At 39.9% G+C, this 576,716-nt stretch overlaps 9 protein-coding genes, 1 long non-coding RNA gene, 2 other non-coding genes and 1 pseudogene across 35 annotated transcripts; 11 read left to right on the top strand and 2 right to left on the bottom strand.

Moving 5' to 3' along the window:
* Window positions 1–17,146: 17,146 nt before the first annotated feature.
* Window positions 17,147–18,085, top strand: Tas2r130 (taste receptor, type 2, member 130). Its single transcript, NM_001044298.1, has one exon. The coding sequence runs from the start codon at window positions 17,147–17,149 to the stop codon at window positions 18,083–18,085; it is 939 nt and encodes a 312-aa protein (NP_001037763.1).
* An 8,501-nt stretch (window positions 18,086–26,586) lies between these two features.
* On the bottom strand, window positions 26,587–83,553 carry Lpal2 (lipoprotein(a) like 2, pseudogene). 2 transcript variants are annotated; one of them, NM_001109578.1, is made up of 6 exons: window positions 83,368–83,438; window positions 31,582–31,702; window positions 30,236–30,262; window positions 29,079–29,111; window positions 27,493–27,825; window positions 26,591–26,673 (listed from the first exon to the last, which is right to left on the bottom strand). In NM_001109578.1, exons 2-6 carry the CDS (start codon window positions 31,658–31,660, stop codon window positions 26,645–26,647), a joined length of 501 nt encoding a protein of 166 aa, NP_001103048.1. In that variant the 5' UTR covers window positions 31,661–31,702; window positions 83,368–83,438; the 3' UTR covers window positions 26,591–26,644. The 2 variants fall into 2 exon arrangements, with proteins under 2 accessions (XP_038964315.1, NP_001103048.1); XM_039108387.2 differs by having other exon boundaries at window positions 26,587–27,825; window positions 83,368–83,553.
* A 54,244-nt stretch (window positions 83,554–137,797) lies between these two features.
* Ybx3 (Y box binding protein 3) lies at window positions 137,798–161,150 on the top strand. 2 transcript variants are annotated; one of them, NM_031979.3, is made up of 10 exons: window positions 137,839–138,259; window positions 141,622–141,685; window positions 142,644–142,677; window positions 145,299–145,388; window positions 146,810–146,932; window positions 150,044–150,250; window positions 155,554–155,645; window positions 157,387–157,558; window positions 158,040–158,138; window positions 160,607–161,149. In NM_031979.3, exons 1-9 carry the CDS (start codon window positions 138,022–138,024, stop codon window positions 158,103–158,105), a joined length of 1,086 nt encoding a protein of 361 aa, NP_114185.3. In that variant the 5' UTR covers window positions 137,839–138,021; the 3' UTR covers window positions 158,106–158,138; window positions 160,607–161,149. The 2 variants fall into 2 exon arrangements, with proteins under 2 accessions (XP_038964378.1, NP_114185.3); XM_039108450.2 differs by lacking the exon at window positions 150,044–150,250 and having other exon boundaries at window positions 137,798–138,259; window positions 160,607–161,150.
* Window positions 145,843–145,976, top strand: LOC120102625 (small nucleolar RNA SNORA70). Its single transcript, XR_005504253.1, has one exon. It is a non-coding gene; the product is annotated as a small nucleolar RNA SNORA70 (small nucleolar RNA).
* Window positions 161,151–193,019: 31,869 nt separating the features above from the next.
* Window positions 193,020–243,300, top strand: Styk1 (serine/threonine/tyrosine kinase 1). Of its 3 annotated transcripts, XM_063286577.1 has the most exons (12): window positions 193,020–194,689; window positions 222,541–222,785; window positions 228,357–228,424; window positions 229,949–230,105; window positions 230,439–230,573; window positions 231,954–232,220; window positions 233,084–233,265; window positions 235,445–235,528; window positions 237,764–237,978; window positions 240,165–240,205; window positions 240,817–240,913; window positions 241,858–243,300. In XM_063286577.1, exons 4-12 carry the CDS (start codon window positions 230,042–230,044, stop codon window positions 242,060–242,062), a joined length of 1,290 nt encoding a protein of 429 aa, XP_063142647.1. In that variant the 5' UTR covers window positions 193,020–194,689; window positions 222,541–222,785; window positions 228,357–228,424; window positions 229,949–230,041; the 3' UTR covers window positions 242,063–243,300. The 3 variants fall into 3 exon arrangements, with proteins under 3 accessions (XP_063142647.1, NP_001414639.1, XP_063142646.1); NM_001427710.1 differs by lacking the exon at window positions 222,541–222,785 and having other exon boundaries at window positions 194,592–194,689; window positions 241,858–243,290; XM_063286576.1 differs by lacking the exons at window positions 193,020–194,689; window positions 222,541–222,785 and adding an exon at window positions 226,202–227,592.
* A 5,623-nt stretch (window positions 243,301–248,923) lies between these two features.
* Window positions 248,924–256,772, top strand: Magohb (mago homolog B, exon junction complex subunit). Of its 3 annotated transcripts, XM_008763424.4 has the most exons (6): window positions 248,944–249,083; window positions 251,754–251,906; window positions 252,059–252,117; window positions 253,005–253,115; window positions 255,452–255,534; window positions 256,430–256,772. In XM_008763424.4, the coding sequence occupies exons 3-6, from the start codon at window positions 252,103–252,105 to the stop codon at window positions 256,527–256,529; spliced, it is 309 nt and encodes a 102-aa protein (XP_008761646.1). In that variant the 5' UTR covers window positions 248,944–249,083; window positions 251,754–251,906; window positions 252,059–252,102; the 3' UTR covers window positions 256,530–256,772. The 3 variants fall into 3 exon arrangements, 2 of the variants coding, with proteins under 2 accessions (XP_008761646.1, NP_001178034.1); XR_005503315.2 differs by lacking the exon at window positions 251,754–251,906 and having other exon boundaries at window positions 248,924–249,083; window positions 253,005–253,126; window positions 256,430–256,467; NM_001191105.1 differs by lacking the exon at window positions 251,754–251,906 and having other exon boundaries at window positions 248,990–249,083; window positions 256,430–256,712.
* A 13,855-nt stretch (window positions 256,773–270,627) lies between these two features.
* On the top strand, window positions 270,628–270,759 carry LOC120102664 (small nucleolar RNA SNORA17). Its single transcript, XR_005504285.1, has one exon. It is a non-coding gene; the product is annotated as a small nucleolar RNA SNORA17 (small nucleolar RNA).
* Window positions 270,760–279,812: 9,053 nt separating this feature from the next.
* On the bottom strand, window positions 279,813–308,937 carry LOC108350878 (uncharacterized). 2 transcript variants are annotated; one of them, XR_010066283.1, is made up of 4 exons: window positions 308,786–308,937; window positions 281,058–281,325; window positions 280,202–280,279; window positions 279,813–279,932 (listed from the first exon to the last, which is right to left on the bottom strand). It is a non-coding gene; the product is annotated as an uncharacterized LOC108350878 (long non-coding RNA). The 2 variants fall into 2 exon arrangements; XR_001837831.3 differs by lacking the exon at window positions 308,786–308,937 and adding an exon at window positions 304,586–305,086.
* Window positions 305,036–417,607, top strand: Klra2 (killer cell lectin-like receptor, subfamily A, member 2). Of its 13 annotated transcripts, XR_010065684.1 has the most exons (11): window positions 305,423–305,623; window positions 307,500–307,663; window positions 308,280–308,303; window positions 308,935–309,024; window positions 309,895–310,116; window positions 325,667–325,809; window positions 327,750–327,850; window positions 339,098–339,253; window positions 339,334–339,417; window positions 380,779–381,013; window positions 382,723–383,243. XR_010065684.1 is itself a non-coding variant. In XM_063286439.1 (10 exons), exons 2-9 carry the CDS (start codon window positions 307,552–307,554, stop codon window positions 339,389–339,391), a joined length of 906 nt encoding a protein of 301 aa, XP_063142509.1. In that variant the 5' UTR covers window positions 305,423–305,623; window positions 307,500–307,551; the 3' UTR covers window positions 339,392–339,417; window positions 416,991–417,607. The 13 variants fall into 13 exon arrangements, 12 of the variants coding, with proteins under 12 accessions (XP_008761626.1, XP_063142509.1, XP_063142510.1 ...); XM_063286439.1 differs by lacking the exons at window positions 380,779–381,013; window positions 382,723–383,243 and adding an exon at window positions 416,991–417,607; XM_063286440.1 differs by lacking the exon at window positions 380,779–381,013.
* A 147-nt stretch (window positions 417,608–417,754) lies between these two features.
* On the top strand, window positions 417,755–437,605 carry Ly49i7 (Ly49 inhibitory receptor 7). 3 transcript variants are annotated; one of them, XM_039108040.2, is made up of 8 exons: window positions 417,755–419,127; window positions 423,507–423,670; window positions 425,086–425,175; window positions 426,135–426,350; window positions 428,258–428,400; window positions 431,782–431,885; window positions 437,165–437,320; window positions 437,415–437,605. In XM_039108040.2, the coding sequence occupies exons 2-7, from the start codon at window positions 423,559–423,561 to the stop codon at window positions 437,316–437,318; spliced, it is 819 nt and encodes a 272-aa protein (XP_038963968.1). In that variant the 5' UTR covers window positions 417,755–419,127; window positions 423,507–423,558; the 3' UTR covers window positions 437,319–437,320; window positions 437,415–437,605. The 3 variants fall into 3 exon arrangements, with proteins under 3 accessions (XP_038963968.1, XP_038963969.1, NP_001009500.1); XM_039108041.2 differs by lacking the exon at window positions 426,135–426,350; NM_001009500.2 differs by lacking the exons at window positions 417,755–419,127; window positions 437,415–437,605.
* Window positions 437,606–466,242: 28,637 nt separating this feature from the next.
* Klra5 (killer cell lectin-like receptor, subfamily A, member 5) lies at window positions 466,243–531,120 on the top strand. Of its 3 annotated transcripts, none has more exons than XM_063285916.1 (8): window positions 466,243–467,580; window positions 469,405–469,541; window positions 471,171–471,260; window positions 472,135–472,353; window positions 474,868–475,010; window positions 478,009–478,112; window positions 484,444–484,599; window positions 484,693–484,947. In XM_063285916.1, the coding sequence occupies exons 1-7, from the start codon at window positions 467,435–467,437 to the stop codon at window positions 484,589–484,591; spliced, it is 987 nt and encodes a 328-aa protein (XP_063141986.1). In that variant the 5' UTR covers window positions 466,243–467,434; the 3' UTR covers window positions 484,592–484,599; window positions 484,693–484,947. The 3 variants fall into 3 exon arrangements, with proteins under 3 accessions (XP_063141986.1, XP_038963383.1, NP_942041.3); XM_039107455.2 differs by having other exon boundaries at window positions 466,244–467,580; window positions 469,378–469,541; NM_198746.3 differs by lacking the exon at window positions 484,693–484,947 and adding an exon at window positions 530,920–531,120 and having other exon boundaries at window positions 467,480–467,580; window positions 469,378–469,541.
* Ly49s7 (Ly49 stimulatory receptor 7) lies at window positions 511,037–531,112 on the top strand. The gene is given in 8 exon segments (NM_001009494.2): window positions 511,037–511,128; window positions 512,657–512,820; window positions 514,327–514,410; window positions 515,289–515,507; window positions 518,393–518,535; window positions 523,068–523,171; window positions 530,671–530,826; window positions 530,920–531,112. Coding segments are annotated over 6 exon segments (810 nt in total). The 5' UTR covers window positions 511,037–511,128; window positions 512,657–512,708; the 3' UTR covers window positions 530,819–530,826; window positions 530,920–531,112.
* Window positions 531,121–557,310: 26,190 nt separating the features above from the next.
* Window positions 557,311–575,277, top strand: LOC134486851 (killer cell lectin-like receptor 4; annotated as a pseudogene).
* Window positions 575,278–576,716: the final 1,439 nt, after the last annotated feature.

Below are 576,716 nucleotides of genomic sequence, written 5' to 3'. Positions count from 1 at the left end.
TCTCAGTGTGTTTGTGTGTGTGTGTGTGTGTGTGTGTGTGTGTATATGTAGAAAGTAGATTGAAAGTGGAGAGGAATCATGGGTCTTAATAGAGTTTGGAGTCAGAAAGAGGGAGTGAGGGACAGAAACCAAGGAGGGAGGTTGTTGTTGTAAAAATATAATAATAAAAAACTTATAGTTGTTTTTTATCCTACTAGGTCACACCACAGTGCCCCAAGATATCTGCTAGATATCTTGGCAGAATCACATCCCAATTCCTAGGCCGCCCAGTGTGTCTTTCCTACACTCAAACCATCACACAGCACAATAATCTTAGATCCAATTGATAAGATATAATTGCACACTTAAATATACAAAGCCCGGTACCATCCATCCCTTAGGAACATTGAGAACAACCTGTAAATACACAGAGCAGAATCTTAACGTCACCTGCCATATTGTCCTGCCATGACTTCTCACCCTCTCCTCTGTCCTGTCTCTTCCTTTCTGTTCTAGTCTCCTCCTCTTCCTTCAAACTTCTCTCCTGCCCATCCTTTCTTCTCATCCAATGACAGGCCTCCTTCTATCTTGTGCCTGCCTCACCTGTGACATCATCATACAGGAGAGAAGAGAGAAAGAATGAACTGGTACTTTGTGATATTAAGAATAGGGCCAGAAAGAAAGAAGCAAGGAGATTGATGAAGGCAATCGTGAGAGAGTTCACAAGTAAATAAAGAAAAATGGCATATATATACATATATATATATATATTAAAATGTGATACTAACATATTGCCTTGTATGCAAATATATTATAGATGATAGATAAATAAATAGATAGATAGATGATAGATAGACAGACAGACAGACAGACAGATAGATAGATAGGCAGGCAGACAGATAATAGATATTACAATGGTTAATATTGACTATCAACTTTACAAGATCTAAAAATCACCAAAGAATGAGGGGTTATTGCACACATCATTAATCCCAGCACTCAGGAGGCAAAAGCAGGAAAATCTTGGATTTGAGACAAGCCTGTCTACAGAAAAAGTTTCAGGATATACAGGGTTACCCAGAAAAATCTTGTCTCAAATAATCTGAAAATGAATAAATAAATGAATCACCAAATAGATGAGCCTCTGTGTATATTCATTCATGACTATTTAACAGAAATTCAGGTAGGAAATTCCACCTCAATGTGAGTAGCATTATGCCATGCACTGTGGTGGCAGTACGCATAAAAATGATAGAGCTAACTAAATCGGAGCATTCATTTCTCATTCCCTCCTGATGATGGATGCAATGAAACCAGCTGTGTCAAGTTCCTACTGCCATGAGTTCCTTATCATGATAAACTGTTCTCAAACTGTAATCCAGAATAAACCTGTTCTTCCTTGTATTTTGCTACAACCAAGTAATTTAGATATATGACAGATAAACAGATAGATGATGATAGGTAGATAGGTGATAGATAGATAAGAGAGAGGGCTAGTATTATGTAAATTTGATACAAGATACAGTTATCTGAGGGGGAGAAAAGCTCAATTTATAAAATGCCTCCTTTAAGATCAAGCTGCAGGCAAGCCTGTAGGACATTTTCTTAATTAGTGATTGATGGGGGAGGATCCAGGCCATTGTGATTGGTGCCATACCTGGGCTGATGGAGCTGGGTTCTACAAAAATGCACACAAAGCAAGTCCTGTAAAGGAAACCAGTAAGCAATACTTCTCCATGCCCTCTATATCAGCTACTGCCTGTAAGTCCTACCCTCACTGCTTTTGAGTATGAACTGTTATATGGAACTGTGAAATAAACCCTGTCCTCTACAAGGTGCTTTTGGTTATAGATTTTATTACAAAAGAAACCCTAACTGAGACAGACAGACAGACAGAAAGACAGAAAGACAGACAATAGCCATATAGATGTATATGAGGTCCTTATTCACAACAGATAAGAACTAGGAAAACAAGGAAAGTTAAGCATGCAGGCTGATCTCTTCTAGGAAAGGATATGTGCATTTGTTGTCCACCTGGAATTCTGGGGTGGATATAGTTCACAGTCTCATGATCATCCAATATCTGTAGGATGAGGTTTAACTGGAATATCCTAGGTAATTATTTTTGTTTATCCTAGACTTTTCTCCTATAGATCTTGAGCATTGCTTCTCAGACATAAAACTCATCTTTATAAAAGAGTCACTTCAACGTTACAATAGCTTAAGGAATATCTATGTTACCTTAGGGCCAGACAAATCCTGAATACCACGGGCTATTATGTTTACCTCAATTGGTTTCCCTAGAACCCTATCAAGAACTTTGTTTCTGAGTCAACTGTACCCATCCTTATGGAAGAAGCCATATGTACTTTGTAAAGAGTTTCGGTATAAAGGTACCTTGAGCTCTGTTGTACATACAGGATTGAATTAATTATCATCAGGTATTTTCTTCCAAAATTGTGCTGTGATTATATTTGTTTCTTGTATGTTGATGGGCATCTCTTTCTTTAGGTTAGGGAAGTTTCTTCTATAATTTTGTTGAAGATATTTACTGGCCCTTTAAGTTGGGAATCTTCGCCCTCTTCTATACCAATTGTCCTTAGGTTTAGTCTTTTTTCATTGTGTCCTGGATTTCCTGGATGTTTTTTGTTAAAAGCTGTTATGTTTTACATCTTCTTTGATGTTATGCCAATGTTTTCTATGGTATCTTTTGCCCTTGAAGTTCTCTCTTCTATCTCTTAAATTCTGTTGGTGATGCTTGTATCTATGACTCCTAATATCTTTCCTAGGTTTTCTATCTCCAGGGTTGTCTTCCTTTGTAATTTCCTTATTGTTTCTATTTCCATTTTTACATCCTTGATGGTTTTTGTTCAATACCTTCACTTATTTGATTGTGTTTTCCTATAATTATTTAAGGGATTTTTGTGTTTCTTCCTTAAGAGCTTCTACTTTTTTATTTGTGTTGTCCTGTATTTATTATGGGAGTTAGTTATGTTCTTCTTAAAGTCCTCCATCATCATCATTAGATGTAATTTTACATCCAAATCTTGCTGGATATTCAGGCTTTGCTTTCCTGGGAGAATTGGGCTCTGAGGATGCCATGTAGTCTTGGTTTCTTTTGCTTAGGTTCCTGTGCTTACCTCTCACCATCTGATGGTCTCTGGTGTTAGCTTGTTTTGCTATCTCTGACAGTAGCTTTACCCTCCTTTAAACCTGTGTGTCACTACTTCTATAGAACTGATTTCTTTCAGCTGGATCTGGGTACAGAGAGCTGTGGGATTGTGTCAACTCTGGGTGCAGGTAGAAATCAGAAGTGGTCAGTCCCAGACTGCTTCTGGGTTTGTGTGTCCTGAGGCCACCAGACAGGTTGCTCACAGCAGAAGAGTTGGTCTTGCTTCTGCTCTTAGGTGTGTCAGCTTTCAGCTCTGGGTGCAGGCAAAAACCAGGAGGGCCAGATTTTGACTTCTCTAAAACTAAATTTTCACCTTCTAAATATTAGGCAATATAGACAGTCAAAATTGTAACTCCAAATACACATGCTGACAGGCTTCTACAAGAAATTCTCTGAACATCAACTCTTTGAAACCCTTCTTTCACTGAATGCCATAGTTCAACAATTTTCTCAGTAGGAGACTTCCTTGCTTTCAGTTCTGGGCATACCTAATCTGGTGGCTCATTCTATAAGTGCATATTCTGTACATATTAAAGCAGTAGCTTAAAGGAGTTGCCAATATCTTATGGAGTACCTGCATTTCAACACTCTTTTTCTATCAAAATTTTTCTCATACTTTTAACATTTGAGGATAGATATTTTCTCCTTAAAGATAGGGCATCTGCTTATATTTCTGAAGGATTATTCACTGGGGGAGAGAGAGAAAGAGAGAGAGAGAGAGAGAGAGAGAGAGAGAGAGAGAGAGAATTTCAAAAATGTGTGCATGTACATGTGATGTATACTTAGCCATGCATGCAAATGTGGAGGTCAAAATCCAATATCAAATGTCTTTCTTAAACACTCCCTGGAAGTTGGACTCTGGAAAGGAGCTGACACTAAATTGCCCCTTTAGAAAATGAGATTTGTTAAGATGATGGGGAATATGATGAGTTCCCACAGAGGATATCACTAGGCCATGAAGCAGTAAAGCATCGTGAGGGGACAGTGCATCATGCCAGAGCAGCATCACAGGGCTATGAGGTCAGAGGGTATTATAGAAACATTAAGAATGTTAGTTTATGGTTAAATGGTAAAAGAGATCTCTGCTGTGGACAGTATTGGAGAGAAATCTGAGGGAAAGGGAAGGGCAAGAAAGAAGAGAGGGAAGCAGAAAGAGAGGGATGGGAAAAAATGAAAGAAAGCAGAAACAAAAGTGTGTAAACCAGAGAAACAGAAACAGAATGAAAATAAAAGAGTGGGCATCTTGATTTGATAATGCTCCCTGAGGGGTGGGGAGCTTGGCCATAGCTTGAAGTAGTTTTAAGTCAGGCATCAGCTGAAATGAAGAAACACACTTCCTTACAAGTACCTGTTGCATCCTTATAATGTAGGAAATGGAGAAGCAGAGGGCTTGCCAAATTTTTGTCTGAAGGGACAACCCATACAGAGAAGCAAGACTGATCTTAAAGCAACAAGCACATGATCTAAGAGTATTCTTCAACTTATTGAGTCAGGGTCTCAATCTCAACTGTTTTAACTCAATTCCTTGATCAGTGTACTCCTGGAGACCTATATGCCTCCTCCACAAATGCTGAACTTACAGACACATGTCACTTCCTCTTGCTTTCGTCTGGGTGCTAGAAATACAAAACCACATTGCCATGTTTGCATAACAAGCATTTTAGCCAGTTAGAAACTTTCGTCATTCTTGTGAATCTAATTTTATATTCTGAAAATGTAAAGAATTTCTTTAGACTTTTGATTTGATGTATGCCCTTTTTACCTAATATTTTTATATGCTCCTTCATTAGTACTGCATTTACATCATTTCTACCACTCCCTTACCCTTCTTCAGCACTCTTCATGATCTTCCGTCTTCCTCCCAAGTTCATGACTTCTATTTTAGTCGTGTGTGCGTGTGTGTGTGTGTGTGTGTGTGTGTGTGTGTGTGTGTGTGTGTATCCTACTAAGTGCATTTATTGTTCTGTATATGTATTTGTGTAGAACTTACTTTAGAAGTGGATAGCCTATTAGGGGAGTCCCCTATAAAAAAGATTCCCTAAAGCAGCCAATTGTTACCTGTAATGCTTCATTTATAGAAAAGCCTTATGAGATTTTTCCCATTCACACTAGTTTGTCAACTTATATTGCCATTTTACTGGTCTTGTTTTGATGACTATGTTTTTAAGATTTCACTGAATTAGGCCTTCTGTCATATATAAAGCACACTAATTCACAGTAGATATTTTGGTTCTCTTGCTCTTACAGTCTTTTCATCCCTGTTTCTGCTGTGTTCCCTGATCTTTACATGCTGTCAATGTATTTAATAAGGCAGGCTACCTAAAATTGATCTACACATTTTGACCATTTGTGGTTTCCGTTAATGGTCTCCATCTGATATAATAAAAGAATTTCTTTGATGGGGGATGAGAGCTTTACTATCCTGTCTTTGCCCAATGAGCCTATGAACAATATGGCCATGATAACAGGAATGGTGGTCACCTGTGGCCTCAAAAGCATGGATTTTTCTTATTAAGGCTGTGAGGCTATATCTGCTACCGAGTACCAAATACACCAGCAACAAAAACCAACACTGAGTCCAAAAATAAAATTATATTGTAGGGAGATCAGACAATGACTTGGTTGCTGATTAATTACAGTGGATCACTTCCATTGATAAAAGGCAGCACTTGCTGGAATGGATATAGTATGCTTCTGCCAAAACTACCTTCCATGAATTCACAAATGCCTTCTATTCTATTCAGTATTGCTTTTGACTAAGGAGCTTACTTTATAATGGTAGGAAGGAAGGGAAGAAGGAAGGGAGGGAGGAAGGAAGGAAAAAAGGAAAAAAGGAAGGAAGGAAGAGAGGAAGGAAGGAAGGGAGGAAGGAAGGAAGGAAAAGAAAGAAAGAAAATGGTATGTCTGGTCTATAGTCTCATGCTCCTATAATTCACTGGCTTTACCATGTCCCCTTCTATTCTGGAATAGCTGGCTTGAAACAAAAGCTGGCATTGAAAAAGATAGTTACAACACAAACTAGGTTGCAATAGCTTTGAGGGCTGAGGAAGAATAATACTGATAATTTTTTCTTGTGCTAAGACTACCCCTAAGTATAAAGCAGAAATCACTTTATACAACCATATCTTTCAACCAGAGATCCTTGGTTCTACTTCAACAAGTTTTACAATTCACTGTTTGCCTTTCTGTATTTCCATTTAAAATTACATCTCTACTTTTTCTTTTTATAAACATGTAAATGAACACATTTTGTTGTTAGTATTTAACTTTATTTGCATGTACTTTATTTACATGTATTTTAATGTCTCTTTTCCATATGTACAAAATATGCTGACTCTAAGATATACATAAAAGATGCCAAAGGGGAGCTAGAAATGAACATGAAGTCTACGACCTCAGACAGCAACAGGCAAAGTGGCTACTCTATCCGATATGGTAGTTCATGCAAATAAGCCCATAACTCAAAAAGCTGAAGCAGGAAGACTGTATTGATTTCAACATCATCCTGTGCTATAGCAAGATCCTGTGACAGCATATACACATATATATCACATACTCACTTATTCTCCTTGGATGTGGAAAACAAATTCTAAAATGCAAACACTACATCCTTTATTTGCAACACTGACATGTAGAACAGATTAGCACAACTCTTAAACATCTGGTTTGGTTATGAGTTCTGGAGAAGAATAAGATACACAAATCACATTTAAATCAATTCTATTTTGAGGACCCATCATGTGTCTGGAAAGAGATAGAAAGAGAAAAAGCCTTTGTAACATGAAAACTATGCATAAGACAAGCAAACAACTAGTGTAAATCATGCAATACATTCAATTCTGATTATGTCACAAGCATATAAATAAAAATAAATAAATAAGAATGGAAAATTGGCACAAAAGTTATAATATTAACAGGGATTTAACATGACATAAATAATGAAGTCAAGTCATAAAGAAACACAAATGAACTCATAATTTGCAAAGTTATTATAAATTGATCCTAATTTCCAAGTATAATATACTAAAAATATTGAAGCATATACACATAAATGAGCTATTTTATTGGTACTTCAGATTAGAGGGATGAATGATCTATAATAAGCTAAGAATGTGGCCACACTTAGATTTTTCATATAAATACATATTGTGATAAGCATTGCTTATTATTATGGTACAATTGTAACAGTTGTATGAAAGTTCTCAAGACAATAAATGTACTCCAGCCAGGAAAGCAAGAAGCCCAACTTCAGATCTTCATCACTTCTCCGCTTCCTGAAAATACATCCATATTTGTGATCTTGCACAAAGCTCAAGTCCAAGTAGCTCAAGGACCTCAACTTAAGACCAAATTCACTGAATCTTACAGAAGAGAAAATAAGAAAGGGCCTTGAACTCATTGGCAAGGAGGGTAGAGGGGTTTCCTAAACAGAGCTTCAATGGCTCAGGCTCTAAGATCAAGAATTGATAAGTGGGACGTCATGAAACTGAAAAGCTTCTGTAAGGCAAACAACACAGACAGTAGGACAAATGGGCAACGGACAGATTGGGGAAAAAATCTTCACTAATTTCACATCCAATAGAGAGCTAATATCCAAAATATATAAAGAACTCAAGAAGAAGCTAATCTCAAAAAAGTCCAAATAAATAAATAAATAAACATAAAAGTATAGACCTAAACAGAGAATGCACAAGAAAGGAACCTTGAATGCCAAAGAAGCACTTAAAGAAATTTTCAAAATTTAGTCAACAGAGAAACGTAAATCTAAATGACCCTGAGATTCCACCTTATACTAATCAGAATGACTAAGATTAAAAACACTAGTGACAGCACATGTTGCCAAGAATGTGGAGAAAGAGAAACACTCCTCCATTGCTCTTGGGATTGCAAACTGGTACAACCACTCTGGAAATCAATCTGGAGTTTCCTCAGAAAATTGGAAATAAATCTACTTAACAGCCAGTTATACCACTCTTGGGCATGTTCCTGAAAGATTCCCCACCATACCACAGGGGCATGTCCTCCACTATTGGCCTTATCTCGGATAGACAGAAGTTGGAAAACAACCCCACAAGATGTCCCTCAAGGGAAGAATTGATACAGAAAATGTGGTTCAGTTACACAATGGAATAATGTTCATCTATTAAGAATGAGGATATCATGAGTTTTCCAGGCAAATGGGTGAAACTAGAAAATATCGTTCTGAGTGAGATAACTCCAGACCCAAATGGACACTCATGGTACATATTCAGTAATAAGTAGAAATCAGCAAAAAATTACAGAATACCCAGGATACAATCCACAGAATTCAAGTTGGTTAACAAAGGGTCCAAATGAGGATGTTTCAATCAATTGGGAGGAAGACAGAAACAATCACAGGAAGCATAGGAAGGGAGGAACCTGGGTGAAAGAGGAGAGAAAGGGGAAGAGGGGGAACATGATCAGGTATTGGTGGAGGGGACAGAAAAGAAGCCCTGAGGGTCAGCAGAATGAATGAAAATATGCAACCTCAATGGAGGGGGGCTGAGGTGGGAAAGACCCTCTAGAAAGCACCAGAGTCCTGGGAAGTGAGACTCTCAGTACTCAAAGGGAGTGGCCTTAAATAAAATGGAAGAGGGAACTTGTAGAGTCCATTTCTAGTAGAAAGACAAGGCATCTAGTGGATGGATGGGGTTGCCATCCCAGAGTCAAAAACTGTGACCCAGAATTGTCCCTGTCTAAAAGAACTGCAGGGACAAAAATGGAGAAGAGACTGAAGGAAAGGAAGTGCAATGCCCAGCCCAACTTGGGATCCATCTCAAAGGGAGGCTCCAAAGCCTGACACTATTACTGATGCTATTGTTTGCTTACATACATGAACCTACCATGGCTGTCCTCTGAGAGGCCCAACAAGCAGCTGACTGAAACAGAGGCAGATACTTACACCCAACCAATAGACAAAAGCCAGAGACCCCTGTGGTTGAATTAAGGAAAGACTGGGAGAAGCTTTGGAGTAGGGCAAGCCCATAGAAAGACCAGAAGTTTCAACTAACCTGGACCCTGAGATCTGTCAGACACTGAGCCACCAACCAGACAGCATACAACATCTGGTCCAAAGACCCCAACACATATACAGCAGAGGACTTCCTGGTCTAGACTCAGCAAGGAAAGACATGCCTAGCCCTTGAGAAATTTGAGGGCCCAGGGAGTAAGGAGGACTGGCAGGGGGTGGAATTGGCTGAGACATCCTTTTGGGGACAGAGTAGAGGAAGAATGAGATGAAGAATTGAAGGGTGGACTGGGAAGGAAGATAACAACTGGACTATAAAAATTAATAAAAGTAATTAAAAAAGAAAACAAAAGAAAAGGGGGATGGAAGAAGTTTGGAGTAAGTAGTTGGCATTGTGTTTATGAATGTATAAATATCTCTTCAAAGGAGAACTGAATAATTCAGGGATGAGATCAAATAATAGCAAAGATGAAAATAACATATAATTTAAAGAATCTATTATAATATAGCTGAACTTCTGAAAATGAATCCATCACAGTGATATTTGAAATCAAGTGCTCTGTCTGCAAACATGTTCAATATTAAGAAATTTACATTATCTCAGCAACTGGAGAATGCATAATAAGACTATTGGAATGGCAACCAACAGATTGGGAAAAGATCTTTACCAATCCTACAACTGATAGAGGGCTCATATCCAAAATATACAAAGAACTCATGAAGTTAGACTGCAGGGAGACAAATAACCCTATTAAAAAATGCGGTTCAGAGCTAAACAAAGAATTCACAGCTGAGGAATGCCTTATGGCGGAGAAGCACCTAAAGAAATGTTCAACATCTTCAGTCACAAGGGAAATGCAAATTAAAACAACCCTGAGATTCCACCTCACACCAGTCAGAATGGCTAAAATCAAAAACTCTGGCGACTGCAGATGCTGGCAAGGATGTGGAGAAAAAGGAACACTCCTCCATTGTTGGTGCGATTGCAGACTGCCATTCTGGAAATCAGTCTGGAGGTTCCTCAGAAAATTGGACATTGAACTACCTGAGGACCCAGCTATACCTCTCTTGGGCAAAAACCCAAAAGATGCCCAACATATAACAAAGACACATGCTCCACTATGTTCATAGAAACCTTATTTATAATAGCCAGAAACTATAAAGAACCCAGATGCCCTTCAACAGAGGAATAGATACAGAAAATGTGGTACTTCTACACAATGGAATATTACTCGGCTATCAAAAAGAATGACTTTTTGAAATTCAGAGGCAAATGGATGGAACTGGAAAATCTCATCCCGAGTGAGGTAACCCGATCACAGAAAAACACACATGGGATGCACTCATTGATAATTGGATATTAGCCTAAATGCTCGAATTACCCTAGATGCACAGAACACATAAAACTCAAGACGGATGATCAAAATGTGAATGCTTCTCTCCTTTAAAAGGGGAACAAGAATACCCTTGGCAGGGAATAGAGATGCAAAGTTTAGAACAGAGGCTGAAGGAACACCCATTCAGAGTCAGCCCCACATGTGGCCCATACGTATACAGCCACCAAACTAGATAAGATGGATGAAGCAAAGAAGTGCAGGTTGACAGGACCTGGATGTAGATCTCTCCTGAGAGACACAGCCAGAGTACAGCAAATACATAGGTGAATTACATCGGCAAACCCCTGAACTGAGAACGTGACCCCCGTTGAAGGATTCAGAGAAAGGACTAAAAGAGCTTGAAGGGACTTGAGACCCCATATGAACAACAACACCAACCAACCAGAGCTTCCAGGGACTAAGCCACTACCCAAAGACTGTACATGGACTGACCCTGGGCTCCAACTGCATAGGTAGCAATGAATAGCCTAGTAAGGGCACCAGTGGAAGGGGAAGCCCTTGGTCCTGCCAAGACTGAACACCCAGTGAATGGGATTGTAGGGAGAAGGGTGGTAATGGGGGCAGGATGGAAAGGGGAACACCCATATGGAAGGGGAGGGGGAGGGGTTAGGAGGATGTTGGCTTGGAAACCGGGAAAGGGAATAACAATTGAATGTAAATAAGAAATATGCAATTTAATAAAGATGGAGGGGAAAAAAAGACGATTGGAGGAGGTACATTATGAACTAATCAACTGTTTTGCCATAAATGAGAACCAAAAGATCTCCTCTCTTGACGACATCCTTACCAGTTATCTCCAGTATGTGTATGATTGGTTCATACTAGTCTTGTACCCAGAAACCTATCATTCAGTAATGACATTCACTTGTAGTATCTGAACAGTTCCAAAGAACTTTAATGTGTATTTTGGTACTGTCATCTTAGCTTTTATTTCCTCACAGTAGCCAATTTACTTCACCCACTTTTTTTTCTGACTGAAGTAGAAAGTTTACAAAATAGCTCATTAACCCTGTTAGGATGTTTTCAATTTCCTTGCTTATTAGCCTTGAACTGCCAACCTGCACCCTTGGAGCTACAGAGAAATACATCCCCAAAATATTCATGCCCTGAGTAAAAAAGAAGTGTGGGCATAAATCTAGCCACTAACTTTCTCTAAACTATTGTACCACTAGTATTGTTTTCTCATTTGTTCCTTTTAATTATATTCTTATTAGAATATACTAAGCTGGTCAAACTCAATGCCACATCTTGGATAAACTCCAGCACAGAAAGAAGCCTGTGTGTTGTGAAAACCTAACTTCACTTCACTTCTCTTTATCTGTATTGTATTTCTTCTCTTCTAGTAACCTTTAACTATTTCATGTAAGATAAAAAATGAGTTGTAGTGATGGTAGAAACTATCAATGCTCTATCCCTTGGCTCAGTCATTTTAATTTGTCAAAATAATAAAGTGTAACAGGCATCTGTCAGTGTGTTGTTTGGTGTCCATTTCTGGTAGCTGGGATAAACACCATGACCAAGCAGCTTGGGGAACTTATTTGGTTTACTTGAGTATCATAGACAATAACTGAATGGAAGTCAGAGCAGTAAACTGTCGTCAAAAACTAAACCAGAGCCCATGCAGGAACTTTTTGTCTGGTTTGTTCAACTAATTTTCTTACACAAATCAGGCCCAACTACACCATAGTAGATGACAACACCAATAGTGGATGACATTCCCCAGCATGGATTGGGCCTTTTTATATCAATCAGCAATCAAGAAAATGCCCCCAGAAACATGTCCACAGGGCAGTCTCATGGCAGTGATTCTAAATTGAGATTTTCTCTTCTCAGATGACTCTAAACTAATCATATCTTATAAGTCAAGATACTGGCATACAGAAACATAATATGTGTGATATGAAATATTGGGCTTAGTAGCATATATAATTTTCCAATACATGAGTTATCTAGAAAGGGCAAGTAGAACCAAGAATCAGTAAAACAGCAAGACTCTGTTTCAAAAACAAGACCAAATGGGACTGGAAAGATGGCTCAGCTGCTAAGACCACTTGCTACTCTTTCAGAGGACACAGGTTTGGTTCACGGCACCAGCACCCATATGGTAGCTCACAAATTGTACACATAAAATGAAAATAAATAAGTATTTTTAAAACATAAAACTTTCTGTTTGCACTTTTATAGTATCTTTGTTCTATCAATTTTGATGTATATTTCATGAGTGATCAGAACTGATAATTAGACTAATTAATACATATACCCTTGGGAATTTTGACGGTCCAAACTGGATCATCTTTTTTAATAATTTTACTAATTTTACTAACTTCTTTAGAATTTTATGCAATATGTTTTGAGCATATCTTGAATTCTTCTTCTAAATACTCCCTATCCCTTTCCTACCTCTTTCTTCAATTTACTAACTGATAGACTCTGACTGCTGTCTATGTAACTTTTGGCATGGGGACATCCATGAGTGTATGATTGACCTAAACACAGACAATTTATATCCCTTGTTCTCTAAGAAATTCTATGTTCTTTGGTTTCTTCTTTTTCCAGTGCAAATGTCAGGCACAAATTTATTTCCTTTTTTTATTTTTTTATTTACATTTGAAATGTTACCCCCTTTATGAGTTTCCCATTGATAAAACCACTATCCCATCTCCCCCATATACTATGAGGGTGTTCCCCCTGACCAACCACCCATCCCTTCTCATCTCCTTGCCCTGACATTCTGCTCCATTAGGGATCCATCCATCCTTGGCAGAACCAAGGGCTTCTCTTTCCAGTAGTGCCCAACAAGACCATCCTCTGCTAGATATGCAGCTGGAGCCAGGGGTCTGTCCATGTGTATTCTTTGGGTAGTGGTTTGGTCCTGGGAGTTCTTGTTGGTTAGTTTTGTTGTTCTTATGGGGTTGCAGGCCCCTTCAGCTCATTTAATCCTTTTTCTAACACTTCCAATGGGAACCCTGGTTTCAGTTCAAGGGTTTGCTGATAGCTTCCGCCTTGGTATTTGTTACGCTATGGCTGAGTCTCTAAGGAGATGGCTATATCAGACTCCTGTCAGCATGCACTTATTGGCTTCATCAATATTGTCTAGTTTTGGAGGTTGTGTGGGGGGAAGGGCTGGATCTCCAGGTGAGGTAGGCTCTGAATGGCCATTCCTTCAGCCTCTGCTCCAAACTTTGTCTCCATATCCCTCTCCTATGAATATTTTCATTCCCCTTTACAAGAAGGACTGAAGCATCCTCATTTTGGTTGTCCTTCTTCTTCACCTTCATGTGGTCTGTGGATTGTATCTTGGATAATTCAAGCTTTGTACTAATATCCACTTATCAGTGAATGCATACCATGGGTGTTCTTTTCTGAATGGGTTACCTCAGTAAGAATGATATTTTTAGTTCATTCTATTTGCCTATGACTTTTATGAAGTCATTGTTTTTAATAGCTGAGTTGTACTCCATTGTGTAGATGTACAAAATGTTCTGTATCCTTTCCTCTGTTGAAGGGCAACTGGGTTCTTTCCAGCTTCTGGCTATTATAAATAAGGCTGCTATGAACATGGTGGAGCATGTGTCCTTGTGTGTTGGAGCATCAGTTGTGTTTATGCCCAGGAGTGGTATAGCTGGGTCCTCCCGCTATGTCCAATTTTCTGAGGAAATTCCATACTGATTTCCAGAGTGGTTGTACCAGCTAGCAATCCAACAATGTAGGAGTTTTCCTCTTTCTCCACATCCTCACCAACATCTGTTGTCACCTAAGTTTTTGATCGTAGCCATTGTGACAAGTGTGAGGTGGAATTTCAGGGTTGTTTTGATTTGCATTTCCCTGATGACTAAAGATGTTGGTCCCCTCTTTAGGTACTTCTCAGCCATTTGCTATTCCTCAGCTAAGAATTCTTTGTTTATCTTTGTACCCCATTTTTCATAGGGTTATTTGATTCTCTGGAGTCTAACTTCTTGAGTTCTTTGTATATATTGGATATTAGCTCTCTATCAGATGTAGGACTGATAAAGATCTTTACCCAATCTTTACCCAATCTGTTTGTTGCCGTTTTGTTCTAATGACAGTGTCCTTTGTCTTACCGAAACTTTGCAATTTTATGGGGTCCAATTTGTCAATTCTTCATCTGAGAGCATATGCCATTGGTTTTCTGTTCAGGAAATTTCCCCAGTGCGTACATGTTTAAGACTCTTGCCACTTTTTCTTCTATTAGTCTGAGTGTATCTGGTTTTAGGTGGAGGTCCTTGATCCACTTGGATCTTGAGCTCTTTACAGCGTGATAAGAATAAATCAATTTGCATTCTTCTAAATGCTGGCCTCCAGTTGAACAATCCCCATTTGTTGAAAATGCTATCTTTATTCCACTGTATGGTTTTAGCTCCTTTGTCAAAGATAAAGTGAACATTTGTGTGTGGGTTCATTTCTGGGTCTTCAATTCTATTCCATTGATTTACCTGCCTGTCTCTGACATTTCTGGTCCAATCTATTTAGTGTTCTGTAGGCTTCTTGTATGTTCATAGGCATCTCTTTCTTTAGGTTGGGAAATTTTTCTTCTCTAATTTTGTTGAAGATAATTACTGGAACTTTAATTTACGAGTCTATGCTCTCTTCAATACATATTACCCTTCTCATTGTGTCCTGGATTTTCTGGATGTTTAAAGTAAGGGGCTTTTTTGCATTTGGCATTTTCATTGACTATTGTTGTCAATATATTCTATCTATCTTCTGCACCTGAGTTTCTCTCTTTTAACTCTTGTATTCTGTTGGTGATGCTTGCATCTATGACTCCTGATCTTTTTCCTAGATTTTCCATCTCCAGGGTTGTCTCCCTTTGTGATTTCTTCATTCTTTCTATTTCCATTTTTAAATCCTGGATGGTTTTGTTCAATTCCTTCACCTGTTTGGTTGCATTTCCTTGTATTTCTTCAAGGGATGTTTGTGTTTCTTCTTTGTGACTCTCTCTTTTCTGAGGCATGTTGATATCTGGGGACAGTGCAGAGATGGCCTCACACCTTACCAGCTACAGAAAGAGCATCCCACACACAAACCTCATCTGGGCAGCACAGTAAAATTGGTCTTGGTGGTGTGGGCACAGGTGAGCTAGCCCTGTCATTTTTCTGCCATGAAATGGTGCAGATGAAGGAAAGATGCACCACCACTTTCATCTCACTACCTCCACCAGGTAGGCGAGCTGACCCAGCCCGCTCTCAGTCTATAGTCCTCAGGAGAACACTCTACACCTCACCTGGGCAGCACAATAGAGCTCTCCCTGGTGATGTGGTAACAGGGAGCAGTCCCTGAGGGCATGAAAGTAGGAAAGCTGACCCTGCCCCCCCCCATGATTTGCTATAGCACAAGAAGGGATCAGTCCTGCAGATCCAAAGCTTCAGGATCTTTGTTACACAAAGCATCAGGAAAATATCTGACAGAAGTCTCAGTGAAGATGGAGTATTGATAGAGTAATAGTGTAGCAAAAGCCAGATGCCTCCAATCAAAGCTATGTATCATTGCAATGATCATTTTCAAATAATGGCACCTGAACAAAACTGTATGCTGTGTGACACACTATGGCATATTTCAACTTCCACATGTTCTTGTTTTTGTTTTTGTTTTTATTTTGGTTTTGGTTTTTGTTGTTAGGTTTTGGTGGTAGTGGTGGTGGTGGTGGTGGTGGTGGTGGTGGTGGTGGTGGTGGTGGTGGTGGTGGTGATGGTAGTGGTGGTGGTTTAGTTTGGTTTGGTTTGGTTTGGGTTGGGTTTGGGTAGTTTTTGGGGGTTACAAGGGCAGAGTGTGGGGATGTTGAAGTGAGTGGGATTGGGTTCATGATTTAAAATTCACAAAAAATCAACAAAAAGTTTTTTTAATGGAGAATTAACTTATAGGGAGCATTAGTTGGTTAAACTTTGTTTAAAGGTCTATTTCTCAATGTGGAGCCAAATTTTAAATTCCTTAAAAATAAACAGCATAATTGTATACCATGAGGGGAGTCCTCCAAAAATTTCAGTTGCTCTTAATTTTCTAATTGCTAGGAAATTCTTGAGAGTTCAGTTATCTAATATAGCACAGGACACCCAACTAAATTTAGTTCAGTACTTTCTAAACGTTTTTGATCATTTCCTATACTCTAAGTTCTAAAATATTCTTTTAAAATATGTTCATTGTTTATCTAAAATTTAAATTTAACTGAGTGCCCTACATTTTTATTTATTCAATCTAGCATCTGTGCTGAGGTTACTAGTATGAATCCCAAATTTTTAAAACTTAACCTCAGATAAACAGCTTAGGAACATGGAAAGAAATTGGGCCAATTTGCATCTTAGCAAATAGTAGCTCAGCCTAAATTAACAGTGTATAGAAAAGAATGACCTCCGGAGAAGATAAAATAACATATAAAATCCAAGATAAGGATCGTCAAACACTCTATTTTTAAGACTAATTGAGATTTAGGTAAACTGCCTACAGTCTTCATATATAATTTCCATCTTCCTCACAAGACAGACTGCAACTTAAAGAGGTAAAGACAAGGAAAGCAAGCCCTAAATACCCAAGTGTAGAGACCAGACTACATCAAGTCAGTCAGAAACTTATTGGATACTTTTCTACTTTAAAATGACATATGAAACTGATACTACCTTAATGTTTGTAGCTGTTTGTGAGGCCTTAGTAGGAATCTTAGGAAATGCATTCATTGCATTGGTAAACTTCATGGGCTGGATGAAGAATAGGAAGATCACTGCTATTGATTTAATCCTCTCAAGTCTGGCTATGTCCAGGATTTGTCTACAGTGTATAATTCTATTAGATTGTATTATATTGGTGCAGTATCCAGACACTTACAACAGGGGTAAAGAAATGAGGATCATTGATTTCTTCTGGACGCTTACCAACCATTTAAGTGTCTGGTTTGCCACCTGCCTCAGCATTTTCTATTTCTTCAAGATAGCAAACTTCTTCCATCCTCTTTTCCTCTGGATAAAGTGGAGAATTGACAAGCTAATTCTGAGGACTCTACTGGCATGCTTGATTCTCTCCCTATGCTTTAGCCTCCCAGTCACTGAGAATTTGACTGATGATTTCAGACGCTGTGTCAAGACAAAAGAAAGAATAAACTCTACTCTGAGGTGCAAATTAAATAAAGCTGGATATGCTTCTGTCAAGGTAAATCTCAACTTGGTCATGCTGTTCCCCTTTTCTGTGTCCCTTGTCTCATTCCTTCTCTTGATTCTCTCCCTATGGAGACACACCAGGCAGATGCAACTCAATGTAACAGGGTACAATGATCCCAGCACAACAGCTCATGTGAAAGCCACAAAAGCAGTAATTTCCTTCCTAGTTCTGTTTATTGTCTACTGCCTGGCCTTTCTTATAGCCACTTCCAGCTACTTTATGCCAGAGAGTGAATTAGCTGTAATTTGGGGTGAGCTGATAGCTCTAATATATCCCTCAAGCCATTCATTTATCCTGATCCTTGGGAACAGTAAACTAAAACAGGCATCTGTAAGGGTGCTTTGTAGAGTAAAGACTATGTTAAAGGGAAGAAAATATTAGCATCATGGATATATTTGAAGAAAAACTATCACTGTCTAAGAAAAAGGATGACAAATCATTATCTTTCATTCTTATATGAATATTGCTTTCATGCGGTAACATCCTTTTAACAAACTTAAATCAAATGTTGGGAAATCTCATATACAGCAACTTTGCATGTCTCTCTGTCTATTTCCCTCTCCCTTTGTACATAGTTGACATAAAAAAAGAATTTTCATGACAAATTGTAATAAATAGCTACAGAGGACAGCACATTTTCATAGTAAGTTCTGAATCACTCTTCCAAATGCAAAGCTGCCTGACAAATTCAAAACAACTGTAACAGTATTTCACTGCTGTTTGCATTCTTTGGAAAAGCAGGTGGTTTGTTCCTATGACCTGACTTGGAGTTTTCTTCTTACATCACTGAACTGTATTCATGATTGAAGAAGAGTAAAGTACCAAATGACAATCTTTGTTGTGAAGACAGGTGCTCATCATGGGATTCTGGCTTGCCTGGAACTTGTTATGTAGACTAGTGTGGCATCAAATTCACAGAGATCTGCCTGCTCCACCTGCCAGTCTTGGGACTCAAAGCAAGCATCGCCACACCTGGTTCAAGTGAGGATTCCTAACAAATGTTTTGGAAATATATAATATACTAGAAATTAACACTGAGTATAAGTGCTGCTTAGTTATGAATCATGATTAAATGTTACATTTAGTTAGAAAATTATTTTGTATTATACATTGATGTTGAAAAAATATTCTAGAATATTTTTTATAGAGAAACTTTCTAGAAAAATCCTTTTGACTGAATTTTGAAACAAATATCTCCACCAAGAAGACCTAAATATCAGCTCTGGACATCTAGACTGTATCAAGTAGTGATTATGAAAATATCATGACAGGTTATTGCCTTCAGTATTGAAGATAGAATCAGTTATACTAGACCTGGATCCATATCTAAAAGACGATGTCAGTATAACACAAAGATACTTGCACTATTGTGATTATTGCAACACTTCATAGTAGCTAAGATATGCCACAAAACATTTGTCAATAGATGAATCAAAAAATAAAACAGGCATATACACAGTGAAATTGTATTTGGACATCAAAAATAATGCAGTTGTCCTATAAACAGAATTAGAGGTAATTATGATAACTGAAATAAGTCAGACCTGAAAAAACAAAACCTGTGTATTTTTTCTTAATTAAAGAATATAGACTTGGATGAAAAGATAGATGGATGGAAGGATAAATGGATGGATGGATGGATGGATACTGTTATAGTATGGAAATGAAAAATGGACTTTTAGGGAGTATGAAGAAGCCTAAAGGTCAGGGAAGAGATATAGGAAAGGATAATGGTAGGAAAAAGAAAGACTGTATGTAAGTGTGTGTGTGTGTGTGTGTGTGTGTGTGTGTGTGTGTGTGTGTGTGTGTGTGTTTGTGTTTCATGAAAGCAAAAATGGGACTGCTGAAAGAAAGAAAAGAACAAATAGGAATGGGGAGACAGGGGAGGACAATGACAAATAGTAATGCTATGAGAAAACTACCATGAATTACACATGTGACAATGTCAGGCAGACCCCCCATAATTTTGTGTGTCTACCAAAATTGAATGATAATAATAATAATAATAATAATAATAATAATATAACTATTAACAGGAAAAAAAGAAAATACAATCCAAGTAAAGTAAGGAAAGGAAACAATGAGAAAGAAAAGAAAACTGATGAGAAGTGAAGGAAAAAAGAAGCAGAATAAATGTGGCCAGGATGAAGGACCTCAGCTATACAGATCCTAGTATGGTAATACAAATCTGTGACTCCAGCACTTGACAGGCTGAGAAGTGAGAGAGGGCGAGCTCACAACCAGTCTGGACTTATTTCAAAAGATAAGAGAGATCAGGGGGAAGTACATAAAAGGGTTTGGAGATATGAGAGAGAAGGTGGAAATGATGTAATGAAAGGACAATTTCAAACAATTAAAAAGTTATTTTTCAAAAAGCAAGGGGACAGGACAACAACCTAACAAGTAAAGGTGCTTGGTTCACAAATCTGGCAACTTGAATTCATCTTGCTAGGATGAAGTTGACCTCACTTCCTTGGTGTATTAATTGATATAAATCATATGGAGATATTTTTAAAGTTAGGAAGAATTGTACACCTGCTTCTACTGGAGCCATGAGGACAGATATCTTTCTTTGTGAGGACTCAGTGAATGAACTACAGCTAAATTTCTTTCTGACTCTGTTCCTTGGATGCCAGTAGATAGTCAATCATACCTTGACTACTTTCTGTGATTCATAGCAGAAAACACTATGGAAGACAAATAATAATTAAGTAATTATACAATTGAGAGTTGCTAAAGAGGAGGGATCATTTTATATTGAATCAGTATAGATCTGTACCTAGAAAATAGAGCTCTATACCCAGAGCTGATTGACAACTTGGTTAGGCTTGGAATCGATTCCTTGGCATGTCTATAACAGGTATGGGTGTGTATTTCCTAGAGTTAGATGAGAAGAAAAGACTCTTCCCCAGAGTGAGCAACACCTCTGCTGGCAGTCAGAATAAACAAATATGAATGAAAGGTGGTAATGTCTTTGCTTGCGCATCTTCATTATTTGCTTTTGAGTTACTCCACTGCTGCTACTTCTTAAAATCCTTTCCTGATGTTAGGACCTAGATATTTTTTACACATTCTTACAAAGTTGGATTAAAGAAAAGCATCTTTTCAGATATCCTGCAGCTCTGTGATGCCAGATTGATACTGCTGAAGCATCTATTCTCATAGAATAAGAAGCTATTGGATCCTATTCCTCACAGTGTGCCAGCAGGTGTGGCGTTATGACCCAGGCTACATCAAACAAAACACACCAATAAATCATATTTGCACTATATTTGCATTCTACCAGTTCTGTCTCTCTAGTTAACTCTGACAAGCAGAGGCTGTGGTGTCAGAAATGGGGTCATTTCAGGAATAAAACTGTCCATGTGGTTCTTCTGTTTTTGAACTAGTTTGCAGAAAGAATGTGGAAGAATTTATAACTTTGAACTTTAAAAAGCACTTAAATAGTATAAACGGTGCTTAAAAGATCATTTTAGTGAAATTTTGGAAGAAAAAATGCTGGAAAAATGAAGACAGTGGAGGATTGCTTCATAGTACTACGGAGTGGAACAAATATTGTATTGGGACTGGGTTAGAGGTCATTGACACAATATGCTCTCAAGAACCTGATTGTATTCTTCTAGTGTCCTGAGAACTTGGATAATGTTAAAATGGAAGATTATGATTCAGACTGTTTGTCATCAGAAATTCCAAGACAGGATAGCATTCAGACTGTGCTCTAGTTATTAATGACTATTTCGATCCAGATCTCTAATGAAAGGGGAATACATAGAGCAGAACAATAAAAAATTGAAACTTGACAAGAAAATGTATGTGTACAAGGGTAAAGGTTCAGACAAGGAGAGTGCAGGAGATAGTTGATGATACCATGTCCTGTGATTAGAGTCAATAGGAACCTACAATATTCAATTCAAATAGAATAACGAATGGTCCAGACCCTTCAAGAATAAAAGTATATGGCATGATTCCAGACAAAGAACCAAAACCTAGTGAGATAATTGATTGATACAGAAGAAATACAAAATAAATAGGAAAAAAAGATAGTTAAAAATGACAGCTAATCTCAGCTACTGCTCTGGCACCACTGATGTCATGGACTAACCCTCTGAAACTGTAAGGAAGCCTCCAATAAAATGCTTTCTTTTGTAAGAAAAGAAATAGAGAAAAAAAACATTGCCTCATCATGAAACACTACTAATAGAACAGATTGGGGAACAGAGAGTAATGTCAATATATATATAAAGCATTATATAAGTATTAGTTAACATTTGTATCGATTAATGATAATAAATAATATTAATCAGTCTCTAAAAAAATGACAGCTAAGTCCATGTGACCAATTACAGAAGAATTATAATTGACATATTTCTGTTATATTCTAAGATTTCATTTGTATATGTATACAATATACTAATCATATTTTCCTCTCCTTTAACATTAAAAAGAACAGTGTGATAGAGCAAATAATATTGGTAGTTAAGAGTTGTAAATCTGTATTGGCCAATTTAATTTTTGAAAAATTAAACACTTCTCAAAGGACTTAACCATTTATTCTAGTGAAAGAAGACCATGTTCTTGACTATACATTGGACAGTTATGCCATGTTAGGCAGAATTATGACCTTGCTATTATCTTCACTTGTAAATTAAGCATGGCATCAGATTGAATGGCACGTTGACAAAGGGTGGATTTATGATGTCTACCTTGATTGTAAATGTGAATGAATATGGAATAAACTAAAAGAAATGACTGGAGAAGGGACTAGAAGAGTAGAATACTAGATGAATTAACAGAAAAAGTATGAGAGTTTGAATAAGAATACACCCATAGGTTTATATATGCTAGTGCTTAGGGAGTGGAACTATTTGAAAAGATTAGGAGGTATAGCCCTTTTTTAAAAAGTGTGCCATTGATGGTTTTGGGGTTTCAAAAGCCCAAAATGGACCCAATAACTCTCTTCTTCATGCTGCCTCTGGATCAAGATGTAGAACTCTCAGCTCCTCCATCACCATGTCTGAATACATGCATGCCTCTCACCATGACAATAATGAACTGAACTTTTGAAACCGCTAGCAAACGTGGATTAAATGCTTTCCTTTAAAATAGTTGCTGTGATAATGGTATCTTTTCACAGCAATAAAACATTGACTAAGACAAAGGGCTAGGACATCTCTCAGAATAGGCAGCACCTTCCAATGGCAGTCCAGACAGAAAGTTATTTAAAGGAAACTCACTGCTGTACTTGCCTACTAGCCTTTGCTATCTGCTAGGTCTACTCTTGCTGCCATAATCATTCCATGATACTACAGTCCAGTTTGGTTGGATTTTTGTCTTTTGCTTTGGAAGATTTTGGGGGGTTGTTTTTTTTGTTTAGTTTGGGAGTGTTTGTTGTTTTTTCTTTTACCTTCCAATATGAATTCAAGACCAGATGTTCATCAGGGATCCTTCAGGCTTTCCATGACAGACTGTTACTGTGAAGGAGTCCAGACTGGGCAGCTACCAGGTTCTCAGACTCTCCAGTATTCAGACAGCCGTTTTTGACTACCAAACTTATATCATGGAAACCAAAGTAACAAATTCCCTTTGTGCTGTTTGTTCTCTGTAATGGCTCATTCTTCTAGAGAACCCTTCTGTTACAGACCGAAATTTCAAATAGCATTAGCTTAAAATGCTCTGGAGAAATAACAAGAACAAACGACAACTAACTAAGTTCAAAAACCTCCAGGAGAAAAATGTTTGCTGTATTCTCTTTCCCATGTATATTTTCTCTAATACTTTGGGATTTATTTTACTTTCTGTGAAGTCCTCTCTACTCCCTACCTTCTATGCAGTTATGTACAAGCAGTGTGACTTTCTTTATTCATCATATTCTTGCCCTACTCAGCTGCAAATATTTACAGTTTTCCTGCCCGACAATTCCTCTTTTAATCTAATAAAACTATTCTCAATCTTTTTCTGAGTTTTGTCTTAAATTGTTTTGTTAGCAAGACTAATAAACATGAAAGATGACCCATGTCCCCAAGAACACATTGCACCATAGGGAAGGCTTCCCAAATTTACAAAAATATCTATAAATTTGAATTCTTCCTAAAGTAGTTATTGCCTACTAAGGAATAGATGATTAGTTATATAGACAGTTTAATTATTCTATTCTTAATCATATATTTGCTATGACTGTGGTCTTTCTGTTACAATCTACCACATGTTTTCATTTCCTAAGACAAAACATATAAAAATAACCAACTGTGAAATTTCATCCCAAACTATTCATTTCTGTGGGTATGGGGTAATTCTACCTCAGATCAGGAGGATAGCCAAACAGTTAGAATTATATAATTAAGCTTTTATAGCAAAATATATACAGATCAGCATGGTTTTGTTGTCTTTTTAAGGTTTTTTTATTTGTATTTATGTTTATACATATGTATCTATATACATACATATGAGTGCAAGTATCCATGAGGGAAAGAAAATGGTGTTTGACTTATTGGTACTATAGTAACAGGTGGTTGGGAGCCACCTGACATGGTTACTAGAACTCAAACTTGGGTTCTGTGCAAGAACATGAGTGCTCTTAATCTTTGAACCATCGCTATGATCCCTGAGTCTTAGATGTTTCTAAAGAATCCCTCTGGCTGAGACGTGTTGACAGTACTGAGGATGAAAAGCATTAGTATTGCTATTAAAAACACAGGATTCCAAAAAAGGCAGTGCTTAGACAGAATTATGACAGCTCTAAGAAAGAGAAACAAGATGTTTTAGCTACATGTGCTGGCACCCACCTGTATCCCCAACATTTGAAAGAGAGAATCAGGAAGCACAGAAGTTCAAGGTCACCCTTGGCTACATATCAAATTCAGAATAGTCTTGGTTGAATAAAAGCCTGTCTCAGAAATAATTATTGTGTTACTCGCAAGACATGATGTCTGGAGTGGGAGAAAATGTGCTCACAATGAGCTGGCATGTAATCTAGTCTGTGGAGGACCAGGGAAAATAAAAAAGGAATGGATGGCTAATTTTACACATACATCTTGCTGTTTAAGTAGGGATGGAGACATGGACCAGAAATGGAAATCTGTTCCATGCTGGTAAAGAGCTGTGAACAGCATATCAAGTTGGAGTTTGTTCATTTATTAAAAATGAGAAAAATGTTGAAAGACTAGTATGGTCAGACATTTCTTTGCCATCATTTCAGACTGGCATACGAACTTGGTGATACTATAAAGTTGTTCATAAAGCACAATAGAATCTCCTGATTGAGAAATTTGTCTTAATATGAGCTCTCTGTGGGAGTAAAAGATAGCTGATGTGCAAGAGAAAAGAGATGGAAAACAGAACTCCTAGCAAAAGAAAAAATTAGAAGATGATCAGCTTTAAACATCAAGGCCAGATGTTGGGACCTTGCTGCAAAAACAAAGAAAGATGTGATGTGAACAGGTTTGTTTTTGAATTTCCTGCTGGTTCTTCAACCTAATGTTACGTAAAGCGGTGTTGATTTGGATATGACCTTCACTATGTAATTATCATTGTCCAAATATGTAATAAGGCACTACATAGGAAATTAATATCCATTATTTTTTGTTGAGGTTACAAAGTTTGTTGAGTTTTATTTTTACTTATTTTCTGTTTTTATAGCATTAGATAAATGTTTTTCCTGAATAACAGGGAAATTTCAGGGTAGAAGCTCCTAGCCTTCTTGAAACATAAGCAAACAAATGTTTCCTTTCATCCTATCCGAACTTTTCAAATGTTTCTATACTCTAGTTTATATGTTTCGTACATTTTGCATCATGTAACTCTCCCCAGGGCTATCTACAGAGTGAACAGAGTTGACCAGGGTATTCAGACAACTCTGCTCAGACTCCAGGTTAACTTTATCAATAAGACTAATACTGAAAGTGAGATGTTTGGGGCCTTGGTGTAGGCCTCTGAAGTCTTCATTTTTATCTTCCACATTCTGGGCCACCTGTATTCCACTTATTTCTGCAGTCAGGAAAGTGAAGAAGGCCTAGGCAGAATACAGTCCTTACCTTGACTATATTGAGCCTACCAATTACAAGGGGCTTGCATCTAGCCAGCCTGCTCTCTCTCTCCCTCTCTCCCTCTCTCTTTCCCTCATTCCCTATTTCCCTCCATTCCTCCTTCCTCCCTCTCTCTCTTTTACCCTCCTTCCCTCTTTTACTTCCTCCACTCAAAAGCTTAAGAGGTAGAATGGAATATACATATATATATACATATATATATGTGTGTGTGTGTGTGTGTGTGTGTGCGTGTGTATGTGTCTGTGCGTGTGTGTGTGTGTGCGTGTGTGTATCCTTCTAGATATAGATATAGATATATAGGATATGTAACATATCCTTCTATGGTTATATGGTTATTTATGAAAAATATCTGGTAAGTGAATTTCCTCTCATAACTTTTTTTTCAGGTGCTTTAACCAAGCTCCTCAAACTTGGTTGGAAGATGCCCCAACCACACAAATACGTTGTATGTTTTCAGTTACAGTTCTGGATGCTAGAATTGCAAAATGGAAATAGGGCTTATTCTTTCTGAAAGGTGTAAGGAAGACTCTGTTGCAGGCTTTCCCCCTTGCTTCTGGTAGTGCTCGGGACTCTCTTAAACCCAAGATATCCAGAAATATGAAACAATAATACTTGAGTATTAAAATATTGTCAGTGAAGCTTGCAATGTAAGCTTCTGTTTGAACTAAAAAATAGCTTGTATATTGATAACTCAGTCACTGATTACAAAAGTATTATCCTTTGCCTTCAAACACATGTTCAGCCACCACCAAATACCTAACATCTGTGTGCTTATAAAACCCCAGAGCACAGATCAGGATGGAGAACCATAATTCTAGGAGGAAGACAGGAGCCAAGGTATATTATGCTGATGATTTTATTGATGCTTTGAACTTGAGGAAAGGGAAGACCAAGTTGATTACTCCTGAGAGAATTGTTGATCATTCTCTGAAACAAAGAGAAGAACTTTAGAAGTCAAATAGTCTTAACATGTGTCTGATACCTTCAACATCCAGTAGTCTCGTTAAAATACATTATATTGCTGGACATGGTGTTCTATGCCTATAATAGCACTAAGAATAGTGAAGCAGGAAGACCATTGAATGTGAGGAAAACTTGGAATGCATAGTGAATTCCAGGCTAGCCTGTGCTAAAAATTGAAGTCCTGTTTCAATAAAAAAAAAAAGAAGAGGGGTTGAGGATTTAGCTCAGTGGTAGAGAGCTTGCCTAGCAAGTGCAAGGCCCTGGGTTCAGTCCTCAGCTCCGAAAAAAAAGGAAGAAAGATAGAAGAAAGAAAAAAAAGATAATGGAAGGAAGGAAGGAAGGAAGGAAGGAAGGAAGGAAGGAAGGAAGGAAATATTAAGCAAGAGGAAAAGAAGGTAGAAGAGAGGGAAGAGGAAAGGGAAGAGATTAGGAGGAGTAACAAAGGAAGAAGAAAGAGAAAGGGAGATGGTAAAAGAGAGAAAAACTTAGGAACACATTAAACTAATGTGATAATGAGAGAAATTCAGATGAGGCAGAGGAAACGCTGCTATGAGAAGGAAGAGGGACTTTTGATATGTGGATGTGAGGAGAATGGCAAAAATGGAGCTTGGTAAAAGTGGTGGAGAGAATGAGAAGGTGCAAAACTCAGAGCAATGCGAAACTGGGGGACTGAAAGAGAAGTTTACTAAAACATAGAATGTAATTATCCCCAAGGGAATCATTGGAGAACATCTTTAGCTGGTTCTCCTTTTCTTTGGTTTTTGGAACTGCTGTTGTACTGACCCTGCTGGTTTCTCCGGCCACCTTTTCCTTTCTGGCCTTTCTGGCCACCTTTTCCTTTCTGGCCTTTCTGGCCACCTTTTCCTTTCTGGCCTTTCTGGCCACCTTTTCCTTTCTGGCCTTTCTGGCCTCTGCGACCACGGTCTCCTTGACCATCTCCTCCTCGTTGATTTTCACTCTGAAGATCCTGGCCTTCCAAGCTGTCATCAGCAGACCTTCTGTTTCTACCTTGGCCATTCTTCCCTCTCCTGAGCTTGATGCTCTCCTCACCATGCTGGTTTAGTTGATCTTGCAAATGGTTCTTTATTTCATTTAGCCCTTTGTGTATACCACCATCTTTTGGGGAGAGAGAACACACATCCAGAAAATCAAAAATAGAGAAAGGATCATCATGAACATAGCAAGACAATCATATAATCTATCACTAAGTTGATTTAGTGAGAAGTTGTTCTACTATAGTAGACGGTGTTAGATAATGACTAAGTCCAATATCTACAAGAATAGGGACAGAAGAACTTTTTGCTTCTCTGTCCCAAATATACTCTCCTCAACTTTTTTTTTTCCTATTTTTTTTTCGGAGCTGAGGACCGAACCCAGGGCCTTGCGCTTGCTAGGCAAGCGCTCTACCACTGAGCCAAATCCCCAACCCCCTTCTCCTCAACTTTTGATACACCTGTTATTTTTATATAGAACCATCTATTCAGAATTTGGACTTGGCATGATATATATGAAAGTGTCCATGTACCATCATATTTCTCAGTGCTTAAGAGAAATCATAATATAATGATGTTTTTGCACAACATGTCTGTTGTTTAAAGGGGGGTAGAAAATCAATTTGCCAGGTTGGGGATTTAGCTCAGTGGTAGAGCGCTTGCCTAGCGAGTGCAAGGCCCTGAGTTCAAGGCCCTGGGTTTGGTCCCCAGCTTCTAAAAAAAAAGAAAGAAAGAAAATCAATTTGCCATGCATAATCTTTCACACATTAATACTACCCACATTTTCAGCTCCTCACACTCACATGAACTGTATGGCTTTTTCACCTTCTAAGACTAATGAATTTATGCAAGCACAGATTTAGCTGTGGGTTATACCATCTTTTGTATGGGGTCTTTCTTATTCTCCTGTATTCTGATATCAATAATTCTCTATGCCTAGTTCCTTAATAGCAAATGGTTATATGCAAACTTCACCATCTATTAGACTCGGGGTACCTCAAGTATATTAAGCATTCCCCATTTAACTGTTTCAAAGGTAATCAGAATAGTCAGAATGCTTCTTTCAGAAAACCCAGAATAGGAGTTCATCACAAGGACAGCCAAGGCAAGGAGGGGGATAAGAAAGCTGTTTCTTTGCCTTTCTCATTTTGCTGTTGTTACGATTTTTATTTACCTCTTTTAATTTTTGAACCTTTTTCCAACGTGGAGCTAATAATTAAATAGTACAATAATGGGGAGAGGACATTTTTAAAGCATAGGCATGATTTTTTTAATCTAAAAATTTAGAGGTATTTCATACTAGATCAGTAATCTAGAAGTTGCTAGACATTGTTCAGAATAACTCCAAATAATTTATTTGACGCTGAAATGTCTCACTTTGTTGGTTGGCATCTCCTTCTTCAAGGGCTTCTGTGAAAAAAGAACAATACACATGCACAAAGAAATTTAAAATTGTACTAGAAACTGCATGAAAAAAATCATTAACAAGTCAAGAAATATGCTTAAAACAAATAACTAAATGGCTTTCAAGTGTTTTGTTTGCCATCCCGGATTAAACCTAGAATCTAATGTACACTAGTCAAGTGCTCTACCACTGGCCCAAATCACCATTACTTTTCTGTTGCTAAATTGTCTTGACTAGATTTGAGCTCACTCTGTAGAGCAGTCAGGCATTAGACATATGAACTATCTGCCTCTATCTTCTAAATAAGGAATAAAAACTCATTCATTAATTTCTCTTATTTGATTCTTCCATGTCTTTGGTAGAATATTTAATGATTGGATAACTATAATATTGAAGTAAATCACATACCTATTCACTATTAAAATGAATTATATGTTGTTCTAGCTGGTGTTATGTCAACTTAATACAGCTAAACTCATCTGAGAGAAATGAACCTCATTTTAAGGAGGGGACAGGAAATGCCTCCATAGGATCCTGCTAGAATCGAACAAGCCCACAGGACACTTTTTAAATTAGTGATTGATTGGGAATAGTTCAGTCAGTGACAGGTAGTATACCTTTGGACATCTGATCATGTGCTATATAAGAAAGCAGACTGAGAATGCCGTAAGGAGCAAACCAGTAAGCTATGTTCCTCCTCAGCCTCTGCATTAATGCCTGCCCTGTGCTTAGGTTCTTTCCCTACTTGAGTTCCTGCCTTGACTTCCCTCTGTAATGGGCTGTTTCCTAGACGCGTAAGTGAAATAAACCCTTTCCTCCCCACAAGAGACTTCTATTCCTCCATTGTTAACCTTGGTCTGTTTAGAGAAAGGAAATTACAAATCATGAGGTACATGTATTCTTCTGATATCCAGACACTATCTCACCAAAACAAAGACACAATATGAAAGGTTGGCTTCTGTTTAATATCATGACTGAGGACTACTAAAATACTGGGAGGTTTTGCTCCTTTGTTTTTGAAACTTCCTAAACCCAATTTTTAGAATTTCTACATGACAAAAAGTAAGCAAAAATTAAACTATGATATGCTCTAAAGGAAAATGAAACATAGCCTTAAATGGAGACTGACCTTGATCTTGAGGAGAATTTTCATCATCTAGGGTTTTAAAAAAGAAATATAATAAATTTATTATTTGATTTCATATATTCCAACTGTGCATTTATATAAGTCATAGTTATGCAAAAGACCTAAGTTATGCAAAGACCTAAGATACTGCTAAGGAAATTAAATACATAGTATACACAGTACACATGTATATGTGGTTCCAATATAACGAACCATCATTTCCCAAAGTAGAAAACTAGTAGCCATTTTGGACTGAAAATTAATAAAAAGGAAGTCAAGCAATCAATTGAATTTCTTCCCTAATAACAAAAAAAGAAAAAAGAAAAAAAAACAAGAACAAAAAAAGAAAGAAAACAAGAATTTCTTCCTTTGCAGTGTACCACCATCCTTAATGATGTGACTCCCTAAACAGATACAACTTGAGAATCAAACCATCCATGGCCCTGTGACTCATTGTTTACATTAACCAGACTTTACTAGCCAAATAGCTTTTTTTCCAGAAGACAAGCTTTCCGGTCAATGATTGTTTATTTCAGGGAGTTTTCCAAAACTCCTTTAATTAAATACAAGTCTTTATAACTCTCTAATGCCATAATAGTTTTATAATCTATGATGCCTTTCATAGCCTCCATCATATCTTCAGTTATATATTGTACCCATTCTTAATGAAGAATTCATTCCACCAACCAGACCCCAGAGCTTTATTTTTTGAATATTACAATTTTGCCTCCTGCTTTTACCCACGTCATTAAAGGACAATATCACTTTCTTTCATCGCATTAAGAAGAAAGTCATTTTTGCCCAACACCATGCTGTTTTTGAGTATCTTGAGATATCCAAATTTTGCTAATCTTCTAAGATACAATTTCATTCAGAAGTTGCTCAGATTTTGGTAAATAAATATTCTAACTGAAACTCTGTACTTCAGTGAACTGCAATATTCTGCATGGAAAGAAAATGACATTGTGAATCAGGAGAAGAATCAATAAATGAAAATTTTATTAAACATGGAGATATAATAAAAAATGCTCAATAATTCTAAGTGTTTGTTGGCAGGGAAACAAAATATCCAGGTGAATTATGATGTTTCTACTCTATTTACAAAGAGACTGGATGTGAAAATCCTATGCATGACCAAATAGTAAATGTTGCACAATGAAGATGCTAGTTTAGAACATAAACTGACATTTTCAGACACATATTTTTGTCACCAACAAAAAAAAAATGCTATAGAAACTAATATGGCCTCCTCTCTGATTGGCCAACTCTCTGGATCTTAGCTGATTTCTTGAAAGACGTGGCCCAACTATACTCTTTCCCATGAATTTCAACCTCATTTCCCCTCTTACCTTCATTGGCCCTTTGAGCTGAGGTCAGGGCCAGCAGGGATATAGAGAGCAGAACCAGAAGAATCCTGGAGGCAGCCATGGTGTCTCTTTCCCTTGATGCTACAGGAACTTCAGACACAGCCTTTATAAAACCCAGAGAAACAATGTGACCTTGAAGACCATGGGTTTGACATTTCCCACTCATATCTAATTTGTTACATGATCCTCAGCCAGACAAGGTGAATTAAAGTACATGTTGTGTTCTTCAAACAGTACCAAGAATTTCAACAGGTTCTTTGAAACAATGGCTTATTCTCCTCGTGTATTAATTCTATGTATTACTCATTGTCTTCCACATTTAACATTCTACCTTGAACTGTGCTTCTCTGTTTTCTTACAGGATCCAACACTGTTCTGACTTTCCACTCTGTCAGTGACTTCAGACACTTTGCTATAGAATGAGCCAACAGAATCACAAGGAAAACAGACTTTAAAAATAAAAACACAATCATAAGAAAAAAACATTGGTCAAGAAAATCTAGGATAAGTTATCTTACACAGCTTGAAAAAAATCAAGTGTTGCCAATAAAAGAACAAAGTGAACATTTCAATATTTCAAAGACAATAACTACTCAGATTTAAGATCATGAATTGGATGCACTATCAAATTTTAACACAAAATAATCAGAATAATAGTTGGGTTGTAATACAATATCCTGTAAAGGTCACTGAGTGAACTAAAGGTGTTCAGCTTGGAAAGGGATTGCAATTAGATACACCTGTCACTCTGTACTATGAAACAGAGTCGTCTTGTTTGAGTCCTTTTGGAAGGTGCAGCTCTCAACTAAAGAGGGCATTTTGTTGCTAATATAAAAATAATTCCATACCATAATTAAAATTGTCTTGTGTTATTTTAATTCATTTTAAATTGTTGTAAATTTTTAAATACCTTAGAATACTATAAATAATCTTAGTAAAATCACTAATACTTCAAATAATGAATTTTGGTTCTCCATTAAAATGTCCTATGAGTCTGTTTCATCCACAGGCACAACTGATAGGTATCTTTATTGTTTATCTGGCCATAGTTTCTTTCTTTCCTCTCAGAGAAATGTGCTTTCTTTTGGCTTTTCCTTCTAAGAAAGATATCACAGCATCTCCACATACCCTTGAATATATTACTTTAATCTTGCTTCTTCTTCAAGATACTTCATATGTTTTCTTTCATTTCTCCAAACTTAATTTTTTCATCCATGCTTCCTTAGTTTGTTTTAAGTCTCCATATAAAGTACTCCATAGACAACAGGTAAAATAATAAGTAGACTTCTTGATATGTAAGTAGGTAAGAGATAGACATAATGGAGATGGATAGATAGATTGTAGATGAATAGATAGTAGGTAGGTAGGTAGATGATAGATTAAATAAATGATAGACAGGATAGATAGATAGATAGATAGATAGATAGATAGATGATAGATAGATACAGATAATAGGCAGATACATATATAGATAACTAATTACACTATAGCATATATGATATAATTATTGTGCACTGGGATTTGTTCTAAGTATTTATCCTGTGCAAGGACTGATTCACTTGATCTTTATAGGCTTTGACTTTTAAAATATTTAACATATTTAGTATGTTTATATAAAATTTAATCATATATGTAAAGAAACTTGGTTTACATTTGCATTTACTATTTAAACTGTTTCTCAGGACTCATAGAATATCTCAAGGAGTTAAAGGCACCTCAGATCTAGAGATTATGAGCTGTCTGGTATAGGAACTGAGAACTAAACGCATGTCCTTAAACTCCTGAGCCATCTCTTCTTGATAGCAAAACTAATTCCTGTTCCATCCATGTCCAGTTGGACATCTTGTTGATAAACAAGAATGATTAGTTAAAATGATAGTGTTAGAAATGCAGCAAAATTCTTGCATTCCACTGATCCATCAGTGTTCAAGTTTTGACCCTGTCAATGCCAATTGTTTTCATTATTTCAGCTCTCTAATATATGGCAATTATTCCTGCAGCTGGCTGATTGTCAAGAGTAATGTAAAACTTCACTAGAGCTGCTTTCAATGACCAGGTGTTGCAAAAGTAAGATTTGAAGACATGGCCTTTTGTTTTATAATGCCTGTCACTAGACTACCCTTTCTGGGTTAGAAATACAAAAGGCATGTCATGAACTGTTAGGAAAAAAGTCCCTCATTGGCCAGTGATCAGCCTTAGTTTCAGAATTCTGAAATGATGATTTCAAAATGGTTTCTCAGAGAGCCACCTATGCAGGAAGAGGGACAAGATTATATGCTTCTCCTCTGAGATATGCTTTAAGAAATCATAACAGGCAGGACCAGCCATCTTCCTAGATGACACAATGGCAGGGGGGAAAAGGGAAAAAGAACAAAGTAGCAGAGGAGACTAGTAACAGAGACTCAGACCTATAATTTCAATCCTGGGGTGGCAGAGGAAGGGAATTGGAAGCTCAAGGCCAGCCTGAGCTACCTCATAAGGCCCTGTTTCAGAAAACAGAGAGTGAAAGAGACAAGACAAAAGTGAAAGAATGATAGAAGAGGAGAGGAGAGGAGAGAAGAGGAGAGGAGGGAGAGAGGAGGAGAGGAGAGGAGAGGGAGCAGATGGTAGTATCTCCCTTAAGTCTGTAACAGGAAATAAGACAAAATGATACTGAAGACAGGAGAATGTCAGGGCTAGGAGGTAGGAGGAAGTGGGTGGGTGGGTGAGGGAGCACCATCATAGAAGCAGGGGGATGGGGTGATCAGATTGGGGGTTTCTGGAGGAGAAACCTGGAAAGAGGATAGTCTGTAAAATGTAAATAAAATATCCAATAAATGGATAAAAGTAAAGCAAAAGAGGAGAACCTGGCTTTAAAAAAAACAGTAGAAAGTCTTTATTAATTGACCTGCAACTACACTAGTTATTCAGGATCTCATTGTAACCCGAAGCCTTTCTCAGGGTGATCTTATAAGCACAAAATATATGCCCTGAGTGGATATACTTCAGTTAACAAGAACAGTTAGGCAGATATAGAACTACAAAAGCCAAAAAAGCAATGTTAGTACATTTAAAGACTTTCTGAGAACTATCGATTTTGATGGATTAGGCCTTTGTTTTCAGTTTGGCAGATGGTACTGTCTATGAGATGAGTTTATAGCCTAAATGTTACTTCTATCATGGAGTCTGTTGTACTAAGATCTGTGAGCCTACTGTATGGTCTGGATCCCTGTTAAAAAAAGAACTTAACCTCTGTGCACTGCAAATATCTAGGGAAAACAAGACAAAAAAATTCCTAAATACAAAAGACAAGAAACAACCAAATCAAACACTCTTACATCAGAAAATGAGAGAATGTAAACACAATAGAAAATTCAATGAAACTAAGAGTTTGCTTTTAGCAAATAAAATAAAATAAAATAAAATTGACAATCTTTAACAAAACTAAAGAAAACCCAAGAAGACAAGGATAGCAAGATTTTGCAATTGGTGCCACAGAAATAAAAGTTATGGGGGTTAATTATAAAGACTTCCACATCAGCAAACTGGAGAACAGGAAACAATTTTTAAATTCTTAGAAGCAAATACATAGGACTGGAGTTATAATGCAGTGGTAAAGCACTTAGGTATTATATACAGGGCCCTGGGTAACAGAAGGCTGGACCACATGATCAACACAGACTGTCACTCAAACTGCATAACTAAGTTGTGGAACAAGCCCTTTTCTGATGGTCTGACTACAAAATGCAACTGCTCTCACTGAAAGTCAGTGTGATGGAGCCCAATGATTTCATAAGTGTCACGAGCTTTTCAGTGCACTCAAGCCACTATCAGGATGTGGAATGAGCCTGAGATCATGCACAAAGGACAATAGCAGAAAGTTCTTGTATGAGAGATTGAGATCAATTGCAACCGATGCCCACACATAAGGTATCATTATCCACACTCTCACATACACACCCTGACTACCATTCCCATACTGCTATCCACCAAATAGACTTCTATGTGTGCAGATGTGGTCCCTTTACCTGGAGCATTTGTGATGTGCTCTGCAGATAGTGATGTTCTTCCTGAGTTAGGTGTATCAGCACACAACGGTACTATCATCTCTAGAAAGTTGAAGCAGGAAACAAAAGCTGTAGCTCAACCTGTGCAACATGGTGAGATACAGTTTAAAACATCCAAAACTAATAGTCAGGCCTAGTGACATAGACTGGTCATCAGAGCTACTCATCAGGCTGAGGCAGGAATATCATAAATTCCAGAGTACCTGGATTATAGCATGAGTTTAAGGACAAATTCAATAACTTCACAAAACTCTGACTCAAAATAAGAATAAATGAATAGGTCTCGTGAGATGGTTCAGTGGATAAAATGTTTGCTAGAGGTCAGATTCACAGAACACACATAAAACATTGTTACAGCTACCTGAATTTCCAGCAGTCAAGAGACAGAGTCAGGGCATCCCTGAGGCAGTAGGGCTAAATTGTCTAGCACTAGGTTCAGCAAGAGACTCTGCCTAGGTAAATAAACTGGGAAGAAGTCAAGAAGGACACGTGACACACAACTTTAAGTATCAAAAACACACCTGTACACATATATGAAAATGGATAGATAGATCATAGATTATTAGAGAGAGAGAGAGAGACAGAGACAGAGAGAGAGAGAGGAGAGATAGGTGATAGAAAGGAAGGAAGGAAGGAAGGAAGGAAGGAAGGAAGGAAGGCAGGCAGGCAGGCAGGCAGGCTGGCTTAGAATATCTCTGTAAAGCACATGTCTAGCATGTATTAGGATCTGGGATCAAGCACCAATACCATAGAAAGACAGAGACAGATAATCACCACTTAATTACTTGCATGTGACTTATCCATTATCCTAGGAGTAGCCCTGGCTCCAGCTGGCATTAATGAAGAAAATAACCATGCCTGATTTGTTAACATGGTGAGTGGCTCAGACTCACAGTATATAGGCAGGATCCTCACAACAAATATGGTGCATCTATATAGCTAGAATGATTTAATATAAATATTTTGAAGACAGTAAGATGAAGAGATTTATTATAGTATAGAATTCTGAATGTATTTAAGACAAAATATAAGTTCAAAACAATCATTTCCTCTGTACATGAAGATTTATGTGCTCAAAGAGGACATAAGCAATAACCTTTCCTTGACTATAAGTCAAGTATAGAAACACTTCTCGTGATGTAGACCCATCTCTCCAATAATCCTCTGAGCAGCTGAGCCCTGCCTGAGACCATGCACATCAAGGGCCCACGGGGATTTTTATTCTGTGTCAGCAGTGGTGTATGGTTAGATAATGGGTAGCCCAAGATTCAAAGCAGGCTCTTTAGAAAGAAGTGAATAGGAATCATTTTAGAGTGTTCCATTTGGGATTTTCTCATTGTCTTTTTAGAATTTTGCCTAGTCAAGTAGGTCAAAGGTATATGAAGGTGCTCTTTGACTAAGAGAGGGCATTTGTTTCTGTTTTGAGACATGTTTGTTTTTTTTTTCTAGAGAAGGGTTAAGTAAGAATCAGGCTTCTTTGACCACAGCCATGGTAGCAAAGCTGAACACTGTGATGCCTTCTCTGAGATGTAGGTCAGATATTCCCTGTCTGTCTCATAATACAAATGCACACCTACACATGCACACACCACATAAACATACACAGCACATACAAGCTCACATGCATATATACACCATGCATACATGCACACATATTGTACACACACATTACATATAATATACTCACTCATATACATAAAATTGCACATACATACGCACACATACACACACACAAAAAAAAAACATGGCATGCAAACACATACACATGCACTAGTGCCATCTGCACATCAGGTCATCAAGATATTGTTTATTGACAGCTGACCTTACTACTGTGCCTGAAGCCCAACTCTTCAGTTCCTCTTGAAGCAGAGGAGGGGGAAGAGCTTCAGCAGGGGTAAGACTTAGTCTTATGAGATGTTTAGGATTACTGTATAATAATAAAATATTTCCTATCTCAATACTAAGTCACTTTGCTTCGGTAACTGAACAGTCTTCTGAGTTCCTCTGAGGCAAGAAACTCTTTAGTACCTCATCCTAAAACAGTAGGAGATTAAGCAAAGTAGCTTTAGTTCTATCTCCACAGTAATTTCACTGCTAAAACTTTCAGCTTGCTAGTTGAAGTCTCAGGAAGAAATAAGGACATTTTTGAAAAGTAATTTTAGCCTTATTTCTAAGTTTCAAAACGTTTTCTATGAAAGCTCTATAAGAAAAAAGGAGAAGGGCCTTGTAAGGAAAAGGGGATAAGGGATTTAAGAAAGAATGATTAAAAAGCAGGACAAGGAGATAATAATGCAATCCACTCTTTGACCTTCACACTTAAACATCATTCAGAATACATGATCACATACTATAAAGATTCACCACATGTTTATATATAAAATCAAATCATAAACTGAATAAGAAGTTTACAACAAAGAATGTTTACATGCATATACAATAGGAGTAATTCTCTGGCTAAACATTCATTACCTATCATAGCTCCTCATGTTTATGGAGAGTTTAAGACCATAACTAAGTTATAAGTGAAGTTTTGTATATATAAGCCCAGTCAATATTTTAATTTCTGTCCTAGCACCTATAATAAATCATTAGTTCCCTTTTTATGATTATTGGTTAATGATCTTACAGCCTCTTGAAATGTGCACTAAGGGGGGTGGCACAGGTCTTCCTGGTTGCTGCCGCCGCAGAGAGCCCTTGGGCAGCACCCCGCGAGCAAACTTGAGCCTCGAGACCACAGGTAAGACCAACTTGTCTGCTGAAAGAGAGCTGCCTGGTGAGATCGGGACATACAGAGGCAGAGTTCATCTAGGACCGGGCACATCCTGTGTTTGCCGGAGGTCCCACGCCCGCGGATCCCGGGCCCACAGCAGCTCTCTGCTCCCAGACCCTGTGGGAAAGAGACCTCACCACCTGATCAGGTGGGCACTCCTGAGGCTGCAGAGCGGAAGAGACCACCAACACTGCCCACCCCTGCCCACATCCCTGGCCCAAGAGGAAACTGTATAAGGCCTCTGGGCTCCCGTGGGGGAGGGCCCAGGAGCGGCAGGAGCCCTGCCTGAGACACCGCCGGAACCTGAGGGAAACAGACCGGATAAACAGTTCTCTGCACCCAAATCCCGTGGGAGGGAGAGCTGAAACTTCAGAGAGGCAGACAAGCCTGGGAAACCAGAAGAGACTGCTCTCTGTACATACATCTCGGAAGCCAGAGGAAAACACCAAAGGTCATCTGGAACCCTGGTGCACTGAAGCTCCCGGAAAGGGCGGCACAGGTCTTCCTGGTTGCTGCCGCCGCCGCAGAGAGCCCTTGGGCAGCACCCCGCGAGCAAACTTGGGCCTCGGGACCACAGGTAAGACCAACTTGTCTGCTGCAAGAAAGCTGCCTGGTGAACTCAAGACACAGGCCCACAGGAACAGCTGAAGACCTGTAGAGAGGAAAAACTACACGCCTGAAAGCAGAACACTCTGTCCCAATAACTGACTGAAAGAGGAAAACAGGTCTACAGCACTCCTGACACACAGGCTTATAGGACAGTCTAGCCACTGTCAGAAATAGCAGAACAAAGTAACACTAGAGATAATCTGATGGCGAGAGGCAAGCGCAGGAACCCAAGCAACAGAAACCAAGACTACATGCCATCATCGGAGCCCAATTCTCCCACCAAAACAAACATGGAATATCCAAACACACCAGAAAAGCAAGATCTAGTTTGAAAATCATATTTGATCATGATGCTGGAGGACTTCAAGAAAGACATGAACACACTTAGGGAAACACAGGAAAACATTAATAAACAAGTAGAAGCCTACAGAGAGGAATCGCAAAAATCCCTGAAAGATTCCAGGAAAACACAATCAAACAGTTAAAGGAATTAAAAATGGAAATAGAAGCAATCAAGAAAGAACACATGGAAACAACCCTGGATATAGAAAACCAAAAGAAGAGACAAGGAGCTGTAGATACAAAACTCACCAACAGAATTCAAGAGATGGAAGAGAGAATCTCAGGAGCAGAAGATTCCATAGAAATCATTGACTCAACTGTCAAAGATAATGTAAAGCGGAAAAAGCTACTGGTCCAAAACATACAGGAAATCCAGGACTCAATGAGAAGATCAAACCTAAGGATAATAGGTATAGAAGAGAGTGAAGAATCCCAGCTCAAAGGACCAGTAAATATCTTCAACAAAATCATAGAAGAAAACTTCCCTAACCTAAAAAAACAGATACCCATAGGCATACAAGATGCCTACAGAACTCCAAATAGATTGGACCAGAAAAGAAACACCTCCCGTCACATAATAGTCAAAACACCAAATGCACAAAATAAAGAAAGAATATTAAAAGCAGTAAGGGAAAAAGGTCAAGTAACATATAAAGGCAGACCTATCAGAATCACGCCAGACTTCTCGCCAGAAACTATGAAGGCCAGAAGATCCTGGACTGATGTCATACACACCCTAAGAGAACACAAATGCCAGCTCAGGTTACTGTATCCTGCAAAACTCTCAATTAACATAGATGGAGAAACCAAGATATTCCATGACAAAACCAAATTTACACAATATCTTTCTACAAATCCAGCACTACAAAGGATAATAAATGGTAAAGCCCAACATAAGGAGGCAAGCTATACCCTAGAAGAAGCAAGAAACTAATCGTCTTGGCAACAAAACAAAGAGAATGAAAGCACACAAACATAACCTCACATCCAAATGTGAAGATAACGGGAAGCAATAACCATTATTCCTTAATATCTCTCAACGTCAATGGCCTCAACTCCCCAATAAAAAGACATAGATTAACAAACTGGATACGCAACGAGGACCCTGCATTCTGCTGCCTACAGGAAACATACCTCAGAGAAAAAGACAGACACTACCTCAGAGTGAAAGGCTGGAAAACAACTTTCCAAGCAAATGGTCAGAAGAAGCAAGCTGGAGTAGCCATTCTAATATCAAATAAAATCAATTTTCAACTAAAAGTCATTAAAAAAGATAAGGAAGGACACTTCATATTCATCAAAGGAAAAATCCACCAAGATGAACTCTCAATCCTAAATATCTATGCCCCAAATACAAGGGCACCTACATATGTAAAAGAAACCTTACTAAAGCTCAAAACACACATTGGACCTCACACAATAATAGTGGGAGATTTCAACACCCCACTCTCATCAATGGACAGATCATGGAAACAGAAATTAAACAGAGATGTAGACAGACTAAGAGAAGTCATGAGTCAAATGGACCTAACGGATATTTATAGAACATTCTATCCTAAAGCAAAAGGATACACCTTCTTCTCAGCTCCTCATGGTACTTTCTCCAAAATTGACCATATAATTGGTCAAAAAACGGGCCTCAACAGGTACAGAAAGATAGAAATAATCCCATGCGTGCTATCGGACCACCACGGCCTAAAACTGGTCTTCAATAACAATCAAGGAAGAATGTCCACATATACTTGGAAATTGAACAATGCTCTACTCAATGATAACCTGGTCAAGGAAGAAATAAAGAAAGAAATTAAAAACTTTTTAGAATTTAATGAAAATGAAGGTACAACATACCCAAATTTATGGGACACAATGAAAGCTGTGCTAAGAGGAAAACTCATACGCTGTGTGCCTGCAGAAAGAAACAGGAAAGAGCATATGTCAGCAGCTTGACAGCACACCTAAAAGCTCTAGAACAAAAAGAAGCAAATACACCCAGGAGGAGTAGAAGGCAGGAAATAATCAAACTCAGAGCTGAAATCAACCAAGTAGAAACAAAAAGGACCATAGAAAGAATCAACAGAACCAAAAGTTGGTTCTTTGAGAAAATCAACAAGATAGACAAACCCTTAGCCAGACTAACGAGAGGACACAGAGAGTGCGTCCAAATTAACAAAATCAGAAATGAAAAGGGAGACATAACAACAGATTCAGAGGAAATTCAAAAAATCATCAGATCTTACTACAAAAACCTATATTCAACAAAACTTGAAAATCTTCAGGAAATGGACAATTTCCTAGACAGATACCAGGTACCGAAGTTAAATCAGGAACAGATGAACCAGTTAAACAACCCCATAACGCCTAAGGAAATAGAAGCAGTCATTAAAGGTCTCCCAACCAAAAAGAGCCCAGGTCCAGACGGCTTTAGTGCAGAATTCTATCAAACCTTCATAGAAGACCTCATACCAATATTATCCAAACTATTCCACAAAATTGAAACAGATGGATCACTACCGAATACCTTCTACGAAGCCACAATTACTCTTATACCTAAACCACACAAAGACACAACAAAGAAAGAGAACTTCAGACCAATTTCCCTTATGAATATCGACGCAAAAATACTCAACAAAATTCTGGCAAACCGAATCCAAGAGCACATCAAGACAATCATCCACCATGATCAAGGAGGCTTCATCCCGGCATGGAGGGATGGTTTAATATACCGAAAACCATCAACGTGATCCATTATATAAACAAACTGAAAGAACAAAACCACATGATCATTTCATTAGATGCTGAGAAAGCATTTGACAAAATTCAACACCCCTTCATGATAAAAGTCCTGGAAAGAATAGGAATTCAAGGCCCATACCTGAACATGGTAAAAGCCATATACAGCAAACCAGTTGCTAACATTAAACTAAATGGAGAGAAACTTGAAGCAATCCCACTAAAATCAGGGACTAGACAAGGCTGCCCACTCTCTCCCTACTTATTCAATATAGTTCTTGAAGTTCTAGCCAGAGCAATCAGACAACAAAAGGATGTCAAGGGGATACAGATCGGAAAAGAAGAAGTCAAAATATCACTATTTTCAGATGATATGATAGTATATTTAAGTGATCCCAAAAGTTCCACCAGAGAACTACTAAAGCTGATAAACAACTTCAGCAAAGTGGCTGGGTATAAAATTAACTCAAATAAATCAGTTGCCTTCCTCTATACAAAAGAGAAACAAGCCGAGAAAGAAATTAGGGAAACGACACCCTTCATAATAGACCCAAATAATATAAAGTACCTCGGAGTGACTTTAACAAAGCAAGTAAAAGATCTGTACAATAAGAACTTCAAGACACTGAAGAAGGAAATTGAAGAAGACCTCAGAAGATGGAAAGATCTCCCATGCTCATGGATTGGCAGGATTAATATAGTAAAAATGGCCATTTTACCAAAAGCAATCTACAGATTCAATGCAATCCCCATCAAAATACCAATCCAATTCTTCAAAGAGTTAGACAGAACAATTTGCAAATTCATCTGGAATAACAAAAAACCCAGGATAGCTAAAGATATCCTCAACAATGAAAGGACTTCAGGGGGAATCACTATCCCTGAACTCAAGCAGTATTACAGAGCAATAGTGATAAAAACTGCATGGTATTGGTACAGAGACAGACAGATAGACCAATGGAATAGAATTGAAGACCCAGAATTGAACCCACACACATATGGTCACTTGATTTTTGACAAAGGAGCCAAAACCATCCAATGGAAAAAAGATAGCATTTTCAGCAAATGGTGCTGGTTCAACTGGAGGGCAACATGTAGAAGAATGCAGATCGATCCATGCTTATCACCCTGTACAAAGCTTAAGTCCAAGTGGATCAAGGACCTCCAAATCAAACCAGACACACTCAAACTAATAGAAGAAAAACTAGGGAAGCATCTGGAACACATGGGCACTGGAAAAAATTTCCTGAACAAAACACCAATGGCTTACGCTCTAAGATCAAGAATCGACAAATGGGATCTCATAAAACTGCAAAGCTTCTGTAAGGCAAAGGACACTGTGGTTAGGACAAAACGGCAACCAACAGATTGGGAAAAGATCTTTACCAATCCTACAACAGATAGAGGCCTTATATCCAAAATATACAAAGAACTCAAGAAGTTAGACCACAGGGAAACAAATAACCCTATTAAAAAATGGGGCTCAGAGCTAAACAAAGAATTCACAGCTGAGGAATGCCGAATGGCTGAGAAACACCTAAAGAAATGTTCAACATCTTTAGTCATAAGGGAAATGCAAATCAAAACAACCCTGAGATTTCACCTCACACCAGTGAGAATGGCTAAGATCAAAAACTCAGGGGACAACAGATGCTGGCGAAGATGTGGAGAAAGAGGAACACTCCTCCACTGTTGGTGGGATTGCAAACTGGTACAACCATTCTGGAAATCAGTCTGGAGGATCCTCAGAAAATTGGACATTGAACTGCCTGAGGATCCAGCTATACCTCTCTTGGGCATATACCCAAAAGATGCCCCAACATATAAAAAAGACACGTGCTCCACTATGTTCATCGCAGCCTTATTTATAATAGCCAGAAGCTGGAAAGAACTCAGATGCCCTTCAACAGAGGAATGGATACAGAAAATGTGGTACATCTACACAATGGAATATTACTCAGCTATCAAAAACAACGGCTTTATGAAATTCGTAGGCAAATGGTGGGAACTGGAAAATATCATCCTGAGTGAGCTAACCCAAACACAGAAAGACATACATGGTATGCACTCACTGATAGGTTGCTATTAGCCCAAATGCTTGAATTACCCTAAATGCCTAGAACAAATGAAACTCAAGACAGATGATCAAAATGTGAATGGTTCACTCCTTCTCTAAAAGGGGAACAAGAATACCCTTGGCAGGGAAGAGAGAGGCAAAGATTAAAACAGACACAGAAGGAACACCCATTCAGAGCCTGCCCCACATGTGGCCCATGCATATACAGCCATCCAATTAGACAAGATGGATGAAGCAAAGAAGTGCAGACTGACAGGAGCCGGATGTAGATCGCTCCTGAGAGACACAGCCAGAATACAGCAAATACAGAGGCGAATACCAGCAGCAAACCACTGAACTGAGAATAGGACCCCCGTTGAAGGAATCAGAGAAAGAACTGGAAGAGCTTGAAGGGGCTCGAGACCCCATATGTACAACAATGCCAAGCAACCAGAGCTTCCAGGGACTAAGCCACTACCTAAAGACTATACATGGACTGACCCTGGACTCTGACCTCATAGGTAGCAATGAATATCCTAGTAAGAGCACCAGTGGAAGGGGAAGCCCTGGGTCCTGCTAAGACTGAACCCCCAGTGAACTAGACTGTTGGGGGCAGGGGGACAATGGGGGGAGGGTGGGGAGGGGAACACCGATAAGAAAGGGGAGGGGGGAGGGGGATGTTTGCCCGGAAACTGGGAAAGGGAATAACACTCGAAATGTATATAAGAAATACTCAAGTTAATAATAATAAAAAAAAAAAGAATGGAAGTAGTAAAAAAGGAAAGAAAATCCGGATATATTCATAAAACTTGTCCATGAGTGAGTAGGGTTAATAAAGATTAACAGTGGAAAAGCATGTGTGCGTGTGTGTGTGTGTGTGTGTGTGTGTGTGTGTGTGTGTGTGTGTTAATAATGTAAAGGAATACTTGGAAAAATGTTAAAAGAAATAATTAAAATTATGAAATAAAACCATTAACAATAAAAAATAAAAAGAAATGTGCACTAAGAAATTGAATGCCGAGACACCGCCGGAACCTGAAGGAAACAGACCGGATAAACAGTTCTCTGCACCCAAATCCCGTGGGAGGGAGAGCTAAACCTACAGAGAGGCAGACATGCCTGGGAAACCAGAAGAGACTGCACTCTGCGCACATCCAGACGCCAGAGGAAAACACCAAACGCCATCTGGAACCCTGGTGCACGGAGGCTCCCGGAAAGAGCGGCGCAGATCTCGGTTGCTGCCGCCGCGGAGAGGACTTAGGCAGTACCCCACGAGCACACTTGAGCCTCGGAACCTCAGGTAGGACCAACTTTTCCCCTGCAAGTGACCTGCCTGGTGAACTCAAGACACAGGCCCACAGGAACAGCTGAAAACCTGTAGAGAGGAAAAACTACACACCCGAAAGCAGAAAACTCTGTCCCCATAACTGGCTGAAAGAAAACAGGAAAACAGGTCTTACAGCACTCCTGACACACAGGCTTATAGGACAGTCTAGCCACTGTCAGAAATAGCAGAACAAAGTAACACTAGAGATAATCTGATGGCGAGAGGCAAGCACAGGAACCCAAGCAACAGAAACCAAGACTACATGGCATCATCGGAGCCCAATTCTCCCACCAAAATAAACATGGAATATCCAAACACACCAGAAAAGCAAGATCTAGTTTCAAAATCATACTTGATCATGATGATGGAGGACTTCAAGAAAGACGTGAAGAACTCCCTTAGAGAACAAGTAGAAGCCTACAGAGAGGAATCGCAAAAATGCCTGAAAGAATTCCAGGAAAACATAAATAAACAAGTAGAAACCCGTAGAGAGGAGACAAAAAATCCCAGAAAGAATTCCAGGAAAACACAATCAAACAGTTGAAGGAATTAAAAATGGAAATAGAAGCAATCAAGAAAGAACACATGGAAACAACCCTAGAAAATCAAAAGAAGAGACAAGGAGCTGTACATACAAGCTTCACCAACAGAATGCAAGAGATGGAAGAGAGAAACTCGGGAGCAGAAGATTACCTAGAAATCATTGACTCAACTGTCAAAGATAATGTAAAGCAGAAAAAGCTACTGGTCCAAAACATACAGGAAATCCAGGACTCAATGAGAAGATCAAACCTAAGGATAATAGGTATAGAAGAGAGTGAAGACTCCCAGCTCAAAGGACCAGTAAATATCTTCAACAAAATCATAGAAGAAAACTTCCCTAACCTAAAAAAAGAGATACCCATAGGCATACAAGAAGCCTACAGAACTCCAAATAGATTGGACCAGAAAAGAAACACCTCCCGTCACATAATAGTCAAAACACCAAACGCACAAAATAAAGAAAGAATATTAAAAGCAGTAAGGAGAAAAGGTCAAGTAACATATAAAGGCAGACCTATCAGAATCACACCAGACTTTTCGCCAGAAACTATGAAGGCCAGAAGATCCTGGACAGATGTCATACAGACCCTAAGAGAACACAAGTGCCAGCCCAGGTTACTGTATCCTGCAAAACACTCAATTAACATAGATGGAGAAACCAAGATATTCCATGACAAAACCAAATTTACACAATATCTTTCTACAAATCCAGCACTACAAAGGATAATAAAGGGTAAAGCCCAACATAAGGAGGCAAGCTATACCCTAGAAGAAGCAAGAAACTAATCGTCTTGGCAACAAAACAAAGAGAAGAAAAGCACACAAACATAACCTCACATGCAAATATGAATATAACAGGAAGCAATAATCACTATTCCTTAATATCTCTCAACATCAATGGCCTCAACTCCCCAATAAAAAAACATAGATTAACAAACTGGATACGCAACGAGGACCCTGCATTCTGCTGCCTACAGGAAACACACCTCAGAGACAAAGACAGACACTACCTCAGAGTGAAAGGCTGGAAAACAACTTTCCAAGCAAATGGTCAGAAGAAGCAAGCTGGAGTAGCCATTCTAATATCAAATAAAGTCAATTTTCAATTAAAAGACATCAAAAAAGATAAGGAAGGACACTTCATATTCATCAAAGGAAAAATGCACCAAGATGAACTCTCAATCCTAAATATCTATGCCCCAAATACAAGGGCACCTACATACGTAAAGGAAACCTTACTAAAGCTCAAAACACACATTGCACCTCACACAATAATAGTGGGAGATTTCAACACCCCACTCTCATCAATGGACACATCATGGAAACAGAAATTACACAGAGACGTAGACAGAATAAGAGAAGTCATGAGCCAAATGGACTTAACAGATATTTATAGAACATTCTATCCTAAAGCAAAAGGATATACCTTCTTCTCAGCTCCTCATGATACTTTCTCCAAAATTGACCATATAGTTGGTCAAAAAACAGGCCTCAACAGGTACAGAAAGATAGAAATAATCCCATGCGTGCTATCAGACCACCACGGCCTAAAACTGGTCTTCAATAACAATAAGGGAAGAATGCCCACATATACTTGGAAATTGAACAATGCTCTACTCAATGATAACCTAGTCAAGGAAGAAATAAAGAAAGAAATTAAAAACGTTTTAGAATTTAATGAAAATGAAGGTACAACATACCCAAACTTATGGGACACAATGAAAGCTGTGCTAAGAGGAAAACTCATAGCGCTGTGTGCCTGCAGAAAGAAACAGGAAAGAGCATATGTCAGCAGCATGACAGCACACCTAAAAGCTCTAGAGCAAAAAGAAGCAAATACACCCAGGAGGAGTAGAAGGCAGGAAATAATCAAACTCAGAGCTGAAATCAACCAAGTAGAAACAAACAGGACCATAGAAACAATCAACAGAACCAAAAGTTGGTTCTTTGAGAAAATCATCAAGATAGATAAACCCTTAGCCAGACTAAAGTGAGGACCCAGAGAGTGCGTCCAAATTAACAAAATCAGAAATGAAAAGGGAGACATAACTACAGATTCAGAGGAAATTCAAAAAATCATCAGATCTTACTATAAAAGCCTATATTCAACAAAACTTGAAAATCTACAGGAAATGGACAATTTCCTAGACAAATATCAGGTACCGAAGTTAAATCAGGAACATATATACCTAAACATAGTAAAAGCCATATACAGCAAACCAGTTGCTAACATTCAACTAAATGGAGAGAAACTTGAAGCAATCCCACTACAATCAGGGACTAGACAAGGCTGCCCACTCTCTCCCTACTTATTCAATATAGTTCTTGAAGTTCTAGCCAGAGCTATCAGACAACAAAAGGAGGTCAAGGGGATACAGATCGGAAAAGAAGTCAAAATATCACTATTTGCAGATGATATGATAGTTTATTTAAGTGATCCCAAAAGTTCCACCAGAGAACTACTAAAGCTGATAAACAACTTCAGCAAAGTGGCTGGGTATAAAATTAACTCAAATAAATCAGTTGCCTTCCTCTACACAAAAGAGAAACAAGCCGAGAAAGAAATTAGGGAAACGACACCCTTCATAATAGACCCAAACTATATAAAGTACCTCGGAGTGACTTTAACAAAGCAAGTAAAAGATCTGTACAATAAGAACTTCAAGACACTGAAGAAGGAAATTGAAGAAGACCTCAGAAGATGGAAAGATCTCCCATGCTCATGGATTGGCAGGATTAATATAGTAAAAATGGCCATTTTACCAAAAGCAATCTACAGATTCAATGCAATCCCCATCAAAATACCAATCCAATTCTTCAAAGAGTTAGACAGAACAATTTGCAAATTCATCTGGAATAACAAAAAACCCAGGATAGCTAAAGCTATCCTCAACAATAAAAGGACTTCAGGGGGAATCACTATCCCTGAACTCAAGCAGTATTACAGAGCAATAGTGATAAAAACTGCATGGTATTGGTACAGAGACAGACAGATAGACCAATGGAATAGAATTGAAGACCCAGAAATGAACCCACACACCTATGGTCACTTGATTTTTGACAAAGGAGCCAAAACCATCCAATGGAAAAAAGATAGCATTTTCAGCAAATGGTGCTGGTTCAACTGGAGGGCAACATGTAGAAGAATGCAGATCGATCCATGCTTATCACCCTGTACAAAGCTTAAGTCCAAGTGGATCAAGGACCTCCACATCAAACCAGACACACTCAAACTAATAGAAGAAAAACTAGGGAAGCATCTGGAACACATGGGCACTGGAAAAAATTTCCTGAACAAAACACCAATGGCTTATGCTCTAAGATCAAGAATCGACAAATGGGATCTCATAAAACTGCAAAGCTTCTGTAAGGCAAAGGACACTGTGGTTAGGACAAAACGGCAACCAACAGATTGGGAAAAGATCTTTACCAATCCTATAACAGATAGAGGCCTTATATCCAAAATATACAAAGAACTCAAGAAGTTAGACCGCCGGGAAACAAATAACCCTATTAAAAATGGGGTTCAGAGCTAAACAAAGAATTCACAGCTGAGGAATGCCGAATGGCTGAGAAACACCTAAAGAAATGTTCAACATCTTTAGTCATAAGGGAAATGCAAATCAAAACAACCCTGAGATTTCACCTCACACCAGTGAGAATGGCTAAGATCAAAAACTCAGGTGACAGCAGATGCTGGCGAGGATGTGGAGAAAGAGGAACACTCCTCCATTGTTGGTGGGATTGCAGACTGGTAAAACCATTCTGGAAATCAGTCTGGAGGTTCCTCAGAAAATTGGACATTGAACTGCCTGAGGATCCAGCCATACCTCTCTTGGGCATATACCCAAAAGATGCCTCAACATATAAAAGAGACACGTGCTCCACTATGTTCATCGCAGCCTTATTTATAATAGCCAGAAACTGGAAAGAATCCAGATGCCCTTCAACAGAGGAATGGATACAGAAAATGTGGTACATCTACACAATGGAATATTACTCAGCTATCAAAAACAACGAGTTTATGAAATTCGTAGGCAAATGGTTGGAACTGGAAAATATCATCCTGAGTGAGCTAACCCACTCACAGAAAGACATACATGGTATGCACTCATTGATAAGTGGCTATTAGCCCAAATGCTTGAATTACCCTAGATCCCTAGAACAAAGAAAACTCAAGACGGATGATCAAAATGTGAATGCTTCACTCCTTCTTTAAATGAGGAAAAAGAATACCCTTGGCAGGGAAGGGAGAGGCAAAGATTAAAACAGAGACTGAAGGAACACCCATTCAGAGCCTGCCCCACAGCTGGCCCATACATATACAGCCACCCAATTAGACAAGATGGATGAAGCAAAGAAGTGCAGACCGACAGGAGCCGGATGTAGATCGCTCCTGAGAGACACAGCCAGAATACAGCAAATACAGAGGCGAATGCCAGCAGCAAACCACTGAACTGAGAATAGGTCCCCCGTTGAAGGAATCAGAGAAAGAGCTGGAAGAGCTTGAAGGTGCTCGAGACCCCAAAAGTACAACAATGTCAAGCAACCAGAGCTTCCAGGGACTAAGCCACTACCTAAAGACTATACATGGACTGACCCTGGACTCTGTCCCCATAGGTAGCAATGAATATCCTAGTAAGAGCACCAGTGGAAGGGGAAGCCCTGGGTCCTGCTAAGACTGAACCCCCAGTGAACTAGACTATGCGGGGAGGGTGGCAATGGGGGGAGGTTTGGGAGGGGAACACCCATAAGGAAGGGGAGGGGGGAGGGTGATGTTTGTCCGGAAACCGGGAAAGGGAATAACACTTGAAATGTATATAAGAAATACTCAAGTTAATAAAAAAAAATAAAAAATAAAAAAAAAATAAAAAAAAAGAGGAGAAGAGAAAAAAAATGTACACACAAACGGAAATAATTAAATCATTTTTTTCACTTAAAAAAAAAAAAAAAAAAAAAAAAGAAGACCTCAGAAGATGGAAAGATCTCCCATGCTCATGGATTGGCAGGATTAATATAGTAAAAATGGCCATTTTACCAAAAGCGATCTACAGATTCGATGCAATCCCCATCAAAATACCAATCCAATTCTTCAAAGAGTTAGACAGAACAATTTGCAAATTCATCTGGAATAACAAAAAACCCAGGATAGCTAAAACTATCCTCAACAATAAAAAGACTTCAGGGGGAATCACTATCCCTGAACTCAAGCAGTACTACAGAGCAATAGTGATAAAAACTGCATGGTATTGGTACAGAGACAGACAGATAGACCAATGGAATAGAATTGAAGACCCAGAAATGAACCCACACACCTATGGTCACTTGATTTTTGACAAAGGAGTCAAAACCATCCAGTGGAAAAAAGATAGCATTTTCAGCAAATCGTGCTGCTTCAACTGGAGGTCAACATGTAGAAGAATGCAGATCGATCCATCCTTATCACCCTGTACAAAGCTTAAGTCCAAGTGGATCAAGGACCTCCACATCAAACCAGATACACTCACACTATTAGAAGAAAAACTAGGGAAGCATCTGGAACACATGGGCACTGGAAAAAAATTCCTGAACAAAACACCAATGGCTTATGCTCTAAGATCAAGAATCGACAAATGGGATCTCATAAAACTGCAAAGCTTCTGTAAGGCAAAGGACACTGTGGTCAGGACAAATCGGCAACCAACAGATTGGGAAAAGATCTTTACTAATCCTACAACAGATAGAGGCCTTATATCCAAAATATACAAAGAACTCAAGAAGTTAGACCGCAGGGAAACAAATAACCCTATTAAAAAATGGGGTTCAGAGCTAAACAAAGAATTCACAGCTGAGGAATGCCGAATGGCTGAGAAACACCTAAAGAAATGTTCAACATCTTTAGTCATAAGGGAAATGCAAATCAAAACAACCCTGAGATTTCACCTCACACCAGTGAGAATGGCTAAGATCAAAAACTCAGGTGACAGCAGATGCTGGTGAGGATGTGGAGAAAGAGGAACACTCCTCCATTGTTGGTGGGATTGCAGACTGGTACAACCATTCTGGAAATCAGTCTGGAGGTTCCTCAGAAAATTGGACATTGAACTGCCTTAGGATCCAGCCATACCTCTCTTGGGCATATACCCAAAAGATGCCCCAACATATAAAAAAGACACGTGCTCCACTATGTTCATCGCAGCCTTATTTATAATAGCCAGAAGCTGGAAAGAACTCAGATGCCCTTCAACAGAGGAATGGATACAGAAAATGTGGTACATCTACACAATGGAATATTACTCAGCTATCAAAAACAACGGCTTTATGAAATTCGTAGGCAAATGGTTGGAACTGGAAAATATCATCCTGAGTGAGCTAACCCAATCACAGAAAGACATACATGATATGCACTCACTGATAAGTGGCTATTAGCCCAAATGCTTGAATTACCCTAGATGCCTAGAACAAATGAAACTCAAGACAGATGATCAAAATGTGAATGCTTCACTCCTTCTCTAAAAGGGGAACAAGAATACCCTTTGCAGGGAATAGAGAGGCAAAGATTAAAACAGAGACTGGAGGAACTCCCATTCAGAGCCTGCCCCACATGTGGCCCATACATATACAGCCATCCAATTAGACAAGATGGATGAAGCAAAGAAGTGCAGACCGACAGGAGCCGGATGTAGATCGCTCCTGAGAGACACAGCCAGAATACAGCAAATACAGAGGCGAATGCCAGCAGCAAACCACTGAACTGAGAATAGGACCCCCGTTGAAGGAATCAGAGAAAGAACTGGAAGAGCTTGAAGTGGCTCGAGACCCCATATGTACAACAATGCCAAGCAACCAGAGCTTCCAGGGACTAAGTCACTACCTAAAGACTACATGGACTGACCCTGGACTCTGACCTCATAGGTAGCAATGAATATCCTAGTAAGAGCACCAGTGGAAGGGGAAGCCCTGCGTCCTGTTAAGGCTGAACCCCCAGTGAACTAGACTATGGGGGGAGGGCGGCAATGGGGGGATGGTTGGGAGGGGAACACCCATAAGGTAGGGGAGAGGGGAGGGGGATGTTTGCCCGGAAACCAAAGAATTATTATTAAGTATTAAATAAAAAAAATACTAGAAAAAAAAAAGAAGTTGAATGCCTGCTTACTCTCTCAAAACCAATTAATTTGTGACACTAAAGACTTGTAGAGCTCTCACGGCAATTTTGATTTTCAGAAAAGACATATTAAGCCCAAGGAGAGATACTCTAAGAGCGCATGGGGTGCAGGAGCCAAAAGGTAGCCTCAAACAGGAACCTGCTGGTCTCCATCTGTGCCCAGAGTTGGGGGCATACCATGGTCCTTGGACCAAAAACATGCCTACGGAGAGTTAGTCTGCCAAAAGTGCTCTCCCTCCTGAGACGACAGTTAAGACCCCACTTTCTCTCCACTGTGTATCCAAAGAAACAACTGACAGGCGTGCACAGGGCTGAAGGGCAGAAGGACAGTCTGTTACTATTCCAGTTACCCATCTGGAATTCTCCCAGAACTCTCAGACCCAAAACAAGTCCTGAGAGAGCTGGTCTACCAGGAACACTCTCACTGTGAAGATCACACGCTAACAGACTCAAATAACAGGTGTAAGAAGATCCAGTCAGAGACAGCAAGAACTAATCTCAGAGATAACCAATGGTGAGCGGCAAGCACAAGAACCTAAGCAACAGAAACCAAGACTGCTTGGCATCATCAGAAACCAGTTCTACTATCACAGCAAGTACTGGATGTCACAACACACCAGAAAAGCATCTGTTATCACCTGAGTCTTTGATCTTAGCCATTCTGACTGGTGTGAGGTGAAATCTCAAGGCTGTTTGATTTGCATTTCCCTGATGACTAAGGATGAACATTTCTTTTTTTTTTTTCATCTTTATTAAATTGGGTATTTCTTATTTACATTTCAAAATGTTATTCCTTTCCCAGTTTCCAGGCCAACATCCCCCTAGATGCTTCTTCGCCATTCCATATTCTTCAGTTTAGAATTCTTTGTTTAGCTCCGTCCCCCTTTTTAATACAGTTATTTGATTCTAGGAGCCTAACTACTTGAATTCTTGATGTGTATTTATTGGATGTTATCCCTCTATCAGACGTAGGATTGGTAAAGATCTTTTCCAAATCTGTTGGTTGCTGCTTTGTCCTATTGACAGTGCCCTTTGTCTTGTAGAAGCTTTGAAATTTTATGAGGTCATGTTTGTCAATTCTTGATCTAGAACATAGGCCATTGGTGTTCTGTTCAGGAAATTTTCCCCTGTGCCTATGTGTTTGAGGATATTCCCCACTTTCTCTTCTATTAGTTTCAGTGTATCACATTTTATGTGGAGGTCCTTGATCCACTTGGACTTGAGCTTTGTACAAGCTGATAAGAATGGATCGATTTTCATTTTTCTACATGCTGACCTCCAGTTGAACCAGCACCATTTGTTGATAATGCTCTTTTTGCCACTGGATGGATTTAACTCCTTTGTCAAAAATCAAGTGACCGTGGTTGGGAGACCTTTAATGACTGCTTCTATTTCTTTAGGAGATATGGGGTTGTTTAGATGGTTTATCTGTTCCTGATTTAACTTCAGTACGCGATATCTAAGAAATTATCCATTTCCTCCAGATTTGTTGAATATAGGCTTTTGTAGTAGGATCTGATGATTTTTTTAATTTCCTCTGGCTCTGTTGTTATGTCTCCCTTTTCATTTCTGATTTTGTTAATTGGACACACTCTCTGTGTCCTCTGGTTAGTCTGGATAAGTGTTTATCTATGTTGTTGATTTTCTCAAAGAACCAGTTTTTGGTTCTGTTGATTCTTTGTATAGTCCTTTTTGTTTCTACTTGGTTGATTTCAGCTCTGAGTTTGATTATTTCCTGCCTTCTACTCCTCCTGGGTGTGTTTGCTTCTTTTTGTTCTAGAGCTTTTAGGTGTGCTGTCAAGATGGTGATATGTGCTCTCTCCTGTTTCTTTCTGCAGAAACTCGGAGCTATGAGTTTTCCTCTTAGCACAGCTTTCATTATGTCCCATAAGTTTGGGTATGTTGTACATTCATTTTCATTAAATTCTAAGAAGTCTTTAATTTCCTTCTTTATTTCTTCCTTGACCAGGATATCGTTGAGTAGAGCATTGTTCAGTTTCCATGTATATGTGAGTGTTCTTCCCTTATTGTTGTTAAAGACCAGCTTTAGCCCATGGTGGTCTGATAGGACTCATGGGATTATTTCTATCTTTCTGTATCTCTTGAGGCCTGTTTTATGACCAATTATATGGTCAATTTTGGAGAAAGTACCATGAGGTGGTGAGAAGGTACATCCTTTTGTTTTAGGATAGAATGTTCTATAAATATCTGTTAAGTCCATTTGGTTCATGATTTCTCTTAGTCTGTCTATGTCTCTGTTTGATTTCTGTTTCCATGATCTGTCCATTGATGAGAGTGGGGTGTTGAAATCTCCTACAATTATTGTGTGAGGTGCAATGTGTGCTTTGAGCTTTAGTATGGTTTCTTTTATGTATGTAGGTGTCCTTGTTTTTGGAGCATAGATATTTAGGATTGAGAGTTCATCTTGGTGGATTTTTCCTTTGATGAATATGAAGTGTCCTTCCTTATGTTTTTTGATGACTTTTAGTTGAAAATTGATTTTATTCGATATTAGAATGGCTACTCCAGCTTGCTTCTTCAGACCATTTGCTTGGAAAGTTGTTTTCCAACCTTTTACTCTCAGGTAGTGTCTGTCTTTGTCTCTGATGTGTGTTTCCTGTAGGCAGCACAATGTTGGGTCCTCATTGCATACCCATTTTGTTAATGTGTGTCTTTTTATTGGGGAATTGAGTCGATTGATGTTGAGAGATATTAATAATAGTGATTGTTGCTTCCTGTTATATTCGTATTTGGATGTGAGATTATGTTTGTGTGCTTTTCTTCTCTTTGTTTTGTTGCAAGACAATTAGTTTCTTGCTTTTTATAGGGTGTAGCTTGCCTTCTCATTTTGGGCTTTACCATTTATTATCCTTTGTAGGGCTGGATTTGTGGAAAGATATTGTGTAAATTTGGTTTTTGTCATGGAATATATTGGGTTCTCTATCTATGTTGAGAGTTTTGCAGGATACAGTAACCTGGGCTGGCATTTGTGTTCTCTTAGGGTCTGAATGACATATGTTGAGGATCTTCTGGCTTTCATAGTCTCTGGTTAGAAGTCTGGTGTGATTCTGATAGGTCTGCCTTTATATGTTTCTTGACCTTTTTCCCTTACTGCTTTTAATATTCTTTCTTTGTTTTGTCCATTTGGTGTTTTGACTATTATATGACAGGAAGAGTTTCTTTTCTGGTCCAATCTATTTGGAGTTCTGTAGTCTTCTGTATGTTTATGGGCATCTCTTTATTTAGGTTAGGGAAGTTTCTTCTATAATTTAGTTGAAGATATTTACTCGCCCTTTAAGTTGGGAATCTTCGCTCTCTTCTACACCTATTATTATTAGGTTTAATATTCACATTGCCCTGGATTTTCTAAGGATGTTTATTGTTAGGAGCTTTTATGTTTTACATTTTCTATGATGGTTGTGTCAATATTTTTATGGCATTTTCTGCCCCTGAGAGTCTCTCTTCTATCTCTTCTATTCTGTTGGTGATGCTTGCTTATATGACTCCTGATCTCTTTCCTAGGTTTTGATTCTCCAGAGTTGTCTCCCTTTGTGCTTTCTTTATTGTTTCTATTTCCATTTTTAAATTCTGGATGGTTTTGTTCAATTCCTTCACCTATTTCATTATGTTTTCCTGTAATTCTTTAAGGAGTTTTTGTGTCTTCTCTTTAAGTGCTTTTACTTGTCTACTTGTGTTTTATTATATTTCTTTAAGGGAGTTATCTACGTCCTTCTTAAAGTCCTTCATCAACATAAAATGTGATTTTAAATTTAAGTCTTGCTTCTCCTTGTTTTTTGGATATACAGTATTTGCTTTGGTGAGAGAACTGGGCTCTGATGATGCCAAGTAGTCTTGGCTTCTGTTCCATAGATTCTTGTGCTTGCCTCATGCCATCTTGTTGGCTCTAGTGTTAGCTGGTCTTTCTGTCTCTGACAATGGCTTGATCCTCCTATTAGCCTGTGTGTCTGTACTACTGGAGACCAGCTTTATCCCAGTGGGTTTTAGATACAGAGCACTGTGTTACAATGTCAGCCCAGGTGCAGGCTGAAACCAGAAGGATTCTTTCCCTGACTGCTCTTAGGTTCCTGTGTCCAGGGGGCTCTAGGCGGGTTCCTCTTGAACCAGAAATGTGAGCAGAAGTGTTGGTCTCCCCTGAGCTCTCATGATTGTCCGCACTTCTGAGAGTTCAGCTCTCTCTCCTACAGGATTTAGGTGTAGAGAGCTATGGGACCTGGTCAACCCTGGCTTAGGCAGAAACTGGAAGTGATGGGTTTTTTTTAGGATAATTTGTCTTACCTTGGTGGGCAGTTTATATCATTATCAATTGGTTGTGAGTTTTATTGTGCAGACATTTTGTGAAGTTTGAATTTACTGATATAAATCTGATTGCTAAATTATAAGCTTAATGAGTTTTGATTTTAATAGGTTACTGAGAGTTGTGACTATAACCCTTAGTTGTCAGATGCTGGGAATGTGAGCAGATTCTGCAGTAAGAGAGCTGAGAGATAGGTGGACTCTATATGGAACTGGCATGGTGGCAACCCGCCTTGGGAACTAGATGATAGAGTGGCAAGAGGGTGTCTGCTGCATGGATCAGATAGTAGCCTGAAGAAGCATGGGATGGAGATTGGGAGCTTATTAGGGGAGACACTTTGCTGACTGAGATGAAAATATCCTGCAGATGCCATAAGGTGCACTGGTGCTGGCAATAGTGTGGAATTGTAGAGATTCATTTATTATTATTATTTACCAAAACACCTAGTAATATTTTATTACATTCATTTGCTCTGTTTGTATGCATATGTGCCCATACACATGTGTTTCCAATTGTGGCTATGGCATGGCATGGTATGTTTGTCTCTCTCAGTCCCATTGCAGGCACCTTACAAATCTTTTGGACCTCAAATGCATTCTTCAGACAGAGCACCAAAATGAATAGATTATGTCATTGGCTCCAATTGATGCCATCTGTCCCAGACAGCAAACAAGTACTACAGCATCATTATTTATCAATCAAAAATCTGTACATGAATATTCTTCTTAGAAGCTTTTTTATAAAAACCCTCCATATTTACTGCTTTCAGCAAATGCTTATGAGAATATCCATGCATTACTCTAAGTCAGAAACATGGGAGTACACAATTTAAGGGTTCAATTATGTATTAGCTTAGATTGTAACTGTTGACTACATGGGAATCCCAAGGCAAGTAAACTTCATTATTACATTGTTCTCCAAAAAGCAGGCTAAACAAACAAGCTGAGTACATAATAGGATAGTGTCTTAGGTGAACTCAAGACACATAAGTAATTCTGATTGAAAGGTGCAGCAAAAGTTCCAGTATCTTAGAATGTAGGAGATGTTTTCATAATGTTGTGTAGCTTTGTACAAGCACTTAAATAAGAAAATCTATATTAGTGCAGTTATGCAGTCTGAGAACCGATCCCAGTAACAGAACAATGACCTAGCTTACATGGGTCCCTAAATCCTGCAACACACTGTCAATTTAATAATCAAAACAAAAAAAAACCTCATAGAAGAGACAGTTTATATATTATATTTTATTCTGGGTTCAAATATGGTCTGGAAACACAAGTTTAGGTTTCCTCAAATTCCATGTTGCAATCTGGTAATAGTTTCATGAAGATTTTATAATTTAGCAAAAAAAAAAGTCATCATCTACAGGCTTTTCAGATTCTATGGTGGAAGAATCAGGTGGGCAAATTATAGAAAAGTAGGGGAACCGCTGACATAGACCCCCATGTGCTTTTTAATAGCAATACTAGTGTTTGTGTAAGTCAAAACATGTGACTTGTTAATACATCTCAAAGATTTCATGTGATATTCACGAAGGATATCATGTCACACACAGGCATGTTGAATGGTTTCTAATGACAACACAGAGTTCAAAATAATGCATTCTGAATCTGCACCGTTCCAACTTCTTGACAGTCATTGAAGAGAAATTAAGGAATATAGATGGTCTTCAGCAGAAGAATATTGAAGTCATTTTTAACATTTCTGTAATGTGCAATCTCAAGCAACAGTTAAATATGAGACAGTTTTTATGAATTGGCATGGAATGACCTCTAAGATGTACTATTAAGTAAGTAACTGAAAGTGGAAAGCAGTGGCTATATTGTGGCACACAGTATATGATTAAGTGTATAAGACAGCGTTATATATTTATAAATACCTCTACTCATGAATGTATAAAAAAGGTCTGTTTTGGTAATAAATCAAATGATTACCATGGTCCTTCTGGAGAAGTTAAGAAAAAATTCCTTTCTTATATAAAATATTTTAAGATATGTTTGGGACTGGAGGGATGACTAAGCAGTTAGAAGCACACATTGCAGCTACAGAGGACCTGAATTAACTTCCCAGCATCCATGTCTGGTGTTTTATAGTTATCTGTAACTCCAAGACCAGATGATCTAATGACCCTTCTTGACCACTGTGACACCTGCACTCATGGAGACACACACACGCGCGCGCACATGCACAGACGCATGCACATAAACATAATAAAAAATAAATCTTTAAGTAATATCAGCAAAATTTAAATTATGTTCATAAGAATTGTTTTGCTCCTGAGAGACACATCCAGAACATGTCCACTACAGAGGTTAATACTAGCAGCAAACCATCAAACTGAGAATAGGACCCCCTTGGGGGTAATTAGAGGAAGTAATGAAAGAGTTAAAGGAGCTTGAAACCCCATAAAAACAACAATGCCAGCCCAGAAGTTAACTAATACCATCCCACAGTTCCCTGCACCCAAATCCCCTGGGGAAGAGAGTGGACCACTCAGGAGTGCAGACATCCTGAGGCCGCAGGACAGACTGTCTCCTCTGCACACCTCTGCCTACATCCCTGGTCCAAGGGGAAACAGGAACAGAGAGCTGCCGGTACCTGCAGTTCTGGTCTGTGCCCAGGACTGAACTGAACCGGCCAAACAGCTCCCCGCACCCAAATCCCATGGGGGAGAGAACTGTACCCTCAGAAGTGTGGATATTCCTGAGAAGTCAGAGGAGAATACCCTCTGCCCACAGTCCAGACCCAAGAGGGAATCACATAGTGCCAACTGTGCCCACTGGGTGCAAGGACCTACAAGAGCAATCAGGGGCAGGACCCTTTGATTTCTGGCCACGCCTAGAGCTGGAAAACAGTCTCCAGCAACTGAGAACAGGATCCCTTTGGGGAGGGGGTAAGAGGAAGTATTGAAAGAGGTGAAGGAGCTTGAAATCCCATAAAAAACAACCATGCCAACAACCAGAGCTTCCAGGGACTAAAACACTACCAAAAGACTATGCATGGACTGACCCAAGGCTCCAACTGCATATGTAGCAGAGAATAGCCTTGTTGGGGCACCAGTGGAAGGGGAAGCCCTTGGTCCTGCCAAGGTTGGACCCCCAGTGTAGGGGAATATGGGGGTGGGGGAAATAAGGGGGATGTATAGGGGGAATACCTGTATGGGGGAGGGGGTAGGGAGGGGATGGGAGCTTACAGACAGGAAGCCGGAAAGGGGAATAATGTTTGAAATGTAAGTAAAGAAATTTGTCTAATAAAAAAATTTTAAAAAAAATGCCAACCAACCAGAGCATCCAGGGACTAAACCACTACCAAAAGACTATACAAGAACTGACCCAGGGCTCTAACTGTATATGTAGCAGAGAATAGCCTTGTTGGGGCACCAGTGAAAGGGGAAGCCTTTGGTCCTGCCAAGGTTGGACCCCCCCAGTGCAGGGGAATATGGGGGGGCGTCAATAAGGGGGATGTATGGGAGGAATACCCAGATGGGGGAGGGGGAGGGAGGGGATGGGGGCTTATGGACAGGAAACCAGGAAGTAAAGAAATATATCTAATAAAAATTTTAAAAAGACAAATATTTTGTGGAAATTAATAATTAAATCAAGTTAAGTCAAGGTATTGTAAAATAATCTAATGTAATGGACAGCTAAAGTTGTAAAAATCAATCCTTTCTCTACCATAGCTCTAAGACCACCCCATGTAAGGCTAATTGGAAACAAGATTAGCCTGGTACATTATGTAGCTGCTAGCTCATTTTTATTCTGTGCTTTAGGAACACAGTCTGATGGACTCAGTAAAACAAGACCAGAACTATAACCTCAGAGAAAAGGCAAGAAGGATGCAGATCTTGACCTCAGCACAATACTGAACTGTAGACAAAAGCTGGCCACTAAATGCTAATAGTCTCATTTTTTTTTATTTTCTCTTCTGTTGCTTAATCAAGGAAAATGTGACTTAATCATCACATATCATCATATATCAATGCACATGATTTTAGAATTCTATGAAGTTCTCTTGGAAAATTTATAAAAAGAAACATGCGCATAGATATCTAGCTGGAATTTCTGAGTTCCCTTTTCTCCCAATATAAGAACAAATTAAAATGTCTTCCAAGACATGATAGTTTTTTTCTACCATCTTCTCTTTGAATCTAAACAACATATCATCCACATGATTCATATACCTTCATTCAATTATATGTTAATCTTAATTTAAGTAAATCATAAATTAATGAATTCCAAGCTATAGAAAAAAGGAATAATTCTTCACACGGAGGGTGACATCACTGTCCCCCAGTGTTCTCACTAATCCATTATTTACTTTAATTTGGGCAGATAAGTAAATGTCAGTGGCTTGGATTTCTTCTAGTTGCTTCCTTATAAAGATTAAAAGATTAAATCAACATAAAACAAAAGATTAAAATAACACTGAGTTTATCTCAAGACAGAAAAATCTGGACAGTATGAAAACTCTTAGAAGTACATACAGGCATTCCAGTGATTAAACAAAGACCATGTTCTCTGAAAGTGACCCTGCATTATATATATACTTTTTACACATTTATGTTCAGAATAAATAGCATGATTTTAGAAAGAAGTGACAAGAGTTGCTTGAGTAAATACCATAAATTAAAAATCTTATATTGATACTTTTTTAAAACCCTTTCTCCCTCTCCCATCCCCCCTATCTACCTCCCTCTGCTTCTATGAAGATGCTCCCACTCCCACCCACCTACTCCCACCTCACCACTCTGGCATTCCCCTATACTGGGGAAACAAGCCTTCACAGGACCAAAGGTTTCTCCTTCTATTGATGCTAGACAATGCAATGCTCTGGTACATGTGTGGCTGGAGCCATGGATCCCTCCATGTATACTCTTCGGTTGATGGTTTTGCCCCTGGGAGTTCTTCCTATGGGGTTGTAAACCCCTTCAGCTTCTTCAGTTCTTTCTGTAACTCCTCCATTGAGGACCCCTTTCTCAGTCCAATGTTTACCTTCAACCTTCCTCATCAGTATCAGTAAGGCTCTGACAGAGCCTCTCAGGAGACACCCATATCTGGCTCCTGTCAACAAGCACTTCTTAGCATCAGCAATAGTGGCTGGGTTTGGTGGCTGCATGTGGGATGGATCCCCAGATGAGGCAGACTCTGAATGACCTTTCCTTCATTCCCTGCTCCACTCGTTGTCCCTGTGTTTCTTCCCATGAGTATTTTGTTTCCCCTTCTAGGAAAAACTGAAGCCCCTCCTTGTCTCAAAAAAAAATCCTTTCAGGAGAACAGAGACTGTGTGCTTTGCAAGCCCAGTCCATCCCAAATGTACCTAAAACACTACTGATTTCATTAACATCCAAGGAAGGAGTGATGTGTTATGTCCACTACTCAGGTCCTGGCAGGGGTGGAATTGATGATAGGGTCCCACTAGCTAATGCTTACATGTGCTGTAGATTAGAGAAGTAAATCAGGCATGAATTCCACCAAACCAAGCTGTGTTCACTTCTAGGCACTTCTGGAAATGCAATAGTCTTCCACAGCCCCATGCAGTTGTCACCTACTCAAGTCTGAGAACAATTTCTAGAAAACTTAGATTCTTGCTTATTTGTCAGGATATGGTCTGGCTTGGTTGACTTGGATCATGACTGCTTCTTGGGACTATACCTCAAGAAATACTTTAAATCCACGATACACATGCTACCTCTTCTTACCAATAAAAGACAGTATGTGTAGTGCTGGGCTTCAAATCCATGATCATGCCTATGCCACGTAAAGGATCTGTCACTGAGCTATACCCCCAGTCCTTGAATGGGGCTTTTTAAGTTTAGTCAATCAATACTAGGATAAAGACAACATTCATCAAGTCCAATAAATAAGCAGGAGTTAATCTTTGCACTGAAAGAATTGCTCTCAGACCCTTCACCTGAAGATAGCAACAGCAAACACTAAGGATTTTACCCTGATCACCAGCACTAGCCAGCCTGCCTTCTGGTTACTATATTGATTGCTGCCCACTCACAGCAACTGTTCCTCTAAGCATTTGCCCTTGCCAATAAGCCTCTGACTTGATCCTACAAAAGTCTGTCCTTCCTCATGGAACTAAATCTGAAAAGCAATTGGTACACCAGGCCTTCCTATAATAGGTCAGATCAAGCAGGACTCCACGTGAGTTCCTGTTCCAGCTCTCCTTTGTTCCTTACTCTGTCCTACTCCTTAAGCCCATGCCTAGGAACGTACTAGGGGAAGATACAGCCCTGAATACTTTGCTACTGAAGAACGACATTTGCCTTTTATTCTGTGTGTGTGTGTGTGTGTGTGTGTGTGTGTGTGTGTGTGTGTGTGTGATTACTCTCTACTGCCACTATGAAAATCTTTCTTCCCCTATTCAAAAGAAACTCGGAAAATGACCTCTCTGATCTGAGCATAGGGACTAAAACTCTACATCTTGCTTCCAGTTTCTACCTGCACCCAGAGTTGAACCAGTCCCACAACTCTCTGTGCCCATATTCCATGGTGGGGAGAGCTGGAATCTTAGAAGTGTAGAAAATCTTGAGAGCTCAGAAGAGACCACATTTCTGTTCACATTCCTGGCCCAAAAGAAACAACACCTAGACCCCTCCAGACACAGGAACCTAGGAGCAGTCAGGGAAAGGGTGCTTCTGGTCTCTGCCTATGACCAGAGCTGAAAGCCAGTGGCCAGGAGTGCTGACACACCTGAGAGCAGAGCTAAGACCACCACTTCAGATCCAAGGTACTCACATGGAGCCCTCAGGACACACAAACCCAGGAGCAGTCTGGGACAAGACTTCTGATTTCTGTATGTGTCCAGAGCTCACACGGTCTCAAGGCTATGTGTACCCAGATCCCATAGAGGGAAAGCTGGTCTACAGGAGAATTGACACACAGGATTGCAGGAGGGCCAAGGCACTGTCAAAGACAGCAAGACCAGTGAAGATCAGAGACAACCTGATGGCACTAGGCGAGCACAGGAATGTAAGCAACAGAAAACAAGATTACTTGGCATCATCAGAGACCAATTCTCCCACGAAAGCAAAAACTGGATATCCAAACACATTGGAAAAACAAGATCTAGATTTAAAATCACATCGTATGATGATGATACAGGACATTAAGAAGGGCATAATTAACTCCCTTAAAAGAAATACAGGACAACACAGGTAAACAAGCACAAAATCACTTAAAGACATACAGGAAAACATAACCAAACAGGTGACTAAATTGAACAAAACCATCCAGGAAATGAAAATGGATAAAAACAATAAAAAATCACAAAGGAAGAAAACCCTGGAAAAAGAAAACCTAGGGAAGAGATCAGGAGTCAGACTCAAGCATCACTAACAGAATACGAGAGATAGAAGAGAGAATCTCAGGGGCAGAAGATACCATAGAAAACATTGACACAACTGTCAAACATAATGTAAAATGCAAAAGGCTCCTAGCAATAAGTATCCAGGAAATCCAGGACACAATGAGAAGATTAAACCTAAGGATAGAAGAGAACTAAGACTCCCAACTTAAAGGGCCAATAAATAACTTCAAAAAATTATGGAAGAAAACTGCCCTAAACTAAAGAAAGAAATGCTCATAAACACACAAGGAGCCTACAGAACTGCAAATAGATTGGACCAGAAAAGAAATCCCTCCAAACATATATTAGTCAAAACAACAAATGCACAAAACAATGAAAAAATTTTAAAAGCAGTAGAGAAAAGGGTCAAGTAACATATAAAGGCAGACCTGTCAGAATTACACCAGACTTCTCACCAGAGACTATGAAAGCCAGAAGATCTTGGGCAGATATCACCCAAACCCTAAGAGAACACAAATGCCAGGCCAGGCTACTACATCTGGCAAAACTCTCAATTACCTTAGATAGAGAAACCAAGATATTCCATGACAAAAAAAAATTTAAACAACATATTTCCACAAATCCGACCATAAAAAGGATAATAGATGGAAAACTCCAACACAAGGAGAGAAACTACACCCTAGAAAAAGCAAGAAAGTAATCATCTTGCAACAAACCCAAAAGAAGAGAGCCACACAAACATAATTCCACAGCTAAAAACAAAAATAACAGGAAACAACAATCACTATTCCTTAATATCTTTTAAAATCAATGGACTCAATTACTAATAAAAAAAAGACATAGATTAACAGACTGAATATGGAAAGAGGACCACACATTTCACAGCACACATTAAACCCACCTCAGTGACAAATACAGACGCTACCTTGGAGTGAAATGCTGGAAAACAATTTTCCAAGCAAATGGTACAAAGTAAAAAGCTGGAGTAGTCATTCGAATATCAAATAAAATCAACTTTCAACCAAAAGTTATGAAATAAGAAGGAAGGAGACTTCATATTCATCAAAGAAAAATCCACCAAGATGAAATCTCAATCCTGAATATCAGTGCTTCAAATGCAAGGGCACCTACATTCACAAAAGAAACCTTACTAAAGCTCAAAGCACACGTGACACCTCACACAATAATAGTAGGAGACTTTAGCACCCCATTCACATCAATAAATAGATCATGGAAACAGAAACTACACAGACATAGAGAAACTAACAGAAGTTATGAACCGAACAGACTTGACAGATATCTATAGAACATTTCATCCTAAAACAAAAGAATATACCTTCCTCTCAGCACCTAATGGTACCTTCTCGAAAATTGAACACATAATGGGTCACAAAACAGGAATCAAAAAATTCAAGATGATAGAAATAATCCCATGCAGCCTATCAGATCACCATGGATAAAGGCTGGTCTTCAATAACAAAAAGAATGATAGAAAGTCCACATAAACATGTAAGTTGAACAGCAATCTACTCAATGATAACTTAGTCAAGGAAGAAATGCAGAAAGAAACTAAAGACGTTTTATAATTTAATGAAATTGAAGGTACATATACCCAAATTTAAGGGACACAATAAAAGCAGAGCTAAGAGGTAAAACTCATAGCTCTGAGTGCCTCCAAAAAGAGACTGAAGAGAGGATACACTAGCAGCTTGACAGCACACCTAAAAGCTCTAGAACAAAAACTGCAAATAGTCCCAAAAGGAGTAGAAAGTAAGAAATAATCAAAATCAGGATTGAAATCAATGAGGCAGATGCAAAAAGAACTATACAAAGAATCAACAAAACCAGAAGGTGGTTTGCTGAGAAAATCAAGAAGATAGGGAAACCTTTAGCCAGACTAACCAGAGGGCACATAGAGAGTATCCAAATTAGCAAAATCAGAACTGAAAAGGGAAACATAACAACAGAATCTGAGGAAATTCAAAAAAGATCATCAGATCCTATTACAAAAGCCTATGTTCAAGAAAACTGGGAAATATGCAAGAAATGGACAATTTTCTAGAAAGATACCAGGTACCAAAGTTAAAAAAAAGGATTAGATAAACTACCTAAACCGTCTTATAAGTCCTAAAGAAATAGAAACAGGTATTATAAGTCTCCCAAACAAAAACTCCCAGGACCTCTTGAGTTTAGAGGAAAATTCTAACAGACCTTCATAGAAGGCCTAATACCAATACTTTCACAAAAGAGAAACAGAAGGAACACTATGAAATTTCTTCTGTGAAGACACAATCACACTTATATCTAAGTCACACAAAGACCCAACAAAGAAGGAAAACTTCAGACCAATTTCTCTTATGAATATCAACACAAAAATACTCAATAAAATTCTCCCAAACCTAATCCAAGAACACATCAAAACGATCATCCATCATGATCAAGTAGGCCTCATCCCAGGGATGCAGGGATGTTATGGTATACAGAAATCCATCAATGTAATTCACTACATGAACAAACTCAAAGAAAAAAAACCACATGATCATCTCATTAGATACTGAGAAAGCATTTGACAAAATTCAACACCCCTTCATGATAAAAGTCCTGGAAAGATCAGGAATTTAAGGCCCATACCTAAACATAGTAAAAACAATATGCAGCAAACCAGTAGCCAACATCAAACTAAATGGAGAGAAACTTGAAGCAATCCCACTAAAATCAGAGACTAGACAAGGCTGTTCACTTTCTCCCTACTTATTCAATATAGTACTCGAAGTCCTAGCCAGAGCAATCAGAAAACAAAAGGATGTCATAGGATGCAAATTGGAAAGGGAGAAGTCAAAATATCACTACTTGCAGATAATATGATAATATACTTACGTGACCCTAAAAGTTCAACCAAAGAACTGCTAAGCCTGATAAACAACTTCAGCAAAGTAGCTGAATATGTAATTAACTCAAACAAATAAGTAGCCTTCCTCTACTCAAAGGCTAAACAGGCTGAGAAATAAATTGGGGACATGACACCCTTCACAATAGTCACAAATAACATAAAATATGTTGGTGTGATTCTTACCAAGTGAAAGATCTGTATGACAAAAACTTCAAGTCTCTGAAGAAAGAAATTGAAGAAGATCTCAGAAGATGGAAAGATCTCCCATGCACATAGATTGGCAGGATTAGTATTATAAAAATAGTCATCTTGCCAAAACAAACAAACTATAGATTCAATGCAATCCCCAACAAAATTCCAACTGAATTCTTTAAGGAGTTAGAAAGAGCGATTTCTAAATTCATTTGGAACAACAAAAAACCCAGAACAGTGAAAACTATCCTGAACAATAAAAGAACTTCTAGGAGATTCAGCATTCCTGACCTCAAGCAGTATTACAGAGCAATAGTGATTTTAAAAAAAAACTGTATGGTATTGGTACAGAGACAGGCAGATAAATCAGTGGAATATAATTGAAGACTCAGAAATGAGCTCACACACCTATGGTCACTTGACCTTTGAAAATTAAGCTAAAACCATCCAGTAGAAAAAAAGATAGCATTTTCAACAAATGGTGCTGGTTCACCTTGAGGTCAGTATGTACAAGAATGCAAATCAATCCATTGTTATCACCCTGTATAATGCTCCAGTCCAGGTGGGTCAAGCACCTCCACATCAAACCAGATACACTCAAACTAGTAGAAGAATAAGTGGGGAAGAGTCTCAAACACATGGGCACTGGGGAAAGTTTCCTGAACAGAACACCAATGGCTTGTGTCTAAGTTCAAGAATCAACAAATGGGACCTCATAAAATTACTTCTGTAAGGCAAAGGACACTGTCAGTAGGACAAAATGGCAACCAACAGATTAGAATAAGATCTTTATCAATCCTACATCCAACAGAGGGCTAATATATAATATATACAAAGAACTCAAGAAGTTAGATTCCAGCGAGCCAAATAACCCTATTAAAAAATGGGGTGTGGAGCTAAACAAAGAATTCTCAGCTGAGGAATATTGAATGACTGAGAAGCACCATTAAAGAAATGTTCAACATCCTTAATCATCAGGGAAATACAAATCAAAACAACCCTGATATTGAACTTCACATCAGTCAGAATGGTTAAGATAAAAAACTCAGGCAACAGCAGATGCTGGTGAGGATGTCGAGAAAGAGGAGCAGTCCTCCATTGTTGATGGAATTGCAAATTGGTACAACCACTCTGGAAATCAGTCTGGAGGTTCCTCAGAAAATTGGACATTCCACTACCTGACAACCCAGCTATTCCACTCCTGGGATATATCAAAAAGATGCTCGAACATACAACAAAGACACATGCTCCACTATGTTCATAGCAGCCTTATTTATAATAGTCAGAAGCTAGAAAAAACCCAGATACCCTTCAACAGAAGAATGAATACAGAAAATATGGTACACCTACAAAATGGAATACTACTCAGCTATCAAAAACAATGACTTCATGGAATTCATAGGCAAATGGATGGAACTGGAAAATATCATCCTGAGTGAGGACCCAACCACAGAAAAACACACATGGTATGCACTCACTGATAGGTAGATATTAGCCCAAAAGCTCAAGTTACCCAAGATACAATCCACAAACCACATGAAGCTCAAGAATAAGGATGACCGGGTTGGGGATTTAGCTCAGTGGTAGAGCGCTTACCTAGCGAGCGCAAGGCCCTGGGTTCGGTCCCCAGCTCTGAAAAAAAAAATCAAAGAATAAGGATGATCATAGTGTGGATGCTTCACTCCTTAAAAGGGGGAACAAAAATATTCATAGGAGGGGATATGGAGACAAAGTTTGGAACACAGACTGAAGGAACAGCCATTCAGAGCCTGCCCCATATGTATATCCATCCATCCAAAATTAGGTAAGATTGATGAAGTTAAGAAATTGATTCTGACAGGAACCAGATGTAGGTTTCTCCTGAGAGACACAGCCAGAGCATGTCTAATACAGAAGCAAATGCAATTAGCAAACCATTGAACTGAGAATGGGACCTCCATTAGAGGAATTAGAGAAAGGATCGTAAGAGCTGAAGGGGCTTGCAACCCCATAAGAAGAACAATGCCAACCAACCAGAGCTCGCAGGGACTAAACTACTACCCAGATATTATAGGTGGACTGACCCATGGCCTAAACTGCGTATGTAGCAGAGGATGGCCTTGTTGGGCACCAAAGGAAGAAGAAGTCCTTGGTCCTGTCAAGGTTGGACCCTCAGTGTGAGGGAATGCTAGGAGGCTGAAAAGAGGTGTAGATAGGCAAGGGAACACCCATATAGAAGAAGGGGAATGGGAGGGGATGGGGGCTTATGGACAGGAAACCAGGAAAGGAAATAACAGCTGAAATGTAAATAAAAATATCCAATAAAAAAAGCTCTAGTGATTGGATATGCTGGTGAGGGTGTGGAGAAAGAGTAACAACTCCTTCATTGTTGGTGGGATTGCAAGCTGGTACAACCACTTTGGAAATCAGTCTGGAGGTTCCTCAGAAAATTTGGCATAATACTATCTGATGACCCAGCTATTCCACTCCTGGGCATATACCCAAAAGATGCTCCAACATATAATAAGGACACATACTCCGCTATGATCATAGCAGCCTTATTTATAATAGCCAGTAGCTGGAAAGAACTCAGATGTCCCTCAACAGATGAATGAATACAGAATATATGATACATCTACACAATGGAATACTACTCAGCTATCAAAAACAATGACTTCATGGAATTCATAGGCAAATGGATGGAACTAGAAAATATCATCCTGACTGAGGTAACTCAATCTCTCTCTCTCTCTCTCTCTCTCTCTCTCTCTCTCTCTCTCACACACACACACACACACACACACACACACACACACACACACACACACGATATGCACTCACTGATAAGTGAATATTAGCCCAAAAGCTCGGCTTACCCAAGGTACAATCCACAGACCACATGAAGCTCAAGAAGAAGGGTGACTAAAGTGTGAATGCTTCAGTCCTTCTTAAAAGGGGGAACAAAAATATTCATAGGAGGAGATATGGAGACAAAGGTTAGAGCAGAGACTGAAGGAATGGCCATTCAGAGACTGCCCCACCTGGGGATCCAGCCCATACACATACAGCCACAAAATCCAAACAATATTGCTGATGCCAAGAAGTGCATGCTGACAGGAGCCTGATATCACTGTCTCCTGAGAGACTCTGCCACAGCACGACAAAAACAGGGGCTAAAGCTATCAGCCAACCATAGACCTGAAAACAAGGTCCACAGTGGAGTAGTTAGAGAAAGAATTGAAGGAACTGAAGGGAATTGCAACCCCATGAGAACAACAATACCAACCAACCAGAGCTCCTGGGGACTAAACCATCATCCAAAGAGCACACATCGAGAGATGTGTGACTCCAGCTCTTTATGTCGCAGAGGATGGCCTTGTTGGGCACCAATGGGAGGAGAAACTTTTGGTCCTGTCAAGGCTGGACCCTCCAGGGCAGGGAGGTGGGAAAGAGTGGATGGTTAGGTGGGAGACACACTCATACAAGAAGGGGAAGGGGGTGGGATATGGGGTTTATGAATGGGAAACCAGGAAAGGGAATAACATTTGAAATACAAATTTAAAAAATTCAATAAAAAATTTTTCAATCTGGGTGGAAGGAATCTCAGTGCAAGACACCCTTTGCCCAATTCCTTTTTCTCTAGATTAGTATCCAACGGATCTTGTCTCTTGATTAAAAGCAATGAATGAAGTTGTCTCTAGGTTCCTATACATTAGTGTGGTGAGCAGACAGCGCCTTTTGTTACAAAATTCTATAGGTTTCATCATACAAGGAAGTTGCTGAGCAAAAAAGAAAAAAAAACTAATAAAATACATTAAACTGAAACAACCTAAAAGTGCCTGTACCCTTGTTATCCCAGTACTTGGGAGGTGAAAGTAAAATCTGAAGATTCAAGATCACTATTCCTTGGTATGTAGAGTATGAAGCCATGCTGTGCTACATGAGAACCTGCAGAGAGACGGAGAAGGTAGAGAAGAAATAGATGTGGGAGGAGGGGGGGAGGAGGGAGGAAGAAAGTACCCAACAGATACAAACATATCTAGGTAACAACAATGCACCAAATCGTGTTAGCAGTGTTTCCAAAAGAGGGTATATAACAGCGCCAAATGCGGCTCATGCCTAAAATGCTTATATGTGTAAATTCTCATGTTTTCAGAAATATGAATGTTTGTCACTTTTAAGACAGTATTTCCTATCTTACAATATTTTCAGAAAAGTTATGTTATGCTAGAGGGTTCTAGTTATCAAAGTGAACGCTAGTTCTAACTTCCTATGCAAACCAGGTTTGTGATTAATTAACACACATGTCCTATCAATGAAGTTTGCAAATTTATAAAATATTGCTGGTTCATCTTGACACTAAGTGAGCTCACTGGAAACCTTGAAAGCTAGTCTGAGTGGGAAAAGAATCAGACTAAGGTAGCTCATGCCTTTAATTCCAGCACTCAGAAGGCAAAGGCAAGCAGATCTCTGTGAGTTCAAGGACAGCCTTGTTTACAGGACACATGCCAGGCAATCTTGGTACATAGAACTACATAGACCCAGTTTAATAGAAGGAGAAGGAAAAAGAGGAGGAGGAAGAAGAAGAGGAGGCAGTAGAAGCCAGAATAGTATAACTTAGTTTATAACGCAGATTCTGACGATGAAAGCTGGTTTTTTCAAGAAGTTAAATAGTCAGCTGACAGTAAGTTGCCAGCTTGAGGACTTGGTAAAATCAACCTTTTTTAAAATAAAATTTGACCCCAAAAAAAAGTGCACTTAACAAGGGAAGAGTTAAAAGCAAAATCGGGAAAATCAAATGTGTATAACTAAGCATAGTGTTTAAACTCTTGTCTCTTGTGACGACTGAGGAAAAAGTCTACAGTACTTTCAGCTCACTGGACATTTTCCAAGGCTACAGAGACTGATTTTTCTAGTCATACATGATGTCCAGATGCCACCTTGTGGTACTTGTAGATATAGCCCTTGTGCGGAAAAGCTGGAAGAAACTGAGGAGGGCAACCTTGTAGGAGGACCAGCCGTCTCAATTAACCTGGACCCCAGAGATCTCTTAGACACTAGATTACCAACCAGGCAGCATATACCAGCTGATATGAGGACCCCAACACATATACAGGAGAAGACTGCTAGGTCTGGATTCTGTCAGAGAAGATGCACCTAACCCTAAAGAGACTGGAGGCCCCAGGGAGTTTAGAGGTCTGGTGGGGTGGGTGGGGTGGAGACATCCTCATGGAGAAAGAGTAGCAGGGAGGAGGTATGGAATGTGGAACAGTTGGACGATGTACCGGGAGGGAAATAAAATCTGGAATGTAAAGAAAGAAAGAAAGAAAGAAAGAAAGAAAGAAAGAAAGAAAGAAAGAAAGAAAGAAAGAAAGAAAGAAAGGAAGGAAGCAAGGAAGGAAGGAAGGAAGGAAGAAAGAAAGAAAGAAAGAAAGAAAGAAAGAAAGAAAGAAAGAAAGTGATTTGCCATTACTTTTATGAAGTGATGAAACAAAGCTATTTGTAATATTGGCATTACTTAATGTTTTTTTTAAAGCAAATACTCAGTTGAAAAAAGTACTACAGTATTAATATGATCTAAATTTGACACAATTATAAACAAAATGGCAAAAAGTCAAATTAACTTATTTGATTGTCTTAATTATCCAATAGTTGATATAAAAATGTTAAACAATATTTTTATGTTAAAATTTAAATAATAACAAATGTGAGAAGTTAGAATTATAAATTACAGGAAGTACAAATAGTTATGTTTCAAAATTTAATAATAGTCACTAAAAAGTGGATGCTTCACTCAATGTATAACTGCCAAGTTTATTTTTGAAACACCTAATAAAGTGTGGAAAATATTCTGAATTTTTCATTCTAAAATAAAATCTGCTCAAAGAAAATGTATGGAATCAGAGTCTACTTATCTCATTAAGCAATAAAAAAACTAAATCATACCTTGCAATATAAATTATTAAAATTATTCATGAAGAGATGATACCATGCTATCCTTTGATTCCTTTTGAATAAACTTTAAAATGAGTAATCTAAATTTGCTGGAGTTACTTTAAAATCTCTTCTTGGAACAGGGCTTCCAGGAATATATTCTCTGTGAAACTGATTTTTGTATTCTGAATAACATTATTATGAAAATATATTTTAAGAAGGTGAGCTGTTGGATAACATTTGAAATGTAAATACAGAAACTATCAAATAAAAAATATTTTTAAAATAGATGAGTAGTATATTATTCCATCACAGTGCATTGCTCTCCACACGACCCACAGGGGATCATGAAGAATCACAATGTGATTTCACTTGTCATCATACAGACTTAAAATAATGACAGAGCCAGTGTGCGAGAATGACCCTGTACCCTAAACCTTTCCTTTAATTATGATAATCAGCTCTAAAGAGTGTATTTCCACTGGCATTGCCTTAATGTATTTTTAAAAAAGCAAGGTGTGCTTGGTCCTGCCAAGACTGAAACCCCAGTGAACGTGATTGTTGGGGGCAGGGCGGTAATGGGGGAAGAATGGGGAGGGGAACACCCATATAGAAGGGGAGGGGGAGTGGTTAGGAGGATGTTGGCCTGGAAACCGGGGAAGGGTATAACAATAGAAATGTAAATAAGAAATAATCAAGTTAATAAAGAGTAAAAAAAAATAGCAAGGTGTGTGTCTGAATGCCTTTATATCATATTTCTTTATGTAATATCTGTCCTAATTAGATTTAATAATTAGTGTTTATTGCTGTTAAAAACATGTATAGTTGCTGAGACACCTCGGGAACCTGAAGGAAACAGACCGGATAAACAGTTCTCTGCACCCAAATCGCGTGGGAGGGAGAGCTAAACCTTCAGAGAGGCAGACAAGCCTGGGAAACCAGAAGAGACTGCTCTCTGCACACACATCTCGGACGCCAGAGGAAAAAGCCAAAGACCATCTGGAACCCTGGTGCACTGAAGCTCCCGGAAGGGGCGACACAGGTCTTCCTGGTTGCTGCCGCTGCAGAGAGCCCGTGGGCAGCACCCCACGAGCGAACTTGAGCCTCGGGACCACAGGTAAGACCAAATTTTCTGCTGCAAGAAAGCTGCCTGGTGAACTCAAGCCACAGGCCCACAGGAACAACTGAAGACCTGTAGAGAGGAAAAACTACACGCCCGAAAGCAGAACACTCTGTCCCCATAACTGACTGAAAGAGAGGAAAACAGGTCTACAGCACTCCTGACACACAGGCTTATAGGACAGTCTAGCCACTGTCAGCAATAGCAGAACAAAGTAACACTAGAGATAATCTGATGGCGAGAGGCAAGCACAGGAACCCAAGCAACAGAAACCAAGACTACATGGCACCATCGGAGCCCAATTCTCCCATCAAAACAAACATGGAATATCCAAACACACCAGAAAAGCAAGATCTAGTTTCAAAATCATTCTTGATCATGATGCTGGAGGACTTCAAGAAAGACGTGAAGAACTCCCTTAGAGAACAAGTAGAAGCCTACAGAGAGGAATCGCAAAAATGCCTGAAAGAATTCCAGGAAAACATAAATAAACAAGTAGAAGCCCATAGAGAGGAGACACAAAAATCCCTGAAAGAATTCCAGAAAAACATAAATAAACAAGTAGAAGCCCATAGAGAGGAGACACAAAAATCCCTGAAAGAATTCCAGGAAAACACAATCAAACAGTTGAAGGAATTAAAAATGGAAATAGAAGCAATCAAGAAAGAACACATGGAAACAACCCTGGATATAGAAAACCAAAAGAGACAAGGAGCTGTAGATACAAGTTTCACCAACAGAATACAAGAGATGGAAGAGAGAATCTCAGGAGCAGAAGATTCCATAGAAATCATTGACTCAACTGTCAAAGATAATGTAAAGTGGGAAAAGCTACTGGTCCAAAACATACAGGAAATCCAGGACTCAATGAGAAGATCAAACCTAAGGATATTAGGTATAGAAGAGAGTAAAGACTCCCAGCTCAAAGGACCAGTAAATATCTTCAACAAAATCATAGAAGAAAACTTCCCTAACCTAAAAAAAGAGATACCCATAGACATACAAGAAGCCTACAGAACTCCAAATAGATTGGACCAGAAAAGAAACACCTCCCATCACATAATTGTCAAAACACCAAACGCACAAAATAAAGAAAGAATATTAAAAGCAGTAAGGGAAAAAGGTCAAGTAACATATAAAGGCAGACCTATCAGAATCACACCAGACTTCTCGCCAGAAACTATGAAGGCCAGAAGATCCTGGACTGATGTCATACAGACCCTAAGAGAACACAAATGCCAGCCCAGGTTACTGTATCCAGCAAAACTCTCAATTAACATTGATGGAGAAACCAAGATATTCCATGACAAAACCAAATTTACACAATACCTTTCTACAAATCCAGCACTACAAAGGATAATAAATGGTAAAGCCCAACATAAGGAGGCAAGCTATACCCTAGAAGAAGCAAGAAACTAATCGTCTTGGCAACAAAACAAAGAGAATGAAAGCACACAAACATAACCTCACATCCAAATATGAATATAACGGGAAGCAATAATCACTATTCCTTAATATCTCTCAATATCAATGGCCTCAACTCCCCAATAAAAACATAGATTAACAAACTGGATACGCAACGAGGACCCTGCATTCTGCTGCCTACAGTAAACACACCTCAGAGACAAAGACAGACACTACCTCAGAGTGAAAGGCTGGAAAACAACTTTCCAAGCAAATGGTCAGAAGAAGCAAGCTGGAGTAGCCATTCTAATATCAAATAAAATTAATTTCCAACTAAAAGTCATCAAAAAAGATAAGGAAGGACACTTCATATTCATCAAAGGAAAAATCCACCAAGATGAACTCTCAATCCTAAATATCTATGCCCCAAATACAAGGGCACCTACATACGTAAAAGAAACCTTACTAAAGCTCAAAACACACATTGAACCTCACACAATAATAGTGGGAGATTTCAACACCCCACTCTCATCAATGGACACATCATGGAAACAGAAATTAAACAGTGATGTCGAAAGACTAAGAGAAGTCATGAGCCAAATGGACTTAACGGATATTTATAGAACATTCTATCCTAAAGCAAAAGGATATACCTTCTTCTCAGCTCCTCATGGTACTTTCTCCAAAATTGACCATATAATTGGTCAAAAAACGGGCCTCAACAGGTACAGTAAGATAGAAATAATCCCATGCGTGCTATCGGACCACCACGGCCTAAAACTGGTCTTCAATAACAATAAGGGAAGAATGCCCACATATACGTGGAAATTGAACAATGCTCTACTCAATGATAACCTGGTCAAGGAAGAAATAAAGAAAGAAATTAAAAACATTTAGAATTTAATGAAAATGAAGGTACAACATACCCAAACTTATGGGACACAATGAAAGCTGTGCTAAGAGGAAAATTCATAGCGCTGAGTGCCTGCAGAAAGAAACAGGAAAGAGCATATGTCAGCAGCTTGACAGCACACCTAAAAGCTCTAGAACAAAAAGAAGCAAATACACCCAGGAGGAGTAGAAGGCAGGAAATAATCAAACTCAGAGCTGAAATCAACCAAGTAGAAACAAAAAGGACCATAGAAAGAAGCAACAGAACCAAAAGTTGGTTCTTTGAGAAAATCAACAAGATAGATAAACCCTTAGCCAGACTAACGAGAGGACACAGAGAGTGCGTCCAAATTAACAAAATCAGAAATGAAAAGGGAGACATAACTACAGATTCAGAGGAAATTCAAAAAATCATCAGATCTTACTATTAAAACCTATATTCAACAAAACTTGAAAATCTTCAGGAAATGGACAATTTCCTAGACAGATACCAGGTATTGAAGTTAAATCAGGAACAGATAAACCAGTTAAACAACCCCATAACTCCTAAGGAAATAGAAGCAGTCATTAAAGGTCTCCCAACCAAAAAGAGCCCAGGTCCAGACGGGTTTAGTGCAGAATTCTATCAAACCTTCATAGAAGACCTCATACCAATATTATCCAAACTATTCCACAAAATTGAAACAGATGGAGCCCTACCGAATTCCTTCTATGAAGCCACAATTACTATTATACCTAAACCACACAAAGACCCAACAAAGAAAGAGAACTTCAGACCAATTTCCCTTATGAATATCGACGCAAAAATACTCAATAAAATTCTGGCAAACCGAATTCAAGAGCACATCAAAACAATCATCCACCATGATCAAGGAGGCTTCATCCCAGGCATGCAGGGATGGTTTAATATACGGAAAACCATCAACGTGATCCATTATATAAACAAACTGAAAGAACAGAACCACATGATCATTTCATTAGATGCTGAGAAAGCATTTGACAAAATTCAACACCCCTTCATGATAAAAGTCCTGAAAAGAATAGGAATTCAAGGCCCATACCTAAACATAGTAAAAGCCATATACAGCAAACCAGTTGCTAACATTAAACTAAATGGAGAGAAACTTGAAGCAATCCCACTAAAATCAGGGACTAGACAAGGCTGCCCACTCTCTCCCTACTTATTCAATATAGTTCTTGAAGTTCTAGCCAGAGCAATCAGACAACAAAAGGAGATCAAGGGGATACAGATCAGAAAAGAAGAGGTCAAAATATCACTATTTGCAGATGACATGATAGTATATTTAAGTGATCCCAAAAGTTCCACCACAGAACTACTAAAGCTGATAAACAACTTCAGCAAAGTGGCTGGGTATAAAATTAACTCAAATAAATCAGTTGCCTTCGTCTATACAAAAGAGAAACAAGCCGAGAAAGAAATTAGGGAAACGACACCCTTCATAATAGACCCAAATAATATAAAGTACCCCGGTGTGACTTTAACCAAGCAAGTAAAAGATCTGTACAATAAGAACTTCAAGACACTGAGGAAAGAAATTGAAGAAGACCTCAGAAGATAGAAAGATCTCCCATGCTCATGGATTGGCAGGATTAATATAGTAAAAATGGCCATTTTACCAAAAGCAATCTACAGATTCAATACAATCCCCATCAAAATAACAATCCAATTCTTCAAAGAGTTAGACAGAACAATTTGCAAATTCATCTGGAATAACAAAAATCCCAGGATAGCTAAAGCTATCCTCAACAATAAAAGGACTTCAGGGGGAATCACTATCCCTGAACTCAAGCAGTATTACAGAGCAATAGTGATAAAAACTGCATGGTATTGGTACAGAGACAGACAGATAGACCAATGGAATAGAATTGAAGACCCAGAAATGAACCCACACACCTATGGTCACTTGATTTTTGACAAAGGAGCCAAAACCATCCAATGGAAAAAAGATAGCATTTTCAGCAAATGGTGCTGGTTCAACTGGAGGGCAACATGTAGAAGAATGCAGATTGATCCATCCTTATCACCCTGTACAAAGCTTAAGTCCAAGTGGATCAAGGACCTCCACATCAAAGCAGATACACTCAAACTAATAGAAGAAAAACTAGGGAAGCATCTGGAACACATGGGCACTGGAAAAAATTTCCTGAACAAAACACCAATGGCTTATGCTCTAAGATCAAGAATCGACAAATGGGATCTCATAAAACTGCAAAGCTTCTGTAAGGCAAAGGACACTGTGGTTAGGACAAAACGGCAACCAACAGATTGGGAAAAGATCTTTACCAATCCTACAACAGATAGAGGCCTTATATCCAAAATATACAAATAACTCAAGAAGTTAGACCGCAGGGAAACAAATAACCCTATTAAAAAATGGGGTTCAGAGCTAAACAAAGAATTCACAGCTGAGGAATGCCGAATGGCTGAGAAACACTTAAAGAAATGTTCAACATCTTTAGTCATAAGGGAAATGCAAATCAAAACAACCCTGAGATTTCACCTCACACCAGTGAGAATGGCTAAGATCAAAAATTCAGGTGACAGCAGATGCTGGTGAGGATGTGGAGAAAGAGGAACACTCCTCCATTGTTGGTGGGATTGCAGACTGGTAAAACCATTCTGGAAATCAGTCTGGAGGTTCCTCAGAAAATTGGACATTGAACTGCCTGAGGATCCAGCTATACCGCTCTTGGGCATATACCCAAAAGATGCCTCAACATATAAAAGAGACACGTGCTCCACTATGTTCATCGCAGCCTTATTTATAATAGCCAGAAACTGGAAAGAACCCAGATGCCCTTCAACAGAGGAATGGATACAGAAAATGTGGTACATCTACACAATGGAATATTACTCAGCTATCAAAAACAAGGAGTTTATGAAATTCGTAGGCAAATGGTTGGAACTGGAAAATATCATCCTGAGTGAGCTAACCCACTCACAGAAAGACATACATGGTATGCATTCATTGATAAGTGGCTATTAGCCCAAATGCTTGAATTACCCTAGATCCCTAGAACAAACGAAACTCAAGACGGATGATCAAAATGTGAATGCTTCACTCCTTCTTTAAATGAGGAAAAAGAATACCCTTGGCAGGGAAGGGAGAGGCAAAGATTAAAACAGAGACTGAAGGAACACCCATTCAGAGCCTGACCCACATGTGGCCCATATATATACAGCCATCCAATTAGACAGGATGGATGAAGCAAAGAAGTGCAGGATGACAGGAACCGGATGTAGATCGCTCCTGAGAGACACAGCCAGAATACAGCAAACACAGAGGCGTATGCCAGCAGCAAACCACTGAATTGAGAATAGAACCCCCGTTGAAGGAATCAGAGAAAGAACTGGAAGAGCTTGAAGGGGCTCGAGACCCCATATGTACAACAATGCCAAGCAACCAGAGCTTCCAGGGACTAAGCCACTACCTAAAGACTATACATGGACTACCCTGGACTCTGACATCATAGGTAGCAATGAATATCCTAGTAAGAGCACCAGTGGAAGGGGAAGCCCTGGGTCCTGCTAAGACTGAACCCCCAGTGAACTAGACTATGGGGGGAGGGCGGCAATGGGGGGGAGGGTTGGGAGGGGAACACCCATAAGGAAGGGGAGGGGGGAGGGGAATGTTTGCCCGGAAACCGGGAAAGGGAATAACACTTGAAATGTATATAAGAAATACTCAAGTTAATAAAAAAAAATGTATAGTTGAATATGTTATTTGTAATAATAATGATTGATATATTTTTTACTATTTCAATGGTAAAAACTGATGAAAAAATTAACGAAGAAAAATAAATTAATCCTGTTCATCTGTAATTAAAAAAATACTTAGTGGATATGACCATGGTCACTATATAATCCATATTATAAAAGAATGATAATTCTTGAGTATATATTTTATTTTGTTATTTTTATTTTAATCCCTTTTATGGCTAATTTTATTTACTTATTTATTTATATATTTATTTATTTTTACACTCCAGATTTTATCCCCCACTCCAGAGTTTCACATCCCATACCTCCTCCCTGCTCCCTGAAGCATTCCACACCCCCTTCTTTACAGACCTCTAAACTTCCTGGGGCCTCCAGTCTCTTAAGGATTAAGTGCATCTTCTCTGACTGAAACCAGACCCAGGAATCCTCTGCTATATATTGTTGGAGGCCTCATCTCAGCTGGTGCATGCTGTCTGTTTGGTGATCTGGTGTTTAAGAGATCTCAGGGAACCAGGTTAACTGAGACTGCTGGTCCTCCTACAGGGTTGCCCTCCTCCTTAGCTCCTTTGGCTTTTCCCTAATTCAACCAGAGGGGTCAGCAGCTTCTGTTCATTGGTTGGGTGCAAATATCTGCATCTGACTCTTTCAGCTGCTTGTTGGGTTTTCAGAGGGCAGTCATGGTAGGTTCCTTTTTGTGAGTGCCCCATAGCTTCAGTAATGGTGTCAGGTCTTGGGGCCTCCCCTTGAGCTGGATCCCACTTTGGGCCTGTTGTTGGACCTTCTTTTCCTCAGGCTCTTCTCCATTTCTATCCTTGCATTTCTTTCAGATAAGAATTATGGGTTAGAGCATTGGCTGTGGGATAGCAACCCCATCCCTCACTTGATGCCCTGTCTTTCTGCTGGATGTGGATTCAATAAGTTCCCTCTCCCCACCTTAGAGCCTTTCATCTACCCCCCCCCACACACACACACACATTTTGAGTCCTAAGAGTCTCCGACTTCTCAGGTCTCTAGTACATTTTAGAGGGTCTCCTGTTTCCTTTCTTACTGCTGGCCCTCAGGGCTTCAGCCATTTTACCCCACCCAATACCAGATCACTTTCTCCTCTCTCCCCCATCCCCATCCCCTTTCTCTCCCCTGTCCCTCCCTCCCTCCTTACTTGTGGTTGCTTTCTTCTCCCTCCCAAATGGAACCAAGGTGTCCTCAGTTGGACCCTTCAGCTTGTTGAACTTTTTGAGTTCTGTGGACTGTATCTAGGGTATTCTGTACCTTTTTTTGCTAATATCCACTTACTGGTGAGAACATATGCATATCCTTTTGGGTCTGAGTTACCTCACTTAGGATGACATTTTCTAGTTCCATCCATTTGCCTGCAAAACTCAGAATGTCCTCATTCTTAATAGCTGAGTAGTATTCTATTGTGTAAATGTACCACGTTTTCTGTAAACATTTTTCTGTCATGGGACATCTGGGTTATTTCCAGCTTCTGGCTATCACAAATAAGGCCACTGTGAACATAGTAGAACATGTGCCCCTGTGACATGGTGGGGCATCTTTGGGGTATATTCCCAAGAGCAATATTTCTGGTTCAGAGAACAAGAGTTTGTTTGCTTGCTTGCTTGTTTTGAAACATGGTCTCACTGTATGGCTGGTATGGAATTTCCTGTGTAGACAAGGCTGACTTCAAATTCATAGAGAACTTCTTGCCTCTGTCTCTCAAGTACTGCATTAAAGGTGTTCACAATTACTTCCATGTAAGCCAGCTCTTGGGATAGCTTCCTTATCGCCCATTTTACAAATCATTACGTATCATTGCCAACATAACAAGGGTATGTACACGCAGAATGTGGTTACCCCCATCTCATGGGGTGTTCCTGGACTGTTTAGAGGAGACAGTATGGGGGACAGAAAACCATGCCAGGAAGTTTGGTAAGGTAGAGCAGGTCAAGACTTGTAGACTCGATAGGCACGCACCTGAGGTTTAGGTGACTCCCAGTTCCCTGCCAGACTTCTGACTTGTACCACATGCCATCCTTCTCACATAAAAGAGATGTGACCATAGTCACTTGCACCGAAAACAGTCTTCTCCAATCTAATGAGGTACCTACAGGCCCAGAGGGTTTAGCCAATAATCTTTACTTCTAGACATTCCTCCCTGCAGAAGGTATTTAATCTCAGGCCCACACTGAGAAAAGGATATGGTTTTACGCATTCATTTTCCTCCATGGCAATAAACTGTTTAGAATCATGATCTCTTTTCACCAAGATCTGCAATAGGGGGCCATGAAGAAGGCCTTCACCTACAGAGCTTCCGCCTAATCTCCCATAGAAGGCCTCTCTCTGCTCCCAACCACAACTGCCACCAAGCCATGATGCTAAGGACAATCATCTCTGCTGGGACAAGCCCTCCCACTCACCCCAGCCTATATGCTGTCCACAGTTCATGGGGCTCCCACTCCATTCTCTGCTCTTCTTTGCAACTGTGAGTAGCACTTGGATGTCCAAGAGTCTGAGAATCCCACAACCTGTAGGGAGCAGCGCGGCAAAACAAAGATGACGCCGACAGCCAGCTCCGTCTGAATGTAAACAACTTACCGCGCATGCGCAGGCTTGTCCCCTCCTCAGGGCAGCTGTATGATCCGGCACCCTCCTATGGTAAACAATAGTACTGCGCATGCGCAGGTTTTGCACCTGGTGTCAGTTGGCTGGTAATATGCTAGTGAGGGGGCGGTACCATGCTGGTGAGGTGATTCGTTCTCCGCCAATCCCTGGAGGACAAGTAGTGGGGTGATAGTGGGGTGATAGTGGGGTGACCCGTGCCCCACCAATCCCTGAGAGATTATTAGCATACTGTTGTGTATATAAGGCGAGCGAATTTGCCACTCGTGGTCCCCGTGTCAACAATGAAGGTGTCCTGCAGTAAAGGCTGTTGAGAAGAATCCAACTGTGTTGCGTCTTCCTTGCCTGCCGGGGTGGACACGACAACAACCCTGGCCTCATCCCAGACCCTGGGACCCCTGAACCAATTCAGGCTTTCCCACATCTCAGATTGTACTCTCCCACACCCTGAGCAGTGAGTATTTCAAGGATTCCTTACAGCCCAGCTCCCCACCCCAGCAGACCTCCCCAACCAGCTGTACCCAGGGGCAGGTCCTGTACAAGCCTGTAACCCCACAGCAGTGAGCTAAGTACCAATATTAATATCTCTGCTTCCAGACTTCTGATTCAATGGAGACAATCAATGCACTCCCTACTGCTATTCTGGACTCTTTTCTCCTAAACCAGACCAAATAATAACCCCTTCTTCCTGTAAGTATCTTATTATATAATCCCAACCGTGAGGAAACTTAGGAGCTATGAAGAGCTATTCTGATGTCAAACTGACTGTAGGCAATTAGAATTGGATTACAGTAAGAATATGGAAGAATTTGGAAATGAAAGTTTAGGAGAGCCCCAAATTTCAGTCATCAGAGTTTAATGAGCTCTGCTGGGTACTGGAAAACCAGATGTCAGGAGAACTTCAGACAGACACTAATGAAGTAAGCTGATTTTATTTATTTACTGTTTGTGTGTGTGTGTGTGTGTGTGTGTGTGTGTGTGTGTGTGTGTGTGTGTGTGTGAAAAGAGAGTGTCCAGTCCCCTAGACTTAGAGGAAAAGATTCGTGGAGTTGGATAGGTAGGAAAGTAGGGAGGATCTCAGAGAAATGAGGGTGGGGAAACTATGATCAGAATTAGATATAAAAAATTTCAGTTATAAAAAAAACAAAAATCAAATCTCAGTCATCTGAAGACACAGCAAGTTCTCTTAATCCCTGATTTGTGTCTCGAAGACCTATTTTCTATTTTATGAAACAGTCTCCCTGTAGCTGTGGCTGGCCTGGGACTGTTAGTATAGCAATTCATTCCAAATGGAGCCATTTCTTCCAGGAAGGAGAAAGGCTTTTGAAACTCTAACGTAAACAAGTTTCATTTGTCTTGGAAAGGTGAAACTCACAAGTTTCCTGGATGTCCTTCCCGAAGGTTATAGCAGTAATAAGGAACTGGTGAGGTAGTAGGGGGTGGGTCAGGAGCAAGACAGCTGGTAGATTATCAGACTTGTCCAGTGTCCTGATAATTATGAGGAAGCTCCAGGAATACAACCCTATTAGTCATCACCCATATTGAATCAAGCTTCTTGAAGATGCAGGTAACTTTAATAATATTCCAGGAAACAACTCCTCACTCAAGCTCCTAAAATTACCCCCAATCAACTCTAATTTAACAAGCAAACTTTGGTGTAATTGTTATGTCAATCTGTTTCAGGCCTCTATACAGAGGGAGTACACAGGTGTGTATTGAGTCTCCACTAAAATATTCAATAGGAATCCACTATGTAACCCAGAATGGGTCTCAAATTCTTAGCAGTCCTCTTGCCTCAGTGTCAAAATTGCTGTCACTACAAGCCTTTGCCTCTGTTCCTGGCTTTAACTCAAGGTTTTCCATTTTGCAAATAAGAACACTAAGACCTCTTCAGGATCTCACAGTTCACAATTAGTGAGGTACCACACACTCTTGCTTCCACAAGCCCCAGCATCTTAGCCCCGATTTTGGTTGTAATAGTGTTTAATTGATGTTCTTTTAAAAGATGGAAAACAAAGGAGAAAGAATTGGTGTTTGATACATAGTTGTGTAGCTGACACAGAAAGTCACTAGTGTTGCATTTAGTGCTTGTAAAATCTTGGCAAAGGTTTCTCCATTTAAACTCTCTCTCTCTCTCTCTCTCTCTCTCTCTCTCTCTCTCTCTCTCTCTCACACACACACACACACACACACACACAGGTGTGCTTGCAAACTCAAATATGAACATATATACACATATACATAAACATATTATACTCACATGTATGCATGCACATACACCACACACACAAATACATACAAGAAGAAAATCTCAGTGTAATTCACTAAGGAAATGTATACTTGTCTTAGTTAAGGTTTTATTGCTGTGAACAGACACCATGACCAAGGCAAGTCTTATAAAAGGCAATATTTAATTGGGGCTGGCTTAAAGGTGCAGAGGTTCAGTCGACTGTCATCAAGGCAGGGACATGGCAGCATCCAGGTAGACCTGGTGCTGGAGAAGCTGTGAGTTCTACATCTTCCTCTGAAGGCTGCTAGTAGAATAATGACTTCGAGGCAGCTATGGTGAGGGTCTTAAAGCCCATCCCAGTGACACACCTACTCCAACAGGGCCACACTTTCTATTCCTGCCACTCTCTGGGCTGAGCATATACAAACCATCAGAATACCCTTATAAAATACAGGAAAATAAAACCACCCTACATATCCTTGGCTTTGTACGAATTATCTCTTTTTTAATCCATCCACACAGTTGATAATTGGACTATTCACCTCAATTTGTGAAGGAGAATACAATTTATCTTGACTGTGATTTTCTGCCCTGACTCACTCAATTTGTACAAGATAATTACTAGCAGCTTAATTGAGGTTTTTGTTTGCTTGGTGTTTGATTTTCAGATTTTTGACATGGTATCTTGCTATGCAAGCCACATGATTCTCAAATTAATACCTCCTAAGAGATAGGATGGCAAACGTGTTCCACTATGCTTGGCCCTAGACAATTTAAAAAGTAAACTGTATCCAGATGAGAGGAAAAAAAGGGACCATTACTTGCTTAACCTGATAAAACCACTTTAAATGTATGAAATCACAGCACTTGTTTCCAGGTGGATTTTTTATGGCAATTGACATCTTATATTTCATATATAATCCCTCAAAATCCCTTTGCATTCATGAGCTAAGTTTTCTGAAAAGTGTGATATCATTAATTTCTGAGTTTACATTGTGTCCTGGTATGGTTAGGGCTCCATCTAGTGGTAATAGTTTGAAATAGAGCAGCCCATGCTGTTCATCTTGCAGATATTTACCATATGTGAGATCTCACAGTTGAGGAATGCCGAATGGCTGAGAAACACCTAAAGAAATGTTCAACATCTTTAGTCATAAGGGAAATGCAAATCAAAACAACCCTGAGATTTCACCTCACACCAGTGACAATGGCTAAGATCAAAAACTCAGGTGACAGCAAATGCTGGCAAGGATGTGGAGAAAGAGGAACACTCCTCCATTGTTGGTGGGATTGCAGACTGGTACAAACGTTCTGGAAATCAGTCTGGAGGTTCCTCAGAAAATTGGACATTGAACTACCTGAGGACCCAGCTATACCTCTCTTGGGCATATACCCAAAAGATGCCCCAACATATAACAAAGACACATGCTCCACTATATTCATAGCAGCCTTATTTATAATAGCCAGAAGCTGGAAAGAACCCAGATGCCCTTCAACAGAGGAATGGATACAGAAAATGTGGTATATCTACACAATGGAATATTACTCACCTATCAAAAATAATGACTTTATGAAATTCATAGGCAAATGGACGGAACTGGAAAATATCATCCTGAGTGAGGTAACCCAATCACAGAAAAACATACATGGTCTGCACTCATTGATAAGTGGTTATTAGCCCAAATGCTTGAATTACCCTAGATGCACAGAACACATGAAACTCAAGAACGATGACCAAAATGTGAATGCTTCACTCCTTCTTTAAAAGGGGAACAAGAATACCCTTGGCAGGGAATAGGGAGGCAAAGTTTAGAACAGAGGCAGAAGGAACACCCATTCAGAGCCTGCCCCACATGTAGCCCATACATATACAGCCACCCAATTAGATAAGATGGATGAAGCAAAGAAGTGCAGGCTGACAGAACCGGATGTAGATCTCTCCTGAGAGACACAGCCAGAATACAGCAAATACATAGGAGAATGCCAGCAGCAAACCACTGAACTGAGAATGGGACCCCTGTTGAAGGAATCAGAGAAAGGACTAGAAGAGCTTGAAGGAGCTCGAGACCCCATATGAACAACAATGTCAAGCAACCAGAGCTTCCGGGGACTAAGCCACTACCCAAAGACTATACATGGACTGACCCTGGACTCTGACCTCATAGGTAGCAATGAATAGCCTAGTAAGAGCACCAGTGGAAGGGGAAGCCCTTGGTCCTGCCAAGACTGAACCCCCAGTGAATGTGATTGTTGGGGGGAGGGTGGTAATGGGAGGAGGTGGAACATTTGCAGGTCAGGAGAGAGTAAACATATGTTGAAAAACAAGATAAAAGTTCTGGGTGGGGTAGACAATTTGCCAACTAAGAATACTATGCCTGTTAAAAGAATCTTTCAGAAATTGAGGAAGATAGACTCCTCTAACATGGCGATTCAACATTGAACTTGCTCTTTAGATAAGCTAAAGAAAGTTCCTTTTCTTGTTTTATCTTCTTTTGAGACAAGATTTTGCTGTGTAGCTTAAACTGGTCTAAACTCTTTTCTGTTTTATTACCTTTATTTTTATTGGGGGGGAGGGGCACATGGATGTATTGATCCCACAGTGCACCTGTACAAATCAGAAGACTCTTGTGGTAGTTTGTTCTCTTTCCACAGTGTGGGTCCTGGGAATTGAATTCAGTAGTCAGTCTTGATGGTAAATCTTTGCTTTTCTGAGTCATCTTGTCAGTCCCTACCTTCAAAATCTTGGTCCTCTTCATGGGTTTTTCAAGTCCACACCCAGCTTCTGAAGGAATTCGTTCAAGTAGAAATCTACAACATCTGTCAATATGAAAATGAAAGTATAAAACTTGCTTTAAAGACACATATGCAGGACTGGAGAGATGGCTCAGTGGTTAAGAGCAGTCACTGCTCTTCCAAAGGTTCTGAGTTCAAATCTCAGCAACCACAAAGTGGCTCACAACCATCTATAATGAGATCTGATGTCCTCTTCTGGTATGTCTGAAGACAGCTACAGTGTACCTATATATAATAAATAAATAAATCTTTAAAAAATAAAATGAAAAATACATATGCAATAAATTCAAAATGAGGTAAAACTTCAGTGGTAATGCAGAACTCGCTATCAGCTCCAAAATCAGGAAGTCTTGCCAGGTGTGGTAACACATACCTGTAGTCAGTTTTAGTACTTGGGAAGTAGAGATAGGAATTCAAAGTCCTTCTGGACTACATAGTAATTTAGAAGCCAGCCTGAACTAGAAGAAATGTTGTGTCAAAATCAAACAAGCAACATCAAAATAAAGCATTATGAATAACTATTGCTACAGTAATATTAATCATTGTTTGATATATAAAATAGGGAAGTTACAATTATTCTAATGCTCTTATTGTTCTACAGCACATAACTATCCACACGTAATAACTTGAAGTACTTAATCCCATTAAACAAACTTAGTGCTAACAATGGCCCCATTACAGTAATGGTGCCCGATCCCAAGTTAAATACATATTGAGTAAGCATAAACTGGTTGAATGTAATTGGATTGAACTAACTCGGAAAATAAGTATTTTTTTTAATCTAGGTCAGTTGATTTTCTTAAATTACTGTTTCAAAGTTAAAACTGTTCTAATTTGATCTGGGTACCACACGAGGAAATACATAGAAGACAAATGCAACATTGGAAGAGTTTTTGTAAGTACCAAGTCTTCTGCATCCAACTAGCCATGTGACAGTATACCATGGCAATGTCCCTTGGCACCTGGAAACTGACTTGAAAAGAGACTAAGTTGCTAAAAAAAATCAAACAAGTAGATCTAAGTTCCAGTTTGTGACCTATACTGTGATGAAAATCTGTGCATTAAAAAAGTAACGGTCTAAGTGGGTCAACACATATGAATACTGGGAGCAAGGAGACAACATAATTATAAAAGGTTGGCAAATATGTATGGGCTATCATATTATTTTGCACATTAAATGAATATCAATGCATAGCAAAAAAATAAAAAGATGTAAACCATGACTTCACTGAAATGAAAGCTGGAAAGAGGATAAACTAAAGTGTAGACTTTGTATGTGGTTGAAACTAAACTTCTGCTTCTAAATTTTTGAGGAGCGTGGTGGTGGGGTGGGGCTAGGAGGACGTAGGCTCTGACAAAACCATAGTAGGTCTCAAAAATAGAGTGAGATGACATGTGTATAAGCTTGGCAAATATCGTAGTGGAGCAACACAACACTCTGTAGTGTTATGAACTGTGTGGCTCTGTGACTGCCCAGGAACGGTAGCTCCCCGAAGCAGCCCAATGGCAAGCACCACATGCCAGTACCTTGGGAAAGGTCACAGTATAATTCGTGCAACTAGCATCCCAGTAGAGAGGAAACTAGTTGAGGTCCTTGTAGGTGGAGGCTGTTTGTAAATTATTGCAAGATAACTTATATAAGCCTCCTGGAAACCACAAAGAAAGAAGTTTATAACTAATACACAAAAGATAATGAGAAAGAGGATTAAAGAATGTCATTTTACAAATCGGAGCGTCAAATCACTAAAGGAGGTCAAAAAGATATAAAGAACAGCATGAGAAACTACAGAACAGTGGGGAAATCCCATGACGGCATGGGAAGTCCTTGTCTATTACTATAAAGATGACTGTACTAGTGCATATCTATAATGCTAGCCCTTTCAAGGTGGAGGCAGGAGGATCAAGAGCTCAAGGCCTCTCTAAGCTCCATGAGATGCTGTCTCAAAAACATGAATTAAATTATCCAGTCAGAAAATAAAAAGTGAATGAACTAAAAATGAAAGTTCTAATTACATAATGCTTTTGGGAGATGTAGTGTACTTTTAATGAAACACAGGATGAAAGCAGCAAAGGGAAAAAGACCTCCCATGCAAATGTTTACATCTACTTTGTGTCAGACAAAGCAAGCTTTCTGTTAAAATCAAAACTAGAGACCTAAAAAGTCAGTACATCATAAGATGCTGACTTGCTATGAGATAACCATTGTAAATGTATGTGCACAAAATGAAAACACATAACCATGTAAAGCAAATATTAACATAAGTAGAGGGAGGAATGGACAATCCAAGGGCAGTGGGAGATTTCGATAGCCCTTCAACCATGAAAACGCTGCCCAGACAGAACATCAATAAAAATACAGCCAACTGAATGAATCTAAACCACTCGGAGAATACCCCACCAAGCAACAGAAAAGGAATGTTCACCCTGCACAAACATCCAAGCTTCCGTCTCACAAAGCAGTCACAAGTTGCATCCATTTAACACAAAAGATGAGGTGCTTCTCATCAGTGATGGCTTTTTGCTTTCTTGTATTATCCAGAGGAATGGAGAGCCTGTCTCAAAAAAAATCAGTTAGTTAATTAATTAACTAATTAATTAATTACCTAGGAAAGGAAAGTAAATTCAGAGGTTTCTCATACACTAGGGAAAAGAAACATCTTTACGATATATCTGTTATCCTTTTCTTGCTTGTGATGTGTGATGTGTGTGTGTGTGTGTGAGTGTGTGTGTGTGTGTGTGTGTGTGTGTGTGTGTGTGTGTTATACAGGAGCACAACCTTGAGCTGGGGATAAGGAGCATGGAAAGGTGACAGTTGTGTCTTTTTCAACTACTCTCCACATTTCTTTTGAGGCAGGGTCTCTCACTGAACCTGGAACTTGGGCTTTTTATCAAGGCTAGTAGCCAGCAAGCTCCAAGAACCATCTCTATCCAGTCTTCTCAGTGCAAGGTCTGTACCCACACTGCAAATCCTGGCTTTTTCCATAGGTACAAAGGTCCAAACTCCACTCCTTACCTTATATACCAAGTACTCTGAACTCTTAGCCATCTCCCTAGGCCCTGTTTATCCTAAAACAAACTTTTAGAATAATTTTTACATTCTACTCCCTAGGAGTGTGTGTGTGTGTGTGTGTGTGTGTGTGTGTGTGTGTGTGTGTGTGTGTGTGTGTTGTTAATTCACTACTGTCTTAGTCAGAGTTTCCATTCCCCTGCACAAAACATCATGACTAAGAAGCAAGTTGGGGAAGAAAGGGTTTATTCAGCTTACACTTCCACATTGCTGTTCATCACCAAAGGAAGTCAGGACTGGAACTCAAGCAGGTCAGGGACAAGGGCTGATACTGAGGCCATGGAGCGAATGTTTCTTACTGGTTTACTTCCTCTGGCTTGCTCAGCTTGCTTTTTTATAGAACCTAAGACTACCAGCCCAGGGATGGCACCACCCACAATGGGCCCTCCTACTCTTGATCACTAGTTGAGAAAATGTCTTACAGCTGGATTTCATGGAGGCATTTCCTCAATGGAGGCTCCTTCCTCTGTGATAACTCCAGCTTGTGTCAAGTTAACACACAAAACCAACGAGTACAACTACTAACTCACCTGGGAGAGAAAAGGGTACCTCAAAGGAGGAACTGCCTCTATCAGGTTAGCCTGTAGTCAAGTCTACTGGGCATTTTCTTGATTTGTGATTGATGTGAGATAGTTCAGCCCACAATGGCTAGTGTCATTCTTGACAGGTGGTCTTGGGTTGTATAAATAAGCAAACCAAGCAAGCCAGGGGACCAAATTGTAAGCATCCTTCTACATGACTATGCTTCAGTTTCTGCTTCTCCTGATGCTTGAGTTCCTGCCCAGAAGACATCCCTCTATGGTAGCTGTGATGTAATAATTCTAAACCAAACAGATCCTTTCCTGTCCACGTTGCTTTGGGTCAGTACTTATTACAGCAACAGAAAGCAAACTAGGACAACTTGTCTCATTTCTGTGACTGTGATAAAATACCCTGACCAAATGCAGTTTAAGACAGAAAGTGTTTATTTTAGCTCACAGTTCCAAGTTGCAATCAAGGGTAAGGCAACTTTTGACAGCTGATCACATCACCCACAGTCAAGGACAGGAAGAAATTAATGCACACATGGCTATTATTCACTTCACTATCTCCTCTCTTGTATAGTCAGGACCCAGACTGGGAGAATGGGGCACACACAATGGATTGTCTTCCCACAACAATTATAGTTAAGAAGTACTCTCTAAGGGCTTTCTGTCTAGACTGTTACTCTAGGGGTGGGGTTGTCACAAAAGCATTCTATCTCCTCTTTCTCAATTGGGAATCAGTAGTCATCAATATCATGGCAAAAGTAGTTTCTTTGCCCTTTACAGCCAGCAAGAGCACAGATATGGACTTATAAATGGGTTTTGGTGGCAGCATGGACAACTGACCTCCACATGTCCTTCAACATCAGCATATGCCAAAGACATAGTCACCAGTGGCAGTACAGACCATGTTCATCAACATGGTCCTCAGCCACTGCATGGGACATGAACACCATCATAGCCTTCCATGGCAGTGCAGACCAAGGACATCAACATGACCTCATGAGGCAACACAGGTCACTCCCATAAATATGTCCTGCTGGTGGCAGTATGGCCCACAGATATCAACAAGGCTTCAGAATGCAGCATAGATCATGGACATCGGCTTGGCCTTTAGTGGCAACATAGGTTACACACATTAATACAAACCCTGGCTACAGTAAGATCATGGACCCACACATAGCCCTCAACAGAAGCATGGACTCATACAACACCATGGCCTTAGGTAACAGCACAGGTTACTCACATCTACATGACTTCAGACAGCAGCACAGACCATAGACATCTACGTGGCCTTACATAGTAACATGGGCCACAGACATCACCGTAACTCCAGGATGCTGTATAATATCTACATGAACCTCATGCTCTATCATGCCTGGGGCAGCAGACCACAGATACCAGCCTGGCGTCCAAGAACAGTAGGGACCATAGAGGTTCAAGGGGTTTCAATACAGAAGCTGAGCCATTCTTCATCTTTAACATCCTGCTGTTGCTCAGAGCCTGCGGTCTGAGACACCACAGCAGCAAGGTATAGATTCATCATTATCTCTTCTGCCATCTTTCCATCCATTTTGTGAGTTCACATTTTAAAAACCTCTTCTGAAAAGACTTGTCTTTTATTTTCTTAGTAGTTTGGGGGCTATCGTTTGGAGTTGCAGATATCTTTTCCACTGCTGGGCCACACTGTAGCACCTCTATAGGTATCTCAGACACTTAGGGCTTTGTAGTGGGTCCTGAAGCCACTGCCATCTTAGTCTTCACCTTTTCCTTTTTAATAGACAGAGTTAATATAACCCAGTCTGGCCTTGAACTCCCATGCCCCAGCTTCCCAGAGCTAAGATCGTAGACTTGTGCCACAATTCCCTGCCTTGAAGTACACTATTCTTTTATTCTTTGTTGTCTTCACATGAACTCAATAATCGGAAACTGTGGCAATGGTCTCAGTGGTCTGATCCTGGATGATCACCAAATTCTATCAAATGCCATTCTGTCTTCTAAGAATATCTTCTTAATCACCTTTTTGTGTTTCTGTCCCCTGGTATCTGGCTTTAGCTTCCATTTACTCCTTTAACAGTCTCTGTTAAGGTCTCCCTTCTTCTCTACTTTTCCTGAATGTTCTGCTGGAAACAAAGATGAATGTAATGCAGAGGGTAGGTATGGGTCTGTTTAGTAAAGTCTAGCTACTGAGAAGAGATAAACTGAGGCTCCTCAGGTCAGCAGACACTGTCCAGACAATCAGATGACAATGTCAGTAGACCCTTTCCTCAAGAGGAATTCAGTTGTCTCTAGTTTCCTCTGAGTTTAAGACCCAGGCATGGGATTCTTTCCTTCCCTTGCCTATACAAACACAATGATAGAAAGCAGTATTTCATATTGACTTAGTCTAAAAAACCTTGGTTATCGTATCTTTTTACTCACTAAGATGCGCCAAAATGTCTCAAAGAGTAATTAAGACTCAGTGGGCAATTCCTCTGAGGCATGACCAGCTGCCCAGGACTAACTATTGTCCCCTAAAGCTTCATTGTTCCTCTACCTCTATGCCCATCTTCTGCCTCACAATTGCCTAACACTGTGTCCTTGGAGCACATCCAACTGCAGATAGATTTGCACTGCTCCTGAGTTTCATTGTCCAAACCAAAGCTATCCGCCAGAGGTTGTGCACCCCTTCAAATACCTGCTATATTGGGAACATCCAGGGACAAGCAGATGGCTAAATGCCAGTATATGAACACAATCAACAAAATCCAGGGCTATATGGTACCTTTAGAGAACAGCTATTCTACTACTGCAAGCCCTAAATATCCTAACACAACTGAAGCACAAGAAAAATGACCTTAAATCCAATTTTATAAAGATGGTAGAGGGCTTTAAATAGGAATCAAATAAATTTCTTAAAAAAATACAAAAAAATACAATTAAACAAGTGACGAGAATAATAAAACTGTTCAAGACATGGACATAAAAATGGAAACTATAAATAAAATACAAACTGAGGCAATCGTAGAGATGAAAAACTTAGGAACATAAACAGGAACAACTATCAGAGGCATGCTCTGGCTGGGGAAGTTGGTAAGGTGGAACAGAGTTGGAGGAGGGCTAAAAAAAAATGACCCATCTCTGACCTTGTAACTCTCTCTAACTATACTGAAGACTAGAAGCTGATGGCTTCTGGAAACTTAATACTCTCTTGTTATTCTGAGGCCTAAAACCCTGACCTCTGATGATTAAGTAAGTAAAGAAGTGATTATTCTCTCTCTTTGTTCTTTTCCCACTGGTCCCTTGCTGCCCCAGGCAAGAGGCTCTAAGTTCTTTAACTCCTGTCAGCCACAAAAAGTCACACTTGCAGAAAAAGGCACATTGAAAAAAGGCTCAAATCTTTATTACTGAAAGAAAGAAAAAAGGAAAACTTTTCTATTGCTGAATGAAATAATCTTTTTTCTTATTGCCATCGTTCTTAGTTCTTATACAATCTCAGGAGAATAGATCGCATGGTTTTCCAAGTGTCTTTACATTCCAAAAGTTCATCATAAATCAAATAAGAAATTTCAACAGGAATGTTTACATGAGCGTTCACTAAAACTAGTACCTAATTAAATGTTCATCATCTATCACTAGCTCCATAAGTTTACTGAAGGTTTAAAATAGTAATTCTTATGTCATAAGTTAGCATGGTTTTGTCAAGCGACAAATCATCTGCCTTGTGACTTATTAGTTTTGAAGTTATTTTATAGACAAATCCAGTCAATATTTTATTTTCTATACTTGTAAATTGTCTATTCCCAGTTATGACCTTTAGTTATCAGATAATGGTTTCACAGATAATTTTATAAAGATGGTAGAGGTCTTTAAAAAGGAATCTAATAAATCCCTTAAACAAATACAAGAAAATATAATTAAAGAAGTGAAGGAAATAAATAAAACTGTTCAAGACATGAACATGGAAATAGAAGCAATAAAGAAAACACAAACTCAGGCAATCCTGGAGATGGAAAAACCCTACCCTCTGATGATTCCTAGGAGGAATGTTTTCCCCAATCATAAGTTTGTTCCAAGCTTACTTTCTATCTAGTGTAGTCAGCCCATGAATGACACATGAAGGTTTACAGAATTCTAATTGTAGTTTTTTCTATAGGGAGCTCAAAATTACTTGTATAAATTTGGGAATTCTATAGAAGCATTGTTAAGAATTATGAAATCATCTATTTGTCTATATAGCACTGCTAAAACAGAGGATATCTATAGTGATCTATTAATGCCCTGAAATCATTACAGTATGTACTAATGATATGAAAGACATATCAGCAGTAAGTATCAATTCTGAGATGAGATGTCTGAAGGCCTTGCAATTCAAAGTTTATCCACAATATCCCTGTAAAAACGGTGGACCACCTCCAGGAAAGTTACCTGCATGCTCTTAGCCTACGCTAGATGACTCCTGACAAACAACAGACAGAATCATTGACAACAGAATATAAGAGATGGAAAAGAAAACCTCAGGTGTAGACAATAAAAGAAATTGATACATCGGTTAAAGAAAATGTCAAATATAAACATTCCAAACACAAAACATCCTGGAAATCTGGGATATTATGAAAAGACCTAAACTAAGAATAGGAATGAAAGAGGGTGAAAAGTCACAGCTACGGTGACCAGAATATATTTTCAACAGACTCATAGAAGAAAATTTTCCCAACTTGAAGAAAATAATATATGTCAACATATAAGAAACTTACAGAACATGAAATAGATTGGACAAGAAAAGAAAATCCTCATAATAATCAAAACACAAAATCTACACAAAGATAATACAAAGGCAGACTTATCAGAACTAAATCACACTTCTCAACAGAAACTTTAAAAGCTAGAAGGCCTTGGACGTATATCTTATAGTCACTAAAAAACCACAAATGCCAACATACACTATTCTACCCAGGAAAACTAAAAGAAGTTATGAGCAAAATGGACTTAACAGACATCTACATAACATTTCATCCTAAAGTAAAATAATATACCTTCTTCTCAGCACCTCATGGTACCTTCTCCAAAATTGACTACATAATTGGTCACAAAACAGCCCTCAATAGATACAAGAAGATGAAATAATCCCATGTATCCTATAAGATCACCATGGACTAAGGCTGGTCTTCCATAACAACAAAAATGGCAGAAAGCCCACATATACATGGAAGTTGAATGACACTCTACTCGATGATAACTTGGTCAAGGAAACGATAAATTAAAGATGTTTTAGAATTTCAAGAAAATGGAGGCACAACAGACTCAAGCTTATGGGACACAATGAAAGCAGTGCTAAGAGGAAAACTCATAGCTCTGAATGCCTCCAAAAAGAAACTGGAGACAGCATATACTAGCAGCTTCACAGCACACCTAAAAGCCCTAAAACAAAAAGAAGCAAATACACCCAAGAGGAGAAGAAGACAGGAAATAATCAAACTCAGGGATGAAATCAACCAAGTGAAAACAAAAAGAACTATACAAAAAATCAACAGAAGCAGGAGCTGGTTCTTTGAGGAAATCAACAAGATAGATAGACCCTTAGCCAGACTAACCAGAAGGCACAGAGACAGTATCCAAATTAACAAAATCAGAAATGAATAAGGAGACAACAACAGAATCAGAAAAATTCAAAATATCATCAGATCCTACTACAAAGCTTATATTCAACAAAACTGGAAAATCTGCAAGAAGTGGACAATTTTAGAGACAGATACCGGGTACCAAAGTTAAATCAGGATCAGATAAACCATCTAAACAGTCTCATAATTCCTAGAGAGATAGAAGCAGTTATTAAAAGTGTCACAAACAAAATAGCCCAAGACCAGTTGAGTTCAATGTAGAATTCATGAGGCCTTCATAGAAGATCTAATACCAATACTTTCCAAACTGTTCTACAACATAGAAACAAAAGGAACACTACCAAATTTCTTCTCTGAAGTCTCAATCACACTTATACCTAAGCCACACGAAGAACCAACAAGAAGAACTTCAGACCAATTTCCTTTATGAATATCTATGCAAAAATACTCAATAAAATTCTCTTAAACTGAATCCAAAAACACATCAAAATGATCATCCATCATGATCATGTAGGCTTCATCCCAGGGATGCAGGAATGGTTCAATATACAAAAATCCATAAATGCAATCCACTATATAAACAAACTCAAAGAAAAAAACCACATGATCATCACATTTGATGCTGAGAAAGCATTTGAAAAAATTCAACACCCCTTCAGGATAAAAGTCCTGGAAAGATCAGGAATCCAAGGCCCATACCTAAACATAGTAAAAGCAATATACAACAAACCAGTAGCCAACATTAAACTAAATGGAGAGAAACTTGAATCAATCCCACTAAAATCAAGGACCAGACAAGGCTACCTACTCTCTCCCTACTTATTCAATATAGTACTCAAAGTCTAAGCCAGAGCAATCAGACAACAAAAGGAGATCAAAAGGATACAAATTGGAAAGGAAGAAGTCAAAATATCACTATTTGCAGATGATATGATATGATAGCAAGTGACGCCAAAAGGTCCACCAGAGAACTACTAAGCCTGATAAACTACTTCAGCAAAGTGGCTGGGTATAAAATTAACTCAAACAAACCAATAGCTTTCCTCCACTCAAGGACAAACAGACTGAGAAAGAAATTAGGGAAATGACACCCTTCACAATAGTCACAAATAACACAAAATACTTCAGTGTGACTCTAAACAAGCAATTGAAAGATCTGTATAACAATAACTTCAAGTCTCTGAAGAAAGAAATTGAAGATCTCAAAACATGGAAAGATCTCCCATGCACATAGATTGTCAGGATTAATGTTGTAAAAATGGCCACCTTGCCAAAAGCAATCTACAGATTTAATGCCATCCCCATCAAAATTCCAATTCAATTCTTCACAAAGTTTGAAAGAGCAATTTGCAAATTCATTTGGAAAAAAAAAACAGGATAGTGAAAACTATCCTCAACAATAAAAAAAACTTCTGGGGGAAATCACCATCCCTGTCCTCAAGCTGTATTACAGAGCAATAGTGATAAAAAACTGTATGGCATTTGGTACAGATACAGGCAGGTAAATCAATGAATTGAAGACCCAGAAATGGACCCATACACCTATGGTCAATTGATTTTTTTTTCCCATCCCTAGTCAATTGATCTTTGACAAAGGAGCTAAAACCATCCAGTGGAGAAATGATAGCATTTTCAAATGGTGCTGGTTCAACTAGTGGTCAGCATGTAGAATAATGCAAATTGACCCATTGTTATTGCCCTGTACAAAGCTCAAGTCCAAATGGGGCAAGGGCCTCCACATAAAACCAGATACACTCAAACTAATAGAAGAAAACATGGGGAAGAGTCTTGAACACACGGGCAAACGGGGAAATTTTCTAAGCAGCACACCAGTAGCTTATGCTCTAAGATCAACAACATACAAAGGGAGCCTCATAAAATTGCAAAGCTTCTGTAAGGCTAAGGACACAGTCAATAGGACAAAATGGCAACCCACAGATTGGGAAAAATCTTTACCAACCCCACATCTGATAGTGTGCTAATATCAAAATACGCAAAGAACTCAAGAAGTTAGACTCCAGAGAATCAAATATTAAAAAAAGGGAGGACAGAGCTAAATAGATGTTATACTATGTCCATAGCAACCTTATTTATAATATCCAGAAACTGGAAAGAACCCAGGTGTCCTTCAACAGAGGAATTGATACAGAAAATGTGGTATATTTACACAATGCAGTACTACTCAGCTATTAAAAACAATGACTTCATGAAATGAAGATGGATGGAATTAGAAAACATCATCCTCAGTGAGGTAACCCAGTAACAAAAGAGCACACATGGTATACACTCACTGATAAGTGGATATTAGCCTAAAAGCTTGGAATACCTAAGAAAAAATCCACAGTTCATGTGAGGCTCAAGAAGAATGAAGACCAAAATTTGGATACTTTAGTCCTTCTTAGAAGGAAGAACAAAGTACTCAAGGGAGGAAATACAAAGACAAAGATTAGAGGTGGGACTGAAGTAAAGGTCATCCAGAATTTGCCCCATCTGTGGATCCATTCCATATGAAGCCACCAAATCCAGTCACTATTGCTGATTCCAAGAAGTGCTTGCAGACAGAAATATGACATGAGTGTCTCCTGAAAGGCTCTGCCAGAGCCCCACTGATACAGATAAGAATGTTTGCAGATAACCATTGGACTGAGCATGGGGACACCAAAGGAGGAGTAAGAGAAAAGAGTGAAGGAACTGAAGGGGTTTGCAACCCCATAGAAAGAACAACAATATCAACTAACCAGACCCCACCAGACTCAACCACTATATGAGTACACATTGAGGGACCCTTGGCTCCAGCCCCATATACAGCAGAGGATGTTATTGTCCAGCATCAATAGGAAGAAAAGCCCTTGACCCTGTGAAGTCAAAAACACAGGGGACAGCAGATGTTTGTGAGGATGTGGAGAAAGAGAACACTCCTCCATTGCTGGTGGGACTGCAATCTGGTAAAACCACTTTGGAAATCAGTCTGGCAGTTCCTGAAAAATAATGGAAATAGTTCTACCTGAAGACCCAGCTATACCACTTTTGGGCACATACTCAAAAGATGCTCCAACATATAAGAAGGACACATGCTCTACTATGTTCATAGCAGCTTTATTTATAATAGCCAGAAGCTGGAAAGAACCCAGATGTCCTTCAACAGAGGAATAGATACAGAAAATGTGGTACATTTATGCAATGAATTACTGCTCAGTGATTAAAAACAATGACTTCATGAAATTCATGGGCAAATGGATGGAATTAGAAACTATCTTGAGTGAGGTATCTGAGACACAAAAGAATATGCATGATATGTACTCACTGATAAGTGGATAACAGTTCAAAAGCTCACAATGCCCATGATACAATCCACAGAACGTATGGAACTTAGAAGGAAGGAAGACCAAGTTGTGGATGCTTCATTCCTGCATTGAGGGGGGGACAGGATGATTGTAGGAGGTGGAGAGAGAGGGGAACCTGACAGAGAGAGGTAGGAGGAGGCAGAAATAAGGGGGCAGTATCAGGAACTGGTGGAGATATGAGAGGTACAGTGGGCCAGGAAATGGAACAAAACTATGTAGCGGGGATATGAGGAACCGGGGACAGCCACTGGAGGGTCCCAGACACCCGAGAAACATGAGGCTCCCAGGACCCAATGGGTATGACTTTAGTTGAAATTCACAGAGAAGGGAGAAATAGAACCTGTAAAAACCACCTCCAACAGATAGGCATGGCCCCTGGTCAGGGATGGAGCCACCAACCCATCTCAAAGATTTTTACCTAGAAATGTTCCTGTCCAAAGGAAGAACAGGGACAAAAAATGGAACAGAGACCAAAGGAAGGGACAACCAGGGACTGCCCCACCTGTGGATCTATCATGTCTGCAGACACCAAACCCAACACTGGTGCCATTGTCAAGAGGCGCTTACTGAGAGGAACCTGGTGTGGTGGGTCCAGCCATCAACTGACCAATACAGATGTAGATGATTGGAGCCAACCATCAGACAGAGCTCAGAGAACTTGGTAGGGGAGCTGGTCGAAGGACTGGAGGAGTGGAGGGGAATTGCAACCCTATTGGAAAAACAACATAGGCCTACCTGACCACAAGCACGCAGTTATCCTAGAGACTAAACCACCAACCAAGTAGTTTACCTGGGGATATCCATGGCTCCAGAGGATGTGGCAGTGGATGACCTTGCCTGACAGCTATGGAAGGGGAGGTTTGATGCCCCAGCATAGAGGGATTCTGGAGTAGAGGGGTGGAAAAGTATGGGTAGGTGGGGGAGCACCCTCATACAGGCAAAGAGTAGGGGGTTGGTGAAGGCATAACTGGGAAGTGGGATTTCATTTGAAATGTAAATGAATAGAATGATTAATAAAAGAAACAGATGGAGATCAAAAGGATACAAATTGAATAGGAAGAAGTCAAATATCACTATCTGTAGGTAGTATATTTGACATGATAGTATGCATAAGCAACCCCTAAATTCTACCAGAGAACTCTGACAGCTGATAAACACCTTCTGTGAAGTGGCTGGATACAAGATTAGCTGAAAAAATCAGTAGCACTTTTATATTCAAAAGACAGATTGAGAAAGTAAATGGGAAAACAATACTTTTTACAATGACCAAAAACAATATAAATTACCTTGAGGTAAACTCCAACCAAGTATGTGAAAGATATGTATGATAAATCTTCAGGTATTTGAAGAAAGAGGATAAAGATCAAATGATGGAAATATTTCCCATGCACATATACCAATAGAATTAACATAGTAAAATCCCCACCAAAATTCCAACATAATTCAATAGACCTTAGAAGGACAATAATCAACTTCTAAAACGAAGAAGAGGAAGAGGAGGAGGAAGAAGAAGGAGGAGAAAAAGGAAGGAAGAGGAGAAAGAGGAAGGAGGAGGAAGAAGAAGGAGGAGGAAGAGGAAGGAGGAGGAGGAAAGTAAGGTAAAAAGAAGATAGCTAAAACAATCTTGACAACAATAAAACTTCTAGAGGTATCACTGTTCCTGATTTCAAGCTTATGTATTATAGAGCTATAGTAATAAAAACCACATAGTATTGACATAAAAACAGACATATTGATCAGTGGAATCGAATCGAATACCCAATCATAATTGTACACACCTATGGACACCTGATTTTTTTTATAAAGAACCCAGAAAGGCACAATGGAAGAAAGAGTATCTTCAACATGTGGTGCTGGTCATACTAGATTTCTGCATGTAGATGAATATAAATAGGTCCACATTTGTTAACCTGCACAAAACTCAAGTCCAAGTGGATCAAAGACCCTAACCAAAAATCAGACCTAATAGAAGAGAAAGTGGAGAATAGCCTTGAGTATATTAGCACAGGCGACAACATCCTGAACAGAACACCGATAGCAGCATTAAGATCAACAATTAATAAATAGAAATAATCCCATGCGTGCTATCGGACCACCACGTCCTAAAACTGGTCTTCAATAACAATAAGGGAAGAATGCCCACATATACGTGGAAATTGAACAATGCTCTACTCAATGATAACCTGGTCAAGGAAGAAATAAAGAAAGAAATTAAAAACTTTTTAGAATTTAATGAAAATGAAGATACAACATACTCAAACTTATGGGACACAATGAAAGCAGTGCTAAGAGGAAAACTCATAGCGCTGAGTGCCTGCAGAAAGAAACAGGAAAGAGCATATGTCAGCAGCTTGACAGCACACCTAAAAGCTCTAGAACAAAAAGAAGCAAATACACCCAGGAGGAGTAGAAGGCAGGAAATAATCAAACTCAGAGCTGAAATCAACCAAGTAGAAACAAAAAGGACCATAGAAAGAAGCAACAGAACCAAAAGTTGGTTCTTTGAGAAAATCAACAAGATAGATAAACCCTTAGCCAGACTAACGAGAGGACACAGAGAGTGCGTCCAAATTAACAAAATCAGAAATGAAAAGGGAGACATAACTACAGATTCAGAGGAAATTCAAAAAATCATCAGATCTTACTATTAAAACCTATATTCAACAAAACTTGAAAATCTTCAGGAAATGGACAATTTCCTAGACAGATACCAGGTATTGAAGTTAAATCAGGAACAGATAAACCAGTTAAACAACCCCATAACTCCTAAGGAAATAGAAGCAGTCATTAAAGGTCTCCCAACCAAAAAGGGCCCAGGTCCAGACGGGTTTAGTTCAGAATTCTATCAAACCTTCATAGAAGACCTCATACCAATATTATCCAAACTATTCCACAAAATTGAAACAGATGGAGCCCTACCGAATTCCTTCTATGAAGCCACAATTACTCTTATACCTAAACCACACAAAGACCCAACAAAGAAAGAGAACTTCAGAACAATTTCCCTTATGAATATCGACGCAAAAATACTCAATAAAATTCTGGCAAACCGAATTCAAGAGCACATCAAAACAATCATCCACCATGATCAAGGAGGCTTCATCCCAGGCATGCAGGGATGGTTTAATATACGGAAAACCATCAACGTGATCCATTATATAAACAAACTGAAAGAACAGAACCACATGATCATTTCATTAGATGCTGAGAAAGCATTTGACAAAATTCAACACCCCTTCATGATAAAAGTCCTGAAAAGAATAGGAATTCAAGGCCCATACCTAAACATAGTAAAAGCCATATACAGCAAACCAGTTGCTAACATTCAACTAAATGGAGAGAAACTTGAAGCAATCCCACTAAAATCAGGGACTAGACAAGGCTGCCCACTCTCTCCCTACTTATTCAATATAGTTCTTGAAGTTCTAGCCAGAGCAATCAGACAACAAAAGGAGATCAAGGGGATACAGATCGGAAAAGAAGAGGTCAAAATATCACTATTTGCAGATGACATGATAGTATATTTAAGTGATCCCAAAAGTTCCACCAGAGAACTACTAAAGCTGATAAACAACTTCAGCAAAGTGGCTGGGTATAAAATTAACTCAAATAAATCAGTTGCCTTCGTCTATACAAAAGAGAAACAAGCCGAGAAAGAAATTAGGGAAACGACACCCTTCATAATAGACCCAAATAATATAAAGTACCCCGGTGTGACTTTAACCAAGCAAGTAGAAGATCTGTACAATAAGAACTTCAAGACAGTGAGGAAAGAAATTGAAGAAGACCTCAGAAGATAGAAAGATCTCCCATGCTCTTGGATTGGCAGGATTAATATAGTAAAAATGGCCATTTTACCAAAAGCAATCTACAGATTCAATACAATCCCCATCAAAATACCAATCCAATTCTTCAAAGAGTTAGACAGAACAATTTGCAAATTCATCTGGAATAACAAAAATCCCAGGATAGCTAAAGCTATCCTCAACAATAAAAGGACTTCAGGGGGAATCACTATCCCTGAACTCAAGCAGTATTACAGAGCAATAGTGATAAAAACTGCATGGTATTGGTACAGAGACAGACAGATAGACCAATGGAATAGAATTGAAGACCCAGAAATGAACCCACACACCTATGGTCACTTGATTTTTGACAAAGGAGCCAAAACCATCCAATGGAAAAAAGATAGCATTTTCAGCAAATGGTGCTGGTTCAACTGGAGGGCAACATGTAGAAGAATGCAGATCGATCCATCCTTATCACCCTGTACAAAGCTTAAGTCCAAGTGGATCAAGGACCTCCACATCAAAGCAGACACACTCAAACTAATAGAAGAAAAACTAGGGAAGCATCTGGAACACATGGGCACTGGAAAAAATTTCCTGAACAAAACACCAATGGCTTATGCTCTAAGATCAAGAATCGACAAATGGGATCTCATAAAACTGCAAAGCTTCTGTAAGGCAAAGGACACTGTGGTTAGGACAAAACGGCAACCAACAGATTGGGAAAAGATCTTTACCAATCCTACAACAGATAGAGGCCTTATATCCAAAATATACAAAGAACTCAAGAAGTTAGACCGCAGGGAAACAAATAACCCTATTAAAAAATGGGGTTCAGAGCTAAACAAAGAATTCACAGCTGAGGAATGCCGAATGGCGGAGAAACACCTAAAGAAATGTTCAACATCTTTAGTCATAAGGGAAATGCAAATCAAAACAACCCTGAGATTTCACCTCACACCAGTGCGATTGGCTAAGATCAAAAACTCAGGTGACAGCAGATGCTGGCGAGGATGTGGAGAAAGAGGAACACTCCTCCATTGTTGGTGGGATTGCAGACTGGTAAAACCATTCTGGAAATCAGTCTGGAGGTTCCTCAGAAAATTGGACATTGAACTGCCTGAGGATCCAGCTATACCTCTCTTGGGCATATACCCAAAAGATGCCTCAACATATAAAAGAGACACGTGCTCCACTATGTTCATCGCAGCCTTATTTATAATAGCCAGAAACTGGAAAGAACCCAGATGCCCTTCAACAGAGGAATGGATACAGAAAATGTGGTACATCTACACAATGGAATATTACTCAGCTATCAAAAACAACGAGTTTATGAAATTCGTAGGCAAATGGTTGGAACTGGAAAATATCATCCTGAGTGAGCTAACCCAATCACAGAAAGACATACATGGTATGCACTCATTGATAAGTGGCTATTAGCCCAAATGCTTGAATTACCCTAGATCCCTAGAACAAACGAAACTCAAGACGGATGTTCAAAATGTGAATGCTTCACTCCTTCTTTAAATGAGGAAAAAGAATACCCTTGGCAGGGAAGGGAGAGGCAAAGATTAAAACAGAGACTGAAGGAACACCCATTCAGAGCCTGCCCCACATGTGGCCCATACATATACAGCCACCCAATTAGACAAGATGGATGAAGCAAAGAAGTGCAGACCGACAGGAGCCGGATGTAGATCGCTCCTGAGAGACACAGCCAGAATACAGCAAATATAGAGGCGAATGCCAGCAGCAAACCACTGAACTGAGAATAGGTCCCCTATTGAAGGAATCAGAGAAAGAACTGGAAGAGCTTGAAGGGGCTCGAGACCCCAAAAGTACAACAATGCCAAGCAACCAGAGCTTCCAGGGACTAAGCCACTACCTAAAGACTATACATGGACTGACCCTGGACTCTGAACTCATAGGTAGCAATGAATATCCTAGTAAGAGCACCAGTGGAAGGGGAAGCCCTGGGTCCCGCTAAGACTGAACCCCCAGTGAACTAGTCTATGGGGGGAGGGCGGCAATGGGGGGAGGGTTGGGAGGGGAACACCCATAAGGAAAGGGAGGGGGAGGGGGATGTTTGCCCGGAAACCGGGAAAGGGAATAACACTCGAAATGTATATAAGAAATACTCAAGTTAATAAAAATAAATAAATAAATAAATAAATAGAACCTCATGAAACTGAAAAGGTTCTATAAAGCAAAGCTTCAAAAGGACACCATCAAAAGAACAAAATGGTAGCCTGCAAGATAGGGAAAGATTTTCATCAACTCTAAGTATGATGTAAGGCTAATATCCAAAATATATAAAGAACTCGAGAAACTAGGCATCAAGAAACCAAACAAATTTTAAGATGGGGATACAGATCTAAACACAGAATTCTCAGTAAAGGAATCTCGAATGGCTGCGAAACACTTAAGGAAATGTTCAACATTCTTAGGAAAAGTGCAAAGCAAAACTACTTCAAGATTTCATGAAATACTGATCAGAATGACTAAGATCAATAACACGAGTGACAGCTCATACTGAACTTGTGGGAGTGGCCAACCAATGACTGGTGTAATTTGAGGCTCAAGCCACAAGGGGGAGACCACGCGCAATGCTGCCTGGATGGCTAGAAATCAGAGGCTGAAGGGGCCAAAAATCTAGGGTAGAATCAAAAATGTCTGGATTGGGGGGGGGGGGTTGGTGAGGGGTGGATCAATGAAATACCCAATGCTGTTCTGCTATACTCAAGGAGGCTGCGTCGAGCAGCTGTTGACAACAGATATAGAGACCCACAGCCAAAACTAAGGCCAAGAACCCAGATTGGAGGCCTCCATTTGGTCTGTCCCCATTGAAGTTTAAGAACCTTCCTGTGGAGAGGGGGAACCAGAGGAGTAGAGGATTTCAGGAGAACGAAGGCCTCAGAATCAACTAAGTAGGTTTTATAAGGCTCAGAGACTGAAGCAATGATCCCTGATCCTGTATGGGTCAATGCGAGGTCCTGTGCATGTATTATTCCTGGCTTCGTGGGGGGATTTCCGGGGCGGGGGGAGTATAACAATGGGCGTTGAGGTATGTAACACTCTTCCTTGCTTTTCAGACCCTTTTCCTCCTACTACGTTATCTCATCTAGCCTTAAAGTAAGAGTTTGTGCCTGGTCTTACTGTCTCTTTTGTAGTGTTCATGTAGATCCCTAGGAGACCTGCTCTTTTCTGGCAGAGACTAGGAATTTGGAGGACTTACTTGAGAAGGCATATCTCCACTACAAAAGCAACCGGGTATAACATCTGATAAAGGCTGAGATTAGTTCTTTAGACTATCCTACACCATAATTAAGGAAAATAGGGAAGACTGGGGAGCTGAGGGCACTCATTATGACTGCTTAGAGAAGGAATGCAAAACAATCAAACAGGTTAGCCCTGCTTCCACTCCCACGACAAAAACACAAACATCCACCTCCACAAAATACACACATACTCACACACAGAGAGACAGACAGACAGACAGACAGACAGACAGACGTACACATACAGTCACGCACACACACTCACATTCACACACTCACTCATAGTAAGTCAAAGAAAACAAAGCCTACACGGGAAAATGACTTTACTAAAAAACACAAGTAGAAAAGAAAAAAATGGGAAAGTACACAGAAAGCATAAATTCCAATGGGGGGTGGGGGTCAATCATTATAACTGTCTTCAAGAATTCAAGCAAAATCAAGTGACAATAATAAGTCCACCAGGTAAAAGTCGACTAAAGGATTTAAAATAAGTACCATCCATGTAAGTACTTGCTGTTTAAACAGCAGTGACTAGTAGAAAATAGGAGTTTTTGAAAAACCTTTTCACAAAACCTCAATGTCAGATCTTTAAAAGAAAATCAGAAGATTTTTGAGAGTTAATGGAGGCACAACAAAGAGCAATAATTCAAGTTTAAGGCTGAGAAGATTATTCTAAACTGTCAATTCTCTCTAGATTGTTCTATCCAGTCATAAATCGTAAGACTTTTTCCATAAGATTTAAATATTCTAAAATTAATCTGCCCTCTTCTCTGCATCTCAACCACCTTGATAAAAGAAAGAAAAGTGCTTGAAAGTGAAAAGGGTACTCAGGGATACCCACAGTGGATTATTAAATGCACAGTAATTGAGTATATGCTGGCAATCCAAGTGCTCTTCAACATACGATTAGACAGAGCGCTTTTCTGATTCGATCGCTGAGCTAAAGAACTAGTAAAATGCTAAAAGAACTCCTTAATGCCTCAAAAAAGGAAAATGAACCATTACAGCCCACGGGCTCAAAAGCAGACAGGGCTTAGTGGAACATAGAGGAAATAACGTGTACAGAGCTTCTCTGACGTTCAGGAGTGTTCTGGAAGTAGGAGGCAGAAACAGGAAGTTCTCACGGAGGTTTGAGTAAATGAGGTCTGGTCCTAGGAGTGTGACCTTGGGCAGCACATTCTTATAAAGAGAGCAACTGGGGATTTAGCTCAGTGGTAGAGCAGTTGCCTTGCAAGCGCAAGGCTCTGGGTTCGTTCCAAAAAAGCCAAGGTACCTGGCAGAAAATGCTTCTAAAGGGTGAAGAACAACAAGTCCAAGGAAATCAACCATAAAAGGGCAGAACCACACTAGATACAGTGCTATAAGGTAGATTCCTAAATGACCAAGTAATGATTGTTTGAGATAGTATTGAGAAAATAAGCAACTCCTTGTGGGAATAGTATGTATTAGCCAACCCTGTTAGGGAGAACAATATTTGATGAGACATCAGAAGATCTTAGATTCTCTTCCTAGATACATTATTGTCCAGCCTTGAAATTCAATTTACTTAGAACTTGATTTTTATATGTGAAATTGAAGAGGAAGGGGGCTTCCAGATGAAAGTGTATTAAGTAATGATTTCATTCAAGCTCAGGCCACAAATTCAACTTTACAAACCAAAGCAACTTGGGTTCACTCTCCCAGCACTAAAGGAGGAGACTCATAAAGACTGGAATGCACTTTGCTTGGCTTCATTCCCCTTTTGATTTCTCAGCCTTAGTTTCATTACCGAAGAAATCCACAGGGTGGCAATAACACTGAATCAAAGTAACTGGAGAGTTAAGAGTCTCAGAAAACGTATTCTTCAGAAGCTAATGTTTACAGTTCTCCCTTCCCTGTTTTTATGAAGTCACCAGGCTGCTGGAGCTGGTAGAACAAAGGCCACACACAAAGCCTGAGAGTGGGAGCAATGACTCCCAGGAGAGGTCCAGCTATGATCTAGGCCTTTTGCCACACAAAGCAGGCTTTACAATTCTCATACTGATTCGAAAGAAAGACAAGTGACAGACTGGAGGGGGAAGATAAGCTACTAAAATACCAAGTTATTGAAAGTAAGCCATGGAGGTAGAATTCCATCTTTAGCCAAATGCCTAGGATCCTTAACCTACAGCAAGCTGACACCTCTGAAAAGAACTAACCCCAAGGGCCCTTCCTTCCTCACCATGCTCACTGGTACAGGAAATAATGTTTTTACTGTTTTCTTTATAAAAGAGAGGATGTGTCATCAAGCTGACTCATTTTTAGCGCAGGCTAATATAAATCATGTTCTAGTCACTACAAAACACCACAGTTCTAGCAATGCCCACTTTGGGTTTTATATCAGGGTCACTCACATCTGCATCTTGCAGCTTAAACAGCCCATGAGGAGCTGGGAGTGTGGCTCAATAACAGAACACTTTTCTAACGGGTATCGATCTCTAGGTTTAACCCTTGGCACGAGGAAATAAATAAAGTCCTCCCCACACACACATACACACTGGTTCTTATCTTAATGGAGAAACAACAGAATGCCATCCAAAGTGAGTTAAAAGAAGAAAGATAGCATTTAAAGTAACTATAGGGTTTCAAAGTATCCAAGGTTAAAAGACTTCTTTGATACAAAAAGATTGAAATAAAATATCAGAAAAGCACCTGGAATCATTGTAATCTGTCATACAGGATGCAATGGCTCATTTTAACTGTTACCTGGACACAGCCTAGAGTTAGCTGGGTAGGGAAGTGAAGGATAGTCTAGATCAGGTGGGCCTGTGGCTAGTCCTTAGGGAATTGTCATGGTTATGTTAATTGATGTAGGAAGACCAAGTCTAAAAAGTTAGTCACACCATTCTGTAGGGTTTTTTTTTTTTAAGATTTATTTATTTTATGTACATGAATACACTGTCACTGTCTTCAGACACACCAGAAGAGGGCATCAGATCCCATTACAGATGGCTGTGAGCCACCATGTGGTTGCTGGGAATTGAACTCAGGACCTCTGGAAGAGCAGCTAGTGCTCTTAACTACTGAGCCATCTCTCCAGCCCCCATCCTCCAGGTTTGATTCCTAAACTGTATAGGATCAGAAAGGAAGCTAAGCTGCAAGTGTGGGTGCATTTGTTTTCTCTGTTTTTAAACTGTGGATGTGCCTAGCTATTTCAAAACTTGCAGCACTGTGAATTCCTTGCATTGATGGACTATATCCTGCAACTGTGAGTAGAAATAAACTCCTTCCTTTTCTCCGCGTCCTTTTATCAAATGTCTTATCGCAGCAGCAGAAATGAAACTAGAACACGGACCTCATGATCCAACAAGATTACACACAACCAGAAGTGACAGTTCATGCTTCTAGTTCCAGCACTCCAAAGACTGAAACAGGAAGATATCAGTGTGTTCAAGATCAGCCTGCACTGCAGAGTGAAACCCAATCCCCTTCCAAAAAGTAAAACGCCTGAAATGTGAAATGCTCTAAAGTCAAAGCTTTACCACCATGACACCACGAGCATGACACCACGAGTGGAATATTCCACACCTGACCTCATGGGGTGAGTCACACTCAAAACATAGATGCAATAAAAATATAGTATATAATTACCTCCAGGCAATGTGTGTAATGTGTGTGTGAAACAGAAATGAATTTCATGTTTAGACTTAGATCTCTTCCCTTACTGGGCCTCTTTTTATGTATGTGTGAATATTCTATAAGAAAAAAATTTAAAAGCATGAACTACTCCTAGTCTCAAGCATTTGGGATAAGGGATTCTTAATCTATATTTTGTTCCTCTGTGATCCCCTCTCCATGCCTTTCTTGGCATATACAAGGTATTGCTTCTTTGGAGGGACTGGCTCTTTTCCCTCTCACACATCTTTACCTCTAGTGACTTGAAGAGACAGACCCATGTCTTTGGTTCCTTTATTCACAATCTTAACAACTGTAGTATAATTAAACATGAATGGGAGTAGTAATTATCAATGAAGGAGATTCTGAGACACAAATACCCTATGAAAATGTTAGGCTGGATAAAAAGGGGGAAAACTTTTAAAAAATGGTTTAGGGGATCAGAGAGATGGCTCAGTCAGTGGTAAAGTGCTTTGTAGGCACTCTTAAGTACATGAGATTAACTTCTAGCACCCACATTAAAAAAAAAGAAAACAGAGGTGTGCCAGTGAACCCCTGTAATCTCAGTACTGGTACAGAAGAGGCAGGAGGATACTGGAACCTGTAAGCCAGCCAGTCTCACTGAAGCAGTAAATTTCAGATACAGTGAAAAACTGTTTCTACAAATAAATTTCATCAGTTGCAAAGAGCAATTGATAAAGACATGCAACATAGACCCCTGACCTCTATACACATGCACACACATGTGTGTGCACACATACACACACGAACATGAACACATGCACATAAGTTCATTGCCAAACTTATTACAGATTTGAGCTAAGGACGGAACTCAATGGTGGAGCACTTGCTGAATATGTGAGGCACTCTGGGTGACTTGTCTGCTCTTGGAGAAATGAATGAATGAATAAACAAATACATTTTCCAGATAATTGGTATGGAATTCTAAGTTATTTACCATATTTATGCACACCCCTGTTTTCTACAAAGGTAACAGTATAAAACTTACAAAAGTATCAGGTAGGCTACAGATTTTGACAGTTTCTAACAGTATTTAGAACTATGTAAAAATTAGAAAATTCTGAATTCATATTTATAGTATCTATAACTCACCTGCTCATTTTAGCATCATTTTTTAAAAAGAAAATGTGATTGGTAATAGGACCAGAAGAAAAAGTATACAGGAGAATAACAAAAGATTATTTTAAAGCCTCTTACTAATGGCTGGAGGGATGGCCCAGTGGTCAAGACCACTGGTTGCCCTTCCAGAGGATACAGATTCAACTCCGATCACCCACATGGAAACTCACAACCTTATATAATTCCAGTCCCGGGGTACCTGATGCCCAATTCTTATCTCCTCAGGCACACATGTATGAACATGGCACACAGACCCCTGCAGGCAAAATACCAGTGCACATAAAATAAAATGCAAAGAAAGAGATGTAACAATAATGAACAAGTTTGAAAAAAAATGCCTGAATTACCCAAACATGACACAGAAACATAGTGAGTACTTGCCCCTGGCCAGATAACACAGACTTGCTCAAGATAGAGTTGCCACAAACCTTCAATTGCTGGGGTATTTTTAAGTGCAAACTCAGGAAAGCCCAGTAAATTGAGATATGTTTAGACGAAACAAAGCAAAAATGTATGCTCAGATTGTAACATGTTCATGAAGGAGTACAGTATAATGACACCATTACAGTGTTCTCCAGCTGTTCAGAGTTGACTGGGATCTGCAGTTTACTGTGAATAGAATCAAAAGACTTCCATAACTCTTCGAGGCTGTCCAATTGCATATTGGTTTTCATAATGCCTATGGAAAGTGATGGCTATGGGAGCTAGAGCAATGGCTCAGCAGTTAAGGCCATTGGCTGCCCTTCCAGAGGGCCAAGGTTCAATTTCCAGCAGCTGCATGGGGCTTGCAACCCTATGTAACTTCAGTCGTAGGGGATCTGATATTCTCTTTTCACCTACATGTTTAGTGGACACACACTCATGGTGTGAACACACTTACAGGCAGAACACCATAAACACTTTTTGAAGGACAGAATGAAGGTAATGTTGTGCATAGTGTCAGTTAACACATATCAAAATGTCCAGAATGTAGCTGGTATTCATTAAAAATAGCCACCATCAGCACAGTCCTCAGAAGTACAAGAAAGTCAGTTCATTTTATCCTCAGTGGAGTGCACAGGTATCGCCATCATAAGCACCATCACAGTTATCATGACCCTGTTTTACAAACCAGGAAACTGAATTCTAAGATTATGATGGCTCTGATGAAAGCTCAATGCCAACAGCTACAATCCAAAGATGACTGTTTGGCTTTCTGCAAACGTGAGCTTTTGTACCCCGCCTTAGCCATCTCAAGGGCACCTGCTAATCATGGACCCTGTTAAGTGCCTTGCCCTGACCACTCCTCTTTCTGAGCAGCACCCACCTCATTTGTTTTTCGGGTGCTGGGAATCCAGCCCACAGCCTGTGCATTTGAGATATGTTCCCTGCCGCTAAGCAGGTCTCCAGCCCTTTAGTCTTATTCTATTTTATAATTATTGAACTTCATTTGAAGCATGCTGCCTTGAACTCACTCCGCCATGCATTCCTTGAGCTCAAGATTCTCCTATCTCAACCTTCTAAATAGGCTTGAGATTACTGGCCTGAGCCACCAAATCCAACAAGTCCACTGTGTTTGTGTCTAACTTCATTGAGGCCTTGTTGGTGGATCTTATGGAGGGAAAAATGAGCTGGGGGATTTATTTAATGTATTTCCTTCATCGTTCCAATGATCTTCAGTTTCTCAGTTAGTTTTTCCTGGAGCAGGACTTGGGGGGATCTGACACTGAACTTCTATAGCATATATGCTCCTCTTCCCTAACTATTTGAGAAAGACCCCTGGCCTACAAGATTGCCTGGTTTGCGTTATATTCTCAGTGACATAAAAATGACTACATTGGATAGTATTGCCACCCTCTTCTGTTCTAGTTTCATGAGTAGACCTTTGCCCCATGGTTATAACTATGTGTCTAGTCGATGTGTTATCTATCAAGGTGTCACCCAAATGTTGCATACTTCACTATTCTGTCTTACCTGATTTATCTGAGCTTCCAAATCCCCAAAATACATTGTCATTGTGTATCTGTGTGCACTGGTGGGAGGCAAGGGGGCATCATAGGTTTTGTTGCTGCTGTTTTGTAGGCTGGCTCTCCTGGAACTCATTAAAACCATTCCACAGACTCTCGAGTGCTAAAACTGAAGGTACATGTTACCAACACTTAGCTGTTTTTTCCCCCTTATGATCATTCTCATATTGAGTACCCACTTATATACTATTTTCCTGCACTGGCTTCTGACCCTTCCTACGCAAACAATTTTGATGTGTAGACTGTATGGTTTCACTAAAGGACATAAGCCACACTTCCAGAGGCTCATAATCCAGCGATATTAGAATTTCTAAAAAAGCCAGACGGGTTTTGTGAATGAAGAAAAGTTTGAACACCATCATTAAGTAATAGTGAAAGTTCTTGAGTATGCCAAAAAAAAAAGTGTATCCAGACAATGAAATAGCCATTTATTATGGTGACCTGGCAGCACAGGAAAGAAGATCACCAGAGAAACAATGCAGTGACCTGTAACTACTTGTCTGACCTGTGGATACTGACAGTACCCTATAATCCTTTATGTAGACAAGCTACAGTTCATCGGTGTTTTCATTCATTCTGAACTCACATGAACCTCACCACACCCCAAGTCCTTTTTATGCTTATTTGGAGGTGCACCAAATGTTTTAACACTGTTTTAAACCCTGAGCATTCTCAGATTCCTTCTTAGGAAAACTCTGGCAACTTTTACCAAGAAGTAAGTTTGCACAAAACATGAAATGAATTCAATAAAACTACCTGTATCTACTATTACTTTTCTTATCCTATGACAGAAAGCCTGAGAGAAGCAACTAACGGAGAGGTTTGTTTGGGCTCATAGATTAGGAGAGCACAGCCCATCATGAGAGGAAAGACATGGTTATGCTCACAGTATCAGGAGCGTGAGGCTGCTTGCTCACATCTGGGCAGATTAGGAAAGAGAGAATGAGCAATGGTTAGCTGGCCTTCTGCTTCTTCTCCTTTTAAATCCAGTCCAGGGCCCCAGACCATGAAATGGTGCTACCCACATCCTGGGTAGGTCTTCCCTCCTCCATTTAACCTCTCTGGAAATGCCCTCAGAGCCTCAGAGGTGTGTCGCCTGGATGATTAGACATGCAGTGAAGTTGACAAAGAAGATTAATCATGACAGAGAGGCACTGAACTGAAACAATAGGCAAGTAACTAAAATAACCTGGCACTGCTCCCTAAGACCCAATTTTTGTGTATCAAAATGCTTATTTCCAGCCAGCAAGAAGATACAGCAGGTAAAGGTGCTTGTTACCATGGAACCCTGACAATAGAAGGAGAGACCTGATTACTGCAAGTTATCCACTGCTCTCCACATGACTTCCATGGCATAGACGCATGTTTACGTGCACAAGCATGCACATTCACTAAATTAATTAATCAACTAATAATTGTAAATGGTCTAAGCATGCTTTATTTCACTATTCATTTGATTTTGCTCATTTTTGGCATGCATGGCTGTGGAAGTTCTACTCATCAATCAATAACAGTAATCTGTACCTGTTTTATCACAAAGTTCACAAATACTTCATAAAGGTCTTTATCGACTATATGAGGTCCTGAGAACTCTCCTCAGTTCCATGTTTTATAGTCTAAGACTATAGGAGGTAAAGCTACACCACTATCTTTGTTCAGGGTGTAGGTGTATTAGTCACATTTCTGTTGCTATGATAAAGACTATGAACAGAAGCAACTTGGGGAAGAAAGACTTCACTACTTCATACACTTCCAGGTCAGACACCATGGATGAAATCAACTGCATAGTTCCTTCCAACACTGTGGAGGCTCCTTGGGGACAGGAAGCTTCAGGCCAGTTCCAGGTTGATTTCTTCATAGGCTCTGATCACCATGTGTGTTGTCTTTATCAATACTATGTCTAACATAGCCTGAGCTGACAGACAGTAATAGGCTTTACAGTCTAGCCAGTGTGCCCAATTGTTATTCTCCTGCCTCTTAAGTACTGGGATTATAAACTTATACTTCAATACCAAGGCTTCTATAGCATTTTTCCTTTTTCTGTCACACAGATATAATGCTATGTTGTACCTAGAGGCCATATCGCTTTAACTCCCTTCATCTAACCATTTTTTTTATTTTTTAAAAAATTATTGGCACTTTTAAAAACCACTTTCGTTTTTTTTTTTTTTCCGGAGCTGGGGACCGAACCCAGGGCCTTGTGCTTGCTAGGCAAGCGCTCTACCACTGAGCTAAATCCCCAACCCCTAAAAACCACTTTCTACCCCCTTTTTTTTTAAAAAAAAAGATACATTGTTTCCCTTTAGTCCTCTCCTGAGATGTCCTATTACTGCATAGAAGTTTTGCACTAGTCCATAGGCTATCAGCCTGGTTGTGTGTTCTTTCCTAAGCCAGTTCTTGTCACCCTACCCGGAAAGTGTGGGCTATAACCTCAAGCTGACCCTTCTACATTTACAATCAGCTCTCTGCAGTTTGTTCCTAAACAAGAGCCCTCATTTCTCTCCATTTGTTTATTTTCTGTCTGTATGACTCACTGACTCATTTTTTTTCCTTTACCTCATTACTGCATTTAATTAAGTAAAACAAACTTTCAATGGTGGCTATCTCCAGTGAGTGGAATGACGCGGAAGGCTTGAAAGGGGTTATAACTGTGCACTCATCCCACTCAGCTTTTTTTATTTCTTCTTCTTTTCAATCATGGACAAAAATAAAGAAGTTGTGAAAGAAAATATTCCTGGGCTTGCTCCAGAGTCTGAAAGGCAGAAAACAGTAACAGGGCCTTGAGCGAAGCACGTTCCACAAGCTGTTTCTCATTGAATACATGAATGTGAGAAAGGTTACTTCAGAGTTCCGATGACTCATAGCCTCCAATCTTCTTTAGATCAGCAGGCTGGGTGCACAAATTAGTTAGGATTAGTTCTAGAATGTAGACTTCAGGCAGGGTAGAAGCTAAATTATTTGTTGCAAAACATCTCCATGTAACATAGAACTTGGTGAGCCCCAAGGAAAGTTTTGAGCAGTACTAATATGAAGGTAGACCTGTGTGTAAACTGAAATATTTATGAATGATGCAGAACTGTATTTACTTCATTCACTGTAAATAAAATGAGATCAAATAAAGCCTGACATGGAGGCACAGTCCTGTAATCCTACGAAAAGAAAAAGGCAGGAGGATCACCTCAAGCTCCACAACAGACCTTGGCTGTACAGGGAGTTCAAAGCCTGTCTGGGACACATACTGTTTCAGACCAGCCTAGGCCAGTGAGTGAGACCCTGTCTCACATTAAACCAAGCAATTAAACACACAAACTGCTTATATCCTGAGGTGTGTCAAAGACAGGAAGTGTCTGAGAAGAGTCAAGGTCTGAGGCAGGGGAACTACAGCCTCTACAGTCATTCAAATCTCTGCTCACAGAAGGGGACATTTCTTGCCTGTCTCTGGAAGGAACTGAGACATTCTGGAAATCTTTCTTCCTGCATAGTCCTAGGTCTATCCCTCAACAGGCCTTCCCAGGACAACTTAGAATGGAGCGGCTGGGAAAGGCTTAAACAAGGATACTACAGCTTAATGAGAAACAAGAAATTGCTCTTCTGAGTCCAGTTTTTCAGCCAAACCTCAGATGTGTAGAAGCAACTCTTTGCCCTGGCCTCTGGCTCTGATTGCGTCCACCCCATTTGGTAGGGGTTACACGTGCCACCCCTCTCTTAGCCCTTCTTTTCCACTCCCTAGTGAGAGTGAAGACTTTCTCCTGTCTATTTTCAGGTTTACTTAATGTTTTCCAATTGATTTTTTTCCCCAGGCCCTGCATGGCCCTACTGGAAAGACATCAGCCAGTTGAAGCTAGTTGTCTTTCTACAACTCTCTGAGCAGAGATCCTGGGGCTGGTCCTGCTGAAATTTGTAGGTACATAGAATTAGCCATAGACTGTTGAGTTTTGATTCACTCACTTTGTGAATCAAGCAGAGAGATGCCAATGTGCCTCCACTGAGATGTGCAGCCACGCAGATGCCCTTCCAGCCCTAAAAGCCCAAACACATCTTATGTGTCATAAGAACGCTTTGTATGGTTACCCATGGAACACATTATCCACAAAGCATGATAAAAGAGGGGTGATCACACACACACACACACACACACACACACACACACACACACAAACACACAAACACACACTCCCCGAAGAAGCTGCCATGCAAGTATATCCTTGCCCATGATAAGAAAAGACAGACCTTGAGTATTTGGCTGTTGTACTAACTGGTTTTGTGTGTCAGCTTGAATGGTCACAGGGAAAGGAGACTCCATTTCCATGAGATCCAGCTGTAAGGCATTTTCTCAATTACTGATCAATACAAGAGGGCCCAGACCATCAAGGTTGGTGCATTCCTGGGCTGGTGGTCCTGGTTCTTTTTTTTTTTTTTTTATTAACTTGAGTATTTCTTATATACATTTTGAGTGTTATTCCCTTTCCTGGTTTCCGGGCACACATCCCCCTCCTCCTTCCCCTTATTTATGGGTGTTCCCTTCCCCATCCTCCCCCCTTGCCGCCCTCCCCCCAACAACCTAGTTCACTGGGGGTTCAGTCTTAGCAGGACCCAGAGCTTCCCCTTACACTGATGATCTTACTAGGATATTCATTGCTACCTATGAGGTTGGAGCCCAGGGTCAGTCCATGTATAGTCTTTGGGTAGTGGCTTAGTCCCTGGAAGCTCTGGTTGCTTGGCATTGTTGTTCATATGGGGTCTCCAGCCACTTCAAGCTCTTCCAGTCCTTTCTCTGATTCCTTCAATGGGGGTCCCATTCTCAGTTCAGTGGTTTGCTGCTGGCATTCGCCTCTGTATTTGCTGTATTCTGGCTGTGTCTCTCAGGAGAGATCTACATCCGGCTCCTGTCAGTCTGCACTTCTTTGCTTCATCCATCTTGTCTAATTGGATGGCTGTATATGTATGGGCCACATGTGGGGCAGGCTCTGAATGGGTGTTCCTTCTGTCTCTGTTTTAATCTTTGCCTCTCTATTGGTCCTGGTTCTTTAACAAAGCAGGCTAAGCAAGTCAGGGGAAGCAAGGCAGGAAGCAGTACCCTGCACAGTTTCTGCATCAGAGTCTGCCCCCAGGAGCCTACTGTGTTTGAGCTCCTGTCCTGACTTCCTCCAATAATGAACAGCAGCATGGAAGAGTAAGCTAAATAGATCCTTTCCTCCCCACATTGCTTTTTTTGTCATGGTGTTTCATCACAGCAATAGAAACCCTAACTAAGACAGCCACGGCAGGTTCTAACCTAAGACCCTTACACGTACTGTCTCACTGAATCAGCGCAGTATCCTTAGAGCAATTGCCACTGTCTCCACTTTGCAATGAAGAAATAGAACCTTTCATAATGCTTCACAATCTGTAAAATTAAAAGCCCAAGAAATGCAACTTTATATCTCCATTCTTTTTTTGTGTGTGTGTGTGTCAAGCCAGGAGAGGAAGAGAGAGAGAGAGAGAGAGAGAGAGAGAGAGAGAGAGAGAGAGAGAGAGAAAGTGGATATATTCCTGAATGCTGGTCAGAGAACCAGTTGTTTCCAGTGCCTTCCGAGTTCCAGGCTCTCTGCTGGTGCCATGAATCACAATACTACTGACAAGTTAATATCTGTGCTAAGCAAGGGTACCAGAAATCACATCTCACTGAAGCTGGGTAAGTGTAGCATCCAGGGAAGATGGTTGTGCTACCCTTGAAATAAAGCATACAGAGAATCCTTTGCCACATTTAACTTCATGTGTGTTCTCCAACAGGCATCGCCAATTCTCAAAACAAGACCTGTTGACCTGCTTGCTACAGTTTGCTGTGGATGGGCTTCCCTTCTCTTTTCTTTTTAACATTTTTCACAGTTTTTACTTGTTTGTTTGGTGGAGGTGCCATAGTGCACTTGTAGAGGTCTCATCTGCCATCCATCACGTGGGTCCTAGGGCTTAAACTCAGGTTATGGGGTTGGCAGCAAGCTCCGTTATCTACTGATCCATCTCTCCAGCCCACCCACCAGCTTTTCTAACTGGGGGAAATTTGAACTGGGAAGGGATATGGCTTCTTAAGATAAAGCTTCAGAGAAGGATAATCAGCTTTGCTAATGCCCCACCCCCACCTGTGCTTGGGAAGCCCTCCTTAGGCTGTGGGCCCCTGGTCCCTTTGTGGCATCCTGGTAACCTTTCTTTGTATACAGTCTGTTTCAGATAATGCTCAGGGGGACACTTGAGAGGTTTAACTGAAAGACTCTCTCATTTTAAGTCCTGAGAACCAGCTGAATAATTGCAGCTAGTCAGACGAAACGCATTGCCCAAGACCACAGTATCCACCTGGCCTGACCTCTTCACCCATTCCTTGGCCACATTCTTTTCAGTATCCTGCCATCTCACTACCCCAAGATAGGAATGTCTCCCCCACCCCCTCAGGCTAGAAATTCTTAGCTTCTGGCAGGTAATCACGCTCATAATATTCTGAATGTCCTTTGCTTAGTTCTGTCAGGTATCCCAGTGGTTCGCCCAGCTTTAGTAAAGTTACAACCATTCTGATACTCAAGATTCTGACAAGATTGACAACAGCATCTTCAAGCCATCATTTAGTTTCAATTCATTCTGGAGTTTTGTCTTTCATTTTTCGTTGTTTGTTTTAAATCACTCATTCATGAATGACAGTCTTACATGAGAATGTTCTTCAAGCCGCTGTAGAATGCAACCTATACCTTACTTTCGCCCTTTCTTCTTCCTCTTCCTCCTCCTCTTTCTGGTACCAAGGGTTACTTCTAAGGTTTAGCTCCTGATAAGTAAGACTTTTTTTTTTCTTTTCCTTTCCAAAGGCTCATTAATTTACCCCAGCTGACCTAAAACCGACTCTACCCCAGGCTGGCCTTGAACTTGCAATTCTTCATCCTCCAACTCCCAAGTATTACCTTGTGAGTAGACACACAAACTGGACACCTGAGTCCCAGTGAAACTGGTTAGTCATCTGGTTTGCCTATATTTCTGGGATTAATGTCTTGTCAGATTGTGGGAATTTTTAAGAAAATGTTCGCATTGATTTAGTTCCTCTGTTAAAATATATGACTACCCACACCTCTGATATGAAGCACAATAGTAATTTTTTGTAGCTTTTGTAACCTTGGGAAGAATACAAAAGTTATGAATAACACTGTATACATATTCTAGTATGGGAAAGAACCATGGAATGTCTTAGCACAGGCAGACAGACAGATGGGAGAGAAGGAAAGGAGGACAGGAGAGGGGAGATTCAAAGAAGAAAGGTAGGAATAGAGGGAGGAAAAGAACCAAGGTAACATGATAGAAGGTAATTACTTGTACAGAACTCTTTAATGAGACATAACTAGGACAAGCAATGATGCTGAGTAACCATGACTAACAATGGCAGTGTAGCCACTAACAATCCCAGGTTTCAAAGAGTAAGAAGACAGAGTTACCAGATCCCAGATTAAGGGAAATTACTATAAGGGCAGCCACTAGACAAGATCTGCTGCCTTCTGTAAAATGACCCATGACCCACAAACCTAGGGAAGAGGTCTTTGGACAGTAAATATCCCAACTCAGGTTGTTCCCTTCCTTTTGTTTCTTAGAAATGCTTCCTCCTGCATGGTAGGCAAGCACTCACTCTGACACTGAGCCACATACCCCATCCTTTCAATTTTTTTTTTTTTAAAGATTTATTTATTTATTATATATAAGTACACTGTAGCTGTCTTCAGATACACCAGAAGAGGGCATCAGATCTCTTTACAGATGGTTGTGAGCCACCATGTGGTTGCTGGGAATTGAACTCATGACCTCTGGAAGAGCAGTCGGGTGCTCTTAACCGCTGAGCCATCTCTCCAGCCCTCAATATTTTTTTCAACGTTTTTATTTTGAGACAGGGTCTTGCTAAGTTGCCAGGGATAGCCTAAGCTCACTCTGTAGTCCAGGCAAGCCTTCAACTTTCTTCTTTTAACTTTTTCCAATTTAATTTTGACAGTTGCACACATCCATGCAATGTATTGAGAACATATTCATCCCCACCACACATTCTTGTCCTCTTACTCCTCTTAACCCCTTTTCTTCCCAAGTAGCCCCCTCCAACTTTCATATCTTATTTTGTGTGTGCATGTTCTGTGCAGGTGGCCATCGTCCAGCTCTTCAATCTTTCTGCCCCCTTTTTGGTGATGTTCCCTGAGCCTGGAGAAGAAGATGTCCCATTTAAGGCCAAACACTCAACAGTTACTTGGTCTCAGCACTTTGTCCAGTTATGAGTCTCTATAGTAACCAAAACCATTCAGCCAAGGCCAAGAGTAGCACCAGTCTAAGGGCGTACATGGATTTAGAAGGCACTTAGGCGTGTTTCCATCCAGCATAGCATCAATATTATGGTCTTCCTCTAGAGCCTGTGAGCTATGGAGTCACATGATTTCCCTTAAGTTTACAACTAAATGGGGATTCCTTCCTATGCTGATTATTAATCATGCCCCGATTACACCACTAGGAACACTGTCTGGCGGCCATGAAGGTCTTACAGTTCTGCAGCAGTGATAACTGGGTAAGACCAATGATGCCTTTTGTCCCCTCCCCCAACCCCTGGCAGTCTGCATGTCACCTGCTGGTACCATGATGCAGAGTGGGGAGGAAGCTTCCAGCTCAGTTCCAGTTTGATTTACATAAGTGCTTTGTCCCAACTATGTGGTGTCTTAGTCATAGGGTCTTACTATCTAGTTCTCCAGGGTGGCCAAGAGCAAAGACAAAAGCCTCCATTGTTTTGAGATCCTCTTGAGGCTCCCTAGCCAATATCTCATGGGGAAATATCCCACACCTGGCACTGGAACTTTTGATAAAGACTCGTGGATTCTGAGAACAGCATTCTTCATTGATATGGGGTAACTGTAGTCAGACTTTATAATAATTATGTCTTTTATTGAGCTTCCAAAATAATAGGTTTCTATATTTAGTTTGCCTGTATTCTAAATTGTGGTTACTTTCTCCCAGTCCCCACTACCTCCTCAGCCAGCTATCCCCATTTTAACCTTTCCAGTCCTAATAATCCTCTTCTCTACTGTACCACATGTACCACATGCTGTACTAGTCCTCCTGCCAACACATTCCACCCACACACACCCCCACACACACTTACAGTTTCTTCTGACACCTTTCTTGCTTCCTAGCTTTTACAGATACTCACTCCAACACAGAAATTTAAAACTTTGAAGCTAGGATCCACACATGAGGAAAAAAAAAAAACATAATGACATTAGTCTTTCTGGGTTGTGGTAATCCCCACTCAGTATAATGTTTTCCATTGCTTTTCTCCACATGGCAAACTTCCCTTTTTTTCATCACTAATGAGAATTCTGTTGGGTATACCTACCCCATCTACATTATGGGTGCACATCTAGGCTGACTGCATTCCTTAGCTATTGTGAATAGAGCTGCAATGTGTGAGTGTCTGTTGCAGGATATTTGATCACACTGTGAATTCTGAGGTTGCCTTAGGGTGTTGCTCAGTCCTTAGCACACACCTAATTTCTCTCGCTGGAATACAGACATGTCTTTACTGCACACTTTTACTCCCAAACAATGAAGGTAAAGTTAGTTTGTAGAAGGATGCACCCAGATTTAAAATTGGTGTCTAATTGAGTGGCAGCTGAAGAGACCAATCAGAGAAAGATTTAACAGGATAAGATATGACCAACCAAGAAGAGAGAGGAAAGGAAGGCTACTTAAGAAAGTAGTGCAGAGAGAGAGAGAGAGAGAGAGAGAGAGAGAGAGAGAGAGAGAGAGAGAGTTTATTGGGATAGTTGTACTGAAACAGGTTGCAGATAGAACAAGATAGACATAGATGAAGACAGAATGAACTAGAGAAGTGAGCAGAAGTCAGATTAGAACAGATTGGCAGAGTTAGTTTGAGGACAAGCAGAGCAATTCAGGGGAAGCCAGATTGAATCAGTCAGTTTGGAGAGGAATTTTAGTCAGAACAGATGAGTTGAACCAGCCAGCCAGAGATCTAGGAAGAGTGAGCTTATTCAGCAGTGAGCCCTAGAGGATGAAAATATTCAAGGCCTACTTAAGATTGTAAGGAGACTAGAATATTCCAGGACTAAGCAAGCCTAGGTTAGCAGACAGAAGCAGTAAGCTTCCAAGACAACCATTACATCAGGCGAATAAAAGCTATTTTTACAAGTGTCTCTGTAGTAGAATGTGGAGTCATTTGGGTATATGCCTAGATATAGCTCGGTCATGTGGGAGTTCTATTTTTAGCTTTTTGAGAAACCTCCATTTGGGCTTCCACAGTGACTACGCCAGTTTCCAACCACACCGAAAGTTTCCTTTTCCATGTCCCCATCATCATTTGTTAATTGTGTTTTGGGGAGGGGGGACAATAGCCATTCTTACTGGGCTGAGATGGAATCTCAAAGTAGTACTAATATATATTTCCCCATGGCTAAAGATGTTGAGCACTTTTAAAGATGGTTATTAGCCATTTGTACTTCTCTGTCCACTTCTGTACCCCTCCCCCCCCCCTTTTTTTAAATTGAGTTATTTGGTTTCTTGAGGGTTTTTTTTTTTTGAGTACTTTGCATATGCAATCATCTATCACATTTACAGGTGGTAAACTATTTGTTTCCTCATTTTGTTGTCTTCCCCTTCATTCAATTGATAGATTCTTTTGTTATGCAGAAAATTTTTAATTTGATGAGATCCAGCTGTCAATTGTTAGTCATATTGGGGCAATAGAAATCCCATTTAGAAAGTTCTGACCTTTGCCAACCCCTCATACAGTACTCTCTTCCTTTTACCTTAGAAAGTTCAGGTTTCATGTTAGGAATTTGATATATTTGTAGTTGAGTTTTGCGGAAGATGAGAGATAAGGCTCTAGTTTCATCCTTCTACATGTAGACATCCAGTTTCCTCAGTGCCATTTATGGAAACTTGTATCTTTAGTGTAGCTTGAAGTCAGGCATAGTAAATTACCAACCTCCCTCAACCCTACCAACTCCCAACCCCTAACCTTGCAGCACATTAAAGATTGTCCTGGCTATCCGGAAATTTTTTGTGCTTTCGAATGAATTTTAAGGTTGTTTTGTTTCATTCTTTACTGTTAAGAGTGACACTGGGGTTTTAATTGGGCTTGTACTGAATCTGTGACTTGCTTTGATCATCCTGTCCCAGATTGTAAAGTATCAAAGATTACAGATTTGAATTTTCAAGCCCAGCTACATTATTCTCTTCTCTCCTTTTTTTCTGTTCCTCTTCCTTCCATTCTTCCTCCTTTCTTCCTTCCTTCCTCCTTCCTTCTTCCTTCTTTCCTTTCTCCCTTCCTTCCTTCCCTCTCTCCCTTCCTCCCTTCCTCTTTTTTCTTCCTCTAGTCCTTTTTTGTTTTTGAGACAGGGCCTTATTCAGCCTTGGTTGTCCTCAAGTTCACTATTCTGCTGAGGGCTACGTTGGAGACAGGGCCTTATTCAGCCTTGGTTGTCCTCAAGTTCACTATTCTGCTGAGGGCTACATTGGAACTCTTGATCTTTTGTGTTCTCTGACTCCACTTCTCAAGCACTCAGATTTATAGGCATGAAGCACATCCTATGGAGCTTGCCTTATTGTTGTTAACTTCAGATTTGCCTTACGCTGGAAATCCATCTCATCACGGTAATAAGATGTAGCACAGCTCTGCCTAGGCTCTCCACCCATATCCGACCTGTAACTCTTACAAGTCCATCCATCTGTGACCCCTGTTCACATGTACACTGCCCACTTTACACCAGTGCCCAAGCTCAGTGGTTCTATAGTTCTGTACTACAGTGATCAACCCACATTTCCCCAAAGACAGCGTGCCATCCAAATCCACCAGCATGAAATCTCTGCACCTCACAATCGTTCCAAGAGGGACAAAAGGAATAGACAAGAGTCCCAGTTACCCATAGTAGCTGATGGTTCCTTTCCTATCTTCAAAACCTCCTTGCCTTGGACCTTGTCTTCACGTCTCTTCTCAAAGTCACTTCTCTCCTCTACTCCAAACTCCCAAGTATTGTTTCCTTAGTGGGCTTGCATTTTCACAAAGTCAACATTTCTTCTTAATCTTAAGACAGATTGTGTGTTCAGCCTGCCAGCTACTAACTGCCAAATTCACAGCTTTCCTTTCGGAATTAAAAAAAAAAAAAAAAAAAAAAAGACCTTAGAAACAGATCCAGTTAGAATTCTCTTGGGTTTTTCTACTGCAACATAAATAAAAGACAATTGAATTTACACAAATGAAATTTAGAAATGTAGATGGACTTGGAACTGCTTAGCAGAAGCTAGAGTTGAGGCTGACTCTAGCATATAATAGAATACAAAAATCAGCTTATAAGAGACAGATTAGCTGAGCTTGCTGTGGTGGCACATGCCTTTAATTTAAGTATTCTGGAGGCAGAGGCAGGCTGATCTCTGTGTGCTTTGGTCAGTCTATCTGGGACTCCAGGCTAGTCAAGGCTATATAGTGAGACCCTGTCTCAAGAAGAAAAGACAAAAACAAACAGAGAGTAAAGCACCCACAGCCTTGCCATTTATCTCATTAAATATATCCTCTCTCCTCCTCTTAGCTTCCATGTACCTGAGTCTGAGAGGCTGATAAAAGTGGAAGAAGGTGGGAAACTGAAGGTAGCCACAGACTGAAGTCATTTCCAAACATCTACAACTTGTATCATCTGTCAGTTCTAAGCAAGTGTTCTTGATGAATATTGAATCACTGGGCTTTCTGGAGCTGCTGGAATCGTATCATCTACTTGGAGAAAATAAAACAACAACAACAACCCTAGCTTTAACCAACCTGAGTTTGAGTCCAAGGTCAATGACTTCCGAACCTACACCAGTGTCATGCAAACAGTCTGAATTTAGGTTTTGAAAATCTGCTGGAAGGATTAGAAATAATAAACATAAGGCCCCTTTGTCATATCCAGGAAGACACCAGCAAAATAATAGTACCTCCTACTAATATGGAAGTCCTCATAAACCACAGAAAAGGCAAACCCCAAAATTTGATCGATCCAAACTGAGCTGAAGTAAGCACAATAACTCATATAAATGCAGGGAAGGTGGAGGCAGAGGGATCACTGTAAGGGTGAGGTCACCCTGGGCTGTATAGTGAGTTGTAGGTCAGCCTGTGTTCACACAGTAACCCCCTCAGCACCCTCCCCACACACACAGGATCAGTTGAAAGGATCAAGTCTCTAGGAGGTACTCGCATCTGTTCTTTTCTACTTTCTTAGGAGGATAAGGATGAGCTGGGACCAAGGACATCAGGAATCCCAATCCAGTATTTTCTTGACAGTCTTCTATTTCACATAGCATCATGGCCTATTTCTGTAGGCTCGTGAAGCTTGCTTAATAATCTTGGCCATCACAGAGACCAAGAGACTGCCAAATAATCTTGAGGGACAAGAACTCATTGAGATCATCAGACACTAAGACGAAGGTGTGCCCAGCTACACCTGCTGAGCACTGTTCATGAAAGTTATTTACTAAGCCACAGAGAGTTGACTGATGAAGAGAGTGTAGATAATGCTCCAAAGTCGACTTTGTCTGATGAATCTGGGTAACAGAATAGCCATGAAACCTATCCCATGGCTGTCTCACAGACAGTCAAGACTGTATCTAACCACCAACCAAGCCTTGTCCTTGACGATTATGGGAATACCCATAATCACTCCTTAATGTCCTTGTATTGAGCTTCTCCCCTTTCATAATTAGTAAATAAAGTTTTAGGTTAGAACTGGCAAGATGGTTCAGTGGGCAAAGGTACTTACTACAAAGCCTAATAAGTACCTGTAATCAATGTGGTCTGTTTTCTAACAGACTCTCGTAGGCTGTCCTCTGACTACCACATCATACCATGGCAGACACATGCCTCTTCAGCAAGTATGTGTGTACACACACACACACACACACACACACACACACACACACACACACACAGAAAGAGAGAGAGATAATAAATGAAATGTTTGAAAAGTGTTTAATTTTACTAATTGATATTGTGTGCACACGTGTACGATGTGCATGTGTTTGTAGGTGTGTGCTTGTGTATGTGTGGCTATTAGATGGCAAGCTTCAGGAATTGGTTCCTCATTTCCACCATGGGTCCCAGGGATTGATCTCTGGCTTGGTGACAAGTGCTCCTCACACATTTTGACACTACTAAGCTGATAACTTTCTTGGTATAATTTGCGTTATTCCTTTTCTCATATCATAATTAAATAGCTAGTGAGCATTCGTACATTATTTTGTTTTATTAGGGCTTTATTTGCTTAATAGTGCCCTTTAAATATCACTTTAGTATTAGGGGAATCGTTCACTTCATGGGAGTAAGTTATGAGAATCTTCCCTAGTTTCAGTGAAGAGGGCCTCACTATGCCATCTACGCTAGCCTCAAACTCTTGATCCTCTAGGCCTCAGTTTCTCAAGTTTGGGGATTATGGGTGTATGCTCACATGTGGTTTAGGTTAGAAATTCTGAATGTGACTCAGGCTCACGACATCAAAACAGTTGCGAATGGGAGTCAGAACCTGATATGTAACAAGGGCGTAACTACCCTCCACCTTCTGATTTACAGGTATTTGGGATTTCTTGTTTTCTAGAACGGGAAAAGATAGTAGCAGTCACTCAACACATCATCCCCCAAGGCAAAGTAATGTGGTTACTTGATTCTAATGTTTTTGTTTTGATAAATCAATTTAATTGAACTGGAGCCTCCATGTTTGATATTTTTATTCTTAATTTGCCACTCTTGAAGCAAGTTTCAGATTAGTTTTCTTCTATTGTTCGAAGGTGTGTATGTGGAATGTATGTGGACACAGATGGAGGATAGAGGATAAAGGGCAACGCACAGGAGTTGGTGGTTTCCTTCCACCACATGGATCCTTCGTGGCAAGTTCTCTTGCCAACTGAGACATCTTCCCAGATCTTAAAAAAAAAATGATGAATGACTTTTATGGAGAGAGAGAGAGAGAGAGAGAGAGAGAGAGAGAGAGAGAGAGAGTATTTGCAGGCCAGAATTTGTATTGGGTATCCTAAATTGCTCTCTGCCTGATTTTCAGAGACACCATGGCCAGACTTTCAGAGATCTGTCTCCCTCAGCACCGGCTCACAGACACACTTCATGCCCACCTTCTGTTTGGGTGCTAGGGTTCCAATCTCAGACCCTCATGGTTGTGGACCAGCACTTTACTGACTGAGTTAATACCTCCTACCCCCATACCCACCATCTTATTTTTCCTTAGGCACTAGGGATCTGACCCCGACTCCTGACCTATCTTGGAAACGGCTAGTATTGAAGGCTGCAAGAGAGACCAGAGCAGATAGAAGAAACTGCAAGTATCTGTTAATGGTGTAGTGAGATTTCTGGAGATCCCTACCCTTGAAAGGGGTCAAGATTACTTTTTCTTTATTTTTTAATTCGAGACAAGGTATTATTATATAGTCCTGGCTGGTTCAGAACTTGCTCTGTAGATCAGGCTGGCCTCACACTTGTGACCATACTTCTGGTTCTCTGTCTGCCAATTGCCAGAATTACAGTCAGCAGTCATGGTGTCTGACTCCACCTCTCCTTATCTATATTTAGTCCTTACTGTCAAAGTATATAAACTGACAAAGACTGTTATCTTATGGTAAATTTTTATGTATATATTTATTTCCATTTCAACGTTATAACTATCTTATGGACACCAAGATGGTGTTTGAACTAATTTTTTTGCTATAGCAATTCTATGAGAAGCCAATATCCCCCAAATTTCCTCAATTTCCAGGTGTTTACCTGGACTACCTACATAGGGTGATGAGGCTTCTCTCAGAAGGCATACATTATCAAACAAAAACTATCAGGTATAGAATAGCTTCCTTCAAGTGTTGGTCAAGAGTATCTCAAAGAACCCCACCCACCCCAAGTAATACAGGCTATCTCTGTTGGTTTGGATTGCCTACCAGAACTTGATGGTAAAACCAAATTGCAGAAGACACCACAAACTTTGGTCACAGGCATGATAAGTCATCATGGTACTGACCTACCTACCAAGGTTTCATAGTGCTAGAAGGTGTTTTGTAGGCTTTTAGGAAGAAAATGCATCACGATTTTAACACTTCCACCACTCCCCACCTCACTGTGAACTCTACTAGCTATAGTCACTGATCAACCTGGCAAAGTATACCCATTGATACAATAGTATCTAGCTACAATAGTACCCAGTGCTATTGATACAATAGTAGCTAGAGGCATGAATATCATGGTGGTAACAAATAGCTTTCTGACTGGGTTTAAAACCTGCTTTACAGGAGGGAACTCAAGCCTGGTACTATAAATTTGCCCACAAGCCCACAGCTAAGAAGACCATGTGCCCTAGGGAAGAAATTGTCACTCTTATTGTGCTAAATGGACAGAGCATCAAACTCCCTTCTAAATACTTATCTTTATACTTTTAGATTAGTGTAGCTCTTACTCATCATCAGAGAAGTTTCTTAGTGCAGCAGGTGCAAGGTGACAAGAGAGATTCACAATGTGTCAAAGTGCAGGCAATTAGTGACTATCAAATGCTGGACCCCAAACGGAGCTCTCTGTATCTTCTCCCTTCAAGGTTCAGAGAATATCAAAGATGAAAGAGGTACTGGTGGGAATTGTCGGAAGCAGGGAGTCAAGGAAGAGTGCATGGAACAGTGCCGCATCCTGGACAGGATGGGACCATTACATTCATGAACTCGAAGCAGCAGCTGTGGCTGTCTGTACAACATCGAGCCAGTCTGTCAACATTCCAGCAGGGATGGGAAAAGGACTTACTCAGGTGGCCTCACCCTTAGCTGATAGCTATTGGCAGCTGATGACTGCTGGCGGAGGGAGTGTCAGTTTTCTTCACTGGGTGTGGTTCCTCTTAGGTTGGCCAGGTTCCCGTGGATGGCTCTACACACCCACCTACAAACAAACAGCTCTAGTTGGACTCCGTGGAATAGAAAGACAAAGGAGGAAGAGGAGGAAGAGAAGGAGAAAGACAAAGGGAAGGAGAAGGAGGAGGAAAAAGAACAGAGTTGAGAGGAAGAAGTGGGGTTGGTGCATCTATATCAGAAGAAGGAGGGGGAATGTGGTCTAAATACATTGTGTACAAGTATAAAATTCTCAAAAAAATTAAATTAAAAAAATGTGTTGGGAAGAGTTAAGTACCTGATATGGAAGCTGAACAGAACAATGATGGGGTGTAAGTGGAACCTCAGCGCCAGCTCAATGCTACAGTGATCGCTTGTATCCACCGAATCCTAGATTCATTCCTCAGTACCATAAGAATCAGAAAGGGAGGGCATGGGATTTTATTGGTGACTCGTATCTTCAGCTTCAGCACTTGGGAAACTGAGGATTACAGAATGTTGATGGTCAACCTTAGAAACACAGTGAGCTCTAGGCTAGATTGAGCTATAGCCTGAAACTTTCAAGGAGGAAGAGCAGGAGGAAGAGGAGGGAGAAAAAGAAAAAAAAAAACAATTAAGCAGCTGTCTGTAAGGGTAATCACTAACAGACTACTTCAGTAAGTAAATAAACAGGCTGAAGAGAGTCAGGGCAGAGGAACACTCATTAGAGATTTTTTTTCCCTTTTTCTTGTCTTTTTTTGAGACAGGGTCTCATGTGGCCCAGGCTGGTCTTAAAGTGACTGTTTAATTGATTATGACCCTGAATTTACCATCTTAAACAGAGGGGTTTACACTTTACTTGCTTTTCCACCCTCTTATGTTTATTTTTATTCTTTCTTAAATCAGAAACGGGAGCTAATAAGTATATTTTTATAGGCTTAATGACAAAGGTTAAGGCAAAGAGAAGTATTCAAATAACAACCTAGAGCAAAGATCTGGGTTTCTCAGAAGAGTACCAGAAAAAGAAGAAGGTGTGTGTTATTATTCTTCTGTGAGAGTGTGTTTCCCAGAATTATCATCTGTACTAAAAATTTCAGACACTACATGTTCTAGACAAAAGTTGATGTTAGGTGTACCATAAAGTTTTCATGATATTTAATTCCAAAAAAATAGGAATGTGAGGGTATGAAGTATGAATTCATGAAGTAATGAAGACAATTAAACAATAAGCAACGCAGATGTAAGTAACTTTTTTAAAAGAGGAAGGAAGGAAGGGAGAAATATGTATGAAAAGGCAGAAGAGAGCTTTGTACGGAAAGAGATATATTTTATTCCTAGTTTCAGTGTTCCAAGATGCTCTAAGGGAAAATAGCATGCAGCTGTTTGGTTTCCCCGCCAGAGGTTCTAATTGCAATGATCTGCCCTTCTTCAGTAGCCAGGAAGTCTCAGGGCTCTGTAGCTAGCAGAATGTGTGCAGGTTCTCTGCAACTGGGGGAAAGGGCACCAGGTTGAGAGGGAGACTCAGACTCTTTCTCCAAATGCTTAGTGGAAGATACCTTTACCTGCTCAGCCATCTTTCCAGTCCTCCTATTTTTATTTTTATTCTTTCTTAAAGCAGAATTCAGGGTTTTTTTTTAAACTATTTTATAGGCTTAATCACAAGGGTTCAGGCAAAGAGAAGAATTCAGAACGAGGTAATAAACAAGAGCATGGATGTGGGTTTCGCAGAAGAGTCCCAGAAACTAATACATGTCCAACTGTAGGTACAGAATCCTCAAAGATTTCCCTCTTTTATTCTAGTGACTTACAAAACTTAAAGCAGGGTGTGGTGGCTCAGGCTGTCATTTTAGCACTTTGGAGGCTGAGGCAGGAGGATCATTATGAGTCTAAGTTTGAGGTTAGCCTGGCTACATAGTGAGCTATTCTAGCTTAGGGTATAGAATAAAATCCTGTCACCCCCAAATATAACAAAATGTGGGATTTAAATGCACACTGTGGTGGTTTGAATAAAAGTGGCCTCTATAGGCTTATATATTTAAGTGCTTAGTCACCACGGAAACTGAAAGGATTAGGAGATGTTGCTTTGTTGGAAAAAAGTGTGTCACCGGGGATGGGCTTTGAGGTTTCAAAAGCCATGCCAGACCCTGTCTCTTTCTCTGCCTGTGGATCAGGACACAGTTCTTAGATACTGCTCTAGCGCCTGCCTGCGTACTAATAGTGGACTAAACCTCTGAAACTGTAAGCAAGTCTCCAGTTAAATGTTTTCTTTTATAACAGTCGCCTTGGTCATAGTGTCTCTTCACAGCAATTGAATAGTGACTAAGACACACATACATGCACACATATATACATGGTATACATTCATGATATACATGGTATATATATCACATTCTTGGCTCCCATTACACTACAGTTGGGGCAGTGCTGATCTGAATTACAATCTCCCTAAATGTCTGGGCTATCCTTATCTGGCTATCCTCTTAGGTAATGTCTTTAGCATCTAATGGGGCCAATCAATAGCTATTCTGAGAGCGATGTTAACAAATGAGAATGACGGAATGGGACAATCAGGTCTTACCTCCTCCCAACACTGCTAGGGATACTTTGCAAATGTTTACTGTCTGTGTATACCTTAAGATGTAAACCTGCTTCCCTTCTGTGTGGTTTTACCATGTCAGGTTTACATGACTAGTTCCCTGTTTTAGTTACTTGGGTGTATTGCTGCTTCTTTAAGTACATATGGAATCACCATAGTCAATTAGAACTGATTAGTTTCTTCCTTGGGGTGATTTGTTGGATAGTCTTGTGTCAACTCAGCCTCATCCTGAGCCTCTTCAAAGCCAGAAACTATACTTCCTAGCATCTCTTTCTCTATTACATACTGCTAGCTGGGAATCTGTCAGCAAGAACCTTAAAAAGCAAAAGAAAATGAAGCCCTGGTTCACCAAAGCCAGTTAAAGAAAGATGCCTAGGCAAAGTACAGGCTTCAAGATACTTGCAGAAAAACTTCTGGAGAAGCTGCCAACATGGAGAGAGCTGGTGCAGGTGTGGTTCCAGGAAGGTAATAAACTTCAGAGCTATTGCCCTTCAAGGACTTTTAGTGAGTTTCTAAAATGATCTTACCAAATTCTGTCTCAGAACTTATATAAGTTAGTTTTCTATTGCTATAATAAAACACTATGGCTTTTGGTCCCAGAGGGATAAGAGTCTATCGTGGCGGGGAATCGTGGCAACATGCAGCAGATAGTGGCAGGAACAGCTGAGAGCTCGTGTCTCAAAAGGCAAGTGGGAATGGCCAAGGGCTCTTAAACCTCAAAGCTCACCTTCAGTGACACACTTCCTTCAACAAAGTCCCACCTAAGGCTCTCCAAACAACACCACCAGCTGGGGACCAAGTACTCAAATACCGGAGCTGTGAGGTGTAGGTGACGGTTTTGGTACAGAATTATAATTACAATAAACTTATTTACCTCTTTGAGGAGAGGGCACAGGCTGAAGTGTTGAGGGAAGTCAGAGGATAATCAGTGTGGGTTCACTCTCTCCTTCCACCATGTCTGCCTCAGGGATTGAACTATAAAACCATAAGCACAGTGCTTTCCCAAGCAACACCTATGTTTCAAAAACTACATATTCTTAAATGTTACTCATATTTTCATTTGATTTAAATATGGAACATGTAGTGATACTATTTAAAAACTGAGAACTTATAATTAATATTTTAAAAAAATTAAGGATTATTGATTTTGGTCTCTTTTTTGGCAGGGAGGGGATGGGGTTTAGTTATGTAGCTCAGGCTGGCCTTGAATTTATGATCTTCCTTCAAATCTCCCAAGTATTGGGATTACAAAATTTACATTTATTTACTTTTTAACATTTTCATTACTTTTAGCGTGTATATGTTTGTGTGTGTGTGTGTATGTACAGTGTGTGTGCGCGCACGCACGTGTGTGTCTGTGTGTGTGTGTGTATGTCTCTAGGTGTAGGTGACATGTTTGCCACAGCACAGGTGTGGAAGTCAGAGGACAGACAGCATTCTGCAGTCCATTCTTCCTGCCACCTAGTGGTTTCTGAGAGTTGAACTCAGGTCATCAGCCAGGGAGCAACAAGTACCTTTACCTGTTAAGCCATCTCACCTGCCCAACAATTTTTTTTTTTATTTTATTTGTCATGGATGTACTATATTGATAGCGATTGTATTGATATATACTTGGCTTTGGAATAACCTAGGCTTTGTGGTTTTCACTTTGCAAACATTTACTATGTACAAGTTGTAGGCTTGGCATTGTGCTAACCAGTAGAAATGCAAAAATCTGAGTTGCAACTTGAGAGCGCCATCTTAATATCTTAATGTCAGATGTCAGATGGTTGATCAGCATTTACGATGGGGGGGGGTGAAAGGGAATTTTAAAAGAAAACTTTCATTGCACCTGACACTGAAACCATGTATAACTTAGCCTCTTGTCACAGCACCTTTGGGAAACTTTCATAAAGGACTCTGGGACACTTAGTAGCTGGCCTATATTAATTTGGTTACTAAAGAGAGGCACTACTTTGAGCCCTAAGGGCGAAATGACCCTATATTCCAGATAGTCTTTGGTACGGGTCTCAATTCTTTGGCAAGAGTTAAACTTCACTCTGTAAAGGGTGTTTAGGGTGATGTGTGTCTTGTATGTCTCGTCCTAGAGACCAGGACTCCTCCTCCTCCTCCTCCTCCTCCTCCTCCTCCTCTTCTTCTTCTTCTTCTTCTTCTTCTTTTTTTTTCTTAAAAACGTTTTTTAAGCTGGGCAGAGCAGCATACAAGTTTAATCGCAGTACTAGTGGAGGAGGACAGAGGAGCGCAGAGAGGTAGGAGGATCTCTAAGAGGTTAGGCTGGCCTGCACAGGGGGTTCAAAGACAGTCAGGACTAACACCGCCACAGGTGGTGGTGCCAAATGCTGTTGCCATGACCCATGTATGGAGGTCAGGACAACTTGAGGGAGTCGATTATCTTCCTCCATCTGGTAGGTCCAGGGATGAAACTCAGGTGGTCAGGCTCCGAGACAAGCCTTTACCTGCTGAGACATCGTGCAGGTCCTACTCTCAGTTGCTCAAGCTTTCCCCCAGTTTAGAGTTAATTATAGCCAATTGTAGCAAAAGGTATAATGTGGATTTATTCCACTCTTTCAACGTAGGTTATTAAATACATATTAACAGCTTATTATTGGTTGCTTCTAACTGGTGTAAATCCTGCATTTGCAGAAATTCTGGAAGGTCTAGATTTTAATTTTCTCACTTGTGGAATCGCTAAATGGGGCCTTTTGATTTTTATAAGAGTTTTTGTTTTGTCTTGTTGGGGGCAGGGGTGAGGGCAGTGTTTCCCTGAGCGCACGCAGCTGTTTGGAGAGAATCTCTTGCAGCCTGCAAATTTCTTTGGCCCATGATGACCTTGAACTGATCCATGCCCTAGACTCAGGGCACTGTGCCTGCTAGGCAAGCACTGGATCCCCTAAGCTACATCTCCAACCCTTTGCTTGTTTCTGTGTTACTACCAGGAAGGAGGAGTAAAGTTGAGGCAGTCTCAGTAGCCCAAGCTAGGCCACTACTCACAGTGACATTCCAGTCTCAGTCTCTAAAGTACTAGTATTACCCCTGCCAGCCAACTTCAGTTCCCAGGTTATTCCAGTTCCTAATCTTAGCACCCAGAATACTTTCTGGTGTTTTCTGGATGCGCAAATGTAAAAGAGGGTTTTTGGTTTTGTTTTAAGGGGCCGCGTGGCTGCCCATTCCACCCCTCAAGAAGCAAACTCAAGTGGAAGATGTCTTGGGGAGGGGATATCTCCTCTGCTCCGCGTCAACCTCTCCACGGTGCCCACAACCCGGGACCCACCAGCTCCGAGAGCCCTAAGGAGTAGCGCAGGCGCCTTTAAATGCTAATGAGCAGCCGGGGCGGCTTTCCCCACCCTCTCTCCCCGCCCCGCGCCCGCCGGCCCGCCCGCCGCCCGCGAGCACTTGCGCGGGGCCATCTTCGGGGCCGGGAGACCCAGCGAGACCGCGAGCGCGCGCGTCCCCCGCCCTCGAGCCGCCGCCCGCCGCCGCGCCGCGCGATCCGCACCGGCCTCCCCGAGAGCGAGCCGGCCGCCGCGACCGCCACCGCGCTAACCGCCGCCAACCGCCACCGAGGTGCCCGGAGAGAGCGGAGAGGCGGCATGAGCGAGGCGGGCGAGGCCACCACCGGCGGCACCACGCTCCCGCAGGCCGCGGCCGACGCGCCCGCCGCGGCGCCCCCGGACCCCGCGCCTAAGAGCCCGGCGGCCAGCGGCGCGCCCCAGGCCCCGGCGCCCGCCGCGCTGCTCGCGGGGAGCCCCGGCGGAGACGCAGCCCCCGGGCCCGCCCCGGCCTCATCAGCCCCCGCGGGAAGCGAGGACGCGGAGAAGAAAGTTCTCGGTGAGTCCCTGGCTGCAGCCCGGGAGAGACGGCGGGCGAGGATGGACGTGGATGCAGGGCGGGCTGGGACACGTGGGCCAGGTCTGGGGAGCCTTTGCTGTGGGTCGGGAAAGCCGCACGTTTCCTCGCGGGGAGGATGGGACTCCGGAGAGGGACAGGAGGGGTGGTTTGGGAAGACTTTATTGTGTGGTGTATTTTTCCCCCCTTGGCCTGGTAGTGTCAGGTGTCTGTCCCCGACGCCCTTCCCTCGTGGGCTTGGGACAGCCGCCATGCTCCTGCGGGCCATATGCCGGCACAGAGATGTTGCAACGCCCGGAGAAACTTGGGGCGGGCACCCTCCTCCCCTTGTGTCCACAGATGCAAAGAGCCTTCCAGTATCCACCAATTGCTGCACATTTTCCTCTCCCGCACCGTGGGAACACACGTACAGGGCTGGGAAAAACTTAGTCGGGAGTAGGACGAGTGTCCAAAACATGGTTACCATACGACTTGTAACTGGAAGGGAAACGGGAAGGTGGGGACTGGAGATATTGGGGGATCGAGGGTTTGCAACGGTGGCTGTTGTATTTTGTCACATATTTGAGTGTCCTCATCTTCCTTAAGGAACGCCCGGTGTGAGGCCTTCCACAGGCTGGCCTAGCAGGTGGGTGGTGGATAAGCTCCCCGGAGGGTGTGTGCGTGCGCATGTGGTTCGCTATCCGAAACAGGAAAGTTAACAGATGGTGTAGGATGCTTCTGAAATGTTCACTGTTTCTGGGTGGGGCCGATTGGGCTCGCCTGCTCTCTGAGCTTCCTCCCCATTTAGCATGAAAGCTGAAGGAGTATTGTGGAAAAAAAATAGAACACCTTCAGTGTTCCCCACCCCCGACAATCCTTTGGTTTTTGTTTTCCTAAGGCTTTAAAAACTCAGTTCCTCCCAATTTTTTTTCCTCACCCACACGAAAAAGTTCCTTAAAGGTCTTGTGGGTGTTGCATTGTGGCACTTTCCACCAGATGCTCCTTGGACAACTTCCACACAAAATGGAAGATAGAACCCTGTGTTGCTAGCAGAAGCAGGTTCTTAATGATACCTTACCCGGGGCAGATGGAATCCTACAGGTTTTTACTTGATCCTTGAATTTCGAGATAAGAAAAGTTGATAATATCTTTGTAGATGGGGGCGTGGGGGTTGTAAACGAAGGTTAATTTCCTCAGTCTCCAGCAGTTTAGTTCTGTTTCTGCCAGATGCCTGGTGTTGAATCTGTTGTCTTTCATCCTGCCACTCAAAAGTCCAGACTCTCAAAATTAAGGGCAAGCCTCCACCTGACACTTTCGGCACTGTTTGTCTTTGTCCTCTGTGGTCTGCCATCTCCTGTGCCAAGCAGACACATGGATACCCAAAATGTTCTGGACTTAGTACTGACTGAAATGGATATCTTGGACGCTCTCACTCTGGTCTTTGCAAAGGGGCCTTTGGTTTATACCATGTGGTCCTTCAGGGAAAACAAGTTTTTCCACGTAAAAAGAACTGAATAGGCTTATTCTACCAACTAACCCCTTGCTGTGTACTTGAATATAGTATTAAAAATGTGAATGGATTTGTTTGGTTATATGAAGCTCATGGAAATATTTGTACAATTTGTATTTTAAAAAAAAATAACTTTGAGAAGTAAAGAAACACCAATGGTGAAAACAGACTTGAGAATCTTTCCCATCTTCCCCCTTCTGCTGTTAGCATTGCATTTCCCTCGCTTTGTGTATCTGTTTTTGGTTTTGCACTTTTATTTTTTTGAGATTGGCCTCATGAAGAAACCTAGGCTGGCCTACACTCACTCACTTTGTAGCAGATGATAACCTTTAACTCCTTGTTATCCTGCCCTCATCTCCCAAGGGGCAGGATTACAGGTGCACCACACTGGGCTTAGTGTTTTTATCAGTTTCTTTCACAACCTCCGTGTGTGTATCGGTATATATCTGTATCTATCCAGAATATTTAAAAGAAACACAAAAATCCTCTCATGTGGAATCTTGTTGTAGAGGCCATACTGTTTATCCATACCTGACTTCTTTATGTTGACATCCGAAATGTGAGTTTTTCTTTTTTCTCATTTGCTCTGCAGCTCACATTAGATTGGCTTTAAGCTAAATGCTGAGCAGTCCATCTAAGAAAGCTAAGAGGCTTGTGCAAGCCCATCTTTGTGCCCCACAGAACCACAGCATCTCCTCACAAGAGGCTGTAGATCTGGCTTGTCCACTCCTGAGCTTCTCCCTTCTAAATGTAGCCTTGCCAGGTTTTCTCTTTCACTGAGTGTTGATGACCGTCTGGTGCATTTCCTTGGTTTAGACCTCTCCATTTCCTGGAGACACTAAATATGACATTCACCATTGATCCCAGCAGTCATATTTGGAATCTACAACATTTAGATTCTTTTTCTTAATGAATTTTCAAGTGAGGCATTGTAGAAAAATTATCCTACCTATGACAGAGGGTGGAGATAGTAGGCCATTGACTGTAGCAAATGCCAGGGTTCCCTTCTCAGCAGCTGAAGACAGCAGGTAAGCCCCTTGGTGTGAACGGGCCCTGTGGTGCCATGCGTCAGTGGTAAATACAGAACTGGGGTGAGCCAACATGAGTTCTGTTACTACTATGGCCTTCTGACCAGCCCTCAGTTGGCCACCAGTTTCTTTATATCTTCTTAGGCTGATTATGAAGAAGGAGCTACTATGTTGCTTTTTAAAGTTTGCCCACTATTTCAAAGTCCAAGAATTGATAAGATGACCCAGCTTCTGTTCTTCCCCCTGCCTCTTCCTTCGAACATGGGAGATTTCTGGGTGAATAACTGGAATGTGTTGTGTGTCTGTCATTTTTTCCTAGTTGTTGGTTTGCTTTTTTTCTCTGAGGCTCACACTGTTGCCTCTTGAATGAAATCGAAGTGCTCTACCAACTGAGCCAAGTCCCAGTGCTGGAACTTTCTGGAACTTCTTGGTTTTTAACAATAGTCTTTAGCCCATGGTTGGTCTTCCTGCTTTCACCTCCAAAGTGCTGGATTTCTAGGCATATGCAGCTGCCTCTCCCTTGGTAATGAGCCTTTAACAGCATGCTTTTCTCAAACACCTTTCTCAGTTTTAATTACTGCAGAATTGTTCAGATACATGGCCACCCCTTGAGTCCCTGGTAAAAAGTCTACACAAAAGAAAAGCTCAGGCCTGAAATAATCACATCTTTATCACAATTCCACTTTTTTTTTTTTTAAATTAAACTGTTGATGGTTTACTCAAGGGTGTTTTGGCTTTGTGTAATGATATATCAGGGCCTCAGTGACAGAAGCTTTAGCTGTTTGTAGGTCAGGTGCTAACATATCTGCTTAATCCCGTTTTTTTAGCCACCAAAGTCCTTGGCACTGTCAAATGGTTCAACGTCAGAAATGGATATGGATTTATAAACCGGTATGTGTCTGCTTGTCTTGTACCTACTTTGTAACAACAGCAGTTACAAATCCATTGTTCCACTTTACTGATGGATTGTATACATTTTGAGATTCCCAAGCATGGTAAATAGTTTCATTTATAAGCTGTTGGTCATTAAATATTAATAGGCATTTCTAGAATATTCATATAGTCTAACATTTAGAACAGAGATTAAAGTACAGTCAGAAATGGAAAAAAAAAAACAAAAAAAAAAAAAACGCAAGGTAGTGCATGTCCATGATTTCACAGATGGAGAAAAAGAGAACCTGGTTAAGCAGCTTTCCTTAAGGTCACAAACCAGAGAGTAACTGAGCTGGGGCTATGTAAGCCCTGCTCTGGTCCGCTCCCAGTCTTGTTGGGAAGGTAGGGTTTAAACCATGGTGACTTGTGATCATGTTGGAATTGAGGTAACCACAGGCTGCTTGGAGATACAGGGTGTTGATGTTTTTCTGTTTTCTTGCTTTTTAAAACCAATTCCTTCAGTCTCTTATCTGCCTGGGTTGGGTGGAGGTTAGGGTGGGGTGGTGGGAAGGCTGTTTTATGTTTCAGTGTAAGGAGAGCCTAGTTCACAGCTGTGCCCTGTCCTTTTGACTGTCTTGCTTTTGCTGGGAGGAAAATTTAGGGCTCTGATTACACAGCATGTGATTGAGAAAGACATGAGAGCAAACGGGTGTTCCTGTGTGTGTGGAATCCAAGGCTTGGACCGCCACATTGCAGTGTGGAGCAGGGGAGGGGCCTCTGAGGGAGAGGAGCGTTCTGGGAATTGATTCTTTGCCTCTGTTTTGAAAGGACAAACTATTTAAAAGGTGGTTTTACTTTTTAGGTCTTGATCTTCGTTCGTAATGCATTTGTTCTGTTAAGCTTCTCTGAATGCTCAGACCCTTTAATTGTGAGTTTTTTTTTTTTCTTTTTTCTTTTTTTTTCTGCCTCCCAACAGAAACGACACCAAAGAAGATGTGTTTGTACACCAGGTAAGAGGGATTCTAGCAGTGTACATTGACTGTGTGAGTCCTATCGATGATTGTAGTGCCCTGAACTCATTTTAGAATGAGAGCTCAATTCAACATTAAGAGTGGCAGAGGAACCTTCCTGTCCCATTATATAAACTGTTTTCACACATTTGGTTTTCGCGTTTCAATGAAGTCATTTTCAGTTAAATTACTTTCTGGTTTTTAAAGCCTGTGAGTTGCTAGCAAAGAAAAAAAAAGGAAAAAAGAAAAAAAATCTGCTTCTATGTCAGCACTGGCCTAATGGTGTGGCTCTCCTTGGTGCTTGGCCAGAACCAACCTGGCTTTTTGCCTGAGCTGGTGTGGAATAAAACTCCTTTGATTTGTGAACAGCACCCAGGAGAGGATTAGATTAGGATTAGAGGGGTGTGTGTGTGTGTGTGTGTGTGTGTGTGTGTGTGTGTGTGTGTAACATGAGAAAGCTTCCATTTCTTAGACAATTTTTCCTCCTGTTGGTTGAGACATAGCTAGCACATGTGGAAGTCCAAGAACAGTTTCCTTCTGTTTGAGGAAAAGAGCAAATGAGTATCTGGACCTCTGCGTCCCGAGTCTCCGTGCTCACATGTTCCTTATTACTGTCCTAGATTGTTTGCTTTATAAAGTAGGTTAGGAGAAGGCACACCCGTTTTTGCTGTTCCTTTTGTATATTCAGTCTGAACGAGGCCTGCCATTTTCAGAATCTTGAAGAGAAACTGTGGCAATGGCACATGGACTTGTACAGCTGCCATGCTGTGCCTGTTTCTTCTGGTTTGGGTTTGTGTGTGTTCTTCTGGTTTGAAGCTTGGAAGTTGGAGATAGTCACATCTAAAAACCTCCCTAGCTGTTATTTTCCGTCCTTCCTAGGTCTGCCATGTGGTTTATGTTTCTGTTGTACCTAGGTGATTGGAGTGGATTCGTTGAGATATGAGGACTTTTAGGGTCTTCGCAGACTGAAAAGGAAGTCTTGCTCATAACATGTGGAGGTTAATGACCTTTGGCAGAAGCACCCTGTTCAGTGACGGCTGGGAGAAAGGGCTTTCCATGCTGGTGGCCGGCCTCCTCGCCTGTGAGCTAATGACCCGATTCCAGCTCCATGAGGCTGTGTAGTGAGTCACTTCAGTGTGTTGAGGCCTGCCCAGTTTAACAGGAAAAGGGGAACAAGCCTGCAGGGAGGGGCTGTTTTTTGGAATGGCTAAATGTTCGTGGTGTGCGTGCATACATCCTGTCCTGAGCTGCCTCCTTGTGGAGTGGGTGAGGTCTCTGCCCTATTGGCTCATCCCCCACTCCCTTCTCTCCCTCCTACTCGGAGTAAAGGAAGGCTGGATTACACATGTCTAATCGCTTTATAAAATAAGGTTGACCTAGTTCTATAGAAACTCCCCAGCCCTTTAACCGTTTAGAGATACCAGCCAGGGAAGTGGACATTTGTTGAGTCTTCTCTCCCTGTACTTGAGAAAGAGAAAGCCTTGAGCGGATGATAGAGGTGCAGACGCCTCAGGCAGAGAGTGGTGCTTCAGTTCTCTAATGATCACTGGTGTGTGAGATGAAAATGATGACAATTCAGATAGTGTAAGGATAAAATCTTCTGCTCGCTCTTAGCTTTGTGACCTCAGGTAAGTCACCACCTCATGTTTTCTCTTCTATAAAGTGGAATACCTCAGAGACCAGATTACACTGTGTGTGCCATCAATCCCGATAATATTACTGATAATATTACTATATTATCAGTAATTAGCATAAATGTTTATCTTGTTGATATTTCTTTTTTACCACTAAATTATTTCATTTACTTATTTATTTTTGTCAGACAATCCTTTACTTTGTCCACACTGGTCTTGAACTTCTTGTTGTCCGGGTTGGTCTCGATCATCATCAAGATAATTTCAAACATGAGCCACTAAGCCATCTTTCTGTATTTTTGAGAAAAAAATCTAGTGTTAAACTCCTGATCCACCTGCTTCTACCTCCCAAATGCTAGTGTTACAAGCATGTATCAGTATACCCAGCCACACTAACTTTTTAATTCTCTTTTATTTATGTGTATATGTATGTGTGTGGGGGAGTGTATGCAAATGTGCATGGTGCTGGTGGAGAAGACATTACAGGAGAAGAGGACATTAGGTCTTCTGCAGTTATAGACGTGTATCTACATAATTGGGTATAGCAGCCCAACTCAAGTCCTACCTTGCAAGAGGAGTGTGTGCTCACAACTACTGAGCCATCACTCCAACATGCTACCCTCGTGTGAAAAGCTTCTGTAACCAAGAAGTGTTTATATAAGGTCTCATGCAGGCATTTTTGCCCTCATGGAAGGAACCAGATAGAACCTTAGGAGCCTCTTGACTTGATTCACTGTCTTGATTGAGTGACAGAGTGGAGCAGGTATATATAGTGACTGTATCTCTCTACCACCTAAATGGATACATTTTGAAGCATCCCATAAGTCAGGAAAGAAATGTACATTGTGGTTACTGTTACAGGTTAATGGAAGACTGGGGGAATTTTTTTTTTTAAGCAAATACATAATATTCTGGCTGACATGAAATTGATAAGCACATTCCAGTATTGGAATATACTTCCAATGGTGCTTTCTGTTTCCTTGACAGACTGCCATCAAGAAGAATAATCCACGCAAGTATCTGCGCAGTGTGGGGGATGGAGAAACTGTAGAGTTTGATGTGGTTGAAGGAGAAAAGGTGAGAAGCTGGTAATGTAAGAGTGTGCCTACGCATAGTTTTATCGTATAATATGTGACTTTTCAGCCCCTGAAATAATATTTAAATTTTTTGTGATAGGAAGTGGAAGCAGAAATATCTTTACTGGATGCCATATATTTTAGTTTCTTGTTTGATAAAGGAACTCTGGTATAAAGCCTGGCTCCTCCAAAGTCTAAGACACATTTTAGTTAGGACCTCACACTGCCTTGGTCCAGACATGTAACCCAGTTAGTAGATAGTTTGCTTGGCATGCATGAAACCCATGGTTCAATACCTAGCCCCACATAAGTAAACTAGGCATGGTGGTATGTGATCCCTGCACTAAAAAGGCTGAAGGAGGAGGAATGTAAGTGTGAGGCCAGACTATGCTACACAATAGCATTCTGTCTCAAAAGCATACCCACCTCCCACCTCAATGACAAAAAAAGTTTGACTGCAGCCAATTAAGCCGACCAGCTTTCTCTCCTGGTGGATCCTGGTGTGCAATGGCTGCATACAGCAGCCTCCTGGGTAGTGTATGCTGCCTATTTCTTATATAGGTTGCTCTAAGGGACCTAGGAGACAAAACTTTCCAGTAGGTGTTCTTGTCTCTAATATCACAAAGTCCAAAATTTAGGCTCCGGTCAGGTCTGCAGGATGACTTTGGGAGGCACCAGGGCTTGATAGCCAGGACTCACACTGGCCAGATCATGATGTACTTCCGCATCTAGCTGCATAGTAGAGAATACACGATTGAAGTTCCAGACAGGCCAGGCTCACGCTGTATGGTCCTTAGGATATCCTGTATTTGCAAGAAGTAGAGCTTTGTTAAGCAGATTTGTTGCAGGTGAAATTTGGTGGTGTGTGGTAGCTGGGCTGTAGCTGTGTTAGAATACCTGCTGCCTAGCGTGTTTGAGTTCTTGGCTTCGTTCCTAGCACTTGGGGTAGAAAAAGAGTTCTTAAGTCAATGTCAAGAATCTAACAGAAAAGCCTAAAGGAGGATTGTGTGGAGACTGTTCCTAAGGGCCCTTTCTTCCTTCTTTCTGCCAAGCTAAGCAGTAACTCAGAGTTAGTTAGAGCAACTGGAGCTGACCAGTCAGTTTCTACTGGTACCTTGGGGTACCATGGGTTTCAGCATGTGCTAATCAGGTTTCTTAGTGTTTTGTCTCTCTTCCATTGAAGTGTCTTGTTATTCATTCATTCATGTTTAATGTATGCACTGCTCCTAAACTTGGCTGATCAGACAAGGGGTAGAGCATCTCAAGCCACAGCTATGTAGTTCTGGAGGTCAGGCACCCTAATTAAGATAGTAAAAGCACTGTTTTTGAGATCACAGTAGGGGTTCTTCACCCTGTAGCTGACTTACTGTAGGGGATTACTTGGTTTCTTTTAAGTTTGGAGACTTTTGTTTTCTTCCTCAGGGTGCTGAAGCAGCAAATGTGACTGGCCCAGATGGAGTTCCTGTAGAAGGGAGTCGCTATGCTGCTGATCGGCGCCGGTACAGACGCGGCTACTATGGCAGGCGCCGAGGACCTCCCCGTAATGTATGTTGTCTGTGTCCCTAATCATTGATTGCAAATATTTTGATATTTAAAACTGAACTTGGGAACTGATAAATACCTCATTTGGAAGTGCCATATTCTAGACATATGCATGTGATAATTTTTGAGAGGAAATGTTTAGTGCCTAGAAATTATTCCTAGCTACAGGTCCTATTGGAAGGTTGCCAATCGGAAGTTGTATCATTTAGGGTAGAGTTGGCTACAAGTAGTCATTCACCTACCTCATAACCAGATTAATGAAGGTGCCAAGTTGTCCAAAGGCTTTCTCTTCCTTTGGCCAGATCCTTATTATGTGGTATTTACTGGCACCAGGATTGGGGTTCCCATCACAGCCCTGCAACCTCTTTCCTGCCTTGATGCTGAGACAACTGGCCTCAAGAAAGCGTGAGGCTGTCTTAGGTATCACGGTGCATGCTGGCCTCATGTGTTGAGTTACATGCTGTAGTTAAGGGACTACTTGGTGTAGGAAAGACTTTTGTTCTTAGTTCAAAATAAAGTGGGAAAAACAACAAATCCTTAGGTCTTTGAATTAGTCTTCCTCCAGGTGAAACATCTTTAGGTAAGGTGAATCTGGCTGGAACATTCCTAGGTTGAGTTTAAAGGAATATTCTCAAGGTAAGTATAACGAACCCGTTTGTGGTCATAGGGACCGTGCTAGAGTTTGATTTAGAAGGTGTGGCAATTTAATGATGTATACTTTTCATGTAGAACCTGGTGCTAGCACTACAGACTCCACAATCAGTGATCTCTGAGCTCAGTAGGGAAGTTACCTGTGTCACACAAAGTAAAAACTCAGGAAAATCTCAAAAGAACAATGTTTTCAGATTAGCTAGTTATGGTGCCTCATGTTTTTAATCCTAGCACTTGGAAGGGAGAAGCAGGCAGATCTCTGGGTTCCAGGCTATCCAGAGCTACAAAGAAAAAAAAAATATACAGATGAAAATGGCTTGGTGCTGTTTTGTTACGTATACATCTTCTATGTGCTTCTCCTTTCAGACGGCCATCCATTCCTGTCCTGTGTTGATTTATTGGCATTTCTTATATTTCATCTGTTTATTTTTCTTTTACTATGTTTTATTAACAATCCAGGAGGGCTGGGGAAAAGACTTAGTCAATATAGTAGTTCCCATACAAACACAGGCCTGATTGCAGCACACCCTGTCTCAAGAATACCCAATGTCAACTTCTAGCCTCCACATGCATGTACTACACACAGGCAGGTACTCATATGTATTCCACTTAATCTTTGAGGGGCAGGGGCAGGGATGGGCAGTTTGATCTCTAGCTATGATCAGTTTAATGTTTAGGTCAATTGAGAAGTAAAAGTGGGAGAAAATCTTCAGTAAAAACTTTTCTTGAACATTTTTCCCTCCAAGAGCTGGAAGAGAAGTGAAGTTGATCTGTGTGGCGGTCTTCCATTGTACTAACTTGAGTATTCGATCAGCTAGGGTGGTGCCATTGATTGTGTCCTAGAGGTTACATGAAAGATTTAGGTGTATGAACTTAGAAATTTATGTGGTGAATATTTTTTATGCAAAATATATCTTTACATAACTGTGAATCATTTATTCATACAGGTTTTATAAAGAGTAGAATGAGCTAGGCCTGGTGGCGCAGGTCTGTAATCCCAGCTACTCGGGAGGCTGAGGCAGGAGGATCGCAAGTGCAAGCCCTGTTTGGGCTACAGAGTGAGTTCAAGGCCAGCTTGAGTAACTTAGGAGACCCTGTCTCCAAATGAAAAGTCAAAGGGCTGGGCTGTGGCTCAGTGGCAGCACGCCTGCCTGACACGGACGGGCCCTTGAGTTAAGTCCAGTTCCTCAGAACAGTGTGTTAATGGTTTGTGAAGTTAGACCAAACCAGTTCTGTGGGGAGTTTAGTATATTGGTTTGTGAAGTTAGACCAAACCAGTTCTGTGGGGAGTTTAGTAGTTGGGCGTGTGGGTTTGGTGTGGAGGCTCTGAAGCTTAAGGAACCCATCCTCTGAGAGAAACTGGTCGCTAGTTTACTAGCTTTCAATTCATTTAAAAAAAAAATTACAGGTGTTTCTTGTAAGACTTTGCTACTTCATATTCTTTAAAATGATGAGTTAATAAATTCTTTAGGGATGTTTGATTAGTTTTTAAAGTAAAAGGGAAAAAGTGAGTTCTATAGTTTAGAAATGGTTAGTGTTATAATTTACTGCTATTAAAATACAATTGAACCTCATTTCCACATAGGAAGGAAGAATGTGGTAGATCTTAGCCGTCATGCTGTTTGGTTTTTGAACCTACCTTTAGACTTAGAGATGATGTTAAGGATCTCAATCGTTAATGGTATTATACTGCTATTACATTAGAAATTAAAATTAATCTTAAATACTTAATTTAAAATAACTCATTTATACTGATAACATTTCACTTGAAAGTCCTGTGCACATTGGGAGAGAAGACTGGCATTGCACTGCACAGTGTGTGCCTCTGATGCATGGTTTAATAGAGGATAGTCTGATTCTCCTGTCTGCTTTGTGCTTGGTCTTTTGAGAGATTGCCTGCCATTCTATCCTAGAAGACCCACCATCTATCTATCTGCTGGTGAGAGATGAACAGCCTAGTGGAGTCATGGTAGTGTTTTGCCTTTGTAGCCTGGGAAGGCTTGGAGAGAGCCAACTGCCCCAGGAAGCTTACTGCCTAGGTCAGATCTACTGATGGTGTCATAAAGTTTTGGGTTTTTGTTTTTTGTTTTTTTCTTGACAGTTCTTGACTTTCCCTACTGGGTAAATTTGGGAGACACATTGAAGGAGCCAAACAGTATAACACTGCTGTTCTATCTAATTCAGTATCCTTAGGTTTGGTAATAGATTGGTTTGCTCTTGCTTTTCTGCTGCTCGGGTATGTTATCTGCATAGATCTACTTTAATCTCCATGTAGTTTTCCCATTCAGTCATTTAATTGTCTGAGCTACTTGCATTGTGTCTGCACAGTGTTGCGTCTTCACAATGAAGGGTCACTGCTCTGGGAGTTGGGGTTCTTCCTGGTGATAGCTCATCCTAAGTGGTATTCTTTGGTTCTTGCCTCGCTGTAACTTCTTCTGAAACTATGTTTCTTTGCTTCGCTAGTACGCTGGGGAGGAGGAGGAGGAAGGGAGCGGCAGCAGTGAAGGATTTGAGCCCCCTGCCGCAGATGGGCAGTTCTCTGGGGCCAGGAATCAGCTGCGCCGCCCCCAGTATCGCCCTCCGTACCGGCAGCGGCGTTTCCCGCCTTACCACGTGGGACAGACCTTTGACCGTCGCTCACGGGTCTTTCCCCATCCCAACAGAATGCAGGTAAAATGCACCTGAGACTCCTCCTCAGCAGTCCTCACCCTTCGTCCTTCTCTGCCTCCTCCTTCTCCTCCTCCTTCAACTCCAGCTATCGGAAGTAACCTTGCTTGCAGCTCCCTGTGCTACCGAAGCAGAGGCGAGGCCCACTCTGCCTGTCTAGACGTTTTTAGAAGGACATCATGAGCCACGCATATCGAATGGGACAATGGGAAGGGTGTGTAGTTTATACATGTGTAAGAACAAGCCAGGCATGAGGAAGTATGCTGAGGCTGGAGGAGTCTGAGTTCAGGGCTAGCCTCTGCTACATACTGAGACAAGGGATATTTTTAAGAACTTGGACTCTTATCTCAAAGGGGGCCTGGATTTTAATCCCGTTTCTTTCACTTTTTTGAGAAAAAAAAAAGGTTTCGGAGAGTTGAAGTCGTTTGCCTTTAAGTGGAGGCACGGCATGCCTTTATTAGGATGTTGTATTTAACCGTGAGGGTGGGGCACAACGTACAGTGGAAAGTGGGAAATGCCAAATTAGATGAAGTGCTGATTTTCTGGTACACTAACAGTGGAGGTTGCTGAGTGTTGGGAAAATAGGTAGAGCTTTTGGGAACCCATGGATAAGCTTTACATGAGGGCTTCAATTCTCAGGGAGCTCGGGGGGCTGAGAGTGGGTCTTTATATATCGCCAGCCACAGACCTCTCTCATCAGTGTCCTTGGGCTTCACCCCCACCCCCACCCCCAAAGGTTCTGACAGAACGTTATGTTCAGTCCCTTTGCTCCACCCCTCCCACTCCCATCATGCATGGCTGCTGTTTCTACAAGGCTTCTTGTTTTTCCCTTCTAACTCTTCAACAGCTGCCCCTGACAAATGTGCTAAAAATAACAAGTAGTGTCAGATGTATGGACACTGGGTACGTGAGGCAGAGTGGACATCTTCAGGGCAGCATCTGAGGCTTCTAGGAAACGAAAGCACAAGAACTTAGCTGGGTGCAGCTCTTTGGCAGCGGCTTCCGGGCTGTTCCTACTATTTGGCTAAGACACTTCTCAAACATGTCTTTTACATGTCTTTTAAAAGAGGATAATTCATATTAAAGATAGGAGCAAAATGTGTCCTTAGTATCTTAGAAAGAGTATCATGTGACTGGATGAATTTTTCCCCCTAGCAGCATGTTTATTGTAGGCAACATATAACTGCATGTGGTTGTGTGGAACACATGCGGACCATGGTTGTTCCGTGTTGGAACAGAACCCACATTAGATGTCTGCAGCGCCTTTTCCATTAGAATCTTCATAGGCACTGCTGCACTACGGATATATGGCTACTAAGTCTCCTTAAGCCAGATCAGCAGCTCAAATCTTAAACTTTACCAAGTTTTCTATATGTAACTAGGCATCTTCTAGGACATTGTTGTAAACTTTTTGTTTTTAAGTGAAGGTTGATCCCTAGGGTAGTTACAGGCTATTAAGTTTGGATGGAAAAGGCTTTGCCTGCTACTGCAGAGTGAAATTGTATGGACCAGTGCTGCAGGGCAACACGGGAAACGATGCCGTGCAGCATGCAGGCCAGTGGCTGTGATGCTGAAGTCCATCTGTCAGTAGCCAGTGGTCCGTCCCCCATTTTCAAGTATGATGGCTGTGTGTATGTGAGTGATCCAGCCCCTCAGCTTCAGAGAGTAATTGATGAGAGAAGGAAGCAGCACTGTGGCCCCTACGAGGGGCAGATTTTTTTAAGATTTATTTTATGTGATTACACTGTCACTCTCTTTAGGCACACCAGAAGAGGGCATCCGATCCCATTACAGATGGTTGTGAGCCACCATGTGGTTGCTGGGAATTGAACTCAGGACCTCTGGAAGAGCAGTCAGTGCTCTTAACCACTGAGCCTTCTCTCCAGCCCGAGGGGCAGATGTTTGAAATCAGTCCTAATTTTTGTCTTTGGCCTATGAAATTATTTTTTGTTGTTTTTCTTAAAGATAAAGAGGTTTGAGTGTGTTTAACTATTAGAAACTTGGGTGACTTTGGCAATGGTTCTCAAAGCACTTGCCATGCAAGCATGAGACCTGATCTCACATCCCCAGGAACCGTGTGAAGCTGTGCATATGTGTGCGTATGTAGTGCCAGCTCCCTCCTACAGCAAGAATTGAGACAGATACAAAAGCTTGCACGACAGTTAGTCTGACTGCCACAGAGCCAACACAAAAGACTGTTTCAAAGGTAGTGGGATGCAAGGTCCCATACCTCAGGTTGTCGTATTCATGTACCTAGACGACCACACAGCATACAAGACACATTATACAGCCAGGCCAGCTGCTCCACGCCTGTAATCTCAGCTTCTGAGTTCGAGGCCAGCCAGCATTGTCTTCAGAGTGAGTTCTAAGACAGCCAGTTCTAACACACACACACACACACACACACACACACACACACACACACACACACACACACAAAACGTGTCTTGATACACCCCCCCCCAAAAAAAAAAGTAAAGAAAACCAAAACAAACAAACAAAAAACCAAAAAACAAGAAGGGAACCAAACACACACATCATCATATTCCCACACAAAGACAATGCATCCGTGACTATTCTGCCTTTTATTTGGTGGTGGTGTGGTCAGGCTGTTATTTTAATTTGTTTGGGATGGTGAGTGGGAGGGATGGGGGCGGGGATAGGGTAAGATGTTGGCGATGACAGATCATTGCCACTAAAGCTCAGGAAATGTGATGAAGCCAGCATGGGAGTCAGATCCAAGAATAAGCTTCATGAAGTTAACTCCTTTTGATGACCAGGCTGTAGGGGACAATCAGGAATCGAGGAGATGGTGGTCGGGTGTGGAGAAGTTTAAATGTGGCAGGGAATGGGAAGAAAGACTGCTTGTTTGATGCTCCTGGTGCGAGTGAAGCCGTTAGGTTTTCTATAGCCATTGTATCTGTAAAGGACAGTGCTTCATCTTTATGGTGCTGAGTTGCCCCGAGCCTCACTTTTGCTCCTTATTTAATATATGAAGAGCATAACTACCAAAGCTATTAGATGAGGCAAATCAAGGTATTTGGTTGCATGTGTATGCTCTGTGACTTTATCTACGTAAAGACCCCGACGCATGGCTACCCTAGCAGTGTTGAGCAGGGTTCATCTCAAGGTGCTTAATTCTGAGTGCATTTCTTTGGTGGAAAGAAGCCCTTTTCTAGAAATGAACTGGGTCAGAGAAAATACCAGTAAAAAGCCTTGACCATCCTATGCCAGAAAGTCAGGGAGTACTCTAAAGATTGTTGGAGCCTTGCCAAGAGGCTACAAGTGTGCATGTAGAGTTCCTTTAAGCCAGGAATGACTGTAACAGATTATAGCTCACTGAATAAAATTAAAACCTAAGAATCCACCCAGGCGTAAATGAATACACAAATACATTAAACATTTGAGGAATAGGACTTTTTCAGGCTAAAGGGACCTTGCAAAAACACTACCTGGAGACTTTAACCATCCTCCAAGGCATATCTCAGCAGTGTTATGATGCCACCTTACAGGGTAGAAAAAATAGATTATTCTGCTACTCTTTGCAGCTTTCTTATCAGATGTATCCCAAATTTAGGTGCTCAGATCTGAAAGCCAAGAATGATGAAACATCCTAGCTTAAAAGAAAGATAAACTTAATAGGATTCTAAGTTAGTTTTGTGTGTTGAAAACAGACAAGTTCAGATGTGAACGTGATGCCCTCCCTCATTCAGGGTAAAAAAGAAATGAACCATAAGGAAGTCGGTGGGCATCCTGGTGAATGCTGGGAGTGCCCATGTTCCCTTTCTCTTGAAGAGGTGAAACAAGGAGGTGGTTTTTTTGTTGTTTTTGTTTACTGTTTGTTTGTTTTCTGAGACAGGGTCTCAGTATGCAGCCTAGATTGATCTTGGGCTCATGGTACTCTTCATGCCTCTCCTTGGGCCACCATGCCCAGCAGGGGTGGGTTGTTTTGTGAGTGAGTGTATGTGTGTTTGTGTCAGAGGTCCATGGCAGGTATCTTACCTCTGTCATTGTTGTTATCATTATTTCTATTGATATTTTGTGTGTATATTGCAGGGGGTGCAGGGAGGATCTTTTGCCTGCATATATGACTGTGCTATATACATGCTTCCTCCAACCTTTGGAGATCAGAACAGGACATTAGATCCATTAGAACTGGAATTAGAAGTGGTTCCAGGCCACTATGTGGGTACTGGAAATTGAACTCAGGTGCCCTGGAAGAGCAGCCAGTGCTCCCAACCTCCGAGCCATCTCTTCAGCCCTTCTACCTTATTTTTGAGGCAGGACCTCTGATTGAAACTGGTTACTCGGTGAGCTCCAGGGATCTGCCCATCTCTGTCTCCCAACTTTGGGATTGCACATGCATGCTGGGCTTTTTACATGAGTGCTAGGGATAGGAATTCTAGTCCTCCAACTTGCAGGGCAAGCACTTTGCTGACTGAGGCTCTCCTCATCATGTGGGTCCCTGGTTACAAATATAGGTCACCAGTCTTAAAGGCCTATATCCAACCTAGGAATTTTTAAGCTGGGGTGTAATAGCTACACATGTTAGTTATAATTCTAACCCTTGGTAGATTGAGACAGAAGGATCACACATTTGAGGCTAGCCAAGGTTCCATTGTAAGACTGTCTTAACAATCTTCCTCCCTCAAAAAACATTATACTTTTAAATGTTACACGTGTCATAAGCAGATGGAAAACCTTCAAGGAAGAGCTATAGGTAAAGGTATGCTTAAGATTTGTCAGGACTGGGTTGAAGCCAGTTCTTAACTCCTGCCAGGCAGATACCTCCCTCAAGTGCCTGTAGCTATGAGTGAGATGAACATGACTCTGAAACCTGGGAACTTTAGTGGGTCAGTGCATCTGAGCTTGAAGCAGTTGAACATGCTCTATTGCTCAGAAATACATTTCCTTTTATTATAAATGTTATTTTGTCTTCTTTTGGTGCTGGACATCCTAGTTCTCACATACTAGGTGAGAGCAGTACACGCAGAGCCTTTAAAATAAGGCCCACACCCTTAAAAGAGTCTCTTCAATATTGAAAGGGTCAAATTTTAATGTGTGAAAAGCTAGGTGCCTTGCACTAAGGAAGGACAAAGGCTATTGTGGTAGGAATGAGTTTTCATTTCTTTCCTGTCATTCATAAAAATAGCCAGTACATAGCAGGGTCAGTACTGGAGCTTCAGCCTGGTGACAAAGCTCTTGACTCAGATTTGCTTTTGAAAGCGGTCTTCTTTACGGGACTGTGTGCTTTGACCCGTCTTGCCCTGTGTCCTGGCTCATTTCCAGCTGTCATTGCCCTCTAGGCTGGTGAGATTGGAGAGATGAAGGATGGAGTCCCCGAGGGAGCGCAGCTCCAGGTTCATCGGAATCCCACTTACCGCCCAAGGTTCCGCAGGTATGAGTGAGTGTTCACCACGGCTTTTGAGAGGGACAGCGGAGTGGATGAGGGCACCGTGGGTCTGTTTCATGGCCAAGTTTGTTATTTGAAGAGATGGTTGCCTTGACCATGAGCCATATCATTTGTGGTGGGGAGCAGCCCAGGGCTTCACACACATTAAGATAGTCATTCTCTTTACAACCAGAATGCTGTTCTCCCTTTAACTATGACTGGTCATGGCCTGCAATTTGAAGTGGCATAAATAAATCTTTTTACTTCTCTTTGTTCCTTTTGACACAGGGTCTTACTGTGTAGCCAAGTCTTGCTACATATTGCGTGCCCTTGGCTAGCCTCTTAATTTGAACTCCTCCTCAGCTCTTGGCCTCCTAAGAATTATAGGTGAAATTATAGGTGTTTGACACCTGTCTGATTTGATGCTTATTTTTTACTAAACTAAACAAAATAAGCATTAATTGATGGTCATATTATGTCAGAAATGGAGGGAAAGTGAAATACTAAGCGTTTTAGTCATCAAGGTTGTCTACTAGGGCTTTGGAAAACCGGCTGTGAGAATCCAAGAGTTCAGTAGCTCTGTGTCCTCTGTCAGTTTCTAGCCTCTGCATGGCCACCACGTTTGTACCTTGAACATTTTAAAAAGTCATTCAAAGCTTGAGGCACGAGCAGGTGAATCTCTGAATTTTATACCAGCCAGGGCTAAACAGTGAGATGTGTGTCAAAGAAAAAAACAGAAAAGGGGGAGGGGTGGAGTTTTTCGATGGTATGCTTACCATGATGTCCTCGGTACACTCTGGTGTCCATACCACTGGCATTGCTGTCAGTGAAGGATGGGCCATTTTAATGTGCTTTCTCTTGCTATTCCTCATTTGGGTTAGACTCACTGAGATCCTTTGGGTGGTGGTTTTATTAGATTTCATCCTCGTGTGTGTGCCTCATCATGTATGGGGAGGTTGGAGCACCAGCTCTCATGGATTCCTGGGATAGAACCAGGTCTCAGGTCATGTGTTCAGGGTGCAGGTGCTCTTTTCCACAGCCATCTCCCAGGGGAAGCTTCATAAGAAGAGACTCTTGTCAGTACCATGTCATCCTTGAGGTGAGGGGAACAAATGGGACCTCCTGGATGGTGTGTGTTACACGTCCCTTCTCTAAGACACTGGCACTAGAGAACTATTCCCAAGTTCAGACTTTGGGACATTTGCGTGTGTTTTATTGGTTGAACATACTAGCTGATTATCAGTAGGGATTTATTAAAGCAAAACCAAAACAGACTGGGAAAGAATTTGTTCTACAGCCTTCCTTACATGGTTGGTTCCAGCAATGATGCTTAATGACTCCTTGTGTAGGAGTCTCACAGTAAGCATCTTGGTTTCTGCCAGATCCCCTCGTGCAGGCAATAGCCTGGGCCATGCTTCTTTCTCCATTTTCCTTGGTGCCTATCACAGGGCCTGGTGGACCCTATGTATTTTGCTGTATTGTTTGTTTACTACAAATATGTAAAGAAGCAAAAGAGCGAAAGAATGGAGAAGTATGGGCTCTCAGCAAAGTATGGGCTTCATTGCATCTTCGTGTGCTGGTCTGGTCGGGGAATGATTGAACAAGTACTTGTTAACTAGTTAATCATTTGGTTCAATAATGAACAAACCTCATACCCTTGAGGACCCGTCTCCACCTCACTCTCCAACCCCACATACCTACCTTCCACCATATAGCTTTCTTATGTAGCTTTTGTTCCCTGCTCTAGGGGACCTGCTCGCCCACGACCTGCCCCTGCTATTGGAGAGGCTGAAGATAAAGAAAATCAGCAAGCGGCCAATGGTCCAAACCAGCCGTCTGCCCGCCGTGGATTCCGACGCCCCTACAACTACAGGCGCCGCCCCCGTCCCCTCAACGCTGTTTCACAAGATGGCAAAGAGGTAAAGCCAGCAGCCAGGAGAGACACACTCAGATCATCCTGAGGAGTTAAAGTTCTAAGGATGGCTTTTCTCCCTGTGAAACTGAACACTTAACCAAGTACAGCATTGTTTACTTAGGCTCTGTCTGTAGACAGTATTTCCTTCTTGTAACATGACTTGAGCATTTGACTTGAGCTTGTTAAACAATCTCTGGAGGAATTGCACTAGCAGGGATTGGGAGCTTAGTATGAAGGACAGCAGTTAATAGCAAAGAAACCACTGGTGAACAGGGACAAAGTAACAGCCGTTGCATGCTGTGGACTCTAGGGAGAAAGGTATTAGTCAGGTAGAAGCCACTTAATCTCTGAACCGTACATAAAAGAAAAGGGAAACTCGCATGGTTACTTTTCTTCCTAGTCAAGAAAATTAACTTTTGAGACTTTTCACCCTTAAACGCTGCAGTCTTCTGAAGGAGTTTTCTTGTGGTTTTGCTCTGTTTTAGACCAAGGCAGGTGAAGCACCAACTGAGAACCCCGCTCCAGCCACCGAACAGAGCAGTGCCGAGTGACCCTGGCTCCCAGGCACCTTCACCACCAGCAGGGTAAGCCTCGTTCCTGTTCTCTCAGCAGCACCCTGGGATTCCACTGTGCCTGCAGTGGTCTCCATCACACCGGGGAGGCTGTGAGTGGGGGCTGGGGGTATGGTTGGATGCTCGGTATTATTTGGGATTGACCCTATATAAGGGTCAATAGGTAAGTTGAGTTATAAATAGGGTGACAGGTGTAATGGTTGCCACTTTTTGTAAGCTGAGTCAGTTCTTTTGAGCATGGGATCTGGGGATGGAGCTCAGATGGCTTGGATAACAAGCAGCACATTTACCCACTGAGCACCTTGCTGGCCTGGGTTTATCTATTGATTTAGATAGTGCTTTCTTTTTTTTGGTTCTCTTTTTTTTTTTTTTTTTTTTTTTTTTTTTCAGAGCTGGGGACCGAACCCAGGGCCTTGAGCTTCCTAGGCAAGCGCTCTACCACTGAGCTAAATCCCCAACCCCAAGATAGTGCTTTCTTAAAAACTTAGTGTATATGTGTTTGTATGGGGATATGTGTGTGTGAGTGTCAGTTCCCACTGGGTTCAGAGGAGTCTATCAGATCCTCTGTAGCTGAACTAGTCACTTAGGAAGAACCCAGTGTTGGTACTGGAAACTAAAAGTCCAAGCAGCAAACCCTCTTAATTCACTGAGCTGTCTCTCTCAACCTATTACCTGTTTTTCATGCATGTGTTTGCTGGTGGTCGTTTGCAGCATGTATTGCTTTGGAACCCTGGCTGACTTGGTGCTTGCCCCCTTTGAACTTGAGGCAATCCTATTTCAGGTGTCCTGAGTGCTTAGGTGTACAGCTTGTGCCACAAGCCTTGTCTTCTGTGTGTTTGCAGCAAACAGAGGTGGCTTTTTCCTCTTGTTCTTTTCAATGTTACTTGCTGAGACAGTCTCACTGAGCCCAGTGGCTAGACTGACTGGCCAGCCATCTCCAAGGATCTTCTCTGTCTTCCTTGGGGCATTAGGGTTGCAGACAGACCACTGCCTCCAGCTTCCCTGTGAGTGTTTGGAATTTTACTTTGCCTGATTTTGTGTGGCAGCACTTTATTGAGCCATTTCCACAGCAAGGACACTTGGGAAAACCAGTGCTGTCCTGTCACCTACTAGCCAGGGTTGTTTTGTTTTTTAAGATCATCTTTTAGTAGCTAGGAGTGGTGGCATACACCTATTTCCAGCACTTAGAAGGCACAGACAGGTGGATCTCTAGCTCAAGGCCAGCCTAGTCTACATAGCAAGTTTCAGGACAGCCAGAGCTACACAGAGAGGCTCTGTCACAAAGAACAGACAATCAAAAAGACAGTCTGCCAAATATATTGCAGACTGTCTGAACGCAGTGGTGCACATTAGTGCCAGGACTGCAAGCATGCACCACCATACCAGGCTCAGTTTGTTAATCTAAAATTTCCTGACTAGAGCCTGTTTTTTCAAATTCCAGGGAAGTGTTACCTGTAGCATAAATGTGAATGGTTTTTCTTTGCCCTTCCTCCAGTCAGTGTTACTTGTTTTGTGTCCGTGCAATTTGTTATGAGATCTAGTGAGACCTCTGCAGCTCTGGCCGGCTTGGGAATTAGAGATTGAGCAGTGTATCCTGTGTCTCATTGATATGTCCACTGCCGGTCAGTAGAGCAAACCTATGACTAGGGCTGTCGTAGGAATGCTTGAGGTTACTCAGGTATTCATCTGGGGAGTGGAGGAGAGCCGCCCTTTTTCTGTCTTGCTAAGGATCTTGTCGGTTTATGTAGATTGAAATTTAGTCAAGGAGATGTGGCTGTCAGAGGGTTAAGTTAACGACTTTATTCTATAAGTGATTTTGATTTTGGGTTTTCTTTGGGTGGGCTCAGGGCAGATTGAAGAGGGCTCATTCTGTAGGCTCCAGGTGATCAACTCACTGTAGTCTTGAACTTCTGCCTGAGTGTTCAAATTGCAGGGCTGTGCTTGAATGAACGCTTGGCTCATTCCCAGGTTTTACCTATCACCTTTCTAACTCCTTTTTATGTGTTTCTTTCTTGCTATGTTTATAAAACCCACTTTGCCCATGCCATTTTTTGAAAGTGCAGTTTTGGGTTTATAATGAGCTCTCCTGTGCAGTGCCTGAGGGATTGGAGTTGACTGTCCGTGAGGGCACACTGCTGTGCTGGGTGGCAACAGCATTCCTTGTCTCTAGGCAGAATGGACAGTCCTCCTTCAGGACCTACATTAACTCACTCATCTGTGTGTAGAATTAGGCTACACTGGGTTACATGATATAAGGCTTTTTATATAATTATTAGATATTGATTCTTGTACTTTGTAGAAGTAGTTCATTAAAAAGTAAGAATTTTTATCCCACTATGCCTGTGCAAGATATATACCTGATTTAGAGCTTTGTAAATAATTTTGAATTGTATAAGTTCAATTCAAATAAGTTTTGACTATTTGTCCTAACTTTTGGTCATTGTATATCACTCTTAAAGTTTGATTTTAATTTTTTCCAGGTGACCTTAAGAATTAATGACCATTCAAAAACAAGGCAAAAAGCACACCCACGACCTTACCAACACCAAAGAAACATCTAAGCAATAAAACGGAAGACTAACCAAGATTTGGACATTAGAATGTTTACTGCTATTCTCTACGAAACTAACAACTGCAAAGGGAAGGAGCCCGCACTGTCCATCAAGCTGCGTCCCGGGAACCTGCACAGGCAGAGAGCAGCCTCCCCATTTCAGCAACCTAGTGCTTTATATTTTTTTCCTGGTTTTTACTGTTTTGGTAATATGAATTAAAAGAAGAAATATTAATACCACATGGGGATTGCCCCAACCAAAGAAATCTGAAATATATAGTAAATGCTCTTTTTCCTTTGTTGTTCATTTTGGATGCTGGTGCTAAACTTCCAAGTGTCATGATTTAAGAAGAAATTTTATGCCCTTATTTATTCCTAGGATGAGGGGAGAACATTTTTGCTTTCTTACATAGCTCTCTCTGAAATGTGCAGTAACAAGTTCCTCAAAAATAAAATTTTTACCTTCAAAGGAGGAGCTGCGTAACTTGCGTGCATTTCCCTTCTCCTTTTCCTCCTCCTCGTGTGAATGTTTTACCCGTGTAGATGTTGGTGTGCTCCATTAGCACTGGGTGCACTTAGAGCCCCAAGGAGGGTGTTTGACAGTTATAGGTGGCTGTGGGCTGCCGTGTGGTATTAGGAATCAAACTAGTTCTTTAGAAGAGCAGCCCGTGCTTCTCACCACCAACTCCCCAGCCCTGTTAATGCTGAGCCAAACCCAGATGAGTTAGCGTTTTATGTTTTGTTGTGAGTTTTGATATCATAGGAACTGGGAGGGTGTCACTGAAATGTGCAATGCAGAGATAACTTTATTTCTGGTAGGCATGAGGTGTTTGTTGTAGACCGAATTTCCAGACGAGTCATCAGAGCCACACAGCTGGATGGCCTTGAGGTGAACAGTTTCAGATCCACTGTTGATTTTCTGTGGACTTAAAGTACTCTTAACTTGATGTCTGAGGTTTTGATGCCAAACTGCTATGTCTGGTGTACACACTTGCCTCTGGCCATTCTTTCAGGGATGTCTGAACACGTTGAACCATAATCCCTGCATGCCCATAGCCTTCTCTGAGGTGGAGCAATTCCTCAGCCCCTGTCTTGTCATGTCTAGGTTGCCTGCAGATGAGATAAATGCCCTGTAAGTAGTTCTGAGGTGGCATTTAGACTGTTTGAGTGATGTAGACAAGGGAAGGTCCCTTCTAAATCTTTCCCTGTGGGGGAATGTATCTAACTTTCCTAAGGAAAGCTTTCCCTGCACGCGCACTCCTGAGGATCCTGATTTTGCCCAGTGCTTCAAGTGAGGTGAGACACAGGATTAAGGTAGATCCAGGTAGGTGCCAAGAAGATGGGGGATAGAGGCAGCAACGGGTGCCAGCAAGGGGGAATGTTTGCATGAAAACAGGTACAGGGAGATAAACATGTCCACACAGCTGTGGTTTTAGTGGGAAAGTAGAAGTGTCTCTGATTGATGTTTCCCATGAGCTGAGTGATGGATAGCACAGTCCAGTTCATGACAGCCTGATAGGCCGCAGTTGTTCACTTCGTCCATATACCTAGCTGTTTTAGCAGGTTAAGGGGTGATAGCCATAAGGGTTTAGAAAGACAGGAGGGTTTCTACACAGTTCTGCACACTGAACTCCACTTTTACCTCAGAGTATGTTCTCTAGTCCTCACCAGAGAAGAGGGTCTGCTTTCCAGGAAACCATGTTCCATGAATCCAAGGAGGTAGTTTGGTTCACAACATGGTGCGGAAGGAAGCAGGCTAGCTGCTTAACTAGGATTGACAAGCTGTCCCTGGAACAATTACTTCTTTAGGCTTAATAAAACTTGAATAATTATGTAGGCAGGATGATTTTGTGTGTGTGTGTGTAGTACCTATAGCTAGGACGTAAGACTACTTTTGTTTTTCAGAAAGCATATTTTACATGCATTCAGTTCTCATTTCCTCTTTGAATCTGTGTGTGTGTGTGTGTGTGTGTGTGTGTGTGTGTGTGTGTGACAGACAGAATGATTCTGAGTTTAATTTGGGTATTAGGGTTGGTATCAGAAACACTGGTGATTGCCAGTGATTATGAGACTGAGGAAATTTCTTTCTCCCCTAACAACTGCTTATGCATCCACTGAACATTAACATTATCTTTGGCCAGACACTCAAAAAGATAACTTCTTTGTTGACATTTATTTGTAAGCTTGTGTGCGTGCTGACACATGTGAAAGTTTAAGGAGATTGTTTTTCTTTGATGTGAGTTCTAGATCTAGTCCCATAGATGACCCCTACCAATTTCCATTGTCACGCTCAGCCCTCTCTTTTACACCCCTTACCCTCCACCTCCTTTCACACCCAGTTCCCTCTCTTCATCTACCTCTGATGACCATTTTCTTTCCCCTTCTGAGTGAGATCCTCACTTGGGCTGTCTTTACTACCCAGTTTCTTTGGGTCTGTGGATTGTAGCATGGTTATCCTGCACTTTATGATTAATATCTACAGGAGACTATTATGTGTTTATTGTGTTTCCTCACACCCAATGAAAACCTTTTATTGAACAGCTGATTCTGTCTGCTCCGGTTTGCTATGTTTGAGACTTTCCCCACATCTGTCATGCTCGTACCCAACTTTTATGTCTGTAACTGGCAGAGAAAAGGAACTTCATCCAGATAGGAGTAACACTTCTGAGATCAAATCCTCCAGGGAAAAAGCTTCCTGGTCAATTTTAGGTTGATTCTTCAATGTTTTCTGTGTTGTTCAATTCTGTAGTAGGAGAAGTGTTGTACTAATATCAATTAGTTGTGGCTTGATGACAGTGCTAAGTCGTCCTCTATGCCTCAGTAGACTGTCTAACTATATAGGGTACGTAGTTTCTGCTTCAGTAATGTAGTATTCTCAGATCTGGGGATTGACAAAGGAAACTAGAACCTAGTTTGACTGGGTTATAAGAAGACTTCATGTGAGCCCCAGCCTGTGAGAAGAGCAGAATCTTAGCTCCTTTTCTGCTTTGAGATTCACTTGTAGACGACTCACTTAGGGCTAGTATAAATGCATCTTAACTGATGGGAAAGTTTAAGGTGGAGTGGGAAGAAAGATAAAAATTGGAACTAGAGACGTTATCTCGGGGCTGTAGTCCCAGATATTGGGAGGTAGAATGTACATTAAAGAAGATTTGGAGGTCAAAGCCAAGCTCAGCTACTAGTGAGACCCGGGTCTGTCTCAAAAAGACAAAACAAAGGCCAGGTCTTGAGGTAGCATGTTCTTTTCTGTTTGTCTAGAGGAGAAAGCCGAATAAAGAATGAATAAAGAACAAGTGGTGATAAATCAGAAGTGGATTCTCTTCACTACATGACACCTGATCCAGCTGCCAGAATGTTAATGTTAATGCCAAAGTGTTAATTCTCCATCTTCAGTTTTAAAAAGGCAGTGTGCTCCTCCAAGACAAAGCCCCCCCCCCATTATAAAATGTACATTCACCTACATGCACAGACTAAATCCTCCAGTGAGTAACTCATCTCTAGAGCCCAGAACATTGACTTTAAAAGTGATCTGAGAAAGGGTTAAGCAAAAGAGACATAAAAGTAAATGCACATCAAAATTACCACTAAGGGGATGACTGGAAGGAAATCAAGACAGAAGTCAAAAAAAAAAAAAAAAAAAGAAAAAAACCCTTGTTTCCATTTTCACCATCAGAAGATGGAAGATTCCATTGCCATGGGGGATGAGAGATGGGTTTGTTACCCACACTGATAAACTGACAGTATCACCTTAAGGAATTCTTGAAGCAATCAGCTGTTGTTGAAGAACTCAAGAAAGATGTCCAGCTCCATTCACATCTCATGAGCATGAATCTGACACTGAAGATTTATGAACAGAAGGTGGGAAGATGATATGTTTGGAGTGTGGCCAATGCAAAGTTCTAATAAGTTCTGAATTCCCAAAGAAGGTGAACAAGAAAATGGCAACAAAGAAGTGGCATTGTCTAAAAAGAGAATTTTGGGGATCAAAAATACTAGACAGAAACAAAGTCATGGGGAGGGGACAGCCCCACGGGGTTCTTTTTTCTTGTTGGTTCTTCTTGAGTCAGAGGAGGAGGAAAAGCATTGGTGGAGGGTAAGGCTTTGTCTTATGATATACTTAGGGTTGCTGTATAGTAATAAAAAGTTAACTTATCTAAGTATAAGTTACTATGCTACTGTAGCTGATTTACTTATCTATGTCCAAGTTACTATGGGACTGTAGCTGACCTGCCTTCTGTGTTCCTCTGAGGCCAGAAACTGCAGTCTCTGGCACTTAGCACCTCATTCTAAAACAGCAGGAGATAAAGTAAATGAAGAATTGCTAGAGCCTTTTCCCTTTTGTGCCTAGGCATCTCCCTTGTCAGGCTAGGGATAAGTTTGGAGCAATAAACTTCTACTGAATCAAGAGAAGTGAATAGTGCCTGCAGAAGGACAAATTTTTACATATGTAAATATGCATAAACTTATATAAGTTCAAATACAGATTTGTGAATGAATATTTATACATTTCCACTCACCAGTTGGGCTCAGCATTCTCACAATTACATTCTTACACATACACATGCATGCATTCTCACAATTACATACTTACACACACATCCATACTTACATATGCATATGGAGCAAAAGACCAAGCACCTGTGCAGAAAGAACTCATTCATTCTGGATGAAAAATGAGGTCAATCTTTATTGCATAGAGAAAGAAAAAGCTTCCATTCTACCTTTTTAATGCTAAATAAATTAGACCCAAGTTTGTAAGAAAAGAAAAAAGCTTGTTCCTTTTAATAAGACTAAGCCTGGGCTGGGGAGATGGCTCAGTGGTTAAGAGCACTGACTGGTCTTCCAGAGGTCCTGAGTTCAATTCCCAGCAACCACACAGTGGCTCATCTCTAATGGGATCTGTTGCCCTCTTCTGGTGTGTCTGAAGACAGCGACAGTGTACTTATATATAATAAATAAATCTTAAAAAAAAAAACAAAACAGAAAAAATTAAAAAAAAAAGTGGGGTTGGGGATTTAGCTCAGTGGTAGAGCATTTGCCTAGCAAGCTGGGGACCTGGGTTCGGTCCTCAGCTCCGAAAAAAAGAAAAAAGAAAGGAAAAAAAAAAAAAGACTAAGCCTGCCTTGTTATTAAGAAAGGACCTGTTCTGTCCCATGGTAAGGAGAGGCCTGACTGCCTCTTCTGCTCTCTGCAGCTTCTTTGTTTTTCTTCTTTCCTTCTGTATTTTGCACGTTGTTCTTTTAGTTTTTTTATGTTACCTATAGTTTCTAAGTTATTCCACTCTGCATTCTCCTATTCTTGCTCTCTCCTCCTGCTCTGATGTCCCAATAATGCTCTTACTCTCAATGTCTTTGCTCCCAATTCTATGCCTGTACTTCTGAGTTCTTCTTGAGTTCAGTTCTGTCTAAAAAGTACTCTGTCTAAAAACTCAGCTCAGTTCCTCTCTCAGCTCAGTTCTTCTCAGCTCAGTTCTGTGTCTTCTCTTTCTCCTCAGCATTTATACATCTTTCAGAATACATGATCACATTACAGAGTTCATCATGAGTCCACACACAAAAAAATCAAATGATAAATTGAAATAGAAATTTACAATAGAGAATGTTTACATGCATATCCATTAGGAGTAATTATCTGGCTAAACATCCATTACCTGTTCCAACTCTTCAGGTTCACTGAAGATTTAAAAACCGTTACTAAGTTATTAGTGAAGTTTTGTATAGATAACCCAGTCAATATTTTATCCTCTGTCCTAGGACCTATAATAAATCATTATTTCCCTTTTCATGACCTTTGGTAAATTGTTTTACAACCTCTTGAAATGTGCTCTGAGTAGGAGAAAGTATGGTTACCATAGAAAAGCAATTAACTGGTGACACTTGGGAGACTGGCAGAGTTCTCACTGCAGTTTTGACTATCAGAAAAGGATTTAATAGCAGTCCCACTATAAAAGAACTTAATAACCACTGATACAATTTTAGGAATTCTTATAGGATCATCATTAAGACTTAAGAAGTCATCTATTTGTCTATATAGCTCACTACAAGCCAGTACATCTTCGTAGATCTTCAGAGATCATCTCCAAAGGGGTGTGCTATTACTTAATGATTGTTATATGTGTTTAATAATAACAGGAAAATCATTTTAATAGCAGGAATCTTTCCTAAAATGAGTCCCCTATAGCCTTGCTTAATAAGGGTGAACTCGTCACAAATTATATAATAATCTGAGGCTGGCCATCTCAGGATGATCACCTGCTAGTTATTAGCTTGTCCTGTTATGGCTCCTGACAGTAGGTGAGCATGTGGATGTTAAAGAAGGTAATGGAATACACGAAAGGGCTGAGAGATGCCTCAGTGAACAATCCGGATGTCCCTCAACCGAAGAATGAATATAGAAAAGTGTGGTTTATTTACACAAAGGATTACTATTCAGCTATTAAAAATGAGGACATCATGAAGTTTTCAGACAAATGGCTGGAACTAGAAAATACCATCCAGAGTAAGGTAACCCAGACACAAAAGGACATACTGTCTGTACACATGTAAAGTCAAGTGAAATATAAGGCTAGAACCTGTGATTGGGCAATGGAAAAGAAGGCAGGGCTAAAAGTTTTAGGGAGGAGACAGAGGAGAGAAGGACAGGAAAAGATGGAGGAAGAAGATGAACTGGATCCATGTGACTTGAAATAGCCACAGGTAGCTATGGATATCATAGAAGAGCAGTAGAATAATTATAGGGCACAGTCATCCAATCTAGGTGGGCAGCTTGTATCAATTGAATTTTGAGTTCTTTGTGTAGGAGTTGAGATTTTACTGGTACAAATCTGATAAATTACAAGCCTCTGGAGTCTTAATTATAAGAGGCTAGTGGTTTAGAGCTAGCCACAGGGGCTAGTGGGGATGGGGGTGGGTGGGCAGATGGCCTGGTAAGATAAGAGCAGATCATCATCAGCAGAAACTTCAGGAAACTGGGCAGGCTGCTGCTTGGGGATAGCCATGGGGGCGGGAGACCTCATTGCCTGGGAGTAGCTGGTGATAGCATGGATTGTTTTTAATAATTTCATATAATAGTATGTATAATATCCACTGATCAGTTAAACCAGAAGGAAGACCCAAGTGTGGATACTTCAGTGTCATTTAGAAGGGGGAACAAAATAATCAGGGAGGCAGAGGGAGGGAAGGACCTTGATGGGAGAGGGGAAAAGGGGGAAAGGATCAGGTATGGGGAGTAGGGAGAAAGGAGAGAAGCCCAGAGGGCCAGGAGAATGAATGGAAATATGCAACTGTGGGGGTAAGGGATGGGGGAACCTCTAAAAAGTCCCTGAAACCTGAGATATGAGAGGCTCCCAGGACTCAACGAGGAGCCCCTTCTCTTAGCTGAAATGCCCAACAATGGGATGGGGCCACCCACTACCTGAAGTCTAAAAGAAATGCAGGGACTTGCAGGGACAAAAATGGAGCAGAGACTGAAGGAAAGAAAGGGCATCCAATGGTCTGCCCAATTTAGGATCCATCCCATGTCCATCCCTGACACTATTGCTGATGCCATACTGTGCTTGCAGACAGGAGCCTAGCATGGCTGTCCTCTGAGTGGCTCTATCAGCAGCTGACTGACACAGATGAAGATACAGCCAACCATTGGACTGAGGTCAGAAAACCCTATGGAAGAATTAGGGGAAGGATTGAAGGAGCCAAAGGGGATGGCAACACCATACGAAGAACAACAGTGTCAACTAACCTGGACTTCTCAGAGTTCCCAGAGACTAAGCCACCAAAGAGCATATACATGGACTTGGTCTGTGGATACCACCCCCAGCTCCACCCCCACCCCAGCTCATATGTAGCAGAGGACTACCTTGTCTGGCCACAGTGGGAGAGGATGTGTCTAATCTTGTAGAGAGTTGATACCCTAGGGAAGGAGGATGCTGGGAGTGGGGAGGGGGTGATATGCAAGTGGGTGGGTTTCTTAGTTTGGGTTTTATTGCTGTGAATAGACACCATGACCAAGGGAACTCTTATAAAAACATTCAATTGGAGTTGGCTTACAGGTTCAGAGGTTCAATCCATTATCATCAAGGCAGAAGCATGGCAGAATCCAGGCAGTCGTGGTGCAGGAAGAGCTGAGAGTTCTACGTCTTCATCTGAAGGCTGCTAGCAGAAGACTGACTTCCTGGCAGTTAGGATGAGGGTTTTAAAGCCCACATACACAGTAACACTTCTACAAACCACACCTACTCTAACAGCGCCAAACTTCTAATAGTGCCACTCCTTGGCCAAGCATATACAAACCATCACAATGGGTGAGGGAGGAGGGTGAGTGGATGGGGGAGCACTCTCAGAGGCAAAGAGGAGAGGGGATGGGGTGAAGAACACTGGGAGGGTGGAACAGGAAGGAGGTCAACATTTGAAATGTAAATAAATAAAATAATTTCATAATAATAATTTTAAAAAGACAAACCCCATGCCTTACTGCATTTACCACCAGGTCCAATCAGGGACAAGCATATATTTTGACATGTGCACAGTTTCCTTCAGGGCTTGTCTCCTGCCTATGTTCAATCAAGCACACTAGGTGTAAAGGAACTTGATTAGGGGAGCAGAAACATGTGGCTTGTTATTTCCAAAGAACTACAACTCCCAGCATTCCAGGAAGTGCTCTTCTTGGCTAAGTGGAGCTATCAGTTGATTTGGCTCTTATAAAGAACTCTGGCTGCTCTTGCAGAGGACCCTGCCTTTGATTTCCAGCACATACATAGTGAATTTGAGGGCTTCTGTGCCTTCTGCAGTCCCAGCATCTTGATCGTATCTTTTTCCAGTATGGATGCCTCTTTGTGCTTCTTATTCTTGTAACAATGTGCAGTTTATGGGGGTTCTGGGGATCCCCACTGTATTTTTTATGATCTTCAGGTCTAGGCTGAAACACTTTATCTGGAATTCTTGATCTGGTAAATTTGTGATGAATCCATTCTGTACTGATGAGAGATTCTGCACCTTTCTTCACAGTCTGTAGTCTGCTTGGAGGCCTCTGAAATACTGAGCACAGAATCCTAGACATAGGTGTCATAATTGTTCTCTTCAGAGGCAGCGACTGCTGTGTCTACTCTGAATGTCCCCACAGCCAGAAGGTGAAACCCTACTGTATTAATGAGGATTTTTATTGCTGTGAAGAGACACCATGACCACAGCAACTCTTATAAAGGACAACATTTAACTGGAGCTTGCTTACAGTCTCAGAGGTTAAGTCCATTATCATCATTGAGGAAAACAATGGTGGGTAGACAGACGTGGTGCTGGAGAAAGAGCTGTTGTTGGCATTGTTGTACATATGGGGTCTCGAGCCCCTTCACGCTCTTCCAGTTCTTTCTCTGATTCCTTCAACGGGGGTCCTATTCTCAATTCAGTGGTTTGCTGTTTCAATTCTTAAACAGTTCTTATTAAGTTCTTTAATAAGAGGGAGTTCTACAGCTTGATCCACAGAAAGCAGAAAGAGAATGTGTGCCAGACTGTGTCACAGTGGGCGTGGATTGAGGACAGGAGACCTCAAAGCTCACCGTGCCAGTGACACACTTCCTCCAACTAAGTCACACCTCCTAATAGTGCCAGTTCCTATTGGCCAAACATTCAAACATGAGTCTATGGGGTCCATTCCTATTCAAACCACCAAGATTGTTTTCCTCCCTTCTTCTCTCTCCCCCTTTCTTTTTTCTCTTCCTTCTCCTCCTCCATGGTTGGGGATTGAATTCCAGGATAAATCATGCTAGATAAATCTTAGTGTCACCTTCCCAACTTACATATAGCTCACTAAATAATCCAAGCACCAGGCACTGGTGAAATGCTATATTTAATTTTTCCTGAAGCCTAGCCTACTTTCCTTTTACTGATAAGGAAAATATGCCTCTGAAACATTCCTAGGATGGGTGTCCTTAGGGTAATTAATGCCAGATGCTGTTTTAATGTGAGGCCAGGAAGCTGTGGGATGGAGAGGTGCAGGCCTGGAGGAAGAGTGGGGCTGAGGCAAACCCAACTCCTGGAAATCTCATCTAAAGGAAGGTAGGAACAGGATCACTTCACTGCCACCTTGCTCCAGGCCTCCATGTCTGTCAAATGTGTGCCCCCAACCCTTGCCTCACCAGAGGATGTCACCTAGCCAGTAGCAAGGTTCAATTTCTTTCCCCTTATTAGGTCATGCTGAGCAGCACCTGGAATTTCTTCTCATTTAAATGAAGCATCCCTAATACCCTGGCTCCAGCCAATGATGTACACTGACCCCAAGAGCACCTACTCATCCCACAAAGGTTCGACTAGCCATGGTTCCCCCAATAAACTGAACCAGTTCTCTGAAGCTGTTTCTTGGTCTGTGTTTTCTTTATCCATGTACTCATGACTTACCAAGATCCTGCCTGTACCCCCGGACTGGGCTAAGTTTCTATCCCTCCAGTATAGCTCAGCATACACTACCCAGAAGGGGGAAGCAGACCCCAGACACCATCCTAACAACTCTAAACTCCAAAGGCTTAGTAGAAGAACTTTTCTTCTTGTCAGTGTTTTGGGTTGGGTGCCTTTCCCAAGGCATTCCTAGTGGCTACACCGGAATATAGTTTTCTTCATGCTATGGCTCTGTCTCTTTTTTTTTTTTTACATTTTTTTCTTCCATTTTTATTGAATTGGGTATTTCTTATTTACATTTCAAATCTTATTCCCTTTCCTGATTTCCTGTCCATCAGCCCCCAACTCCTCCTCCTCCTCTTCTGTATGGGTATTCCCCTCCCCACCCACCCCCCCATTACCATCACTTCCAATAACCCCCTACACTAGGGGTCCAACCTTGGCAGGACCAAGGGCTTCCCCTTCCACTGGTGCCCTTACTGGGCTATTTATTGCTACCTGTGCAGTTGGAGCCTAGGATCAGTCCATGTATAGTCTTTGGGTAGTGACTTAGTCCCTGGAAGCTCTGGTTGGTTGGCATTTTTGTTCTTATGGGGTCTCAACCCCCTTCAGCTCTTTCAGTCCTTTCTCTAATTCCTCGAACAGGGGTACCGTTCTCAGTTCAGTGGTTTGCTGCTAGCATTCGCCTCTGTATTTGACATATTTGACATACAGAGCTGTGTCTCTCAGGAGAGATCTATATCCAGTTCCTGTCAGCTAGTTTTGGTGGCTGTATATATATATATATATATATATATATATATATATATATATATATATATATACACGTATATGTACATATATATGTATATATATGCCATATATATATATATATATATATATATATATGCCATATGCCATATGTGGGGTAGGTTCTGCATGGCCGTTCCTTTAGCCTCTGTTCTAAACTTTGCCTCCTTATCTCCTCTTATGGATATTTCTGTTGCCCTTTTAAAGAAGGAGTGAAGCATCCCATTTTGGCCATCCTTCTTGAGTTTCATGTGGTCTGTGAATCTTGAGTAATTTGAGCATTTGGGCTAATATCCACTTATCAGTGAGTACATACCATGTGTGTTTTTCTGTGATTGGGTTACCTCACTCAGGATGATATTTTCTGGCTCTGTCTCCTTTAAAATGTAGTTTCAGTTTCAGTTGTTAAACAGCCAGTACACAGGCCACTGCAGGGCCATTTTCCTTCAGATAAGGAATACATATTCCTGTCACTAATGATATAAAAGTAAGTGCTACTTACATCATCATGGGGCTGGGAGAAGTGCATACATGCACACAGACAAACAAACTAAAACAACAAACCCCTAAAACCTAGGTTAGGTAAGCTGATTCAAAGAGCCTCCGCCCCAATTCCAAGGCACAAACTGCAAAGAGAAGGACCTAATTTCAAACATGCTGTTTCTGCTTTCTATGTCCTCCTTCCCTATTCATGCTGCCTTGTTAGTATGAGAAGGTGAGGGCCGACAGCACAGCAGCCAGAGTAAGAGCACAGCCATGGGGACACAGGATCTGAGCTCCTGCTTATTTCTTAATAACTTATATGATTCTTACTCCTTGAAGGATTTTTAATGCTCCACTTATAGAAGTGACATATAAAATCCTTTCTCAGAAATAGACACACACCTATTTTAACATATATGTATGTGTGTGGCACAAATATATATGACACTTGAAAATAGAATAGGTGAAAATTGGTAAGAGAATGAGGTGAAAGGAAAAGTATGTTGAAGTCAAAACGGGTATAACGTACACTGTGCGAGCTATGAAACACTGTAAATAGTAAAGTGGGATAAGAGTTCAGTGAGATATACAACAGATGTACTTCTAAGGTAGAAACATTGTATCCAAGACAGAAAATTAATTGCCTTGAAAACTCATGCAACTGCAATTTATTTACTCCAGAAGGAAGGATGAGGCAGGGATTTCTGACATTATTTATCCTCCACACAAATAATACTGTGTGACTATTATGTGCATTATTTTACGTGCTGGGGATATACAAGAGAAAACTGTATTCTGGAGTTAGGAAACAGACAGGATGAATAACAAAGAATTGTTAATATGTCTGGGAGTAGTGAGTCCCAAAAGAGGGGGAGCCTGATAAGAGTGATGGGTGTATCAAGATATGGTGGTGTGGGTGGTCAGGAAAGGCATTACTGCAAAAGTGACAACTGATCCAAGACCACAGAAGTGAGGAGGTTCTGTATGCAGACTCCCCCCCCCCCCCAGTGCTCCAGGAGCAGCAACTTGTCTGGAAATATTTAAGTTCCTTAGATATTATTCTTTCACAATTTCAGATGAACAAAGTGTGTTGTGATTGTAAACCCCACTATCTCTTATCCCCTTCTATTCCTCCCAATAAATTCTGATCTTTATATCTCTTGGTGTGTGTGTGTGTGTGTGTGTGTGTGTGTGTGTGTGTGTGTGTGCGCGTGCACGCGCGCGCACGTGTGACTGTCACTTGGGTTGCTTGCAGGAAGGTGATGAAGGGTGATTTACAGGAGTGCTGGCACCTTAACTAAGGGTTATATTGGTGGAAAAAAGGTCCTTTGCTCTTCCAGAAACTGTTAATTGCCTATAGCTTCTCAGATGTGGTTGGAATCTTGTACTCCCCCTCTCCAGTTAATGGTGGAATGTTGATGGCTTGTACACTCACAGATTCTGTGAGTTCTAAAGAAAACGATGTTTCGCTAACTACCCTCTGAACTTCTTCCTGATCTTCCTGCCTCCATCTTCCAAGGGCTGGCATTACAAACATGTACCACCACTCCCCCTTCCCCCTTTCCCCTTGCCCTCCCCCTTTCTCTCCTCCCTCTCCCTCCCCCTCCTCAACCCATACTCCAATTCCAGATTTTCCTTGTTATTTATTTCTTTGGTGCTTGGTTCATTTTCTATGAGAAATTAAAGGACATTACTAGGTTAATTGCTTGACACATCTCTGATTCTTTTTTTCATGTAAACATCCACAGACCTAAATGTTTGTTTTTCTTAGAAATCCTTTTCTACTCCAAGGTTCTCTGGTAAGTTGTGCTTTCATTTTCATTTGTTTCTAGGAATTTTACATTTCCATCCCTTTTTTTTTCTCTGTGATCCACTGATCATTTAAGAACGTGGTGCTCAGTGTGCACATATTATAAAGTGTTTGTACTTCTGCTTCTTGTTGACATTTCTCATGTTTGTCCATTACGCTTTGGTAAGGTACATGAATGATTTTGATTCTTTTTTTGAAGATTTATTTATTTATTTTACATATGTGAATACTCTGTAGCTATCTTCAGACACACCAGAGGAGGGCATCTGATTCCATTACAGATGGTTGTGAGCCACCATGCTGTTGCTGGGAATTGAACTCAGGAACTCTGGAAGAGCAGTCAGTGCTCTTAACCTCTTAGCCATCTCTCTGGCTCCTGATTTTGATTATTTATAGACATGTTAATTAAAAAAATTTTAATTACATTTATTTATTTTCTTATTTGTGTAAATAAGTGTGTGTGTGTTTGTGTGTGTGTGTGTGTGTGTGTGTGTGTGTGTGTGTGTGTGTGCAGAGTATGATATGGTGATCAGAGGACAGTTGTGGGAGTTGTTTCTCTCCTTCAGTGCCAGAACTAAGACTGAACTCTGTTTATCTGTCTTGGCAGCAAGCACTACTCATCGAATGAACAATTTTGATCTACTGTTTTTGTTAAGACACGGTTTTTGGGATTGTTTGTTACTTTTTTATTTTATTTTATTTGTTTGCCTAGAAATGCATAACAGGGAAGGAAAGGTCAAACACATAAATGCCAGGTGTGGCTTTGCTCTCCTGTCACACCAATACTCAAGATGCTGAGGCAGGAGGATCACCAGACTAGGCCAGGCCAGCATAAGTTACCAGTGATCTCAAGACCACCCATACCGAGTCTGTCACCATAACTACTAAATCATCTGGTGTTTGGATGAAGCACCCTAAGGTTAGTGACATCTCCAATAAGCATTTCCCAGACAGGAAATGGACACCAGTAAGAAGGTTAAGAAAACTTTTAATGAAAACAAGAATCCAGGGGAAGGGTAGTACTTCTTGCCAGAAGGTAGGTGAACCGATAAAGTACACAGAAGAATTGTAGGAAGCCTCCACTTTATTCAGGCTAGATGAAAGACTGTCTTTTGCTTAGGATCATGCGACACTCCACCTCGTCAGGCCAATACAAGAAGAAATAAACACATTTTATTTCTGTTGATTTAATCTTGCAGTCAGTTAGGGGCTGTTCTATGTAAACCCACCTGTCAGGATGGGTAAATGACCCAGCAGATGAGAGCTAACCAAAAATGTACTACTGTGAACTTACATTTCTAGCTCAAAAAATGTTGGGCCGAGAAGACACAGTTATTTATTATTTCTGTCACCTCTTTGAACATAAGCTTCAGGGCCAGATTAGAGCCCCAAGCTGCTTTACTGATTCATTTTCAACTAAATAACACAAGCATTTGAGTACTGTTTGCTGAACTGTCTGTCTTGAAAGTATTAAGTGGGACTCATTGTGAATCTGACTCCTTTTCCAGTTTCATTTTTTTAAACTTTTTTTTCATCTTTATTAATTGGGTATTTTTTTTAAACTCTTTTTTTTTTAATTAACTTGAGTATTTCTTATATACATTTCGAGTGTTATTCCCTTTCCCAGTTTCCGGGCAAACATCCCCCTCTCCCCTCCCCTTCCTTATGGGTGTTCCCCTCCCAACCCTCCCCCCCATTGCCGCCCTCCCCCCAACAGTCTAGTTCACTGGGGGTTCAGTCTTAGCAGGACCCAGGGCTTCCCCTTCCACTGGTACTCTTACTAGGATATTCATTGCTACCTATGAGTTCAGAGTCCAGGGTCAGTCCATGTATAGTCTTCAGGTAGTGGCTTAGTCCCTGGGAGCTCTGGTTGCTTGGCATTGTTGTACATATGGGGTCTCGAGCCCCTTCAAGCTCTTCCAGTTCTTTCTCTGATTCCTTCAACGGGGGACCTATTCTCAGTTCAGTGGTTTGCTGCTGGCATTCGCCTCTGTATTTGCTGTATTCTGGCTGTGTCTCTCAGGAGCGATCTACATCCGGCTCCTGTCGGTCTGCACTTCTTTGCTTCATCCAGCTTGTCTAATTGGGTGGCTGTATATGTATGGGCCACATGTGGGTCAGGCTCTGAATGGGTGTTCCTTCAGTCTCTGTTTTAATCTTTGCCTCTCCCTTCCCTGCCAAGGGTATTCTTTTTCCTCATTTAAAGAAGGAGTGAAGCATTCACATTTTGAACATCCGTCTTGAGTTTCGTTTGTTCTAGGGATCTAGGGTAATTCAAGCATTTGCGCTAATAGCCACTTACCAATGAGTGCATACCATGTATGACTTTCTGTGATTGGGTTAGCTCACTCAGGATGATATTTTCCAGTTCCAACCATTTGCCTACGAATTTCATAAACTCGTTGTTTTTGATAGCTGAGTAATATTCCATTGTGTAGATGTACCACATTTTCTGTATCCATTCCTCTGTTGAAGGGCATCTGGGTTCTTTTCAGTTTCTGGCTATTATAAATAAGGCTGCGATGAACATAGTGGAGCACGTGTCTCTTTTGTATGTTGAGGAATCTTTTGGGTATATGCCCAAGAGAGGTATAGCTGGATCCTCAGGCAGTTCAATGTCCAATTTTCTGAGGAACCTCCAGACTGATTTCAGGAATGGTTTTACCAGTCTGCAATCCCACCAACAATGGAGGAGTGTTCCTCTTTCTCCACATCCTTGCCAGCATCTGCTGTCACCTGAGTTTTTGATCTTAGCCATTCTCACTGGTGTGAGGAGAAATCTCAGGGTTGTTTTGATTTGCATTTCCCTTATGACTAAAGATGTTGAACATTTCTTTAGGTGTTTCTCAGCCATTCGGCATTCCTCAGCTGTGAATTCTTTGTTTAGCTCTGAACCCCATTTTTTAATAGGGTTATTTGTTTCCCTGCGGTCTAACTTCTTGAGTTCTTTGTATATTTTGGATATAAGGCCTCTATCTGTTGTAGGATTGGTAAAGATCTTTTCCCAATCTGTTGGTTGCCGTTTTGTCCTAACCACAGTGTCCGTTGCCTTACAGAAGCTTTGCAGTTTTATGAGATCCCATTTGTCGATTCTTGATCTTAGAGCATAAGCCATTGGTGTTTTGTTCAGGAAATTTGTTCCAGTGCCCATGTGTTCCAGATGCTTCCCTAGTTTTTCTTCTATTAGTTTGAGTGTGTCTGGTTTGATGTGGAGGTCCTTGATCCACTTGGACTTAAGCTTTGTACAGGGTGATAAGGATGGATCGATCTGCATTCTTCTACATGTTGCCCTCAAGTTGAACCAGCACCATTTGCTGAAAATGCTATCTTTTTTCCATTGGATGGTTTTGGCTCCTTTGTCAAAAATCAAGTGACCATAGGTGTGTGGGTTCATTTCTGGGTCTTCAATTCTATTCCATTGGTCTATCTGTCTGTCTCTGTACCAATACCATGCAGTTTTTATCACTATTGCTCTGTAATACTGCTTGAGTTCAGGGATAGTGATTCCTCCTGAAGTCCTTTTATTGTTGAGGATAGCTTTAGCTATCCTGGGTTTTTTGTTATTCCAGATGAATTTGCAAATTGTTCTGTCTAACTCTTTGAAGAATTGGATTGGTATTTTGATGGGGATTGCATTGAATCTGTAGATTGCTTTTGGTAAAATGGCCATTTTTACTATATTAATCCTGCCAATCCTTGAGCATGGGAGATCTTTCCATCTTCTGAGGTCTTCTTCAATTTCTTTCTTCAGTGTCTTGAAGTTCTTATTTTACAAATCTTTTACTTGCTTGGTTAAAGTCACACCGAGGCACTGTATATTATTTGGGTTTATTATGAAGGGTGTCGTTTCCCTAATTTCTTTCTCGGCTTGTTTCTCTTTTGTGTAGAGGAAGGCTACTGATTTATTTGAGTTAATTTTATACCCAGCCACTTTGCTGAAGTTGTTTATCAGCTTTAGTAGTTCTCTGGTGGAACTTTTGGGATCACTTAAATATACTATCATATCATCTGCAAATAGTGATATTTTGACTTCTTCTTTTCTGATCTGTATTCCCTTGACCTCCTTTTGTTGTCTGATTGCTCTGGCTAGAACTTCAAGAACTATATTGAATAAGTAGGGAGAGAGTGGGCAGCCTTGTCTAGTCCCTGATTTTAGTGGGATTGCTTCAAGTTTCTCTCCATTTAGTTTAATGTTAGCAACTGGTTTGCTGTATATGGCTTTTACTATGTTCAGGTATGGGCCTTGAATTCCTATTCTTTCCAGGACTTTTATCATGAAGGGGTGTTGAATTTTGTCAAATGCTTTCTCAGCATCTAATGAAATGATCATGTGGTTTTGTTCTTTCAGTTTGTTTATATAATGGATCACGTTGATGGTTTTCTGTATATTAAACCATCCCTGCATGCCTGGGATGAAGCCTACTTGATCATGGTGGATGGTTGTTTTGATGTGCTCTTGGATTCGGTTTGCTAGAATTTTATTGAGTATTTTTGCGTCGATATTCATAAGGGAAATTGGTCTGACGTTCTCTTTCTTTGTTGGGTCTTTGTGTGGTTTAGGTATAAGAGTAATTGTGGCTTCATAGAAGGAATTCGGTAGTGCTCCAGTGTTTCAATTTTGTTGAATAGTTTGGATAATATTGGTATGAGGTCTTCTATGAAGGTTTGATAGAATTCTGCACTAAACCCGTCTGGACCTGGGCTCTTTTTGGTTGGGAGACCTTTAATGATTGCTTCTATTTCCTTAGGAGTTATGGGGTTGTTTAACTGGTTTATCTGTTCCTGATTTAACTTCGGTACCTGGTATCTGTCTAGGAAATTGTCCATTTCCTACAGATTTTCAAGTTTTGTTGAATATAGGCTTTTATAGTAAGATCTGATGATTTTTTGAATTTCCTCTGAATCTGTATTATGTCTCCCTTTTCATTTCTGATTTTGTTAATTTGGACACACTCTCTGTGTCCTCTCATTAGTCTGGCTAAGGATTTATCTATCTTGTTGATTTTCTCAAAGAACCAACTTTTGGTTCTGTTGATTCTTTCTATGGTCCTTTTTGTTTCTACTTGGTTGATTTCAGCTCTGAGTTTGATTATTTCCTGCCTGCTACTCCTCCTGGGTGTATTTGCTTCTTTTTGTTCTAGAGCTTTTAGGTGTGCTGTCAAGCTGCTGACATATGCTCTTTCCTGTTTCTTTCTGCAGGCACTCAGCGCTATGAGTTTTCCTCTTAGCACAGCTTTCATTGTGTCCCATAAGTTTGAGTATGTTGTATCTTCATTTTCATTAAATTCTAAAAAGTTTTTAATTTCTTTCTTTATTTCTTCCTTGACCAGGTTATCATTGAGTAGAGCATTGTTCAATTTCCACGTATATGTGGGCATTCTTCCCTTATTGTTATTGAAGACCAGTTTTAGGCCGTGGTGGTCCGATAGCACGCATGGGATTATTTCTATCTTTTTGTACCTGTTGAGGCCCGTTTTTTGACCAATTATATGGTCAATTTTGGAGAAAGTACCATGAGGAGCTGAGAAGAAGGTATATCCTTTTGCTTTAGGATAGAATGTTCTATAAATATCCGTTAAGTCCATTTGGCTCATGACTTCTCTTAGTCTGTCTACATCACTGTTTAATTTCTGTTTCCATGATCTGTCCATTGATGAGAGTGGGGTGTTGAAATCTCCCACTATTATTGTGTGAGGTGCAATGTGTGTTTTGAGCTTTAGTAAGGTTTCTTTTACATATGTAGGTGCCCTTGTATTTGGGGCATAGATATTTAGGATTGAGAGTTCATCTTGGTTGATTTTTCCTTTGATGAATATGAAGTGTCCTTCCTTATCTTTTTTGATGACTTTTAGTTGGAAATTGATTTTATTTGATATTAGAATGGCTACTCCAGCTTGCTTCTTCTGACCATTTGCTTGGAAAGTTGTTTTCCAGCCTTTCACTCTGAGATAGTGTCTGTCTTTGTCTCTGAGGTGTGTTTCCTGTAGGCAGCAGAATGCAGGGTCCTCGTTGCGTATCCAGTTTGTTAATCTATGTCTTTTTATTGGGGAGTTGAGGCCATTGATATTGAGAGATATTAAGGAATAGTGATTATTGCTTCCCGTTATATTCATATTTGATGTGAGGTTATGTTTGTGTGCTTTCATTCTCTTTGTTTTGTTGCCAAGACGATTAGTTTCTTGCTTCTTCTAGGGTATGGCTTGCCTCCTTATGTTGGGCTTTACCATTTATTATCCTTTGTAGTGCTGGATTTGTAGAAAGATATTGTGTAAATTTGGTTTTGTCATGGAATATCTTGGTTTCTCCATCAATGTTAATGGAGAGTTTTGCTGGATACAGTAATCTGGGCTGGCATTTGTGTTCTCTTAGGGTCTGTATAACATCAGTCCAGGATCTTCTGGCCTTCATAGTTTCTGGCGAGAAGTCTGGTGTGATTCTGATAGGTCTGCCTTTATATGTTACTTGACCTTTTTCCCTTACTGCTTTTAATATTCTTTCTTTATTTTGTGCGTTTGGTGTTTTGACAATTATGTGACGGGAGGTGTTTCTTTTCTGGTCCAATCTATTTGGAGTTCTGTAGGCTTCCTGTATGTCTATGGGTATCTCTTTTTTTAGGTTAGGGAAGTTTTCTTCTATGATTTTGTTGAAGATATTTACTGGTCCTTTGAGCTGGGAGTCTTCACTCTCTTCTATACCTATTATCCTTAGGTTTGATCTTCTCATTGAGTCCTGGATTTCCTGTATGTTTTGGACCAGTAGCTTTTTCCCGCTTTACATTATCTTTGACAGTTGAGTCAATGATTTCTATGGAATCTTCTGCTCCTGAGATTCTCTCTTCCATCTCTTGTATTCTGTTGGTGAAGCTTGTATCTACAGCTCCTTGTCTCTTCTTTTGGTTTTCTATATCCAGGGTTGTTTCCATGTGTTCTTTCTTGATTGCTTCTATTTCCATTTTTAATTCCTTCAACTGTTTGATTGTGTTTTCCTGGAATTCTTTTAGGGATTTTTGCGATTCCTCTCTGTAGGCTTTTACTTGTTTATTAATGTTTTCCTGTGCTTCCCTAAGTGTGTTCAGGTCTTTCCTGAAGTCCTCCAGCATCATGATCAAATATGATTTTGAAACTAGATCTTGCTTTTCTGGTGTGTTTGGATATTCCATGTTTGTTTTGGTGGGAGAATTGGGCTCCGATGATGGCATGTAGTCTTGGTTTCTGTTGCTTGGGTTCCTGCGCTTGCCTCTCGCCATCAGATTATCTCTAGTGTTACTTTGTTCTGCTATTTCTGACAGTGGCTAGACAGTCCTATAAGCCTGTGTGTCAGGAGTGCTGTATACCTGTTTTCCTCTCTTTCAGTCAGTTATGGGGACAGAGTGTTCTGCTTTCGGGCGTGTAGTTTTTCCTCTCTACAGGTCTTCAGCTGTTCCTGTGGGCCTGTGTCTTGAGTTCACCAGGCAGCTTTCTTGCAGCAGAAAATTTGGTCTTACCTGTGGTCCCGAGGCTCAGGTTTGCTCGTGGGGTGCTGTCCAGGGGCTCTCTGCAGCGGCAGCAACCAGGAAGACCTGTGCCGCCCCTTCCGGGAGCTTCAGTGCACCAGGGTTCCAGATGGTCTTTGGCTTTTTCCTCTGGCGTCCGAGATGTGTGTGCAGGGAGCAGTCTCTTCTGGTTTCCCAGGCCTGTCTGCCTCTCTGAAGGTTTAGCTCTCCCTCCCACGGGATTTGGGTGCAGAGAACTGTTTATCCGGTCTGTTTCCTTCAGGGTCCGGCGGTGTCTGTGGCAGGGGTCCTGCCGCTCCTGGGCCCTCCCCCACGGGAGCCCAGAGGCCTTATACAGTTTCCTCTTGGGCCAGGGATGTGGGCAGGGGTGAGCAGTGTTGGTGGTCTCTTCCGCTCTGCAGCCTCAGGAGTGCCCACCTGACCATGCGGTTGGGTCTCTCTCTCACCGGGTCTGGGAGCAGAGAGCTGCTGCGGGCCGGGATCCGCGGGTGTGGGTCTTTCCTGTTTCTTTCTGCAGGCACTCAGCGCTATGAGTTTTCCTCTTAGCACAGCTTTCATTGTGTCCCATAAGTTTGGGTATGTTGCACTTTCACTTTCATTAAATTCTAAAAAGTTTTTAATTTCTTTCTTTATTTCTTCCTTGACTAGGTTATCATTGAGTAGAGCATTGTTCAATTTCCACGTATATGTGGGCATTCTTCCCTTATTGTTATTGAAGACCAGTTTTAGGCCATGGTGGTCCGATAGCACGCATGGGATTATTTCTATCTTTCTGTACCTGTTGAGGCCCGTTTTTTGACCAATTATATGGTCAATTTTGAAGAAAGTACCATGAGGAGCTGAGAAGAAGGTATATCCTTTTGCTTTAGGATAGAATGTTCTATAAATATCTGTTAAGTCCATTTGGCTCATGACTTCTCTTAGTTTGTGTACGTCTCTGTTTAATTTCTGTTTCCATGATCTGTCCATGGATGAGAGTGGGGTGTTGAAATCTCCTACTATTTTTTTTTTTTAAGTTGAGCACAACTATTATTCTGTAATTTAAAAGTATAAGATGTACCTAACTCCCAGCCAAACTTTTTTTTTTTAATTTTTTTTTTAATTTTTTTTTTTTAATTAACTTGAGTATTTCTTATATACATTTCAAGTGTTATTCCCTTTCCCGGTTTCCAGGCAAAATCCCCCTCCCCCCTCCCCTTCCTTATGGGTGTTCCCCTCCCAACCCTCCCCCCATTGCCGCCCTCCCCCCATAGTCTAGTTCACTGGGGGTTCAGTCTTAGCAGGACCCAGGGCTTCCCCTTCCACTGGTGCTCTTACTAGGATATTCATTGCTACCTATGGGGTCAGAGTCCAGGGTCAGTCCATATATAGTCTTTAGGTAGTGGCTTAGTCCCTGGAAGCTCTGGTTGCTTGACATTGTTGTACTTTTGGGGTCTCGAGCCCCTTCAAGCTCTTCCAGTTCTTTCTCTGATTCCTTCAACGGGGGACCTATTCTCAGCTCAGTGGTTTGCTGCTGGCATTCGCCTCTGTATTTGCTGTATTCTGGCTGTGTCTCTCAGGAGCGATCTACATCCGGCTCCTGTCGGTCTGCACTTCTTTGCTTCATCCATCTTGTCCATTTGGGTGGCTGTATATGTATGGGCCACCTGTGGGGCAGGCTCTGAATGGGTGTTCCTTCAGTCTCTGTTTTAATCTTTGCCTCTCCCTTCCCAGCCAAGGGTATTCTTTTTCCTCATTTAAAGAAGGAGTGAAGCATTCACATTTTGATCATCCGTCTTGAGTTTCGTTTGTTCTAGGGATCTAGGGTAATTCAAGCATTTGGGCTAATAGCCACTTATCAATGAGTGCATACCATGTATGTCTTTCTGTGATTGGGTTAGCTCACTCAGGATGATATTTTCCAGTTCCAACCATTTGCCTACGAATTTCATAGACTCGTTGTTTTTGATAGCTGAGTAATATTCCATTGTGTAGATGTACCACATTTTCTGTATCCATTCCTCTGTTGAAGGGCATCTCGGTTCTTTACAGCTTCTGGCTATTATAAATAAGGCTGCTATGAACATAGTGGAGCACGTGTCTCTTTTATATGTTGAGGCATCTTTTGGGTATATGCCCAAGAGAGGTATAGCTGGATCCTCAGGCAGTTCAATGTCCAATTTTCTGAGGAACCTCCAGACTGATTTCCAGAATGGTTTTACCAGTCTGCAATCCCACCAACAATGGAGGAGTGTTCCTCTTTCTCCACATCCTCGCCAGCATCTGCTGTCACCTGAGTTTTTGATCTTAGCCATTCTCACTGGTGTGAGGTGAAATCTCAGGGTTGTTTTGATTTGCATTTCCCTTATGACTAAAGATGTTGAACATTTCTTTAGGTGTTTCTCAGCCATTCGGCATTCCTCAGCTGTGAATTCTTTGTTTAGCTCTGAACCCCATTTTTTAATAGGGTTATTTGTTTCCCTGCGGTCTAACTTCTTGAGTTCTTTGTATATTTTGGATATAAGGCCTCTATCTGTTGTAGGATTGGTAAAGATCTTTTCCCAATCTGTTGGTTGCCGTTTTGTCCTAACCACAGTGTCCTTTGCCTTACAGAAGCTTTGCAGTTTTATGAGATCCCATTTGTCGATTCTTGATCTTAGAGCACAAGCCATTGGTGTTTTGTTCAGGAAATTTTTTCCAGTGCCCATGTGTTCCAGATGCTTCCCTAGTTTTTCTTCTATTAGTTTGAGTGTGTCTGGTTTGATGTGGAGGTCCTTGATCCACTTGGACTTAAGCTTTGTACAGGGTGATAAGCATGGATCGATCTGCATTCTTCTACATGTTGCCCTCCAGTTGAACCAGCACCATTTGCTGAAAATGCTATCTTTTTTCCATTGGATGGTTTTGGCTCCTTTGTCAAAAATCAAGTGACCATAGGTGTGTGGGTTCATTTCTGGGTCTTCAATTCTATTCCATTGGTCTATCTGTCTGTCTCTGTACCAATACCATGCAGTTTTTATCACTATTGCTCTGTAATACTGCTTGAGTTCAGGGATAGTGATTCCTCCTGAAGTCCTTTTATTGTTGAGGATAGCTTTAGCTATCCTGGGTTTTTTGTTATTCCAGATGAATTTGCAAATTGTTCTGTCTAACTCTTTGAAGAATTGGATTGGTATTTTGATGGGGATTGCATTGAATCTGTAGATTGCTTTTGGTAAAATGGCCATTTTTACTATATTAATCCTGCCAATCCATGAGCATGGGAGATCTTTCCATCGTCTGAGGTCTTCTTCAATTTCTTTCCTCAGTGTCTTGAAGTTCTTATTGTACAGATCTTTTACTTGCTTGGTTAAAGTCACACCGAGGTACTTTATATTATTTGGGTCTATTATGAAGGGTGTCGTTTCCCTAATTTCTTTCTCGGCTTGTTTCTCTTTTGTATAGAGAAAGGCAACTGATTTATTTGAGTTAATTTTATACCCAGCCACTTTGCTGAAGTTGTTTATCAGCTTTAGTAGTTCTCTGGTGGAACTTTTGGGATCACTTAAATATACTATCATGTCGTCTGCAAATAGTGATATTTTGACCTCTTCTTTTCCGATCTGTATCCCCTTGATCTCCTTTTGTTGTCTGATTGCTCTGGCTAGAACTTCAAGAACTATATTGAATAAGTAGGGAGAGAGTGGGCAGCCTTGTCTAGTCCCTGATTTTAGTGGGATTGCTTCAAGTTTCTCTCCATTTAGTTTAATGTTAGCAACTGGTTTGCTGTATATGGCTTTTACTATGTTTAGGTATGGGCCTTGAATACCTATTCTTTCCAGGACTTTTATCATGAAGGGGTGTTGAATTTTGTCAAATGCTTTCTCAGCATCTAATGAAATGATCATGTGGTTCTGTTCTTTCAGTTTGTTTATATGATGGATCACGTTGATGGTTTTCTGTATATTAAACCATCCCTGCATGCCTGGGATGAAGCCTACTTGATCATGGTGGATGATTGTTTTGATGTGCTCTTGAATTCGGTTTGCCAGAATTTTATTGAGTATTTTTGCGTCGATATTCATAAGGGAAATTGGTCTGAAGTTCTCTTTCTTTGTTGGGTCTTTGTGTGGTTTAGGTATAAGAGTAATTGTGGCTTCATAGAAGGAATTCGGTAGGGCTCCATCTGTTTCAATTTTGTGGAATAGTTTGGATAATATTGGTATAAGGTCTTCTATGAAGGTTTGATAGAATTCTGCACTAAACCCGTCTGGACCTGGGCTCTTTTTGGTTGGGAGACCTTTAATGACTGCTTCTATTTCCTTAGGAGTTATGGGGTTGTTTAACTGGTTTATCTGTTCCTGATTTAACTTCGGTACCTGGTATCTGTCTAGGAAATTGTCCATTTCCTGAAGATTTTCAAGTTTTGTTGAATATAGGTTTTTATAGTAAGATCTGATGATTTTTTGAATTTCCTCTGAATCTGTAGTTATGTCTCCCTTTTCATTTCTGATTTTGTTAATTTGGACGCACTCTCTGTGTCCTCTCGTTAGTCTGGCTAAGGGTTTATCTATCTTGTTGATTTTCTCAAAGAACCAACTTTTCCTTCTGTTGATTCTTTCTATGGTCCTTTTTGTTTCTACTTGGTTGATTTCAGCTCTGAGTTTGATTATTTCCTGCCTTCTACTCCTCCTGGGTGTATTTGCTTCTTTTTGTTCTAGAGCTTTTAGGTGTGCTGTCAAGCTGCTGACATATGCTCTTTCCTGTTTCTTTCTGCAGGCACTCAGCGCTATGAGTTTTCCTCTTAGCACAGCTTTCATTGTGTCCCATAAGTTTGGGTATGTTGTACCTTCATTTTCATTAAATTCTAAAAAGTTTTTAATTTCTTTCTTTATTTCTTCCTTGACCAGGTTATCATTGAGTAGAGCATTGTTCAATTTCCACGTATATGTGGGCATTCTTCCCTTATTGTTATTGAAGACCAGTTTTAGGCCGTGGTGGTCCGATAGCACGCATGGGATTATTTCTATCTTTCTGTACCTGTTGAGGCCCGTTTTTTGACCAATTATATGGTCAATTTTGGAGAAAGTACCATGAGGAGCTGAGAAGAAGGTATATCCTTTTGCTTTAGGATAGAATGTTCTATAAATATCCGTTAAGTCCATTTGGCTCATGACTTCTCTTAGTCTGTCTACATCTCTGTTTAATTTCTGTTTCCATGATCTGTCCATTGATGAGAGTGGGGTGTTGAAATCTCCCACTATTATTGTGTGAGGTGCAATGTGTGTTTTGAGCTTTAGTAAGGTTTCTTTTATGTATGTAGGTGCCCTTGTATTTGGGGCATAGATATTTAGGATTGAGAGTTCATCTTGGTGGATTTTTCCTTTGATGAATATGAAGTGTCCTTCCTTATCTTTTTTGATGACTTTTAGTTGAAAATTGATTTTATTTGATATTAGAATGGCTACTCCAGCTTGCTTCTTCCGACCATTTGCTTGGAAAGTTGTTTTCCAGCCTTTCACTCTGAGGTAGTGTCTGTCTTTGTCTCTGAGGTGTGTTTCCTGTAGGCAGCAGAATGCAGGGTCCTCGTTGCATATCCAGTTTGTTAATCTATGTCCTTTTATTGGGGAGTTTAGGCCATTGATGTTGAGAGATATTAAGGAATAGTGATTATTGCTTCCTGTTATATTCACATTTGGATGTGAGGTTATGTTTGTGTGCTTTTCTTCTCATTGTTTTGTTGCCAAGACGATTAGTTTCTTGTTTCTTCTAGGGTATAGCTTGCCTCCTTATGTTGGGCTTTACCATTTATTATCCTTTGTAGCGCTGGATTTGTAGAAAGATATTGTGTAAATTTGGTTTTGTCATGGAATATCTTGGTTTCTCCATCTATGTTAATTGAGAGTTTTGCAGGATACAGTAACCTGGGCTGGCATTTGTGTTCTCTTAGGGTCTGTATGACATCAGTCCAGGATCTTCTGGCCTTCATAGTTTCTGGCGAAAAGTCTGATGTTATTCTGATAGGTCTGCCTTTATATGTTACTTGACCTTTTTCCCTTACTGCTTTTAATATTCTTTCTTTATTTTGTGCGTTTGGTGTTTTGACAATTATGTGACGGGAGGTGTTTCTTTTCTGGTCCAATCTATTTGGAGTTCTGTAGGCTTCTTGTATGCCTATGAGTATTTCTTTTTTTAGGTTAGGGAAGTTTCCTTCTATGATTTTGTTGAAGATATTTACTGGTCCTTTGAGCTGGGAGTCTTCACTCTCTTCTATGCCTATTATCCTTAGGTTTGATCTTCTCATTGAGTCCTGGATTTCCTGTATGTTTTGGACCAGTAGCTTTTTCTGCTTTACATTATCTTTGACAGTTGAGTCAATGATTTCTATGGAATCTTCTGCTCCTGAGATTCTCTCTTCCATCTCTTGTTCTGTTGGTGAAGCTCGTATCTACAGCTCCTTGTCTCTTCTTTTGGTTTTCTATATCCAGGGTTGTTTCCATGTGTTCTTTCTTGATTGCTTCTATTTCCTTTTTTAATTCCTTCAACTGTTTGATTGTGTTTTCCTGGAATTCTTTCAGGGATTTTTGTGTCTCCTCTCTATGGGCTTCTACTTGTTTATTTATGATTTCCTGGAATTCTTTCAGGGATATTTGTGACTCCTCTCTATGGGCTTCTACTTGTTTATTTATGATTTCCTGGAATTCTTTCAGGCATTTTTGCGATTCCTCTCTGTAGGCTTCTACTTGTTCTCTAAGGGAGTTCTTCACGTCTTTCTTGAAGTCCTCCAGCATCATGATCAAATATGATTTTGAAACTAGATCTTGCTTTTCTGGTGTGTTTGGATATTCCATGTGTGTTTTGATGGGAGAATTGGGCTCAGATGGTGCCAAGTAGTCTTGGTTTCTGTTGCTTGGGTTCCTGCGCTTGCCTCTCGTCATCAGATTATCTCCAGTGTTGCTTTGTTCTGCTATTTCTGACAGTGGCTAGACTGTCCTATAAGCCTGTGTGTCAGGAGTGCTGTAGACCTGTTTTCCTGTTTTCTTTCAGCCTGTTATGGGGACAGAGTGTTCTGCTTTCGGGCTTGTAGTTTTTCCTCTCTACAGGTCTTCAGCTGTTCCTGTGGGCCTATGTCTTGTGTTCACTAGGCAGGTCACTTGCAGCAGAAAAGTTGGTCTTACCTGTGGTCCCAAGGCTCAAGTTTGCTCTCGGGGTGCTGCCTATGAGCTCTCTGTGGCGGCAGCAACCAGGAAGATCTGCGCTGCCGTTTCCGGGAGCTTCAGTGCACCAGGGTTACAGATGGCGTTTGGTGTTTTCCTCTGGAATCAGTAATTTGTGCAGGGTGCAGTCTCTTCTGGTTTCCCAGGCATGTTTGCCTCTCTGAAGGTTTAGCTCTCCCTCCCCCAGAATTTGGGTGCAGAGAACTGTTTATCCGGTCTGTTCCTTCAGGTTCCGGCAGTGTCTCAGGCACAGGGGTCCTGCCGCTCCTGGGCCCTCCCCCACGGGAATCCAGAGGCCTTATACAGTTTCCTCTTGGGAAATTGGGTATTTCTTATTTACATTTCTATTCCTTTCCAGGTTTCTGGGCCAACATCCCCCTAATCCCTCCCCTTCCCCTTCTCTATGGGTGTTCCCCTCCCCATCCTCCCCGCATTACCGCTCTCCCCACAACGACCACGTTCACTGTGGGTTCAGTCTTTGCAGGACCAAGGGCTTCCCCTTCCACTGGTGCTCTTACTAGGCTATCCATTGCTACTTACACGGTTGGAGCCCAGGGTCAGTCCATGTACAGTCTTTGGGTAGTGGCTTAGTCCCTGGAAGCTCTGGTTGCTTGGCATTGTTGTTCATATGGGGTCTCAAGCCCCTTCAAGCTCTTTCAGTCCTTTCTCTGATTCCTTCAACGTGGGTCCCATTCTCAGTTCAGTGGTTTGCTGCTGGCATTCGCCTATGTATTAGCCATATTCTGGCTGTGTCTCTGAGGAGACATTTACATCCAGTTCCTATCAGCCTACACTTCTTTGCTTCATCCATCTTATCTAGTTTGGTGGCTGTATATGTGCGGACCACATGTGGAGCAGGCTCTGAATGGGTGTTCCTTCTGCCTCTGTATCTAAACTTTGCCTCCCTATTCCCTGCCAAGGGTATTCTTGTTCCCCTTTTAAAGAAGGAGTGAAGCATTCACATTTTGGTCATCCTTCTTGAATTTCATGTGTTCTGTGCATCTAGGGTAACTCAAGCATTTGGGCTAATATCCACTTATCAATGAGTGCATACCATGTGTGTTTTTCTGTGATTGGGTTACCTCACTCAGGATGATATTTTCTAGTTCCATCCATTTGCCTATGAATTTCATAAAGTCATTGTTTTTGATAGCTGAATAATATTCCATTGTGTAGATGTACCCTATTTTCTGTATCCATTCCTCTGTTGAAGGGCATCTGGGTTCTTTCCAGCTTCTAACTATTATAAATAAGGCTGCTATGAACATAGTGGAGCATGTGTCTTTGTTATAGGTTGGAGCATCTTTTGGGTATATTCCCAAGAGAGGTATAGCTGAGTCCTCAGGTAGTTCAATGTCCAGTTTTCTGAGGAACCTCCAGACTGATTTCCAGAATGGTTGTACAAGTCTGCAATCCCACCAACAATGGAGGAGTGTTCCTCTTTCTCCACATCCTCACCAGCATCTGCTGTCACCTGAGTTTTTGATCTTAGCCATTCTCACTGGTGTGAGGTGAAATCTCAGGGTTGTTTTGATTTGCATTTCCCATATGACTAAAGATGTTGAACATTTCTTTAGGTGTTTCTCAGACTTTCAGCATTCCTCAGGTGTGAGTTCTTTGTTTAGCTCTGAACCCCATTTTTAATAGGTTTATAAGTCTCCCTGCAGTCTAACTTCTTGAGTCTTTGTATATTTTGGATATAAGCCCTCTATCAGTTGTACGATTGGTAAAGATCGTTTCCCAATCTGTGGGTTGCTGTTTTGTCCTAACCACAGTGTCCTTTGCCTTACAGAAACTTTGCAGTTTTATGAGATCCCATTTGTCGATTCTTGATCTTAGTGCATAAGCCATTGGTGTTTTGTTCAGGAAATTTTCTCGAGTGCCCATGTGTTCGAAATTCTTCCCCACTTTTTCTTCTATTAATTTGAGTGTATCTGGTTTGATGTGTAGGTCCTTGATCCACTTGGACTTAAGTTTTGTATAGGGTGATAAGCATGGATTGATCTGCATTCTTCTACATACTGACCTCCAGTTGAACCAGCACCATGTGCTGAAAATGTTGTCTTTTTTCCATTGGATGGTTTTGGCTCCTTTGTCAGAAATCAAGTGACCATAGGTGTGTGGGATCCTTTCTGGGTCTTCAATTCTATTCCACTGGTCTTTCTGTCTGTCTCTGTACCAATACCATGCAGTTTTTATCACTATTGCTCTGTAATACTGCTTGAGTTCAGGGATAGTGATTCCCCCTGAAGTCCTTTTATTGTTGAGGATAGTTTTAGCTATCCTGGGGTTTTTGTTATTCCAGATGAATTTGTAAATTGTTCTGTCTAACTCTTTGAAGAATTGGATTGGTATTTTGATGGGGATTGCATTGAATCTATAGATCGCTTTTGGTAAAATGGCCATTTTTACTATATTAATCCTGCCAATCCATGAGCATGGAAGATCTTTCCATCTTCTGAGATCTTCATTTTCTTTCTTCAGAGGCTTGAAGTTCTTATCATACAGATCTTTCACTTGTTTGGTTAAAATCACACCGAGGTACTTTATATTATTTGGGACTATTATGAAGGGTGTCATTTCCCTAATTTCTTTCTCGGCTTGTTTCTCTTTTGTGTAGAGGAAGGCTACTGATTTATTTGAGTTAATTTTATACCCAGCCACTTTGCTGAAGTTTTTTTTTTTTAATCAGGTTTAGTAGTTCTCTGGTTTTACTTTTGGGATCACTTAAATATAATATCATATCATCTACAAATAGTGCTATTTTGACTTCTTCCTTTCCAATCTGTATCCCTTTGATCTCCTTGTGTTGTCTGATTGCTCTGGCTAGAACTTCAAGAACTATATTGCATAAGTAGGGAGAGAGTGGGCAGCCTTGTCTAGTCTCTGATTTTAGTGGGATTGCTTCAAGTTTCTCTCCATTTAGTTTAATGTTACTACTGGTTTGCTGTATATGGCTTTTATAATGTTTATGTATGGGCCTTGAATTCCTATTCTTTCCAGGACTTTTATCATGAAGGGGTGTTGAATTTTGTCAAATGGTTTCTCAGCATCTAATTAAATGATCATGTAGGTTTTATCTTTCAGTTTGTTTATATAGTGGATTACGTTGATGGTTTTCCGTGTATTAAACCATCCCTGCAGGCCTGGGATGAAGCCTACTTGATCATGATGGTGATTTTTTTGATGTGCTCTTGGATTCAGTTTGCAAGAATTTTATTATTTTTGCGTTGATATTCATAACGGAAATTGGTCTGAAGTTCTCTTTCTTTGTTGTGTCTCTGTAAGGTTTAGGTATAAGAGTTATTGTGGCTTCATAGAAGGAATTCGGTAGCACTCCATCTGTTTCAATTTTGTGGAATTGTTTGGATAGTACTGGTATGAGGTTTTCTTTGAAGGCCTGATAGAATTCTGCACTGAACCCATCTGGACCTTGGCTCTTTTTGGTTAGGAGACTTTTAGTGACTGCTTCTATTTTTTTAGGAGTTATGGGGTTTTTTAAATGGTTTATCTGTTCCTGATTTAACTTTGGTACCTGGTATCTGTCTAGGAAATTTTCCATTTCCTCCAGCTTTCCAAGTTTTGTTGAATATAGGCTTTTGTAGTAGGATCTGATGATTTTAAGGAAGAAATAAAGAAAGAAATTAAAGACTTCTTAGAATTTAATGAAAATGAGGGTACAAGATACGCAAACTTATGGGACAAAAAGAAAGCTGTGCTAAGAGGAAAACTCATAGCTCTGAGTGTCTGCAGAAAGAAACAGGAGAGAGCATACACCAGCAGCTTGACAGCACACCTAAAACCTCTAGAACAAAAAGAAGTAAATACACCCAGGAGGAGTAGAAGGCAGGAAATAATCAAACTCAGAGCTGAAATCAACCAAGTAGAAAGAAAAAGGACTATACAAAAGAATCAACAGAACCAAAAGCTGGTTCTTTGAGAAAATCAACAAAATAGATAAACCCTTAGCAGACTAATGAGAGGACACAGATTGTGTGTCCAAATTGACAAAATCAGAAATGTAAAGGGAGACATAACTACAGAGTCAGAGGAAATTAAAAAAAAATCATCAGATCCTTTCCAGTTTCCTAACTCCTAGGTTACCCAACAAACCTCTCCCAAAAATAAACTAGGATTCGGGTGCAGCTGAGTGGTAAAGGACTTCCTAGTCTAAGTGAGCTCCTGGATTTGATCTATGACTGAAAAAGGTGAAAGGGCTCCACCTGTCAGTGCCTTGCTAGCTTTGAAGGTGGAAGGAAAAGTTATCGAGTTAATCTGTCTGGTAGCAAGTCCTCAGCTCTGAGAAAGCCCAAACAGAGTTGAAGCTAATCCAGCAATGGTGCCCCACTGTGGATAATGACGATGGTAGGCAGGAGTTTGGACCAAACCAAGGAGTCTGGGAAACGTCTTAGATGTTGGAAAACCATGGAAACCAATCTTTCCCAAGATTCTCCATATACATTCCATAGAGGAATATATACAGTCATTTTAGTACAAGGGGACCTTTGTCGAGCTTCCAGCAGGCAGAGCTGCGGGACATTATCTGTGTTAGCCAAGCAACTGCATTTGTGTAATTTGTTAAATCGGCAATAGAAAACTAACATATGACCTGAGCTACCAGAATTTAAAGCTAACATAAATCACATGTGGACGTTTACTCATGACCAACACTCTCTGGGCTACACCAAACCAGTGTTAACACAAGGTCACGCTAAGGGCAACAGCCCACATTTACTTCCTTGTTTCTTCAGCTGATCATACAATACCTGTTTTTTTTCCCCTTACAAAATTTTTCCTTTATGACCCCAAGAATCCTCAGTATGGTAAGAGACTCATAAACTACCAACATATCTACTCCTATCTGGGTCCCACAGTTTCATTACCTGGCTTCAGTTTCCTCAGTATCCTGGGAAATTGCTTAAGGTGCCAGGCACCACTGCAGTGATTCCGGATCTGACCACAGCTCCATCAGAGCGTCTCTGCTGATCTCTTATTGCCGGGGAAGCCGTTCATGGAAAGCTTCTGACATGTCAAGGCGTTATCTTCTCTTTGAGGTCTCCGTGCTTCCAGATAAAGTGAGAAGAATCGCTTGACTCACTTCATGTTAAATGTCTTTGAAACGGTTTCATAGCAGTGTGTCTCGGGATTAAACACTTTTTAGGTTTTAAAAATGTCCTTTTGATGAAACAACTCTACCACTTGAATTATAATTCCCATCTAAGGTTCAATTGTACATCAAGAGGGCTTAGACAAAGGAGTGTATGATACCTCCCCTTCCCCACACACCTTTCCCCAGGAGAAAGGAGGCTCCAGAACATGTTTCTAAAGCAAGCTTTGTACTAAATATTTGATGACGTACTTCTAGGACTTTATTTTGCATTTATTACTCTTAGGTTTCTCCGTGTTGTGTTGGTGGTTCTTTTGTCTTTGTAGTATACTGTGCCTGGAGTTTTGACAATTTCGAATTCCCAGGAAAACGGCTGATACAGGGTCTACCAGACGGTGGCGCTGTTGGCCTGCACCATGGCTCCGAGCTGCCCTGAAGAGACTTTTGCACAGTTCATTCACCTGGCAATCGCAATCGAAAATGAGCGCGTCGCTTGGCAACAAGTCCAAGTTTTACAGTTTCGGACGAGGTTTCCTGCTGGCTGCTATGTGGTGAGTTCCGGAAACCTCAGCGCCCGCAGATTTCCCTTTGTGGGGCGCCCGCCCCAACTTCATCCTCTGAGGGCAGCCACGCCCCACTAGGCGAAGCTGAGACTGGAAAGCCTAAAGCCTTTCCCTGAGGCTGGCACACCTTGCTGTGCCTCACCTGCCTCTTCCAGTCCCCTGAATGGCCAGCTCCACCTGAAACCAGAGTGACCTGAGGAGGAACAAGGTACCAGCCTGCTTCTTAGGTCAGAGGGAGGGTGAGCCACAGGGGTGAATCTAGGTGGTTTGAAGTTTGGGGAGAAGAATGGAAAGACTAGGGGTGGAATGGCCAGGCTGGCTGGCTGTATGAGAACCGAGGTGCATGATCTTTATTTCTTTGGAGCAAGTGTCTTGTGGCTTTTGATTTCTGTCTTTTTTATTACATGAAAACGTCATTTTTGGCAAGGAGAACAGAAGATGAGATTCTTGGAGAAGGAACATCCAGAACCTAGAGAGTATATAAAGAATGAGGGCCCATTACTTAACTGGGGGTCTGTAGCCCCTCAAATGGGTACCTTGGGTTTAGTACACTCAGCCTGGTAATTAGGCATTCTGGTTCCAGTTACCGTACAAGGCTGCGGATTCTCTATTCTAAATGAGATAATATTTGTATTATCTTATATTTCAAAATTACATGTTGTCCTTTTTTGAGCCAAATCTATCGTCTTTTTATTCTTCTCTTTTTTCTTTCAGTTCCTCAGTCCTTCTCTTTTCTCTTCTTTTCTCTTCTCTTCCCCTCCCCCACCTCTCTCTCTCTCTCTCTCTCTCATTCTGTCTCTCTCTCTCCTCTCTTTCCTGTATTACTTCCTTCTGTAAAGAGTCTTCTCCCATGTGAGTTTCTTCTGTGTATGAGGCTATGCCTTCCCCCCATTGCTTACTAAAAGCCATCAGTGGATGTAGAAAAAAAAAGCCAGGGGCTGCTGGTTTACTGTGGTGGACCTGGGTGGTCACTGGACTTTGCTAACTGCCTGATTTATCACCTTGTCACATTCAGCTTTTCCACTCACAGCCCCTAGAGACTGATCCTTTTTCTGAGTCATCCCAAAGTATTTGTGCTATTTCAAATTATAATCTACTCCCCACCCCCTTGCTTCATTATTGGCACTTAAGAGTAGGATCAATCAGGGTTTGCACAACCAAACCTTTAGTTTCAAGTTGTAGAAACGGCAAGTGCTAAGTACATATGTCTTCAGGACTGTTGCTCCTGCGCTCCATGGGAAGGGTTTATTCTGGGCCTTTTACTGGGTTTGATAGATGGCTGTCTTTATATTGTAATGCCTCCCCCCATGGGCTGGAGAGATGGCTCAGCCATTCAAGGCTAGGCTCACAACCAAAAATATAATGCCTCTGCCCCCTACATTTGTCTGCCTTTGCCTTTCATTTTTTTTTTTTGTAAGTAGAGCAGTTATATTAGGCTTAGAACAATCCTATTTACCTTTTAAAAGATTCTGTCTCTAAATGTCAAATGTGGGCATAGAAGGTGCAATATCAAATACGCATGGAGGCAGGGGGGGAGTCACAATTTAACCCCTGACAATAGTCAGGACCTCTTGTCTCCTGCTGAGTCCTCTTCCCACCTTCTGCACCACTCCCTGTGCTCTCAACATGTTCTGAAGTTGCACGGTCTGTGATTTTACACTTCTCTTCTGTTACACCACGAGCTCTCACCTGTGCTGCAGCTGCTGTAACCAATGAACACACACACACATACACATACACACACACACTATATATATATATATATGTATATATGTACATATATATATATATATATATAACCAAAACTGGTGGCATAAAACACAGTCAAATAAGAGCAGGATGATCTGTTTCTCTTTTCCTGGAGACTCTAAAGGAAAATCAGTTCCCTGTTTTGCTTGTTTCTAGAGTCTCTGGCATATTTCTGAGTCGATGCCCTTTTGTCCACCTTCATACCCCACACTGCCTGGGTTTATTTATTTTTTTCAGTCCTTCACACTGATGCTTTGTCCCCTTCTTGACCATTTAAGGGTATTTGTGACACACCAGACTCACTCTTTCTCTTTATTTGATTAATCCCATCTGCACCATCTGCAATGTTAATTTTAATACTAATAAAATCAACCTATTAATAGGTTCCAGAGATTTGGACATTGTGGGAAGAGGGAGTAATGTTTCATCTTTTTTTTCTTCTCATTGTTGGAGAGTGAACTCAGGGTCCTGTTACCACTATATCCTCAGATCTCTCTCTCTCTCTCTCTCTCTCTCTCTCTCTCTCTCTCTCTCTCTTCCCCCATACACATCTTTTCTTTTACTAACTTTTACATTATGTTTGTGTCTGTGTTAGTTGTATATATGTAGACACATACACCATTCCACATAAGTGCAGCCAAGAGGCATTGATCCTGCAGAAATGGAGTTGGGGGCATCTGTGGACCACTGGAGTCAGGTGTTGGGAACTGAACTGGTGTCCTCTCCAAAAGCAGTGAGCCCTCTTAACCACTGAGCCATCTCTTCAGCCCAATCTTAGCCATTTTTTGTTTTCTACTTTTCAACAGGGTTGTGGTTGTCCAACCTGGCTCTGAACTGACTCTGTGCTTCAGTCAGGTCTTGAACCTTCTATTTTCATGCCTCGACTTTGAGAGTCACTGTTAGTATCCACTTTTTACTCAGAGGTCAATGTTTTGCTTGCTATGTATAGCAAGGTAGTTTAAATACTTTTTATAGAGAAACACACCAGCTTGCTCAAAGATAGAATGAAAAAAAAATGTGTGTTCACCAGCAGCAATTGGGTACCATGATAGTTTCTGTACAAAACTGTTTAAAGAAACTCCTTGGGATGGTGAAATGGATTAGTAAGATACTTGTTACATAGCCCAACAACCTAAGATGAACCCCCAAATCCATTAAAAGTGGAAGGAGAGAAGCAAGTCCTCTGAGATATACACAATGAACTGTGGTATATGCATGTATTTATGCACAGACATCATCCATCTATCTATCTATCTATCTATCTATCTATCTATCTATCTATCATCTATCTATCCATTTGTCCATATATAATATATTATATATATATATATATAATAAGTGAAAACAAGCACAGTTTTTTCATGGTTATCATTGCAGTTTGATGTGCTCAATCAATTTCTATAGCTAATTTCTTATAAGGATGACTTGCAGACACAGGTATATTCATAGACAAATTGACCTACTCAGTAAGCCTCTGCTCTGGGGATACATTCATGAAAAGGATAACCCAGAACCTGCATCTTTGTGCTCACGTACATTTCCTTTGTTCCTGTGCTCTCATCACTTCAGATCCATCCTCAGCAGTGCAAGTTTAGCTGGTCTTGGTTCCCACACGCTCTCTGTATCTATATCTGTCTGTGCTGATGTAGGGTGCAGAGTCGGACTGTGATGCCCTGCAGGAAATGGATGTGGGTGGAAGAGAACAGATAATAATAGGAAACTTGGATTAAGTGTGGGCTTGTGGTGTGGGTGCCGAATCGAATGCTCTCTGTTCGTTAGAGCATGCCTTGGACACAGTTTCCGAATGGGGAAAACGAGAGAAGAAATGAATTCCCTGAAGGTAAAGCTGCCGGAAGCTGAGACCACTGAGAGGCCTGTCTTGAGTCCAGGTCCTGAATTGATTTACCTTTGTATATTATTATTAGTGTTGTTATTGTTGTGGGGATTTTTCTCTCTGGCTGTTGTTACTGGTTTTTTGTCATTATTTGTTTTAAGACAGGGTGTCACATATCTCTGACTGTTTTGAAATTCACTGTGTGGGAAAAGATGACCTTGAATGTCTGGTTCTCCTTCCTCCACTTCCCCAAGCGCTAGAATTCAAATATGAGTCACCATGCCTGAGTCTGAGAATTGTTTTAAGTGCTGTCACTCCATGACCAAAGGAAAAACAAAGCACATAGCTCTCTGTCTCTGAATCTCTCTCTCTCTCTCTCTATATATATATATATTTTTTCTTCTTCTTCTTAGAAAGAAAAGGTGGATATAGATATAGATGTCCCTAAGGATACTTCCGGGTTTAAAGACTGGAACCTTTTTGTCTTGAGCTTCTAAGAATTTCTTTGAGTTCTCTACCTAGAATAATAACAAGAAGATAGGTTAATGTATTGTCTGGGACACTTACTTTAGAATAATGTAGCCTCTTTCCTGAGTGTGCCTATCCTCTACCAACTCAAGGTAGCAGCCTCCTCTTATTGCACCAGCTCCCTTCCCATTGCACCAGCTGAGTTGCAGCTATGACTAAAGACTCAACAAGCAAATTAAGGGCAGAAGGACTATTTAGTTTGATGATCTGAGAATGCTGTTTATCAAGGTGGGATGAAACATGGCAGTGGGGGTTTGTGGTTCTGATGGCAGAAGTGAGATTTTCAGGTGGGAGGAACTGTGCTCCCTCTCACCTGTCTCATGTAGCTCAGGCTAGCTTCAAACTTAGGATATAGCTGAGGCAGTCCTTGAATTCCTTGATGCTGGGATTATAGGTCGCACCATAACACTTGGCTTGACTTTCTCCTTTTGATTCAGTCTGGGATGAAGTACATAAAACTGTGCCTCCCACATTTAGGGTGGGTCTTCTCTCTTCAGTTAAACTTTTCTGGAAACAGCCTCAAGGACACCAGCAGAAGTGTGTCTCCTTGTTGACAGTGATAAAAGAGGACACTTGCTGACCTCAGCATTGGACTCATCCACTTAAGTACAAGCAACACAAAACACACACACACACACACACACAGATGTGCACACACACAGACGTGCACACACACACATGTGCACACACACAGGCTTGGGATCAGGTCAGGTTTGTTGGATTGACTTCTGCTGACTCTCACCTAAATGCTGTATGAGTCTTTGTTAATCTTGGTCCTGACGTTAGTGCTGCTTCTAATCAGTTGGTGAGTACAGCAGCAGGATTTGTCAGTATGAGGAGCAGAAGTACTTTGTGATTGATTGGAAGGCTAAAGGGATGCTGAAAATCCAACCTGAGCATTTGTTCTTCTATCTGATTTGTAGTCACTTTCCACAAATTCAGATCATGTGATTGGAATTTGGTTGGGCCTTTCTGGCTTCTTGCCCTTTGAATTTCCCTCAAGGCCTCAGTGTCATACCTTCAAGGTTCCTTGAAGCTGACATCTTGATATGAACCAGTTCTGGTAGAAGAAAAGAACAGAGTGCTGGAATATTCTTATAGTCTTAGCAATCAGGATACTGGTTAGTAGCAAATCCTATCTGTGTGCAGGGTTGGGGTTCAGAAGCCTGTCCATCCTGAGGCTTGGTAGCAGAAGATACCATGACAGCACATGGGTACAGCCATACCCACTGGAAACCTTGAGTGTCATGAAGCTCCGCAGCTGCTTGACCAAAAAAAAAAAAAAAAAAAAAAAAAAGCAACTGATTGTTGCAATTGCTGTCCTTCTGCCTCAGCATTTTGCATAATTGGGAACTTTCTGCTCTTCTTGACCCCACATAACCTCAGTTTCATCCTTTTCTCACTCATAATCCAAACTGAGGATGATGTAGTAATACACCCAGAATCAAGATATTACATGCCATTAGGTTAGATCTATCCTTTTTTTTTTTTTCCTGGCTTCAGACAAGGGTGTTTTTGACTTGCGTTGGTGTTTAATCTGTATGTTTGTATGACGATGTCGGATCCTGAATGGAGTAATGTGAGCTGCACTGTGAGTTCTATGAATTGAATCCTGATCTTTTGGTATCCTTTAGATGAGCAGCCAATGCTCTTAACTGCCGAGCCATCTCTCCAGCCTCAAGCAAGACATTTTAAAACTTAACACCTATAGCATAGTTTTCATGTGTATTATATTTTTAGTATAACAGCAGTGAGGTGTTCTGACCTGATTTTCTACTATAAGAATGAAGGATGGGGGCTGGAGAGATGGCTCAGTGGTTAAGAGCACTGACTGTTCTCTCAGAGGTCCTGAGTTCAAATCCCAGCAACCACATGATAGCTTGAAACCATCTATCATGAGATCTGATACCCTCTTCTGGTGTGTCTGAAGACAGCTACAGTGTACTTATAAATAATATGTATTTAAAAACAAAGAATGAAGGAAAACTTAGCACCTCAACAATGTAAGACTTTGTGAGAGGAATGCAGATAACCCAAATAGTATTTTCAGCCATCTGTGTGCACTCCATCTTTCATCAACTCACTAACTGCTCCTCTTTCTTGGACCAAAATGAAAAGAAGGGATTTTCAATCCCCTGCACTAGTAATGAGTAGGAAACAAGGCAGCCTCAGTTGAAAGTGAAAGCAGGAGTTTAGATTATGTACAACTGGGAGGGCAATGAACACCAGATGGTATCTGCAGAGCCATAACTGGTGATAGGCTGTGGGTGATAGCGTGGCGTAAATCCCTTACAAAAGGGAAATTCTTTGATGGCTTGGATAGAGCTGATGATAATGCACTCTGTATATTGTCATGCAGGAGTAAATGGTTTAGCAGTGATATGGGAGCTACAGTTTTGTGGACTCAGTGCTGGAGAACTTGCCTGACATGGATAAAGCCTGAGGCTTGATTTTTAGCACTGCCAAAAAAAAAATTAAAAAAGTACCCTAAATCCTAACAGACTGGAGGGAGAGAGTAATAGAAATTGTGTGACACATATTTTGGGTTTCAAGGAAGCAGCGGGTTCTGCTGGAGGATAGATTAATAAAAGTCAGTATGGAGATAAAAGTTAGGAACATGAATTCTTTGGATGTCCTCCTGGCAATGAAAGGAAGTAAGATCATCCCAGAGCTGTCAGCAAAAGTGAGCTTGGTTCAAATACCAACAGAACTATACATGGTGCTTTTGTTTCTATCTGTCCAGCAGTGGTAGAGGGACCAGTGGCCCTATTGCAGACCACAGTGCTTGACTTAGCATTCTGGACTGACTCTAGGAGGCCCTGATGGTTAGCTTGGTTGTACATGGGTTCTTCAAGAGACAGAATTTCTGTTGCCTCAGAAAATCACATATGAACTTATTTCTTAATTTTTTGGTTTACATGCAAAGCAACAATATTCAAAATGACATTTTCGTACACATCAAAGTATGATTATCTGTCCTCATTCGTTTCCTTCTTAGGGTTTCTCTTTTTAAATTATACTTTATTTATTTTGCATATTCGTGTGGGCCTGAGTGCTACAGCACACATGTGTAGGACAGAAGTCAGAGACAACTTGTTGCTGTGATTTCTCTTCTTCCTGAATGTAGATCCCGGGGTTTGAATCCACTTCCTCAGGCATGGCAGCAAGGACCTTTACAGGTTGAGCCATCTCACTTGCCCTTATGGTATCTACTGCTGTGATAAACACCATGGCCAACAGCAACTTGGGGAAGAAAGAAAGCAAAAATTACTCAGACAGCTGCATTACCAAAGCACTCCCCAGCATGGGTGACATCTGACAAAATCTGGAAATCTGGATCATACTTCAGAGTCTTCAGATAGCTCAACAGGTTAAAGAGTGTCCTTTCTAGGCAGTTCAGTTGGCCCAAGCCTCTTATAGGCAGCCCAGTTGCTCTTAACTTCATTTAAGTAGTTTCAGCTTGTCTGAAAGTATCTCTGAACAGTCTTGACTGTGTAATCTTGGGGAGGGAACAGTCTATTCAACCTGGTCAGCATCAGGAATTTCCTGAAGACTTTCAGTTGCTTACTTCCTGAGCTTCCCTACAGGACAGAATGTTTTACACACACACACACACACACACACACACACACACACACACACACACACACACTCTTTCTCACATAGACACATAGACATGCAAAAAACAAAGAAAACAAAAAAAGTAACAAAGCCTTGTAACATTAAAACTATCAAAACTTCCTGTTGAAGTTGGTTTGGAAATCATGAATTGTATAACAAAATAAAATTTACTAAAAACCACTGTGATTGTGACCACCTCTATTAGACATTGCTTTAAGATCTTTAGGAAATGACATCAGTGTCTGACTTTGGAGGAGCTTCAGGGAAAACTTTAAGAGCTCTGAGACTGTCTTCGTCTTCTTCTTCTTCTTCTTTTTCTTCTTCTTCTTCTTTTTCTTCTTCTTCTTTTTCTTCTTCTTCTTCTTCTTCTTCTTCTTCTTCGTCTTCTTCTTCGTCTTCTTCTTCGTCTTCTTCTTCGTCTTCTTCTTCGTCTTCTTCGTCGTCTTCTTCGTCGTCTTCTTCGTCGTCTTCTTCGTCGTCTTCTTCGTCGTCTTCTTCGTCGTCTTCTTCGTCGTCTTCTTCGTCGTCTTCTTCGTCGTCTTCTTCGTCGTCTTCTTCGTCTTCTTCTTCGTCTTCTTCTTCGTCTTCTTCTTCGTCTTCTTCTTCGTCTTCTTCTTCGTCTTCTTCTTCGTCTTCTTCTTCGTCTTCTTCTTCTTCTTCTTCTTCTTCTTCTTCTTCTTCTTCTTCTTCTTCTTCTTCTTCTTCTTCTTCTTCTTCTTCTTCTTCTCCTCCTCCTTCTCCTCCTCCTTCTCCTCCTCCTCCTCCTCCTCCTCCTCCTCCTCCTCCTCCTCCTCCTCCTTCTTCTTCTTCTTCTTCTTCTTCTTCTTCTTCTTCTTCTTCTTCATTTCCATACTAAGAAAGAGAGATGAAGAAAATGACTAAGTTTGACCAGAATGACCCAATTTATTGGCAAAAACCTTTGACTTCTGGAGGCCCCCTCCTCCACCCCGCAGTTTTTCCACTAGGTAAAACACTAAATGAACAACTGAGATATGGGAACAGTCTATGGCTCATTGTGACCTGGGGAGGAAGATGCTTCCTTAAGTAGAAAACAAACAAAAAAATTGGGTGGGAGAGAGGGCTCAGTAGTTAAGAGCACTGGCTGTTCTTCCAAAGGTCCTGAGTTCAATTCCCAGGAACCATATGGTGGCTCACAACCATCTGTAATGGAATCTCATGCTCTTTTCTGGTGTGTCTGAAGACAGCTACAGTGTACTCACATACACACATAAATAATATTTTTTTTTACATGTCAGGGTTACAGATTAGGTGGGGAAATCTGAGTTTTATGAAAAAGCAACTCTCAGGATTTTAATGTTGCACTTGAAGCATGATGACGCAAGGGAGGTTTTGCATGTGTGCCAGTGTGCGTGCAGTATTGCTTGATACACGAACACTGAACTAATGAGCTCTAAAACATGCGAAGGTTTATGTCTTCTACTTTAGTAGGAAAAAAAGAGTCTTCTGTGCATGTCTCCATTCTAAGTTGGCTTGAGAAAGTTGAGAGTGAAGAAGTCAGCACGGCACTCTAGACAGCTTCAATCATTTAGAAAATTAATGCCAGCACAGTAACTGTCCTTTGTGCAGTGGGGAAAGCATTAGCTTGTTAACTCTTTTAGGCCATGTACAAAATACAAAACAAACACCAGGAGTTTCTAAAGGCACCTGGTAGTCTCCCAGTCCACCCCTGTGAATTACAAAGTATTTATGTAACAGAGCCACCTGAAACTGTCATGAATGTTGTGTTGGATTGTTAAAATTCTTTAAAAACGATACCTTTTCTTGGTCCTGAAAGATGTGAGGAACATAGAACTTTCTTTTGGGTAGTAACAATGTTTTGACACTAGAGAGAATTGCTAGGTACTCAAATAAACACACTAAATACCACTGAATCATGTACTTTAAAATGACCACAGCCTGGTGAGATGGGAAGTTGCTGCTCTGCACACCTGATGACCTCAGTTAGGTCCTGGGAACTGAAAGTGGAAGGAGAGAATGGGTTCCTTAATTTGTCTGTGGCACACGTACAAATGGACACATACATATACACACAAGTTACAAAATCAAGAAACAACATGCCAAAGACAAACAAGCTGGAGACAGACAGAGACAGGTAGATTTCTCAAAAAAAAAGGGAAGAAACAAAAGAAAAATGATTAAGTTTATGTTAAGTAAGTCTTACCTCAGTAAACCATTTGAAAAGATTTAAGATATTTTGTATGCCACCATCCATAATAACATTAAAGACGTGGAAGCTGGAAATTACTATGGTAAATGGTATTTAAAGTAAAATATATTCATATAATCCAGTGGTTCAGCCTCAAAAAGTGATGAAGCAATGACTCATGGCTAGAAAACTTTACACTAAGTGAAGGGATGCAGACACAGAAGGCCATATACTTCATTAGTCAATTAATATGAAATGCTCAGGACGGGATAATAGACTTAGACAGAAAATGGCTAGTGAGTGCCCTGGGTTAGGGAGCGGGCACACTGGGAAGTCACTGCTACTGATTAAGAGTTTCATGTCAGGAGGTTTTAGAAACATTTTCTTAAAAAATATTTTCTTTTAAAAATGTTCATTTATTTTCATGTGCATGGTGTTTTGCCTGCACATATGTATGTGTACACCACGTGTGCCTGGTGCTCAGGGAGGCCAGAGAGAGATGTCTGATCCCTTGGAACTGGAGTTATAGATGATTGTGAGCCATCAGGAATCAAACCTGGATCCTCTGAAACATCAAGTGCTCCTAACCATTGAACCACCTCTTCAGCCCAATGACATATATTTAAGTAATGGAGTGATGGCAGTTGTGTAACGTTATGAATGTACTAAAAACAACTTTTTAAATTTTGAAATGCCAAATTGTATGACCCACAATTTAAAAAGCAACATTAAAGGTAATCCTACATTTGCAAAGTAAAGAAGGAAAGAAGAGACAAAGGTAGGAAAGTTGAGAGAGAGAGAGAGAGAGAGAGAGAGAAAACTGGAAGAATGAAAGAAAGAAAAACTTTAAAGAGATAGTACAGTATAGGGTAAAAGCAAGAACATAGACTTTGGCCACAGACTTTCCATCTGGGAGAATTACATGATTGACTATATGTAGGGCATATGTGAGTAGGTTGTTCATGTTCTGCACCATAAATACAGTCAATAGCACTAGGCAACAGGGAGAGAAAACCAGAATCAAGAAAGCTCAGGCTGAGAGTCAGTGAAGGAGCCACAGAGTGGGGCAGAGGTCGATTGTGTGAACTCTGCTCTCCTGATAGGGGGAGAGCCTGGGGTACAATATAGTGATGCAAGTAGTTTCCTGGTCTAATATGTTTTGTTTGCCTGTTTTTGTTGTTGAGTCAGAGTGTCCCACTTGAGTCTGGCTTTGGAGCAAAGACCGACCTCTAAACCTCTTCAATCCTCCTGGCTCAGTCTCTCAAATGCTGGGATTACAGGTTAGAGATACTCTTTGGAGCTGTACCTGGGTCCTGTGAAGTCCAAATGTGTGTGAAGAGATGGTGAACTCAGTTCATGAGTTTTGTTGCTTAATGCAAATAATGACTAGACGCATACTTCTGTGTAGCATTCTTCTAGAAGTGAGGCAGGAAACAGGTCTTGGTCTAATATGAAGGTACCTTTTCAAGAAGACTTAAAGTTTTAAGTGTGTGTGTGTGTGTGTGTGTGTGTGTGTGTGTGTGTGTGTGTACATGTTAGTGCTGGTGCCTATGTTGAAGTCCATGGAATGGGCTGACAATGGAAGCCAGGTGGATGTCTGTGGTCCGTGCTGTTACCAGGTACCATGTGGCAGTCCATGAATGTGCTCCGCTGACTGCGAAGGACAAGACAGCTTCTTCTGTAGTGGTATTGATGATTCACAGTTGAAAAACAGAGACATAAAATGCTCTGTGACACTCTGTGACAGCACCCCCACCAAAAAAGTAACAACTTAGATGGGAAGCCCTCAAAGAGATATAAAATATGGGGCTGTTTTATACCCTCCATTGCATTCGAATTATGATATGGAGACCTGGTATAGTTATTATAAGGTGTCTTGCATTATAACTTGGCAGAGTCCACATCTATTCTAACCCAACTACACTGCACAGTTCACATCTATTCTAACCCAGCTACACTGCCTGCTAACCAGCCATGTGCCCCATTACCTGCCATCTTAGTCTTGCCCAGGCTGTTTCTGCTCCACCCATGTCCTCATGGTGCCTCTCTGCTGAAGCTCTCATGGCCAACTCTTACAGTGAATCTCTTCTCTTCCTGGTTCTTATCTGAGACCCTCTCACTGGGATCAGAAGTCACACCTCATCCTCTCCTGCTCAGCTATTGGCTGATCAGATCTTTACTACCCAATCAGAGGTGATGGAAAACAATTTTTACACAACATTGAGACAGCAGATGCTTGACAGTGCCAACATTTGGACTGCAACTAGATACTTGGGCACAGTAACCGGCATCTGAAGACACAGTGCAGAAACCTATTCCCGAACTCCACCTTTTGTCCAATAAAGTCTCCTTTTTTATATTAGTAAGTAATATACAGTAAGAACAATTATGAAAACTATCAGGTAAAAATTGCATCCATAAGTCAAGTCCACTTATATTTGGCCACCTTAGGGAAAGTACTCTATTACCTATTCTATCTCAGTCAGTGCAAATTTCTGTATATAAATAATTTTCTATCATAGTGTGCATTTAATGTATGAATATACTTTTAAACTTTAAAACATGTTTTTTGTTTAAAAGCTAAACTTAAGTTAAATTGCTAGACTATAACTACCTAGTCTTCAACCCCATCAGAGACCCGAGAAAGACAAATATTACCTCAGTAAATAGGAAATGCAGAGAAAGCAGTTTCCAAAATTACAGAAATGCTAGAGGTTGCTGACTACCTCTTCTTTGGTATCTTATTTGGCTTTCTGGCTCAGTATATGAAAGATTTTCTTTTCTGTGAAGCAGGAATTATGAAGAACTTGCCTACTTTGTTCTTCCAAAGTGTGGCAGTCGACTTCCTCTGTGTCTTGTTTGTCCATAGCGTGAACAGCATGCTCTCTGCAGTTGAGGCAAGAACAGTTTCTTGCCCTGCAGTTAGCTGGCCACATTTGAAGCAAACTCCAAAAGGAGGTTCTTCAATGCTCATCATCTTCTTTGAAGTAGAGTTGGGGTGCTGCCAGGAGCTGATGTCTCACCATCATGAAAGCCTTTTATTAATATAATATCTTCAAATGCCATATTCTGAGATCACTGAGGTTTTGAAGACCATCTGAATATCTGAGGGCAAGTATCTGAATAGACAAATGCTTCTTTCTAGCTTTCTACTGTCTGTTCAACTTTGAAAATACTCACAGGAAGCTAAATAAAGCTTATTTCTGTAATTAACTAAACTAGTACCCAACACAACAAGTTTGATTGACTATTAACTTGCATTTATTAATTATCCTAAGCAGTTTGTAATGGCAGCTTTCAAGGACTAGAGCTTCATGTTACATTTTAAAAATGAGTTGCATAGGTACAATACCTGTGTATAGAGTTGAAACATAATACAGTATGTCGTGGCAAAAATATTATATTTGTATCAATATACAAAATTCCATACCAACATATAAATGTTTGGCTTATTGATGTTCTTCATTTTAAAAGTAGGTTCTGTTAGTGTTCCTTTTAGGCTCTGCCCCACAGTTACCTAGCAACAGCCAGTTATTCCTGGCTTACTATAAAAGGGACTGTTCTCTGGCTCCTAGCCTTTACTCTTTCTGCCCCTTCTCTTCCTGACCCCTTTCTTCCTCTCTCTGTTTCCCCTCTTCCTTCCACATGTTCCTGGCCTGCCCCCTCTCCTTTTCTCTTTCCTCCCTCCTTCTGTCTCTATTCCCTTACAAACTCCCCACCCGCTCTCTAAATAAACTCTGGTCATATGGCTGGTAGTTCTGCAGGGAAGGGATGCCTTAGCATGGGCCAGCCAAGGCACCCCTCTTACCATACCCATACCTGCCTCTACGAAACATACTCCTGACTCTCTTCCTTTTTTATAAAATATAAAAGATCCAATAGCCTACCATTTTATCTTATTCCTATACACACTCCCTTTTTTAATCCCTTCTTCCAGCTTTTGCCCTAACATTAGAGAGAGGAGGAAAGAAAAAGAGAAATCCCTGAATCTAACCTCCTATACTTTGTTTCCTCCTTAAACAAGACCATTAACAACTTTTAACCAATTACTTTTAAACAACAGCAAACATCTAACACCCACTGAATGACCAAAACCCACCCACCCACCCTGCTTTTGGGGAATGGTGTGTTGGTCTCTTTGAGTCCTGCTGTCTTGGGGCAATGTTCTCTTTTTGGGGCCCTAAGAAAATTGGGATAACACCCGAGTTCTAAGGAAGCTAGCTGTATCATTTGTTGTCCAGTTTCTGTGCGATGTGAAAGTATAGGGCTTAACTGAAGTCCTGGCAGAACAGTCTGTAAGTCTGGACCATCTTAGCTAGCCATCTTGAAATTGTTCTGGATGCACGTTCTCAAGGAACAGTTATTGGGGCCGTTTGTGAGGTTGGATCATCTGGGTTACCTGCCTTATCTTCTTTGGTGTCTGGTTCTTTTACTTTCAGTGACAATGTAGATTTTTTTTTTTTGCATTAACACATGTAATGGAAGGTACAAGGTACATGATTCAGCTAAAGATGATTCTTTGCTCTTTGACCAGGTAAGGCATCTATTCTGTTTTGTAAGGTAGATTGGACTGTATAACCAAACTGTAATATAAATTTTATCTATGGTGTTCGAAAGAATGGCATGATAAGTCATGAGGACTCCTGTAGCCAACAAGATTTATTGGCTATGCTTAGGTCAAGTCATGGCTGGAGACATCTTCACATGTCAGCGGGTCTCACAGCTGTTCCCATGTAGAGGGATCAGCAGACATGTTACCAGTTTTGTTGTTGTTCTTTTTTCCTTAATGTCTGCAGCCAAGATTTTCAGGAGGTATCCCGTGTCAAATCTAATCTTTATTAATTTTGATGGAATCCATAGCTCTTCTTAGGTTGAAACAAGGACAAAACTTCAACGCATCAAATCCTTCCTTACAATCTGAAGTTAAAACAATTGCATGGTGATCCAATTCAGAAGTCCTTAAGATCCAGCGTTTTTCAGCAGCTGTGTTAGCCATCTTATTCACATTTAAATATTGAAGTCGATAGAGCATTATTTAATCAATCTCTGGGAGATCCCATATCCCCTTTCTGTTCTATGGGTATTCTCTTTAAAGTCCTGTTAGATCTCTCTACAGTTGCTTGACTTGTAGGATCGTGACATATATCTGCAATACTTTCTATGCCATAATGTTAAAAAATTGTTGTACTTTCCTGGATGCAGATGCCAGAGCATCATCAGCTCCAATCTGCAAAGGCATTTCTGAGATAGCCATCAGCATTAATAAATGTGCAATCTCAGAATCATCTTTTGCAGCACTTAAGGCAGAATCCCACTGGAATTTTGAATGTATCAATAGTATGCTATATCAACATGTATATATATTTTAAAATTTCAAACTCTACAAAGTGAAACACGCAATCTATTGTGTGACACTGTAGTAAGGCAGCATCTTTAAACAGAATCTGTCTTCTATATTCAGAATTATATATTATGTCTCTATGGGTTACCATTATAATTTCTCAAGTCTTTATGGATTTTTCTCATCTAGAAGTACCTCTTTTGTTGTCATTGTAGGTTCCCGATTAGATTCTTCTGAAGATACTGTAATCTAATTTAAATAATCCTCTAAACTCTATTCTACAGCCACCAATCTAGGATTTAATATTTTAGTCTTTTTTCTTCTCTAAGTCTGCTTTATTCTGATCTTTCTTAAAGAGAATATTTACAACAACTACTATTATTGCTGGACAGCAATGATTATGCTGTCATTAAAACAAAATTGTATGGCTCCCAAATGCCCCTTTCTACAGTGTTTTCCATTTTTTTTCTTTTTTTTTCAGAGCTGGGGACTGAACCCAGGGCCTTGTGCTTGCTAGGCAAGCGCTCTACCACTGAGCTAAATCCCCAACCCCTTCCATTTTTTAATATGAAAAATATTTTCTTTTTAAATCTCTCTAATTCTCTCTTTGCTTCAGAGACTTTATAGAACATTTTTTCTTATTTTTCTTTCTCAATCCTCTCTTTGGAGACTTTCTATTTAATATTTAAATTCAGTATTTCTATGAATTGTTTTCTTTACTTTCTCTAGCTTTTATACATCTTTTAATAACACTTCTACCTATTTTTCTTTCCCTTTTTTAGAGACTTTATCTTCTTTTAAAAAATTATTTATTTTTGCGCTCCAGATTTTATTCCCCTCCTGGTCCACCTTCCGCCTGTTCCACATCCCACACCACCTTCCTGCCTCCCCTCACCCCTGTGTCCACGAGGATGTCCCTACCCCACCCACTGAGACTTTATTTTCTATGTGCATTTGTTCCTCTCTTATTGCTCTTTCTCTTTGTGTATTTTCATTTTATTAATTTCGAAGTATTTCTATCTGACTATGATGTTTTAGACCCATTCTCTTTCTGTTTTTAGCATTTAATCAAAAATTCAAACAGTTATACTCGATCAGAAGTTCATCTGTGTTCAGAATTCTTCTGGTTTCGTGTGGATTCTGCATTCCCCTGTGATTTGCTCCACCTCAGCCCTTCAGCTCACAGAGAAGATGTGCTTCCACCATATCCTTGTGCCTGTAGCTGGAGTCTGCCAGGTCTCCCATTTGCATCATTAGCTGGGATATGTGTTTCACCAGATGCTTGACGCTTGCCTGGAGACATGCCCCTGCTGGTTACACCCCCTGAAAGAGCTTCTGTGGGAGCAGCATGAGCTGCCTGGCTTTTGCCAACCTCAAATGTCACTTGGTTCCTGGTTCTCTGCTCCTTCCCACAATACTGGGGAGATTTTTCCCCTTAGGCTGTAGCATGAGCTATGCCTAAAGGAGACAAGCATATGGCCTCTCAAAGTCTCAGCTCTTTTCTCCCTCCATCAGCTGGCAGTCTCCCCTTGGGAGAAACCCTTGATGCTGAGTACTATATTATTTTACAGGGGTTGGGGATTTAGCTCAGTGGTAGAGTGCTTGCCTAGCAAGCACAAGGCCCTGGGTTCGGTCCCCAGCTCTGAAAAAAAAAAAAGAAAAAAAATGGAAAACACTGTAGAAAGGGGCATTGGGAGCCATATAATTTTGTTTTAATGACAGCATAATCATTGCTGTCCAGCAATAATAGTAGTTGTTGTAAATATTCTCTTTAAGAAAGATCAGAATAAATCAGACTTAGAGAAGAAAAAAGACTAAAATATTAAATCCTAGTTATATTATTTAATATCAGCCTTTCCTCTCCTCCCAGCATTCCCTTCAGCAGATCCTCACCCTATTCCTCTCTCTCTTTCTCCTTTGAGAAGGGGAGTCCCCCTCTATGTATCATACCACTCCCTTCCTCCAGCACACCAAGTCATTGCAGGACTAGATGCTTCCTCTCCCTCTGAGCCCAGATAAGGTGGCTCTGTTAGGGGAACAGGCAGGAATGTAATAGATTTAGGACAGCCCCAACTCCTGTTGTTGGGGTACCCAAATAAAGATAAGTGACCCATCTGCTACATATGGGCAGGGGACTAGGTCCAGCCCATGTTAGGGCTCTTTGATTGGTGGTTCAGTCTCGGGGAGCCCTTAAGAGTCCTGGTTAGGTAACTCTGCCAGTCTACTTGTAGAGTCCTTGTCCTCTTCCAGTTGCTCTATCCTTCCCCCAACTCTTCTATATGATTCTCTGAGCTCAATCTAATGTTTGGGTGTGAGTCTCTGTATCTGTCTCCATTAGCTGCAGGGTGGAACCTCTTAGAAGATAGTTACACTAGAATCCTGTCTACCAGCATAAAAGAATATCATTAATAGTGTCATGGATTGGTTCTTGCCCATGCAATGATCTCAATTGGGGCAGTCATTGAGTGGCCATCCCCTTCATCTCTGCTCTATCTTTGTCCCTGCACTTCTTGTAGGCAGGACACATTTTGGATCAAAGATTTTGTGGGTGAGTTGCTTTCCTTTTACCTCCACTGGGAGTCCTGCTTGGCTACAGGAAGTAGCCATTTCAGGATCTATATTCTCCCACTTCTAGGAGTCTCAGCTGGCATCGCCTCCATAGACCCTCTGGGCTCTCTCCCCATCCCAGGTCTCTGGCACACCCTAGAAACTGCCTTTCCCTGCACCCCTCCCCTGCTAATCTCCCATCTCTCTCTCCTGCTTTCCTTACATTTGATCTCTGCCCCCTACCCCAATCCTCTCCCCATCCAAACTTCAACCCAGTTCCCTTTTTCTATTGACCTGCGATATCTATTTTCTTTCCCCTTCTGCAAAGATTCAACAATCCTCTCTTGGATGGATTTGGTTTTAACAAGGGGGGTTGTTATCTGGTTTCTTTGGGTCTGTGGATTTTAGCAAGGTTATCCTGTACTTGATGGATAATATCTACTTATAAGTGAGTATATACCATGCATGTCCTTTTGAGTTTGGGTTACCTCATTCAGATGATACTTTCTAGTTCCATATATTTGCCTGAGAAAATCATGGTGTCCTTATGAACACTCCTCCACTTCTAGTGGGAGTGCACATGTGTGGAAATTAATTTGGGAGTTGGGAATATTTCTATTTCTAGATCCAACTATACCACTCCTGGGCATATATCCAAAATACGTGTCACCATCCCATAATTATGTTCATAGTAGGTTTATTCGTAGTAGCCAGAAACTGGAAACAAACTCAGTATCTTTCAACTGAAGAATGGATTAAAAAAAGTGTGGCGTATTTACACAATGGAATACTGCCTCACTCAGTCTTAAAATGCTATGTCTAGGCTGTAGTGCCAAGCTCAAGAGAACCTGTAGTGGCTCTCCCATAGCTGTGGTCTTTGGGCTGTTTTCTCCACAGGCTGCAGCTCCACAAAGCTTCACCTTTGTGTCTCCACCAAGCAGTGGCTGCTCACAGGCCCCCTCACTATTATCTGGCAGTCTGCCACTGGCCTTATTGCATAACAGGGGCTCTAAAGAAGCTGCCTGTTTCCAGGAAAGTGCTTGTTAACACCTTCTACCTGAGACCTCTCTAATACCTGAATCTTTCTAAGTTTGGATTCTGTGCCTACTTTTGTGTTGGACTTGGATGGATGCCAAACATAAAATTATAAGACTCCCTCTACTACCCTCAAATATAATACAGATACATGGTATATTTATTAAAAAGCTTCTTGAATTATAGCTGGGCAGAGTTCATATTTACTCTAACCTGACTGTGCTGCCTACTGCCCAGACACATGCTCCATTACCTGCCATTTTAGTCTAGCCCGGCTCCATCCATGTCCTAATGGTGGCTCTCTTGCAACTCTCTCACAGGGAATTGCTCATGGCAAATCTCCTCTCTCCCTGGATCAAAGGTTCTCCCTCTTCCTCCCCTGCCTAGATATTGACCAGCTCTTTAGTAACCAGTCAGAGGTTTTGGAAACATTTTTTAAACAAAGTTGAGACAGGAGATGCTTGACAATGCCAATATGCAACCAGATCTCTAGGTATCTGAATACACAGTGCACAAAACTATCCCCCAACAAAGAAAATTCTTAAAAATTGTGATAAGGATAAAGTGTAGCTTTTCACAACAGAGAGCTATTAGAGAGGCTGGGGCTTGGGAAGGATTCACTTTTCTTTAAGGGACTGATTACTGGGAGTTTGACCATGCTTTAGTGACTATATGGATAACACAAAATGAACTTTTTTTTTTTTCGGAGCTGGGGACCGAACCCAGGGCCTTGCGCTGAGCTAAATCCCCAACCAAAATGAACTTTTTTAAAAATATTTTTTGGGGGGGACACAAGAGTAGGGTAGACCTGGACCTGGGAGTAGTAGGAAGTAAGAATGATCAGGGTGCATTATGTAAAATTTCCAAATAATCAGTAAAATATTACTGATAAACAATTATAGGTATTGATGTAAGAGAAGAAAACATTCAGCCAACAAATGGTATAGTCATGTCTACAACCAGCTTGACCTTTAAATAGTCAGAGCTACAGATGCTCAAATCATTTGCTACTGAGCTTCAACTCCTGAAGGTAGGGTGCCTTGGAAAAGGGAGGGAATAGGCATGCGTTATTGGAGAGGCACAGAAAGCATCAGGTCATCCTACCTGGAAGAGTTTTAGTACTTCAGTCTTGAAACTTCAAATCACTTTAACCTTTCCTTTGTTGTTTTGAGATAGGGCCTTGCTCTCTAGCCCAGGCTGGCCCTCTAACTCTTGATCTTCCTTCTTCAGCCTCCCGTGTGCCAGGATTTACAGCTGTTCACTTCCACACCCAGCTATTTCTTGTGACTTATCTCCTTTGTTCCTGTCAGAATGTTTCTTATTATGTGATTCACAGTAGGACTTAGTATTATGATTATTTCATGGAATAGGAATTAAAATACAGAGAAGAAATGACATTTGCCCAAATTTACATAGAAGATTAAGGGAAGGCAGGAATTAGGGAAGCATATGTATGTGGTACTAGAATGATGGTTGGCTGCAAATACAAAATCTTCTCTAGTGAATTAGAGCCTAGGCAATTTTCTTTAGATTACTTTAAAAAAGAAGATAAGCAGTTTATCACTTGAAGGCTGATCATATTTGACTTTGCTACTATACTTGTCCAGAATGCTGTAGGTACCTCTTAATGCTTGGTTCTCCTTAGCAGAGAGGATCTTATTCTCTTTAAAATTAATTCTAGAAGCATCCTAGGGAATGACTTTCTTGCCTTCTTTCTCTTCCACAGCCTTTTGAAAAACTCAAACAGAACCACTGATTTCAAGTTATTGTCTAGAAAAGGAAGTTTAAAATCTGCTATATCCCTTTTATAAGTACATGATATTTCATCTTAGAAACTTTGAAGCAATTCACAGAATAGGACAGAAGAATTAAAATCTTGATGTACCAGGTATAGTAAAGCTGGTGTACTGGCAAAACTTAAGAGGTGGAGACGGGAGGTCAAGAAGTCAAGGTCGGGGTTGGGGATTTAGCCCAGTGGTAGGGCGCTTGCCTAGGAAGCACAAGGCCCTGGGTTCGGTCCCCAGCTCCAAAAAAAAAAAAAAAAAAAAAAAGAACAAAAAAGAAGTCAAGGTCATTCTCAGCTACAGGGCAATGGAGCTCAGCCTGGGCTATAAGAAACAATGCCACAAAACAACAAAAAGTCCTAAACCAAACCCCAAATCTTGGGTTTAAAGAACTAGGCATTTTGTAGAAGGAGGATGAAAAATTTGCTGGATATGGTGGTGACCTCTCCTGCAAAGACATGTTAAACCTGGATGTTGGGAATAAGTGTCCTGCTTGTGATATTATGTTTTGATATTAATGTTGCATAGAGTGAAAGGAGAGACCATTTCAAGAGGTTATAACTTGGCATAGTAACAGTAATTATTACAAAATGATGTCTACTCATACAATAACCAATAACCGAAACTAGTTATACGCGCTAAATTATGGTAAGTGTTCTCTATGTGATATCTCTTAATACTTACAGTGACACTGAGATAACATTACACACTGAGTAAGAAAAAGAAAACAATAAACAACCAACGAGCAGTAGAGGCAGGTATATTTGATTTTAGAAATGGGATGTATTTCCCCAAAGGAAAGCAGGCTGTCCTCTCCACATTCTCTCAAACATCCTAATGTCCCTCCCTTCTATTTCCTGTGTATCTCTTTATCAGTCCTCCTCACTTCCTCTTACTCTATGGTTTTTACCTATCTATGTTCATGAAGGACTCTAGGGGCTTTTTCCAGCTTTACACCCACCCGCTTCTGGTCAAGGGTAGGCCTAGTTCCATTCTTCACCCAAAGTTCTCGAGAGGAGCAGAAACATTCTTGGGAAACCACTGAATGTACTGACTGACAGTCACCTGACCCTCTGGTCCCAGGCAGAGTACGAGTGCATGTCATCATCTGCCCATGCTTGCTAGCCAATAGAGTCAAAGGTCAATATGCTTAGCCAATAAGTTTAAACTGTCACCTTGTGGATGTAACCTGTACCCCTAAAAAGTATAAAAACTGCTTGTTATAGCATTTGGGGTCACCTTCTAGTGTCTTGCCACAATGGGCTGATTGATGGTCAACCCTGACACACCGGAAAATAAACCTCTTCAGTTTGCATAAAAAAAAAAAAAGAAAAAAGAAATGGGATGTATTTACTATACTTCTGAGATGATGCTAAAATGTAAGTGAGCTGAAGCCCATATGTGCATAATGGATAAACAAGATCAATCTGCCTTTAACAAACAGCTATAGAAGTCTGTAAGGAAAATGGGGCAGAGGCAGTCATGTGCACACATTCAGCAGGGAGGGCAAAGATGTTGGGCTAGCTGCTAGATGACAGTGAGGTTGTTTGGGTAGCAAACCAGCTGCAACACCTCCCCCGACACACCCACATCCACACCTGTGCACACAGGGCTTTACACTTCTGCTCATTTGATTATTTCCCAGCTGTTCTTTCTTAACATTTAGGAAGTCTTTCACCGAGTGAAGCAGAGAAGGGACTGGATTCACTTCTAGGTCTGTGCTTTGAAGGGGAGCTTATTTTCCTGAGAGGAGGACAGTGAATCTGTAGCAGCCATCACAGAACTTCAGGTCCTGTGATATTCAGAAACACAAATCGGAATCTTTTGTCTGAGTAGTAATTATAGAAACAAGTTTCTTGACTTGATAAGTTGTTGGTGAATGAATGGTATTATCACTTATGTGCACTGGAGGATTTTCAGATGCTAAGCATCCCGTTCTATCTAATCTAATCTAATCTAATCTAATCTAATCTAATCTAATCTAATCTAATTTTAATCTATCTATCTATCTACCTATCATCTATGTATCAATCTATCTACCTATCATCTACTTATTTTAAAATTGTTTACATTTATCTATTAATGGGGGTGGCAGTTGACTATGTGAAATATGAACATTAAGGTCAGTGAACTTGAAGATGGAAGGCATCTATTCTCTCCTTCTATGTAGGCTCTGAGATCGAAGTCACCTGTACCTGCTAAGCTATCTTGCCAGATCGCTCTTTCTTATTTATTTATTTATTTATTTATTTATTTATTTATTTATTTATTTAAAGGAAGGGTCTTATGTAATTCAATCTGGCCCTGAACTAGGTATCTAGCTAAGGTTGATCTTGAATTTCTGACCATCCTGCCTCTACCTCTGAAGTCCTGGGTTTACAAGCAGTGCCACCAGGCCCAGTTTATAAGGAACTGGCGATTGAACAGTGGGCCTCAGTGATGCCCTCTTCCAACTGGACTATACACCCAGACTCTCTGACCTCACTTTAGTTTTTTTTCTTTAATCTTTCTTTACAGTCCTGCTGCTACTCACCTCCTACTCCATGCCACCACCACCCCTACCTCTCCCCATCCCATATTTCATCCCTGTCTCTGAGAGGATGTCCCCACTCCACTCACCTCCATCACACCAAACCTCCCTGGAGCCTCAAGTTTCTCAAGGGTTAGGTGTGTCTTCTCTCACTGAAGCCAGACCAGGCAGTCCTCTGCTGTACATGTGTCAGGGGCCTCATATCAGCTGGTATATGCTGCCCAGTCGGTGGCTCAGTGTCTGAGAGATCTCAGGGATCTAGGCAAGTTGACACTGCTGGCCTTGTTATTGGGTTGCCCTCCTCCTTATCTTCTTCCAGCTTTTCCTTAATTCAACCACAGGGATCTCTGGCTTCTGTCCATTGGTTGGGTATAAGTATCTGCACCTGTCTCTTTCAGCTGCTTGTTGGGCCTCTCAGAGGCAGTCAGGCCAGGCTACCATCCGGAAGCACACCATAGCATCAGTTACAGTGTCAGGCCCTGGAGCCTTGTTGCTTTCTAAGGTCAACTGTCCTGAGGCATCACATTGCAAATTAGGTCTCCTCTCTTCTGCCTTACATCAAAGGTCTTCTTCAGACATTTGAAAGGCTGAGAACGTGCTTTGGATCAAAAGATTAATGTTCAAACAGGCTTTTTGTGGGTTTCCAAGTTCATTTCCAGCCCCAAATCTCTGCAAGGTGGATAGGGAGAAAGTCCAAACAATCCTATCTCAATTCCCCACCTGGAGCTGGATCCCAATCTGGACCTATCACTGAACCTCTTCTCCTTCAGGTTCTTTTCCATTTATGTCCCTTGGTTCTCCTAGACAGGAACAAATCTGGGTCAGAGATTTTGACTGTGAGATGGCAACCTCATCCCTCCCCTTGATGCCTGTCCTTCTACTGGGGATGGACTCTACAAGTTCCATCTCTCCGCTATAGGGCATTTCATTTAAGGTCCTTTGAGCGCTGAGAGTCTGTCACCTCCCAGGTCTCTGGTACATTCTATAGGGTTCCTCCACCTCCTACTTTCTGAGGTTGCCTGTTTCCATTTTTCCTGCTGCCCCTCAGGGCTTCAGTCCTGTTTTGCCTTTCCCCCTCCCTGTCTCTCCTTCCCTCTTCCCCTCCTCCCATGATTGCTTTCTTCTCCCTCCCAAGAGGGATCAAGGCATCTTCACCTGGGCCCTTTGGCTTGTTAACCTTCTTGAGTTCTGTGGATTGCATCATGAGTAGTCTGTACTTTTTGGGCTAATATCCACTTATTATTGAATACATACCATGCATGTCCTTTTGTGTCTGAGTTACCTCACTCAGGGTTTTTTCTAGTCCCATCCATTTACCTGCAAAACTCAGGACGTCCTTTCCTTAATAGCTGAGTAGTACTCCATTGTGTAAATGGAACACATTTTCTGTATCCATTCTTCCTTTGTGAGGCATCTGGACTGCTTCCAGCTTCTGACTATTACAAATAAGGCTGCTAAGAACATAGTGGAGCACGTGCCCTTGTGGCATGGTGGGGCACCTTTTGGGTATATGCCAAAGAGTGCTGACCCCACTTTAGTAACAATTTTTATTTTAAGGCTGTGCCTATGGCTCAGTGGTGTAATATTTTCCTAGGAATGAGGCTCTGGTTTCTATTTCCAAGAACACACGCATACATACACAAATAAAATAGAATCCTATTGTGGTTACCAGTAGGGATTCTTGCTAGAACAGCCACTTGCAACCACTTCCATTGATGAGATTTACATTCTCATTGACTCTCATTGATTCTCTGAACTGAGCATGAAGGATGATGGATTCAGAATGAAAACTTCAGTGTGTTGAGCTAAGTCTACCCCAGGAATCTGATTCTTTTTTTTTTTTATTAACTTGAGTATTTCTTATATACATTTCAAGTGTTATTCCCTTTCCCGGTATCCGGGCAAACATCCCCCTCCCCCCTCCCCTTCCTTATGGGTGTTCCCCTCCCCACCCTCCCCCCATTGCCGCCCTCCCCCCAACAGTCTAGTTCACTGGGGGTTCAGTCTTAGCAGGACCCAGGGCTTCCCCTTCCACTGGTGCTCTTACTAGGATATTCATTGCTACCTATGAGGTCAGAGTCCAGGGTCAATCCATGTATAGTCTTTAGGTAGTGGCTTAGTCCCTGGAAGCTCTGGTTGCTTGGCATTGTTGTACATATGGGGTCTCGAGCCCCTTCAAGCTCTTCCAGTTCTTTCTCTGATTCCTTCAATGGGGGTCCTATTCTCAGTTCAGTGGTTTGCTGCTGGCATTCGCCTCTGTATTTGCTGTATTCTGGCTGTGTCTCTCAGGAGCGATCTACATCCGGCTCCTGTCGGTCTGCACTTCTTTGCTTCATCCATCTTGTCTAATTGGGTGGCTGTATATTTTTGGGCCACATGTGGGGCAGACTCTGAATGGGTGTTCCTTCAGTCTCTGTTTTAATCTTTGCCTCTCTCTTCCCTGCCAAGGGTATTCTTGTTCCCCTTTTAAAGAAGGAGTGAAACATTCACATTTTGATCATCCCAGGAATCTGATTCTTTTCTTTTAAGTTCTTTCTGCTACTAGACAGAGATAATACATTAACTTTATTCTGTGCACTTGGCCATCTCCCAGACTGGGCCAGAGAGTGCCCTTAACAAGCACCAGGAAGAACTCATTAAATTCAAGACTCCACCCTGATTATATGTCATGAGAGCAATTTTGAAAACTCCTTGAAATAGGCAAAAAATTATATCTGATCCTATTTCAAAGATTTTTTGACACAGGGTCTCACTGTATAGACCAGGGCAGCATTGAATACACCAAGCTCCTCCTGCCTCTGCCTCCCATATTGTTGGGATTATAGGAATGTGTTTAAATGTATTTTCAAAGATTACTAATTAAGCTGGATGTGGAGTACACACATTAAATCTTGGTACTTAGGAGGCAGAGGCAGGTATATTTCTGGGAGTCTGTGGCCAGTGTGTTCTACATAATGAGCTCCAGGCCAGCCAGGGCTTCATAGTAAGATCCTGTCTCGATGATATAAAATTTTAAAAAAATTACTAATTCATTTAAAAGTCAGTTTTGGTCTAATTTGTTAAACATTTAGAACTAATGAACTTACCTCCCTCCATTCTTAGCAATTTATTTATCAGCATTTCAGTTTTCCTATTATCATAAAATCACTGTTTTTTATGTTTGATTGGCTTTTTCATTGTGATTTCTTTTTCCTATGGGAAAATGTCTCATCTTTGAAGTTTATGAAGTAATAATCACCAATCTCATATAACCTATAACATGAACATATGCTTCTCAGAAAGACATTTCTTTTTTCCAATTAAAATCTATTCTGTTATCAATGAAATGATGATGTAAATTATTTTTAATTCATTTATTTATATGAGTACACTGTCGCTGTCTTCAGACACACCAGAAGAGGGCATCAGATCCTATTACAGATGGTTGTAAGCCACCATGTAGTTGCTGGGAATTGAACTCAGGACCTCTGGAAGAGCAGCCAGTGTTCTTAACCGCTGAGCCATCTCACCAGCCATGATGTAAATTATTTTTGATCAAATAAGTAATCCACTGACTGAACTGTAGTAGTTCTCAATCCCTGCTGCTGGTCAGCATCTCCTGGGAAGCTCTTCCACTTTTACAAGATGCTGTGTGGAGTCATAATATAGGACTCTTTACCATCCTGTTCTCTGGGAATGGTGGGGAATGAAGAGCAGGGAAATATTTTTCACAAAGCTCCCAGGAGTGCGATGTTGCTGGCAGTTGTGAGGACCACTGACCTGCTGGAGCCCTGGAGCCTAAACAGGTCAACCATGGAAGCTCTCACTACTACTCCCATTCCTCTTACTCATAATCTCCCAAATACCCTTGGAGCAATACCTGGGCACAATTTCTCACATGCTCACACCAGGTTGTTCCTGGGGACACCCACTCTGGTCTTCCCTCCACTATTTTGTGCTCTGCTCTCATTGCTTTAGTCTGTGTCCACTAAGCCTTTCAGTTGTAAACCTTCCATGTTGTCCAATTGCCTTCTATGCTGATACCGACCCCCCTCCTCCTTCAGCCTCTGTAATACCTGTTCCTCATTCTCCTGCTTCCTTGTGTGCTTTTTCTTAAGGTCTTTGTATACTTATTCTTTGGGTGTAGTTTGCTTCTGTTGTCTCCTAAATCTTATGACACTTGCATCATGCAACAAATCCCTTTCTTCTTCCTCTCCTCTTTTCATTTTTTCTCTATCCTTCCTGTCCACTTCCAAACCTTTGAGTGTCATCTAATAGCTCCTAGGGCTGGAAGAATGACTCAACGTTAAGACCACTCTCTGTTCTTCCAGAGGGCCTGGATTCTTCAATTCCTGGCACACACATCGTGGCTCATAATCATCTGTAACTCCAGTTTCAAAGGATCCATTCCCTCTTCAGGGCTCAGTTGTCATTAGGCACACAAGTGGTGTCCAAACATACCTGCAGGCAAAAGACATATATACATAAAATTAAAAACAAAGCAAGACAAGCACAACAAAACAAAACAAAACCAACACCTGCTGATTCATCTTCAGCCCAGATGTCTACTGGACACTTCAAATAGACATGTCAAATACTACTAATAGACCTGCATCATTCATGTCTTTGGTTATCCTTCTCCTTTGTCCTTCTTACAGATCCTGTGTGCTGGAAGTTCAATCTCTCTAACATCTCCAGTCTTTATTTTTATTGTTCGTATTGTAATTGTTGACCCCATTGGGAAACAACTGGTTCCTCATGTTCATGCTTACCTCTGACTTACTATTCAATGACTACCAAAGTAACAATAATTTTTCCTTTAAATTGGAAGGAAACTCATAGTTACAGGGAAGAGAAAAAGACGAGAACCTGCTTCTACCTGTGTTTGACCCTTCTGTCCCTGACTCATTTCCTGATGCTCTGTTTTTTCTTCACTGCTCATAGGAGAGAGAGGCAGGTTTCCTAATTCTTGGAGGAGAAAGAAAAGGTCAACAAGGTCAGATGCTGTTGTGCCTCTAGGTGCTTCAGGAACCACCCACCAAACCTGAGGTCAAACTGCCAACCTGTTATCCCAGAGCCAAGTCAGTGCTGATTCCACGTCTCTCATACTGTAGAGAGCTCACAGCCACCACTGATCCACACTGAGGAGGGGACACACTCTGCCTTGACTCTCAACTCTACAGAAGGAGGTAATAAGTTCCTCCTGGGGAATACACTTTTAGTCCGGCCAGATATCTATTGTTTACATCGGATTGTGTTCTGTGTACAAAGTTCTTAGTGGACCACACCCTGCATGTTCAGTACATTACTGTACTGAAGTAAAGACAGTTGAGTGGACTTCCTGATTGTGGGTCTGGACAGAAAGAAAGGGGCGGGGAGGAGAAGGAAAAGAAGAGGAGGATATTGTATGCCCTCTATGAGCACATGCATGGTCTTCTAGTCTCTCTTCACCTTAGTTTGAGCCTTTCTATCAAAAGTATAGAACAGATAAGAGTGGCCAGAAAGGAAAATTTCTCCTTGCTTATGGAAGGAACTGTAAGGAGGTTATGTTTGTGTGTGTGTTGTTTTTTTTTTTGATACAAGGTCTTATTATGCAGCCCTGGCTCTTCTGAAGCACATTATATAGACCAAGCTGACCTGGACTCAAACTCATACAGATCCATCTGCCCTCTATCCTCTGACCTCTGCTTTCTAAGATCAAAAGCATATGCCATCACAACCAGCGTAAGGAGCTTTTTAAAGACCCAGAAGCACCTACTTAATAGGTAATGGTCAATGGGATGAACCAAAGATGGGAACCAAGCCTTGAAGACTCAGTGTAGTGGAAATAGGGTGAACAAGGAAGGCATCTGGAAGAAAGCTTCAACAGCACCACAGGTCCGACGGGGAAAGGAAGACACAGCTGGATCTGAGGTTGCTGTTCAGGGTGGACAACTTTGTGTGCTTTTGTATCTTCCCTCTTTGGGGAGCTCTTACTGTAGATGAGGGAAACTGAGGAATTTGGGAAACCTTTAGTGAGTAACCCCAGAAAGAGTGATGAGTAAGAAAAGAATTCAGAAACATTATTTCTGAGCTTTTAAGGTTTCAAAGTAGTAGATGGTGGGTCATGGAATTGTGGACATTAAAAAATAGAATGAAAATCTGACAAGAATAAATGCTTTGAGTATGTAAAATGCCTCACAGGAAACCAGATGTAAACATCATTGTCACTCTTTTCTTGTGAGCTCTGATGGTGTTAGTTGTGTCTGTGGATTGTCAGTCTTTGGGAGCTCTGATGCTGTTGGTGATGTATGTGGTCTGTCAGTCTTTGTGAACTCCTATGATGTTGGCCATGTTTGAGTTTACCTTGATACTTTGCAGATTATCTGCTGTAAAAGCACCTTGTTGCTTTCTAAGGTCAACTGTCCTGAGGCATCACATTGCAAATTAGGTCTCCTCTCTTCTGTCTTACATCAAAGGTCTTCTTCAGACATTTGAAAGGCTGAGAACGTGCTTTGGATCAAAAGATTAATGTTCAAACAGGCTTTTTGTGGGTTTCCAAGTTCATTTCCAGCCCCAAATCTCTGCAAGGTGGATAGGGAGAAAGTCCAAACAATCCTATCTCAATTCCAGAGAAGAGTAGGGGGCAAGGAGCCCCCTCACCTAAGTACTTCCCCACACCAGCGGATATCATAGCTACTTAACTTGAGGGTCTGTATGAGTCTGCCTCTCTCAGTCTCCTCTGCTGGTGTCTTTTTGTCTGTCTCTCACAGGTTTGTTCCAAGAGAAAGGTTGAGCCTGAGATTGACAGAAGTGCCTTGAGATCTAAAGTCCTCAGTTACTGCTCTGTCCTTGGCTAGCTGGCACATTGAAGGGTTACTGTTCCTGAGAACTAAGTATTTACACTCAAAAAGCAGATGATAGAGATAGAATTGAATGTGTGTGTGTGTGTGTGTGTGTGTGTGTGTGTGTGTGTGTGTACATGATGCACACATACATGCAGTAGTTTAAGAGATATTGGGCTTATAAATAAGAGATTTAGGACCGGATATGAAACTTCGCTCTGCCATTTATTCATGGGGCTAATTAAAGACTCCATCACTCATGAGATAATGCCTTGGCATCTACCTTTCTCTTTTGGCATGGAAACGACATGCACAATGACTGGCATGCTGTGTTTGTTTGGTATCTAAGATCTGAAATCAGGAAGGGTAGCTTGTTTTTCAGGATGTTGGACATAAATTATACTGCATTCTTCTGGATCTGAGCAGTTCTCACTTTTACTGCTATGTCAATGTGCTCACGCTGTCAAGGGAGCTTTCTTGTCAGGCAGCTTGGAAGGAAAAAGGAGAGAAGAGGAGGGGGTAAAGGAAAGTAGATCCTCACAGCCTGAAGTCTCTCCTCCACAAAAGTTTCCCTCTTATTTAAAGCAATCAAGTTTTCTGCTCCATGTACCACACACACTAATAATTCCCTTGACCCGTTGTATTTACCTGGGAGGTGGGTCACTTGAATCTCTGAAAACTACCTTGCTGACAGAGCCACAAGGGCTGTTATGCACATGCTCAGACTGGGAATGAAGCTGCAAACAGATAGACTCACTCCTCAGTTCAACAGTTTCAGATGTAGTTCCAGGGAAGTTTCTGCAGCACACAAAGAGCCTTTGTTTTTTAAGAACAAGTTTGATTTTGAAGTCCTGTATGTGGCTGTGCCTTGGGAAAAAGTTTCTTCTGGAAACTTGTGGGTCAATTGGTGATTGTGTCTGGGGAATGACATTGTGTTAATTGAATAGAAAAGTCAGGAACAACGGCTGTGTTGTTGTAGCCAATAGACCTACCTCTAATGTATTGACATAGGTGCAGAAATGCCCTGTGGATCATGAATGTGTTGTGAATCCTTGTACCAGTTGAGAGCTATCGATATTTAGTTAAATTCTAGTCATCACTAACTTCGGTCATCTCCAGAATTTCGTCTTGCAGCTAATTAGGGCCTCCACTCAACTCCCCTTCTCCTTCTCTCTATACTGTGTCTTCTTTGTCACCGTGTGATTGATTCTCAACTCAAATGGGGAAAGTAAATCTTCTATAGGAAAGTAAAGACACTGAAGTAGCCGAGAGGAGAGAAATCACAGAATACCAAGCCACTGATGAGGTAATGCTATTGTGTCAGGTGGAATACTGCCTGGAGAGATTTAGCAGGTACAGATGCATGCAAACTGTAGGCAAGCTATATCCAAACATATTTTGCAACTGTCAAATGAGGGTCAGAATAAAGACCTTCACGAGTGCAAGAGCTCCGTGATTCCAGTGCTTGTGTTTTCTTATTCGTGACCCAAACTGTGGGTTAATGTTTTGCATTCTTAAGTATTCTGCAGTCTACATAAGAGGAGCTGTAGCCATGCTATAATTTTTTAACAAGATAGGAAAATATTAATATAGTATTGTCAATAGGGATTTAATATATTTTTAATTTTAATTATATTATTTATCCATGAATGTTCTTTTTAGGCACCTAAGTGACCTACTCCCCCTGTAGATAGATGCCACATAGGATCTATGGAGTTATTAATGGTTATGGGCTATTGGACTCAGAATTCAAATATTTACATATATTATGCCAAGTTATTGGTATTATGAATTAATTTAACATACTTATCATATTAATGAGTATAAATGTTGGCTATAGGAGTCTTCTGGATAAGCCAGATTTTAACTTGCAAAGAACTATCCCAGAAATTGGGGTATTGAGACATGCCTTTCTCAGATTGATACAGAGCAATAGACAAAGCCATTTGCTAATAGATTATGAATTTTAAGAGGAACATGGCCTAGGAAGTTTTCTTGCTGTTATAAGCCAATGTGAACATCTTCTGATATATAAGCTTAGAGGGGGAGAGGGGTCTGAGGGCAAGGTTTCCTGCATATTTTTGCCTCTGTGGGTATACCTGGTAAGTATGCCTGGCTTTGTTTGTTTTAAAAATCCTCAACTCCTTGACTGTATGCCACAAGTCTTTTGGCAAACTGTAACTACTAGAAAGGGATTATCATATGATTCTCTTTCTTTTCTTCTTTTTCTTATTACCTGTAATTACTATGTACACACACACACACACACACACACACACACACACACACACACAAACTGACTTTGTTTGTTCTGTGGAAATCAGGGGACAACCTTTGGAAATTTTCACTTCCGCCCTGTCAGTCCTGGGGATTGACCTCAGGTTGTCAGGCTAGCACAGCAAGCACCTTTAGGCTCAGTTCATCTCCCAGCCCATATGAGTATCTCAGAAGCAGCTTCACAGCTTCAGAGAGTGGGTTGCCTCCTCATTCTAGGGTCCAGGTCCTTTGATTGGCCAGGTATTAATGATCCTAGGTTCTTTAAACTACCGGGGGCAAGAGGCTGTGCTGAGAATCTGGCTCAGGAAAAATACACGAAGGCCTGACGTTGTCTGAAGTGGATGTTCTGTATGTGCAAGCATGAGGAAAGAAGACTGGGTTTGGGTCACTGAGGGAAGGTGCGTTTGACTATGGCCAGTTCAGCGTGGGGTCTGTGAGCACAGACTTCAGGTTACTTCCTTTGGTATGTGCTAGTGGGTGTGTCCTTTGATTTCTGGGCGGAGCTCACAGTCTGAGCTGGCTGCTGGCTGACCTTTTTTTCTACTTGTACTGTGTAGAGAGACTGTGTTTCTAGCACCTACTCACCAGAGAGCCAAACTTGTTCAACTGGCTGCTTGCTCCCTGAACAAAAATAATTACTTACATCTGATAACGTCCCCAAAAGGAAGTAAGAGGAAATGAAAACATAAATGCTTGGGCCCTGAGACATTTTCAAACAGGCTATGAGCAACCCAGCTGAGCTCAGATGTAATTTCTGGGCCTTCATCTTTGCTCCACCTGCCCGGTGCTATTTCTGCTGATGTCACCAGGACTTTTCCTGCCCCATGGTTCCCAGAGAGTAGAAGCCTTCTGAATTGCTTTTCTCTTTGCTGTTTTGGTTCACTGCCTACATGAGGTAGACTTCTCTACTCAATGTCTTTATAGATTGTGTGCTGCGAGCAAACTTAAGACGAAACTTTTTTCTCTATTCCTCTCTCTCTCTCTCTCTCTCTCTCTCTCTCTCTCTCTCTCTCTCTCTCTTCCTTTCCCACCCCCATTGCTCCTTTTGGTTTTTTGAGAAAGGGTCTATCTATGTAGTCCTGAATGTCCTGGAACTCACTATGTAGACCAGGGTGGCTTCAAACTCACAAAGTTCCTCCTGCCTCCGCCTCTCTGCCTCTCTGCCTCTCTGCCTCTCTGCCTCTCTGCCTCTCTGCCTCTCTGCCTCTCTGCCTCTCTGCCTCTCTGCCTCTCTGCCTCTCTGCCTCTCTGCCTCTCTGCCTCTCTGCCTCTCTGCCTCTCTCTCCTGAGTGCTGAGATTACCTGGCCGATTCTTTCTCCTGTGTGCATTTTTTCACCGTCTTTCCACTCCTGATTAGCCGGCCCCACACCTGTCTCCCTTCTGCCTTGTTTAACTGTGATCCACAGTGTCTGCTCATGAGCAGGGAAAAGTGAAAAGGTGTGAGGTTGGAGCTGGCAGATGTCTTTGCTAATGTTTTTTTGTTGTTGCTGTCATCTTTTTTGTTTGTGTTTTTTGTTTTGTTTTGGCTGGGAGCCTGTGCTTCAGTAAGTAGCACTTTAATCGGCAGCATCAGTACTAAAACTCCATGTGTAACCATGATGATCTGTTACTTAGGGTGGGTAACTAACAGTTAAGAAATTCCCTGTGTTTGGTTTCAGACTAGTCAGAAGTAAAGCAGTAGGCTGCCCTGACTCCAGAGACATCCTTCTCTCAACACGGGTACAGTGTAAGTTGCTAGACACATGGAAGAGTGGAAACTGTTGCTTCTGTTCAGAAAGAAGCAGGGTTGGAGGTGTCATTTAGAAGATGTGTGGGTTGTACAGAGTTGTGGAAGGCAGTTAGATGAAGAACCTGTTCAGTCACAGCAGCTGTGCTATGAAGGTCCACTAGGTCCTGTGAAGCACTAGGTCTGCATGGTGGGGCTCTCCCAAGTCAGCTATGGAGGGAGAAGGGGCTCCTGAGCCCTACCACGTTCTGCTCATCTATTGTTACCTAACAGATTTTTGTTTGAGGAGGAGGCAAAGCATGCAGGTGTGTACCCCACTGGTGGTTTAGGTGGCCCTAGTTAAACCCTGTGGGGTATGAAAAGAAGCAAAAAAAAAAAAAAAAACCAACAAACTAATACATAAAGGAAGGAGTGTTGTATGCAGGAAAGAGGCAGGAGGAAAATGTGTGTGTGTGTTGGTGGAGAGAACCAGAATGCATCATATACTTGTATGAAGCTTCCAAAGAACAAGGCATATTAATAATAAGAATCTGCAACAGTAAACAAGAAGCTAATCACCGTAATTTATTCAAAAATTTGGTAACTGGAGCAGGAAACATTTATATGCCATAATATTTTACATTAGTTTGGAGGACATCATCTGGTGTCAGGCCTCTCGTTTCCAGACTCTGTTGTTTTTCCTGCAATGTGCAGCAGGCTGGCAGGCATGGGAGCTTTAGAGGCACTCCTTTCTCTGCCTCTCATCTAGGAGAGCTGGAATACACAAATTCCAGGGATCCAAACTCCAGTTCTCTGGCAGTCACAGCTAGCACTTTACATATTGAATCACATCCCCAGCCCTATGTTTGTTTGAAACACATTTTCATATAGATGTATTTCCTTTTTATTTAAAGGAGAAATAAAAGGTGGCTCTTTCTATAGTGACACTTTCTATAGTCTAGGACCTGGCTAGAATGTGTGATTGTTGAACTACATCTGATAGGAATAGAGGAAGTCCATATAAGCTTTCAGAGCTGAAGGACAAAATAGCTTTTATTAAATGATGTTTACTCAATTCTTTAGAGGGTGCAGGTATGTCATGATAGGCAAGCAAAAGCATAAATCATTTCTTGACCTTTGCCATATACTTATTTACTCAGACAATAGTTCGGATAAAGGTGGAATGAAATGTTACATGTACAAAAATGTGACATGTAGCTGAAAGCTTTTTAACAAGCTTCCAGATTGTAGGGGAGGGTAGATATCTTATCAGAGGTCAGAATGGTGCTGTGGGGCCCTACTTCAGCATGCTCACAGAAGTCTAGCCTTTACCATACTTTCAGTAACAATGAAAAAAGGACTAAGTCTAGAAAGTTGCATAAGAGAGAAAGTAAAATGTATCAGAGGGAAAATGAACATTGTTCAGACTGAATTTTAGGCAAAAGAGCAGAGAGGAGTAGGTGGCTCAGAAAAGACATTGTGTGCTCAGTATCTAGAAAGTCATAGTATATTTAAATTTTTTACCTGTGCTTTTTGTTTTTTTAGAATAACACACGAAGTCCTTGAAAATATTGCACTGCTGTGGCTGTACTCCCTGCAGCCTCTGTGGGCCCAACAGAGGAGTCTAGCCCTGTGGCTATGGGAGAGAAGGGTCGCCTGAGCCGGCTGCTGTTGGAATGCAGTCTCAGTGACAAGCTGTGTGGTAAATGCAGACACCCCATCCACCTGTAATATAGTGATGCCAGAACAATGGAGACTGAGTTCTGGATGGTTCTAGAGGAGGAGGGCTGTTTCCTTTCTAGTGGAAAGGAAAAGGGACTAGAAGGCATCATTTTTACAGAGTGAGGGATACATGCCAATCAGAGATAAACAAAAAATAATCCTTGAGGGTCTAAACCACAGGTTTAGTTTCTGGTTAAGGTTGACCTCTGTGGGACTCCATTAAAGGGAATGAAGGGAAACCAGGAGCACCGAGGCATGCTGGGTAGGGGAAACTGTGTCAGGTTTCTTCTATTCCTGTTTATGGCCTACACAGTTGTTCAAGAGAAGCAGTATGAAGTAATCATTGTTCCGGCTCTCCTGGTTGGCAGCTTCCTCATCCTTCTTGCAATCATCCTGTGGCTTTTTATCAGAGGACAGAGATCCCAAAGGCAGCACCCTGGACCCCGAGGTAAGGCTCAAAGTCTAGGGCTAGCCCTGGTCTCATGGAAGATTGATTTTAAGAAAATGATAATCCAGGTTTTCAGGGGCTGGGGATTTAGCTCAGTGGTAGAGCGCTTACCTAGGAAGCACAAGGCCCTGGGTTCGGTCCCCAGCTCCGAAAAAAAAAAAAAAGAACCAAAAAAAAAAAAAGATAAGCCAGGTTTTCAATAGCCGGAACCCATAATCAGATCTTACAAATTATAAACCCAAGCTGCTCACTATCTCACACCTAATGATTTTCTCTATAACTGATCCTAACTCTGTAGTGACCTAGTTCTCCTTTGACAGCCCAAAATAATTCATGAAGGTCTTTCTTGGTCTTTCAGCTCATATAGTTTAAAACTCTCCATTAGCTCATTGTGTTCCACAGAAGAGAAAATAGTAAGGTCCTTCCCATTGTCTGTGATCCGGCCTTTCTCGCTCTGTCACCCACATCTATCCAGTCATTCTTCTTGGCTCCATCTGCACTGCCTTCCTTACTGCGTCTTAAACATCCTAAGTACATCCTTGGCGCCTCATACATCTTGTTCCATGTGCTACAGTGTCATCATGGTTTGCTCTGTAATTGCTTCTAGACCCTTATTAAATGGTATCCTATCTGAAAGGCCTATTCATTGGCCTCCATAGATAAAATAGTATCTCCTTTTGCTATTTCCCCTCCTAACACACTGCCTTATTCATTCTTAATGTCATATGCCCAATGATTGAAAACTAATCTTCAGATCTGAACTCAGTCTATCCTCAACTCAGACAATGCATATGTATGTGGTGATATTTACTGAACAGATTGATTAACAAGTTATTAGAAATCTCAGAAGGAAACTTTTTTTAGCCAATTGTAACAGTAGCTGTGGGTGAAAGATAGTCTCATAAGACGTTTTGATAAAGGTTCATGGAATATAAAATGGTCCACATTTGAGGGCAGCCTGAAGAGAGAACAACTTATGGCTGTATATCTATTTATATTCTGCCTTTAATTCTGGAAGTCATATGACTGACATAAAGCCTATCCCTGCTGGTAGTAACTGCCATGTTTTGGTACCTGTGGTGTGGATTTCCTTTTAGAACTCTACCGTCTGGGTGCTATACTCATGGAGAACACAGAAAGTAATCCAGAGGATTATAGAAAAGAAACACAACCACTCTCAAGGGCTTCATCTTTAGTTTTCTACAAGGAGTGAAATTATTATGACCATTTTAGAAGCTCAGTGTTGTTACTCATTCACTGATAGGCATCAGATGTTCTTGTGTTAGTCATAGAGAAAATTTCCTGGCCAGTTTATTCAGTCTGCTTTTCTGGTGTCCCCAAAGCAGGGGGCAGTTGATAGACATTATCTCTTTATTCTAGGCACTACCTCTGTACCTGCATCTAGGGGCCGAAGCCAGGAAGCAGTGGGACATGGAGAAAAGGTGTTCGTGCCTCTTAAGGAGACTTCAGTGGAGAGCTTTCTACGAGCAGTCACACCTTCCCTGGCTAAGCTACAGGTGCCCAGGGAACAACTCCTGGAGGTCCTGGAACAGATCCACAGTGGTAGTTGTGGAACCCTCTACCATGCAAAAATGACCACCATGGAGCACCCTAATCCAAAAAGTGTTGTCCTCAAGGCTCTAGAAGGTAAAGTAGGGAATCTATTTTTCTCCCCCTGTCACTTCTTTGATGTTAATATTAACTGAGACTGGAAACATTAAGATGCCTGTTAGCACTTATGCTTATAATTATGTATAAGGGAAGCTTGATATAGGGTGGTTCTTCCTGGGTCTTTAGATCTGTGGCTCACTTTTGCCTACTGAAGCCCAAAAACTAGACATTTCCATAGTAGATGCTACTTGGCCTAGGATTATAAGATTATTTCCTAATTTTCCCTTACTATTTTATTTTTATTATTAAATAAATATATTTATTATCACATAAAATATCCTTTTAAAATTAATTAATTACTATTGTGTGTGTATACATGGCCTATATGTGTGAGTGCAGGTGTGTGCTGTACAGGTATGAGGTTAGAGATGAACTTTCAGGTGTTGATTCTTTTTCCATTGTGACTAAAAAGCTATGAGGCTTGCATGTTACCTGTCACCTGCTCTCATGGTCTTTTTGCACTTATACCCTTTCTTGATATTGTGTCTCTTTCCCTCCCTTTCTTTTTTCTCTCTCAACTGGCATTGGGCACATAAAACATAAAAAAGGAAGGGCTAAACATAATCAAGAAATGTCTATCAAAACTCCCAGATGGTGATGTTGTAATAAGAACATAGTATTTTTACTCAAGGAGGTGATAACTGTCCAGTTCTAAGACCCTGGCTCTGTTATCCCTGTTAAAGGACGGTGACTGAGCATCACGCTGTTCTAGATGGTCCCCTCTCATGTCCCCTTTGTGACTGCACTTCTTCCACTGTTGAATGGCACCGTCTGCCTGTGCCCTTTATTCCTTGCCTCCTGTTATCAGGTGTACTTGATGGCTCTTCTGTTTTTCACAGGCTCAGTTGGACTCCAGGAGGTCCAGGATTTTATAGGGCGAATCCAATTCTATCAGTACCTGGGGAAACATAAGAACCTGGTACAGCTGGAAGGCTGCTGTACAGAAAGGCTGCCACTCTACATGATGCTGGAGGATGTGGTCCCAGGGGATCTGCTCAACTTTCTTTGGACCTGTCGCAGGGTGAGTAAGAGAGATGCTACACTAGTAAGGAAAAGCTTTGATTCGTGTTTCACACATCGATTGACACCACAAATGTCAAAATATGCAGCCGTGATGAGGGTGAACCAATATATCACTTTTAAATGGTACTACAGCAATGTAAGTGCGAAACAGTTATCACAGAGCTGGAGGCTGTGGATGTGCCTCACTCAGTTGGGAGAATGCTGGTCTAGCGTGAAGCCTGAGTCTGGTCCCCAGCACAGGATAAAACTATGAGTGGTGACATATACCCGCAATTCCAGCACTGTGGAGGATCCTGAGTTCAAGGTCATTCTCAGCGTACATCCATTTTGAAGCTAGCCTCAGCTCCACGAGACCCAGGCTAGAAAATAAAAACTCCGTATCAGTTCTGTGCACCATAGGCTCTGAGTCACATGTGACTCTTAAATACCTGACTAGTGGGAAGAGAAACAGAAGATGAACGTATTGTTTTGTGCGATTTTGCACACTGAGTTGAAAGAGACCTATGTGGCTGGTCACTATATTGTTAGGCAGTTTACGTTTAAAGACTCGTTCTTGCATCCACCACCTAACTTTGTGACTTTGGCAAGTTTTGTTTTTGTTTTTTTGCTATTATTTGAGACAGGGTTCTTCTATGAAGCCTTGGCTGTCCTGGAAGTAACTATGTAAACGAGATCAGCATTGAACTCACAGATATCTGACTCTCTGCCTCCCAAATGCTGGGATTAAAAACATGTGCCATCATGCCTGGCCTGGAAAATGACTTCTGATCCCAAATTTTATAAATATATTATAATAAAATGTCAGAGACATTCGATATGTAAAAGGTAACAGCAATTGGTACTTAATAAGCAATGAAGATGGCAGCTGTTAGTATGATAATTATATAACGTTATGCTATTCTCAGTAATAATGGTTATTATTCTATTCTTACTAAGTATATTTTCCACTATGTAAGAGCACCCTACTGTGGCAGGGGTGACAAGGAAAGGAGTCAGCTATACAAGTTTGTGTGTCAAAATCTTAAAAAAAAAAAAAAGAGATCAGAAATTTCTAGATTCTCATAGACTTCCTTTTTTAAAAAAAAAATTTAATAAGGGAAAATGTATCAGTTGGTTATCCAATACCAAATGCTCAGCTCTTGAAAACATACACATCCAAGTCACATACAGATCGAACGGGTTGAATTTATATAGTTATGAATATGCACGCATACACGTAACATTAATTAGAGAGAAGAGGTGAGAGCAAGGGGGGAAATAGATTTGGAAAGGTTAGAGGGAGGTAAGGGAAGGGACCAGTGATATAATTACATGATAATCTCAAAAGCAAAAGGTTATTAGAACAACAAAATACTGATAATAATATCCTCAGTTTTCTTCATTCTTCCCTGAAGATCTGAAGAAACCAGTACCCCTGGTTTCTCCCTTGCTTGGGGGCCAGCTCAAGCTTAACTGGATCCTAAGATAGGCGGATCCTCACACAACTGGAGGTGGGTGAAAAGGTGCCTGCTGACTGAAGTCTTTGCCCTGTGCTGTAAATAAGGGAGTGCACACCCCGCCCGCCAGTTTAAACTTTCTGAGAGATTATCCATCTGCCACTAGTTCTGTGCTCTCGCCAACAAGCAACTTCCCACTCTTCAGAGCCGCCATCTTCTCTATTTCAGATCATTTGCGGATGCTTTTCTTACCAAACATGGCTTCTCTTCCTGGAGCTTATGTCCTTCGTCCCACCTTCCCCTACCTTTGAGGTGGCTCTCTTCTTCCTCCTGGAATCACGTGGTCTGATAGGTGCTGCACCTTTCCTTTGTAGCAGTTACCGTATGTAGCCACTTATTTATTTACAGTTTCCTGATCCTGGGTCACACGGCTGGCACTTAGTACATTTCAATGGTGGCAGCTATCAGACAGAGACAGAGACAGAAACAGAGGCGCATGGAAGTCAGAGGAAAACTTGTGGGGAGTCACTTCTGTGCCTCTACCATGTGGATTCTGGGCTGGCTTGGTGATGGTCATTCTGACCCTCTGAGCCAACCCTCCAGGCAGGTCTCCTTGACTCTTAATCCCTGTATTTTTTATGTTGTCCTTAACTTTGATATCTGCATTTCAGAGTTTTTCTACCACAATTTTAAAAAAGAGTATGATTAAGTCATTTTTACATATTTTTCTTTCCTCTTTAGGACGTGATGACCATGGATGGCCTCCTCTATGATCTCACAGAAAAACAAATATATCATATTGGAAAGCAGGTCCTTTTGGCCCTGGTAAGATCAGCGTCAATAGAAACTGATGGTGGTAGTTTCTGACCAGCCTAGTAGTTATGCTAAATTTCTCACATTGACTGTTCTAAATGGAAGATCTATTTTAAAGAGACTTAGACAAAGCTAGGGGAAGACTATTGACCAACAGTTTGTTTCTCAGCCCCATATTTATAAAATTATTTAGGTAATACCATGCACACTATAAGGAATTCCAAGCAGAAGGCTACTAATTTAGGATTGGTACAACGATCTAGAAGGATTGTGAAAGTTTACTTAGCTTAAATTTCAAAAGCAAATTTGTTATTTAAACCTATATAGATGTAAAGCAGGGAACAAGGGAAACAAGATGGAGGAGATTTAAAGGGAGGAAATAAATAGGTTAATAATAGTAGGTATAGGAAAGACAGAGATGCAGACATATACCCAAAGAACAAGACAAACCAGCTGAGATTGTGTGGGATGGGAAATTTGCTGTGATATAAAATATATGTATTATATAAATTTTGAAAAATAAGGAGCAAGGGTAAGAGAAATAAAACAGGAAAATGCCAACTGACCTTTTATTTTTAAACCAACTTAAAGAGGTTTTAAGAATTCAGGGTTTCAGAAAAAAATTACCTTTATCAAAATTACTCAGCACATTTATATATCTATGCCTGTGAAATTATTTGAACATATTTCTAAGGGATTTTTTTAAAATAGAAAGATCAAGGCTCTGTGAAATTATGATGTCAGACTTTATTGCATTTTGCTACCACAACATGTGAAATATTCCAGGGTCCAAAGGGACTCTTTTTGTGTGTGTGGTGGTTGTACTGGGAATAGAACACACGGCCTCTTGCTAGGCAAGGGCTGCATGCCTGGCCTATCAGGGTTCTAAATAGAAATAGGAAAACACTGAGTAAAAAGGAAGTGATGGTTCTAGTTGGAGCTCCCATGGGCTGAGGAGAGAACACATCTCACACGGCAGTTATCTGTGGCTCTTAGAGGGTGTAGTCCTAGCATTGCTGAAGCATGATCTCCAGCCTACCTTACCTCTGGAATCATAAGTGCAGAGGTGTCCTACTGTGACGTTTCCTCAAGCAGATGTACTCATCTGGCACTGTGTCACCTGTCACAAGGCAAGGCTGGGCTTTTTGGTTGCTTCCCTCAATGACCTTAGTACATTCTTCAATTCTTCTCACTCTAGTATAATTTCCTATGTGCACCTTAATTCTGCTTACAATATTTAGTTTCTTTGTTCTAAAAAAATTGCCAAGAGACAGAAAACTGCTATTCCTGGTCTCCTTCACCAGTGATGGGAAACTATCACTTTAACTTTCTAATTTTCCTTGTTCTGTGTTTGGTAGTCGGAGCCCTAGATCTCTGGCTCTTCAGTCATACACAGGTCCCCCCTCAACCCCCTTCCACACAACTCGAGTGGCTTCGTGCCAGAGGACGTGTTGCAGCACCTGCCACCCACCACCTCCATTTTCACCTGAGTTTTATTTTTAACACACCTGAATCCTTTGATCCTTTATAATGCCAGTCACCACCTCTCTTTCCCTAGACCGTGGCTTTGTAAATCTGTGCTAAAAAAATCTTAAAGTTTATCTTTGTAAGTCCTCAGGGAATTTTGATCTAGAGCCTGGCTTCAGGATTATGAGTGGATTGGTGGGGTCTCCACTACTTTCAGAGTTAAGGGACCAGATCTAGGCGCAATCACCTGGTGAGTGCATGGCCTTCTGTTTTCCTTTGCATTTGCCTTACAGAGGCTTCATCTGGTTGTAAGGATAGAGTGAGATGGTGTGAACCTTTGTATATGTTTATGACGTGGCATTCAGCTTTACTGCACATCCTGCTCTCTGTTCCCCAATCTACGGAATCTACTGAGTACCATCTGAAGGGAGTGTGCAATCAAGGGGTGGGTAGGGAGTAGGGCTGACCACAGCACAAGTGTTTATGTTTTCAGACTCCAGTGTTAGGGCTCGTGTGTAACATAGAACAGAGTGCTCACCTAGCATGCATAAAGTGCCGGGATCCGTCCTTAGCACTGGAGTGAAATCCACGAGTTAGTGCCGTTTGGATTATTCACGGAGTCTGGTACTCCTAAACATAGGTGAAAAGCTCCAATCCCTATCCTGGTTTGGAAATGCTGGAAGCAGAGAAGACCTTTGTCTTTTGAAGGCCACCTAGGACTGTCTTATCTGTGAACTCTGACCTTCAGAAGGCTGATTACCTTTGATGGTATTCTGATAGGAATTCCTGCAGGAGAAACATCTATTTCATGGGGATGTGGCCGCCAGGAACATCCTGATCCAGAGTGACCTGACTCCCAAACTTTGTCATCTGGGCTTGGCGTATGAAGTTCATACTCATGGGGCCATCTCCTCTGCTCGCTCCAGCACCATCCCTCTCAAGTGGCTCGCTCCAGAACGGCTTCTCCTGAGACCTGCAAGCATCAGGGGAGATGTGTATGCTATTTCTACTCTTTTGTTTCCTCTTTGTGGCTGGTCTTCTCCCCTGAAAACGCGTCAGCTTACAATCAATTATTTCTGCAAAAGAGTCAGACATACTCTTAGGCAAAAATATTTGTCATCTCCTTCAACCCTTTTTTAAAAATATGCTTTTCCAGGTAGTTCTTGTGAATTAGATTAACAGCTTTCATCAGGAAAGAAAAAACGTGAAAGTATTGTTCAAATCCATGTCAGAGGACTTATTAGCCTTTCTTTAACCTTTAGGGCGTGGGCTTACTTAAGAGCCAGGACTTTGAAATGAAATATTTACACATGCTTTAAGTCACCTCTCTTAAAAATATTTACTTATTATATGCATGTGCCTGCATGAGGTGTACAAGAGCTCGTGCTTGGTCAGAAGAAAGTGTCAAAGCCTCTTGACTAGAGCTACAGGAGGTTGTAAGCCAATATTTATGTGCTAACAACTGAATCTATATCCTCTATAGGAACAGTAAGTGCACTTGACCACTGAGCTATTTCTCTACTCCCAGCTCACATTTAGTGAAAACTTTTGCATAAATATTTATTTATCAGATTTGAAGGGAAAATCTATATTTTATGATGGATCTTGATCATGTAAGTATAGCACATAAACCATGGTCCTTCTGCCTTCACCTCCCAAATGCCTGTGTTTGCCACTGTACCCAGATATAAATCATATTTCTTGTCTGAATAGCAGCTTTAGTGAATGACAGATGGCTGGATGCCCCTTGGAGATGGTTCTTAGTGCAATGAGAGACCTGAAAATATTTGTGAAAAATTCGAGACTTTTATTATTTCCCCCTACATTTTGCTTTGTTTCGTTTTTGTTCTTCAAGACAGGACTTCTTTGTGCAGCCTTGCCTGTCCTAAAACTATCCCGTAAACTAGGTTAGCCTTGAACTCACAGAGATTCACATGCCTCTGCCTCCTGAATGTGGGGATTAAAGGTGTTCACCATCACTGCCTGGCTCACCCCCCTCACTTTTTACAGTTGATTCATCAATACAGTAATACTTTATTTGCTTAATATTTTAATTTATTTTGGATGGGGGTGGAGTTGAGACAGGGTCTTTCTATATGGCCCTGGCTATCCTGGAACTTGCTATGTAGAAAACTCTAAATTTGAGCTCACAGGATTCTGTCTGCCTCTGCATCCCATGTGCTGCAATTAACAGTGTGCCCTACCACATTCAGCTCAATCTTTTTGTGAAAGACAGAGTCTCCCTGTGTAGCCAGACTGTATTTAAATTGGTGACCCCCCTTCATCAGCCTCTCAAGTATTCGTGTTACAGGGGTGTAGTATATTCCATCACATTTTCTTTTTGGCAACATACTCTTATAGACTAGGTTTAAAACATTTAATGTATTTTTAAAGATACATCTTATGCAAACATTTAAGTAGCATCTATAGCATTTAGTGATCACACAACATAACAATAATCAATATACAATTAGAATAACCCGGATTGTAGAGAACTGAAATTGACCTTTAGAAATCCTATACCTCAGCTGTTTGAAGACACACACACACATTCATGCAGAATACTCGACTTGGTGTCCGTATCACAGGAGGCATCAGGTATTTAAACCTCAATATTGGGAGTCAATTACGATGTTTAAGCTGATGTGTCACTGATACCCACTTTTCAACAGACTGTGGGAAATTTCTCTTACAAAAGGTCACTTATTTAATGAAGGTATTAGAAGTGAAGTGTGCACCTCTCAAGTCGTACTGATTAGCTAAATTCCCTGTTCAAATATTTGAAGTTTATTTTATTAATATTTTCCCTAGGTTTGAGTAAACAGATCACCTGAGAAAGCTGTGGTTGAATTAAGAATCTGTGTTTGGTTTGTGCTGAGTAAAGGCTAGAGTTTGGGCACAAACGGATGGAAAAGATGAAAAAGATAAAGAAGGGCATTCTGTTTGAGTGAGTGCACTCGCATATGCTAATAACGAGAGCAAACATATGTCATGAGGAAGGGACATAGACACGGGTCTTGAAGGGATTAGAGTTCGAAGGGTGTAGACAGAAATGTCCTCTCATAACTGTTAAACAATTCACCTCTCCCTGGAGCCTTTGTCTCCTCTCTGATGTGAAAGTAAGCTCTCTTGAGAAAAGATAATGGTAGAAATTAAGTGGGCTACTCTGCTTCTTTTACAGTTGGTCCTTTGGGATCCTGCTTTATGAGATGGTGACTCTAGGTAAGGATAACCTTCTTGTGAACAGGCAAGCTTGCTTTTTGGAAGGTGGGTGCTTATGTGGCCCTTAAGAAACTGTTCTGAGGACAGGATGGACGACTGCACTGGATTGACATAGATTCTGAGCCTCATTCCTCTGAAGTCTACTAACATGATGATTCCTTTCCTTCGGTCTCCCTCTCCCAGACCTCCTTAACCTTCTTTAGCTCTCCTTTTCTTTACTTTCCCATAAGCCATTCCAACTCTATAGGATGTTTTCCAACCCAGAGGACAATTCGCATAGCAATATCATGTAAATGTTTAAAATGTGAAAATGTTTTCTTCAATTTGTAAACTGTGGCTCCTTTTGTATTATGAACAGTGGAAGGCGGGTTTTATTTCCTGGATTGCCTCATTTTATTATTTTGCTTAAAACTCAGGCTCTCCTCACATTACCTTTCTTCCTCAAAACACCTTTTCTGCATGTTCACACAATCTGCAGGAGTATCTCTACTGTACATAGTTTCTCCATGGTTATCTTTTAAAGGATGTTTCTCAGGTCACTGGAGATTGGTGTTATTTTCATTTCATATTTAGAAGCTCTCTTGCTGCTCTCCTGTTTTCCATATTGACAGGGGCACCTCCATACCCTGAAGTCCCTCCCACCAGCATCCTACAGTATCTGCAGAGAAAGAAAATCATGAAGAGACCCAGCAGCTGCACACATGCCATGTAAGAGGCTCTTAAAGGCTTGAGTTTCTGTAATTCCACGTCATGTATTGCTCCCTACTAACCACACCCTTTTTAATGTGCCTCAAAGGATCTTTAGTCGTCCTTATGTGCTAATTTATGCCCAGGCATAAATGAAGCATGAGGTAAAACAAAAACACTTCTGCTCAACAACGGCATTGGTCACTTTTCTAATCGCTGTGACAAACTTCCCAACAGAAACTGCTTCAGGGAAGAAAGGTTGACTTTGTCTCACAGTTCCTTTGTGGTGGGGAAGTCAGAGCAGAGGGGCTTAGTCTGTGGCTGCAGGAGCACATAGACAGTTTGTTCACATGTGTGTGAAACAGGAGGTATCAAACAAAGGCTGGAATTAGGATGGCTATAACTTATAAAAGCTTTCCCCTAGTGCAACAAGTACTCAAAACATGGGCTTGTGGGGGACTCAAGCTATAAGTGTGTCAAATATGTTTAATTATCACATATTCATACATAAGCATGCATACATCCACATATACAATCTTGAGGCTATCACTGAGGACTCTATTGGGAACCTATTTTTTGCTTCCAGAAGAAGTCTTTGGACAAAGTTCTTAACCTTAAAGAACATAACATTCTGATGAGAAGATAGTTCAAACATTGATTAAAAGCCCTACCCCTCATTCCATAAAATGGAACAGACAGTTTACTCCTAGCTTTGTTACTCAATTATACTATATGGTAGAAAAGGCAGAGCTCTTCTGATATTTTGTAGTTTGAAAAGTTTCTAGTATTCTATTATAAAAAGAAATCACATTGATAGGACGTTGAGAGTTGATGTAAAGAGAATGGTAGAGTACCAGTTTCTAGAATATATACATACATACATATATATATATACAGAACAGAAAGATCAAAGAACTAAGGGTATTATTTTGTTGAAGAGGAGCTGTGTTCCTTTCCTCTCACAGGTACAACATCATGAAGTACTGTTGGCGCTGGAGTGAGGACAGCCGTCCCTTACCTGGTGAGCTGCGCCTGCGCCTGGAAGCTGCCTCTAGAACCGCCAATGACAAGGCTGTGTTGCAAGTGCCAGAGTTAGTGGTGCCTGACCTGTATGCAGATGTGGCTGGCATCAGTACGGAGAGCCTTTCCGATAGCTACAGTGTCCTTTGAAGGTGGTTCCAGACAAGTGCATGGAATGAGTTTCTTCAAGAAGAGAGGGAAGGAACTTTCTATGAGCCACAAAGGGGAAAAAAAGGAGCATGGATCCTGCATCTTTCCCTAAACATTTTTCTAGAAATATGAAATGTTGCTGGATGAGTCTCTGCCTCTACACATTGTGTACTCTTGAGCTAGTAATCATCATCAATCACAGTTTGCTTTCCAGTCCCAAGGACAGAGGTGGCCAGTGTCATTCCAAAGGAAGTCTTAAAAAGCTGCAATGATTGTTAGGAATAGGGCAAAAGGGCTGGTCCCACTCACTCTAGGCTGATTTACCACTGAAACTATTTTTTAAATCTAAACTATTGCAGAGTACAAATAAAGCAAAGGGGTATGAATGAATAGCTCCTAATTTTTAAATATAAGAATTCATGAGAAAGAAAATGCAAGGTTCTTTTTGTTGATAAGTATAAGGTAGATCAGTATATCCTTCAGGGAAAGGTTTTGTCTCCTCTATGTTGAAGGAATATAAAAGTTCTAGTCCCTTCATGAATAGCTGAAGAACTGTAAGAAATAATACTGAGTTTTTCCTTGACTGTAGATAGAAGAGCGTCCTTTTGTTGAACTCCGAGACAGTAGGAACCACCTATGATTCTAAGTTTAATTAGAAACAAGAGGCATCACTTGATGATTAAGAACATTGTTCATCACATTTGCTTGCCCGTTCCTGTAAGACTAAGGAGACTCAACCTAAAGAACCAAAGTTAGAACCAGGGATGATGAAATGTATGGGTGTGTGTGGTGTGTGTGTGTGTGTGTGTGTGTGTGTGTGTGTGTGTGTGTGTGTGTAACAAATAAGCATGGAAGCCAGCAAGAAAACTTAGTAACTCAGGTGTTCATTAAGAGGTACAGAGAAGAATAATCTCATAGGAATACATGGTAGCTTTTACATTTTAATCATCCATTGAAATACTGTGAAACAACTCATTAAATTAGTATTTATTGACCAAAAGTAGACTTTTCAGGTGTATAGCTGCCAAAATTTATACAATAAGGAGGGTAAAGGAAAATAAGTGGAAGTAATTTTACTAGAAAGTCTAAAGAACCTACATTTTCCAAAAGGAGATTCATTGTATACAAAATGAGATGACTATCTACCTCAGAGGGTTGGTATGAGGGCCAATGAGAATATGTATTTGTGTAATATGTGGAATATAATATGTTCTCAATAAATACTAGTTTTTCTACTATCCCCTTTCTAACTCAGAACATTTATTTCTCTTTTTTTCTTTTTAAAAACAAAACACATAGAGAGCACTAGCCTGTGCTAGTATAGGACAGAATGTGCCAAAAGACGGTGGTATGGCATGAGCACCACATGATTAAACTGTCACCATATTTTGTTTATTTCTAACACTGAGAACTGAACCCAGGGTCTTAACACACACAGGCCTTGATCTAATATATTTATGTTGGGTTTTGGCTAATGACAATAATCTATGATTCCATAATAATGTTAAGTATCACAGTGAGGGCAATTCTATTTAACACGCTGGTCAGTCTTTGCAAGAACACCCTGGTACCTTGGGAAGGACAAGGAGAGCTATTGTGGAAAGGATGATTGGCAGCTGGAAACTGACACCAGGGCATCAACTGAAATCTTGATGTAGTCACAATGAGTCAGCTAAAGGAGGAATGTTTTCTTGTTGCTGTAGGGATACCACAATGAGTAGCCAGGATTTAAGTGGGCAGGAGAAGGAAGGAAGAAGGGTGTTTTCTTATTGTTTTCCACCAGCTGTTAATTTGAGCCACTTTTACAAAGTATTCCTTATTTGAATATTTAAAAATGTTGAGTGTCAAAGTTTGCTGTGTCAGACAGTGGGATATGTGTTGGAATCTTTGAACACTGTTAGGCAGGATTTATTTATGTGTGGCTACCTGCTAATTAAACCTTAAGTTAAATGTTATAAATGAAACATATGGGACAGTAGAAGGGAGTATGGAGTGAAAACTCTCTGAATAAATGGCTTTTAACCTGAGACCCCAAGGAAGGGTCATGTAATGACAGGAAGAATACAAAGAACTGTCCAGGAATGGGACTCTCTCTGGGAATTTATGACAATTGTGAGGTAAGAAGAAGTCAGTGTGGGGTTGGTAAGATAGTTCAGTCGATAAAGTGCATGCCTCCAAGTTTGCAGAGTGGAATTTGTATTTCTAGAATCCATGTAAAAGATGTGTCAGCACACATCTGTAACACCAGCATATCTTTCATAAGATGGGAAGTGGACACAGGAATCCTCAGGAGATTTCAATCTGTCTACCTGGCATACTCAGTAGTCAACAATAGAAGACCCAGGCCAAACAAGGTGGACGGCAAGGATGAATGCCTAAAGTTATCCTATGATCTCCATATAGTACACTCTTAACAGATTTGCCATGCACTGAACACATACATACTAAAACATCCATATATAAACAAAACCATAATAACTAGAAAAGACAGTACATAGATGGGGGACTGAACGGCAGTCTACCGGGTTGCAGCATGTGTGTTAAAGAGGAGGAGACACATGATGAAAGAGAGGGTGGTTTGCCTTTCCTTACTTGGGTATGTGCATGTGGATACAGGTACCTGGAAGGCCAGAAGGTGGCATTGCATTCCCTGGGGCTGGAGTTCCTCTTGTTTGTGAGTTGTCTGACATAGCTGCTGAGAACCAAACTCAGGTCCTCTTCAGGTAGCCTTAACCACTGAGCAATCTTTCCAGCTCCATTTTCTTCATTTTAAATGAAGATTAAAATAGGTTGATCAAATTATTAGTGTACATTAAGGGAACTTTCTCAAACTTATTATAACAATTTAGAAAACGCTTTATCATACCCAATGAACCATGTAGAATACCAGTGGATAGCCTATAGTCTTTAATTTATAGATTATGTTTGTTTGTTTCTATGTATGTTACAAGTTATGCTGTATTATTTAAATCATAGGATACTCTAACATACTCTAAGAGTTCTAGATGTAAATAATACAATTAACTCTATTTCATCATGGTAATCTCTGATCCTGCCTGATAACCAGTGGTGTAAGGGGGTTTGCTGTTTATGCACCATGGGAATTTATCAGAAAAGCATTAACATGCTTTTCAAATAAAGTGGCAAAAGACATGGCTGAAATCCATAAAGGAATCTAAGAGGGAATAAAAAGGAAAGGCAAGCAGATGGAAATGGATGGGAATAGATCACTACACTTTGGCTTTTCCTTCTTAAAATGTGCCAATGTTAGGATGGTCTATTAGACTACATACTAGTATTGCTACATAGATTCATTTCACTAAAAGAGACAGTTCTGACATTTTGCTCTGTAAGTATATAAAACCAACAAAAATTACAGACAGAAAATGAATATATAAGTTTATTACCTGTTGTGTTTACTAGGACATGGTTAGAGAGCATTTCTGAATATTGGAAGAGGGAATGATTTGATCACTTTAAATAGACAAGATAAAAGGACAGATAAGAAGAATTCAAAAGGAGAGAATTCTATAACTAGGGAAAAAAACCCAGCAGAGCAATTAAAATATTAATGACTCTAAGGAAGAGCCAAATCTAAGAAGGGGAGTGTGGTGGTGCACAGTTGTAGTGCCAGCACGTTCGATGTGAGCGCAAGAAGGTCGTGGATTTAAGGCCAGCTTGGCTACATGAGAAAGCAAAACACAACCGGAAATGAAAGAAACTGACACATCACCATACAACTGGAAAAATAAAACACTTGTGTGGAAAAATTATCAACGAATATTGCGCATTAAACCATCAAGCCTCAATTTCTATCACAGTCGGGAAGGTTTGTTTCCTACCTACGTCAAAATAATTTCACAAGGTGCTGTGAAGTTGACCACAGTGTGGGCAAAAGCAGAAACAGTCCTTTGGTTTCACATGAGTAATGTAAAAACATTTATTTTCAAAGGTAAACTCTGACCAATTGCACCCTAATTTGGCAACTATAGTAATGGAAAAAGGAAAATGTGCACAGTATATTTTCACTACTTCGCTTTGATTACAGAGAGCTGAAACTCTTATACAGTTGTGCTAACCAACATGAGAAACACTAGCCACATGTGATATTTAAATGTTTACTTAAGTTAACAAAAATTAAGAATTCCCCAAAATTAAGTTTCCCCAGTCCCGCTACATTTAGTCCCACTACATTATTAGCTACATTTAAGAGCTTAATAACAAAACACTTGCCCACATGTATCTGGTGTTTACCATCTCAAAAGGTCCAATTTTGGTACAATCTTGACTATAATATGAAAGTTCAGGTAAATACAGTTCTCTTTTTTATTTTAAAAAAAAAAGACATAAGTTCCAGAGGACATGTCTGAACTCATAGGTCATGATAGAGGACCAAGAACATAATGGGCCAACTTAGGAAAGTCTTAATATTGTGTGTATTCCACACTGCGTGTAAGTACACTTAAATCCTGACATCTATAGTTCTATTTAGATAGATAGGAGGATGAACGCGGTACATGTGTGAAAAATTTGAAGGAAATGCACAGAGAACCAAAGGCCATGGAACACTCCTTTTTGTATAATTCGGTGAAAGGGGTTTTAGCTGATATTTTCACAGATGCTATGCAACACTTTGCTCAAGTTTCTGTGAATTATTCTTGTAATAAGTCAGGGGCTTCTAGGTTTTAAAACTGGAAGTTTCCCATCCGAAAAAACTCCTCAAACCTGGGCAAATTGGAAGGGTTGGGTATCCTTCTGGTATGTTGTCGTGATTCAGGTTTCTAATGTGTTTTCCTAAGTAGCAGCCTATCACCCTGCTACAGGAGTAAATTTAACAATTACATAAAGGAAAGAGAACCTGCTCCAACGTGCCTTGACAGTTACTCCACTTTCCCAAACCCTGTATAATTATTGATTTCAGGTGCAGATATTGTGAGTTTTTTTTTAATGTTTATTTTTGCTTTCTCCAAATACAAACATTCATACCACTCTGCTTTCCTTTGTGGCATCCTTTGTCTGAAATGCTTGTCTATACTGCTAGACAGTCACAGAATGCACTTATCAAAAAAGTCAACTCAAATAGCAATTTTTATGTCCTCTTTAATCCCCCCCCTTGCTTATAATCTTCTAACTCCACCCCCAGTAAAACTACTTGCCATTTTCATACAGAGCTGGGCCATTGCATATATTCTTTTTACTGATTGCTTCCCTTTGCTGTCCTTTGCCTCACATGTTTGCTTTCCTTTTATTCCGAAGGTGTAAATGTCGTGATTGCTTTATTACTAATTTCCATCTGCTCTGGCACATAGGAAAGGCTCGTTAAAACCCATGTCGCCTAGATTTCAAAGCATATCACACACATGTTATTTGATCTTCTGAGTTCTGTGTTTGGCGGTTGGTCGCTTGTGTCTAGTTAGTTAATGATCAAACAGGTTCAGAGATAATGACTTGTCCAAGGTTTGGTGGGAACAGTACTGAGACTGAACTCCTTTTCTTAGGATTAGTACAGAAGGCCATCAGTCACCAATAGGATTACTCAGTGGTGCTAACAGAAAGGTAACCAGGACTTTAAGAGTGGACACTGGGTGCAAGTTCACTGTCATTTTTGTGCTCTCCAAGACCATTCCACACTGGAATGTTCCGTACTTCTCCAACTTAAACTATCCCTGCAAATACCTAGGGTACAAACTATTAATCCTTACCGATTCACAAGTTGTATTACACTATGAAAAACTCTTATAACTGTCTGGACTCTTCAGTTTCATGTGCTATTTGAACATCAACCCCCCACCAGAGAGATACATTTTACTTTGTGTCTTAGTCAAGGCTGTTAGCCACTGGATACTGTGAAGCATTATCCAAAGAGACTCTGGTAGATTGTGATCCAGTTGCCACTGAAATGTATCTTTACTCACTTCACCAGTTACAGGAAGTGGAGCCACACCCAACTTTACAATGTGCTTGGAGATCAGAGATACCCACCCTAAGTACAGCTTGTAAACCTTAGTTCAAAACTCAGAAAAATACACACCCATACCATAGGGCAACCAGAAAGTAAAAATGGTTTGCATATGTTCCTCCCAAGCCCATTTAAATAACTAGAAGCAAACAAAGAAAACCCCAAGCTATTTGTTCTTTTCTAAAATACTGTGAAATATGCAGGAAAATGGACAAATCTGTCAATTATTATAGTTAAGTGAGGTAACCGTGAAGTATTAATGCAAATCTTGTATAGGGATCTTAGCTTTTGTATGCGTGTATTTATGTGCTTGTGAGTATAGGTTATTAAACCTGAGAGGATACTGCGGGTTGGTTAAAGAAATGGAGTGGGAAGAGTAACAGGATGCATTTAACAAGAAAGTGCAGCGGGAATAACTGGGACAGAAGAATTGGAGACAGTATATGAGGGAGAGGTGTATGGAGTGAGGTTCAATCAAAACAATATACAATGCCACAATGAAATCTGCGACTTTGTACCAACCATCGCGCTCATGCAAGCAATCTTTATAAAACTCGGTGATTCTCCCCTCAACACAGACATACAGGAGATGTAAAAGCACAGGAGGGCTTATTGGTAAAAGCGGTTCTGCAGGAGAAGGGATGGTGGAAGGTAACGTGGTGGGGGCGACTAAAATTCATCATATACGTGTATAAAACCGTCAGAGTTAAAAAATAAATATCGAAGCATATAAAAAATCTTAAAAAAAAAAAAAAAGAAAACAAAGCGCTTGAGATTGTGGTGAAGCGGCTCCAGCGCAAACCTTCAGAACTGAGGGTCTCTCGCTTTGTCTTCAGTTCTCCCGGCTTTCGTTCCCTACCGGAGTAAGCGCGCCCTCGTTGACGCTCTTTGCCCGCGCCTGCGACGTCACTACTCCGCGCCGGCGGCACGTTGGACCGGCGGTATACCGGGCTTTACCGAGGGCAAAAATGGCTTTGGCTAGTGATTTCTACCTGCGGTACTACGTCGGGCACAAGGGCAAGTTTGGGCACGAGTTTCTGGAGTTCGAGTTTCGGCCGGACGGTGAGCGGCGGAGAGGCTGCGAGGGAGGGCGAGCCGCCCAGGGAATGGGTTTCTGTTTTTTTTTTTTTTTTTCCCTTTCTTATTTCAATGTACTTGTTAGTTTTGAGTCAGGGTCTTGTGTAGTGCAGGCTGACCTCGAACTCACGATTCTCTTGCTTCAGCCTTCGGGATAGTGGGATGGCAGGCATGTTACAACGCTCCAGACTCCAGAAGAACCGGTTTGGAGGGTTTCATACCAATGTTGGAAGAGTTTGCTTGTGTAGCACGCCTGCGCAGTGCTTGTAAGAGAAAAAAAAATGCTGTAAAGTAATTCAGAAAAGCGGATCTTGCCACTGTCAGAAAAATTGAACACACAGGAATCGGAAACTTAAGAGCAGAGAACCTGTGCTTCGGGAGTGTTAACAGAATTATCAAAAGACACATACTCTAGCGGATGCTTGTAATCTTTAGGTGGCCTTTTTGGCCTACTCATTCATTCACTATCTGTGTTAAGACTGCTTTGTAGGGGAGGAACCCCGTGTCTGAACACGGGAGTGTGATATGTGTCAGGTTTGAAAGACAATTCTTCACCAGTGGATGATGGACAAAGGTAAGGGAGTCAATGAATGCTCCCAGAAGCTCTTTTTGTGCTGCCTTCTAGATAGTTGGTCAGCTCTGTGTAGATGAGTCTGAATATCTCCTTCCTAGCCACCAGCTGTCAGAACACTTTCAGGTGGACAGTGAATACAAACTTTGTACTTTCTCGGAGAAGCAAATGGCCACAGAGGTAGCTACTGATGCTCTGGGTGAAGAGTGGATGGATGGGTTGTGTGGTCCCAATCACAAAAAGGACTGAGAATGACAAACGGTTTTACCATGAAGCAAGGCTTCTTGACCCAGTGCAGAGTACACCGGTTATTGTTAAAAAACAAAAATGATATTGCTGAACTGAGCCCCTGTCCCTCTGTACTTGGGTCTCAAAGAGCTAGCAGAATCCTAAAGTGTTTCAGTGTCTCTAAAGAAGATGATGTCTGCTCGTGCACCGTTGAAAAGCCCTTGAACAAAGACTGTAAGAAATCCAGGAAGAAAGCACGCAAGACCCAAACATCTAGTTACTTCATATGTCCTGGAACACCACCAACTCCAGTGTATTGTTCTGAAGAAACAATGCACTAAGAAAAATAAAGTAGCTACAGAATGAGCTAAACTTTTGACCTAGAGAATGAAGCTAGAGAAAAATACTTGGAACAGATTTCTAAGAGACGTAGGCTGTCCTCAATGGGAGCTTCTAATTTTGAGTATTAGTCCAGTAAACAATAAGTGTTTAAGAGTAAGAAATAAATGATCAGACCTTGAAAAACAAAAACAAACAAACAAACAAACAAAAAAAACCAACCAAACAACAACAACAAAAAAGGCTTTGCCTGAGTCTTTAATCCTAGCATTCTGGAGGCAGAGTCAGGCAGATGGAGTTTCAGAAAAGCCAGAGCTACACAGAGAAACCCTGTCCCCCGAACACAAAGATTCCCCCTACAAAAAAGAACCTTCCTCTAGAAGATGAGATACTTGATTGAGATAAAAACAATGAACCTTCTTGGTTTCTGGATGAGAGAAAACCCAGAAGAGAACAGAATTAGCAGGGATTTGTTGAAGCCCCTGTGTAGTGTAAGGCAATTCTTACCTGTACCAAGAATTTTTATTTGTGAATGTTCATTGTGTAGTCGGCAGTATATAAATGTCAAAGCCGAAGGTAGTTGGGAGATAAACATTTAACCTACGATAGGATAGTATGGATTTTATTTAAGTGCTTTGTGCAAGTTTTGCACAAGGTTCTTTGAAACGTAAGGAAAGGATCATGTATTCCAAAGGTTTGGAGCGTTTAGGAAGAAGTCAGCATAGCAGTCAGTGTCCTGCCGTTATTTTGAAACTTAATAACTTCAACCTTGTTTTCCAAATTTTGATGTCGTGGCCTGGTCTTTTACTCTTTTATTTTCTCTGCTTTTTTTTACTTATTCCTCTTGTAATTCAGTTCTTGTTCCTCTTGCCTGTGAACAACACCAGCTTGTCCTTATCGCCCTGAGTCACATGAATTAAGAACCCCACGGTATCAGGGGAATCTTAAGTAGAGGTCGGTCCTCATGCATCTCTGCCACCGCATTGCTCGACTCACATGCAAAATCATGAACCACAGAATCTGTCAGTTTGGCAGATGAGAAAGACATTGCAGCTGTATCAGGGCACCTGACTGACAGGGAAGCACACACCAGGGGCTTCAGAGCTTGTGAGGAATGGGTTGAATAAGTCAGCGAACAGGCTTGGCAGTTCATGTCGTTTGCATGCTTCCTAGTTAAAAAAAAATCATTATCTTATCCATATACACTAACATGAAGGGAAAGAATTGAGAGATCATTTTTGGAACTATAGAGAAAGAGTTGATCAAAAACAGACCTTTTGAGACTGTGTGACGCTGCGTAAGTTGCTTGCCTTGATTTTATCTCCTGTGAAGAGGTGAGAAAGTGAAACCCATTCTTAGAATTCCTTTAGAGACCAGGTGAAATATTGTGAGAACAGCACTAGGTACTCACATGACACTAAAGAGAATACTTAGTAGTTAGACACAGTCACTTTGTGCTCAGGGCTAGGTAAGAAAATAAACTGTTTACTGTGCACAACTTTAATCCCCAAACATAGGCAACGAGGCAGACGGATAGATCCCTGTTTGTTCAAGGCTGCCAACCTCGTTACACATTGAGATCTTGTCTCAAAGAAAGGAAGGAAGGAAAGAAGGAAGGAAGGAAGGAAAGCAAACAGACCTTAACAAACCTGACCCATTTTATGTTGAAGGTATGGATTATTTTAAAAATTACTAGCCTGCTTTTAATTGAGTATTTAGCATTGATCTTGCATGAGGAAAGTAGATATACTAATAAAAGTGGGATTATGGAATTATCTTTACCTTTAAAATTACTCATGATGTTCTCTTTCTCTCCACACAGGGAAGCTTAGATATGCCAACAACAGCAATTATAAAAATGATGTGATGATCAGAAAAGAGGCAAGTTCTATTTTCTCTCTCTCTCTCTCTCTCTCTCTTTTCTCTCTCTCTCTCTTTCTCTCTCTCTCTCCCTTTCTTTTGAGACAGCGTCTCACTTTGTAGCCCTGGCTGTCGGGGAACTCAGTGTAAGCCAACTAGACTGACTTTGAACTCAGAGATCCACCTGCCTCTGGCTAACTTCTGTTTACATGTTTATTTTTTTATATCTTGTTCATTTATCCTGAAGTTATTTCAGAGGTCTGTTTCAAGAAACCAATTTATAGATTGAAATGTTTTTATTTTAATTACATATGATTATAGCATTTTTTTAAAAAATTTTTTATTGTGTTTGTATGCAGCTGGTAGAAATTGGTTTTCTCTTACTATATGGGTTCTAGTGATAGAACACAGGACTTTTTCCTCGGCTGCCTTTACCCACTAAGTCATCTTGGTGGTTTTCATTTTAGTGTTTTTTTTTTTTAACAAAAGAATCACCCTTAATACTTATAACCCCATATCATTTAATTCATTTTATGAAGTGTAAATTTTAAATGAAAGGCGTGGAAGTCAGGCTGGCCTTTGAGTGCCAGCTCACGTGTGAGAGCATTGTGCTCTTACTCTATGGCCCTAATACTGGCCCAGTAACTGTAAGCTGCCTGGGTGCCCCTGCTTCCCCAGAAGAATATGGAGCCTCAAAGAAGCTAGAGTGGGAAGACGGCACAGTGTGTTGTAAAGAGCACGGTGTAGAAAAAGTAGCAGTAGTGAGAAGGACGATTTGGGATCAAATTCAGTTGTTCACGCCTATTGTGTTTGGACATTTAGTTAGGACTTGCTTTTATTTTGTCATGCTGAACTGTGGGACATTCAAACAGATGGGCATTTACAGATTTTATTGAACTGATTTTCAGGCTTATGTCCACAAGAGTGTAATGGAAGAACTGAAAAGGATCATTGACGACAGTGAAATTACAAAGGAGGACGACGCTCTGTGGCCGCCTCCTGACAGGGTTGGCCGGCAGGTCTGTGCCTTGTGAGTTTTTAAGTGGATAGAGTCAAAGTTGGTAATATACTTAGTGTGTTTTTAGGATTTTTTTTTTTAATTGAAACTTTGATTATATAACTTTACTTTCTCTGTAAACTTTTTAATTTTGGTATTGGAGATTGAAGTCAAGGTTTGTACATTCCCAGCAAGCAAATGCTTCTGAGTTACACCTCACAGCCCTTACTTGGCTCCATTTTCCTTGCTAGCTCCACTTACTAAAGGTATTAGCACATAGCTCTAAAGTTAGGCAGTAACATCTTTTCTCTAACTTGTACAGCTCAAGCTTGGACATTTTGACACTTATGAGTTATTTATTATAAATTAGCTATTATTATTAGTTATTTCTGCTATAAATATGTATACACCATCATTGCTAGCTAAATTTGAGAGTTATGGTTATTCTCATTGAATGTAGCAGTTCACTTTCTCCAATTTCTTGTCTTAACATTCATATATCTGAGAGCCGCAGAGAGAGACCCGATGGATTTCTTTGCTCAAGTGGACCATTGTGTTTGCTTCTTAGACCCCCCTCAGAATAATCGATGTTTCCAAAGTGCTCCCAAAGAACTCGGCAGGCCCAATTTCACTCTGTATAGACAGTTTGGTTTCTAAATTGGGACTTTTCAACTCTTAGAGAAATGAGATACAAGGTCGAAAGAACTAAGCATCTAATGTCACTTTTGTGTGTTCTGAGGACTATACATATGGCGGGCACTCTTTTTGACGAGAAGAAAGATCTGTAGAGAAGCCTGGCACATGTTGAAAGGAGCAGTGGTGGAACTGTTCTGTGGCAGGAACTCCATGCAGAGCGTCGTATCAGGAAGCAGAGGCGGTGGTCTGTGTCCTGCGGGAACCCGAGTTACAGGGCCACTGCATAGGAGTAACTGGGCATCTGTGTCCACAGAGAACAGCAGGGCATTTTAAAACTATTAAACTTGTTTCTACAGGGAGGATGTGATATGCAGATTTGTCTGTGTTAATAAGGCGATATACTCTTTCAGAGGGTAGATTTGTAATATACATGAGAAAATGTTGCTATTTTTCATTTATCTCTGCCTTAGTAACATTTCTGAACATCAATTTTAGAAAAATAAATTCAGAGACAGAGGACGTTGAGTATGTATAAAAATGTTTTCATCTGGGGAGAGCCAGTGCTCATTCCTGTGTAGTAGCTTTGCGTTCTCTGTGAGGGAGTAGTCTGCGTGCTCCAGACACTGCTGCCGGATAGTTAAACCAAGCCTGCTGTGATTAGCAGAGAATCTTAGCTAATCCTCAGGTGGCTGTGTCTCATGAAGTGCACAGTTAGGCCTTTTGATTAAATAGCTGGGACTGTCTTTAATAGCATCTGGTTGATAATTTAGTGTAAAAATGCACTAATATGCAGCTCCTTCACTAGCTTTAGATTTCTGGATAAGTAGTACAGATAAAATTTGTATGATGATAATCATCCTGGAGTAACTAGATTATATTGATTATGTTGCATTGTTATGTAAGTTCTAGTTTTCATTCTGTTTCAGAGGGGATTAGGCTCTAAGTAGCCACATTACTCTATGGAGAGCCAGTGTTACTTGTGGTTATTGATATCTTTGTGTGTTCTGTGCTTTGTGAGTTTAGGATTGAACATTTGTGATAGAAGGCTAGTAAAGACTATAACGTTGTAAAGGTGTTTTAGGGACTGCAGAGAATACTCGTAATCTCCTAGCAGTCAGGCCCGATGCATGGCAGACTCTAAAGCTTTAGCTTCTGTTAGTGTCGTATATCTGCAGAAACTTACATAAAGAGAAAATACATTTGTGATATTTTAAATGGATTTGTATTAATAATCATTTCTAAACTGTGCTTTAATGTGCCAGCTCTCATGTTCACCAGCATCACAAGAAACATTTCAGTGTTGTTTTGTTTGAGCCCCTTTTTTTATGACTGCTCTGGAAAGCAGTTCTGGGTTGGTCCAGAAACTAAGTCTATTGGTCATGAACAGTCAGTGAGGTTACATTAAGAGAATTCTGTTAGCAAAGTAAATTTCTTTTGGTTTTTTGATAGAGTTTTTCTGTGTAGCCCTGACCAGTCTGGAACTTTCTCTGTAAAGCAGGCTGGCTTTAGACTTAAGCAATTCTCCTGCCTTACTTCTGGAGTGCTGAGGTTATAAACATGTGTCACCAGGCTTGCCTAAGATTAAATTTCTTTCCCTGTCATTAAGTTCTGGAAAGTTTGTACTTCTTGTAGCATGAATACAGATGTCTTTGGGGTGGACTTTTTTTTTTTTTTTTTTTTTTTTTTTTTATTGATGCCATTTCTCTACTGTTTTGTTTCCAGGAACTTGAAATCGTAATCGGGGATGAACACATTTCTTTTACCACATCAAAAATAGGTTCTCTCATTGATGTAAATCAGTCAAAGTAAGTATATTACAGTTTAGCTGATCTCATTACTGAAGCTCATGTCAGAGCTGCTGGCTGTTGGCCACGGCAGTTTAGTGTTCAGACTTTTAAGTAATTAAACACTTGTTTTCTTGTCTGTCAGAGAAGTTAGCAGAGTATTTCACTGTCTAAAGTCCTTAGTTCAGCAGTGTGCATAGCAATCCTCACTTTCGTTGGTCGTTTTGATTAAAAAGCCTTGGTCTAATGTCAGAAAACAGAAGGGAACTGTTTGGATTCGTCAGCTCCATTGGGCCCATGCTACATCGCACTGAAAAGAACGTAGGCATGTGTGAGCCTCCTTTGCGTTCTTAGCTTCTTTGCAGCACCACTGAAGCTTTGCTGGACTGAATCACTGAGTCGCTTCTTCATGCTCCTTTCCCTCAAAATGTCCCCATAATGCTTCCATTACTCCTTGCTGCCCTAAATCAGAACTTGCTTAAGTATACACTGCATGGGAACTGGGCTGTCTTCAGAGTAATCATAGTGCCCGGGACATAGTATGTGCCTCAAATAAGTAATAAAGAAGGGCAAAGGAATGGATGCATGACAATTACAAAGAACAGCCAACGTTTTAACCTATAAATGTATTCTCACAGTTCCTCTGTATATACACAGCATCCTCCGTACTCTGCTGGGTTTCTAAGTGGCTGCACTTCTCTTCGGAGAGCAGTGAGTGCTCCTAATTGCATTCTTCCTTACAGGAAGAGGGAAGTGTTGGTTACTCAGCCTGTTCACCATAGCTGTCAGCAAGAGTATTCCTTTTTCCTTAAGTCAATTGGTTAATCGGTACAAGGGTTTCGTTTTGTTTCAGGAATTTGTAAGATCGTTTCATAGGGAGCAAAAAATAACTTTGACTTTTTTTTTTAAATTTTAGAGATCCCGAAGGCCTCCGTGTATTTTACTATTTGGTGCAAGACCTGAAATGTTTAGTGTTCAGCCTCATTGGTCTACACTTCAAGATTAAGCCGATTTGAATGGGATGTTTTTGAGGTTATTTATATATTTAATTAAAAGAAGGGTTTTTTATTAATAATTTCGGGATTTTTATGAATGTGAAACTTTTGTATATAAACTCAATATATGAAAAAAAACAACAGGTTAAATGGTTTTTATTTCTTGCCTCCACGTGGAATGGACAGTTCTTATATATAATTGATTCTGTAAAGAAAAGCCACTTTTTGTTGAAAATTCACTCTAATAAAAAGTACCAAAGCCTAGATGTAGAGTGGTTGTTTGCTTTTGCAACTGAATCAGTGACTTGCGTCAAGGACAGTAAGTGTTCTGCTTGGTAGAGCTTAGAGCAGAGGCCTCTCATCTGGAAATACACAGCCAACTCCTAGCTGTGGAAGGTGCCACAGAGTCACTCTCACTCCTCTGCTTCCACACTTCATAGAACTTACCTTTGTGACACTACCAAGGGTGTTTTTGCTTTTGTTGTTTGTTTTTCTAAAAGAGGTTTGAGTTTTGTTTTGTTTTGTTTTGTTTTAACATTATCACAAGCCCTTTTGGGATACTTTACATTTAAATATTTTCCTAAGTTGTTGGAAGAACACAGTACTCCACATTTGGCCTATCTTATTCTCATGCGTGTGTGTACACATAAGTGTGGGAGCTGAGTTAAGCTTTACAAAATCATGGAATTTTGTCTTAGCTGTCTGTAGTGTGCATGCCTAGTTATAGACTCATTGGACAGGTCATTCGTGTTTCCCAGGTCCTGTGAAATTTCTACCATTCGTGTCCTGTAACTCTGCTAACACTGCTGCTGGTGTAATTCTCTTCCTCTACCTGTTCTTCCTCCTCCTCTTCTTCCTCTTCCTTTTTTCTTGCGTTCTTTGAGCTCTTCGTAGACCAGGCTGGTCTCAAACTTACAGAGATCTGCCTGTCTCTGTCTCCCCCGGTTACCACTAAAGGTGTATACCACCCATGCCCAGCTCTCTGCTCCTTCTCTCTCACTTTGTTTGAGTGGCCTCTTACTGATTTTAAGCTGCCAATAGACTGACTACTCATTGCACAAGTATTGCATGGTGGTAGTTTTGCATGAGGAGATGCTTTTTCTGGACGTTGTCCTCGGGCACATGATCCCCTTTACCTTACCATAGAATAAAGATGATTCTTGCTATACAACAATCACCCCTTCCAAGTGCTCATTCTATGAGTGCATCTAGCAGACTCTTCTACAGTGTGTTAACATTTATTTCATTTGTTAGCATTTTGGGGGTTGCATTTTTAAAAATTGATTAAATTTTCCATTGATAATTTTATATATAAATATACACATTTTAAGTGTGTAGTCAAAGCAGTACATGGCATAGTAAGGAGAACTGGTGGAGATTGTGGATTTGTGGGAGCTAACCCTCCCCATTCCTTACTAATTGCAACATGTTTCATTTTTACTTTGCAGGGTCCTGCCTCTCTACTTGCAGATAAGTGTGCAGGCAAGAGAGTAATTAGAGCCAAGCTGTGTCTCTGTGAACATTTCCAATAGTAATATGAAGGACTGCTGAAATTATTATTACTGAATTATTTCAGTATCCTGTTATTAGACAGACTCCCTGTCATTGCTTTAAATGTGTGAGAACTGGGAACTGGGAGGACTATTCATCTTGAAATTCATCTCTAATCCCTGAGATTGTTTTAATAAGCATATCATTAATAGATAATGAACCAGATTAAAATATCCTTTCTTTTTTTTTTTTTTTTTTTGGTTCTTTTTTTCGGAGCTGGGGACCGAACCCAGGGCCTTGCGCTAAAATATCCTTTCAAGATAAGGAAAATAACTAAGGTGAAGGACTGACTTGAGAGCTGGCATGGTCACCCAGCTTAATCCCAGGGCCAGGAAGAAGCTGCTGAAGGATCAGGGATTCAATGCTTGTCAACAAAGTCAGCTCTAAGACTACCTTAAGCTACATGGAACCCTGTCTCCCAGTACAGAATGCTGTAGGAGACATGAGCTGAACCTCAGATCCCCCCCCCCCCCCATGATGAGCAATGGAGTTGAGGGGCTCATCAAAGTCTTCAGTGTGCGCATGGCCTCAGTTCTCTGAACTATGATGTGGAGAGGACATGGACTGAAGAAGTAAAACTTAGACATGAATCAGTATTTAACTGTTTTCCTCTCTTCAGTTTTTTGTTGGTTCATTTTGCTTGTAAGGTGTTCAGCTTGCATGGATGCTTTGTATGCCTGGTGCCTGCAGAGGCAGAAGAGGGTGTTGTATCTCTTAGGACTAGAATGGTTCTCATGTGGGTGCTGGGATCCAAACTCAGGTCCCCTAGAAGAGCAGCCAGTACTCTTAACCACCTGTCCATCTCTCTAGCCCTTGTTTATTTTATAACCTGTAAGTGGATTTTATCCCTGAGTGACACAAAGCCTACATATACCTGAAACCCTTCTTAAGGGTACCTTAAGGCCCCATTAGTCTTACTGAGTTCCTGAAGCATCTTTCTAATTTCCTCAGTCTCAGTGTTTTAGGTTCAGCATGGACTACGTGGGTAGGGCGGTAACACAGAGTGTTAGAACAGCTGTGATTATAAATTTGGGGACACATGGGGTGGTTTTGGGCACAGGAAATCTCAAAATAGAGCTCTTCGTGGTTTTCTCAAGAGCTGTGAACTTTACTGTAATTCAGTGTTGTGGAAGGTCCACCTTAAGACAGAAGCACCAAGAGATGGGACTTTGGCCAGGACCAGCCAGTCCTCACAGTGAAGCAAGTGATCAGCCCATCCTTTCCTCAAGCTGGTGGCTACTCCAGGTGTCCCTCACCTCAGCCGGGGACAGGAAGAGAAGCCTGCAGCTGTGCCACGCTGGCACTGAGGTCTGAGTGTCTGACTGGAAGGTTTGAACGTGGGACTAGGATTGCGTCTGTCTCACCATAAAGGTGTGGACAGTTGTGGTTTCACAACTAAAGGCTTTTACAGCAAAGCAGCCTGGGAAATGAATATGTATTGTGTGTATATGTGCAGGGTTTTTTTTCCCCCACAAAAATAAATTTAGAAGAAAAACTTCAGGAAAACAAAATCTTCGAGTCTTTTATTTAAGTTTAATACTTCCTGTTTTGTGCTGCACTTTGGCCAAAAAAACAAACAAACAAACAAACAAAAAAAACGATAGGAATATTAGTCAGCGACGACTGTTCTCAACAGTTTATATTTCTCTAGAAGCTCGGAGCTTAGTTGTACGTGGCTCAGAGGAAGCTGCTGCTCTTTGGCTTTACAGTTACAGGCATCCTCCTGTCTTTGTACAGAACCAAAAACGTCGCCCGTCCTGTGTTCAGTTTCTGCTAACTACCCTCCACCTTCATCAAGTGCACTGGTAGGCGCCCCATCTCCTGTTCATGCTATGGTCACAGTAATGAACAACCAGCTCTTGGGTTCTTTCCCACAGTCTTCTCATGATGTTAGAGGAGGCAAACAGTACGCAGAAAGCACAACCAAGTGTGCCCCGTGCGTGTGCTGAGCCTCCGCGGTAAGCATGGCACCCTCTCAGCAGAGATAAGGATGTGGAGAGGTCTCAGCATCATTAATATTTCTGCGGGCACTGTGACATAAATCCCGGAGTCCGAGGTGGGGAATGTGTATTTTCTAGAGCAGCAGTGGCTCACTGCTATAGTGTGAGGGCTAAAGTTAAGAGATCCGTAAAGCAAAAATGGCTGTAACTTTTCAACCCCACTTACCCAAGAATGGAAAACTTCCTGGAATTTTCTGAGCAATTGCTTAAGTAAGATAACGAGCCACACTTCGTTTTCACATCTGTAAACAAAGGTCGTTTTCCTCAACTGCACAGGGTGTGCTTGATGTCATGCAGGCAGGCGACATTTAGATAGGAAGGACGTCGAGATGAGGTATTTAGATAAGAAGGACTTTGAGATGTACGATTGCCCCCATTGGACAAAACCGGGAAGTAGTTAGCCTTGTGGGTTTTGCCTTTATAAGGACCTGACTAACGTGGTTTGTGGCCATTTTCTGGGAATCCTTCCTATGGTGGCCATCAAATATCCTTACCAGTCCTTGAATAAAGTTTGCTTCAAATTTGGCTTAATAGTTGTGGTAGTGGTCTTATTTTTGCCATCTGGGATTAACAGCAGGTCTCTCAGTTCCTCACTGTTACTTTGATACTCTGCCTGCCCTGTTCTTCCAAACACCTGCACTCTGACAAGTTATGGCAGGAAACCTAGTTCATCATCTTAGAGAAGCTTCTGGAATCTAGTATGCTCAAAAAAACATTCTCTTGAAATTCTCTTGAGCTTCTGTCTATATTTCTGATTGTAATTACTCTGAACCTAGGAAGTAGGTGATACACTCTTGATGACTGTATGAAAACACAGGCTTGAAGATTCAGTGTTTTGCTCAAAATTATATGCTAAGGAAAGATTGGAGTCTTGGACAGCGAATAATGTTAAATGGTGAATGCAACTTATTATCCACTTGTCAGGTTATGATTGAAAACTGTGAACCTGGGCTTGGCTCGTACCTTTAACCCCATCACTTGGTGTAGGAGGAATGAGTCCCCATGGCCCACACATTTGCAATAGCTGCATCAACACTACAACTTTAAGATCTACCTGGCACATGGAGACCCAGAAAGACACAATAACCTGGGCAAGGAGCAAGTGGTAATGTTCCAATGGGGCATGGGTGGAGGATATAAAGGCACACCCTGGTCCTGCAATAAATGACCGTCTGCTTCTTCTCATCTGACTTTTGGAGTCTGTGCTGTTGATTCTATTCCTTTTTACTCTCTACCACCAAGGACCATCCCAAGGGACCGAGGGCTAGGGAAACCACTTGGGAGACAGAAACAGGTGATCTAGATGAGTTTGAGGTCGATCGACCAGATTTACATAGTTCCAGGTCAGCTAGGGATACATAGTGAGACCATGTCTCAAATGAACCAAAACAAAAGACAATTTGTGCTTTTTATTTAACCCTTACAGCATCCCTGAAGAGAACTGGCTCTTCTGTTTTACTGTGGTCAAAGCATGAGAATCATGGGATTTACATGAAGCCATAAGAGCTCAAATTGGTGTTTCTATTCACATATCCCCAGCTCCCAGACTCATGTTTGGTGGCGAGCTAAAATCCAGGCCTTTCTGAGTCCACACTGCATCCATATTCATTAGGCTTTATTAATAGGCCCAAAGACAGTTCTAAGTTATTCCTAAGCAAATCAGCTGACCGGTTCAATCTTTTCCTTTGGAAAACTTAGACAACAAGCATTTGCCTGCAGCCCAGACACTGAAGGGTTGGTCACTTTCTTCAGCACGATAGCTCTTCCACCCCCACTTCCGATATCCGAGGGTGTGTGTGTGTGTGTAGGTAGGTAGGTAGATAGGTAAGTATTCTGGGAAGCATCCACACTGCACCAAAAGACCTTTGTTTACACTGTTGAGTTACTGTCTGAGCTGTTTCCAGGGACTTTGGATGCATGACAGTCACAGACTTGAGTGGTAACTTGAAGATATCTGGGGTTATGGACCATACATTATATCCAATACAATTTTTTTTTTATTATTAACTTGAGTATTTCTTATATACATTTCTAGTGTTATTCCCTTTCCCGGTTTCTGGGCAAACATCCCCCTAATCCTTCCCCCTCCCCTTCTTTATTTGTGTTCCCCTCCCCATCCTCCCCCCATTGCCGCCCTCCCCCCAACAATCTAGTTCACTGGGGGTTCGGTCTTAGCAGGACCCAGGGCTTCCCCTTCCACTGGTGCTCTTACTAGGATATTCATTGCTACCTATGAGGTCAGAGTCCAGGGTCAGTCCATGTATAGTCTTTAGGTAGTGGCTTAGTCCCTGGAAGCTCTGGTTGCTTGTCATTGTTGTTCATATGGGGTCTCGAGCCCCTTCAAGCTCTTCCAGTTCTTTCTCTGATTCCTTCAACGGGGGTCCTATTCTCAGTTCAGTGGTTTGCTGCTGGCATTCGTCTCTGTGTTTGCTGTATTCTGGCTGTGTCTCTCGGGAGCGATCTACATCCGGCTCCTGTCGGCCTGCACTTCTTTGCTTCATCCATCTTGTCTAATTGGATGGCTGTATATGTATGGGCCACATGTGGGGCAGGCTCTGAATGGGTGTTCCTTCTGTGTCTGTTTTAATCTTTGCCTCTCTATTCCCTGCCCAGGGTATTCTTGTTCCCCTTTTAAAGAAGGAGTGAAGCATTCACATTTTGATCATCCGTCTTGAGTTTCATTTGTTCTAGGCATCCAGGGTAATTCAAGCATTTGGGCTAATAGCCACTTATCAATGAGTGCATACCATGTATGTCTTTCTGTGATTGGGTTAGCTCACTCAGGATGATATTTTCCAGTTCCAACCATTTGCCTACGAATTTCATAAAGCCGTTGTTTTTGATAGCTGAGTAATATTCCATTGTGTAGATGTACCACATTTTCTGTATCCATTCCTCTGTTGAAGGGCACCTGGGTTCTTTCCAGCTTCTGGCTATTATAAATAAGGCTGCTATGAACATAGTGGAGCACATGTCTTTTTTATATGTTGGGGCATCTTTTGGGTATATGCCCAAGAGAGGTATAGCTGGATCCTCAGGCAGTTCAATGTCTAATTTTCTGTGGAACCTCCAGACTGATTTCCAGAATTGTTGTACCAGTCTGCAATCCCACCAACAATGGAGGAGTGTTCCTCTTTCTCCGCATCCTCGCCAGCATCTGCTGTCACCTGAGTTTTTGATCTTTGCCATTCTCACTGGTGTGAGGTGAAATCTCAGGGTTGTTTTGATTTGCATTTCCCTTATGACTAAAGATGTTGAACATTTCTTTAGGTGTTTCTCAGCCATTCGGCATTCCTCAGCTGTGAATTCTTTGTTTAGCTCTGAACCCCATTTTTTAATAGGGTTATTTGTCTCCCTGCGGTCTAACTTCTTGAGTTCTTTGTATATTTTGGATATAAGGCCTCTATCTGTTGTAGGATTGGTAAAGATCTTTTCCCAATCTGTCATTTGCCATTTTGTCCTAGCCACAGTGTCCTTTGCCTTACAGAAGCTTTGCAGTTTTATGAGATCCCATTTGTCGATTCTTGATCTTAGAGCATAAGCCATTGGTGTTTTGTTCAGGAAATTTTTTCCAGTGCCCATGTGTTCCAGATGCTTCCCTAGTTTTTCTTCTATTAGTTTGAGTGTATCTGGTTTGATGTTGAGGTCTTTGATCCACTTGGACTTAAGCTTTGTACAGGGTGATAAGCATGGATCCATCTGCATTCTTCTACATGTCGACCTCCAGTTGAACCAGCACCATTTGCTGAAAATGCTATCTTTTTTCCATTGGATGGTTTTGGCTCCTTTGTCAAAAATCAAGTGACCATAGGTGTGTGGGTTCATTTCTGGGTCTTCAATTCTATTCCATTGGTCTATCTGTCTGTCTCTGTACCAATACCATGCAGTTTTTATCGCTATTGCTCTGTAATACTGCTTGAGTTCAGGGATAGTGATTCCCCCTGAAGTCCTTTTATTGTTGAGCATAGTTTTAGCTATCCTGGGTTTTTTGTTATTCCAGATGAATTTGCAAATTGTTCTGTCTAACTCTTTGAAGAATTGGATTGGTATTTTGATGGGGATTGCATTGAATCTGTAGATCGTTTTCGGTAAAATGGCCATTTTTACTATATTAATCCTGCCAATCCATGAGCAAGGGAGATCTTTCCATCTTCTGAGGTCTTCTTCAATTTCTTTCTTCAGAGTCTTGAAGTTCTTATTGTACAAATCTTTTACTTGCTTGGTTAAACTCACACCGAGGTACCTTATATTATTTGGGTCTATTATGAAGGGTGTCGTTTCCCTAATTTCTTTCTCGGCTTGTTTCTCTTTTGTGTAGAGGAAGGCTACTGATTTATTTGAGTTAATTTTATACCCAGCCACTTTGCTGAAGTTGTTTATCAGCTTTAGTAGTTCTCTGGTGGAACTTTTGGGATCACTTAAATATACTATCATATCATCTTCAAATAGTGATATTTTGACTTCTTCTTTTCTGATCTGTATCCCCTTGACCTCCTTTTGTTGTCTGATTGCTCTGGCTAGAACTTCAAGAACTATATTGAATAAGTAGGGAGAGAGTGGGCAGCCTTGTCTAGTCCCTGATTTTAGTGGGATTGCTTCAAGTTTCTCTCCATTTAGTTTAATGTTAGCAACTGGTTTGCTGTATATGGCTTTTACTATGTTCAGGTATGGGCCTTGAATTCCTATTCTTTCCAGGACTTTTATCATGAAGGGGTGTTGAGTTTTGTCAAATGCTTTCTCAGCATCTAATGAAATGATCATGTGGTTTTGTTCTTTCAGTTTGTTTATATAATGGATCACGTTGATGGTTTTCCGTATATTAAACCATCCCTGCATGCCTGGGATGAAGCCTACTTGATCATGGTGGATGATTGTTTTGTACATCAGACTTTCTTAAATGTATATCTGCTATAATTCCATGACTTCATCCATAAACTGTCTTTGTAAGTATATTAACAACCAAACAGGGGCAGCAACTTAAGTTTTCAATAGTAGGGATTACACAATTACTTAATTTATGTTGTATACAAGTGATTAATAATTATATATGGCTTTAAAAATCTTGCAGGTCAATATTTATAAAATATACTTAATATGCTTGTTACTTATTATAAAAAGATCAATCAGAAACATGACACAAATTAGTATGGTGGTACACAGCTGTAATCTCATCACTAAAGTGAGGGAATCAAGCACACTGGGAGTATGAGTGCAGCCTGGGCTACATGGTTTGTAATTGAGACATAAAAACTGTCTTAAACAAAACACAACAATCATAAAATAAAACAAAAAGATTGCCAAGTATAGCTCAGGGTAAGAGTATTTGCTGAGCATGCTCTGTTTCTTAGGTTTAAGATGCTATAAAACAATAGCAGTAAGACCATCGCTTTTATAGGAATATCAATGTTCACAATGAATATTAACTTATGAATAAAAATCTAGAAGGATATACAGCAAGAGTTTCACAGTGGACATATGAATATTTTTAATTTTCGTAAAACACACTTACCTGCAATAAATGTAGTTAAAAAGTTTTGTTAATGATCTGTGGTGGTACCAATTTTGCCTAACATTTTTCCATATGTTGAATATTTTGAACAAAGAGTCTATGTCAATACAACTATGGTTTATTATTAAGTTTTAAATTCTCTCTGTATTTTCTAATAATAAGTGCTGTGATCATTAGGAGTATAAACGAATTTAATGGAAATCTGCAAAGGGTTCTTTCTAGTTAAAGTCAGGGTCAGTCCCTAATAGGGAGTTTGAATCATTAGAGGAGTTAGGCAGACTCAACACCACCAACACCCTCTGAAACATTGGATCCAGGTACCTCTGGGGGGGGGGCGCATTTTAACTTTATCTTTCGAAATTACCCAAGGCTATGTTTTCTTTTGTATTCCCTACCCCCTGCCTCCAGGCAAGGTTTCACTGTGTAGTCTTCCTTAGCTGTCTTAGAACTCACTATAAGGCCAGGTTTTAACAAAAATAATCATACTCCATATACTCCCAAAATAAGTGACTATAAGGCCACTTACTTGACTGTGAGATTTCATAAGTCTTCAGGATTGCAGAACTCAGTGAGGCTTAAGGAGATCCAAGGGCCCAGAGAAGCTGGCCACAGGGGTGTTTTTTTTTTTTTTTCAAAATATTTTTTTTTTATTAACTTGAGTATTTCTTATATACATTTCGAGTGTTATTCCCTTTCCCGGTTTCCGGGCAAACATCCCCCTCCCCCCTCCCCTTCCTTACGGGTGTTCCCTCCCAACCCTCCCCCCATTGCCGCCCTCTCCCCATAGACCAGTTCACTGGGGGTTCAGTCTTAGCAGGACCCAGGGCTTCCCCTTCCACTGGTGCTCTTACTAGGATATTCATTGCTACCTATGGGGTCAGCATCCAGGGTCAGTCCATGTATAGTCTTTAGGTAGTGGCTTAGTCCCTGGAAGCTCTGGTTGCTTGGCATTGTTGTACTTTTGGGGTCTCGAGCCCCTTCAAGCTCTTCCAGTTCTTTCTCTGATTCCTTCAATAGGGGACCTATTCTCAGTTCAGTGGTTTGCTGCTGGCATTCGCCTCTGTTTTAAGTGTCTAAATTCACCTGTTTTTATGCACTGTAAGCTTTGACTTTTGAAAACAATATCCTACTGGCTCCTAGTGAAAACAGTAATCCTATTTCTAGTAGTTAGCTGGTAACAAAGGAAAGCTAGAAGAGCAGAGTAACAATGCGGGAGGAAGAAAAAGCTCTTGAGAATAGAGAAGTGAGAGGAGAAGCATTCTGTCACATTTGAGAAACGATTAAGAGGGGTTTTGGTTTGTTTTTGCTTTTGTCTAGTTATAAAAAAATTCTGAAACCTTAAAAAATGACAGACAAGGTAGAGGCTGAAGAAATACCAAATATTCTAGAAGATAAAATGAAAAAGAAAGCACTGGAAACAATAATGTCACTCTAGCAGGAGGTATTGTAATTGTCTTAAATAACCTCAACATCTAATGCCACAAGGCAACAACGGTCATTATTCAGAAGAGGAAGTCTCTTCCAGGGAAGAAAGTCACAGAGGAAGAGAGGAGATGAGGGTAGTGGGGGTAGGAAGGGTAAACCCACTATGCATTTTTTAAAATGTAAATGAGTTATGTTTAATAGTGAAAGTGAGAGAAATCTCATTTCTTCCTCTTCTGCTCATTCTGCACACAATGTCAGAACTGAGCTCCAAGCTGAGATCCTTAACTTATTTGATTTAGTGATAATTGGCAGCTTGACTTTACCATTCAGAACACCTCTGACACACAAAGATGTTTAGTATTGTGTAGAGAGAAGTAGAAGCTATGGAAAAGCTTATGAACTTGTAGGGCCCTTTAAGGATGGGGATGTATACAAATCAGCTCCAGGCCAGCCATGGCCCCCTACCAGTTCTCAAGAACATCCGTCCCTCTTTGCTTCCTTTCCGTGCTCAGCTATGCCCTCTTGGTGGACTGCATGCTCCAGTTTGGGGGCTTGTACTTGGATTGTGTCTGTGCTTCCAGTGCTGTCTGAAGTATACACTTTTGATCCTGCAGAACTGGATGAGAATACATGCCTGTCATCCCACTCCTTCTTGGCTGAGTTGGGAGGATTCAGAACATAAGGGCAAAGCTGAAAAAGTTCAACATCCTGTGAAACTTCACACGTGAAGAATTTCTTCACCAGGTGCATTTTAGGCAGAAATCTACAAATTCGAAAGCACATTTTTAGTCCGTTTGTATGATGGACATGTGCAAAATATCCCTTGTTTCCATGCTACACAAAATTTTAATTAATTTTCAGGTGTGTTCTTTTCATGGTGATTTTCTTGCTTTTCTTTTTCTTTTTCTTTAAGAGTGTTCAGTGCCCTGGCAGCTCATTGTGACACCCCTTGCAATCCTCTGTTCACTTCTGCTGGTAATTTAATTAGGGTTTCATTGCTATGAAGAGACACCAAGACCACAACAACTCTTATAAACAACGTTTATTTGGGGCTGGCTTACAGGCTCAGAGGTTCAGTTTGTTATGATCATAGGAGGAAGGATGCCAGTATCCAGGCAGGCAACCATGGCACTGGAGGAACTGAGAGTTCTACTTCTTGTTCCGAAGGCAAACTGGAGAAAATTGGCTTTCACACAGCTCGGAGGAGGGTCTTAAGCCCACTCCCAGAATGACATTCTTCCTCTAACCAGGCCACACCCACTCCAATAAGGCCACACCTCCTAATAGTGCCATTCCCTGGGCCATGCATGTTCAAACCACTGCAGTAACTGCTGCAGCGTTGGTGACATACAACGAACAACTGGTATACAAATTCTCCCCCATTTCTGTTTGACTAATAACTTTAGACACTAGTTATGCAGTTAACGTATTCGTCCATTGTCCTGCCCATAATCAGAGGGTGAGCCAGAATCTCTGGACTTTAATATATTTTTTCCTGGCACTCTGCAGTTTCCTGCCCTCTTATATACTTAATCTGTTAATGTTGAGGCTGTTGGGAGTTGCCTTGTTCTGTCTCATAGCCATGTTCCTTTTGGTTATTTGGTGATGGTCTGTATTCTGAGCTAGTGTGATTGTGAATGTTAGGTCAACATTCTGTGAGCAGTACAAAGGTAGTGATTGTCTTCTTTTCATTTTTCCTCAGTGTATATTGAGGATATGGTTAAGTAAGCAGATTTGTATAAGGCTTCAGAGCTTAAATCTTCTTGGAACCCATTACACCTTTATTGTAAAGTGTTCTCAGGCTGTGCTAAAATATGACTCGATATTTGTATATTATGTGTTCTATATGCTGTAAATGTAACTCTTATTCATCAGATATAATTGTTGTCATGGAGGCTTACTACCAAAGAAACCCGTCGTATCTATTTCTTTCTGAACTCTGGATGGCTAGTTCAACTCAGCTGTTCTGGCCTCTCCAACCTGACTGATTCAAATGGACTCCTCTTTGCTTTTAACTGAATTGCTTTGTTTGGATTCAAAGTAACTCTTGCAATCTGTTCTAATCTTCTGGTTCTTCTCACCCAGTCTATCACATCTGCCACCTGTATCTGCGAAACTGTCCAGGTTACATTACCTCTCTCTGAGCTCAGTGGAACTCAGCTGACTAAACTGAATTCATGTGACCAAACTCACAAATAAATTCAACTCCAGTATGCTGATAGCACTGACTGCACTCAACTGACATGTTTTCTCTCTAAGCTACTTTAAGTAGCCTCTCTTTCCTGTCCTTGTGAGAGTTGGGCATATCCTATCTCTGACTCATTTTTTCAAATCTTTTTCTGATTAGTCTCTTTGCCTGCTCCTCAATTAGTTGTCATTTTCAAATGTGGCCACTTCCTTCTACATACTAAATATACCTTCATTGCTTGGGATTAAAAGTGTGTACTAAGGGCATTTCTTGTATTCCAGAGGGAGCAAAGGTACATGTCTGAAAGGTGCAAAGGTGTGTCTGAATTCAAGCCCAATCACACACATTCTCTCATTCTCACATGCATTCTACTTCTTTTCTGCTATTCTCTGAGTCTTGGTGGTAGTGTTTGTGGCATGGAGTTTGTGGGTCAGTGGACCACGCCAGGGAACTTGGTAAGGTTGAGTGGGTTCAGAAACCCTGGCACCTACCTGAGCATGGTAAGCATTTCACCTTCTCCCACCCAGATTCCTGGTCTAGAATACAGGACCACAACTCCCCACATAAAGAATGTGACCACTGGTCACGTAGCTCAGAAGACAGAGTTCTCCATGATAATGAGGCATCTAGATGGGCCCCGAGGGTTTAGCCAATGAGCTTCCCTTCCTGGGCATTTTTGCTATAAAAAGTATTTAATCTCTGGCACACCCTGAGGAACTGAATGCATCCATCTTCTACTACCAATAAATAATATGGAGAAGCAAGGATTGTCTTTTTTATCATGAGCCACCTGGAAGGGAAGCCTTGGTTATCAAGCTGTGTCACCTAAGTCTCTCCTAGAAGACCCCTTAGCTCTTCCCCTCCCCCAATCCCTGGGCTCATCCTTATCAGTTGGGCTCCCTTTATTCTTGACTCCATGTGGTTTAGCATGGGAACCACTTCTGCTTCAGCCCCAGTTTGAGTTGTTTCTCATCTGGGCAGGGATTCCCATCTTAGGCTGAGTTGTTCTTCCACTCTGAGCAATGCATCAGCGCATCCCAAAAGTCCATCACCTGATAGCGGCATAGGGTGAAATGTAGCCTAGAGCTCTGTATTTTGTCTGCCCAAGCCGAGTCATACACCTGGGCAGTTTTATGCAATGACTTGTTGGTTTGCTCTGAGGCCTCTAGCTTCTACTACTCTGTCAATACTAGTACCTCACCATATCCTGTTGTTGCTGTTTGTCATGCAGCTTTGTCATGCATGTTTGTCATGTAGCTTTGGTTCTGGCAGTTTTGGGGCAGGAATTTATGAACATGGCCCCTTTATGGCTGAGCACGTTTTCCTCCCATCAGGACTTTGACCATTTCCGCCGTTCTATACTGACTTCTGTCCACTGCAAGAAAGAGGTCTTTCCAAGGTCAAGTGAATCCCAGATCTAGGAAATAAACCTAAATATTAAGAATGCCTGCTCCTATAGGTACTACAGGTATGGATGATGTGTCACATGTGCATCAGTATGTGGCAGAGAGGAGAAAGGCTATTTCTACACTCAGTATTCTCACCCACGACCATCTGAATGATTAATAGACTAACATTCCCTGAGAAAAAGTCTGTGAGGACTACCAGTCTAACTCCAGGGGGCTAGCCTGAGACACCCACCAGTGTGGAACCTGTCAGTCCCTGATAACTGCAGATACCCAGAGACTACAGGTGCCACTAAGAGAAGAAAGTAAGTGGTGGAGAAATGGAAGAGAAAGAGAAACAGAAAAAAAGTGTGCATAATAAGGAAAGGCAGAACTGGAGACTCCAGTGTAGCAAGGGACAGCCTGATGTGAGTAGCTGGTGATGCTACCTGAAACCATGGTGAGGTCCTGACCTATGCTTCCATTGGGGGCCAGGTCTGGATCTCTGGTTCTGCAGCAACAGGGACCTATTACCATCAAATGCCAAGCAAGGTTTCCTGGTTTGGGCTGCTATTGCCTGAGGACATGGTGATATCTGAGGGCTGGGCAGGACTGGCCACACCACCCACCTGAGCTTCATAGGAGAGGTAGCCCTGGAGGTATGAGGTCAGGAGAGCTGACCCTGCCCCTCACCAGCTGTAGCACTAGGAAGTACAAGTCCTTCACCTTGCCTGGACAACACAGTAGAGCTGGTCCTGAATGTGTGGGTTGTAGGTGAGCTGGTCCTGAGGGCATGAGAGTGGGAGAAGTGGCAGACTAACCAACTCAGATACCATTCAGGTCCAGAAACAGGGCTTTGAGTTAGCTCACCTTAACATCTACCCTATTGATGAACTGTTGGAATGTATGGAGGGGCCAGATCCAAAACTACAGGATCTCCATGACAAACAGCAATAACAGGATATGCAAGAGGTGTCCCAGTGAGGTACCAGTATTGATAGAGTAGTAGACGCTAGAGGCCTCAGAGCAAACCAACAAGTCGTTGCAGTGAACATTTGTAAGCAAAGAAATGTGGACAAAAGGGTATACTGTGGGATACATTGTGACACACTACAGCTTCCCCAATGAGATCTTTCTTTATTTCTCCCTGCTGGTGAGGAGATTCCAAGGGTGGAAGATAGGTACATGGGGAGATGAGTGTGACTGTCGTGTGTGGTATGAAATTTACAAAGAACCAATGAAACATTCAACAAAGAAAATTATTATTATTTTTTTTATTAACTTGAGTATTTCTTATATACATTTCGAGTGTTATTCCCTTTCCCGGTTTCCGGGCAAACATCCCCCTCCCCCTTCCCCTTCCTTATGGGTGTTCCCCTCCCAACCCTCCCCCCATTGCCGCCCTCTCCCCATAGACCAGTTCACTGGGGGTTCAGTCTTAGCAGGACCCAGGGCTTCCCCTTCCACTGGTGCTCTTACTAGGATATTCATTGCTACCTATGAGGTCAGAGTCCAGGGTCAGTCCATGTATAGTCTTTAGGTAGTGGCTTAGTCCCTGGAAGCTCTGGTTGCTTGGCATTGTTGTACATATGGGGTCTCGAGCCCCTTCAAGCTCTTCCAGTTCAACAAAGAAAATTATTAAGAATGCAATTTTAACACATGACTACTTAGCAAAATGACAGTAGCAGGTGCTACTATACAGTCTGTGACATCCTTAATCATAGCCTTTTGATTTGGATTACAATGTTAGTCATATTTTTTTAAAATATTATCCCCTTTCCTGGTTTCCCCTCCAGAAACCCCCTATCCCACATCCCCTCCCCCTGCTTCTATATGTGTGATCCCTGACCCACCCTCCCACTCTCTCCTGCCTCCCTGCCTGACATTCTCTTACACTGGGGAAATGAGTCTTCACAGGACCAAAGGCCTCTTCTCCAATTGATGCCCAACAAGACCATCCTCTGCTACATATGTGGCTGGAGCCATGGGTCACTCTATATGATGGTTTGGTCCCTGGGAGCTCTGGGGCTTCTGGTTGATTTATATTGTTGTTCTTCCTATGGGGTTACAAACCCCTTCAGCTCCTTCAGTTCTTTCTCTAACTCCTCCATTGGAGACCCCATTCTCAGTCCAATGGTTGGCTGTGAGCATCCGCCTCTGTATTTGTCAGGCTCTGGCAGAGTCTCTCAGAAGACAGCTATATCAGATTCCTGTCAGCATGCACTTCTTGGCATCCACAATAGTGTCTGGGTTTTGTGACTGTATATGTGGTGGATCCCCATGTGTGGCAATCCTGGATGACCTTTCCTTCAGTCTCTCCTCCACACTTTGTCTGTATATCTCCTCCCATGAGTATTTTTGTTCCCCCTTCTAAGAAGGATTGAAGCATTCACACTTTTGTCTTCCTTCTTCTTGAGTTTCATGTGGTCTGTAAATTGTATCTTGTGTATTCCAAACTTTTGGGCTAATATCCACTTATCAGTGAGTGCACACCATGTTTGGTTTTTTGAGATTGGGTTACCTCACTCAGGATGATACTTTCTAGTTCCATCCATTTGCCTAAGAATTTCATGAAGTCATTGTTTCTAATAGCGGAGTAGTACTCCATTGTGAAAATATACCACATTTTCTGCATCCATTCCTCTGTTGAAGAACATCAGGGTTCCTTCCAACTTCTGGCTATTATAAATAAGGCTGCTATGAACATAGTGGAGCATGTGTCTTTGTTGTATGTTAAAGCTTCTTTTGTGTATATGCTCATAGTGCTATAGCTGGGTCCTCAGGTAGTACTATGTCCAATTTTCTGAGGAACTGCCAGACTGATTTCCAGAGTGGTTGTACCAGCTTGCAATCCCATATTTTTAAGGGCTGTTAGCGCTTGCTTAAATTTGTAACAAATTGGCCTGTATTGTTCTCTCCTTTTCTTTTTTCCTCATTTCACTTTTCAAAAAAATTTGAAACAAAGTGTCATAACTGTTCATATTGCAGGCCTAGAACTCAAGGCCCAGGCTAACCTTGAACTTTCTTCAGATGTTCTTTTTCTAGCCTCTTGTGTGTTAGAATTATGGACGTGAGCCATGTAGTTTACTCCAGTAGTAAGTAACAACAGGGTTTGGGGAAATTTTAAGTAATATCTGTGCATGAGTTACCTGTGGTATAGCTTTTCTGAATGGCTTATGTAGCTTAAATGTATTTATTTTTCCAAATTTGTTGGTTTTGGTTTTGGAGACAGGTTGTATTAATGAAGACTCCATGTGGGATTTATTATATGGACTTACAGTCTGCTGTCCAGATACTCCAACAGTGGCTGCTTAAGTCAGAGGCTGACAGCTGCACTAAGCAGGTAGGAGGAAAGTATTACTGTTAACTTGGCAGTAACTGCACTGTCATGGCCATTTGTATGATGGCTTTTCATTACTTATAGAATCCTACATCTGCTCCATCACAGGGCTTGGCCTCTCTGGGAGGCAGGATGTGGGAAGTTGACTGTGCTTGCCCCACAACACCCCTGGGCTGGTGTCCATCTTTAAGAAGCTTCAGGACTCTGTTCCTGGGGTGGGGAAGAGCAGTTTGAGAGCAGGACACAGCTGGAGCTGGCTTAGGGGTCCCCAGGCCTGCAAGGAGGCCACGGTTGACTAGTTCTCAGGCTCTTGGGCATCCAGGTGCCTCTGGGATGCTACAGAAGAGCTGAGAACAAAGTGGGGGACCTCGGGGCTGGAGCTACCTAGGGCTGAAGGGGAAATAAGGGGGAATTCTGGCTGGTCCCACAGGGAGAGTCTTTGGCTTGATGGTGGCAGGCTAAAGGCTTACTGGTAGCAGTGGCTGGGAGTGCAGGGAGGCTTTTTACTGGAGATTAGGCTAGGTGAAGGCCTTCTCTGTGGCTTCCCACAGAGACAGTCCATGGCTTTAAGACATTTATTGTCATGGCAGAAAGTGGATGAGTAAAACCGTACCCCACTTCTCAGGGTGGGTCTGGGATTAAATATCTTTTTCAGGGTGGAGTGTCTGGGAAGAAAAATTCATTGGCTAAGCCTCTAGACCTTTAGGTACCTCATTATAATGGAGAGATGTCTTGAGCCTATGTGACCATGGTCACATCCTTTACCTGTGAAGGGGCTTAGGGCATTGCCCTTATTGATGGCTGCAAATGTATGGACGACTGCAGCTGGTTTTCTGGGAGTCAGACGAAATGCCTACTGTCCCTTTCAGGGTCACTGGGGTTTCAAGCTTCTTCAACCAGGAACCAGGGAATCTTTCATGATCCCATATATTTGTATTGGGACCCACATATGGTATTCCATATTTGTATGTATGTATGTATGTATGTATGTATGTATGTATGTATTTTAAATAAGAAAGTCCAAACATTAAATCTCCTAACAAATGTGAACAATGGCATCCTATCTACCAATAACTCTGTGCTGCTGATTTCACTTAACTGATATCAATAGAGTTGATATTTTATATTTGTATTTATGTTTTATTGTTTAATGTAGTTTAGTTTATGTAGCCAGATAGCTAATGGCTTTGATCAGTGTAGCTGTAGGTCCTGGCTTTGTAGCCCTTTTGTCATGAAACACTATATGGTTCCTTTTGGTGCTCATAAATGTGTGGTCGTTCTTCTCATTTTGCTGTATAAAATCCACTGACTCATCTCTCATTGTGCAAGAAAAAGTGCTTATCACCTTCAGGTTCCTGATGTGGAAATGAATATATGTTTCTAAATGACAGACCTTGGTGAGTGCAAAGCATCAGACATATCACCAGCATTCCCTTTACTTAACCATCGTCAGTCCAAGGCAAAAAGAGAAAAACCGGTTCTCCTAGTCAGGTCTCTATGCTGTTACTAAGGACAACCAACCAGAGCCTTATTGAACAAGACAGTTATTACTGAGCATGTCTACAGAAAAGGGTTGTACTCTGCTACTCTAGTTGAGAGAGCCAAGGAAATGAACACACACACACACACACACACACACACACGCACACACACACACACACACACGAATTTATTAGGTCTCCTCGTGTTAAAAGAGTAAGAACAGTTGAATCCCTAGGGAGAGTGGAAGACTAATTAGAAGTCATGTCTCAATACTTGGGATGATTCCATCATGGTTGTCTTTCACTGGGGATGATGATGACCCAGTGGTTGCTCAGTTCACAAGGTATTAGGGTAATTTTTTTTTTATTCTCAGTTCTGATTTTCTTGTTTCTTGTTTGAGCTGGTATTTATTGACTTGGACCAGGCCTTAGACAATGTTCTTTAAAAACTATTCTATACTGTGTATTTTGTGTAGAGATTTTTGTTTCTGTACTTAGGTTGGCAAAGCAGCATTGTCCTTTGCTCCCTTGGTAAGGCTATGTCTTGTTGATACACAATAATCACACTTCCGTTCCAAGTGCTTATTCTGCTCTCTCTCCCTTCTTTTTCCCTTTCCTTGGGATCCAGCTCCAAGGAGGCTTTGCCAACATACATTCTGCTTCCCTGGCCTATGTTGATCAGTTTTCTTTTTCATAATCCTTAATTTTGAGGTATTAATTGTCTTTGTAACTTAGTCTGAGGTGGATAGTATTCCTTGTTTTGTGTGTGTTGTGTGTGTGTGTGTGTGTGTGTGTGTGTATTTGTGTGTGTTTTAATGGAAATTTTTACTTTGCCACAAATCTTACCATACATTTGTTCACACCAAGGATCTATGAATTTCAACCCACAGATGAGTGTGTTTTGGATGAGGCTCTACTATGATGTGAATATCTCCCATAAGATCTTGAGAATTTTACCATTGCCCAGAAAGAGCAACAACAGAAAACAGTAAGAAAGACTGGTGAAAATGATGTGTTCAGAAGTCTCTCCCATAATCTCCTACTAATTTATGCATGTTTTCTTTTTACTCTTCAGGTTCTGTGTCTCTGTGTACAGTGAAGTGTGCAGGGAAATATTTCATCAATGCCAAGCTGGTCTGTATGTGAACACTTCTTTTCAGTTTATTTTGTTTTATATGCATGGATGTTTTTTCTATATGTATGTCTGTGTACCAGGTATGGGCCTGATGCTTCTAGGAGCCACAAAATAAAGACAGAAACCATGGAATTGGATGTGCAGATAAATTTAGTCACACTATGGTTGCTGGGACTCAAAACTAGGTCCTCAGGCCTGTTTAGGCAATTCTCCAACTCACTATGTGAATATTTTCATCAGGAATATTAATGATAGCTATTTGTATATCCAATTATTAGACATCTTCGTCTTTACTTAAAAGATGTGAGAGCTATTATACAGGATTAAGGTTTAAGTTGAACCAAAAATTTGTTTGATTGTTAAAATAGCTATTGTCCTAGACTTACTGGATAATGAGCTAGGATAAAACAACTCATCAAAACAAGAAAAAAGATACAAAATAAAATTAAAAGAATAATACAAGGTCTGGGTTGAGTGGCACACTCTGTAATCAAAGAACTCACAAATTGGAGGGATAAGGATCAGGAGCCAAGGACTTTCTCAGCTATAATCATCTGTGGGCCATCCTGAACTGTATCAGACTATGCATCATAAACAAAATGAAAAGAAAGAGTGCTTTGAGAAGGGTGAGTTAAGCCTGTAGACTCCACAGAAGATGCAATGAGACAGAGAACTGGTTAGAGTCTCTCCTTTGAACTGCAGTATAGTAAGATAACAGGGACTGTAGAGGCAAAGATTTATTTATGAACCAGTGCTTAACTTTCTCTTTCAGTCCTAAATGGATTTTATCCACAGGTATTGGAGATCCCAGAAAATTGTCTGATTCCCCTCCCCGCTTTGGGTACCTTTTAAAAAAGGTTTATTCTTACTTAGTTACTAAAGCATCTTTCTCATTTCTTCACTCTCAGTGCTTCTGGCCCTAAAAGAATTATGTACATAGGCAGGTAATACAGGCCATTAGAATAACTCTAATTATAAATGCTGGGACACACAGAGTGGCAATGGGTACAGGAAATCTCAAAATAGAGCTTTTGGGTTTTCTTGCCCTAATAGCTGTGAAGTTCAGTGTTGAGAAAGTTTGACCTCAGGAGAGAAATAGCAAGCAGTGGGCAGCTACTAAGGACTGGCAGCTCCTCCCAGTGATGTGATTCAAACCAACCTTCTCTGTGGGCGGGCTGTTAGCCACTCCAGCTAACCTCCTCAGCCTGGGCACAAAGAGCAGCTTGCCACTGTTAAATGATGAAGCCACTGCTGAGGGCAGGGTGTGACCAGATGGTTTAAAGGTGTGACTACACTGATGTACACAGCTTCTGGGTAACTGCATCATCAGAAGTTAGTGGGCACACAATGTGGTTTCCCAAATAAAAGTGGCTTTTGCAGCAAGACAGCCTAGAATGCAAATATATACTTGAATATATATATATATATATTCATGTTTGTGTGTAAGAGGATGTTTTTGCATAAAAGTGATGGGGAAACAAAATAGTCTTTGGAGGTATATGGAGAGAGAGAGAGAGAGAGAGAGAGAGAGAGAGAGAGAGAGAGAGAGAGAACTAGGTGGGAAAGGGGGTCATGAAGGGCATAGGGATGGAGGGAGGACTGGGAGTGAGAATGGATATCTGGTGGGAGGGAAATCAGACTAGCTGGAGACCTGGGATGGGAGAGACTAAGGAGGAATCCCTAGCTGAGATTTCTATTAATGGGGAATATAGACTGAAGTGGTGCCCTCCTGTAGCCAGGCAGGACTTCCAGTGGAAGGAGGGGAACATCAACTCACCCACATAACCTCCAACCCATAATTTATCTTCCTTACATGATGTGCAAGGATACAGATGGAGCAGAGACTGAGGGAACAGCTAATTACTGGCCCAACTTGAGACTCAGCCCATGAGAGAGAGCCAACCCCCGACACTATTAATGATACTCTGCTATTCTTGCAGATAGAAACATAGCATAACAGTCTCCTGAGAGGCTTCATCCAGCAATGGGTGGAAACAGATGCAGAGACCCATGGCCAAACATTATCTGGAGCTTGGGGAAACTTGTGGAAGAATGAAGGATAGAATTGAATGAGCTGGAGGAGTCAAAGACACCACAGAAAAACATACAGAGTAAACTAATCTGGACCCATGGGGCTCACAGAGACAACCACCCACCAGAGAGTGTGCAAGAGCTGGACCTAGGATCTCTGCACATTTGTACAGATGTGCAGCTTGGTCTTCATTAGGGTCCCCTAACAATTGGAGCAGGGTCTGTCTCTGACTGTTGCCTGCCTGTGGATCTTGTTCCCCTAACTGGGCTGCCTTGTCTGTCCAAAGTAAGAGAGGGTGTGCTTGGTCCTGCTGGGAGTAGATGTCTCAGGGTAGGTGGGGTGGTATCCAAGAGGTGCTTTCCCTTCTCTGAGGATAAGGGAATGGGGTAATAGGGGGAGGGACTTGTGGGAGCAGGTAGAGAGGAGGAAGAGGGACTATAATAGAGATGTAAAGTGAAAAAATGAATTATGAAAAAAAAAGTGAGATTAGAAGAAAAAATTCAAGAAAATGAAAAACATTTTCCAGGCTCCTCACTTTCTGTTCTATTAGTTGATGGGGCTGCAATTCAGTCTTTTCCATTCATTTGTTGCACTTTGCTCTTAGAACTGCAGTATGAGTGTCAGTCACTTTCATATGAAAAGACGAAATTTTCTAATGTAACTGCCTTCATTTAAAGTTCTTTTTTTTTTCTTTTCAGAAACTCAGAGCTATGCAATGAACAGAAAATTGCATTTGCAGCTGCTCATTTATTCAGAGGTCCAGTTCTTGATATGATTCTGCCTCTTTCTAAAGCTGAAAAGTCTGCATTTTGAATTGGGTTTCTGTGTAGTTTATTGTCTTCTTTTTTGTCAGTCACATCGGTGGCACCATATCTGTTGCCCATTCTGCCATCACAGAGATGAAAGAACGGATTTAGATAAGTGCTCATAGACCTCCAGTTAGAAGGCACAAACTACACACAAATATGTGAACATGTGCTGTGAACTTGCTCAGTGTTCATCATGAGAACAAGAGCCTCCTACCAGGATGAAAACGAGAGAAAAACATCTCAAGAGCATTAACCATTCTGTGGGCAGTTTGATGCTAATCTCCAGATCTTAGGTTATCAGTGGCTTTTTCTAAAGCAATGGTTTCTCACTGCTGTAGATTTCCTAGATCCTGTTCACTTACTGTCTCTACCCTGTTCTTAAAAAAACACCTCCACTCCAAGTGTCTTAAGTTCTTTTTCTGTTATGATAAATTATTGACAAAAGCAACTTTGGGGATGAAGGGTTTATTTTAGCTCACGGTTCAAGGGGGTAGTCCTTCACCATAGGGAAGTCATTGTGAAGAAATAAGTTTCATAGATACGAGGAACAAGGCTGTAAGAACAAGGTTCTGGGAATAAAGAAAAAAGGTTTTGGTGGTCAGAGTGACCAGGCTTAAGTTGAGACCAGCCAAAACATACAAAGCTGTTCTTGGAAAAAGACCCCTTACCCCTCCTTGTAGTAAATTCCAAGAAAAACCACCAGATGTGTCAGCCTGACCTTATCCGTCGACCTCCCAGCTCCCCCCCCACCCTTTCCCAGGGACTTTCTGAGGTCAGGTCTGAAAGGGATGAGGAAATTGACTAATTAAGCCCAAAACAGCCCCTTGAGTGAACCAACCAATGCCTGAAGAGATCCTTTGTCCTGTGTTCCACCAATCAGAGTAAGCCAGCTAGCCCTGTTGCTGAGGTCTGCCCTCTGTAAAGTATAAAACATGTGCTTTTTGAGTTCAGGGTTGCCTCTCCCTGAGTGGATGAGAAACCCCATGTGCATGGATCAATAAACCTCTTGCCATTGCATCAGTCTGTCATCATATTGTGTTCTGTGGGTCCTGAGCTAAGACCACTTTGGGGTCTTACAACATTTTGAGCTTGAGGCTTTCACATTGCGTCAGAAGCTAGAAGCAGAGAGTGATTAATAAGAGCTTGTTCTCAGCTTGCTCTCTCTATCTATACAGTTTAGGATCCTAACACAGGAAAATAGTTCCAGTTACAATGGATGAATCTTCTCTTTTCAAATGATCTAGCAAAGGCAGTTCCCCACAGGCTTGACCAGAACCTAATCTAACTTTATAATCCTTAATTGGTGTGCCCAAGACTTGTTCCATTCAAGTCCACAACACTGTCACTCCCAGTTTGACATTATCCTAGCTCACTGTGTATGTTGTTTCATTTTAGTTGCCATACTAGCATAATAGGCTGAGTCATTTATAATGAAAAGTTTATTTGGGTTCAGACATTTCGAGGTTGGAAATTGCAAGGTTATGTGTCATCATGTAGGATAAGACCTTAGATTTGCCAGTGACACAAAATGAAGGGGCATTAACTAGCTAGGCAACTGTAGAAGAAGCAACATGATGGAAAAACTTGCCTTATGATGTCTGCTTTCATATAGGGGGTTGTTTTATAGATAAGGTCTCCTTCAATAGCTTTAGGTGGACTGGAACTTAATATCTAGTAAACCAAGCTGATCTTACCTTTTGAGGATTCTCCTGCCCATGCTTCTTGGGATTACAAGAATGTGTTGCCATGCTTGGTTGATCTTGAGGTTTGGTTCAGACAAGCAATATTCCAGTCATCATACACCCTCTCTCTCACACACAGTGGAAACTGATCCAATAATGTATATCTGTATACACAGAACCAAGGATGATGATACATGATGTGGAAGAACAGTGTGCTTGAATCCGACTTGGGCTACATATTGAGTTTTAGGCCACTACTATTTATACAACACAATCACATCTGAAACAGAACCAAAAAATCAAATCAAGATAACCAGTCAACTAAACAGCCAAACAATCACTAACAAAACTCTCAAAGGATGAACATGCAGCCCATGGTACAGTTCTTATAGGGCACACACAAGGCCTTGGGTTTGATTTATCAGCATCAACACAATGACTGCACTGAAGCCACCTAATGTGGAATGACATGAACTTTCATTGTAAACATGTGTGGCTTAAAAAGTAGCTCAGTACACACCAAGAAAATCACAGTAGAAATGTGATTTTCTAACATGCATTCCTAATGTACATTTACTTTCAGTAAACACAATTCAAAAGCAAAAGTAATCTCCTCTTACATATTAAGGCAAATTTCCTGAAAACTAATAATAATTGAAACCTAAACTTATCATATTTCTTTTGAATAACCACACACACACATGTGGTGTGTGTGTGTGTGTGTGTGTGTGTGTGTGTGTGACACAAATTGTATCACTCATCTCTTCTAATTGGTGGCTTATTTATGTAAGACTACATTCTAGCTAGACATATTGACAATTTCTGTAAATATATATTCCCTTATCCTTTCAGTCGTCAAACATTATGAAATGTGAACCTATGGAACATGAAGTGGGGAGTAATTTCAAATGCAGGAATGAATAGCTCATGTTTCCTATTTATCAGTATCAGCTCTGAACCTATAATTTCCTCTTTTCAGTTTGGTCAGCAGAAGTGGCAGAAGTTTAAGAGCTGGATTATCTTTCAGAAAGGATACTCTTTCCATGTTGCATTTGGGTCATCTGAAGGGTCATACAAGACTGAAAAGGACAACTTGTCCCTCATCATTGCTTCCCTCTACCTGCATCACCACCTGGCTGGGGTACAGGCAATCGCCACATTGATCCTGTCAGATTTCTCTACCACATGATCATACTTAATCTAGAGAAATGGTGTTCAGTTACAAATGGCATGCACAGCAGTGTCACAACTAAGATTGCACACTCAATTGAGGCAATTAGAACTCTATTAATTCTGCATGTGAAAATTGGAGTTCAGCATTCAAGAAAGATATTTTCTCTAACTATGCTATGACTTTTGCTATGTGTTATCTAAAAGAGAGCTCAGTAGAATTACTTTGTAATTAGTTCAAGCATTTACATAGTTCCTAATGCACTTTGTAGAATTCTGTAACAAGGAAGCCACATTTTGCATAGGGAGTTAGGGAAATGTTTTAGAAAATTTCATCAATTAACAATGTGTAAAAGGTGGTAGAAATGAGTAGAGATTAACAATCTATTCATATCACCTGTTTATTGGATGCCATCTCCAAACACTCATTAATGGAAGAAGCAATGTAAAGTGTAGATATTTATTGCCTGATCATTTCTAACATCACATTGAATAACTTATGCATATTAATCATGCCTATTTTTAATTTTTCTTGTCTTACTTTCTATTGTTCTGTCTCTTCTTTTTGTTTGTTTGTTGTGTTTTGAGACTATGTAGCCTGGCTATCCTGAATTTCTCTATGTAGATGCTGTTGGACTTGAATCATGGAGATTTATCTGCCTCTGGCCCCTGAGTGCTGGAACTTAAGTCATGTGCCACAATGACCAGAGATAAATTTTATACTAATATGGACTCATCTAGCAGCATCATAGAGTAGATAATTTTGAAATGTTCATTTTTATGGAATCAATTGGCATTAAACGTGTTTGAGCTTTAACCCATAAGTGAGACTCAGAAGAAAACATATCTAAAAAGAAAAATACTTATTGTGAATATTTTCATGTCCAACTATTATACTAATGAACTAGAGGTCATGTGATAATCTATATCAGAGTTTTTAAAACATGTATCTTGGCAGACATCCTGGGACCACAGAACAGACTGCCACCTCTGCACACCTCAGTTCTCATCCCTGGTCCAATGGGAAACTGCATGGTGTCTCTGAACACAGGGATATAGGAACAGACAGTCACCGGTACACGCGGTTCTGGTCTGTACCCAGGACCGAACTGAACCGGCAAAACAACTCCCTGCACCCAAATCCCATGGGGAGACAGCTGGACCCTCAGAAGTGTGGATACTCCTGAGAAGTCAGAGGAAAATACCCTCTGCCCACAGTCCTGACCCAAGAGAGAATCGATTAGTGCCAACTGTGTCCGTGGTGTGCAAGGACATACAGGAGCAAACAGGGTCAGAACCTTGTGATTCCTGCCCATGCTGAGAGCTGGAAGACAGTCTCCAGAAGCACCGCCATAACTGAAAGGAGAGGTAAGACCCACTTTTCTGCTACCAAGTGACCTGCCTGGTGGATTCAGGACACACACAGGCAGAAGTCCTGTGAGTCAGGGCACTTCCTGTGTCTGGCTTTGCCTGGAAGTGGACAGATACCATCCCACAGTTACCTGCACCAAAATCCCATGGGGAAGAGAGGGGACCACCCAGGAGTGCAGACATCCTGGGACCACAGGACAAACTGCCACCTCTGCACACTTTGTCCCACATTCCTGGTCCAAGGGGAAACTGCACAGTGCCTCTGGACACAGGGATATAGGAACAGACAGCCACCAGTACCTATGGTTCTGGTCTGTGCCCAGAACCGGCCAAACAGCTCCCTGAACCTAAAATCCCATGGGGCAGAGAGTTGTACCCTCAGAAGTGTGGATACTCCAAAAAAGTCAGAGGAGAATACCCTCTGCCCATAGTTTAGACCCAAGAGGGAATTGCACAGTGCCAACTGAGCCCACTGGGTGCAAGGACATACAAGAGCAATCAGGGGTAGGGCCCTTTGATTCATGCCTGTTCCTAGAGCTGGAAGACAGTCTCTGGGAGCACCAACACACAGGAAGTCAGAACACCTGTTCTCAGGAAAGCCTGAAAGAAAACAGGAAAATAGTTCAACAGAAGTGCTGACACAGAGGCCTATAGCAGGGTGAAGTCACTCTCAGAAACAGCATGACAAGCAAACACCAGAGACAAACAAATGGCTAGAGGAAATTGCGGGAACCTAAGCAATAGGCACCAAGACTACCTGGCATCATCAGAGCCCAGTTCTTCCACCAAAGAAAATATTAGATATCCAAACACACCAGAAAAGCAAGATCTAGATTTAAAATCACATTTTTTGATAATGATGGAGGGCTTTTTTTTTTTTTTATTAACTTGAGTATTTTTTATATATATTTCGAGTGTTATTCCCTTTCCCGGTTTCCGGGCAAAATCCCCCTCCCCCCTCCCCCCTCCCCTTCCTTATGGCTATTCCCCTCACAACCCTCCCCCCATTGCCTCCCTCCCCCCACCAGTCTAGTTCACTGGGGGTTCAGTCTTAGGAGGACCCAGGGCTTCCCCTTCCACTGGTGCTCTTACTAGGATATTCATTGCTACCTATGAGGTCAGAGTCCAGGGTCAGTCCATGTATAGTCTTCAGGTAGTGGCTTAGTCCCTGGAAGCTCTGGTTGCTTGGCATTGTTGTACATATGGGGTCTCGAGCCCCTTCAAGCTCTTCCAGTTCTTTCTCTGATTCCTTCAACGGGGGTCCTATTCTCAGTTCAGTGGTTTGCTGCTGGCATTTGCCTCTGTATTTGCTGTATTCTGGCTGTGTCTCTCAGGAGCGATCTACATCCGGCTCCTGTCGGTCTGCACTTCTTTGCTTCATCCATCTTGTCTAATTGGGTGGCTGTATATGTATGGGCCACATGTGGGGCAGGCTCTAAATGGCTGTTCCTTCAGTCTCTGTTTTAATCTTTGCCTCTCTCTTCCCTGCCAAGGGTATTCTTGTTCCCCTTTTAAAGAAGGAGTGAAGCATTCATATTTTGATCATCCGTCTTGAGTTTCATTTGTTCTAGGCATCTAGGGTAATTCAAGCATTTGGGCTAATAGCCACTTATCAATGAATGCATACCATGTATGTCTTTCTGTGATTGGGTTAGCTCACTCAGAATGATATGTTCCAGTTCCAACCATTTGCCTACGAATTTCATAAAGCCGTTGTTTTTGATAGCTGAGTAATATTCCATTGTGTAGATGTACCACATTTTCTGTATCCATTCCTCTGTTGAAGGGCATCTGGGTTCTTTCCAGCTTCTGGCTATTATAAATAAGGCTGTGATGAACATAGTGTAGCACGTGTCTATTTTATATGTTGGGGCATCTTTTGGGTATATGCCCAAAAGAGGTATAGCTGGATCCTCAGGCAGTTCAATGTCCAATTTTCTGAGGAACCTCCAGAATGATTTCCAGAATTGTTGTAACAGTCTGCAATCCCACCAACAATGGAGGAGTGTCCTCTTTCTCCGCATCCTCGCCAGCATCTGCTGTCACCTGAGTTTTTGATCTTAGCCATTCTCACTGGTGTGAGGTGAAATCTCAGGGTTGTTTTGATTTGCATTTCCCTTATGACTAAAGATGTTGAACATTTCTTTAGGTGTTTCTCAGCCATTTGGCATTCCTCAGCTGTGAATTGTTTGTTTAGCTCTGAACCCCATTTTTTAATAGGATTATTTGTCTCCCTGCGGTCTAACTTCTTGAGTTCTTTGTATATTTTGGATATAAGGCCTCTATCTGTTGTAGGATTGGTAAAGATCTTTTCCCAATCTGTTGGTTGCCATTTTGTCCTAACCACAGTGTCCTTTGCCTTACAGAAGCTTTGCAGTTTTATGAGATCCCATTTGTCGATTCTTGATCTTAGAGCATAAGCCATTGGTGTTTTGTTCAGGAAATTTTTTCCAGTGCCCATGTGTTCCAGATGCTTCCCTAGTTTTTCTTCTATTAGTTTGAGTGTGTCTGGTTTGATGTGGAGGTCCTTGATCCACTTGGACTTAAGCTTTGTACAGGATGATAAGCATGGATCGATCTGCATTCTTCTACATATTGACCTCCAGGTGAACCAGCACCATTTGCTGAAAATGCTATCTTTTTTCCATTGGATGGTTTTGGCTCCTTTGTCAAAAATCAAGTGACCATTGGTGTGTGGGTTCATTTCTGGGTCTTCAATTCTATTCCATTGGTCTATCTGTCTGTCTCTGTACCAATACCATGCAGTTTTTATCACTATTGCTCTGTAATACTGCTTGAGTTCAGGGATAGTGATTCCCCCTGAAGTCCTTTTATTTTTGAGCATAGTTTTAGCTATCCTGGGTTTTTTGTTATTCCAGATGAATTTGCAAATTGTTCTGTCTAACTCTTTGAAGAATTGGATTGGTATTTTGATGGGGATTGCATTGAATCTGTAGAACGCTTTTGGTAAAATGGCCATTTCTCTATATTGATCCTGCCAATCCATGAGCATGGGAGATCTTTCCATCTTCTAAGGTCTTCTTCAATTTCTTTCTTCAGTGTCTTGAAGTTCTTATTGTACAGATCTTTTACTTGCTTGGTTAAAGTCACACCGAGGTACTTTATATTATTTGGGTCTATTATGAAGGGTGTCGTTTCCCTAATTTCTTTCTCGGCTTGTTTCTCTTTTGTGTAGAGGAAGGCTACTGATTTATTTGAGTTAATTTTATACCCAGCCACTTTGCTGAAGTTGTTTATCAGCTTTAGTAGTTTTCTGGTGGAACTTTTGGGATCACATAAATATACTATCATATCATCTTCAAATAGTGATATTTTGACTTCTTTTTTTCCGATCTGTATCCCCTTGACCTCCTTTTGTTTTCTGATTGCTCTGGCTAGAACTTCAAGAACTATATTGAATAAGTAGGGAGAGAGTAGGCAGCCTTGTCTAGTCCCTGATTTTAGTGGGATTGCTTCAAGTTTCTCCCCATTTCGTTTAATGTTAGCAACTGGTTTGCTGTATATGGCTTTTACTATGTTTAGGTATGGGCCTTGAATTCCTATTCTTTCCAGGACTTTTATCATGAAGGGGTTTTGAATTTTGTCAAATGCTTTCTCAGCATCTAATGAAATGATGATGTGGTTTTGTTCTTTCAGTTTGTTTATATAATGGATCACATTGATGGTTTTCCATATGTTAAACCATCCCTGCATGCCTGGGATGAAGCCTACTTCACCATGGTGGATGATTGTTTTGATGTGCTCTTGGATTCGGTTTGCCAGAATCTTATTGAGTATTTTTGCGTCGATATTCATAAGGGAAATTGGTCTGAAGTTCTCTTTTTTGTTGGGTCTTTGTGTGGTTTAGGTATAAGAGTAATTGTGGCTTCATAGAAGGAATTCGGTAGTGCTCCATCTGTTTCAATTTTGTGGAATAGTTTGGATAATATTGGTATGAGGTCTTCTATTAAGGTCTGATAGAATTCTGAACTAAACCCGTCTGGACCTGGGCTCTTTTTGGTTGGGAGACCTTTAATGACTGCTTCTATTTCCTTAGGAGTTATGGGGTTGTTTAACTGGTTTATCTGTTCCTGATTTAACTTCAGTACCTAGTATCTGTCTAGGAAATTGTCCATTTCCTGCAGATTTTCAAGTTTTGTTGAATATAGGCCTTTATAGTAAGATCTGATGATTTTTTGAATTTCCTCTGAATCTGTAGTTATGTCTCCCTTTTCATTTCTGATTTTATTAATTTGGACACACTCTCTGTGTCCTCTCGTTAGTCTGGCTAAGGGTTTATCTATCTTGTTGATTTTCTCAAAGAACCAACTTTTGGTTCTGTTGATTCTTTCTATGGTCCTTTTTGTTTCTACTTGGTTGATTTCAGCTCTGAGTTTGATTATTTCCTGCCTTCTACTCCTCCTGGGTGTATTTGCCTCTTTTTGTTCTAGAGCTTTTAGGTGTGCTGTCAAGCTGCTGACATATGCTGTTTCCTGTTTCTTTCTGCAGGCACTCAGCGCTATGAATTTTCCTCTTAGCACAGCTTTCATTGTGTCCCATAAGTTTGGGTATGTTGTACCTTCATTTTCATTAAATTCTAAAAAGTCTTTAATTTCTTTCTTTATTTCTTGCTTGACCAGGTTATCATTGAGTAGAGCATTGTTCAATTTCCACGTATATATGGCATTCTTCCCTTATTGTTATTGAAGACCAGCTTTAGGCCGTGGTGGTCCTATAGCATGCATCTGATTATTTCTATCTTTCTGTACCTGTTGAGGCCCGTTTTTTGACCAATTATATGGTCAATTTTGGAGAAAGTACAATGCGGAGCTGAGAAGAAGGTATATCCTTTTGCTTTAGGATAGAATGTTCTATAAATATGCGTTCAGTCCATTTGGCTCATGATTTCTCTTAGTCTGTCTACGTCTCTGTTTAATTTCTGTTTCCATGATCTGTCCATAGATGAGAGTGGGGTGTTGAAAGCTCCCACTCTTATTGTATGAGCTGCAATGTGTGTTTTGAGCTTTAGTAAGGTTTCTTTTACGTATGTAGGTGCCCTTGTATTTGGGACATAGATATTTAGGATTGAGAGTTCATCTTTGTGGATTTTTCCTTTGATGAATATGAAGTGTCCTTCCTTATCTTTTTTGATGGCTTTTAGTTGAAAATTGATTTGATCTGATATTAGAATGGCTACTCCAGCTTGTTTCTTCTGACCATTTGCTTGGAAAGTTGTTTTCCAGCCTTTCCCTCTGAGGTAGTTTTGTCTTTGTCTCTGAGGTGTGTTTCTTGTAGGCAGCAGAATACAGGGTCTTTGTTGCGTATCCAGTTTGTTAATCTATGTCTTTTATTGGGGAGTTGAGGCCATTGATGTTGAGAGATGTTAAGGAATAGTGATTATTGCTTCCTGTCATACTCATATTTGGATGATAGGTTATGTTTGTGTGCTTTTCTTCTCTTTGTTTTGTTGCCAAGATGATTAGTTTCTTGCTTCTTCTAGGGTATAGCTTGCCTCCTTATGTTGGGCTTTACCATTTATTATCCTTTGTAGTGCTGGATTTGTAGAAAGATATTGTGTAAATTTGGTTTTGGCATGGAATATCTTGGTTTCTCCATCTATGTTAATTGAGAGTTTTGCAGGATACAGTAACCTGGGCTGGCATTCGTGTTCTCTTAGGTCTGTATGACATCTGTCCAGGATCTTCTGGCCTTCATAGTTTCTGGAGAAAAGTCTGGTGTGATTCTGATAGTTCTGCCTTTATATGTTACTTGACCCATTTCCCTTACTGCTTTTAATATTCTTTCATTATTTTGTGCGTTTGGTGTTTTGCCTATTATGTGACGGGTGGTGTTTCTTTTCTGGTCCAATCTATTTGGAGTTCTGTAGGCTTCTTGTATGCCTATGGGTATCTCTTTTTTTAGGTTAGGGAAGTTTTCTTCTATGATTTTGTTGAAGATATTTACTCTTCCTTTAAGCTGGGAGTCTTCACTCTCTTCTCTACCTATTATCCTTAGGTTTGATCTTCTCATTGAGTCCTGGTTTTCCTGTATGTTTTGGACAAGTAGCTTTTTCTGCTTTACATTATCTTTGACAGTTGAGTCAATGATTTCTATGGAATCTTCTGCTCCTGAGATTCTCCCTTCCATCTCCTGTATTCTGTTCATGAAGCTTGTATTTACAGCTCCTTGTCTCTTCTTTTGGTTTTCTATATCCAGGGTTGTTTCCATGTGTTCTTTCTTGATTGCTTCTATTTCCATTTTTAATTCCTTCAACTGTTTGATTGTGTTTTCCTGGAATTCTTTCAGGGATTTTTGCGACTCCTCTCTATGGGCTTCTACTTGTTTAATTATGTGTTCCTGGCATTCTTACAGGCATTTTTGTGACTCCTCTCTGTAGGCTTCTACTTGTTCTCTAAGGGAGTTCTTCAGGTCTTTCTTGAAGTCCTCCAGCATCATGATCAAATATGATTTTGAAACTAGATCTTGCTTTTCTGGTGTGTTTGGATATTCCATTTTTGTTTTGGTGGGAGAATTGGGCTCCGATGGTGCCATGTAGTCTTGGTTTCTGTTGCTTGGGTTCCTGTGTTTGCCTCTCGCCATCAGATTATCTCTAGTGTTACTTTGTTCTGCTATTTCTGACAGTAGCTAGACTGCCCTATAAGCCTGTGTGTCAGGAGTGCTGTAGACCTGTTTTCCTGTTTTCTTTCAGCCTGTTATGGTGACAGAGTGTTCTGCTTTCCGGCGTGTAGTTTTCCCTCTCTACAGGTCTTCAGCTGTTCCTGTGGGCCTGTGTCTTGAGTTCACCAGACAGATCACTTGCAGCAGAAAAGTTGGTCTTACCTGTGGTCCCGAGGCTCAAGTTTGCTCGCGGGGTGCTGCCCAAGAGCTCTCTGCGGCAGCAGCAACCAGGAAGATCTGTGCTGCCGTTTCCGGGAGCTTCAGTGCACCAGGGTTCCAGATGGCATTTGGTGTTTTCCTCTGGCGTCCGAGATGTGTATGCAGAGTGCAGTCTCTTCTGGTTTCCCAGGTGTGTCTGCCTCTCTGAGGGTTTAGCTCTCCCTCCCACGGGATTTGGGTGCAGAGAACTGTTTACCGGTCTGTTTCCTTCAGGTTCAGGTGGTGTCTCAGAGGCAGCGGTCCTGCCGCTCCTGGGCCCTCCCCCACGGGAACCCAGAAGCCTTATACAGTTTCCTCTTGGGCCAGGGATGTGGGCACGGGTGGGCAGTGTTGGTGGTCTCTTCCGCTCTGCAGCCTCAGGAGTGCCCACCTGACCAGCCGGTCGGGTCTCTCTCCCAAGTGTCTGGGAGCAGAGAGCTGCTGCGGGCCCATGATGGAGGACTTTAAGAAAGACATAAAGAGCGCTTACGTAGGAAGCACAAGGCCCTGGGTTCGGTCCCCAGCTCCGAAAAAAAAAAAAAAGACATAAAGAACTCCCTTAAAGAAATGTGGGAAAACACAAGTAAACAAGTAGAAGCCCTTAGAGAGGAAACACAGAATCCCTGAAAGAATTCAGGAAAACACAACCAAACAGGTGAAGGAATTGAAAATGGAAATAGAAACAATAAAGAAAGCACAAAGGGAGACAACCCTGGATATAGAAAACCAAAGGAAGAGACAAGGAGCTGTAGATAAAAGCATCACCAACAGAATACAAGCGATAGAAGAGAGAATCTCAGGGGAAGAAGATACCGTAGAAAACATCGACACAACTGTCAAAGATAATGTAAAACGCAAAAAGCTCCTAGCCCAAAACATACAGGAAATCCAGGACACAATGAGAAGATCAAACCTAAGCATAATAGGTATAGAAGAAAGTGAAGACTCCCAATTTAAAGGGCCAGTAAATATATTCAACAAAATTTTAGAAGAAAACTTCCCTAACCTAAAGAAAGAGATTCCCATAAACATACAAGAAGCCTACAGAACTCCAAATAGATTGTACCACAAGAGAAATTCCGCCCATCGCATAATAGATAAAATACCAAATGCAAAAAACAAAGAAAGAATATTAAAAGCAGTAAGGGAAAAAGGTCAAGTAACATATAAAGGCAGACCCATAAGAATTACACCAGAGTTCTCACCAGAGACTATGAAAGCCAGAAGATTGTCGACAGATGCTATACAGATCCTAAAAGAACACAAATGCTAGTCCACGTTACTGAATCCAGCAAAACTTTCAATTAACATCAATGGAGAAACCAAGATATTCCATGACAAAACCAAATTTACACACTATCTCTCTACAAATCCAGCCCTACAAAAGATAATAGATAGGAAACTCCAACACAAGGAGAGAAACTGCACCATACAGAAAGCAAGAATATAATTTTCTTGCAATGAAACCAAAAGAGAGACAAAGAAACATAAGTCCACCTCTACCAACAAAAATAACAGGAAGTGACAATCACTATTCCTTAATATCTCTCAATATCAATGGCCTCAATTCTTCAATAAGAAGACATAGACTAACAGACTGGATACGTAAAGAGGACCCAGCATTTTTACTGCATGTAGGAAACACACCACAGAGACAAAGACAGACACTACCTCAGAGGAAATGGCTGGAAAACAAGTTTCCAAGCAAATGGTCTGAAGAAACAAACTGGAGTTGCCATTCTAATATCAAATAAAATTGACTTCCAACCAAAAGTCATCAAAAAAGATAAGAAAGGACACTTCATATTCATCAAAGGAAAAATCCACGAAGATGAACTCTCAATCCTAAATATCTATGCTCCAAATTCAAGGGCACCTACATTCATAAAAGAAACCTTACTAAAGCTCAAAGCCCACATTGCACCTCACATGATAATAGTAGGGCATTTCAACACCCCCCCACATCACTGAACAGATCATAGAAACAGAAATTAAACAGAGATGTAGAGAAACTAACAGAAGTTATGAACCAAATGGATTTAACAGATATTTATAGAACATACCATCCTCAAAGAAAAGGATATACTTTCTTCTCACAACTCATGGAAACTTCTCCAATATTGACCATATAATTGGTCACAAAACAGACCTCAACAGATACAGGAAGATAGAAATAATCCCATGCATCCTATCAGATCATCACGCACTAAGTCTGGTCTTCAATAACAACAATAATGACAGAAAGCCCACATATACATGGAAGTTGAACAATGCTATACTCAATGACAACTTGGTCAAGGAAGAAATAATGAAATTAAAGACTTCTTAGAATTTAATGAAAGTGAAGATATAACATTTGCAAACTTATGGGACACAATGAAAGTGGTAGTAAGAGGAAATCATAGCTATGAGTGCCTGCAAAAAGAAACAGGAAAGAACATATGTCAGCAGCTTGACAGCACACTTAAAAGCTCTAGAACAAAAAGAAATTAAAAAAAACCAAAAGGAGTAGAAGGCAGAAAATAATTATACACAGGGCTGAAATCAACCAAATAGAAATGAAAAGGACCATACAAAGAATCAACAAAACCAGGAGCTGGTTCTTTGAGAAAATCAATAAGATAGATAAACCCTTAGGCAGATGAACCAGAGGTCACAGAAAGTGTATCCAAATTAACAAAATCGGAAATGAAAAGGGAGACATAACCACAGAATCTGAAGAAAGTTAAAAAACCTTCAGATGCTACTACAAAAGCCTATATTCAACAAAACTGGAAAATCCAGAGGAAATGGACAATTTTCTAGACAGATACCAGGTAACAAAGTTAAATCAGGAACAGATAAACCATCTAAACAACCTCATAACTCCTAAAGAATTAGAAGCAGTTATTAAAAGTCTCCCAACCAAAAAGAGCCCAGGTCCAGATGGGTTCAGTGGAGAATTCTATCAGAATTTCATAGAACACCTCATACCAATGCTGTCCAAACTATTCCACAAAATAGAAACAGACGGAGAGCTACCAAATGCCTTCTATGAAGCCACAATTACTCTTATACCAAAACCACACAAAGACCCAACAATGAAGGCAAACTTCAGACCAATTTCCTTTATGAATACTGATGCAAAAATACTCAATAAAATTCTTGCAAACCGAATCTAAGAACACCTCAAAATGATCATCCATCATGATCAAGTAGTGTTCATCCCAGGGATGCAGGGATGGTTTAATATACGAAAATCCATCAATGTATTCCACTATATAGTCAAACTGAAAGATAAGAGCCGCATGATCATTTCATTAGATGCTGAGAAAGCATTTGACAAAATTCCACATCCTTCATGATAAAAGTCCTGGAAAGATCAGGAATTCAAGGCCCATATCTAAACATAGTAAAAGCAATATACAGCAAACCAGTAGCTAACATCAAACTAAATGGAGAGAAACTTGAAGCAATCTCACTAAAATCAGGGACTAGGCAAGGCTGCCCACTCTCTCCCTACTTATTCATTATAGTACGTAAAGTCCTTTTCAGAACAATCAGACAACGAAAGAAGGTCAAAGGGATACGAATTGGAAGGGAAGAAATCAAAATATCGCTATTTGCAGATGATATGATAGTATACTTAAGTGAGCCCAAAAGTTCCATCAGAGAACTACTTATCCTGATAAACAACTTCAGCAAAGTTGTGGGGTATAAACTTAACTTGAACAAATGAATAGCCTTCCTCTACTCAAAGGAAAAACAGGCTGAGAAAGAAATTAAGGAAATGATACCCTTCACAAGAGTCCCAAATAATAAAAAATACCTTGGCGCGACTTTAACCAAGCAAGAGAAAGATTTGTATGACAAGAATTTCAAGTCTCTGAAGAAAGAAATTTAGGAAGATCTCAGAAGATGGAAAGATATTCCATGCTCATGGATTGACAGGATTAATATAGTAAAGATGGCCATTTTGCCAAAAGCAATCTACAGGTTCAATGCAATCTCCATCAAAATTCCTACTCAATTCTTTATAGTGAGAGAAAAAGCAATTTGCAAATTCATTTGGAATAACAAAAAACCCAGGAGAGCGAAAGCTATACTCCACAGTAGAAGAACTTATAGGGAATCACCATCCCTGACTTCAAGCAGTATTACAGAGCATCAGTCATAAAAACTGTATGGTATTGTTACAGAGACAGGCAGAAAGATCCAGAATTGAATTGAAAAGAGCAGAATTGAAGATCCAGAAATGAACCCACACATGTATGGTCACTTGATCTTTGCCAAAGGTGCTAAAAATACCCAATAAAAGAAAGATAGCATTTTCAACAAATGGTGCTGGTTCAACTGGAAGTCCGCATGTAGAAGAATGCAAATCGATCCACTCTTATCACCATGTACAAAGCTTAAGTCCAAGTGCATCAAGGACCTCCACAACAAACCAGATACACTTGAACTAAAGAAGAAAAAGTGGGGAAGAGTCTCAAACACATGGGCACTGGGGAAAATTTCCTGAACAAAACACCAATGACTTATGCGCTAAAGATCAAGAGTCAACAAATGGGACCTCATAAAACTGCAAAGCTTCTGTAAGGCAAATGAAACTGTCATTAGGACAAAATAGCAACCAACAAATTGGGAAAGGATCTTTACCAATCCTACATCTAATAGAGGGCTAATATCCAAAAAAATACAAAGAACTCAAGGAGTTAGACTCCAGAGAACCAAAGAACCCTATTAAAAATTGGGTACAGAGCTAAAAAAACATTCTCAGCTGAGGATTATTGAATGGCCAAAAAGCACCTGAAGACATGTTCAACATCCTTAGTCATTAGGGAAATGCTAATCAAACCAACCCTGAGATTCTACCTCACACCAGTCTGAATGGCCAAGACCAAAAACTCCGGTGACAGCAGATGCTGGTGAGGATGTGGAGAAAGAGGAGCACTCCTCCATTGTTGGTGTGATTGCAAACTGGTACAACTCTGGAAATCAATCTGGAGGTTCCTCAGAAAATTGGACATTCCACTACCTCAGGACCCAGCTATACCTCTCTTGTGCATATACCCCAAAAATGCTCCAACATACAACAAAGACATATGTTCCACTATGTTCATAGTACCCTTGTTTATAATAGCCAGAAGCTGGAAAGAACCTAGATGCCCTTCAACAGAGGAATGGATTAAAAAAAGATGTAGTACATCTACACAATGGAGTACTACACAGCTATCACAAACTATGACTTTGTGAAATTCATAGGCAAGTAGATTGAAGTAGAAAATATCACCTTGCGTGAGGTAACCCAATCACAGGAAAACACACATGGTATGCACTCATTGATAAGTGGATATTAGCCACAGAGCTTGAATTACCCAAGATGCAATCTACAGACCACAGGAAGCTCAAAGAAGGATGACCGAAATGTGGATGCTCCCACTTCTTAAAAGGGGGAAAACATCCATAAGAGGGGATATGGAAGCAAGGTTTAGAGCAGCGACTTAAGGAATGACCATTCAGAGCCTGCCCCACATGTGGCCCATATATATGCAGCCATCAAAACTAGATAAGATTGATGAAGCTAAAGAATGCATGTTGACAGGAACCGGATATAGATCTTTCCTGAGAGACACATCCAGAGAATTTCCATCACAGTGGTCAATGCTAGTAACAAACCACTCAACTGAGAATAGGACCCCCTTGCAGGGAATAAGAGGAAGTATTGAAAGAGGTGAAGGAGCTTGCAACCCCATATGAACAACAATGCCAACCAACCAGAGCTTCCAGGGACTAAACCACTACCGAAAGAATATACATGGACTGACCCAGACATCCAAATGCATATGTACCAGAGAACAGACTTGTTGGGGCACCAGTGAAAGGGGAAGTCCTTGGTCCTTCCAAGGTTGGACTTCCAGTGCAGGGGAATATGGGGGGGGCAATAAGGGGAATGTTTAGGGGGAATTCCTGGATGGGGGAGGGGGAGAGGAGGGAATGGGGACTTTAGGACCGGAAACCAGGAAGAGGAATAACATTTTAAATGAAAGTAAAGAAATATATCTAATAAAAATTAAAAACTTAATAAAAAACACGTATCTCCTTTGATCATATGACTTCATACATAAAATGTCTAAGTGTGTTTTAAAGTATTTCCCATGTAGTTTTCAAATGAACAAGAAAATAGTATAAACAACTTAAATGTTCAATGTAGAACATTTCCTGATTACTTAATTTATGCTATATATAAGTTATTAATAACTGTATGTGGCTTAAAAAATCTGTCGATCATTATTTATAAAATATGTAATTGATTCTTAGTTATTATAAAAGATGATTCAAACACACATGGTATGCATTCATTGATAAGTGGCTATTAGCCCAAATGCTTGAATTACCCTAGATGCACAGAACACATGACACTCAAGAAGGATGACCAAGGTATTTAGCGGGAATCCCAAACTGGTGGATCCCTGCCTGCAGCAGCTCTCTGCTCCGAAACCCCGTGGGAGAGAGCCCTCACCACCTGGTCAGGTGGGCACTCCTGAGACTACAGAGCAGAAGAAACCACCAACACTGCCCACCCCTGCCCACATCCCTGGCCCAAGAGGAAACTGTATAAGGCCTCTGCGTTCCCGTAGAGGAGGGCCCAGGAGCAGCAGTACCGCTGCGTCTGAGACACTGCCAGAACCTGAAGAGACCTACCGGATAAACAGTTCTCTGCACCCAAATCCTGTGGGAGGGAGAGGTAAACCTTCAGAGAGGCAGACATGCCTGGGAAACCAGAAGAGACTACACTCTGCACACATCTCTGACGCCAGAGGAAAACACCAACGGCCATCTGGAACCCTGGTGCACGGAAGCTTCCGGAAAGGGCAGCGCAGATCTTCCAGGTTGCTGCCGCCGCAGAGAGCTCATAAGCAACACCCCACAAGCAAACTTGAGCCTCGGAACCACAGGTAAGACCAACTTTTCTGCTGCAAGTGACCTGCCTGGTGAACTCAAGACACAGGCCCACAGGAACAGGTGAAGACCTGTAGATAGGAAAAACTACACGCCCGAAAGCAGAACACTCTGTCCCCATAACTGGCTGAAAGAAAATAGGAAAACAGGTCTACAGCACTCCTGACACACAGGTTTATAGGACAGTCTAGCCACTGTCAGAAATAGCAGAACAAAGTAACACTAGAGATAATCTGATGGCGAGAGGCAAACACAGGAACCCAAGCAACAGAAACCAAGACTATGTGGCATCATCGGAGCCCAATTCTCCCATCAAAGCAAACAGGGAATATCCAAACACAGCAGAAAAGCAAGATCTAGTTTCAAAATCATATTTGATCATGATGCTGGAGGACTTCAAGAAAGACCTGAAGAACTCCCTTAGAGAACAAGTAGAAGCCTACAGAGAGGAATCGCAAAAATGCCTGAAAGAATTCCAGGAAATCATAAATAAACAAGTAGAAGCCCATAGAGAGGAGTCACAAAAATCCCTGAAAGAATTCCAGGAAATCATAAATAAACAAGTAGAAGCCCATAGAGAGGAGTCACAAAAATCCCGGAAAGATTTCCAGGAACACACAATCAACCAGTTGAAGGAATTAAAAATGGAAATAGAAGCAATCAAGAAAGAACACATGGAAACAACCCTGGATATAGAAAACCAAAAGAAGAGACAAGGAGCTGTAGATACAAGCTTCACCAACAGAATACAAGAGATGGAAGAGAGAATCTCAGGAGCAGAAGATTCCATAGAAATCATCGACTCAACTGTCAAAGATAATGTAAAGCAGAAAAAGGTACTGGTCCAAAACCTACAGGAAATCCAGGACTCAATGAGAAGATCAAACCTAAGGATAATAGGTAGAGAAGAGAGTGAAGACTCCCAGCTCAAAGGACCAGTAAATATCTTCAACAAAATCATAGAAGAAAACTTCCCTAACCTAAAAAAAGAGATACCCATAGGCATACAAGAAGCCTACAGAACTCCAAATAGATTGGACCAGAAAACGGAACTCCTCCCGTCACATAATAGTCAAAACACCAAAAGCACAAAATAAAGAAAGAATATTAAAAGCAGTAAGGGAAAAATGTCAAGTAACATATAAAGGAGACCTATCAGAATCACACCAGACTTTTCTCCAGAAACTATGAAGGCCAGAAGATCCTGGACAGATGTCATACAGACCTAAGAGAACACAAATGCCAGCCCAGGTTACTGTAGCCTGCAAAACTGTCAATTAACATAGATGGAGAAACCAATATATTCCATGCCAAAACCAAATTTACACACTATCTTTCTACAAATCCAGCACTACAAAGGATAATAAATGGTAAAGCCCAACATAAGGAGGCAAGCTATACCCTAGAAGAAGCAAGAAACTAATCGTCTTGGGAACAAAACAAAGAGAAGAAAAGCACACAAAAATAACCTATCATCCAAATATGAGTATGACAGGAAGCAATAATCACTACTCCTTAACATCTCTCAACATCAATGGCCTCAACTACCCAATAAAAGACATAGATTAACAAACTGGATACGCAACGAGGACCCTGTATTCTGCTGCCTACAGGAAACACACCTCAGAGACAAAGACCGACACTACCTCAGAGTGAAAGGCTGGAAAACAAATTTCTGAGCAAATGGTCAGAAGAAGCAAGCTGGAGTAGCCATTCTAATATCAAATAAAATCAATTTTTAACTAAAATTCATAAAAAAGATAAGGAAGGACACTTCATATTCATCAAAGGAAAAATCCACAAAGATGAACTCTCAATCCTAAATATCTATGCCCCAAATACAAGGGCACCTACATACGTAAAAGAAACCTTATGAAAGCTCAAAACACACATTGTACCTCACACAATAATAGTAGGCGTCTTCAACACCCCACTCTCATCGATGGACAGATCATGGAAACAGAAATTAAACAGAGACGTAGACAGACTAAGAGAAGTCATGAGCCAAATGGACTTAACAGATATTTATAGAACATTCTATCCTAAAGCAAAAGGATATACCTTCTTCTCAGCTCCTCATGGTACTTTCTCCAAAATTGACCATAAAATTGGTCAAAAAAATGGGCCTCAACAGGTACAGAAAGATAGAAATAATCCCATGCGTGCTATCGGACCACCACGGCCTAAAGCTGGTCTTCAATAACAATAAGGGAAGAATGCCCCCATACACGTGGAAATTGAACAATGCTCTACTCAATGATAACCTGGTCAAGCAAGAAATAAAGAAAGAAATTAAAGACTTTTTAGAATTTAATGAAAATGAAGGTACAACATACCCAAACTTATGGGACACAATGAAAGCTGTGCTAAGAGGAAAACTCATAGCGTTGAGCGCCTGCAGAAAGAAACAGGAAACAGCATATGTCACCAGCTTGACAACACACCTAAAAGCTCTAGAACAAAAAGAAGCAAATACACCCAGGAGAAGTAGAAGGCAGGAAATAATCGAACTCAGAGCTGAAATCAACCCAGTAGAAACAAAAATGACCATAGAAAGAATCAACAGAACCAAAAGTTGGTTCTTTGAGAAAATCAACAAGATAGATAAACCCTTAGCCAGACTAACGAGAGGACACAGAGAGTGTATCCAAATTAACAAAATCAGAAATGAAAAGGGAGACATAACTACAGATTCAGAGGAAATTCAAAAAATCACCAGATCTTACTATAAAAGCCTATATTCAACAAAACTTGAAAATCTGCAGGAAATGGACAATTTCCTAGACAGATACCAGGTACTGAATGTAAATCAGGAACAGATAAACCAGTTAAACAACCCCATAACTCCTAAGCAAATAGAAGTAGTCATTAAACGTCTCCCAACCAAAAAGAGCCCAGGTCCAGACGGGTTTAGTGCAGAATTCTATCAGACCTTAATAGAAGACCTCATACCAATATTATCCAAACTATTCCACAAAACTGAAACAGATGGAGCACTACCGAATTCCTTCTATGAAACCACAATTACTCTCACACCTAAACCACACAAAGACCCAACAAAGAAAGAGAACTTCAGACCAATTTCCCTTATGAATATCGACACAAAAATACTCAATAAAATTCTGGCAAACCGAATCCAAGAGCACATCAAAACAATCATCCACCGTGATCAAGTAGGCTTCATCCCAGGCATGCAGGGATGGTTTAATATACGGAAAACCATCAACGTGATCCATTATATAAACAAACTGAAAGAACAAAACCACATCATCATTTCATTAGGAGCTGAGAAAGCATTTGACAAAATTCAACACCCCTTCATGATAAAAGTCCTGGAAAGAATAGGAATTCAGGGCCCATACCTAAAGATAGTAAAAGCCACATGCAGCAAACCAGTTGCTAACATTAAACTAAATGGAGAGAAACGTTAAGCAATCCCACTAAAGTCAGGAACTAGACAAGGCTGCCTACTCTCTCCCTATTTATTCAATATAGTTCTTGAAGTTCTAGCCAGAGCAATCAGAGAACAAAAGGAGTCAACGGGATACAGATCGGAAAAGAGGAAGTCAAAATATCACTATTTGCAGATGATATGATAGTATATTTATGTGATCCCAAAAGTTCCACCAGAGAACTACTAAAGCTGATGAACAATTTCAGCAAAGTGGCTGCGTATAAAATTATCTCAAATAAATCAGTAGCCTTCCTCTACACAAAAGAGAAACAAGCTGAGAAAGAAATTAGGGAAACGACACCCTTCATAATAGACCCAAATAATATAAATTACCTTTGTGTGACTTTAACCAAGCAAGTAAAAGATCTGTACAATAGGAACTTGAAGACTATGAAGAAAGAAATTGAAGAAGTCCTCAGAAGATGGAAAGATCTCCCATGCTCATGGATTGGCAGGATTAATATAGTAAAAATGGCCATTTTACCAAAAGCAATCTACAGATTCAATGCAATCCCCATCAAAATACCAATCCAATTCTTCAAAGAGTTAGACAGAACAATTTGCAAATTCATCTGGAATAACAAAAATCCCAGGATAGCTAAAACTATCCTCAATAATAAAAGGACTTCAGGGGGAATCACTATCCCTGAACTCAAGCTGTATTACAGAGCAATAGTGATAAAAACTGCATGGTATTGGTACAGAGACAGACAGATCGACCAATGGAACAGAATTGAAGACCCAGAATTGAACCCACACACCTATGGTCACTTGATTTTTGACAAAGGAGCCAAAACCATCCAATGGAAAAAAGATAGCATTTTCAGCAAATGGTGCTGGTTCACCTGGAGGTCAATATGTAGAAGAATGCAGATCGATCCATGCTTATCACCCTGTACAAAGCTTAAGTCCAAGTGGATCAAGGACCTCCACATCAAACCAGATACACTCAATATAATAGAAGAAAAACTAGGGCAGCATCTCGAACATATGGGCACTGGCAAAAATTTCCTGAACAAAACACCAATGGCTTATGCTCTCAGATCAAGAATCGACAAATGGGATCTCATAATACTGCAAAGCTTCTGTAAGACAAAGGACACTGTGGTTAGGACAAAACGGCAAACGACAGATTGGGAAAAGATCTTTACCAATCCTACAACAGATAGAGGCCTTATATCCAAAATATACAAAGAACTCAAGAAGTTAGACCGCAGGGAGACAAATAACCCTATTAAAAATGGGGTTCAGAGCTAAACAAAGAATTCACAGCTGAGGAATGCCGAATGGCTGAGAAACACCTAAAGAAATGTTCAACATCTTTAGTCATAAGGGAAATGCAAATCAAATCAACCCTGAGATTTTACCTCATACCAGTGAGAATGGCTAAGATCAAAAACTCTGGTGACAGCAAATGCTGGCGAGGATGCGGAGAAAGAGGAACACTCCTCCATTGTTGGTTGGATTGCAGACTCGTACAACCATTCTGGAGGTTCCTCAGAAAATTGGACATTGAACTGCCTGAGGATCTAGCTATACCTCTCTTGGGCATATACCCACAAGATGCCCCAACATATAAAAAAGACATGTGCTCCACTATGTTCATAGCAGCCTTATTTATAATAGCCAGAAGCTGGAAAGAACCCAGATGCCCTTCAACAGAGGAATGGATACAGAAAATGTGGTACATCTACACAATGGAATATTACTCAGATATCAAAAACAACGACTTTATGAAATTCGTAGGCAAATGGTTGGAACTGGAAAATATCATCCTGAGTGAGGTAACCCAATCACAGAAAAACAGACATGGTATGCCCTCATTGATAAGTGGCTATTAGCCCAAATGCTTGAATTGCCCTAGATGCACAGAACACATGAAACTCAAGACGGATGATCAAAATGTGGATGCTTCACTCCTTCTTTAAAAGGGGAACAAGAATACCCTTGGCAGGGAATAGAGAGGCAAAGATTAAAACATACACAGAAGGAACTCCCATTCAGAGCCTGCCCCACATGTGGCCCATACATATACAGCCATCCAATTAGACAAGATGGATGAAGCAAAGAAGTGCAGGCTGACAGGGACCGGATGTAGATCGTTCCTGAGAGACACTGCCAGAATACAGCAAATACAGAGGCAAATGCCAGCAGCAAATCACTGAACTGAGAATGGGACCCCCGTTGAAGGAATCAGAGAAAGAACTGGAAGAGCTTGAAGGAGCTCGAGACCCCTTATGAACAACAATGCCAAGCAACCAGTTCTTCCCGGGACTAAGCCAATATTTAAAGACTATACATGAACTCACCCTGGACTCTGACCTCATATGTAGCAATCAATATTCTAGTAAGATCACCAGTGGAAGGGGAAGCCCTTGGTCCTGATAAGACTGAACCCCCAGTGAACGTGATTGTTGGGGTGGGCGGCAATGGGGGGAGGATGGGGAGGGGAACACCCTAAAGAAGGGGAGGGGGATGGACTAGGGGGATGTTTTCCCAGAAACCGTGAAAGGGAATAACACTTGAAATGTAAATAAGTAATACACAAGTTAATAAAAAAAAAAAGAGAAACAAACTTTTAAAAGCCTGGTATCGTATGATATGCCTTTAATCCCAGCAGTATGGAGGCAGTGGCAGGTGGATCTCCAAGTTCAAGGTCAGCCTGGTCTACAAATTAAGTTCTAGGACAGCCAAAGCTATACAGAGAAATCCTGTCTCAAAATTAAATAAATAAATGAACAAATAAATAAATGAATAAGTAAAAAAAAAAAAAAAGAAGGATGACCAAAATGCGAATGCTTCACTCCTTCTTTAAAAGGGGAACAAGAATACTTTTTGCAGGGAATAGGAAGGCAAAGTTTAGAACAGAGGCAGAAGGAACACCCATTCAGAACCTACCCCACATATGGCCCATACATATACAGCCACCAAACTAGATAAGATGGATGAAGCAAAGAAGTGCAGGCCGACAGGAACCGGATGTAGATGTCTCCTGAGAGACACAACCAGAATACAGCAAATACATAGGAGAATTTCAGCAGACATCCACTGAATTGAGAAAGGGACCCCGTTGAAGGAATCAGAGAAAGGACTGGAAGAGCTTGAAGGGGCTCGAGACCCCATATAAACAACAATGCCAAGCAACCAGAGCTTCGATGGACTAAGCCACTACCTAAAGACTATACATGGACTGACCCTGGACTCTGACCTCATAGGTAGCAATGAATATCCTAGTAAGAGCACCAGTGGAAGGGGAAGCACTTGGTCCTACCAAGACTGAACCCCCAGTGAACGTGATTGTTGGGGGGAGGGTGGTAATGGGAGGAGGATGGGGAGGGGAAGTCCATATAGAAGGGAGGGGGAGGGGTTAGGGATGTTGGCCCAGAAACCAGGAAGGGGAATAACTATCGAGGTGTAAATAAATACTCGTTAATAAAGATAAAAACAACAACAACAACAACAACAACAGCAACAACAAGCACCGTGTAAATCGTTGAAGCGTTATGCCCAGTTCCCCAGGCTCCCAACAGACCACCAAGGACAAGTCCAATGTAAGCATATGAGAATATTTAAGTTCAGACTCAGGTCAGAAACCTCCCTGATGCAAAAGGTTAGGAAAGTGATGCCCGAGTCTATGAGCTTAGGGTTTATATAGGGAAAAGTTGAAAGCAGGGGCTTTCACACCTTGGCATTATGTGATTGAGTAAATGGGTAAACTAATGTTTACCTTTAAACTGATTTTGGCCTAGTATCTGTTCAGGCCTCAAGGAGAAACTACACATCTAACCGCGGCATCTTGACCTTGAAATGATTCATGTTTTCTTGAGTCATCCTGTTGTTGTGACCATGTTCCTGTTATTGCAAGCTGGCCACAGATGTTATGTTTGTTTTCAACTGCTGGGAACTTTTTCTAGTCTCTTTCCCAGAACCCAAGGTTGGAGGCCATGCCTCTCTAAGGACAGCAGCTCAAATGGAGTTTGCAGGACAATATGGAGTCTGCCCTGCTGCTTTGGCCTTTTCAGTAAAGCGGTAATTCCAGCACCTAAGAGACCAACTCAAACACATTGTGAGTTTGAGGCCATCCTGAGTTACATAGTAACCATGATGTAACAATTGTCTAAGGAAAGAACAAGAAAGAAAACCAGAAAACCTTCCAGAGTCTGTGACTCAGTGGAAGAATATTTGCTGAGCGCGGCCAGTGTCTTTAGATTTGATATGCCAGTATCATAAAAATATCAGCAATAAGACCACTATGTATGGAATGACATCAGCATTCACAGTAAACATTATCTATCAAAGAGAAGAGTTTTACAGTGCAAATGTCTTTGAAAGGTATTTGTAAAACCCACAGGTACAATAAGCATAATTTAAAAACAAAAAGTTCAAATAGAAGAAAATCACAAACAGAAATTAGAAGCAGGGGAACTTCAGTCCTCCCCTTTTCCTAGTGGTTTTGTTACGGACACTGGTTTTGCTTGCTCTGAAGGAGTGTTATCTTCTTGGTCTTCAGATATCAATTAAGGACATCTATTGCCGCCTATGGCATAATACATTGGCTCTTTCCTTTGAAAGTCAGCTTTCATCATGCAATTTCCTCTTTTTGCTCTGGCAAGAGGAGGGGCAGGAAATCATGAGCTGGCACACCACTCAGAGCTGATTCAGTTCTATCTTTCATCTTGGAGCCCTAAGGACGAGGAAAGGCCAAATTGTTGCCCAATAGAGGATAAATTCCCTCCGCCAGAATCATTTCCTGGTAGAGACACAGGTAACAGATGCTTTTAGTGTTTTTCTATTAGAGTTTTACATGATGTGACTTGACGGCAGGATTGATGGGGAAACCCTGTTGGTTGTGTTAGATCAGTTTAACTCTGGCAGTGTGTGAAAATTGGAGTTCTGCATTCATTACTTTATTTCTGAGTTTGCGGTGACTTCTGCTGTAAGCTAAGAAATTATGGGTGAGGATCTATGGAGTTTATTACTCTTTAACTCTGTCAAAAGATTATATCTAAGTCATGTAGAAGAAGTCATAATAGGAGCCAGGTAAGACGGGTCAGTGTGTGAAGTTCATGCCGCAGAAGTCTGATTGATCACCTGACTTTGATCCCTGGAGAAAACTTGAAGGTGAAGTGAGAGAACTCACTCGGTAATGTTGTCCTCTGGACCCATATGTTTTGTGGCACAGGCAGTACTCCAACAACAACCATAACAGTTTTAAAAAGAATTCTGTAGTGGGAAGACTCCTTTTTCTTAAAAAAAATCTTGGCTGGCAGTAGTGGCACACACTTTAATCCCAGTCTCATGAGGTAGGACAGGGGTATTTCTGTGAGTTTGAGGCCAGCTTGATCTGCAGAATTAGTTCCAGTATGGCTAAGGACTACGCAAAGAAACCCTGTCTTGAAAACAAAGAAATAAACGAAAAACAACCAACCAACCAAAAGAGAGAGAGAGAGAGAGAGAGAGAGAGAGAGAGAGAGAGAGAGAGAGAGAGAGAGAGAGAGGGAGAGAAGAAAAATGTGAATAATTTCAGAAAACTTCATTAAAAATTTAGGAAAGAATCAATCTAGGTACAGTTTATTTCCCATGTTGCCTGTGAATTATTACCTCTGTTATTAAAGTAAGTGGCAAGATTATTTAATATTATAATTGTTTATATTATCAGATTAGATCTTTTTGGGCATCAGCTAATAATGATGGCATACTGACAAAAATTTTTTTTCTTATAGGCTCCTTGTCTGGCAATATCATATGCTAGAATGTAATATTTTAGATGGTTGTATACGTGGAATAATTTGGGATTAAATTTCAGGCTGTATCCTGGTATTCCCCTCCTTATTACTCCCACACTCCACCAGTGCAAGGACTCTTTTCACTTACCTGGTTTCTTTAGGTATTTCATGTTAGGTGGAAAATCTGAAGACTTGGAGCCAGAGCCTCAGCTACTAGAGAAGGTGTGGCATTTGTCTTTCTGGGTCTGGGTTATCCCACTCAAAGGATCTTTTCTGGTTGCATCTATTTTTCCAATGTGGACTCTGGAGAAGAATGTGCAGGGTGTGGCTGGGTGGAGGGGTTGTATATCTCAGGAGTTTGAGCTTCAACTCAAGAAACATTAATGTACTTGGACCCCAAATTTTAATCATCTTCTATATAAACATTCAAATATTCTTTTGAAGGTGCCGTCTGGGAAACTTGGATAGATAGGCATAAATGTCAAGGCTGAAAGAACATTTTATGTTCATGTTTAACAAAATGTATGCATAGTTTTAAAGCAAAAAATTTTATTTATTAAAAGTGTTTGAATTTTTATCCTTTGAATTGATAGTTTTAAAGGATTTTAATGATTTGTGGTGATAGCAATTTTGCCTAACTTTTTCATGTATACAGAATATTTTGAAAGTGTAATGACAGTATTTTTAACGTTCTTTCCATATTTCTTAATGATGATTACTATGACCATTAGAGGTATAAGCAGATTTAACAGAAATATGCAGAGAGGTCTCACCTGTGTGTGTGGAAATCAAGGTCAGTCCATGTCAGGGTGTTTGGATAATTAAGGGAATTAGTCATATCCTACCCCTTCCCAACCTAATGCAGCATCAGATCCAGGCACCTTCCTAAAGATGGACATTTTAATTTTTCTTTAGAAATCTCTCGAGGCCATATTTTAACACAAATCATAATTTGCATACTCCCAAGATGAGTGAGCAGGAGGTCACTTACACCACTGTGAGATTTCATAAGTCTCCAGGGTTGCAGAACCAAGTGAGGCCTGAGGAGACTCAAAGGCCCAGGAAAGCTGGCCACAGAGGTAAGTGTATTTATTATCTGAACTCACCTCTTTTCTATTCATTGTAACTTGACTTTTTAAAATAATATCCTACTGGCTCCTAGCAAAAACAGCAATCCTATTTCTAGTTGTTAGCTGGTAACAAAAGAAAGCCAGATGGTCAGAGGAAGAAAAAAACGCTTGAAAATGGAGAAGTGAGAAGAGAAGCATCCTGTCACATTTAAGAATTCATTGTGAGGGGTTTTGCTTTGCTTTTGCTTTTGTCTAGCAAAGAAAAGTTCTGAAATCTTTAAAAGTACAGACAAACTAGAGTATGAAGAAACACCAAATGTGCTAGAGAAATAAAATCTGGAAGGAATGAAAAATGTGCAGTAGAAACAACAACTACACTCCAGCTGAAGGAGTCTTCATTGTCTTAACTATCCTCAACATCTAATGTAACAAGGGCGCAACAGTCCTCATTCAGAAGAGGAAGTCTCTTTTTGAGAATAAATTACAGAGGAAGAGAGAGGAGATGAGAGAGAATTAGTGGGTATGGGAATGAGTAAACCCTAGAGTTAGTTCCTGAAAATGTCAAAGAATAGTTCTGTTTATTCCTGAGAAAGAGAAATTCTCACTTTTCTATTTTCCTTTTCAGCTCACTCCGAATGCAAGGTCAGAGGTAAACTCCAAGTTGAGAACATTAACGTAGTTGATGTGATAATTGGGAGCTTGATTTTCCTGTTGTGAACACCTCAGACGCACAAAGATGTTAAGTATTGTGCAGAGAAAAATAGAATTTATGGAAAATTAGTGTTGTCTTCTAGACCCCTTTAATGATGCATCTGGATACAAGTGAGGTCCAGAATAGCCACAGTTCCCTAACAGTTCTCAAGAACATTCATACCTCTTTCCTTTCTCTCCATCCTAAGTTATGCTATCTTGTTTGCCTCCAGTGCTTTCTGCTGGATGCACTTTTGATCCTGTAGAACTGGGTATGGGTACATGCCTGTCATCTAGCTCCTTCTAGCCCGAGTCAGGAGTCTTTAGTACACAACACCATAGGTGAAACAAAATCAACAGCCTATTAAATTTCATACGTGTATAATCTTGCACAGTGGGTACATTTTAGGCAGACATCTACAGTTTTGAAAGCATACTTACATTTAATTGGTATCATAGACCTCTGCAAAAATTTTTAGAGACCAGAATCCTCTTGTTCCTAATTAATGGAAAAGTATAATTAGTTTTGGGACTTGTTATTTTCATGGTGATAATTTTGTTTGTTTGTTTGTTTGATTGATTGATTTAAGAGTGTTCGGTCACCTGGAAGCCCATTGTGATAGTTCTCGGAATCCTCTGTTCCCTTCTCCTGGTAACTGTGGCAGTATTGTTGACACACAGTGAGTAACTGCTCTAGATAGTCTTTGTCTCTCTGCCTAAGTGATAACTATAGACATCAATTATGCAGACAAACACTATCTATTTACCTGACTATAGTCAGGGGATAAGCCACATAACTCTGGACTTCATTTTTTCCCCCTGAAACACTACAGTGCCCTGTTCCCTTACAAACCTAATCTGTTAGCTCTGGGGCTGGTAGGAGCTGCTCTGTTCTGTATCATATGTGATCATGTTCTTTCTTTGGGCTTGGTAATAGTCTCCCTTCTGACTGCGAAACCTATGTAAACATTCTGTGAGAAACAGCAGTGCAAAAGAAATGATTATTTATTTTCATTTTCCTTAGTGTATCTTGAGGTCATGGTGAAGTAAGTAGGCTAGATCTGTACAGAGACATTAAAGTTTCAGCTGTATTGGATTCCTTCACATCTTTAAAGGAAATCACTCCCAGACTGTGCTAATTCCTCTTTATATATCTGGACTCTGCTCCCCATCTGGTCCAAGCTGAATTGTGCCATTTCTTCATGTGTTTTTTATTTCATATTTTCAGTGTTAAGTGTTCACTGAATATTTCACTTAGGTATTTATTTGTAACTTGTCGGAGGGGGAAAATGAAGTAGTTAGAAGATATGGTATTTTAAACATGCTTTAATTTAGCCGTGATTTACACTTCACACTGAAGTTGCTGATGGAGTGAAATTGATGTTTCTATATCCATAGCTAGTTAATTAAAGGGTTACTTTCTAAATGTTTAAGTAGTAATTAAAGTAATGATATGTGTTGGTTGTCAATATGCGCTTTCTCTCTAATTTAACTTTCAGTATTTATACATTATGAACACTTTTGGTGCTGATTATCTGCTATTATTTTAGTTTTTCAGTCCAGACAAGAGAAACATGAACATGAGCAAAGGCTAAATAACCTCGATCAACTGTACCATGTCATGAAAAATGACAGCTCCTTAATGGAAGAAAGATTAAGAAATAAGTCTCTAGAGTTTGAGACTTGCAAAAATACTCTGGACAATCTCAACAGAGAACAGAACAGATGCTACAGGGAAAGCAAGATTGATTTAAAATGCTTTAAATACAAAGGTATGGAGGGGATCTTGAACAAAGAATTGCAGCATTTTGTATTGTTTCTTTAATTCAAGACCTGAAGTCTAATTAGCAGCTTATGATGCTGGTGATATGTGAGTTAATGGTTTGGGTTTACTTATTTCATGCAGGGACCTGAAACCCTGGAAATACCTGTTTGGATTAGGAGAATCTTACAATATCTAGAACCCAGTGGCCATTCTGGCTACTACTGTTTTTAGGTGATAGAAAAGCAAGTCAGTACCCTTTAGAATTCATGTTCATGAACAAATCCAAGAATCCAGATTTGCTCTTGATAGAAAATAGAAATTTCTAGTAAGATTGTATTTACGTCAGGATTGATATCCCCACTTCTAAAAGTCTCAGAGTCATCCCCATAGACCCTCTGGGGACTCCCAGAATCCCAAGTCTCTGCCAAGTCCTAGAGATTGAACTCCCCTTCCCACACTGATCTCCCTGTTTTCTCCCTGCTCTCCCTACATATGGTCTCCATCCCCTGTCCTGCTCCATTCCCCTGAGAAAGATTGAAACATCTTCCCTTGGACCCCCTGTTATTTGGCTTCTTTGGGTCTGTTGATTAAAGCATGATTATCCTGTACTTTATGGATAATATCCACTTATAAATGAGCACATAACATGCATGCCCTTTTGGGTCTGGGTTACCTCACTCAGGATGATACTTTATAGTTCCATCCATTTGCCTGTGAAGTACATAATGTTCATGTTTTTAATGGCTGAGTAGTGCTACATTGTGTAAATGAATCACGTTTTCTTTATCTATTCTTCAGTTGAGGGAGATCTAGGTTGTTTCTAATTTCTGCCCATTACATATAAAGCTGCTATGAACGTAGTTGAGCAAGTGTCCCTGTGGGATGGTGGAGCATCTTTTGGGTATATGTCCAGGGGTGGCATAACTAGGTCTTGAGGTAGCCAAAATCTTCTGAGAAACCACCAAATTGATTTCCAGAGTAGTTGTATAAGTTTGCACTCCTACCAGTCGTGCAGGAGTGTTCCCCTTGCTCGAAATCTTCACCAGCATGTGCTGTTATTTGGGATTTTTATCTCAGCCATTCAGATGACTGTGAGGGGGTTTTGTATGCATTTCCCTGATGACTAAGAATCTTGAATATTTATTTTCTTAAAGATATAAGATGTTATTTTTTCTATTAAATTATTTTATTTATTTAGATTCCAAAAGTTGCCCCCCTTCCTGGTACCCCATCCCAGAGTTCTTCAACCCATCCCCTCCTGGGATTCTGAGAGGGTGCTTCCCTACCTGCCCACCCATCACCACCTCACCCCCACCAGCATCCCTGGGGGATCAAGTTTCTGCAGGATAAATCTATTCTCTCCCACTGAAGTCATACAAGGTAGTCCTCTGCTACACATGTGCCCACAGCCCAGCCCATGTGTGGTCCTTGATTTCTGGTTGAGTTCTCAGAACTCTGAGAGATCCAGGTTAGTTGACACTGTTGTTCTTCTGATGGGTTGCAATCCTTTTCAGCTCCTTCAATCCTTCCCCTAACTCTTCCCTATTGATCCCTGGCCTCAATCCAGTGATTGGCTGTATCTGTATTTGTTCTGATAGAGCCTCTCAGAGGACAGCCTTGCCAGGCTCCTGTCTGCATGCACAATATGGCCTTAATAATAGACTCAGGGTTTGGTACCTATCCCTGGGTTGGATCCTGATTTGGTCCGGTTACTGGGGGTACTATATTGAATAAATAGGGAGAGAGTGGACTAGTCCCTGATTTTAGTGGGATTGCTCCAAGTTTCTCTCCATTTAGTTGAATATTGGCTACTGGTTTTCTGTTTATTGCTTTTACTATGTTTAGGTATGGGCCTTGAATTCCTGATCTTTTCAGGAATTTTATCATGAAATGGTGTTGAGTTTTGTCAAATGCTTTCTCAGCATTTAATGAAATGATCATGTGATTTTTATCTTTGAGTTTGTTTATGTAGTGGATTACATTGATGGATTTCCATATACTGAACCATCCCAACATCCTTGGGATGAAGAATTTTTGATCATGATGGATGATGGTTTTGATGAGTTCTTGGATTCGGTTTGTGAATATTTTATTGAGTATTTTTGTGTTGATATTGATAAGGGATATTTGTCTGAAATTCTCTTTCTTTGATTGGTCTTTGTGTGCCTTAGATATTAGTGTAATTGTGGCCTTATAGAAGGAATTGGGTAGTGCTCCTTCTGTTTCTATTCTGTGGAATAGTTTGGACAGTATTGGTATGAGGTCTTCTATGAAGGTGCGATAGAACTCTGCACTCAATGCATCTGGTCCTGGTCTCTTTTTTGTTGTGAGATTTTTAATAACTGCTTCCATTTTTTAGGATTTATGGGATTGTTTGGATGGTTTATCTCATCCTGATTTAACTTTGGTACATTGTATTTGTCTAGAAAAATTGTCCATATCCTCCAGATTTTCCAGTTTTGTTGAATATAGGCTTTTGTAGTTGTATCTCATACTTTTTTTGAATTTCCTCAGATTCTGTAGTTATGCCTCCCTTTTCATTTCTGATTTTGCTAATTTGGAAAGACTCTCTGTACCCTCTGGTTAGTCTGTGTAAGAGTGTGTCTATCTTGTTGATTTTTTCAAAGAACCAGCTCCTGATTTTTTTGATTCTTTTTATAGTATTTTTTGTTTATATTTGGTTGATTTCAGCCCTGAGTTTGATTATTTCCTGCCTTTTATTCCTCTTGGGTGTATTTGCTTCATTTTGTTCTAGAGCTTTTAAGTGTGCTGTCAAGCTCCTAATGTATGCTCTCTCCTGTTTCTCTTTGGAGACACTCGGAGCTATGAGTTTTCCTCGTAGTACTGCTTTCATTGTGTCCTATAAGTTTGGTTATATTGTGCCTTCATTTTCATTAAATTCTAAAAATTCTTTTCTTTCTTTCTTTCTTTCTTTCTTTCTTTCTTTCTTTCTTTCTTTCTTTCTGTCTGTCTGTCTGTCTGTCTGTCTTCCTTCCTTCCTTCCTTCCTTCCTTCCTTCCTTCCTTCCTTCCTTCCTTCCTTCCTTAACTAAATTATCATTCAGTTGACTGTTGTTCTACTTCCATGTATATGGGCTTTCTATCATTACTGTTGTTATTGAAGACCAGCTTTAGTCCGTGGTGATCTGATAGGATGCATGGGAATATTTCAATCTTCTTGTATCTGTTGAAGCCTGTTTTTTGCCCATTAAGTGGTCAATTTTGGAGAAGCTACCATGAAGTAATGAGAAGAAGGTATGTTCTTTTGTTTTAGGATTAAATGTTATATACATATCTGTTAAATCCATTTGGTTCATAACTTCTGTTAGTTTCTCTATGTCTCTGTTTAGTTTCAGTTTCCATGATCTCCATTGATGAGAGTGGGGTGTTGAAATCTCCTACTGTTATTGTGTGAGGTGCAATGTGTGCTTTGAGCCTTAGTAATGTTTCTTTTATGAATGTAGGTGCTCTTGCATTTGGAGCATAGATTTTTAGGCTGTCTGTAGTCCACCTCATTGATTTCTTTTTATATATTAGATATTAGTCCACTATCTGATGTAGGATTGGTAAAGATCCTTTGCCTTACAATATTTTGCAACATTTTCCCCTGTGTTTAAGAATTTGAGACTCTTCCCCATTTTCTCTTCTCTTAGTTTCAGTGTGACTGTTATATGTGGAGGTCCTTGATCCACTTGGACTTCAGCTTTGTACAAGGAGATAAGGATGGATCAATTTGCATTATTTTACATGATGACAGTCAGTTGAATCAGCACCATTTGTTGAAAATGCTATTTTTCTTCAACTGTCTGGTTTTTGCTCATTTGTCAAAGATCAAGTGACCACAAGTGTGTGGGTTCATTTCTGGGTTTTCAATTCTATTCCATTGATCTTCCTGTCTATGTCTGTTCCAATACCATGTGGTTTTTATCATGATTGCTCTGTAATACAGCTTGAGGTCAGGGATGGTGATCTCTAGAAGTTCTTTTATTGTTGAGAAAATTTTTTCTGTCATGTTTTTTTATTTGTTCCAAATAAATTTGAAAATTGTTCTTCCTAGCTCTATGAAGAATTGAGTTGGAATTTTTATGGGGGTTGCATTGAATCAGTAGATTTCTTTTGGCAAAATGTCTATTTTTACTATATTAATCCTGCCAATCCATGAGCATGGTAAATCTTTCCATCTTCTGAGATCTACTTTAATTTTTTTCTTCAGAGACTTGAGAGTCTTGTCTACAAATATTTCACTTTATTGGTTAGAGTTATACCAAGGTATTTTATATCATTTTGCATCATTTTATATCTGATTTTCCAGTTTTGTTGAGTATAGGCTTTTGTAGTAGGATTTAATGTTCTTTTAAAAAAATTCCTCATTTTATTGTTATGCCTCCCTTTTCTTTTCTTTTTTTTTTTTGAATATGAAGAGACTTTATTGTTTTTATCAGAAAATTTCAAACATGCACAAAGTGTAGCCATATTAGAGTTTGGGTTATGCCTGCTAATTCCTGTAATTTTAAAAGTATAATTTATTGACAGTTTTTCACACCAACTATCCTAGATTATTGCAGAGCATTTGCTTTAACTAGTTGGGAGGCATGAAGAAGAACTAACTTGGAAGGTATTTTGAGGGAACTGTCACGGCCGCCATCACCCCCTTCATGTGGCAAACTGTAAATGTCTTAGAACCAAAGCCATCCTTTATCATGGAAACACATGCCTATCAACGTGCAAGTCACCGAGCTGGCATGGGCACATGCCAATCAAACAGGCAAACAATCACTTTGATCGAATTCAGTTGGAGATTCATTCAGGGCCTACCATTGGTTAGGCAAGGCAGTAGCTATTGTGTCTGTCACAAGGAAGAGTGAACGGTCACTCAAAGATATGAGAGGATTTAACTAAGTCTAGTTGTATGGGTTTCTTAAATGCCTCCCTTTTCATTCCTTAATTTTGTTAATTTTGCTATTGTGTCTGTGTCCTCTGGTTAGTATGCTTAAGGGTTTATCTATCATGTTGATTTTCTCAAAGAACCAGCTCTTAGTTTTGTTAATACTTTGTATAGTTCTTTTTGTTTCTACTCAGTTGATTTCATCTGTGAGTTTTATTCTTTCCTGCAGTCTACTCCTCCTGGGTGTATTTGTTTCTTTTTGTTATAGAACTTTAGGTGTGTTGTGAAGCTGTTAGTTTATGTTCTCTCCAGTTTTTTTTTTTTGGAGGCACTCAGAGCTATGTGTTTTTATCTTACCATAGCTTTCATTGTGTCCTGTAAGGCTCGAAGTGAGTCTTAACTACTGGGAACCCTGGCCCCTGAAATGAGATATGAGAAAAGAGTTCAATGCAAACACAATAGCTTTATTTTCTGGCAGATTGGGGTAGACCTTTAATTAGCCAATCATGGCAAGTGACTAGAAGGCGACCCTGAATGTATATAACAAGCAGTTTTTATACTTTTTAGGGGTACGGGTTACCTCAGCAAGGTTACAATTTAAAGTTATTGGCTAAGCATATTGACCTATTGGCTAGCAAGCACATGATTATGCATTCGAACTCTATCTGGGACCAGAAAGTCAGATGACTATCAGCCAGTACATTCTGTGGTTTTTCAAGAACATCCCTGCTTCTCCCAAGAACTGTGGGTGGAGAATGGAACTTGACCTAGCCTTGACCAGAGGCGAGAAGCTAGTACTTGGTCTAATCTTGACCTGAAGTGGTTGCAGTAAAGCTGGTGAAAGCCCTTAGGGTCCTTCATAGGAACTCCATAACCTACCTACTTTCTATCAGGCCAAGCCTCTTAATAGCTCTTACAATTCAGTAAAAAGTAGGTTCCTTCAGTCCCATAAGTAAGGGTATATTGTGCCTTCATTTTCATTAAATTCTAAAAAAGTTTTTAATTTCTTTCTTTGTTTCTTTCTTGACCAATTTATCATTGAGTAGAGTGTTGTTCAGCTCATATATATATATATGAGCTGAAGTCCATATATATATGGACTTTCTGTCATTTTTCTTGTTAGTGAAGATCTGCCTTACTCTGTGGTGATCTGATAGGAAGCATAGGATTATCTCAATCTTCTTGTATCTGTTGAGGCCTCTTTTGTGACCAAATATATTATTAGTTTCACAGAAGGTACCACAAGGTTCTGAGAAGAAGGTATATTCTTTTCTTTTAGGGTGAAATATTCTATAAATGTCTGTTAAATCGATTTGGTTCATAACTTCTGTTAGTTTCACTGTGTCTCTTTTTAGTTTCTGTTTCCATGATCTGTCCATTGATGAGAGTGGTGTGTAGAAATCTCCTACTATTATTGTGTATGGTATAACATATGCTTTGAGCTTTAGTAAAGTTTCTTTTATAAATGTGGGTGACGTTGTATTTGGAGCATAGATGTTCAGAATTGAGAGTTCATCTTGGTAGATTTTTCTTTTGATGACTATGAAGTGTCCTTTCTTATCTTTTTTCATAACTTTTGGTTGAAAGTTGATTCTATTTAATATTAGAATGGCTACTCCAGCTTGTTTCCTGGGACCATTTGCTTGGAAATATTTTTTCCAGCCCCTTACTCTTACTTAGTGTCAGTATTTGTAACTGAGGTGTGTTTACTGTATGCAGGAAAATATTGGGTCCAATTTATGTATACATTCTCTTAGTCTATATCATTTTATTGGGAATTTAGTCCATTGATGTTAAGAGATATTAAGGAATAGTGATAGTTTCCTGTTATTTTTGTTTTTAGAGGAGGAATTATGTTTGTGTGGCTATCTTCTTTTAGGCTGTTGAAAGAAGATTACTTTCTTGCTTTTCCTAATGTTTAGTTTCCCTCCTTATGTTGGAATTTTCCATTTTTATCCTTTTGAGGGTTGGATTCCATTTTAAGATATTTTGTAGGTATTTAGCGGGAGTCCCAAACCGGCGGATCCCTGCCCGCAGCAACTCCCAAACCCCGTGGGAGAGAGCCCTCACCGCCTGGTCAGGTGGGCACTCCTGAGACTGTAGAGCAGAAGATACCACCAATAAAGCCCACCCCTGCCCACAACCCTGACCCAAGAGGAAACTGTATACGGCCTCTGGGTTCCCTTGGATAAGGGCACAGGAGCAGTGGGTCCCCTGCCTCTGAGACACCCTGGATATAGAAAACCAAAAGAAGAGACAAGGAGCTGTAGATATGAGCTTCACCAACAGAATACAAGAGATGGAAGAGAGAATCTCAGGAGCAGAAGATTCCATAGAAATTATCGACTCAACTGTCAAAGATAATGTAAAGCGGAAAAAGCTACTGGTCCAAAACATTCAGGAAATCCAGGACTCAATGAGAAGATCAAACCTAAGGATAATAGGTATAGAAGAGAGTGAAGACTCCCAGCTCAAAGGACCAGTATATATCATCAACAAAATCATAGAAGAAAACTTCCCTAACCTAAAGAAAGAGATACCCATAAGCATACAAGAAGCCTACAGAACTCCAAATAGATTGGACCAGAAAAGAAACTCTTCCCGTCACATAGTAGTCAAAACACCAAACGCACAAAATAAAGAAAGAATATTAAAAGCAGTAAGGGAAAAAGGTCAAGTAACATATAAAGGGAGACCTATCAGAATCACACCAGACTTTTCGCCAGAGACTATGAAAGCCAGAAGATCCTGGACTGATGTCATACAGACCCTAAGAGAACACAAATGCCAGCCCAGGTTACTGTATCCTGCAAAACTCTCAATTAATATAGATGGAGAAACCAAGATATTCCATGACAAAACCAAATTTACACAATATCTTTCTACAAATCCAGCACTACAAAGGATAATAAATGGTAAAGCCCAACATAAGGAGGCAAGTCTACCAAGGAAGGACACTTCATATTCATCACAGGAAAAATCCACCAAGATGATCTCTCAATCCTAAATAACTATGCCCAAATACAAGGGCACCTACATACATAAAAGAAACCTTACTCAAGCTCAAAACACACATATCAACTCACACAATAATAGTAGGAGACTTCAATACCCCACTCTCATCAATGGACAGATCATGGAAACAGAAATTAAACAGAGACATAGACAGATTAAGAGAAGTCATGAGCCAAATGGACTTAACAGATATTTATAGAACATTCTATCCTAAAGCAAAAGGATATACCTTCTTCTCAGCTCCTCATGGTACTTTCTCCAAAATTGACCATATAATTGGTCAAAAAACGGGCCTCAACAGGTACAGAAAGATAGAAATAATCCCATGCGGGCTATCAGACCACCATGGCCTAAAACTGGTCTTCAATAACAATAAGGGAAGAATGCCCACATATACATGGAAGTTGAACAATGCTCTACTCAATGATAACCTGGTCAAGGAAGAAATAAAGAAAGAAATTAAAGACTTTTTAGAATTTAATGAAAATGAAGGTACAACATATGCAAACTTATGGGACACAATGAAAGTTGTGCTAAGAGGAAAACTCATAGCGCTGAGTTCCTGCAGAAAGAAACAGGAAAGAGCATATGTCGGCAGTTTGACAACACACCTAAAAGCTCTAGAAAAAAAAGAAGCAAATACACCCAGGAGGAGTAGAAGGCAGGAAATAATCAAACTCAGAGCTGAAATCAACCCAGTAGAAACAAAAAGGACCATAGAAAGAATCAACAGAGTCAAAAGCTGGTTCTTTGACAAAATCAACAGGATAGATAAACCCTTAGCCAGACTAACAAGAGGAGAACAGAGAGTGTGTCCAAATTAACAAAATCAGAGATGAAAAGGGAGACATAACTACAGATTCAGAGGATATTCAAAAAATCATCAGATCTTACTATAAAAGCCTATATTCAACCAAAGTTAAAAATCTGTAGGAAATGGACAATTTCCTAGACAGATACCAGGTACTGAAGTTAAATCAGGAACAGATAAACCAGTTAAACAACCCCATAACTCCTAAGGAAATAGAAGCAGTCATTAAAGGTCTCCCAAACAAAAAGAGCCCAGATACAGACGGGTTTAGTGCAGAATTCTATCAGACCTTCATAGAAGACCTCATACCAATATTATCCAAACTATTCCACAAAATTGAAACAGATGGAGCACTACCGAATTCCTTCTACGAAGCCACAATTACTCTTATACCCAAACCACACAAAGACCCAACAAAGAAAGAGAACTTCAGACCAATTTCCCTTATGAATATCGAAGGAAAAATACTCAATAAAATTCTGGCAAAACGAATCCAAGAGCACATCAAAACAATCATCCACCATGATCAAGTAGGCTTCATCCCAGGCATGCAGGGATGGATTAATATACGGAAAACCATCAACGTGATCCATTATATAAAGAAACCGAAAGAACAAAACCACATGATCATTGCATTAGATGGTGAAAAAGCATTTGACAAAGTTCAACACCCCTTCATGATAAAAGTCCTGGAAAGAATAGGAATTCAAGGCCCATACCTAAACATAGTAAAAGCCATATACAGCAAACCAGTTGCTAACATTAAACTAAATGGAGAGAAACTTGAAGAAATCCCACTAAAATCAGGGACTAGACAATGCTGCCTACTCTCTCCCTACTTATTCAATATAGTTCTTGAAGTTCTAGCCAGAGCAATCAGACAACAAAAGGAGGTCAGGGGGATACATATCGGAAAAAAGGAAGTCAAAATATCACTATTTGCAGATGACATGATAGTATATTTAAGTGATCCCAAAAGTTCCACCAGAGAACTACTAAAGCTGATAAACAACTTCAGCAAAGTGGCTGGGTATAAAATTAACTCAAATAAATCAGTTGCCTTCCTCTATACAAAAGAGAAACAAGCCGAGAAAGAAATTAGGGAAACGACACCCTTCATAATAGACCCAAATAATATAAAGTACCTCGGTGTGACTTTAACCAAGCAAGTAAAAGATCTGTACAATAAGAACTTCAAGACACTGAAGAAAGAAATTGAAGAAGACCTCAGAAGATGGAAAGATCTCCCATGTTCATGGATTGGCAGGATTAATATAGCAAAAATGGCCATTCTACCAAAAAATGATCTACAGATTCAATGCAATCCCCATCAAAATACCAATCCAATTCTTCAAAGACAGAACAATTTGCAAATTCATCTGGAATAACAAAAAACCCAGGATAGCTAAAACTATCCTCAACAATAAAAGGACTTCAGGGGGAATCACTATCCCTGAACTCAAGCAGTATTACAGAGCAATAGCGATAAAAACTGCATGGTATTGGTACAGAGACAGACAGGTAGACCAATGGAACAGATTTGAAGACACAGAAATGAACCCACACCTATGGGCACTTGATTTTTGACAAAGGACCCAAAAGCATCGAATGGAAAAAAGATAACATTTTCAGCAAATGGTGCTGGTTCAACTGGAGGTCAACATGTAGAAGAATGCAGATCGATCCATGCTTATCACCCTGTACAAAGCTCAAGTCCAAGTGGATAAAGGACCTCCACATCAAACCAGATACCCTCAAACTTATAGAAGAAAAACTAGGGAAACATGTGGAGCACACGGTCACTGGAAAAAATTTCCTGAACAAAACACCAATGGCTTATGCTCTAAGATCAATAATCGACAAATGGGATCTCATAAAACTGCAAAGCTTCTGTAAGGCAAAGGACACTGTGGTTAGGAGAAAATGGCAACCAACAGATTGGGAAAAGATCTTTACCAATCCTACAACAGATAGAAGCCTTATATCCAAAATATACAAAGAACTCAAGAAGTTAGACCGCAGGGAGACAAATAACCCTATTAAAAATGGGGTTCAGAGCTAAACAAAAAATTCACAGCTGAGGAATGCCGAATGGCTGAGAAACACCTAAAGAAATGTTCAACATCTTTAGTTATAAGGGAAATGCAAATCAATACAACACTGAGATTTGCTCTCACACCAGTGAGAATGGCTAAGATCAAAAACTTAGGTGACAGCAAATCCTGGCGAGGATGCGGAGAAAGAGGAACACTCCTCCATTGTTGGTGGGATAGCAGACTGGTACAACCATTCTGGAAATCAGTCTGGAGGTTCCTCAGAAAATTGGACATTGAACTGCCTGAGGATCCAGCTATACCTCTCTTGGGCATATACCCACAAGATGCCCCAACATATAAAAAAGACACATGCTCCACTATGTTCATAGCAGCCTTGAAGTTATAATAGCCAGAAGCTGGAAATAACCCAAATGCCCTTCAACAGAGGAATGCATACAGAAAATGTGGTACATCTACACAATGGAATTTTACTCAGCTATAAAAAACAATGACTTTATGAAATTCATAGGCAAATGGTTGGAACTGGAAAATATCATCCTGAGTGAGGTAACCCAATCACAGAAAAACACACATGGTATGCACTCATTGATAAGTGGCTATTAGCCCAAATGCTTGATTTACCCTAGATGCCTAGAACGAATGAAACTCAAGATGGATGATCAAAATGTGAATGCTTCACTCCTTCTTTAAAAGGGGAACAAGAATACCCTTGGCAGGGAATAGAGAGGCAAAGATTAAAACAGACACAGAAGGAACAGCCATTCAGAGCCTGCCCCACATGTGGCCCATACATATACAGCCGTCCAATTAGACAAGATGGATGAAGCAAAGAAGTGCAGGCCGACAGGAGCTGGATGTAGATCGCTCCTGAGAGACACAGCCAGAATACAGCAAATACAGAGGCTAATGCCGCAGCAAACCACTGAACTGAGAACGGGACCCCCGTTGAAAGAATCAGAGAAAGAACTCGAAGAGCTTGAAGGGGCTCGAGACCCCTTATGAACAACAATGCCAAGCAACCAGAGCTTCCAGGGACTAAGCCACTACCTAAAGTCTATACATGGACTGACCCTGGACTTTGACCTCATAGGTAGCAATGAATATTCTAGTAAGATCACCAGTGGAAGGGGAAGCCCTTGGTCTTGCTAAGACTGAACCCTCTGTGAAAGTGATTGTTGGGGGGAGGGTGGCAATGGGGGGAGGATGGGGAGGGGGAACACCCATAAAGAAGGGGAGGGGGAGGGATTCGGGAGATGTTTGCCCGGAAACCGGGAAAGGGAATAACACTCGAAATGTAAATAAGAAATACTCAAGTTAACAAAAAAAAAAAAAAAGAAATACTCAAGTTAATAAAAAATGCAGAAATAAAAAAGGAAGAAAAAAGATTTATAAAGTACATTAAAAAAAGATATTTTGTAAATTTGCTTTTGCCACAGAATATCTTTGTTTCTTCATCTATTGTAATTGAGAATTTTGCTGGATATAGTAACCTGGGCTGACATTTCTGTTCTTGTAGGATATGTATGACATCTGTCCAGGATCTTCTAGCTTTCATAGTTTCTTGTGAGAAGTCTGCTCTAATTCTGATAGGTCTGCTTTTATATATTACTTGAACTTTTCCCCTTACTGCTTTAAATATCCTTTCTTTTTAGTGCATTTGGTGTTTTGACCAGTTTGTGACAGAAGGAATTACTTTTCTGGTCCAATATTTTTGTAGTTCTGTAGGCCTCTTATGTGTTTATTGGCATCTCTTTCTTTAGGTTAGGGAAGTTTTCTTCTATAATTTTTGAAACTGTTTATGGATTTGCTAATCTTCTCTCTCTTCTATAACTATTATCCTTAGGTTTGGTTTTCTTATTGTGTCCTGGATTTCTTGGAATTTTGTGTTAGTATATTTTTGTATTTTCATTTTCTTCGATTATTGTGTTAATGTTTTCTATGGTATCTTCTGCCCCTGAGATTCTTTCTTCTATCTCTTGTATTCTGCTGTTGATGCATGTATCTATGGCTCCTTATCTTATCTAGGATTTTTATCTCCAGGATTGTCTCTCTTTGTGAGTTCTTTATTGTTTCTATTTCAATTTTTAAATCCTGGATAGTTTTGTTCAATTTCTTTACCTGTTTGGTTGTTTTGTTCCTGTAATTCTTTAAGGGAGTAGGGATCTTTTTGCTTGTTTCTTCCCTAAGGGCTTCTACTTTTTTATCTGTTTTGTCCTGTATTTCATTAAGGGAGTCATTTATGACCTTCTTAAAGTCTCTTTCATCGTCATGAGATGTGATTTTAAATCCAAATCTTACTTTTCAGTGTGTTAGGTTACCCATGAATTGGTGTGGGAAGTGATTTCTGATGATGCCAAGTAGTCTTTATTTCTTTTGCTTAGGTTCTTGAGCTTGTCTCTCACTATCTGTTTATCTCTGGTGTTAATTGGTCTTGCTGGCTCCGACTGGAGCTTTTCCCTTCTATGGGCCTGTGAACCTGTGATCCTAGGAGTGTGCACCCTCCTGGGAAACCAGTTCTCTCTGGGTGGATTTTGGGTATGAAGGGCTGTGGACTTCCCTAGCTCTAGGCACAGCTAGAGACATCTAGAGATCTGAGTTTCCTGTGCCCTGTGTGTTTCTGTTGGTTTCTGTTTTGGACATTTATTGGTGTGAAAGTGGTGATCTTACTTGTGGGCTCTGGAGGGAGAGTACTCTTTGGTGACTCTCTCTCTCCAGGCTAGATTTTGGTACAGAATGCTGTGGGACAAACTTAGCTCTGGGCACAGGTGAAGACTGCAAGGATCCTGTGCTGATTGTGTTCTTATGCTATCCTTTAGGTGCCTGGTTTTTCCTGGTATTAGTTGGATGGTTTTGATGGCAGCAGGATTTCTTGGGAAAGTGGGGGGAAGCCATGGAACAAATAGTGAAAGTCAGGTGCCTGACTCTGTTAGTTGTATTTCAGGTAGACGCTACTCTGCAGGCTATGTCCTGGATGGACCTTACTCTGCAGGCTGTGTCCCAGTTGGACCCAACTGGCATGGTGGGCATATCTGCCTAGGATGAGATTGTTGGAGCAGGGTTCCAAGCTTTTTAGTCTTGGGGGTCCCTGAAAATTTCCACAGTAAGCAGAGCATCAATGGTCCTCCAGACTGAAGAGCAAGCCCAGAGATAGACACTGGGACTCAGGCAACCATGGGCAATTCACCTCTATATGGTGCCCTAGGCAGACTGCTTGATTGTATTTTGATGTGATTTTGGGAATTGGGGGCAATTTACCATGGAACAAGCAGGCAATGAACTGAGCATTTCAACCATTAAAGGACAAGGTAAACTCTCTTCTCAGTTCAACAAGTGGTGAATATTTTACAAAATTCTGAGTCTGATGAAGGACAATTTAGCAAGGATTATCTTCCTTTTTCTGATTCAAGTGATGGTTACATTGATTAAGCATTGAGAAAGTAAAATTGGTGATTCTGAAAATGAAAGACAGAGTTGGAAGAAGGGTGTATGCCCATTCCCCTCAATCAATCAAGTGAGAGGGGAGATGCTGGTGTGATCGATAAGGGTTGGACTAGGAACTTTGTGACACCAAGAGTGGATCTAATCTTCAATGAGGATGATAAAGTGCCAATGTGCATCCCAGATCATATCACTGAGAAAAGCATGAGCATAGATTTTTTTTTTCTCAGAAGGCCAGGAATGGAGGGTAATTATGTTCCAGGGCCCAGGTCTGGTAGTGTAGCCCAACAAATATCAGGCCAGGCTGAGTTTCATTGTGTTACCTCATTATAGAAAAGCAAAAGTTGGTGATAAGGTTCACTGCTAGAGCATGGCCATTCCCAGAACCACACCAAACAAAATAATCGTACTGAAATGCTATATAAACTACACACATTGTAATATGTTCAGTTTGCCATCTTTGGGCATGTGGGGATATATACTCTTGAAGACCTCACCTCTGTCAGAATAACATCACCTTCAGGAAGATCTTTAAGGCAAGAGTGTTTAACAGAGACCACAGCACAACTCCAAGTAGCATTAATTCAGATCCAGCATTCCACCTTTCATGTACTGCCTCTGAGCAACAAGTGCTCATTCCATGCTTTCCAGCCCCTGGTTTTTCACAAACCTCTGATTCTTAGGATTTGACTGGGTTAAAAACCTCATCTGAATAGAATCATGAAGGACTTGTGACTGACATGCTTCATCCATGATTCTCTGAGGGACTTTCTTACATATTTGGGAGAGAGAGGAGGCTACAAAGATTCTGCGGTCTCCTTAGAAGCTAGTTTCCTGGTAATAGACACTGTATCCTGACACTAAGTGAGCAGCAGGCAGGAGTTGCCTGGGAGACACTACTGCATAGTTGGTTACATTTTGTCAGGTTCTCTTTGAGGGGAGTATAAGACATGGTTTCATTCCATAGCTCTGGCTGACTTGAAACTCAGTGTATGGCCCAGGCTGTCCATGATTCACTACTCAGCTTAGGATGACCTCATACTGGTAGTGACCCTCCTCCTCACTCTGTGGGGTGCTGGCATTATAGCAAGAAAATGTCATGCCTGACAGGCTTTACTTTGCTTTAAAGGCTAAATAGTATTCCTTTGAGTGTATGTGCTACATTTTCTCTACTTTTTTACTGTGATAAAAAATGCTGCATACAGCATGGGTGTGTAGGGGTCTCTGGGCATTCTACAACCTCAATTTCTGAGAGCTATGAGATTTTTCTTACTTGTAGATGTTTAATAATAAACACTGATGTCAGAATACAAGAAAATAGGACATTTAACCTTTCACCCTTTCTGTTGTAGGCAAACAAGTAGAAGGACACTGGTTCTGCTGTGGCATGAAATGCTATTATTTCATCACTGACAATGTACAGTGGAATGGATGTAAACAGATCTGCCAGGCTTGCAGCTTATCTCTTCTGAAGATAGATGATGAGGATGAAATGGTACTATAGACCCTTACATACTTCTTTATACTTAGATCTCTCTCTAAACCTTAGATGATGAGATATGAGCCCAGGCAAGGGTTTTAAAAAAAGAGTCCTTCATGGGTTCTATGTGATGTTTCTGTAATGTGAGAAAAAAATTGTTCAGTAATTGTTTCCTAATCGACTCTTTCCTGCTTTCCATTTAAAGTCAGGATTCAGCATCAGTTATGAAGAGATTTGTTTCTAAAGAGACAATTGGATGTTTAAAGTCTCCTTTCTTCTTCAGAAATCTGCAACAGAGTGCCTCAGAGAAGCAAGTCTTTCTCTGATGAAGTTTAAGCATTTGGCTCAGCACAACCTGTGACCTATAGTTACGCATCTTCATAAAGTGCTAACTAACATGCCAGAAGCAGATGCTTAGGGCTTGCTCTTTGGAAATTAAGAATGTGACTGCTTGAGATGAGTAATTGGATGACGACAGGGAGAGTAATGAACCACTGAGTCTATCCCCAAATTAGAAATGATGTGAGAACCATGCAAGTAAACAGTCGTATCAGTTAACTCATGGTGATTTCACTGAACATGTCTATAACATTTATTTTATAATATTTTCTGTATCATTAAATGTCTATCTTTAGAAGCTAGTATTTAAAGAAAAAAACAAAGTGGTTAGGAAACTGACATTGTCTGTTAATATTTATTACTAAGGAAATCTCTACAAATATGGAGATTATATTACTATGCAAAAATGCATGTAGTATCAGTTTGAAATGTCATTTAGAATATGGTAGATGATTTATATATCAGTTTAATACATATCTAAACAATTGCATGATTAATACTACAGCATTGTTATATATTTAAATAATTTAATGTTGTTTTTTACAGTCCAGTCGTTATTGCCTCCTGGTTCACCCTCTGACTGTTCCTGTTCCCATACCTCCTCCCCCATCTCTACCCCACACCTCCATCCCACCAGACCTCCCCACTCCATGGGGCCTCTAGTCTCTCACTGGGGCCAGACCAGGCATTATTATAACTTTTAATGTTAACTAATGATATAAAGTTTTATTAGATATAGTATACATAGTTACATTTAAACCTGTACTATGATATATATTCTGAAATTTAATGTGTCATTATGCTACATTGATGTCACATGTAAGGCATACTAAATACTTCCAGATGTCTTCCCATCCCCTCCTCAAGTTCTGTCACTTCTTGATCTGAAATACGAAAGCCTTCTTCTCTGCAGAATGGAATTTAATACTCAGCTTTTTGCACAGGAATTTTCATCTTAGTAGATTTGCTTTGAATACAGGACGTCACTTATGATGAACACTTCTCACATGTCTCTGTAGTCTTCTGGAAAAATCACATGAATAATTTTGTGAAGTGTCAGAAATTATTTTTTTCTGGTAGTCACTTTTTATTGGATTTTTTTAAAAATTACATTTCAAATGTTATCCCCTTTCCCCGTTTCCCATCCATAAACCTCCTATCTCATCTCCCTCCCCCTTCTTCTATGAGGGTGTTCCCCTACCCAACCACCCACTCCTTCCCACTTCCATGCCCTGACATTCCCCTACAATGGGGGGTCCAGCCAGAAATGATTTAATGAGCCAGTGTGTAGTGTATATTTGGGTTTGTAAAGCAGAAAGATTGTGAGATCAAGGCTAACCTTAGCTACATGTCGAGATTTTGTCTAAGAAACACAGTCACAAATTATTTAATGAACCATGTATCACTACACATGAAGCTACCATGTTAAATAGCTTATGAAACTGACATTGTTTTTAACAGAAATGAGCTGCTCATGTGAAATGACTTTAGACATTTTTCTCCTGCAGGATAGGACATCAGAGAATTAATGGAACTATCTAGCAAGTTTCCTGGTAGTTCTCTTACCAAACAGATGGAAATTTTATCACACGATAGATATGTTGTTTTCTTTACAGAACTTCCTTAAGTCCCAACTTCAAGGAAAGAGATACTGGATTGGATTGACATATAATAAGAGCCCAAAGAAACAGCAATGGATTGGTGACCCACCTAAACTGTGAGTTTCCAGAACCCTCACACTCTACTCTAATGCTGGTACAGGAGTTGAGAGAATTGTGTGCAAAGGCTTTCCTTGCATTTCACATAGAGTTCCTCATTTCTAATAAAGCTCACTGGTAAGAACAACATGGAGAAAGTAGTGTTTGGACAAGTGCTAGACAAGGAAAAGGAACAGTCTAGAAACTGCCTGCAAGTGATGCAGTACTGAACACAGGCCAGGATTTTCAGATGCACAAGGCACAAGCAAGCAAAGGCTTAAGAGGACGTGAAGTGACCAGATCATCTTGACAGATTCAATGGGTAGGAGCATCTTTACATTCACCATGTTTGTTTCTATAGTTACTTATATGCTTTTTTATTTATAAATATAAGAAGATATTTATAAATATACACATACACACATTTATAAATATAAGAAGATATTTATAAATACATACACACATATATGTATGTTTTTAATTCAAGGTATTATACTGCAAAACATCTAAGATTTATGTTCATTTCTGATATGGTAGAAAAGTGTTCATTGATTTTCTTAATAATATTTTTTTCTAGTAATCTCTTTAAAAGGCATGTTACTTGTAGTGATACATGATGTTAATACTTGTCCTTGGGAGATATCCAGAGAGTCAGAGGTAGGTGGATCTTTGAGTTCAAGGCCAGCCTGGTCTGCTGAATGAAATCCAAGACAACCAGGGCTTCAGAGAGAGAGAGAGAGAGAGAGAGAGAGAGAGAGAGAGAGAGAGAGAGAGAGAGAGAGAGAGAGAGGAGAGAGAGAGAGAGACTCTGTCTTGAAAAACCACCACCATCAACAAAACGTAATATAAAATAAAGAAAAGGAAAGAAATATTATACATGCATAGAATGAAATTTGATCATATTCATTCTCTTTGAGCCTATCAAGCTTCACCTTCATGTGCCTTAATAGGTTCCCTGCTAACCCAGTTTTTCTTAATTAACTGTAAATAGGTGCATAGTATTTCACTGGAGCAAGGAAACCCACCAGTCACCACACCCTCCATAAAGAATTGAATCTTCCTTTTCTAGAAGCTGTCAACTAACAATAGTAATTCATTAAGGGCAGAGGGCCCTCCACATCTATACAGAATTTGGGAGGCAGGTCTCACGTGGGTAACTACACGTGCTCCCATTTTGTGAGTTGTGGGATAGCCTTGTCATGTCCAGAAGGCAGGAAGAATTGCACAAGGCTTTCCCTTTCTCTGAGTTTTTCTACTTCTTCTTTGTTGTTCCCTGATTCTTATTGATTGTGTTTGGGGAACAGGGTTTGTGACATTGTCTGCTTTTGGGCTGAGTGGATATTCTCTTCTCATCAGCACTTTGACTAGTTCTACAGCTCTGTACTGCCCAAAGCATAAAGACTCTTCTTTGACCAAGGCTGAGAGCAGCCAATGTCTAAGGTATGAACACAAGTGTGAAGAATGCAGTCTGATCCCTGACCACTTAGCAAACTTATTGTAGTAGCTTTCATTGTAGAGCCTGTGACCTCCCCAGTCATAGAGTGGATTTCTAGTACAATACCAAACATGACATTCCTCATGTGGTAAAGGCCTCAACTCCAATAGGAAAGTAGCAAGTTATCTTGTAAAAATATTAAAATTGAACACTCCTTGACTAGCAGATCAGTATGGTTGCATGCAGGGACCAGTGCTGGAGTCTATTCATATCTTTTTTTCCCTGTAGCCTGCTAAAGACCTTCTGACCTTATGAAAACTAGTACAGGGGAAATGATTTCCATCTGATTGGTTTATGATGGATTTCTCTATGTCCTGACATCCAAGTGTGTGGTGTCTTCAGCAGTCGGTTGTTACCATGTAATTGTGTTGGTAATAATGTTGTAAAGGCAATGTCAATACCTGGTGATATTCTGGAGGCCTCTATGGTCTGGCCAATAATTCCTCTGAATTTATCCCCTGCCTTACACTTTGATTTTCATTTAATAAGTCATACTTTCTGTGATTCTAACTACTTTTCAAAGTTGTATTTTTGTTACTATTTTTTCGTAGAATATGTTTTGATCAGGTTTTCTAGAGCTTAGGTTCTCAAAGACTGTCCTTACCTCTCTACCTAACTTCATGTTCTTTGAACTCTGTCTCTCTCTGTCTCTCTGTCTCTCTGTCTGTCTCTGTCTCTGTCTCTGTCTCTCTGTCTCTGTCTCTGTCTCTGTCTCTGTCTCTCTCTCTCTCTCTCTCCTTGCACAATTAAAAACATAAAATTGAAAATCAAATCAAATAAACAAACAAAAACAATAAGAGAAAAATTCTGGAAACAAATAACTCCAAACCCCCAAACACACACTAAACAGTGTTTTGTGTTGGTCAACTCTGTGCTTAATATGTAATGGGTTTTAATAAGGTCTTTTCATACATTCTTAGTATTGGATAATCTACTCTTTTTTTCCTTTTGTATTCTTCCTCCTGGACTCATCAGCATTTGATTCTTAATACTCAGATACCTCCTTCTACTTTCAGATCACAAATTGGTCATGCCTCTGTTATTGATGTTTTTAGAATACTAAATATTGAAGTATCTCCCTAGGAATTCTGTGTTTATCATTAAATGATGTTGCTATCTGGTTATAAATTTGACTTCATAGAATTTAAAACTCATTTATTGTTTTTTGTTGTTTTGAGTTTGGGATTCATGTCAGACAGGCAGCACTCCTGACCCTTATGTCTCCAGGGGCTGGGATGACAGGCTGGTGTGCCTGTGCTCTGTACTGTTCTTTTTCTCTTCAAAGATATCAACCAAACTTATTTATAATTGTTATGTGGTGGTGTTAGTATCTGGAGTTCTATTGGTTTCTGATGGCTTTTGTTCATGATGTCAGTTTCTTTGTGGCATTCTTTGAATTTCTTCTGACACAGATGAAGAAACTATTTTAGCCATGGTACCAACAGTGGTAACTTTCTCAGGATCTTTCATTCAGTTCCTGGGAACATGGGATGTCTGTTCATTTCTATTTAAATGTGGCCCTGCAAGTGTGGACAACTAAGTTCCAAATAAGAAGGGAAAATAACATCCTTGCTTTCCTATAACATCCTCAAGCTAGTTTTCACAGAGAAGGCCGGAGGACATATGGCCTTATAAGTTGTATTAGTATGATGAAACCATTCAGATTAATAGCATTACAATTAATTTTGGTTTTCTAAAAGAAGGATCATTTCACCTAGGCTAGCTCTACTCTCCCTGCATCTGTACCCAAGCTTTTGGATTTCTGCTGTTTTCCAATGTCACAGAGTTAACAATTTTGTTTGTAGACTGAAAGTGAATTTGGCAGGTGGTAGCATTTGATATGAGGTGCCAGGGGCTGAGATAATGCCTGCATCCAGGTTAAGAGATATTTGTGGATCTTGGCTATGCTTTAGAAATGTTCCTTGCTAATGTTGTGCTTTCTAGGTCCAGGACCATGTCTTTAGTAAGGATGTTCAATGGTCAGAAGGTTTTTGTAACTACCACAAGCATTTTCTTATGGCATGTATGTTGGTGTCCTCTGCTTTTTTCCTTTGATATTTCATCCCTGTGGAGTTCTGTGGATTTCTTTCCCTGGTTCATCTTCTCTGGCAGAGATTTTCAGTCCGTTAGTCTGATTCAATCTCCCTGCATTGCCCAGCAGACATATTCTCATCTTCCTGCCTCTGCCTCCCATATGATGAGACTACAATTGTACACCAGTGCATCCATCTGCACACATTATTTAGTATTTGAATGATCATTTTTTTATCGATTGATTTATTCATCTTGTCCTGTCTTTTAGGATAATGACTTTATGCCATGTTCTGCTTATACTTTTGGAGTCTCAGCTCTGCTGCAGTCTCAGTCTGTATAAGACCAAGCTGTACATCTGCTACATATGTGCTTGGAGGGCATGAATCTAGGTCCAGTCCATTTATAATTTTTAGTTTGTATTTCAGTCTCTGGGATACCCCAAGGGTCCAGGTTAATTGACTCTGTTAGGCTTTCTATGGGGTCCTTACGTCTTCAGGCTCCCTCAATTTTTCTCCCAACTCTTCCACAAGAAGTCCCAAACTCAATCAAATGTTTGGTGGTCTCTGCATCTGTTTCAGTCAGCTGCTGGGTGGAGACTCTCAGAGAACAGTTTTTCAAAGCACCTGTTGGCAATCATAGCAGAGTATCCTTAATAGTGCCAGAGATTAGTTCTTGCCTATGGGATGGGTCTCAAGTTAGGCCAGCCATTGTTTGGCCATTTCCTCAGTGTCTGCTTCATCTTACTCCCTGCACTATTTGGAGGTAGGACAGAGTTTGGGTTGAAGGTTTTGTGGGTGATTTGAAGGCCTTATTGCTCCCCTGGGAGTCCTGCCTGTCTACATGAGGTAGCCATTTCACGGTACATATCTTCATTTTAAATTATTTTCACAATAAGGAATTTTTAGTATCAATGTACCACCCTGCAGAGATTACAGGACGTTGAATACAAGGAAGTCAGTTAATCAGATTATTTCAGTCAAGATTCATTATCTATGAGTGGGGATGGGGGAGGAAATAAACTAAAATAACAGTATCACCCTCTCCTCTGTGATTTTACTCCCTCTACACCTTTCTTTTTAAATACAGGCAGAGAAGATCTTTTCTTTGTGCCTCATGTTTATTTCTTCTTTTTATTTGTCATTATTGCAAAGATATCATAGGCAAACATACTCTAAAATCATCTCTTAGTGATACTGAAACTGTGTATTACTTAAGGATTAAAAATCAACAATGTAGAATAAATAAGAACTTGAGTTGTGGTCAAATTTCTATATTTATTACATTTATTTATTTATTTATTTATTTATTTATTTATTTATTTATTTAAGTAACTTGAGTATTTCTTATATACATTTCGAGTGTTATTCCCTTTCCCGGTTTCCAGGTAAACATCCCCCTCCCGCATCCCCTTCTTTTGGGTGTTCCCCTCCCCATCCTCCCCCCATTGCCGCCCTCCCCCCAACAATCTAGTTCACTGGGGATTCAGTCTTAGCAGGACCCAGGGCTTCGCCTTAAATTGGTGCTCTTACTAGGATATTCATTGTTACCTATGAGGTCAGAGTCCAGGGTCAGTCCATGTATAGTCTTTAGGTGTGGCTTAGTCCCTGGAAACTCTGGTTGTTTGGCATTGTTGTACATATGGGGTCTCGAGCCCCTTCAAGCTCTTCGAGTTCTTTCTCTGATTCCTTCAACGGGGGTCCTTTTCTCACTTCAGTGGTTTGCTGCTGGCATTCGCCTCTGGGTTTGCTGTATTCTGGCTGTGTCTCTTAGGAGCGATCTACATCCAGCTCCTGTCGGCCTGCACTTCTTTGCTTCATCCATCTTGTCTAATTGGTTGGCTGTATATGTATGGGCCACATGTGGGGCAGGATCTGAATGGGTGTTCCTTCTGTGTCTGTTTTAATCTTTGCCTCGTTATTCCCTGCCAAGGGTATTCTTGTTCCCCTTTTAAAGAAGGAGTGAAGCATTCACATTTTGATCATCCGTCTTGAGTTTCATTTGTTCTAGGCATCTAGGGTAAATCAAGCATTTGGGCTAATAGCCACTTATCAATGAGTGCATACCATGTGTGTTTTTCTGTGATTGGGTTACCTCACTCAGGATGATATTTTCCAGTTCCAACCATTTGCATATGAATTTCATACAGTCATTGTTTTTGATAGCTGAGTAATATTCCATTGTGTAGATGTACCACATTTTCTGTATCCATTCTTCTGTTGAAGGGCATCTGGGTTCTTTCCAGCTTCTGGCTATTATAAATAAGGCTGCGATGAACATAGTGGAGCATGTGTCTTTTTTATATGTTGGGGCATCTTTTGGGTATATGCCCAAGAGAGGTATAGCTGGATCCTCAGGCAGTTCAATGTCCAATTTTCTGAGGAACCTCCAGACTGATTTTCAGAATGGTTGTACCAGTCTGCAATCCCACCAACAATGGAGGAATGTTCCTCTTTCTCCGCATCCTCGCCAGCATTTCCTGTCACCTGAGTTTTTGATCTTAGCCATTCTCACTGGTGTGAGGTGACATCTCAGGGTTGTTTTGATTTGCATTTCCCTTATGAATAAAGATGTTGAACATTTCTGTAGGTGTTTCTCAGCCATTCGGCATTCCTCAGCTGTGAATTCTTTGTTTAGCTGTGAACCCCATTTTTGGTTTGATGTGGAGGTCCTTTATCCACTTGGACTTAAGCTTTGTACAGGGTGAAAAGCATGGATCGATCTGCATTCTTCTACATGTTGCCCTCCAGTTGAACCAGAACCATTTGCTGAAAATGCTATCTTTTTTCCATTGGATGGTTTTGGCTCCTTTGTCAAAAATCAAGTGACCATAGGTGTGTGGGTTCATTTCTGGGTCTTCAATTCTATTCCATTGGTCTATCTGTCTGTCTCTGTACCAATACCATGCAGTTTTTATCACTATTGCTCTGTAATACTGCTTGAGTTCAGGGATAGTGATTCCCCCTGAAGTCCTCTTATTGTTGAGGATAGCTTTAGCTATCCTGGGTTTTTTGTTATTCCAGATGAATTTGCAAATTGTTCTGTCTAACTCTTTGAAGAATTGGATTGGTATTTTGATGGGGATTGCATTGAATCTGTAGATTGCTTTTGGTAAAATGGCCATTTTTACTATATTAATCCTGCCAATCCATGAGCATGGGAGATCTTTCCACCTTCTGAGGTCTTCTTCAATTTCCTTCTTTAGTGTCTTGAAGTTCTTATTGTACAGATCTTTTACTTGCTTGGTTAAAGTCACACCGAGGTACTTTATATTATTTGGGTCTATTATGAAGGGTGTGGTTTCCCTAATTTCTTTCTCGGCTTGTTTCTCTTTTGTATAGAGGAAGGCTACTGATTTATTTGAGTTAATTTTATACCCAGCCACTTTGCTGAAGTTGTTTATCAGCTTTAGTAGTTCTCTGGTGGAACTTTTGGGATCACTTAAATATACTATCATATTATCTGCAAATAGTGATATTTTGACTTCTTCTTTTCCGATCTGTATCCCCTTGACCTCTTTTTGTTCTCTGATTGCTCTGGCCAGAACTTCAAGAACTATATTGAATAAGTAGGGAGAGAGTAGGCAGCCTTGTCTAGTCCCTGATTTTAGTGGGATTGCTTCAAGTTTCTCTCCATTTAGTTTAATGTTAGCAACTGGTTTGCTGTATATGGCTTTTACTATGTTGAGGTATGGGCCTTGAATTCCTATTCTTTCCAGGACTTTTGTCATGAAGGGCTGTTGAATTTTGTCAAATGCTTTCTCAGCATCTAATGAAATGATCATGTGGTTTTGTTCTTTCAGTTTGTTTATATAATGAATCACGTTGATGGTTTTCCGTATATTAATCCATCCCTGCATGCCTGGGATGAAGCCTACTTGATCACGGTGGATGATTGTTTTGATGTGCTCTTGGATTCGGTTTGCCAGAATTTTATTGAGTATTTTTGCGTCGATATTCATAAGGGAAATTGGTCTGAAGTTCTCTTTCTTTGTTGGGTCTTTGTGTGGTTTAGGTATAAGAGTAATTGTGGCTTCATAGAAGGAATTTGGTAGTGCTCCATCTGTTTCAATTTTGTGGAATAGTTTGGATAATATTGCTATGAGGTCTTCTATGAAGGTCTGATAGAATTCTGCACTAAACCCGTCTGTACCTGGGCTCTTTTTGGTTGGGAGACCTTTAATGACTGCTTCTACTTCCTTAGGAGTTATGGGGTTGTTTAACTGGTTTATCTATTCCTGATTTAACTTCGGTACCTGGTATCTGTCCAGGAAATTGTCCATTTCCTGCAGATTTTCAAGTTTTGTTGAATATAGGCTTTTATAGTAAGATCTGATGATTTTTTGAATTTCCTCTGAATCTGTAGTTATGTCTCCCTTTTCATTTCTGATTTTGTTAATTTGGCCACACTCTCTGTGTCCTCTGGTTAGTCTGGAGGTTTTATCTATCTTGTTGTTTTTCTCAAAGAACCAACTTTTGGTTCTGTTGATTCTTTCTATGGTCCTTTTTGTTTCTACTTGGTTGATTTCAGCTCTGAGTTTGATTATTTCCTGCCTTCTACTCCTCCTGGGTGTATTTGCTTCTTTTTGTTCTAGAGCTTTTAGGTGTGCTGTCAAGCTGCTGACATATGCTCTTTTCTGTTTCTTCCTGCAGGCACTCAGCGCTATGAGTTTTCCTCTTAGCACAGCTTTCATTGTGTCCCATAAGTTTGGGTATGTTGTACCTTCGTTTTCATTAAATTTTAAAAGGTCTTTAATTTGTTTCTTTATTTCTTCCTTGACCAGGTTATCATTGAGTAGAGCATGGTTCAATTTCCACGTATATGTGGGCTTTCTTCCCTTATTGTTATTGAAGACCAGTTTTAGGCCTTCGTGGTCTGGTAGCACGCATGGGATTATTTCTATCTTTCTGTAACTGTTGAGGCCTGTTTTTTGACCAATTATATGGTCAATTTTGGAGAAAGTACCATGAGGAGCTGAGAAGAAGGTATATCCTTTTGCTTTAGGATAGAATGTTCTATAAATATCTGTTAAGTCCATTTGGCTCATGACTTCTCTTAGTCTGTCTACGTCTCTGTTTAATTTCTGTTTCCATGATCTGTCCATTGATGAGAGTCGGGTATTGAAATCTCCTACTTTTACTGTGTGTGGTGCAATGTGTGTTTTGAGCTTTAGTAAGGTTTCTTTTACGTATGTAGGTGCCCTTGTATTTGGGGCATAGATATTTAGGACTGAGAGTTCATCTTGGTGGATTTTTCCTTTGATGAATATGAAGTATCCTTCCTTATCTTTTTAGATGACTTTTAGTTGAAAATTGATTTTATTTCATATTAGAATGGCTACTCCAGCTTGCTTCTTCTGACCATTTGCTTGGAAAGTTGTTTTCCAGCCTTTCACTCTGAGGTAGTGTCTTTCTTTGTCTCTGAGGTGTGTTTCCTGTAGGAGGCAGAATGCAGGGTCCTCGTTGCATATCCAGTTTGTTAATCTATGTCTTTTTATTGGGGAGTTGAGGCCATTGATATTGAGAGATATTAAGGAATAGTGATTATTGCTTCCTGTTATATTCATATTTGGATATGAGGTTATGTTTGTGTGCTTTTCTTCTCATTGTTTTGTTGCCAAGGTGATTAGTTTCTTGCTTCGTCTAGGGTATAGCTTGCCTCCTTATGTTGGGCTTTACTATTTATTATCCTTTGTAGTGCTGGATTTGTAGTAAGATATTTTGTAAATTTGGTTTTGTCATGGAATATCTTGGTTTCTCCATCTATGTTAATTGAGAGTTTTGCACGATACAGTAACCTGGGCTGGCATTTGTGTTCTCTTATGGTCTGTATGACATCTGTCTAGGATCTTCTGGCTTTCATAGTTTCTGGCGAAAAGTCTGGTGTGATTCTGATAGGTCTGCATTTATATGTTACTTGACCTTTTTCCCTTACTGCTTTTAATATTCTTTCTTTATTTTGTGCCTTTGGAGTTTTGACTATTATGTGACGGGAGGTGTTTCTTTTCTGGTCCAATCTATTTGGAGTTCTGTAGGCTTCTTGTATGCCTATGGGTATCTCTTTCTTTAGGTTAGGGAAGTTTTCTTCTATGATTTTGTTGAAGATATTTATTGGTCCTTTGAGCTGGGAGTCTTCACTCTCTTCTCTACCTATTATCCTTAGGTTTGATCTTCTCATTGAGTCCTGGATTTCCTGTATGTTTTGGACCAGTAGCTTTTTCCACTTTACATTATCTTTGACAGTTGAGTCGATGATTTCTATGGAATCTTCTGCTCCTTAGATTCTGTCTTCCATCTCTTGTATTCTGTTGGTGAAGCTCGTATCTACAGCTCCTTGTCTCTTCTTTTGGTTTTCTATATCCAGGGTTGTTTCTATGTGTTCTTTCTTGATTGCTTCTATTTCCATTTTTAATTCCTTCAACTGTTTGATTGTGTTTTCCTGGAATTCTTTCAGGGATTTTTGCGATTCCTCTCTATGGGCTTCTACTTGTTTATTAATGTTTTCCTGTGTTTCTCTAAGAGAGTTCTTCATGTCTTTCTTGAAGTCCTCCAGCATCATGATCAAATATGATTTTGAAACTAGATGTTGCTTTTCTGGTGTGTTTGGATATTCTGTGTTTGCTTTGGCAGGAGCATTGGGCTCTGATGATGCCATGTATTCTTGGTTTTTGTTGCTTGGGTTCCTGCGCTTGCCTCTCGCCATCAGATTATCTCTAGTGTTACTTTGTTCTGCTATTTCTGACAGTGGCTAGACTGTCTTAAAAGCCTGTGTGTCAGGAGTGCTGTAGACCTGTTTTCCTGTTTTCTTTCAGCTAGTTATGGGGACAGAGTGTTCTGCTTTTGGGCATGTAGTTTTTCCTATCTACAGGTCTTCAGCTGTTACTGTGGGCCTGTGTCTGGAGTTCACCAGGCAGGTCAGTTGCAGCAGAAAAGTTGGTCTTACCTGTGGTTCCGAGGCTCCAGTTTGCTCGTGGGGTCCTGCTTATGAGCTCTCCGTGGCGGCAGCAACCAGGAAGATCTGCGGTGCCCTTTCTGGGAGCTTCCATGCACCAGCGTTCCAGATGGCCTTTGGTGTTTTCCTCTGGTGTCAGAGATGTGTGCAGAGTGCAGTCTCTTCTGGATTCCCAGGCATGTCTGCCTCTCTGAAGGTTTAGCTCTCCCTCCCATGGGATTTGGGTGCAGAGAACTGTTTATCCGGTAGGTCTCTTCAGATTCTGGTGGTGTCTCAGACGCAGCGGTCCTGCTGCTCCTGGGCCCTCCTCTACGGGAACCCAGAGGCCGTATACAGTTTCCTCTTGGGCCAGGGATGTGGGCATGGGTGGGCAGTGTTGGTGGTCTTTTCTGCTCTGCAGCCTCAGGAGTGCCCACCTGACCAGGTGGTGAGGTCTCTCCATTTATTTGTTTTTGTGTGAAGGTGTGCATATGTGTAGGCACATGTCAGAGCACAAGTGTATTAGAGGGAAGTTGAAGGAGTCACTTCTAATGTTCTACTCTTTAATATCTGGACTCTGATCTCAGATTGTCAGACTTGTTGTGAAAGGTTTGTACCCTTTGAGCCATGTCACTGAACCAAGACTATTTTTGAGAGTTTAGAGAAAATGAAAAACTTTTAGTGATACACTTACTAATTTCATATTCTCCACATTTTAGTCAATACATTTTAATTTAAAAATAATCGTCTAAATCAGTATAAGCTTCAAGTGAAAATTGCTGTCCATTATTTTTGTTTGTTTGTTTTACAGTGATGTGGCTGGAGTGAATTTAGGACATGACAGAGGAAATTGTGCATTTCTAAGTTCATTTCAAATAGATAATGAAGACTGTGCTAAAACCTGTGGCTGTATATGTGAAAAGAGATTGAATATATTCCCTATTTTAGTGACCTGTGTCAACCAAAGGTAAAAACAGAATATGCTCATCTTTGTTTGTTTGCTGTGAAGATTTGTGACTACTTAACAGCAGACTCATTTATTCACAGAAAGCAGCTTGATCTGCAGAGTGATGAAGGGGAAAGTGAGGAAATGTATCTGACTTAACATAACAGAAGCCATCGTCCTTTCTGGTAAATAGAGAAGCTTGTGTCTGGAGAATATATACCCTTTGCTCTAAGATTCGAAGTATCACTCTCTGTTTCTCGAATTATGCACAGAACCAAATACAGAACTCTTACAATCACACACATTCTTCATCATCACTAGGATAATCCATTTCAATATCCTGTTGCTCTGACATCACACTTAAGAAATAGGATGCAGTTACTCTTTGTTGGTTGATAACTTTTTATGTTTATGGAGGTAGAAGAATTAACCTGAAAATATTTTTATTTGCTGTAAAATATAATTTTAGACTTGATGAATAGTTACCAGAGTAGTTCAATGAACCCATACAACCTATCATAGTTCATGTGTTCTCATTCTCTCTCTCTCTCTCTCTCTCTCTCTCTCTCTCTCTCTCTTTCTCTCTCTCTCTCTCTCTCTCTCTCTCATCAAACTGATGCATTTGGTAATAAACAGAAACCCCATATTTGCAGTAATATTTATTTAGGCCACCTGAATGCAATGGTTCAGACTTATAATTTTATAGGTACATAAGTTTGAAGACAGTCTTGTCTACATAATATGTTTGTGGCAATTGTGGGCCTTAGTGTGGTATTCTGTGTCATGAAATCTGATTATGAGGATGATGATGATATAATAATATTAAACTGTCCATAAATATTTTCTAAAAGCAAGCAATTTCTTTTATAGCATCATATTGAATAGTAAAATTCAAGGAATGTGGTATTTTTGTAATAATATGATCTAATTTATAATCCATATTCATATTTGTCAGCTTTCTGATGTCATGTTAATATTTACTCATGTTTAAGATTATGCCATGCATTCACCTGTGGTGTTCTTTAGTTCTGAAAATGTTATTGACTTTTGACATTTTTCTGATATTAAAAAATTAAAATCTTGCTGGGGGAGTATGTATATAACAAAATATACTCATTGTAAGTCACAAGTAAAACAAGTTTTAACAAATATGTATACCTCTTATAGAGCCACTGAGCTCAAGAAGGTCACAATGTCATCTTAACACATGCTGGAGTCATCTGAGAATAGAGGACATCCATTGATAAAATGCCCCCATATCTTTTGGCTGTAGACAAGCCTACAGGGCATTTTCTAAATTAGTTGTTGATGCGTGTTACATCATGGGTGTTACTACCCCTGGGGTGGTAATGCTAGATTATGTAAGAAAGCAGGCACCAAGCCACTTGGAGCTTTCAGAAAGATGCAGCCATCTATAGCCTTTGCATCAGCTCCTACTTGCACATTCATGCAAGGCTTTAGTTTTTGTTCTGTCTCCCTTCAGTGGTAGACTGCAATGTGGAACTATAAGCAAAAAGGATCCCTTTCCTCCTCAAGTTTGTTCTTGTTTTGGTAGTGGTGTTTCATCACAGCAGTAGAAACACAAACTGTAAGAACATCAAACCCTAACAGAGTTTTGTATCTCCTCAAATTCATTTCTGCCCAGTGCCTTGAACTTTGGCCCTAGGCAAGCAGGTGTATATATATGCTCTCTTATACTGTAAATTACTATTGTCTTGTTCATAGTGTTAAGTAGTATGCAGAGTTGTATTTTCTGTTGTCCTCCATATACTGAACATTTAAAACATACTTTACTTCTCAGAGAAGTTTTGTTTTATTTTATGTTGAATATATTTTTACTTGAAAGTAGATTTTTAATATAATATTCTTTCTTATGAATCTATTATTACATTTGTTTTCAAATATCACAAAGGCAGTCCTTCAATATGCATGTATAGGCTGGCATGAACACAGAAACAATGTAAAAGGCTACAGAAAACTTGTTACCATTTGGTTGGCAACACAAAAACCTTTGACGTAGAGGAGAGAGCTCCATCATATTGAATTATTATGTATAAAATGTGATGAAATGGATTCAGCCACAGACTATCATCAAGAAACTAAAAGATCAATGATGGCTTATTACTCACCAAATGAGATATGCTGGTTCTTAAAAAATATTAATGGCCTGGAATCTATACTTTAGACCTTAGGGAAGACTTTGAATACAGAGTTAGCAAAAAGAATCTGCCCAGGTTTAGCTGCAGAGCTTGTTGAAGGTATAACTCTTCTAGGTCTCAGTTGGAGTGTTGACTCCCTTCATTGTAGGGAACCGTATTGGATTTGGGCCTGGCCGCTTTTTGACCTCATGGCTCAAAGTGGCTAGGTGACTCTGGACTGTTTGGCCATAGATATTCACCCCTAATGAGTCTTAAGATTATTGGACAAAAGCCTCTGCCATGAATTTATGGCACAGGAAGATAACATTCAAGGGATGCCTCAGCTCGAGCAGATACCAGTTATCTCCTGAGTCAACACCCGGTGTCTCCACCGCCTGACCTCATCGTCTACTGCTTGACCTCTTTGCCTCCTGCTATCACTGCCTATACCTTTGCATCTCCATCCTTCGTGTTTCACAAAGGACACTCCCCCTACCTGAAAGCCTTAAAAGCTGTAACGTTCACCCCAATAAACGAGACCTTGACAACAGAACTTTTGCTTGGTCTCCTCCTTCTCTTAACCCCCATTTGGCCCACAGGTAGAAAGCCTCTTTGGGACCCTGAATTACTGGGTCCCTGCTGGCGGGGACACTTCATGTTCTCATTTCTTTCTTTTTCTTCTTCATTTTTCTTTTATTGGATTTTATTAAAATTTACATTTCAAATGTTATTCCCTTTCTTGGCCTCTGGAGACAAGCCCCCATCCCATTCCCATCCCTATACTCCACAAGGGTGCTCCCCTCCCCATCACCCTGCCTCACCCCCAACATACTGCCCCAGCCCACAAGGCAGACAAAGGAGGTTGGGGACCACCTAGGAGAGAATGGGGCACAAGAGAGGTGAAGAAGGATGCCAAAACAAGAGTCTGATCAAGGTGATAATTTTATTTTTTCCCAAGGCTGATGTTATACCATAGCAGGGGTAACAGAGGGAGGGGGGATGTGGGAAGCATCTAGGCAAGCCAAGGAGACAGTACTCTTGTGGTCAGCTGATGTCAACAGGAGTTGGTTTTTCAGAAAGGTTACAGGTTTGTCATATCATTAGTTAGCAGGATGTTGGTTTCTCAGAAAGGTCGAGGCTTGACATATCACTGGGTATCCTGACTACCAGATTTGTATTAGTCTTCTGCAGCTGGCTGGGGATTTTCCATGAACCGAGTCATACTTAACTCTAACTATACTATTGATATCAATAATGGAGGGTTTTAAGGGCATCACTCCCAACATCTCCCCTTTCCTTATAATCAAATGAAAAGGTTACCAATGGCTGTACTGTCCTGGAATGAGCCCCTCAGGAACTGCGTCTGTCTTAGGTTGGAGTGATATTTATCACATGACCAAGAGAATCTCATGGCCACGGTCCATCATGGGATAAGGCAGCAGCTAGTGGCTGCCCTCCTGTCTTAGGCCCTTTATTCATGAATATATCTCTCTCTTACCTGTCATTGACTGTCCAGCTCAGCATGTAGGGGTGATGATTCGTTGATGTTTTAGCAAGGGCATCAGGACAGCAGGCAGTAAAGAATGTTGGCCTCATTTGACTCGAGGACAAAAAGGTCTTTGCCTGAGCTGGGAGAGATGTGTAAGTGGGCTTGGCCCTCACCAAAGGCATCCTCCATATCTAGCCTGTGATATATACCTGAATAAGTTTTGCTGCCATATTTTTCTACCTGTTGTTTAACAAAGCTGGTTAAACAATTAAGTGCCCAAGGGCCAAAAGATATAAGCAAAAGAAGGCCTACTAGGGGGCTCAACAGTGAGGGAAGCAGGGTGGACAACCAAGGGGAGGTGGAGAACCAGTTTTGATACCAGCTCTTAGCTTTTTCTCTTTCTCATTTTCTCTTTTTCATGCTTTCTTTAATCCTCTTCTAAGACACAAGAAACATCCAAGCACTGTCTTTCTCTCACAAACTAGAGTTCACTGTGATTGCTCATAGTTGGGAAATTAAAGATAAAAAGCCAATCAGAAATAAGTACACTTGTTAGCATGTATGGTTTATGTAAAAGGGGGCCAGACAATTTTTCTTTCTGATTAACCTATGACTCTTAAAGACAGTGTGGGTTGAAATTAAAATAGTCATATATACTTAAAACACTGCTCCATTTTGGATAGATGTGGAAGTTAAAAAACTTAATGAATTCATATGATTGTAAATGTTTACCGTGAAATATCACAGAAAGGATACCACCAGGCAGGGATTTACAATTTTAACTGATATTAAACATCTTAAATAATTTGGAGAAACCTCAGCATTAAATTATAACCATCAGGAAAAAATAAAGACATAAATAGGTATTCCACGCAGGTTATGTAAGAAATAAGCAAACCCCAAGTCAGTACAGTACAGTACCAATGACTAAAAGTTATATATGTTGATACTTTGAAGGAAAAGAAAACATGTTGACTGCCATTGTTGAGATTCTCAAAATAATTCCAATAGACAATTCAATTTGAGTTCCTGCAACAATCATAATTGTGTTATCCAAAAAGCCAAACCCTACGAAAGATATCACATTGTGGAAGAATTCATATCTCAGCTGTCATGGAGTGGGTGGTAGAGCTTCCAATTTTTTTGTGCAATGGCAATGGACTCAAAGTGGTACAGTTCTTTGAGCAAGCAGCTCCTCTTGGTGGAGTGCAGGCTGTAGATGAAGACACATGTGCCCTGCACCATGTTCAGCACTTCCATGGGATCCTTCTTGGGGTGAATGCCCAGAATCCAGGGAGTAGGAATGCACAGGCTCTTTTTAACAATTTTATTGTAAATATTATCCCTACATTGGCACCTGAATGAAACATTCTAAGACCCCAAGTATATCCATGTGTCCAATCCTGGTTTAAACCCTCAGAAGTAAATTTAATATTTAGGGGTATGCACCATCTCCTTGTTTTAGAATTAGAACATTCACAATGGGAATCTGGGACATGCATATTAGTAGGATGGGAGGTATTATAGGTCAAACAATGCAGTGTATTAGGTGATAAAAATTGTTAAGAACAGGGGAAAGGGGCCAGGCAAGAAAGCTAGGGGTTGGCCCGTTGAGAGCTGGTGGAAAAATCAGATCAGGTGACAAATAGCATTCAGTCACACAGCTAAATGAGGAAGCTTTCTTGGGATGAAAAGGCCAGTGCAAAAATGAGCACAGGCTTTGTGCCTGTGAAACAGAAGTGCAAGCAGAGGGGCAGCTGGAACCTGTTTTCAGCTGTCTCTCTGGACTTAGATTCTCCCTTAAGGAGTACCTCCCTTCAGTGTCAGCTCAGTGGCTCTACTTCTCAAGAGACCCAGCCTCTAAATGATGCTAGCCTTCCTGTAAGAATTAATAACAAAAGGATGGAAAGATGGTTAGGACCTGGGTGCTAGATGCCAAGTGGCTGACAAAAGAATTGTATGTTTTGTCAGCTCCCTGGAGCACCTTGGTGAGCACGGAAGAAAAGCCAGATTTAGGGGGAAGTTTTTTCCAGGCTTTCGGACACACCTGGTGACCTTGAGCCAGGAGACCATGGAAGAAAAGCCCTCTGGGCTCCTAGAGTGTTGAAAGGAGGCTCACCCAGGTGTGATCAGATTGGAGCCTCAGATATCAGAGAGCAAGCTATAGTTAGAGATAACTGGCTAACCTGGTATAAGGACTCTTTCTGCTGCCATTCCTTAGGCAGGGGTCATAGTTGAGCTGGGCTTCCTGCCTTTTACATCCAATAAAGAGATTGCTAACACTGGAACATTGACCTTTCATAGAACTATAGCCCTCCCTGTGCCTCTGAATTCCAGGACGTCAGTAGCAGTCCTTCACCAAGCTGTCTCACTGGTTTAAAGGCCCATGGAAAAGAAAACATTGATCTTGACCTTAGTCACAGCCTTCAGTTGGAGTAGGCTGAAGAGCCCATGCCAAGCCTTTCTCCTGATATCATCCTAGGGTAAACACAGACAAAGCCTGTTGTGAATTCTGTGTGGCAAAACAAAGTTTTTCTCGGTCTGCTGCAGACTCTCTCTGGAACTACTTCAGGGGCTCCCCTGCACCCTAACCAGGAGCATTTTGACCACAGGGGCAGGAACTGGCTGCTGTGGGAATAAGATCAGAGGCACTTTCCATGTCAATGATGACTGACAGGGAAGGTGACTTAATGCTAGAGAGTGACTCCTCTCTTTAATAGGGCCAGCGGATAAGGGGAGGGAGGAAGGATCCCGAAAAGAAAGATCTCTTAATGAATGTTCTCCTTGTTTGAGCAAGTGTTGAAGGTCTGGCCACTGAAGGCAGTGATTGGAATTTTTTTCAGGGTCAAAAGTCTCATAATAGTCTTTAAAACAATCACTAACTCTGCACTATATTTTGCATCAATTGTTCCCTCCTGGGGGAATCATGGAAAAATATTTCCTACAAAGTCTAAGAAAAATCTTTAAATTTCTTTTTTCTAAACCCCATTCCTCACATCTTGAATGACTTCTCGAGTCCTGTCACAAAAGGTGACTTTAAAATGCTTGTCCCATCACTTAAACTTACCTTAAGATCTGCCCCTGCTCTCCAATCTCCCAGACTGTCTCACGGTGGGCACCGTGGCATCTTCAAACCAAAGTCATTCTCTGGTGCTTTGGTGATGAACAGATAGGCCTTTCCTTCCCTGGTGAGCAGCATTCTCACCTCTGTGACCTCCAAAAGCCTCACATCTGGGTTCCAGTTTGCCCCGGCCTGCAAGGTAGTCAGTGGAGGTTGGGAACCACCTAGGAGAGAATGCGGGACAAGAGAGGTGAAGAAGGATGCCAAGACAAGAGTCTCATCAAGGTGATAATTTTATTTTTTCCCAAGGCTGACTTTATGTCATAGCAGAGGTAACTGAGGGAGGGGGGGACGTGGGAAGCATCTAGGCAAGGCAAGGAGACAGTACTAGTGTTGTCAGCTGATGTCAGAAGGATGTTGATTTCTCAGAAAGGTCACAGGTTTGCCATATCACTGGGCTTACTCATCACCTGATTTGTATTAGTCTTCTGCAGCTGGCTGGGGATTTTCCATGAACCCAGTTATACTTAACTCTAACTATACTATTAACACCAATAATGGAGGGTTCTAAGGGCATCACTCCCAACATTTCCCCGCACTGGGGTGTTCAGCCCTGGCAGGACCAAGGGTTTCTCCTTCCATTGGTACCCAACAAGGCCATTCTCTGCCACACGTGCAGCTCAAGTTGTGGACCAGTCTATGCATAGTCTTTGGGTAGTGGTCTAGCCCCTGGGAGCTCTGGTTGGTCGGCATTGTTTTTTTTTTTTTTTTTTTTTTAATGGGATTGCAAGTCATGTCAGCTCTCCCAATCCTTTCTTTAATTCCCCCAATTGGAATTCCATTCTCAGTTCAATGGTTTGCTGTTAGCATTCATCTCTGTATTTGACATGCTCTGGCTGTGTCTCTCAAGAGAAATCTATATCTGGTTCCTGTTAGCATATACTTCTTAGCTTCATCATTCTATTCTAGTTTTGCTGGCCACATGTGGGGCAGGCTCTGAAAGGTCGCTCCTTCAATCTCTGCTCCAAAATTTGCCCCAGTTCAAGTAGATCAAGGACGTCGACATCAAACCAGATACACTCAAACTAATAGAAGAAAAAGTGGGGAAGAGTTTCGATCACATGGGCACTGGGAAAAATTTCCTGAATAGAACAAAATTGACTTATACTCTAAGATCAAGAATCAACAAATGGGACCTCATAAAACTGCAAAGCTTCTGTAAGGCAAAGGACACTGTGCTTAGGACAAAACAGCAATCAACAGATTGGGAAAAGATCTTTACCAATCCTACAACAGATAGAGGCCTTATATCCAAAATATACAAAGAACTCAAGGAGTTAGACCGCAGGGAGATAAATAACCCTATTAAAAATGGGGTTCTTGGAAAATATCATCCTGAGTGAGCTAATCCAATCACAGAAAGACATACATGGTACGCACTCATTGATAAGTGGCTATTAGCCCAAATGCTTGAATTACCCTAGATGCCTAGAACAAATGAAACTCAAGACAGATGATCAAAATGTGAATGCTTCACTCCTTCTTTAAAAGGGGAACAAGAATACCCTTGGCAGGGAAGAGAGAGGCAAAGATTAAAACAGAGACTGAAGGAACACCCATTCAGAGCCTGCACCACATGTGGCCCATACATATACAGCCACCCAATTAGACAAGATGGATGAAGCAAAGAAGTGCAGACCGACAGGAGCCGGATGTAGATAGCTCCTGAGAGACACAACCAGAAAACAGCAAATACAGAGGCGAATGCCAGCAGCAAACCACTGAACTGAGAATAGGACCCCCGTTGAAGGAATCAGAGAAAGAACTGGAAGAGCTTGAAGGGGCTCGAGACCCCATATGTACAACAATGCCAAGCAACCAGAGCTTCCAGGGACTAAGCCACTACCTAAAGACTATACATGGACTGACCCTGGACTCTGACCTCATAGGTAGCAATGAATATCCTAGTAAGAGCACCAGTGGAAGGGGAAGCCCTGGGTCCTGCTAAGACTGAACCCCCAGTGAACTAGACTGTTGGGGGGAGGGCGGCAATGGGGGGAAGGTGGGGAGGGGAACACCCATAAGGAAGGGGAGGGGGAAGGGGGATGTTTGCCCCTCGATTCTATGAGGGTTGTCCCTCCCCCATGCAACCGACCCCTCCTACCTCCCTGGCCTGATGTTCTCCTACATTGGGACATCAAGCATTGCCAGAACCAAGGACTTCTCCTCCCACTGATGCCCAACAAGGGCATCCTCTGCTACGTACCCAGCTGGATCCATGGGTTACTCCATGTGTACTCTTGGCATGGTGGTTTAGTCTCTGCGAGCTCTTGGGAGGGGGCTCTAGTTCATATTGTTCTTTTTATGGGGTTGCAAACCCCTTCAGCTACTTAAGTCCTTTCTCTAAAACCCTCCATTGGGGATGCTGTTCTCAGCTCAATGGTTGGCTATGAGCAACTGCCTCTGTATTTGTCATGCTCTGGCAGAGCCACTCAGGAGACAGCTATATCAGACTCCTGTTAGGATGTACTTCTTGGCATCTGCAATATTATCTTGGTTTTGTAGCTGTATATGGGCTGTATCCCCATGTATGGCAGTCTCTGCCTGGCCGTTCCTTCAGCCTCTGCTCCAAACTTTGTTTCCAAATTTCTCCTGTGAGTAATTTTGTTCCCCTTCTCAAAAAGACTAAAGCATCCACACTTTGGTTGTCCTTCTTGAACTTCATGTAGTCTGTGGATTGGATATTGGATAATTCAAGATTTAGGGCTAATATCCACTTATCAGTGAGTGCATACCATGTGTGTTCTTTTGTGAATGGGTTACTTCACTCAGGATGACATTTTGTAGTTCCATCCATTTGCTTATGAATTTCATAAGATCATTGTTTTTAATAGCTGAGTTATACTCCATTGTGTAGATGTACCACATTCTCTGTATCCATTCTTCTGTTGACAGATATCTGGGTAGTTTCCCAGTTTTGGCTGGAATGATGTGGCTGCTATGAACATAGTGGAGCATGTGTCTTTGTTATATATTGGAGCATCTTTTGGGTTAATTATCTTAGCCATTCTGACTGGTGTGAAGTGAATCTCAGGGTTGTTTTGATTTGCATTTACCTTATGATGTTGAATACTTCTTTAGGTTCTTCTCAGCCATTTAATATTCCTTAGCTGAGAATTCTTTGTTTAGCCCTCTACCCCATTTTTTGATAGGGTTATTTGGCTCTCTTAAGCCCAACTTCTTGAGCTCTTTGTATTTATTGGATATTAGCCATTTATAGGATCTTTTCCCAATCTGTGGATTGCTGTTTTGTCCTATTGATATTGTCCTCTGCCTTACAGAAGCTTTGAAATTTTATGAAGTCCCGTTTGTTGACTTTTGATCTCAGAGCATAAGACACTTTTGTTCTTTTCAAGAAATTTGCCCCAGTGCCCATGTGTTTGAGGTTCTTCCACATTTTCTCTCTTATTAGTTTCAGTATATCTGGTTTTATGGGGAGGTCCTTGATCCGGTTGCACTTGAGCTTTGTACAGGGCAATAAGAATGGATCAATTTGCATTCTTCTACAGGCTGACATCCAGTTGAACCAGCACCATTTGCTGAAAATGATTATCTTTTTTTTTCCACTGAGTGGTTTTAGCTCCTTTGTCAAAGATTAATTGACCACAGGTGTGTGGGTTCATTTCTGGGTCTTCAGTTCTATTCCATTGATCTACCTGCCTGTTGCGGTATCAATACCAAACAGTTTTTAATCACTATTGCTTTGTAATACAGCTTGCGGTCAGGGATGGTGATTCCCCCAGAAGTTGTTTTATTGTTGAGGATAGTTTTAGCTATCCTGGGTTTTTTTGTTATTCCAAATAAATTTGCGAATTGTACTTTCTAACTCTATGAAGAATTGAGTTGGAATTTTGATGGGGATTATATTGAATCTGTAGATTGCTTTGGACAAGACGTCCATTTTTACAGTAGTAATCTGCCAGTCCACAAGCATGGGAGATCTTTCCATCTTCTGAGATCTTCTTCAATTTCTTTTCAGAGACTTAAAGTTCCTGTCGGACAGATCTTCCTTTGTTAGAGTCACACCAAGATATTTTATATTATTTGTGACTACTGCGAAAAGTGTCATTTACCTAATTTTTTTAAGCTTGTTTATCCTTTGAGTAGAGGAAGGCTACTGATTTATTTGATTTAATTTTATATCCAGCCACTTTGCTGAGCTTTTTTTTATCAGGCTTAGTAGTTCTCTGGTGGAACTTTGGAGGTAACTTAAGTATGCTCTCATGTTATCTGCACATAGTAATACTTTGACTCTTTCCTTTCCAATTTGTATCACTTTGACCTACTTTTGTTGTCTGATTGCTCTGGCTAGGAGTTTGAGTATTATACTGAGTAAGTAGGGAGAGTTGGTAGTCTTGTCTAGTCCCTGATTTTAGTGGGATTGCTTCACATTTCTCTCCTTTAGTTTAATGTTGGCTACAGGTTTGTTCAATATTACTTTTACTATGTTTAAATATGGACTTTGAGTTCCTAATATTTCTAAGACTTAACAGGAAGGGGTGTTGAACTTTTTCAAATGCTTTCTCAGCATCTAATGAGAAGATTATGTGTTTTTTTCTTTCAGTTTGTTCATCTTGTGGATTTTGTTGACTGATTTCTGTGTATTGGACGATCACTGTATCCTTGGATGAAGCCTACATGATCACGACAGATGATTGTTATGATGTATTCTTGTATTTGGTTTGCCAAAATTTTATTGAGCATTTTTGCCTTGATATTCATAAGGGAAATTGGTCAGAAGTTTTCTTTCTTTGTTGGGTCTCTGGTTCAGGTATAAGTGTAATTGTGGCTTCATAGGATTGTGTAATCTTCCATCTCTCTCTACAATGTGGGAAAGTTTGGATAGTATTGGTCTTAGGTCTTTTATGAAGGTCTGATAGAGTTCTACACTAAGGCCATCTGGTCTAAGGATTTTTTTTCGTTGGGAGATTTTTAATAACTGCTTCTATTTCTTTAGGAGTTTTGGGATTGTTCAGGTGTTTTATCTGATCCTGATTTAACTTTGGTACCCGCCATCCATGTAGAAAATTGTCCATTTCATCCAGATTTCAAGTTTTGTTGAATATAGACTTTCATAGTAGGATATGTTGATTTTTTTGGATTTCCTCTGATTCTGTTGTTATCTCTCCCATTTCATTTCAGATTTTGTTAATTTAGAATCTCTCTCTGTGCCTTCTGGTTAGTCAGGCTAAGTGTTTATTTTTCTTGTTGATTTTCTCAAGCTTCTGGTTTTGTTGATTTTTTTTTTACTTTTTTTTATTAACTTGAGTATTTCTAATATACATTTCGAGTGTTATTCCCTTTCCCGATTTCCGGGCAAACATTCCCCTCCCCCCTCTCCTTCCTTATGGGTATTCCCCTCCCAACCTTCCCCAATTGCCGCCCTCCCCCCAACAGTCTAGTTCACTGGGGGTTCAGTCTTAGCAGGACCCAGGGCTTCCCCTTCCACTGGATATTCATTGCTACCTATGAGGTCAGAGTCCAGGGTCAGTCCATGTATAGTCTTTAGGTAGTGGCTTAGTGACTGGAAGCTCTGGTTGCTTGGCATTGTTGTACATATGGGGTCTTGAGCCCCTTCAAGCTCTTCCAGTTCTTACTCTGATTCCTTCAACGGGGGTTCTATTCTCAGTTCAGTGGTTTGCTGCAGGCATTCGCCTCTGTATTTGCTGTATTCTGGCTGTGTCTCTCAGGAGCTATCTATCCGGCTCCTGTCGGTCTGCACTTCTTTGCTTCATCCATCTTGTCTAATTGGGTGGCTGTATATGTATGGGCCACATGTGGGGCAGGCTCTGAATGGGTGTTCCTTCAGTCTCTGTTTTAATCTTTGCCTCTCTCTTCCCTGCCAAGGGTATTCTTGTTCCCCTTTTAAAGAAGGAGTGAAGCTTTCACATTTTGATCATCTGTCTTGAGTTTCATTTGTTCTAGGCATCTAGGGTAATTCAAGCATTTGGGCTAATAGCCACTTATCAATGAGTGCATACCATGTATGTCTTTCTGTGACTGGGTTAGCTCATTCAGGATAATATTTTCCAGTTCCAACTATTTGCCTATCAATTTCATAAAGTCGTTGTTTTTGATAGCTGAGTAATATTCCATTGTGTAGATGTACCACATTTTCTGTATCCATTCCTCTGTTGAAGGGCATCTGGGTTCTTTCCAGCTTCTGGCTATTATAAATAAGGCTGCGATGAACATAGTGGAGCACGTGTCTGTTTTATATGTTGGGGCATCTTTTGGGTATATGCCCAAGAGAGGTATAGCTAGATCCTCAGGCAGTCCAATGTCCAATTTTCTGAGGAACCTCCAGACTGATTTCCAGAATGGTTGTACCAGTCTGCAATCCCACCAAAAATGGAGGAGTGTTCCTCTTTCTCTGCATCCTTGCCAGCATCTGCTGTCACCTGAGTTTTTGATCTTAGCCATTCTCACTGGTGTGAGGTGAAATCTCAGGGTTGTTTTGATTTGCATTTCCCTTATGACTAAAGATGTTGAACATTTCTTTAGGTGTTTCTCAGCCATTCGGCATTCCTCAGCTGTGAATTGTTTGTTTAGCTCTGAACCCCATTTTTTAATAGGGTTATTTGTCTCCCTGCGGTCTAACTTCTTGAGTTCTTTGTATATTTTGGATATAAGGCCTCTATCTGTTGTAGGATTGGTAAAGATCGTTTCCCAATCTGTTGGTTGCCGTTTTGTCCTAACCACAGTGTCCTTTGCCTTACAGAAGCTTTGCAGTTTTATGAGATCCCATTTGTTGATTCTTGATCTTAGAGTATAAGCCATTGGTGTTTTGTTCAGGAAATTTTTTCCAGTGCCCATGTGTTCCAGATGCTTCCCTAGTTTTTCTTCTATTAGTTTGAGTGTGTCTGGTTTGATGTGGAGGTCCTTGATCCACTTGGACTTAAGCTTTGTACAGGGTGATAAGGATGGATCGATCTGCATTCTTCTACATGTTGCCTCCAGTTGAACCAGCACCATTTGCTGAAAATGCTATCTTTTTTCCATGGGATGGTTTTGGCTCCTTTGTCAAAAATCAAGTGCCCATAGGTGTGTGGGTTCATTTCTGGGTCTTCAATTCTATTCCATTGGTCTATCTGTCTGTCTCTGTACCAATACCATGCAGTTTTTAGCACTATTGCTTTGTAATACTGCTTCAGTTCAGGGATAGTGATTCCCCCTGAAGTCCTTTTATTGTTGAGGATACTTTTAGCTATCCTGGGTTTTATGTTATTCCAGATGAATTTGCAAATTGTTCTGTCTAACTCTTTGAAGAATTGGATTCGTATATTGATGGGGATTGCATTGAATCTGTAGATCGCTTTTGGTAAAATGGCCATTTTTACTATATTAATCCTGCCAATCCATGAGCATGGGAGATCTTTCCATCTTCTGAGGTCTTCTTCAATTTCTTTCTTCAGTGTCTTGAAGTTCTTATTGTACAGATCTTTTACTTGCTTGGTTAAAGTCACACCGAAGTACTTTATATTATTTGGGTCTATTATGAAGGGTGTCGTTTCCCTAATTTCTTTCTCAGCTTGTTTCTCTTTTGTGTAGAGGAAGGCTACTGATTTATTTGAGTTAATTTTATACCCAGCCACTTTGCTGAAGTTGTTTATCAGCTTTAGTAGTTCTCTGGTGGAACTTTTGGGATCACTTAAATATACTATCATATCATCTGCAAACAGTGATATTTTGACTTCTTCTTTTCCGATCTGTATCCCCTTGACCTCCTTTTGTTGTCTGATTGCTGTGGCTAGAACTTCAAGAACTATATTGAATAAGTAGGGAGAGAGTGGGCAGCCTTGTCTAGTCCCTGGTTTTAGTAGGATTGCTTCAAGTTTCTTTCCATTTAGTTTAATGTTAGCAACTGGTTTGCTGTATATGGCTTTTAATATGTTTAGTTATGGGCCTTGAATTTCTATTCTTTCCAGGACTTTTATCATGAATGAGTGTTGGATTTTGTCAAATGCTTTCTCAGCATCTAATGAAATGATCATGTGGTTTTGTTCTTTCAGTTTGTTTATATAATGGATCACGTTGATGGTTTTCCATATATTAAACCATCCCTGCATGCCTGGGATGAAGCCTACTTGATCATGGTAGATGATTGTTTTGATGTGCTCTTGGATTCGGTTGGCCAGAATTTTATTGAGTATTTTTGCGTCGATATTCATAAGGGAAATTGGTCTGAAGTTCTCTTTCTTTGTTGGGTCTTTGTGTGGTTTAGGTGTAAGAGTAATTGTGGCTTCATAGAAGGAATTCGGTAGTGCTCCATCTGTTTCAATTTTGTGGAATAGTTTGGATAATATTAGTATGAGGTCTCCTATGAAGGTCTGATAGAATTCTGCACTAAACCCGTCTGGACCTTGGTTGGGAGACCTTTAATGACTGCTTCTATTTCCTTAGGAGTTATGGGGTTGTTTAACTGGTTTATCTGTTCCTGATTTAACTTCGGTACCTGGTGTCTGTCTAGGAAATTGTCCATTTCCTGCAGATTTTCAAGTTTTGTTGAATATAGGCTTTTATAGTAAGATCTGATGATTTTTTGAATTTCCTCTGAATGTGTATTATGTCTCCCTTTTCATTTCTGATTTTGTTAACTTGGACACACTCTCTGTGTCCTCTCGTTAGTCTGGCTAAGGGTTTATCTATCTTGTTGATTTTCTCAAAGAACCAACTTTTGGTTCTGTTGATTCTTTCTATGGTCCTTTTTGGTTTCTACTTGGTTAATTTCAGCTCTGAATTTGATTATTTCCTGCCTTCTACTCCTCCTGGGTGTATTTGCTTCTTTTTGTTCTAGAGCTTTTAGGTGTGCTGTCAAGCTGCTGACATATGCTCTTTCCTGTTTCTTTCTGCAGGCACTCAGCACTATGAGTTTTCCTCTTAGCACAGCTTTCATTGTGTCCCATAAGTTTGGGTATGTTGTAACTTCAGTTTCATTAAATTCTAAAAAGTCTTTAATTTCTTTCTTTATTTCTTCCTTGACCAGGGTATCATTGAGTAGAGCATTGTTCAATTTCCTCGTATATGTGGGCATTCTTCCCTTATTGTTATTGAAGACCAGTTTTAGGCCGTGGTGGTCCGATAGCACGCATGGGATTATTTCTATCTTTCTGTACCTGTTGTGGCCCGTTTTTTGACCAATTATATGGTCAATTTTGTAGAAAGTACCATGAGGAGCTGAGAAGAAGGTATATCCTTTTGCTTTAGGATAGAATGTTCTATAAATATCTGTTAAGTCCATTTGGCTCATGACTTCTCTTAGTCTGTCTACGTCTCTGTTTAATTTCTGTTTCCATGATCTGTCCATTGATGAGAGTGGGGTGTTGAAATCTCCTACTATTATTGTGTGAGGTGCAATGTGTGTTTTGAGCTTTAGTAAGGTTTCTTTTACGTATGTAGGTGCCCTTGTATTTGGGGCATAGATTTTTAGGATTGAGAGTTCATCTTGGTGGATTTTCCCTTTGATGAATATGAAGTGTCCTTCCTTATCTTTTTTGATGACTTTTAGTTGAAAATTGATTTTATCTGATATTAGAATGGCTACTCCAGCTTGCTTCTTCCGACCCTTTGCTTGGAAAGTTGTTTTCCAGCCTTTCACTCTGAGGTGGTGTCTGTGTTTGTCTCTGAGGTGTGTTTCCTGTAGGCAGCAGAATGCAGGTTCCTCGTTGCCTATCTAGTTTGTTAATCTATGTCTTTTTATTGGGGAGTTGAGGCCATTGATGTTGAGAGATATTAAGGAATAGTGATTATTACTTCCCGTTATATTCATATTTGGATGTGAGGTTATGTTTGTGTGCTTTTCTTCTCTTTGTTTTGTTGCCAAGACAATTAGTTTCTTGCTTCTTCTAGGGTATAGCTTGCCTCCTTATGTTGGGCTTTACCATTTATTATCCTTTGTTGTGCTGGATTTGTAGAAAGATATTGTGTAAATTTGGTTTTGTCATGGAATATCTTGGTCTCCATCTATGTTAATTGAGAGTTTTGCAGGATACAGTAACCTGGCCTGGCATTTGTGTTCTCTTAGGGTATGTATGACATCAGTCCAGGATCTTCTGGCCTTCATAGTTTCTGGCGAAAAGTCTGGTGTGATTCCGATAGGTCTGCCTTTATATGTTACTTGACCTTTTTCCCTTACTGCTTTTAATATTCTTTCTTTATTTTGTGCCTTTGGTGTTTTGACTATTATGTGACGGGAGGTGTTTATTTTCTGGTCCAATCTATTTGGAGTTCTGTAGGCTTCTTGTATACCTATGGGTATCTCTTTTTTTAGGTTAGGGAAGTTTTCTTCTATGATTTTGTTGAAGATATTTACTGGTCCTTTGAGCTGGGAGTCTTCACTCTCTTCTCTACCTATTATCCTTAGGTTTGATCTTCTCATTGAGTCCTGGATTTCCTGTATGTTTTGGATCAGTAGCTTTTTCCACTTTACATTATCTTTGTCAGGTGAGTCAATGATTTCTATGGAATCTTCTGCTCCTGAGATTCTCTCTTCCATCTCCTGTATTTTGTTGGTGAAGCTTGTATCTACAGCTCCTTGTCTCTTCATTTGGTTTTCTATATCCAGGATTGTTTCCATTTGTTCTTTCTTGATTGCTTATATTTCCATTTTTAATTCCTTCAACTGTTTGATTGTGTTTTCCTGGAATTCTTTCAGGGATTTTTGTGACTCCTCTCTATGGGCTTCTACTTGTTTATTTATGGATTCCTGGAATTCTTTCAGGGATTTTTGTGACTCCTCTCTATGGGCTTCTACTTGTTTAATTATGTTTTCCTGGAGTTCTTTCAGGCATTTTTGTGATTTCTCTCTGTAGGCTTCTACTTGTTCTCTAAGGGAGTTCTTCAGGTCTTTCTTGAAGCCCTCCAGCATCATGATCAAATATGATTTTGAAACTAGATCTTGCTTTTCTGGTGTGTTTGGATATTCCATGTTTTTTTTGGTGGGAGAATTGGGCCCCGATGGTGCCATGTAGTCTTGGTTTCTGTTGCTTGGGTTCCTGTGCATGCCTCTCGCCATCAGATTATCTCTATTGTTACTTTGTTCTGCTATTTCTGACAGTGGCTATACTGCCCTATAAGCCTGTGTGTCAGGAGTGCTGTAGACCTGTTTTCCTGTTTTCTTTCAGCCTGTTATGGCGACAGAGTGTTCTGCTTTTGGGCGTGTAGTTTTTCCTCTCTACAGGTCTTCAGCTGTTCCTGTGGGCCTTTGTCTTGAGTTCACCAGACAGGTCACTTGCAGCAGAAAAGTTGGTCTTACCTGTGGTCCCGAGGCTCAAATTCGCTCATGGGGTGCTGCCCTCGAGCTCTCCGCGGTGGCAGCAACCAGGAAGATATGCGCTGCTTTTTCCGGGAACTTCAGTGCACCAGGGTTCCAGATGGCGTTTGGTGTTTTCCTCTGGCGTCCGAGATGTGTGTGCAGAGTGCAGTCTCTTCTGGTTTCCCAGGTGTGTCTGCCTCTCTGAGGGTTTAGCTCTCCCTCCCACGGGATTTGGGTGTAGAGAACTGTTTATCTGGTCTGTTTCCTTTAGGTTCCGGCGTTGTCTCAGACGCAGTGGTCCTTCTGCTCCTGGGCCCTCCCCCACGGGAACACAGAGGCCTTATACAGTTTCCTCTTGGGCCAGGGATGTGGGCAGGGGTGGGCAGTGTTGGTGGTCTCTTCTGCTCTGCAGCCTCAGGAGTGCCCACGTGACCAGGCAGTGGGGTCTCTCTCCCAAGGTGTCTGGGAGCAGAGAGCTGCTGCGGGCCGGGATCCGAGGGTGTGGGACTCCCGGTAAACACAGGAGGTGCCCGGTCCTAGAGGAATTCTGCCTCTTTGTGTCCGGAGATCACCAGGCAGGTCTCTTGCAGCAGAAAAGTTGGTCTTACTTGTGGTCCCTAGGCTCAAGTTTGCTCGAGGCGTGCTGCCCAAGAGCTGTCCGCGGTGGTGGCAGCAACCAGGAAGATCTGTGCCGCTGTTTCCGGGAGCTTCAGTGCACCAGGGTTCCAGATGGAGTTTGGTGTTTTCCTCTGGCGTCCGAGACGTGTCTTGTTGATTCTTTGTATAGTTCTTTGTGTTTCTACTTGGTTGATTTCAGCTCTTAGTTTGATTATTTGCTGACATCTATTTGTCTTGGTTTGTATTTGTTTCTTTTTATCTAAAGCTCTCAGGTGTGCTGTCAGTCTGCTAATGTATGCTGTCTCCTGTTTCTTTTTGGAGTCATTCACAGCTATGAGTTTTCCTCTTAGCACTGCTTTCATTGTGTGTCATAAGTTTGGGTATGTTGTGCCTTCATTTTCATTAAATTCTAAAAAGTCTTTACTTTTGATATTCTTTTCTTCCCTGACCAAATTTTCATTGAGTAGAGCATTTTTTAACTTCGATATGTATGTGGGCTTTCTGTCGAATTTGTTGCTATTGAACCCCGCCCTTAATCTGGGGTGGTCTGATAGAATAGGTAAGACTAATTCAATACTCCTGTATCTGTTGAGGTTTATTTTGTGTATGATTATATGTTCCATTTTTGATCAGGGAACACAAGGTGCTGAGAAAGTGGCATTTTTTTTAGGGTGAAATGTTCTATAGATATCAATTAAATCTACTTGGTTAGTAACTTCTTTTAGTTTCTCTGTGTTTTTGTTTAATTTCTGTTTCCATGGTCTGTCCTTTGGTGAGACTGGGATGTTGAAATCTCCTACTATTATTGTGTGAAATGAAATGTGTGCTCTGAACTTTAGTAACTTTTCTTTTACAAATGTGGGTGCCCTTGCATTTGGGTCAGAGATATTTAGAATTGAGAGTTGATTTTGGTGGATATTTTCCTTTGAAGTGTAGGTAGTGTCTTTCCTCATCTCTATTGATAACATTTTGTTGAAAGTCCATGTTGTTGGATACTAGAATTGCTACCCCAACTTGGTTCTTGGTACCATTTGCTCAGAAAAATTTTTCCTCATTCTTTTACTTTCAGGTAATGTCTGTGTTTGAATCTGAGTTGTGTTTCCTGTATGCGGCAGTATGCTGGATCCTTTTGTGTATTCAGTCTCCTATTCTATGTCTTTTTATTTGGGAAATTTAGTCCATTGATGTTGAGAAATATTACGCATCAATGGTTGTTGCTTCCTGTTATTTTTGTTGTTAGAGGTGGAATATGTTTTTGTGGCTATCTTCTTTTGGATGTGTTGTGAAAAGATTACTTTCTTGCTTTTTCTAGGGTGTAGTTTACCTCTGTGTTGGACTTTTCCTTCTATTATTGTCTGCAGGGCTGGGTTTGTGGAAAGATACGGTTTAAATTTGGTTTTGTCTTAAAGTTTTCTTCTATCATTTTGTTGAAGATACTTGCTTGCTCTTTGTGGTTCTTTTATACCTATTATTAGGTTCGGTTTTTTCATTGTGTCCTGGATTTTTTCAGTGTTTTGAGATAGGAGCTTTTTGGATTTTGAATTTTGTACTGGTCTGTCAATGTCCTCTATTCTATCTTCTGACACTGAGATTATCTCTTCTACCTCTTATATTCCGTTGGTGACACTTGCATCTGTGACTCCTGTTCTCTTCCCTAGGTTTTCCATCTCCATGGTGGTTTACTTTTGAATGTTTTTTAATGATTCTATTTTCATTTTTAGGACCTAGACAATTGATTTTTTTCAATTTCTTCTTCTGCTTGATTGTGTTCTCCTATATTTCTTTAAGGGATTTATGTGTTTCATTTTTAATGGCTTCTTCTCATTTACTTACCTTCTCCTGTATTTCTTTAAGGAAGTTATTTGTATTCTACTTGAAGTCTTCAATCATCTTCATGAAATGAGAGTTTAGATCTGAATCTTGCTTCATAGGTGTGCTGGGGGCAAGGACCTACTGTGATGGAAGAACTGGGTTTTGATGTTGTCAAACCAAATTGTTTTCTGATGCTTATGTTCTTGCACTTGTCTCTTGCAATCTGGTTATCTCTGGTTTTATTTGGCCTCCCTGTCTCTGACTGTAGCTTATCCTTCCTTGAGCATCCTTAAGCATGTGATCCTGCAATCCTGTGATCCTGTGATCCTGATGTTTCAGAATACCTGGGGAGTTGAGCTGCAACTGTGGTGTGGGCTGTGTGGCATTGGGTCCACTGCCAGGGCTCTGGTTCCTGGCTCAGGTGGGAACCAGAAGTTTTGCAGGTCTCTGACTGTCAGGGGATCTGCTTCCCTGATTTGCAGTGGTCCGTGTACACTGAGATTTTGGGTAAGGTTTTGGGTTTTACCTATGCAGATGGGTTTGTTGGAATACTGGGGAGTCAAGTTGCAATTAGGGTATGGGATGTGTTGGATCAGGTCCAGCCCTGGGACTCTAGTCCCAGGCATAGGAGGGATTCTGAAGCCATGCAGTTCTCTGGCTGGGCAGGGAATCTGCTTCCCTTGATCACAACAGTCCAAGTTAGCTCACATTTTTATTTTTTGAGTATAGAAGAGCTTTTCGTTTGGAGGAATCTTATTATTTTATGCTATACTTTCCAATTTATATAGCTTTCCTGCTTGGAATATGTGTGTTTATAAAAATGTAATTATTATTTATTTTATGAAAAACAATTTCACATTTTTATTTAATTCACTCTTGTCACACTTATTCCCCTTTCCTCTGAAGTCTACTTTCTCCATCAACCCTATGTCTTTGAGTTCCTCATCACACTCTCATTTATTTTTGTAGTTTTGTTTTTCTTTACATTTTTGAAGCTATTGTATTAACCTGAAGCCATCACCAGTGTTGTGTTTTATAAAAAAGAAGCCAGGAAACCTTTATAGAGCCAGGGATATTGATATGGGAGGGATGGCTTGGTGGGCACATACTGAGGCATTCCTTCTCCCTGAGGTACTAGCCATAAGATTAACATAATATTGAGTAGAGTTTATTTAGGGCACATAAAAGGGAGTTGAGACTGGAGTAGAGATAGAGAGTGAGAGAGAGAGGGAGAGAGAGAGAGAGAGAGAGAGAGAGAGAGAGAGAGAGAGAGAGAGAAAGGAGGAAGGGAGGGTGGCAAGAAATGTAGGGAGAGAGAAGGGAGGGAAGGGGAAGGAGAGAGAGGGAGAAAGGGATCAGAGAGTCAGAGAAAGTTAAAGGGCAGAGAGAATAATAGACCGAGAAGTGGCCAAACAGCTCCTTTATATCAAACCAGGACTAGGTGACAGGCAGGTTACTGTTCCACAGAGCTTTAAATGAATGCCAAAATTCCTTCGGTTTGATTTATTTAAAAAAAGGAGAAACCAGAAAGAGGTGAGGGTGAAGCAGGAATAGGGTCTTCATGATCTTTAGCTACTTCTTCCTGACTTTGGGGTGAACATGTCTCTGGGAGACCTAAGAAAATGGGGATGGGGATGTTGGTCAAGTCTTAGGAGAGTTCACTGTTCCCTTGCTATCCAGAGTCTATGGAACCATCTGTGACTAGGAAGGAGCAGATCAAATAGAAGTGTCTGTCTGGGACAGTAGATTGGAGCTTCTGTGGATTTATTCTTTGGAGCTGTGCTGGATGGAGATTTTGAGTAAATGCCTGGATTTGGCAAGATGCTGAAACTCACACACACACACACACACACACACACACACACACACACAGAGAGAGAGAGAGAGAGAGAGAGAGAGAGAGAGAGAGAGAGAGAGAGGTAGAGAATGAAGTTAGTTACATTTGAGAGAAACATTTTTCTTTGGTTCACATTGGAAACCTTTTAAGTCTTGGTAGTTGAGGTGAGGTGAGTCTCAATTCCAGGGAACAAGGGAGGAATCACAGACTCTGGAATAGGTAACAGGTAGAAACTTGGGCTATTGATTGGCAGGTGTGCTTATTTAGATGGCATCTGTTTGGTCCATGAGAGGTAGATCTGAATGTGTTTCCTGGAGCTTCTAAGGTGAACTTAGGGAAGACATGAGGAGTAAAGGGGGCTTTTTCCTTTTGTCTAGGAGACTAAATATTTTTAAGTTTATAAATTTAGCACAATCAGAAGCATTTGAAGTATGTATTTAAAAGACTATTAAAGGAAATGAAAACTTGACGATCTTGTGAATGTGATAATTGATCATATAATTTGGCATGAGAAACACTTTAAGTCTATAGTTAAAAGACAACCAAAGGAAACCTATATTAGTAGCTATAATAGCTGATAATATATATAGCATGGGGAACATTTTAAGTCTATAGTTAGGATGTAACCAATTCTATTGATAAAAAATAGGATTTTAACTCTTGAAGTCTCAATATAACAGTGGCATAACAAGGGTAGGAAATATGCAGCATTTAGTTACTGGAAACTGAGTTCAGATAAGGAAGTAGCATAAGGTTATATTTGTTAAAGGTTATACCTGAACTTATGTATCCTTTATTGTGAAGCTTGTGGGCAAGGCAAACCTGTCTGTCTCTGATATAAGTCCTGGTAGTCTTATCTAGTTAACAAATTGACTAATGAGCTATTAAGGTGGTGGATTACCTTGGGGTAAGGAACTGAAGGTCTGTTTCCTAGCTGTCATGTTACAGTTACTTTAGCTGTCAATATAGTTAAAATCTAGGAAGAATAAATTTTAATCTAGGTATCGTGTATTAATTAAAATGGCAGAAGTCAGTCTATAGTTGTCTTAGGGTTTCACTGCTATGAACAGATACCATGACCAAGACAAGTCTTATAAGCACTAACATTTAATTGGAATGACTTACGGGTCAGAGTTTCAGTCCATTATCATCAAAGCAGGAACATGGCAGCATCCAGGCAGGGATGGTGCAGGAGAAGCTGACAGTTCCACATCTTCATCTGAAGGCTGCTAACAGAATACTGACTTCAGGCAGCTAGAACTAGTGTATTCTAGCCCAGGCTCACTGTGACACACCTACTCCAACAAAGTCATACCTCCTAATAGTGTCACTCCCTGGCTCAAGCATGTACAAACCATGACAGTAGTCTATTGCTCTAAATAGTTTCCAGGTTCTTGTGGTCTCTATTGCAACTTGGGTAGAGTCAGTCGGGCTGTCAGCCCCTGTGGAGCTGGAATATGGGAAAAATGACTGAGCTTGTATTAGGCAATAGGAGACATTTAACTCCTTGGTTAGCGTCTGTTTTTCCACAGTCTAAGCAAAGCCCTGGAATCAGGCAAGACAATGGAGCAGTGTTTCTCACAATGTGGGCAGTTTTATTCCTATGTCCATATTTTCTCTAAGACTTTGGGGGTATGTGTTGTCACTGTTAGGCTTTGGGCATTTGACATAAAAACTTAAACATTTAATGTTACATTTAGCAGATTTCTGAAAAGATTGAGAACCCATATGTATTAAGCATATTTGAGTTATGCAATCTGTGTTTGTTTAATTATTTCTCCTGGATGTAACTAGCAAATAAAGAGAGTATATTATTACTTAAAAGCAGTAGCAAAAACAAAATTAAACCTATATTTAAGTCAGTGATCATTAACCTTTTCTACTGTTTTAAATATTTGAATTAATAATAAAATTACTGTTTATCAAGGCAGGATCAAAATCATGACAACCTTATCTTTTTTTTTCGTTATATTATTTTTTTATTGGTTATTTACTTATTTATATTTCAAATGTTATCCCCCTCCCCAGTTTCCCTTCTGCAAACCTCCATTCCACACCCACTCTGCTTCTATAAGGGTTCTCCCCGACTCACCCACCCACTCCTGACTCACCATCCAGGATTCCCCTAAGCTGGGGCATTGAGCCTTCACCAGACCAAGGGTCTCCCCCTCCCATTGATGCCATATAAGGCCAACTTCTGCTACATATGAGGCTGGAGACATGGGTCCTTCCATGTGTACTTTTTGGTTGATGGTTTAGCTTCTGGGAACTTGGGGCCTCTGGTTGGTTGATATTGCTGTTCTTCCTATGGGATTGCAAACTCCTTCAGCTCCTTCAATCCTTCCCCTAACTCCTCCATTGGGGTCTTCATGCTGTGTGCATCTGCCTCTGTATTTATCAGGCTCTGGTAGAGCCTCTCAGGAGACAGCAATATCAGGCTTGTGTCAGCATGCACTTCTTTTTTTTTTTTTTTTTTTTTATTAACTTGAGTATTTCTTATATACATTTCAAGTGTTATTCCCTTTCCCGGTTTCCGGGCAAACATCCCCCTCCCCCCTCCCCTTCCTTATGGGTGTTCCCCTCCCAACTCTCCCCCCATTGCCGCCCTCCCCCCATAGTCTAGTTCACTGGGGGTTCAGTCTTAGCAGGACCCAGGGCTTCCCCTTCCACTGGTGCTCTTACTAGGATATTCATTGCTACCTATGGGGTCAGAGTCCAGGGTCAGTCCATGTATAGTCTTTAGGTAGTGGCTTAGTCCCTGGAAGCTCTGGTTGCTTGACATTGTTGTACTTTTGGGGTCTCGAGCCCCTTCAAGCTCTTCCAGTTCTTTCTCTGATTCCTTCAACGGGGGACCTATTCTCAGTTTGGTGGTTTGCTGCTGGCATTCGCCTCTGTATTTGCTGTATTCTGGCTGTGTCTCTCAGGAGCTATCTACATCCGGCTCCTGTCGGTCTGCACTTCTTTGCTTCATCCATCTTGTCTAATTGGGTGGCTGTATATGTATGGGCCACATGTGGGGCAGGCTCTGAATGGGTGTTCCTTCAGTCTCTGTTTTAATCTTTGCCTCTCCCTTCCCTGCCAAGGATATTCTTTTTCCTCATTTAAAGAAGGAGTGAAGCATTCACATTTTGATCATCCGTCTTGAGTTTCGTTTGTTCTAGGGATCTAGGGTAATTCAAGCATTTGGGCTAATAGCCACTTATCAATGAGTGCATACCATGTATGTCTTTCTGTGAATGGGTTAGCTCACTCAGGATGATATTTTCCAGTTCCAACCATTTGCCTACGAATTTCATAAACTCGTTGTTTTTGATAGCTGAGTAATATTCCATTGTGTAGATGTACTACATTTTCTGTATCCATTCCTCTGTTGAAGGGCATCAGGGTTCTTTCCAGTTTCTGGCTATTATAAATAAGGCTGCGATGAACATAGTGGAGCACGTGTCTCTTTTGTATGTTGAGGAATCTTTTGGGTATATGCCCAAGAGAGGTATAGCTGGATCCTCAGGTAGTTCAATGTCCAATTTTCTGAGGAACCTCCAGACTGATTTCCAGAATGGTTTTACCAGTCTGCAATCCCACCAACAATGGAGGAGTGTTCCTCTTTCTCCACATCCTCGCCAGCATCTGCTGTCACCTGAGTTTTTGATCTTAGCCATTCTCACTGGTGTGAGGTGAAATCTCAGGGTTGTTTTGATTTGCATTTCCCTTATGACTAAAGATGTTGAACATTTCTTTTTTTTTTTTTTTTTTTTTTTTTCCGGAGCTGGGGACCAAACCCAGGGCCTTGCCCTTCCTAGGCAAGCGCTCTACCGCTGAGCTAAATCCCCAACCCCGGACATTTCTTTAGGTGTTTCTCAGCCATTCGGCATTCCTCAGCTGTGAATTCTTTGTTTAGCTCTGAACCCCAATTTTTAATAGGGTTATTTGTTTCCCTGCGGTCTAACTTCTTGAGTTCTTTGTATATTTTGGATATAAGGCCTCTATCTGTTGTAGGATTGGTAAAGATCTTTCCCAATCTGTTGGTTGCCGTTTTGTCCTAACCACAGTGTCCTTTGCCTTACAGAAGCTTTGCAGTTTTATGAGATCCCATTTGTCGATTCTTGATCTTAGAGCATAAGCCATTGGTGTTTTGTTCAGGAAATTTTTTCCAGTGCCCATGTGTTCCAGATGCTTCCCTAGTTTTTCTTCTATTAGTTTGAGTGTGTCTGGTTTGATGTGGAGGTCCTTGATCCACTGGGACTTAAGCTTTGTACAGGGTGATAAGGATGGATCAATCTGCCTTCTTCTACATGTTGCCCTCCAGTTGAACCAGCACCATTTGCTGAAAATGCTATCTTTTTTCCATTGGATGGTTTTGGCTCCTTTGTCAAAAATCAAGTGCCCATAGGTGTGTGGGTTCATTTCTGGGTCTTCAATTCTATTCCATTGGTCTATCTGTCTGTCTCTGTACCAATACCATGCAGTTTTTATCACTATTGCTCTGTAATACTGCTTGAGTTCAGGGATAGTGATTCCCCCTGAAGTCCTTTTATTGTTGAGGATAGCTTTAGCTATCCTGGGTTTTTTGTTATTCCAGATGAATTTGCAAATTGTTCTGTCTAACTCTTTGAAGAATTGGATTGGTATTTTGATGGGGATTGCATTGAATCTGTAGATCGCTTTTGGTAAAATGGCCATTTTTACTATACTAATCCTGCCAATCCATGAGCATGTGTGATCCTTCCATCTTCTGAGGTCTTCTTCAATTTCTTTCCTCAGTGTCTTGAAGTTCTTATTGTACAGATCTTTTACTTGCTTGGTTAAAGTCACACCGAGGTCCTTTATATTATTTGGGTCTATTATGAAGGGTGTTGTTTCCCTAATTTCTTTCTCGGCTTGATTCTCTTTTGTATAGAGGAAGGCAACTGATTTATTTGAGTTAATTTTATACCCAGCCACTTTGCTGAAGTTGTTTATCAGCTTTAGTAGTTCTCTGGTGGAACTTTTGGGATCACTTAAATATACTATCATGTCATCTGCAAATAGTGATATTTTGACCTCTTCTTTTCCGATCTGTATGCCCTTGATCTCCTTTTGTTGTCTGATTGCTCTGGCTAGAACTTCAAGAAGTATATTGAATACGTAGGGAGAGAGTGGGCAGCCTTGTCTAGTCCCTGATTTTAGTGGGATTGCTTCAAGTTTCTCTCCATTTAGTTTAATGTTAGCAACTGGTTTGCTGTATATGGCTTTTACTATGTTTAGGTATGGGCCTTGAATTCCTATTCTTTCCAGGACTTTTATCATGAAGGGGCGTTGAATTTTGTCAAATGCTTTCTCAACATCTAATGAAATGATCATGTGGTTCTGTTCTTTCAGTTTGTTTATATAATGGATCACGTTGATGGTTTTCCGTATATTAAACCATCCCTGCATGCCTGGGATGAAGCCTACTTGATCATGGTGGATGATTGTTTTGATGTGCTCTTGAATTCGGTTTGCCAGAATTTTATTGAGTATTTTTCCGTCGATATTCATAAGGGAAATTGGTCTGAAGTTCTCTTTCTTTGTTGTGTCTTTGTGTGGTTTAGTTATAAGAGTAATTGTGGCTTCGTAGAAGGAATTCGGTAGTGCTCCATCTGTTTCAATTTTGTGGAATAGTTTGGATAATATTGGTATGAGTTCTTCTATGGAGGTTTGATAGAATTGTGCACTAAACCCGTCTGGACCTGGGCGCTTTTTGGTTGGGAGACCTTTAATGTCTGCTTCTATTTCCTTAGGAGTTATGGGGTTGTTTAATTGGTTTATCTGTTCCTGATTTAACTTCGATACCTGGTATCTGTCTGGGAAATTGTCCATTTCCTGAAGATTTTCAAGTTTTGTTGAATATAGGTTTTTATAGTAAGATCTGATGATTTTTTGAATTTCCTCTGAATGTGTAGTTATGTCTCTCTTTTCATTTCTGATTTTGTTAATTTGGATGCACTCTCTGTGTCCTCTCGTTAGTCTGGCTAAGGGTTTATCTATCTTGTTGATTTTCTCAAAGAACCAATTTTTGGTTCTGTTGATTCTTTCTATGGTCCTTTTTGTTTCTACTTGGTTGATTTCAGCTCTGAGTTTGATTATTTCCTTCCTTCTACTCCTCCTGGGTGTATTTGCTTCTTTTTTCTAGAACTTTTAGGTGTGCCGTCAAGCTGCTGACATATGCTCTTTCCTGTTTCTTTCTGCAGGCACTCAGCGCTATGAGTTTTCCTCTTAGCACAGCTTTCATTGTGTCCCATAAGTTTGGGTATGTTGTACCTTCATTTTCATTAAATTCTAAAAAGTTTTTCATTTATTTCTTTATTTCTTGCTTGACCAGGTTATCATTGAGTAGAGCATTGTTCAATTTCCACGTATATGTGGGCATTCTTCCCTTATTGTTATTGAAGACCAGTTTTAGGCCGTGGTGGTCCGATAGCACGCATGGGATTATTTCTATCTTTCTGTACCTGTTGAGGCCCGGTTTTTGACCAATTATATGGTCAATTTTGGAGAAAGTACCATGAGGAGCTGAGAAGAAGGTATATCCTTTTGCTTTAGGATAGAATGTTCTATAAATATCTGTTAAGTCCATTTGGCTCATGACTTGTCTTAGTCTGTCGATATCACTGTTTAATTTCTGTTTCCATGATCTGTCCATTGATGAGAGTGGGTCGTTGAAATCTCCCACTATTATTGTGTGAGGTGCAATGTGTGTTTTGAGCTTTAGTAAGGTTTCTTTTACTTATGTAGGTGCCCTTGTATTTGGGGCATAGATATTTAGGATTGAGAGTTCATCCTGGTGGATTTTTCCTTTGATGAATATGAAGTGTCCTTCCTTATATTTTTTGATGACTTTTAGTTGGAAATTGATTTTATTTGATATTAGAATGGCTACTCCAGCTTGCTTCTTCTGACCATTTGCTTGGAAAGTTGTTTTCCAGCCTTTCACTCTGAGGTGGTGTCTGTCTTTGTCTCTGAGGTGTGTTTCCTGTAGGCAGCAGAATGCAGGGTCCTCGTTGCTTATCCAGTTTGTTAATCTATATCTTTTTATTGGGGAGTTGAGGCCATTGATATTGAGAGATATTAAGGAATAGTGATTATTACTTCCCGTTATATTCATCTTTGGATGTGAGGTTATGTTTGTGTGCTTTCATTCTCTTTGTTTTGTTGCCAAGACGATTAGTTTCTTGCTTCTTCTAGGGTATAGCTTGCCTCCTTATGTTGGGCTTTACCATTTATTATCCTTTGTAGTGCTGGATTTGTAGAAAGATATTGTGTAAATTTGGTTTTGTCATGGAATATCTTGGTTTCTCCATCAATGTTAATTGAGAGTTTTGCTGGATACACTTACCTGGGCTGGCATTTGTGTTCTCTTAGGGTCTGTATGACATCAGTCCAGGATCTTCTGGCCTTCATAGTTTCTGGCGAGAAGTCTGGTGTGATTCTGATAGGTCTGCCTTTATATGTTACTTGACCTTTTTCCCTTACTGCTTTTAATATTCTTTCTTTATTTTGTGCGTTCGGTGTTTTGACAATTATGTGACGGGAGGTGTTTCTTTTCTGGTCCAATCTATTTGGAGTTTTGTAGGCTTCTTGTATGCCTATGGGTATCTCTTTTTTTAGGTTAGGGAAGTTTTCTTGTATGATTTTGTTGAAGATATTTACTGGTCCTTTGAGCTGGGAGTCTTCACTGTCTTCTATACCTATTATCCTTAGGTGTGATCTTCTCATTGAGTCCTGGATTTCCTGTATGTTTTGGACCAGTAGCTTTTTCTGCTTTACATTATCTTTGACAGTTGAGTCAATGATTTCTATGGAATCTTCCGCTCCTGAGATTCTCTCTTCCATCTCTTGTATTCTGTTGGTGAAGCTCGTATCTACAGCTCCTTGTCTCTTCTTTTGGTTTTCTATATCCAGGGTTGTTTCCATGTGTTCTTTCTTGATTGCTTATATTTCCATTTTTAATTCCTTCAACTGTTTGATTGTGTTTTCCTGGAATTCTTTCAGGGATTTTTGTGTCTCCTCTCTATGGGCTTCTACTTGTTTATTTATGTTTTCCTGGAATTCTCTCAGGCATTTTTGCGATTCCTCTCTGTCGGCTTCTACTTGTTCTCTAAGGGAGTTCTTCACGTCTTTCTTGAAGTCCTCCAGCATCATGATCAAAAATGATTTTGAAACAAGATCTTGCTTTTCTGGTGTGTTTGGATATTCCATGTTTGTTTTGATGGGAGAATTGGGTTCCGATAGTGCCATGTAGTCTTGGTTTCTGTTGCTTGGGTTCCTGTGCTTGCCTCTCGCCATCAGATTATCTCTAGTGTTACTTTGTTCTGCTATTTCTGACAGTGGCTAGACTGTCCTATAAGCCTGTGTGTCAGGAGTGCTGTACACCTGTTTTCCTCTCTTTCAGTCAGTTATGGGGACAGAGTGTTCTGCTTTCGGGCGTGTAGTTTTTCCTCTCTACAGGTCTTTAGCTGTTCCTGTGGGCCTGTGTCTTGAGTTCACCAGGCAGCTTTCTTGCAGCAGAAAATTTGGTCTTACCTGTGGTCCCGAGGCTCAAGTTTGCTCGTGGGGTGCTGCCCACGGGCTCTCTGCAGCGGCAGCAACCAGGAAGACCTGTGCCGCCCCTTCCAGGAGCTTCAGTGTACCAGGGTTCCAGATGGTCTTTGGCTTTTTCCTCTGGCAGCCGAGATGTGTGTGCAGGGAGCAGTCTCTTCTGGTTTCCCAGGCTTGTCTGTCTCTCTGAAGGTTTAGCTCTCCCTCCCACGGGATTTGGGTGCAGAGAACTGTTTATCTGGTCTGTTTCCTTCAGTTTCCGGCGGTGTCTCAGGCAGGGGTCCTTCCCCTCCTGGGCCCTCCCCCACGGGAGGCCAGAGGCCTTATACAGTTTCCTCTTGGGCCAGGGATGTGGGCAGGGGTGAGCAGTGTTGGTGGTCTCTTCTGCTCTGTAGCCTCAGGAGTGCCCACCTGACCAGGCGGTTGGGTCTCTCTCTCACGGGGTCTGGGAGCAGAGAGCTGCCGACAACCTTATCTTATTGAAGTCTCTTTGGAGACCTTAAGTAAGGCTGTTTTGAGAAGGAAGTGAAGTGGGAACTTCTTGTAACAAAGGTGAGAGATGATCATGAGATTGCCCTTAGCTAAGATGGTGCTAAAACAATAGCATACAACAAAGACGGTGTAGAGTCAGGTGACTGCCCCCAACCAAGATGACAATGAAGCTATAGCTCAACCTGAAGGCAATTCATATGTTTGTTATATCTTGGAATGACAGAAATGGCTATGTATCAGCTGATAAAAACATGTAAAGAGACAAACATAAAGATGAATCTAAAGTACACAGTGTAGCTTAGCTTAGTGTGAGCAGGGTGCTGGAGTGTGTGTGTGTGAAGCTGCCAGCAACTCTGTTCTAGCCCAGCACTACATGCAACCCATGAGGTCTGGTCAGGCAGGGAGGGAGAGAGCAAGTTGGAAAACCAAGAGCTGAGGCTTGTGGTGTGGTGATCACTATTGGGTCAAGGGGCCATGGAACTGGGAGTGGAGAGCAGAGAAAGAAAGTGGCTAGAGAATGAAGGGGAGGGGAAAAGCCTACATGGAAGTCATTCCATTTTTCAGACCACTAGCAAGAGTTGTAAAAGTATTCATTTTTAAGCACCATTAAGCAGTCATGTAGAGTTATTGTTTAGTGCATATTGGGGCCAAATTTCACCTGTGAATTTGGAAGACTTTAAGAGTAGGACGCATCCCTGTAGTGAGTTTGGGTGTGGCAGTGGAAACATATTCTAGGTGAGAGTAGAAGTTATCAATTACTCCTACCAGCATCCTGAGGATAAATTAATAACTGGAAAATGGTGGCAGCCATGCCAAGCCATCAGGTTGTCACAACATGAGTTGGGGCTGTACTCTGGGTCAGATCTCTGAGTGGTAACAAGGAGAACATTTCACCTAGGCCTAGAATTTTGCAGCATTGATAAAGGAACTATGTCAGAGGAGAGAGGAAAATCTAACTTAAAGGAAAATGTTCCAGAATGAAGGGTCAGTGAGAAGACCAGTCATGGCTGTGAATGTCTCTGCCCAGAAGGCCACCACAAGGTGGCTGGGAGCTCAACAGCCCTCCCTTAGGACCAGGGGATGTTTACTCTGACCAGTTGGGAGAGAGCAAGCTTACCGGGGATGTTTACCCTCACCATTGGTGGGGAGGAAACTTAACAATTCGCTGGTGTTTGGATGGATAGTGAGGGATATGATGGCTGGAAAGTCCATGTGGCAGCCGGAAATATGAAACTTTGAGTTTCTAAATTTGAGTCTCATGACACCAATGTTGTGATATATATAAATATATCCCAACACACACAATATATATAGTAATTGAATGGCTCATTTACACCAGTCTTCCAAATATATTGTGTGTGTTAGAGGATAAGTTTTGTAGAGGTAGAGATGCTGAGGTAGAAGGTAGGCCTCAGCCAGCCCATACTGAGGCATCCCTTTTCTCTGAGGTACCAGCCATATGACAAATATTATATAGAATAGAGTTTATTTATGGGATGGGAAGGGGAGTTGAGAAGGGAATAAAGACAGAGAAAGACACAGACACACAGACACACAGACACAGACACAGACACACAGACACACACACACACACACACACACACACAGAGAGAGAGAGAGAGAGAGAGAGAGAGAGAGAGAGAGAGAGACCAAACAGCCCCTTCTATATCAAGCCAGGCCTACCTGGAGAAAGCCAGGGAACTGTTGAATGGAGCTTAGAAGGAGTGCCAACAGTCAGGGCATATGCGTGGGTTATCCACTATAGCCAAAGTAACTCAGGAGGGGCCACATTATTGAAGACAGTGACTTTCTCTTTTTCTGAAGCCACAGAGAGACAGAGAGGACTGGTATAAATGAGCCCTTCAACAACTATTTATGGGCTTAGTCTTGTGTAGACAAAAAGCAAACAACCAAAGATCCTGTAACTTGGTGGGTGCTACCCCCATGCATCCTGGTAAGTATGTCATGGTATCCTCCCCATTGTCTCTCTTTGTGTAATATTTTTAAAGGATATTTGTGTTCATATTTGTACCATATTGTCCTGTAGCTTTCTCTCTCTCCCTTTTACACATTTAATTTGTTTTATTTTTTTTGTGCAAATTCTCACATTGTTACTTTCACTTGCCCTGAAATTCACTATGTAGCCTGCACTGTCCATGAACTCTGGTCAGATTTTCTATTCAAGCCTCTGAGGTGTTATAATTATGGATGTAATTGGCTTGTTATTCATTGTGAAAGCCAGATTAAGCTCTATCTTGGAGAAATATGGCTGTGCCTCCCTCTTGAGTGCTTGGATTAAAGGCATTTGCTACCAGACCTGCCGCTTTTCTGTTTATGATATGGAGAATTCACTCGTCTTAAATGGTTATTTGGGATCTTTAGAATTCATTCATTCATTTTTAAAAGTTTAGTTTTTGGCATAATTTTTATTTTATTTTCTTAAATATTTGACCATCAAGAGATGATCTGGGCCTAAAGACAACTTTGGTGGCAGGTATGCAGTTGATTAGGAATAACGTTTTTGTAATCAACCTAATTTGATTTAGATATTCTATACCTGTTATTTCAGTGACTTTTGCCTTTTAATATATTTGTGCCTCATGTTAAATTGTTAAATTTCTAATATTTTTTAATTGTATTAGTATTTAAGTTGTTCTAACAAAGAACACAAAAAGGTTGGCTTAAAACAACCAATATTTATTCTCATTCTATGGAGCTCAAACTTTTGTGTGTTTGTTTATTGGTTTGTTTACTACTTGTTTGTTTGGTTTTACTTTTGTGAGGTTAGTATTTCATAGACAAGACTGGTTTCAAACTCACTCTACAGAGGAGGATGTGTTTGAGTTGTTGATCCTCCTTCCATAACTTCCTCCATGCTGAGATTAGAGGTGTACAAACAAGTTTTACCCTGGAAGTGTGTACCTGTTCCCTCAGATATGGGCATAACCATTGCTATCATCTGAACTGGAGAAGCTGTGATCACCTCCGGAAGACATCTTACCATTAATGTTCATTGTGGAGACAGAATAGGGAGTTCAAGATCACTCACAGGACTCAACTATTACCTGTGTATGAGTTACCTGTGGTACAGATTTCCTGAACTGCTCATGCAAATAAAATTAAATTTAAATTTATCCCCATTGGTTTGTTTATTTTGCTTTTGGAGACAGGGTCTTACTCTGTGGTACTGATTGACTTGGTACTTGCTTTGCAGAGAAGTGTGAGTGCCCAGGCACTTTCAAGTCCAGATGACAATAATCCAGTTTCAACTGGATTTGGGTTTTGGTTAGGTCTGATTTTTCTTAGGTCATAGATCTCCCTTTCTTCAGTAAGAAATTGTATAATGTTGTGGTAAAAAAAGAAAAAAGAATGGGTACCATGGCCTTTTCTCTCTCACTAGTTCCTGCTCTGCTCTGATGGGCCATTGGAATTAGTGCTAATTTATCTCAGTGGCTCCCCAAGCACTCACTGACCCAGGCAGTCAGTCCAGGAACCGTTCCAGCATGGCACCCTGCCAAATGGCCCTGTCCTGACTCACAGCTCCCTTGGCTGGTCACTGCCACTCCAGTTTCATGCAGAGACCACCTATATAGAGACTGCCTATCTCAGAGCTTTCCTTTGATATTGTGGATTTAAGTCACCCAGTGAAAGAACACACCACACAATAAACTTTGATCCAATTGATAAGCTATAATTTGCCCATTTAGACAGTAAAACATTCTGTATACACCGATCCCTTAAAAATAGTCATAACGGTCTGTATCTATGCGCAGAGAAGTATCTTAACATCTACAGCCATGTTCTCAACGCTCCTTCCTCCTTGATCCCCACATCTCCCTCCCCTTTGTAAAATTGCTTTTTATTGGATATTTTTAAATTTACATTTCAAATGTTATCTCCTTTCCTGGTTTCCTGTCCATAAACCCCCTAACCCATCCCATTCCCCCTTCTTCTATAAGTGTGTCCCCCCACCTAACCATCCACCCCTGCCTGCCTCCCCTCCCTAATATTCCCCTACTGTGTGTGTGTGTGGGGTGTCCAGCTTTGGCAGAACCAAGGGCTTCTCTTCCCATTGGTGCTCAACAGGGCCATCCTCTGCTACACATGCAGCTAGAGCCATTTCTCCCTCCCTTCTAAAACCTCTGTTCCTGCCTCCCTTCCTTCTCATCCAAGGACAGGCCTTGTTTTATCTTGTCTGCCTTCACCTGCATAACGGAATAAACCTCCAGTATAATTTAGTTTTTTTTTAAATATAGGAGGCACAGTTAAGTACTTTGAATTTTTAAAAAGCTCTTAGACTTTAAGCCATTGGAAAAAATTTTAAAGAACATGAAAATTTAAAAAACACAATGTATTTTCTATGACACCAACCTGAAATCTTGGGAAAAAGAAGAGAAACACAGCCAACTGTGGATGGTACCATACCTAGATAGCAGTTTGTGGACCGTATAAGGAAAATATCTAATCCTGATCCAAAGAACAAGCTAAAAAGAGAGTTCCTCAGTGGTTCCTGCTATGAGCCTTCACTTAAGTTCTTGCTCCATATTCCTCCAACATTGGGTAGTAACATGTAAAATGAAATAAGTCACTCCCTACTAAATTTGCTTGACTCAGTGTTTTATCACAGTATCAGAAAGCCAGATAGGAAACTATAGACACACTTTTTTTTGGCTTCTAATGAAAACGAGTACCGGTCTACATAGACATCATGTTTTCCCTTACTATCAGTAAACTTTCCCAGATTTGGTGGCCATGTGTCTTTGGCAAGAGAGTTCATCTGTCCCTGGAAGGTTCCAAGTATGCCATCTGTGGGTCTCAGCTGTCATCAGTGGGTTTCAGTGTCTGTTTGTCTTGGCAGTCTTCAGATAGATGATGTTTCTGGACAAAGGCAGCTTCATTGTCCCAGGCAGGTCAAAGGAGATGGTTAGTCTGTCTTGTCTGGCGTGCGGAAGCAGTGTGTCATTCTTCCTTTTGTAGAGGTAAACTTGTAGAGTAGTCTTAACAGAGGAGCAGAACCCCAGCAGGGGGATTTCTGGACTGGGTGGATTGTGTGTGTTAATCCTGTGATAGTTTGGGAGCTCACAATGGTCTCTTGTTATGGTCCTAGAAAAAGTGAGGATGCTTGAGGAATTTAGTCCTAGAAGGTATCTTTTAAGTTACTTGTATGGTACTAAGAAAAGCTGAGGGAAATTTGAGGATTTATCTGCTTTGGACTGCTAAAGAAGAAAATACCATGTTAATTATGTATCTGGGATAGGCAGTAACAACTTTTCTGTAAAAGGAAACTGGTTCTTAATTTAGGATTAAATAATAGTTACCAGCATAGTTGGTTTGATCTGTGAGAATAGATTAAGCAAGATTTTGAAGCTTAAAAGAAAATTTAAATAAATTAAAAAAATTAAGAGAATTTTAGGTTAGAAGGCATGAATGCTAGGGAGAAAAATAAGCATTTAGATAAAGAAGCATGAAAAATTTTGGGTTAAGGATTTCTCAGCAGAAAGATCTTATCTATTGTCTTTGTGTGGAGGTTCTTTTTGTCTAGGTGTAGGGGAAGGGAGTCTGCTCTGCAATGCCTTGGCGGTGTGCTATAGTAGGCAGGTGTCCCCTCCCCATATACCCTAAAAAGTAGAGAGAAAAGAGAGAAAGCCTAGAGATTTGGCGGGTGTATAGGCAGGGCTGGAAGGAGTGGGCAGCTCCTGGAGCTGTTTTCTGTCTACCTGTCTAGCTACAGCTATAGCAGTGCAGGCTGTTTCTGGGTCCGCAGGCTGGGCTTGGGCTGGCGGGCAGAGGAAGTAAGGCATGCTGCTCTCCAGAATGCAACTCTGTTAGCTGTGTAGCAGCCCTCAACGTGAGGTTGGTGGAGGGGTGAAAAGCAGAGAGCACAGCAGGGCAAGTTAAAGGGGCAGGAGTAGAGGGCAAAGGATTAAAGTGGTGAGAACAGGCGGAGTGGGGGGGTTGGGAGAGAAATGGGAGAAGAGAGTCAGAGAGAGAAAGAGTTGGGGAGAGAGGGAGGGAGGGAGTGCAAAACCTGGGTCTTTCAAAGAAATGTCTTTGATTATTCTGGAGTTCCAATGTAGGTCTGAGTGGGCTACCAGCTGGGGAATGCTTCAGCTGGGTGTACCCCAAGTTGTAGGAGCCAGTTGTGCGTTCATGTTCTACCCCACCTATTGGCAAGGCCACTGGGGAGAGGAAACATAGGGAGCTTGATTGCACTTATCCCAGGTTTCTGCTGCCAGATGCTAGGGCTTTGGGCAAGTGCCCAGACACCACTCCTGAGGTAGAAAAACATGGTCTGAGATGTGCGTAGCCTAAGCTGTCATTTTCTGACGCCTAGACAGCAAGTTCTCACTCGAGAACCTCACAGAGAAGTCAGGAATGAAGTGTCAGTGGGTGGAGGGATTGGGGTGGGACATGGGCCCACAATGAGGCCTGGAACTTTGGAGGCCAGTAGACTGAGGACGAACAGTGTCTAGCCCGGGAGGTCTGTGTTGGGAACTCTGGCTTAGCCCTTGTGAAGGTAACATGGTTGTCTTGGGGTGCAGATGGGCCTTCTCCAGGAGACTTAAGCTGCAGCTCTGTAGGCAATGGTCTTCTGCGCGCTCCCCTATAGCAGTTTAGATGGAAGAGACAGTCCTTGGTTCCAAATTGTTTACTGGTTATTCATTGTAGAAAATGGATATATACCCACTTCTCAGAGCAGACCAGAGATTAAATACCTTTTGCAGGGAGGGATGTATGGGAAGGGGGGTTTATTGGCTAAGCCATCAGAGACCCTAGGTTCCTAATTAGCCTGGAACTCCATTTTGGGCTATGTGACCAACATGAGGACATGTTATTCCAGGCCAAGAATCTAGCAGGGACCACGTAGGTGCTTACTATCTCAGGTGTGCATAGCCAAGTTTCCTGGATCTCAGACACATTCTACAAAGTTTCCTGACATGGTCCATTGTCCCACACTGTGGTAAACATAGAGGGACAGAGTATCTTTGTTCATTTGTCCTTTTTCAATTACAGAACTCTTTTATATGTGGACCTAGAAGAAACCATTGTATAAATGCTACTAACCTATAGTGAAACTGAGTGTATAATGCCATGGTGCCACTTTTAAATTTTTTTTTGTATTTTAAGCAAGAAACACCAAACACACCAATCCTGCAACAATGGTGAACATCGATAGTCATGATACCTAATATGTCTGTGCTGCAGAATTTTCAAACTGGTATAAGTATCACTTATTTATTCATTGATTTACTTATATTTTTAGCACTGCTTAATATTGATTTAGATTAGGTAGTGAGATGGCTGTTGGCTTTGTTCAGTGTAGCTTCAGGTCCTGTTATCTGTGAAATACTCTGGTTTCTTTTGCTCTTCAGATATGTGTGATCACTTTCAAGATTTTGTTGTATAAATTTTGTTAATGATTTCCCTCACATTATGCAAGAAAATGCTAATTAATTTCAGGTTTCTCTCTTGAATAAATGTTTGTCAGCTAATGATAGCCTTAATGCATGCAAAACATGAACACCACTATTTTGTTAGCTTAGCCATTAATCCAAAGGAAAAAAAAGAGGGACCATTGTTCTCCCATTTAGGTATACCCATAGTTACTGGCTGCTTTTCCAGACAACCAATCTGATCTTCCTATTGAACAAGAGAGTCCTTTCTGAGAATGTGTTCAGAAAATGGTTGTGCTACAGTTGTGTAGATCACAGAACCAAGGAACCAAATTTCACCCCCTCACATACACAAGAATTTACTACATCTTTCCATGTCAAAGTGTAACAACAGATGATTCACAAGAGAGTATTGAGAACCAAGTAGTTGCTTCCGCTTGAGGCTGGGATCTCAACATTTGATGTAATGAATAGTAGTTTGATTGTCTTTCACTGGGGAAGCTGACAATCCAGTGGTTGCTTAGTCCCCAAGACTGGTGCCTCTTGTGCCAAAAACCTTATGTATCCTTGAAAATAGCTGGGTTTTTAGTCAATGATTGCTGCAAAACATTAGTTCCAACATGAGCTGATTTTAATTTATGGCAGGTTGAAATGAAAATCTACCATAATAAGAGTCCTAAGAGTAAGAGTCCTAGAGATGTTAGTTCCGCATCGCATCACCTTTTCTAACTTCTTTGTAGTGTTAATTTGCTTCATCCTTGCTGTCTTCTAAGAAGTCCCATGTTAAAATCAAGATTGAAGAATAGTTATTAGATTATTTTTTATTCTAGTGTGCTTTTCTTATTCCTCTTTGAACTGGCTCCTATTGACTTAGAGCACCTATAGTGCCCATTAGAAAAGTATTGTGTAAGGCCCATTTAGCAAGAAAATGTGTGTGTGTGTGTGTGTGTGTGTGTGTGTGTGTGTGTGTATTTAGGTTGGCAAAGCAGTATTGTTCTTTATTCCTCTCTGAGGAGACTACACTTCAATACACAATCATCACACTCTTATTCTGTGTACTTATTCTGTCCCCCAACCTTTTTATTTTTACTTTTACTTATTTGTTTATTCATTTGTTAAATAATCATGGCAGGAAGAGAGTGGGAGGGACTTGAGAGGAAGAGAGGAGTTGGAAGGGTAAATGGGGGATCAGGATCTGATATAGGAGAAGACTGTCTGTGTACAGAGGGTCAGGAAATTGAACAGAATGTGTAGCAATGGGGGATGGGGGAACTGAGGGTAGCCTCTAGAAAGTTGAAGATTCCAGGAAAGCAAAAGGCTCCCGGCACCCATGGGGATGAGATTAGCTGAAATATTTAAAGAGGAGGAAGAACTTGTAGAGACCATACCCAGAGGTTAGGCAAGTCCCCCCTGTTGAGGAATGAGGCCACCTACCCATCTCAAAAATTTTAATGAAGAATTGCTTCTGTCTAAAGGAAATGCAGGGACAAAGAATGAACAGAGGACTGCCTACCCCCAATTCCCCATTCCCCATTGCTACACACCTCTGTTCAATTTCCTGACCCTCTGTACACTGCCAATCTCCTCCCACACCAGATCCTGATCCTTTTTTTTTTTACCTCTTCACCCTCTCTGTTATTAACAGAGCAGAGATTGAATGAAGGAAAGGCCATCCAGGGACTGCCCCACCTGGGGGTCCATCCCATATGCAGCCACTAAAACCAGACATAATTGCTGATGCCAAGAAGTTCTTGCTGGCAGAAGCCTGATATGACTGTCACCTGAGAGGCTATCCCAGAGTCTGACCAATATAGATGTGAATGTTTTCAGGCAACCATCAGACTAAGCACTTGGACCCCAGTTGAAAAGGTGGGGAAAGGATTGAAGAAGCTGAAGGGGTTTGCAATCCCATAGGAAGAACAATATCCACCAACCAGACTCTTCAGAGCTCCCAGGGACTAAACAACAAACCAAAAAAATACACATGGAGGGAGCCATGGCTCCAGCTGCATATATAACAGAGGATGACCTTATCTGGCATCAGTAGGAGGTGGGGTCCTTGGTCATGTGAGGGTTCAATGCCTCCAATAGGGAAATTCTAGGGAGGTGAGGATGGAATGGTTAGTGGAGCTCTCTCATAGAAACAGCTGGGAGGGCAGGATGGGATAGGGGATTTGAGAAGGGGAAATGAGGAAAGGCAAAACCAACTGAAATATAAATAAATAAAATAACCAATATAAAAAGAAAAAAAATATTGCTATTGTAGGGTGGTGGAACATCAAGAGGCCTTTATATATTATTGTGCTTCCTTAGTTTTTGAAATCACTTTTCTCATTCTTTATTTATATTGTTGATATATTAACTGGCTTTTTGTATCTTAGTCTGATGTAGATGGTATTCTTCTGTTGTGAAAATAGAACCCTTGCAAGTGTGATGCTTCAGTATTACTTAGAATCATAATTACTTAGAAGTAATAGAACAAAATAAACATGGGACATAGGGAGAGGGAGGTACAGAGGAGGGAGTGGGAGGAGAAGGGAAAAAGGGCAACAGGATCAGGTGTGGGAAGAGACAGGTGGAGTAGAGAACATCAGGAAATTGAATGGGGTGTAGCTGTCGGGGATGGGGAACTTGGGGTAGCCACTAGAAAGTCGTAGATGCTAGGAAAGCAAGAGGCTCCAGGACCCATGGGGATGACATTAATTGAAATAACCAACAAAGGGTGGAGAGAACCTGCAGAGACCACATCCAGATGATAGACAGGGCTCACTAGTTGAGATTTGGGGCCACCCACACATTTCAAAAATATTAACACAGAATTGTTCCTATCTACAGGAACCAGAGCCTGACCAATACAGATGTGGAGGCTGGAAACCAATCCTCTGACTGAGCACTAGGACTCCAGTGGAGGAGTTAGGGGAAGAACCGAAGGAACTGAAAGGGTTTGCAACCCTATAGGAAGAACACCAATATTAACCAACTGGACACCCCAGAGCTCCCAGTGACTAAGCCACCAACAAAAGAGTATATATGGAGGGACCCAGGGCTGCAGCTGCTTATGTAGTGAAAGGTGACCTTATCTGCCATCAATGGGAGGGGAGTCTCTTGGTCTTGTGAAGGTTAGATGCCCTGGCATAGGGGAATGCTAGGGCTGTGAGGTGAGGCTGGAGTGTATGGGTGTGTAGGGGAGTACCCTCATAGAAGCAGGTGGGATGGGGATTGAATACAGGTTTTGCAAATGGGAAACTGGGAAGGGGATAACATTTGAAGTATAAATAAATAAAATAGCTAACAATAAAAAGAGAAAATAAAATCTTTTCATTTGTAATAAACCTTTGCACGCAAGTGTTCTCACCAAGAACTGTAAACTGCAAAATAGACAATAGCATTTTGGGTATGGTGTATGTGGGAGTCTAGTGTCTCAAATAATGTCTTGCCCATTTTACCTCTGTGCACTTAAGGTATCAACAGAGAAGAGCAAGTCAGTGTGCTGAAAATGGTGTGTTTACCAGACTCTTCCATCGACTCTTACTGATTTGTCCATGTTTTCTTTTTACTCTCCAGTTTCTGTGTCTCTGTACATTGACGAGTTCAAGGAAGTATTTCCTCAGTGTACAGTTGTGGCTGGTTTTATAAATTAAAAAGTGTATTTTATATGTATGGATACTTTCCTGTATGTCTGTCTGCATACCAGATATGTTCCTGGTGCTCTTGGAGGCCAGAGAGGGAATCCATAACCCTGCAATTGGACTGACAGGTAGTTTTTAGACAACATGTAGGTGCTGAGACACAAAATCTTATTCTCTGGAAGAGCAGTCAGTGTTCTTACCAGCCTAGCCATCTCTGCAGTCCTCCATGGGAACATTTTGATCTGGACTATGAACAACAGCAGAGATTATCTGAATCCCTTACTATCAAACTCCCATGTTTCTACTTAAAAATAGGTGAGAGCCATTGTGCAGGGCTAAGGTGTAAGTGTCACCATAGATATCTTTGATTGTTTTAGCTGAATTCCTAGTATTATTGGTATTCAGAGGATAAAATACCTCATTAAAATAGGAAAAGTGAGCAACCAAAAGTTAAGGATATAGGCCTGAGCATGGTGATTCACACTGAGATCCCACACCTCACATACTGGAGACAGAAGGATCAGCAATCCTAGGTGCTTCTCAGGTTCATATTCAATTTGGTGTCACCCTGAACTATATCAAACCATGTGATAGAAACAAGAATTACAAGAAAGAGTGCTGTGAGGAGGGTGCAGACTTCATAGAGCATGCAGTGGACTTAGACAGCTTCTTAGACTTTCTCCTCTCTACCATGATACCCTAAGTGAACATGGATTAGAGAGGCAAACTTCTTAGTCATGGATTGACACCTGACTGTCTTGTCATTCTGCCTATAATGAATTTTCTCTCTGAGTGTCAAAGATTCCAGATATCCATCTGAAACCCACTTGGGGCCCATATTCTCACTACTACAGAGTTTCCAAAGTGTCTTTCTCATTCCTTTACTCTCTGCTTGATGCCTCATATAGGCTAAGTGAGGCGGACTGATGATTCAGGGTGTTAGAACTACAGTTATCACAAATGAGAGGACACATTGGTTGTCTTGAGCACAGGACATCTCAAAATACAACTCCTTTTGTCTTTCGTTAAGAGCTCTGAAGTTCATTTTTCTGAAAGTTTCACCTTGGATGAGAAGGACAAAGAGGTGGGGATGCCTGCCAAACCTCTTGGCTCCTCCCAGTGAAATGATTCAGAACTTGTTTATCTACAGGGTGTCAGCCACTCCTGATAACCTCATCAAATTTGGCAAGAAGAGCAGTTTGCAGCTGAGAAATTATAGTCACTGATGAATACTCAGTATGGAAACAAATGGTTTGAGGGTGTGACCACTGAAGCACACAGCTTCCAGGTTGCTGTGTCACCTACAGTGAGTGGGCACATGTTGTGATTACCAATGGCCCTTTGAGCAAGGCAACCAGGTGGGCTAAGATACACTTAAACATAGATTCATGTTCATGTGTGTGGGGTTTTTTTTTGTTTGCTTTTTTTGCTTGTTTTTTTGCACAAAGGTGAAATTTGGAAATACATTTCATAAAAATGAAAAACATTTTCCAGTTTTTTACCTTTCCCTTTTATTAGCTCTTTTTAATGAACTCTGTACTTCCTGTATTGTATTACATTTTGACCAAAGAACCAAAGTGTGAGTGTCAATCAATTTCACCAGAAAGGACTATATTTTATATTGTAACTGTCTTTATTACAAGTTTTGTAATAAACATATTATAGAACTTACAGCTGCTGTTTATTCAGTGTTCCTGTTATTGATATGATTCTGCCTTTTTCCCAAAGCCAAAATATCTCAATGTTGGAATCATCATCTGTTCACTTTGTAGCCCTACTTTGTCAATTGCACAGTGTCACCATTCCTGCTGTTCATTGTGCTGTAACAGAGAGGAAGGAAATATATTTATAATATATGCTTACATATATTATATAATACATATATAATATATGTGAGAGAAGACACACAACATGCAAGTATATGGACATGCATTTTTGCATCTGCCCTGTTTCCATCTTGAGGATGACAACCTTCCTTCAGAGATAAGGATCAACATAAGAAAAATGTCTCAAGAGGGATATTAACAATTCAATGGATGGTTTGATGTCCAACTCCAGATCCATGATCATCAATGGTGTTTTTTAGAGGAACACTTTGTTACTGAGAATTTCTCAGGTGCTATTTCACTTACTTTCTCTACCATGTTCTTTAAAACCACCTGTCATCCAGGTGTCTTTAGTTTATTTTTTCTTTTATAATCTATTGACAAAATGACTTAGGAAATAAAGGGTTTGGTTTTGCTCCTAGTTCAAGGTTATAGGCTTTCAACATAGGGAAGTCACTATGGCTGGAACTTGAGGTAACTGCTCTTCCTTTATCAGTTGCAAGGGGCATGGTGTGATTAGTGAGAACTTGTTCTGAGTTTGCACTTTCAGTCTATATAGCCCGAGATCCCAGTACAGTTAAATGGTGCCAGCTACAAGGAGTGGATTTCCCCTACACAGTTGGCCTAGAAATTATAATCCCTCACAGCCCTGACCACATGCTTGCCTCTACTTGTCTCAGTCAAGCCCATAACACTATCCATCACTCACCATCTGTCATGGCCTGATAGGGAACCTAGTTCACTGTGTATGCCCATTTATTATAGTTGCTGTAACAGAGCAATAGGCTGAATAATTTATCATCAAATGAGGCTTATTTTTGGCTCACACTTCTTGCAGATAAATATCTCAAGCTAGGCATCATCATTTTGGGTATGTCTTTATTTTTGCCAACTCATGACACAAAGTGAAGAGGGATAGTGTACATAGGCATGTATAGAAGAATGAGGGGAATGAACAGACTTAACTTATGACACCTGCTATTAGAGGGGAGGGTTGTTTTAAAGACTTGATAGTTCTAGGTGGCCTGGAACTCAGTAAGTAGTGGACCATCTTTCCTTACATTTCTGAATATGCTCCTGCCCATGCTAGATGGGAATGCCAGAGTATGGTGCACAGAACTGAAGAGTATGAGGTAGGAGGACAGTGAGTGTGAGTACAGCCTAGGTTTCATAGTTAGTTTCAGGCTCGTACTCCTTATAAAACATGACTCTGACTGAAATATCACTAAAAAGACAAACCAACCTACTAATCAAACAACCAACTAATCAACAAAACCCTCAGAGAATCAGCATGTACTTTATCTAACAGCTCTGTGGTCCATGCACAAGGTCTTGAATTTCATTGCCTACCCTTACTGAAATGACTTCAGTGAGTCCACCTAAGATGGAATGACGTCACTTTTCATTGTAAACATTATATTTATTACAAAGTATCTCCAAACACACCATGAAAACCACAGTAGAAGTGTGATAGCATTAAAGCCATTACTAATATACATTGAATTTCGATAGGCACATTTCAAAAACAGAAGTAGTCATCCCACTTATCCTTGATACCCTCATATTTATGAAGAGCTGTTTCATTCATCTCTTCTAACAAGTGTCTTCTTTTACTTACAACTACATTGTAGTTAGAGATATTAGCAATGGTTACTCTAAATGTATTTTCTGTTTCTTTTCAGTCATCAAATTATGATTATGATCAACTATCTGCAGCATATGTAATGTGGATCCTTTCAGATGCAGGAATGTTTAGCTCATGTTTTCTGTCAGTATCAACTCTCAACTTACAATTTCCCATTTTTAGTTAGGTCAAGAGGAGGGGCAGAACTTTAAGAGCTAGAGTATAATTCAGAAGGGACACTCCTCTGGGTTTCATTTGGGGCTTCTGAGGTGATACAGAATTGGACAGGACAATTTGTCCCCATCATTGCTTCACTCACTTGCTTCACTGCCTTGCTGGAGTACAGGTAACGGTCACTTTGATTCTCTCATGTTTTCTTATCTCCCGATCATACTTATTGTATAGAAATGGCATTTACTTACAAATGACTGCATGACAGTGATATAAGTAGGAAAAAGCATTAAGCTGGCATGTGAAAATTGGAGTTCAGCTTCAAAACATATATTTTCTCTCCCTTTTTTTTTATCTTTATTAACTTGAGTATTTCTTATTTACATTTCAATTGTCATTCCCTTTCCCAGTTACCGGGCCAACATACCCCTAACCCCTCCCCCACCCCCTCTATATGGGTGTTCCTCTCCCAGTCCTCCCCCCATTACCGCCGACCCACCAACAATCATGTTCACTGGGGGTTCATTCTTGGCAGGACCAAGGGCTTCCCCTTCCACTGGTGCTCTTACTAGGCTATTTATTGCTACCTATGAGCCTAGGGTCAGTCCATGTATAGTCTTTGGGTAGTGGCTTAGACCCTGGAAGGTCTGGTTGGTTGGCATTGTTGTTCATATGGGGTCTCGCGCCCCTTCAAGCTCTTCTAGTCTTTTCTCTGATTCCTTCAACGGGGTTCCAATTCTCAGTTCAGTGGTTTGCTGCTGGCATTTGCCTATGTATTTGCTGTATTATAGCTGTGTCTCTCAGGGGAGATCTAGATCCAGTTCCTGTCGGCCTGCACGTCTTTGCTTCATCCATCTTGTCTAATTGGGTGGCTGTGTATGTATGGGCCATATGTGAGGCAGGCTCTGAATGGGTGTTCCTTCTGCCTCTGTTTTAATCTTTGCCTCCCTATTCCCTCCCAAGGGTATTCTTGTTCCCCCTTTAAAGATCCTTCTTGAGTGTCATGTGATCTGTTCATCTAGGGCAATTCAAGCATTTGGGCTAATAGCCACTTATCAATGAGTGCACACCATGTGTAATTTTCTGTGATTGGGTTACCTCACTCAGGATGATATTTTCCAGTTCCCTCCATTTGCCTATGAATTTCATAAAGTCATTGTTTCTGATAGCTGAGTAATATTCCATTGTGTAGATGTACCACATTTTCTGTATCCATTCCTCTGTTGAAGGACATCTGGGTTCTTTCCAGCTTCTGGTTATTATAAATAAGGCTGCTATGCACATAGTGGAGCATTTGTCTTTGTTATAGGTTGGGGCATCTTTTGGGTATATGCCCAAGAAAGGTATAGCTGGATCCTCAGGTAGTTCAATGTCGAATTTTCTGAGGAACCTCCAGACTGATTTCCAGAATGGTTGTACCAGTCTGCAATCCCACCGACAATGAAGGGGTGTTCCTTTTTCTCCACATCCTCACCAGCATTTGCTGACACCTGAGTTTTTGATCTTAGCCATTCTCACTGGTGTGAGGTGAAATCTCAGGGTTGTTTTGATTTGCATTTCCCTTATGACTAAAGATGTTGAACATTTCTTTAGGTGTTTCTCAGCCATTCGGCATTCCTCAGCTGTGAATTCTTTGTTTAGCTCTGAACCCCATTTTTAATAGGGTTATTTGTTTCCCTGCAGTCTAACTTCTTGAGTTTTTTGTACATTTTGGATATAAGACCTCTATCTGTTGTAGGATTGGTAAAGATCTTTTCCCAATCTGTTGGTTGCCGTTTTGTCCTAACCACAGTGTCCTTTGCCTTACAGAAGCTTTGCAGTTTTATGAGATCCCATTTGTCCATTCTTGATCTTAGAGCATAATCCATTGGTGTTTTGTTAAGGAAATTTTTTCCAGTGCCCATGTGTTCCAGATGCTTCCCTAATTTTTCTATTAGGTTGAGTGTGTCTGGTTTGATGTGGAGGTCCTTGATCCACATGGACTTGAGCTTTGTACAGGGTGGTAAGAATGGATCGATCTGCATTCTTCTACATGTTGACCTCCAGTTGAACCAGCACCAGTTGCTGAAAATGCTATCTTTTTTCCATTTGATGGTTTTGGCTCCTTTGTCAAAAATCAAGTGCCCATAGGTGTGTGGGTTCATTTCTGGGTCTTCAATTCTGTTCCATTGGTCTATCTGTCTGTCTCTGTACCAATACCATGCAGTTTTTATCACTATTACTCTGTAATACTGCTTGAGTTCTGGGATAGTGATTCCCCCTGAAGTCCTTTTATTGTTGAGGATAGTTTTAGCTATCCTGGGTTTTTTGTTATTCCAGATGAATTTGCACATTGTTCTGTCTAACTCTTTGAAGAATTGGATTGGTATTTTGATGGGGATTGCATTGAATCTGCAGATTGCTTTTGGTAAAATGGCCGTTTTTACTGTATTAATCCTGCCAATCCATGAGCATGGGAGATCTTTCCATCTTCTGAGGTCTTCTTCAATTTCTTTCCTCAGTGTCTTGAAGTTCTTATTGTACAGATCTTTTACTTGTTTGGTTAAAATCACACCGAGGTACTTTATATTATTTGGGACTATTATGAAGGGTGTCGTTTCCCTAATTTCATTCTCAGCTTGTTTCTTTTTTGTGTAGAGGAAGGCTACTGATTTGAGTTAATTTTGTACCCAGCCACTTTGCTGAAGTTGTTTATCAGCTTTAGTAGTTCTTTGGTGGAACTTTTGGGATCACTTAAGTATACTATCATATCATCTGCAAATAGTGATATTTTGACTTCTTCTTTTCCAATCTGTATCCCCTTGATCTCCTTTTCTTGTCTGATTGCTCTGGCTAGAACTTCAAGAACTATATTGAATAAGTAGGGAGAGAGTGGGCAGCCTTGTCTAGTCCCTGATTTTAGTGAGATTGCTTCAAGTTTCTCTCCATTTAGTTTAATGTTAGTGACTGGTTTGCTATATATGGCTTTTCCTATGTTTAGGTATGGGCATTGAATTCCTATTCTTTCCAAGACTTTTATCATGAAGGGTTGTTGAAATGTGTCAAATGCTTTCTCACCATCTAATGAAATGATCATGTGGTTTTTTTCTTTTAGTTTGTTTATATTATGGATGACTTTGATGGTTTTTCCTATATTAAACCATCCTTGCATAACTGGGATGAAGCCTACTTGATCATGGTGGATGACTGTTTTGATGTGCTCTTGAATTCAGTTTGCCAGAATTTTATTGAGTATTTTTTCGTCGATGTTCATAAGGGAAATTGTTCTGAAGTTCTCTTTCTTTGTTGGGTCTTTGTGTGGTTTAGGTATAAGAGTAATTGTGGCTTCATAGAAGGAATTCGTTAGTGCTCCATCTGTTTCAATTTTGTGGAATAGTTTGGATACTATTGGTATGAGGTCTTCTATGAAGGTCTGATAGAATTCTGCACTAAACCCATCTGGACCTGGGCTCTTTTTGGTTGGCAGACCTTTAATGACTGCTTCTATCTTGTTAGGAGTTTTGGGGTTGTTTAAATGGTTTATCTGTTCCTGATTTAACTTCCGTACCTGGTATCTGTGTAGGAAATTGTCCATGTCCTGCAGATTTTCAACCTTTCTTGAATATAGGCTTTTGTAGTAGGATCTGATGATATTGTGAGTTTCCTCTGACTCTGTAGTTATGTCTCCCTTTTCATTTCTGATATTGTTAATTTGTACACACTCTCTGTGTCCTCTCTTTTGTCTGGCTAAGGGTTTATATATCTTGTTGATTTTCTCAAAGAACCAACTTTTGGTTCTGTTGATTCTTTGTATGGTCCTTTTTGTTTCTACTTGGTTGATTTCACCTCTTTTTTGATTATTTCCTGCCTTCTACTCCCCCTGTGTATATTTATTCCTTTTTGTTCTAGAGTGTTTAGGTGTGCTGTCAAATGGGTGACATGTGCTCTCTCCTGTTTCTTTCTGCAGGCACTCAGCACTATGAGTTTTCCTCTTAGCACAGCTTTCATTGTGTCCCATAAGTTTGGGTATGTTGTACCTTCATTTTCATTAAATTCTAAGAAGTCTTTAATTTCTTTCTTTATTTCTTCCTTGACCAGGTTATCGTTGAGTAGAGCATTATTCAACTTCCACGTATATGTGGGCGTTCTTCCCTTATTGTTATTGAAGACCAGGTTTAGGCGGAGGTGGTCTGATAGCACGCATGGGATTATTTCTATCTTTCTGTACCTGTTGAGGCCCGATTTTTGATCAATTATAGGGTCAATTTTGGAGAAAGTACCATGAGGAGCTGAGAAGAAGGTATATCCTTTTGCTTTAGGATAGAATGTTCTATAAATATCTGTTAAGTCCATTTGGTTCATGACTTCTCTTAGTCTGTCTATGTCTCTGATTAATTATTCTTTCCATGACCTGTCCATTGATGAGAGTGGGATTTTGAAATCTCCTCCTCATATTGTGTGAGGTCCAATGTGTGTTTTGAGCTTTAGTGAGGTTTCTTTTATGTATGTAGGCGCCCTTGAATTTGGAGCATAGATATTTAGGATTGAGAGTTCATCTTGGTGGATTTTCCCTTTGATGAATATGAAGTGCCCTTCATTATCTTTTTTGATGAATTTTAGTTGAAAATTGATTTTATTTGATATTAGAATGGCTACTCCAGCTTGCTTCTTTAAACCATTTGCTTGGAAAGTTGTTTTCCAGCCTTTCACTTTGAGGTATTGTCTGGCTGACTCTGAGGTGTGTTTCCTGTAGGCAGCAGAATGCAGGGTCCTCATTGTGTATCCAGTTTGTTAGTCTATGTCTTATTATTATTATTATTATTATTATTATTATTATTATTATTAACTTGAGTATTTCTTATATACATTTCGAGTGTTATTCCCTTTCCCAGTTTCCAGGCAAACATCCCTCTAGTCCCTCCCCCTCCTCTTCTTTATAGGTGTTCTCCTCCTCATCCTCCCCCCATTGCCGCACTCCCCCCAAAAATCTAGTTCACTGGGGGTTCAGTCTTAGCAGGACCCAGGGCTTCCCCTTCCACTGGTGCTCTTACTAGGATATTCATTGCTACCTATGAGGTCAGAGTCGAGGGTCAGTACATGTATAGTCTTTAGGTAGTGGCTTAGTCCCTGGAAGCTCTGGTTGCTTGGATTGTTGTACATATGGGGTCTCGAGCCCCTTCAAGCTCTTCCAGTTCTTTCTCTGATTCCTTCAACGGGGTCCTGTTCTCAGTTGAGTGGTTTGCTGCTGGCATTCGCCTCTGTATTTGCTGGATTCTGGGTGTGTCTCTCAGGAGCGATCTACATCCGGCTCCTGTCGGCCTGCACTTCTTTGCTTCATCCATCTTGTCTAATTGGATGGCTATATATGTATGGGCCACATGTGGGGCAGGCTCTGAATGGGTGTTCCTTCTGTGTCTGTTTTATTTTTGCCTCTGTATTCGCTGCCAAGGGTGTTCTTGTTCCCTTTTAAAGAAGGAGTGAAGCATTCACATTTTGATCATCCGTCTTGAGTTTCATTTGTTCTAGGCATCTAGGGTAATTCAAGCATTTGGGCTAATAGCCACTTATCAATGAGTGCATACCATGTGTGTTTTCCTGTGATTGGGTTACCTCACTCAGGATGATATTTTCCAGTTCCAACCATTTGCCTACGAATTTCATAAAGTCATGGTTTTTGAAAGCTGAGTAATATTCCATTGGGTAGATGTACCACATTTTCTGTATCCATTCCTCTCTTGAAGGGCATCTGGGTTCTTTCCAGCTTCTGGCTATTATAAATAAGGCTGCGATGAACATAGTTGAGCACGTGTCTTGGTTATGTGTTGGGGCATCTTTTGGGTATATGCCCAAGAGGGGTATAGATGGATCCTCAGGCAGTTCAATATCCAATTTTCTGAGGAACCTCCAGACTGATTTCCAGAATGGTTGTACCAGTCTGTAATCCCACCAACAATGGAGGAGTGTTCCTCTTTCTCCGCATCCTCGCTAGCATCTGCTGTCACCTGAGTTTTTGATGTTAGCCATTCTCACTGGTGTGAGGTGAAATCTCAGGGTTGTTTTGATTTGCATTTCCCTTATGACTAAAGATGTGGTACATTTCTTTAGGTGTTTCTCAGCCATTCAGCATTACTCAGCTGTGAATTCTTTGTTTATCTCTGAACCCCATTTTTTAATAGGGTTATTTGTCTCCCAGCGGTCTAACTTCTTGAGTTCTTTGTATATTTTGGATATAAGGCCTGTATCTGTTGTAGGATTGATAAAGATCTTTTCCCAATCTGTTGGTTGCCGTTTTGTCCTAACCACAGTGTCCTTTGCCTTACAGAAGCTTTGCAGTTTTATGAGATCCCATTTGTCCATTCTTGATCTTAGAGCATAATCCATTGGTGTTTTGTTAAGGAAATTTTTCCAGTGCCCATGTGTTCCAGATGCTTCCCTAGTTTTTCTATTAGTTTGAGTGTATCTGGTTTGATGTGGAGGTCCTTGATCCACTTGGACTTAAACTTTGTACAGGGTGATAAGCATAGATTGATCTCCATTCTTCTACATGTTGACCTCCAGTTGGACCAGCACCATTTGCTGAAAATGCTATCTTTTTTCCATTTGATGGTTTTGGCTCCTTTGTCAAAAATCAAGTGCCCATAGGTGTGTGGGTTCATTTCTGGGTCTTCAATTCTGTTCCATTGGTCTATCTGTCTGTCTCTGTACCAATATCATGCAGTTTTTATCACAATTGCTCTGTAATACTGCTTGAGTTCAGGGATAGTAATTCCCAATGAAGTCCTTTTATTGTTGAGGATAGTTTTAGCTATCCTGTGTTTTTTGTTATTCCAGATGAATTTGCAAATTGTTCTGTCTAACTCTTTGAAGAATTGGATTGGTATTTTGATGGGGATTGCATTAAATCTGTAGATCGCTTTTGGTAAAATGGCCTTTTTTACTATATTAATCCTGCCAATCCATGAGCATGGGAGATCTTTCTATCTTCTGAGGTCTTCTTCAATTTCCTTCTTCAGAGTCTTGAAGTTCTTAAAGTACAAATCTTTAACTTGCTTAGTTAAAGTCACACCGAGGTACTTTATATTATTTGGGACTATTATGAAGGGTGTCGTTTCCCTAATTTCATTCTCGGCTTGTTTCTCTTTTGTGTAGAGGAAGGCTACTGATTTATTTGATTTAATTTTATACCCAGCCACTTTTCTGAAGTTGTTTATCAGCTTTAGTAGTTCTGTGGTAGAACTTTTGGGATCACTTAAATATACTCTCATATCATCTGCAAATAGTGATATTTTGACTTCTTCTTTTCCAATCTGTATCCCTTTGACGTCCTGTTGTTGTCTGATTGCTCTGGCTAGAACTTCAAGAACTATGTTGAATATGTAGGGAGAGAGTGGGCAGTCTTGTCTAGTCCCTGATTTTAGTGGGATTGCTTCAAGTTTCTCTCCATTTAGTTTAATGTTAGCAACTGGTTTTCTGTATATGGCTTTTACTATGTTTATGTATGGGCCTTGAATTCCTATTCTTGCCAGGAATTTTATCATGAAGGGGTGTTGAATTTTGTCAAATGCTTTCTCAGCGTCTAATGAAATGATCATGTGGTTTTGTTCTTTCACTTTGTTTATATAATGGATCACGTTGTTGGTTTTCCATATACTAAATCAACCCTGCATGCCTGGGATGAAGCCTATTTGATCATGGTGGATGATTGTTTTGATGTGCTCTTGGACTCGGTTTGCCAGAATTTTATTGAGTATTTTTCCGTCGAAATTCATAAGGGAAAGTGGTCTGAAGTTCTCCTTTTTTGTTGGGTCTTTGTGTTGTTTAGGTATAAGAGTAATTGTGGCTTCATAGAAGGAATTCGGTAGTCCGCCATTTGTTTCAATTTTGTGGAATAGTTTGGATAATATTGGTATGAGGTCTTCTATGAAGGTCTGATAGAATTCCGCACTAAACCTGTCTGGACCTGGGCTGCTTTGGTTGGGAGACCTTTAATGACTGCTTCTATTTCCTTAGGAGTTATGGGGTTGTTTAACTGGTTTATCTGTTCCTGAGTTAACTTCGATACCTTGTATCTCTGTAGGAAATTGTCCATTTCCTGCAGATTTTCAAGTTTTGTTGAATATAGGCTTTTATACTAAGATCTGATGATTTTTTGAATTTCCTCTGAATCTGCAGTTATGTCTCCCTTTTCATTTTCGATTTTGTTAATTTGGACACACTTTCTGTGTCCCCTGTTAGTCTGGCTAAGGGTTTATCTATCTTGTTGATTTTCTCAAAGAACCAACTTTTGGTTCTGTTGATTCTTTCTATGGTCCTTTTTGGTTCTACTTGGTTGATTTCAGCTCTGAGTTTGATTATTTCCTGCCCTCTACTCCTCCTGGGTGTATTTGCTTCTTTTTGTTCTAGAGCTTTTAGGTGTGCTGTCAAACTGCTGACATACGCTCTTTCCTGTTTCTTTCTGCAGGCACTCAGCGTTATGAGTTTTCCTCTTAGCACAGCTTTCATTGTGTCCCATAAGTGTGGGTATGTTGTACCTTCATTTTCATTAAATTCTAAAAAGTCTTTAATTTCTTCCTTAACCAGGTTATCATTGAGTAGAGCTTTGTTCAATTTCCACGTATATTTGGGCATTCTTCCCTTATTGTTATTGAAGTCCAGTTTTAGGCCGTGATGGTTTGAAAGCACGCATGGGATTATTTCTATTTTTCTGTACCTGTTGAGGCCCATTTTTTGACCAAGTATATGGCCAATTTTGGAGAAAGTACCATGAGGAGCTGAGAAGAAGGTATATCCTTTTGCTTTAGGATAGAATGTTCTATAAATATCTGTTAAATCCATTTGGTTTATGACTTCTCTTAGTCTGTCTACATCTCTGTTTAATTTCTGTTTCTATGATCTGTCCATTGATGAGAGTGGGGTGTTGAAATCTCCTACTATTATTGTGTGAGGTGCAATGTGTGTTTTGAGCTTTAGTAAGGTTTCTTTTACGTATGTAGGTGCCCTTGTATTTGAGGCATAGATATTTAGGATTGAGACTTCATCTTGGTGGATTTTTCCTTTGATGAATATGAAGTGTCCTTCCTTATCTTTTTTGATGACTTTTAGTTGGAAATTGATTTTATTTGATATTAGAATGGCTACTCCAGCTTTCTTCTTCTGACCATTTGCTTGGAAAGTTGTTTTCCAGCCTTTCACTCTGAGGTAGTGTCTGTCTTTGTCTCTGAGGTGTCTTTCCTGTACGCAGCAGAATGCAGGGTCCTCGGTGCATATCCAGTTTGTTAATCTATGTCTTTTTATTGGGGAGTTGAGGCCATTGATGCTTAAAGATATTAAGGAATAGTGATTATTTCTTCCTGTTATATTCATATTTGGATATGAGATTATGTTTGTGTGCTTTTCTTCTCTTTGTTTTGTTGCCAAGGTGATTCTTTTCTTGCTTCTTGTAGGGTATAGCTTGCCTCCTTATGTTGGGCTTTACCATTTATTTTCCTTTGTAGTGCTGGATTTGTAGAAAGATATTGTATAAATTTGGTTTTGTCATGGAATATATTGGTTTCTCCATCTATGTTAATTGAGAGTTTTGCAGGATACAGTAACCTGGGCTGGCATTTGTGTTCTCTTAGGGTCTGTATGACATCTGTCCAGGATCTTCTGGCTTTCATAGTTTCTGATAGGTCTGTCTTTATATGTTACTTGACCTTTTTGTCTTACTGCTTTTTTTTTTTTTACTTTTGAAATTAAAACACATGTTTATTATATAGCCACATTAATACATAAGGAAAACTCATAGTGGTGTTATATTTTAAAACAAAATATTTGATACATATGTTACTGAAACCAACTTTAATTATGTGAGCTTCAATTTTAGAACTCTAATTCAATTTTATCCATTTTTTTATTTAAGACAAAAAAGTCTGCCTAGTATCCTTAAGGCATTAGATATGTACTATCCTTACATTTTGTGAAATTTGGTACATTAGGTTGGTGTGCTAAAAGGTTTATCTATGTAAACCAGATGAAGACAAAACAGTTTGAAGAAGCCTGATAATCTAATGTATGAATGTCCTGTAGCAGCAGAGGCAACTCTTTTTTTTTTCTTTTTTTTTTATTTATTTATTTTTTTTATTAACTTGAGTATTTCTTATATACATTTCGAGTGTTATTCCCTTTCCCGGTTTCCGGGCAAACATCCCCCTCCCCCCTCCCCTTCCTTATGGTTGTTCCCCTCCCAACCCTCCCCCCATTGCCGCCCTCCCCCCATAGACTAGTTCACTGGGGGTTCAGTCTTAGCAGGACCCAGGGCTTCCCCTTCCACTGGTGCTCTTACTAGAATACTCATTGCTACCTATGGGGTCAGAGTCCAGGGTCAGTCCATGTATAGTCTTTAGGTAGTGGCTTAGTCCCTGGAAGCTCTGGTTGCTTGGCATTGTTGTACTTTTGGGGTCTCGAGCCCCTTCAAGCTCTTCCAGTTCTTTCTCTGATTCCTTCAATAGGGGACCTATTCTCAGTTCAGTGGTTTGCTGCTGGCATTCGCCTCTGTATTTGATGTATTCTGGCTGTGTCTCTCAGGAGCGATCTACATCCGGCTCCTGTCGGTCTGCACTTCTTTGATTCATCCATCTTGTCTAATTGGGTGGCTGTATATGTATGGGCCAAATGTGGGACAGGCTCTGAATCGGTGTTCCTTCAGTCTCTGTTTTAATCTTTGCCTCTCCCTTCCCTGCCAAGGGTATTCTTTTTCCTCATTTAAAGAAGGAGTGAAGCATTCACATTTTGATCATCCGTCTTGAGTTTCGTTTGTTCTAGGGATCTAGGGTAATTCAAGCATTTGGGCTAATAGCCACTTATCAATGAGTGCATACCATGTATGTCTTTCTGTGATTGGGTTAGCTCACTCAGGATGATATTTTCCAGTTCCAACCATTTGCCTACGAATTTCATAGACTCGTTCTTTTTGATAGCTGAGTAATATTCCATTGTGTAGATGTACCACATTTTCTGTATCCATTCCTCTGTTGAAGGGCATCTGGGTTCTTTCCAGCTTCTGGCTATTATAAATAAGGCTGCGATGAACATAGTGGAGCACGTGTCTCTTTTATATGTTGAGGCATCTTTTGGGTATATGCCCAAGAGGGGTATAGCTGGATCCTCAGGCAGTTCAATGTCCAATTTTCTGAGGAACCTCCAGACTGATTTCCAGAATGGTTTTACCAGTCTGCAATCCGACCAACAATGGAGGAGTGTTCCTCTTTCTCCACATCCTCGCCAGCATCTGCTGTCACCTGAGTTTTTGATCTTAGCCATTCTCACTGGTGTGAGGTGAAATCTCAGGGTTGTTTTGATTTGCATTTCCCTTATGACTAAAGATGTTGAACATTTCTTTAGGTCTTTCTCAGCCATTCGGTATTCCTCAGCTGTGAATTCTTTGTTTAGCTCTGAACCCCATTTTTTAATAGGGTTATTTGTTTCCCTGCGGTCTAACTTCTTGAGTTCTTTGTATATTTTGGATATAAGGCCTCTATCTGTTGTAGAATTGGTAAAGATCTTTTCCCAATCTGTTGGTTGCCGTTTTGTCCTAACCACAGTGTCCTTTGCCTTACAGAAGCTTTGCAGTTTTATGAGATCCCATTTGTCGATTCTTGATCTTAGAGCATAAGCCATTGGTGTTTTGTTCAGGAAATTTTTTCCAGTGCCCATGTGTTCCAGATGCTTCCCTAGTTTTTCTTCTATTAGTTTGAGTGTGTCTGCTTTGATGTGGAGGTCCTTGATCCACTTGGACTTAAGCTTTGTACAGGGTGATAAGCATGGATCGATCTGCATTCTTCTACATGTTGCCCTCCAGTTGAACCAGCACCATTTGCTGAAAATGCTATCTTTTTTCCATTGGATGGTTTTGGCTCCTTTGTCAAAAATCAAGTGCCCATAGGTGTGTGGGTTCATTTCTGGGTCTTCAATTCTGTTCCATTGGTCTATCTGTCTGTCTCTGTACCAATATCATGCAGTTTTTATCACAATTGCTCTGTAATACTGCTTGAGTTCAGGGATAGTAATTCCCAATGAAGTCCTTTTATTGTTGAGGATAGTTTTAGCTATCCTGTGTTTTTTGTTATTCCAGATGAATTTGCAAATTGTTCTGTCTAACTCTTTGAAGAATTGGATTGGTATTTTGATGGGGATTGCATTAAATCTGTAGATCGCTTTTGGTAAAATGGCCTTTTTTACTATATTAATCCTGCCAATCCATGAGCATGGGAGATCTTTCTATCTTCTGAGGTCTTCTTCAATTTCCTTCTTCAGAGTCTTGAAGTTCTTAAAGTACAAATCTTTAACTTGCTTAGTTAAAGTCACACCGAGGTACTTTATATTATTTGGGACTATTATGAAGGGTGTCGTTTCCCTAATTTCATTCTCGGCTTGTTTCTCTTTTGTGTAGAGGAAGGCTACTGATTTATTTGATTTAATTTTATACCCAGCCACTTTTCTGAAGTTGTTTATCAGCTTTAGTAGTTCTGTGGTAGAACTTTTGGGATCACTTAAATATACTCTCATATCATCTGCAAATAGTGATATTTTGACTTCTTCTTTTCCAATCTGTATCCCTTTGACGTCCTGTTGTTGTCTGATTGCTCTGGCTAGAACTTCAAGAACTATGTTGAATATGTAGGGAGAGAGTGGGCAGTCTTGTCTAGTCCCTGATTTTAGTGGGATTGCTTCAAGTTTCTCTCCATTTAGTTTAATGTTAGCAACTGGTTTTCTGTATATGGCTTTTACTATGTTTATGTATGGGCCTTGAATTCCTATTCTTGCCAGGAATTTTATCATGAAGGGGTGTTGAATTTTGTCAAATGCTTTCTCAGCGTCTAATGAAATGATCATGTGGTTTTGTTCTTTCACTTTGTTTATATAATGGATCACGTTGTTGGTTTTCCATATACTAAATCAACCCTGCATGCCTGGGATGAAGCCTATTTGATCATGGTGGATGATTGTTTTGATGTGCTCTTGGACTCGGTTTGCCAGAATTTTATTGAGTATTTTTGCGTCGATATTCATAAGGGAAATTGGTCTGAAGTTCTCTTTCTTTGTTGTGTCTTTGTGTGGTTTAGGTATAAGAGTAATTGTGGCTTCGTAGAAGGAATTCGGTAGTGCTCCATCTGTTTCAATTTTGTGGAATAGTTTGGATAATATTGGTATGAGGTCTTCTATGAAGGTTTGATAGAATTCTGCACTAAACCCGTCTGGACCTGGGCTCTTTTTGGTTGGGAGACCTTTAATGACTGCTTCTATTTGCTTAGGAGTTATGGGGTTGTTTAACTGGTTTATCTGTTCCTGATTTAACTTCGATACATGGTATCTGTCTAGGAAATTGTCCATTTCCTGAAGATTTTCAAATTTTGTTGAATATAGGTATTTATAGTAAGATCTGATGATTTTTTGAATTTCCTCTGAATCTGTAGTTATGTCTCCCTTTTCATTTCTGATTTTGTTAATTTGGACGCACTCTCTGTGTCCTCTCGTTAGTCTGGCTAAGGGTTTATCTATCTTGTTGATTTTCTCAAAGAACCAACTTTTGGTTTTGTTGATTCTTTCTATGGTCCTTTTTGTTTCTACTTGGTTGATTTCAGCTCTGAGTTTGATTATTTCCTGCCTTCTACTCCTCCTGGGTGTATTTGCTTCTTTTTGTTCTAGAGCTTTTAGGTGTGCTGTCAAGCTGCTGACATATGCTCTTTCCTGTTTCTTTCTGCAGGCACTCAGCGCTATGAGTTTTCCTCTTAGCACAGCTTTCATTGTGTCCCATAACTTTGGGTATGTTGTATCTTCATTTTCATTAAATTCTAAAAAGTTTTTAATTTCTTTCTTTATTTCTTCCTTGACCAGGTTATCATTGAGTAGAGCATTGTTCAATTTCCACGTATATGTGGGCATTCTTCCCTTATTGTTATTGAAGACCAGTTTTAGGCCGTGGTGGTCCGATAGCACGCATGGGATTATTTCTATCTTTCTGTACCTGTTGAGGCCCGTTTTTTGACCAATTATATGGTCAATTTTGGAGAAAGTACCATGAGGAGCTGAGAAGAAGGTATATCCTTTTGCTTTAGGATAGAATGTTCTATAAATATCCGTTAAGTCCATTTGGCTCATGACTTCTCTTAGTCTGTGGACATCACTGTTTAATTTCTGTTTCCATGATCTGTCCATTGATGAGAGTGGGGTGTTGAAATCTCCCACTATTATTGTGTGAGGTGCAATGTGTGTTTTGAGCTTTAGTAAGGTTTCTTTTACGTATGTAGGTGCCCTTGTATTTGGGGCATAGATATTTAGGATTGAGAGTTCATCTTGGTGGATTTTTCCTTTGATGAATATGAAGTGTCCTTTCTTATCTTTTTTGATGACTTTTAGTTGGAAATTGATTTTATTTGATATTAGAATGGCTACTCCAGCTTTCTTCTTCTGACCATTTGCTTGGAAAGTTGTTTTCCAGCCTTTCACTCTGAGGTAGTGTCTGTCTTTGTCTCTGAGGTGTGTTTCCTGTAGGCAGCAGAATGCAGGGTCCTCGTTGCGTATCCAGTTTGTTTTTTTTTTTTTTAAAGATTTTCATTATGTTTATTTATCTGTTCTATCTTTTTTTTTTTATTAACTTGAGTATTTCTTATATACATTTCAAGTGTTATTCCCTTTCCCGGTTTCCGGGCAAAATCCCCCTCCCCCCTCCCCTTCCTTATGGGTGTTCCCCTCCCAACCCTCCCCCCATTGCCGCCCTCCCCCCATAGTCTAGTTCACTGGGGGTTCAGTCTTAGCAGGACCCAGGGCTTCCCCTTCCACTGGTGCTCTTACTAGGATATTCATTGCTACCTATGGGGTCAGAGTCCAGGGTCAGTCCATATATAGTATTTAGGTAGTGGCTTAGTCCCTGGAAGCTCTGGTTGCTTGACATTGTTGTACTTTTGGGGTCTCGAGCCCCTTCAAGCTCTTCCAGTTCTTTCTCTGATTCCTTCAACGGGGGACCTATTCTCAGCTCAGTGGTTTGCTGCTGGCATTCGCCTCTGTATTTGCTGTATTCTGGCTGTGTCTCTCAGGAGCGATCTACATCCGGCTCCTGTCGGTCTGCACTTCTTTGCTTCATCCATCTTGTCCAATTGGGTGGCTGTATATGTATGGGCCACCTGTGGGGCAGGCTCTGAATGGGTGTTCCTTCAGTCTCTGTTTTAATCTTTGCCTCTCCCTTCCCAGCCAAGGGTATTCTTTTTCCTCATTTAAAGAAGGAGTGAAGCATTCACATTTTGATCATCCGTCTTGAGTTTCGTTTGTTCTAGGGATCTAGGGTAATTCAAGCATTTGGGCTAATAGCCACTTATCAATGAGTGCATACCATGTATGTCTTTCTGTGATTGGGTTAGCTCACTCAGGATGATATTTTCCAGTTCCAACCATTTGCCTACGAATTTCATAGACTCGTTGTTTTTGATAGCTGAGTAATATTCCATTGTGTAGATGTACCACATTTTCTGTATCCATTCCTCTGTTGAAGGGCATCTCGGTTCTTTCCATTTTCTGGCTATTATAAATAAGGCTGCGATGAACATAGTGGAGCACGTGTCTCTTTTATATGTTGAGGCATCTTTTGGGTATATGCCCAAGAGAGGTATAGCTGGATCCTCAGGCAGTTCAATGTCCAATTTTCTGAGGAACCTCCAGACTGATTTCCAGAATGGTTTTACCAGTCTGCAATCCCACCAACAATGGAGGAGTGTTCCTCTTTCTCCACATCCTCGCCAGCATCTGCTGTCACCTGAGTTTTTGATCTTAGCCATTCTCACTGGTGTGAGGTGAAATCTCAGGGTTGTTTTGATTTGCATTTTCCTTATGACTAAAGATGTTGAACATTTCTTTAGGTGTTTCTCAGCCATTCGGCATTCCTCAGCTGTGAATTCTTTGTTTAGCTCTGAACCCCATTTTTTAATAGGGTTATTTGTTTCCCTGCGGTCTAACTTCTTGAGTTCTTTGTATATTTTGGATATAAGGCCTCTATCTGTTGTAGGATTGGTAAAGATCTTTTCCCAATCTGTTGGTTGCCGTTTTGTCCTAACCACCGTGTCCTTTGCCTTACAGAAGCTTTGCAGTTTTATGAGATCCCATTTGTCGATTCTTGATCTTAGAGCATAAGCCATTGGTGTTTTGTTCAGGAAATTTTTTCCAGTGCCCATGTGTTCCAGATGCTTCCCTAGTTTTTCTTTTATTAGTTTGAGTGTGTCTGGTTTGATGTGGAGGTCCTTGATCCACTTGGACTTAAGCTTTGTACAGGGTGATAGGCATGGATCCATCTGCATTCTTCTACATGTTGCTCTCCAGTTGAACCAGCACCATTTGCTGAAAATGCTATCTTTTTTCCATTGGATGGTTTTGGCTCCTTTGTCAAAAATCAAGTGACCATAGGTGTGTGGGTTCATTTCTGGGTCTTCAATTCTATTCCATTGTCTATCTGTCTGTCTCTGTACCAATACCATGCAGTTTTTATCACTATTGCTCTGTAATACTGCTTGAGTTCAGGGATAGTGATTCCCCCTGAAGTCCTTTTATTGTTGAGGATAGCTTTAGCTATCCTGGGTTTTTTGTTATTCCAGATGAATTTGCAAATTGTTCTGTCTAACTCTTTGAAGAATTGGATTGGTATTTTGATGGGGATTGCATTGAATCTGTAGATTGCTTTTGGTAAAATGGCCATTTTTACTATATTAATCCTGCCAATCCATGAGCATGGGAGATCTTTCCATCTTCTGAGGTCTTCTTCAATTTCTTTCCTCAGTGTCTTGAAGTTCTTATTGTACAGATCTTTTACTTGCTTGGTTAAAGTCACACCGAGGTACTTTATATTATTTGGGTCTATTATGAAGGGTGTCGTTTCCCTAATTTCTTTCTCGGCTTGTTTCTCTTTTGTATAGAGGAAGGCAACTGATTTATTTGAGTTAATTTTATACCCAGCCACTTTGCTGAAGTTGTTTATCAGCTTTAGTAGTTCTCTGGTGGAACTTTTGGGATCACTTAAATATACTATCATGTCATCTGCAAATAGTGATATTTTGACTTCTTCTTTTCCGATCTGTATCCCCTTGATCTCCTTTTGTTGTCTGATTGCTCTGGCTAGAACTTCAAGAACTATATTGAATAAGTAGGGAGAGAGTGGGCCGCCTTGTCTAGTCCCTGATTTTAGTGGGATTGCTTCGAGTTTCTCTCCATTTAGTTTAATGTTGGCAACTGGTTTGCTGTATATGGCTTTTACTATGTTTAGGTATGGGCCTTGAATTCCTATTCTTTCCAGGACTTTTATCATGAAGGGGTGTTGAATTTCGTCAAATGCTTTCTCAGCATCTAATGAAATGATCATGTGGTTTTGTTCTTTCAGTTTGTTTATATGATGGATCACGTTGATGGTTTTCCGTATATTAAACCATCTCTGCATGCCTGGGATGAAGCCTACTTGATCATGGTGGATGATTGTTTTGATGTGCTCTTGAATTCGGTTTGCCAGAATTTTATTGAGTATTTTTGCGTCGATATTCATAAGGGAAATTGGTCTGAAGTTCTCTTTCTTTGTTGTGTCTTTGTGTGGTTTAGGTATAAGAGTAATTGTGGCTTCGTAGAAGGAATTCGGTAGTGCTCCATCTGTTTCAATTTTGTGGAATAGTTTGGATAATATTGGTATGAGGTCTTCTATGAAGGTTTGATAGAATTCTGCACTAAACCCATCTGGACCTGGGCTCTTTTTGGTTGGAAGACCTTTAATGACTGCTTCTATTTCCTTAGGAGTTATGGGGTTGTTTAACTGGTTTATCTGTTCCTGAATTAACTTCGATACCTGGTATCTGTCTAGGAAATTGTCCATTTCCTGAAGATTTTCAAATTTTGGTGAATATAGGTTTTTATAGTAAGATCTGATGATTTTTTGAATTTCCTCTGAATCTGTAGTTATGTCTCCCTTTTCATTTCTAATTTTGTTAATTTGGACGCACTCTCTGTGTCCTCTCGTTAGTCTGGCTAAGGGTTTATCTATCTTGTTGATTTTCTCAAAGAACCAACTTTTGGTTCTGTTGATTCTTTCTATCGTCCTTTTTGTTTCTACTTGGTTGATTTCAGCTCTGAGTTTGATTATTTCCTGCCTTCTACTCCTCCTGGGTGTATTTGCTTCTTTTTGTTCTAGAGCTTTTAGGTGTGCTGTCAAGCTGCTGACATATGCTCTTTCCTGTTTCTTTCTGCAGGCACTCAGCGCTATGAGTTTTCCTCTTAGCACAGCTTTCATTGTGTCCCATAACTTTGGGTATGTTGTATCTTCATTTTCATTAAATTCTAAAAAGTTTTTAATTTCTTTCTTTATTTCTTCCTTGACCAGGTTATCATTGAGTAGAGCATTGTTCAATTTCCACGTATATGTGGGCATTCTTCCCTTATTGTTATTGAAGACCAGTTTTAGGCCGTGGTGGTCCGATAGCACGCATGGGATTATTTCTATCTTTCTGTACCTGTTGAGGCCCGTTTTTTGACCAATTATATGGTCAATTTTGGAGAAAGTACCATGAGGAGCTGAGAAGAAGGTATATCCTTTTGCTTTAGGATAGAATGTTCTATAAATATCCGTTAAGTCCATTTGGCTCATGACTTCTCTTAGTCTGTGGACATCACTGTTTAATTTCTGTTTCCATGATCTGTCCATTGATGAGAGTGGGGTGTTGAAATCTCCCACTATTATTGTGTGAGGTGCAATGTGTGTTTTGAGCTTTAGTAAGGTTTCTTTTACGTATGTAGGTGCCCTTGTATTTGGGGCATAGATATTTAGGATTGAGAGTTCATCTTGGTGGATTTTTCCTTTGATGAATATGAAGTGTCCTTTCTTATCTTTTTTGATGACTTTTAGTTGGAAATTGATTTTATTTGATATTAGAATGGCTACTCCAGCTTTCTTCTTCTGACCATTTGCTTGGAAAGTTGTTTTCCAGCCTTTCACTCTGAGGTAGTGTCTGTCTTTGTCTCTGAGGTGTGTTTCCTGTAGGCAGCAGAATGCAGGGTCCTCGTTGCGTATCCAGTTTGTTTTTTTTTTTTTTTAAGATTTTCATTATGTTTATTTATCTGTTCTATCTTTTTTTTTTTATTAACTTGAGTATTTCTTATATACATTTCAAGTGTTATTCCCTTTCCCGGTTTCCGGGCAAAATCCCCCTCCCCCCTCCCCTTCCTTATGGTTGTTCCCCTCCCAACCCTCCCCCCATTGCCGCCCTCCCCCCATAGACTAGTTCACTGGGGGTTCAGTCTTAGCAGGACCCAGGGCTTCCCCTTCCACTGGTGCTCTTACTAGGATATTCATTGCTACCTATGGGGTCAGAGTCCAGGGTCAGTCCATATATAGTATTTAGGTAGTGGCTTAGTCCCTGGAAGCTCTGGTTGCTTGACATTGTTGTACTTTTGGGGTCTCGAGCCCCTTCAAGCTCTTCCAGTTCTTTCTCTGATTCCTTCAACGGGGGACCTATTCTCAGCTCAGTGGTTTGCTGCTGGCATTCGCCTCTGTATTTGCTGTATTCTGGCTGTGTCTCTCAGGAGCGATCTACATCCGGCTCCTGTCGGTCTGCACTTCTTTGCTTCATCCATCTTGTCCAATTGGGTGGCTGTATATGTATGGGCCACCTGTGGGGCAGGCTCTGAATGGGTGTTCCTTCAGTCTCTGTTTTAATCTTTGCCTCTCCCTTCCCAGCCAAGGGTATTCTTTTTCCTCATTTAAAGAAGGAGTGAAGCATTCACATTTTGATCATCCGTCTTGAGTTTCGTTTGTTCTAGGGATCTAGGGTAATTCAAGCATTTGGGCTAATAGCCACTTATCAATGAGTGCATACCATGTATGTCTTTCTGTGATTGGGTTAGCTCACTCAGGATGATATTTTCCAGTTCCAACCATTTGCCTACGAATTTCATAGACTCGTTGTTTTTGATAGCTGAGTAATATTCCATTGTGTAGATGTACCACATTTTCTGTATCCATTCCTCTGTTGAAGGGCATCTCGGTTCTTTCCATTTTCTGGCTATTATAAATAAGGCTGCGATGAACATAGTGGAGCACGTGTCTCTTTTATATGTTGAGGCATCTTTTGGGTATATGCCCAAGAGAGGTATAGCTGGATCCTCAGGCAGTTCAATGTCCAATTTTCTGAGGAACCTCCAGACTGATTTCCAGAATGGTTTTACCAGTCTGCAATCCCACCAACAATGGAGGAGTGTTCCTCTTTCTCCACATCCTCGCCAGCATCTGCTGTCACCTGAGTTTTTGATCTTAGCCATTCTCACTGGTGTGAGGTGAAATCTCAGGGTTGTTTTGATTTGCATTTTCCTTATGACTAAAGATGTTGAACATTTCTTTAGGTGTTTCTCAGCCATTCGGCATTCCTCAGCTGTGAATTCTTTGTTTAGCTCTGAACCCCATTTTTTAATAGGGTTATTTGTTTCCCTGCGGTCTAACTTCTTGAGTTCTTTGTATATTTTGGATATAAGGCCTCTATCTGTTGTAGGATTGGTAAAGATCTTTTCCCAATCTGTTGGTTGCCGTTTTGTCCTAACCACCGTGTCCTTTGCCTTACAGAAGCTTTGCAGTTTTATGAGATCCCATTTGTCGATTCTTGATCTTAGAGCATAAGCCATTGGTGTTTTGTTCAGGAAATTTTTTCCAGTGCCCATGTGTTCCAGATGCTTCCCTAGTTTTTCTTTTATTAGTTTGAGTGTGTCTGGTTTGATGTGGAGGTCCTTGATCCACTTGGACTTAAGCTTTGTACAGGGTGATAGGCATGGATCCATCTGCATTCTTCTACATGTTGCTCTCCAGTTGAACCAGCACCATTTGCTGAAAATGCTATCTTTTTTCCATTGGATGGTTTTGGCTCCTTTGTCAAAAATCAAGTGACCATAGGTGTGTGGGTTCATTTCTGGGTCTTCAATTCTATTCCATTGGTCTATCTGTCTGTCTCTGTACCAATACCATGCAGTTTTTATCACTATTGCTCTGTAATACTGCTTGAGTTCAGGGATAGTGATTCCCCCTGAAGTCCTTTTATTGTTGAGGATAGCTTTAGCTATCCTGGGTTTTTTGTTATTCCAGATGAATTTGCAAATTGTTCTGTCTAACTCTTTGAAGAATTGGATTGGTATTTTGATGGGGATTGCATTGAATCTGTAGATTGCTTTTGGTAAAATGGCCATTTTTACTATATTAATCCTGCCAATCCATGAGCATGGGAGATCTTTCCATCTTCTGAGGTCTTCTTCAATTTCTTTCCTCAGTGTCTTGAAGTTCTTATTGTACAGATCTTTTACTTGCTTGGTTAAAGTCACACCGAGGTACTTTATATTATTTGGGTCTATTATGAAGGGTGTCGTTTCCCTAATTTCTTTCTCGGCTTGTTTCTCTTTTGTATAGAGGAAGGCAACTGATTTATTTGAGTTAATTTTATACCCAGCCACTTTGCTGAAGTTGTTTATCAGCTTTAGTAGTTCTCTGGTGGAACTTTTGGGATCACTTAAATAGACTATCATGTCATCTGCAAATAGTGATATTTTGACTTCTTCTTTTCCGATCTGTATCCCCTTGATCTCCTTTTGTTGTCTGATTGCTCTGGCTAGAACTTCAAGAACTATATTGAATAAGTAGGGAGAGAGTGGGCCGCCTTGTCTAGTCCCTGATTTTAGTGGGATTGCTTCGAGTTTCTCTCCATTTAGTTTAATGTTAGCAACTGGTTTGCTGTATATGGCTTTTACTATGTTTAGGTATGGGCCTTGAATTCCTATTCTTTCCAGGACTTTTATCATGAAGGGGTGTTGAATTTTGTCAAATGCTTTCTCAGCATCTAATGAAATGATCATGTGGTTTTGTTCTTTCAGTTTGTTTATATGATGGATCACGTTGATGGTTTTCCGTATATTAAACCATCTCTGCATGCCTGGGATGAAGCCTACTTGATCATGGTGGATGATTGTTTTGATGTGCTCTTGAATTCGGTTTGCCAGAATTTTATTGAGTATTTTTGCGTCGATATTCATAAGGGAAATTGGTCTGAAGTTCTCTTTCTTTGTTGTGTCTTTGTGTGGTTTAGGTATAAGAGTAATTGTGGCTTCGTAGAAGGAATTCGGTAGTGCTCCATCTGTTTCAATTTTGTGGAATAGTTTGGATAATATTGGTATGAGGTCTTCTATGAAGGTTTGATAGAATTCTGCACTAAACCCATCTGGACCTGGGCTCTTTTTGGTTGGAAGACCTTTAATGACTGCTTCTATTTCCTTAGGAGTTATGGGGTTGTTTAACTGGTTTATCTGTTCCTGATTTAACTTCGATACCTGGTATCTGTCTAGGAAATTGTCCATTTCCTGAAGATTTTCAAATTTTGGTGAATATAGGTTTTTATGGTAAGATCTGATGATTTTTTGAATTTCCTCTGAATCTGTAGTTATGTCTCCCTTTTCATTTCTAATTTTGTTAATTTGGACGCACTCTCTGTGTCCTCTCGTTAGTCTGGCTAAGGGTTTATCTATCTTGTTGATTTTCTCAAAGAACCAACTTTTGGTTCTGTTGATTCTTTCTATCGTCCTTTTTGTTTCTACTTGGTTGATTTCAGCTCTGAGTTTGATTATTTCCTGCCTTCTACTCCTCCTGGGTGTATTTGCTTCTTTTTGTTCTAGAGCTTTTAGGTGTGCTGTCAAGCTGCTGACATATGCTCTTTCCTGTTTCTTTCTGCAGGCACTCAGCGCTATGAGTTTTCCTCTTAGCACAGCTTTCATTGTGTCCCATAACTTTGGGTATGTTGTATCTTCATTTTCATTAAATTCTAAAAAGTTTTTAATTTCTTTCTTTATTTCTTCCTTGACCAGGTTATCATTGAGTAGAGCATTGTTCAATTTCCACGTATATGTGGGCATTCTTCCCTTATTGTTATTGAAGACCAGTTTTAGGCCGTGGTGGTCCGATAGCATGCATGGGATTATCTCTATCTTTCTGTACCTGTTGAGGCCCGTTTTTTGACCAATTATATGGTCAATTTTGGAGAAAGTACCATGAGGAGCTGAGAAGAAGGTATATCCTTTTGCTTTAGGATAGAATGTTCTATAAATATCCGTTAAGTCCATTTGGCTCATGACTTCTCTTAGTCTGTCGACATCACTGTTTAATTTCTGTTTCCATGATCTGTCCATTGATGAGAGTGGGGTGTTGAAGTCTCCCACTATTATTGTGTGAGGTGCAATGTGTGTTTTGAGCTTTAGTAAGGTTTCTTTTACGTATGTAGGTGCCCTTGTATTTGGGGCATAGATATTTAGGATTGAGAGTTCATCTTGGTGGATTTTTCCTTTGATGAATATGAAGTGTCCTTCCTTATCTTTTTTGATGACTTTTAGTTGGAAATTGATTTTATTTGATATTAGAATGGCTACTCCAGCTTGCTTCTTCTGACCATTTGCTTGGAAAGTTGTTTTCCAGCCTTTCACTCTGAGGTAGTGTCTTTCTTTGTCTCTGAGGTGTGTTTCCTGTAGGCAGCAGAATGCAGGGTCCTCATTGCGTATCCAGTTTGTTAATCTATGTCTTTTTATTGGGGAGTTGAGGCCATTGATATTGAGAGATATTAAGGAATAGTGATTATTGCTTCCCTTTATATTCATATTTGGATGTGAGGTTATGTTTGTGTGCTTTCATTCTCTTTGTTTTGTTGCCCAGACGATTAGTTTCTTGCTTCCTCTAGGGTATAGCTTGCCTCCTTATGTTGGGCTTTACCATTTATTATCCTTTGTAGTGCTGGATTTGTAGAAAGATATTGTGTAAATTTGGTTTTGTCATGGAATATCTTGGTTTCTCCATCAATGTTAATTGAGAGTTTTGCTGGATACAGTAACCTGGGCTGGCATTTGTGTTCTCTTAGGGTCTGTATGACATCAGTCCAGGATCTTCTGGCCTTCATAGTTTCTGGCGAGAAGTCTGGTGTGATTCTGATAGGTCTCCCTTTATATGTTACTTGACCTTTTTCCCTTACTGCTTTTAATATTCTTTCTTTATTTTGTGCGTTTGGTGTTTTGACAATTATGTGACGGGAGGTGTTTCTTTTCTGGTCCATTCTGTTTGGAGTTCTGTAGGCTTCTTGTATGTCTATGGGTATCTCTTTTTTTAGGTTAGGGAAGTTTTCTTCTATGATTTTGTTGAAGATATTTACTGGTCCTTTGAGCTGGGAGTCTTCACTCTCTTCTATACCTATTATCCTTAGGTTTGATCTTCTCATTGAGTCCTGGATTTCCTGTATGTTTTGGACCAGTAGCTTTTTCCGCTTTACATTATCTTTGACAGTTGAGTCAATTATTTCTATGGAATCTTCTGCTCCTGAGATTCTCTCTTCCATCTCTTGAATTCTGTTGGTGAGGCTTGTATCTACAGCTCCTTGTCTCTTCTTTTGGTTTTCTATATCCAGGGTTGTTTCCATGTGTTCTTTCTTGATTGCTTCTATTTCCATTTTTAATTCCTTCAACTGTTTGATTGTGTTTTCCTGGAATTCTTTCAGGGATTTTTGCGATTCCTCTCTGTAGGCTTTTACTTGTTTATTAATGTTTTCCTGTGCTTCCCTAAGTGTGTTCATGTCTTTCTTGAAGTCCTCCAGCATCATGATCAAATATGATTTTGTAACTAGATCTTGCTTTTCTGGTGTGTTTGGATATTCCATGTTTGTTTTGGTGGGAGAATTGGGCTCCGATGATGGCATGTAGTCTTGGTTTCTGTTGCTTGGGTTCCTGCGCTTGCCTCTCGCCATCAGATTATCTCTAGTGTTACTTTGTTCTGCTATTTCTGACAGTGGCTAGACTGTCCTATAAGCCTGTGTGACAGGAGTGCTGTAGACCTGTTTTCCTCTCTTTCAGTCAGTTATGGGGACAGAGTGTTCTGCCTTCGGGCGTGTAGTTTTTCCTCTCTACAGGTCTTCAGCTGTTCCTGTGGGCCTGTGTCTTGAGTTCACCAGGCAGCTTTCTTGCAGCAGAAAATTTGGTCTTACCTGTGGTCCCGAGGCTCAGGTTCGCTCGTGGGGTGCTGCCCACGGGCTCTCTGCAGCGGCAGCAACCAGGAAGACCTGTGCCGCCCCTTCCGGGAACTTCAGTGCACCAGGGTTCCAGATGGTCTTTGGCTTTTTCCTCTGGCGTCCGAGATGTGTGTGCAGGGAGCAGTCTCTTCTGGTTTCCCAGGCTTGTCTGCCTCTCTGAAGGTTTAGCTCTCCCTCCCACGGGATTTGGGTGCAGAGAACTGTTTATCCGGTCTGTTTCTTTCAGGTTCCGGCGGTGTCTCAGGCACAGGGGTCCTGCCGCTCCTGGGCCCTTCCCCACGGGAGCCCAGAGGCCTTATACAGTTTCCTCTTGGGCCAGGGATGTGGGCAGGGGTGAGCAGAGTTGGTGGTCTCTTCCGCTCTGCAGGCTCAGGAGTGCCCACCTGACCAGGCGGTTGGGTCTCTCTCTCACCGTGTCTGGGAGCAGAGAGCTGCTGCGGGCCGGGATCCGCGGGTGTGCGTATCCAGTTTGTTAATCTATGTCTTTTTATTGGGGAGTTGAGGCCATTGATATTGAGAGATATTAAGGAATAGTGATTATTATTTCCCTTTATATTCATATTTGGATGTGAGGTTATGTTTGTGTGCTTTCATTCTCTTTGTTTTGTTGCCAAGACGATTAGTTTCTTGCTTCTTCTAGGGTATAGCTTGCCTCCTTATGTTGGGCTTTACCATTTATTATCCTTTGTAGTGCTGGATTTGTGGAAAGATATTGTGTAAATTTGGTTTTGTCATGGAATATCTTGGTTTCTCCATCAATGTTAATTGAGAGTTTTGCTGGATACAGTAACCTGGGCTGGCATTTGTGTTCTCTTAGGGTCTGTATGACATCAGTCCAGGATCTTCTGGCCTTCATATTTTCTGACGAGAAGTCTGGTGTGATTCTGATAGGTCTCCCTTTATATGTTACTTGACCTTTTTCCCTTACTGCTTTTAATATTCTTTCTTTATTTTGTGTGTTTGGTGTTTTGACAATTATGTGACGGGAGGTGTTTCTTTTCTGGTCCAATCTGTTTGGAGTTCTGTAGGCTTCTTGTATGTCTATGGGTATCTCTTTTTTTAGGTTAGGGAAGTTTTCTTCTATGATTTTGTTGAAGATATTTACTGGTCCTTTGAGCTGGGAGTCTTCACTCTCTTCTATACCTATTATCCTTAGGTTTGATCTTCTCATTGAGTCCTGGATTTCCTGTATGTTTTGGACCAGTAGCTTTTTCCGCTTTACATTATCTTTGACAGTTGAGTCAATGATTTCTATGGAATCTTCTGCTCCTGAGATTCTCTCTTCCATCTCTTGTATTCTGTTGGTGAAGCTTGTATCTACAGCTCCTTGTCTCTTTTTTGGTTTTCTATATCCAGGGTTGTTTCCATGTGTTCTTTCTTGATTGCTTCTATTTCCATTTTTAATTCCTTCAACTGTTTGATTGTGTTTTCCTGGAATTCTTTCAGGGATTTTTGTGTTTCCTCTCTATGGGCTTCTACTTTTTTATTTATGTTTTCCTGGAATTCTTTCATGGATTTTTGAGATTCTTTCAGGCATTTTTGCGATTCCTCTCTGTAGGCTTCTACTTGTTCTCTAAGGGAGTTCTTTATGTCTTTCTTGAAGTCCTCCAGCATCATGATCAAATATGATTTTGAAACTAGATCTTGCTTTTCTGGTGTGTTTGGATATTCCGTGTTTGCTTTGGTGGGAGAATTGGGCTCCGATGATGCCATGTAGTCTTGGTTTCTGTTGCTTGTGTTCCTGCGCTTGCCTCTCGCCATCAGATTATCTCTAGTGTTACTTTGTTCTGCTATTTCTGACAGTGGCTAGACTGTCCTATAAGCCTGTGTGTCAGGAGTGCTGTAGACCTGTTTTCTTCTCTTTCAGTCAGTTATGGGGACAGAGTGTTCTGCTTTCGGGCGTGTAGTTTTTCCTCTCTACAGGTCTTCAGCTGTTCCTGTGGGCCTGTGTCTTGAGTTCACCAGGCAGCTTTCTTGCAGCAGAAAATTTGGTCTTACCTGTGGTCCCGAGGCTCAGGTTCGCTCGTGGGGTGCTGCCCACGGGCTCTCTGCAGCGGCAGCAACCAGGAAGACCTGTGCCGCCCCTTCCGGGAACTTCAGTGCACCAGGGTTCCAGATGGTCTTTGGCTTTTTCCTCTGGCGTCCGAGATGTGTGTGCAGGGAGCAGTCTCTTCTGGTTTCCCAGGCTTGTCTGCCTCTCTGAAGGTTTAGCTCTCCCTCCCACGGGATTTGGGTGCAGAGAACTGTTTATCCGGTCTGTTTCTTTCAGGTTCCGGCGGTGTCTCAGGCACAGGGGTCCTGCCGCTCCTGGGCCCTTCCCCACGGGAGCCCAGAGGCCTTATACAGTTTCCTCTTGGGCCAGGGATGTGGGCAGGGGTGAGCAGAGTTGGTGGTCTCTTCCGCTCTGCAGGCTCAGGAGTGCCCACCTGACCAGGCGGTTGGGTCTCTCTCTCACCGTGTCTGGGAGCAGAGAGCTGCTGCGGGCCGGGATCCGCGGGTGTGCGTATCCAGTTTGTTAATCTATGTCTTTTTATTGGGGAGTTGAGGCCATTGATATTGAGAGATATTAAGGAATAGTGATTATTATTTCCCTTTATATTCATATTTGGATGTGAGGTTATGTTTGTGTGCTTTCATTCTCTTTGTTTTGTTGCCAAGACGATTAGTTTCTTGCTTCTTCTAGGGTATAGCTTGCCTCCTTATGTTGGGCTTTACCATTTATTATCCTTTGTAGTGCTGGATTTGTGGAAAGATATTGTGTAAATTTGGTTTTGTCATGGAATATCTTGGTTTCTCCATCAATGTTAATTGAGAGTTTTGCTGGATACAGTAACCTGGGCTGGCATTTGTGTTCTCTTAGGGTCTGTATGACATCAGTCCAGGATCTTCTGGCCTTCATATTTTCTGACGAGAAGTCTGGTGTGATTCTGATAGGTCTCCCTTTATATGTTACTTGACCTTTTTCCCTTACTGCTTTTAATATTCTTTCTTTATTTTGTGTGTTTGGTGTTTTGACAATTATGTGACGGGAGGTGTTTCTTTTCTGGTCCAATCTGTTTGGAGTTCTGTAGGCTTCTTGTATGTCTATGGGTATCTCTTTTTTTAGGTTAGGGAAGTTTTCTTCTATGATTTTGTTGAAGATATTTACTGGTCCTTTGAGCTGGGAGTCTTCACTCTCTTCTATACCTATTATCCTTAGGTTTGATCTTCTCATTGAGTCCTGGATTTCCTGTATGTTTTGGACCAGTAGCTTTTTCCGCTTTACATTATCTTTGACAGTTGAGTCAATGATTTCTATGGAATCTTCTGCTCCTGAGATTCTCTCTTCCATCTCTTGTATTCTGTTGGTGAAGCTTGTATCTACAGCTCCTTGTCTCTTTTTTGGTTTTCTATATCCAGGGTTGTTTCCATGTGTTCTTTCTTGATTGCTTCTATTTCCATTTTTAATTCCTTCAACTGTTTGATTGTGTTTTCCTGGAATTCTTTCAGGGATTTTTGTGTTTCCTCTCTATGGGCTTCTACTTTTTTATTTATGTTTTCCTGGAATTCTTTCATGGATTTTTGAGATTCTTTCAGGCATTTTTGCGATTCCTCTCTGTAGGCTTCTACTTGTTCTCTAAGGGAGTTCTTTATGTCTTTCTTGAAGTCCTCCAGCATCATGATCAAATATGATTTTGAAACTAGATCTTGCTTTTCTGGTGTGTTTGGATATTCCGTGTTTGCTTTGGTGGGAGAATTGGGCTCCGATGATGCCATGTAGTCTTGGTTTCTGTTGCTTGTGTTCCTGCGCTTGCCTCTCGCCATCAGATTATCTCTAGTGTTACTTTGTTCTGCTATTTCTGACAGTGGCTAGACTGTCCTATAAGCCTGTGTGTCAGGAGTGCTGTAGACCTGTTTTCTTCTCTTTCAGTCAGTTATGGGGACAGAGTGTTCTGCTTTCGGGCGTGTAGTTTTTCCTCTCTACAGGTCTTCAGCTGTTCCTGTGGGCCTGTGTCTTGAGTTCACCAGGCAGCTTTCTTGCAGCAGAAAATTTGGTCTTACCTGTGGTCCCGAGGCTCAGGTTCGCTCGTGGGGTGCTGCCCACGGGCTCTCTGCAGCGGCAGCAACCAGGAAGACCTGTGCCGCCCCTTCCGGGAACTTCAGTGCACCAGGGTTCCAGATGGTCTTTGGCTTTTTCCTCTGGCGTCCGAGATGTGTGTGCAGGGAGCAGTCTCTTCTGGTTTCCCAGGCTTGTCTGCCTCTCTGAAGGTTTAGCTCTCCCTCCCACGGGATTTGGGTGCAGAGAACTGTTTATCCGGTCTGTTTCGCTCCTCTCTTACTGCTTTTAATATTCTTTCTTTATTTTGTGTGTTTGTTGTTTTGACTATTATGTGACAGGAGGAGTTTCTTTCCTGGTCCAATCTATTTGGAATTCTGTAGGCTTCTTGTATGTTTATGGGCATCTCTTTCTTTAGGTTAGGGAAGTTTTCTTCTATGATTTTGTTGAAGATATTTACTGGTCCTTTGAGCTGGGAGTCTTCACTCTCTTCTATACCTATTATCCTTACATTTGATCTTCTCATTGATTCCTGGATTTCCTATATGTTTTGGACCAGTAGCTTTTTCTGTTTTACATTATCTTTGACAGTTGTGTTGATGATTTCTATGGGATTTTTCTGCTCCTGAGATTCTCTCTTCTATCTCTTGTATTTTGTTGGTGATGCTTGTATCTACGGCTCCTTGTCTCTTCCTTTGGTTTTCTATATCCAGGGTTGTTTCCCTGTGTTCTTTCTTTATTGCTTCTATTTCCATTTTTAATTCCTTCATTTGTTGGATTGTGTTTTCCTGGAATTCTTTCAGTGATTTTTGTGATTCCTCTCTATAGGCTTCTAGTTGTTTATTTATGCTTTCCTGCATTTCTCTAAGAGAGTTCTTCATGTCTTTCTTGAAGTCCTCCAGCATCAAGATCAAATATTATTTTAAATCTATATCTTCCTTTTCTTATGTGTTTGGATATTCAGTGTTTGCTTTGGTGGGAGAATTGTGCTCCGATGATGCCATGTAGTCTTTGTTTCTGTTGCTTGTGTTCCTGTGCTTTCCTCTCTCCATCAGATTGTCTCTGCTGTTACTTTGTTCTGCTATTTCTGACAGTGGCTAGACTGTCCTATAGCCCCGTGTGTCAGGAGTGTTGTAGACCTGTTTTCTTTCAACCAGTTATGGGAACAGAGTGTTCTGCTTTTGGGCGTGTAGTCTTTCCTGTCTAGTGCTCTTCAGTTGTTCCTGTTGACCTGTGTCCTGAGTCTACCAGGCAGGTCGCTTGGAGCAGAAAAGTTGGTCTTACCTGTTGTCCCTCCACGCAAGTTGCTCGGGGGTGGCTGCTTTTGAGCTCTCCATGAGGGCGGAATCCAGGAGGCCCTGTGCCACCTTTTCAGGGAGGCCCTGTACACCGGGGTCCCAGATGGCGTTAGGTGTTTTTTTCTGGAGTTAGAAATGTGGGCAGAGTGCATTCTCTTCTGGCTTCTCAGGTGTGTCTGCCTCTCTGAAGGTTTAGCTCTCTCTCCCATGGCATTTGGGTGTAGAGACCTCTTGATCCGGTCCCTTCCCATATATTTTCTCTTGGTGGGCAATACTTTTCCTTGTTTTGTGAAAGAAAAGACTGATCATTAGATTTAATTAACTTATAATTAGTTAAAATTATTTATATAGTTTCTTGAGCACTTTGTTGAATTTTGTAATAGAAGGCCACCTTTTTCTCAGAACATTAATGAAAATGTAAATTAATTTAGAAAATCTCATCAAATAAAAATGTGTGAGATGTACTGGAAGTGCATAGAATGTACCAGCAATGTTTTAATATTGTCTATTTACTAGTGATATATTTAGTGAAAGAAGCAAGGTAAACTGTAAGTTTTTCTATTTTAGTGATTTCTAGATTGATTGTTATCATTAGAATGAATAATTCATGAATATTTATGATGCCTATTTTCAGATTTTCTTTCTTTCTAATTTTTTTTGGAAGTAGATAATCTGTGTGTAATTCTGGCTCTGGAAATTTGCTTTATAGAAGTGGTGGCTTTAAAAATCCTGCTGCCTCTCACTCCTAAATGCTGACACAACAGTCATAGACCATTATGACTGCAAATTTTATTTTGATATAGGCACCTCTACCAACATAACACCCTAGATCATTCTTTATGAAAGGTTCAGTTCCATGGAATAATTAGAGATTATGATTATAGGTTTTTGGGTTTTAGCGCAGGTGACTTTTATTTCACATCAGGAATATGAAATGTTAAATCTCTGCTTTATCATTTCAGAGAATCCCTATGATATTTTCCAGTATAGATTTTTGTTAACATGGTCAAAGAACAAGAACATTTTATATCCATGTGCCTATCACAATATTTACAAATGCTTTAAAAGCAAATAGATTTACTTTCAGCAAGTTTTGAATACTTGTTACTTGTTAATAGTAGTTTAAAAGCATGTCATTGATTTAAGGGGCACCAGCTTTGTCAAGCATTGTCATAGCCCTGTCACTAGACAATCCTTTATTTGTCAATTTGATTTCCCCCATACCTCCTAATAATCTTTAATCTGTCTACCAGTTCAAGTATATTTTACATCTTGTGGAAGTTCAGGTCCTTTACATTGTTCAAGTCCTAAAAGGAGTAAATTAACTTCTAGGCCATCCCAGTGTCAAATTCTCGAATGTTCTAAACTTGGACATTTTGATTTGTTCCTTACCTAGATATTATCCCAAGGCAAAGTCTTGATTTAAACCTACATTGCTTCCTACCAAGATGATCAATCAGGAGGTGATTTATTAATACTCAAGATTTTGTCAAGTCTTCTTCAGAGCCACAGAATCCGGTCAGGCCTGAGGATACTCAGGGGCCCAGGGAAGCCAGCCACAAATGTGATTGCTCTTCTCCTACGCAATGTACCCTCCAGACTTAAACTCTCCTTGTCTCGGAGTAGGAGAAAGGAAGAACTGAGGAGTTAAAAGCCGTTTTACAGCAGAACTTTCAAGACTGAAAAATAAGTAATTTTTTTCTATGGTTTGCTTTGTTTTGTTTTCATTCTTTAAACCAGGGCCTCAGGTAGCCAGGGCAGTACTTGGCTGTCCTATATAGCAAACGGTTGTCCAGATTTCTGGTTCTACTAGCTCAGTCTCTCAAGTTCTAGATTATAGTTGTGAGCCACCTTGTCTGCCTTGAACAAATTTTTATAAAATTGAGAAACCATCAGGATTTAGATTTTTTAGCAAAATATGGAAAGTAAGTTAGTTTGTCCATTAGAAAGGACCCACTTCATTGTTAAAAAAACATGGAATTTTCTAAAAGAATAAAACATAAATGTAATGACTCCTGTTGTTGAATCATGGAAAAGCTGGACGAAGTTCATGAGGCAGGCATTCCCATAGCAAGACCAGCAGTCTCAACTAACCTGGAACCTGAGATCTCTCAGACACCTAACCACCAACTAGGCAGCAGACACTATCTGGTCTGAAGCTCCTGACACATAGATGTTGTGGTAAATATTAATAAAATAATCTCTACCATCCTGTGCTATTGCTGGGTCTTGTCAGCCCCATGGCATCTGAGGGGTATTTCCATCTCAGTCAGAAAAGCATTTCACTGTCTTACCGACTAAGCTCTCAATCTCCATCCTATGCTGCTACCTGGTACTCTCTGAGCCCAGCAGCAGTCGCCCTCTTGCAACTGTCTTGTTTCAGACTCTACTCATATTCCCAGCATCCATCCCCTGAGGTTATAGTCACAACTTCCAGTTACCCGTTGAAATCAAAACTGAATAACCTTGTAATTTAGCAATCAGATTTATATCTTAAATTCTCAATCCACAAAATGTCCACATAATAAACTCACAACAAATTGATAATGATTTAAACTGCCCATTTAGATAAGAAAAATTGTCCTGTAAAAATCCATCCCTTAATAAAATTCATAACTACTCGTACATTTAAAGCCACACAGATCTGGGTAGTCCTTCTCTGCCTTCATCATGGTTCATCTCCTTTCTCTTTTCCTCTCTCCCACCTCAAAAAACTGTCCCCTCCTTACTTTTTCACTGTCCACTCACGGGCCTTGCCTTATCTTGTGCCTGCCCTCACCTACATAAAGAACACAATCTACAGACTGCAGAGGATTGCTGGTCTGTCCTCAGTGACAGAAGATGGACCTAACCCTTGAGAGACTTGCAGCCCCAGGGAATGGGGAGGCCTGGTAGGGTCATCCTCTTGAAGACACGGGGTTGTGGGGAAGAGGAATCGGATGAGGAAATGTTGGAGCAAGGAATGGGAGTGGTTAATGACTGGACTGGAAAAAAGAATAAAGATAATAATAAAAAAGAAAACAAAACAAAACCCCCAAAGTTTTTATTAAAAAAAGACATTTCGAGCCTCAGTCCTTCTTTATTCTAGCAGTGTTTCTGAGGATTCTGGTTTTGCCCTCTCTACAGTTTACATCTCAGTCTTCAAATATCAATGGATAATTCTTTCAGAGTATGCTGGGACTGATGTCCTAGGAAATTAAGATAGAGGGAACTGTGGCATTCATTACTGTTTAACTTTGTCAAATGTTTATATATTATCCATCGGAGAGATGTCATAATAGGAGACAGCATTTGGCACAATATGTTTCTTTTTTCCTTTCTCTCAGAGTCAGCTTTCATTAAGCAATTTCCTGTTTTCGGTTTGGTCAAGTGGAGGGGCAGAAAATCATGAGGTTGAGTATCACTCTGAGTAAATTTATTTCTGCCTTTCCTCTTGGAACCTTTTATGAGAATCAGACCAGGAAAGCCAACTTGTACACCACAATTGGAGGATCAATTTCTTCCACCAGAATCATTTCAGGGCAACAATACAGGTAGATACCTATTTTTATTGTTTTTCTACTGAATGATCAAATAAATTCTAGAGAATTTCCTATGGTATGACATGAGAGTTGGATTGATGGGAAAGCCCTGTTGGTTGTGTAGATCAGGTTAACTCTGGCAGCATGTGAAAACTGTTAATCTGTACTTTTTATTTTCTTTCAGCGTATGCTGGGACTTGTGTGCTAGGAAATTAAGATATAGGGAACTGTGGCATTCATTACTGTTTAACTTTGTCAAATGTTTATATATTATCCATTGGAGAGATGTCATAATAGGAGACAGATAACATGGGTCAGCGTGGAAAGGTAATTTTTGTAACACCCACATGAAGGTGTAGTGAGAGAACTCACATTGTAAAGTGGGATTACGGACACATGCATCTTGGCTCAGCCAGCACCCCAAGAGCAATACTAAACTGTAGCTAGTTTGAAAAAGAATGCTGTATTGGAGAGATTCTTTTTTGGTCAAGAAATAAGGTAAAAGGTAAATCATATCAGAAAACTTCATGAATTAAAAAAAAGTACAGAAGAATGTTGTAATATGTCCAGCTTGCTGTTCATATTATTTGCTGGCTTTCCTCTCAGGTATTAATGTAAGGGTAAGGTCAGTTTCAAATACTAACAGTCTACTCTTACATTGATATGTACTATCAGATTGTATCCTTCATGGGTATTAGCTCATATGTACTGCATAGTGACAAAATTTATTTTCATATATCCTTGTCTTGCAATATTATGTACAATTATATTATATGTGACATGACTATGTACATGGATGATTTGAATTTGAAACTTCGTATTGTATTTTCCATGCCCTGCTATTATCCACAACCCATGTGGTAATGTCCCCTTTCTACATTCTTGGTCCCTTCAGTTAGAAAAGGTTACTAATAATATCTGAAGATGTTGAGCTAGGAGCCTCAGAGGAGAGAGAATATTAAATATTGTCTTTCCATGTTTGGATTATTCCACTCAGTATGAGCTTTTCCAGTTGAAATCATTTGCCAGATCCAATCATGGAAATGAATGTGTCTACTATGTTTAACTATTTGGCAATGTTAAACAGACAAATATTCCTTTGAAGTTAGTGTCTGGGAAACTCAAAGTGTCCTACATAAATAAAAGGATTGAAAGAACTTTTAATATTCATGTGTTTATCGAAATATGTAAATGAATTTAAAGTAACTGTTTTAGTTATTCCTAAAGTCTTCACTGTTGGTTATTTGAGGAGATTATTTACAAGTTTTTCAATGATTTCCAGTGGTTCGAATTTTTCCTAACCTTTTAATGTGCTGAATATTTTATACAAACAGATTGTATCAATATCATGATGACTTATCATTAAATTTGTACTTCTATTCACATTTCCTAAAATAATTGCTGTAAGCATTAGGGATACAGATTGGAAAGGAAGAAGTCAAAGTATGACTACTTGCAGATGATATGATTGTATACTTAAGTGATCCCAAAATTTCCACCAGAGAACTACTAAACCTGATAAACACTTTCAGCAAAGTGGCTGGGTATAAAATTAGCTCAAATAAAATAGTAGCCTTCCTCTATACAAAAGAGAAGGAAGCTGAGAAAGAAATTAGGGAGACGACACCCTTCATAATAGTCCCAAATAATATAAACTACCTCGGTGTGATATTAAGGAAGCAAGTGAAAGATCTCTATGATAAGAAATTCAAGCCTCTGAAGAAAGAAATTGAAGAAGATCTCAGAAGATGGAAAGAATTCCCATGCTCATGGCTTGGCAGGATTACTATAGTAAAAATGGCCATTTTACCAAAAGCGATCTACAGATTCAATGCAGTCCCCATCAAAATTCCAACCCAGTTCTTCATAGAGTTAGACACAACAATTTGCAAATTCATCTGGAATAAAAAAAAACTCAGGATAGCTAAAAGTATCCTCAACAATAAAAAGACTCCCGGGGGAATCACTATCCCTGACCTTAAGCAGTATTACAGAGCAATAGTGATAAAAACTGCATGGTATTGGTACAGAGACAGACAGATAGACCAATGGAACAGAATTGAAGACCCAGAAATGAACCCACACACCTATGGGCACTTGATTTTTGACAAAGGAGCCAAAACCATCAAATGGAAAAAAGATAACATTTTCAGCAAATGGTGCTGGTTCAACTGGAGGTCAACATGTAGAAGAATGCAGATCGATCCATGCTTATCACCCTGTACAAAGCTTAAGTCCAAGTGGATCAAGGACCTCCACATCAAACCACATACACTCAAACTAATAGAAGAAAAAGTGGGAAAGCATCTCAAACACATGTGCTCTGGAGAAAATTTCCTGAACAAAACACCAATGGCTTATGCTCTAAGATCAAGAATGGACAAATGGGATCTCATAAAACTGCAAAGCTTCTGTAAGGCAAAGGACACTGTGGTTAGGACAAAATGGCAACCAACAGATTGGGAAAAGACCTTTACCAATCCTACAACAGATAGAGGCCTTATATCCAAAATATACAAAGAACTCAAGAAGTTAGACCGCAGGGAGACAAATAACCCTATTAAAAATGGGGTTCAGAGCTAAACAAAAAATTCACAGCTGAGGAATGCCGAATGGCTGAGAAACACCTAAAGAAATGTTCAACATCTTTAGTCATAAGGGAAATGCAAATCAAAACAACCCTGAGATTTCACCTCATACCAGTGAGAATGGCTAAGATCAAAAACTCAGGGGACAGCAGATGCTGGCGAGGATGCGGAGAAAAAGGAACACTCCTCCATTGTTGGTGGGATTGCAGACTGGTACAACCATTCTGGAAATCAGTCTGGAGGTTCCACAGAAAATTGGACATTGAACTGCCTGAGGATCCAGCTATACCTCTCTTGGGCATATACCCAAAAGGTGCCCCAACATATAAAAAAGACACATGCTCCACTATGTTCATCGCAGCCTTATTTATAATAGCCAGACGCTGGAAAGAACACAGATGCCCTTCAACAGAGGAATGGATACAGAAAATGTGGTACATCTACACAATGGAATATTACTCACCTATGAAAAACAATGACTTTATGAAATTCGTAGGCAAATGGTCGGAACTGGAAAATATCATCCTGAGTGAGGTAACCCAATCACAGAAAAACACACATGGTATGCACTCATTGATAAGTGGCTATTACCCCAAATGCTTGAATTACCCTAGATGCCTAGAACAAATGAAACTCAAGACGGATGATCAAAATGTGAACGCTTCACTCCTTCTTTAAAAGGGGAACAAGAATACCCTTGGCAGGGAATAGAGAGGCAAAGATTAAAACAGACACAGAAGGAACACCCATTCAGACCCTGCCCCACATGTTGCCCATGCATATACAGCCATCCAATTAGACAAGATGGATGAAGCAAAGAAGTGCAGGCCGACAGGAGCCTGATGTAGATCCCTCCTGAGAGACACAGCCAGATACAGCAAACACAGAGGGGTATGCCAGCAGCAAACCACTGAACTGAGAATAGGACCCCGTTGAAGGAATCAGAGAAAGAACTGGAAGAGCTTGAAGGGGCTCGAGACCCCATATGTACAACAATGCCAAGCAACCAGAGCTTCCAGGGACTAAGCCACTACCTTAAGGCTATACATGGACTGACCCTGGACTTTGACCTCTTAGGTAGCAATGAGTATCCTAGTAAGAGCACCAGTGGAAGGGGAAGCCCTGGGTCCTGCTAAGACTGAACCCCCAGTGAACTAGATTGTTGGGGGGAGGGCAGCAATGGGGGGAGGATGGGGAGGGGAACACCCAGAAAGAAGGGGAGTGGGGAGGGTGATGTTTGCCCGGAAACTGGGAAAGGGAATAACACTCGAAATGTATGTAATACTCAAGTTAATAAAAAAAAACAAACAAAAAAAACCAAAAAACAAAAAAACAAACAAAACATGGACTGAACCCGGGCTCCAACTGCATAGGTAGCAATGAATAGCCTAGTAAGAGAACCCACGGAAGGGGTAGACTTTGGTTCTGCCAAGACTGAATCCCCAGTGAACGTGATTGTTGTTGGCAGGGCGGTAATGGGGGGAGAATGGGGAGTGGAACACTCATATAGAAGGGGATGTGGAGGGGTTAGGCAGATGTTGTCCAGGAAACCGGGAAAGGGAATGACAATCGAAATGTAAACAAGAAATACCCAAGTTAATAGAGATGGAGGAAAAAAAAAGAAATATAAAGAATTTAATATAAAATCTGAGCAGAATTCCCCCCTGTAATGGAAATTGGGCTCATTCCTTATCAGGGTGTGTAGATATTTAAGTGAGGTAGTAAAACCCCACCCTTTTCCAACACTGTGTATCATCAGATCCAGGTATGCTCCTAAATGTGGACTTTTAACATTTTCTTTAGAAATCACTCAAGGACATATTTTAACAGAGAATATCCCCTATAAACTCCCAAAATGAGTGAACAGGAGGTCACTTATTCAAGTCTGAGATTTTCTAAATCTTCACGGCTGCATAACCAAGTGAAGCCTGAGGAGACTAGAGGGCCCAGAGAAGCTGGCCACAGAGGTAAGTGTTTAAGTGTCCAAATTCACATTTTAAACACACTTTAAACTTAAAAAATTAAAAATATCCTACTAGCTTCTATGCAAGACTATAATGTTCCATTTCATCTGAGCTAGGTTATGCACAAGTGTGGAAAGGAAGAAAAGAGTATTAGCTGGAGGGTAATCCTGTACACAACTGTTCAAAAGTAACTTTTAAAAAAGCAATCAAGTTTTATAATTAAAAGAAAGAAAAAAACTATAAGTCCACTTCTACTTTTTAGTTGTTAATCAGTCACAAAGGAAACCAGATGGACAGAGTAGAATAATGGGAGTCTATAAGAAAAACAAATTCTTGAGAATAAAGAAGTGAGAAACCATTAGGTTTTTTATTATTTAGTCTAGCCAAGAAGAACTCTGAAACTCTTAATACAAACTAGAGTCTGAAAAAACACCAAATGCTCTAGACAAAGAAAATCGTAAGTAAATGAAGCTTATGCATTAGGAACAACACTTTCATTCTTGAAGAAACTGTTTTGTCGTAAATATACCTGACATTTAATGCAACATGGCAACAATAGTTGTCCATCAGAAGACGAATTCTCCTGAGAGTAAACTGGAAGAGGAAGGAAGAAGAGATGAAAGATTTAATGAGGTGGGAATGACTAAACTCTAGTATGAGCTCCTAAAAACATCAAAGAATAATTTTGTTTACTAATGAAAATTAGAAGTGTCACTTTTTATTCTCTTTTATTCTGCACACACTGTTATATCTGTGCTCCAAGCTGAGGTCTGTCCTTTTGTGATCTACTGGTAACCAGAGACACAAGTTTCAGATTCCAAATGTCTTAGATACACCTAAATGTTCAGTATTATATAGAACAAAATCAAGTTTACAGGGAAAAATAGTTGACTTATGGGCCCTTTCAAGAATGGGAATACATAGATCAGGTTCAGAGCAGATGTGGTTCCCAACCACTTCTCAAGAATGTGCATCCCTCTATCATCCCTCTATCCCTCTTTCTTCCTCTCCATCCTCAGTTATCTTTCTTGGTGGACTCTATGTTCCAGTTTTGTATTTTGTACCTGGATTGTATCTACACCTCCATTGCCTTCTGTAGGATGCACTTTTGTTCCTGTAGAACTGGGTGAGGGCACATGACTGTCATTCAGCCCCTTTAAGGTTGAGTTAGGAGGATTCAGAGCACAAGGCTAAGGTTTACATAAGTTCAAAATACTGTCAAACTTCACACACACAGGATTTCTACAGGGAGTGCATTTTAGGTAGAAATTTGCAATTTTGAGAGCACACTTTAAGTCAGTTTGTATTATTAGCTTTTGCAAAATTTCCCCTTGTTTCTGGGCTACACCAAGTTAGTAATTAGTATTGAGATTTGCTTCTTTCATGGCGATTTTATTGCCTTTTTTTGTTGATTGCAGAGTGTTATGTCCCGTGGCACCTGATTGTGATAGCTTTGGGAATCCTCTGTACCCTTCTTCTGGTAACTGTTGCAGTGTTGGTGACAAACAGTGAGTAGTTGATATACATCCTGTTCGACCTTCTGCCTATAGAATAGCTTTAGACATGAACTATGCAATTGTATACTCTGTCCGTTGTCCTGCCTAAAATCACCGGATGAGACAGAATCTCTGAACATTAGTATTTTTTTCCTGACACACTGTAGTATCTGTTCTCTTTCATAACTAATTTGTTAGCTCTGGGGCTGTTGGAAGTTCTGTCACATTTTTGGTTATGTTCTTTCTGAGGACTTGGTGATAGTCTTTTTTTCTGATCTCATGTGATTGTTAATTTTATGTAAATATTTTTGAGTGACTGCTATGCAAAGAATTGAAGTCCTTCTTTCGCTATTTCTTCTATATACATTGAGGTTATGCTTACGTCAAAAGACTTCATTTGTACAGAGGAATTAAAGGTTAAAGTTTATTGGATTCCTCCACATTTACAGAGAAAATCACTTCCAGGATGTGTTCAAACATAGCTATGTATGTAGGTATATTGCTTTCCATATGCTCCAAAAAGAATTGTGCCATTTGTTAACGTTTTTTAGTTCAGATATTCATGATGTGTTAGCTATTCATTGAATATTTTACTTAGGTTATTATCTGTAAATTTGTGTTTCAAAAAATGAAGTGAGGGTTGGGGATTTAGCTCAGTGGTAGAGCGCTTGCCTAGCAAGCACAAGGCCCTGGGTTTGGTCCCCAGCTCAAAAAAAAAATGAAGTGAGTGGAGGTTACTTCCACCCTAATTTTTTCATTTGTATTCTTTACTTTAAAGACAACTTACCTTGGAGAAAATTGATGTATCTGTTTCTGTAGTGAATTAATTGAAGTGCTAATTTATAAATGTTAAAGTACCAATGAAAATAATGATATGTATTGGCTGTCAACATGAAGCTTTTTGTCTATTTTTAAATTTTAATATGTACTCTTTATAAGAATTTTTGATATTACATCTGTGACTAATTTAGTTTTTCAGTATAGTCAAGAGAATCATGAACTGCAGGAAACACTAAACCAACACAACTGCAGTGCCATGCAAAATGACATCGACTTAAAGGAAGAAATGCTGAGAAAAAAGGCGATAGAGTGTAGTCCAGGCAATGATCTTCTGGAATTGCTCAACAGAGAACAGAACAGATGGTACAGCAAAACCAAGACTGTCATAAATTCCTTACAACACACAAGTATGTAGTGGGAGTGAGGAATGTAAATACAGAACTGCATTACTAGCCACTGTTTCTTCTCTGGAAGCTTTGAAGTCCAACCAGCAGCTTAAGATGCTGGTGATATTTGGGTTAATCATTTAGGGGATCCTTATGTCTGACACTGACTCTTACTGCTTCATGAAAATGAAGTTCCAAACCAGTACACCTGAAGATTTTGATTGTTTTGGTCTATGGGAAAAATCTTAGTCTCCAACTTTGTTGCGGACAGAACAAGGAACTTTTTATAAGAGTGTATTTATCAACTATTTATGCTAAAATGAACTTAGAGAATTTACAAAGATAAAGTTTTAAAAATAATTTGCGTGTGTGTTTATGTATATGTGTTTGCCTGTTTACATCTGACATTTTTTTGAGAGAGTTGGCCTGTTTGTAGTAAAGCAACCTTTTCTGTAGCAAATATGGGAGCTACAACATGGTGTACACATAGTGCAGCTATGTCAATGACAGTGAATGAAGCTAGAAAGATGAAAATATCAAACATCACAAGGAACCTTTCTCATCCTTCATCATGACTGGTCATTTTTAACTGACACAGTTTATCAATCATCATTAAATATTTTTTCAGGATTTAGAGTTCACAAAAACCTCTTGCATATTATCTCACCACATTGTGACAGTAAGATGTGACAGTTTGTACTATGTATGGACTAATATATTTAAAATTGCTACATTATAAAACACGTGACAGAAAAAAAAGTTCTAAAAAATCTTTGAAGTATTCCAAACCCATGGAAAATATTTTGTTTCATTACTTTAGAATAACTTCATTGTCTGAAAAGGGTAGTATATTATGAATATGTGGTTGCAGGAGGGTGATTATAACTTTCAGGACAATCCAGAGATCCCAGAAAATTTCAGGCCACCATGAGTACCACAAGGCTATCTCTTCATAGAAAAATGAAGGTCGGAGATAAAGTTTGTTAGTAGAGAATGGCCATTCCCAGCCCCTCACTACACAAAATATTCACATTGAGGTGACATTCACACACAAAGTGCATACTTTTTAATGTATTCAAATTTAAACATTTGGGCATGTAGGCATACCATTGAAGGCATCAACATAATCTTGAGAACAGACTATGAATGACAAAACCTCGTTTATATGTCTCTTACTTTTCTTAAGGTAAGAACATGTAGCACAGATCATGACATAATGCTAAGTGCACACTAGTGTGTAGACCAGTGTGGGGGACAATACATTACTGCAGATCTAGAATTCTGCCATCAGGTTGGCTGTCTCTGAGTAGCACATGTTCATTTCTTCTTTTCTAGCCCCTGGTATCTTTCAAGTTTCTGCTTGATAGAGTTTGGCTGCTTTAGAAACTTGATCTGCATGGAATCATAAAGTTGTTCCATCCTCAAGTCCATCCATGTTAACCATATACATGAACATCTCTCATTTGGGTTTTAGTGTAAAAAATGATGTCATTCTCCAGCCCAAGGTGACTTGGAACTCACTGTATACCTAAAGCTGGACTGGAATTCACTGCTTAGCCTAGGCTGGCCTTAAACTGGTGATAACCCTACTGCCTCTCTCTTTGGAGTGATCAGGTTATAGGCATACGTCATCATGCTGGACAGATTCATTTCCCTTTAAAGGCTGAATTGTATACTTTTGTGTGCTTGCCCTACATTTTCTCTACTGATTCATCCATGATCAACACATAACATATTTTTGTATCTCTGTGATTAAAAACAATGTTATATAGAACATGGGTGTGCAAGGGTCCCTGGGCATTTTAGAATCTCAATTTCTGTGATCAGTGAGATTTTACTTTTCCCTCCCACAGGCTTAATAAATACATTGATCTGGCAACAGAATACCAGAAATTAATAAGTTTAACCATTTATCTTCTCTGTTGTAGGCAACGAAATTGAAACACACTGGTTCTGCTACGGTATAAAATGTTATTATTTCATCAAGGACAGAAAAACATGGCATGGATGTAAACGGATCTGCCAGAATTCCAATTTATCCCTTCTGAAGATAGATGATGAGGATGAAAGGGTACTGTAGACATTTGTCTTTCTCTTCTCTTAGAATCTGTCTCTAACCATGAATAATGAGATACTCAATCTAGATTTGTTTTTAATTGTATATGGTTTACCTGTAACATGATCAAATCTGTGGGACCCAGGTTTGTTAAGAGGAGCCTCATTACTACAGAGACACTTGTACCTTTCAGTCTTATTCCTTTCTCATTTGTTTACAAGAGAATATCTCAGATAATATATCTTTCCCTGATGAAGTTTAACCGTTTGATATGGTACATCCTGTGGCTGACAGTTTTTTATTTGCATAGAGTACCAAATAAACCCACAATTTCTTGAGTTTGCTCTTTGGAATGTGGAAGTGAGGCTGTCTAAGATGAGTAATCAGATGACAACAGGGAAACTAGCTGAGCCCTGGGCCTGTCTGCAGAATGAGATGATATGACAAATTTGGAATTAAATGGTTGACCTGTTAGCTCCATGATGATAAACTGTCCATATCTTTACTGGATAGTATTCTTATGTTTTGAAAAAAACATACCCCTCTTTAAAAATCACTATTTAAAAGAAAACAAGGTTGTCAGGATTCTGACATTCCTGTTTAAATTATTACTAGTGAAATCTCTTCAAATATTAAGCGTATACTTTTCTAGAGGAATGATTTCAGAATCACTTTGATACCTTCTTATTTATAACATGGTATGATATTTATACAACAATTTAATACATGGTTAAACAACAACATAAAAGATTTTAATGCAAAGCAATACTTTAATTTCCACTTGATACAGTAACCATAACCAATTTTTAAAATTTATTATTATTATTATTATTATTATTATTATTATTATTATTAGTAGTAGTAGTAGTAGTAGCAGCAGCAGCAGCAGTAGTAGTAGTATTGGTATTAATAGTGGTAGTAGTATTTTACTTATTCATTTCTCACTGACTACTTCCCAGTCGCTTCCTCCCATAATCTATATCCCATTTCTCTTTCTCCTGATAGGGTGGTAGCCCCCAAGGTATCCTTGTAGCCTCCCCCATTAAATCTCCATGAGGCTAGCTGCATCTTTTCCAACTGAGGCAGAACAAGGCACATCCCAGTTAGAAGAACATATGCCATGTACAGGCTTCAGATTTTCAGATAGCCCCACCACGGTTTTTCTGGACCCCTATGAAAACCACACTTCACATGTACATTGGAGCCTAGGTTCAGCCCCCTGTATGTTCTTTGTTTTGTGGTTCTGACTCTGAATGCCACATAGGTCCTGGTTTCTGTTGGTCTTTCTATTCCCTTCAAAGCCCACCATATTTTCACATATTCTTCTATAAGTCCCCAAGATCTATCAACTGTTTGACTGTGGGCATCTATGTAGGTATGATTCAGCTGCTGAAAGGAACATCACAGAGTACAGCCATGCTAGATTCCTGTCTGCAAGCATAACAGAGTATCATTAGTGGTGTCAGAGATTGATGTTTTTCCATTGGATGTGTCTCAAGTTGAGCCAGTTATTGGTTGGCTGTTTCCTCAGTCTTTGCTCCATCACCAAACCCTGCATTTCTTGTAGACGGGATAAATTTTGGGTCAAAAATTTTGAGGGTGTGTTGGTGTGCCTATCATTCCCAATGGTTTCTTTCTTGACCACAGTATGCAGACTCCCCAGGTTACATAGAATCACAGCTAAGGATAACTCCATTGATTCTTGGTACTTCCCATATCACTTGTTTCCATCTCTTCCTGGAGATGTCACCTACCATCGGTCCCATCAGTTGCAGATTTCCATTCATTATCATAGCCATTAGGCCATCCCTTCTTCCCCTCCTCACACCCAATCTTGAACCCACATTCCCCTCATCATTCCCTCTCCCACACAATCCTCCCTCCATCAGCCTTTATGACCATTTAATTCCTGCTTTTAAGTGAGACTTAAGCATCCTTGCTTGTGCCCTTCTTTCTGTCCATCCACTTGGGTCTGTGGAGTGTATAGCATGGGTATCCCAAAATTTATAGTTGATGTTCACTTATAAGTGAATACATATCATGCAAACTCTTTTGGGACTTGTTTATCTAACACAGGATGATATGCTCAAGTTCCATTCATTTTGCCTGCAAAATTCATGATGCCTTTGTTTTTCACAGCTGAATAGAATTCCATTGTGAAAATGTACCACATTCTTTATCCATTCTTCAGTTGAAGGACATCTAAGTTGTTTCCACTTTTTGGAAACTGCTATGAACATAGCCAAGCAAGTGTTCTTTTGAGGGAAGGTGGAACATCTTTTGGGTATATGCCCAGGAGTTTTATAGAGAGTTCTTGAGATAGAAATGTTGACAGTTTTCTCTGAAATAAACAAATTGATTTCCAAAGTGGTTGTACATGTGTGCACTACACCAGCAATAGAGGAATGTTCCCTTTGCTCCACATCCTTGCCAGCATGTGCTATCACTTCAGTTTTTAATCTTAGTCAGTCCTTTTGGTATAAGATGGGATCTCATAGTTGTTCTGGTCTTCATTTCACTGGTAGCTAAGGACTTTGAACATTTACTAATGTGAAAAGGAACTGGATATAGATCTCTCTTGAGAGACACATCCAGAGCATGTCCAACACAGAGGTCAATGCTAGCAGCAAACCACTGAACTGAGAATAGGACCCTATTGGGGGGAATTAGAGGAATTGTTGAAAGAGTTGAAGGAGCTTGCAACCCCATAAAAACAACGCCAGTCAACCAGAGCTTCCGGGGACTAAACCACTACCGAAAGACTCAGGGCTCCAACTGCATGTGTAGCAGAGAATAGCCTTGTTGGGGCGCCAGTGGAAGGGAAAGCCATTGGTTTTGCCAAGGTTGGACCCCCAGTGCTGGGGAATATGGGGGAGGGCAATAAGGGAGATGTGTAGGGGGAATATCCGTATGGGAGAGGGGGAGAGGAGGGAATGGGGGCTTATGGACAGGAAACCGGGAAGGAGAATAACCTTTGAAATGTAAGTAAAGAAATATATAATGAAAAATTAAAAAAATGAAAACAGAAAAAAAGGTACTGAGTCATCAGTGAAAGAAAATACTAACTCTAAAATATTCTTGCCTTAATCAGAAAGATTGTGAGTTCAAGGAAAGGGCTTGGTTACATAGTGAGACTTGGTCTAAGAAACACAGTCACAAATCTTGTCATGATCCCAGTATCTCAGGATACCTGAAGTGTTTATTTAAGAATTTATTGATATGACATAGGTTAATATAAATGTGCTACTAGTAGGAAGTTGCTAAAGAGATGGTGAGACTGATCAGTGGGAAGACAGGGCAACAGAGAATGATAAAGAAATGCTGGGAACTTTTCCTGCTTGTTCTCTCATCTAACAGACAGAAATTTCATTGCAAGGTGTACTGTTTCCTTTATAGAAGTTCCTTCAGCAACAGGTTATCCCAGACAATTACTGGATTGGATTGTCATATGAGAAAGAAAAAAATAAATGGGCATGGATTGAAAATGGACCATCTGAACTGTGAGTTTCTGAACACTTCAGACTCTACCACATGTGTGGGAATTGTGATGATTGTATGCAAAGGTTTTCTCTCCTTTTACATAGCTTTACTCATTTTCTATGAGCTCATGGGTAAGGACAAGTTGCATAATGTAGTCTTTGAGAAGATTTTATAAAGGAAATATGTATGATCAAGGAACTGACCAAAAGTGACTTAATACTGCATACATTTCAGAATTGTGTCTTGTAAGATGCGAAGAGTACTAGAACATCAACAACTTGAGATGGTGTGAAGTGACTCAATGATCTTGACAGATAAAATGAGTGTGAGTCTCTCAGACACTCATGTGATATATTTTACTGGTGTTAGCTTATATAATTGTTGGTTATTTATAAATATAAGAACATTTTTATATACACACACCTTCCATTTCAATGTATTTTGTAAATCTCAATTCTTTTGTTAATTTATAATCAAGTAGTAGAAAACTGTTCACAGATTACCTTTATTCACCATATATATTTTCTGAATTATTTCATATTATAAAAATATATGATCATATCACCCTCTACTACTATTAAAAGCTCTAGCATGTGTCCTGATAATTCTTTGTAGTTTAATGTACTCGGGTGCATGGCTGTAGTCTATTCACTGGAAAAAGGAAACTCACCAGTGGCCATACCCTCAGTAAAGAATTGAATTTCCCACATAAAGTAAAACATAGTATGTAAATGTGTACACACTTAAGATTTGCATTTTGATACTAATTAGATTTATCTAGCTGAACTTTTCCACATGGTACTAGATGTTTGTTTGCAATTAGCTTTAGCTATACAAATTATATAAAAGGAAATTAAGGGTGTTTCAATACTCCATTACAAATAATTTGCCATCTGGTGTTGGGTCAGAAAATACAATTTTGGCCCACTCCTGGAGCTGACCCAGTTCCACAGCACTCTGTACCTAGATTCTGTGGCAGAGAGAGTGGGACTCTCAGAAGTGTGGAGAATCCTGAGAGCACGGGTGAGAATAGCACTTCTGCTCACATTCCTGGCCCAAGAGGAAATCTGCTGGAGCCCTCTGGACACAGGAACCAAGGAAGGGTCTAGAAGAGGATCCTTCTAGTTTCTATTTATGCTGGAGCTGACTCTGACACACAGCTCTCTCTACCCAGATCTCATAGGCAGAAAGCCAGTCCTCAGGAGTGCTGACACACAGGCTTACAGGAGGGTCAAGCCATTGTCAGAGACAGTAAGACCAGATAAACCACAGATAATCAGATAATGAGATACAAGTGCTGGAACCTAGGAAAGAGAAACCAAAACTACTTGGCTTCATCAGAGCCCACTTCTCCCACCAAAGCAAATACTGGATATCCCAAAACACCAGAAAAGCCGGACTTGGATTAAAAAAATCACATCTCATGATGATGATAGAGGACTTCAAAAAGACTAAATAACTTCCTTAAAGACATACTAGACAATAGATATAAACAAGTAGAAGCCCTTATAGAGGAAACACAAAAATCACTCAAAGAATTACACGAAAACACAACCAAACAGGTGAAGGAATTAAACAAAACCATCCAGGAAATAAAAGTGGAAATAGTAAAAATAATGACATCACAAAGGTAGACAACCCTGGAGATAGAAAACCTAGGAGGGGATCAGAAGTCATAGACGGAAGCATAACCAACAGAATACAAGAGATAGAAGAGAGAATCTCAGGGGCAGAATATATGATAGAAAACATTGATAGAACAATCAAAGGAATGTAAAATGCAAAAAGCTCCTAAACAAAACTATGCAGGAAATCCAGGACACAATGAGAAGATCAAACCTAAGGTTAATAGAAATAGAAGAGAGCAAAGATTCCCAACTTAAAGAGCCAGTAAATATCTTTAACAAAATTATAGGAGAAAATTTCTCTAATCTAAAGAAGGAGATGCCCATAAACATACAAGAAGCCTACAGAACTGCAAATAGATTGGACCAGAAAAGAAATTCCTCCCATCACAAAACCAAATGCACAAAACGAAAAAGAATATTTACAGCTATAAGGGAAATGGTAAAGTGACATATAAAGATAGCCCTATCAGAATTGCACCATAATTCTCAATTGAGTCTATGAAACCCTGAAGATCCTGGGCAGATGTCATACAGACAGTAAGAGAACACAAATGCCAGCCTAGGCTACTGTATCGAGCTAAAATCTTAATTAACATAGATGGAGAAACCAAGAATTCTATAACAAAATGAAATTTGCACAATATTTTTCCAAATGCCAGCCCTACAAAGGAAAATAGATGGAAAATTCCAACACAAGGAAGGAAACTATCCACTAGAAAAACATGAAGCTAATCTTCTTGCAACAAACCCACAAGAAGAGAGCTACACAAACATAATTCCACGTCTAACAACAAAAATAACAGGAAACAACAATCACTATAACTTAATATCTCTTGTCATCAATGGACTCAATTCCCCAAGGAAAAGACATAGACTAACAAACTGGATACATAAAGAAGACCCAGCATTTTGCTGCATACAGAAAACACACCTCAGTGACAAAGATAGACACTGCCTCAGAGTAAAAGGCTGGAAAACAATTTCCCGAGAAAATTGTCCCAAGAAACAAGTTGGAGTAGCCATTCTAATATTGGATCAAGGAACTTCACATGAAGTGGATCAAGGAACTTCACATGAAACCAGATACAGTAAACCTAATAGAAGAAAAATTGAGAAAGAGCCTTGAACACATAGACACTGATGAAAATTTCATGAATAAAACATCAATTGCCATTTTTCAAGATCAAGAATCTACAAAGGGGACCTCATAAACCTGCAAAGCTTCTGTAATGCATATGACACTGTCATTAGGACAAAACAGCTACCAACAGATTGAGAAATAATATCAAACCATTCCTACACCTAATAGAGTTCTAACATACAATATAGACAATAAACTCAAGAAGGTAGACTTAACAGAATAAAACAATCTTATTAAAAATGGTGGACAGAGCTAAACAAAGAATTCTCACCTGAAGAATATCGAATGACTGAGAAGTACCTAAAGAAATGTTCAGCATACTTAGTCATTAGGGAAATGCAAGTCAGTCAGAACAACCTTGAGATTCTACCTCAGAGCATTTACAATGGCTAAGATAAAAAATTTAGGTGACAGTAGATACTGTAGAGGATGTAGTGAAAGAGGAACATGACTCCATTGATGGGGGACTGGTACAACCACTCTGGAAATCAGTCTGGTCTCAGAAAATTGTACATAGTACTACCTGAGGACCCAACTATACCAATGCTGGGCATATATCCAAAAGATGCTCCAACATATAAGGACACATGCTCCACTATGTTCACTGCAGCTTTATTTAAACTAGCCAGGAGGTGGAAAGAACCCAGATGTCCCTCAACAGTTGAATGGATACAGAAAATGGGGTACATTTACCCAATTGGATAATGTTCTGCTATTAAAATAATGACTTCATGAAATTTATAGTCCAATGGATTGAACTAGAAAATATAATCCTGAGTGAGGCCACCCAATTACAAAATGATACACATGGTATGTACTCACTTCTAAGTGTATATTAGCCCAAAAACACTGATTACACAAGATACAATCCTCTGACCACATGAAAGTCAGAAAGAAGGACAAGTAAAGTGTGGATGCTTCAGTCCTTCTTAGAAGGAGAAACAAAAATACTCAGAGGAGGAAATACCGAGACAAAGTTGGGAGCAGAAACTGAAGGAAAGGCCATCCAGAGACTGCCCCACCTGGTGATCCAACCCATTTACAGCTACCAAACCTAGACAATATTGCTGATGCCAAGAAGTGCTAACAGGAGCCTGATATTCCTGTCTTCTGGGATGCTATGCCAGAGCATGACAAATCGAGGTGGATGCTTACAGGCAAATACTGCACCAAGAACAGGGTCCCCAATGGAGGAGTTAGAGAAAGGATTGAAGGAGCTGAAGGGGTTTGCAACTCCATAAGAACAACAATACCAGCCAAACCGAGCTCCCAGTGAATAAACCACCATCCAAATAGTACACATGGACAGACCTGTGGCTCTATCTGCATATGCAGTAGAGGATGGCCTTGTGCACCAATGAGAGGAGAAGCCCTTGGTTCTGCCAAGACTAGATCACTCAGTTTTGGTGGATGTCAGGGCAGGGAGGTGGGAAGCACTGGCTGGATGGGTAGGGGAATACCCTCATAAAACAAGGGGAAGGGTAGATGGGATAAGCTGTTTATGGATGGGAAACCGGCAAAGGGGATAGCATTTGAAACATAAATAATAAAAATATTCAATATAAAATGACCCAGCAACATATGCTGCAAACAGGTAATATTATTTTTGCACCAATTATACTCTAGGCAGTCTGCTAAGTCTTTGGCTGACTTGGTTTTACATTTTAAGTGTCAGAAAAACTGAGGTATCTTTAAATTGCAGACTTTGACACTTTAACTTGTTCATTGTATCTCTTTAAAATAATTCTACCCTGAGTGTCAGGTGGCATATATTTTTATTCCCAGTAATGGAGGATGGTGTTTAATGATCAGAGGCCAGATCATCTCTGAGTTTGTGGCTAGCCTGGTCTCCAGAGCTAGTTCCAGTACAGCTAGGGCTACACAGAAAAACTCTGTTTCAAAAACCCAAAGCTACAATAAGAAAAAATAGTTCTAAAAGAAACAGAGTTTGGAGAGCAAAAGTTGGAGAAGGCTGCAAATTGACCAGAACGTTGCCAAATCCCCATAAGGACTGGCATTCTGTTAACCATTGTTGGAAAATCTATTCAGTTTATGTTCTCTCTATTTTCCTTTGTGAATTCTTCTACTGAATTCCTCATCATCCTTAGTTAAGATGAGATTCTGCTAGTTCTGTCTGCTTTTACCACATAAGTCTTCCCTTTCTCCTTATAACACTAGCATGGAAGACCATGTTTTGTGTGTCACAATCTGTCTTTACTTTTATACTAGCACTTTTAAACAAACGGTAGCAACGGGAGAGGAGATTCAGCATAAAATATTTCGTTGGAAATATTGCAAATTAGTTTTTCCTGCTGTACAAAGATTGCAAATGTGAAAAAAAGATGGGGATTTTCTTGTGTCAAAGGGACAATTTTTTTTAACGAGCTTAAACAAAAGAACATATTTTAGGAATGAACTTATGATTAGTTACATATTATGTCTACCTTGGCACGTAGAATTGTTAAAATCATGACATTTCAGTGAATGTTCAGAACTAAATAGTTGCCCATTGTTGTTTTTTTTTCCTTAGTGCTTCAAACACAAAGATATTCAATGAAAGGGATGGAGCTTGTGTATTCTTATCTAAAACAAAACTAGACAGTATTGACTGTAATAATTTATACAGCTGTATTTGTGGGAAGAGATTGAATAAATTCCCTGATTTACTCTTCAATGAATGTTAAAGGTAAAAAATGAAATGTCCTGATTCTCATTTGTTTCCTGTAATAATTCATGACTCCTTAGAAATAAGTGTTTTGATCATAGAATTTCATTTGCAGTGCAAACAGAGACACAATCTGGAAGATTGGTGAATGTTCTGGATTCTGGAATCTGACTTGACAGAGCAGAGGACATCTACCTTCCTGGTGTATACAAGATAGATATTGGTCAGGCTTTCCCCCAAAGCCTGGATGAAAGTTTTGTTTGTTTCATAAAATTCCATAGAACTAAATAAAGAACCCTAATATCAGCCTGAGTATTTTATTATGAGTAGAATAAATCATTTCAATTAAAAGAACAATTAAGAGCTAGCATATAGTCCTTTACCCTTCTATCTTTCATGCTTACCGAGTCCTGTGGAGCTAGCTGAGCAGCTCTGGATACCAGGGCGACCTCCATTTTCCACAAGTCAGTCTTCCAACTTTCATCAGATCCCTGAAGATCCTGAACCATCAGACCCAAGGGTACTGAACAAAAGGCTGCCACAGCAGAATAATTTTCCAGAAGGGACAGAAGCAATAAAAAGAGATAGAAATAGAAGCAATAAAAGAATCATAAAGTTAGGGAATCCTGGTTGTGGAAAACCTAAAGAAGAGAACAGAAACAACAGATACAATATTACCAACACAGTGCAGGAGATGGATGAGAGAATATTAGGTGTAGAAAATACAAGAGAAAATATTAATACATCAATCAAAGAAAAAGTTAACTTTAAAAATTTCCTGACACACAACATCCAGGAAAACTAGAGTATCATTGAAAAAACTAAGCCAAGAACAATAGAAATAGAAGAAAGTTAAGAGAATAATAGAAAGAGAAGTAAGTTAAGGGCTCTGCAGCTCAGAAAATATTTTCAAGTCATAGAAAAATAATTCCCAACATAAAGAAATAGATACATATAAGCATACAAATGCCTATAGAGCATCATTTAGACTGGATCAGAAAAAATAGTCCTCCTCCCACATAATAATCATAACATAAATCTCCATAACAAAGAAAGAATATTAAAAGTAACAAGGGGGAAATAACAGACCACATACAAAGGCAGATCTATCAGAATTACAATGGACTTCTGATCAAAGACTCTGAAAACTAAATGAGCCTGGACAGAGATGTTGCAACCCCTAAAAGTCTACAGATTCCAATCTATACTATATTATCCAGCAAAACTCTCAATCACACCAGTTGTAGAAAACAAGACATTTTAAGACAAATCCAATTTCAAAAAGTATCTGTCCACAAATGAAGCCCTCCAGAAATACTCAAAGAAAAAGTCCAACCCAACTCAAATAATTAAATCCAAGAAAACACAGGAAATAAATAATTCCATACCTGCAAAACAAGGGAAGGACACACACACACACACACACACGCACACACACACACACACACACACACACACACACACACACACAGAAACTAACATCAAAAGCAACATCAAAATCACAAGAAATAGGAAGCACTGCCAATTAATATTTCTCAATGTCAGTGGACTCAATTCCCCAATAAAAGACACAGGCTAGTAGAATGGATTCATCTTTCTGCTGCATAGAAGAAACATGCCTTAGAAATAAAGATAGACATTACCTCAAAATAAATTACTAGGAACAACCTTCCAAGCAAATGAACCCCTCAAGCTTCCCCTGCTTGTGCTCTAACATTCTCCTTTAAATCATGTCTTCTGAAATTAGTGATTGTCATAGGTGCATGGTTGTAGGGCACCTAATGGAGCAAGAAAAATTACCAGTGGCCACACCCTCAACAAAGAATGAATCTCTTCGATTCATTAGGAGCAGAGGGCCCTCCACATCTTCCCAGGAATTTAGCTTTCTTGATCTTGTGCAGTTGCATACAGGTAACCACATCTCCTGTGAGTTTGTGAGTGTGATAGCTATTTCATGTCCCCATGTCAGCATTTCATAGAGCTTTTCTGCAATAGTTGGCCCTTGCATTCTTTCTACTGCCTCTTCCATGCTATTCTCAGACTCTTGGTGTGTTTGGGGAAGAGGTTTATCGCAATGGTCCCATACCACTGAGCACACATTCTGTTTCCACTTGGACTATGGCCTGACCTACTTCATACTAGTGACTATTGCCCACTAGAAGAGGAAGCTTCTTGACCCAGGTTGAGTATATCCCATTATGGTAGTTTTAATGCGCTTGACCTAGGGAGTGACTAATTAGGAAGTGTTGGCTTGTCGGAGAATATGTTCCCTGGTTGGAGCAAGTTTATCACAGTGGAGGAAGGCTTTGAGACCCTTTCCACAGCCATGTGGAAGCCAATCCTCTCCCGTCTGTCTATTGATCAAGATATAGAACTTTTGGCTCCTCCTCCAGTCCCCATCTGCCTGGATGTTTCCATGTTCCTGCTTTGATAAGAAATTGAACCTCTGAAACTGTAAGCCTATACCAATTGAATGTTGTTCTTTATAAGAGGTGCTTGATCCCGGTGTCTTCACAACACAGCACTGAAACTCTATCTAGGTCTAGGTAATAAACATGAATATTAGTAATGGAATTTTCCCACATGATCATATATGATCATATAACAGAAGATTATAGAAGATTCCTCTATAGGGTCCATGATCTCTCCAGTCATGAGCTTTTAATTTAATTATAATTTAAAACATGATACCCCTCATATAGTAAATGCTTCAAATTCAGTAAGAAAGCAATTAGTTATCCTCTAACAATCATACCACTTGTCATGTCTTGCTGAGCATATATGTAGCTAGGCATGATAGGAGTAAAGCCCTTGATAACCTTTCTCTTCCCAGAAGACTGCCTTGTACCTCCTGTTCTTTTGAAAGCTAGTCAAATGACAAATGTTTCCTGACTGATTCGAGAGCAAATCTCTTTGTGGTGGTGTCACAGTGTGTTGTGTCTTCAGCAATAGGATGCTACCATGTAGTTGTGGTAAACAAGTATGTGTAGAGGCAATAGACTGTGCTGCTTTGGAAACCTACGTGGATCCTGCTTTGTACTTTGATTTTCATTTAATAACATGTTTCTTTGGTTTAAGAGTTGTATCTAATATGCACATCTCTTCAACCACTATTGTGTTCAGTAGTTTTATGAACATTTGACACAAAGCCTATCACAGGAAAGAACCTCAATTCTGAAGTGCCTTAATAAGATCTGGCTATGTGTAAGCTGGTAAATATTTTCCTAACTAGATATTTATGTGTGGGGGACAGTTAGATTGTGAGTGCCACCTTTGGGCTAGTGGTCTAATAAAGAAGGCTGAGCAAGCCTTGGGGAGTAAACCAATGATCGGCAACATTCCTTGACCTGTGCATCAGCTTCTTCCCCGTGGTTCCTGTCAGGTTTGTGTTTCTGTCCAGATTTCCTTCAGTAATGGATTCTAATTGGAAATGTAAACAAAACTAGCCCATTCCTCTTGAAGTTACTTTCACCAAGGTGTTTCTTCATATAAATAGAAAGCCAGACTAAGAGAGCTATCAAGCCCTCAGAGAAATTTTACTTCCCAAAGATCTTTCTTCCTTTTTCTTATTGGATATTATTTTTATTTACATTTCAAATGTTATCACATTTCAAGGTTTCCCATCTGGAAAACCCCTATCCCATCCTCCTGCATACTTCTATAAGGGTGCTACTCCACCCATTCATACACCACTTGCAACTTGCTGCCCTGGCATTTTCCTACACTGGGACATCAAGTCTCCCTAGGACCAAGGGCCTCTCCTCCCTTTGATAAGCAACAAGGCCATCCTCTGATACCTATGCAGGTAGACACATGAGTCCCGCCATGTCTACTCTTCGGTTGGTGGTTTAGTCCCTGGGAGATCTGTGGAGTCTGGTTGGTTGATTATTGTTCTTCCTATGGGTTGTAAACCCATTCAGCCACTTCAGTCCATTCTTGAATTCCTCCATTAGGGACCTGGTCCTCAGTTCAATGAATAGCTGTGAATGTGACCATCTGTATTGGTCAGTTTCTGGCATAGCCTCTCAGGCAACGGCAATATCAGGCTCATGTCAGCAAGCACTTCTTGGCATCCAAATAGTATCTGGGTTTGGTTTCTGTATATGGGATTGATCCCCAGGTGTGGCAATCTCTGGATAGCCTTTCTTTAAGTCTCTGCTCCACACTTTGTCTCCTTTTATCCTCCTGTGAGTATTTTGCTTCCCCTTCTAAGAAGGATTGAAGCATCCACACTTTGGTCTTCTTTCTTTTCTTTACTTTTTTTCATCATTATTAACTTGGATATTTCTTATTTACATTTGGGTTGATATTCCCTTTCCCAGTTTCCGGGCCAACATCCTGCTAACCCCTCCTCCTCCCCTTCTCTATGGATGTTCCCCTCCACATCCTCCCCTCATTACCACCCTCCCCCAACAATCACGTTCACTGGGGGTTCAGTCCTGGCAGGACCAACGGCTCACCCTTCCACTGGTGCTCTTACTAGGCTATTCATTGCTGCCTATGAGGTTGGAGCAGGGTCAGTCCATCTATAGTCTTTGGGTAGTGGCTTAGTCCCTGGAAGCTCTAGTTGCTTGTCATTGTTCTTTATATGGGGTCTTAAGCTCCTTCAAGCTCTTTCAGTCCTTTCTAAGATTCCTTAAATGGGGGTCCTATTCTTAGTTCAGTGGTTAAATGATGGCATTTGCCTATGTATTTGCTGTATTCTGGCTGTGTCTATCAGGAAAGATATACAGCTGGTTCCTGTAGGTCTGCACTTCTTTGCTTCATCCATCTTATCTAGTTTGGTGGCTGTATATGTGTGGGCTGCATGTTAGGCAGGTTCTGAGTGGGCGTTTTTTCTGCCTCTGTTTTGACCTTTGTCTCCCTATACCCTACTAAGGGTATTCTTGTTCCCCTTTTAAAGAAGGAGTAAAGCATTCGCATTTTGGTCATCCTTCTTGAGTTACATGTGTTCTGTGAAATTAGGGTAATTCGAGCATTTGGGTTAATATCCACTTTTCGATGAGTACATACCATGTGTGTTTTTCTGTGACTGGGTTACCTCACTCCGGATGATATTTCCAGTTCCGTCCATTTGCTTATGAATTTCATAAAGTCATTGTTTTTGACAGCTAAGTAATATACCATTGTGTAGATGTACCATATTTTCTGTATCCATTCCTCTGTTGAAGGACATCTGGGTTTTTCCCAGGTTCTGGCTATTATAAATAAGTCTGCTATGAACATGGTGGTGCATGTGTCTTTGTTATATGTTGGGGCATCATTTGGGTATATGCCCAAGAGAGCTGGGGATAGATGGGTCCTCAGGTAGTTAAATGTGCAATTTTCTGAGGAAACTCCAGACTGATTTCCAGAATGGTTTAACAGTCTGAAATGCCACCAAAAATGGAGGAGTGTTCCTCTTTCTCCACATCCTCGCCAGCATCTGCTGTCACCTGAGTTTTTCATCTTAGCCATTCTAACTGGTGTAAGGTTTCTTAGGGTTGTTTTGATTTGCATTTCCCTTATGACTAAAGATGTTGAACATTTCTTTAGGTGTTTCTCAGCCATTGGGCATTCCTCAGCTGTGAATTCTTTGTTTAGCTCTGAACCCCATTTTTTAATAGGGTTATTTGTCTCCCTGCGGTCTAACTTCTTGAGTTTTTTGTATATTTTGGATATAAGCCTTCTATCAGTTGTAGAATTGGTAAAGATCTTTTCCCAAGCGGTTGGTTGCCGTTTTGTCCTAACCACAGTGTCCTTTGCCTTGCAGAAGCTTTGCAGTTTTATGAGATCCCATTTGTCAATTCTTGATCTTAGAGGATAAGCCATTGGTATTTGGTTCAGGAAATTTTCTCCAGTGCCTATGTGTTTGAGATGCTTTCCCACTTTTTCTTCTATTAGTTTGAGTGTATCTGGTTTGATGTGGAGGTCCTTGATCCACTTGGACTTAAGCTTTGTACAGGGTAATAAGCATGGGTCGATGTGCATTCTTCTACTTGCTGACCTCCAGTTGAACCAGGTCCATTTTCTGAAAATGCTATCTTTTTTCCATTGGATGGTTTTGGCTCCTTTGTCAAAATCAAGTGACCATAGGTGTGTGGGTTCATTTCAGGGTATTCAATTCTATTCCACTGTTCTATCTGTCTGTCTCTGTACAAATACCATACAGTTTTTCTCACTATTATTCTGTAATACTGCTTGAGTTCAGGGATAGTGATTCCCCTGGAAGTCCTTTTATAGTTGAGGATAGTTTTAGCTATCCTGGGTTTTTTGTTACTCCAGATAAATTTGCAAATAGTTCTCTCTAACTCTCTGAAGAACTGGATTGGTATTGTGATGGGGGTTGCATTCAATCTGTAGATTGCTTTTGGTAAAATTGCCATTCTTACTGTATTAATCCTGGCAATCCATCAGCATGGGAGACCTTTCCATCTTCTGAGATCAATTTCTTTCTTCAGAGACTGGAAGTTCTTATCATACAGACTTTCACTCACTTGGTTAAGGTCACACTGAAATAGTTTATATTATTTGGGACTATTATGAAGGGTGTCATTTCCCTAATTTCATTCTTGGCTTGTTTCTCTTTTGTGTAGAGGAAGGCTACTGATTTATTTGAGTTAATTTTATACCCAGCCACTTTGCTGAAGTTGTTTATCAGCTTTAGTAGTTCTCTGGTGGAACTTTTGGGATCACTCAAATATACTATCATATCATATGCCAATAGTGATATTTTGACTTCTTCTTTTCCAATCTCTATCCTCTTGATCTTCTTTTGTTGTCCGATTGCTCTGACTAGAACTTCAAGAACTATATTGAATAAGTAGGGAGAAGGTGGGCAGCCTTGTCTAGTCCCTGATTTTAGTGGGATTGCTTCAAGTTTCTCTCCATTTATTTTAATGTTAGCAACTGGTTTGCTGTATGTGGCCTTTTCTATGTTTAGGTATGGGCCTTGAATTCCTATTCTTTCCAAGACTTTTATATGAATGGTTGTTGAAATTTGTCAAATGCTTTTTCACCATCTAATGAAATGATCATGTGGTTTTGTTCTTTTAGTTTGTTTATATAATGGATCACGTTGATGGTTTTCCATATATTAAAGCATCTCTGCATACGTGGGATGAAGCCTACTTGATCATGGTGGATGATTGTTTTGATGTGCTCTTGGACTCAGTTTGCCAGAATTTTATTGAGTATTTTTTTATCGATATTCATAAGAGAAATTGTTCTGAAGTTCTCTTTCTTTGTTGGGTCTTTGTGTGATTTAGTTATAAAAGTAATTGTGGCTTCATAGAAGGAATTCCGTAGTACTCCATCTGTTTCAAATTTGTGGAATAGTTTGGATACTATTGGTATGAGGTCTTCTATGAAGGTCTGATAGAATTCTGCACTAAACCCATCTGGACCTGGGCTCTTTTTGGTTGGGAGACCTTTAATGACTGCTTCTATTTCCTTAGGAGTTATGGGGTTTTTTAAATGATTTTTCTGTTCCTGATTTAACTTCGGTACCTGGTATCTGTCTAGTTAATTGTCATTTTCTGCAGATTTTCAAGTTTTGTTGAATATAGGCTTTTGTAGTAAGATCTGATGATTTTTTGAATTTCCTCTGAATCTGTAGTCATGTCTCCTTTTTCATTTCTGATTTTGTTAATTTGGACAAACTCTCTGTGTCCTCTCTTTAGTCTGGCTAAGGGTTTTTCTATCTTGTTGATTTTCTCAAAGAACAAAGTTTTGGTTCTGTTGATTCTTTCTATGGCCCTTTTTGTTTCTTCTTGGTTGATTTCAGCTCTGAGTTTGATTATTTACTGCCTTCTACTCCTCATGTGTGTATTTATTTCTTTTTGTTCTAGAGCCTTTAGGTGTGCTGTTAAACTGGTGACATGTGCTCTCTCCTGTTTCTTTCTGCAGGCACTCAGCGCTATGAGTTTTCCTCTTAGCACAGCTTTCATTGTGTCCCATAAGTTTGGGTATGTTGTACCTTCATTTTCATTAAATTCTAATAAGTCTTTAATTTCTTTCTTTATTTCTTCCTTGACCAGGTTGTCATTGAGTAGAACATTGTTCAACTTCCATGTATATGTGGGCGTTCTTCCCTTATTGTTACTGAAGACCAGCTTTAGGCCGTGGTGGTCTGATAGCACGCATGGGGTTATTTCTATCTTTCTGTAACTGTTGAGGCCCATTTTTGACCAATTATATGGCCAATTTTGGAGAAAGAACCATGAGGAGCTGAGAAGAAGGTATATCCTTTTGCTTTAGGATAGAATGTTCTATAAATATCTGTTAAGTCCATTTGGCTCATGACTTCTCTTTGTCTGTGTACGTCTCTTTTTAATTTCTGTTTCCATGATCTGTCCATTGATGAGAGTGGGGTGTTGAAATCTCCTACTATTATTGAGTGAGACGCAATGTGTGTTTTGAGCTTTAGTAAGGTTTCTTTTATGTATGTAGGTGCCCTTTTATTTGGGGCATAGATATTTAGGGTTGAGAGTTCATCTTGGTGGATTTTTCCTTTGATGAAGTGTCCTTCCTTATCTTTTTTGATGACTTTTAGTTGAAATTGATTTTATTTGATATTAGAATGGCTACTCCAGCTTGCTTCTTCTGACTATTTGCTTGGAAAGTTGTTTTCCAGCCTTTCACTCTGAGGTAGTGTCTATCTTTGTCTCTGAGGTGTGTTTCCTGTAGGCAGCAGAATGCAGGGTCCTCGTTGCGTATCCAGTTTGTTAATCTATGTCTTTTTATTGGGGAGTTGAGGCCATTGATATTGAGAGATATTAAGGAATAGTGATTACTGCTTCCCGTTATATTCATATTTGGATATGAGGTTATGTTTGTGTGGTTTTCTTCTCTTTGTTTTGTTGCCAAGACGATTAGTTTCTTGCTTCTACTAGGGTATAGCTTGCCTCCTCATGTTGGGCTTTACCATTTATTATCCTTTGTAGTGCTGGATTTGTAGAAAGATATTGTGTAAATTTGGTTTTGTCATGATATTTCTTGGTTTCTCTGTCTATGTTAATTGAGAGTTTTGCAGGATACAGTAACCTGGGCTGGCATTTGTGTTCTGTTAGGGTCTGTATGACATCTGTCCAGGATCTTCTGGCTTTCATAGTTTCTGGCGAAAAGTCTGGTATGATTCTGATAGTTCTGCCTTTATATGTTAGTTGACCTTTTTCCCTTACTGCTTTTAATATTCTTTCTTTATTTTGTGCGTTTGGTGTTTTGACTATTATGTGACGGGAGGAGTTCCTTTTTCTGGTCCAATCTACTTGGAGTTCTGTAGGCTTCTTGTATGCTTATGGGTATCTCTTTCTTTAGGTTAGGGAAGTTTTCTTCTATGATTTTGTGGAAGATATTTACTGGTCCTTTGAGCTGGGAGTCTTCACTCTCTTCTATACCTATTATCCTTATGTTTGATCTTCTCATTGAGTCCTGGATTTCCTGTATGTTTTGGACCAGTAGCTTTTTCCGCTTTACATTATCTTTGACAGTTGAGTCGATGATTTCTATGGAAACTTCTGCTCCTGAGATTCTCTCTTCCACTTCTTGTATTTTCTTGGTGAAGCTCGTATCTACAGCTCCTTATCTCTTCTTTTGGTTTTCTATATCCAGGGTTGTTTCCATGTGTTATTTCTTGATTGCTTCTATTTCTATTTTCAATTCCTTCAACTGTTTGAGTGTGTTTTCCTGGAATTCTTTCAGGGATTTTTGTGACTCCTCTCTATGGGCATCTACTTGTTTATTTATGTTTTCCTGGAATTCTTTTAGGGATTTTTGCGATTCCTCTCTGTAGGCTTCTACTTGTTCTCTAAGGGAGTTCTTCACGTCTTTCTTGAAGTCCTCCAGCATCATGATCAAATATGATTTTGAAACTAGATCTTGCTTTTCTGGTGTGTTTGGATATTCCGTGTTTGCTTTGGTGGGAGAATTGGGCTCTGATGATGGCATGTAGTCTTGGTTTCTGTTGCTTGGGTTCCTGCGCTTGCCTCTTGCCATCAGATTATCTCTAGTGTTACTTTGTTCTGATATTTCTGACAGTGGTTAGACTGTCCTACAAGCCTGTGTTTCAGGAGTGCTGCAGACCTGTTTTCCTGTTTTCTTTCAGCCTGTTATGGGGACAGAGTGTTCTGCTTTCGGGCATGTAGTTTTTCCTATCTATAGGTCTTCAGTGGTTCCTGTGGGCCTGTGTCTTGAGTTCACCAGGCAGGTCGCTTGCAGCAGAAATGTTGGTCTTACCTGTGGTCCCGAGGCTCAAGTTTGCTTGTGGGGTGTTGCTTATGAGCTCTCTGCAGTGGCAGCAACCAGGAAGATCTGCGCCGCCCTTTCCAGGAGCTTCTGTGCACCAGGGTTCCAGATGGCGTTTGGTGTTTTCCTCTGGAATCAGTAATGTGTGCAGAGTGGAGTCTCTTTTGGTTCCCCAGGCGTGTCTGCCTCTCTGAAGGTTTAGCTCTCCTTCCCATGGGATTTGGGTGCAGAGAACTGTTTATCTAGTCGGTCCCTTCAGGTTCCAGCGGTGTCTCAGACATAGCGGACCTGCTGCTCCTGGGCCCTCCTCTTCGAGAACCCAGAGGCCGTATACAGTTTCCTCTTGGGCCAGGGATGTGGGAAGGGGTGGGCAGTGTTGGTGATCTCTTCCGCTCTGCAACCTCAGCAGTGCCCACCTGACCAGGTGGTGAGGGCTGTATCCCACGGGGTTTGGGAGCATAGAGCTGCTGCGGGCAGGGATCAGCTGGTTTGGGACTCCCGCTAAATCCCCTTACTGCTTTTAATATTTTTTCTTTATTTTGTGCATTTGATGTTTTGACTATTATGTGACAGGAGGAGTTTCTTTCCTGGTCCAATCTATTTGGAGTTCTGTAGCCTTCTTGTATGTTTATGGGCATCTCTTTCTTTAGGTTAGGGAAGTTTTCTTCTATGATTTTGTTGAAGATATTTACTGGTCCTTTGAGCTGGGAGTCTTCACTCTCTTCTATACCTATTGTCCTTATGTTTGATCTTCTCATTGAGTCCTGGATTTCCTGTATGTTTTGGACCAGTAGCTTTTTCTGTTTTACATTATCTTTGACCGTTGTGTTGATGATTTCTATGGGATTTTCTGCTCCTGAGATTCTCTCTTCTATCTCTTGTATTCTGTTGGTGATGCTTGTATCTATGGCTCCTTGTCTCTTCCTTTGGTTTTCTATACCCAGGGTTGTTTCCCTGTGTTCTTTCTTTATTGCTTCTATTTCCATTTTTAATTCGTTCAATTGTTTGATTGTGTTTTCATGGAATTCTTTCAGTGACTTTTGTGATTCCTCTCTATAGACTTCTACTTGTTTATTTATGCTCTCCTGCACTTCTCTAAAATATTTCTTCATGTCTTTCTTGAAGTCCTCCAGCATCATGATCAAATATTATTTTAAATCTAGATCTTCCTTTTCTTGTGTGTTTGGATATTCAGTGTTTGCTTATTGGGAGAATTGTGCTCCAATGATGCCATGTAGTCTTTGTTTCTGTTGCTTGTGTTCCTGTGCTTGCCTCTCACTATCAGATTGTCTCTGCTGTTACTTTGTTCTGCTATTTCTGACAGTGGCTAGACTGTCCTATAGGCCCGTGTGTCAGGAGTGTTGTAAACCTGTTTTCTTTCAACCAGTTATGGGAACAGAGTGTTCCGCTTTCGGGCGTGTAGTCTTTCCTGTCTACTGCTCTTCAGTTGTTCCTGTTGACCTGTGTCCTGAGTCTACCAGGCAGGTCAGTTGAAGCAGAAAAGTTGGTCTTACCTGTGGTCCCGTGGCTCAAGTTGCTCGGGGGTGGCTGCTTTTGAGCTCTCCATGAGGGCGGCATCCAGGACGGCCTGTGCCACCTTTTCTGGGAGGCCCTGTGCACCGGGGTCCCAGATGGCATTAGGTTTTTTTTTCTGGAGTTAGAAATGTGGGCAGAGTGTATTGTCTTCTGCCTCTCTGAAGGTTTAGCTCTCTCTCCCATGGCATTTGGGTGTAGAGAACTCTTGATCTGGTCCCTTCCCATAAATTTTCTCTTGGTGGGCAATACTTTTCCTTGTTTTGTGAAAGAAAAAACTGATCATTAGATTTAATTAACTTATAATTAATTAAAGTTATTTACATAGTTTCTTGCACACTTTGTTGAATTTTGTAATAGAAGGCCACCTTTTTCTCAGAACATTAGTGAAAATGTAAATTAATTTAGAAAATCTCATCAAATAAAAATGTGAGATGTACTGGAAGTGCATAGAATGTACCAGCAATGTTTTAATATCGTGTATTTACTAGTGATATGTTTAGTGAAAGAAGCAAGGTAAAATGTAAGTTTTGCTATTTTAGTGACTTCTAGACTGATTGTTATCATTAGAATGAATAATTCATGAATATTTATGATGCCTATTTTCAGATTTTCTTTCTTTCTAATTTTTTTTTTTTGGAAGTAGATATTCTGTGTGCAATGCTGGCTCTGGAAATTTGCTTTATAGAAGTGGTGGCTTTAAAAATTCTACTTCCTCTCACTCCTAAATGCTTACACAACATTCATAGACCATTATGACTGTAAATTTTATTTTGGTATAGGCACCTCTACCAACATAACACCCTAGATCATTCTTTATGAAAGGTTCAGTTCCATGGAATAATTGGAGATTATGATTATAGGTTTTTGGGTTTTAGCCCAGGTGACTTTTATTTCACATCAGGAATATGAAATGTTAAATCTCTGCTTTATCATTTCAGATAATCCCTATGATATTTTCCAGTATAGATTTTTGTTAACATGGTCAAAGAAGAAGAACATTTTATATCTATGTGCCTATCACAATATTTACAAATGCTTTAAAAGCAAATAGATTTACTTTCAGCAAGTTTTGAATACTTGTTACTTGTTAATAGTAGTTTAAAAGCGTGTCATTGATTTAAGGGGCACCAGCTTTGTCAAGCATTGTCATAGCCCTGTCACTAGACAATCCTTTATTTGTCAATTTGATTTCCCCCATACCTCCTAATAATCTTTAATCTGTCTACCAGTTCAAGTATATTTTACATTTTGTGGAAGTTCAGGTCCTTTACATTATTCAAGTCCTAAAAGGAGTAAATTAATTTCTAGCCCATCCCAGTGTCAAATTCTCGAATGTTCTAAACTTGGACATTTTGATTTGTTCCTTACCTAGATATTATCCCAAGGCAAAGTCTTGATTTAAACCTACATTGCTTCCTACCAAGATGATCAATCAGGAGGTGATTTATTAAAACTCAAGATTTTGTCAAGTCTTCTTCAGAGCCACAGAATCCAGTCAGGTCTGAGGATACTCAGGGGCCCAGGGAAGCCAGCCACAAATGTGATTGCTCTTCTCCTATGCAATGTAGTCTACAGACTTAAACTCTCCTTGTCTGGGAGTAGGAGAAAGGAAGAACTGAGGACTTAAAAGCCGTTTTACAGCAGAACTTTCAAGACAGAAAAATAAGTGATTTTTTCTAAGTTTTGCTTTGTTTTGTTTTCATTATTTAAACCAGGGCCTCAGGTAGCCAGGGCAGTACTTGGCTGTGCTATACAGCAAATGGTTGTCCAGATGTCTGATTCTACTAGCTCAGTCTCTCAAGTTCTAGATTTTAGCTGTGAGCCACCTTGTCTTCTTGAACAAATTTTATAAAATTGAGAAACCATTGGGATTTAGATTTTTTAGCAAAATATGGAAAGTAAGTCAGTTTGTCCATTAGAAAGGACACACTTCCTTGTTAAAAAAAAACAGGGAATTTTCTAAAAGAATAAAACATAAATGTAATGACTCCTGTTGTTGAATCATGGAAAAGCTGGAAGAAGTTCATGAGACAGGCATCCCCATAGCAAGACCAGCAGTCTCAACTAACCTGGAACCTGAGATCTCTCAGACACCTAACCACCAACTAGGCAGCAGATACTATCTGGTCTGAAGCTCCTGACACATAGATGTTGTGGTAAATATTAATAAAAGAATCTCTACCATCCTGTGCTATTGCTGGCTCAGGTGAGCCCCATGGCATCTGAGGGGTATTTTCATCTCAGTCAGCAAAGCATTTCACTGTCTCACAGACTAAGCTCTCAATCTCCATCCTATGCTGCTACCTGGTACTCTCTGAGCCCAGCAGCAGTCGCCCTCTTGCAACTGTCTTGTTTCAGACTCTACTCATATTCCCAGCATCCATCCCCTGAGGTTATAGTCACAACTTCCAGTTACCCATTAAAATCAAAACTGAATAACCTTGTAATTTAGCAATCAGATTTATATCTTAAATTCTCAATCCACAAAATGTCCACATAATAAACTCACAACAAATTGATAATGATTTAAACTGCCCATTTAGATAAGAAAAATTGTCCTGTAAAAATCCCTCCCTTAATAAAATTCATAACTACTCGTACATTTAAAGCCACACAGATCTGGGTAGTCCTCCTCTGCCTTCATCTTGGTTCATCTCCTTTATCTTTTCCTCTCTCCCACCTCAAAAAACTGTCCCCTCCTTACTTTTTCACTGTCCACTCACGGGTCTTGCCTTATCTTGTGCCTGCCCTCACCTACATAAAGACCACAGTCTACAGTCTGCAGAGGATTGCCTGGTTTGTCTTCAGTGACAGGAGATGGACCTAACCCTTGAGAGACTTGCAGCCCCAGGGAATGGGGAGGCCTGGTAGGGTCATCCTCTTGAAGACAGGGGGTTGTGGGGAAGAGGATTCGGATGAGGAAATGTTGGAGCAAGGAATGGGAGTGGTTAATGACTGGACTGGAAAAAAGATTAAAGATAATAATAAAAAAGAAAACAAAACAAATCCCCCAAAGTTTTTAGAAAATTTGTGTCTTTAGGCACTGTGTAAGGTACAAAATATTTCATGCAACATGGGATCTTCATCATTTTGGCATCATTAATGGAGACACTAATTGAGATGCATGAGTGTGGGCACACAGTTTAACTGATACACTTTGTCAGTCACTATTAAATATTTTGTCTTTTATTATTTGCAAATATATTTTACATATGATCCCATTATGCTGTGTTATTATGAGCTGACACTCATCATTAATCATGAATAATAATATCTTTAAAATTTGTAGATTATAAAGTATGTTAATGTTGAGCTTTGGTCTGTTGCTATATATTCTAATGCTATGTTTAAGCTCCCAAGACCTGGTTGCCTCAATGACAAAAGGCTCCACCTATAGACTTTAGTGACTGTATGTTTTCTTGTCCCCAAGTTATTTCTGATTGGTGAGTAAAGATACTGACAGCCAATATCTTGGCAGAAGAGGAATAGACAGGGTTTAGGGTTTTGAAACAATGGGTTAAAAGAGAACCATGTGGGGAGAGAAGAAGATGAGCAGAGGACAAGCTGCCATGCAGAAAGAATCTTAAAATAATGTCCATGTAGTTTGGTTAATTGAAATTAGAGAATAGATATCTGCCCAATTCTTGTGCTGATTATCACTTAGTATAAATATAAAAGTTGTGTGTATATGAGTGTGTGTGTGTGTGTGTGTGTGTGTTTGTGTGTGTGTGTTTCTTCTCTCTGGGAACTAAATGTTAAGGTTGGGTAGAAACCTCTTTTTGGAATTAAATTTTTCCAAAGTATATAAAAGAAAAATATCTACAAAAATAACCTTATTCAGATTCACGAAATATGTGTTATGTTAATAGTTTAAATTAAAATATGTATCATTACTAAAAGGCTAATATTTTAATGCTTATGTTTAGGATGCTGAGGCAGGTGAATTCTAAATTTGGGGACTGTGTCCTTAAGCCAGCAAATTCTAGCCAGCTTGAGCTACATTGTGATACCTCTTTACACAAAAACAAAGGACAGAGATAAGGACTGTTAATAGAGCTTGGACATCCTCAGCACTTTACTGAACTAAATAATCACTAATCGTCTTGGCAACAAAACAAAGAGAATGAAAGCACACAAACATAACCTCACATCCAAATATGAATATAAAGGGAAGCAATAATCACTATTCCTTAATATCTCTCAACATCAATGGCCTCAACTCCCCAATAAAAAGAAATAGATTAACAAACTGGATACGCAACGAGGACCCTGCATTCTGCTGCCTACAGGAAACACACCTCAGAGACAAAGATAGACACTACCTCAGAGTGAAAGGCTGGAAAACAACTTTCCAAGCAAATGGTCAGAAGAAGCAAGCTGGAGTAGCCATTCTAATATCAAATAAAATCAATTTCCAACTATAAGTCATCAAAAAAGATAAGGAAGGACACTTCATATTCATCAAAGGAAAAATCCACCAAGATGAACTCTCAATCCTAAATATCTATGGCCCAAATACAAGGGCACCTACATACGTAAAAGAAACCTTACTAAAGCTCAAAACACACATTGCACCTCACACAATAATAGTGGGAGATTTCAACACCCCACTCTCATCAATGGACAGATCATGGAAACAGAAATTAAACAGTGATGTCGACAGACTAAGAGAAGTCATGAGTCAAATGGACTTAATGGATATTTATAGAACATTCTATCCTAAAGCAAAAGGATATACCGTCTTCTCAGCTCCTCATGGTACTTTCTCCAAAATTGACCATATAATTGGTCAGAAAACGGGCCTCAACAGGTACAGAAAGATAGATATAATCCCATGCGTGCTATCGGACCACCACGGCCTAAAACTGGTCTTCAATAACAATAAGGGAAGAATGCCCACATATACGTGGAAATTGAACAATGCTCTACTCAATGATAACCTGGTCAAGGAAGAAATAAAGAAAGAAATTAAAAACTTTTTAGAATTTAATGAAAATGAAGGTACAACATACCCAAACTTATGACACAATGAAAGTTGTGCTAAGAGGAAAACTCATAGCGCTGAGTGCCTGCAGAAAGAAACAGGAAAGAGCATATGTCAGCAGCTTGACAGCACACCTAAAAGCTCTAGAACAAAAAGAAGCAAATACACCCAGGAGGAGTAGAAGGCAGGATATAATAAAACTCAGAGCTGAAATCAACCAAGTATAAACAAAAAGGACCATAGAAAGAATCAACAGAACCAAAAGTTGGTTCTTTGAGAAAATCAACAAGACAGATAAACCCTTAGCCAGACTAACGAGAGGACACAGAGAGTGCATCCAAATTAACAAAATCAGAAATGAAAAGGGAGACATAACTACAGATTCAGAGGAAATTCAAAAAATCATCAGATCTTACTATAAAGACCTATATTCAACAAAACTTGAAAATCTTCAGGAAATGGACAATTTCCTAGACAGATACCAGGTACCGAAGTTAAATCAGGAACAGATAAACCAGTTAAACAACCCCATAACTCCTAAGGAAATAGAAGCAGTCATTAAAGGTCTCCCAACCAAAAAGAGCCCAGGTCCAGAGGGGTTTAGTGCAGAATTCTATCAGACCTTCATAGAAGACCTCATACCAATATTATCCAAACTATTCCACAAAATTGAAACAGATGGGTCACTACCGAATACCTTCTACGAAGCCACAATTGCTCTTATACCTAAACCACACAAAGACACAACAAAGAAAGAGAACTTCAGACCAATTTCCCTTATGAATATCGACACAAAAATACTCAATAAAATTCTGGCAAACCGAATTCAAAAGCACATCAAAACAATCATCCACCGTGATCAAGTAGGCTTCATCCCAGGCATGCAGGGATGGTTTAATATACAGAAAACCATCAGTGTGATCCATTATATAAACAAACTAAAAGAACAAAACCACATGATCATTTCATTAGATGCTGAGAAAGCATTTGACAAAATTCAACACCCCTTCATGATAAAAGTCCTGGAAAGAATAGGAATTCAAGGCCCACACCTAAACATAGTAAAAGTCATATACAGCAAACCAGTTGCTAACATTAAACTAAATGGAGAGAAACTTGAAGCAATCCCACTAAAATCAGGGACTAGACAGGACTGCCCACTCTCTCCCTACTTATTCAATATAGTTCTTGAAGTTCTAGCCAGAGCAATCAGACCACAAAATGAGATCAAGGGGATACAGATCGGAAAAGAAGAGGTCAAAATATCACTATTTGCAGATGATATGATAGTATATTTAAGTGATCCCAAAAGTTCCACCAGAGAACTACTAAAGCTGATAAACAACTTCAGCAAAGTGGCTGGGTATAAAATTAACTCAAATAAATCACTTGCCTTCCTCTATACAAAAGAGAAACAAGCCGAGAAAGAAATTAGGGAAACGACACCCTTCATAATAGACCTAAATAATATAAAGTACCTCGGTGTGACTTTAACCAAGCAAGTAAAATATCTGTAGAATAAGAACTTCAAGACACTGAGGAAAGAAATTGAAGAAGACCTCAGAAGATGGAAAGATCTCCCATGCTCATGGATTGGCAGGATTAATATAGTAAAAATGGCCATTTCACCAAAAGCAATCTACAGATTCAATGCAATCCCCATCAAAATACCAATCCAGTTCTTCAAAGAGTTAGACAGAACAATTTGCAAATTCATCTGGAATAACAAAAAACCCAGGATAGCTAAAGCTATCCTCAACAATAAAAGGACTTCAGGGGGAATCACTATCCCTGAACTCAAGCAATATTACAGAGCAATAGTGATAAAAACTGCATGGTATTGGTACAGAGACAGACAGATAGACCAATGGAACAGAATCGAAGACCCAGAAATGAACCCACTCACCTATGGTCACTTGATTTTTTACAAAGGAGCCAAAACCATCCAATGGAAAAAAGATAGCATTTTCAGCAAATGGTGCTGGTTCAACTGGAGGTCAACATGTAGAAGAATGCAGATCGATCCATGCTTATCACCCTGTACAAAGCTTAAGTCCAAGTGGATCAAGGACCTCCACATCAAAGCAGACACACTCAAACTAATAGAAGAAAAACTAGGGAAGCATCTGGAACACATGGGCACTGGAAAAAATTTCCTGAACAAAACACCAATGGCTTATGCTCTAAGATCAAGAATTGACAAATGGGATCTCATAAAACTGCAAAGGTTCTGTAAGGCAAAGGACACTGTGGTTAGGACAAAACGGCAACCAACAGATTGGGAAAAGATCTTTACCAATCCTACAACAGATAGAGGCCTTATATCCAAAATATACAAAGAACTCAAGAAGTTAGACCGCAGGGAAACAAATAACCCTATTAAAAAATGGGGTTCAGAGCTAAACAAAGAATTCACAGCTGAGGAATGCCGAATGGCTGAGAAACACCTAAAGAAATGTTCAACATCTTTAGTCATAAGGGAAATGCAAACCAAAACAACCCTGAGATTTCACCTCACACCAGTGAGAATGGCTAAGATCAAAAACTCAGGTGACAGCAGATGCTGGCGAGGATGTGGAGAAAGAGGAACACTCCTCCATTTTTGGTGGGATTGCAGACTGGTAAAACCATTCTGGAAATCAGTCTGGATGTTCCTCAGAAAATTGGACATTGAACTGCCTGAGGATCCAGCTATACCTCTCTTGGGCATATACCCAAAAGATGCCTCAACATATAAAAGAGACTCGTGCTCCACTATGTTCATCGCAGCCTTATTTATAATAGCCAGAAACTGGAAAGAACCCAGATGCTCTTCAACAGAGGAATGGATACAGAAAATATGGTACATCTACACAATGGAATATTACTCAGCTATCAAAAACAACGAGTTTATGAAATTCGTAGGCAAATGGTCGGAACTGGAAAATATCATCCTGAGTGAGCTAACCCAATCACAGAAAGACCTACATGGTATGCACTCATTGATAAGTGGCTATTAGCCCAAATGCTTGAATTACCCTAGATCCCTAGAACAAACGAAAGTCAAGACGGATGATCAAAATGTGAATGCTTCACTCCTTCTATAAATGAGGAAAAAGAATACCCTTGGCAGGGAAGGGAGAGGCAAAGATTAAAACAGAGACTGAAGTAACACCCATTCAGAGCCTGCCCCACATGTGGCCCATACATATACAGCCACCCAATTAGACAAGATGGATGAAGCAAAGAAGTGAGACCGATAGGAGCCGGATGTAGATCGCTCCTGAGAGACACAGCCAGAATACAGCAAATACAGAGGCGAATGCCAGCAGCAAACCACTGAACTGAGAATAGGACCCCCGTTGAAGGAATCAGAGAAAGAACTAGAAGAGCTTGAAGGGGCTCGAGACCCCATAGGTACAACAATGCCAAGCAACTTGAGCTTCCAGGGACTAAGCCACTACCTAAAGACTATACATGGACTGACCCTGGACTCTGACCTCATAGGTAGCAATGAATATCCTAGTAATAGCACCAGTGGACGGGGAAGCCCTGGGTCCCGCTAAGACTGAACCCCCAGTGAACTAGACTGTGGGGGGGAGGGTGGCAATGGGGGGAGGGTTGAAGGGGAACACCCATAGGGAAAGGGAGGGAGAGGGGGATGTTTGCCCGGATAACGGGAAAGGGAATAACACTCGAAATGTATATAAGAAATACTCAAGTTAATAAAAAAATTAAAAAAATACTCAAGTTAATAAAGAAAGAATGCTAAAAAAATAATCACATTGTGAAGTTGTTGCCATATAATTATACACATTTTAATACACTCAACTTGACACATTTGGCCATGACCATTGAAGGCATCAGTACAATCAAAAGACAGAAAATCATCTCCAAAATCTTCTTCATGTGTCTCTTAATGTAAGAGCATTTAGCAGAAACCACAGCACCAATAGCATAGGGACCCCTGTGGGTATTGTGTTTTACTGAAGATTTAGAATTCCAATCTTCAAGTAACTTGATGCCTCTAAGAATCAAGAGCTCATTCCCCACCCTTCTGATCCTGGTGTCTCACAAGCATCCTAAGCTTAGAGCTGGGCTAACTTAGAAACCTATGGTCCTGGGAGTGGTGTGTTTCACTTTGCATGTTACTCTTCAACTCAATCATCCTTCTCTGAGGGACTTTCTTTCATATGTTTGAGAAAGGAGAAAGATTATACAAACCCTGCTGTCTAGAGTTTCCTCATATTAGACCCTGTTTCCTAACACTAAGTGATCAGCAGGCAGGGCTTGCCTGGCATATACTTACTGCACTGTTGGTCACATGGATCAGTATCTCTCTTTTGTGGGGTTTGGGTGTGAGACATGGTTTCATTCTGTAGCCTTGGCTGACATGAAACTCACTGTGTAGCTCAAGCTTTCTGGAATTCACTAGTCAGCCTAGGATGACATTAACCTGGTGGTTACCCAGCAGCCTCACTCTATTGAGTGTCGGGGATCATAGCCACAAGCTGTCCTTCCTGGTAGGCTATACTTTCCTTTAAAGCTAAATAGTATTCTGCTGAGCACATGTGGTACATTTTCTCTATGTTTTCATTCACAAAAGACCCTCAAGTTGTTTCCATATCTCCGCCGTGATGATCAATTCTACACAGAGCATGGGTTGCAGGAGTCTCTGGGTACTCTACAATCTCAATTTCTAGGAGCTGTAAGAATTTATTTATTTATAGATAAGATGTTTAATAATAAACATATTATTCTGATATCAGAATATCAGAAAATAGGAAGTTTAACCATTCATATTCTATGTTGCAGGAGTGGAAGGAGACTGGTTTTGCTGTAGCATAAAATGTTATTATTTCATTATGGACAGTAAACACTGGAGTGGGTTTAAACTTAACTGTCAGTGTTGCAGCTTATATCTTCTAAAGATAGATGATGAGGATGAACTGCTACCACAGATTCTCACATGCTTCTTTATCCATAGTCTCTCTTTCTAACAGAGGCCAGGCAAGTGTTCAAAAATGAGAGTACTTCATGTGTTGTATGTGGTGTTTCTGCAATGTGAGTTTCCTAGTCGACTCTTTCCTGTTTCCCATTTAATGGCAGAACTCATCTCAGTTATGAAGATATTTGATGCTAAAGAGACTGTTGAGTGTTTGCAATCTCCATATGTCCTCTGAAGCCTGCAACAGAGTGCCTCAAAGAAGCATGCCTTTCTCTGGTGAAATTTAAGCATTTGGCTAGCACAACCTGTGACTGACAGTTGTTTGTTTCTACAGAGTGCCAGCTAAAGCCCCAGAGGCAGATGCTTAGGGCTTGCTCTTTGGTGCCCAGGAATAAGCTGCTTGAGATGAATAATTGGATGACACAGGCAGAGTAATTAACCATTAGAAATTAGACACAATGTGAAAACTGTACAACTCAATAATTGTACCAGATAACTCCTGGTGATTTTCACTGAAACTATCTAAAATATTTACTTCATACTAATCATAATATTTTTGTATCATAATATGCCTATCTTTAGAAACTAAAATAAAAAAAAAACAAAAGTGGCCAAGATACTGATATTGTCTGTTTATGTTTATTACTAAGAAATCTCTTCAAATATATAGGTTATATTTTAGAGAATTGCTTTAGAATCAGTTTGAAACCTTGTCATTTACAATATGGTTGAAGACATATCAATTTAATACACAGTTACACAGTTACAATATTACTAATACTATAAATTATTATAATTTTCAACAATAACTAATGTTATAAAGTTAAATAGATACAGTATACATAGTAAATTTAAATTGTAATATAATATATATTCTGAAATTTAATGTGATATTATGCTACCTGGATGATACATGTAAGGCATACTAAATGATACCAGGTATCTTTTCATTTCTCCCACAGTTCTGTCACTTACAGTTCTGAATTACAGAAAGGTTCCCTTTCTTTTTTTTTCTTTATTAACTTGAGTATTTCTTATTTACATTTCGATTGTTATTCCCTTTCTCAGTTTCCAGGTCAACATCCCCCTAGCCCCTCCACTCCCCTTCTATATGGGTGTTCCTTTCCCCATCCTCCCCACATTACTGCCCTCCCCCCAACAATCAGGTTCACTGGGGGTTCAGTCTTAGCAGGAACAAGGGCTTCCCCTTCCACTAGTGCTCTTACTAGGCTATTCATTGCTACCTATGAGATTGGAGCCCAGGGTCAGTCCATGTATAGTCTTTAGGTAGTGGCTTAGTCCCTGGAAGCTCAGGTTGCTTGGCATTGTTGTTCATAAGGGGTCTCGAGCCGCTTCAAGCTCTTCCAGTTCTTTCTCTGATTCCTTCAACGGAGGTCCCATTCTCAGTTCAGTAGTTTGCTGCTGGCATTTGCCTATGTATTTGCTGTATTCTAGCTGTGTCTCTCAGGGGAGATCTACATCCAGTTCCTGTCGGCCTGCACTTCTTTGCTTCACCCATCTTGTCTAATTGGGTGGCTGTATATGTATGGGCCATATGTGGGGCAGGCTCTGAATGGGTGTTCCTTCTGCCTCTGTTTTAATCTTTGCCACCCTATTCCCTCCCAAAGGTATTCTCGTTCCTCTTTTAAAGAAGGAGTGAAGCTTTCGCATTTTGGTCATCCTTCTTGAGTTTCATGTGTTCTGTGGATCTAGCACAATTCAAGCACACCATGTGTGATTTTCTGTGATTGGGTTAGCTCACTCGAGATGATATTTTCCAGTTCCAACCATTTGCCTATGAATTTCATAAAGTCATTGTTTTTGATAGCTGAGTAATATTCCATTGTCTAGATGTACCACATTTTCTGTATCCATTCCTCTGTTGAAGGGCATCTGAGTTCTTTCCAGCTTCTGGCTATTATAAAGAAGGCTGCTATGAACATAGTGAAGTATGTGTCCTTGTTATATGTTGGGGCATCTTTTGGGTATATGCCCAAGAGAGGTATAGCTGGTTCCTCAGGTAGTACAATGTCCAATTTTCTGAGAAACCTCCAGAGTGATTTCCAGAATGGTTGTACCAGTCTGCAATCCCACCAACAATGGAGGAATGTTCCTTTTTCTCCACATCCTCACCAGCATCTGCTGTCACCTGAGTTTTTGATCTAAGCCATTCTCACTGGTGTGAGGTGAAATCTCAGGGTTGTTTTGGTTTGCATTTCCCTTACGACTAAAGATGTTGAACATTTCTTTAGGTGTTTCTCAGCCATTCGGCATTCCTCAGCTGTGAATTCTTTGTTTAGCTCTGAACCCCATTTTTAATAGGGCTATTTGCCTCCCTGCGGTCTGACTACTTGAGTTCTTTGTATATTTTGGATATAAGCCCTCTATCTGTTGTAGGACTGGTAAAGATCTTTTCCCAATCTGTTGGTTGCCGTTTTATCCTAACCACAGTGTCCTTTGCCTTACAGAACCTTTGCAATTTTATGAGATCCCATTTGTTGACTCTTGATCTTAGAGCATAAGCCATTGGTGTTTTGTTAAGGAAATTTTATCCAGTGCTCATATGTTCAAGATGCTTCCCCACTTTTTCTTCTATTACTTTGAGTGTATCAGGTTTGATGTGGAGGTCCTTAATCCATTTGGACTTAAGCTTTGTACAGGTTGATAAGCATGGATCAATCTGCATTCTTCTACATGTTGACTTCCAGTTGAACCAGCACCATTTGCTGTCAATGCTATCTTTTTTCCATTTGATGGTTTTGGCTCCTTTGTCAAAATCAAGTGACCGTAGGTGTGTGGATTCATTTCTGGATCTTCAGTTCTATTCCATTGGTATCTGTCTTTCTCTGTACCAATACCATGCAGTTTTTATCAATATTGCTGTGTAATACTGCTTGAGTTCAGGGATAGTGATTCCCCCTGAAGTCCTTTTATTGTTGAGGATAGTTTTAGCTATCCTGGATTTTTTGTTATTCCAGATGAATTTGCAAATTGTTCTGTCTAACTCTTTGAAGAATTGGATTGGAATTTTGATGGGGATTGCATTGAATCTGTAGATCACTTTTGGTAGAATGGCCATTTTTACTATATTAATCTTGCCAATCCATGAGCATGGGAGATCTTTCCATCTTCTGAGGTCTTCTTCAATTTTTTTCTTCAGAGGCTTGAAGTTCTTATTGTACATATGTTTTACTTGATTGGTTAAATTCACACCGAGGTATTTTATATTATTTGGGACTATTATGAAGGGTGTCGTTTCCCTAATTTCTTTCTCGGCTTGTTCCTCTTTTGTGTAGAGGAAGGTTACTGATTTATTTGAGTTAATTTTATACCCAGCCACTTTGCTGAAGTTGTTCATCAGCTTTAGTAGTTCTCTGGTGGAACTTTTGGGAACACTTAAATATACTATCATATCATCTGCAAATAGTGATATTTTGACTTCTTCTTTTCCGATCTCTTTCCCCTTGATCTCCTTTTGTTGTCTGATTGCTTTGTGTAGAACTTCAAGAACTATATTGAATAAGTAGGGAGAGAGTGGGCAGCCTTGTTTAGTCCCTGATTTTAGTGGGATTGATTCAAGTTTCTCTCCATTTAGTTTAATGTTAGCAACTGGTTTGCTGAATATGGCTTTTAGTATGTTTAGGTATGGGCCTTGAATTCTTATTCTTTCCAGGACTTTTATCATGAAGGGGTGTTGAATTTTGTCAAATGCTTCCTCAGTATCTAATGAAATGTTCATGTGGTTTTGTCCTTTTAGTTTATTTATATAATCGATCACGTTGATGGTTTTCCATATGTTAAACCATCCCTGCATACCTGGGATGAAGCCTACTTGATCATGGTGGATGATTGTTTTGATGTGCTCTTGGATTCGGTTTGCCAGAATTTTATTGAGTATTTTTTCATTGATATTCCTAAGGGAAATTGGTCTGACGTTCTCTTTCTTTGTTGGGTCTTTGTGTGGTTTAGGTATAAGAGTAATTGTGGCTTCATAGAAGGAATTTGGTAGTGCTCCATCTGTTTCAATTTTGTGGAATAGTTTGGATAGTATTGGTATGAGGTCTTCTATGAAGGTCTGATGGAATTGTGCACTAAACCTGTCTTGACCTGGGCTCTTTTTGGTTGGGAGACCTCTAATGACTGCTTCCATTTCATTAGGAGTTATGGGGTTGTTTAAATGGTTTATCTGTTCCTGATTTAACTTCGGTACCTGGTATCTCTGTAGGAAATTGTCCATTTCCTGCAGATTTTCAAGTTTTGTTGAATATAGGCTTTTGTAGTAGGATCTGATGATTTTGTGAGTTTCCTCTGATTCTGTATTTATGTCTCCCTTTTCATTTCTGATTTTGTTAATTGAATGGAGCTTAATGCACAGATTTGTCACAGAATATTTTTAACTTAATGGATCAGTTTCGAAGAAAGGACTTCACTTATGATGAATACTTCTCACATGTTTCTGCATTGGGAAAATTATTTGAGCAATTTTATAAACTGTCAGAAATTATTTAATGAGATAGTGTGTAGTGTATACTTGGGGTCCTGAAGGGGGAAGATCTTGAATTCAAGCCCAGCTTTATCTGCATAGTGAGATTTTGTCTAAGAAACACATTCAAAAATTACCTAATGTATTAACTACCACTAGACACCTGAAGATATCATTTTAAATAACTTGTGAAACTGACATTGGTTTTGACATTTATGAGCTACTCACGGAAAATAACTTTAGATAATGAATATGTAGCTACTGAAGGGCTGGAGGACAGGACCGCAGAGGATGGATGGAAATAGCTGGGAAGTTTTCTGGTTGTTCTCATACCAAACTGATAGAAATTTTATCACAAGATGTGTTGTTTTCTTTATATAAGTTCATTGCACCCCAATGTTAACCAAATAGATACTGGATTGGATTGACACACAATAAAAGTAAAGGGGAATGGCAAATGAGTTGGCAATGGCTCTTCTAAAGTGTGAGTTTCCAGAACCCTTGATACTTTAACACTGGTGCAGGAGTTGAGAGGATTGTGTGCAAAGGCTTTCCTCACATTTCACACAGTGTTCGTTCCTCATTTTCAATGGAGCTCACTGTTAAGAACAACTTCCATAAGTCAGTATTTAAGCAGCTGTTAGACATGGAAGTAGAATGGTGTAGAAGCTGACAAGTAGTAATGCAGTACTGAACACAGGTCATGGTTATCGTATTTAAGGTGCATAGTGCAAGTTAAAAGCTTCTCAGAAAGTGAGCAGATCATCATGAGAACTACAATATGAGTATGAATATCTCTTTACATTCACTGGGCTTGTTTATGTGGTAGCTTATATGTATACACACACACACATTCTCAATCATGGTATTGCAATGTGTAAAATCAAAGCTTTTATATTCATTTCTGATGTGGTAGAAATATGTTCACTGATTTTTAATAGTATTTCTTTATCTAGTAGTGCCTTTAAAAGGCATCTGACTTACAGTGAAAAATGCTTTTATTAACTGCACTTGGAAGCAGAGGTAGGTGGATATTTGATTTCAAGTTCAGCCTGTTCTGCTGAGCAAATTTCAAGACAACCAGGGCTACAGAGAGAAACTCTGTCTTGAAAAACCACCAACAACAATAAAATGTAATATAAAATGAAGAAAAAGAAATACATAAAGGAATTAAATTTGATCATATCCATCCTATTCATTCCTGATCAAGTTTCCCCTGCACGTGCCCTAATATGTTCATCTGTAACCTATGTCTTTTTAACTGTCCGTAGGTGCATGATTGTAGGCTTTCCACTGGAGCAAGAAAACCCACCAGTGACGACAACCTCAATTAAGAATAAATCTCCTTTTTCCAGGAGCTGTCAACTAACATTTGACATTCATTAAAAACAGAGTGCCCTCCTCATCTATCTAGGATTTGGGATAACTTGGTCATGTGCAAGTTCCACATGGGTAACCACAGCTGGCAGGATATCTTTATCATCTCTAGAAGGCAGCATTTCACAGAGTTTTCTCTTTCTCTGGCTCTTATATTTTTTCTTCTTCTTCCCTGATGTTCCCTGAATTGTGGTAATGGTGTTTGAAGAGAGGGGATTTGTGAAATTGCCCTCTTTAGGGCTTAGTGCATATTCTCTTCTCATGAGCCCTTTGACTAATTCTAGAGTTCCATATGGCCTACTGCAAAAATATGCTTCTCTGACCAAGGCTGAGAGCAGCCCAGGTATAGGGCATAAACACTAATATGAAGAATGCAATTAGATCTCCCAAGCACTTAGTAAAGTGATGGTAGCAGGTTTTATCCTAGAGCTTGTGACCTTCCCATCATAGTCTATGTCACCAAATATGCCATTCCTCAAGTGGTAAATGCTCACCTACAGTAAGAAAGTATCTAGTTGTCCTGTAAGAATGGTAACATTGGGCACACCTTACCTAGAAGATCTATATGTTCGCAATCATGGTCCAGTATATCTTTTCTCTCCGCGTAACCTTCTAAAGACGTTCTGATCTTTCGAAAGCCAGTCCAGGAGAAAATTATTTCTGATTGGCTTGGGACAGATTTCTCTATGTCCTGACATCAAAGTGTGTGATGTCTTCAGAAATAGGTTGTTATCATGTAATTGTGGTTAGTAATAAGATAGTTAAGGAAATGTTAATAGCCTATACTGTTCTGTAGCTTCTGTATTCTCTTTGACCAATAATTCCTCTCGAATGTATCCAATGCCTTTCATTTGATTTTCATGGAATAAGTCGTGCTTTTTAGTGGCCTAACACTTTCTCAAAGTTATATTTGGATTTTTTAATTATCTTTTTTCATAGCACATGTTTTGATTAAATTTTCACCTAGAAAAAGCAGGAAAGTAATCTTCTTGCAACAGATCCAAAAGAAGAGAGCCACACAAGCATAATTCCACCTCTAACAACAAAAATAACAGAAAACAGCAATCACTATTCCTTAATGTCTCTTAACATCAATGGACTCAATTCCCCAATAGAAAGACACAGACTAACAGACCGAATACATAGAGGACCCAGCATTTTGCTGCATACACGAAACGCTCCTCAGTGACAACGACAGAAACTTTCAACCAAGTAGAAACCAAAAGGAACTATACAAAGAGTCAGCAAAACCAGGAGCTGGTTCTTTGAGACAATCAACAAGTTAGATAAACCCTTAGCCAAATAAGCCAGATGAGTTGGGAGTGGGTGGGAGTAGGAGCGTCGTTATAGAACTAGGGGAGGTGAGAGGGGCAATAGATGTGGGAAAAGGGGATAACATTTGAAATGTAAATACATAAAATATTCAATAAAAAATTTCTGCCTCATTTATTTTCTCAGATATTTTTTTACCTACATAGCCACTAAATCCATGTGCGTTGAACACCCTCTTCCCCAAATAAAACCAAAAAAAAAGTGAAATTCAAATCAATCAAAAAAAAAAAAAACAAAACAAAACCAAAAACAGAGAAAAATAGTAAGACCAAACAACCCAGAACTACAAAAACAAAACGAAACAAAACAAAAACAAAAACCAAATTAAACAAAAACACCAACCAACAAAGCAAAGAAATAAAAATACCAGGTCGGTTCTGTCTTGAATTACAATGAGCTTTCTTTTCTTCCTTCTTTTTTTCCTTTTTTCCTTCTTTCCTTCTTTCTTCTTTCTTTCTTTCTTTCTTTCTTTCTTTCTTTCTTTCTTTCTTTGTTTCTTTCTTTGCATTTTTATTAGTTTTCTTTTTTATTTACATTTCAAATGTTATGCCCTTTCCTGCTTTCCCATCCATAAATTCCCTGTCTCATGCCCTGGCCCCTGCATCTATGAGGGTGTTCCCCCATCCACACACCCATCTCCTTCCTGCCTCCCTGCCCTGACATTCCCCTACACTGGGGCATCAAGCCTTGCCAAGAACAAGGGTTCCTCCTTCCACTGATACCCAACAAGGCCTCCCTCTGCTACATATGCAGCTAGAGCCATGGGTCTGCCCATGTGGTAGAAGCAGTGGACAGACAGGATGTGTTAAGGGGTTTGGGCAGGGGAACCAGGGAAGGGAAATAACATTTAAAATGTAAATAAATAAAATAACCAGTAAAAAATAAAGTTAAAAAAACTTGAAGAGTGTAAAGGAACACTTTACAATTGGAAACGTGAGTGCTTTAAAGGCTTTCTTAGTACATACTTAGCTGCAATTAGCATAATTCAAAAATTATGAGTAACTTTTAAAAATACATAAAAGAAAATTTCCAACCACCTACTTCAACAGGAGGTGCAGAAGAGCTTCAGTCTCTCTTTATTCTAGCAGTGTTTCTACTAGGATACTGGTTTTGCTCTCCCTACAGAAGTTTACATCTCAGTCTTCAAATATCAATGGATAATTGTTCTGCAGCATTTGGCACATTATGTTGCTTCTTTCCTTTTCTCTCAGAGTCAGCTTTCATTAAGCAATTTCCTGTTTTCGGTTTGGTCAAGAGGAGGGGCAGAAAATCATGAGGTTGAGTGTCACTCTGAGTAAATTTATTTCTGCCTTTCCTCTTGGAGCCTTTTATGGGGTACAGACCAGGAAAGTCAACTTGTACACCACAATTGGGGGATCAATTTCTTCAACCAGAATCATTTCAGAGCAACAATACAGGTAGATACCTGTTTTTATTGTTTTTCTACTGAATGATCAAATAAATTCTAGAGAATTTCCTATGGTATGACATGAGAGTTGGATTGATGGGAAAGCCCTATTGGTTGTGTAGATCAGGCTAACTCTGGCAGCATGTGAAAACTGTTATTCTGTACATCTTATTTTCTTTCAGAGTATGCTGGGACTTGTGTGCTAGGAAATTAAGATATAGGGAACTGTGGCATTCATTACTGTTTAACTTTGTCAAATGTTTATATATTATCCATCGGAGAGATGTCATAATAGGAGACAGATAACATGGGCCAGCGTGGAAAGGTAATCTTTTTAACACCCACGTGAAGGTGTAGTGAGGGAACTCACATTGTAAAACTGGATTACGGACACATGCATCTTGGCTCAGCCAGCACCACCCCAAGAGCAATAATAAAATGTAACAATTTTGAAAAAGAATGCTGTATTGGAGAGATTCTTTTTGGGTCAAGATATAAAGCAAAAGGAAAATCATATCAGAAAACTTCATGAATTAAAAAAAAGTACAGAAGAATGCTGCAACATGTCCAGCTTGCTGTTCATGTTATTTGCTGGCTTTCCTCTCAGGTATTAATGTAAGGGTGAGGTCAGTTACAAATATTTACGATCTACCATTATATTGATATCTACTATCAGATTGTATCATTCATGGGTATTAGCTCATATATGCTGCATAGTGACAAAATTTATTTTCATATATCTCCTTCTGCAATATTATGTACAATTATATTATATGTGACATGATTATGTTCATGGAATGATTTGAATTTAAAACTTCATATTGTGTTTTCTATGCCTTGGTATGATGCTCCCACACCCATCCGGTACTGCCCCCTTTCTACGTTCTTGGTTCCTTCAGTTAGAAAAGTTTACTAATAATATCTTGAAGACTTGAAGCTAGGAGCCTCAGGGAGAGAGAATATTAAATATTGTCTTTCTGTATTTGGATTATTCCATTCAGTATGAGCTTTTCCAGTTGAAATCATTTGCCCGGTCCAACCATGGAGAGGAATGTGTAGACTATGTTGGCAATGTTAAACAGCCAAATATTCCTTTGAAGGTAGTGTCTGGGAAACTCTAAGAGTCCTGGATAAATAAAAAGATTGAAAGAACATTTAATATTCATGTGTTTATCAAAATGTGTAAATAAATTTAAAGCAACCTTTTTTTATTTTTTTATTAACTTGAGTATTTCTTATGTACATTTCAAGTGTTATTCCCTTTCCCGGTTTCCAGGCAAACATCCCCCTCCCCCCTCCCCTTCCTTATGAGTATTCCCCTCCCAACCCTCCCCCCATTGCCGCCCTCCCCCCAACAGTCTAGTTCACTGGGGGTTCAGTCTTAGCAGGACCCAGGGCTTCCCCTTCCACTGGTTAAAGCAACCATTTTATTTATTCCTATTCACTATTTGTTATTTGAGTAGATTATTTACAAGTTTTTCAATGATTTCCAGTGGTTCCAATTTTTCCTAACCTTTTAATGTGCTGAATATTTTATACAAACACATTGTGTCAATATCACAATGACTTATTATTAAATTTGTATTTCTATTCACATTTCTTAAAATAATTGCTGTAAGCATTAGAAATATAAAGGAATTTAATATAAAATCTGAGCACGATTGTCCCCTGTAATAGAATTCGGGCTCAGTCCTTATCAGGGTGTGTAGATCATTAAGTGAGTTAGTAAAATTCCACCCTTTTCCAATCCTGTGTATCATCAGATCCAGGTATGCTCCTAAAGCTGGACTTTTAACATTTTCTTCAGAAATCACTCAAGGGCATATTTTAACAGAGAACATCTTCTATATGCTCCCAAGATGAGTGAGCAGGAGGTCACTTATTCAAGTGTGAGATTTTCTAAGTCTTCAGGGTTGCAGAACCAAGTGAAGCCTGAGGAGACTAAAGGGCCCAAAGAAGCTGGCCACAGAGGTAAGTGTATACGTGTCCAAATTCACATTTTAAACACACTTTAAACTTAAAAAATTAAAAATATCCTACTAGCTTCTATGCAAAACTATAATGTTCAATTTCATCTGGGCTAGGTTATGCACAAGTGTGGAAGGGAAGAAAAGAGTATTAGCTAGAGGGTAATCTGTACACAACTGTTCATAACTAACTTTCAAAAAAGCAATCAAGTTTTACAATTAAAAGAAAGAAAAAAGTATAACTCTACTTCTACTTTTTAGTTGTTAATCAGTTGCAAAGCAAACCAAATGGACAGAGTAGAATAATCGGAGTCTATATGAAAAAAAATTCTTGAGAATAAAGAAGTGAGAAACCATTAGGTTTTTTATTGCTTAGTTTAGTCAAGAAGAACTCTGAAACCCTTAAAACAAACTATAGAGTCTGAAAATAACACCAAATGCTCTAGAGAAAGAAAATCCTAAGTAAATGAATCTTATGCATTAGGAACAATACTTTCATTCTTTAAGCAACTGTTTTGACGTAAATATCCCTGACATTTAATGCAACATGGCAACAATAGTTGTCTATCAGAAGAGGAATTCTTCTCCTGAGAGTAAACTGGAAGAGGAAGGAAGAAGAGATGAAAGATTTAATGAGGTGGGAATGACTAAACCCTAGTACGAGTTCCTAAAAACATCAAATAATAATTTTGTTTACTAATGAAAATCAGAAATGTCACTTTTTTTTTCTCTTTTTTACTCTGCACACAATATTATATCTGTGCTCCAAGCTGAGATCTGTCCTTTTGTGATCTACTGGTAACCAGAGACACAAGTTTCAGATTCCAAATGCCTTAGATACACCTAAATGTTCAATATTATATAGAACAAAATCAAGTTTACAGGGAAAATAGTTGACTTATAGGCCCTTTCAAGAATGGGGATATATATATATATATATATATATATATATATATATATATATATCTCATATATAATACACACACAGACACACACAGAGACACACAGACACACACACACATATATATGTATATATACATATGTAAATATATATATATATATATATATATATATATATATATATATATATATAGTCCAGAGCAGCTGTGGTTCCCTACCAGTTCTCAAGAAAGTGCATCCCTCTATCCCTCTTTCTTCCTCTCCATCCTCAGTTATCTTTCTTGGTGGACTTTATGATCCAGTTTTGTATTTTGTACCTGGATTGTATCTACACCTCCTGTGCCTTCTGGAGGATGCACTTTTGTTCCTGTAGAACTGGGTGAGGGCACATGACTGTCATCCAGCTCCTTTAAGGTTGAGTTAGGAGGATTCACAATACAAGGATAAGGTTGACATAAGTTCAAAATACTGTCAAATTTCACACACACACACACATGATTTCTACAGGTAGTGCATTTTAGGTAGAAATTTGCAATTTTGAGAGCACACTTTCAGTCAGTTTGTATCATTGACTTTTGCAAAATTTCCCCTTGTTTCTGGGCTACACCAAATTAGTAATTAGTAATTAGTATTGAGATTTGCTTATTTCACGGTGATTTTCTTGTTTTGTTTTGTTTTTTTTTGTTTTTTTGTTTTTTGTTTTTGTTTTTGTTTTTTTTTTTGTTGATTGCAGAGTGTTATGTCCCCTGGCACCTGATTGTGATAGCTTTGGGAATCCTCTGTACACTTCTTCTGTTAACTGTTGCAGTGTTGGTGACAATCAGTGAGTAACTGAGATACATCTTGTTTGACCTTCTGCCTAAAGAATAGCTTTAGACATGAACCATGCAGCTGTACACTCTGTCCATTGTCCTGCCTAAAATTACTGGATGAGACAGAATCTCTGAACATTAGTACTTTTCTCCTGACACACTGTAGTGTCTGTTCTCTTTCATAACTAATCTGTTAGCTCTGGGGCTACTGGAAGGTGCCCTGTGCTGTCACGTTTTTGGTTATGTTCTTTCTGAGGACTTGGTGATAGCCTTTTTTCTGATCTCATGTGATTGTTAATCTTACATAAATATTTTATGAGTGACTGCTATGCAAAAATCGAAGTCCTTCTTTTCCTGTTTCTTCTATATACATTGCGGTTATGCTTAAGTCAAAACACTTCATTTGTACAGAGGTATTAAAGGTTAAAGTTTATTGGATTCCTCCACATTTACAGAGGAAATCACTTCCAGGCTGTGCTAAAACATAGCTATGTATGTGGATATATTGTGTTCCACATGCTCCAAAAAGAATTGTGGCATTTGTTAACATTTTTAGTTCATATTTTCATGATGTGTTAACTATTCAATGAATATTTTATTTAGGTTATTATCTATAAATTTGTGTTTCATAAATGAAGAGAATGGAAGTTACTTTCACCATAATTTTTTCAATTGTATTATTTACTTTACATCCAACTTACCTTAGAGAAAATTGATGTTATCGGTTTATATAGTGAAATAATTAAAGAGCTAATTTATAAATGTTAAAGTACAAATGAAAGTAATGATATGTATTGGCTGTCAACATGAAGCTTTTGTCTATTCTTACATTTTAATATGTACTCTTTATAAGAATTATTGATGTTATATCTGTGACTAATTTAGTTTTTCAGTATAGTCAAGAAAAACATGAACTGCAGGAAACTCTAAACCACCACCATAATTGCAGCGCCATGCAACGTGACATTGACTTAAAGGAAGAAATGCTGAGAAAAATATCTATAGACTGTAGTCCAGGCAATGATCTTCTGGAATCGTTCAACAGATCAAAGAACAGATGGTACAGCAAAACCAAGGCTGTCGTAAATTCCTCACAGCACAAAGGTATGTAGTGGGAGTGAGGAATGTGAATACAGAACTGCATTACTAGCCACTGTTTCTTCTCTGGAAGCTTTGAAGTCCAACCATCAGCTTAAGATGCTGGTGATCATGAGGCCCATATATATACAGCCACCAAACTAGATAAGATGTATGAAGCAAAAAAGTGCAGGCTGAAAGGAACCGGATGTAGATCTCTCCTGAGAGACACAGCCGGAATACAGCAAATACATAGGCGAATGCCAGCAGCAAACCACTGAACTGAGAATAGGACCCCCGTTGAGGGAATCAGAGAAAGGACTGAAAGACCTTGAAGGGGCTTGAGACCCCATATGAACAACAGTGCCAAACAACTAGAGCTTCCAGGGACTAAGCCACTACCCAAAGACTATTCATGGACTGACCCTGGGCTCCAAATTCATAGGTAGCAGTGAATAGCTTAGTAGGGGCACCAATGGAAGGGGAAGCCCTTGGTTCTGCCAAAGCTGGACCCCCATTGAATGGGATTGTTGGGGGGAGGGCGGTAATGCGGGGAGGATTGTGAGGAGAACACCCATATAGAAGGAGAGGGGGAGGGATTCCATGTTGACCTGGAAACCAGGAAAGGGAATAACAATAGAAATGTAAATAAGAAATACCCAATTTAATAAAGATGGAAAAACAAAAACAAAAACAAAAACAAAAAAACCCAAAACAACAAAAAAGATGCTGGTGATCTTTGGGTTAATCATTTGGGGAACCTTATGTCTGACACTGACTCTTACTGCTCCATGGAAATGAAGTTACAAACCAGTACCCCTGAAAATTTTGACTGTTTTGGTCTATGGGAAAACCTTTGTCTACAACTTTGTTGCTGACAGAACATGTAATTTTTTTAATAAGAGTGTATTTATCAACTATTTATGCTAAAATGAACTTAGAGCATTTACAAAGATAAAGTTTTAAAAATATTTGCATATGTGTGTGTTTGTGTGTGTTTGTGTGTGTTTGTGTGTGTTTATGTATATGTGTGTGCCTGTTTACATCTGACATTTTTTTGAGCAACCCTTTCTGTAGCAAACATGAGAGCTTCAACATGGTGTGCACGCAGTGCAGCTATGTCAGAGACAGTGAATGAAGTTAGAAAGATGAAAAGGTCAAACATCATAAGGAACCCTTCTTATCCTTCATCATGACTGGTCATCTTTAACTGACACAGTTTATCAATCATCATTAAATATTTTTTTCAGGATTTAGAGTTCACAAAGACCTCTTGCATATAATCTTGCCACATTGTGATAGTAAGATGTGACAATTCTCATTATGTATGGACTAATATATTTACAATTGCTACATTACAAAACATGTGACAGAAAAAAGTTCTAAAAATAAATTTGAAGTATTCCAAACCCATGGAAAATATTTTGTTTCATTACTTTAGAATGACTTCATTGTCTGAAAAGGGTAGCATAGTGATTTAATTATTATGAATATGTGGTTGTGGGAGGGGGATTATAACTTTCTGAACAATCCAGACATTCCAGAAAATTTCAGGCCACTATGAGTACCACAAGGCTATCTCTTCACAGAAAAATGAAGGTTGGAGAAAAAGTTTGTTAGTAAAGAATGGCCATTCTTAGCCCCTCACTAAACAAAATATTCATATCGAGGTGACCTTGTGACCAAAAGTATACACCTTTCAATATACTCAGATTGAAACATTTGGCATGTGGACATACCATTGAATGCATCAACATAATCTTGAGAATAGACTATGAACAACAAAACTTCCTTTATATGTCTTTTATTTTTCTTAAGGTAAGAGCATGTAGCACAGACCAGGGCACAATGCTAAGTGCACATTAATGTGTAGATCATTGTGGGGACAATACATTACTGCAGATCTAGAATTCTGCCATCAGTTTAGCTGTCTCTGAGTAGCACATGTTCATTTCTTCTTTTCTAGCCCCTGGTATCTTACAAGCTTCTGCTTCATAGAGTTGGGCTGCTTTAGAAACCTGATCTGCATGGAATCATAAGGTTGTTCCATCCTCAAGTTCATCCATGTCAACCATTTGGGTTTTAGTGTAAAAAATGATGTCATTCTCCAGTCAAGGGTGACTTGGAGCTCACTCTATACCTACAACTGGACTGGAATTCACTGCTTAGCCTTGGCTGGCCTTAAAATAGTTATGACCCTACTGCCTCTCTCTTTGGAGTGCTCAGGTTATAGGCATAAGTCATCATGCTGGGCTGATTCATTTCCCTTTAAAGGATGAGTTGTATACTTTTGTGTGCTCATGCTACATTTTCTCTACTGATTCATCCATGATCAACACATAACATATATTTTTTTGTATCTCTATGGTTACAAACAATGTCATATAGAACATGGGTGTGCAAGGGTCTCTGGGCATTTTAGAATCTCAATTTAGGAGATCAGTGGGATTTTACTCCCCCCCACAGTCTTAATAAATACATTGATCTGTCAATAGAATACCAGAAACTAATAAGTTTAACCATTTATCTTCTCTGTTGTAGGCAGTGAAATTGAAACATACTGGTTCTGCTATGGTATAAAATGTTATTATGTCATCAAGGATGGAAAATCATGGGATGAATGTAAACAGACCTGCCAGAATTCCAGTTTATTCCTCCTGAAGATAGATGATGAGGACGAACGGGTACTGTAGACACTTGCCCCTTTACTCTCTTAGAATCTGTATCTAGCCATGAGTTACTCAATCCAGATTTGTTCTTAATTGTATATGGTTTACCTGTAACACGTTCAAAACTGTGGGATCCAGGTCTGTTAAGAGGAGCCTCATTACTACAGAGACACTTGTATCTTTCAGTCTTATCCCTTTCTCATAAGTTTACAAGAGAATATCTCAGAAAGCATATCTTTCGCTGATGAATTTTAACTCTTTGTTATGGTACATCCTGTGGCTGACAGTTTTTTATTTGCTAAGAGTGCCAAATAAACCCCCACTTTCTTGAGTTTGCTCTTTGGAATGTGGAAGTGAGGATGCCTAAGATGAGTAATCGGATGACAACAGGGAACGTAGCTGAGCTCTGGGCCTGTCTGTAAAATGAGATGATGTGACGAATGTGGAATTAAATGGCTGACCAGTTAGCTCCATGGAGATTTTCACTGAAATTGTCCATATCTTTACAGCATAGTATTCTTATGTTTCGACAAAAAACATATCCATTTTAAAAATCACTATTTAAAAGAAAAAATGGTTTTTGAGGTCCTGACATTCATGTTTATATTATTAATCATCAAATCTCTTCAAATATTAAGAGTATACTTTTTAAGAGGAATGATTTCATAATCACTTTGATTCCTTGGTATTCATAACATGGTACAATATTTATACAATAATTTAATATATGGGTAAACAACAACATAAGATTTTTTTAAATTTTCTTATTTTTTCCATCTTTATTAAATTGGGTATTTCTTATTTACATTTCAAATATTATTCCCTTTCCTGGTTATAAAAAGATTTTAATGTCAAGAAATACACTAATTTCCACTTGATACAGTAACCATAACCAATTTTCAATGTCTATTATTATTATTATTATTATTATTATTATTATTATTATTAGTTGTAGTAGTAGTACTGGTAGTAATAGTAGTAGTAGTATTTTACTTATTAATTTCTCACTGACTCCCTCCTGGTCACTTCCTCCCATAATCTATATCCCATTTCTCTTTCTCCTCTGATAGGGTGGTGGGCACCAAGGTTTCCTAGTACCCTGGCACATCAATTGTCCATGACGCTAGCTGCATCTTTTACCACTGAGTTAGAACAAGGCACAGCCCAGTTAGAAGAACATAAGCCATGTACAGGCTTCAGTTTTTGAGATTGCCCCATCCCAGTTGTTCTGGACCCTTATGAAAAACCACACTTCATTTGTGCATGGAAGCCTAGGTTCAGCCCCCTGTATTTTCTTTGTTTTGTGGTTCTGATTCTGAATGCCACAGCGGTCCAGGTTACTGTCTTTCTGTGGAATTCCTGTTCCCTTCAAAGCCCACCATCTTTTCAAATATTCTTCTGTAAGTCCCCAAGATCTATCCACCGTTAGGCTATGGGCATCTGTGTATGTATGATTCAGCTGCTAGAGGGATCCTCACAGATTACACACAGAATCATGTCTGCAAGGATAGCAGAGTATCACTAATGGTGTCAGAGATTGATGCTTTTCCATGTGATGTATCTCAAGTTGAGCCAGTTATTGGTTGGCTGTTTCCGCAGTCTTTGTTCGATCCCCAAACACTGCATTTCTTGTAGACAGTGTAAATTTTGGGTCAAAAGTCTGAGGGTATGTTGCTGTGCCTATCATTCCCCGGGGTTTTTTTTGAACATAGTATGCAGACTCCCTAGGCTGCATTTAGTCACAGTTAAGGATAACCCTGTTGATTCTTGTTTGCTTCCCATATCACTGGATTCCATCTTTTCATGGAGATGTCCCCTACACTGCCCCCATCAGTTGCAGATTTCCATTCATTATCATTGCCATCAGGCATTCCCTTCCTCCCCTTCTCATACCCAATATAGAACCCACATTTGTTCATCATCCCATCTTCCATGCAGTTCTCCCTCTCTCAGCCTTTTGACCATTTAATTTCTGCTTTTAAGTGAGATTTATGCATCCTTGCTTGCACCTTCTTGCTGTCCATCCACTTGCGTGTATGGAGTGTATAGCATGGGCATCCAAATTTTATAGTTAATGTTCACTTATAAGTGAATACATACCATGTAAACCCTTTTGGGACTTGCTTATCTTACACAGGATGAAATTATCACGTTCTATTCATTTTCTCCTGCAAAATTCATGATGCCTTTGTTTTTTCAGAGAGGAATAGTATTCCATTGTAAAAATGTACCACATTATTTATTCATTCTTCAGTTGAGGGACATCTAAGTTGTTTCCACTTTTTGGCTATTAAAATCAAACTGCTTTGAACATATCTGAGCAAGTGTCTCTTTTGAGGGAAGGTGGAACATCTTTTGGGTATATGCCCAGGAGTTGTATAGAGAGTTTTCTACGAAACAAACAAATTGATTTCTAAAGTATTTGTAAAATGTGCACTCCTACTAGCAATGGAGGAATGTTCCCTTTTCTCCACATTCTTGGAGCATGTGCTATCCCTTCAGTTTTTAATCTTAGCCAGTCTTTTTGGTATAAGATGGGATCTCAGATTTGTTCTGATCTGCATTTCCCTGATGGCTAAGGACTTTGAACTTTTACTAGTATATTTGTTTGCCATTCATGCTTTCTCTGTTGAGATTTCTTGTGTTTAGCTCAGGCATAGAAGTTGTAATAGAAGAAACTGATTTGTCTGTGAAACAAAATGCCAACTCTAAAATATTCTTGCCTTAATTGTGAGTTCAAGGAAAGGGCTTAGGTACATAGTAGAGACTTGGTCTAAGAAACACAGTCCTAAATCCCAGATCTCAGGACACCTGAAATGTTTATATAAAAAAGTGATTGAGGTGACATAGTATTGATATAAATCTGCTACTAGTAGTAAGTCACTAAAGAAATGTAGGACTGACCATTGGGAAGACATCAGAGAATGTCATAGAAATGCAGGGAACTTTTCGTGCTTGTTCTGTCATCTAACTGACAGAAATTTCATCATAAGGTGTGTTCTTTCCTTTATAGAAGTTCCTTCAGCAACAGCTTATTCCAGACAATTACTGGATTGGATTTTCATATGATAAAGAAAAAAAGGAATGGGCATGGATTGAAAATGGACCATCTAAACTGTGAGTTTCTGAACACTTCAGACTCTTCCCACTGGTGTGGGAATTGGGAGGAATGTGTGCAAAGGCTTTTCTCTCCTTTTACATGACTTTACTAATTTTCTATGAGCTCATGGGTAAAGAAAATTTGCACAAGGAAGTCTCTGAGCAGATTTTAAAAAGGGAATCTGTATGGTCAAGGAACTGAGCAAAATTGAGTTAATACTGCATACATCTCAGAATTGTGTCTTCTACGTTGCAAAGGGCACTAGAAAGTCAACAATTTGAGATGGTGTGAAGTGAATCAATGATCTTGACAGATAAAATGTGTGTGAGTGTCTGAGACATTCATGTGACTTTTTTATTGATGATAGCTTATAAAATTGGTGGTTATTTATAAATATAAGAACAAGTTTATATACAGCTAAACCTTCCATTTCAATGTATTGTGGAAATCTCAAATTCTTTTGCTAATTTTTAATCTAATAGAAAACTGTTCACTGATTATCTTTATTAACTATATTTTTCTGAATTATTTCATATACATAAAATTTGTATGATCATATCACCCTATACTACTATTAAAAGCTCTTTACATGTGTTGTGCTAACTCTTTGTAAAGTAATGTTCATAGGTATGTGTTTGTAGTTTATTCACTGGAAAAAGGAAACTCACAGTGGCCACACCCTCAGTAAAGAATTGAATATCCCATATAAAGAAAAAAAAACTAGAATGTAAATGTGTATACTCTCAGGATTTGCATTTTTATACTAATTAGCTTTTGTCTAGGTGAGCTTTCCCCCATTGTACTAGATTTGTAGTTGCAGTAGGCTTCAGCTATGAAAATTATATGAAAGGAAGTTAGGGGTGCTACAAAACTTTGTTGCAAATAATGGTACCAGATTTGTAATTGCAATTGGCTTTATCTATAAAAATTATATAAAAGGAAATTAGGGGTGTTGCAGTGACAAAGACAGACACTGTCTCAGAGTAAAGCTGGAAAACAATTTTTTAAGCAAATTGTTCCAAGAAAAAAGCTGGAGTAGCCATTCTAATATCGAATAAAATCGACTTTAAACCAAAAATTATCAAAAAAGACCATGATTGACATATGACAATCATCAATGGAAAAATCCAGCAAGATGAACTCATAATCCTGAATATCTATGCTCGAAATGCAAGGGCACCTACATTGATGTAAGGAAACATACTAAAGCTCAAACACATTGCACATCACACAATAACAGTGGGAGACTACAACACACCACTCGCAACAATGGACAAATGAGGTAAATATAAAATAAACAGAGACACAGTGAAACTAACAGAAGTTATGAAGCAAATGATTTAACAGATGTCTATAGACAATTTCATTCTAAAACAAAAGAATATACCTTTTTCTCAGCACCTCATGGTACCTTCTCTCAAATTGACCATATAGGCAGTCTCTAAAGAGGCTTCAACAGATATACGAAGATTGCAATAATTCCATGCATTCTATCACATCACCATTGTCTAATGCAGGTCTTCAATAACAACAAAAATGACAGAAAGGCCACATACATATGTAACTTAACTATGCTCTACTCACTGAAATATTTGTCAAGAGAGAAAGAAAGAAAGAAATTAAAGACTTTTGAGTTTAATGAAAATGAAGGCACAACATATACAAACTTATGGGACACAAGGAAAGCAGTGCTAAGAGGAAACTCATAGCCCAGAGTGGCACCAAAAAGAAACTGGAGAGAGCATATACTAACACCTTGACAGCACACCTAAAAGTTCTAGAACAAAAAGAAACAAATGCACCCAATAGGAGTAGACTGAAGGAAATAATCAAACTCAGGGCAGAAATCAACTAAGTAGACACAAACGAACTTCACAAAAATCAAGAAAACCTGAATCAGATTCTTTGAGAAAATCAACCAAATATATAAATCCTTAGCCAAATTAACCAGAGGGAACAGAGTATCCAATTAACACTATCAGAAATGAAAATGAAGACAGAAAACAGAATCTGAGTAAATTAAAAAAAATATCAGTTCCTACTGAAAAGCCTATACTCAACAAAACCTGAAAATCTGGATGAAATGGACAGTTTTCTAGACAGATATAAGGTACTAAAATTAAATCAATATCAGATACATCATCTAAACTGTTCAACAACTCCTAAAGAAATATAAGCAATAATTAAAATCTTTCAACCAAAAACAATGCCCAGGGCCAAATGGGTTTAGTACAGAATTCTATCAGAACTTCATAGAAAACCAAATACCAATACTGTCCAAATTATTTCACCTAACAGAAACTAAAGGACCTCTACCCAATTCCTTCTATAAAGTCACAATTATGCTTATTTCTAAATGACACAAAGACCCAACAAACAAAGAGTTATAGAAGAATTTCCCTTATGAATATCAATGAAAAAATAAACCTCAGTAAAGTACTCACAAACCAAATCACAGGACACATCAAAATGATCATCGATTATGGTCAAGTACATTTCATCCCATGGATGCAGGGATGTTTCAATATATTGCAATCAATCAACTAATTCCTGTGTATAATAAACTTATAGAAAAAACCCCATGATAATCTCATTAGATGCTGAGAAAGCATTTGACAAAATTCAATACCCCTTTATGTTAAAAATCTTGGAAAGATCAGGAATTCAGGGCCCATATCTAAACATAGTAAAAGCAATATACAGCAAACCATTAGCCACCATTAAGCTAAATGTAGAGAAACTTGAAGCAATCCCACTAAAATCAGTGACTAGACCAGGTTGCCCACTCTCTCCCTAACTATTCAATATAGTATTTCAAGACCTAGGCAGAACAATCAGACAACAATCAAAGGAGGTCAAACGCATAAAACTTGGAAAGGCAGAAGTCAACATATCAGTATGTGCTGTTGTCATGATAGTATACTAAAGTGAACCCATAAATTCCCCCAGATAACTACTAATCCTGATAAACAACTTCAGAAAAGCTCCTGGATATAAAATTAACTCAAACAAATCAGTAGCCTTCCTTTATTCAAAGGATAGACAAGTTGAGTAAGAAATATGGGAAACGATATCCTTCACAACAGTCACAGATAAATAAAATAACTTGCGTGATTCTAACCAAGCAAGTATGACAAGTCGCTGAAGAAAGAAATTGAAGAAGTTTCAGAAGATGGAAAGACATGCTATGCTCATGGATTGGCAGGATTAATATTGTAAAAATGGCAACCATGCACAATGCAGTCTACGGATTCAATGCAATCCCCATCAAAATTCCAACTTAATTCTTCATAGAGTTAGAAAGAGCAATTTGCAAATTCATTTGAAATAACGGAAACCCAGAATAGCTAAAACTATTCTCAACAATAAAAGAACTTCCCTTTGTTGTTAGAACAATAAAACCCTGACGTCAAGCTGTATTACAGAGCAATAATGATAAAAACTCTATGATATTGGTACAGAGACAGGCAGGTACATCAGTGGAATAGATCTGAAGATCCAGAAATGCACCCACACATCGATGGTCATTTGATCCTTGTCAAAGGAGCTAAAACCACCCAGTTAAAAAAATAGCATCTTCAACACATGGTTCTGGTTCAACTAGAGGTCATCTTGTAGAAGAATGCCAAAAATACCATTATTATCACCCTGTGTAAAGCTTAAGTCCAAGTGAATCAAGGACCTCCACATGAAACCAGATATAGTGAACCTAATAAAAGAAAAATTGGGTAAGAGTCTTGAACATGTAGACACTGAAGAAAATTACCTGAATAAAATTTCAATGGCTGATTTTCCAAGATCAAGAATGGACAAATGGGATCTCATAAACCTGCAAAGCTTCTGTAGTGCATATGACACTGTCATTAGAACAAAGCAACAACCAACAGATTGGGAAACAATATTTACCAATCATACATCTGATAGAGGTCTAACATATAACATATATAAAGAACTCAAGAAGTTAGACTCCAGAGAATCAAATAAACCTATTAAAAATGGGTACATATCTAAACAGTGCATTCTCGGATGAAGAATATCGAATGCCTGAGAATTACCTAAAGAAATGTTCAGCATACTTAGTCATCAGGCAAATGCAAGTGAGTGAGAACAACCCTGAGATTCCACCTCACAGCAATCACAATAGCTAAGATCAAAAATTCAGTGACAGTAGATACTACAGTGGATGTAGTGAAAGAAGAACAATCCTCCGTTGATGGTGGGACTGCAATGTGGTACGACCACTCTGGAAAGCAGTCTGGCCTTAGACAATTGGACATAGTACTAACTGAGAACCAAGGTATACCACTCCTGGGCATATATTGAAGCATATATTGAAGAGGTGCTCCAACATATGACAAGGACACATGCTCCACTTTGTTCACTGCAGCCTTGTTAATGCTAGCCAGAAACTGGAAAGAACCCAGATGCACCCTCAACAGTCGAATGAATACAGAAAATGGGGTATATTTTCCCTATTGGGTACTATTCAGCTATTGAAATAATGATTTTATGAAATTTATAGTCCAATGGATTGAACTAGAAAATGTAATCCTGAGTGAGTCAACCCAATTACAAAATGATACACATGGTGTATACTCACTTGTAAGTGTATATTAGCCCAATATCACTGATTACACAAGATATAATCCTCTGACCACATGAAGGTCAAGAAGAAGGACAAGCAAAGTGTGGATGCTTCAGTCCTTCTTTGAAGGGGAAACAAATATACTCAGATGAAGAAATACTGAGACAAAGTTGGGAGCAGAGACTGAAGGAAAGGCCATCTAGAGACTGCCCCACTTGGGAATCCAGCCCATTTACAGCTCCCAAACCCAGACACTATTGCTGATGCCAAGAAGTACATACTGACAGGAAGCTGTCTTCTGGGATGCTTGACATGACAAATACTTGCAGAGCATGACAAATACTTGCAGCCAACTACTGCACTGAGAGGAAGGTCCCCAATGGAGGAGTTAGAGAAAGGATTGCAGGAGCTGAAGGGGTTTTCAACTCCACAAGAACAATAATACCAGGCACCCTGAGCTCCCAGCAATAAACCACTATTCAAATTGTACACATGGGCAGACCCATGGCTCAACCTGCATATGTAGCAGAGGATGGCCTTGTTGTGCACTAATGGCAGGAGAACCCCTTGGTTCTGCCAGGCTTGGACCACTCAGTTTTTTGGGGTGTCAGGGCACGGAGGTGGGAAGTGTTGGGTGAATGTGTAGGGGAACACCCTCGTAAAACAAGGGGGAGGCTGGATGGGATAGGGTGTTTATGGATGGTAAATCGGCAAATGGGATAACATTTGAAATATAAATAAAAATATCCAATAAAAATGCTCCAGCAACATATGATGCACACAGGTAATTTTTTGCACCAATTATACTCTAGGCAGTCTGCTAGGTGTTTTATATTCACCAGTTCAATGCTTTGAACTATTGATTTGGAACTCGATTCCTTGGCTGAATTGGTTTTACATTTTAAGTGTCAGAAAAACTGAAGTATCTTTAAGTTGCAGGCTTTGACTCTTTAACTTGTTCATTGTATTTCTTTAAAATAATTCTTCTAACTTGAGTGTCAGGTGTTACATGCTTTTATTCTCAGCGCTGGGGCATAGTTTTTAGTGAGCAGAGGCCAGATCATCTCTGCGTTTGTGGCTAGCCTGGTCTCCAGAGCTAGTTTCAGTACTGTCAGGGCTGCACAGAAAAACTGTTTCAGAAACCCAAAGCTACAAGAAAAAATAGTTCTAAAAGAAACAGTTTGAAAAGCAAAAGCTTGAGGAGACTGTAAATTTACCAGAAAGTTGCTAAGTCCCCATAAGGACTAGCATTGTGCTAAGCATTGTGGGCAAATCTATTCAGTTTATTATCTCTGTCTGTATTTCCCTTTGTGATTTTTTCTCCTGAATGTCTCATCCTCCTTTGTTAAGATTAGATTCTGCTAGTTCTGTCTACTTTACCACATAAGTCTTCCCTTTCTCCTTACAACACGAGCATGTAAGACAATGTTTGTATGTCACAATCTGTTTTTACTTTTATCCCAGCACTTTTAAACACAAGATAACAATGGGAGAGGAGAGTCAGCATAAAATAATACCTTGGCAATACTGAAAATTAGTTTTCCTGCTGACCAAAAATTGCAAATGTGAAAATAGATTGGGATATTGTTGTAACAAAGGGACAATGTTTTTTAATGAGCTTAAACAAAAGAACATATTTTAGTAATGAACTTAGGATTAGTTACATATTATATCTACTTTGGCATGTAGAATTTTTAAAATCAAAACATTTCAGTGAATGTTCTGAACTAAACAGTTGCCCCTTGTTGTTTTTTGTTCCTTAGTGCCTCAAACACAATGAAATTCAATAAAAAGCTTGGAGGATGTGTATTCTTATCTAAAACAAGACTAGACCATACAGACTGTATAAATTTATACAGCTGTATTTGTGGGAAGAAATTGAATAAATTCCCTGATTTACTCTCCAATTAGTGTTAAAGGTAAAACTGAAATATCCTGTTTCTTACTTATTTTCTGTAATAATTCATAACTCCTTAGAAATAAGTGTTTTGTTCATACAACTTCATTTGCAGTGAAAACAAAGAGACAATCTGGAAGATTGGTGAATGTTCTGGAATCTGGAATCTGACTTGACAGAGCAGAGGACATCTACCTTCCTGGTGGATACAAGATAGATCTTTGGACAGGCTTTCCCCCAAAGCCTGGATGAATGTTTTATTTGTTTTCAAAATTTCCATAGAACTAAATGAATAACCCTAATAAACAGCCTGAGTATTTTATTATGAGTAGAATAACTCATCTTAATTAAAAGCATAATTAAGAACTAGCATACAGCCTTTACCCTTCTTTCTTCCCTGCTTGCTGAGTCCTCTGGAGCAACTTGAGGCACTCTGGATATCAGCGGGACCTCCATTTTCCACATATCAGTCTTCCCAATTTCATCAGACCTGTGGCTCCTGAACAAACCTGCAGATCCCAAACCATCAGACCCAAGGATACCCATTAGAAGCCTGCCACACCAGGAACATTTTTTGCAGAAGGACTAGAAACAACAAAGAGAGAGGAATATAAGCAATAAAAGAATCATAAAGTTAGGGAATCCTGGGTTTCGGAAACCTAAAGAAGAGAACAGGAATGACAGATAAAAGTATCAGCAACACAGTGTAGGAGATTAATGAAAGAATCTTAGGTGTAGAGAGTACAAGAGAAAATATTAATACATTAATTAAAAAAAGTGAACTCTAAAAATTTCCTGATACAAAACATCCAGGAAAACTAGACTGTCATTGAAAGAACTAAGCCAAGAATAGTAGAAATAGAAGGAAGTTAAGAGAATAATAGAAATAGAAGTTAAGAGCTCTACATTCCAGAAAGTATTTTCAACAAGTCATAGAAAAATAATTCCCAACCTAAAGAAATAGATACATATAAACATACAAATGCCTATAGAACATCACTTAGACTTGACCAGAAAAATAATCCTCTTCCCACACAATAATCATAACACAAATCTCCATAACAAAGAAAGAGTATTAAAAGAAACAATGTGGAACGGACAGATAACATACAAAGCGTATCTATCAGAATTACAATGGCCTTCTGATCAAAGACACTGAAATCTAAAAGAGCCTGGACACATATGTTGCAACCCCTAAAATTCTTCAGATTCCAATCTAGATTAAAATATCCTGCAAACTCTCAATCACACCAGTTGGAGAAAAAATATATTTCAAGACAAATCCAAATTCAAAAAGTATCTGCTCACAAATCAAGCCCTTCAGAAATACTCAAAGGTCCAACCCAACTCAAATAATTAAATCCATGAAGACACAAGAAATATGTAATGTTGTGGTTTGCCCTGAATTTATCTGTATTTTGATGCTAATTCCACTGCCCCAAGGACAGCTGCCAAGTCACTTACTTAGGAATCAGGTGACTTCACCAGAACCTTCTCCCCATTGAATTTGAAAAGTACATGTGAGGGGCAGGTACAGGATAGAAGGAGGCCTGTCATTGGAGGAGAAGGAAGGATGGGCAGGAGAGAAGTTTGAAGGAAGAGGAGGACACTAGGACAGAAAGGAGCGACAGGGCAGAGGAGAGGGTGAGAAGCCATGGCAGGTGATGTTAAAATTCTTCTGTGTACATACAGGTTGTTAGTAATGTTCCTAAGGGATGGATGGTACCGGGCTTTGTATGTTTAAGTGGGCAATTATATCTTATCAATTGTGTCAAACATTATTGTGTTGTGTGTTCTTTTATGTGATGGTTTGAGTGTAGGAAAGTGTGCGGCCACAGGAGACAATGGGCCTCCGCTGTGTTGTTATGTGATTATGCCAAGATATCTCACAGATATCTTGGGGCACTGCAGTGGGGACCAAGTGGTGTAAAAGACAACAATACTTTTTTATTTTTTATAATTTACAACAAGAAGAAACTCCATACCTTCAAAAAGAAGGGAAGCACACACACACACACACACACACACACACACACACACACACACACACAGAGAGAGAGAGAGAGAGAGAGAGAGAGAGAGAGAGAGAGAGAGAGAGAGAGAAACTAACATCAAAAACAACATCAAAATTGCATGAAATAGGAATTACTGGTCATTAATAATTCTCAACATCAGTGGATTCAATTCCCCAATAAAAGACACAGTCTAGCAGAATGGATGGAAAAACATGATTCATCTTTCTTCTGCATACCTGAAACATGCCTTAAAAATAAAGGTAGACATTACCACAGAATAAGCTACTAGAACAAAGCCTTCCAAAAAACGAACCTCTCAAGATTCCCTTGCATGAGCTCTAACATATTCTCCTTTAAACCAGGTCTTCTTAATTAGTGATTGCCATAGGTTTATGGTTGTAGGGCGCCTAATGGAGCAAGAAAATATACCAATGGCCAAATCACCAAAAAATGAATCATTTTTTGTAGTACCTGTCACCTAACAATAGTAATTCATTAAGTGCAGAGGGTCCTCTACTCTTGTATTCTTTCTACTTACTCTTCCAATATTTTCTCAGAGACTTGGTGTTTGTGTTTGGGGAAGAGGTTTATCGCAATGGTCCTATATGGCTGAGCACACATTCTGTTTTCACTTGGACTATGACCTGACCTACTTCTCTCTACTGATTACTGTCCACAAGAAGAGGAAAGTTCTTAACCCAGGTTGAGTATATCCCAGTATCATAGTTTGAATATGCTTGACATAGGGCTAATAGGAAGTGTTGCCTTGCTGGAGAATACATGACCTGGTTGGAGCAAGTAAGTCACTGTGGGGACAGGCTTTGAGAACCTTCCCATAGTCATGTGGATGCCATTCTTCTCCTGACTGCCTTTGGATTAAAATGTAGAAATTTCAGATCCTCCTTCAGCACCAGTGCTGCCTGCATGCTGCCATACTCCTGTGTTAGTAATGGAGTGAACCTCTGAACCTATAAGCCAGTCCCAGTTAAATGTTGTATCATTTTTTACTGGATATTTTCATTTACATTTCAAATGTTGTGTCTTGTGTTTCATTGGTCATGGTGTTTGTTCCTAAGTATTCATTGTGTTCAGTACTTTATGAACATTTGACACAAAGTAGAATCATATCACAGGAGGGAACCTCAATTCTAAAGTGCCTTAATAAGGTCTGGCTGTGCATAAGCTGGTAGATATTTTCTTAACTAGCCACTGATGTGTGGGGGCCAGTTAGATTGTGATTGCAACCTCTGGGCTAGTGGTCTTGGCTTCTCTAATAAAGAGGGCTGAGCAAGCCTTGGGGAGTAAACCAATGATCAGCAATGTTCCTTGACCTGTGCATCAGCTTCTTCCTCATGGTTCCTGTCAGGTTTGAGTTTCTGTCCTGATTTCCTTCAGTGAAGGATTCTAATGTGGAAATGTAAACAAAACCATTCCATTCCTCTTGAAGTTACTTTCATCAAGGTGTTTCTTCATAACAGTAGAAAGCCAAACAAAGAGAGCTATCAAGCCCTAACAGAGAAATTTTACTTCCCAAAGATCTTTTCTCCCTTTTGAATTGGATATCATCTTTATTTACATTTCAAATGTTATCCCCTTTCCAGGTTTCCCATCTGGAAATCCCCTTTCCCATCTTCCTTCAGCATGCTTCTATAAGGGTGCTCCCCCACAACTCATACACCCACTCCCACTTTGTTGCTCTGGCATTTTCCTACACTGGGATATCAAGCCTCCCCAGGACCACGGGCTTCTCCCAACAAGGCCATCCTCTGCTACATATGCAGGTGGAGATATGGGTCCCTCCATGTCTACTCTTTGGTTGGTTGTTTAGTTCCTGGGAGCTCTGGGGGGTCTGTTTAGTTGTTATTCTTCCTATGGGTTGCAAACCCATCCTGCTTCTTCAGTCCTTTCTAAAATACCTCCATTAGGGATTTGGTCCTTAGTTCAATGAACAGATGTGATCTGTATTGGTCAATTACTGGCAGAGCCTCTCAGAGCATGGACATATCAGACTCATCTCAGCAAGCACTTATTGGCATTCACAATAGTATCTGGTTTTGGTTTCTTAGTATGGGATGTGTCAATCTCTGGTTAGCCTTTCCTTCAGTGGCTGCTTCACACTTTTTCTCCAAATTTCCACCCACGAGTATTTTGTTTCCTCTTCTAAGAAGGATTGAAGCATCCACACTTTGGTCTTCCTTTATCTTGAGCTTCATGTGGTCTGAGGATTGTTTCCTGGTCATTCCAAGTTTTGGGGTTATGTCCACTTATCAGTGAGTGCATACCATGCCCATTCTTTTGTAACTGGGTTACATCACGCAGGATATTTTCTATTTCTGTATATTTGTCTAAGAATTTCATGAAATTATTGTTTTTAATCAATGAGTAGTACTCCACTGTGTAAATGTACCACATTTTCTGTAATCATTCCTGTTGCAGGACATTTGGGTTGTTTCTAGGTTCTGGATCTTATAAATAAGGCTGCTATGGACATAGTGGAGCATGTGTCCTTGTTATATCTTGGAGCATATTTTGGTTATGTGCCCAGGATTGTTATACTTGTGTCCTCTATATCCAATTTTCTGAGGAACCATCAGCATGATTTCCACAGTCGTCGTTCCAGCTTGCAATTCCACCAACAATGTTGGAGGGTTGCCCTTTCTCTATGTCCTTGCCAGCATCTGCTCTGACATGAGCTTTTGATGTTAGTTATTCAGGCTGGTGTGAGGTGGAATTTCAGTGTTGTTTTGATTTGCATTTCCCCGACGAAAAGAGATGTTGAACATTCTCAGCCATTCAATATTCCTCAGTTTCGAATTCTTTGTTTAGCTCTGTAATCCATTTTTAATAGGGTTATTTGTTTCCCTGGGGTCTAACTTTTTGCATTTTTTGCCTCGATGGTAAAGATCTTTTCCCAATCTTTTGGTTGCCATTTTTTTAACCTATTACAATGTCTTTTGTCTTAAAAAGTTCTAAAATGTTATGAGGTTTCACTTTTCTCTTTTTTATCTTAGAGCATAAGCCATTGTTGTTCTGTTTAGGACATTTTCCTCAGTACCCATGTATTTGAGACTCTTTTCCACTTTTTCTTATATTAGTTTGAGTATATCACTTTCTATGTGTAGCTCCTTGATCCACTAGAACTCGAACTTTGTACAGGGTGATAAGAATAGTTTGATGTGCATTCTTCTTCATTCTGACCTCCAGCTGTATCATTTGTCAAAATTGCTATCTTTTTTCCACTGGATGCTTTTAGGTCCTTTGTTAAAAACTAGGGAACATAGGCGTGCAGGTTCATTACTGAGTCTTCAATTCTATTCCATTGATCTACCTGCCTGTCTCTGTACCAATAACATACAGTTTTTAATCACTATTGCTCTGTAACACAGTTTGAGATCAGAGATGGTTATTCTCCCTGATGTTCTTTTATTGTTGTGTACAGTTTTCACTATTCTGTGTTTTTGTTATTCCAAATAGCTCATTCTAATTCTATGAAGAATTGAGTTGGAATTTTGAATCATTAGATTGCTTTTGGCAAGATGGCCATTTTTACAGTAGTAAATTTGCCAATTCATGATCGTTAGAGATCTTTCCATCTTCTGAGATCTTCTTCAATTTCTTTCTTCATGGACTTGAAGTTCTTGCCATACAGATCTTTCTCTTCTTTTCTTAGTGTCACACCGAGTTATTTTATGTTATTTGTGACTATAGTGAAGGGTGTCATTTCCCTAATTTCTTTCTCAGCCGTCTATGCTTTGCATAGAAGAAGCCTATTGAATTGATTGAGTTAGTTATAGATCCTGCCATTTTGATGAAGTTTTTTTTTTAATCAGGTTTAGCATTTTTCCATTGGAACATTAGGGGTCACTTAAATATACTATCATATCATCTGCAGTCCTTTCCAATTTGTATTCATTTGATCTCCTTTTTGTTGTTTGATTGCCCTGGCCATGTTTTTCTGTACTATAATAAATGGGTGAGGAAAATTGGGCAGCCTATTCCAGTCACTGATTTTATTAGGATTGCTTCAAGTTTTGGTTTTGTTGACAATTTCTATAGTTTTTTATTTATATCTGCTCGATTTCAGCCCTGAGTTTATTATTTCCTTCTGTCTACTCCTCTTGTGTGTATTTGCCCTTTTTTGTTCAAGAGCTTCAAGGTTTGCTGTCAACCTGTTAGTGCATGCTCTTCCAGCTTCTTTTTGTAGGCACTCAGAACTATGAGTTTTCCTCTTAGCAATGCTTTCCTTGTGTGCCATAGGCTTGGGTATGTTGTGGCTTCATTTTCATTAAATTCTAAAGAGTCTTTAATTTCTTTCTATCTTCCTTCACCAAGTTTTCATTGATTAGAGCGTTGTTCAACTTCCATGTATATGTGGGTTTTCTGTCATTATTGTTGTTATTGAAGACCAGCCTTAATCCATGGTGATCAGATAGGATGCATGGGATTATATCAATCTTTATGTATTTGTTGTGTCCTCTTTTGTGACCAATTATATGGTCTGTGTTGGAGAAGGTACTATGAGGTGCTGAGAATAAGGTATGTTGTTTTGCTTTAGGATGAAATGTTCTATAGATATCTATTAAATCCATTTGGTTCATAACTACTTTTAGTTTCTATGTGTCTCTGTTTAGTTTCTGTTTCCATGATCTGTCCATTGCTTAGAGTGGGGTGTTGAAGTCTCCCACTATTATTGTGGGAGGCACAATGTGTGCTTTGAGCTTTAGTAAGGTTTCTTTTATGAATGTTCGTGCCCTTGAATTTGGAGCATAGATATTCAGAATTGAGAGTTCATCTTGTTGGATTTTTCCTTTGATGAGGATAAAGTCCTTCCTTATATTTTTTCATCACTTTTGGTTGAAAGTCAATATTATTTTATGTTAGAGTGCCTACTCATCCTTATTTTTTGGGACCTTTTGCTTGGAAAATTGTTTTCAAGTCTTTACACTGAGGTAGTGTCTGTCATTTTCACTGATGTGTGTTTCCTGTTTGCAGCAAATTATTGGGTCCTCCTTACTTATCCAGTCTGTTAGTCTATGTCTTTTATATTGAGGAATTGAGTCCATTGATATTAAGAGACATTGAGGAATATTGATTGTTGTTTATTGTTTTTATTGTTGTTAGATAGCGAATTAGGTTTGTATGGTTATCTTACAAATTATTTGTTGTTTAGGATTTTATTTAATAGACCTATTGCAATGTAGATATTCTATCTGTTAATTTAGGTAAATTTGCCCCTTAATGTACTTGTGTCTTTTGTTAGGTTGTTAGACTTCTGCTATTTTTTAATGTGTGTTAGTTTATTAGGGATGTTGTAATGAATAGAATACACTTTGTAGATCATAACAAAACAGTGCTTATTTGCTTACTGTGTAGGGCTTACATTTGGCTTGTTTGTTTTGAGAGGTCAGGATTCCATAGGCCAGGCTACTCTCAAACTCACTGTACAGAAGAAAATGGATTTGACTTGTTGATCCACCTTCAAGTCTTTCTGCTTGCCAAGATTGTAGGTGTGCATCAAAGCTCCACTGGGAAGCCAGATGTGTAGCTATTAGTTCTGCTTTGGGCATGACTATTGCCATAACTTGAACAAGAAAAGCTGGGATCACCCACAGAAGACTCTTGACATCTTTCACACTAGCTTCCCTCAAGGAGAGAGAATAGAAGGGTTCAAGAACACTCATAGGAATCATGTGCCTTGAAGAAAACATTTGTAGACCCCTCTCCATAATAAGTAGCATCAGGTTATGCAGAAAACTCTTGAGTAATACTTACCTATATGTTGTCAGTGGTAGAGCATTTTCTGGACTCTTCATTCAGCTTAAATGTACTTATTATTCCCTATTTGTTGGTTGTGCTTTCTGTTGTCTCACAGTGTAGACTCCTGGTTGCCTTACTATTTGCTGTGCAGAGAAGTGTGAATGCATGGGTCCTTTGGGTCTAGAAGCTTATGGGTGCATTTCTGAAGACAAATATTACTACAGAAAATGGATTGACATAACTACATTTGGGTTTATGTAGAGATAATTTTCTATGTCATTTTTTCTTCAATTAAGAAGTTATGTACCATATTTTCTTAATCAAACATTAGCCAGAATCAAGAATATTGCATTTCTAAAAAACCACTTGGAAGGTTAAATTAGTGGAATTGTATAAAAAATACATCTTTAACTTTTAAAAGTTATAATATGTGCCGCCCATGGATGGCTAGAAGTAGCATAGTGACAATGGCTATCTTACGTAAAGCAATCTAAAATTAAACTCATTTCCCATCAAAATTCCAACACAATTCTTTACAGACCAGGAAAGAGTAATTCTCAACTTTTCTCAATATAGAAAATCAGGAAACCCCATAAAGTACAAGAGAGCTAAAATAATTCTGCAAAGAAAAAAATGTTGTAATTATTAACTACCTGACTCCAAGCTTCATGACAGAGAAATAGAAATAAAATATGCGGTGTGTGTGTGTGTGTGTGTGTGTGTGTGTGTGTGTGTGTGTGTCTGTGTCTGTGTGTGTGTGTGTCTGTGTATGTGTGTGTCTGTGTGTCTGTGTTGCATGGTGCATGTTAGTGCACACACCAGCGTTTATTTTTGGCGCACGCACACCCCTCAGTAGCCTCAAGGTTTGGGACAACCCTCATCAGTCGGGGTCCCCTGTCCACCAGGGCTCTCCCACCTACCAAGGACCTGGGAAGGAGGAAGTTCCCCCGTGGTGGTAGTGCATCTTTGGGAACCCTGCAATTTCAGCAGTGTCATACTGGAGCAGGGACAAGCAGAAGCCTGACCCCAAAGGTGTGGACTTGGACCTTCACCAGTGGTCAGTCGGGGACTTGCTGATCCTTCCCGTGCTCCCGGCTCGCTGCCTGCCTCCAGGGGCTCCTTGCAGTCCCCTGGATCTCTTGGCCAGGTGTTATGGAATTTGGTTCTGAGAAGCAGCTTGTCCTGGCCAGAATCCCTGGTATATCTCAAATGGAAACAGTTCCTCCAAAGTATTCAGATGGGAACCTCAGTGGAAGTGCACTGGGGCTGGGCTCCTGGCTTGTTTAAGCAAGGCCAACCTTCCCTATTTGAGGCAAAGGATGCTTCTAATGGAGTGGGATTCCTGGTTACAGACTCAGGTCCCCTGGAGTCCAGACACCACCTGGATTTGAAGGGAACTGCTCAAAAGCGCCCTACATCCAAATCAGTGGGAGGAAGAGCTAAACCTTCAGAGGGGCAGACACGACTGGGAAGCCAGAAGAGATTATACTCTGCCCACATTTCTGACTCCAGAGGAAAACACCTAATACCATCTGGGACCCTGATGCACAGGGGCCCCAGGGAAAAGGTGGTGCAGGCCCTCCTGCTTGCTGCCCTCATGGAGAGCTCAAAAGCACAACCCCAGGAGCCACTTCAGCCACAGGATCACAGGTAAGAACAACTGCCTGGTGGACTCAGAACAGAGGCCCACAGGAACAGCTGAAGACCAGTAGACAGGAAAGACTACAAGCCCCAAAGCAGAACACTCTGTTCCCATAACTGGCTGAATGAAAACAGGAAAACAGGTGTACAGCACTCCTTACACACAGGCCTATAGGACGGTCTAGCCACTGTCAGAAATAGCAGAAAAAGGTAACACCAAAGAAAGGCTGATGGCGAGAGGCAAGCGCAGGAACCCAAGCAACAGAAACCAAGACAACATGGCATCATTGGATCACAATTCTCCCACCAAAGCAAACACTGAATATCCAAACACACCAGAAAAGCCAGATCTAGATTTAAAATCAAATTTGATCATGATGATGGAGGACTTCAAGAAAGACATGAAGAACTCCCTTAGAGAAATGCAGGAAAACATAAATAAACAAGTAGAAGCCTATAGAGAGGAATCACAAAAATCTGTGAGAGAATTCCAGGAAAACACAATCAAATAGGTGAAGGAATTAAAAATAGAAATAGAAGCAAGAAAGAAAGCACAAAGGGAGACAACCCAAGATATAGAAAACAAAAGGAACAGACACTGAGCCGTAGATACAACCATCACCAAGAGAATACAAGAGATAGAAGAGAGAATCTTAGGAGCAGAAGATTCCACAGAAATCCTCGACACAACTGTCAAAGACAAGGTAAAACAGATAAAGCTACTGGTCCAAAACATACAGGAAATCCAGGACTCAATGAGAAGATCAAACCTAAGGATAATAGGTATAGAAGAGAGTGAAGACTCCCAGCTCAATGGACCAGTAAATATCTTCATCAAAATCAAAGAAAACATCCCTAACCTAAAGAAAGTGATGCCCATAAACATACAGGAAGACTATAGAACTCCAAATAGATTGGACCAGAAAATAAACTCCTCCTGTCACATAATAGTCAAAACACAAAGTGCACAAAACAAAGAAAGAATATTAAAAGCAGTAGGGGAAAAAGGTCAAGTAACATGTAAAGGCAGACCTATCAGAATCACACCGGACTTCCCACCAGAGACTATGAAAGCCTGAAGATCCTGGACAGATGTCATACAGACCCTAAGAGAACACAAATGCCAGCCCAGGTTACTGTACCCTGCAAAACTCTCAATCAACATAGATGGAGAAACCAAGATATTCCATGACAAAACCAAATTTACACATTATCTTTCTACAAATCCAGCCCTACTAAGGATAATAAATGGCAAAGCCCAACATAAGAAGACAAGCTACACCCTAGAGGAAGCAAGAAACTAAACGTCTTGGCAACAAAACAAAGAGAAGAAAAGCACACAAACATAATCTCACATCCAAATACGAATATAACAGAAGAAACAATCACTATTCCTTCATAACTGTCAATATGAATAGACTCAACTCCCCAGTAAAAAGACATAGATTAACAAACTGGATATGCAATGAGCACCCTGCATTCTGCTGCCTACAGGAAATACACCTCAGAGACAAAGACAGACACTACCTCAGAGTGAAAGGATGGAAAACAACTTTCCAAACAAATGGTCTCAAGAAGCAACATACCCAAACTTATGGGACAGAAGGAAAGCCATGCTAAGGGGAAAACTCATATCTCTCAGTCCCTGCAGAAAGGAACAGGAGAGAGCATATATCAGCAGCTTGACAGCACACCAAAAAGCTCTAGAATAAAAAAAAAGGCAAATATACCCAGGAGGAGTAGAAGGCAGGAAACAATCAAAGTCAGAGCTGAAATCAACCAAGTAGAAACAAAAAGGACCATAGAAAGAATCAACAGAACCAAAAGTTGGTTCTTTGAGAAAATAAACAAGATTGATAAACACTTAATCAGACTAATGAGAGGACACAGAGTGTGTGTCCAAGTTAACAAAATCAGAAATGGAAAGGGAGCTATAACTACAGAATCAGTGGAAATTCAAAATCATCAGATCCTTCTTTAAAAACCTATATTCAATAAAACTTGAAAATCTGCAGGAAATGGACAATTTCCTAGACAGATACCAGGTACTGAAGTAAAATCAGGAACAGATAAACCATTTAAACAACCCTATAACTCCATAACATAGAAGCAGTTATTAAAGTTCTCCCAACCAAAAAGAGCCAAGGTCCAGATGGGTTCAGTGCAGAATTCTATCAGACCTTCAGAGAAGACCTCATACCAATACTATCCAAACTATTCTACAAAATTGAAACAGATGGAGCGCTAGTGAATTCCTTCTATGACCACAATTACTCTTATACCTAAACCACACAAAGACCCAACAAAGAAAGAGAACTTCAGACCAATTTCCCTTATGAATATTGACACAAAAATACTCAATAAAATTCTGGCATGCCAAATCCAAGAGCACATCAAAACAATCATCCACCATGGTCAAGTTGGCTTCATCCCAGGCATTCAAGGATGGTTTAATATATGGAAATCCATCAGCATAATCTATTATATAACAAACTGAAAGATAAAAACCACATGATCATTTCATTAGATGGTGACAAAGCATTTGACAAAATTCAACACCTCTTCATGATAATAGTCCTGGAAAGAATAATAATTCAAGGCCCATACCTAAACATAGTAAAAGTCACATACAGCAAACCAGTACCTAACATTAAACTAAATGGAGAGAAACTTGAAGCAATATCACTAAAATCAGGGACTAGACAAGGTTGCCCACTCTTTCCCTACTAATTCCATATAGTTCTTGAAGTTCTAGCCAGAACAATCAGATAACAAAAGGAGATCAAAGGGAAACAGATTGGAAAAGAAGTCAAATATCACTATTTGCAGATGATATGATAGTATATTTAAGTGATCCCAAAACTTCCACAGAGAACTACTAACCCTGATAAACACCTCCAGCAAAGTGGCTGGGTATAAAATTATCTCAAATAAATCAGTAGCTTTCATCTACACAAAAGAGAAAGTAGCTGAGAAGGAAATTAGGGAAAGGACACCCTTCATAATAGTCCCAAATAATATAAAATACCTCGGTGTGACTTTAACCAAGCAAGTGAAAGATCTGTGTGATAAGAACTTGAAGAAAGAAATGGAAGAGGATCTCTGAAGATGGAAAGATTTTCCATGCTCATGGGTTGGCAGGATCAATATAATATATAAATACAGATTAGAAAAGAAGAAGTCAAATATCACTATTTGTAGATGATATGATAGTCTATTTAAGTGATCCCAAAAGTTCCATCAGAGAACTACTAAAGGGAAAGGACACCCTTCATAATAGTCCCAAATAATATAAAATACCTCGGTGTGACTTTAGCCAAGCAAGTGAAAGATCTATATGATAATAACTTCAAGCCTCCGAAGAAAGAAATTGAAGAATATCTCAGAAGATGGAAAGATTTCCCATGCTCATGGATTGGCAGGATCAATATAATAAAAACGGCCATTTTACCAAAAGCATTCTACATATTAAATGCAATCCCCATCAAAATACCAATGCACTTCTTCAGAGAGTTAGAACAATTTGCAAATTCACCTGGCATAACAAAAACCCCAGAATAGCTAAACTCTCCTCAACAATAAAATACTTCCAGGGGAATCACTATCCCTGAACTCAAGCAGTGTTACAGAGCAATAGTGATAAAAACTGCATGGTATTGGTACAGAGACAGACAGATAAACCAGTGGAATAGAATTGAAGACCAAGAAATGAACCCACACAGCTATGGCCACTTGATTTTTGACAAAGGAACCAAAACCATCAAATGGAAAATAGATAGCATTTTCATCAAATGGTTCTGGTTCAACTGGAGGTCAGCAGGTAGAAAAATGCAGATCGATCCATGCTGTCACTCTGTACAAAGCTTAAGTCTAAGTGGCTCAAGGACCTCCACATCAAACCAGATACACTCAAACTAATAAAAGCAAAAGTGGGGAAGCATCTCGAACACATGCGCACTGGAGAAGATTTCCTTAAGGAAACACTATTGGCTTATGCTCTAAGATCAAGAATCCACAAATAGGATCTCATAAAACTGCAAAGCTTATGTAAGGCAAAGGACACTGTGGTTAGGACAAAACAGCAATCTACAGATTGGGAAAAGATCTTTACCAATCCTACAACTGATAGAGGGCTTATATGCAAAATATACAATGAACTGAAGAAGTTAGACTGCACGGAGACAGATAACCCGATTAATAAATTGGCTTTAGAGTTAAACAGTGAATTCACAGATGAGGAGTGATAAATGGCTGAGAAACACCTAAAGAAATGTTCAACATCTTTAGTCATAAGGGAAATGCAAATCAAAACAACCCTGAGATTCCACCTCACACCAGTGAGAATGGCTAAGATCAAAAACTCAGGTGACAGCAAATGCTGGCGAGGATGTGGAGAAAGAGGAATAGTCCTCCATTGTTGGTGGGATTTCAGACTGTACAAACATTCTGGAATTCAGTCTGTAGGTTCCTCAGAAAATTGGACATTGAACTACCTGAGGACCCAGCTATACCTCTGTTGGGTATATACCCAAAATATGCCCCAACATACAACAAAGTCACGTGCTCCACTATGTTCCTAGCAGTCTTATTTATTATAGCCAGAAGCTGGAAAGAACCCAGATTCCCTTCAGCAGAAGAATGGATACAGAAAATGTGGTACATCTACACAATGGAATATTACTCAGCTGTCAAAAACAATGATGTTATGAAATTCATAGGCAAATGGATGGAACTGTAAAATATCATCCTGAGTGAGGTAACCCAATCACAGAAAATCACACATGGTATGCACTCATTGATATGTCGTTATTAGCCCAAAATTTGAATTAATCTACATGCACAGAACACATGAAACTGAAGAAGGATGACCAAAATGTGAATGCTTCACTCCTTCTTTAAAAGAGGAACAAGAATACCCTTGGCAGGGAATAGAGAGGCAAAGATTAAAACAGACACAGAAGGAACACCCAATGAAACACTTAAATGTTCAGCATCTTTTTCATCAATGAAAAGATTTTATACCCATCAGAATTGCCAAGATAAAAATCTTAAGGGAGAGCACATGCTAGTGAGGATGTGGAGCATGAGGACTACTTGCCCAGTGGTGGCAGGAATGCATATTTGTACAACTGTACTGGAAATAAATTGGACAATTTCTCAGGAAATTGAAAAACGTTCTAATTAATGATTCAGTTATATCATTCATGGGACCATGGGTCCATACTTAAAAGATGCTTTACCACATCACAATCACATCCTGTTTAACTATGTTCAAAGCAACTTCATTCATAATAGCCAGAAATGTGAAACATCTTAGAAGCTCCTCAGCTGAAGAATGTATTAAGAAATTGTGGTGTATCCAAACAATAGCTATTCAGCTATTTAAAATAATGTCATGTAATTTGTAGTAAATTAATGGAACTAGAAAATATTATCCTAAATGAAGAACCTCAGAAACCGAAAACACACATAGTATGCACTCCGTTATAAGTGAGCATTTACCATAAAGTGTATGAAACCCATACTACCTTCCAAAGATTCAAAAAACTAAGTCACAAGAAGGAATCAAGTGAAGATGATTGTATTTTACTAAGAATGGGAAATAAATTATACATAAGAGTTGGATAAACAGAGCAAAATAGATGTGGGTGTGGTGAGGAGGCTAGTGGAGATGAGGGTGTGGTGTGGTGAGGGAGTGTAGAAAAGGATTGAGAGAGAGAAAGGGACTCAGTTGGAGGGCATCTCTGAGATGAGCCTGTGACCTGGTATGGGAAAATCATCTGGTTGCTTATGGGGATGACCCTAGTTGACACTCCTAAGAACTGGGGATATGGTGTTCACCGTATTGTGGCCATGTCTAGCAGACAGATAGGACTTCCATTGAAGGGAAACAAACACCAATCTACCCCCAACACGTTTCACTCAATGTTTGTCCAGCCTACAAAATACAGTTTAATAAAATAGAGTTGAGATTGTGGGAATGGCCAACCAATGATTGCCTCAAATTTCCTTGGGAAAGAGCCAAACTCTGACATGATTAACGATACTCTGCTATGCTTGTACTGTGGCATGTAGAGTAATTCCTGAGTGTCTTCACCCAGTAACTAGCTGATGGAAACAGATGTTTTGTCCCTACATTCAAATAGTAGGCAAGACTCAGGATGTCTTTTTGAAGAGTAGGGGTTAGGATTGGGATGCCAAAAATGAACTTACATAGTTAGCTAACATGGACCCATGGAGCCTCATAGAGACTGAAGCACCAACCAAAGAGCATGCAAGGACAGGTTCTAGGATTCCTACATATTTTAACAGATATAAGACTTTATATTCATATGGCCCCCTATGAATTGGGGTGGAAGCTGTTGCTATCCTGTTGATTACCTTTGGATCCTCTTCCCCAAGCTGGAGTGCCTTGTCTAGCCTTAGCAAAAGAGAATACGCCTGCTGTAGTTAGAGGTGCCAGGGCAAAGAGAGTTTCTCTGTGGTTTCTGCTTTGAACCTTCACCTAAGTTTTTGTTCCATATTCCTTTAACATCCAGGAGTAGCATATGAAGTTAAATAAACTATTCCCTTCAAAGTTTGTTTGCTTCATTGTCCAGTATGTACAGAGACCTAGGATAAGGGAGTTGCCAAAGAATCAATGGGTGTAGCTATGACTCATTACTTTGGCGATACCTAACTAGGCCTATGAGTGCTATTTCTATTAAAATTAGTAACCCAAAGATCACATATATAAGGACTTAATACTTCTGCACATGCTATACAGTTCACAACATGTGAATCATGACGGAGAATAGAATACTCTTCCTGGCTACTCTCTCAACACTTGGAGTAGTTCCACAATGTCACATCTAGGGAGGTGACAAGCCAGTGGCTGTTCAGCCCAAAAGGCTGTGACTTTTAGTAGTCCCAGTGTGGCATGGAAAGCCTTTAGTCTTCCTGCAGTGCAGCTCTTTCTTATTCCATGATAGAAGGCTAGAAATGCTGGGTCAAATATCACCTGATTCTAATCTGTGGTGAATTGAAAAGAAAACTTACCATAAAAATGTCCTTAGACTTTCAAGGTCATCAAGATATTAAATGTGAGTTCTGGGAATCAAAACTGGGTTCTACGGAAGACTAGCCATTTTCAATATGCCCACTCCATATTGTTGACAGTACTATGAAAGATAGCTGAGATTATTTGAAAATTGTGCTATTGCATTCCTATATATTTACTTAATATAAGAGAGAGCTGTTTGTTACAAAGGGCTAAGGTATAAGTTTAACCACAGATAACTTTGCCTGTCTTAATAGCAGGATCCATAGGCTTATTGAAATATGAACTAGGATACAACTTCTCAACAAAATAAGAAAAATAAGTACAAAATAAAAAGTAGAAAAATGATATGAAGGCTGGATATGGCAGATCACTGTGTATTTCCAGAGCTCACAAGTTAGAAGGTAGAAGATCAAGTGTTTCAGGGCTGTCTCAGCTACATAGAATATATGGGCCATCCTGAACTATATGAGACCACACATTATGACAAAGAATCAAACTTTAAAGGGTGCTTTACGGAGGATTTGCTGAGCCTTCAGACTCCACAGAAAATGCAGTGGAGCTAGATTAGAGAGACTTTGCTCTGAAGTATGACACAGTGAGAAAAGAGAGACTGAAGAGGAAAGGTCTTATATATTGTTGCCTAACTTTCTTCCTCAAGAGGCAATTGTATCCTTGGGTAGTGAAGAGCTCATAAATCCACCATACACCATATGCACGTCCCTTTATGTCCCTTTATCATGCTTAGTATGTTCCTGAATCATCTTCCTCATTTCTTCTCAGTGCATGAGCCCATCTAGTACTATGCAGGTAGGCAGAGAAGGCAGAGTGTTAAAATAACTGTCATTATAAATGCACAGGGTGGATACAAGCATGGGAAATCTCAAAAGAGAGATGTTTTGGGTTTCTTAAGACGTATGAACTTTAATCTATTGCTTGCTGGTCAAATTTCTCACTTAAGAAATAGAAACACCAGTTATACCAAAACCACACAAAGACCCAACAAAGAAAGAGAACTTCAGACCAATTTCCCTTATGAATATTGACGCAAAAATACTCCGTAAAATTCTTGCAAACCGAATTCAATAACACATCAAATGGATCATCCATCATGATCAAGTAGGCTTCAAGCCAGGGATGCAGGGATGGTTAAATATATGGAAATCCATAAACATAATCCACTATATACACAAACTCTAAGATAAGAACCATATGATCATTTCATTAGATGCTGAGAAAGCATTTATCAAAACTCAACACTCCTTCATGATAAAAGTCCTGGAAAGATAAGGAATTCAAGGTCCATATCTAAAAACAGTAAAACCAATATACAGCAAACCAGTAGCTAACATCAACCTAAGGGAGAGAAACTTGAAGCAATTCCACTAAAATCAGGGACTAAACAAGGCTGCCCGCTCTCTTCCTACTTATTCAATATAGTTCTCGAAGTCCTAGCCAGAGCAATTACACAACAAAAGGAGGTCAAAGGATTGATAAAAGGTATTTGGTTTGTTTTATGAATTACCCTGCTAAAGGCCATATGGCTCGTTGATGTCAGCTAGTGAGTGTTTGTGGTTACTTTTGATATTTACCACAACAGGAAGCTTGAATTCTCTTAACCTGGGCTCCACGGGAATTTTGGGTTAATTTCCTGATATCACAGAGTACAAAAGCCTATCAGGCTCATTGTTTAGCTTACATCCTTTTTTTAAAAAAATGTTTAATATTCATGATGGGTGTGACTTTGAGTTTTATGATTATATTATTACTCTGGGAGAGAGTGCAAGATACAAGCTTTTCTGGTTTCAGACTAAGGAACACAGTATTTTGGGAGAAAGATTTTGTCTTTGTGTTTTTAAAGCCTGTGATTAGGCTCTGGAAACCTCACAGGGTCATACTGATCAGATTTGATAGAGGTAGACTGCCTGAAAAATTTATTCAGGAGAATCAAACAAAAAGATATCTCGATTCTAAACTTTTGTCTTCAGAGTTGTATTTTACAGAGCGTGCCTACTTACTTGGAATCCTGGTCTCAAGGACTTCCAACTGGGTCCAGTCAGGACACATCCTGCTACAGCATTTGCTTCATTCTTCACACCCCCTACCCCCAAGGATATCTCAACGCCCCTGTACAGCTTGAAGAAGTATGGAGGAGTCGTCACCCCAATTCCCTGGACTTTGGGGGGCTGAAAGTGGTTATTCTAAAATTGTTTTATGAGGAATTTAAAATTGGTTGTAATTTAACAGGGAGGAATTAGCTAGATTGAATTGTACAGTCATAATCTCATTTGGTAACTAGCTAAAATCATATCTTTGCTTTGATGTAGAATTTATTTGTTAAAAGTTTAAAAGTACAAGGTTTAGAGCCAGTCCTTCTATTGTTGTCATTACAAACTTCTGAGTTGATTACACCTGTGAGTTAAGATTCAAATAGCAGAGTCATGGCTCTGAGTTTGTGAGAGAACTTTCAAGATATTATTAAGCTATAAAGATAACAGTCCAGATTGTCTTCTATATATAGGTGGTTTTCAAAAACGTCAGAAATCCACAAATTTGAGATTTAAAGTTATTTATCTTTTGTTGAGACATATCTGCTCCTAACAGTTACCCTTTGGTGGATTTAATGAAGAATGTGAACATCTCTACCTCTAGGTGAGGCAATACTTTGTTGCTAGGCAGCTACTAAACAAAACTGCCTGTTTCATCTGCAGACTAATACTGTCCAGAAAAGGACAAAATATGCAGAATAGTTGACTGATAAACTCTGCCAAGACAGAGTGATCAGCCCTTCAAAATCTGCATTTCTAGAGTCTGTCAGTTGATTTTGGGCCAGAAGGCTGAAGATTTGAGCTCACATGTTGCTAACAGGGGACTGTGCTAGCGGAGATTTGTCTCCACAGCCTCTCAGTTCTGGAAGCCGTGTTAGGCTTCCTATGTGTATAGATATTTGGTCATTCCCAGATTTCTGACGGGGTTGAAGACATTATAGTCTCATAGCCTATCAGGCTGTTTAACTCTAAATATACATATTTTATTGGATAATTATCAGATAGTATACAAGCTAGCCAAGATATAATATAGATTTTAAGCCTTTCTTAAGCTGGAATGGAATGTTCTGTGTAACTGATATAGTGATGGACTGGGTGTTGAGTATATCATATGCTTTATAAATTGTAGAATGGTAATTGTACTCAATATATAAGTGAAAAGACTTTTTAACTGGACAAAAAGGGTGAAATGTTGTGGTTTGCCCTGAAGTTACTGTATTTTGATGCTAATTCCACTGCCCCAAGGATAGCTGCCTAGTCAAGGACTCAGAACTCAGGTGACTTCACCAGAACCACCTCTCCATTGAATTTGTAAAGTACTGGTGAGGGGCAGGTACAGGATAGAAGGAGGCCTGTCATTGGAGGAGAAGGAAGGATGGGCGGGAGAGAAGTTTGAAGGAAGAGGAGGAGATTAAGAGAGAGAAGAGAAGACAGAGAGAGGGGAGAAGCCATGGCAGGTGATGTTAAGATTCTGCTCTGTGTATTTACAGGTTGTTATTAATGTTCTCAAGGGATGGATGGTACTGGGCTTTGTATGTTTCAGTGAGCAATTATATCTTACCAATTGGATCTAAAAAAAAAGGAGGTCAAAGGGATAGAAATTGGAAGGGAAGAAATCAAAATATCACTATTTGCAGATGATATGATAGTGTACTTAAGTGACCACAAAAGTTCCACCAGAGAATGACTAGGCCTGATAAACAACTTATCAGTGTCGGGTTATAAAATTAATTCAAACAAATCAGTAAACTTCCTCTACTAAACTACTAAACATGCTTAGAATGAAATTAGGGAAATGACACCCTTCAAAATAGTCTCAAATATTATAAAATATCTTGGTGTGAGTTTATCCAAGCAAGTGAAAGAAAGATCTGTATGACAAGATCTTCACATCTCTGAATAAAGAAATTGAGGAAGGTCTCCGAAGATGGAAAGATCTCCCATGGATTGGCAGGATTAATATAGTAAAAAATGGCCATTTTGTCAAAAGCAATCTACAGATTCAATGCAATTCCCATCAAAATTCCTACTCAATTCTTTATAGAGATAGAAAGAGCAATTTGCAAATTCATTTAGAATAACAAAAGACACAAGATAGCAGAAAGTATACTCAACAATAAAAGAACTTCTGGTGGAATCACCATCCTTGACTTTAAGATGTATTACAGAGCAATAGTCATAAAAACTGTGTGGTATTGGTACAGAGACAGGCAGGTAGATCAGTGGAACAGAATTGAAGACCCAGAAATGAACTCACACACCTATGGTCACTTGATCTTTGACAAAAGAGCTAAAACCGTCCAACAAAAGAAATATGGCATTTTCAACATATGATGCTGGTTGAATTGGAGGTCAGCATGTAGAAGAATGCAGATCCATCCATTTTTATCATCATGTACAAAGCATAAGATCAAGTGAATCTAGGACCTCCACATCAAATCAGATACTCTCAAAATTAAAGAAGAAAAAGTGGGGAAGAGTCTCGAACACATGAACACTGGGAACATTTTCTGAAAAAAAAAAAAAAACACCAATGGCTTATGCTCTAAGATCAAGAATCAACAATTGGGACCTCATAATTCTGTAAGACAAAGGACACTGTGAGGAAAAAACAGCAAGTATCAGATTGGGAAAAGATCTTTAACAATCCTACATCTGATAGAGAGCTAATATCCAAAATATACAAATAACTCAAGAAGTTAGACTCTAGAGAACCAAATAAACCTATTAAAACGGGGTACAGTGATAAACAAAATATTTTCCACTGAGGAATATCGAATGACCAAAAAGCATCTAAAGAGATGTTCAACATCCTTAGTCATTGGGAAAGTGGACATCAAAACAACCCTGAGATTGCACCTGACACCAGTCAGAATGGCTAAGATATAATTTCAGGTGACACCAAATGCTGGCAAGGATGTGGAGAAAGAGGAACACTATTCCTTTATTGGTGGTATTGCAGACTAGTACAACCACTCTGGAAATCAGTCTGGAGGTTCCTTAGTAAATTGGACATTCCACTACCTTAGGATCCAGCTGTAACTCTCCTGGGCATGTACCCAAAAGATGTTCCAACATACAACAAAGACACATGCTCCACTATGTTCATAGCAGTCTTATTTACAATAGCCAGAAGCTGGAAAGAACCCAGATGCCCTTCAACAGAAAAATGTATTCAAAAATACGGTACATCTACACAATGTAGTACTACTGAGCTATCAACAAACATGACTTCATGAAATTCATAGGCAAATGGAATGAACTAGAAAATATCATTCTGAGTGTGGTAACCCATTCACATAAAAACACACACGGTATGCACTCATTGATAAGTGGATATTAGCCCCAAACCTCGAATTACCCAAGATGTAATCCATAGACCACAGGAATCTCAAGAAGTATAACCAAAATGCAGATATTCCTACTCCTTAGTAAAAGGAGAAAACATATCCACAGGAGGGGATATGGAAGCAAAGTTTAGAGTAGCGACTGAATGAATGGCCATTCAGAGCCTGCTCCACATGTGGCCCATGTGGCATATATATATATATATATATATATATATATATATATACCAAAACTTGATAAGATTGATGAAGCTAAAAACTGTATGCTGAATGCGACTGGATATAGATCTCTCCTGAGACACACATCCAGAAAATGTCCAATACAGAAGTAAATGCTAGCAGCAAACCACTGAACTGAGAACAGAACCCCTTTTGCAGGAATTAGAGGAAGGACTGAAAGAGCTGAAGGAGCTTTGAAATCCCTTAAGAACAACAATGACAACCAACCAGAGCTTCCAGGGACTAAACTCTACCCAAAGACCATACATGGACTAACCCAGGACTCCAACTGCATATGTAGCAGTGAATACACTTCTTGGGTCACCAGTGAAAGGGGAAGCCCTTGGTCCTGACAAGTTTGGACCCCCAGTGCAGGGGAATGCCTGGGGTAGGGGCGGTAAGGTGGGTGGATGCAGGGAACACCAGTATAGGGTAGGGGTAGGGGGAAGGGTGTTATGTACAGGAAACCGGGAAAGGGAATAACATTTTAAATGTAAGTAAAGAAATATATCTAATAAAAACAAAAACAAAAACAGAGTCACCAAGAAATGGGACTCTGGCCAGGATCAGTCAGTTCTCCCAGTGAAGCAAGTGGTTAGCCCTATCCTATGGACTGTTAACTACAGCAGGTGTCCCGTATCTCAGCCTGGGATAGGAAGAGCAGCTTGCAGCTGAGCAATTTCACTGAGGTCTGAGGTTCTGATTGGAAGGTTTGAATGTGGAACTAGTATTGTGTCTGCCTCAACATAAAGGAGTGGACACTTGAGGTTTCATAACTAAATACTTTTACAGCAAAGTAGCCAGAAAAATAAATATGTATTTGTGTGAATATGTGTTTCTGTGTGTGTTTTTTGTTTGATTTTTCACAAAAAAAAATTAAGACAAATGTCAAGAAAACAATATCTTCAAGTTTTTCATGTCACTGTTTTATTACTTGTGAGTTTGGTGCTTCATGTTTTATGTTTCACTTTAGTTAAAGAAACAAAACTGGACTGTCAATCATTTTCAATTCTTCTCCAATCATTATATCTTTCAAGTGGCTAATTGTGCCACTTAACAGTTTACAGACAATTCAGAGCTCATTGTACAAAACTAAGCAAAAGCTGCTGCTCTTTGAGTTTACATTTATAGACACGCTGTTATCTATCCAAACAAACAAATAACAAACAAAAACCACCCATTGTGTGTTTGGTATCTGTTAATTACCCTCCTCCTTCCTCAATCACACTGGTAGGCCCCTTATCTCCCATTAATGCTATGGTAACGATTATGACCAAACAGTTATGGACTTCTTGCCCACAGTTTTTTCATGATGTTCAAGGAGGCAACGATATGCAGAAAGCATATACAAATGTGCCCTGTGAATATGGTGATCATCTCTGGTAAAGATGACACCCTCTCATTAGAGATAAGATACAAACAGGTCTCAGCACCCTTGATATTTATGTGGGCACTGTGATATAAACCTCCCAGATGAGGGAGAACTGTGGGTTTTCTAGAACAGAAGTAATGATGATTTGAGGGTAGATTGAAGTTAGTAATGTAGGAGAGAATCAAAGGTCCTCTCTGACATACCCTTTTAGGCATCATGCTTGTCAGTGCATCGTCAGTTCCCCTTCTACTCTTGAGCTATCTGCCATTTACCTGGGCTTGATTAACCACTGTCTCTTGATTTTAAGAAGAGGTTAATTTGATTTCATCATAAACAAGAACCAACGTGGAAAATCTACAATCAAATGAAAGTAAAGTTTATTGATAGATGTGAACATATTCTGCAAAGTGTGAGCTCATAGCAACAGATTATTGAAATCAAATAATCTTTTCCATCTTCTGTTTATTCTGTTACTAATATTGATTTGTTACTATCACTGGTATTAGTATTATCATTGTTGTTATTGTGATTATTCTGTTATATGAGGTCAACCCTTTCTACATTCTATCTCTGTGAATTGTCTAAAGTATTCAGCATGTGAAGCATCACTAGAATGTGCAACTTCAGTAGCAATGTGTGCACAGCAAGCTTTAAACGAAGGGCTATTGATTCAAAAACCAGCTTTCATAGTAAAAAGAATAAAAGACAATATATTCTGGAAACATTTTGAATGACCATGCCTCCACTTTCAATGTATAACGAGTTTTTGGAGTTTTGAAGTACCTAGAAATTCATAAATCAAGAAATTTCCATCATCCATTGTTGGTGTATCAGAGAGGTCTTTGCAGAAAGATGGGAGAAGACACTCTAAGCCTTCAGGTTAGTGGAATTTAGTGGTTCGCTATGTTCGTAGACTTCATGGAGTTTTTTTTTATTAATCAAATCTATTTTTTTATTAACTTGAGTATTTCTTATATACATTTCGAGTGTTATTCCCTTTCCCGGTTTCAGGGCAAACATCCCCCTCCCCTTCTTTACGGGAGTTCCCCTCCCCATCCTCCCCCCTGCCGCCCTCCCCCCAACGATCTAGTTCACTGGGGGTTCAGTCTTAGCAGGACCCAGGGCTTCCCCTTCAACTGGTGCTCTTACTAGGATATTCATTGCTACCTATGAGGTCAGAGTCCAGGGTCAGTCCATGTATAGTCTTTAGGTAGTGGCTTAGTCCCTGGAAGCTCTGGTTGCTTGGCATTGTTGTACATATGGGGTCTCGAGCCCCTTCAAGCTCTTCCAGTTCTTTCTCTGATTCCTTCAAGGGGGGTCCTATTCTCAATTCAGTGGTTTGCTGCTGGCATACGCCTCTGTGTTTGCTGTATTCTGGCTGTGTCTCTCGGGAGAGATCTACATCCGGCTCCTGTCTGCCTGCACTTCTTTGCTTCATCCATCTTGTCTAATTGGATGGCTGTATATGCATGGGCCACATGTGGGGCAGGCTCTGAATGGGTATTCCTTCTGTGTCTGTTTTAATTTTTGCCTCTCTATTCTCTACCAAGGGTATTCTTGTTCCCCTTTTTAAGAAGGAGTGAAGCATTCACATTTTGATCATCCGTCTTGAGTTTCATTTGTTCTAGGCATCTAGGGTAATTCAAGCATTTGGGCTAATAGCCACTTATCAATGCGTGCATACCATGTGTGTTTTTCTGTGATTGGGTTAGCTCACTCAGGATGATATTTTCCAGTTCTGATCATTTGCCTACGAATTTCATAATCTATTAATGTTAGTTCTGACACAGGTTACTTAGAGGACTAGAGCTAACTTCTAAGATAATTGGTCTCTAGGCCCACACCATGTCACCACTTCTCTGTAGTTTGAAGCAGTCTTTGCTCAAACCCTTTCTTTCTAGGAATTCTCATCACAAATGCAATGGCAAATTCATAGAAAAAACCACATTATTTCAGCTTCAAAAATCATTATAGTGTGCAATTGAACTAGATGTCATTCGATAATATACATCAAAATTTCTAAAATTTCTATCTCCTTGAATCCTATGACTTCATACATAGAATGTCTTTCTTAGTATTTATGAAAGTATGTTTTTTCTAGTTTTAAAACTCAGAACAACAAAATGCTATAAAATAAAAAGAATGTTCAGCAGTGAAACATTATCTAATTAATTTATGCCATACATAAATTATTGATAAATATGTAAGGCTTAAGATATCTTGAGATCAATATATGTAAAATGAAGAAAAGCTTGTAATTTATTAGAAAAATTACTATCAGAAACATGTATGAAATTGGTGTAGTCGTGTACAGCTGTAAAGCAAAGGCAGAAAAGTGTTACTCCAGAGGTGTGTGAATGTGAGAGCAGCTGGTGGTCCACAGCAAGGTACAGCTACATTAAAACAACAACCACAACAACCACAAAAACGAACAAGCCAAAAACACAACACTGGAAGAAACCCAAACTGAGGCATGGGTCTGTAGCTCTGGGGAGGAATATTTGCTGATATTCCAGTATCATGAAAACATCAGCAGTAACCACTGCATATGAAATTACATCAATGTTCATAGATTCTTCCATTTATAATTAAAAAGCTAGAAGAGTGTAAAGGAAGACTTTATCAGTGGAAATGTGAATTCTTTAAAGGCATTGCTAATAATAATTAGAAGCAACAAGCATGATTCAAAATCATGAATTAAATATAAACATAGTAGCATAAGAAAAAATTTCCAACAGTCTGTTAAAAAGTTGCAAGTAGAGGATCTTCAGTCCCTCTTTTTCCTAGTAGTTTTGCTAATGACACTTGTTTTGCTCTCTCTGGAGTATTCTTGTTCTTAAACATCAAATATCATTTATGTATATTTCATTCATAGTATATGGAACCATATGTTCCTCCTTTGCTCTCAGAGTGAGCTTTCAAATGTAATTTCCTCTTTTCACTTTGGTCAAGAGGAGGGGCAGAAGATCTTGAGGTTGAGTATTACACAGAGAAATGTTAGTTCTGCCTTTCGTCTTGGAGCCTCTTACAGTATACAGACCAGGAGAGGTAAACATTTCCCCAATTGGGGGATCCATTCCTTCTACCAGCATCACTTCAGTGTAGAGACCAAGGTAACAATAACCGCACTATTGATTTTCTATAAAATGATCAAATATATTCAAGAGAATTATACATAGTGTAACATGAGAGTGGGATTGATGCAGGAAGCCCTGTTGGTTGTGTTAGATCATGTTAACTCTGGTAGCACGAGAAAATTGTAATTCTGCACTGGTGATCTTCTTGTTGAGTAGGCTGGGAATAATTATTTGTGTACTGTGAAATTAAAGTAGAGGAATCTATGGAGTTCATGAGTCTTTAACTGTGCTAAATGTTTATATACTATCCATCTGAAAGATGTGCTAATAGGATCCAGGTAAAATGGTCAGCGTGTAAATATACTTTTACAGCAGCCTGACTGAATACCTGAGTTTGATTCCTGAAACTCACATGAAGGTGGGTAAGAGAACTCACTTTGTAAAGTTGTTTTCTGGACTCATGCAACTTGGATTGGGCACACCTATCCCAAGAGCAATATTAATAAAAAATTTTGAAAAATAATCCTGTAATTAAAGGATTCTTTCTTTTGTTAAGGAGTAAGGCAAAAGAAGATTCACTTCAGTAAACTTCATACATTAAAAATCTAGAAAAGAATGCATGTGCAGCTTGTTTTTATTGTCTTCTGGTTCTCAGCTGAGTTTTTAATGTGAGGGAAAGGCCAGTTACAAATGCTTACTGTTTATTAATGCATTATGTTATTGTTATTTTTATGTTATATGTGACATGACTGTGTACATGGAATGATTTTGGATTGAAACTTAATATTGTATCTTCTATGCCTCTCTCTGTTGCTCCCACACCCCACCAAGCAAAGTCCCCTTTCTACTTTCCTCGTTGCTGCAGTTACTAAAAATTACAAAGCATTTCTGTAGACTTTGAATCAGGAGCTCCTGATGAGATGGTCTGGATTGGATTATCTGACTCAATAGGATCTTTTCTAGTTAAATACATTTACCAGGCTTAATCATGGATGGGAATGTGTAGATAGTGGCTGGGTGGAGAGGTTGGAGATCTGAGCTGATTGGGCCTCAACCCAAGAGATATTTAAGTGTCTTAGATCACCTGCAGAAGTGTATGGGGAACTCTGAGAGTCATGTATATATGTAAAAAAAGACTGTAATATCATTCAATATTAATATATTTATCAAAGTATGCAAATAATTTCAAAGCAACATTTTTATTTCTAAGGCATTGAGACTTTGTTATTTGCATAATTTTTCAATGATTTCCACTGATACCAATTTTACCTAACATTTTTATATGCTGAATAATTTGAACAAACAAGCTGTGCTAATATCAGAATGACTTAGTAGTAAATTTTTAATTCTTTTCATATTTACTAGAAAGTGTTGTTGCCATTAGAATTATAAACCATTTTAATACAAGTCTGCAAAGGGAAATCACCTCAATGGAAATCGAGGTCATTCCTTGTCAGGATGTTTGTATCATTAAGGGAATTAGACAGACCCCACCTTTCCCAACCTTCTGTATTATCAGTCCATGTACCTTCCTAAAGGTGGATATTTTAACATTTTCTTTTAGAAACCACCCAGGAACATATTTTAACAGAGAACATACTCTACATACTCCCAAGATGAGTGAGCAGGAGGTCATTTTCTCCACTGAGAGATTTCATAAGTCTTCAGGGTTACAGAACCAGGTGAGGCCTGAGGAGACTCAGTCGTCCAGAAAAGCTGGCCCCAGAGGTAAGTGTTTTAAGTGTCTAAAATCACTTTTAAAATGTATTTTAAACTTAATAATTTAAAAATATCCTACTGGCTTTTATTGAAATGTATAATGTTCCATTTCATCTGGGCTTGGTTAAGCACCAGGGTGAGAGGTAAGAAAAGAGTATTGATTGGAGGATAATTATGTACAAAATTGTGAAAAAATAAAGCAAGATTTAAAATAAAAAGGAACAGAAAGAAAAAATATAACCATATGTCTACTTCTCGGATGTTTGCTTGTAAAGGAATAAATCAGATTTGCTGATTAGTATAATGTCAATGTGTAAGAAAAATTTATTGGGAATCAAGAAGTGAGAAGGCATTTGGAGGTTTTCTTATTATTTAGTCTAATTAAGAAGGATTCCAAAACCTTCAAACCTAACAGTGCTTAAAAATACATGAAATGTTCTAGAGAAATGAACTCTTAAGGAAGCAAAACTTAGGCGTTAGAAACAATATTTTCACTCTCAAAGAAAGTGTTTTAATTGTCATAAATATCCAAACATTAATACTAACAGACAACTATGGTCTGAAAAAACACAAAAAAGTTCTAGAGGAAGAAAATTCTAAGGAAATGAAGCTTATGCATTAGAAACAATACTTTCACTCTCAAAGAAAGCATCTTAATTGTCAGAAATATCCCAACATCTAATGCAACTAGCCAAGAATTGTCCATCAAATTAGGAAGTTTCTTCCTGAGAATAAAGTTGCAGATGAAGGGAGAGGGGATGAGAGGATTAGATTGTGTGGGGATGGCTAAACTCCAAAATTATCAAAGAATAATTTGGTTTATTAATGAAACTGAGGAAATCTCAATTTTTACTCTTTTTTACTTACTCTGCACAAGCTGCTGCTATAGCTGTGCTCCAAGCTGAGATCTTTTTCTTTTTTGTAGTGGTAATTAGAGGCATGAGTGTCAGATTCCAAATACACTAGATACACCAAAATATTTAGTATTATATTGAGCAATTTGAAATTACAGGGAAAAATAGATAGTTGAGGACCAGAGCAGCTGTCGTTCTCTACCAGTTCTCAGGAACATCCAATCCCTCTTTATTTCCCCTCCATGCCAAATTATCTTTCTGGTGGACTGCATGCCCCTGCTTTACCAAGTAAAGTAAAGGTACCAAGTACCTTGTACTTGGATTGCATCTATGCCTCTAGTGATATCTGTAGAAGGTACTTTTGTTCCTATAGAAATGGGTGAGGTTACATGCCTATCATCTAGCTCCTGTTAGGCTGAGTCAGGAGGATTCACAATATAGGACAACCATTGTACAAACTTTTGTGAGACTTCACACCTATATGATTTCTTGAGTGGCTACATTTTAGGTAGAAATGCATACTTTTGAGAGCACATTTTCAGTCAGTTCATATCAAAGACTTGTATAAAATTCCCTTTGTTTCCATGCTACAAAAATTGTAATTAGTACTGAGGGGTGGTCTTTTCATGGAGAATTTCTTGCTTTGTTTTGTTGATTTAAGTGTGTTCAGTCCCCTGTCTGCTCATTGTGATAGCTCTCGGAATCCCCCTTCGGCTGGTTATCGCTGCTGCATTGGTGTCACACAGTGAGTAATTGAGATACATCATGTTTGAACTTGTGTCTAAAAAGTAGCTTTAGACAAGAAACATGCAGTTTTACACTCTATTCTTTGTCCTGCTTGTAATCACTGGATGAGACAGAATCTCTGGATATTAGTATTTTTTTTCCTGACATACTGTAGTGTCTGTTCTCTTTCATAACTAATCTGTTAAATCTGGGGCTGTTGGGAGTTGCCTTATTCTGTCATGTTTTTGGTTATGTACTTTCTGAGGACTTGGTGATAGTCTTTTTTTTCTGATCTCATGTGATTGTTAATCTTACATAAATATTTTATGAGAGACCACTATGCAAAGAATCGGTGTCCTTATTTTTCTATTTCTTCTATATACATTGAGGTTATGCTTAAGTCAAAAGAGTTCATTTGTACAGAGGAATTTAAGGTTAAAGTTTATTGGATTCCTCCACATTGACAGAGGAAATCACTTACAGGCTGTGCTAAAACATAGCTATGTGTGTGGATATATTGCATTCCATATGCTCCAAAAAGAATTGTGCTATTTCTTAACATATTTAGTTCATATTTTCATGGTGTGTTAACTATTTATTGAATATTTTACTTAGGTTATAATGTGTAAATTTGTGCTTCAAAGAATGAAGTGAATGGAAGTTACTCCCACCAAAAATTTTCAGTTGTATTATTTACTTTACATGCAATTTATTTTTGAGAAAATTGATGTAACTGTTTCTATAGTGAATTAGTTGAAGTGCTAATGTATAAATGTTAAAGTACCAATGAAAGTAATGATATGTATTGGCTGTCAACGTGAAGCTTTTTGTGTATTCTTAAAATTTAATATGTACTCTTTCTAAGAATTATTGATATTACATCTGTGACTAATTTAGTTTTTCAGTATAGTCAAAAAAAACATGGACTGCAGGAAATTCCAAACCACCACCATAATTGCAGCTCCATGCAAAGTGACATTGACTTAAAGGAAGAAATGCTGAGAAAAAAGTCTATAGACTGTAGTACAGGCAATGATTTTCTGGAATCACTCAAGAGAGAACAGAAGAGATGGTACAGCAAAACCAAGACGGTCGTAAATTCCTCACCACATACAGGTATGTAGTGGGAATGAGGAATGTGAATACAGAACTGCATTACTAGCCACTGTGTCTTCTCTGGAAGCTTTGAAGTCCAACCAGCAACTTAATATGCTGATGATCGTTGGGTTAATCATTTGGGGGATCCTTATGTCTGACACTGACTCTTACTGCTCCATGGAAATGAAGTTACAAACAAGTACCCCTGAAAATTTGATTGTTTCTCTGCGAAAATCTTAGTCTACAACTTTGTTGCTGACAGGACGTGGAACTTTTTTTAAATAAGAGTGTATTTATCAACTATTTATGCTAAAATGAAATTAGAGCATTTACAAAGATAAAGTTTCAAGATTAATTTGCATACGTGTGTTTTTTTGTGTGTTTATGTATATGTGTGTACCTGTTTACATCTGACATTTTTTTTTTATTAACTTGAGTATTTCTTATATACATTTCGAGTGTTATTCCCTTTCCCAGTTTCCGGGCAAACATCCCCCTCCCCCTCCCCTTCCTTATGGGTGTTCCTCTCCCAACCCTCCCCCCATTGCCGCCCTCCCCCCATAGACTAGTTCACTAGGGGTTCAGTCTTAGCAGGACCCAGGGCTTCCCCTTCCACTGGTGCTCTTACTAGGATATTCATTGCTACCTATGGGGTCAGAGTCCAGGGTCAGTCCATGTATAGTCTTTAGGTAGTGGCTTAGTCCCTGGAAGCTCTGGTTGCTTGGCATTGTTGTACTTTTGGGGTCTCGAGCCCCTTCAAGCTCTTCCAGTTCTTTCTCTGATTCCTTCAACGGGGGACCTATTCTCAGTTCAGTGGTTTGCTGCTGGCATTCGCCTCTGTATTTGCTGTATTCTGGCTGTGTCTCTCAGGAGCGATCTACATCCGGCTCCTGTCGGTCTGCACTTCTTTGCTTCATCCATCTTGTCTAATTGGGTGGCTGTATATGTATGGGCCACATGTGGGGCAGGCTCTGAATGGGTGTTCCTTCAGTCTCTGTTTTAATCTTTGCCTCTCCCTTCCCTGCCAAGGGTATTCTTTTTCCTCATTTAAAGAAGGAGTGAAGCATTCACATTTTGATCATCCGTCTTGAGTTTCGTTTGTTCTAGGGATCTAGGGTAATTCAAGCATTTGGGCTAATAGCCACTTATCAATGAGTGCATACCATGTATGTCTTTCTGTGATTGGGTTAGCTCACTCAGGATGATATTTTCCAGTTCCAACCATTTGCCTACGAATTTCATAAACTCGTTGTTTTTGATAGCTGAGTAATATTCCATTGTGTAGATGTACCACATTTTCTGTATCCATTCCTCTGTTGAAGGGCATCTGGGTTCTTTCCAGCTTCTGGCTATTATAATACATCTGACATTTTTTTGAGAGAGTTGGACTGTTTGTAACAAAGCAACCCTTTCTGTAGCAAACAGGAGAGCTTCAACATGTTGTGCACGCAGTGCAGCCATGTGAGTGACAGTGACTGAAGCTAGAAAGATGAAAAGATCAAACATCATAAGGAACCTTTCTTATCCTTCGCCATGACTGGTCTTCTTTAACTGACAAAGTTTATCAATCATCATTAAATATTTTTTTCAGTATTTAGAGTTCACAAAGACCTCTTGCATATAATCTCACCACATTGTGATAGTAAGATGTGACAATTCTCATTATGTATGGACTAATATATTTACAATTGCTACATTACAAAACATGTGACAGAAAAAATTCTAAAAACATATTTGAAGTATTCCAAACCCATGGAAAATATTTTGTTTCATTACTTTAGAATGACTTCATTGTCTGAAAAGGGTAACTTAGTGATTTAATTATTATGAATATGTGGTTGTGGGAGGGGGATTATAACTTTCTGAACAATCCAGACATTCCAGAAAATTTCAGGCCACTATGAGGACCACAAGGCTATATGTTCACAGAAAAATGAAGGTTGGAGAAAAAGTTTGTTAGTAAAAAATGGCCATTCCCAGCCCCTCACTAAACAAAATATTCATATTGATGTGACTTCGACACCAAAAGTGCACACAATTTAAAATACTCAAATTGAAATATTTGGCATGTGGTCATACCATTGAAGGCATCAACATAATCTCAAAAATAGACTATGAACAAAAAAAAACTTCCTTTATATGTCTCTTATTTTTCTTAAGATAAGAGCATGCAGCACAGACCATGGAACAATGCTAAGAGCACAATATTATATAGATCATTGTGGGGATAATACACTAGATCTGCAGATCTAGTAATCTACAGATCCAGAATTCTGCCATCAGTTTAGCTGTCTCTGAGTAGCACATGTTCATTTCTTCTTTTCTAGCCCCTGGTATCTTACAAGCTTCTGCTTCATAGAGTTGGGCTGCTTTAGAAACCTGATCTGCATGGAATCATAAGGTTGTTCCATCCTTAAGTTCATCCATGTCAACCATTTGGGTTTTAGTGTAAAAAATGATGTCATTCTCCAGTCAAGGGTGACTTGGAACTCATGGTATACCTAAAGCTGGACTGGAGTTCACTGCTTAGCCTTGGCTGGACTTAAAATAGTGATGATCCTACTGCCTCTCCCTTTGGAGTGCTCAGGTTATAGGCATAAGTCATCGTGCTGGGCTGATTCATTTCCCTTTAAAGGATGAATTGTATACTTTTGTGTGCTCATGCTACATTTTCTCTACTGATTCATCCATGATCAACACATAACCTATTTTTTCTTGTATCTCTATGGTTACAAACAATTTCATATAGAACATGGGTGTGCAAGGGTCTCTGGGCATTTTAGAATCTCAATTTATGAGATCAGTGGGATTTTACTCCCCCTCCACAGGCTTAATAAATATATTGATCTGTCAATAGAATACCACAAAGTAATAAGTTTAACCATTTATCTTCTCTGTTGTAGGCAGTGAAATTGAAACATACTGGTTCTGCTATGGTATAAAATGTTATTATGTCATCAAGGATGGAAAATCATGGGATGAATGTAAACAGACCTGCCAGAATTCCAGTTTATTCCTCCTGAAGATAGATGATGAGGACGAACGGGTACTGTAGACACTTGCCCCTTTACTCTCTTAGAATCTGTATCTAACCATGAGTTACTCAATCCAGATTTGTTTTTAATTGTATATGGTTTACCTGTAACATGTTCAAAACTGTGGGATCCAGGTCTGTTAACAGGAGCCTAATTACTACAGAGACACTTGTATCTTTCAGTCTTATCCCTTTCTCATAAGTTTAAAAGAGAATATCTCAGAAAGCACATCTTTCGCTGATGAATTTTAACCCTTTGTTATGGTACATCCTGTGGCTGACAGCTTTTTATTCAGTTTTTTATTTGTTTAGAGGGCCAAATAAACCCCCAATGTCTTGAGTTTGCTCTTTGGAATGTGGAAGTGAGGATGCCTAAGATGAGTAATCAGATGACAATAGGGAAAGTGGTTGAGCTCTCGACCTGTCTGTAAAACGAGATGATGTGACAAATGTTAAATTAAATGGTTGACCAGTTAGCTGAATCGAAATTTTCACTGAAATTGTCCATATTTTTACAGCATAGTATTCTTATGTTTTGAAAAAAAAAACATATCCATTTTAAAAATCACTATTTAAAAGAAAACATGTTTTTCAAGATTCTGACATTCATGGTTAAATTATTACTAATCAAATCTCTTCAAATATTAAGAGTATACTTTTTTAGAGGAATGATTTCAGAATCACTTTGATTCCTTGGTATTCATAAAATGGTACAATATTTACACAACAATGTAATACAGGGATAAATAACAACATAAGATTTTTAAAATTTTTTTATTTTTTCCATCTTCAGTAAATTGGGTATTTCTTTTCTTTTCTTTTTTTTTTTATTAACTTGAGTATTTCTTTTACATTTCGAGTGTTATTCCCTTTCCCGGTTTCCGGGCAAACATCTCCCTCACCCCTCCCCTTCGTTATTGGTGTTCCCCTCCTCATCCTCCCCCCCCTGTCGCCCTCCCCCCAACAATCTAGTTCACTGGGGGTTCACTCTTAGCAGGACCCAGGGCTTCCCCTTCCACTGGTGCTCTTACTAGGATATTCATTGCTACCTATGAGGTTGGAGCCCAGGGTCAGTCCATGTATATTCTTTAGTACTTGGAAGCTCTGGTTGCTTGGCATTGTTGTACATATGGGGTCTCGAGCCCCTTCAAGCTCTTCCAGTTCTTTCTCTGATTCCTTCAAGGGGGGTCCTATTCTCAGTTCAGTGGTTTGCTGCTGGCATACACCTCTGTGTTTGTTGTATTCTGGCTGTGTCTCTCGGGAGAGATATACATCTGGCTCCTGTTTGCCTGCACTTCTTTGCTTCATCCATTTTGTCTAATTGGATGGCTGTATATGCATGGGCCACATGTGGGGCAGGCTCTGAGTGGGTGTTCCTTCTGTGTCTGTTTAATCTTTGCCTCTCTATTCCCGGCCAAGGGTATTCTTGTTCCCCTTTTAAAGAAGGAGTGAAGCATTCATATTTTGATCATCCATCTTAAGTTTCATTTCTTCTAGGCATCTAGGGTAATTCAAGCATTTGGGCTAATAGCCACTTATCAATGAGTGCAAACCATGTTTGTTTTTCTGTGATTGGGTTACCTCACTCAGGATGATATTTTCCAGTTCCAACCATTTGCCTACGAATTTCATAAAGTCATTGTTTTTGATAGCTGAGTAATATTCCATTGTGTAGATGTACCACATTTTCTGTATCCATTCCTCTTTTGAAGGGCATCTGGGTTCTTTCCAGCTTCTGGCTATTATAAATAAGACTGCGATGAACATAGTGGAGCACGTGACTTTTTTATATGTTGGGGCATCTTTTGGGTATATGCCCAAGAGAGGTATAGCTGGATCCTCAGGCAGTTCAATGTCCAATTTTCTGAGGAACATCCAGACTGATTTCCAGAATGGTTGTACCAGTCTGCAATCCCACCAACAATGGAGGAATGTTCCTCTTTCTCCGCATCCTCACCAGCATCTGCTGTCACCTGAGTTTTTGATCTTAGCCATTCTCACTGGTGTGAGGTGAAATCTCAGGGTTGTTATGATTTGCATTTCCCTTATGACTAAAGATGTTGAACATTTCTTTAGGTGTTTCTCAGCCATTCGGCATTCCTCAGTTTTGAATTCTTTGTTTAGCTCTGAACCCCATTTTTTAATAGGGTTATTTGTCTCCCTGTAGTCTAACTTCTTGGGTTCTTTGTATATTTTGGATATAAGGCCTCTATCTGTTGTAGGATTGGTAATGATCTTTTCCCAATCTGTTGGTTGCGGTTTTGTCCTAACCACAGTGTCCTTTGCCTTACAGAAGCTTTGCAGTTTTATGAGATAAATTGGGTATTTCTTATTTACATTTCAAATATTATTCCCTTTCCTGGTTATAAAAAGATTTAATGTCAAGAAATACACTAATTTCCACTTGATACAGTAACCATAACTGATTTTTAATGTCTATTATTATTATTATTATTATTATTATTATTATTAGTTGTAGTAGTAGTAGTACTGGTAGTAATAGTAGTAGTAGTATTTCACTTCTTAATTTCTCACGGACTCCCTCCTGGTCACTTCCTCCCATAATCTATATCCCATTTCTCTTTCTCCTCTGATGAGTTGGTGGGCCCCAAGGTTTCCTAGTACCCTGGCACATCAATTGTCCATGACGCTAGCTGCATCTTTTACCACTGAGTTAGAACAAGGCTCAGCCCAGTTAGAAGAACATAAGCCATGTACAGGCTTCAGTTTTTGAGACTGCCCCATCCCAGTTGTTCTGGACCCTTATGAAAAACCACACTTCATTTGTGCATGGAAGCCTAGGTTCAGCCCCCTGTATTTTCTTTGTTTTGTGGTTCTGATTCTGAATGCCACAGCGGTCCAGGTTTCTGTTAGTCTTTCTGTGGCATTCCTGCTCCCTTCAAAGCCCACCATCTTTTCAAATATTCTTCTGTAAGTCCCCAAGATCTATCCACCGTTTGGCTATGGACATCTGTGTATGTATGATTCAGCTGCTAGAGGGATCCTCACAGATTACACACAGAATCATGTCTGCAAGGATAGCAGAGTATCACTAATGATGTCAGAGATTGATGCTTTTCCATGGGATGTATCTCAAGTTGAGCCAGTTATTGGTTGGCTGTTTCCTCAGTCTTTGTTCGATCCCAAAACACTGCATTTCTTGTAGACAGTGTAAGTTTTGGGTCAAAAGTTTGAGGGTATGTTGCTGTGCCTATCATTCCCCTGGGTTTGTTTTGAACATAGTATGCAGACTCCCTAGGCTGCATTTAGTCACAGTTAAGGATAACCCTGTTGATTCTTGTGTGCTTCCCATATCCCTGGATTCCATCTTTTCATGGAGATGTCCCCTACACTGCCCCCATCAGTTGCAGATTTCCATTCATTATCATTGCCATCAGGCATTCCCTTCCTCCCCTTCTCATACCCAATATAGAACCCACACTTTGTTCATCATCCCATCTTCCATGCAGTTCTCCCTCTCTCAGCCTTTTGACCATTTAATTTCTGCTTTTAAGTGAGATTTATGCATCCTTGCTTGCACCTTCTTGCTGTCCATCCACTTGCGTGTATGGAGTGTATAGCATGGGCATCCAAAATTTATAGTTAATGTTCACTTATAAGTGAATACATACCATGTAAACCCTTTTTGGACTTGCTTATCTTACACAGGATGAAATTATCAAGTTCTATTCATTTTCTCCTGCAAAATTCATGATGCCTTTGTTTTTCAGAGAGGAATAGTATTCCATTGTAAAAATGTACCACATTATTTATTCATTCTTCAGTTGAGGGACATCTAAGTTGTTTCCACTTTTTGGCTATTAAAATCAAACTGCTTTGAACATATCTGAGCAAGTGTCTCTTTTGAGGGAAGGTGGAACATCTTTTGGGTATATGCCCAGGAGTTGTATAGAGATTTTTCTAAAAAACAAACAAATTGATTTCTAAATTTTTGTAAAAGTGTGCCCTCCTACTAGCAATGGAGGAATGTTCCCTTTTCTCCACATTCTTGGAGCATTTGCTATCCCTTCAGTTTTTAATCTTCGCCAGTCTTTTTGGTATAAGATGGGATCTCAGAGTTGTTCTGATCTGCATTTCCCTGATGGCTAAGGACTTTGAACATTTACTAATATATTTGTTTGCCATTCATGATTTCTCTGTTGAGATTTCTTGTGTTTAGCTCAGGCATAGAAGTTGTAATAGAAGAAACTGATTTGTCTGTGAAACAAAATGCCAACTCTAAAATATTCTTGCCTTAATTGTGAGTTCAAGGAAAGGGCTTAGGTACATAGTGAGACTTGGTCTAAGAAACACAGTCCCAAATACCACATCTCAGGACACCTGAAATGTTTATATAAAAAAGTGATTGAGCTGACATAGTATTGATATAAAATTTCTACTAGTAGTAAGTCACTAAAGAAATGGTAGGACTGACCATTGGGAAGACATCAGAGAATGTCATAGAAATGCAGGGAACTTTTCGTGCTTGTTCTGTCATCTAACTGACAGAAATTTCATCATAAGGTGTGCTCTTTCCTTTATAGAAGTTCCTTCAGCAACAGCTTATTACAGACAATTACTGGATTGGATTTTCATATGATAAAGAAAAAAAGGAATGGGCATGGATTGAAAGTGGACCATCTAAACTGTGAGTTTCTGAACACTTCAGACTCTTCCCACTGGTGTGGGAATTGGGAGGAATGTGTGCAAAGACTTTTCTCTTCTTTTACATGACTTTACTAATTTTCTATGATCTCATGGGTAAAGAAAATTTGCATACGGAAGTTTCTGAGCAGATTTTAAAAAGGGAATATATATGGTCAAGGAACTGAGCAAAATTGAGTTAATACTGCATACATCTCAGAATTGTGTCTTCTACATTGCAAAGGGCACTAAAAAGTCAACAATTTGAGATGGTGTGAAGTGACTCAATGATCTTGACAGATAAAATGGGTGTGAGTCTCTGAGACATTCATGTGATTTTTATTGATGGTAGCTTATACAATTGGTGGTTATTTATAAATATAAGAACATGTTTATATACAGCTAAACCTTCCATTTCAATGTATTGTGGAAATCTCAAATTCTTTTCCTAATTTTTAATCTAATAGAAAACTGTTCACTGATTATCTTTATTAACTGTATTTTTTTCTGAATTATTTCATATACATAAAATTTTTATGATCATATCACCCTATACTACTATTAAAAGCTCTTTACATGTGTTGTGCTAACTCATTTTAAAGTAATGTTCATAGGTATGTGTTTGTAATTTATTCACTGGAAAAAGGAAACTCACAGTGGCCACACCCTCAGTAAAGAATTGAATCTCCCATATAAAGAAAGAAAAACTAGAATGTAAATGTGTACACTCTCAGGATTTGCATTTTTATACTAATTAGCTTTTGTCTAGGTGAGCTTTTCCCCATTGTACTAAATTTGTAGTTGCAATAGGCTTCAGCTATGAAAATTATATGAAAGGAAGTTAGGGGTGCTACAAAACTTTGTTGCAAATAATGGTACCAGATTTGTGATTGCAATTGGCTTTATCTATAAAAATTATATAAAAGGAAATTAGGGGTTTTGCAGTGCTTGTTTGCAAATAATTTGCCATCTGGTGTTCGGTCAGAAAATACAATTTCAGACTGCTCCTGGAGTGACCCAGTTCCACAGTGCTCTGTACCCAGATCCTGTGAAAGAGCGAGTGGGACTCTCAGAAGTGTTGAGAATCGTGAGAGCACAGTTGAGAACATCACTTCTTCTCACATTCTTGGCTCAAGAGAGACCCACCTGTAACCCTCTGGACACAGGCACCAAGGAAGAGTCTGGAATAGGATCTTTCTAGTATCTGCCTATACCAGAGCTGACTTTGACACAGTGCTCTCTGTATCCAGATCTCACTGAGAGAAAACTAGTCTCCAGTAGTGCTGACACATAGTCTTGAAGGAGGTTCAAGCCATTGTCAGAGACAGCAAGACCAGGTAAAACCAGAGATAATTAGATGACGAGATGCAAGTGTAGCAACCTAAGAATTAGAAACCAAGCCCTCTTGGCATCATCAGAGCCCAGTTCTTCCACCAAAAACAAATACTGGATATCCCAACACAGAAAAGCAGGATTTGGATTGAAAACTCACATCTCTTGCTGATGATAGAGGATTTCAAAAGGACATAAATATCTCCCTTAAAGAAATACAGGACAACAGATATAAACAAGTAGAAGCCCTTAAAGAGGAAACATGAAAATCCCTCAAAAAATTATAGGAAAACACAGCCAAACAGGTGAAGGAATTGAACAAAACCATCCAGCAAATAAAAACGGAATTAGAAACAATAGAGAAATCACAAAGGGTGACAAGCCTGGCGATAGCAAACCTAGGAAGAGATCATATGTCATTGATGCAAGCATAACCACCAGAATACAAGAGATAGAAGAGAGAATCTCAGGGATAGAAGATATGATAGAAAATGTTGATACAACAGAAAGAATTGTAAAACAGAAAAAGCTCCTGAACAAAAACATCCAGGAAACCCAGGACACAATGAGAAGATCAAACTAAGGATAATAGAAATAGAATAGGGCAAAGATTCCCAATTTATATGGCCAGTCAATATCTTCAACAAAATTGTAGAAGAGAATTTCCTAAAACTAAGGAAAGAGATGCCCATAAACATAGAAGAAATCTACAGAACTCCAAATTGATTGGACCAGAAAAGAAATTCCTGTATACGAAAGAGGACCCAGCATTTTGCTATATACAGGAATCACTTCAGTGACAAAGACAGACACTGTCTCAGAGTAAAGCTGGAAAACAATTTTTTAAGCAAATTGTTCCAAGAAAAAAGCTTGAGTAGCCATTCTAATATCGAATAAAATCGACTTTAAACCAAAAATTATCAAAAAAGACCATGATTGACATATGACAATCATCAATGGAAAAATCCAGCAAGAGGAACTCATAATCCTGAATATCTATGCTCGAAATGCAAGGGCACCTACATTGATGTAAGGAAACATACTAAAGCTCAAACACATTGCACATCACACAATAACAGTGGGAGACTACAACACACCACTCGCAACAATGGACAAATGAGGTAAATATAAAATAAACAGAGACACAGTGAAACTAACAGAAGTTATGAAGCAAATGATTTAACAGATGACTATAGACAATTTCATTCTAAAACAAAAGAATATACCTTTTTGTCAGCACCTCATGGTACCTTCTCTCAAAGTGACCATATAGGCTGTCTCTAAAGAGGCTTCAACAGATATACGAAGATTGCAATAATTCCATGCATTCTATCACATCACCATTGTCTAACGCAGGTCTTCAATAACAACAAAAATGACAGAAAGGCCACATACATATGTAACTTAACTATGCTCTACTCACTGAAATATTTGTCAAGAGAGAAAGAAAGAAAGAAATTAAAGACTTTTGAATTTAATGAAAATGAAGGCACAACATATACAAACTTATGGGACACAAAGAAAGCAGTGCTAAGAGGAAACTCATAGCCCAGAGTGGCACCAAAAAGAAACTGGAGAGAGCATATACTAACACCTTGACAGCACACCTAAAAGTTCTAGAATAAAGAAACAAATACACCCAATAGGAGTAGACTGAAGGAAATAATCAAACTCAGGGCAGAAATCAACTAAGTAGACACAAAAAGAACTTCACAAAAATCAAGAAAACCTGAATCAGATTCTTTGAGAAAATCAACCAAATATGTAAATCCTTAGCCAGATTAACCAGAGGGAACAGAGTATCCAATTAACACAATCAGAAATGAAAATGAAGACAGAAAACAGAATCTGAGTAAATTCAAAAAAAATATCAGTTCCTACTGAAAAGCCTATACTCAACAAAACCTGAAAATCTGGATGAAATGGACAGTTTTCTAGACAGATATAAGGTACTAAAATTAAATCAATATCAAATACATCATCTAAACTGTTCAACAACTCCTAAAGAAATATAAGCAATAACTAAAATCTTTCAACCAAAAACAATGCCCAGGGCCAAATGGGTTTAGTACAGAATTCTATCAGAACTTCATAGAAAACCTAATACCAATACTGTCCAAATTATTTCACCTAACAGAAACTAAAGGACCACTACCCAATTCCATCTATAAAGTCACAATTATGCTTATATCTAAATGACACAAAGACCCAACAAACAAAGAATTATAGAAGAATTTCCCTTATGAATATCAATGAAAAAATAAACCTCAATAAAATACTCACAAGTCAAATCACAGGACACATCAAATGATCATCGATTATGGTCAAGTACATTTCGTCCCATGGATGCAGGGATGTTTCAATATATTGCAATCAATCAACTAATTCCACTGTATAATAAACTTAAAGAAAAAACCCCATGATAATCTCATTAGATGTTGAGAAAGCATTTGACAAAATTCAATACCCCTTTATGTTAAAAATCTTGGAAAGATCAGGAATTCAGGGCCCATATCTAAACATAGTAAATGCAATATACAGCAAACCATTAGCCACCATTAAGCTAAATGTAGAGAAACTTGAAGCAATCCCACTAAAATCAGTGACTAGACTAGGTTGCCCACTCTCTCCCTAACTATTCAATATAGTATTTCAAGACTGAGGTAGAACAATCAGACAACAATCAAAGGAGGTCAAACGCATACAACTTGGAAAGGCAGAAGTCAACATATCAATATGTGCTGTTGTCATGATAGTATACTAAAGTGAACCCATAAATTCCCCCAGATAACTACTAATCCTGATAAACAACTTCAGAAAAGCTCCTGGATATAAAATTAACTCAACCAAATCAGTAGCTTTCCTTTAGTCAAAGGATAGACAAGTTGAGTAAGAAATATGGGAAACGATATCCTTCACAACAGTCACAGATAAATAAAATAACTCGCGTGATTCTAACCAAGCAAGTATGACAAGTCGCTGAAGAAAGAAATTGAAGAAGTTTCAGAAGATGGAAAGACATGCTATGCTCATCACTGGCAGGATTAATATTGTAAAAATGGCAAACATGCACAATGCAGTCTACGGATTCAATGCAATCCCCATCAAAATTCCAACTCAATTCTTCATAGAGTTAGAAAGAGCAATTTGCAAATTCATTTGAAATAACAGAAACCCAGAATAGCTCAAACTATTCTCAACAATAAAAGAACTTCCCTTTTGTTGTTAGAACAATAAAACCCTGACGTCAAGCTGTATTACAGAGCAATAATGATAAAAACTCTATGTTATTGGTACAGAGACAGGCAGGTACATCAGTGGAATAGAACTGAAGATCCAGAAATGAACCCACACATCGATGGCCATTTGATCCTTGTCAAAGGAGCTAAAACCACCCAGTTAAAAAAATAGCATCTTCAACACATGGTTCTGGTTCAACTAGAGGTCATCTTGTAGAAGAATGCCAAAGATCCATTATTATCACCCTGTGTAAAGCTTAAGTCCAAGTGAATCAAGGACCTCCACATGAAACCAGATATAGTGAACCTAATAAAAGAAAAATTGGGTAAGAGTCTTGAACATGTAGACACTGAAGAAAATTACCTGAATAAAATTTCAATGGCTGATTTTCCAAGATCAAAAATGGACAAATGGGACCTCATAAACCTGCAAAGCTTCTGTAGTGCATATGACACTGTCATTAGAACAAAGCAACAACCAACAGATTGGGAAACAATATTTACCAATCATACATCTGATAGAGGTCTAACATATAATATATATAAAGAACTCAAGAAGTTAGACTCCAGAGAATCAAATAAACCTATTGAAAATGGGTACATATCTAAACAATGGATTCTCGGATGAAGAATATCGAATGCCTGAGAATTACCTAAAGAAATGTTCCGCATACTTAGTCATCAGGCAAATGCAAGTGAGTGAGAACAACCCTGAGATTCCACCTCACAGCAATCACAATAGCTAAGATCAAAAATTCAGTGACAGTAGATACTACAGTGGATGTAGTGAAAGAAGAACAATCCTCCGTTGATGGTGGGACTGCAATGTGGTACGACCACTCTGGAAAGCAGTCTGGCCTTAGACAATTGGACAGTACTAACTAAGAACCAAGCTATACCACTCCTGTGCATATATTGAAGCATATATTGAAGAGGTGCTCCAACATATAACAAGGACACATGCTCCACTTTGTTCACTGCAGTCTTGTTAATGCTAGCCAGAAACTGGAAAGAACCCAGATGCACCCTCAACAGTCGAATGAATACAGAAAATGGGGTACATTTTCCCTATTGGGTACTACTCAGCTATTGAAATAATGAATTTATGAAATTTATAGTCCAATGGATTGAACTAGAAAATGTAATCCTGAGTGAGTCAACCCAATTACAAAATGATACACATGGTGTATCCTCACTTGTAAGTTTATATTAGCCCAGTATCACTGATTACACAAGATATAATCCTCTGACCACATGAAGATCAAGAAGAAGGACAAGCAAAGTGTGGATGCTTCAGTACTTCTTTGAAGGGGAAACAAATATACTCAGATGTGGAAATACTGAGACAAATTTGGGAGCAGAAACTGAAGGAAAGGCCATCTAGAGACTGGCCCACTTGGGAATCCAGCCCATTTACAGCTACCAAACCCAAACACTATTGCTGATGCCAAGAAGTACATACTGACAGGAAGCTCTCTTCTTGGATGCTATGACAGAGCATGACAAATACTTGCAGCCAACTTCTGCACTGAGAGCAGAGTCCCCAGTGGAGGAGTTAGAGAAAGGATTGCAGGAGCTGAAGGGGTTTTCAACTCCACAAGAACAACAATACCAGGCACCCTGAGCTCCCAGCAATAAACCACCATTCAAATTGTACACATGGGCAGACCCATGGCTCAACCTTCATATGTAGCAGAGGCTGGCCTTGTTGTGCACCAATGGCAGGAGAACCCCTTGGTTCTGCCAGGCTTGGACCACTCAGGTTTTTGGGGTGTCAGGGCACGGAGGTGGGAAGTGTTGGGTGGATGTGTAGGGGAAAACCCTCGTAAAACAAGGGGGAGGCTGGATGGGATAGGGTGTTTATGGATGGTAAATCGGCAAATGGGATAACATTTGAAATATAAATAAAAATATCCAATAAAAATGCTCCAGCAACTTATGATGCACACAGGTAATTTTTTTGCACCAATTATACTCTAGGCAGTCTGCTAGGTGTTTTATATTCACCAGTTCAATGCTTTGAACTATTGATTTGGAACTCGATTCCTTGGCTGAATTGGATTTACATTTTAAGTGTCAGAAAAACTGAAGTATCTTTAAGTTGCAGGCTTTGACTCTTTAACTTGTTCATTGTATTTCTTTAAAATAATTCTTCTAACTTGAGTGTCAGGTGTTACATGCTTTTATTCTCAGCGCTGGGGCATAGTTTTTAGTGAGCAGAGGCCAGATCATCTCTGCGTTTGTGGCTAGCCTGGTCTCCAGAGCTAGTTTCAGTACTGTCAGGACCACACAGAAAAACTGTTTCAGAAACCCAAAGCTACAAGAAAAAATAGTTCTAAAAGAAACAGTTTGAAGAGCAAAAGCTTGAGGAGGCTGTAAATTTCCCAGAAAGTTGCTAAGTCCCCATAAGGACTAGCGTTGTCCTAAGCATTGTGGGCAAATCTATTCAGTTTATTATCTCTGTCTGTATTTCCCTTTGTGATTTTTTTCTCCTGAATGTCTCATCCTCCTTTGTTAAGATGAGATTCTGCTAGTTCTGTCTACTTTACCACATAAGTCTTCCCTTTCTCCTTACAACACGAGCATGTAAGACAATGTTTGTATGTCACAATCTGTTTTTACTTTTATCCTAGCACTTTTAAACACAAGATAACAATGGGAGAGGAGAGTCAGCATAAAATAATTCCTTGGCAATATTGAAAATTAGTTTTCCTGCTGACCAAAAATTGCAAATGTGAAAATAGATTGGGATATTGTGGTAACAAAGGGACAATGTTTTTTTAATGAGCTTAAACAAAAGAACATATTTTAGTAATGAACTTAGGATTAGTTACATATTATATCTACTTTGGCATGTAGAATTTTTAAAATCAAAACATTTCAGTGAATGTTCTGAACTAAACAGTTGCCCCTTGTTGTTTTTGTTCCTTAGTGCCTCAAACACAATGAAATTCAATGAAAAGCTTGGAGGATGTGTATTCTTATCTAAAACAAGACTAGACCATACTGACTGTATAAATTTATACAGCTGTATTTGTGGGAAGAAATTGAATAAATTCCCTGATTTACTCTCCAATTAGTGTTAAAGGTAAAACTGAAATATCCTGTTTCTTACTTATTTTTTGTAATAATTCATAACTCCTTAGAAATAAGTGTTTTGATCATAGAACTTCATTTGCAGTGAAAACAAAGAGACAATCTGGAAGATTGGTGAATGTTCTGGAATCTGGAATCTGACTTGACAGAGCAGAGGACATCTACCTTCCTGGTGGATACAAGATAGATCTTTGGACAGGCTTTCCCCCAAAGCCTGGATGAATGTTTTATTTGTTTTCAAAATTTCCATAGAACTAAATAAATAACCCTAATAAACAGCCTGAGTATTTTATTATGAGTAGAATAAATCATCTTAAGTAAAAGCATAATTAAGAACTAGTATATAGCATTTACCCTTCTGTCTTCCCTGCTTGCTGAGTCCTCTGGAGAAACTTGAGGCGCTCTGGATATCAGCGGGACCTCCATTTTCCATATATCAGTCTTCCCAATTTCATCAGACCTGTGGCTCCTGAACAAACCTGCAGATCCCAAACCATCAGACCCACGGATACCCATTAGAAGCCTGCCACACCAGGAACATTTTTTGCAGAAGGACTAGAAATAACAAAGAGAGAGGAATATAAGCAATAAAAGAATCATAAAGTTAGGGAATCCTGGGTTTCGGAAACCTAAAGAAGAGAACAGGAATGACAGATAAAAGTATCAGCAACACAGTGTAGGAGATTAATGAAAGAATCTTAGGTGTAGAGAGTACAAGAGAAAATATTAATACATTAATTAAAAAAAGTGAACTCTAAAAATTTCCTGATACAAAACATCCAGGAAAACTAGACTGTCATTGAAAGAACTAAGCCAAGAATAGTAGAAATAGAAGAAAGTTAAGAGAATAATAGAAATAGAAGTTAAGAGCTCTACATTCCAGAAAGTATTTTCAACAAGTCATAGAAAAATAATTCCCAACCTAAAGAAATAGATACATATAAACATACAAATGCCTATAGAACATCACTTAGACTTGACCAGAAAAATAATCCTCTTCCCACACAATAATCATAACACAAATCTCCATAACAAAGAAAGAGTATTAAAAGAAACAATGTGGAACGGACAGATAACATACAAAGCGTATCTATCAGAATTACAATGGCCTTCTGATCAAAGACACTGAAATCTAAAAGAGCCTGGACACATATGTTGCAACCCCTAAAATTCTTCAGATTCCAATCTAGATTAAAATATCCTGCCAAACTCTCAATCACACCAGTTGGAGAAAAAATATATTTCAAGACAAATCCAAATTCAAAAAGTATCTGCTCACAAATCAAGCCCTTCAGAAATACTCAAAGGTCCAACCCAACTCAAATAATTAAATACATGAAGACACAAGAAATATGTAATGTTGTGGTTTGCCCTGAATTTATCTGTATTTTGATGCTAATTCCACTGCCCCAAGGACAGCTGCCAAGTCACTTACTTAGGAATCAGGTGACTTCACCAGAACCTTCTGCCCATTGAATTTGAAAAGTACATGTGAGGGGCAGGTACAGGATAGAAGGAGGCCTGTCATTGGAGGAGAAGGAAGGATGGGCAGGAGAGAAGTTTGAAGGAAGAGGAGGACACTAGGACAGAAAGGAGCGACAGGGCAGAGGAGAGGGTGAGAAGCCATGGCAGGTGATGTTAAAATTCTTCTGTGTATATACAGGTTGTTAGTAATGCTCCTAAGGGATGGATGGTACCGGGCTTTGTATGTTTAAGTGGGCAATTATATCTTATCAATTGTGTCAAACATTATTGTGTTGTGTGTTCTTTTATGTGATGGTTTGAGTGTAGGAAAGTGTGCGGCTGCAGGAGACAATGGGCCTCCGCTGTGTTGTTATGTGATTATGCCAAGATATCTCACAGATATCTTGGGGCACTGCAGTGGGGACCAAGTGGTGTAAAAGACAACAATACTTTTTATTTTTTATAATTTACAACAAGAAGAAACTCCATACCTTCAAAAAGAAGGGAAGCACACACACACACACACACAAACACACACACACACACACACACAGAGAGAGAGAGAGAGAGAGAGAGAGAGAGAGAGAGAGAGAGAGAGAGAGAGAGAGAGAGAGAAACTAACATCAAAAACAACATCAAAATTACATGAAATAGGAATTACTGGTCATTAATAATTCTCAACATCAGTGGATTCAATTCCCCAATAAAAGACACAGTCTAGCAGAATGGATGGAAAAACATGATTCATCTTTCTTCTGCATACCTGAAACATGCCTTAAAAATAAAGGTAGACATTACCACAGAATAAGCTACTAGAACAAAGCCTTCCAAAAAACGAACCTCTCAAGATTCCCCTGCATGAGCTCTAACATATTCTCCTTTAAACCATGTCTTCTTAATTAGTGATTGCCATAGGTTTATGGTTGTAGGGCGCCTAATGGAGCAAGAAAATATACCAATGGCCAAATCACCAAAAAATGAATCATTTTTTTGTAGTACCTGTCACCTAACAATAGTAATTCATTAAGTGCAGAGGGTCCTCTACTCTTGTATTCTTTCTACTTACTCTTCCAATATTTTCTCAGAGACTTGGTGTTTGTGTTTGGGGAAGAGGTTTATCGCAATGGTCCTATATGGCTGAGCACACATTCTGTTTTCACTTGGACTATGACCTGACCTACTTCTCTCTACTGATTACTGTCCACAAGAAGAGGAAAGTTCTTAACCCAGGTTGAGTATATCCCAGTATCATAGTTTGAATATGCTTGACATAGGGCTAATAGGAAGTGTTGCCTTGCTGGAGAATACATGACCTGGTTGGAGCAAGTAAGTCACTGTGGGGACAGGCTTTGAGAACCTTCCCATAGTCATGTGGAAGCCATTCTTCTCCTGACTGCCTTTGGATTAAAATGTAGAAATTTCAGATCCTCCTTCAGCACCAGTGCTGCCTGCATGCTGCCATACTCCTGTGTTAGTAATGGAGTGAACCTCTGAACCTATAAGCCAGTCCCAGTTAAATGTTGTATCATTTTTTACTGGATATTTTCATTTACATTTCAAATGTTGTGTCTTGTGTTTCATTGGTCATGGTGTTTGTTCCTAAGTATTCATTGTGTTCAGTACTTTATGAACATTTGACACAAAGTAGAATCATATCACAGGAGGGAACCTCAATTCTAAAGTGCCTTAATAAGGTCTGGCTGTGCATAAGCTGGTAGATATTTTCTTAACTAGCCACTGATGTGTGGGGGCCAGTTAGATTGTGATTGCAACCTCTGGGCTAGTGGTCTTGGCTTCTCTAATAAAGAGGGCTGAGCAAGCCTTGGGGAGTAAACCAATGATCAGCAATGTTCCTTGACCTGTGCATCAGCTTCTTCCTCATGGTTCCTGTCAGGTTTGAGTTTCTGTCCTGATTTCCTTCAGTGAAGGATTCTAATGTGGAAATGTAAACAAAGCCATTCCATTCCTCTTGAAGTTACTTTCATCAAGGTGTTTCTTCATAACAGTAGAAAGCCAAACAAAGAGAGCTATCAAGCCCTAACAGAGAAATTTTACTTCCCAAAGATCTTTTCTCCCTTTTGAATTGGATATCATCTTTATTTACATTTCAAATGTTATCCCCTTTCCAGGTTTCCCATCTGGAAATCCCCTTTCCCATCTTCCTTCAGCATGCTTCTATAAGGGTGCTCCCCCACAACTCATACACCCACTCCCACTTTGTTGCTCTGGCATTTTCCTACACTGGGATATCAAGCCTCCCCAGGACCATGGGCTTCTCCCAACAAGGCCATCCTCTGCTACATATGCAGGTGGAGATATGGGTCCCTCCATGTCTACTCTTTGGTTGGTTGTTTAGTTCCTGGGAGCTCTGGGGGGTCTGTTTAGTTGTTATTCTTCCTATGGGTTGCAAACCCATCCTGCTTCTTCAGTCCTTTCTAAAATACCTCCATTAGGGATTTGTTCCTTAGTTCAATGAACAGATGTGATCTGTATTGGTCAATTACTGGCAGAGCCTCTCAGCATGGACATATCAGACTCATCTCAGCAAGCACTTCTTGGCATTCACAATAGTATCTGGTTTTGGTTTCTTAGTATGGGATGTGTCAATCTCTGGTTAGCCTTTCCTTCAGTCTCTGCTCCACACTTTTTCTCCAAATTTCCACCCACGAGTATTTTGTTTCCTCTTCTAAGAAGGATTGAAGCATCCACACTTTGGTCTTCCTTTATCTTGAGCTTCATGTGGTCTGAGGATTGTTTCCTGGTCATTCCAAGCTTTTGGGGTTATGTCCACTTATCAGTGAGTGCATACCATGCCCATTCTTTTGTAACTGGGTTACATCACGCAGGATATTTTCTATTTCTGTATATTTGTCTAAGAATTTCATGAAATTATTGTTTTTAATCGATGAGTAAATGTGTAAATGTACCACATTTTCTGTAATCATTCCTGTTGCAGGACATTTGGGTTGTTTCTAGGTTCTGGATCTTATAAATAAGGCTGCTATGGACATAGTGGAGCATGTGTCCTTGTTATATCTTGGAACATATTTTGGTTATGTGCCCAGGATTGTTATACTTGTGTCCTCTATATCCAATTTTCTGAGGAACCATCAGCATGATTTCCACAGTCATCGTTCCAGCTTGCAATTCCACCAACAATGTTGGAGGGTTGCCCTTTCTCTATGTCCTTGCCAGCATCTGCTCTGACATGAGCTTTTGATGTTAGTTATTCAGGCTGATGTGAGGTGGAATTTCAGTGTAGTTTTGATTTGCATTTCCCCGACGAAAAGAGATGTTGAACATTCTCAGCCATTCAATATTCCTCAGTTGCGAATTCTTTGTATAGCTCTGTAACCCATTTTTAATAGGGTTATTTGTTTCCCTGGGGTCTAACTTTTTGCATTTTTTGCCTCGATGGTAAAGATCTTTTCCCAATCTTTTGGTTGCCATTTTTTTAACCTATTACAATGTCTTTTGTCTTAAAAAGTTCTAAAATGTTATGAGGTTACACTTTTCTCTTTTTTATCTTAGAGCATAAGCCATTGCTGTTCTGTTTAGGAAATTTTCCTCAGTGCCCATGTATTTGAGACTCTTTTCCACTTTTTCTTATATTAGTTTGAGTATATCAGTTTTTATGTGTAGCTCCTTGATCCACTAGAACTCGAACTTTGTACAGGGTGATAAGAATAGTTTGATGTGCATTCTTCTTCATTCTGACCTCCAGCTGTATCATTTGTCAAAATTGCTATCTTTTTTCCACTGGATGCTTTTAGGTCCTTTGTTAAAAACTAGGGAACATAGGCGTGCAGGTTCATTACTGGGTCTTCAATTCTATTCCATTGATCTACCTGCCTGTCTCTGTACCAATAACATACAGTTTTTAATCACTATTGCTCTGTAACACAGTTTGAGATCAGAGATGGTTATTCTCCCTGATGTTCTTTTATTGTTGTGTACAGTTTTCACTATTCTGTGTTTTTGTTATTCCAAATAGCTCATTCTAATTCTATGAAGAATAGAGTTGGAATTTTGAATCATTAGATTGCTTTTGGCAAGATGGCCATTTTTACAGTAGTAAATTTGCCAATTCATGATCATTAGAGATCTTTCCATCTTCTGAGATCTTCTTCAATTTCTTTCTTCATGGACTTGAAGTTCTTGCCATACAGATCTTTCTCTTCTTTTCTTAGTGTCACACCGAGTTATTTTATGTTATTTGTGACTATAGTGAAGGGTGTCATTTCCCTAATTTCTTTCTCAGCCGTCTATGCTTTGCATAGAAGAAGCCTATTGAATTGATTGAGTTAGTTATAGATCCTGCCATTTTGATGAAGAATTTTTTTTTTTAATCAGGTTTAGCATTTTTCCATTGGAACATTAGGGGTCACTTAAATATACTATCATATCATCTGCAGTCCTTTCCAGTTTGTATTCATTTGATCTCCTTTTTGTTGTTTGATTGCCCTGGCCATGTTTTTCTGTACTATAATAAATGGGTGAGGAAAATTGGGCAGCCTATTCCAGTCACTGATTTTATTAGGATTGCTTCAAGTTTTGGTTTTGTTGACAATTTCTATAGTTTTTTATTTATATCTGCTCGATTTCAGCCCTGAGTTTATTATTTCCTTCTGTCTACTCCTCTTGTGTGTATTTGCCCTTTTTTGTTCAAGAGCTTCAAGGTTTGCTGTCAACCTGTTAGTGCATGCTCTGCCAGCTTCTTTTTGTAGGCACTCAGAACTATGAGTTTTCCTCTTAGCAATGCTTTCCTTGTGTGCCATAGGCTTGGGTATGTTGTGGCTTCATTTTCATTAAATTCTAAAGAGTCTTTAATTTCTTTCTATCTTCCTTGACCAAGTTTTCATTGATTAGAGCGTTGTTCAACTTCCATGTATATGTGGGTTTTCTGTCATTATTGTTGTTATTGAAGACCAGCCTTAATCCATGGTGATCAGATAGGATGCATGGGATTATATCAATCTTTATGTATTTGTTGTGTCCTCTTTTGTGACCAATTATATGGTCTGTGTTGGAGAAGGTACTATGAGGTGCTGAGCATAAGGTATGTTGTTTTGCTTTAGGATGAAATGTTCTATAGATATCTATTAAATCCATTTGGTTCATAACTACTTTTAGTTTCTATGTGTCTCTGTTTAGTTTCTGTTTCCATGATCTGTCCATTGCTTAGAGTGGGGTGTTGAAGTCTCCCACTATTATTGTGGGAGGCACAATGTGTGCTTTGAGCTTTAGTAATGTTTCTTTTATGAATGTTCATGCCCTTTAATTTGGAGCATAGATATTCAGAATTGAGAGTTCATCTTGTTGGATTTTTCCTTTGATGAGGATAAAGTCCTTCCTTATATTTTTTTCATCACTTTTGGTTGAAAGTCAATATTATTTTATGTTAGAGTGCCTACTCATCCTTATTTTTTGGGACCTTTTGCTTGGAAAATTGTTTTCAAGTCTTTACACTGAGGTAGTGTCTGTCATTTTCACTGATGTGTGTTTCCTGTTTGCAGCAAATTATTGGGTCCTCCTTACTTATCCAGTCTGTTAGTCTATGTCTTTTATATTGAGGAATTGAGTCCATTGATATTAAGAGATATTGAGGAATATTGATTGTTGTTTATTGTTATTATTGTTGTTAGATAGCGAATTAGGTTTGTATGGTTATCTTACAAATTATTTGTTGTTTAGGATTTTATTTAATAGACCTATTGCAATGTAGATGTTCTATCTGTTAATTTAGGTAAATTTGCCCCTTAATGTACTTGTGTCTTTTGTTAGGTTGTTAGACTTTTGCTATTTTTTAATGTGTGTTAGTTTCTTAGGGGTGTTGTAATGAATAGAATACACTTTGTAGATCATAACAAAACAGTGCTTATTTGCTTACTGTGTAGGGCTTACATTTGGCTTGTTTGTTTTGAGAGGTCAGGATTCCATAGGCCAGGCTACTCTCAAACTCACTGTACAGAAGAAAATGGATTTGACTTGTTGATCCACCTTCAAATCTTTCTGCTTGCCAAGATTGTAGGTGTGCATCAAAGCTCCACTGGGAAGCCAGATGTGTAGCTATTAGTTCTGCTTTGGGCATGACTATTGCCATAACTTGAACAAGAAAAGCTGGGATCACCCACAGAAGACTCTTGACATCTTTCACACTAGCTTCCCTCAAGGAGAGAGAATAGAAGGGTTCAAGAACACTCATAGGAATCATGTGCCTTGAAGAAAACATTTGTAGACCCCTCTCCATAATAAGTAGCATCAGGTTATGCAGAAAACTCTTGAGTAATACTTACCTATATGTTGTCAGTGGTAGAGCATTTTCTGGACTCTTCATTCAGCTTAAATGTACTTATTATTCCCTATTTGTTGGTTGTGCTTTCTGTTGTCTCACAGTGTAGACTCCTGGTTGCCTTACTATTTGCTGTGCAGAGAAGTGTGAATGCATGGGTCCTTTGGGTCTAGAAGCTTATGGGTGCATTTCTGAAGACAAATATTACTACAGAAAATGGATTGACATAACTACATTTGGGTTTATGTAGAGATAATTTTCTATGTCATTTTTTCTTCAATTAAGAAGTTATGTACCATATTTTTTTAATCAAACATTAGCCAGAATCAAGAATATTGCATTTCTAAAAAAACACTTGGAAGGTTAAATTAGTGGAATTGTATAAAAAATACATCTTTAACTTTTAAAAGTTATAATATGTGCCGCCCATGGATGGATAGAATTAGCATAGTGACAATGGCTATCTTACGTAAAGCAATCTAAAGTTAAACTCATTTCCCATCAAAATTCCAACACAATTCTTTACAGACCAGGAAAGAGTAATTCTCAACTTTTCTCAATATAGAAAATCAGGAAACCCCATAAAGTACAAGAGAGCTAAAATAATTCTGCAAAGAAAAAAATGTTGTAATTATTAACTACCTGACTCCAAGCTTCATGACAGAGAAATAGAAATAAAATATGCGGTGTGTGTGTGTGTGTGTGTGTGTGTGTGTGTGTGAGTGTGTGTGTGTGTGTGTGTGTGTCTGTGTCTGTGTGTGTGTGTGTGTCTGTGTATGTGTGTGTCTGTGTGTCTGTGTTGCATGGTGCATGTTAGTGCACACACCAGCGTTTATTTTTGGCGCACGCACACCCCTCAGTAGCCTCAAGGTTTGGGACAACCCTCATCAGTCGGGGTCCCCTGTCCACCAGGGCTCTCCCACCTACCAAGGACCTGGGAAGGAGGAAGTTCCCCCGTGGTGGTAGTGCATCTTTGGGAACCCTGCAATTTCAGCAGTGTCATACTGGAGCAGGGACAAGCAGAAGCCTGTCCCCAAAGGTGTGGACTTGGACCTTCACCAGTGGTCAGTCGGGGACTTGCTGATCCTTCCCGTGCTCCCGGCTCGCTGCCTGCCTACAGGGGCTCCTTGCAGTCCCCTGGATCTCTTGGCCAGGTGTTATGGAATTTGGTTCTGAGAAGCAGCTTGTCCTGGCCAGAATCCCTGGTATATCTCAAATGGAAACAGTTCCTCCAAAGTATTCAGATGGGAACCTCAGTGGAAGTGCACTGGGGCTGGGCTCCTGGCTTGTTTAAGCAAGGCCAACCTTCCCTATTTGAGGCAAAGGATGCTTCTAATGGAGTGGGATTCCTGGTTACAGACTCAGGTCCCCTGGAGTCCAGACACCACCTGGATTTGAAGGGAACTGCTCAAAAGCGCCCTACATCCAAATCAGTGGGAGGAAGAGCTAAACCTTCAGAGGGGCAGACACGACTGGGAAGCCAGAAGAGATTATACTCTGCCCACATTTCTGACTCCAGAGGAAAACACCTAATACCATCTGGGACCCTGGTGCAGGCCCTCCTGCTTGCTGCCCTCATGGAGAGCTCAAAAGCACACCCCCAGGAGCCACTTCAGCCACAGGATCACAGGTAAAAACAACTGCCTGGTGGACTCAGAACAGAGGCCCACAGGAACAGCTGAAGACCAGTAGACAGGAAAGACTACAAGCCCCAAAGCAGAACACTCTGTTCCCATAACTGGCTGAACGAAAACAGGAAAACAGGTGTACAGCACTCCTTACACACAGGCCTATAGGACGGTCTAGCCACTGTCAGAAATAGCAGAAAAAGGTAACACCAAAGAAAGGCTGATGGCGAGAGGCAAGCGCAGGAACCCAAGCAACAGAAACCAAGACAACATGGCATCATTGGAGCACAATTCTCCCACCAAAGCAAACACTGAATATCCAAACACACCAGAAAAGCCAGATCTAGATTTAAAATCAAATTTGATCATGATGATGGAGGACTTCAAGAAAGACATGAAGAACTCCCTTAGAGAAATGCAGGAAAACATAAATAAACAAGTAGAAGCCTATAGAGAGGAATCACAAAAATCTGTGAGAGAATTCCAGGAAAACACAATCAAATAGGTGAAGGAATTAAAAATAGAAATAGAAGCAAGAAAGAAAGCACAAAGGGAGACAACCCTAGATATAGAAAACAAAAGGAAGAGACACTGAGCCGTAGATACAACCATCACCAAGAGAATACAAGAGATAGAAGAGAGAATCTTAGGAGCAGAAGATTCCACAGAAATCCTCGACACAACTGTCAAAGACAAGGTAAAACAGATAAAGCTACTGGTCCAAAACATACAGGAAATCCAGGACTCAATGAGAAGATCAAACCTAAGGATAATAGGTATAGAAGAGAGTGAAGACTCCCAGCTCAATGGACCAGTAAATATCTTCAACAAAATCAAAGAAAACATCCCTAACCTAAAGAAAGTGATACCCATAAACATACAGGAAGACTATAGAACTCCAAATAGATTGGACCAGAAAATAAACTCCTCCTGTCACATAATAGTCAAAACACAAAGTGCACAAAACAAAGAAAGAATATTAAAAGCAGTAGGGGAAAAAGGTCAAGTAACATGTAAAGGCAGACCTATCAGAATCACACCGGACTTCCCACCAGAGACTATGAAAGCCTGAAGATCCTGGACAGATGTCATACAGACCCTAAGAGAACACAAATGCCAGCCCAGGTTACTGTACCCTGCAAAACTCTCAATCAACATAGATGGAGAAACCAAGATATTCCATGACAAAACCAAATTTACACATTATCTTTCTACAAATCCAGCCCTACTAAGGATAATAAATGGCAAAGCCCAACATAAGAAGACAAGCTACACCCTAGAGGAAGCAAGAAACTAAACGTCTTGGCAACAAAACAAAGAGAAGAAAAGCACACAAACATAATCTCACATCCAAATACGAATATAACAGAAGAAACAATCACTATTCCTTCATAACTGTCAATATGAATAGACTCAACTCCCCAGTAAAAAGACATAGATTAACAAACTGGATATGCAATGAGCACCCTGCATTCTGCTGCCTACAGGAAATACACCTCAGAGACAAAGACAGACACTACCTCAGAGTGAAAGGATGGAAAACAACTTTCCAAACAAATGGTCTCAAGAAGCAACATACCCAAACTTATGGGACAGAAGGAAAGCCATGCTAAGGGGAAAACTCATATCTCTCAGTGCCTGCAGAAAGGAACAGGAGAGAGCATATATCAGCAGCTTGACAGCACACCTAAAAGCTCTAGAATAAAAAAAAAGGCAAATACACCCAGGAGGAGTAGAAGGCAGGAAATAATCAAACTCAGAGCTGAAATAAACCAAGTAGAAACAAAAAGGACCATAGAAAGAATCAACAGAACCAAAAGTTGGTTCTTTGAGAAAATAAACAAGATTGATAAACACTTAATCAGACTAATGAGAGGACACAGAGTGTGTGTCCAAGTTAACAAAATCAGAAATGGAAAGGGAGCTATAACTACAGAATCAGTGGAAATTCAAAATCATCAGATCCTTCTTTAAAAACCTATATTCAATAAAACTTGAAAATCTGCAGGAAATGGACAATTTCCTAGACAGATACCAGGTACTGAAGTAAAATCAGGAACAGATAAACCATTTAAACAACCCTATAACTCCGTAACATAGAAGCAGTTATTAAAGTTCTCCCAACCAAAAAGAGCCAAGGTCCAGATGGGTTCAGTGCAGAATTCTATCAGACCTTCAGAGAAGACCTCATACCAATATTATCCAAACTATTCTACAAAATTGAAACAGATGGAGCGCTAGTGAATTCCTTCTATGACCACAATTACTCTTATACCTAAACCACACAAAGACCCAACAAAGAAAGAGAACTTCAGACCAATTTCCCTTATGAATATTGACACAAAAATACTCAATAAAATTCTGGCATGCCAAATCCAAGAGCACATCAAAACAATCATCCACCATGGTCAAGTTGGCTTCATCCCAGGCATTCAAGGATGGTTTAATATATGGAAATCCATCAGCATAATCTATTATATAACAAACTGAAAGATAAAAACCACATGATCATTTCATTAGATGGTGACAAAGCATTTGACAAAATTCAACACCTCTTCATGATAATAGTCCTGGAAAGAATAATAATTCAAGGCCCATACCTAAACATAGTAAAAGTCACATACAGCAAACCAGTACCTAACATTAAACTAAATGGAGAGAAACTTGAAGCAATATCACTAAAATCAGGGACTAGACAAGGTTGCCCACTCTTTCCCTACTAATTCCATATAGTTCTTGAAGTTCTAGCCAGAACAATCAGATAACAAAAGGAGATCAAAGGGAAACAGATTGGAAAAGAAGTCAAATATCACTATTTGCAGATGATATGATAGTATATTTAAGTGATCCCAAAACTTCCACAGAGAACTACTAAACCTGATAAACACCTCCAGCAAAGTGGCTGGGTATAAAATTATCTCAAATAAATCAGTAGCTTTCATCTACACAAAAGAGAAAGTAGCTGAGAAGGAAATTAGGGAAAGGACACCCTTCATAATAGTCCCAAATAATATAAAATACCTCGGTGTGACTTTAACCAAGCAAGTGAAAGATCTGTGTGATAAGAACTTGAAGAAAGAAATGGAAGAGGATCCCTGAAGATGGAAAGATTTTCCATGCTCATGGGTTGGCAGGATCAATATAATGTATAAATACAGATTAGAAAAGAAGAAGTCAAATATCACTATTTGTAGATGATATGATAGTCTATTTAAGTGATCCCAAAAGTTCCATCAGAGAACTACTAAAGGGAAAGGACACCCTTCATAATAGTCCCAAATAATATAAAATACCTCGGTGTGACTTTAGCCAAGCAAGTGAAAGATCTATATGATAATAACTTCAAGCCTCCGAAGAAAGAAATTGAAGAATATCTCAGAAGATGGAAAGATTTCCCATGCTCATGGATTGGCAGGATCAATATAATAAAAACGGCCATTTTACCAAAAGCATTCTACATATTAAATGCAATCCCCATCAAAATACCAATGCACTTCTTCAGAGAGTTAGAACAATTTGCAAATTCACCTGGCATAACAAAAACCCCAGAATAGCTAAACTCTCCTCAACAATAAAATACTTCCAGGGGAATCACTATCCCTGAACTCAAGCAGTGTTACAGAGCAATAGTGATAAAAACTGCATGGTATTGGTACAGAGACAGACAGATAAACCAGTGGAATAGAATTGAAGACCAAGAAATGAACCCACACAGCTATGGCCACTTGATTTTTGACAAAGGAACCAAAACCATCAAATGGAAAATAGATAGCATTTTCATCAAATGGTTCTGGTTCAACTGGAGGTCAGCAGGTAGAAAAATGCAGATCGATCCATGCTGTCACTCTGTACAAAGCTTAAGTCTAAGTGGCTCAAGGACCTCCACATCAAACCAGATACACTCAAACTAATAAAAGCAAAAGTGGGGAAGCATCTCGAACACATGCGCACTGGAGAAGATTTCCTTAAGGAAACACTATTGGCTTATGCTCTAAGATCAAGAATCCACAAATAGGATCTCATAAAACTGCAAAGCTTATGTAAGGCAAAGGACACTGTGGTTAGGACAAAACAGCAATCTACAGATTGGGAAAAGATCTTTACCATCCTACAACTGATAGAGGGCTTATATGCAAAATATACAATGAACTGAAGAAGTTAGACTGCACGGAGACAGATAACCCGATTAATAAATTGGCTTTAGAGTTAAACAGTGAATTCACAGATGAGGAGTGATAAATGGCTGAGAAACACCTAAAGAAATGTTCAACATCTTTAGTCATAAGGGAAATGCAAATCAAAACAACCCTGAGATTCCACCTCACACCAGTGAGAATGGCTAAGATCAAAAACTCAGGTGACAGCAAATGCTGGCGAGGATGTGGAGAAAGAGGAATAGTCCTCCATTGTTGGTGGGATTTCAGACTGTACAAACATTCTGGAATTCAGTCTGTAGGTTCCTCAGAAAATTGGACATTGAACTACCTGAGGACCCAGCTATACCTCTGTTGGGTATATACCCAAAATATGCCCCAACATACAACAAAGTCACGTGCTCCACTATGTTCCTAGCAGTCTTATTTATTATAGCCAGAAGCTGGAAAGAACCCAGATTCCCTTCAGCAGAAGAATGGATACAGAAAATGTGGTACATCTACACAATGGAATATTACTCAGCTGTCAAAAACAATGATGTTATGAAATTCATAGGCAAATGGATGGAACTGTAAAATATCATCCTGAGTGAGGTAACCCAATCACAGAAAATCACACATGGTATGCACTCATTGATATGTCGTTATTAGCCCAAAATTTGAATTAATCTACATGCACAGAACACATGAAACTGAAGAAGGATGACCAAAATGTGAATGCTTCACTCCTTCTTTAAAAGAGGAACAAGAATACCCTTGGCAGGGAATAGAGAGGCAAAGATTAAAACAGACACAGAAGGAACACCCAATGAAACACTTAAATGTTCAGCATCTTTTTCATCAATGAAAAGATTTTATACCCATCAGAATTGCCAAGATAAAAATCTTAAGGGAGAGCACATGCTAGTGAGGATGTGGAGCATGAGGACTACTTGCCCAGTGGTGGCAGGAATGCATATTTGTACAACTGTACTGGAAATAAATTGGACAATTTCTCAGGAAATTGAAAAACGTTCTAATTAATGATTCAGTTATATCATTCATGGGACCATGGGTCCATACTTAAAAGATGCTTTACCACATCACAATCACATCCTGTTTAACTATGTTCAAAGCAACTTCATTCATAATAGCCAGAAATGTGAAACATCTTAGAAGCTCCTCAGCTGAAGAATGTATTAAGAAATTGTGGTGTATCCAAACAATAGAATGCTATTCAGCTATTTAAAATAATGTCATGTAATTTGTAGTAAATTAATGGAACTAGAAAATATTATCCTAAATGAAGAACCTCAGAAACCGAAAACACACATAGTATGCACTCCGTTATAAGTGAGCATTTACCATAAAGTGTATGAAACCCATACTACCTTCCAAAGATTCAAAAAACTAAGTCACAAGAAGGAATCAAGTGAAGATGATTGTATTTTACTAAGAATGGGAAATAAATTATACATAAGAGTTGGATAAACAGAGCAAAATAGATGTGGGTGTGGTGAGGAGGCTAGTGGAGATGAGGGTGTGGTGTGGTGAGGGAGTGTAGAAAAGGATTGAGAGAGAGAAAGGGACTCAGTTGGAGGGCATCTCTGAGATGAGCCTGTGACCTGGTATGGGAAAATCATCTGGTTGCTTATGGGGATGACCCTAGTTGACACTCCTAAGAACTGGGGATATGGTGTTCACCGTATTGTGGCCATGTCTAGCAGACAGATAGGACTTCCATTGAAGGGAAACAAACACCAATCTACCCCCAACACGTTTCACTCAATGTTTGTCCAGCCTACAAAATACAGTTTAATAAAATAGAGTTGAGATTGTGGGAATGGCCAACCAATGATTGCCTCAAATTTCCTTGGGAAAGAGCCAAACTCTGACATGATTAACGATACTCTGCTATGCTTGTACTGTGGCATGTAGAGTAATTCCTGAGTGTCTTCACCCAGTAACTAGCTGATGGAAACAGATGTTTTGTCCCTACATTCAAATAGTAGGCAAGACTCAGGATGTCTTTTTGAAGAGTAGGGGTTAGGATTGGGATGCCAAAAATGAACTTACATAGTTAGCTAACATGGACCCATGGAGCCTCATAGAGACTGAAGCACCAACCAAAGAGCATGCAAGGACAGGTTCTAGGATTCCTACATATTTTAACAGATATAAGACTTTATATTCATATGGCCCCCTATGAATTGGGGTGGAAGCTGTTGCTATCCTGTTGATTACCTTTGGATCCTCTTCCCCAAGCTGGAGTGCCTTGTCTAGCCTTAGCAAAAGAGAATACGCCTGCTGTAGTTAGAGGTGCCAGGGCAAAGAGAGTTTCTCTGTGGTTTCTGCTTTGAACCTTCACCTAAGTTTTTGTTCCATATTCCTTTAACATCCAGGAGTAGCATATGAAGTTAAATAAACTATTCCCTTCAAAGTTTGTTTGCTTCATTGTCCAGTATGTACAGAGACCTAGGATAAGGGAGTTGCCAAAGAATCAATGGGTGTAGCTATGACTCATTACTTTGGCGATACCTAACTAGGCCTATGAGTGCTATTTCTATTAAAATTAGTAACCCAAAGATCACATATATAAGGACTTAATACTTCTGCACATGCTATACAGTTCACAACATGTGAATCATGACGGAGAATAGAATACTCTTCCTGGCTACTCTCTCAACACTTGGAGTAGTTCCACAATGTCACATCTAGGGAGGTGACAAGCCAGTGGCTGTTCAGCCCAAAAGGCTGTGACTTTTAGTAGTCCCAGTGTGGCATGGAAAGCCTTTAGTCTTCCTGCAGTGCAGCTCTTTCTTATTCCATGATAGAAGGCTAGAAATGCTGGGTCAAATATCACCTGATTCTAATCTGTGGTGAATTGAAAAGAAAACTTACCATAAAAATGTCCTTAGACTTTCAAGGTCATCAAGATATTAAATGTGAGTTCTGGGAATCAAAACTGGGTTCTACGGAAGACTAGCCATTTTCAATATGCCCACTCCATATTGTTGACAGTACTATGAAAGATAGCTGAGATTATTTGAAAATTGTGCTATTGCATTCCTATATATTTACTTAATATAAGAGAGAGCTGTTTGTTACAAAGGGCTAAGGTATAAGTTTAACCACAGATAACTTTGCCTGTCTTAATAGCAGGATCCATAGGCTTATTGAAATATGAACTAGGATACAACTTCTCAACAAAATAAGAAAAATAAGTACAAAATAAAAAGTAGAAAAATGATATGAAGGCTGGATATGGCAGATCACTGTGTATTTCCAGAGCTCACAAGTTAGAAGGTAGAAGATCAAGTGTTTCAGGGCTGTCTCAGCTACATAGAATATATGGGCCATCCTGAACTATATGAGACCACACATTATGACAAAGAATCAAACTTTAAAGGGTGCTTTACGGAGGATTTGCTGAGCCTTCAGACTCCACAGAAAATGCAGTGGAGCTAGATTAGAGAGACTTTGCTCTGAAGTATGACACAGTGAGAAAAGAGAGACTGAAGAGGAAAGGTCTTATATATTGTTGCCTAACTTTCTTCCTCAAGAGGCAATTGTATCCTTGGGTAGTGAAGAGCTCATAAATCCACCATACACCATATGCACGTCCCTTTATGTCCCTTTATCATGCTTAGTATGTTCCTGAATCATCTTCCTCATTTCTTCTCAGTGCATGAGCCCATCTAGTACTATGCAGGTAGGCAGAGAAGGCAGAGTGTTAAAATAACTGTCATTATAAATGCACAGGGTGGATACAAGCATGGGAAATCTCAAAAGAGAGATGTTTTGGGTTTCTTAAGACTTATGAACTTTAATCTATTGCTTGCTGGTCAAATTTCTCACTTAAGAAATAGAAACACCAGTTATACCAAAACCACACAAAGACCCAACAAAGAAAGAGAACTTCAGACCAATTTCCCTTATGAATATTGACACAAAAATACTCCGTAAAATTCTTGCAAACCGAATTCAATAACACATCAAATGGATCATCCATCATGATCAAGTAGGCTTCAAGCCAGGGATGCAGGGATGGTTAAATATATGGAAATCCATAAACATAATCCACTATATACACAAACTCTAAGATAAGAACCATATGATCATTTCATTAGATGCTGAGAAAGCATTTATCAAAACTCAACACTCCTTCATGATAAAAGTCCTGGAAAGATAAGGAATTCAAGGTCCATATCTAAAAACAGTAAAACCAATATACAGCAAACCAGTAGCTAACATCAACCTAAGGGAGAGAAACTTGAAGCAATTCCACTAAAATCAGGGACTAAACAAGGCTGCCCGCTCTCTTCCTACTTATTCAATATAGTTCTCGAAGTCCTAGCCAGAGCAATTACACAACAAAAGGAGGTCAAAGGATTGATAAAAGGTATTTGGTTTGTTTTATGAATTACCCTGCTAAAGGCCATATGGCTCGTTGATGTCAGCTAGTGAGTGTTTGTGGTTACTTTTGATATTTACCACAGCAGGAAGCTCGAATTCTCTTAACCTGGGCTCCAAGGGAATTTTGGGTTAATTTCCTGATATCACAGAGTACAAAAGCCTATCAGGCTCATTGTTTAGCTTACATCCTTTTTTTAAAAAAAATGTTTAATATTCATGATGGGTGTGACTTTGAGTTTTATGATTATATTATTACTCTGGGAGAGAGTGCAAGATACAAGCTTTTCTGGTTTCAGACTAAGGAACACAGTATTTTGGGAGAAAGATTTTGTCTTTGTGTTTTTAAAGCCTGTGATTAGGCTCTGGAAACCTCACAGAGTCATACTGATCAGATTTGATAGAGGTAGACTGCCTGAAAAATTTATTCAGGAGAATCAAACAAAAAGATATCGCGATTCTAAACTTTTGTCTTCAGAGTTGTATTTTACAGAGCGTGCCTACTTACTTGGAATCCTGGTCTCAAGGACTTCCAACTGGGTCCAGTCAGGACACATCCTGCTACAGCATTTGCTTCATTCTTCACACCCCCTACCCCCAAGGATATCTCAACGCCCCTGTACAGCTTGAAGAAGTATGGAGGAGTCGTCACCCCAATTCCCTGGACTTTGGGGGGCTGAAAGTGGTTATTCTAAAATTGTTTTATGAGGAATTTAAAATTGGTTGTAATTTAACAGGGAGGAATTAGCTAGATTGAATTGTACAGTCATAATCTCATTTGGTAACTAGCTAAAATCATATCTTTGCTTTGATGTAGAATTTATTTGTTAAAAGTTTAAAAGTACAAGGTTTAGAGCCAGTCCTTCTATTGTTGTCATTACAAACTTCTGAGTTGATTACACCTGTGAGTTAAGATTCAAATAGCAGAGTCATGGCTCTGAGTTTGTGAGAGAACTTTCAAGATATTATTAAGCTATAAAGATAACAGTCCAGATTGTCTTCTATATATAGGTGGTTTTCAAAAACGTCAGAAATCCACAAATTTGAGATTTAAAGTTATTTATCTTTTGTTGAGACATATCTGCTCCTAACAGTTACCCTTTGGTGGATTTAATGAAGAATGTGAACATCTCTACCTCTAGGTGAGGCAATACTTTGTTGCTAGGCAGCTACTAAACAAAACTGCCTGTTTCATCTGCAGACTAATACTGTCCAGAAAAGGACAAAATATGCAGAATAGTTGACTGATAAACTCTGCCAAGACAGAGTGATCAGCCCTTCAAAATCTGCATTTCTAGAGTCTGTCAGTTGATTTTGGGCCAGAAGGCTGAAGATTTGAGCTCACATGTTGCTAACAGGGGACTGTGCTAGCGGAGATTTGTCTCCACAGCCTCTCAGTTCTGGAAGCCGTGTTAGGCTTCCTATGTGTATAGATATTTGGTCATTCCCAGATTTCTGACAGGGTTGAAGACATTATAGTCTCATAGCCTATCAGGCTGTTTAACTCTAAATATACATATTTTATTGGATAATTATCAGATAGTATACAAGCTAGCCAAGATATAATATAGATTTTAAGCCTTTCTTAAGCTGGAATGGAATGTTCTGTGTAACTGATATAGTGATGGACTGGGTGTTGAGTATATCATATGCTTTATAAATTGTAGAATGGTAATTGTACTCAATATATAAGTGAAAAGACTTTTTAACTGGACAAAAAGGGTGAAATGTTGTGGTTTGCCCTGAAGTTACTGTATTTTGATGCTAATTCCACTGCCCCAAGGATAGCTGCCTAGTCAAGGACTCAGAACTCAGGTGACTTCACCAGAACCACCTCTCCATTGAATTTGTAAAGTACTGGTGAGGGGCAGGTACAGGATAGAAGGAGGCCTGTCATTGGAGGAGAAGGAAGGATGGGCGGGAGAGAAGTTTGAAGGAAGAGGAGGAGATTAAGAGAGAGAAGAGAAGACAGAGAGAGGGGAGAAGCCATGGCAGGTGATGTTAAGATTCTGCTCTGTGTATTTACAGGTTGTTATTAATGTTCTCAAGGGATGGATGGTACTGGGCTTTGTATGTTTCAGTGAGCAATTATATCTTACCAATTGGATCTAAAAAAAAAGGAGGTCAAAGGGATAGAAATTGGAAGGGAAGAAATCAAAATATCACTATTTGCAGATGATACGATAGTGTACTTAAGTGACCACAAAAGTTCCACCAGAGAATGACTAGGCCTGATAAACAACTTATCAGTGTCGGGTTATAAAATTAATTCAAACAAATCAGTAAACTTCCTCTACTAAACTACTAAACATGCTTAGAATGAAATTAGGGAAATGACACCCTTCAAAATAGTCTCAAATATTATAAAATATCTTGGTGTGAGTTTATCCAAGCAAGTGAAAGAAAGATCTGTATGACAAGATCTTCACATCTCTGAATAAAGAAATTGAGGAAGGTCTCCGAAGATGGAAAGATCTCCCATGGATTGGCAGGATTCATATAGTAAAAAATGGCCATTTTGTCAAAAGCAATCTACAGATTCAATGCAATTCCCATCAAAATTCCTACTCAATTCTTTATAGAGATAGAAAGAGCAATTTGTAAATTCATTTAGAATAACAAAAGACACAAGATAGCAGAAAGTATACTCAACAATAAAAGAACTTCTGGTGGAATCACCATCCTTGACTTTAAGATGTATTACAGAGCAATAGTCATAAAAACTGTGTGGTATTGGTACAGAGACAGGCAGGTAGATCAGTGGAACAGAATTGAAGACCCAGAAATGAACTCACACACCTATGGTCACTTGATCTTTGACAAAAGAGCTAAAACCGTCCAACGAAAGAAATATGGCATTTTCAACATATGATGCTGGTTGAATTGGAGGTCAGCATGTAGAAGAATGCAGATCCATCCATTTTTATCATCATGTACAAAGCATAAGATCAAGTGAATCTAGGACCTCCACATCAAATCAGATACTCTCAAAATTAAAGAAGAAAAAGTGGGGAAGAGTCTCGAACACATGAACACTGGGAACATTTTCTGAAAAAAAAAAAAAAAACACCAATGGCTTATGCTCTAAGATCAAGAATCAACAATTGGGACCTCATAATTCTGTAAGACAAAGGACACTGTGAGGAAAAAACAGCAAGTATCAGATTGGGAAAAGATCTTTAACAATCCTACATCTGATAGAGAGCTAATATCCAAAATATACAAATAACTCAAGAAGTTAGACTCTAGAGAACCAAATAAACCTATTAAAACGGGGTACAGTGATAAACAAAATATTTTCCACTGAGGAATATCGAATGACCAAAAAGCATCTAAAGAGATGTTCAACATCCTTAGTCATTGGGAAAATGGACATCAAAACAACCCTGAGATTGCACCTGACACCAGTCAGAATGGCTAAGATATAATTTCAGGTGACACCAAATGCTGGCAAGGATGTGGAGAAAGAGGAACACTATTCCTTTATTGGTGATATTGCAAACTAGTACAACCACTCTGGAAATCAGTCTGGAGGTTCCTTAGTAAATTGGACATTCCACTACCTTAGGATCCAGCTGTAACTCTCCTGGGCATGTACCCAAAAGATGTTCCAACATACAGCAAAGACACATGCTCCACTATGTTCATAGCATTCTTATTTACAATAGCCAGAAGCTGGAAAGAACCCAGATGCCCTTCAACAGAAAAATGTATTCAAAAATACGGTACATCTACACAATGTAGTACTACTGAGCTATCAACAAACATGACTTCATGAAATTCATAGGCAAATGGATGAACTAGAAAATATCATTCTGAGTGTGGTAACCCATTCACATAAAAACACACACGGTATGCACTCATTTATAAGTGGATATTAGCCCCAAACCTCGAATTACCCAAGATGTAATCCATAGACCACAGGAATCTCAAGAAGTATAACCAAAATGCAGATATTCCTACTCCTTAGTAAAAGGAGAAAACATATCCACAGGAGGGGATATGGAAGCAAAGTTTAGAGTAGCGACTGAATGAATGGCCATTCAGAGCCTGCTCCACATGTGGCCCATGTGGCATATATATATATATATATATATATATATATATATATATATATATATATATATATATATATATATATATATATATACCAAAACTTGATAAGATTGATGAAGCTAAAAACTGTATGCTGAATGCGACTGGATATAGATCTCTCCTGAGACACACATCCAGAAAATGTCCAATACAGAAGTAAATGCTAGCAGCAAACCACTGAACTGAGAACAGAACCCCTTTTGCAGGAATTAGAGGAAGGACTGAAAGAGCTGAAGGAGCTTTGAAATCCCTTAAGAACAACAATGACAACCAACCAGAGCTTCCAGGGACTAAACTCTACCCAAAGACCATACATGGACTAACCCAGGACTCCAACTGCATATGTAGCAGTGAATACACTTCTTGGGTCACCAGTGAAAGGGGAAGCCCTTGGTCCTGACAAGTTTGGACCCCCAGTGCAGGGGAATTCCTGGGGTAGGGGCGGTAAGGTGGGTGGATGCAGGGAACACCAGTATAGGGTAGGGGTAGGGGGAAGGGGGTTATGTACAGGAAACCGGGAAAGGGAATAACATTTTAAATGTAAGTAAAGAAATATATCTAATAAAAACAAAAACAAAAACAGAGTCACCAAGAAATGGGACTCTGGCCAGGATCAGTCAGTTCTCCCAGTGAAGCAAGTGGTTAGCCCTATCCTATGGACTGTTAACTACAGCAGGTGTCCCGTATCTCAGCCTGGGATAGGAAGAGCAGCTTGCAGCTGAGCAATTTCACTGAGGTCTGAGGTTCTGATTGGAAGGTTTGAATGTGGAACTAGTATTGTGTCTGCCTCAACATAAAGGAGTGGACACTTGAGGTTTCATAACTAAATACTTTTACAGCAAAGTAGCCAGAAAAATAAATATGTATTTGTGTGAATATGTGTTTCTGTGTGTGTTTTTTGTTTGATTTTTCACAAAAAAAATTTAAGACAAATGTCAAGAAAACAATATCTTCAAGTTTTTCATGTCACTGTTTTATTACTTGTGAGTTTGGTGCTTCATGTTTTATGTTTCACTTTAGTTAAAGAAACAAAACTGGACTGTCAATCATTTTCAATTCTTCTCCAATCATTATATCTTTCAAGTGGCTAATTGTGCCACTTAACAGTTTACAGACAATTCAGAGCTCATTGTACAAAACTAAGCAAAAGCTGCTGCTCTTTGAGTTTACATTTATAGACACGCTGTTATCTATCCAAACAAACAAATAACAAACAAAAACCACCCATTGTGTGTTTGGTATCTGTTAATTACCCTCCTCCTTCCTCAATCACACTGGTAGGCCCCTTATCTCCCATTAATGCTATGGTAACGATTATGACCAAACAGTTATGGACTTCTTGCCCACAGTTTTTTCATGATGTTCAAGGAGGCAACGATATGCAGAAAGCATATACAAATGTGCCCTGTGAATATGGTGATCATCTCTGGTAAAGATGACACCCTCTCATTAGAGATAAGATACAAACAGGTCTCAGCACCCTTGATATTTATGTGGGCACTGTGATATAAACCTCCCAGATGAGGGAGAACTGTGGGTTTTCTAGAACAGAAGTAATGATGATTTGAGGGTAGATTGAAGTTAGTAATGTAGGAGAGAATCAAAGGTCCTCTCTGACATACCCTTTTAGGCATCATGCTTGTCAGTGCATCGTCAGTTCCCCTTCTACTCTTGAGCTATCTGCCATTTACCTGGGCTTGATTAACCACTGTCTCTTGATTTTAAGAAGAGGTTAATTTGATTTCATCATAAACAAGAACCAACGTGGAAAATCTACAATCAAATGAAAGTAAAGTTTATTGATAGATGTGAACATATTCTGCAAAGTGTGAGCTCATAGCAACAGATTATTGAAATCAAATAATCTTTTCCATCTTCTGTTTATTCTGTTACTAATATTGATTTGTTACTATCACTGGTATTAGTATTATCATTGTTGTTATTATGATTATTCTGTTATATGAGGTCAACCCTTTCTACATTCTATCCCTGTGAATTGTCTAAAGTATTCAGCATGTGAAGCATCACTAGAATGTGCAACTTCAGTAGCAATGTGTGCACAGCAAGCTTTAAACGAAGGGCTATTGATTCAAAAACCAGCTTCATAGTAAAAAGAATAAAAGACAATATATTCTGGAAACATTTTGAATGACCATGCCTCCACTTTCAATGTATAACGAGTTTTTGGAGTTTTGAAGTACCTAGAAATTCATAAATCAAGAAATTTCCATCATCCATTGTTGGTGTATCAGAGAGGTCTTTGCAGAAAGATGGGAGAAGACACTCTAAGCCTTCAGGTTAGTGGAATTTAGTGGTTCGCTATGTTCGTAGACTTCATGGAGTTTTTTTTTATTAATCAAATCTATTTTTTTATTAACTTGAGTATTTCTTATATACATTTCGAGTGTTATTCCCTTTCCCGGTTTCAGGGCAAACATCCCCCTCCCCTTCTTTACGGGTGTTCCCCTCCCCATCCTCCCCCCTGCCGCCCTCCCCCCAACGATCTAGTTCACTGGGGGTTCAGTCTTAGCAGGACCCAGGGCTTCCCCTTCCACTGGTGCTCTTACTAGGATATTCATTGCTACCTATGAGGTCAGAGTCCAGGGTCAGTCCATGTATAGTCTTTAGGTAGTGGCTTAGTCCCTGGAAGCTCTGGTTGCTTGGCATTGTTGTACATATGGGGTCTCGAGCCCCTTCAAGCTCTTCCAGTTCTTTCTCTGATTCCTTCAAGGGGGGTCCTATTCTCAATTCAGTGGTTTGCTGCTGGCATACGCCTCTGTGTTTGCTGTATTCTGGCTGTGTCTCTCGGGAGAGATCTACATCCGGCTCCTGTCTGCCTGCACTTCTTTGCTTCATCCATCTTGTCTAATTGGATGGCTGTATATGCATGGGCCACATGTGGGGCAGGCTCTGAATGGGTATTCCTTCTGTGTCTGTTTTAATCTTTGCCTCTCTATTCTCTACCAAGGGTATTCTTGTTCCCCTTTTAAAGAAGGAGTGAAGCATTCACATTTTGATCATCCGTCTTGAGTTTCATTTGTTCTAGGCATCTAGGGTAATTCAAGCATTTGGGCTAATAGCCACTTATCAATGCGTGCATACCATGTGTGTTTTTCTGTGATTGGGTTACCTCACTCAGGATGATATTTTCCAGTTCTGATCATTTGCCTACGAATTTCATAATCTATTAATGTTAGTTCTGACACAGGTTACTTAGAGGACTAGAGCTAACTTCTAAGATAATTGGTCTCTAGGCCCACACCATGTCACCACTTCTCTGTAGTTTGAAGCAGTCTTTGCTCAAACCCTTTCTTTCTAGGAATTCTCATCACAAATGCAATGGCAAATTCATAGAAAAACCACATTATTTCAGCTTCAAAAATCATTATAGTGTGCAATTGAACTAGATGTCATTCGATAATATACATCAAAATTTCTAAAATTTCTATCTCCTTGAATCCTATGACTTCATACATAGAATGTCTTTCTTAGTATTTATGAAAGTATGTTTTTTTCTAGTTTTAAAACTCAGAACAACAAAATGCTATAAAAGAAAAAGAATGTTCAGCAGTGAAACATTATCTAATTAATTTATGCCATACATAAATTATTGATAAATATGTAATGCTTAAGATATCTTGAGATCAATATATGTAAAATGAAGAAAAGCTTGTAATTTATTAGAAAAATTACTATCAGAAACATGTATGAAATTGGTGTAGTCGTGTACAGCTGTAAAGCAAAGGCAGAAAAGTGTTACTCCAGAGGTGTGTGAGTGTGAGAGCAGCTGGTGGTCCACAGCAAGGTACAGCTACATTAAAACAACAACCACAACAACCACAAAAACGAACAAGCCAAAAACACAACACTGGAAGAAACCCAAACTGAGGCATGGGTCTGTAGCTCTGGGGAGGAATATTTGCTGATATTCCAGTATCATGAAAACATCAGCAGTAACCACTGCATATGAAATTACATCAATGTTCATAGATTCTTCCATTTATAATTAAAAAGCTAGAAGAGTGTAAAGGAAGACTTTATCAGTGGAAATGTGAATTCTTTAAAGGCATTGCTAATAATAATTAGAAGCAACAAGCATGATTCAAAATCATGAATTAAATATAAACATAGTAGCATAAGAAAAAATTTCCAACAGTCTGTTAAAAAGTTGCAAGTAGAGGATCTTCAGTCCCTCTTTTTCCTAGTAGTTTTGCTAATGACACTTGTTTTGCTCTCTCTGGAGTATTCTTGTTCTTAAACATCAAATATCATTTATGTATATTTCTTTTTCCTAGTAGTTTTGCTAATGACACTTGTTTTGCTCTCTCTGGAGTATTCTTGTTCTTAAACATCAAATATCATTTATGTATATTTCATTCATAGTATATGGAACCATATGTTCCTCCTTTGCTCTCAGAGTGAGCTTTCAAATGTAATTTCCTCTTTTCACTTTGGTCAAGAGGAGGGGCAGAAGATCTTGAGGTTGAGTATTACACAGAGAAATGTTAGTTCTGCCTTTCGTCTTGGAGCCTCTTACAGTATACAGACCAGGAGAGGTAAACATTTCCCCAATTGGGGGATCCATTCCTTCTACCAGCATCACTTCAGTGTAGAGACCAAGGTAACAATAACCGCACTATTGATTTTCTATAAAATGATCAAATATATTCAAGAGAATTATACATAGTGTAACATGAGAGTGGGATTGATGCAGGAAGCCCTGTTGGTTGTGTTAGATCATGTTAACTCTGGTAGCACGAGAAAATTGTAATTCTGCACTGGTGATCTTCTTGTTGAGTAGGCTGGGAATAATTATTTGTGTACTGTGAAATTAAAGTAGAGGAATCTATGGAGTTCATGAGTCTTTAACTGTGCTAAATGTTTATATACTATCCATCTGAAAGATGTGCTAATAGGATCCAGGTAAAATGGTCAGCGTGTAAATATACTTTTACAGCAGCCTGACTGAATACCTGAGTTTGATTCCTGAAACTCACATGAAGGTGGGTAAGAGAACTCACTTTGTAAAGTTGTTTTCTGGACTCATGCAACTTGGATTGGGCACACCTATCCCAAGAGCAATATTAATAAAAAATTTTGAAAAATAATCCTGTAATTGAAGGATTCTTTCTTTTGTTAAGGAGTAAGGCAAAAGAAGATTCACTTCAGTAAACTTCATACATTAAAAATCTAGAAAAGAATGCATGTGCAGCTTGTTTTTATTGTCTTCTGGTTCTCAGCTGAGTTTTTAATGTGAGGGAAAGGCCAGTTACAAATGCTTACTGTTTATTAATGCACTATGTTATTGTTATTTTTATGTTATATGTGACATGACTGTGTACATGGAATGATTTTGGATTGAAACTTAATATTGTATCTTCTATGCCTCTCTCTGTTGCTCCCACACCCCACCAAGCAAAGTCCCCTTTCTACTTTCCTGGTTGCTGCAGTTACTAAAAATTACAAAGCATTTCTGTAGAATTTGAATCAGGAGCTCCTGATGAGATGGTCTGGATTGGATTATCTGACTCAATAGGATCTTTTCTAGTTAAATACATTTACCAGGCTTAAGCATGGAGGGGAATGTGTAGATAGTGGCTGGGTGGAGAGGTTGGAGATCTGAGCTGATTGGGCCTCAACCCAAGAGATATTTAAGTGTCTTAGATCACCTGCAGAAGTATATGGGGAACTCTGAGAGTCATGTATATATGTAAAAAAAGACTGTAATATCATTCAATATTAATATATTTATCAAAGTATGCAAATAATTTCAAAGCAACATTTTTATTTATTTCTAAGGCATTGAGACTTTGTTATTTGCATAATTTTTCAATGATTTCCACTGATACCAATTTTACCTAACATTTTTATATGCTGAATAATTTGAACAAACAAGCTGTGCTAATATCAGAATGACTTAGTAGTAAATTTTTAATTTTTTTCATATTTACTAGAAAGTGTTGTTGCCATTAGAATTATAAACCATTTTAATACAAGTCTGCAAAGGGAAATCACCTCAATGGAAATCGAGGTCATTCCTTGTCAGGATATTTGTATCATTAAGGGAATTAGACAGACCCCACCTTTCCCAACCTTCTGTATTATCAGTCCATGTACCTTTCTAAAGGTGGATATTTTAACATTTTCTTTTAGAAACCACCCAGGAACATATTTTAACAGAGAACATACTCTACATACTCCCAAGATGAGTGAGCAGGAGGTCATTTTCTCCACTGAGAGATTTCATAAGTCTTCAGGGTTACAGAACCAGGTGAGGCCTGAGGAGACTCAGTGGTCCAGAAAAGCTGGCCCCAGAGGTAAGTGTTTTAAGTGTCTAAAATCACTTTTAAAATGTATTTTAAACTTAATAATTTAAAAATATCCTACTGGCTTTTATTGAAATGTATAATGTTCCATTTCATCTGGGCTTGGTTAAGCACCAGGGTGAGAGGTAAGAAAAGAGTATTGATTGGAGGATAATTATGTACAAAATTGTGAAAAAATAAAGCAAGATTTAAAATAAAAAGGAACAGAAAGAAAAAATATAACCATATGTCTACTTCTCGGATGTTTGCTTGTAAAGGAATAAATCAGATTTGCTGATTAGTATAATGTCAATGTGTAAGAAAAATTTATTGGGAATCAAGAAGTGAGAAGGCATTTGGAGGTTTTCTTATTATTTAGTCTAATTAAGAAGGATTCCAAAACCTTCAAACCTAACAGTGCTTAAAAATACATGAAATGTTCTAGAGAAATGAACTCTTAAGGAAGCAAAACTTAGGCGTTAGAAACAATATTTTCACTCTCAAAGAAAGTGTTTTAATTGTCATAAATATCCAAACATTAATACTAACAGACAACTATGGTCTGAAAAAACACAAAAAAGTTCTAGAGGAAGAAAATTCTAAGGAAATGAAGCTTATGCATTAGAAACAATACTTTCACTCTCAAAGAAAGCATCTTAATTGTCAGAAATATCCCAACATCTAATGCAACTAGCCAAGAATTGTCCATCAAATTAGGAAGTTTCCTCCTGAGAATAAAGTTGCAGATGAAGGGAGAGGGGATGAGAGGATTAGATTGTGTGGGGATGGCTAAACTCCAAAATTATCAAAGAATAATTTGGTTTATTAATGAAACTGAGGAAATCTCAATTTTTACTCTTTTTTACTTACTCTGCACAAGCTGCTGCTATAGCTGTGCTCCAAGCTGAGATCTTTTTCTTTTTTGTAGTGGTAATTAGAGGCATGAGTGTCAGATTCCAAATACACTAGATACACCAAAATATTTAGTATTATATTGAGCAATTTGAAATTACAGGGAAAAATAGATAGTTGAGGACCAGAGCAGCTGTCGTTCTCTACCAGTTCTCAGGAACATCCAATCCCTCTTTATTTCCCCTCCATGCCAAATTATCTTTCTGGTGGACTGCATGCCCCTGCTTTACCAAGTAAAGTAAAGGTACCAAGTACCTTGTACTTGGATTGCATCTATGCCTCTAGTGATATCTGTAGAAGGTACTTTTGTTCCTATAGAAATGGGTGAGGTTACATGCCTATCATCTAGCTCCTGTTAGGCTGAGTCAGGAGGATTCACAATATAGGACAACCATTGTACAAACTTTTGTGAGACTTCACACCTATATGATTTCTTGAGTGGCTACATTTTAGGTAGAAATGCATACTTTTGAGAGCACATTTTCAGTCAGTTCATATCAAAGACTTGTATAAAATTCCCTTTGTTTCCATGCTACAAAAATTGTAATTAGTACTGAGGGGTGGTCTTTTCATGGAGAATTTCTTGCTTTGTTTTGTTGATTTAAGTGTGTTCAGTCCCCTGTCTGCTCATTGTGATAGCTCTCGGAATCCCCCTTCGGCTGGTTATCGCTGCTGCGTTGGTGTCACACAGTGAGTAATTGAGATACATCATGTTTGAACTTGTGTCTAAAAAGTAGCTTTAGACAAGAAACATGCAGTTTTACACTCTATTCTTTGTCCTGCTTGTAATCACTGGATGAGACAGAATCTCTGGATATTAGTATTTTTTTTCCTGACATACTGTAGTGTCTGTTCTCTTTCATAACTAATCTGTTAAATCTGGGGCTGTTGGGAGTTGCCTTATTCTGTCATGTTTTTGGTTATGTACTTTCTGAGGACTTGGTGATAGTCTTTTTTTTCTGATCTCATGTGATTGTTAATCTTACATAAATATTTTATGAGAGACCACTATGCAAAGAATCGGTGTCCTTATTTTTCTATTTCTTCTATATACATTGAGGTTATGCTTAAGTCAAAAGAGTTCATTTGTACAGAGGAATTTAAGGTTAAAGTTTATTGGATTCCTCCACATTGACAGAGGAAATCACTTACAGGCTGTGCTAAAACATAGCTATGTGTGTGGATATATTGCATTCCATATGCTCCAAAAAGAATTGTGCTATTTCTTAACATATTTAGTTCATATTTTCATGGTGTGTTAACTATTTATTGAATATTTTACTTAGGTTATAATGTGTAAATTTGTGCTTCAAAGAATGAAGTGAATGGAAGTTACTTCCACCAAAAATTTTCAGTTGTATTATTTACTTTACATGCAATTTATTTTTGAGAAAATTGATGTAACTGTTTCTATAGTGAATTAGTTGAAGTGCTAATGTATAAATGTTAAAGTACCAATGAAAGTAATGATATGTATTGGCTGTCAACGTGAAGCTTTTTGTGTATTCTTAAAATTTAATATGTACTCTTTCTAAGAATTATTGATATTACATCTGTGACTAATTTAGTTTTTCAGTATAGTCAAAAAAAAACATGGACTGCAGGAAACTCCAAACCACCACCATAATTGCAGCTCCATGCAAAGTGACATTGACTTAAAGGAAGAAATGCTGAGAAAAAAGTCTATAGACTGTAGTACAGGCAATGATTTTCTGGAATCACTCAAGAGAGAACAGAAGAGATGGTACAGCAAAACCAAGACTGTCGTAAATTCCTCACCACATACAGGTATGTAGTGGGAATGAGGAATGTGAATACAGAACTGCATTACTAGCCACTGTGTCTTCTCTGGAAGCTTTGAAGTCCAACCAGCAACTTAAGATGCTGATGATCGTTGGGTTAATCATTTGGGGGATCCTTATGTCTGACACTGACTCTTACTGCTCCATGGAAATGAAGTTACAAACAAGTACCCCTGAAAATTTGATTGTTTCTCTGCGAAAATCTTAGTCTACAACTTTGTTGCTGACAGGACGTGGAACTTTTTTTAAATAAGAGTGTATTTATCAACTATTTATGCTAAAATGAAATTAGAGCATTTACAAAGATAAAGTTTCAAGATTAATTTGCATACGTGTGTTTTTTTGTGTGTTTATGTATATGTGTGTACCTGTTTACATCTGACATTTTCTTTTTATTAACTTGAGTATTTCTTATATACATTTCGAGTGTTATTCCCTTTCCCAGTTTCCGGGCAAACATCCCCCTCCCCCCTCCCCTTCCTTATGGGTGTTCCTCTCCCAACCCTCCCCCCATTGCCGCCCTCCCCCCATAGACTAGTTCACTGGGGGTTCAGTCTTAGCAGGACCCAGGGCTTCCCCTTCCACTGGTGCTCTTACTAGGATATTCATTGCTACCTATGGGGTCAGAGTCCAGGGTCAGTCCATGTATAGTCTTTAGGTAGTGGCTTAGTCCCTGGAAGCTCTGGTTGCTTGGCATTGTTGTACTTTTGGGGTCTCGAGCCCCTTCAAGCTCTTCCAGTTCTTTCTCTGATTCCTTCAACAGGGGACCTATTCTCAGTTCAGTGGTTTGCTGCTGGCATTCGCCTCTGTATTTGCTGTATTCTGGCTGTGTCTCTCAGGAGCGATCTACATCCGGCTCCTGTCGGTCTGCACTTCTTTGCTTCATCCATCTTGTCTAATTGGGTGGCTGTATATGTATGGGCCACATGTGGGTCAGGCTCTGAATGGGCGTTCCTTCAGTCTCTGTTTTAATCTTTGCCTCTCCCTTCCCTGCCAAGGGTATTCTTTTTCCTCATTTAAAGAAGGAGTGAAGCATTCACATTTTGATCATCCGTCTTGAGTTTCGTTTGTTCTAGGGATCTAGGGTAATTCAAGCATTTGGGCTAATAGCCACTTATCAATGAGTGCATACCATGTATGTCTTTCTGTGATTGGGTTAGCTCACTCAGGATGATATTTTCCAGTTCCAACCATTTGCCTACGAATTTCATAAACTCGTTGTTTTTGATAGCTGAGTAATATTCCATTGTGTAGATGTGCCACATTTTCTGTATCCATTCCTCTGTTGAAGGGCATCTGGGTTCTTTCCAGCTTCTGGCTATTATAATACATCTGACATTTTTTTGAGAGAGTTGGACTGTTTGTAACAAAGCAACCCTTTCTGTAGCAAACAGGAGAGCTTCAACATGTTGTGCACGCAGTGCAGCCATGTGAGTGACAGTGACTGAAGCTAGAAAGATGAAAAGATCAAACATCATAAGGAACCTTTCTTATCCTTCGCCACGACTGGTCTTCTTTAACTGACAAAGTTTATCAATCATCATTAAATATTTTTTTCAGTATTTAGAGTTCACAAAGACCTCTTGCATATAATCTCACCACATTGTGATAGTAAGATGTGACAATTCTCATTATGTATGGACTAATATATTTACAATTGCTACATTACAAAACATGTGACAGAAAAATTTCTAAAAACATATTTGAAGTATTCCAAACCCAGGGAAAATATTTTGTTTCATTACTTTAGAATGACTTCATTGTCTGAAAAGGGTAACATAGTGATTTAATTATTATGAATATGTGGTTGTGGGAGGGGGATTATAACTTTCTGGACAATCCAGACATTCCAGAAAATTTCAGGCCACTATGAGGACCACAAGGCTATCTCTTCACAGAAAAATGAAGGTTGGAGAAAAAGTTTGTTAGTAAAAAATGACCATTCCCAGCCCCTCACTAAACAAAATATTCATATTGATGTGACTTTGACACCAAAAGTGCACACAATTTAAAATACTCAAATTGAAATATTTGGCATGTGGTCATACCATTGAAGGCATCAACATAATCTCAAAAATAGTCTATGAACAAAAAAAAACGTCCTTTATATGTCTCTTATTTTTCTTAAGATAAGAGCATGCTGCACAGACCATGGAACAATGCTAAGAGCACAATATTATGTAGATCATTGTGGGGATAATACACTAGATCTGCAGATCTAGTAATCTACAGATCCAGAATTCTGCCATCAGTTCAGCTGTCTCTGAGTAGCACATGTTCATTTCTTCTTTTCTAGCCCCTGGTATCTTACAAGCTTCTGCTTCATAGAGTTGGGCTGCTTTAGAAACCTGATCTGCATGGAATCATAAGGTTGTTCCGTCCTTAAGTTCATCCATGTCAACCATTTGGGTTTTAGTGTAAAAAATGATGTCATTCTCCAGTCAAGGGTGACTTGGAACTCATGGTATACCAAAAGCTGGACTGGAGTTCACTGCATAGCCTTGGCTGGACTTAAAATAGTGATGACCCAACTGCCTCTCTCTTTGGAGTGCTCAGGTTATAGGCATAAGTCATCATGCTGGGCTGATTCATTTCCCTTTAAAGGATGAGTTGTATACTTTTGTGTGCTCATGCTACATTTTCTCTACTGATTCATCCATGATCAACACATAACATATATTTTTTTGTATCTCTATGGTTACAAACAATGTCATATAGAACATGGGTGTGCAAGGGTCTCTGGGCATTTTAGAATCTCAATTTATGAGATCAGTGGGATTTTACTCCCCCCCCACAGGCTAAATAAATATATTGATCTGTCAATAGAATACCAGAAAGTAATAAGTTTAACCATTTATCTTCTCTGTTCTAGGCAGGGAAATTGAAACATACTGGTTCTGCTATGGTATAAAATGTTATTATGTCATCAAGGATGGAAAATCATGGGATGAATGTAAACAGACCTGCCAGAATTCCAGTTTATTCCTCCTGAAGATAGATGATGAGGACGAACGGGTACTGTAGACACTTGCCCCTTTACTCTCTTAGAATCTGTATCTAGCCATGAGTTACTCAATCCCGATTTGTTTTTAATTGTATATGGTTTACCTGTAACACGTTCAAAACTGTGGGATCCAGGTCTGTTAAGAGGAGCCTCATTACTACAGAGACACTTGTATCTTTCAGTCTTATCCCTTTCTCATAAGTTTACAAGAGAATATCTCAGAAAGCACATCTTTCGCTGATGAAGTTTAACTCTTTTTTATGGTACATCCTTTGGCTGACAGTTTTTTATTTGCTTAGAGTGCCAAATAAACCCCCACTTTCTTGAGTTTGCTCTTTGGAATGTGGAAGTGAGGATGCCTAAGATGAGTAATCAGATGACAATAGGGAAAGTAGTTGAGCTCTCGACCTGTCTGTAAAACGAGATGATGTGACAAATGTTAAATTAAATGGTTGACCAGTTAGCTGAATCGAGATTTTCACTGAAATTGACCATATCTTTACAGCATAGTATTCTTATGTTTTGATAAAAAACATATCCATTTTAGAAATCACTATTTAAAAGAAAACATGGTTTTCAAGTTTCTGAAATTCATGTTTAAATTATTACTAATCAAATCTCTTAAAATATTAAGAGTATACTTTTTTAGAGGAATGATTTCAGAATCACTTTGATTCCTTGGTATTCATAAAATGGTACAAAATTTACACAACAATGTAATACAGGGTTAAATAAAAACATAAGATATTTTAAATTTTTTTATTTTTTCCATCTTCATTAAATTGGGTATTTCTTTTCTTTTCTTTTTTTTATTAACTTGAGTATTTCTTTTATACATTTCGAGTGTTATTCCCTTTCCCGGTTTCCGGGCAAACATCCCCCTCCCCCTCCCCTTCTTTATGGCTGTTCCCCTCCCCATCCTCCCCCTCTTGTCGCCCTCCCCCCAACAATCTAGTTCACTGGGGGTTCAGTCTTATCAGGACCCAGGGCATCCCCTTCCACTGGTGCTCTTACTAGGATATTCATTGCTACCCATGAGGTTGGAGCCCAGGGTCAGTCCATGTATAGTCTTTAGGTAGTGGCTTAGTCCTTGGAAGCTCTGGTTGCTTGGCATTGTTGTACATATGGGGTCTCGAGCCCCTTCAAGCTCTTCCAGTTCTTTCTCTGATTCCTTCAACGGGGGTCCTATTCTCAGTTCAGTGGTTTGCTGCTGGCATACACCTCTGTGTTTGTTGTATTCTGGCTGTGTCTCTCGGGAGAGATATACATCTGGCTCCTGTCTGCCTGCACTTCTTTGCTTCATCCATCTTGTCTAATTGGATGGCTGTATATGCATAGGCCACATGTGGGGCAGGCTCTGAATGGGTGTTCCTTCTGTGTCTGTTTAATCTTTGCCTCTCTATTCCCGGCCAAGGGTATTCTTGTTCCCCTTTTAAAGAAGGAGTGAAGCATTCATATTTTGATCATCCGTCTTAAGTTTCATTTGTTCTAGGCATCTAGGGTAATTCAAGCATTTGGGCTAATAGCCACTTATCAATGCGTGCATACCATGTTTGTTTTTCTGTGATTGGGTTACCTCACTCAGGATGATATTTTCCAGTTCCAACCATTTGCCTACGAATTTCATAAAGTCATTGTTTTTGATAGCTGAGTAATATTCCATTGTGTAGATGTACCACATTTTCTGTATCCATTCCTCTGTTGAAGGGCATCTGGGTTCTTTCCAGCTTCTGGCTATTATAAATAAGACTGCGATGAACATAGTGGAACAAGTGACTTTTGTATATGTTGGGGCATCTTTTGGGTTTATGCCCAAGAGAGGTATAGCTGGATCGTCAGGCAGTTCAATGTCCAATTTTCTGAGGAACCTCCAGACTGATTTCCAGAATGGTTGTACCAGTCTGCAATCCCACCAACAATGGAGGAATATTCCTCTTTCTCCGCATCCTCACCAGCATCTGCTGTCACCTGAGTTTTTGATCTTAGCCATTCTCACTGGTGTGAGGTGAAATCTCAGGGTTGTTTTGATTTGCATTTCCCTTATGACTAAAGATTTTGAACATTTCTTTAGGTGTTTCTCAGCCATTCGGCATTCCTCAGTTGTGAATTCTTTGTTTAGCTCTGAACCCCATTTTTTAATAGGATTATTTGTCTCCCTGCAGTCTAACTTCTTGAGTTCTTTGTATATTTTGGATATAAGGCCTCTATCTGTTGTAGGATTGGTAAAGATCTTTTCCCAATCTGTTTGTTGCCGTTTTGTCCTAACCACAGTGTCCTTTGCCTTACAGAAGCTTTGCAGTTTTATGAGATAAATTGGGTATTTCTTATTTACATTTCAAATATTATTCCCTTTCCTGGTTATAAAAAGATTTTAATGTCAAGAAATACACTAATTTCCACTTGATACAGTAACCATAACCAATTTTTAATGTCTATTATTTTTATTATTATTATTAGTTGTAGTAGTAGCAGTACTGGTAGTAATAGTAGTAGTAGTATTTCACTTAATTTATCACTGACTCCCTCCTGGTCACTTCCTCCCATAATCTATATCCCATTTCTCTTTCTCCTCTGATGAGTTGGTGGGCCCCAAGGTTTCCTAGTACGCTGGCACATAAATTCTCCATGACGCTAACTGCATCTTTTACCACTGAGTTAGAACAAGGCACAGCCCAGTTAGAAGAACATAAGCCATGTACAGGCTTCAGTTTTTGAGACTGCCCCATCCCAGTTGTTCTGGACCCTTATGAAAAACCACACTTCATTTATGCATGGAAGCCTAGGTTCAGCCCCCTGTATTTTCTTTGTTTTGTGGTTCTGATTCTGAATGCCACAGCGGTCCAGGTTACTGTTGGTCTTTCTGTGGAATTCCTGTTCCCTTCAAAGCCCACCATCTTTTCAAATATTCTTCTGTAAGTCCCCAAGATCTATCCACCGTTAGGCTATGGGCATCTGTGTATGTATGATTCAGCTGCTAGAGGGATCCTCACAGATTACACACAGAATCATGTCTGCAAGGATAGCAGAGTATCACTAATGGTGTCAGAGATTGATGCTTTTCCATGGGATGTATCTCAAGTTGAGCCAGTTATTGGTTGGCTGTTTCCGCAGTCTTTGTTCGATCCCCAAACACTGCATTTCTTGTAGACAGTGTAAATTTTGGGTCAAAAGTCTGAGGGTATGTTGCTGTGCCTATCATTCCCCGGGGTTTTTTTTGAACATAGTATGCAGACTCCCTAGGCTGCATTTAGTCACAGTTAAGGATAACCCTGTTGATTCTTGTGTGCTTCCCATATCACTGGATTCCATCTTTTCATGGAGATGTCCCCTACACTGCCCCCATCAGTTGCAGATTTCCATTCATTATCATTGCCATCAGGCATTCCGTTCCTCCCCTTCTCATACCCAATATAGAACCCACACTTTGTTCATCATCCCATCTTCCATGCAGTTCTCCCTCTCTCAGCCTTTTGACCATTTAATTTCTGCTTTTAAGTGAGATTTATGCATCCTTGCTTGCACCTTCTTGCTGTCCATCCACTTGTGTGTATGGAGTGTATAGCATGGGCATCCAAATTTTATAGTTAATGTTCACTTATAAGTGAATACATACCATGTAAACCCTTTTGGGACTTGCTTATCTTACACAGGATGAAATTATCACGTTCTATTCATTTTCTCCTGCAAAATTCATGATGTCTTTGTTTTTCAGAGAGGAATAGTATTCCATTGTAAAAATGTACCACATTATTTATTCATTCTTCAGTTGAGGGACATCTAAGTTGTTTCCACTTTTTGGCTATTAAAATCAAACTGCTTTGAACATATCTGAGCAAGTGTCTCTTTTGAGGGAAGGTGGAACATCTTTTTGGGTATATGCCCAGGAGTTGTATAGAGAGTTTTCTACGAAACAAACAAATTGATTTCTAAAGTATTTGTAAAATGTGCACTCCTACTAGCAATGGAGGAATGTTCCCTTTTCTCCACATTCTTGGAGCATGTGCTATCCCTTCAGTTTTTAATCTTAGCCAGTCTTTTTGGTATAAGATGGGATCTCAGATTTGTTCTGATCTGCATTTCCCTGATGGCTAAGGACTTTGAACTTTTACTAGTATATTTGTTTGCCATTCATGCTTTCTCTGTTGAGATTTCTTGTGTTTAGCTCAGGCATAGAAGTTGTAATAGAAGAAACTGATTTGTCTGTGAAACAAAATGCCAACTCTAAAATATTCTTGCCTTAATTGTGAGTTCAAGGAAAGGGCTTAGGTACATAGTAGAGACTTGGTCTAAGAAACACAGTCCCAAATCCCAGATCTCAGGACACCTGAAATGTTTATATAAAAAAGTGATTGAGGTGACATAGTATTGATATAAATCTGCTACTAGTAGTAAGTCACTAAAGAAATGTAGGACTGACCATTGGGAAGACATCAGAGAATGTCATAGAAATGCAGGGAACTTTTCGTGCTTGTTCTGTCATCTAACTGACAGAAATTTCATCATAAGGTGTGCTCTTTCCTTTATAGAAGTTCCTTCAGCAACAGCTTATTCCAGACAATTACTGGATTGGATTTTCATATGATAAAGAAAAAAAGGAATGGGCATGGATTGAAAATGGACCATCTAAACTGTGAGTTTCTGAACACTTCAGACTCTTCCCACTGGTGTGGGAATTGGGAGGAATGTGTGCAAAGGCTTTTCTCTCCTTTTACATGACTTTACTAATTTTCTATGAGCTCATGGGTAAAGAAAATTTGCACAAGGAAGTCTCTGAGCAGATTTTAAAAAGGGAATATGTATGGTCAAGGAACTGAGCAAAATTGAGTTAATACTGCATACATCTCAGAATTGTGTCTTCTACGTTGCAAAGGGCACTAAAAAGTCAACAATTTGAGATGGTGTGAAGTGACTCAATGATCTTGACAGATAAAATGTGTGTGAGTCTCTGAGACACTCATATGACTTTTTATTGATGGTAGCTTATACAATTGGTGGTTATTTATAAAATAAGAACATGTTTATATACAGCTAAACCTTCCATTTCAATGTATTGTGGAAATCTCAAATTCTTTTGCTAATTTTTAATCTAATAGAAAACTGTTCACTGATTACCTTTATTAACTATATTTTTTCTGAATTATTTCATATACATAAAATTTGTATGATCATATCACCCTATACTACTATTAAAAGCTCTTTACATGTGTTGTGCTAACTCTTTGTAAAGTAATGTTCATAGGTAGGTGTTGGTAATTTATTCACTGGAAAAAGGAAACTCACAGTGGCCACACCCTCAGTAAAGAATTGAATCTCCCATATAAAGAAAAAAAACTAGAATGTAAATTTGTACACTCTCAGGATTTGCATTTTTATACTAATTAGCTTTTGTCTAGGTGAGCTTTCCCCCATTGTACTAGATTTGTAGTTGCAGTAGGCTTCAGCTATGAAAATTATATGAAAGGAAGTTAGGGGTTCTACAAAATTTTGTTGCAAATAATGGTACCAAATTTGTAATTGCAATTGGCTTTATCTATAAAAATTATATAAAAGGAAATTAGGGGTGTTGCAGTGCTTGGTTGCAAATAATTTGCCATCTGGTGTTTGGTCAGAAAATACAATTTCAGACTGCTCCTGGAGTGACCCAGTTCCACAGTGCTCTGTACCCAGATCCTGTGACAGAGCGAGTGGGACTCTCAGAAGTGTTGAGAATCGTGAGAGCACAGTTGAGAACAATACTTCTGCTCACATTCCTGGCTCAAGAGAGACCCACCTGGAGCCCTCTGGACACAGGCACCAAGGAACAGTCTGGAATAGGATCTTTCTAGTATCTGCCTATACCAGAGCTGATTCTGACACACTGCTCTTTGTATCCAGATCTCACTGAGAGAAAACAAGTCTCCAGGAGTGCTGACACATAGTCTTGCAGGAGGTTCAAGCCATTGTCAGAGACAGCAAGACCAGGTAAAACCAGAGATAATTAGATGACGAGATGCAAGTGTAGCAACCTAAGAAATAGAAACCAAGCCCTCTTGGCATCATCAGAGCCCAGTTCTTCCACCAAAAACAAATACTGGATATCCCAAAACAGAAAAGCAGGATTTGGATTGAAAACTCACGTCTCTTGATGATGATAGAGGATTTCAAAAGGACATAAATATCTCCCTTAAAGAAATACAGGACAACAGATATAAACAAGTAGAATCCCTTAAAGAGGAAACATGAAAATTCCTCAAAAAATTACAGGAAAACACAGCCAAACAGGTGAAGGAATTGAACAAAACCATCCAGTAAATAAAAACGGAATTAGAAACAATAGAGAAATCACAAAGGGTGACAAGCCTGGCGATAGCAAACCTAGGAAGAGATCATAAGTCATTGATGCAAGCATAACCACCAGAATACAAGAGATAGAAGAGAGAATCTCAGGGACAGAAGATATGATAGAAAATGTTGATACAACAGAAAGAATTGTAAAACAGAAAAAGCTCCTGAACAAAAACATCCAGGAAACCCAGGACACAATGAGAAGATCAAACTAAGGATAATAGAAATAGAATAGGGCAAAGATTCCCAATTTATATGGCCAGTCAGTATCTTCGACAAAATTGTAGAAGAAAATTTCCTAAAACTAAGGAAAGAGATGCCCATAAACATAGAAGAAGCCTACAAAACTCCAAATTGATTGGACCAGAAAACAAATTCCTGTATACGAAAGAGGTCCCAGTATTTTGCTATATACAGGAATCACCTCAGTGACAAAGACAGACACTGTCTCAGAGTAAAGCTGGAAAACAATTTTTAAGCAAATTGTTCCAAGAAAAAAGCTGGAGTAGCCATTCTAATATCGAATAAAATCGACTTTAAACCAAAAATTATCAAAAAAGACCATGATTGACATATGACAATCATCAATGGAAAAATCCAGCAAGATGAACTCATAATCCTGAATATCTATGCTCAAAATGCAAGGGCACCTACATTGATGTAAGGAAACATACTAAAGCTCAAACACATTGCACATCACACAATAACAGTGGGAGACTACAACACACCACTCGCAACAATGGACAAATGAGGTAAATATAAAATAAACAGAGACACAGTGAAACTAACAGAAGTTATGAAGCAAATGATTTAACAGATGTCTATAGACAATTTCATTCTAAAACAAAAGAATATACCTTTTTCTCAGCACCTTATGGTACCTTCTCTCAAATTGACCATATAGGCAGTCTCTAAAGAGGCTTCAACAGATATGCGAAGATTGCAATAATTCCATGCATTCTATCACATCACCATTGTCTAACGCAGGTCTTCAATAACAACAAAAATGACAGAAAGGCCACATACATATGTAACTTAACTATGCTCTACTCACTGAAATATTTGTCAAGAGAGAAAGAAAGAAAGAAATTAAAGACTTTTGAATTTAATGAAAATGAAGGCACAACATATACAAACTTATGGGACACAAGGAAAGCAGTGCTAAGAGGAAACTCACAGCCCAGAGTGGCACCAAAAAGAAACTGGAGAGAGCATATACTAACACCTTGACAGCACACCTAAAAGTTCTAGAACAAAAAGAAACAAATGCACCCAATAGGAGTAGACTGAAGGAAATAATCAAACTCAGGGCAGAAATCAACTAAGTAGACACAAACGAACTTCACAAAAATCAAGAAAACCTGAATCAGATTCTTTGAGAAAATCAACCAAATATATAAATCCTTAGCCAAATTAACCAGAGGGAACAGAGTATCCAATTAACACTATCAGAAATGAAAATGAAGACAGAAAACAGAATCTGAGTAAATTAAAAACAATCCTCCATTGATGGTGGGACTGCAATGTGGTACGACCACTCTGGAAAGCAGTCTGGCCTTAGACAATTGGACAGTACTAACTGAGAACCAAGCTATACCACTCCTGGGCATATATTGAAGCATATATTGAAGAGGTGCTCCAACATATAACAAGGACACATGCTCCACTTTGTTCACTGCAGCCTTGTTAATGCTAGCCAGAAACTGGAAAGAACCCAGATGCACCCTCAACAGTCGAATGAATACAGAAAATGGGGTACATTTTCCCTATTGGGTACTACTCAGCTATTGAAATAATGAATTTATGAAATTTATAGTCCAATGGATTGAACTAGAAAATGTAATCCTGAGTGAGTCAACCCAATTACAAAATGATACACATGGTGTATACTCACTTGTAAGTGTATATTAGCCCAATATCACTGATTACACAAGATATAATCCTCTGACCACATGAAGATCAAGAAGAAGGACAAGCAAAGTGTGGATGCTTCAGTCCTTCTTTGAAGGGGAAACAAATATACTCAGATGTGGAAATACTGAGACAAAGTTGGGAGCAGAAAGTGAAGGAAAGGCCATCTAGAGACTGGCCCACATGGGAATCCTGCCCATTTACAGCTACCAAACCCAAACACTATTGCTGATGCCAAGAAGTACATACTGACAGGAAGCTCTCTTCTGGGATGCTATGACAGAGCATGACAAATACTTGCAGCCAACTACTGCACTGAGAGCAGGGTCCCCAATGGAGGAGTTAGAGAAAGGATTGCAGGAGCTGAAGGGGTTTTCAACTCCACAAGAACAACAATACCAGGCACCCTGAGCTCCCAGCAATAAACCACCATTCAAATTGTACACATGGGCAGACCCATGGCTCAACCTGCATATGCAGCAGAGGATGGCCTTGTTGTGCACTAATGGCAGGAGAACCCCTTGGTTCTGCCAGGCTTGGACCACTCAGGTTTTTGGTGTGTCAGGGCACGGAGGTGGGAAGTGTTGGGTGGATGTGTAGGGGAACACCCTTGTAAAACAAGGGGGAGGCTGGATGGGATAGGGTGTTTATGGATGGTAAATCGGCAAATGGGATAACCTTTGAAATATAAATAAAAATATCCAATAAAAATGCTCCAGCAACATATGATGCACACAGGTAATTTTTTTGCACCAATTATACTCTAGGCAGTCTGCTAGGTGTTTTATATTCACCAGTTCAATGCTTTGAACTATTGATTTGGAACTTGATTCCTTGGCTGAATTGGTTTTACATTTTAAGTGTCAGAAAAACTGAAGTATCTTTAAGTTGCAGGCTTTGACTCTTTAACTTGTTCATTGTATTTCTTTAAAATAATTCTTCTAACTTGAGTGTCAGGTGTTACATGCTTTTATTCTCAGCGCTGGGGCATACTTTTTAGTGAGCAGAGGCCAGATCATCTCTGCGTTTGTGGCTAGCGTGGTCTCCAGAGCTAGTTTCAGTCCTGTCAGGGCTGCACAGAAAAACTGTTTCAGAAACCCAAAGCTACAAGAAAAAATAGTTCTAAAAGAAACAGTTTGAAAAGCAAAAGCTTGAGGAGGCTGTAAATTTACCAGAAAGTTGCTAAGTCCCCATAAGGACTAGCATTGTGCTAAGCATTGTGGGCAAATCTATTCAGTTTATTATCTCTGTCTGTATTTCCCTTTGTGATTTTTTTCTCCTGAATGTCTCATCCTCCTTTGTTAAGATGAGATTCTGCTAGTTCTGTTACTTTACCACATAAGTCTTCCCTTTCTCCTTACAACACGAGCATGTAAGACAATGTTTGTATGTCACAATCTGTTTTTACTTTTATCCTAGCACTTTTAAACACAAGATAACAATGGGAGAGGAGAGTCAGCATAAAATAATTCCTTGGCAATACTGAAAATTAGTTTTCCTGCTGAACAAAAATTGCAAATGTGAAAATAGATTGGGATATTGTTGTAACAAAGGGACAATGTTTTTTAATGAGCTTAAACAAAAGAACATATTTTAGTAATGAACTTAGGATTAGTTACATATTATATCTACTTTGGCATGTAGAATTTTTAAAATCAAAACATTTCAGTGAATGTTCTGAACTAAACAGTTGCCCCTTGTTGTTTTTTGTTCCTTAGTGCCTCAAACACAATGAAATTCAATAAAAAGCTTGGAGGATGTGTATTCTTATCTAAAACAAGACTAGACCATACAGACTGTATAAATTTATACAGCTGTATTTGTGGGAAGAAATTGAATAAATTCCCTGATTTACTCTCCAATTAGTGTTAAAGGTAAAAATGAAATATCCTGTTTCTTACTTATTTTCTGTAATAATTCATAACTCTTTAGAAATAAGTGTTTTGATCATACAACTTCATTTGCAGTGAAAACAAAGAGACAATCTGGAAGATTGGTGAATGTTCTGGAATCTGGAATCTGACTTGACAGAGCAGAGGACATCTACCTTCCTGGTGGATACAAGATAGATCTTTGGACAGGCTTTCCCCCAAAGCCTGGATGAATGTTTTATTTGTTTTCAAAATTTCCATAGAACTAAATAAATAACCCTAATAAACAGCCTGAGTATTTTATTATGAGTAGAATAAATCATCTTAATTAAAAGCATAATTAAGAACTAGTATATAGCCTTTACCCTTCTTTCTTCCCTGCTTGTTGAGTCCTCTGGAGCAACTTGAGGCACTCTGGATATCAGTGGGACCTCCATTTTCCACATATCAGTCTTCCCAATTTCATCAGACCTGTGGCTCCTGAACAAACCTGCAGTTCCCAAACCATCAGACCCAAGGATACCCATTAGAAGCCTGCCACACCAGGAACATTTTTTGCAGAAGGACTAGAAACAACAAAGAGAGAGGAATATAAGCAATAAAAGAATCATAAAGTTAGGGAATCCTGGGTTTCGGAAACCTAAAGAAGAGAACAGTAATGACAGATACAAGTATCACCAACACAGTGTAGGAGTTTAATGAAAGAATCTTAGGTGTAGAGAGTACAAGAGAAAATATTAATACATTAATCAAAGAAAAAGTGAACTCTAAAAATTTCCTGATATAAAACATCCAGGAAAACTAGACTATCATTGAAAGAACTAAGCCAAGAATAGTAGAAATAGAAGAAAGTTAAGAGAATAATAGAAATAGAAGTTAAGAGCTCTACAGTCCAGAAAATATTTTCAACAAGTCATAGAAAAATAATTCCCAACCTAAAGAAATAGATACATATAAACATACAAATGCCTATAGAACATCACTTAGACTTGACCAGAAAAATAATCCTCTTCCCACACAATAATCATAACACAAATCTCCATAACAAAGAAAGAGTATTAAAAGAAACAATGTGGAATGGACAGATAACATAAAAAGCGTATCAGAATTACAATTGCCTTCTGATCAAAGACACTGAAATCTAAAAGAGCCTGAACACATATGTTGTAACCCCTAAAATTCTACACATTCCAATCTAGATTAAAATATCCTGCCAAAATCTCAATCACACCAGTTGGAGAAAAAATATATTTCAAGACAAATCCAAATTCAAAAAGTATCTGCTCTCAAATCAAGTCCTCTAGAAATACTAAAAGGTCCAACCCAACTCAAATAATTAAATACATGAAGACACAAGAAATAAGTAATGTTGTGGTTTGCCCTGAATTTATCTGTATTTTGATGCTAATTCCACTGCCCCAAGGACAGCTGCCAAGTCACTTACTTAGGAATCAGGTGACTTCATCAGAATCTTCTCCCCATTGAATTTGTAAAGTACATGTGAGGGGCAGGTACAGGATAGAAGGAGGCCTGTCATTGGAGGAGAAGGAAGGATGGGCAGGAGAGAAGTTTGAAGGAAGAGGAGGAGACTAGGACAGAAAGGGGCGACAGGGCAGAGGAGAGGGTGAGAAGCCATGGCAGGTGATGTTAAGATTCTGCTGTGTATATTCAGGTTGTTAGTAATGTTCCTAAGGGATGGATGGTACCTGGCTTTGTATGTTTAAGTGG

The sequence above is a fragment of the Rattus norvegicus genome, chromosome 4 (assembly GCF_036323735.1).
Source record: "Rattus norvegicus strain BN/NHsdMcwi chromosome 4, GRCr8, whole genome shotgun sequence".
Classification (NCBI taxonomy): Eukaryota; Metazoa; Chordata; class Mammalia; order Rodentia; family Muridae; genus Rattus; species Rattus norvegicus.
The sequence above is the reverse complement of the archived record's forward strand: the minus strand, read 5'-3'. Positions and strand labels throughout refer to the sequence as shown.

Bases quoted from the DNA above. Each gene is read 5' to 3' on its own strand.
- Ly49i7 (XM_039108040.2), top strand. From the start codon at position 423,559: ATGAGTGAACAGGAGGTCACTTATTCAAGTCTGAGATTTTCTAAATCT. The intron at 428,401-431,781 runs GTACTGTAGACA...TTTCCTTTATAG, and splicing joins TAGATGATGAGGATGAAAGG to AAGTTCCTTCAGCAACAGGT. The intron at 431,886-437,164 runs GTGAGTTTCTGA...TTTTTTCCTTAG, and splicing joins GAAAATGGACCATCTGAACT to TGCTTCAAACACAAAGATAT.
- Styk1 (XM_063286577.1), top strand. From the start codon at position 230,042: ATGGGAGAGAAGGGTCGCCTGAGCCGGCTGCTGTTGGAATGCAGTCTC. The intron at 232,221-233,083 runs GTAAAGTAGGGA...TGTTTTTCACAG, and splicing joins TGTCCTCAAGGCTCTAGAAG to GCTCAGTTGGACTCCAGGAG. The intron at 235,529-237,763 runs GTAAGATCAGCG...GTATTCTGATAG, and splicing joins AGCAGGTCCTTTTGGCCCTG to GAATTCCTGCAGGAGAAACA.
- Magohb (NM_001191105.1), top strand. From the start codon at position 248,990: ATGGCTTTGGCTAGTGATTTCTACCTGCGGTACTACGTCGGGCACAAG. The intron at 249,084-252,058 runs GTGAGCGGCGGA...CTCTCCACACAG, and splicing joins GTTCGAGTTTCGGCCGGACG to GGAAGCTTAGATATGCCAAC. The intron at 255,535-256,429 runs GTAAGTATATTA...TTTAAATTTTAG, and splicing joins ATTGATGTAAATCAGTCAAA to AGATCCCGAAGGCCTCCGTG.
- Tas2r130 (NM_001044298.1), top strand. From the start codon at position 17,147: ATGACATATGAAACTGATACTACCTTAATGTTTGTAGCTGTTTGTGAG.
- Ybx3 (NM_031979.3), top strand. From the start codon at position 138,022: ATGAGCGAGGCGGGCGAGGCCACCACCGGCGGCACCACGCTCCCGCAG. The intron at 141,686-142,643 runs GTATGTGTCTGC...GCCTCCCAACAG, and splicing joins GGATATGGATTTATAAACCG to AAACGACACCAAAGAAGATG. The intron at 146,933-150,043 runs GTATGTTGTCTG...TTGCTTCGCTAG, and splicing joins GCCGAGGACCTCCCCGTAAT to TACGCTGGGGAGGAGGAGGA.
- Klra5 (XM_039107455.2), top strand. From the start codon at position 467,435: ATGAGGTTGAGTGTCACTCTGAGTAAATTTATTTCTGCCTTTCCTCTT. The intron at 471,261-472,134 runs GTGAGTAACTGA...TGACTAATTTAG, and splicing joins TGCAGTGTTGGTGACAATCA to TTTTTCAGTATAGTCAAGAA. The intron at 478,113-484,443 runs GTGAGTTTCTGA...TTTGTTCCTTAG, and splicing joins GAAAATGGACCATCTAAACT to TGCCTCAAACACAATGAAAT.
- Lpal2 (XM_039108387.2), bottom strand. From the start codon at position 31,660: ATGGCTGCCTCCAGGATTCTTCTGGTTCTGCTCTCTATATCCCTGCTG. The intron at 30,263-31,581 runs GTAAGAGGGGAA...TTAAAACCCTAG, and splicing joins AGCTCAAAGGGCCAATGAAG to ATGATGAAAATTCTCCTCAA. The intron at 29,112-30,235 runs GTCAGTCTCCAT...CTTTTTTCACAG, and splicing joins AAATTCTCCTCAAGATCAAG to AAGCCCTTGAAGAAGGAGAT.
- Klra2 (XM_063286439.1), top strand. From the start codon at position 307,552: ATGAGTGAGCAGGAGGTCACTTACACCACTGTGAGATTTCATAAGTCT. The intron at 309,025-309,894 runs GTGAGTAACTGC...CTATTATTTTAG, and splicing joins GGCAGTATTGTTGACACACA to TTTTTCAGTCCAGACAAGAG. The intron at 325,810-327,749 runs GTACTATAGACC...TTTTCTTTACAG, and splicing joins TAGATGATGAGGATGAAATG to AACTTCCTTAAGTCCCAACT.